The 576716-nt window shown below is 43.4% G+C and overlaps 3 protein-coding genes and 3 pseudogenes across 12 annotated transcripts; 3 read left to right on the top strand and 3 right to left on the bottom strand.

Annotated features, from left to right (window-relative positions):
• Positions 1-5054: 5054 nt before the first annotated feature.
• LOC100057275 (protein Mdm4-like) lies at positions 5055-6319 on the bottom strand (annotated as a pseudogene).
• Positions 6320-74764: 68445 nt separating this feature from the next.
• Positions 74765-134642, top strand: RAI2 (retinoic acid induced 2). 3 transcript variants are annotated; one of them, XM_023633190.2, is made up of 2 exons: positions 74765-75009; positions 132661-134642. In XM_023633190.2, the coding sequence occupies exon 2, from the start codon at positions 132685-132687 to the stop codon at positions 134272-134274; it is 1590 nt and encodes a 529-aa protein (XP_023488958.1). In that variant the 5' UTR covers positions 74765-75009; positions 132661-132684; the 3' UTR covers positions 134275-134642. The 3 variants fall into 3 exon arrangements, with proteins under 3 accessions (XP_023488958.1, XP_070112697.1, NP_001243857.1); XM_070256596.1 differs by lacking the exon at positions 74765-75009 and adding an exon at positions 75301-75597; NM_001256928.1 differs by lacking the exon at positions 74765-75009.
• A 32989-nt stretch (positions 134643-167631) lies between these two features.
• Positions 167632-181105, bottom strand: SCML1 (Scm polycomb group protein like 1). 2 transcript variants are annotated; one of them, XM_070258239.1, is made up of 8 exons: positions 180475-181105; positions 176994-177143; positions 175700-175783; positions 175158-175232; positions 173198-173302; positions 172276-172810; positions 170780-170931; positions 167632-169357 (listed from the first exon to the last, which is right to left on the bottom strand). In XM_070258239.1, exons 2-8 carry the CDS (start codon positions 177021-177023, stop codon positions 169202-169204), a joined length of 1137 nt encoding a protein of 378 aa, XP_070114340.1. In that variant the 5' UTR covers positions 177024-177143; positions 180475-181105; the 3' UTR covers positions 167632-169201. The 2 variants fall into 2 exon arrangements, with proteins under 2 accessions (XP_070114340.1, XP_005614078.1); XM_005614021.4 differs by having other exon boundaries at positions 175158-175235; positions 180475-180955.
• Positions 181106-181840: 735 nt separating this feature from the next.
• On the bottom strand, positions 181841-516563 carry NHS (NHS actin remodeling regulator). 7 transcript variants are annotated; one of them, XM_005614020.4, is made up of 9 exons: positions 515875-516563; positions 225859-226011; positions 219934-220067; positions 198096-198158; positions 195862-196054; positions 193119-193250; positions 189152-192133; positions 188481-188607; positions 181841-185917 (listed from the first exon to the last, which is right to left on the bottom strand). In XM_005614020.4, exons 1-9 carry the CDS (start codon positions 516419-516421, stop codon positions 185302-185304), a joined length of 4947 nt encoding a protein of 1648 aa, XP_005614077.4. In that variant the 5' UTR covers positions 516422-516563; the 3' UTR covers positions 181841-185301. The 7 variants fall into 7 exon arrangements, with proteins under 7 accessions (XP_005614077.4, XP_023489813.1, XP_070114337.1 ...); XM_023634045.2 differs by lacking the exon at positions 515875-516563 and adding an exon at positions 277820-277973; XM_070258236.1 differs by lacking the exon at positions 515875-516563 and adding an exon at positions 257895-258396.
• LOC102149672 (calcineurin B homologous protein 1 pseudogene) lies at positions 210088-210761 on the top strand (annotated as a pseudogene).
• A 35486-nt stretch (positions 516564-552049) lies between the features above and the next one.
• LOC100057031 (poly(rC)-binding protein 2 pseudogene) lies at positions 552050-553096 on the top strand (annotated as a pseudogene).
• The last annotated feature ends 23620 nt before the right edge of the window (positions 553097-576716 follow it).

Raw genomic sequence — 576716 nt, 5'->3', positions numbered from 1 at the left:
GAGGCATAACAAGGTCAAGCCCTTAGAACAGTGTCTGTTGCATAGTAAGTGCTTCACAAATGATAGTCATTGTTATTATTTGTAAGTGGGTCTGTCCTAAAATATCCTCGAAATGTGATCTCTTTACTCATAGAGCAGCAAGCAAATGCTCAAATAACTAACAGCCGTGTTTCCCATTCTTTTCCACCCAAAGACCCCGTAACCAGAGGGGAAGGAATGGTCAGTGCAGGGAAATCTGGGAGAACGGTGTGAAGGGGTACTCTTGCAAGTACAAATCTCTCTAAAGTTTAATATTTTAGTTTAAGAGCCCCACAGATTTTGCATCCTGCACCATAATACAGCTGCGTTTGTTTTATTATAGAAATAATGTCATCCACCCCATAATTTTTTGCATTGAACTGAGGGTCAGGAGAGATGCTTTGTGTCCATCTCATGGCTTTCCTGATTCTCTAAATACACCTCTCAGTTTGAGAAGCTGAGACGTTTAGAGCCATTTGGTTTAGTGAACATCCCAGATCTTCCTACCAGATAATCTGGTGTACTTTCTATCAGCTTCTCCTTAATACGATCTTCCATCCTCTGAGGGGCACCGCCTAGCTTTACCTCATGGCCTTTTATGGTCAGGGTATTGAGTCACACCTCCTGCTGCCCACATTTTCATTGGCTCCTCTGCAACTGTTGGCTCAGTCCTTTTTGAAAGCCACTGAGTTGGTTTCTGGGACATCACTGGCTTCAGGATCTCCTCCACCCGCTCTGGGCACTCTTTCTCTGTCTCTTTTGCAGGATCATCTTTCTCTATTCTACTGTTAAGTGTCGCGCTCCTCAGGATTTTTGACATCAGCTCTGGGTTCTTTTTATTCTATGCCTTCCCGGGGTGACCTCACTAATACCCAAGGCCTCGGTTTCCACCTATAGAGAACGTTGTGGTCTTTGCCTGCTCAACATCTCTTTCCCCATCTTCTAGTACCAGAATTTCTCTTTCCTGAAGGAACACACATGTGAGTTTTCATGGAATTGACTCTGTCTCACTCATTGCCACAGGTTTGGGTTCGTGGCCCAATCAGAATACTCCAACTTCAGGTTGTAGGGCTGGGTTCAGGAATGGACATGTAACCCCCAATGGACCATTCATAGTCTGCATTGAGACTTTTCCACTGAAGCTATCAGAAAAAGCAAAAACAAATCTGAATCTATGAATGAATACATGTGAATTGGGCCCTTTGGTGTTCCCAAGGGCCATCTTCCCCGAGAGAGTCTAAGAGATTAAAAGAAAGACAGAAATCCAATACTGTCATTTAAACCCCTGAATCTATCTATGCCTGAAGCTGAAGAAACAACCACTGGGCTTTTCGGTGTCCTCAGCCAATGAATTCGCTTATTGGGGTTTTTTTTGTCGCTTGCAACTAACCATATGCTGATGACTCCAAAATCCGCATCTGTGGCCAAGGCTTCTCTCCTGAGCAACAGACTCATAGAAATAACTTGCAATTAAACAATCCCCACACAGATGTCCCACGAGGACATCTAAAACGCAACATATTATTTGCTAAATATGCAAACCCTAATCACACTATAAATTTATAATTACTTGTTAACGTTTTAAAGTTTTCCACCAGAATGTAAACTCTATGAGAGCAGGAACTTTGCTTGTTTATTCATTGTTGTATCTCTAGCACCTAGAGGAACATACATAGTAGATGTTCAATAGATATTTGTTGAATGAATGAACCAACAAATGAATGAAACAAGGACTTTTCCTTGACTCCTTTTATAATATCATCTACCATATTCAATCAGTTACTAAGGCCTATAGATTTTGACTCATAAGTATCTCAAATCTCATCTCATTCTGTCACTGCACCCCACTGCTTACTTCAAGCCCAAATTGCTTCTTTCCTGGACCATCACAAAAGTCTTCTAAGTCATATTCCTGCCTCCAGCTACCCTCTACACAACTACCAGGCTGTTTCTAAATTAGAAATCAGAATCTATTGCACCTCTGCTTAAAATACATCAGTGATGCTACAGAGTTTTCTGGCTCAAGTCCTGGCTCCTCTGTCGCTCCTCAGGCTTGTCTCCTGGCTCTCTCTCCATGCAGCAATAGGAAGAGGAAATCACTTGGGATCTCCAAAATTCATCAGCATGTTTCCTGCCTCTGCATCTTTGCACGTGCTATGGTCACCTCCCATGCTCTCCTTTTCATCCTCCTGAGTATCCTGCAAAACTCATGTCCTGTCCTTCAGAAAGTCTTCAGTGGTCTCTCTCTCCCCATTCTGATTTAGGAGTCCTTCCTCTGTGTTCACAAAGCTCCCTGTATACCCCTTTGTCTACCAAAATACTTATGTGGCACAGACCATTTTAGCACTGACTAGTATCTATGTTCTTTCACCCTGGGAACACAAGTGGACTACATTTCCCAGCTTCCTTTGCAGTTAGGGGGCCATGTGACTGAGTCCTGACCAATAGGATAGGGCAGAAGTGATGTGTGCCACTTCCAGACCTGGCCCATTAAAACCTCTCACATATGGTCCTCCCTCTCTTTCCCCTCAGCTGAGTAGAGAGGACTGAGGATTTATGAGAGGGAGGAGTCACGAGGTAGATGGAATCACTGTACAGTTCTGCAGCTTGAGCCACTGTGGGGTCAAAACTGCAAAATAAATGAGGAAAAACAAAACCCCAGGAAATTCACTGCCGCACTGACTTGTCAAGTTTTGACTTCCCTCCCCAGCCTACCTGCTAATTATTTATTTTTCAGAGTCCTCAGTTAGTTGTTATCATTGATGCTTATGTATCCTATCCAGGGTTTTTAGTTGTAATCAGCGGGGCAGATAGTTTGTAGAGGGCTTATCCATGGTGGCCAGTACCATGGCCATGTATGAATTCCTGTCTGAATACCTGGCTCATGGGGGGACCTTAATTATGGTTTGCTAGGTGGACTAATTAATTATCCAGATTCATAAAATCAACTATGGCATACTTTTACCAGAACAGCATTTCTTACTCTCAACTTTACAATTTGTATAAGTGTGAAAATGTTTGAAACAGTCCTCAGGAGAATGGCAGACATAATTAAGGATAGAAAGTAGATGCTCCAAAGAGAGGTTACACTGTGTAGTTTACTTAACTTACCTGGTGGGAAAAGAATGAGTGATGATAATTTTACATAGCGATCTTCAAATTAACAAGGGATGGAAATTTGTAGGTCACTCCTTTGTAAACTGAATGTGGCTTGTTTCTTGTACCTTATATATGTATTTTAAGCCAAGGTAAGACATCTTTATTCATATGTGTGCATTGAAAATTTAATTTGTAAATTTTTGATTCCTTAAACAATAACATTCACAACTCTTTATTGTTACTTATTATAAAAAATATATCACTCAGTTAACGCATATTTGTTAAGACCCCCTACATGCAATGTGCAATGAGGGTTAAAAGAGGGACAAGAATTAGCTCCTGTTTAAAAGAACAGGGATAAAGTCCCAGTGATGGGAACTTGACATTTTACGAACCACTTTTACTCTTCTTACCTAATATTTTCCCCACAATGTCCCAAGGAGGTGGGTTTTAGTCCTATTTACAGAGTCTACAGAGGCTCAGAAAGTTTGACAAATCTGTCCTTGATCACATGCTAATGGCAGAATTGAGTCATCCGCCCAGGTCTTGAGGGTCCAGTTTCTACTCCCTTGTCATTCTACCTCAGTCTAGGTGGGAAAGGAAACATCCCATCCATAGACAATTATCCGATGGCTCAAGGCAGGCTATGACAAACGCCAACTGAATGGTCAAATGTAGCAGGGAGCACACTTCTTTACCTCCCATCCCTAACTCTTTTCAGGGAAGGCAGCATTCTACAAGGGCAAAATTCTAGAAAGGGCAGCGTTAACCTCATTGGCTCACTCTGGGTACTAAACTCGTAGTTGCAAATGTTCTTACCAATCCTGATGAGGTTATTTTATTTAGGATGCAATAAATAAAGAGCACAAAAAAGACTGAGAGACTACCTGGGCCTAAACTGTAAGAACTAGATATCTTTAAGTAAAATTTCGTATACAGCAAGCTACAAATAATACACAAGGTCATTCCAATATTCACTTTCAATCATTCCTCACTAAAGAACTGTGAAAAACTTTAGCTAATCATTTGTTTCTAAATAATTAAATGTATTACATATTAATAGTGTATTAAGTGTATTTTTTAAATTTAGATGTCAAATTAAAGATGCACCAAAGCAAAACTAATCTAGGATGAGAACCAGGAGCTGGAGGATTGCCTGGAAAGGGCACGATGGACTATTTTGGGAGGAGAGAAATGTCCTATAGCTTGTTTTGGGTGGTGGGTACTCAAATGTTTACAACTCATAAGAAAGGAACCCTTAAGATCTGTGTATTTCATTTTGTGTTAATTACACCTCAATTTTTTAAATGTGGGAAAGAGTGTACACGTTCTCAAAATTCTTTTACAGGTATGTTAGCAAAAAAGCTTGATAACCATTGTTGTAGGCATACGTGGAACAAATCTCTTGTTTTTCAAGATTGCTATTTTTCCTTTGGTTTCTCAGAACCACGCAGCTTGACTGTAAGGTAAAGTGATCAATAACATGTCACATTCTTTGTTTTTTCATTGTTAGCTTTAGTGTTTTTCTCATAGCCACCTTGGATTTTTATGCCTAAGAACATTCTCCAACAGAATAGATGAGAAGGGTGGGGAGTAAAATTGATGGGGAAAGGTTAATCTTTAGATAATTTGGTGAATGAATGTATTTTCCTGTTTGTCTTTGTAATTGTTTCCTCCAAGAACTTCTTTTTTAGAGGAAGAATGTAGTGCTTAAAGTAACTTTTCATGTAAATGGAGTCCCCAAATTGATAATCTAATTTTAAAGAATTGCTCTCAAATTCCATATGAGTTTAGAAGGAAAAATGCCCCAGCACACAGACGTTTGCATGAATCAAAAGATGGATGCAGTGGGTCACACGGAGTGGACATGCTCAGTCCTGATGGTTTTATCCCTGACCTGGCCCTGCTTATCATTTCCCTGCAACTCGCTGATTCAGCTAGGCCATAAAAACCTTAATAAGCAACTGAATCTTCTTGCAAAGAGGGCATGAAGCCCCAGGCTTTAATCTTCTGGCGCAGTGGAAACAAGTGACAAGGTGGCCTGTTCTTCCATGAATAATATTCCCATCTCATGGTCTCTTCTCACATATGCTACGCAGCTTCAAGAGATTTCTGCCAGTCCTCCATATTTTCCGTATCTGGTCTCTGCTCTGAAAGGCCATCTGATTGTTCTCCCCCGCTTCAGATGGTCTCTGCCTTTCAGAACTGTGAGGCAAATCCAAGAATTCTGCTGAGCTGCATGGATCAAGAAATTTGGGGTTTTCTTTCTTTCTTTCTTTCCTTATAGATCTTTGGCTGTAACAACTGGAGCCAAAATGGCTCTTTGGCAATAAAGGACATCAATTCCTTCACTTTCCTTCTTTTCAGGTGTGACAGTGATAAGAGGAATGAAGAGATAATGGGTTAACCTAGAACAGTCTTGAATACTAGTTTTTCCTCAGGGCCCAGCAACAGAAACATCTCTTATTTGGAGAGTTTAATTTCTTGCACTCAGTAACACTACCACTCATCCTCAGAAGCGACTTCTGCATCAGTGCCATTCCTTAAGGATGTAGAGTCCACAAGATCATTTTTTTCCTCCTTGATCACCTTTTCGTCACTTCCATTCCCTAGTTCTTCACTTGTTTGATCAGTATTAGAGCTTCTGCTTTTATTCTGGCACCCAACTGCTCTAATACTGACTCACTCAAAACCCAGAGTCAGCCCGAGTGCCTGGAGCGATGGCGGCGTCTATTTCCTCTCTAGGATTTCTGCACTTATGTGGTGAGGTAGGCAGCATGGGGATACCACCCTCTGCGGTTCTTTTCCTGGAGTTGGAACTTTCCTCTGCACATTGCTTGAGTTGGTCTGGGCTTGGAATATCCATGCTGTGGCCCTGGAGTGGTGGTGACAAGATTTCTTCTTAGCTTGTCATAAAGAGGGCATGGATATTTCACAGAGAAGCTCTGATGTCCAACTAGTTCTCCCAAAAGATCACAACAGAATACTGTAGGCTGCTTCACCGTTACATGCCAGCCTAGATAATGCGTGGCCACTTGAAGAGTGAACATTTCACCTTTGCACCTGCCACTGCAAAATCTTCAAAAGTGGCGGTTTTATTGTACCTTGGACACATAAAATCAATCTGATTGATTTGGCCTAGGGAGAACCTGCAAATACTATCAGATGTTGAACACTGGGCAGAATTGGAAAATGATGTCATTTTGGCACTGAAGATATTGCAGTCTGTTGACCAAAACTTACAGTTGTCCCGTGGGTTCTTCCTCAGATGAATGTGGAGGGCATCAGTCACAGGTCCTAAGGCCTCAGCAGCATTTTGAAAGAGTGAGTAGCTGAGCATTTGTAAGGGACACTTTCTGCCCAGAAACAATCTCTGTGTTCTTCTGCACTGGGTTGAATAGTGTCCGGTCCCTCATCCCCACCTCAAATTCATGTCCACCTGGAACCTTGGAATGAGGCCTTATTTAGAAACAAGGTCTCTGCAGATGTAATTCCTTCAGATGAAGCCGTACCGGATTAGGGTGGGCCCTAATGCAACGACTGGTGTCCTTATAAGTAGAGGAGAGGACACAGAGACACACAGAGAAGACAGGTCATGTGATGACAGAGGCAGAGATTGGGGTGATGCATCTACAACCAGGGAACCCCAAGAATTACTGGCTACCCCCAGAAGCCAGGAAGAGGGAAAGAAGGATCCTTCACTAGAACCTTCAGAGGGAGCATGACTCTGCCAAGAATGTGAGCTTGAACTTGGGGCCTCCAGAGCTGTGAAAGAATACATTTCGATTGATTTAAGCCACCCAGTTTGCAATACTTTGTTGCGGCAGCCACGGGAAACTAAGACAGCTTCTCTCACTGTCTGCACCCTGCATTGTTTGCAAATTCTTCTCTAAGTCCCACACCAGTGAGAAGAATCTTTGTATTGTGGTTCATTGTAGTGATTCTGAAGCCAGATTACTTGGTTTGAATCTTGACACTGCCACTTACAAGCTGTGTGATCTTGAGCCACTTATCCCACTTCTCTGTGCCCTAGTTTTCCTGACCTGTACAATGGAGATCAAATGAATGAATAATATTAAGGGCTTAGAACAGTGCCTGACATACAGGGAATGCTATTATGTGTTTGTTATGTGAAAAAAAAAAAAGGCTGTTGGTGTGAAATGGCCACATGGATATGGGAATGGTTCCACAGAGGAGGAATTAGGACATGAGCTTGACCTTCAGAAATTGGGTAAGGCCCATCAAAGGCCATCCCGATGGGAGAAAGAGTGTGAGCAAAGGCTTGCTGGGGGTGTGAGGAAATGGTCAGCAAGACTCAGTTAGAGTAGGACTGCTCACCTTTTCTCCATTGCGGGCAGCAGTGAAACTTAGGATATTTGCATACACATGGGGTCAATGAGGCAGGCTGCTTGCAGCTGGACCCTACAGGTCATCATCCAAGTTCCTAAGAGCCAAGCAGAGGCCATACCTTGGCACATCTGAAACCCGTTCCTGGCACCTGTGGGGAGCTCAGGATTTGAGCAGAACGTCTCAAACTCAAATGTGCTTTAAAATGCAGATTCTGACTCCCTAGGTCTGAGGTGGAGCCCGAGGGTCTGCGTTTCTAACAAGCAGGAAATGCCAGAGGCTTCTGGTCTAAGGACCACACTTTAGCTCAAAATCCTTCCTACTCCAAGTGTGGTTCATGAACCAGCAGCATCAGCATCCCCTGGGAGCTGGTTAGCTGATTGAGATGCATATTAGCATTTGAGAAGCACTGGATTAGAGGACTCAGGTAGCCCATCTTGCTGGAGGGGAGGGTCTAGCCACCTCAGTTCTCAGACTCAGCTTACACATTAGATCCTTGTGGGCAGCTTTTAAAAATCTTAATGTCCTGGTCAAAGTGGCTCAGTTAAATCAAAAATCTCTGCAAGTGGGGCCCTGGGGAATCTGTATCATTTGTTAAACTCCCCAGGTGATTTTAATGTGCACTCCGGGCTGAGAACCACTGGGCTAGGGCAAAACCCCTCAGCAGAGCCAGAAAGAGAGGCTGAGACCACGCAGCGTTCTTGATAGTGTTCAGGTCCTTTTCCCCCAGCACAGCAGAACAGTTAAAGGCATGGACACCGGAGCAATAAAGGCCTGCCTGGGTTCAAATTCTGCTTTGTGCCACTTACCATCTGTGTGATGGGTGAGGTATTTAACCTCTCTGTGCCTCCATTTCTTTACAATGGGGATGATAATAGTCGTAACTATGCCATAGGGTATTTATGAGGATTAAACGAGTTAAAATGTAAAGTGTTCATTACAGTGCTTGGCACATAGTCAGTGCAGTGTAAGTGTTTGTTCATTTAAATACATATTTTCCTCTTTCTGATGGCGGATTATGGAAGGTTGCTCACTTTCCTGTCGCCCTACCCCATCCTCGGTGCTAGGTTCCTGGGCAGCAATCATAGCTCTGATTAGGCGCTCAATAAATGTTTGAGGAATGCATGACTGAATGGTTACAATGCCCCCTTGTGTATTCAGTGGGAAGAAATAACAAAACATACAGTTGATTCTTGAGACTAGTATGGGTAGTGTGATCAACTGTCCTGGTTTGCCGAGGAAGGAGGGGTTTCCCTCGACACGGGACTTGCAGTGCCAAAGCTGGGGAAGTCCCAGGAAAACTGAGACAAGCTGGTCACCGTAAGTACGGGCACCACTCAAAGGTTCATGTCCTCAAAATACTGTTTCCAAATAAGCACAAGGAGAGACTCCCAAGGCTGACTTATTTATGCACATATCACAAAGGCAATGGCTATTCACTTCCTGGCCGTGGGGTATGTGTGTGTGTGTGTGTACACACGTGCACACCAATAATAATAGTAGCTAGAATGTAGTAACAATGTGGCACATGATACACACTGTGGTGAGCAGTTTGCATGCTTAGGAGGGGGCATCAGATGGCCTGGTTCAAATCCTGGTTATGCCACTTAATAACTTTGTGGTGTTGGGCATGCTTCTTAGCCCCTCTGTGCCTCAGTTTCTCAATCTGCAAAATGGAGATAATGATAGTACTCACCTTTCAGAGTTGTTAGGAGAATAGATGAGTCCATCCATGTGAAGCATTTAGCAGAGTGCTGGACACAATAAATTTGATTGATGCTAGAGATTATTACTATTATTGCTATCATGATTAACACTACCAGGCAACCTACATTCCTCCTCTGCTCCTCTCCCTCTCTCACCTCCCAGCCTTTTCCCTTTGCTGTGAGCCCTCTGCACCCTGCCTTCTGTTTCCTCTCCCTTTTCTCTCCCTCCCCCACCAGAGGGGCCATCAACTATTTCACCCTGCTGAGATGGACAGAGCCCACAGTCCACCCTCAGATATACATTTTGATCACATGCCTTATGTTGTATGCCACTGCAGCATTATGAATCTGTGTTAAACAGCATTAACGTGAATATAGAAAACGAATACACCTATTTTTCTCTTTTGATTGGTGGATCAGAGCCAAGAGGTAGATGGCAGTAGATGTGAACTTCAGCAAACATGTGGTAAGTTCTGTCCCTACAACCTTCGAGATGAAATGGAGAATCATAAGCTAATCACTATTAAAATTAAGTTATTAATGTTTCAAGAGCGAGCAAGAGTGTTAAGTAATATAGGTTTATGGTGGAGCAGTAAGGCATTTCTCAATCTTATCTCATTCACGATTTCTCATCCATAATATAGATGAAAGTATAGAAGTCACGTATCAGATATGCAGGAGATTAAAAAAATAACAAATACTTTTAATGGAGAGTAGGGATACAAAAATATCACGACCCTTAAAGCAATGGGTGAAATATAACCAGATGAAGTTAACATAGATAAAAGTAAATCTTGTACAAAGGTCCAAATAAAGCCCTTTGAACATATGCAAATCAATATATGTTATATATTATTACATTGTATATCATGTAATTAATACATTAATTTTTGTTGTATATTATATTATTATAAATAATTATATAATGACATATTACTATATATATAGCTTACAATTTTGCATATGCTTTCGTCTCAGAAATTCTACTTCTAGGAATTTATTCTAAAAGAAAAATTTTATGTGTGGGTAGCTAGAGGGAATGGTAAAGAGAGAGCCTTGAGATAAAGTCAGTGCAGAAGTAAAATACTATTACAAAATTGGATAGCAGCCTAAATGTATGTCAGTGGGTATTGGTAACTAAATTATGGTAAACATAAACAAAAGAAAATGAGGCAATCCTTAAAAATCGTGCTGTACCAAGAGTGTTTTTCAAACTGGGATCTGAAAACCTTATGCATTAGAATTTTCTAGGGTACTGGTTAAACAGACAAGTTCCTAGACCCTCCCCAGAATACTGAATGAGCATCTCTGGGGAAGGGTCTAGAGAAATACATTTTTAATAAGCACCCTCAGATAAATCTGATATACACTTAAAATTTGAGAGTTACTATATAAAAGAAAATTTAATGGCATAGGAAAGTGTTTGTGATATAACAAGTGACAAAAAAGTTCCAAAACCAGGTGATCCTTTTTATGTAAAAATACATATTTGTGTAGAAGAAATTATGGAAGAATAAAGGCCAAAATGATAGCCATGGTTAATTTAATGTTATATGGCATTAATGGAAACACGGTTTGCAAATGAATTGTCCCACTTTATTATGTACTTATCATATAATACCTGGAATATTCTATTTGAGGAGGTAAAATCTATTGAGATTTAAACAGTATTGGATGTAAGGACAATGGAGTGGAGGAGTAAAAGATGGATCCAAAGTTTGGAAGAATGGTGATGCTTTAATGAAGCAAGGAAGTCACAAAGAGAAGCTAGTTTAGGGAAGAAAGATGAGTTGGTTTTGAACATGGGAAGTTTGAGGTACTGGTAGCACATTGAGTGGGAAACAACCAAAGACAGTTGGAATTTTCAGTCTAGAATTCAAGAAATTAAGTGATGCTAGAGACGTAGATTTAAAGACAATAAAAGTTGTAGGAGTAGGTTAATCAAGGAGGAAGATCGAACAGAGATAGAAAAGAAGGTGGTTAAGATCAGTTCTCTAGAGAATGCCTTCAATTAGTATAAAGAAAAGGAAGAAAGGACAGTAAAGGAATAAAAGAGGGTGTGGTAAGAAAGGTGGAGGATAAACCAGTAAGATCCAGTGTGACCAACCATCCCAAAGAGGAAAGTTGCAGGGAGAAGAAGGTCAAAGAGAATGAAGAGATAGAATCTGCCACTGGACTGGACAAATAGGTCGGTGGGGACCCTCCAAAGAGTCTTTTTGAAGAGTGGTGGCATCTGTAGCCAGGTGGCAAGGAGTTAAGGAACAATCAAGTGGTGAGGAAGACCAGAAAACTAGTGTAGTCATTGCTGCACTTTGAGGTCACTTAGTGCCCTCTCGCATTACAAAGAAATGACTTCACGGTTTTCATGCTTCTTTCAAGATGAAGTTGGGACAATTTCCCCCAGCATTCTTTCTCCCAGAAAAACTGAACTGGAAATTTGGGTTGTTCATCCTTTCATGGAACTTTAAATTACCCTGTGCAGTAAAAATTTTTTGAGAGGTAATTTATATTTTCCCTCCTTGCATTTTTCCCTTTCTTTCCCAACTCTGCTTTCTTGTCATGGTGGAGGTTTGGGGCTGGACAAAGAAGTTACCTACAAAACATTTCCCTTCCTGGCTTTTGTTTACAAAAGCCTCAATACCTCCAGGGAATTGTAATGGTGTCCTAGATTGTGAGGCAAGAGAGAGAATACTTTTGAGGAAAACAAAGATTTCTCTAAGACTAAAAAGAAATTCCTCTGGCTTAGGATGGAAGAAATAAGTCTGAGACTCTGAAGAGCCACAGCTCCCTACATTTTTCATCCTGACAGGACCGAGAGAGGAGGCAAATTTCAGACAACAGAGCTGAGGGAAGAAGAACCAAGGTCTAGGTTCCCAGCCAGCCAGCCAAGAACCAGGAGCCTAGGGAGCTGAAGGGATGCTATTGGTTGGGTCTGTGACATTGCAATGATACCTCTAGATTTGCCTGAGGTCCAGAGGGTCACCCTGATGTCTTAGTACTACCTGAGACCCAGAACCTTGGCACACCCAGAAGAGTGGAGGAGAGCACCCAAGAATGTCTGGGATTGAATTTCCCACCTGATACGATGGGGCTGGTTGCTTTATAGATAAAGAGATGCAGTGTTCCTTGCTCACCTGAGTTTGTGCATGGAGATTTATGTCTGCTACCCTAGAAGTCAGGTTCATATTCTCAAGCAAGATGACTGCTTCCTTCACCTGAGAAGAAAACTGAGGTGGTAGAATGAGGCTCTCCAGATGAGGGGGCAACTAGTGTATAGGTAGTAGTCAGTTTGGTACGATGTGTCAAGGAGGGTAAAAAACAGTGACCTCATTGTCAGAGAAAATGGATTCCAGTCCACCTCAGCTGCTTCAGCTTCCTGCAACTTTGACCAAGATATTTCATTTCCCTGGGCCTCAGTTTCCTCATATGTAAAACGAAAGCGTTAGATTAACTGAACGCTCAGGCTCCTCCCACATTCTGAGACCCTTTGGCTTGGTTAGTTCTCTCCTTTCTCATGGTAAACTGAATTTCTTATCTCTAAGAAACGAGGTAGATTAAACAGCCCTATCAGGGCTGAGCCACAGTCAACTTAGCCTAGCACACAGAAGAAACCAGCAAGCTGGGACAGCTTGCATTACTGCGGAGGCGACAAGTGTGCATTTTAATTAGCACAGCTCCAGGATTTCAGATACGGTGCATGAGCCCATGCAGATTTAATTGAGGGGGGGGCAGAGGGTGATGAAACTACCAAGTTTGCTCTTTAAGTCTGGGCCATCCAGTGAAGATGGGTTTGCATACTAGTCTCAGAGCGCTAATTTATCACCCTGGAGAGCAATTTCTTATTAATACAATGTCAATACTACCGGGGATTGGCTAGACCACCTTTGGAAGAGGTTAAATTGCCTTTTAATCAGTGTATGGAAGAACAAAGCTTCTGTTTCATCATGGCATAGCAGCTTAGCTAATTTGACATCTTATAAAAGCGAAGGCAGTTCTAACTACACCTGTGTGATACGACCAGGATTATTTCCAGAGAGGCAGAAGACAGGAAAGGAAGGTTTCTGCAGCTGTTATCCAAACTGGCATAATTGATGTGGGTGCAGTGGGTTATAGCTAATGGTCTGTGTTTAATTATGGAGGCAGTGACACAAGGCCTCAAGGATGATAAGGCACTAACCAGATGATGTACCACTTTCTCAGTTATGAGCTCGCTGCATAGGGTCAGTACAGTGCCAAGGTGGTCTAAATTCCATGTTCCTCCTGGGATTTGGGCTTGGTCCTCGAGAGGCACAGGGCTATAATTATAAGCTATGTCCAAATTCACACTGACAAGTTCTCCTGGGAGAACAGTCACACACAGGCCCCAGATGATAGTGCTTTGAAACCCCCTGCTCTAGGAATTCATTCTCCATTTAAACTAGGATAATTTACATTGATATATATCTAAAATTCATCAGGCACAGTGGAAAGATGGGACTTTTCACCTTGTCTCATCGCTCAGAGCAATAAAATGACAAACAACCTTTTATTCATTAGCTTGAAAAATAATGACAATAACTGGTGCATATGATCACACCATATCCATTCTCAACTTTTAGCAAGAGAACCTTCAGGCTTTGGTTGGACATATGGCTGCTCAGCTGGAGACTCTGTTTCTCAGCCTCCATGGCAGCAGTATGAGACCATGCAACTCAGTTTTAACCAGTAAGAAAGCAGAAGTGAAGTGTGTACCGTCTGGGTCATGCTCTTAGAGGAAACTGCTCATCTTCCACTTATTCTTTTCCCCTTGTGGGTAAGAATGAGGTTGTGGTGGGTGGTGGTTCAGTTTCAGTCTTGAAGATAAGGAAAACACATGTTAGGATGATGGAGCAATAAGACAGAAGGGACCTGGGTCCTTGGATGACCTTGGGAAACAAAGTCACCCCACCTCCATCAACCGTCTACCACCTTGGACTTTTACCTGACAGAGAACTGGATCCTCTATCTTGTTTAAGCTGCTATTATTTTGGTCTCTGTTAAAACGAATACAGTGAATTACATCGGTAAAGCATCTTCCAGTTTGTAAAGAACTTTCTTTTATATGTTTTATCTCTTAGTTGCACAAGACAAGCAAGTGAAGTAGACAAGTAGGGGTATGGTTGAGTATCTAGTTGACAGGGGAGGAAACTGACGCTCAGAGAGGCCATATCTTTAGTCCTTAGTCATATATCTACGCAGATACAGAGCCATATCTTGAACCCAGGTAAGCTGGCTCCTATTCCACTGCTCCTTTTACTGTAATATTGCCTTTACACCCTTGGGAACCTCCAGACACACTCTATATGTGCATGAGAGGGAAATCCCCATTCATGGAAACTCTTGGCTCTTGCTGTTTTGATGGCTTAAGCATCCCCGTCTAGCTCTTCTCTCCTCCTTTCCGCCTCCTACAGACCATCCCCAAAAACAACAAAAAAGGAAAACTGCATAAATCAGGGTTTTTAAAAAATGGTTGATGGCCTTGCTCAAAATCAGAACTTCTGAGGGTCTGGGGAGAGGGTCAGTTGCACTGGGAGGAGTATTTTATTAACGACATTGTTTAGAACTGCCAGAACATGGAGTAATAAAAAGCAGAACAACTTTAGTCAGTTTCATTATTGTTTTTAAATTTTCTACAGGCAATGAACCCCGTATTACCTGTACCCCCTTTTTCGCCTGTACCTTGGATGGACCACTTCCATCACCCCCTTAGGATGTCCCAACGTAATAGTAATGAAGGAAAGCAAAATCATAAAATGTAAAATCTGATTCACTCTTGCCTTGCTCTCTGATATGTATACACGTCCGGGAAATGGCTGGCACGTTTGTACCAATTGTCGCCTGTTATGTTTAGAAGAGCTTCTGTAAAGAAAAGTAAAGGTTGTCTGTTTCCTTGGGTTTTCCCTCCCTCTTATCTCCATAGCTACAAGAGTTGGTTCTGTGCATTTTTTTTAAGGCTGGCATCTTGCCCAACTCAAATTGATTATAAAGGTTGGGAGGGATAGTTGAGATCTGCGGCTTGATTCCCGGGTAAGTTGGCTGTTTAGAAAGATAGCATTGACAGCCGAGACAGCCTGCAGATGGGAAGGCAAGCCTGGAGATTCCCTTGTTTATTACGGAGCCACTGAATGACTCACTAGGTTGGGCTCTTCCTTGGAGGAACACAGAAAAATAAGTGCCTAAGTGCCTGGGAGAAATCAGCAAAAATGTTCTTTCCTCAAAGGCTTTACAGTAGAGTTTCCGGATTAAATACAGCCCACCAGTTAAACGTGCATTTCAGATAAACAACAAATACTTTTTTAGTATCAGTATGTCCCAAAATATTGCATGGGATGTACTGATACTAAAAACATGGGATGCTCAGTTATATTTATCTTTCACGTAAACAGGAAATAATTCTTCAGTGTAAGTATGTCCCAACTACTAAATGTGATATACTTATACTAATAGATACAGGACACCCAGTTAAATGTGGATTTCAGATAAGCAAGGAATAATGTTTAAGTATAAGCATGTCCCATGTTTGGTATGTACTTAAATATTATTCCTTGTTTATCTGAAACGAAAATTTTAACAGAGCATCCTGTATTTTTATTTGCTAAATCCAGCAGCCCTACTTATAGAAATCTAGCAAGATTTTATGACATGGTCACTTTCAGTTCAGGAATAGCCAATGTTGTTTTTCTCTTAAAGGATTATCTAGGCTGTTTGGTTTTATTTATTGGCAGGGTGAGGACATCCAGGGGAGAAGATCAAGGGGAAAGAGGTTGGACCAGAAGACAGGGTACTGGGGTCTGAGTCCTGCTCTGCCAGCAACTGGCTGTGTGAAGTTGGACAAGACACTTCACCTGTCTGAGTCTGAGCACCCTAAAAGGAGGGGATTGAATGGTTTCTCTAAGGATAAAATGATTCTATAGTCCTATGTCTTTCTTCATGCTACAAATATTATGAGGGAATTCATTTTCCCCAGAGATGATATAGGTTGGCGCTGTCCAATAGAAATAAAATGGAAGCCACACGTGTAATTTGAGATTTTCTGGTAGCCACATTGTAAAAGTAAAAAGAAACAGGTGAAATCAATTTTAATAATATATTTTAAGCAATCAATATAAAAATTACCAAAGAGATAGTTTACATTCTTTTTTGTACTAAATCTTCACAATCTAGCGTGAACCTTTATTGCACGTCTCCATTTGGACTTTGTTATTAGTGCTGTTGAGTCAATTCTGACTCCTGGTGACCCTGTGTACAGCAGAGTGGAGCTCTGCGCAGTCTCTTTGTGCCGTCCTCACCCCTTCCAGCGCTATATCAGAAATGCTCTGCTGCTATTCATAGAGTTTCCCTGGCCAAGTTTTTCAGAAGTGGGTGGCCAGGTCCTTCTTCCTAGTCTGCCTTAGTCTGGAAGCTCCACTGAAACCTGTCCACCGTGGGTGACCCTGCTGGTATTTGAAATACCAGTGGCATAGCTTTCAGTGTCACAGCAACATGAAGCCACCACTGTATGACAACTGACAGACGGGTGGTGTGGCCCCTGACTGAGAAACGAACCGAGGCCTCAGCAGTGAAAGCATCGAATCTTAATCACTAGACCACTAGGGATGGCTAGACAGATAAATAAATCTTAGAGAGTTAGACACATTCAAAAATGAGAGGTCTATGGCTGGTTATGGAGAGAACTTAGGCTATTGAGGAACATATTCATGGGTTTTTAAAAATTAATATACAGTTGATCTTTACTATTCACAGAGTCCATATTTGTGAATTCACCTACTTGCTAAAATTTATTTGTAATACCCAAATCAATACTTTTGTAGTCATTTTTATGGCGCTTTTGTGGTCATCCATGAACATGGCATGTGCATAGGGTGAAAACTTTGAGTTGTCTAAGTGCACGTTCTCAGCTGGGGATGAAGAAGGTCGTGCCCTGCCTTCTTGTTCCAACTCTCATATACTATAAACAGGTGTCCTTTTGGTGGTCTGTTTAGTGCCACATTTTTCACATTTTTGTGCCCTTGTTGGTGATTTTGCTGTTTAAAATGGCCCCCAAGCACAGTGCTGAAGCGCTGTCTAGTGTTCCTAAGTGCAAGAAGGCTGAGATGTGCCTTACGGAGAAAATACGTGTGTCAGATAAGCTTTGTTCAGGCATGAATTAGAGTGCTATTCGCCATGAATTCAATATTAATGAATCAGCAATATATATTAAGGTATCTATAAACAGAAACACACATAAAACAAGGTTATGTACTGATCCCAAAATGCTGTGACCAGAGGCTCACAGTTAGGGCTAATGGCTCAATATTCACCAATTCAGTGTTTGCAGAGACTTTATAGACATAACTACTACGAATAATGAGAATCGTTTGTACTTTATTTTTTAGGATGGTTTTAGATTTACAGAAAAGTTGAGCAGATAATACAAAGATCTTCCATATACCTCCCTCCTGCACTCAGTTTCACCTATTATTGACGCCTTATTTAGTGTGATACATTCATTACCATTAATGAACCAATATCAATACATTATTGTCAACTAAAGTCCATAGTTTATTTAGATTTCCTTAGCTTTTACTTAACGCCCTTTTTCCCAATATCAGGGTACCACATTACATTTAGTTGTCATGTCTCCTTGGGCTCCTCTAGTCGGTGACAGTTTCTCAGACTTTCTTTGTATTTGATGACCTTGGCAGTTTTGAGGAGTACTGGTCAGTATTTTGTAGACTGTTCCACAATTGGGATTTTTCTGATGATTTTCCTCATGATGAGACTGGGGTTATGGGTTTTGGGGAGGAAGACCACAGAGGCGAAGTGCCCTTCTCATCATATCCTGTCAATGACACGTGCTGTCAACATGACTTCTCACTGTTGCTGTTGACCTTGGTCACCTGGCTGAGGTAGTGTTTGTCAGGTCTCTCCACTGCAAAGCCCCTCTTTTCCCCCTTTCCACACTGTCCTCTTTGGGAGGAAGTCTGTACGCACGGCCCACACCTGAGGACTGGAGTAATGCGCCCCCTCCTCAAGACTGAGCAGCTACATCATTTATTTGGAATTCTTCTGCATAAGAGATTTGTCTCTTCTCCTCCATTTATTAAGATATTCAATAATTTGTTTATATCAGTAGGGACTCAGGGACATTTCTTTTATACTTTGGGCTATAATCCAATACTACTTTATAGATTTTGTTGCTCACATTGTTCCAGCTTTGGCCATTGGGAGCTCGTTCAGTTGGCTCCTGTGACCACTTGATATGCTCCTATCAGTGTGTGTGTGTGTAAGTGTGTGTGTATGTGTGTGTGTGTGTGTTTGAGCACTTCCCTGATTTCTGGCACTACAAGATACTCCAAGTTCATCTTGTATATATCCTGCCCCAAGCCTTGAATCGAACATTTCTCTAAGGATCCCTGCTACCTTAGATTGGAGAATGGCATCAAAACCCAGGACCTGGGCACTAGATTTGCTCACCATTCCTGGAGTGTAATTTCTTTTAAGCCCTCTCAGCTGACAGAGCAAAGAAATGTATGTGTGTATACTAACTCAGGTATACATACATTTCTACAAATATTTCTATATATATATATCCATCTGTATCTATATTAAGCTAAACGTGCGTTCATACTGATGTCTCCAACTAATCCATTACCACATGGATCATTCTAGCCTCCTGCCCTTGCTTATCTGTAAATTTCCACTCCAACAGTGAGAAACCTGGCTCCCACCATCTGCCATCCATTTACTTAATTGTTCAATTCCAGCGTACATGTATAGAGGTATTAGCTATACATGAACATCATAGGCTTTTCTAGAATAAATTTATTTTCGTTATAAAACTAATACATGATTAACAAAGAAAACTTGAAAACTAGATACAAATCAGGAAAGAGCATCAAAAGTAGGACCCATCACCCAAACACACATGTGCTGATATTTAGGGTTATTTCCTTTCTCTCTGCCTTCTCACTGGCCCTTTAAGCCAGCCAAACTCTCCCCACACTCCCGAAAGCTGCTAGTGGCCATCTCTCAGGACCCTTCCTGTCTCCTGATGGCCCCTAACTCCAGTCTCCACATCCAGGAGCTTACCTGGTCTACAGCCTTTGAACTTGATGCTTTACTTGGCCTCTCTGGATTTGGCTGTCAGCCATCCCAGGGACATTGGCATAGCCTGACTTTGCCTCTTGATATGAGAGACTGATTTGGCTCAGACACTACTCTCTATCCCCTAGGCCTCAAGACCAAACTCCAGCTTAGGTCCTGTTTCCAGTCTCTTTTCTAGTATAATTTTTTTTCTTAGTTTTTCAAATGTGAATTCAAATTAGTTAGTTATTTAAATGTGAATAGTTGTATTCACATTTTAGATATGATTTTGAATATGGCTTTTTCCCTCTTGATATTATGTCATAAGCATATTCCATGTTATTGGAGTTTTCCTAATCACTATTTTTCTGTATACGTTTCATCAACAGGATTTACCATGTTTTTTTAAAAACTATATCCTACTGGAAACTTGAGCAATCCCAATTTCCAGCTATTATAAGTCACTCTGAGATGACACCTTTGTACCTTATAGGCCTTTCTGTATTTAGAACAAATAAGATACATTAGAATGTATTTAGAGTCATTCCCAGAAATTGAGTTAAGTCAAAGAGTGTTTGAAATTCTCAATGTACATTAGTAAATTTCTTAAATATGTGTGCTGCTAATTTCAATTTAGGTTTAGCATCGAAAGAGAAACCCCTAGCCCTCCCACTGCCTAGCCCCATAGGGCTGCCTTTCGAGATTCTTGGGAGAAACAGAAAGGAGCCCCGATCTGACCCAGCAAGGCAATTCTTTGGTTTCCTTTTTCTATTATGACGTGAATCCAGATATGCCACAGACAAATCGGGCCTCAAAGCACTGTAATAACAATAGCTGACATTTATTGAGAGTTTCCTAGGTGCCAGACACTCTTCCAAACAGCTTTATCTATATTAAACAACTTAATTCTCACAACACTAAGAGGTAGATATTTGGTGGTCTCCATTTTACAGATGGAGATACTGAGGCATAGAGAAATTAAGCAACTTGCCCAAGGTCACTTGGTTTCTACATGGTAGAAACAGGATCTGAAGTCAGGCAGTCTAATGTCAGAAGCCATTCTCTTGGTGCCCCTACTGTGGCTGAGTGAGATGAAAACTCTTAATAAAACAGTGGCCTCATTGCTGTTTATTATTTACTCTTTTCCGATACCGGCATTATAAAGGGCGCTCTCTTGTCATATTTTGTGTGCCTTTGTTTTTAAGTTTCCATTACAGAAAAACTTGCCTTATTTAAATAGATCAGAGAACACCATGAATAAAGGTCACTTTCTTTATTGACAAGCTTTCCAAAAGAGAAATTTGCATTTCTGTGGATAAAAACTGTATCACAGATACGGGTGATGGTCCAACGTTTTAGCAAATAAGGAGGTGTGGGGTGCCAAGCCAAGCTCAGCAGCTGAAATGAGGGCTTTCCTTGCTCTTCAAAGACCAGTCTTTCCTCACTGCCTCAGGGATCCTTAAAAGCAATCTTTTTTTTTTTTTTAAAGATTTTATTTTTTTCTTTTTCTCCCCAAAGCCCTCCGGTACATAGTTGTGTATTCTTCGTTGTGGGTTCTTCTAGTTGTGGCATGTGGGACGCTGCCTCAGCGTGGTCTGATGAGCAGTGCCATGTCCGCGCCCAGGATTCGAACCAACGAAACACTGGGCCGCCTGCAGCGGAGCGCGCGAACTTAACCACTCGGCCACGGGGCCAGCCCCCCTTAAAAGCAATCTTGAAAAAGGTGCATGACTCTAGAAAATGTTTTCTTATTTGTAAAAATGATCAGTTCCCTATCTTTCTGCATATAATGTCTAGGAATTGTCCTTCCTAGACAAAGGAGTTCTGGTTGCTGTGGCTTTCAATAACTAGAAAAAGCAAGAAATGATTTAAAAAATAGCCTTTGAAAGGGCTGTGATCCCCTCTGCCATCCTGCTATAACTGTATTAGTTACAGTAACACTAGAATCTCAGTAGATAAACCCACTAGCCGTTTATTTTCCACTAATGTCAAGTCCTATACCGGGGATCTTGCTCAGCAGGTGGCCTTCTGCAGCTTCCCTTGGGGGCCCCAGCTCCTCCATCTTCAGCTAGGCCCTCACAGTCACCAAATGGGGAAAGAGACCCTGCAGAAGGCATACTGGCTTCTTAACCACCTCAGCCCAGAAGTGAAAAGTGTATTTCCATTTACATTCCACTGGTAGCAAGCAGACGGCACCCCCCCCCCCAACCCCGAGGGTCTGGACATGCACTCTCCGGCAGGGCAGCTGCTTTCCAGCTACAGCTCTACATCATGGAAGGGAAGGTGAATCCTGGTGGCCAGATAGTCATCTCTATCATGAGAACGTTAGATGCAATGAGTTCCAACCTCTCAGAATGCTGATGGGGGTGGGAAAGGAGGCAGAGGACCCTCCATGGAAGGGTAGAGCACTGACCCCACGGTCTCTGCTGATGTGCATCACTCGTCCACAGCCATCACTGGCTCCGAAATGAGAGCAGAGCTATCTTTCTGTGCATTGGGCGCAGAGATCCTGGGAGAAATCATGGTCCAAGATGGTTTGACCATAAAGTGAGCACAAAATAAGAAAAGAAAAGTTAATGTGGCATGTAGAACAAATAAATAGGAGAAGTGGGAAGGTGGGATGGTTTACCCACAGGCACTGACTTAGTAAAGCTACATAAAAGCTTCCTGATGTTTCAGAACAAAACAAAACAAAACAGAAAACCAGATGCTCTCTAACTGCGTGGCCCTGTACATGACACCTGACCACTCTGGGGCTTCGTTTATGCAAAAAGATGATGTTGACCCAATTGTTTCAAAAGTGCCTTCTATGATCTTATGATCTATGAACTGTAGAATGGTAATGAGCACTTCCAGAGCCCTCAGAAAAGCCTCCTGTTATATATCTTTATCTGCCTGGTAGTTACACAGATGTGTTTACTTTGTAAAAATTCATTGAGCTGTACACTTATGATTTGTGCACTTGGCTTTATGTATGTTATCCTTCAATTTAAAAAGTTAACAAAGGAAAAAAAAAAAGCTTGTCACCTTATCCACTCCTCTTCAAATATGGAGCCTAACATAGTTTTCAAAGTCCAAGCATCACAGAAATGGCAGAGCCCAGAGAAGGTGGCCGTGAAGCCATGAGCTGCCAATGAAGAGGCCCCACAACACCATTCCAGCTCCTGTGAAGCCACCTGTACTGCCATTCCTGCTTTTCCTTCTAGGTGTAAGCACAAGATCGAGATTATTGACACCTTTATTTAATCTCTCAGTTTCCTCATCCATAAAGTGGGGTTAATACTAATGCCTACTTCTAAGCATTTTGTGAAGATTAAATGAGTCAATACATGTAAAACACTTAGAATAGTGCTTCCCACATATTAAGTGCTCAATAAACATTTGTCAGATTGATGGTAAGGAAGATAATGATTATCTTCACATGTGTTCTTAAGCCCACAAGACCCAAGGGAACCAAAGTGACTGTTACTTTCAGACAAGAGTCTAAATATTTTAACTGGTATTTTTAATTCCGAAGTGTGTGGATCAATGTTAATTCCATTCTGGCCTTACCTCCACTTGTAAATTTCTTCCAAATATGGTCCAATTTCCTCCCTTGAGGCTATCCTCTAAAATGGTTGATTGGTTAGCGTCGTGGCTATTAGTGGCTTCACTATCATATGAAGGCAGCCTGTGGCTGTTTCAGGCACTAGAGAACTTGTGGCACAGTAGAAGCATGGGAACCTTGCAGCAAGGCTGATCTGAGCAGTAAAGAAGGAAGATATGCCAGGTATATGGATGTGAACTTGGAGTGCAAAAATAACCTTTTAAGACAAACAGTAAACTGGAAAATGTGTGTTCACTTGACACAGTATTCTAATGTATGTCCTTCTCAACTGAAACCCTGACATCTTGAAGCCTGTCAAATGCTAAGTTGCCAGGACCTCTGGGAGACGATAATTGTCTTAGCTTGGGTTCCTCAAATGGCTGACTCCGAAACAAGGACTCAAGTACACGTAACCAATTTGAGAGCTGGTCTGAGGAAATACTGTAGGGGAGCAGGAAAGTAAAACAAGGCAGGAAAGGCAGCCAATAAAGAGTGTGGTATCAAGCCAATTATCACTGTGGGCAACTGGCATTAATTCTCCAGCATTTCCGGTCTGCTGCATGGGCGGGCAATGCAGACTTCAGGGGCCAGAAAAGACAAAGAAATGCAGGTTCTGGCAAGTGGAAGTCAGGCTGGAATGCACTGAAGTGGTAAGGACAAGGGGATACAGGCAGAACCCTGACAGTATCTGCTACAATAGCCCCAGGCCTCCTTTGAAGTTGTGGCTACGTCTGCACTTCTGGGGGTCAGGTCCTTGTCTTACAAGCCATACTGACAAGCTGCAATTCGTCATTTTGCAAATCATTTGGGTTGAGACAAGTATGATGGTTCTCCTAAAATGGCAATTGCATTTTCCTGGAAATCAACACAGGTTTGTTTAAACGCCACTTGCATGTTGCAGCACAGCACACGCAGATCTTGAACATCTTGAAAAAGCAGTACAGGGACTCAGCATAAGTCTGTTCATAGACCTGCCCAGAGGACACCAAATGGTATGTTATTTCCTCCTTTCAACTGCCTGTCACCAGCAAAGGAACTCTACATGCTGGAAGTGGTGCTTTTTGGAGATCTCGCAGCAGGCTACAGACGTGAGATTTATGTCAGTGGAAGGTCTGGCATCCTTTCTGCAGTGTGTCAGTGGCACGGATGAATACTCAGGATGGGGAAGGTTGCTATTTTAATTTACATGCTATTGCTACCCGTTTTGGCTGGCTTACCCAGAATGCCCCAGATACCTATTTGAATGGGAAGTGTTCCATATTTGTAAGACAGACCATCTTGTGGAAATTGGTGTTTTGTCACTCTCCTGAACAGTGTGAAGTTAGGAAAATGGCTTGTGTGTCTTGTTTGTGTTATAGAATTCCAGCATTTTTTTCTCCCTGTCTTTCTTGCTTATCAGCAGTTTTCTAAAGGGAGCTAAGAAAAGGCAAAAGGATCCTTTTTACCGTTTTTTCCAGAACCATCCAACGTGAAAAATACAACCTTCTGTTACACCTTAATTATTTTTTGTAATAACTGTGAGTAGTTTCATACCATGATTTCTATATATGACTAAAATTGCTTGGTAGAAATTTGAAAGCTATCAAAAAAAAATTTTTTTGAGAATTTCTTCTTTCTATTTTTCTCTTGGAATATTGATATATTAAACAAAAGTAGTCCTTTGTCTAAGGCCCAATAGGATCGTCTGCTTTAGATATTTGCTCTTAGAAGCCATACAAATATTTTTGTATTCTAACTACTATTTTGCAGCATAGTTCTATGCATTATTGAATTATCACATTTTTAAATTTCATTTTTATACAATGAATTTTGTTTATAGAACACTCAAATCACCGTATATAATATGCATGCATATTTAAAATGATAGAGAGAAGCATTCAAAGTTCCAACAAGAGTGTTGTATAATTGCAGTGATGTAATATAATATAATATAATATAATGCAATAAAAATGCAATTTATCCTACGGACATATTTGGCAGAATGCAAAGGTCACTGTTTTCTGACCCTAATTTTCAAGCTGTTGTCTGACATTTATTGTACATCATTAAGAGCAAACACAAGTACATCATGTCTTTTGGGGACTAATTTTACGTAAATTATGTGTCTCTAGATTTGTTTGCATGATGGGGCATTAAGTCCATATTAGGAATGTCACAGATCACCCTCCTTCCGTCACAAGAACACTAGGAGTAAATCAGAGAAAAGAGAGATTGAGAGTTCTGAGACATTCTCAAAAGAATCAACAGCAGACTATTTCCAGCAATAAGACAGACTGAGCTCACGAGCAAGGCCTCACTCCTGTTACTAACACACAGAAATGCTGAAAAAACATATCCCCAGAATTTCAATACATAAATGAGCTCAGAAAAGAATACAAGAGGAATCCTCAAGTGCCAGACAGGAAGAGTGCAGTAAGGCCAAACGGGTACCACAGTGCATCACGAAGATTTTCCCCCGCTATGAGCCCCACAGGCTGGGGGCTGGGGCTCTAATACCTGTGTAAAACAGGAAAGGAGGCTCCAGACCTTGATGATGCAGGGGAGCCACATCTCAGACAGCTGTCCCATCCAGGTTCTGAAAAGGGGACAAATGGTTGCCAGGAAGCAAGCCCAGCCCAGGGAAATTATGAGGAGGTGGTGTCCCAGCCCTTGGGTGGAAAGAAGTCATTTGCGGGAAATGAAATACCTAGGACTGTGCCTGTCCAATGCAGGATTCGAATTCACACTACCTGTCTGGCACAGGAAACTTAAGCCAAACAGCTAACAGAAAAACTTACCAAGAACCTTTAAAACCTCCAGAATTCCCAATTGAAACAAGTGCAAAGCCACTCCACAGGTCCATTTTAACAAATAGTAACTCATAGGGCTCTGGGAAAAAACAACCTACTAAAGAGAGATTCATAATAAAAGATTATGAATGTACAGAATAATACACCCATTGTGAGAGACAGTTAGAAAACTCAGCAAACAAGAGAATTAGCACCTCAAATTGGATATAATAGAATAATCTTAAAGACACTATAAAATAAGTATATTTGAAATAGTTGAAGACACAAAAGAGAGAAAAGAAAGCTAACTGAAAGCCCAAAATAATATGAAAAAAGACCAGAGAGATTTGAATGAGAACCTAACAGAATTTCTTTTTTCTTTCTCCCCAAAGCCCCTCAGGACATAGTTGTATATCCTAGTTGCACGTCCTTCTAGTTCTTCTATGTGGGACGCCACCTCAGCATGGCTTGATGAGCAGTGCTAGGTCCATGCCCAGGATCCGAACCAGTGAACCCGGGACCTCCAAAGCAGAGTGCACGAACCTAACCAGTATGCAACCGGGCTGGCCCCTAACAGAATTTCTAGTGATGAAAAACAGAGCCGTGGAAATTAGTGGACAGGTTAATCAATGGTCTAGACAAAAGTGAAAAGAGAATTATTGAGCTAAATGGTATATGTGAGGAAATTACCCAAAATGTGGCACAGAGTAGGAGAGAGAAAGAGAGAGAAGTAAAGAGAAAAGAACTATGAAACTGATTTGAAGGAAGTTTCAACCTACATCTAATCAAAGTGAAGAATGAAAAATTAAAGGGACATAGGGGAGAAGCAATATTCCTAGAGACAATGGATGAAAATTTTCTAGGACTGAAAAAAGATGTAAGTTTTTAGGCTAAAAAGAGCATACCATGTCCCAAGCAAGATAATTAAAATAAATCCACACCTAGAAAAATATGGTAAAACTACAGAGCACTCCAGTAAGGGAGAAAATCTCAAAAGAAACCAGAGAGGAAAACCAACTTCAAATAGCCTGCAAAGGAACCTTCAGTCACATGACCAAACCTAACTATAAAAGAAGCTGGGAGATGCAGTCAGGCTGCTTGTCCCAGAAGATGAGAAGTTGGCTTTTGGAGACCGGATACCATCTCTCCCGCAGTATAGTTACTGCCTTCTGAGTGTTCAGCTCAGACCTATGGGAGAAGAAGGGAGGAAGAAGGATGCTCTTGGGAGACGAAGCCTTTCTAACTATCCTCAAATCACCCCACACAAAGCACTGGAACTTTCTTCTCTGATATTATTTTGGCTTTGCTGGTATAAAGGGTGGTGAAGGAATTCCTCCACCCAGATCGAATATAACATGTTCTAGAAATGAATCTTGTCCAACTTAAACTCACAAAGAAAGGTGAGAATTTGGGTTTGTTTCTCAAACATTGAGCTGGCTGCCCACAGAATAGTAAACTTAAGAAGAAGATCTCAGTGAATCACCCAGGTTAGCCCCAGGCCAATGCACCAAGAGTAATGAATACCTCATTTATATGTGGTACGTCACAGAAACTCAGAAAAACCTGTCAAATTCATTCATTGATTCTTACATTCAACAAACATTTATTGGATGGCTACACTGAGCCATTGTTCTAGATCTGCATAGTCCAATAGGAGAGCCATTAGTCATATGTGGCTATTTAAATTTAAATTAACTAAGATTAGAAATTCAATTCCTCAGTCGTGCTAGCCACATTTCAAGTGCTCAAGAGAACACGTGGCTAGTGGCTACCACATTGGACAGCACAGATATAGAATATTTCCATCATCACAGAAAGTTCCATTGGATAGTGCTGTTCAAGATGCTGGAGATGCAGTATTTAACAGAATAGACACATTTCCTGTCTTCTTGAAGCCTAAATGCTATGTCAGATGGTGATAAGTTTATGCAGAAAAATTAAGGAAGAGTGGAAAATGGGGAGCGGAAGTGGAGTCATCAAGGAGAAACAGTTGCAATTTTAAATACAGTAATCTGGAAAGGTCTCACTGAGAAGACAACTGTATTAGTTAAAGCAGCTGATATAACAAATAAACCCTCAAATCTCAGTTGCTAAACACAAGAGTTCATTTCTTGCTCCAATCACTGGGTTGTGGGGAGGGACTGTGAAATCATTAGGTGGAATTGTTCCATGTGGTCATTCAGGGCCACAGGCTAAGGAAGGCTCTGCCATCCACAAACACAGAGCTTCCAAGGTTTCCCTGGGGTTAACATCAAGTCAGCAGATGGGAGAAAAGAAAGAATGGAGGACTGTTTAAGAGGTTTCTATGGTCTGTGGGTCAGGCCTAGAAATGGTGTGATTATTTTCACCAGCATCCACTTGGCCAAAACCCAGCCATGTGTAGGGTGACCAATTGTACCAGTTTTCCAGTATTGAGGGGTTTCCTAAAATGTGGGACCTTCAGTGGCCAAACTAGGAAAATTCTAGGCATACCAGGATGAGTTGGTCACCTTAGATGCCATAGAAGATATGCCACTTTCTAGCAATAATTCTATGCTATGGAAGGGGAACATGAATTTTGGTGGGCAGCTAACTGTCTGCTATAGTACCATTTCCCTCAAAAAACTGAGGGAGCCAGAACGCAAATTTGGGAGGAGGTGAGAAGAGCATTTCAGCTAGAGGGGACAGCAAATGCAAAGGCCCTGAGGCAGGAGTGTAGCTGGCACAGAAGAGGAAAGCAAGGGGACCATTGTGGCTGGAACGGAGTAGGTGAGGTAGAATATTCCAGAGCATCTTTTCAGGTTCCCATGGATCCACCAGCAACCCTCTTGAGACGTGGTTGTTCACTTCCATCCAACTGGCCATAATTTGTTTATAAAGAAATGATAGAGATCTTGGCAAACTGCTTTGCTGAAATCCAGATACACAGTCTATGGCCTTTCCCTGGTTTAACAATTTGATAGCCCTATCAAAAAGATATCTGGCATGAGTTGACAAAGCTAAGCTTCGAAGCCTCTCACATGCACAGATCCCTTCCAAGCCCCTAGAAGGGGCCGTAGCAACATGTTCACACGTCATGTGTTTTTGCACAATCTGCAAAAATAAGATGTTCTAACCACAATCAGTTAAGTCCTCTGTCTCAAGTTCTACTTTCCCTCTATCACACCTCCCTCCAAGTCTGGTGGTGCTGAAGTGGCCACAGACATTTTGAGATCAGGCTGAGGGGAAACAGAGTTAGGCGTACATTTCATTTACTCTTAGTGGGAGATATTCACGTGGTTCACAGTGATTTATGTATATAGTTAATTTCTTGCTAGCCAACCAAGTATAAGAGTGGCCCTGGAATCCTTCTGCTACCTATTGTGCCAACACATGCAGCATTGTGACACAAAGACTCAGGACACAATATGACTCCTAGCCATATTGAGACATCAACTGGGCCTACGGCACCTAGTACCAGAAATATGTGGGTAGTAGAAGAGGAAGAAGGTTTGGAAAGTACATAGCTTGATGTTGTGGAAAATTCTTCCCACCAACAGACGCAAATGGATATACTTGATGTGCTGGGTTGAATAGTACCCCTCAAAATTCATGGCCACCTGGAACCTCAGCATACTGACCTTATTTGGAAAGAGGGTCCTTGCAGATGTAATTAAGTTAAGATGAGGTTATTCTGGTTTAAAGTGGGCCTTCAGTCCAACAGCTGATGTCCTTATAAGAAGAGAGGGCACACAGGCACACAGAGAAGAAGGCCACGTGAAGATGGAAGCAGAGGTTGGAGCGATTCTGCCACAGGCTGAAAAATGCCAGGAGCCACGAGGAGCTAGAAGATGCAAAGATTCCTTCCCACAACCTTTGGAGGGAGCACCGGCCAGCTGCCACCTCCATTCTGGACTTCCGGCCTCCAGAACTGGAGGAGAATACATTTCTGTTTTTTTTTTTTTTTTTAAAGATTTTATTATTTCCTTTTTCTCCCCAAAGCCCCCCGGTACATAGTTGTATATTCTTCGTTGTGGGTCCTTCTAGTTGTGGCATGTGGGACGCTGCCTCAGCGTGGTCTGATGAGCAGCGCCATGTCCGCGCCCAGGATTCGAACCAATGAAACACTGGGCTGCCTGCAGCGGAGCGTGCGAACTTAACCACTCGGCCGTGGGGCCAGCCCCTAAATTTCTGTTGTTTTTAAGCCACCCAGTTTGTGGTAATTTGTTCCGGCAACTCCAGGAAACTAAAGCACTTAATAAATACAGCATTTGCAATTATAAGCACACAATACATCTCTTCTTTTTTATTAATTGGAAGAAAGAGAATTTCTGTGCTTGCATGCAATACGATAAGCATTAAGAACGTGTGTGTCAAATTACACGTTATGTGCATCCCAGCTGTCAATAATAAAAAGATGAATTTCAATCAGTCATAATGGAGGTAAGGCCAAATTATTTCTATTATTTCTACAGCAAACGATATCATAAAATTATCGTCACATGAAGATGTGATCAAAGAGTATCCAGCCACAAAAAAAAGAAAAATATTTTAGATATATTTCAGGAAACTAATTAATACAGAATATTATGTTATTTTTATTGATATTTGGGATATCTGTCATTTTTTTTAAATTTACAATTTGTAGCAAGTTTTGTTCTCATTCTAAGTAAATATTCACATTTGTACCTAATTTTGCATTTATTATTTTGTATGTTTATATTTTTAAAATATACAAGTTTTTAAAAATTCAAATACAAATCTTTTTTTTAAAAAAATAAAGCTCTTAAAGAGCTCCCCCCACCAAATTCTACAAAGCTTCAGGCACCGCAAAACCTGGTCTGTCCTTGGGCATGAAAAACGGATTCAAAGAATTTTGCATCAGCATCTGTTCAAAGCATGATTTTCAGAAATCTATGCGCAAGTTAAGTCCTCTGGAAGCTTATATCGTAAGTGAACCCAGTAATCTCTAGATTTACAGCTATCCTCCACAAACAGGATTTTCATGAGGCAGTGTAAACAGCTCTAAAATTGCTTGTGCTTCTTGTGGTTTCGCAACAGCAGTCGGAATGGCATCTTGGGCAGGACAAAAGTTTGTTGTTCCAGACTGTCTGTACACTGCAGAACATTTGGCCTCCCCAGCCCCGCCCACTAGACACTAGCAACAGGTTCCACTTTTTGACAATCAGAATCATTTTCAACATCTCCAAATCTCCTCCAGGCTTGTTGTGGGGGGAGAAGTATTGCCCGCATGGCAAACCACTGCTACATTACGTGGCCCGGAGATGCTCTTTATAAATCCTATTTTATCAGATTAAAATCAAATTAGACTTTAATGCAATTGCCAGGCGCCTTGTTTTGTGCCTCACTTAAGGGGTGGGCCCTCCCCAGCTCTTCCAAATCAGCCCCTCTCCCGACAAGGGAGGCCTGGGAAATATGTCTTAAAAAAGCTCCCCATGTGATTCTGACATCCACTGAAATTTGAGAACACTGGTTCTCAAATGAGGTGATTTTGCCCCCTACGGGACTCTTGGCAACGTCTGGAGACATTTTTGGTTGCTACAGTTAGGGGGGTAGGTGCTACTGGCATCTAGTGGGCAGAGGCCAGGGATGCTGTGGAACATCCTACAGTGCACAGGACAGCCCCCACGACAAAGAATGATCCAGCCCCAAATATCAGTAGTAACAAGGTTGAGAAACCCTAATCTAGACATCAGATGGGTTCCTGAAATAGTCTATGTAAGTCCCATTTTAATAAAACAAATTCTATTTTCACAGAGTTGAAAGACTTTGTGTCCACCAAGCCCTATGGCTTTCAAGCAGGCTGACTTGCCTGGAAACCATAAGCAGTTCCCCTGTGGACATTCCAGTCCTGAGTTGTTGAGAACCCTGTAGCTTTGCTCCGCATCCCCTTCCCACATCTGTCAGGCTGCTTCCAGCCCTTCTCAGATCCGACAGAGTTTGCCTGAGCCCCCAGGGAGTCCTGGTCTCACCTAGCCTCTCTAGGTAATTATGACACAGCCAGATTGTAAGTATTCATCGGACCATTTCTTCTTGGGTACACAGGAATCTTACACTTCCCAGCCTCCCTTGCAGTTAGCTTGGGGACTATATGACCAAGAGCTGACCCATGAAATGTGGGCAGAAGTGATGCGTGCCATTTTCCTGGCTGGCTTGGCTCTGGGGCAGCAGGGAAGGTATCCAGAACGACCCTATAGAGGGAAGCCGACAGTAGCCATGATGCTGGCTGGTGGGCCCACCAGAGGAGGCGCTGCAGGGAGGTGGAGTGACCCCAGGGCTCAGGACTGCAATGTGAACCCCGGGCCAAAGGCCCTAGGGAGACCCAGCTGGACTTCAAGGGGTTACACAGCACGTGTAAAAGCCAGGAGAGAGGACATAGGGCCCTGGCCAGCTGAGTCCCATAGTTCTGGGAGTTGCCAGCTGCATACTCCAGCAGCAGAGACAGCAGGGTAAACAAGGGCAAATGCACTGGGACATCAGTGCTATTGAGGCCTGCAAGGACACAAAGACTGTCATGAGGACATGGCAGGTCTCTGACTCCCTGCCCACACCCCTATCCCTTGAGGATGCTGGGTGGGAGCTCAGAAAGGGACTTTTCTCAGATATTCCTCTCAATTTTTATCTTTAAAATTATTAAACATTAAGAAAAGTTGAAAGAATAATACAATTATCACCTGTAAACTCTTCACCAAGAGTCACCTAACATTTCTCCTAACATTATTCCATTATTTTCTCTCTCTCTTTCCCTGTCTCTCTGTACACCTCTCTCTCTCTCTCTCTCTCTGTCTCTCTCTCTCTCTCTCTCCTTTTGCTGAAACATTTGAAAGTAAGTAGCATAATGTGTGTTATAATCTATTCCTGTCATTAGTCTTTGTGATGGTTAATTTTATGTGTCAACTTGACTGGGCTAAGGGATGCCCAGATGGCTGGTAAAACCTTATTTCTGAGTGTGTCTGTGAGGGAGTTTCAGCAAGAGATTAGCATTTGAATCCATAGACTGAGTAAAGCAGATCCACCCTCACCAACGCAGGCAGGCATCATCCAGTCCATTGAGGGCCTGAATAGAACACAGAGGCCGAAGAGCAAATTCACTCTCTCTGCTTCAGCTGAGACATCCGTCTTCTTCTGCCCTCAGACATCGGTGCTCCTAGTTCTTGGGCTTTTGGACTCAGACCAGAATTTACACTATCGGGCCTCCCTGGTTCTTAGGCCTTCAGACTCGAACTGAATTACACTACTGGCTTTCTGGGTTCCAGCTTGCAGATGGCAGATCGTGGGGCTTCTCGGCCTCCATGACCATGTGAGCTAATTCCTATATAAATATCCTCTTATGTCTGTCTATCTGTCTATCTATCTGTCTGTCTATCTATCTATCTATCTATCTATCCATCTATCTATCTATCCTATTGGTTCTGTTTCTCTGGACAACCCTATTTTGGTACCAAGAGTGGTTCTAGAGGAACAGAATTTTAAGGATGAGTTTTCTGAATTGATTCTGGAGTTTCTGGAATTGGCCGTCTAATTTGATTAGATTTAAAGATGCTAATGGCCCTATTTCCAGTAGTGAAGAGAGTGAAGGTAACTTTGTTACATATTGCCAAATCCCCCTCCACAGCGGCTGGACCATTTTTCACCTTCTCCAGCAAGGTAGGAGAGTGCCTGTTTTCCCACAGCCTTACCAGCAGAGCGTTTTGTCAAGCTTTCAGATTTTTGCCAAACGGATGGATGAGAAAGGTAGTCTCAGTGTAGTTGTAACTTATTGTGAGTGAAGTTGAGCATATTTTCTTATACTTAAGAATCCTTTCTTCATATTTTTCTCTGGACTGTCTATTCATATTTGTCCATTTTTTGATTTTGCTTTTGGTCTTTTTCTTCTGGATCTTTAAGAGCTCTTTATGTATGTGAGGGAGATTAGCCCTGGAAGAGGCTTTTTGAACCTGAAAAGGCAGTTTTAGACTGAGAGAGATGAAGTCACGATCAACTAAAAAGTTGAACTTGCTGTGTTACTAAGCAGGAGGGAACATGAGGATGATTAAATTCAAAACAGAAAAATAAAGAAGAGAGTTTTTGATTTCTTTATTTTCTCCACAAGCAAGTCTAGTGTGAACAGAGCTGTGATGCACTACATATGGCTGATGCTCCAGGAGAGTTTCAAATCAAATGGGCTTTTACCCCGGACTTCCTAAAAGTGAGACCAGCTGCTGATATATGTAGCAAATTTGCCATCCAGCTCCTTTCTTAAGAACAAGATGACGATGTGATCTCAAAAAGAAAACTCTTAAAGAAAAAACCAGCTTTCTAGTTTTTAAATGCATTAACTGGTGGCCTGATTAGAGGATAGCTATTTAAGTATCCGAAAAGCCAGGTGTTTCATAACTAACAGTAACACTCTCTTGGCCCTAATTTGAATTTTGGGGGTATGTTTAAAGTAGAAACTAGCAATAGAAAAATGTGGAACTCAAATTATTGTCTCTAGATAAACATCTTGCAGCAATGATAACTTGAGAATGTTCTGAATTCAGAGAGTTTGAAGGCTCTCCTGCAGCATTTGCACAGGCATTCTCTTTGATGGGAAATCAAAAGGAGAGGAAAATAAGTCAACCACTCCGAGGGAAGGCAGCTTGATTCTTCCCTCGAAGCTTTGCGGTGGCTTAGGTGTTCTCCGAGAGGAGAGGCCTGCAGTGGGACAGGTCCTGGAGAGATTGTTTCAAGCTCCATTGTCAACCTTAGAGAGACACAGCAACACATCTGGAGGCAGCCACGTGAAACGGCCCTTCCAGGGACACTCAGGAGGCTGCTTGGCAGACTCGGTGAGTAAGAGGAAAAGATAAGCAGAGAATCCAGAGAGGGATGACAGTGGCAGTTTCAGTGGAGTGATGGACAAAACCTGACTGGAGTGGGATCAAAAGAGAGGAGAGCAAATGAAGAGGGCAAGTATAGACAACTCAGGGTGGGGATTTGGGTGAGAAAGGGAGTAGAACATTAGGGCAGTAAGTGGCATTGGATGTAGAGTTGAGGGAGGTACATGTGTTTTTAGAGTTTTGAAGCTTTTGCGGTGTGTCTGTAAGCTGGTACAGCTTTCTCTAGTACAGAGGAGGACATTGATGAGATAATTGCCGGGGTAAGTTCTTGAGGAGGCAAATGGGTGGAAGTGGCACCACGGGCCTGCGACCTGTACAGGCTTCTAGGGCCCCATGCCCAAAAGACCCTGTGCTCAGTTTAAGGCTCTGTTGTCACCGTCTTGAAATTCTTGAACATTTTCCCTGTGCCAGGGGCTTGGAGCCTCGGCTCACACACAGTCCTGCCTCTTCGACCTCCCTGGGACAGGTTCTTAGACATCTGCTCCCTAGCCCTCCAGTGTCCCAGGTCCAACCTGGCCTCCCCATAGCCCCTGTCCCACGAGCTCACCACCCTCTGGCGGCTGAGTTGCATCGTGGGGAGAGAGAAAGGAGAGGCTTAATTTCTGCTGTCACCCTCCACTCCCAGGGTTCCTGAGCACAGGGTGTTTGAGCTCAGGCGCACACCCTGGGGAGTTCAGGGCAGGCTGTGGTGGTGGCCGTCTTGCCCTAGAGTTGGCATTGCCACAGCATGTCCAGGCAGCTTAACAGAAGCTACATCTTGGTGCAAACAAGCCTCTCACTCATCCCTGATCCAGGTACCTAGTGTGCCCTGGAGCAGAGGTTTAAAGATCCTTACAGGTCATCCACGTGCTGTGGACTGGGGAGGCACAGCCGTGGGAAGCCAGGCTCGACTTTCTCAGAGCTCAGCCCCGGTCTCAGTGCAACCGGTCGGCCTGGTGGCTGGTGGGAGGAGGACCCTGGCAGCCATCAGGTCCAAGTGTGTGCAGGAAAATTTATGCTAATAATTTAAACCTTTTATTTTTTCCTTTACCTAGAACAACATTAAACAGCAAATAAAAGCCCCATGACAAGTCGAGAGACAGACTAAGGAAAAAAGGAAAAAGCTTTCTATTTGAGTACTTTTTCCTCTGCTTTTTAAACAAGGTGCCCTGCATTTACACTTTTTACCAGGTCTCACAAGTTCTGTACTGAATACCTGCTATATGCCAGGCACTGCACTCGATGTTTTTGCATAAATGAGCTCATCTGATTCTCCCGGTAATTCTGCCCTAATGATACTGTTCCTAGAGCTGAGGAAGAGCATCCTTGAGCAAGCATGACGGTTAGGAGGAACAGGAACTCAGGTCTGTCCTTCTCCTGGGAAGCACCTTGAAATTCTCCAGCCCGCAGAAATGATGCAGAGTCTTGAGATAAGACTTTATCTTAATATCAGCTTTTATCAGTTTTAGTAGCCACCTACTTATCTCTAAAGAGCTCTATTTTTAAATCTGTCCTTAAAAAATGTATAAGCGCTGAGATTTTTTGAGAAGCAAGAGGGCTTTGCAGGAAGCGTGGTGCTGCAAGACACAGAATGTTAGATGTTTGTGGTCAGAAGAGAGGATGGGCAAGAAGGCCTTACCTGCCCTCCCTTCTCTCCGGTGGGATGCTGGTAAATGTTGACTGGCTCTTAGTAAAAATTAAAAGCCTGATTTGCAGCATTTTTTAATTCCTATGATGTAAACACTCCCACTATGGCTGATCTCAAGCTACCAATGTGATGAGGAGCTGGGAAGAGATGCGTGGCAGCACAGCATTATACAGTATTTCCATTATACAGATACAAGGCACAAAACACCCCTCAGGAGTGTAGATAATATAAAATATAATAAGATAATTAGTAAATGATGAGCTTTGAGTATTTAGTACCTTTGATTTTAACACAATTTATGTAATCGTGTTTATTTAATTTAATTTTTAATAATGGCTATATTTAAAACAACCAGCTCACACAATTCCTGAGAATTTAACCATCAGCTCCCATGAGCCAATGTGAGCTGGTATAAGCAGTGTGAGCTGGTATAAGCAGTGTGGGTTGATAGGAGGTGGTATGAACCAGCACAAGCCAGCTCCAGCACACCACTGCTTCTGAGGAGCTGAGCCTGGGAGTGGGGTGAAGTGTGTTTATTTGAGCTTCTGGGGATTGGGTGCCCAAGGAGGTAGGATGTGAGGATCCCCATTTCAGAGCTCTAGCCATGAGCCTGTCCCACTTACTCTGATTGCACCCGCTTTCCTTTCCAGTTGGTCTGAAGAGCTTGCCAGATCTTTCTTGCTCCTTTGTCCAGCTTTTGCCCAGCTGCCTCCACCCCAGCTCAGGGGGAATCAATCCTGCCCTGCCCGTAGCTGGAGCCCCCCTCCAAGTAGAGCCCTGAGCCTGACCTTGAGGCTGAGGAAGGCTTCCTTTCCCTTGGGCTAGTTTTCTTTCTTGTTATTCTCACCTCAGCGCAGAAACAGAACCCCAGAGTGTGAAGGGCCCTGGGAAGCTGCTGGGTCCCTGCCCATTTTACAGATCTGGAAATGGAGCCCCAGGAAATACAAGGAACTTGCCCCGAGTGCACTGGATACCTGTGGACCTTGAGGATCTCGGACAAGCTGCTTATCTTTTCCCCTATGCAGTCAATACAGTATTCGAGCGAGGATTCTGTACCAGGCACCATGCCAGGTACTGGAGACTCGCCAGGAACAAGCCTGCCACGGAGCTTGTGTAGGGGGCAAGGATCAGGAGTTCACTTTCGGGCGTGTTAAATAAGAGGCTGGATTCAAACAGACATAGGTCTGAATCTTGGCTCTGCCATTTGGCAGCTGCATGACAAGTCACTTCAGCTCTCTGAGGCTCAGTTTCTTCTTTTCTTATATGGAGATTATAGTACTTTTCTTTGGGGATGGTTGCAAGACTTTAATGGGGTGATGCAAATGCCTGGCCTAGGTAAGTGAGAATTTACTGGACGGTGAGAGAAGAGAGGTGCCCATGGGAACATTTAGCTATTGCTGCAGTTTGCCCAGTATCCTGGGCTCCCCTGGACAATGTGAGGTGAAGGTGCTAGAACCCACTAGCCCTGCTCTGCATACAGGGACTAGACAGCTCCTGCTCCCAGGCCCCCAGGGGCCCAAGGTGAGTGAGCCTCCTTCTGCCTAACCCTGGACCCCATCATCTTATCCCTGGAGCTGGGCCTGACACCAGCCACGTTTCTGAAGTCCCTGCCCATTCTCCTCTACCACACAGCACCTCCTGGGAGTCTCCAGCCACACACTTCCCTGGCAACGGGCAGTCTGGATGGGGGCAGCAAGCCCTTTGTCCTTAGCCTCCCTGCCATGGCCTGGAGGGGCCAGCCCTGTCCAACTAGGGAAGCCAGTGGCCCCAGCGCTGAACGTGAACACCATGGGCACTCCGCCTGTCCTGTCACCAGGCCTGGGAAACTCAGGGAAGATGAGCAAGCCAGCAAGTACCATACTCACGCTGTGGCCAGGACTGCCTGAAGCCCAGCATTTTGGAGAAGCACATCCAGTCCTACATGCAAGAGGCCCTTCCTGTGTACCACCTGTGGCATTGCCTGTATGAGCCAGAGTGACTTATACAGTGTAAGCACAGGCAGATTCAGACACACCTGAACAACTCCCACTGTCCTCTGAGTCTGATAGGGGTGGGACAGCCTCCTGGAGGAGGGATATGAGGCTGGAGAGACCCTCAGAACCAAGGGAAGGCTATGGGTATCAAAGGGACCTCCTTCTTCAGGCACCCAAGGTCCTGGGAAGTACCCAATGTCCACCACACATCTATCCCTTGCTGCCAAGAGCCTAAACATGAAATCAGAAGGTGTTCCCTGTCCAGGTCCACATTCAGGGACTGCCAACAGGGAAGGCTCTTTGGACTCTAAAACACGGCTTCCCCTGGGTTCCTCCTGGTATAGAAAGCTGGAGTAAAAGTCTCCAACTGCCAGCAAGCCCCAGATGGAAAGAGAAACACCACAGGGGAGGAGGCTGCTGGCCAGTGTGAATCAGCCAGTAAAAAATGCAGCCAGGGGGCCTGCCTGGTGGCGTAGTGGTTAAGTTTGCATGCTCCGTTTCGGTGGCCCGGGGATTGCAGGTTCATATCCTGGGAACAGACCTAGCACCACTCATCAAGCCATGCTGTGGTGGCATCCCACATAAAACAGAGGAAGATTGGCACAGATGTTAGCTCATGGCCAATCTTCCTCATACACACACACAAAAGTTAGAAAAAAAAAATGCAGCCAGGAGGAGATGAAGATGTGTTTCCAGGAGAAACAGCAAGTGTATGGGGATGAGACACTCAAGAGCATCTACTAGGAAATGAAAAGCTGCCACTACAGAGGTAAGAAGGCAGGACAGGTGAGAGTGGGCAGTGGGATACAACTGGACCCACCACAACAGAAAGAGGCAGGGAGGGGCAGTGGGTGCAGCAGACCATTGCTGTTGGGGTAAAGACAGGGCTTTAGGAAAGTCAGCCAGTCCAAGAAGTCTCCTTGGTGACTGAGTCTCCCAAGCAGAAGGAGAAACTGGCCAGAACAGGAAGTAGTAACCAGTCCAGGAGGAAGAGAGCCTATCATTCTCCCCCGTCCCCTAAGATGTAGAGACGACTCACCACCAACTTGGACAGTAAGAGTCCTCTGATTCCTCCAAATGGGAGCCAGAGTGTCAGCCGCTACCAGCTCCTGGTCTTCAAAGAAGGTGACTAAGAAGCCCTCAGGCTGGTTTTGCCAGATCTCAAACAGGAAGGAGACCTCCACAGTGATGGAGGAAAAGAGACCTATCAGTGGGCCCAAGACAACCCCTGATTGCCCAGGTGTAGTTCTAGCAAATTCTAGCCCATGGAGGACAAGCTCCCCTCGGAAAGGAAGAAGCTGAAGTGGAGGAACTGAGTAGCTAGGAGAAACTAGAGCCTCTGGGAGCAGGAGGCAAGGGAGAAGAAAACCCAGATGGCTCCACATAGGTGACGCCCCTACTGTCCCCAGACCAGGATAATGACTCCAGAGAGAAGTCTGAGAGCCACACTGGAGTGTTGACTATATTGAGTGTGAGTGAGATGGGCCAGCAGATGTGCCCTTAGAGTCCTTTGGTGTCTCCTTAGCTTCTTCTTCAGTTGTCCTGACGCATGCAGGGCTGAGGGCAAAGAAACTGCCATTTCATTCTGCGGCTGTGGTCACCAAGTAGTGTCTCAAGATCCTAGGTGGAAGTGGCTCCCTGCTGACCACCTAGCCTTGGCTTCCTGGTGTCCGCACTCGTCTGGAAGACAATGCCTGTTCCCCAAAGTACCTCCTCAGGTTACCTAGACCCACTCACCACTGCCAGGATTCTCTCTGTGGGAGAGGGTGGCCCAAGGAATAGGCATCCTTTCTTGGGTCAGGGCTAAGGGCCAGTTTCATGGACATGTGACCTGTGCGATCACACAGGACCCTGGCTTCAGAAGTGTACCATGCTTGGTTTAATGCTCTGCTGTTGGTGCCTTTGAATTCTTAGTAATTTTTGAATAAGGGATCTCACATTTTTATTCTGCACTGGGCCCCCTAAATTGTGTAGCTGGTCTTGCAAATGGGGATGGGAACTAGTCCACAAGTGAGGGGTCGGCCTTAGGTAAGAACAGACAGTTCATCCATGCTGGAGGACGGGAAGGTATAGTTTCAGGTAGGTTGGTGGATGTGGTGGTGGCGACTTGAGGGACTTCTCTCTGACTGCTTCTGCCTTCCCAATGGAATAAGAAACAAGGTCATCGGGCGAGAGTGAGGAAGAGAGAGAAGTGTTTGGGGTTTAAAGAAACAAGATAAGGTGTGAAACAGTAGTCTGTGAGGGTGGGCTGCCTGGGTTCTTCCCAACATCTGGGGTGATTCATGGGCCCCTCAGGGGGCAGTGTGTTTAGAGGGTCTGAGAGGGTCAACTGGCTAGGAAGGACTTCCATTCCACCCAAAATACAGGATACTGGAGCCATTTGACAATAGTTGGCCAGTTTGGGGGAAGAGCTTCAAAAATAGGCCCACTCAACTGAGACAGGAACTGATTGAACTGTCCCAACAGCTGCCACCAGTCCCTGAAAGGAACACGTGATAGTCTGAACTGCAGATAGCCAAAGATAAACCATTGAAACTGCTCTTATCAAGGATGTTAATGGCCTCCATGATACCAAGTCCCATGGTCAGTTCTTATCCCTTATCCTACTTGACCCACCAGCAACAGTGACACAGTTGATCACCATCTCTTCCTTAAACTCTTTATTTGGTCTCTGAGACAACACCCTCTCTTGGTTTGCTGGCTTCTCCTTCTCACTTTCCTTTTCTGTACTTCCTTATCTTCCCGACCTCTAAGCTTTGAAGACCCCAGATTTGGTCTTCATGTCTCTTCTTATTCCCTCTCACTCTCTAGGTTATTTTATCCAATCTCATGGCCTGAAACACTACGTGTATACTGATGCTTCCCAAATTCGTATCTCTAGCTCAGACCTCCCGTCTAAATTCCATACTTGTATATCCACCTGCCTAATGGACATCTTCACTAAGAGGTCTAACACACATCTCAACTTAATGTGTCTAAAATGGAGCCACTGATATCTCTCACGAACCTTCTGCCCTGCAGACTTCTCCCTCTCAGTGAACACTAAAATCTTTGCCACAGCTGCCTCCCAGAAAGATGGATCCTTCTTCCACCACCCACTCCCCAAACCAACTTCCCATGGAGCCCACTCACTTCTAACTTAAATCCTGATTGGCAGAGCCTAGGCCCAGTGTCTGCTCCCCAGGTGCAAGGGATGCTGGGAGAATAAATTCTGACTTTTACCTTGAGAAGAGAAATTCTCCAAACCTACGAAGGGGTTTCAAAAAATGCTGAGTAGCCACAACTTACAATTTCCTCATATTTTGTGAGATAATCTGAGTACAGACTCTTTCTAGAGTTTTCTAATGTCCATCTAATATTTTACACCTGAATCTATTACATCCAAACCAATAGCCTTTTTTTTTTTACCCCCAGCAACTTGCCTTAATCAAGTCTATCCAATAACTCCCAGGCTTTTTATAGTCTTTTTTCATCAATTTAGGTCACATCTAATTAGATTACAGAATTCTAATGACAGCTACAAGAATAAGTAGGTTTGGGAAAAAATTCAGCTCACTCTTTCTAAATATACAACTCAACCAGTGGGGACAGAAGTACAGACAGTCCCCAACTTACGATGGTTCAACTTATGATTTTCCGACTTTACTACAGTGCAAAAGCAATATGCATTCAGTAGAAACCGTACTTCAAATTTTGAATTTGATCTTCTCTCAGGCTAGTGACGTGTGGTCTGATCCTCTCTGGGCAGTGGCAGCGAGCTGCAGCTCCCAGTCAGCCCCACGATCACAAGGGCAAACAATCAATACACTTATAACCATTCTACACGCATACAACCACACTTTTCTTCACTTTCAGTACAGTATTCAATCAATTACATGAGATATTCTACACTTTATTATAAAATAAGCTTTGCGTTAGATGATTTTGCCCAACTGTAGGCTAATGTAAGTGTTCTGAGCACGTTTAAGGTAGGCTGGGCTAACCTATGAGGTTCGGTAGGTTAGGTGTATTAAACACATTTTCGACACAGTATTTTCAACGTACAATGGGTTTATCGGGACATAACCCCATCGTAAGTCAAGGAAGATCTGTATTCTGGCGTATTAGAGAGTAGCACTCTAACCCTGAGCAGTTTCAGGCCCTGGGCATCAGCAATGTTTTGTGGAAAGCATTGTTTAATCAGGTGAATCAAGTAAGCAGAGAAGGGTTAAGAGAGCTTCTGCATGCTTTACTTATTACTATTATGAGGGTGATGACTTTACATTTAGAGTCTATCTGGATTCCCTTTGGCCACTGAACACATTGGGCTCTTATGTGTCCCCTGCCCCCATACTCAGGGAAAGGCTGGTTCTGCTCTCTTTCAGGACCCTTTGCTGACATATCAGTCTGTTGCCTCCTGGAGAAATAATTTGTTCTTTCAGCCCAATTCGAAACAATCTGATTGCAGGGAGCAAACACATTTGGAGAAATATATATATATAAGCTCAACTAACCAGGACACTTGTGAGAATGAGTAAAGCAGGCACTATTAAAAATTAGGATGGGACAACAGGTGTAAAAACTGAGATGTCTGTCTTGGTAAAGCGGAACATCTGATAACCCTGATTCACAGATCCTCACGCAATGGCAATCTTCTCCAAAGCTCACAGAGAGACTTGTAGGGATTGTCAACATGGTGAGTTTTGCTTATTATGTGTCATGGGGGGATGCAAGTGAGTTTAGGGATTGAGGTAAACAGTTTTGGCTGTGGTGCAACAGCCTTCCAGGACAGACTGCCTGGGATAGACACACAGGGATAACATAATCCTATTTGGTAAGATTCTGTTCCATATCTGGAAAACCAACATCTGGTTCTGGTTCCAAACCACTGAGTTCTGGTATGTACTTAGACTGTGCCAGCTTGGAGAGTTGGAGGGTGACCACTTTGTTTATGCTTGAAAATGCCATACCCTGCAATAGCATTGTGTATTGTATAACTCCAAGATTGATGAGGTGTACCTGGACCAATGATTTGAGTCTTCCCAGCCCAGGTGCCAGACTATGTGAATGAGTGTGTTTTCAGATGATTTCAACCTCAGACATTTGCATCGATCTGAGAGATCTTAGGCCAAAACCTGCCCAACCAAGCCAATCTCAAGTTCCTGACCCATAGAAACTGTGAGAGATAATAAATTATTGTTACTGTTTGAAGCCACTAAGTTTATGGGTGATTTGCTAGGCATTAATAAATAACTAGAACAGGTACCTATGTGCTGTCTCAACAGAGTGTCCAACAATCAATGGATTTTATGAGTTGGAACTTCAAGAGAGAGCTCAATGCTGAAAACAATAATTTGGGGAGAATCTGAGTATATATGGTGGTTAAAAGAGCTGAGGATGAAATCAGAGGCCAATGCATCCATGAAAAAGGTCAAGGAGGGACAGTCAGAGAGTTAAGCCTTGGTTTTTCCAAACCCCACTTTCTCATGACTCTCCTCTATCTCACTGGCCATTGCTTCTCAGTGTATTTGCTGCTTTCCCCTCATTTCTCTGGCCTCGAAACCTTGGAGTCCCAGGGCTCAGACCCAGGCTGCTTCTCTCCTATATATATTACCTAGGCAACCTTATCTAAACTCATGACTAACTACTATCCATGTACTGATGACTCCTCACTTTGATTCTTCAGATGTAACCTCTCTTCTTAACTCCAGACACATGTATTCAACTGCCTGCTCTACAGCTCCGATTGGAGGTTTACTAGGAATCTCAAACTCAACATATCCAAAACCAAACTCCTAACTCTCCCCAAAACATGCTCCCCTTTCAGTCTTCCCCATCTCAGTAAATAATGAATCCATCATTCAGACAGCTCAGGAAAACTCGGAGTCATGTTTGGATCCCTCCATTTATTTCATATGTTTGATCCATCAACAAATCCTTTTGGTTCTACCTTCAGAATACACCCAGAAACCACCCACTTCTCACCATTTCCACCACTTCCTCCCTAGTCCAAGGCACTGTTGACTCCCATCTGGTAGATGACAGTGACGAAGAGACATAGTGAGTGGTACAGCCAGAAGATAATGATTCAAAACAGGAAGTTTATCTTTTCATGTTTTTATTAAGTTAAACTTCTAATTTAAGATAATTGTAGATTCCCATGCAGTTAAGAAATAATACTGAGGTTCATTGTTTCCGCCAATGGTTATATCTTGCAAAACAATAGTACAGTGTCACAACAAGAATATAGACATGCATGAGGTCAAGACACAGAACATTTCCATCACCACAGGGGCCCTCTATTGCCCTTTTATAACCACGTCCACCTTTCTTCCACCCCTCCACCCATCCCTTACCACCAGTAACCATTACTCTGTTCTCCATTTCTAAAATTTGTGTCATTTCAAAAATGTTATATAGATGTTATCATACAGCTCGTAGTCTTGGGGATTGGCTTCTTTTGTTCACCCAGCATAATTCCTTGGAGCTTCACCCAAGTTGTTTTGTGTCTCAATAGTTCATTCCTTTTGTATTGCAGAATAGTACCACAGCTTTAACCATTCACTTGTGTTGGGACATCTGGGTTGTTTTCAGTTTGGGGCTACTAAGAATAAAGCAACTATGGACATTCATGTACAGGTTTTTGTGTGAAAGTAAGTTTTCCTCTTTCTGGGATAAAAGCCCAGTAGTACAATTGCTGAATCACATGACAGTTGCATGTTTCATATTTTAAAATAATTGCTGAACTATTTTCCAGAGTAGCTGTGCCATTTTACATTCCCACCAATAGTTTATGAGTCATCCTGTTTCTCTGCATCGTTGCCAGCACTTGGTGTTTTTTGATATTTTTTATATTAGCCGTCCTGATAGGTGTAGTGATATCTCATTGTGGTTTTAATTTGCATTTTCCTAATGGTTCATGATGTTGAAGACTCTTTCTCGTGCTTATTTGCCATCTGTATATCCTCTTCAGTAAAATGTCTTTTCATGTCTTTTGCCCATTTTCTAATTGGATTGTTTGTATTTTACTGTTGAGTTTTGAGAGTTCTTTATATATTCTAGATACTAGTCCTTTGTTGGATATGGGGTCTGGAAATATTTTCTCCCAGCCTGTAGCTTGCCTCTGCATCCTCTTACAGGGTTTTCACAGAGCAAAAGTTCTTAATTTTGATAAAGTCCAATTTATCAATTTTTCTTTTTATGGATCATGCTTTTGGTGTCAAGTCTAAGAATTTCTTGCTTACCTCTAGCAAAGATCTTCTATTGTTTTTTAAAGTTTTATAGTTTTACATTTTGTATTTAAGTTTGTGATCCAGCACCATTTATTATAAAGGCTAGCCTTCTTCTTTTGAATTGTTTTTCACCTTTCTCAAAAATCATTTGGGCACATTTATGCGGGTCTGTTTCTGAGTTCTCTGTTCCTGTTCCATTGATCTATGTGTGTGTATCTCTCTGCCAACCACACTGTTCTGATTATGGTAATTATTCAGTAAACATTAATATTAGGTAGAGTTATTTCTCCCACTTTGTTCTTCTTTTCCAAAATTGTTTTATCTACTCTAGTTCCTTTACATTTCCATACATATTGTAGATAATCTTGTCTATATCTACAAAAAATCCTACTGGGATTTTGATAGGAATTGCATTAAGTCTGTATATCAATCTGGTGAGCACTGACTTTTTTTCTATGTTGAATCTTTCAATTCATAGGCGTGGTACGTCTCTCCATTTATGTGTATCTTGTTTGATCTCTTTCATCAGTATTTGTGGTTTTCAGCATACAAATCCCACGCATGTTTTGTTAGATTTACATATAAGTAATTTATTTTAGGGATTGTAAATGGTATTGTATTTTTAATTTCAGTGTTCTTATGTTCATTGCTAGTATACAGAAATGTGATTGACTTTTGTCTGTTCATCTTGTATCTTGCCATCTTGCTGAATTCACTTATTCATTCTAGGAGTATTTTGTAGATTTCTTAGAATTTTCTACACAGATGATCCTGTCATCTGCAATTAGGGACAGTTTCTATGCCTTTTATTTCTTTTTCTTTCCTTATTACATTGGCTAGAACTTCCAGTACTATGTTGAAGAAGAATGGTAAGAGCAAACATCCTTCGCTATATCTATATCTATACCTATATCTATATTTATGAGAGATATAGTTTTTTTTGATGCTGTCTTTGTCTGGTTGGGTATCAGAATAATACTAGTCTAATAAAATGAATTGAGAAGTGTTCCTTACTTCTATTTTCTGGAAGAGATTGTATAGACTTGGTGTTAATTCTTCTTTAAACATTTGGTAGAATTCTCCAATGAAACCATCTTGGCAGGGAGATTTCTTTTTGAGGAGTTTTAAAATTATAGATTCAATTTTTTAAATAGTTATAGGGCTATTCAAATTATTTATTTCCTATTGGGTGAGTTGTACTAGTTTGCATTTTTTGAGGATTTGGTCCGTTTCATCTAAGTTGTCAAATTTATGTGTGTAGAGTTTTCATAGTATTTCTTTATTATCCTTTTGATGTCTGCAGAATTTGTTGTGATAACCCCTGTTTATTTCCTGACATTGGTAATTTGTGTCTTCACTCTTTTTTATTTGTCATTCTTGCTAGAGGTTTGGCAATTTTAGTGATTTTTTTCCCCAAAAAAGCTTTTGCTTCACTGATTTTCTCTATTGTTTTCCTGTTGTCAATTTTATTGATTTTTGTTCTTATTATTTCCCTCCTTCTGCTTCCTTTGGGTTTATTTTGCTCTTCTTTTTCTAGGTTCTTGAGGTGGGTACTTATATTATTGATTTGAGACTTTTCTTCCTTTCTAATATAAACATTTTGTGCTATAAATTTCCCTCTCAGCTTTACCTGGGTCTCACATATTTCGATATGTTTATTTTCACTTTTATTCGGTTCAATGTATTTTTTTAATTTCCCTTGAGACTTCCTCTTTAACACATGGATTATTTAGAAGTGTTTTTAATTTCCAACTGTTTGGAGATTTTCCTCTTATATTACAGTTATTGATTTCTAATTTGAATTCATTATGGTTGGAGAACATACTCTGTGTTATTTCAATTCTTTTAAATAAGTTGAGGTTTGTTTTATAGCCAGAATATGGTCTATCTTGGTACAGTCAGCCTTCCATATCTGCAGGTTCCATATCTGCAGGTTCCACATCCACGGATTCAACTAACCTGCAGATTAGAAGGCCTACAATGGTTGCATCTGTACTGAACATGTACAGACTTTTTTTCTTGTCATTATTTCCTAAACAATAATAGTTTAACATTTACATAGCATTTACACAGTGTTAGGTATTATAAGTAATCTAGAGATGATTCAAGTATACATGGGGAAGTGCGTTGGTTATATGCAAATACTACACCATTTTATATAAGGGACTTGAGCCTCCGCCGAATTTGGTATCTGTATGGGTCCTGGAATCGATTCCCCACAGACACTGAGGGACGACTGTATATGATCTGTGAGCAGTTGAAAAGAATGTGCATTCTTCTGTTATTGGGTGGGGTGTTGTACAAATAGCTGTTAGATTCTGTTGCTTGGTAGTGGTGTTGAGTTCTTCTATATCCTTCCTAATTTCCTGTCTAGATGCTCTATCAATTGTTGAGAGAGGTATTGTAGTTTCTAAATATGATTGCAGATTTGTCTATTTCTCCATTCAGTTATATTATTTTACTGCTTCACAGATTTGCAGCTCTGTCAATTGATGCATACACATTTAAGATTGCTATGTGTGCTTAGTGAGATGACTCCTTTATTGTTATGTAATGTCCTCCTCTGTCTCTGGTAATTTTCTTTGCTCTATAGTCTACTTTCTCTGATATTAATATAGCCACTTCTTCTTTCTTTTGAGTGTTTGCATGATATATCTTTTTCCATGTTTTACTTTCAACCTACCTAGATCATTATATTTAAAGTCAGTTTCTTATAGACACCATATAGTTGTGTCACGTTTTTTAATCCAATTTGCCAATTTCTGTCTTTTAATTGATGTGTTTAGATCAGTTACATTTAATGTAATTATTGGTATATAAAGGCTTAAGTCTGCCATTTTATAATTTTATTTTCTATTTGTTCTCTATGTTTATATCTGTTTTGTTTTTCCTGTCTTCCTGTGACTTACTTGAACATTTTTTAGAATTCAATTTTGAGTTATCTATAATGCGTTTTTGAGTGTATTCCTGTATAGTTTTTTCAGTAGTTGCTCTATGTATTACATTATATATATATAACTTATCACAATCTACTAGACATTTTACCAGTTCTAGTGAAGTACATAAACCTTACGTCACCTCATTTTACCCTCATTTGTTTGTAATATAATTGTCTGAAATATTTTCTCTGCATTCACTTAGAAACATATCAGACAGTGTTATAATTTTTGCTTCAATCATGAAACATAATTTAGAAGACTCAAGAGAAGGAAAATATACTTACCCAAATTTTTACTTTTTCTGTTGTTCTTCCTTCCTGATATTCTAAGACTCCTTCTTTTATAATTTCCTTTCTGTTTAAAGAATTTTCTTTAGCCGTTCTTTTAAGGTAGGTCTACTGGTGACAAATTCTCTTAGTCTTTCTTCATCTGAGAATGTCTTAATTTCCTCTTTTCCTGATGGACACTTTCACTGGATATAGAATTCTGGATTGACAGTTCTTTTTTCTTTCAGCGTATGGAAAATGTTGTGCCACTTTATTCTGGCCTCCATGGTTTCTGGTGAGAAATTCATTGTTATTTGAATTGCTTTCTCCCTATAGGTAATGTGTTGTTTCTCTCCCACTGCTTTCAAGATTTATCTTTGGCTTTAGTTTTCAGAAGTTTGACTACTATATGACTTGGTATGGATTTCTTTGGGTTTATCCTGTTTGGGATTTGCTCAGTTTCTGGAATATGTAGGTAACGTGTTTTACCAAATTTGGAGAGTTTTAAGCCATTATTCTTTGAGCACTTTTTCAGCCCCATCTTCTTTCTCTTCTCCTTCTGGGACCCCAATGACTCAGATGTTAGATCTTTTGTTATAGTCCCACAGTTCCTTGAGGCTCTGTTCAGGTTTTCCAGTTTATTCTTTCTCTGTTGTTCAGATTGGGTAATTTTTATTGTTCTTTCTTCAAGTTCACTGATTCTATCCTCTCTCCTCTCCATTCTGCTATTGAGCCCATCCATTGACTTTTTTATTTTGGTTATTGTATTTTCAGTTCTACAATTTCCATAGGGTCTTCTTATATCTTCTCTTTCTTTGCTGAGACTTTCTACTTTTTCATTGTTTCAATCATGTTCAAATTGCATTGAAGCATTTTTCCAATGGCTGCTTTTAAGTCTTTGTCATATAATTCTAACATCTCTGCCATCTTGGTGTTGGCATCTGTTGATTGTCTTTTTCATTCAAATTGAGATTTTCCTGGTTCTTTGTATGATGAGTGACTTTTTATCGAGACCTGGACACTTATGCTATGATACTCTGACTCTTATTTAAACCTTCTGCTTTAGCTGGCTTCCTCTGACACTGCTCTGGCAGGAGAAGTAGGAGTGCCACTTTGTTCTCGATAGGTGAGTGTAGAAGTCCAGGTTTCCCACCCAGCCTCTGTTGTCATCCTGGGGTGGTTGTCTCATTAACACTGGGTGGTGATAAAAGTCTCTCCACTAGACCTCCTCTGATGTCACCCTAGTGGAGAGGAGCAGAGGGAGGGGTGCCTCATTATTCATAGGTAGAGATGGAGGTTCAGGCTTCCCACATGGTCTCCACCGACACTGTAAGGAAGTGTGTTTGTTACCACCCAGCAGGAATGAAAGACATTGCTCCCTACTCGGGCTCCTCTGATACCACCCTAGTGAGAGGGGAGCCTTGTTACAGCCATGCAATGGTAGAAATCTAGATTATAATTCTTTCTGTGGTGTTTGGCTGGAGTAAAGTGGCTTATTTTCTAAAGGTTCTGTCTTGATAGGCTGTCCCTTTCCTGGTACTTTGGCTGAAGAGAGCAGGCTTTTGTTTGGGCTTTTTTTGTCTGTACCTGTTTGTGTTCAAGATTGTCAGCTTCATGAGCTCCTATTCTGTGATATACGAGGCAAAAAGAAAACCAGGGAATTCAGCACCCTGTTTTTCCTCAGGTCCTGAGGTCCCTAGCCAGTCTACCTTCTTCTCTCCACCTTTCAGAGTCTTCTTATGTGTGTTTATATATAATGTCTAGGGTTTTTAGTTGTACTTAATGGGACGAATATGGAAAAATACATCTACTCCATCTTCCTGAAAATGGAAGCTCCCCAGAAGATTTTTTATTTATTTATTTTTTATTTTTTTAAAGATTTTTTTTCCCTTTTTCTTCCCAAAGCCCCCCCAGTACATAGTTGTACATTCTTCGTTGTGGGTCCTTCTAGTTGTGCCATGTGGGACGCTGCCTCAGCGTGGTTTGATGAGCAGTGCCATGTCCGCGCCCAGGATTCGAACCAATGAAACACTGGGCCGCCTGCAGCGGAGCGCACAGACTTAACCACTCGGCCACGGGGCCAGCCCCACCCCCAGAAGATTTTTATACAAAGGGAGAGGAACAACAGTTTGGAGGGAGGACAGGTGGACGATGATGATAATCTCCATGAAACACAGTAGAATAAACACCATCTGCTAAAAGAGCTTTAGGAAGTAGAGATTCATGGGAGAGCCAGATTTCAATTAACACTAGATGACAGAGGAGTGACAGCACACAGGGTTGCTTGTTATGGAAGGGGCCATTGGCGTTCCAGTGGACACTGTGTAAAGGATTGAGAGGGAAAGGAAGAGCAAGAGAAGTTAAAAGCAGAGCAAAGAAATCCTTGCCTAAGAGTATGAGGGGGGAGAGATTACCTGTGGGGTTTATATTTGAGAGGTGACACAGGTGTGACAAGCAGGATTGACTGCCTTAGCAGTCACAGATAAATTTGGTGTCATATCAGAACCTGATCACAGTGTAGTCTTGGCCTCTTAGTGGCTGGGAAATGGCTCTTGCTGTAATGGGATGCAGGTAGATAGGAGCAGGAATGTCACCAGCAACATTTGGGTTCCATTTTTCCATAGGCATAGCCACCCCTGATACAAATAACCTAAAATATAGGGTCTAATTTCTAAAATGTTCCAGGAGAGTGGTGAACCACTCATTAACTCAATCCCCACCCCTTATTTTCTCATTCTAATATGGTTCTCAGGCAAACTAGAATGATTCCTTCACATCTACACATTGTCTGGTATAAATTTTTGGCAGATTTGAATATCTCAGTTGTTACTTTAAAATAAAATAAAATAAATTATTGTAACAATAATAATGAATTTATTAAGTGCTTATTAGATGTCATGTACTGTTCTAAGTGCTCAACATGTTTTAAGTCATTTAATCCCTACAACGACACTATAAAGTAGACACTAATTATTGTATTAGCTCCATTTTATGTATTTTATGCATTAGAAAACTGGGGATGTGGCAAAGGAATTAGAAATATGCTCAAAACCTTCATTGAATTAAAAACTGGCATAGCGATCTTCTCTGTTACCACATTCATTACATGAGAATCACAAAGAATATTTTCCAGTGCTTTCCCAAATAATTGCTACAATCTAGCTCTCGTATTTATTTCAGTTGCTTGGGTAAAAAGTAATGGGTGATAATCTCATTCATTTCATCCCTGGCAATCACTTAACCTATTATCCCTATTTTTCCTGCCTTTAAAATTGGGGCAGTCATACCAGGCCACCACCCCTCTAACCACAGAGAACAAAAGCAATAAGATTTTATTGCAAAACATTTTGAAAAAAGTTGAACTTGTACTAAATTATTATTGAACCCATAGAGAGCTAGGTGGTGGCTACAGAAGAAGGAGTAAAGCAGGAAATAGGAGAAAAACCATAGAGGAGAAGAAGGGTTGCCTAGTGAGGTGGAACCCGAGAGAAGGAAGGTGCAAGGGCATTCTGAGATGCCAGAGGCTGGTTCTCAACCGCATCCGCTCCCATGTTGGCCCAAGGCTCCTTTGGGCAGGGCCTGTGAGCTTACCTTGGGGCCTCACAGATGGCCACATTAATGTTAAATAATGACTTGAGTCGTCGAAAGAGCTTCCTTGGACTGCTTCCCAAGTCTTCACCCTTGTCTCTCATCTCCTCTTTCATCTACCTTTCCCAAAGTTCCCAACAGATGGTTTTCAAGTTCGCCCATATTGATTTTGCTTCATGCAGAAATGTGCCTGAGCAGCTCTCTCAGAGCAGAGCTCCTGGCCAATGCTCAATGGGAGGTGTGTGTTTGTGTCCTCAGAGCACAATTCTCTTGCCTGATGTAGACTTAGCGTATTTATCTTCACAGAAGAAAAAAAAGAAAAAAATTTCAATGTGATCTTTTATAAACCATTTTCAAACACTGAAAATTCCCCCTTAGTGATGTACTTCCAGGGTGGGGCAAATTTGGATCTTTTCTGAGTCAAGACTATAAACAGAAAATTCCTCACTCCTGGGTTGAAGGCCACCATGGATCAGCTTACTGCTTGAAAATCTGCAGATTCTCCCATCAAATTGGCACAGATTCTGAGCAGACTTGAGGATTTCCATGCTGTCACTTTTTAGGAAAACTTGAATAATAGAAGACAAAAGCTTATGTTCCATTTGCTTACTTCTGTCTTCTTTTCCGAGAGGAATGCCGGTCCAAGCTTCTCACCAAAATTTAACCCCCAAGAAGCATTTCTTTCCTCACCTCTGTTTGGAAAGAATGCTATATAAAATAGATTTTTAAACAACTTTAATAAATTCACAAGCTCTTACATGTCCTTTTTGTATCCATCTCTTCCCCTCCCCAGCTCCACACAATGGAATATACTGCCAATAGATTAAATAGTCCTAAAATAAGGTTTTCATCATGTCATGTCACCGTTCAAATGCATTCAATGATTCCAAGTTGCCTACAGGATAAATTCCAAAATCTTCAGACAGACCTTTACATTCTTGTCTCCCACTCTTCTGTTATACAATCCCTTTACTTCAGAATCTTCCTAAACACATCTTCCACTTTTCCCAATCTTATTCTTCGTAACACTTACTCATCTCAACTCTTAACAGCCCTCTCCCTTCTACATAACTAAAATCTTTCAGAGAAGTGGTTCTCAAAGTGTAATCTCCAGGCCAGCAGCAGCAGCATCACCTGGGAACTTGTTGGAAATGCAAATACTCAGGTCCCACCCCAGACCTACTGAATCTGGATCTCTTGGAGGTAAAGACCTGCAATCTGATTTAACAGTCCACTGGTTCCAGTATACATTCATGTTTGAGAATGCTTTTCAGCTCAGATCTCACCTCTTCCTGGATGCTTCCCTGATCACCACAGCTTTGAACTAACCCTTGGGATATTTCCATGTTTGTCCACTTCATTTGGCAATCACCATGTGCAGCCCTCTCTAAGGTGAGCTACCTTTTGAGGAAGCCAAGGATGATTTTCATCCCTTCCTTCCTCTCTCTTTCCCTTCCTTTCTAATCTACCACAGGCTCTAGCACAGACACTCAGTCAGCAATTGTTGACTGACTGAGGTTAGATGGCTGAGCAGAGTCCATATGTTTTGGTAGTATCTTTCTAGCTTTGGAGTCTGCAATAAAGACATCCTTAAAAACTTGTCCTTTGGTTCCCCTGGCATAAACAGAATACTAGGATAGATGTCTCATGGCTCTAACTCTTCTAGCACTTCTAGGAGCTTAATATTCTGCAGACTCTATAAATGATTGTTATACACCATTGATGTGTCAACTACTAATGACTAAAGCAGGTTCCAGAAAACTCATGATTCAGCAAACTTTGTTGGCCTACATCTGGCTACTTAAGACAAAAGGTCCGTAAATGATGAATCAGAAAGATCAATCTGATCAACTGGGAAGAGTTTATGGGTCTTCACCCACACCTACTCTACTCCCTAGGGAAGTGACCCTTCTCAACATGGAAGGCATCGTGGCCAAACATCATGAGAAGTAGCTTATCATCTCTCAGGATCCATTGGTAAAGTTAGGGCCCCATCCTTTCGATACCACCCCCTTTTATAATTTTCTCCCCTTCCTGCCCACCGTGAACCCCACATTTTGACATTTTCATCTATAAGATAACCTGCTCTTAAATGTCATGATGCCCGAAGAGAAGTTAATCAACCAAGTTGTGGGAGTCCTGTGAGAACAGAGGGAAAGAGTCCTTTGTAAGACATTTCTGGGCAAAAAAAGGATTTATGATTTTTGTTCTATGACTCTGGCCTGAAGTATTTCAACAAAATTTGTGGCTAGTGCTTATAAGCCATTCTGAGAGTTCAACCCTGCTTAGAGGAGTGAGCTCCAAGACTTTTTTCATGCAGGCACCTGTATCAATAAAAATATTTTGTTCATGAACCACCATACAGATACATTTGCTTCTAAATTATATTTGTGTACTACTGCTCTAATGTATTACATACATGATAATAAACCACATACACAAAAATACACTTTGAAAGGATGGGAAAATAAAATGAATAATATTTTTAAAGTCGTTCCACTAGCTTCCTACTGTAATTTTCTAATAGCTCAAGAAATAATACTCAGTCACAGAAAGGTTCATTGCAGTGGCAAACACTGTCAGTGCCCAACCTGGATCCCCTTGGCCCATGCTAGTGGTCATCTGCAAAAGTTTCCTGCACAAACAACAGCTTCCGGTGTCTCTCCTCATGAAAGCATTCTGACTATTAAAGTGTAGTCAGTATGTACGGGAGAGGCCAGAAGTGCTAGGGCCTAACACACCCCAAGAATGTGTCTTAACCAATGAGAGATGGGAGTCAGTGGATAAATACCCCAACCTCCTCACACCTCAGAAGGACAATTCTGTTCCACACAGCCCCTCACAGGGTCCCCAGCAGGACAGAGTCCTGGGTGCCCAAAGTAGTAATCCACTCACCAACGTACACTTCATCAGCTTTCCTGCCTCTGTATGCCACTTCCCCACTCCCTCACTGTGCTTCCTGAAATCGCCTCCCAAATAAAATACTTGCTTCTAAATCCTGGTCCTGGGGTCTGTTTTGGGGAGACTCCAAACAAAGATGATTGTCAATAACATATTTTAAATGGTCTCCTTGACAGTTTTGATTTTTACATAATCTAATTAGAATTCATTATTTTACGTAATATGGCTCAGGCCGAGCTACTCCTAAAGTGGAACAATTGTGAGCACTGCCATTTCTCCTCTACTTTTGTGAGCTTGTGCTAATGGTAGTATCTTGATCTATGGTTTCTTTGCAGGGATTTTTAAAGTTACTTGCCAATTTTGAGAGTTATTAATTAAAACTGGGTAACATCATTTGTAATGCCACCTAACCAGGAACATGTAAACTGTAATATTTTGCAATATGCTGAAAGGAATGATAACCTGAGGGCTCCATTGTCAACTATTCCCAGTGTGGAAGATTCATTCCTTCCCCAGGACACCTCAAAAAACACATGGGACATATGGCCCTCTCATACAGACCTAGGGTGGGCACTGGTGGCAGTCTATATATTAAATAGTAGCAAAACTGAATCTGTCTATTCATTCTAACATTTGCTCCCTATGCCCAAATGTATTGCTTCACCCACCCCTGAGGTGTGATCACCCTATTTTGGAGACCACTGCTCTAGAGAATCTAAGGCCATGTCTAATAGCCAAGCCAAGTGAAGGATTGAGGCCAGTGAAGAATACACTATCTCCGAGAGAATCATTTACCACTAGGAGCAGAGCAGGGTGTGGTAGAGTGGGCAGTATTTCTCTGAATTGATGTCTATGAGTCCTTGAGTCCTTGAGTTCTTGAGTTCTGTGTCTGAAGGAAGAAAGAGGAGTTAGATGCATGAAGTGTGCAGGAGGAGAAGGGTAGAGAAGTTGGAAATGAGGACAAGAGAGTAGAAGGCAAGATTTTTGTTCATGCCTAGCTTGACAGAATGTTTTTGAGCTTTGTTGGAGAAAAGTATTATTGAAATCCATCATGGAAGGAGCCATTTTATGAGGCACTCTAATGAGACTGATCACAAGTATTTTTGCTTTGGGGCTCAGGTGACAAAGAATACCACACAGTGGAGAAGAGAGACATTCTCTGCATTGCTGCCTCAAACAGAACATCTCTCTGCTACTGCACCACCGACCATTTAGAGAGCATCGCAAGAGAGTGCACTTGGTGGGGAAGTTGGAATTCTCACCACCACCAGCAGCACTGGGAAGAGACTCTCACTCCACTTTTGAGCAGATGATACTGATAAGGGGGAAACCATTGTAGAACAGGAGGAAAATTTGATCATAGTGGACGCATGGGTCCTGCAACTGCCATACTGGTGCATGAGCTTCCTGTGAAATCCCTTCAGGGACATCCAGGAATACTTGGTTGGGAGGGGGCTTTTCCAGAAAGCTGTCTGTTCAGGCTGCTATAAGAAAAATACCATGAACTGGGTGGCTTATAAACAACAGAAATCTATTTCTCACAGTTTTGGAGGCTGGGAAGTCCAAGATCAGGGTGCCAACATTGGGTTCTAGTGGAGGCCTACTTCTGGGTTGCAGACTGCCAACTTCTTGCTGTGTCCTCACATGGTGGAAGAGGTAAGGGAGATCTGTGAGGTCTCTTTTATAAGGCACTAATCCCATCATGAAGTCTCTGCCCTCATGACCTAATCACCTCTCAAAGGTCCAACTTCCTAGTACCATCACCTTGGGGGTTAGGATTTCGACATATAAATTTTAGGGGAAACAAACATATTCAGACCATAGCGCTGGTAACTCTGAATAAGCAGGTAGAGTTAAGAGCCAGGAGGTTTGGATTAATTTGACCTCATTCATATCCCCGGGGGAGACATTTGGGTCACAATAATAACTTGGGTTCTTTTACTAACAAACAAGCAAATGATCGTTTAACATCAAATTATCATTTCTCCGCTTTGCTTTGACACTGCAGAGCCAGCCCCACCGCAGATAAAATAACAATGACTTATTACCTGTTCACTTCACATGAGGGCAGTATTTGGTGCAGCGTAATATTCTGAAGCATCAGTTGATGATGCGATATTGAAGGACAAACAAGGAGGAAAACTAATAATATTAGCGCTTCTTCTAAACAGGTTTGCAGGGGTAGACTTGCTTCCTGCTGCCCTGAGTTGCAGAATTATAGATGTTAGAACCTGCCCTATAAATGAGTGCATCACCCCTCTTGATAAATCATTTGCACATCATATGAATGCTATTTTGTGGCTCTGACCCTTGGATTCTTCCAAACTGAGTAATAATTTATACTATCGGATGAATTCTTGCACCTGTAATTTATAAACCTGATCATTCCTACCCAAATCCTAGCCATCTCACCTCTTCACAGACTCATGATTTAATAGCTCAACTATGAGGTGAGGTCTCAAATTACCAAAGTATCATAACTTTTACCACAAATACTATAACACATGCAGGAGGAAGCTAACACTCCTGAAACCAGTTGCACCTCAGGCAGAAGTGTCAGCTAACTGCAAGAAGCACCTTTTGGAAGCTTGGTCCACTTTGTCAGGATGCTGGGAAACCATTTAATGTGCTGGAGGAAATTTTGGGGTGAGTGAGATGGCATCCCAACGTATTGAAAGTGTTAAGAGATTTTTCAAAGATATGTTGATCTATTTCCAGTGAGTAGTTTCCATGACTTAATATAACAAATAATCACAGCCCAACTGCACTTGCCAGAATACATAGACTTTTTGTATTGGGTAGTGAAGATCTAAATTTCATCCAGGATGCTATCTGCGGTTCCATTTCATTTGGAGGTAGTTTTCTTGGCGGATTTTTGAGAGAAGGAGGTCTCTTATCTTGAGTTTCTTTAAAAAAGAATTTCTCTTTGGAAAAAATCTAAATAATATATATATTTATACATAATATATAAATATAATATGATTTATATAATGTGTATATATGTGTGTATAAATCATATATAAATGTGTGACTCTTTCATTAGATTTCTAAAAATAGACCCTGAAAAAGACAGGGCTATAGATATCATTATATAGAGAGATCTAATGAAAGACTCAAACACATTTAATCAGGAACTGGTCAGTTTTTATCTGAAATCCTGTATACACTATTGGAAACAAAGGTTTAGCTTATATGGACCATGGCAAATGACCATGGGCAAATGAAATTATTAGAAAATGTGACATATTAGAAATTGTCATGGATAAATTCTAGAAGTAGGAAGCTCAAAGAAAGACATAGAAATTGTTTCACAAACTTATCCAAATGCCAATTATAATTTAATACTCTCCCTCTAAGAGTAAGCACTCCACTGGTAGTTATTATCCTAAAATGAATTCATGAACATTAATTATGCCCCCTCCAAGAAGGATGATTAAGAGACAATTAATAACAGACATTTAATACTAGTCAAATTTAGTAAACATTTGTTTCTATTGAAGTTTTTTGTTCATTTGCCAGATAGGCAAAAGGTACTTGACTTTTGCAGTATATCTTCTAGCAAATGCTGTTTGGAGTTTGAAAGCGGCGCCCTGGGAAGCAGTATGCTGTTACCATGGTCTTGGAATGTCATAATCCTGGATTCTGCAGCCATCCTGCAGCCAAATGCCAAAGCAATTTTCAAAAAGCAACCTAATGCTTCAGATCCTCTGGTTTCTAATCTCATCATAAAACAAATATAATAATAACCTCTCTCAGCTTCTTAACACTCTTTCCACCCTTGGCCTCCAAGCCCTTCATCACAATCTTTCTAATCTATCCTTTTACTTTGCTCGCTCTCAGTGGCATAGCTCGTATATTTCACACCTGAAGCAGATCATTCTTCAAAATGCCCTTTATTTCTATGCCAAAATTATTTTTAATATCAATCATATAATAATCATAATGATCATTTCCTTCAATTATTCTTTAGTTTTAAAATAAACAATTAAAAACTAAAAAAAAAAAAATTTGGTCTGGACAAGATGGCTTAGACCCATTCCTCCCTGCTCCCTGCTGCTAAGTACAACTTTAAACCCTGGGAAGAACTTGAGGGGCAACCAAAAGAGCACTCTGAAAGGTGAGAAGAGGAAGGCGAGCTGGTTTGGGATCCCAGGACTGGAGGAACAACACAGCAGCAGGATGTCTTACATCCCTCCCTGCCACCCAAAAGAAGAAGGCAACCCAGGCCTGGCATTTCAGATCCCCAACCTAGCAACACTAGGCAGCCCAGGTAGGCTCATTCCTCCACCAGATCAAACAGTAGGCCCTCTGACAACACCAGGTGAGCCTGACAGCACTGGCAGGATCAGGAGCCCTACTAAAAACAAGCAGCTAAAGGAAGCGCACGCCTCCCTTGCCAGACCTGAGACTCCCCTCCCTTGCTGAGAGACACTGAGTGGCAGGTTGGCACTGGCAAGAGAGATTCTGCCACACACAATACCCCTAGGGGCCAGAGACTTCCTTCCTCCACCCAGAGACATCAGGTGTCCCTGCCTGGGGAAACTCCTTTGGCCCTTCAGGCAGCATCACCAGGGACCAGTAGGAGCCCCAGCAGCACCAGATAAACCAAGCACACAAAAAATACTTCAAAGGCTCTGAAAATTAAGCTAGCATTCAAACCACACTCCACAAGAGAAGGTCAGGACCTGCATGCTAAACGTAAACCGGTGATTACCTGCTAAAATAAAAGATTTAAACAAGACCTAGAGTCTCACAACATAATAGTAAAATGTCCAGGATACAATAGAAAATCACCCATTATGTCAAGATCCAGGAAAATCACAACTTGAATGAAAAAAGACAATCAACTGATGGCAACACGAAGATGAATCAGAGGTTGGAATTATCTGACAAGGAGTTTAAAGTAGCCATAACAAAAAAAATTTCAACAAGCAATAAAAAATTCTCTTGAAATAAATGAAAAAATAGAAGACCTCAGAAAAGAAATACAAATTATGAGAAAGAATGAAATGGAAATCTTCTAACTGAAAACTATGATACCAAAGATTTTAAAACTTGCTTGATAGACTCAATAGCAGAGTAAGTATGGCAGCAGATGGAATCAATGAACTTGAGAACAGATTATTAAAATGTACCCAATCTGAAAAAGACAGAAAATAGATTGGGAAAAACATGAACAGACTCCTGGGGACCTGTGAACAATAAGAAAAGATCCAACATTCATATTGTTGGAGTCCCAGAAGAAAAGAAGAGAGAGAGTGGAGCTGAAAGAATTTTAAAAGAAATAAGGACATAAACACCCCAAACTTGGCAAAAGAAACACACACATACGAGAATCTGAGCAAACCCTAAACAGGATATATTCAAAGAAATTCATATTGACATGCCATAATTAAACCTCTGAAAACCAAAGGCAAAAATAAAATCTTGAAAGCAGCTAGAGAGAAATGATGCGTTACTTATCATGGAACACCAGTCTGAAAGACAGTGGATTTCTCATCTGAAACCATGGAGGACAGAAGGAAGTGGTACAATATTTTCCAAGTTCTGAAAGGAAAGAACTGCCAGCCCAGAATCTCCTTTAGGTGTGAAGGGGAATCAAGACATTCCAAGACAGAGAAAAATTAAGAGAATTTGTTGCTACCAGACCTGCTCTCAAACATTGGCTAAAGGAAGTTCTTCAAGCAGAAAGGAAGTTATAAAAGGAGGAATCTTGGGACCGGCTTTGTGGCATAGTGGTTAAGTTCCACGCAGTCCACTTCAGTGGCGCAGGTTCGTGGGTTCGGATCCTGGGTGCAGACCTACACTGCTCATCAGCCATGCTGTAGTGGTGACCCATATACAAGATAGAGGAGGATTGGCACAGATGTTAACTTAGGGTTAATCTTCCTCCAGAAAAAAGAGGAAGATTGGCAACAGATGTTAGCTCAGGGAAAAATCTTCCTAAGCAAAAAAAAAAAAAAAAAAGAAAAAACAAGGAATCTTGAAGCATCGAGAAGGAAGAAAGTTAATTTCATATCCTGCAACTTTACTAAATTTGTTTATTAGTTCTAATAGTTTTTTGATGGAGTCTTTAGGATTTTCTATATATAGGATCATGTCATCTACAAACAGAGACAATTATACTTCTTCCTTTCAAATTTAGGGGCCTTTTATCTCTTTTTCTTGCCTAATTGCTCTGCCTGGAATTTTCAGTACTATGTTGAACTGAAGTGGTGAGAATGGGCACCCTTGTCTTATTCCTGATCTTACAGGAAAAACTGTTACCTTTTCACCCTTGAGTATGATGTTAGTTATGGGCTTGTCATATACGGCCTTTGTCATGTTGGGATACATTCCTTCTGTACTTAATTTGTTGAGAGATTTTATCATGAAAGGATGTCAAATTTTGTCAAATCCTTTTTCTTCATCTATTGAGATGATATGGTTTTTAGCCTTCATTCTGTCATTGTGGTGTATCATGCTTATTGATTTGTGTATGTTGAACCACTTTGCATCCCAGGAGTAAATTCCACTTGATCATGGTGTATGACCCTTTTAATGTGCTATTGAATTCAGTTACCAGTATTTTGTTGAGGATTTTTGCATCTATGTTCATCAAGGATATTGGCCTATGATTTTCTTTTCTTATAGTGTGCTTGTCTGGCTTTGGTATCAGGCTAATGCTGGCATAATAAAATGAGTTTGGGAGTGTTCCTTCCTCCTCACTTTTTGGGAAGAGTTTGAGAAGGATTGGCATTAATTCTTCTTTAAATGTTTGGTGGAATCCACCAGTGAAGCCATCTGCTTCTGGGTTTTTCTTTGTTGGGAGGTTTTTTATTACTGACTCAAACACCTTGATCATAATTGGTCTGTGCAGATTTTCTATTTCTTTATGATTCAGTCTGGGTAGGTTGTATGTTTCTAGGAATTTACCCATTTCTTCAAGGTTATCCAATTTGTTGGCACATAATTTTTCATAGTAGTTTCTTATGATCCTTTGTATTTCTGTGTTATTAGTTGTAATGTCTCCCCTTTCATTTATAATTTTCTTTATTTGAGTCTTCTCTTTTTTTCTTAGTCTACCTAAAAGTTTGTCAAGTTTTTTATCTTTTCAAAAAAAAACTCAGTTTAGTTGATCTTTTTTATTGTTTTTCTAGTCTTTATTTCATTTATTTCTGCTCTAATCTTTATTGTTTACTTCCTTGAACAACAGAAAGAGCAGACATATGGGTGAATACAATAGACTACCCTTCTCCTCACAAATTTTATAAATTATATTTTATGATTGAAACAAAAGTTATAACACCATCTGATACTTTAGCCAATGATATTTGAAAGCAATGAGAGTAAAGGGACCTAAATGGAAGTAAGATTTCCATGCTTTACTTGAAGTGGGAAAATGTTGATGTGGTAAACTGTGATACATCACATATTTACGTTGTAATACCTAGAGCAAACGCTAAGAAAGCTATACAAAGAAATACATTCAAAAACACTATAAACAATACAAGGTGGATTCCTAAAAAAATGTGCACGTAATGTATAGGAAGGCAAGAAAAGAGAAAAAGAGGAAACAATAAAAAAATAAATAATAAAATGGCAGGCTTAAGCTCTAATATATCAATAATCACCTTAAATGTAAATGGTCTGAATGCACTAATAAAAAGGCAGAGATTGGTTGAATGAATTAAAAAACATGACCCAACTATATGCAGTTTACAAAAAAACTCACTTCAAATTTAATGTTATAGGTAGGTTGAAAGAAAAAGGATGGAAACAGATCTACTATACAAACATTAATTAAAACAATTGGGAGAGGCTATATTAACGTCAGATAAAGTAGACTACAGATAAAAGAAAATTAGCAAAGACAGAGAGGGATATTACATAATGATAAAAAGATCACCAATTATCTATAACAATTCTAACTGTGTATGCGCCGAACAACAGAGCCTCAAAATGAATGAAGCAAAAACTAATAGAGCTGAAAGTTGAAACAGACCAGTTCACAATTATAGTCAGGGACTTCAACATCTCCCTCTCAGTGACTGAGGAATTATTGGGCAGAAAATCAGAGAGAATATAGAAGACCTGAACAACAAAATTAACCAGGAGTATCTAATTAACATATATAAGACACTCCACCCAACAACAGCCAGAATACACATTTTGTTTCAAGCATCCATGTAGAAATCACCAAGAAACACAAAACCATAAAACAAATTTCAACAAATTTGAAAGAACTGAAATCATACACAGCATGTTTTCTAATCATAATGGTATCAAACTAGTAATCACTAACAGAAAAAAAGAACAAGAAAATCTCTAAACACCTGGAAATTAAGCAACACACTCCTAATGTGTCAGAGGATGTCTCCAATGAAATAAAAAAATACATGCAAACAAATGAAAATGAAAACACAACATAAGAAAATATGTGAGATGCAGCTAAAGCACTGCTGAGAGGGAGATTTATGGGGGAAAAGAGGAAGGTCTCAAATCAATAACCTAAGGTCCTGTCTCAAGCAACTAGGGAAAAAAGAGTAAAATAAGCCCAAAGCGAGCAGAAGGAAGGAAATAATATAAAGCAAAAATAAATAAAACTGAAGTAGAAAAATAATAGTACAAATTAATGAAATAAAATGCTAGTTCATAAAAAATAAAATAATATTGATAAAGTTCTAGTACAGCTGATAAAAATGAAAATAGAGAAGAAATGCCACCAATACCAGAAATGAAACAGAGGATACCACTACAGATCTTATTAGACATTAAAAAGATAAACTACAAACAATTTACACTAATAAATTTAACAACAGGTGGAGGGAGGAAGCAGGTCTGGAATTGATATTCTGATCTGACTTTAAAGATGAGGGAAGGAAGTCCTCTAAACCAGCCCGTGGTGGAAGCGCGCGGTTGCGCTGCATCTGGACGGCCCGCTGTGCGCGCGGTGGTTTGCATTCTAGCAGCCCCTTGGAGGCACGCTCCTGCCTCCGACAAAAGGCTGAGACTCCTGTGCCCAGTGTCAGGAGAGTCTCTTTCTATCTCCTGCTCACTCACTGCTCTGTCTGAGTGGCTTTGAACCCGCTCTGTTCTCTCTCTGGACTTGGATCCTTTGTACCAGCAGGAGCCGGCTTCCCCCTTATGTCTTGTCTTTCTGACTGGACTGTCAAGAGATCTAACAAAAACAGTATCCCCATGTCATGTCATCTGCAAACAGAGACAACTTAATGTCTTCCTTTTGGATTTGGACACCTTTTACTTCTTTTTCTTGCCCAATTGCTCTGGTTAGGACTTCCAGTGCTGGGTTGAATGGAAGTGGTGAGAGTGGGCACCCTTGTGTTGTTCCTAATCTTAGAGGAAAAGCTTTTAGCTTTTCATTGTTGGGTATGATACTAACTGTGGACTTATGTAGCCCTTATTATGTTGCAGTACATTCCTTCTGTACCTAATTTGTTGATTTTATCATAAAAAGATGTCGAATTTTGTTAAATGCTTTTTCCACACCTGTTGATATGATGATATGGTTTTTATCCTTCAATTTTTAATGTGGTATATCACATTTATTGATTTGTATATGCTGAACCATCCTTGCATCCCAGGGATAAATGGAACCACAAAAGACCCCAAATAGCCAAAGTAATCTTGAGCAAGAAGGACAAAGCTAGAGGCATCACACTTCCTGATTTCAAACTATATTTCAAAGCTACAGTAATCAAAACAGTATGGTACTGGCATAAAAACAGACACATAGATCAATGGAACATAATAGAGTCCAGAAATAAATCCACATATATGGTCAACTAATCTCTGACAAGGGCATCAAGAACATACAGTGGGGAAAGGATAGCTGCTTCAATAAATGGCGCTGGGCAAACTGGATATCCACGTGTAAAAGAATGAAAGTGGACCCTTATCTTACACCATACACAAAAATTAACTTAAAATAGATTAAAGACTTAAATGCATGACCTGAAACCATAAAACTCCTAGAAGAAAACACAAGAGAAAAGTTCCTGGACATTGGTCGTGGCAATGATTTTTTGGATATGACATCAAAAGTACAAGCAACAAAAGCAAAAATAAACAAGTGGGATTACATCAAACTAAGAAGCTTCTAGACAGCAAAGGAACCCATCAACAAAGTGAAAAGGCAACCTATGGATTGGGGGAATATATTTGCAAGCCATATATCTGAGGTATATAACAAGTTAACATCCAAAATATATTAAAAACCTTATACCACTCAATAGAAAAAAACACAAATAACTCAATTTAAAAATGGGCAAAGAACCTGAGCAGACAGTTTTCCAAAGAAGATATACAGATGGCCAACAGGTACATGAAAAGATGCTCAACATCACTAATCATCAGGGAAATGCAAAACTAAACCACAGTGAGATATCACGTCACACCTGTTAGGATGGCTATTATAAAAAAGACAAGACATAACAAATGCTGGTGAGGATGTGGAGAAAAGGGAACCTTTCTGCACTGTGGGAATGTAAATTGGTGCAGCCACTATGGGAAAAAATATGGAGGTTCCTCAAAAAATTAAAAATAGAACTACCATATGATCCTGCCATTCCACTTCTGGGATTTGCTTGTTGCTATTATGACATACATTTATTTTGTATTAAATAAGAGACACATACACACAAATAAGATGCAAAAGTATGAAATTTAATAAGTGAGTGAAAGCAACACATTGACAATTCCCTTAGGTATACAAGTAGAAAGCACACAAATAAAAATGGCCCACCTCCCTAGTAATCAGTGAAATATAGTTTATAACAAAATGAGATAAATATTTTGGCCTAGGCTGGTGAGTACTCATAAGGCAAGTAGTGTCAGAGCTCATATTTGGAGTTGTAAGTGGAACATCCTTTTTAAAATCACTTTGGCAACATGTAAATGTTTCTGTGTCCGCCCCAGAAATATTCCAGCTGTGTATTTAGTCTGAGAAATAATTATTAATGGGGAACATTGATATACACAAAGATATGAATTGCAGTGTTCTTTACAACTGCAGAATTTGGAAATAGCCTAAACTTCCAACTGCAGGGGAAAAGATAAGTATATGGTAATAAATCTACTTAATAAAATTGTTTATTAAACCATTGAAAATGTTTATTGTGATTATCTAATATCAGAATGCTATGGGAAACACTTATTCGTTGAAGATATTAAGAGACAAAAGCAGGACTAAAACCATATGTAATATTATTTCACTTGGGTAAATGCTATAAAAAGAAAAACTTGGGAATATACAGATCATTCGGAGTGATTTCTGATTGAATGTTTATACTGAAGAAAGAAGAGCTTTTTACACTTATATCACTTATATTTAATTTTTAACGGATGTTATAATGAAAAACCTTTTTTTTTTTTTGGTGAGGAAGAGTCACTCTGAGCTAACATCTGTTGCCAACCTTCCTCTTTTTTTTGCTTGAGGAAGATTTGCCCTGAGCTAACACCTGTGCCAATCCTCCTCTATTTTGGTATGTGGGTCACCGCCACAGCATTGCTGATGAGTGGTGTGGAACTGTGCCTGGGATCCGAACCTGTAAACCCGGGCCACTGAAGGTGAGTGCACCAGATTTAACCACTATGCCATGGGGCCCGCCCCCCAAAAAATCATTTTTTAAAGAATAAATCATATGTAGTCTACAGTATTTCTACATTAACCACGAATATTTTCTAAAGCAATAATGTTGTATTTTTTAAAAGGTCACCTCTATTTGCAAGTAAAATGTCTGTTCTTAAAAAAAAAAGACAGCCACTAAAAATCTCTAACAAGGACCCATCTAATAGAAGGAGTGAAAGAGATAATCCAGGTCTGCAATTTATGCAACATTCCTGTCAAGTTTGGGGACAGATCCTTTAAGGCAGGATGTCAGTGAATGAGAAACCAACTCTATCCCATGCAGACAGCAATGTGGACATCAGAGATTGATGGGGGCAGTTTGGAGAGTGGAGTCAGGTGGTGGAGCTACCTTTCCAATGGAGGGTGTGAGAGCTGTGCAGAAAGACAGACCCAGAAGCCTAATGCTAGGGCTGGGGCCAATGTGGGAGGGGCTCCTAGGGAAGACCGCTGGAGAACGCTGTGGCTCCATGGCTGAGTGATGCCTCAGAACATAAGGAGTTTAGATGTGAGAAATCAGCTTCATCTCAGACCCAACACACTGGTGGTCTGGCTCAGAAATTGGGCAGGGATAATCCCAGGGGTGAAGAGCATCAGAGATTCACCTGGGAGGGGCTGAGGTAAGCAGGGGCCGATGGTGAGCAATTGGGTGCTGACCTGGCACAGAGAGGCCTCAAATGCAGAGGACGGCAATAAAAGCCGCTCGCCACCCTACAAGAGAGATTTTACTCCTGCTCTCTTTTCCTCTTCTATAAAATTCTTCTGTTCACAAAATTCTATAATTTGAGAAATTCTCCCTGCTGAAGAAAAATGAAATGAAGTTCCTTCTGTATTATACATTGATGTCCTGTTCAAAAATGAATGACCTTGTCAACTCCTTTTACGCCTTGAACTTATAGCAACAGAAACCTTGTTAGTTACGTTGGAGAGACTCGCAGTGCGTGAATCGAAACAAATCTGATGGGCCATCCACACACTGAAGGTTGCAGGAGCGTGCAATGCATCTGTGGCATGGACCTTTTGTGGAATTGACAGCCACCTTCTCATCTGCTTACAAACTGTGTGCTAGCCAGGTCAGATAGGTCGTATCTATGGAGGAGGTAATCACTTCCAACAGCCGGTGGGTTTGGTGGCTGAGAAAGTTCTCAGTACCTCTTTTTCCCCAATTGCAGAGGTAGAATCTTGCCCTCGCCACAGGGCCAGGCACAGGGGACTGTGGTTTTCAGTGACTGGGGATATTTAGGGGCCACTGATTGTTGTTCCCTTTAACATGAACACTCCTGCCTTGGAGCGTCTCAGCAGTTATTTTTTATGATTGTTTTGGATATATTTTAAGTGTCAGTGCTCCTTACTCCAGGGCAACTTTGCCGATTTTTCCTTTCTTACTGGGAGATCAATCTGACTCATTGTGAATGAATTTTTAAGAAAACAAAAAACGCAAGTCTGATCCCTGGAAAGAGAAGAGGACTTGGCAGGTGGAAAGGGGTGTGTGTGTGTGTGTGTGTCCAGTTCTTGTGCAAGAACCTCTTCGAGCATCATTTCCCCGTCGGAAGGCCGAGTCGTGTGGGGTCATCTCTGAGCTAGCTTATCCTCAGTCCTTTATGTGCCAGCATCTCAACCACACTCAGGCCAGAGCTGCTCTGTCATCCCCCCCAGCAAGATAATTCACCTCTCCGAAAGCAAATCTGGGTCTATTTTCCACTTAACCCAGATCCGCTGCCTTATTATGTCCTGCCCCTGACTCCAAATCTCTCTCCCAGCTGTAATTTTTGTTTCTGGTCCTTTCTTGGTGATGAATATGCACTCTCCTCTGTCTCGTGCAAGCTGGCTTCTCACTTGGCTTGTACAGGGCTCTCCACTGACTTGGACAAACCCTGATAGCCTCAGGTGACAGTCACACGGCTCCAACCCCAAACCCACTCTGTCCACATCCTCCGTCCACACGGAAAAGGCAAGTGCATTTGACGGTTGTGAGTCTTGTACAAGATAAAGGAGACTGACGCTCCTTAGGAATAAGAGACGAAAGCACAAACGTGAGGGGAGATAATCATGAATTTAACCATTACTTATTGAAGGCCTCTGATATAAGGAGAACTGAAGTCGATTCTGTGGGAGATGTGAGCCGTGGCTCCCCCCTTGATGTTGACAGTCGAGTCAGAAAGACGAGACATAAGGGGGAAGCCGGCTCCTGCTGGTACAAAGGATCCAAGTCCAGAGAGAGAACAGAGCGGGTTCAAAGCCACTCAGACAGAGCAGTGAGTGAGCAGGAGATAGAAAGAGACTCTCCTGACACTGGGCACAGGAGTCTCAGCCTTTTGTCGGAGGCAGGAGCGTGCCTCCAAGGGGCTGCTAGAATGCAAACCACCGCGCGCACAGCGGGCCGTCCAGATGCAGCGCAACCGCGCGCTTCCACCACGGGCTGGTTTAGAGGACTTCCTTCCCTCATCTTTAAAGTCAGATCAGAATATCAATTCCCGACATGCTTCCTCCCTCCACCTGCTTTTCTTAGATCTCCTGACTCCAGAACGGCCCTTACCGCATCTGGGACGAAAACCAAACCAAATAAAACCAAACCTGTAACTGCATGCATGTCTTAGGATGCTTTCAATTGCAGCTAATAGAGACTCAAAGAAGCTTAACCTATTAAGCAGTGTAATAATTTCTGTAACAGCAAGTGCAAGTTCTGGTGGCTCCAGAGGGGGTTGGTTGCTCTATCAGTTCAATAACATCACGCAGTTCTAGGCTCTTTCTCTATGTTTGTTGTGCTGCCTTGAGCATCAGCTCCCTCCTAGGCCTGGCTCCTAGCATCACAGTAACCATCCATCCTGGTTTTTGAGGAAGACTCAGTTTATGCCTTTTGCCCCGGCATAATTAGTAATAGCACCCCTTGCACCCTCAGTACTGTCCCAGTTTAGACAATCAGTTATGTGGTTACCTCCACTGTGTTTTTGCTGCCAGGCACAAATCCAGTTACACTATCTTTGTGTCCATTGGGAGAAGGAGGGATGTTCTCCTGGAAGAGTAAGGACTTACCCAGAAAGCCTCCAGCAAGCCTCTCCTCTCATCTATTTGGCCCAAATTATAGCATGAGGGATGCAATTTGCCCCACATCAAACAGAGCCCATCCTAAAGCTAGGATCAAATTCTAAGGTACGTGGTTTCATAGGAGAGGGAAGGATGCCTAACATTAGGGATCTATTAGGAAAGAGGAATGGGGAATGCAGAGTGGAGAAGCCACAAACAAAGCCCTTTATAATGAGCCTGCTTCTTACTCTTGACAATTTCTCAAAATCCTCTGAAATCAAATGCTCTCCTGATTGTGAGACTAGACAGAGCTACACCTGGACTCTGAGAGACTTCGGTGCAGGGCAGGGACGGTACTTACTACTCTATGTGTTCTAGCCTGTAGCTCACTACTGTAAAGTAATGGTTGTTCGGGACACGCTTGTTGATTGCCTAACTGAAGGACCAACTCACATATCCTTTGATTCAGTCTGTTAAAATTAGCAAAGATTTCATATGAACTCTATTATGCCCTTTGGATAAAATCTGGGCATAATACAGTTCATATGAAATCTCCAAATAAAGAATACCGAAGCCACTATGCAGACCACATTAGAAGTTTCTTCTATTAAAATGGTCAAAACCTTTCCCTGTGGGCTCTGAATATTCCTCAGGTAAAAAGGTCGTTCTCGCTGGATTGTTTCTCTGAATGCTTCTCATCCTCTTTCTCCAAGCCTGGGGTTGATTTCAATTCTTTGTGCTTTAATTACCCCTTGCACTTTTTTCAGCATTTATCCCTTTGCATTGTGATTATGTTTTCAAATGCCTGCCTCACTCAATCACTCAAGCATCCAGTAAATATTATTGACCACTAAATTTTTTTAAAAGAGTTTCCATTTAAAATACATTATTCAACTTCAGTAAAAAATAGACTCCTTAAGAATTTCTGGAAAGCAATGGACCCTTTCCCCCAGACACATTCACACCCATGAGCACTAAACTGGTGTCTACAACTTCAGGGCTTCCAGGAACCCCTAGAGAACCCCTAGAGAAAACCACAACAGTGTTCATGCAGGTCAGATCAAATCATGCTGGCATGCCCCAGGGTGATGGGCTCAGCCACCAACTCAAGTCACATATGTCTTTTGCAAAGCTCATCAACACCCACTGGTTAACAACAGCCAGGACCCAACAACTCCCAAATCTAGGTCTCCAGCTTAGAGTTTGAACTCCAGACCAGCTCTTGCAGATGCCTACTGGACCTCTCTCTGTGGCTGCCAATAGGCACTTCCCAATCAAGGTGTCCTAACCAGAACTCCCTGGAGCAGACACTGATGGTGCCCCACGCAATCTCTTGGATGCTACCATTTCAACGTGCTCCACAGACATCCAGCTGCCAGTTTCTTCTCTCTGTACCTGAGAACAACCCTTTGCCTATGCTGGGTGGCTGGCTGGCATTGCTGGAAAATTAGCACCCCCTACACAGCCCTCAACCAACTTACTTACCTCTTGAGTGGGACAATTCTGAAATGAGTGTTTTGCATCATGTCAAAGAGTTTGCCCGTAGGATTAATCTCCAGTTGCCCACAGTGGTAATTGGCCTTGATAACATGCCTCCTATTGGCTGCTGCCCCTTGGTCTCACTTCCCTACTTCCCTATCAGTGTTTCCTTTACCTTCCACATCAACTTTCTGTACTGGAATCCTTGTCTCAGGCTCTGTTTATGGGGAAACCTACAACATTCATCATCTTCAGCCCCAAATCTGCTTCTCTTCCTAGGGACCTCTATCTCAGTGACCACATCCCCGCCTACCCTGTCACCTGATTCAGAAAGTCAGGTATCAGGCACCCTACTACTGTTTCCTCCATCACTAAGTCCTGTTGATTCTACATCCTGAGTACCACTTGACTCAAGTTCCTACCCTTTATCTCTGCTGGCACTACCTTGACTCAAACTCTGATCCTAGCCACAGTGTCTTTCACCTGGTCTCCCTGCTGCAGTCTCACCCTGCTCCAATCAGCCCTTCACACCCACCACCAGAGCGATCCATTCCTCGACCCAAATCTTTCCTGGCCACTTCCTTGCTTAAAGTCCTTCAATGGCTCCCCACTGACTACAAGAGAAAGCTCCTTTACAGGACAGACCAGGGACCTCAACTGACCCCTAGCATCCTCCGTCCTTCCCTACTATTCTTCACAGCCTCTACTCCAGCCTCACAAATCTTTGCAGCCTCCAGAATATGCTTTGCATCCGAGCTTTGGTGCCTGCTGTTGCCTTAACTTGTAATGCCTTTCCCTTACTTTGAAAAACTCCCGTTCATCTCTCAACGCTCACCTCTTGTCAACATCTCTATGCAAACTTTTCTGACTGCCCTGCTCTATGCCATTCCCTACCCCTTCCCAGTACAGGGATAGGCCCACTCCTTCAGTGTTCACCTAGCCCATTTTATAACTCCTCACGTACCACAGAGTGTCACATTGTATTACTAACAGTTTATTTACTGGCCTGTGAGCTCCTTGGGATCAGCGACCATATGTTAACCTTCTCTCTAGTGGCAGTCCTTAGCTCAATGACTGGCATACAGCAGGTACTTAATAGATGTTCATTGGATAAATGAATGAATCATCTGTCTGGCAAGTATGTGAAAAGTACATTATGAGGAGATGTATTAGAAAAGCAGGACATAGATAAAATAATCAGATCTGAGAGGGGAAATTTCTTGAGTCCTTATTTAAAATCACCAATTATTAGAATTACAGATCTCAAAAATCACCCTGAGCAACCTTGGAAGATTATTTTGGTTCTTTCCTACTGTTGAGGCATGTCACTTCTTCCCTTCATTTTCTTAGGCATCCATTTAACCAGATGAATACAATTCTTCCATATCAATATCCTATTCCTGTCCTAAAGCATCTCCTCCCCTCAATCCAGACCCTCTTTTTGTGGATTCTTCTTTTTCCCTGCTCTCTGAAATGGCAGCCACAATGAAAACACAGAGGGGTGCCACTGTACATTTCTTTGGGAATGGGGGCCAGGATGCCTGTTTATTATGTATTAATCTGAATCAATATAGACTTTCCTGAAAACATAAGCACCTCAAAGGGCAGCAAATATGAATCACAACTGCCAAGGAGGATCAAACATTAACCCAGGGTGGTGATGAGGCCAACAAAAGAAATAGGCTAGTAATTGCCTTCCAGGATATCAATTCCTACCTTATACACACATACCCCTTCAACACACACAAAACCTTTATGGATCTTTCATCCATGAACTTGCCCAATTATAATTGCCCAGCTGTGTCTTTAGTTGTAGTCAGGCTAGGTCCTGGCAACCGAGACCTCACATACCTGACCCAAGGACTCAGAACAGTTATGAGATCTGTCGAGGAAGGCTTTGGTTACTGAAGTGGTCGAAGACACGTGCACAGACAAATATTTCCACAGGTATCATTAATTACTTGGAGCTGACTTAAAACTCCAAGAGCCTGATTCAAACACGTAGAAACTGGTACTTTCTGATGATATTCGTTATTATCAATTCTTAAACTTGCACCGTGTGTCTTTCTGCCTCTATGTCGATTGGGTACTTCTAAATTTAACTCTTCTTTTTCCAAAGAGGAAATTCAGTCTCGAGGAATAGTACCACCAGGGCTGACTTCTCCATTGCAGGCAGTAGGCCCAGTGCCTGAGGCCCACAATACTTTTAGGAGCCCACGGAAATGTTTTAATTTCTTTTCAAATCAGAAAAAAAGTGATTTTTTATGTTGAAGAAAATGTTTTAATGTATAATAGTAATATATTGGTCTTTACACCAATGCAATTGTAACCTGTAATTTTTTTTTTTACGAAGATTAGCCCTGAGGTAACATCTGCCGCCAATCCTCTTTTTGCTGAGAAAGACTGGCCCTGAGCTAACATCCGTGCCCATCTTCCTCTACTTTATATGTGGGACACCTACCACAGCATGGCTTGCCAAGGGGTGTCATGTCCACACCCGGGATCCAAACCGGCGAACCCCAGGCCGCCGAAGCAGAAAGTGCGAACTTAACGGCTGCACCATCAGGCAGGCCCTGTAAACTGTAATTTTTACTATTTTTTTATGGAGGAAGGAGTCCACAAGGGCCAAGTGCCCACGAAAGTCCTAATGTGGCCCTGGTTTTGACCACGTTGTGCTTGCAACACAAGGTTAGAACAGAAGTTTTCAAACACAAGTTCAGGTTCCCATACTAATTAGAAACTTTCCAGGCTGCTCTCTATGTATTTCAGACTCTGGCCTGGCCACTCCAAATTCTACAAGAGGGAAGTCATGGTTACTACTCAAAGTGTTGGGACTGGAGGTTTGAAGATGCAAAGGATGGCTAGATTTGGACTGCTTTCTCTGCTCTCATTAATTTCTGCTCTGCCATTCTCTCTCAAATATCTTCATCCTGTTTTGATTACCCAAAAAAAAAAATCTTTACATCTTTAGAGATTAATTAAACCAATGTAGTTGCTTCCTTTGCTGTCTTAAAACATTTATAGTATTCAGGTTTTCTATTTTATTTTTAAATGATCAATGGTACTACCGGCGGCGGCGACAGCGGCTAGGTACTACTGATACCTATTATTTATTTATTTATTTATTATTGCAATCGTGTATTCATCATCTCTGTAACTCCAGTTCTTAGCACAGTGTCTGGCAAACACACGGTGCTTAATAAATGTAAGTCAGATTAACAAATGAATCATCTGTCAGGCAGGTGTGTGGAAATGAGATGATATCCGTGGACTAATTTTACCTTTAATAATCTCACACCTTGTGAGAAGGATCTTCCACCTCTATCACAACTGGCATTTTGAGAGGTGATCCCTGGGCCCCTGCCACCTCTCCCGCCTCCATCAGCAAGCCACTTCCTCCCTCCTGGGCTCTGTTCTCTCTCCTCTTCATCCTGGGGTCTGGAATGGTCCCCAGCGCGCTGAGAGGCAGCAGGGTCCCCGCTCCACTGGTCCTCCCCGGCGGCCCCCTCCCCCCCGCGTCCCGGGCGCCCCTTCCTCCTGCCACCCCGCACCGCCCACAGCCACGCCCTCTCCGTGGGCGAGATCACCTGTCCCTCCTCAGCCGCCGCCTCCTTGGGTACCCTTTCGCCCCCCTCCTGCTCCCCCTCCTCCGCCACCTCCCCCAAGCCCTCCCCTTCCCCGCCTCCTCCCACCCCTTGGTGTATATAGTAAAGGCCGGGCGCCGCACGCAGACACACACTCGCCCGGACACAGGCGCACACACGCTCACGCACAACCGGCGGCGGCGACAGCGGCTAGGTGACAGCGGCGACGGCGGCTCCCACCGCTGCGCACCCCCTTCAGGCGGCGGGCGGCGAGGCCAGACCGGAGAGTTCCCGCACCCGCGACCACCCCGCGGCTTCCTGGAGGCGGCGGCCGCGATTGCGAGGTAGCGGCCGCGGCGCCCCCGTGCGGGCCAGGGTCCCCCCCACCCTCCCCGCGCGAACCTGCCACCGGGACACAGGGGGCGCGCCGGGCTGGGCGCTCCTGGCGGGGCCCGGCGCCCGGGGAGGGGCCTGCTCCCGGGGGCAGGACGGCGCCCGGAGGCCGGGGCCAGCGGGGAGGGCCGGGCGGGGGCGGGGACGCGGGCCGAGGCCGCCACCCGTGCGGCGTCCCCGGGCCCCGCTCCTGCTCCCGGCGCCGCGCTCTGGCCGGCGGGGCCGGGGACGGCCGGGGAGGCGGCGCCGGCCGGCGGGGCGGGGGCCCCGAAGTGGGTTTCGGGCCGCCACCGGCGCTGGCACTGGGCGCAGAGGGCGGCGCGCGGCGGACTCCGCGCCCGGGCACCGCACCGGGCCGCCTCTGGCTCCGCCGCTCTGCCCCGGCCCGGAAAACCCGGCGCCTTCCAGGCCCTTCGAAAGATGGATTCTGTTGACGTATCTGGCGGCCCTGGCGAGCCGGGTGGAAAGTTAGGTTTTGCCAGATCGCACTGGGCTCGTCTTTGTGACGCTCGGCCAGCCCCGCATCGTCCCGGAGCCGGGTGAGTGTGCGTCGGCGCCCCAGGAGACCGTGTGCCCCCCAGTGCCCAGCCCCGGGGTGGCCGCACCAGCTCGGGCTTTCTGCCATTGTAGGCACAGAGCAGCGTTCTCGCTGCATTTTTGCGTGCGTTTCAGCCGTGCCCTTTGCCGAGGAGGGAGTTCTTGCTTCTCTCCGCGTTGGCTTTTTCGGGGTTGGGGTTGTGCTCTGTGTGTTTGCTTGTTTGCTGTTTAAAGCCCGACTATTGTTCAGGATAAGCTCCGCCTGGGTGGGGAAATGGCATCCCACCACAGTTGCCGGCGAGGGGTAGAAATGTTGCCAAACAGCTGCTGCTTTGTGTTTCCCTATCCGAAGTCCCTGGAGTAGGTTTGGGGCACGACGAAGAGAGGGATGGGGCATGGAGGGAGAAGGTGGCTTTGGAGGAGCGAATTGTCACCCACCCCATGGCACGCAGTCAGCCTCCCTTTCTGCCTGCCAAACTTTTATGAATATTCCTTTTGTGGCAGGGCGAAGCTTAATGAATTCAGCCGAGTTTTCCAGGGAAAAGCAACCCGGCTTTAACAATGGTTTGAGAACTTAATCAATGAGAAAGGCAGGGGGAGGAGGAGGAGGCGCTGACACCATATCGGGGATGTGGCTGCTTCTTGCAGAGTCAGGTAGGGAAGACGTGGGCAGGGCAGGTCACAGCGCCCGGGTGGCCGCGTTCCCAGAACTGACTGTGGCTCTTACCTGTGCCCGCTGGAGCCACCCTCCGTCGTACCCCCACCTCACGGTCTGCCCAGAACTCAGCGATGGGGCTTGAGGGACGGCTTGCGGCAGTGCGCGGGCCAGCCCCCCTCATCTGGCGTTTTTAAGGATGTGTAAATATTTTGCTGAGGATAAGTGACATCAACAGAATGATATTCTGCAGAGCCCGAGTGTGCAGCGATGATAAATAGATACGACCAAACAAAGTTTTGATAACCGCGGATTCTCATGGCTCGCTCTGTTTCATTTGGGTCTTTGTTTTTGTTGGTTTAGCATTATCTCTCATCCTCTGGTGTGATCCTTTTATTTAGCTGGTTCTTGGAAGCTCCTCTTTAGAACAGAGAGAAAAGCAGCCAGCAGGGAGAAAACAATTCTTAGCCTTGCATGCAGCGGGCAAGGTTTTCTGTGCTTTTCCCAGCGAATCTTTCCCACTGTTTTCGAGATGTCTCTTTTCCTCCTTTTGAGTCATCAGAATCGTTTGTTGATTGACCAAGAGACTTCTGATAACTTTGAAAATGTGCTGTGATATGCCTTTGTTACAGTAGAGGGTGGCAGTGTAGGAGGACAGTGGGGAGGCTAGTGGGTAGGAGGCACTTGCCAGAGCAGCACTATGCCCCCACCCACTGTTTTGTCCTTGGTGTTTCCTTCTCAAAGGGGAACATGGGGGGCTGTGCCGCTTTTAGAAGCCGAGGGTGGCTACAAGGCACAGAATCATAAGCCTGGTGGCATCCTAGTTTCTCTGCCCCTTAGAAGCCCAGAGAAACCACCCACCCACCCCCAAACCCACACCCGCCACCACACACACAATATCCTGCAAATGGGCACTTGCATCTCATCCTGACAGATGCCCACTAGAGGCATCCGCAAGGCAGCCCAGCTCTGTGAGCTGAGTCAGACTGGAACTTGGGGTACTGGCTGCTTTGGCACCAGCCTCTGAGACCGTTCAGCCACCCAGGGGGGTCCTTTATTATGCAAAGAAACCCCAGACCTCTCTCAGTGAGGTTTGGCCCTGGAAAACCTGCCCATCTCAGGAACAAATGAAAAAACAGCTTTTCAGGTGATGCCAGTTGCCAGTGTGAGAACTTGGTTGGTGGGCAGTTGGGCAAGAACTGTGAAATAAATAAAAAGTCTTGTAGCCAGAAAACGGAGCCACCAAGACAGGGCCTCTGAAAGGCAAGAAAGAAAAAGGCTGGGAGGTGTGTGACGAGGTGTTACCGGGACTGCTACAGCACCAGGAGACAGATATAGCTCTAGCTATAATGACCCAAAGACTAGATAGGACCAGCCTCTCCAAATCCATTTGACCCAGAATGGAGGTATTCTGTACGTGGAGATATCCACATAGCGTGCTCTGAATCTGCAATAGGAAAATAGCAAGTGTCTGTTCTCTGGCTCCTTCCCTAAGCTTAGATTTGGGGGAGGAGGGGGATGGGGGGATATAAATTGGGAAGGGGATTAACATTTGTTGTTGCCCTCTGTCTGCCAGACACTTCACATGTGGGAAACCATGATGTGATGGAGGCATTATTTTACAGATAAGGAGTCTGAGGCTCAGAGACAGTTCCAGTCGCGCGTCTGATTCCAGACTGCTGGTTATGATTTAAAGGGGCAACATGTCCCTCTCCGCCTCCCCCAAGTCTCTTATTTATTTCTCCCAAAGGCCAGAGTCCTCAGCCCCTACCCATTCACAAAATATGGTACCAACTGCAGAGGAAAAGCCCGCCAGTGAGGCAGCCCAGCTACCCAGGGCACATGCTTATGTGCCAAGCAGATAGTCCCCAAATAGTCCCTAAGTATTTCAGGTGGAAAGACTGTGCCTTTTCATTTTGGAATCCCCAATATCTAACTGTTGCTTAATAAATGATAGTTGAGTGACTAAATGATGGAGTGAATTGTGGTGAGGAGGCGGCTGTAAGTCATTGTCAAGGGAGACCCAGCAGAGATAAATCTAGAGATGTGTATGCTTAGGTGGGGACTCAGAGCCCCCGGTGTCCTTCTCCAGTTCTAGCCCTGGGTAGTTCCAAGCTGACAAACCCATATGAGATGGGCAGTAGCATTCCCATCTTATAGATGAGGAAACTGAGGCTGAGACAGATTAAGTAACTAGCCCAAGGTCCATGGCAGGACCAAATAAATTTGAGACCATCTCAAATAAATAAACTCTAAATAAAAATGAGGCTGGGTCTTGCTATGCAAATGCATCATGAAAGCAAGTCCCTTAGCCCCCTTCCAAACAGATGGTAGCCTTTAACCCCGTAGAAATTCTCGAGCCATCGAGAGAGCCAGGATTTGAATCCATATACGAGGTGTTTCTGACTCTGCTGCCTCCCTGATCAGAATATGAGGGGGACCTCAGAGAAGGAGGCGCTCAAGGAGGGGTGGGGAAATGGCTAATTGCACTCTCCCCTGCACAAAAACCTGTGTGGGATTCTGAATTAAGCTTGATTTGGGGATCAGGGTGACATCCTTGCTGTAGAGTTGGCAGCTCTTGTCTTTGGAGAATGCCTGTGATTACCACTTCTCCCTCCCACCTGATGGTCTGCCCGAGTGCCCATCATCTCATTCTTTCCAGACTCACGGCATCTCCTTTGTGGCTCACAATTTTTGATGAGCCTCTCGAGTCTGCCGCTCTCCTGTGTTCTGATGGCAGCTGGTGAGGAGGTGATTTTGGTGGCCACATCAGTACTTCCGGATTTTGCACATGACCCGCCTTCTCTCTCCAGGCAAGAACACACATGCACGCACAGGCACAGGCGCACGTAATTTGATCATGTTTCTGTATCTGCTTCACCAAATTAGATTGCAAACCCAGAATTGTTATTGAAAGAACGTACGTGACTTTGGTGATCTTCTGTCCCAGCCCCTGCCTTAAACAGATCAGAAGAGCTAAGATGGAGGTAGCTCAACCAGCAGATGCCTTGAGTAATGATTGTACTCACTGGCCTTGCCACTGCTGTGGGGCAGCCCCCCACAATGCAGGCATGGGCCCCAGGCCTTTCAGAAAAGGCTGTGTTAATCTCCACTTGGAGGTAGGGCTGGGCTCCTAGAACATCCCAATCCTTGCACTTCCCATTTCTGCTGTAATTCTTAGCTCCAATAACTCTATAGCCTATGCTGCTGTCACCTGTCACTCTTCTTCTCCCAGCTTTTTTGGTCTTTCAGCACAGCACTGTCTAATAGAAGTTTCCGTTGAAATGTTCTATATCTGCACCCTCCCATACAGTCGCTACTGGTCACATGCGGCTGTTGAGAAGTTGAAAGGTGGCTAGTAGGATGTGCTATAAGGATAATATATGTGCGGGACTTCTAAGACGGTACAAAAAAAGAATGCAAAATAGCTCATTAATAATTTTTATATTGATTATATGGTGAAATGATAATATTTTGATTATATTTGTTAAGCTGTAGTGTTACAATTAATATCACTTTGTTTCTTTTAACCTTTTTAAAGTGCCTACTAGAAACTTCAAAATTACATATATATTTCTACTAGACAGCGCTGCTCTAGAGCAAACTAACCACCAGCCTTGTAGCACCCCCAGATGTTTGGGGGGCATAAACGCCCTCCATCTCCATGGCAAATGGGAGGTATGGGGCTGACTCAATAGCATCAGGTGACTTTGATTTTCAGTAGCTAAGGTGCCATTTTGGGGGTCCCCATCAAGCATGTTTGCTCAGTCAAGTTCCATGAGGAATGTGGGCTCCAGAAACTTAATGGAGACGAGAGAGCAAGGCCAGGGGATGGGAGTGGGTGGGGCTGGCTTGAACAAAATGGCCCCTTTTCTTTCCTTTCCTCCACCACACCACACCCCACCCCAGGCGGGTGTCCTTGTCCATTGGAGAGCTGTATCCTGCCTGAGCAACTGATTTCCTTGACACCTGCTCTAATAATATTCTTCCCAGGGATTTCTTCTTGGAGGATAGTGTCCCAGTAGACACCCTAACGCTGAGAGTGGATTATTTGAGGCTGGGGCCAGTCTTAAAGAAGAGAAAGGAAAAAAGGAGGTGTACATAGTCATCTCCTGACAGTTTTTGATGAATACAAGAGCAAGGAAATTAATACAGTTCCTGTGAGAGAGGGAGAATAAATGCAAGGAAGCCCAATTTCACACACTGTGGTGCCACAGATGAGGAAACCTGACCAAGGGACAGTTCCAGGGGGTGGGGGAAGGATCGCAGCTGGCACTATGGTCTTCTTGGGCCCTTCCCTGTGTGCTGGGCATGGCCCAAGGAGACAGAAAGGGCTGGAATAATGAACTTGGGGCTGCAGTGATTTATAGGTCAGGCGCCTGTGGCTCTGGCTCCTGAGGGGGCTGCCCCCACAGGGGACCCTTGGCTGACCTCCTTGAGCTCCTCGGAAGGAGCTGGTTTTGTTTCCCATGGCAGAAGCAGACTGTTTACTGGAGCACAGGAAGAATCCGACATTCTGGCGAAAAATAATTCATTAACAGCCAGGGTATTACCAGTTCCCTGGAAAAGCTCCTCCAGCTGCACTGTAGCAACTGTTCTTTTTCAGCAACAGAATCGGGCCTCACTGGCAGCCAAAACTGGGTGTGTTTGGGCGTTTTTGTCATTGTTGTTATTTTTGCCTTTGTGTGTGTGTATGGCCACTTTTGCCTTATAATTCAGAGAAAGGGATGGTGGCCCGGAAGGGTCGAAATGGTATAGCTGTCAGCCGTTCTTTCCTTCATGGTTTAAGTTTGAAAGCTCTAGGCCAACTCTAGGAGCATGTATTTTTCTTGATCAAAACCCATCCCCATGCTGGGGTCACTGCAGAGCCACACAGAATGTTCTAGAACTAAAGGAATTTTGGAGAATCTCAGCACCTGCTCTTAAAACCCTCTGGAAACAATTGACTAAAGGACTCCCACCCCCACCCACCCCCAACACACACACACAGAGACACACACACACACACACACCAGGCAGAAAGTCCTATCTTGGCTGCGTGGAATTCTTTGCTTACTATTAATTGGCACAGTGGGGCCAAAGTATGTGATTCATCATCCCAGTTTTGAGGGCATTTGGAAAGCCAGGCAGGCATAACCAAGAGAATGGGCTGCATGTTTTGCTCACTAAGAATGATTGAATCTACAGTAAATAAAGTGGAATGATTCAGGAAGCTTTTTATGCTCTGGAAAAATCTGTTTTAAAAAAAGGTTTTTGTCTGCTTGTTTGTTTTTTAATGCCTCATGCTCAGAAATGTGTACCCAACTAGCAAGAAATGGGAAAGAATGGCATTTCCTTGTTTTAGCTTTTTAAAAAGTCTGATTGCAGGTTAAGTAAGATACAATGTATTGATTTTGGTTTTGTGTGGAACATAACTAAGCAATCATTTTATTTTACGAGATATTAATTTCCATCCATTTAGACTGATGAAATATGCATTTAAAATGCACTCTACCTACCCCCACCATCATCACAGTATTTCTTTAATGCTCCTAGATTCAGATTGAGAACTTATTTCATTTATTTGGAAAGGAGTAAGTATGTCCTTAGTCAACATATATGTAAACCAACCTTAGATTTCAGAGAAAATGGGGCCTTCTCCCTTTGATTACTGCCAAAGATGAGAATATTAAAGGCCGAACAGAGTTGGCTTTATCTGGACCATAGTTTCTTCACCTTGGCTTTGCTGACATTGAGGCCAGATCATTCTTTGTTGTGGGAGGGCGTCCTGTGCGTTGTAACATATTCAGCTAGATGCCAGTAGCATCTCCCCCTACCCTAGTTGTGACAACCCAAAATGTCTCCAGACCTTGCCAAATGTCCCCTCTGGGACAAAATCACCCCTGGTTGAGAACCACTGGTCTAGACCAAGATTTAATAGGGAATTTGTGGTTTTTGGAAAACTCAATTTGAAATAATAAAAGACACAATTTTCCCCTCTGACTTTTATATATACAATTCATAGGAGTGATTAATTAACAGTTGCAAGCGGGTCATGTGCCTGATTTAATTCTAAGATTGGTGGGGAGTCTATAAGATTGTGTAAGCACAGTTTTTTTTTATGGCAGGCAATTGAATGAGGCATAGGTAATTGGGGGGCATATTGTAATAACTAACGGCTTCTCTGGTTTTTCATAAAGAGAACAAGGTTGATCCCTCCCTAATTTCTTTTTCACATGCACCTGATTCCAGGCATGCCTTCAAAGCCACCAGGCATCTTCCTCCACCCCCGCCCCCTCCCCACTGTCATTTCTCCTGTAGCATCTTAAGCCTGAGCCAATTAATTTAGCCCTTTAGTGTACTTGGGAGAGCTCTGCTTGTAACACTGTAATAGACTCATTTCAGATCGTGGCAGTCCTTTACCCACCACTAATTTCTATGTTTTCCAGTACCGTTGAGAGAGAAAGTCAATGGTGGGTAGATGGAGCATTTTTCAAAATTATTGGACATTCAAATTCAGGTGGTCTCCACCACCTGCCCTAATTGTTTTCCCTCTCACACACATTTGTTTCCTTGCAGCAGTTCTGCTTGGGAAAGAGAATGTCAGCAGGGCTCCTTCAGGCAGCTCGAACCTGATAATGCCTGCAGTCAGCAGCAGATGAAATGCCGCGGGACAAGCCCTCAGCCTCTTCTTCCTGATGGTCCCTTGAAAGGCTAGTCAGGAGCCTCGTGTATTCACAGGGAAGGTGTCATGGGGGTAAAACATGGAAATGGGATTGGTGCTTGGGAGACAGAGGGAAGACAGAGAGGTGGATCACTCACATAGGAAAGTGTCTGAGGTCAACCCTACCCTGCTGGTCTTCAGAGTGGGATGAGCATTTGAGGGTGCTTGAGGGCATGAGCAGGTGCTCAGTGCAGACATCAATGGGGGCTGCTTCATTTTGCAGTCATCCAAGGTATGCTGACTTTTTCCAAAGCGTGTCTGAAGGAGTTCAGAGTGTCTTGTGTAAAAGGATTCCTTTGCAGGCTTAGCCGATGAGGAAAGACGGAAAGGTGAGCATGCAGGGGTTTACCAAGCCAGCAATAGACCTTCATTGGCGAGTTCTAGCCTTGCTTTAAGAGTAGTTTGACTCTTCCTTGTCATCGTAAAAGATGAGGCAGTGAGCTGGCAGACAGCCATAGCGAGCTGGGTCCAGGCAGATAAATAATTGATTTGCAGCACGTGACACTTGGTCATTCTAAGTTGCCAGCCCCTCGCAGGCCAGGATTTGGGTGATGGTTGCAACACTGGGAGAGGAAACGGGATCATAAATCTGTGCTTTGGAGGCCAGTTTCATGGTGCAGAGGCCACTGGGGCCACCGCTGTGTGCTGCAGAAGCAAACAGACAAGTCCGAGTGGTATGTTGTTCCTCAAAATAATGGCAATGGAAATGGCTGTGAAAAACATTTAGACCCTTGTCATAAAAATGCAAACAGTCTTCCTGCTATAGGGAAAAGCTAAATAAACTCTATTGCAGCTGTATTAAGTAGAAACAGATTTGAAAATCGGGTGTTTTTTTTCCTGAGACACTTATTTATAGCAGGTTGGGCAAAGGCTGCCACTATCTTTTGCGACTCCGGAAGAGTGTTTTCCAGATGGTCCTTGCTGTTTTTCTCTTTATTAAGCTTAGCTGAACACAGCCTCGCTTGGAAAGGTTCACAGAAACTGGTGTTATTTTTTTCAGATTACAATGGCCATTGATTGGCTAACAAATCAATGGATGGGAATGGATTGAGGCTGTGCCAATGAATTTCCTTTTGCATTTAAAAATAAGAAAAATGTTAAGAAAAGCTCAAAATAGGGTGCTCTTTCTTCGACTATATACATCAAAGCTTTGAAAACCATTCACAGCTATATTTTCTATTAATTTACATTTGCCTTTTTTTTCTAAAATAATGCCCTCCTCTTTGCTAAAACTCTGCAACGTTACTGTTTCCTTTCCAACATCTAAACAATGTCCAGATACATTTCAGATTGAGCAATTAGCTCTGGCTGCAGTTTCCTTTTATGAAAAAAAAATCACTAACCCACTAGACTAAATATGAAATTATTGAATGTGAAAATATCAATATGAGACCATTTGTTCTAGGATCCTTTGTGGCTTATCACTTGCATTTTAAGAAGGCAAGAAAAGACTGCTTCTTGCCCTGTCTTTCCATGTTGGGCACACCCACGCCAGAAACCTCAAGCTTTGTTTTTGCTCTTAGGAGCTGGGCAGCTGGATTTTGGGTCATCAAGGCTAATTCTTACAGCTCAAACCACACAGGGAACCATTTTGGAATGTCACACAAACCATGGTCCCCACAGAGCAGGCTTGTGGACCACTGCCTGCATGGGACAAAATTTCTACCTATTCACAGTGGAATGAAAGAAAAGTGAAAATGTAGTGAGTTCCTTTTTGAAAGCTAAACCTTTTCCATTTTACAGAACTCCCCTGTATTCTTAAATGGCCTTTCCCACTTTTCTTGGTGTTAAAGTCTCTTTTATGAATGATCAAGAGAGGGCATGGCATTTGTAGTTCAACATCTTTTGTTGACAAAGGCAGAAGTTGTCCGACTCATGTTGGACCCTTCATTTTTTTTAAGTGTTACTCATTCAGAACATTAGAAAGTCTAGGATTCACCAAGGATGCCTGAGTGGATCAGGAAGGGAAGCCTCTATTATGATTCCTGAGCCATGAGAACTGATCTGAGCAAGGGTCCATTACCCGACTTTTCTGACCTGACACCCGCAGAGAGCTGGCTTTGTCCAAAGCCCATGTGAAGAGTGGAACTGCTTCTCCAGGGGAGTTTGAAGGGAAAACTGGCCTGTGGTCATAATGTCTGAGCATGCAGCCCCGATGCTGGAAGCCTGGGCCCTTTACCACTGGCTCCTGATGTCAACTCTGCTGCCAGTTCATGTCGGCTTGACTCACTTTCCCCTCTTCTCAGCCCTGCCCACCACTCCCATGAGTGCAGGCCTCAGCCTGGCTCATGGGTCTGGCCCCAGTCTCCTCTTTGCTCCGCCCTACTCCTGTCCTTGCTCCCCCAGCTGCTATTCCTCTTGCTAAAGCACCTCTCTAGCCTTGTAACCCTAGCTCAAGAACAGTCAGTGACTCCCTATTTCCTAATTTGTTAGAATAAAACTTCGCATATGAAGCCCTCTTCCCATTTTCCCAGCCCATCTTCCCCCTCGCGACTGGCCTTCAGTGGGGAGAATGTCTCTGGGTTGTACAATTGCTCTGGGCTGGGTTTTGTTTGTTTTCTTATATGGGGGGAGGTTTACAAGAAGGTTACAAGCTCTCTTGGGCATCTTTCTAGATGAACACCACTGAAGCCTTGAGTTTAATGTAATGGACTATCCCAAAGATTGTGACATCAGTGGTTAAAAACAAAAAGCTCACCCCACACAAAGTGAGGCTCTCTGGCTTCAAGAATTATAGCTTTACTATGAGTCTCTTACATGCTACTTCTGGATTAGGATGGCACCTTTCTGGCCTGCCAGCAAATGGGTATTGCTTCGCGATGGCCCTGCTGGCTTGTCCTGCTGCAAATAGAGCCACTTACACAAGCTCTGAAATTTGCAATTGAAACGTAGTGGAGGGAGTCCATCCTAGCCAATGCAGACTGTCTGTTCCATTAGAAAACGTCTCCAGTGGCTGCTCATAAAATCATAATGGCAACAATATTACCTGTCATTTGTCAAGCTCCTGCTATAGGCTAGACAGTCGTACCAGGTGATTTACATTTATTATTTTATTTCCAGCTCCTTAACAACCATATGAGGCAGGGGAGTATTATAAGCTTTGTTTCATAAAGGAGGAATTGGGGGCTCAGAGAGGGCTAGTAACTTACACAAGGTCACACAGCTCATAGGAGGTAGAACTGGGATTCTAGACAACCTGGTTCAATAGAACTTTCTGCAATGATAGAAATGTCCTATGTTGTCCAATATGATAGCCACTAGCTATAAGTCGCTATTGAACACTAGAAGTGTGACTAGTGTGGCTTAAGCCTGACTTTTTAATTTTACTTTAATTAATGTTATTTTTAATTTTTTTGCTAACCATTTTTAGGTGTACAGTTCGGTGGTATTAAGTGCATTGACATCGTTGTGCAGCCGTTACCACCATCCATCTCCAGAACTCTTTTCATCTTGCAAACTGAGTCTCTGTACCCATTGAACAATAACTCGCCAGGCCCCCTCCCCCAAGCCTCTGGTAACCACCATTCTCCTGTCTGTTACTATGAGTTTGGCTTTTTTTTCTTTATTCCACATTTAAGTGGGATCCTGCAATATTTGTCTTTATATTTTTAATTCTAAATGTAAATTGCCACATGTGGCTAGTGGCTACTGTATTGGACAGCACAGCTCTACAACATGGTTGTTTCACTGTGCCATTCTGCCCCTCTGCTCCCAGCTTTATCTGCCCCTCTCCTATAACGCCTACCAGCTTTGTGTCTCTCTTCCTCCCTCCCAGCCCAATACAGTTCCTTCCTTTCTCAGAGGCCTGGAGCCCAGTGGTTCTCAAGCTTTAGTGTCCATTAGAATCACCTGGAGGGCTTGTTAAACTACAGATACCTGGGGCCCGCCCCCAGTGCTCTGGAGCCTGCCCCCAGTGCTCTGGAGCATGGGCCCAAGAATTTGCATTTCTAAGAAGTTTCCAGATGCTGCTGGTACTAAGACCTTTGGTTGAACATTATCTACCTGGGCTTAAGAACTAATTCCTGCATCTTAAAGTGGTGTGGCCTGGGGTTAAGTTGTTACAGCTGTTACCTCCTGGTACGCAGAGAGCGATGGGCACTGGCTCAGATCAGCTGGGAGACACTCCTTCCTGCCGCTATCCCAGGGACCTGCCTCTCTCCCCGTCCCAACTGGATTTGGGCCACAGTTAAGTTTGGTCACTCCCTTGGCGATTGTTCTGGAATGCGTTCATTTTGATTTGGGGTTCCTTGGGAGCGGATGGAGAGCAGGCCAGGGTGAAGGAAGATGCACGATCTCTAGGAATTGCCGGACCACCCTGGTGATGTAGGGCAAGCCCGGATGGAGAGGCCCATTTGCTGTCCTATTTTCTGCTCTCTGCAATTAAACTGTGGCAGAAAAGTTAACTAGGAAAGAAAAATGAAGCAGGTGAGGCAGACAGAAAACAAAGCTGGTCCTCCACCCTTATTTCTTCACCATAAAGTCTTTGTCCATTTTGGAGGGCAAAGGCCGGGTGCCCTGAGGCAGGATTGGAGGCGACGGTGTGAGTGGCAAGGCAGCCTGGAGAGGTCCCTGGAAAGGGGACTGTCACGTTGGCCACCTTGGCTCTTGATCTAGCTTTCATCAGTGCTGAGAATGTTGTTCTTGTTTAAAAAAAAATGCAGGGGTAAAGGTAGCTGAGGCTACTCACAAAAGTAGCTGTTAGGCTGTTTTTCTTATGAATATTTGTAAAATAAAAGAGTAATGTGGAATCATTTTTTTCTAAGTGTGCACAAATCTGTGTTTTCTCCCACAGAAACTATGCTTTTTTCTTTTCTCTCTCTGTTTCTCCCTCTTTGTTTTGTTTTGTTTTGTTTTTTGAGAGCAGAAATCATGTGTCTTTTTTTGTGGCTTGGTCTCAAACCAGCATTCATTCTCTTGAGCCAGGCAGCACTTCCTAAAGTGCATTTTAATCACCATCTCTAACAACTCGGCCCTCCTCAGCTCCTGGCAGTGTGCTCTGTTGCACTTAGATGCTGATAATGTTTAATAAAAAAGTACAAACACACAAATTTCCCCCAGTTTGTCTGTTTCCAAAAACAAGTCTTCAAAGGCATGAACTCAAGGCCTCATTTCTGTTATTACAGGGGTTCTGTCCACATTAATCGCCGGGGAAATGTCAAATTCTTGTGCTTTGAGTACTTCCATCTTCCCATGTAGCTCTGTGCCCATCTACTCATGAGAGAGCTCAGCAAATCAGAGCACCCCAGAGGAGCCCCATCTCCTGTGCCTCTCGTCTCTATCACCATCACTCATCAGGGAGTGAGAGCCAGCTTCCTCTACTCAACTGGGCCCACTCTCTAATCTGTCTTAGATATTTGAAACACGAAGCTCTCCATCCTCCATCTGTATGGGATGCTTCTTCCTTTCCTTCCAATCTGTTGCTTGCCCCATCTCTCTGGAATCGCCAACGTCAAATGCTCCATCCTTTTTTTTTTTTATCACTTCTATGGAGGAGGATGAAGATCTCTAGATACTCCAAATCCATGAGAGAGCTGAAGCACTTGGCCAGGAATTTAAGATACATGTTCTCACTTAAACCACACAGTAATTTTCAGAAACAGCTATTTTCATTTGCAGATGAGGAAACTCAGGTGGCAAAAGGGCAACTATGGATCCTGAGCAGAAAAGGCGGCCAGGACCCAGATCATAATGGGTCTTGTAAGCCTTGATAAAGAACTTGGACTTTATCCTGAGCAGTTTCACAGAGGCCAGTGACATTATCTACTTTATGTGTTTGTTTTTTTCCCTAGTGGAGAACAAACTGGGACAGGAGGGCAGGAAGACCAAAAGGCTCTGTTGCAATAATCCAGAGAGAGCAGTGACCTTGAACTGAAGCAGCACAGTGGCTGTGGACAGGGAGGCAAGTGGCTGGCTTCTAGCAGTGTTCAGGAGGCCGACTCTGTGGGACCTGGTAATGGCTGGTAGACAGAGTAAATTATGACAACACCCTGGTTTCTGTCATTTAGGCCCTTTGATGAGCCAGGGAACTCAGGAGCAGGGAGAAATTGGGTACCCGGGCCCCCCCCACCTTTGCAGCCAGGGGTGGGGCAGCCCAGACCTGGGAGAGTGGTCAGAAAATCTTGGCACTGGCCCACATATCCTCTGACCCCAAAATTCTGAATGGAGTGTGATGAAAACAATGAGTGGGCCCGAAAATGGGGAAAAAAAAGAAAATCTGACAGCCATAGTCCATAGCTAGGAACACCTTCAGTCGGTGGCTTTAAATATACTTTCCAAGTACATGTACTTTAAATAGGTCAGAATCTGTAAACAGTGGGGGACATAGAGTAATCCTACTGGTTCAGGCCTTGACTGGGCCTGGCTGAGAGAGAGGGGTTTGGACGGTGGCCTGCCACTAGGCTGACCAACTGTCATGGTTTGCCCAGGATTGAGGGAGGTGTTCCTGGAACATGGGATGTTCAGCTTTAAAACCCAGGCAGTCCTGGGCAAACTGGGACGAGTTGGTCACTCCATCTGCCAGAGGTGGTACTGCAACATGGACATCTGGGCTGGTTGGGGCCAAAGCAGTGGAGACAGTTCAGCCGCGGGACTCCATATGGGAATTCCACCAGAGTGGAAAGGGAGCTTGGGAATGGAAAAGGCAAGAACATCTCCCAAGCTCTTTCAGATAGCTTCTCAGGGTCCCAGTGAAATGCTTCTCTTAAAATAGGAGCCTGAGAAGTGCATTCTGCTTTCCCGGAAACTAGCATGTGCCATGTCCTCCTTGCAGTCCCACCCATCCAAGGGATTCATCCGGACATTTTGGGTGAATTCCAGGTGAGTGAACAAATTCTTTGGTCCTGCAGCATCTGGACTTTGCAACCAGATGGGACATGGGAATATTTTAAACTGGGTCCTGGTGAGCAAAGCAGTTTCTTTACATAATGTGTTCCTACATCCTTGAAATCATGGTTAGAAAAGACTTCTTATTTTTTTTAAGAGCAGCAACATGCAAAATCATTTGTAACAGTAGACCATTCAGATCTTAATTTGCAAAGCAACCATAGCCTTCCATTATTAATAACTCTTTTGAAACCAAATGACAATTTTTTTGTCTTCAAAAGCGTTCCTTTTCTGCCCCCGCCCCGACTATTTCTGTTGCAAAATAAACCTCAGTAAATAAGCAGACAACATGTTGTAAATGGTAGGACAGAGGAGCACTTGGCATAGGAAACTAACGAAATAGATTTTTTCTGTGAAGGCCTGGCCTGGCGCAAGCCTTCAGCTACATTCAGAAATGCAGAGAGAATCCAAGAGTGAGGTGACACATTCATCTCACACCAGTGACAGAAAAAAGCATCAGAGTTCATTCTCATGGTGGACAGCAGCAGCAGGAATAAAGAAGAATTCAGTGTGAGGAAATAAAAGAGAAAGGGAAAAATAGAGGAAGATGTGAAAAAAGTAAGGATAAGATTCCTCTGGCCACATGGCTCAGGTAGGGAAGGAGCGAGAAAGGCTCAAATGGGACTTGGGTCTTTCGAAAGAGCCTCCAACAGTTCCCTGTCCTACAGAGTCCAAGAGTGAAAATGAGCTTTGTCATTTCTCTGTGCCCTTCTGTATCATTTTATGAGGGGTGGATATTAGTTATAGCAAAATTGCCTACAGTGTGTTCTTTCCCAAGCATAAAGGACGCGGTGGGTAGAAGCTTAAATAATAGTATCAGCATTTTGAAAAGGTTTTCTATTTCACATACACTTTAAATAGGTCAGAATTTTTAAACAGTGGGGGGATATAGTTTATTCTTTTCTTGGTAATGTTTGATATTTAAACCAGCTATATGGATAGGAGAAATTCTAAAAGTTATCCATAATGAATTTTTATTTTCAGATTTTTGTCTACAGTCCTAACATACAGAAATGTGCACGCATTATTAAGTGTACAGCTTGAAGAATTTTCACAAACAGCATACCCATGTCATCAGCACCCCGATGGAGACAGGGACCACACCAGCCCCCAGACGCCTCTTGTGTGCTCTTTATTATCCCTCACTAATAGTAACCACTATCTTCCAACAGCATGGATTAATTGTGTCTCACATAAGAATTTTTCAATTGTAGCTTTGTGAATGAGTACCAAAAAAAAAAAAAAAAGAAGTCCTTGTAAATTTTTTTAGGAAGGAGGGCAGAAATTTTGTAATGGTTTCCTTTTTCTGGCTGCTCTGAGTTAGGCCTGTTAAAGAGGAAGTTTCCAAGCTAGGTCCCTGCTGGTACAGGGTTTAGGGCAGGCTGATCTCTGCTGCCCAGAATGATGCCCAGGCTGCGAGCCAGTGGCCTGCCCTTGGGCCACCTCTGCCAAGGGCAGCCACCAAGCTTGCCTTATCTGCTTTATTAAAGCCTCTGTCGGATCTTGCAAAGACACGTGTCTGTAAGCACTGAGGACAGGACAACAAAAAGTCTTAGAGTCCCTTGAACGTATTGGCTTTCTGGAAAGGAAGGCCAGGCACAACCACTAAAACAGTATATCCAATGTGTTCATTTTTCTCCAACTTCCAAATGAGAGTGTGGTTGATTAATTTCGCGTCCTCGTAGGTTTCATCGTAGTTTTTGATGTGCTTTCTGCCCCCTTTTCTTGTTGCTGCAGGGGGCAAACAGTACAGAGGCAAACAGTACAAATGCGGGAATAAAGCTGTGGAACATACATTGTAATGTGTCTGGAGCAGCATCAGAAAAGGACTTATTTGTTCTCCTGGGCTGTGTAGTGCCGAGTGATTGAATGCTCGCCAAGCTGTCAGTTTTATGAAACAAATTCCCTAACCCCCTTGGCCCAGAGCTTTGCTCAGCCTGAGATGGAAAAGAAATAACTTTTAATAGAAAACTCATTGCTAAAATCTAAGATAAGATTGCAGAGTTACTTCTCTCCTAAGAATCAAATGAAATATCGAAGAAAGCGTTTGATGGGGAACACTCTTAAGGAACCTTATTTCTCAGTTCTCAGTTAACAAACTATGTTAATAAAAATATTTAGAGCTTCGGGATGCATAATGCATTTTTATTCCTAGTGAGCTGGCCTGTTTGTATACACAGATGTTTCCTGTGGTCCTTCTATCATTGCTTCTACTTTTTCTGAAACAATATTTCTAGCAGGAAACAGAATCTTATGTTAAGAACCTAAGCCCCTCGCAGATCCTGTTAGTTTGAGTGAGGGTATTTTCATTTCTAGATTTGATACTTGGTGGGGGAGGGGGTAGTGGGAATCTTCTTTTATTCAAAAACACAGAAAATAGTTTTAATAAAAAGATAATGCAATGAGTCCACTATATTGAGACATTATTAGACAGTTCTTTCTTGGCTTTTAAATTAGACCTGGCCAATTCCTCCAGGCATATTCACTACTGAAGGGCTGATGGCTTTTCAGTCTCCGTTCTCACTGTCAAAGGCGCCATGAGTAACGCCTGCCCTTTCATACAAACCTTAGGTGTGTTCGACTGGTTTTTACAGATTTTCCAAAGCATTGTTCTCACAGAGCTACAGTTTCCTTTCCAGCACCAGGAATACTGTGGCAACACAGCTCACCAGCCCAGTTTCTCTGCCACTCTTAGGAGCACATGGAAATCAATTAAAAATAAAATACATAGGCCAGTGTGCTACGGAAGGAAATGAGGTTTTACACATCAGCACTTTCCAAAAAAAAAGATGAACCTGTCTTAATTGAAAAATGGCACAATGCCCTAATGAAAAATTAAGCTTCAGGATTCAGTCCCTAATATCTCAGTGATGAGTGTATATTTCCTCCTGTGGCTACCCCTGTGAGCGAATTCTGAAATAATCAGGCAGTGTGTTGAAATAAGATATCATTCGCGTAACTATAGGAGTGAGGCATTGCCCTGTCTGGCCGACAGGTCAGTTACTGCTTAAATGCCAGGAGAGGAAGATTTTGGTTCTTTGGAGTTTTATTTTCTTCCACATTTTAGTAAATTTTGTTTCTCAATGATTATTAAGTAATAAACTTATTTGAGAAAATTTACAATTATAGAAAAGCAACAAAAAGAGTAAGTATCACCTATAATTCTGCCACTCAGAGATCACCACTATCAATGTTTTTGGTTCATGTCCTTAAGAGGAGTTTTTGCCTATACATATATCCTTTATCTTCTCCAGGAGTTTAGAAGGCATATTTGTGCTTAAATTGATTTTTTTCCAAAACCTCTGTTAACATTGTCGTCGTTAGTGCCATCGAGTGGATTCCGACTCTTAGTGACACTGTGTTCAGCAGAGTGGAACCCTGCCCGGTCTTTTTGTGCCATCTTCTCCCCTTCCCGCACTGTATCAGACGATGCCCCGCTGTTATTCATAGGGTTCTCATGGCCAATTTTTTCTGAAGTGTGTAGCCAGGTCCTTCTTCCTGGTCTTTCTAGACTGGAAGCTCCACTGAATCCTGTTCATCATAAGTGACCCTGCTGGTATTTGAAATACTGGTGGCATAGCTTTCAGCATCACCACAACATGCAGCCACCACTGTATGACAACCAACAGATGGGTGGCATTCCCTGACCAGGAAACGAAGCCCGGCCCTGCTGGTGCGAGTGCTGAATCTTAACCACTAGACTATCGGGGCTGGCTTCTGTTAACATACATTTCTCTAATTATCAACATCAAGAATGAAAAGGTATCTATTTTATTACCTCTCATGTGTGACAAAAATTTTTGGCATATTTACTCTCCCTTCTTCCACTGTCCCCCCACCCCTGGTTTTGTTCACTGCAGTATCCCTAGTACCTAAAACAGTACCTGGTACCTAGCCTTTACTTAAATACTGTTGAATCAATGAGTGAATGGTGAGAGTTTATCCTCACATTACTTCCACAAAGTGAGCACTGACTCCTGAGGCCAAACTCTTTCCCCCTCCCTTTCTGCCTCTCCTGAGCAGTCCATTAAGCCATAGGTCCCAGGTCCCACTGCTGTCTGCTGGGTCTGCTTTCCCTCGTCTTCCGTTCACTGTGGGGTGGAAGTGAGGGGTGGTGGTGAGAAGGGCCCAGTCTTTGGAGTCAAACGGACCAAATTCCTAGGTCTGCAGATTACTACACAATGGGACAAATATCTTAATCTCTCTGGGCCTCAGGGATGCCATCTGTAAAATGGGCAGTGGTGATACTTGCCTGGCAAGATGAATGACAAGTATGCACGATGCCTGGTACATAGGAGGATTCCAAAATCTGTAGCTACTAGCATTGTTCCCACATCTCTTTCCAATGATAGCATAAATAAAGAGCCCACGGGGCCCCAGAACATTGCCCTTCTCTTCACAATTCCATTCATGTCGTCTAATGTGTATAGGAGACTTTCTGATGAGTTACTTTATGCTTCTGTGCCAAGTAAATCAGAAATGACAAAGAATCAAGTGGCCTTTCTAGTAATCTGTGCTTCCACCCCATCGAACTGTGCTTCCGCTGCATCATGTGTCTTCTTGCATTGTAATTGTGTGTCTTCATAGATGACTCCCTCATTAGACAGTGAATGGGCCTTCCATCTTGGTATCCTCAGCCTGGGACCCACAGTGCTGTAACTGAAGAGTCACTCAACATATATTTATTGAATGAGTGAGTGAATGAATGAATGAATTAATGAGCAGTATCATTTTGTACACATCTTGTCCTATCTCAACCACATCTGTGGGCTTTATGCAATCTTCTGGATGACAAAAGCAAACCAAACTGTAAAATTAAATCTCTAGCCCTCTGAATCTATAATGTAAGCTTCTGACAGACAGACACATAAGTATTGGTTCTGCAAAGTGTCAGCTTAAGGAGAAAAAATTATATTTCCTCTTAGTTCCCATGATTAAGTCCGTGGATTCACTGGCTGGCGTATCAGGTTCTTCAGGAGAGGAGGAATGACAGTGTGTGCACAGTATAGCTCCTGTGTGCAGCTTTTAGTTTGAGTTATATGTGTGTTGGCATCTCTTTCACACAGAATCTGATGACTTGGCATTTATTTTTGACAGCATCTCAAATCTTGTGAAAGTCAGAGCTGGGGGCTGGTGGTGTTTTTTAGTAGTATCTCAGATGGTGGCAGGACAACCTTGATAATAAAAAAGATTTAAAAAGATGTCTTCTTAGAGTTCTTCCAGAAAACTAAAAGTTCAGCAGAGAAGAGCTTTCAGAACTTCCCAGAGCAAAGGCTTCCTTGAGCATTGGCGTTTTGCAGACTGGACACAAACGTACAAACACACAGTCACTGAGGTGTGCTTCCTACTCTAATTCACTGTAACAACAATAGCTGGTTAGTCCTTCAAACCTGTTTTGTTCATTTTCCTAGGCACCCAGCCAGACTACATTTCCCAGCTTCCCTTGCAGTTTTATGTGTGGCCATGTGACTTAGTTCTGACCAATAGGATGTGAGTAGAAATGATGCGTGCACCACTGGTCCAATCATAAAAGCTTTCTAGGTTTTCCTCCATGCTCTTTTCTCATCCACTGGCTTCTGGGCTCGAGCAAAGTCCCAGGGTAACCTTGGAAGGTGGCAGAGCCTCCTCTACCTGGGGAGGATTATTGCATGAAACAGAAGTGCCTGTTCTGGAGCCCCCACCCTAAACTGTTACATAAACAAGAAATAAGCTTCCATTAGTGAGCCATTACAGGTGCGGACTGATTTGTCAGGCAGCCTGTCCTACCTTAACTAAGTCATACTCCTTGGATGTTTAAAAAAAAGTAGCTGACAGTTTTCAAAGGGCTTTTATGTGCCAGGAATTGTTTATGTTAATAATCCTTTCAGTAGCCCTGCAAAGTTACCTTCATTTTACAGCTATAGGTACAATTCAAGTGGGAAGGGGGTGAGTATTTTGTTCACCATGATGGCCCCCAGGGTTGGCACAGAGGGTGTCATTGAGTAGGCTTTCAATGAGGCTTGTTGATGCTGGAGGAAAGGAAGGCTCAAGAAGGCAAAGTCACATGCCCGGGACCCGCAGCTGGAACCACTACTTCATCCCAGTCTGTCTGGCTTCAAGGTCCAGCTGCCTCTGAGTATCTGTAACCCCAGACTTTAAAAAGCGTTGGTGGGGAGCCAGTGATGAGTCCTTAGAAAAAAGGTTTTAGTCTCTCATCTTATATTTCTGACTGGAAAAAGTAACACATATTAAAAAATGAAAACCTTATAGACATCTAAAACAAAGAAAGGAACTCCCCTCTGTCATCATACCAGAGAAAACTGGTACAGACTTGGTTTTATTCTACAAGTTCTTAACCTATACACACATTCAACAAAAATTAGTTCACTTTGTGTGTAGAAAATCTACATTCTCTCCTACCACATGACTTTTCCACTTATTTTCTACTTAAATAATTTCCTTGGACATTATTTCCATGTCAGGACATACCAATCTGTGTCATCCTTTGCAATGACCAGTAATATTCTGTGTAACAATCTGCGGTGACTAATCAGTTCCCTCTTCATTGTCATTTAGGTTGTTTCCAGTCTTTATAACACAAAAGAACTGTGATGAACGTGCTTGTACATATCCCTTTGGGGTGAGATCCTAAGAGGGAAATTGTGAGTACACCAACAGGCATGTTTCACTGTCTTCCACATGTGGAGACTTATTGCTGCAGAAGGTCCAGATGGTCAACAGATACTGAAATGGACTCTTTGGGTTTGGTTCTTCAAACAAAGAACAGTGGAAGAAAGGGTTGCTAGAATCTCAGAATGTTGTAGGTATGCTCCAAGCCCGTGACAAAAATTAACAAGGACACCCTGGCATCCCAACTGGAGGAGGTGCCACCTTCTGGCTGTGGGCTGGTTTCTCTGACCAATGAGGTCAGAGTTGTCTGGAAGACCAGGGCTGATCTGGGCCCCAGGGAAGACACTTGTCCCTCACTAAGACGTGAAACAAGGCTTCCTTTTGGAGGAGGGTGCAGTGGCCAGTAGGTCAGAGAGAAAGAGAGGAGGAGCGTGGACAGATGTCGCCGCAAGGTTCCTACTGGGGCTGAAGCTGAAGGTTGCAGGACACACTCACTCCTCAGGACTAGGCATAAACCTGATGTGCCTGGACAGCTTTCAGGGTGAGCAGGCGGCTCCAGGCAGATGTCTTTGTCTGTGGGCACAGCTGTGTGTGCTCTGAGACATCCCTATCCATGAGGGATGTTCCTGGAACGATGGCAATGATGATAATGATGATGACAGTGGCCATGGTTGGTGTGGGAGGAAGGTGATGTTTACCCAGACAGTGCTGGAACACTAAGAGCTGAACCTGCGAGAAGGGCTGCCTCCCATCTGTGTGTGTGTGTGTGTGTGTGTGTGTATAAAATCCCATGTGGTATGAACGTCTGCTGTGTTTGTGGATGTGGATCTGTGCCGTGTGATGTGGCTGTGTATGTGAATGTGATGTGTATGTGTGGTGTGTAGTGAATGTGTGATATGTGCACTCTGTGTGTGTGGGATCTGTGGTGTGTCCCACTGGTAGTGTGGGGTGTGAGTGTGTGTGCTGTGTTCTGTGTGAGTGTGTTGTGTGTGGATGTGTTTGAAGAGGTGCCCATTAAATCCCCAAGGCATTTATGTGACCTTCCAAAGGCTCCATGCTGCTCATTTTGAGTTTTTCCTCCTGTCTCCCGTTTCCTGTGGCCAAAATGCCAGCTTCACCCAAGAGAACCCTCTCCACCATTTTCTTACTTAGGGGCCAAACTCTAGGGAAGTGGTTCAGTTTCCTCTGATCACCGCATCACCTGTCTGAGAGAGGGAAGCAGTGTTCTCTAGAGCTGACTTATTTTATTTTATTATTCTTTCTTACTTATTATGCTTTTCTACCTTTTTACTGAGGTATGTATAACACATACAGTAAAGTGCATGGAGTGAACAAATCTTAAGTGCTGACGGATTTTTGCATGTGTATACACCCATGTAACCACGCCCTAGATCAAAATAGAATCCATTTCCAGCACCTCGTAAAGCTCCCTTGAGCCCTTTCCCAGTCAATATCCCCCAAAGGCAGCCACAATTCTGACTTCTGTCTCCATAGATTAGTTTTGTCTGTTCTATAAGTTCATATAAATGGAACCATGCAGTCTATAGTCTTTTGTGCCTGGCTGCTTTCTCTTAGCACAATGCTTTTAAGATCCATCCATGTTGCCACATATCTCAGCAGTTCGCGTCTTCTTATTGCTCTGTAGTATCTTATTGTATGGATGTATCACAGTTTGTTTATCCGTTCTCCTGCTGACGGACAGCTGGGTGGTTTCCAGTTTGGGGCTATTGCAAATAAAGCTGCTATGAACATTCTTGAACATGTCTTTTGGTGGCCATATGTAGAGCTGTCTTAATGTTGCCTGTGATAGCATTTGACAAAGATAGAGCTTGCAAAAATCAAACAACAACACAACCCCCAACTTATTCCAGCAGGTTTCCCAGGAAGAATGAGGCAGTTGACTTGCACACGGCTTGTCTTAAATTTGACTATTTCTCTGCCTTTGGGAGAAGAGAGCTGTGCGTATGGGAGAGTGCCAGGCTCTCTGGGACTCAGAGCTCTGCTGTGAAACAGACAACATCTCTGAGGATTGCTGTGTTAATGGAACCAGGTTTCCTAGTCTAAAACAACTCCTCCTTAGGTGTAAACTGGAGTCTTTGGAAGGGCCATTGGCTGCCGCACGCTCTGTGGACTGGGACCTGGGCTCCAATGCCAAGATTTTCCTGTTAGGATCCCCGTAAGGCTGGGTGTGGACAACTTTGAGAGACACTCTGTTTACTTTTAGAGAGCTCAGACCTTGGGAAAATTCGGCCTGTTGCCTGACCTGGGGACACCGGGAGGGATTTCAAGTAGTGAAGAAAGAGGAGTGAACAGGCCTGCACCTGCACAGTGGTCATTTTCAGACTTTTTGGTGACTCCTGCACCTAAATCCTTGACCCTCTCTTTACACAAGCTCTGGGGACCGCCCCTTATTTTCCTGGCACTCATTCCACCCGCCTGTGTGTCACTGCCACCCTCCACAGCTCTCCACAACAAGACTTCTGTGCTGGCCCTGGGAGTGTGCTCAGCCCAGGCTTTGAGCCCAACCAACAGGTGCTGGAGTTTATGCCCCCAGAGGCAGCCCCCAACCAATACTGCAATGGAATTGGGAGACCAACACCCCAGCTTCCCCAACTCTGCAGGGGTAGTGCTGAGATTAAGTCCCAGAGGAACTGAGCCCTGCCTGCCCACAGCAAGTGCCTGCTCACTAAAGCACCTTGGAAAGGCTGCTTGCCCTTCCAGGCTCACTTCCCCACTGCCACACTGGAGCTACCTTGGACCCCCTCCCACATCGATTATCTGCACTTCAGTCTTTGTCTCAGGGTCTGCTTTTGGGAGAATCCCAAATGAAGACATGCTCGTCCCCAAGAAAATAATGTTCCCTCGCACATACATTAATTTTGTCTGGGAATTTTGCAAATTCCATGGCACCTTTTCCATTGCCTACTCTGGGGTTCAGCTAAGCCACTGCCGGGTATCTTTGCTATGGAGAAGTTTGAATTAGTGGCTGACCCAAGGGAGGACAGTAATAAACGGTATTTAATTTTCAAGCTGCAATGAAAGCAGACAGCCTTTGTCCCATTGCTTCCTGTCAGTGTCGCTCCCAATACTGTGCATGATGGATGTGACAGTACAGAAAGGTGTGGGTAAGTGGAATCATTTAAGACACCCACTGGGGGCTGGGGGGAACGTGGGAGTGGGAAGGGGGTGGGCTTTGCTATTTAAGGGGATTCCAAGCCACTCTGTAGCCCTGAGGAAAATGTCTTATCATAAAATACAGAGCAAAAAAAAAAGACACAAAAATTATATCTCTGTCATGATAGGCCATTTCCTTAAAAAATAAAACAATAAAATCAAGTAAATAGTTTTGCTTTGTTGGGAGCATAAGACTCCTAAATGAATTTTTCCTTTTGTTTTTGATTTTCCAATATGCGGTTGTAACGTAGGTGTGAACATTTTAGAAAGACTTCTAAGCTGAATCCTTTTGGGGAGAAAACTCATAATGCACAAGGCAGTTTGTCCAGTTTCTTCCTAATCCTTTCTTGGAGGGGTATTTTTCCACATCACTTAAGAAAGGGAACAGAGGAGGAAGGTGGGGCTTGAGGCAGAGGGCTATAATCAGATAACATTTGATGATTTGAGTTTGAATTTGCGATTCAGGAAGGATAAACACTCGGACTTATCTCCGTGGGGCTGGGGCGATCCGGAGGCCTACAGTATTTAGGGAGGGGAGGATGTCAAACTGCAGATACGGATGGTGGTGCGTCTGTGTGGAGGGCACAGTTGGAGCAGCAAGGGGGTACCGGGGGGAGAGTTGAGGACACAGATAAACTTGCTCTACAGCGGTCAGGATGGTGGAACAGGGTGGGTGTGTTCTGGGTTCTGAAGGACTCCCTTTTGTCTGGTTCTGCTCACCAGCCCGGCATATTTAGAAGCATACAGGCTGTTTGAGTTACGTTCTATTAACCTTTCCCCGGGGCTGTATTTGCCTGGCTTGATCCAGTATACCACCGCACACATTTTCTAATTGTTTTGCTGTTTCACTGATTGCAGAATTAGAAGCGTGCCCTGTCTGGTAGAAGTGGGTCAGGGAAGTCCCTGACTTCAACTATGCTGCTAATAGATTTCTGAATGGCAACTTACGGGCGCCTGGATGTGACATTTGAGCAGAAGAACAATGGTGATCAGTCACTGACGATATTGAGCATGAGTCATTCTTTTCTCCAACAGGAGCACGTGTAGGCGAGGGCTCACAGATTACAGGTGCTGGTGAGACGTAAATGAGGTCCTGAAGTGTTCCTTTGAAAGCAAAGAAGTGCTTTTATCAAAGCCTTATCTCTCCAGGTCTCTTGTGGTTCTCTGCCATTTCCCTGCCCTGTCACCACTCCCCTCCTTGAACTACCACGACAGAAGCCTCTTCTGTAATTCCTCACATGGAATAGCCTTACACACAGGATCCCATTCCATTGCCCCCCCCTCGCTCCTATAAGCTGCCTTGGCATGGCCACCTCGCCTCTCCTACCCAGCCTTCTCCCGAACTTCCTTCTTTCTCCTCTTCGTGTTTTATTCTCTTCCCATATTATTCCAGCTTTAGGAAACTGTCGGCCACACAGAACCCATAGAAAATGAAACTGCATAGTCTTATAATAAAATAGATAAGCCTTTAGGTTGCTCTAGGAAAAAGTAAATTGAATCAAATTATTAAGACCTAGACATTGTCAAATTCACCATATGGGCATTGCTACTGTCAAGTAATTATTTAGATAGGGCGTGCTGTGGGTCTCCCTCTTGCTTGCTCTCTCTCCTTTTTTAATTTTTAACATAAACAATCTTTGTTTAAACCACTTCTTTCTTCTAACTCCAGACAATGGCAATCATAATCATGTCCCACCAAAACATATTGCTAGTGTGTGTTCATGTTTAATTTAAAAAATGACAACAGTGATTTCTTTGAAGTCTCATACTCACCCAGAGCTACCCTGCCTTTGGTTGTTTTAGAATCCAGAATTTCTTAGAGGAGGAGAAAGAATAAATCAACATAAAATGATGTAATAAAATCCTCTTAAATAACAACCAGGTACTAAATTAACATATACACGACCTTTGAAATGATCATGTTCGGGGGAAGTCGAATCCAGCAAACAGCTGGCTGGGTGCCTGCCCTTGACTAATAGGCTGAGAGATACAGCTGCTGGAAAGATATTTGAGAGTGATGCAGAAAGCTGTCTTTTATTAAAAAAAAGAAAAAATCAGATCCTTCGTTTGACAAACCCTAATTTCATTGAGATTGACAGCATTGCCTTTGTCGAGCATACATTTAACAAATGAGATTGAACAACCACCCCACTCAGTTTCATCTAATTTAATTTGACAGCCAAAGCAGGTAGGTAGAATAATGTACTTACAGAGGAGGTAAGAATGCTTTCCCGGGGTTAAATGACAGGGCTGGCTGCATCAGGCTTGAGCGAGCATCTCCTCCATTGCTTTTGCATTTTTGTTGTTTTGTGTTGTTTTAGCTTTTTAATTGACATATAAATACATCAGCTGAGCTAATCTTAAATGTACGCCTTAGTAAATTTTTGCCAACGTGTACATTTGTATAGCCACCATCCCAAATCAAGATACAGAACATTTCTATCCTGCAAAATGTTCACCTCCCAATCAATATAACCCCTCTCCTGCCCTCAAGATGACCACTACCGTGACTTTTAACAGTTTTTGAAAACATTCACCTGTTTTTGAACTTCATGTAAAGTGTATCGTACGGTATGTCCTTTTGTGTCTGTTTTCTTTCGCCCAATGTGAAATTCGTCCAGGTTGTTGTGTGTATCAGTAATTCATTCTCTGTGATATTCTATTATGTGAATATAGCACAGTTTATGTATTATTGATGGACATTTGAGTTGTTTCTGGTTTCCCCCTTGCCTTCAGTTTTAACTTATATTTCTAGATAGTCTATAGAAGGGCATCCTAGAAATATGCAAGGAGGATATACGCGGGTGAACTTGTTCCAAACTGGTGGCAAAATCCACTCACCATCGCATAAGCAAGTCTTCTGTATCCTGAATGACGGCACTGTCTTGGGTTATCTTTCCCCTAAGAATCAAGCCAGCTCCATGTTCTCTCTCATCCCATCCCCCACAGAACTATGGGGCCAGGAAGCTGCTTCTTGGTCTCGCCTCCTTTAACCCTGAGATGAAGGAAAGGGAGGTGGGCAGAGCCTGCAGCCAGTCATATCAAGATAGGTTAGCAAACAGATGGAAAAGTGGGCCTTGAGGTGAGTTTGAAGGCAGCTAGGAAAGGAGAGGAGCCGTTTCTCATCTGGAGTGCCCGAGTATCTGGCACAATGCCTACCTTTTGTCAGACTCAGGGATACAGCTTAAATTTGGGTATCCTTCCTGATCATTCTGACACCTTCCCATTTTCTGAATCTGGGAAATAAAGAAACCATTATTATCGCTCATAAAGAAGCTGACCAGGAAGTAGGCTAGGGTAGGCATTTGTCATTGGGCAGAAATGGAGCACAAAGGGTTGTCATCTTAGAAGGCCACCCCCTCCCTCCAGCTGATGGGTAAAGCGAGCAGCTGTACATACAGGTGCAGCAGGGCTGGGAACTTCTGGGAGGGGCGGATCTGCAAGCTGGATTTGGTGGTGTGGAAACGAAGGGAGAGGGTAAGCCACTTAACCATCCCAGTTTGCCTGGGACCTGCCTGGGACTGTTGCCAGTTGAGTACCACAAGTCCCAGGTCCTGGAAAGCCCCTCAGTCCAGGATGGTTGGTCTCCCTAAAAGAGGGAGACCTTTTCGCTCACTTACCTGTGCATTCAGTTAACAAATATTATTGAACTTCTATTACACACTATGCACCTTGCAAGGTTGTGGGGATAGAGTGGTAATCAACAAGGCAGTAGTGATCACTGCCTCCCTTCCAGAGCACGTCCTCTAGAGAGAAAGGTGGGATTTAAAGAAGTGGTTACAGTCCTGCGCAACACTTGCTTTAATGGAGATAATAAGGCAATGAGTGCTCTAATTGGGAAAATACTGGCGGCTCTGGAAGCAGGTGGGGAAAATAATCCACTACTGGTTCTTTATCTCCTTGCTTCTTTATCTCCTTAGCTTATCCACAGAGTTCTAGAGCTGCTCAGAAAGGCAATTTACCCCAAACTCTGATGCATTCAAAATGGCTGTGGCAAAAAGAGGGTGGGGCTGGGGACGATAAGGAAGTAGACAGATTTAGGTCTACTGATGTAGTCCTTCGTGCTGCTCGGACCCCCAGGCGTGTCTCCCTGCTGCATTTCTTCTCCCACTCCTGGGACACTACTGGGTGGTGCAAAAGCAGCCAGTTGTGTGGTTAGCAGGAGATCTTGGACTTGTCCGTGCCCATGAACTCACATTGACAAGCGTGCCCTGGCAAACCTCCTGCATCTTTTCGGGTCATGTAGATGAAATGTGGCAGTGGGGTGCGGGGATGATGTACTGGGTTAATAATGCAGGATGTCTGTAAACAGGACTCTAGGAGCGAAAAGTCAGTGCCAGATTCTCTGTGTGTTGTGTTACAACAGAACAGCATGTACTTCTAAGCATCTAAAACTAATGGACATGTGCTCTTGCCTAAGAGGCCCCGTTCTTGTTGGTTAAAAAAATCTTTTTTAATATATTAGAAATATACGTCAGCTGTTAGAAGATCTGAAAGGCCAACCCAATGCAGGTTCGTTCATTTATTCATTGATTCATTCCACAGAGGTCTATTGACGTATATGCCCCTGAATACTTTACTTTCCAGAGTCGTCACATAGATTCAACAAAACAAAACAACACCCTCCATCCCACCCCCCGCCCCAAACTAAAGCCCTTATCTCCATGGGAAGGTCCCAACATTTAGTCCAGTGTCAAAGACACAGCCAAGCAGGACAGATCTTCGGTTTTAGAATCTTTCTTGTGTTCTTCAGCCAAGCAGGTGTCGGTGGTGGTTCTGTAAGGTATGTCCTTTTATTGATGTCTATAGAAAAGATAGGGATGGAGGATTTTTCTAGAGCAGAGTTTTCGTTGTTTTCATCGTGTTAGAAACAGCGCAGATACATTGGGTTAGGTTTGAGTTTTTCGTTTTGTTTTATATTTTGGTTTTTTGTGGGTTTTTTTGCTTCTTTTCCTACCTTTGCCATTGTGCAATTAAAACAAAGATTCCTCCAAATCATTCTTTTTCTATCACATGGGAAGCAACACACTGCCCACCTACTCTGAGTACTCACCCTTTGGAGGTTCCTGATTATCTTGTAGCACTTTCCAGTCCAGTTTGTGACAGGTTAAAGGAGGGACGATGGCACCCTCCCCTAGATGACCTCTGAGCTTCTCTACAGAAGGAAGCAATAATGGAGAGAGACTTAGCCATGAGGAACGAAGTGCCTCTTCCCTCTGCAGTTTGACCATGCCTTCCTTTGTAGCTTGTTCAGCACACTTGTCCTGATTTATGATTTTTTGCCATCTGGTTTATTTCTCTTGTTGTTTTGTATTGTTTTAAATAAGCTCGAGGCCGTCTTTGAGTCTTTTCTTTAAAAAATACAAATTACAAAAGCAAATCATATGAGTGTCATTTGAAGGTTAGGGATGAAAGAGAAGTTTAAATAGGACTCGGATCTTCCCTGTGAAGTTCAGTAGCTAAAAATAAACTTCTTTTTACTTTGTTGATTACGTAAGAGAACACGTTCTCAGATGTGAACGCTGTGGAATGTCTCAGTTGTCTGGAGGAGTCTTGTTTGGGTTTTCTTAAATGGAAGTGCAAGAGTTCTATCAAATAACTGCATTCAATTAGTGACTGAGCGCCTACTGGGTGCAAGCCTCTTTGGTGGCCACTGTTGGGGATCACTTCGTGATGTTGACGAGTTTTAACCGGAGGCAAGACTTGCTTTTCAGTTTGTCTAACCTCAGTGTTCATTCTCTTAAGCCAGGTTACTCTTTCTAAAGAAAAACTTGTGAGAGAAGGGAGCTGGGAGGGTGGAGTTGGGTAGGGGCAGCCTTTGTTTTGAAAAGAGAGGGTACTCTGGGTGCTGTGTGCTGTGTTCTGGGAAGCCATGAAATATCAGTGACCTGGATAACTATGTTTAAACCATGTTCTTATTAAAACCAGCAGTCCTGGCTTTCCCAGACAAAGAAATTCTGAAACAATTTTGGAAATACGTTTGCAAGAGTGGAATTCATAAATGGAACTGTAGAGCCATCAGCTACACTGTTTAGACATAAAGTTGGATGAGCGAAGGGGGAATTTTACAAATGTGGATTCAAAGCTTTTAAATGAACTTGCCTAATTGGTAGTAGTGATGTAGAGCATCTTGCTGGAAGGAAAACAAATCTCGTATCTAAAAATGTTCCCTTAGATGTAAAAGTAAATGCAGCTTCAAACAATGCTTGGGAAACATCCTGGTTAAGGATTTTGGAAGTGATTTAAGGATCATGGGTTAGCGCCTGGCACTTAGTAAATTGCTCCATGCAATTTAGGAACCTCGGTTCCTAAATTCAATCCAGCTGACCTTAGAATCTCCTGGGGGCAGTTTGGGACCTGCACATTCCTGGACCCCATCAGATGTATTGGATCAGGCTTTGGGGGCTCAGAGAATCTCTGTGGTCAAAGAGGATTTTGATGATTGGCCCAGTTTGAGAACTGCTGGTCTGGTCATTTCTCTGGACAGGATCCTATCCATGCCATCCCAGACAATTTTTTTTTTGCCACACAGATGGCCATGAAATAGCATTTCAGCAAATGCCATTGACTCTGGATTGTACGTTTATTCATTAGCCAAAGCCCAATTTTAAAATCCAGTCAACTATATGATTCCTTCAAATGACTTCAAATCGAGTCACATACAGCGCTTCTCAAGGCTTGTTTTTGTTTGTTATTATTCTGCTGAGTGCTCAGGACATCTGACTGCCCCTGGATTGGTGGCCTAGAGACATAAATAGCTTTTGGATCCCTCGGGTGTCCGGATGGTTCAAAGTATAAATGGTGATAAGAGAATAGAAGGATGAAGGTTGGAGACTGATGGAACAAAAATTCAACAAGGCTCTACCCTCATCCACACACAGTGTGAAGCCTTTTTACACCATCCCCCACTGATCCTCACAGCCGCTTTACGGGGATGTTGCAAACCCATTTCACAGGTGGGCAAAGTAGGATGATGATCCCAGGTCGCAGAGCTCAGGGGCAGAGCCAGCATTCATGTCAGGCCTTCAGGATTTTCCACACCACTCAGTTCCCCTACCCTCTTCCACCCTAAGTCTGATCCTGAGTTTTCTTCTTTTTATCCTCTATAAAGAGCATTTCAAATTTGGGGGGGGGGGGCTGTTCTGCCCTGGGGTCCAGCTTGGGCATCTGGTTCAGCCCCAGCTGGGCTCACCCAGGTCCACTCGCTTCTCCAGAGACCTCCATAACCATTTGGAGGAACAGCACCATTCTTTTCTAATTTGGCACGTTTGAGAGCAACCAAAGATAGGACCATTCATTTCTGAATTATACATAGGTTTCCCTTCATCTCTAGAACATAATTAAGAAAAAGGGCTCGAGGAATACCAAATTCCAAGCCAAGAGTTTTATGAAGCTGCCAAAGGAAGTGGGTATTAACAGCCTCTGCTGTGTGCCATGCAGGCCGAGACTGCTGTTAGCCTCTCGGCAGGAGGGAGTGGCTGTGGTGCCAGGAGACAGGAGAGAGAGGCAGGCAAGGTAAGGCTCTTGCCTTCTGCCCTTCAGATTTTGTAGCGATGAAGCAAGATCCAGGCTGACATTTCTCAGGGATTCTCAGATGGGCCTTCCCTTGCTGACCTTACCACCATTTTCCCCAATTTTCTGAAAGTGGTCTCTGGACCACCAGGGTTACTCACCCTTAACACTACTGACATTTGGGACCAGATCATTCTTTGTCCTGAGGACTGTCCTGTACATTGCAGCATGTTTAGCAGCATCCATGCCCTCCACCCAATAGATGCCAGTAGAAACCCCCTCTCCTGAATTGTGACAACAAAAAATGTCCCCAGACATTGCCAAACGTCCCCTTGGCAGTAAGGACAGAATCATGCCAGGTTGAGAACCACTGGCCTAGACCTATAGTAGAAACAGGAAAGGAAGAAGAAATCTGCCTCAGGAGGAGGGGCAGGGGGTTGAGAAAGCTGGTGGGACCTCCACAGTTCCCACCTCCCCACATGCCCTGGTTTCTAAAGTACATGAGACTTCACCGCCTAGGGCTCCCTTGAGGGCTAAGTACCCAACTTTCCCACTTAGCGTCTTTCCATGCTGCCCTCCCTCCCGCCTGTCTTTGATACCCAGCGCTGTGGCCCTCGTTCAAATCCAAGCTCTGCCACTGAGTAGCAAGCTCCCTATTTTTTTCCTGCTTCAGTTTCCTCATCTGGAAAGTAGTGATGATAATAATAGCCTCTCCCTTATACAATTGTTTGTGAGGACTGTTTGTAAACGTTTAGAAGAATACTGAAACATATTAAGCACTATACATGTTTTGTAAATAAGACATAAATAATCTGGATGAAGACCCTCTGTTAAATACAATCATTCAACAAATGTTTATTGGGTGCTGAGCAAGGCCTTGCCCCTACCTTCCAGGTGCTCCAAGTTTGGCTGTGGGCCAAGAATAATTCAGGCCTGATTCTGAGCCCTGATTCTGTGGCCTGCAAGGGGGTCACAGATTCACTCACTCCCTCTCAGCACCAGTAGCGCCGTGGGAGCGGAGCCTACTGCCCTGGCCATGCTCTCCTATATAGTCCTGGAGGGAAGTCCTCAATATCCCAATGGACAGGCCGTGGGGCCTTAGTGCTCCACACGGTGCTTCTTACTCATCACAAGTTGAACACTGCTTTACCTTACATCAGTTCAACATTCCATTTGACAATGACTCAACTCTATTTAGCCTCAGCCGTTATTCAAAATTTAGGGGCACCTCTGTGAGGAATTTGAGATACACCAGTCTTTGGGTACACTAATTGGGAACACTGTCCTCCCTCCCTCCCTCTCTTCCTTCCTTCCTTGCTTTCTTCCTCCCTCCTTCCCTCACTCCTTCTCTCTTTCTCCCCCTCACTCTCTTCCTCCCTTCCACTCTCCCTCCCTCCCTTCCCTCCTCCAAATAAATATTCATTGAGTTTGTCTATGGACCAAGTGTTATTCCAGGTGCTGGGGAACTGCGATGAACATGGCAGATGAGGAGCTTACATTCCAGATGGGTTGGAAGAGACAGACTATAAACAGTAAACAAACAAAAAAAAATCATTGTCGAATGTGATAAATGCTAAGGAAAGACACACGGAGACTGATACGAGAGAGAATAACTGAGATAAAAGGTGAGGGCTTGCAGATGGTCATAGAATTTTCTCTAAGGAGGCTGTTTTAATTTGAGACTTAAAGGCTGAGAAGGGACCAGCTGCAGGAAGGACATTCCAAGCTGAGGAAACAGCAAGTGCAAAAGCCCTGAGGCAGGAAAGAATGTGGTAGCTTCTAGGAAAAGAAATACTCTGATGGAGGAGGAAAGTGTTAGGAGATGAGGTTGGAAACGGTTGAAGTGGGGCCAGCTCAGATAGGGCTTTGTGTTGCTTGACTTTTAGTTTAAAGTACAATGAGAACCCATTGGGAATTTTATGCAAATGAGTAAAACAATCTGATTTATGTTTGAAAAGAAGAATAGAATGGCCAGCTGTGTGGAACACTGCTGAAATGAGTAAGATGAAGGCCGAGAGAGAATCTCTCAGTGGATCTGGCCACGTGGAGGTCAACATGACCTAAACGACAGCAATTGCAGTGGAAAAGTGGACAGCAGCTGAGCTCCCTGTCTTTTCGTTTTAGAGCATAGTCTCACCTGGGAATAGGTATTTGCATTTGAAGGGACCAATAATTCAATAACATTTCTTAGTACTGCTTTGGTCAGTTTTCAAGGAATTACTTGGTTTTATTGTCCTTTCAGTAAGAGACTTACTACGATGATCACAATTATGCTGTTGCTGGTGATGTCATCCTTAGTATGCAAGACGTCACTCTGGGCCCACCATCAACCCCTTTGGTGATTTTCCAGTTGTGGGACAGTGCCGGCCCAACCACACACAGCCCCGGGTCTCCGTGCGATCCACGACCCATGTTCATTGCAGAATGGCCAGCTGAGGCTGGCAGCTGCCTGTGACAGAGGAGAACTACCCAGGCCCCTTCTAAGTGGGCTGTGCAGGGCTCAGAGGTGTGCCCTCAGCCTCCTGGGTGCCATGTTCTGATGGCTGTCCTCCCTGTGGCCTTTTACTTCCAAAGTCTACCCAACTCTTTAACCTTGCCTGAACTTTTAAGCCCAAGAATGGTAGGAAATTCCTCAGAATAAATCCTTAAAGAGGCGTTTGACAAAGCATATATAAACTTACACTTCGTGAAAAGGGACTGTAGAAAAAAGTATGTTTAGCACAAGCTTAAATATTAACGTGCTTTTTATGCGGTCTCCCGCAGCATTTTGGAACCCTGACATTTTTCCTGACTGATCATTCTCTTTGATTTTTTTTTTCCTCCACTGCTTTGATTTTGTAACACAAGAATAATATTTTTTCTGGACTAAACTTCTTATAAGTGGTCTTACCCAGGGAATGTTTTTCGATTTAAAGATGATTCTATTTTCTAAGTACCAAGAAGTGCATACACGTACAAACACATTTAATAGCTTCAGACAGGATAGTTTGATTTTTTAAAGGCATATTTGCAAAATTTGTTCCTCTTGATTCCAGCCCCTAATTTCAAGTGCCATCGTTTGAATGCTGTTGCGTACACAGTGGAGAAGTGACCTCCTCACCTGCACGGTAGAGATCCAATTCCAAGGGCCAGGCCTTGGTTCTTGACGAATGTATTCCCTCCAGGTACAGGGCCTTCAAGTTGGACTCAAAGGCCAATCCATCCCATTTTCAGAAAGAGAAGGTTTTTAACTCCCCTAAGTTAGATACCCATCTTAAGTGGTGTGGACGTCTTCAAAATGCTGACACCTTTATTCTTACCAGCTGACAGGATTGGGTCATGCCATTAACCACATGGGGGCACATTTTGTAGTTAACTCATGCTGGGGGGCACTGAGAGAAAGCTGTTCTGCTCAAAGTCAGACATCAGGCCCTGTCTTACTGTGGTTTTATTTATTTATTTATTTTTTGAGGAAGATTAGCCCTGAGCTAACTGCTGCCAATCCTCCTCTTTTTGCTGAGGAAGGCTGGCCCTGAGCTAACATCCATGCCCATCTTCCTCTACTCTATATGTGGGATGCCTACCACAGCATGGCGTGCCAAGCAGTACCATGTCCGCACCCGGGATCCGAACCTGGGAACCCCAGGCCGCTGAAGCGAAATGTGTGCACTTAACCGCTGCGCCACCAGGCCAGCCCCAGCCTTACTGTTTTGTTTTTTTTTTTTAATGGCTTAGGTGACTGGCTGGCAGGACCTTCCTATAATCTTTCTTCTGTCTAGAAGAGTCTCTTTTGAGCTTACGCTGCTAAACTCTGGAGTTTAAGCTGAGTTCTTATCTGAAAGTCTGTGCAAATCCCAATCCTTAACGAAAGAAAAAAAAATTATTGGCCTTGTCTGAGGGTGCCCTTCTCCCATCTTCCTACGGAAGTGGAATTGCAGGAGCACAGTCGCCCTGGAGTGTTCACTCTCCCACTTCTGTCACCCGCGGATCTCTCTTTAATCAGAACTGCAGGCACTTGGGAGAAAATCCAGCCAGGGCCTGCATTGCCTTGGGGTGATTCCAAGAAGTAGATTTTCTGGGTCAGTGGGTATGAGTGCATTTAAATTGCCCTTCAGAAAGTTTTTAACCAATTTTACTTCCATATCAGCAGACATTCCCTATTGTGCTATATTCATTCATTCATTCATTCATCCATGTATCTATTCATTCACTTACTGACTCAGCACCAAGACTGTATCCCAGGCACTATGGATTCACACACAAATACTAATGAATTCCTGCCCTGGTTGGGGCTTGGTGGGTTTTCTGTGTCTCTGAAGAGAACTGAGCCTGTGCATTTGGGCCTCCGAGGACTAACCAAAGTAAGTGCTCATTTGTGTTGGGAGGAGGAGGATCCAGACCTGGGGGTGGGGGGATCGTCACCCCTGGCTGCACATTGGAATCACCTAAGGAGCTCTAACAAATCCTGATGCCCAGGCCAACCATGCAAAACTCTGACTTCATTGGTCTGGGTATCCGGATCTTTCAAAGATCTCCAGCTGAGTCTCATGTGCAGCCTGAGTTGACTATCCCTCCACACCCTTTATCCTGGGGAGTCTGGCCTACTGAAAACCTTCTATCAGGTCCCCACTGTCTCTGCTCTTGACCTTACGCTTGTCGCTTTAGACTTGATGGCGGTTACTGTTCCCCTTGCCCACCGTGGGCCGTGGGAAGCCAGCACCATGCCAGGCTTAAAACTGCGGAGAAGAAAAATCACCTCCTTTTTATCTTACTTATTGCTTATTTGTAGTTTAAAATGAAATTCTCACCTTATTTATTTAGTGTTCTACAGTGAGGGTGCTTTGGCTCCCCATCTTTATGATAATAACAATTGCTAACCCCTGTTGAGATCCTGTGTGCCAGGATCTGTTCAAAGTGTTTTGCATGTTGACTCACTTACTCCCTTTGACCACCTGCAGCATATGTACTGTTATCACCCCCATTGTACAGATGAGGACACTGAGGCATAGAGAGGTTAAGGAGCTTGCTCCTGCCCCGCAGCCAGTCCATGGCTGAGCTGGGCATCTCCATCCTATTTCGTTAAGTAAGGCTCTTCTCTACAAGTCGGAAGGGTTTGTCTTGCATTTGTTATGCTTCTACTTGCATTTTCTTTCTCAAATTAGAACTATGATGAGTGAGGGTGCACCTGTGAGGTCAACCAGCATCCTGACGCTTTCACAATGGTGATGAGTGGCTTAGCGCAGAGAGGTTAGCAAGGGACTCTCAACAGCTTCTCAGCCAAGAGTTTGAGTCACTTTAGTTGCATGCGCTGGACCGAGCTGTCTTGGTCTTGTGGAGACACAGCTTAAGTAACTAAAAGCAGACGGTTGTTACCTGCGCCAAGAGAAGTCAGGCCCCTCTGCTATTAGCACTCTCGCATCTGCATACTTTCAGAATTGTCCTCACAAGAAAAATGAGAGGCGGAGAAAAGCCTGGGCGTGATTTAGAAACAGCCTGAATTTGTCTGTGAAAATACGGAGAACTTCTCATCTGCTTATTCTCCCTGGAGAAGTCAGGGGCTCTCGGAAGTCAGTAATTGTGATCTCTTGAGTCATAAAATCTGCAGTTGTATCAGAGCCCAGAGTGGGGACGCAAGATGGAAACAGCACACTGGTCTGTTGCCATAGACGAGTCGCAGAGAGGAGGGGCTGAAGTCTCCTCCTGGAAGGAAGGGATTAACTGGTCAAAGAGGAAAACAGATTTGAGAAATCCATTTACCCTGAAGGTTTAATAGGGAACGCAGGTCAGACTCACTCCGCTCTCTCGTCACGGCTCGCTCGCTCTCCGAGTTTCAAAAGAAGGGGGTAGGTGAGCCTTTAAACCCTGTCCTTAATATTTCCATCCACATTATTAGGGATAAGATTTCTCGTTATTCACTTAAGTGAAGGGATGGCATTAAAGTACGTGTAAAATTATTAATCTACTACTTGTATATTTCTCTATTTGTAGGTTATTAAGAAAAATTCTTGCTTCTGCTTATATGATCATAGCACCCAACTCAAATTTCAAAGAACATCACTAGCATATCCTTGATTTTTCTCCAGAATAAATATCACCTATGATAAGAAAATAACTTGGAAATACATGGATTTTAACATGGCCCTAAGACCATTAAAGAATGATGTCAGAATCCTAATTAGTCTTCAAATAATCTTTTTTGCGGTAAAGAACTTCTACTTGGAAGAACACTATTTTAATATACTGTTTGTCACCTCATTACCTGAAAGCTGCTCGGAGGCATTTTGTGGAATTCAAACCATTTGAGGGGCCAGAGGGGCAACGCATTGTCATGGAAGACACTCGGAGCTTGAACAGAGGACACTTGGAATTCTCGCCAGAATCTTGCCCCTAACTAGATGCATGGCCTGGGGCAAGTCACCTTTTCTGAGCCTTTGTTTCCTCATCTGTAAAATGGGTTGTACTAGATGGTCTTTGTAAACTGAAACTCAGAAGGCCAAGTGTGATCTAGTCCCCTGCCTTTCTTTCCTGCCACTCTGGAACTAGCTCACTGCCCCCCTTCTGTCTCTCTCATACACACACACACACACACACACACACACACGTGTCTTCTTGGAGCACGGGAATGCTGCCATGCCATGGTGTCTCTTCGTCTTACAGGTCTTTACTCCTCAGAGAGGCCCTCCCTGATCACCCTCCTTGAGTAGTCTCCCCCACCCCGTTTCCCAGGGTCACTTACTCTGACCTACTTTCTTCCGAGCACTTAGCACCATCAGAAAGTATAAGATGACACTGTGACGCTGGCGCAGGGGTAGACGAAAGAACTGGTGGGATAGGATAGAAAGTCCAGAAATGGACTCACATGTTGTCGAGTTGGGTGATGACTTCGTGAGTGTTTGTTTTATTTTAAATTTTATAATATTAAAAATAAAACAAACAGTTTTTAAAGTAAAACCAAAAAAAAAAGTGAGCCATGCATGGAAGTGTTATGAACTGAAGATTATGATTATACAAATTCTGTGCACGTGAGGTCCAAAAATTAAGAAATGAATGCTATTCGGCTGGACGGGAGCCCCTACTCCAGCTGAGAGATTGGCACAGACGACCAGGAAAGACCTTTGGAGCCCAGACATGATTCTCTGTTGAGCGTGTCCTCGGCATTAAGCAGCTTCTGCTTCACCAGCAGTAGGCGTTACTTCCTGCATTTCACAGGCAAGGAAACTGCAGCTCAGAGAGGCTAAGTCACTTTCCCAAGGCCACACAGTTCTGAAGTGGCAGAGCAGGGTCTGTGGCAGGCCTCGTTGGCAAGCTCACGCCTGTGCCAGTGCACGGTTAAGTCTCCCTGGGCTGTTTGAGGGCTGAACACGGTTACTTGGAGGGACTGCTGTGGCCTCTTACTAGGGAAATGGAAGATTCCTCTCCACAATGCAAAACAGGAGACCTTGGCCCTTAAGGAACTTCCAACTTCCCTTCAGCAAGGCTTTTCTGGGTGCCCCACCCCAGAGACCCACGGAGGAGGTCTCTGCAGCAGCACTTTGAAGCCTGTCCCACAGGGCCCCTCAGTTGGGCAACAATTGTTGTCCAAAGACCAACACATTTTGGCTCTTGCTTGCTTTAACACTCCCTCCCCTTTCCCAAACACAAAAATATTGGCATTTCCTGGAAAGTGGTTTTGGCTCAAAGCCTGATAGCTGTCCCCCACTCTCGGGCCAGCTTTCCTTGGGGCCTCTGTTCTTTTATTTCCTTGAGCCTTGGTTTGGGGCTAAGCATTTGTTTGCTGCCTGCTTTGTTTGTACCTGAGGGAAAGCGCCCCTGGCAGGTGCCCTGGGGGGTGCCTGGGCCTCCTGCCACCAGCAGCCTCTGTTCCATCTCCCCTCCCTCCATTACTCTCAGAATTGGTCAAACTCACAATGCACACACACAGAACTACTTTGGGTGTTTATTCCTTTTTTGCAGTTTGATAGTATTTTCAATGTCTTTTTCTTAAATCAAGGGATAATTAACATAAAATCAAATGAGTCTTAAGTGATCAGTTTTGACAGTTTTGTGCACCTGTGTAACCACCGCCCGAAATAGGCTATAAAATGCTCCCATCACCCCAGGAAAGTCCTTCCCCCACCCTCTCCGCTGAGCAACTGCTTTCTGATTTCTATCATTGTACATTTTGGGGCCTGTTTTCAGATTTTGTGTCAATGAAATCTTATAGTATGTACACTTTTTATCCAGCTTCTTTCACTCAACACAGTTTTCAAGACTCATCTCTGTCGCTGTGTGTGGCAGGAGTTCACTAGTTTTATTGCTGAGCAGAAGTCCGCTGTGTGGGTGTTGCACAGTGTGTTTATCCATTCACCTGTTGACAGACATTTGGGTTGTTTCCAGTTTGTGGCTCTTATGACCAGGCTGCTGTGAACATCTGTGTGCAAGTCTTTTTGTGAATGTATGTTTTCATTTCTCCGGGGAGGACATCTAGGAGTGGAATTGCTGAGCCAGAGGGTGGGCAATTCTTCAACTTCATTGGAAACTGCCAGACAGGTCTTCAAAGTGGCTGTACCCTTTGGCAGTGGACGAGTATCCCAGTTGCTCCATAGCCCCATTGACTTTTGGTGTTACAGTCGTTTATTTTAGTCATTCTAATGGATGTGATATGATCCCTTAGTTTTTTTTATTTTAAAGGACATATTTAAGAATTTTCAAGCACGTCAGTCAATGCCGACTCAGACACTGAAAAGCTCCTGTGGGAGGGGAAGCCAAGTATGACGTTTTTATGGACAGGTTTCTGCTCATCATCCCTGTCCCTGAAGCAGAGTCTTTCCAGCCCTGAGGGCTGTCTATGGGCTGCCGCAGGGCCAGCTCAAGGCCAGAGCCCCAGAGGGGCAAGACAGGGCAGGAGAAGGAGACAGGCAGGAGAGTCAGAGTGGAGAGGGGAGGGGCTCCTGCACCGGAGCTCAGGATCACACTGTGACAGCCGCAGGAGCAATCTCAGGGCAAATCGTGCAGCACACACAGACAATGAGAATCTAACATGTAGGTGGCCAGCAGGCACAGACCAGTTCCCTGTGCTAGAGAGTCCCAGCCGGCTGTCCTTTCAGCTGCTGTGACCACACACAGTGTGAAAGCTCCACTCAACGCAGATACAACAACATTTCCAAGGCAGAATTTTGTTACCTTCTAGATGGCATAGGCAACCGGAAATCCTCCAAAACCAGTTACCAGGCATGGGACCACATAGGTGGCAAGCATCAGAGCCATCCAGGGGGGTGCTAGCTGTGGGCTTTCCCAGATTCTCTAACCCTATGCACACAAGGGTAGGGAGCACCTCTAGAATATTTTGGCTAATCCATATATCTTGAATATCACTAATTTTACCCATTTCTTATAGTCATCAAGCCACTCATTTCACCACCAAAAGAACATTTCTTTCTTTTTTTTTGGTGGGGGGGGGGGGAGATCAGCCCTGAGCCAACCCTCCTCTTTTTGCTGAGGAAGACTAGCCCTGAGCTAACATATGTGCCCATCTTCCTCTACTTTATATGTGGGATGCCTGCCACAGCATGGCTTGATGAGCGGTGCCATGTCCGCACCCAGGATCCGAACCAGTAGACCCCAGGCCGCCAAAGCAGAACGTGTGCACTTAACCGCTGTGCCACCAGGCCAGCCCAGAACATTTCTAATGTTCACTGTGCTCTGTAGCCATGACTTAAGTACTGATAGAGGTGAACAGATAACTAGAACTCCAGTAGCAGCCTGGGGATGGGGCCTTCCTGATTAGAACTTCAGCTGACCACCCCGGGGTGTGTATGCTTGATGACATCACTGGCTGACTGGGTTAGGGCTTCACCTAAGTCACAGACAGATGTCCCACTGTAGGCAGGGGTGCCCCTACTGTGTAGAAAGTGTTCTCATCAGTTCGCTCCAATGTGGCAATGACCCAGAGTTTTTAGACCAGTATTTTGGAGAGGAACCCAGAAAGGGCACAGTAATGTTGAACACAAGGCAAGAGCTTGCTAGTGGTGAAACTTCAGCGTTCGGTGGAGGGGAGGATACTTTTGAATGAGCAGTCTTTACCTAGAAAATCAGTTATGTAGGGCACTAAGGGAAAGCTGGCCCCAGACCCTTGAGCCATAGATGCTGAGCTCCTCGAAAGGAAAATCCACGGAGACCTTTCCTATAAAGAATCCCGTGTGCTGGGGAAAGGGCAGAGATCCCAGGCCTCTCTGCTCCGCAAACCAGCAAAACATCAAATGGTACAAAGAGAGAAGGGGTGTTGTGGTCCCAGCAGTTTCCTCTGGCCAGATGCCAGGCGCAACAGCTTCCAGGGTCTGTTTGCCCTGCTGCTTCTCCCTCCCACACCCCTACCCGCTCACACCCTGAGGGTGGCCTGTGGGTCTCTAGGGAGGAAGGCTGCTGAAGGGCCTGCCTCTTTCTGCTCTCTGAAGGCAGCTCCACTCACCCTGCCCTCTCCCAACCCTGCCAGCTCTGTGAATGCCAATGAAATGGACTCTTTCAGTGGATATTTATGCAGTAACCAAGCAAAGAATGGTCCCAAACCCACGTTAATAAATCGATTCAAGTCAGGAAGAACAGCCAAGAGTGTCAGTGCTTTTGGTGCAGAAAAGTTAGCACATGGAAGCTCAGAATTGGGCTCTGGGTGCTTGGGCTGCTCCTGCAGTTCTGGTTTTCAGCGAGCGGGCTTCACTGTGCTCTGAGGCTGCAAGTCAGCCTGTCTCTAGCACTCCCCGTGCACAGAGTGGGTCCCAGGAAGCACTGTGTCAGTTAAGGTAAGGGTAGCTGCTGTTACGGACAAATCGGAAGTGTGTCATGACTCAAACACAATAGAAGTTTATTTCGCATGCACATAAAGCCCCAGATGGCTGTTCCTGATGGCAGGTGGCTCTCCTCTAAGCCATGATTCAAGCATACAGGCCCTTCCATCTTGTGGCTCCACTGTCTTCATCAGGTGGCTTCCAAGAGATCCCTGTGCATCAAGCTGAGGGAAGGAGAAAGAGATTGGAGCATCATGAGTGGAAGGCTTGTAGGAACCAGGCCTGGAAGTAGCATTCTTCACTTCCACCCACATTCTGTTGACTAGAAGTCAGGCACATAGCCACACCTAACTACAAAGGAGGCTGGGAAATGTAGTCCAGGCAGAAGAGGAAATGGATATGATAAACAGCCGGCCAGTCAGCCACAGATGAAATATATTCCTGTGAAGGATGGGAATGAACACCTGCCTGGGATTCCACTGAGGAAGAAAGAGTTGTGCTTCAAAAAAGAAATAGGAATTCCTGTGTCCTTCAGGGGCCAGTACTGACTGACTGCAGTGGCAATGGTGGAGGGGGAGCTCAGGGCTGGTCAGAGGCAAGAAGACGCTTTCCATTTCTCTCTCCTTCCTGACCTTCCCCACCCCTACCTGCCCCCACAAATGGTGCCAGAAACCTTTGCCCTCTCTTTTCCCCATCTCTCCCAGACGTGCCTTCCTTGCACTGAATGTTGTTCATGTTCTGGAAAGCTCTGTCCCTCCCTCCCATCAAAACAACCATTCTCTGGGGATTTACAGGCTCAGTTCCTGGAAAAAAAAATCAACAAACCAGTTCACACCAAGGTGATACCGATCTGCCGGGGTTTCTGAGAAAATGAATGTAAAATATCTAGCAGGGTGTCTGGCACACAATAAGTAAATTCTTAGCAAATAGTTTATTATTATCATGTTGTGAGTGTGTGAGAGAGAGAGAAAGAGAAAGAGAGAGAAGAGGGAGCTAGCAAAACCCTGAAAATTAGTCTACTTTTTCGTTTCCTCCCAACCAAACTACTGACTCATGGCCTCCTGTTCATCAGGGCTGTGAAGACACCGAAATTGTGTTGGTTGAGTTGGCAATCCTCTGGGACACAAGGTACATTGCTGAAGGGTAACTTTTAATGCCCTTTGGAAGAGCCAGCCACCCCTTTTGAGGTTCACAGCACCCTGTCTCTCCCTCAACCCCTCACCAGCCCTGGGCTCCAGCCACCTAGCCTGCTGGCCTCACCCCACACCTTGCCTCTTGTGCCTTTCCTTCTGTGCTTCTGGAAATCACATCCCCTCCATTGCACCATCTCCTCTGCTGAAATCCTCCCCATGTGGCAAGGCCCAGTTCACATGTCACCTCCAAGAATAAAAGATTGATGACTGAAACTCAGAGGTGGAACAGGTGAGGACAAAGTAGAATTGATATGAATTCTGCTTTGAGTGTTAGAGGGACAACAGGTGACCTCATTCCTACTCGCCCACCGTGGGGTGTGTGTATGTGTGTGTGTAAACACACGCATTCCAGAAGAACTCTTCCCTGAAAGAAATTAGGAAATAACACCTATAATCTTCATTGTCAACTAGCCAGATATTACACAACAGATTCTTCCTTCCCCCATCCCAACCTTGCATTGTTTGTTTTATTAGCTGTAACCACGATTCTTGCTTTAAGATAAATATAGTGAATTTATAGGACTTCAAAAGACTCACCAGCCCTAAGATTCTGCAGAATGCGTTGTTCTGCTCCTGAGAGCTCACCACCAGGCAGAGGAGTGCTTCTGACAGAACAGAATTCCAGAAAGAAGGCTCCTTGTTTAAAAGATGAGCACTCCCAGCCCTCTTCTTCTTGCATTATCTGAGCACTTCTCAGGTTGAGGTTGTTATTATTATTATTATTATTATTATTAGGCAGTATGCAGCTGGTGAAGTGAAGTGGCATTTGTTTATTTATTGTTTTTTGGTCCCTGAGTTGGAACGCAAGATCACCAGAAGAGAAACTCCCTCTGTGACTCATCCAGGGACATCTTGTATTCCAGCCAGCACAAATATGATTAAAAGAATTTTCTCGAGGGCCCCAGTTATATTCTAGCAAAGGAACACGTTAGCCAAGCTGACCATCTCTGGACCATTTTGCTTTTGGAAAGAGCCATCTCTGGCTTCCTTGTGTGCCTGGCTCTTTACGAGTTCTCGAGGCACACCTCTCATGGGCTGGTCCCTCTGTGGCTTGGAGATTGTTATCATAACGGAGTGTCTTCTTCACAGGGGTCGTAGAAAGTGCCACCCATTGGGGAAACACCTAGTCGTGGTGGCCTGAATTGGTGACATTTGGGTCTTCACATAATAATCTCTGGAACTTTCCAGGGCATGGCTGGTGTAACAGACATGGTTGGTGCCCTGCCCCCGTGTGCCCTCAGACTGGGCTCTATACCCCAAAGGCTTCTTACTGAAAATATCTGTGACTCTCCCTGAGGACTTTATTTTTGTTCACAGGAGCGCACTAGGCCTTCATGCTGTGATAGCTGGAAGAGCCTAGGAATTAACACATCATCCAGAAGCAGCCCTAGACTTGTGATGGATGAGGGTTGACCTGTGATGGATGGGCGTCGGTGAATAAATGGCCCAACTCCAAGGCATGTGTTCTCCACTGTCTCCCAGCATCCCCCAGTGGAACTGAGCCTCAGTTGCCTGCAGTGGTAACTTACTTGATAAATTGGCTTCCTTCCTTTCCCTGTCTCACTGCTTCACTCCTCTACTGGTGTCTTCTGGCATCTTTTCACAAAGAAACTACTTTCACTCAAATCAGTCTGTTTGTGGGGGAGCCCAAACTAAGACAACTAGCCAGTTGGGTTCACCAGAAACCAACAGCCTCCCCGCTCCACCCCTCTCATGAGGTCCACCATCATTGGTGATGGTCATTAAGTTTCCACTGTGGCTGTAGTACCGCAGTAGCATGTTGTGTGTCAGGGCACAGTCCTTTGAGAATCCCTAACTTCTGCATGGAAACCTGGTAAGACAGAAACTAGAGTTTCAAGAAATAGCCAGTTCAGTAACAGGGCACTGTACCATGAATTAAGGACAGCTCCAGACACTGCTCAAATCTCTGGACCCGGGACGCACATACTCATGAGGCTCCTAGTGGGTGAACAATAAGTGTTTGTTGATTGAATCTATGAAAGAATGAAGAATTCACTTCCTCTCTTAGCTCTGAGTGCCCAAAGGTTGAGGCCATATCCTACCCCCTTTTTTAAACCTCAAGTGCCTTTTAATGGAGCCAGCAAACTTGGTCACAGTTGTAGGCTCTTGTCTCTATGGAGAGATTTCAAGATAGTTAGGAAGGTCCCTCCCCATGATTGGTATCTGAAATCCCTCAATTAGGGTTTCATTTCTTTGTCTATAGGTTTATCACTGACAAAATTATGTTTATTATGCCAATAAAGGAAACAGTTGTTGAACTTATCAGTCATAGACCTCAGTGAGAGTGAGTTCATCAGCTTCTTTCTGGAAAACCCAATTTTGATGGAGGAAACTCAATTCTGACTGCCCAAGAAGGGGCGAGGGGTAGGCAAAAATGAATATCAGGCACCAAAAGAAGATAAATCTACATTTTTTGGGGGGGACTGACAGCACAACCAAGGCACAAGTGAATGTACTTGGTGGTTTTAAAAGCATGGGAGAAGCTTTCTCCAAATTTGGATCACCTTCCTTATGTACCTCTAGTCCTGGTGAACAATTTCTTATTTTCCCCATGTCTTCCTTCTACTGAGAAGCTCCTGACCCACCTCTCCGTCCACCATACTGTGCAGCAACCAAGCTGTTATAGCTCCACAGCGTCCCCTTGTGGCCAGCTGAATAATGCTCATTCAATGCTTTTCTCACAGCTTTCCTCAGTTTCTCTGTTTTATTTCTTTCAGCTGAGAACCTCTCTCAATTTGGACCTACACGTGCTTTTTAATTTTCTCCCCACTTCTTTCCTTCAACTTTTGCCCAGTTGTGTCAGAAAATCCCTCCGCGTTGACTCTCCCTCTTGTCCTTACCCTCTTCCTCTCCTCTTCCATCCTCTCTTGTTTTTGTTCCTCTTGTGAGTGAGAAAATGACCCTAATCCCTCTGATAAGCAGGAGAGGAGAGCTACTTAGGCCCTTGTATCAAGGAGAAGGAAAACTGTAGGATCTGAAGTGAAATTATGCATCAGAGCCAATCAGCGGGAACTTCGGAAACTTCCGGATGCTCATGAGTCCGTATTCAAGATACTAAAGGCTCTGGCCACCTCTTCTTTCTCCCCCAGCCTTTCAGCCTGAAAGAGAAATAGATTTTTGTATTTATTTAATTGTTTTCCCAATGTCTTTCATTTCCAGTAGTGCAACAGTGTTGTTTTCTATTTTCACTGCAAATGTTCAATATTTCAGCTACGTTGGGGGTTAAGTGAGTTTTTGTGGAAACATCACCATCAGGTGTAACATTAATTCTATGGTAAATGCCTTTCCAGTTCCTAGCACTGATTTTAAATTCACCTTTGAACAAACAGGGTTTTAACCTGGGAACTGAACGTAGAAAAACCATTGGGAGCATTTGTAATGGTACTTAAGATTCTCAGAGGAAATACGGGCAGTGGATCTGATAATGATAACAGTGATGCCAGTGATGAGATGACAACGATAATGATGACGATGATGATATGATAATGATGGTTATGATAGAGAGAATGATATTGATGAAGATGGAGACAATGATAATGACAATGGTGGCAATGATGATGGTGATAGCCATGTTTTATTGGCACTTTCAATGTGCCAGGCACTGCACCAAGTACTTTACATAGATTATTTCCTTTAATTAGTACAACCACCTCGGGTCCTTTTTTCATCTCCATTTTGCACAGAGGGGAACTGAGGCCTAGAACTAACTTGCCCAAGGCCACACAGCTAGCAGTTAGGCAGAGCTGAAATTTGAACCTACGCCTGTCTGAGTCCAGAGCTTATACTTCTGACCACTCTCACCGGGGCCCAGTGCCCCGGGTGAGGCTGGCACTGTTTCCATGCCAGTGATTGGTGAGGGGCTCACATGCATTAGGAGAAAGGGAAAATCTGAACTCCAGTCCTTTGTACTTTACAGATCTACACCCCTTCTTTCCAGTGACCCCTTAGAGGGTCTATTTCTGGCACACTAGTCTCTGGAAAATGTCCTGCTAATGACACAGGATTATAAACAGTCCTTTTCCCAGAACAAAAATGTAACCTTTGTATCTCAATCTAATTAGAAGTATTTTCTCTTCCAGAGGCAGGTTCCCCCCCCCCTTTGTTCCATATTTAACAGGCTTCTTTATTGCCAGAAAAGTCTCCAAAAATCATAGCTTTTTAAGATGATAGGCCCTGGCCTGAGACCTTAAATGTGACCTGTGCTCCTGCGCAAGATGGCTGCTCTGACACCAGCGCCTGAGGGTGTTTGGGGTTCTGTGTGTCCAGCCGAAGGCTGTGGAGTCTCAGCCAAATGCAGGGACAGACACTCACTCTCATAGCCCACTGTCCAGGTGATGACCCCTGCCACCAATAACAGTTCTCCATGATTTTCTCCTACGATTCTGAGGTGTGCCTGTCACCTTCCACTGAGGTCCACCAAGACTTGAGGAGGGCACTTTGTCCTCTTCGTTTCAGGGCAGCCCTCTCTGGAAAATAAGCATTTCTTTTCTACCTGAGAGAGGCCCTTGCACTAGCATCTCTTTCCATCGCTGTCTAGGGGCTGGCATTCTTCCTTTAAAGACTTACTCCTTTATCTCTGCAAGAAATGTGGGCCTTGAAGGAGCCCAGTTAGAAGCAGATAACCCGGAGACAATATCGATTGGTTAATACTTTGGGAATTGAGCTGAGAGAAGGCGATGAGCTTATGGAGAAAACAGCACCAGGATGGAGGAATAGGAGATGTGTGCCTGAACACAGTAGGTGCTCAGATAGTTTTTGAAAAAATAAATGAATGGACACGAACCTAGTTCCCTATTCCAGCCCCACACCCAGGCCTGCACGGCCCAAGGGCCACCGTACGTCCTTTATGGGCAGGCTAGAGGTAATCGGGAGCATGAAATGAGATCGTAAATGCAAAGACATCTGACACTCTTCCCCTGGGCGAGAAAGGAGGCAGGGCAACCCCATGATGCCCTCCCCAGCCGGCCTTCTGGATCCCTCTTGTGCTCTGGTAGAACCCAGCAAAGGCCACCCATGATAGAAAACCAGGCCTGTGAGCTGTTGGCTCTAGTTGTGAAGTTTTCCCTGTAGCCTTCGGATCTGTCCAGCTTTATTTTTATTTATTTATTTATTTTAAAGATTGGCACCTAAGCTAACAACTATTGCCAATCTTCCTTTTTTCTTCTTCTTCTTCTCCCCAAAGCTCCCCAGTACACAGTTGTATATTCCAGTGTGAGTGCTTCTAGTTGTGCCATGTGGGATGCCGCCTCAGCATGGCCTGATGAGCGGTGCCATGTCCGCACCCAAGATCCGAACTGCTGAAACCCTGGGCTGCCAAAGCGGAGTGCACAAACTTAACCACTCGGCCACGGGGCCAGCCCCTGTCCAGCTTTAATATTTCTCTTTTCCACCAGTTGGTTACTTGGCGAGACCCAGCCCTAACCTGAGACCCTGCAGAGACCACAGAGTAGGTATGTTTGGTATCTAGTGGGTTCTTTGCCAGTGCTCTGATGTCTTCAACCCAGTCATTGCCCTGCTATGGGAAGTCGAGTCCCAAGAGAGACAAAGCAGGCTCTGACAGATGCTGAAGTGGTATTCTTACCTTCTCCCTTTCTTTCAGCCGTCACTTCTCCCCTGGCCTGGTTTGAAGACAGACCAGAACTCCCAGAACCTACCTTGTTTCCCGAACTTCTCTCTCTTCACCATTTCTGGTCCCTCCCTCCAGGATGCTCCCCTCATCCCTCCTGTGGCCTTCGGAGTTGGGAGAATGAGAAGTGGAGTCTTCTCAGTGGTCATGGGAGTGGCCCAGAACTGCCCCACCTCCTACCCCTTTGTGCACTTTCCTTCTTCCCACCAATTCTCCGTGAATGCCCACACTTGGTCATCTTTCATGGCCCACAGAAATTCCTTGAAGGCCAGGTATAATTCTTCCCAGCAGGTACCACTCACTCATGGGAAGCCTGAGTTAACTTACCACCCCACTGTGGGAGTTGGGCAGTACCTCATGTTACAGAAGAGCAAACTGAGTCTCAGGGACATAAAATGACTTTCCTGCAGTCGTGAAAAGCTCATGTGTGTATCTTGAATCTCATCTCTTCTATTTCAATCACTTGTCAATTAGGGATCACAGACTCAAGTGTTTATTTCATCTTTTTTATCAAGCTCTTCACCCGTCAAACTCTATTTGACATTTTGGTGGGTGAATCAGACGATCCCGTATACTTTGGTGTTTGATGCTGCTTATGACAGATGTAGCAAGGGACCCTTTAGATTCAAGTCAAATTTGGAGTGAGGGATTGTGCTTTTGAAGGAGCCCAGGTCTGGGAGTCAGTCTACTCTACAATTTCTGAGCCTCACTCAACCTCTGAACCTCAGCTTCCTGCTGTGCAAAATGGGAGGGGTGAACTTGGCCAGTGACCCCAAGACTTGTTCAGGCACGGGGACCCTGGAAGTCTCACAGGGCCTTGAGAGCTTCATCTCTTCTGCTGAGTTGCAACTTTTTCATTCTTGCACTCCTGTCAGAAAAAAAAATTTGAACACCCCCTCAAGACACATACACACACACATGCACACATATATTATTAAATTATATATGTCTTCCTGTATTTATTTATTACATATGCTATAAAATAGAAAAATGGGAATTAAAAGGATGAGATGATAAAACGAACATAAATTCGTTTTATGGAACCCCAGGGAGGGCCCAACCCTGCTGCCTGGGAAGACCTTGCAGTACCCTGGTGTCAATGGCCAGTTTATGATGCTCAGGCCCACTACGTGCCCTGCCTGGCTCGCCCACTCTTCCATTTTTCACCAATATCACATCAAAGCTAAGGTTTGCCCCGTGTCCTCTCTGGCGGAACTTCCCCACAGCCACTGCCCATCTTCACGAAGGGGAGACTCAGTTGTAAACTGCACGGCCGCCAATGTTGTAATAAAGTAAGTAACATGTTGGGGAGCTCATTTCCAAGGCTAACCTGGGAGGTCGTATTCCTCTTGGAGGGCTGTTTAGATCTCTGGATGTAAAAGGCAATTGGCCATAAGGTGGGCGACTATTTTGTGTATTCTCTGTATTTTAACCAATTTGGGAATACATTCATGTGGTAATTATGTTCACAGCTTCAATAGAAAGGCCCTGGGCTGAAGTTTAAAGCTCAGAAAATTTAATCACTGGGACAAGTAATTGACAATTATTACACACTATGAGAAGAGCAAAACCATTTTTTACCCAGTTGGAATTACTTAGATATTTAGTGAATATCATGAAACCATATCCACGTTGTGTTAAAAGACGAAAATTATGCTTTGCTCACTTAACTCATAGTAAGTGGCTGGTGATTTTTATACAGAATGAGGTCAGTCATTGAGGGTGTAGTTGAAGTACCAGGTGGAAAGCAGAAAATAGACTCAGAATAGGGTGCGACCGGAAGAGGGGCAGGATTCTCAGCGGAGGTCCCCGGGAAGTCAGCCTTTCAAGAGGGGGAGACGTCTCATGTTTTCCTGGGGGCAGGGGGGGCCTGGGGAGATACTGTGAGGGCCAGGGGGGAAGTTGAGGGAATTCAGGCTTGATGGCTTTAGTCTTCTCTGTGAAGCGAGAAGCAAGATCAGCCACCAAGAAGCTTGGCTGGCCAGCTGCCTTGTTCCCTGGCCTTTTGCTTAAAGGTTCCCAACCTGACCACACATTAGAATCACCTAGGGAATTTTTTAAAAATCCCAACGTCCTGGCTGCACCACAGGCCAGTTAAATCAGAGCCTTGGCGGTGGGGCCCAGGCATTGGTATTTCTTAAAGCTCCCAAGTGATTCTAATGTACAGCCAAGTTTGAGAACCCCTGCTAAGCCAGGACTTGTCAGACTTGAACGTGCATACAAATCACTGAGGAGCTTGTCGAGATGCAGATTCTGGTACAAGAGGTCTGGGGTGGGGCCTGAGATTCTGCATTTTTAGCAAGTTCCCAGAAGCTGCTACTGCTGCTGCTTCAAGAACCCCACTTTGAGCGACAAGGACGTAGACGACCCAGTTTTGACCTGAAATAATTGATGACTGCCTACAGGCTCCATAAAAACCAAAACTGTCGATATTTTACAGTTGGAAAATGGGTATCTTGAGAAAATTATCAGGATTTGTTTTTAATGCGTGTTTTAGAGGAAGAATTTTCTCTTGATAGAAAAATCTAGAGCTTATTTCAGTGGAAGAGGAGAGAAAGTCATATCTGTAGGCTGTTGGTGCTGAAGGGGGGTGTCCCCAGGAGCAGGGCCAGGGCCCCCGTCTTTCCAGAACTCCTGCATGGGGGGGAGGCCTGAGGAGGAGATTTTGAAGGCTGCACTGGAGCATCTGGGTCCTGGAGTTGGAATCTGCCCAATATAGCCCAGATCTCTAAGACGGCTTCCCCTGAGGCTGAGTTTGCCTTCCAGTGACCTCACTTAGGTAGTCCCAGGGGCCTCACAGGGCCCCCAAGCTGGTAGTGGCCCCTGGCTTGAGTTGCTATGAGGTAACCCCTGCCCACTATACTCAGGTACCCAGTCCTAAAGCATTTGTTCAGGGGTGCTTGGCACTGCAGACTGGGGGCCTTGTGGTCGTCTTGATAGTTGGTTCTGTGGTGAAAATGCTTTCAATTCACCAGATAAAATCAAGCCCCTCTCCGGAAGGCAATCTAAGCCTCTGAGAGGGGCTCCCGGCATGCCCCAGGCTTTTGTTCAAATTCCCAGCTCAGAAACCAGGCTCTGCCTGAGGTGGTCTCGGGGACCCTGTTCTGGGTCAGTGTGGGGTTCACAGCCACATTCTGAACTTCCTTCAGTTTTAGTTGGTGCAGGCTTCAGGGGGTCCCCTGGGATCGTTTAGGATATGGTTGTGGGCATCAGGGCTGAGGGTATTAGGTTACTTGTGTGTGTGTGACTTAGTGTTAAATGCTCAGAAGGAAATAGACTCTAGGATTTAGAGAATAGTCTAAATCAAGTGTTTTCGTTTTTTAAATTACGCCTTAAATGAATCCTCATTATAAAAACATCAGTCTGTACAGAGGTCCATAGGGTGAAATGAGTGCTTTCTGCAAAGCTCTGGAAGCAGGAGGCTTGAGAGGTGGGCATGGCTTGTGGGGGTACCTGGTGGGTGCAGATGTGGGGCGGGTCACTGACTGACTGCCAGGAGTTCGGCTCCAGGTTGGCTTCTTCACGAACATAACTCCTTATAAGGAAAGCAGCGTGCATGCTGCTTTGCTTTGGTTTTCTTTTTCTGGGTGTGTCAGAGAAACACAGGAACCCAGGATGAATTCATTTCCATGTCACCCCCATCAGACTCTTCACTGTCCACAAAGTGCTTTTGCAACTACTGTCTCAGCAGAGTCTCCCACTGGCTGGTGAAGGCGGGTGGCTGCCATGTTACCCTCTATGGCAGCTGTGGGGCCTGACCCTCTGCTCTTTCTGTAGTGACAGCATGGTGAGCTCTGTAATAACTGGCCTTGGGTGAGTTTTAGTCAGCCTTTCTGGGTCACAGTTTCCTCATCAGTAAACAGGGTCAGGAAGAGGATAGAGATGTAAGCTTAGATCTTTGTGACAGTTAGATGAGGGGTTCAGATAACAATTTTGTTACCCTCCCAGGTTTCTGAGCCTGACTTCTGCCCCACGCAGGCCCTCCCCACCTCCCCATCTGCCCCGGGCCCTGAAACTTTTCCCCAGAGTCTCCATCTAGCCTCCAGCCCTCCAGCCCCAGCAACTGGCCAACGCCCAGGAGAGTGAGGGTCTCCAGCGACCTGCAGATCCAGATTGCCCACTGCCCACCCAGCCACACTGCCTTCGCTTACCGACCCCCACCCATGCCCCCAGTGATAATGGGCACAGATGGAATGGACGAGTGACCACATTTAAACCCATTGGCAAATGATGTTTTGAAAAACCCAAACAAAACGTTCCCTGTCACCTCTGAAGAAATCACGCTCCCTCAACTTCAGCATTAGTTGGTGGCTCCTGTCACACTCCTTGACTTGAAGATGTCCCCGGGCCCTTGCTAATCAGTCGTTATCTGGCTTCTTGGCTCGTCCTCAAAGACAAAGACCTGCCCTTTGAACCCTCATCTCATGAGCTGGTTGTTATTCCCAGGGCATCAGAGCTGGGGCTTCCAGCACTGGCTCCTGCAGCAGCGATGCCCACGCTGCTCGCACTGGGCACCCTCAGGTGCCCTAGCTGCTGACCCAGAGTTGGGATGCCTGATGGCAGGGTGAATGACAAGGGGAGGCTGGTCATGGTACCTGGTGGGGAGCTGGTACTCAGTCCGTGGTGGAGGAAGTGCAAGCCTCATCTCAGCGGGCCAGTGGCTCCCTAGGGAAGGGGCTGGGGGTGCTCACGGGGCCTACTTTGGCTGAGTAATCAGGCAGGTCCAAAGCTGTCATGTGGCAGGAGGTGGAAGTGAGATTTTAGCCCAGGGCTTCCTTTCTTTCCCTTTTGCCCCAGTCCTGTTCCCAGAGACTTGAGGCCCGAGCAGGGGATCTGAGGGCCTCCCTGTAACTCATGGGTCCTCAGATGCCTTCCCACCCATGTGATATCTGTCTCAGGAAGGCTGAGGCTGAGAGGGTGGAGGCCTCCTAGCCCTTCCATAACAGAACCTTAGCTGCTTTGGGCTGCACTCCCCAAAGATAGGAACTCTTGCAACCCTTCGGTTCCTTCCCCAGTGAGAGGGACAGAGGAGGGCTCTGGTGGAGAAAAGAGAATGAGCCAACCGTTCCATGATTTTCTGGAAAGGATCTGGACACAACTTTGAAGAAATCTTACGCTCGAGTGCTCTCTCTTGCACAGCTCTTCAGGCATATGCACTCAGCCTTGAAGGGGACAGCTCTTGCCAAGAAACAAAATGCATGGACGAGTGTGGACCTCCCAGCTCCCACAGGGAGACAGAGCCTGGGATTGACCCTGACCTCTAATCCAAGCCTCATTGTACCCTCGGGCTAGTTATCTAACCTTCCTAGGGAATCAGTGTTCTCATCAGTAAAATGGGCATAATTTTAGGACCCCTCTCGTAGGGTTGTTCTGAGGATTAAATGAGGCACTGGATAGAAAGTTCTTAGCATTCTCAGAAGAGGGCCTGGCCCACAGCAAATGCTCAACGAGTTTTAGCTCCAGCCATTTGTGAGAGGACCAGGGGCCTGTGGGAGGCACCCCACCCTGGTGAGGTCCCCTCCTCACACTCTGAGCAGGAAGGTTCTGGGGGAGTAGCAGGCCTAGAACCAGGGCCAGCAAGGGAGAGGAGTGAGGTTTCCAGGAAGACATGAGAGCTGGCACTTGAGCTGCAGGCATGTGCCAGGAGCAGGAGGGGAGACACTGAGAAGTTTGTCTTCTCTCCCTTGGTGGGAGTGGGGGGAGGTGGGAGGCAGAGAGGGAGTGAGGCTGTCACCTGGAAGTGTGGATAGTGCAGCCCGTTATAAGAAAGGAGTCTCACTGCTGGATGCTCCTAAACCCACAGGAAGCCCGAAGATGGCACAGATCACGTCTTGACTTCTCGCAGTGAGTTCCCTCGCAGGCCATCAGAAGCCACTTCAGATGGGTGGCTGCAGGTGCCTTCTCTGACCATTGCTGTCCTTGTCCTCGCCAGTCCCACCTCAGCTTACCTTCAACCTTTTCTCACCCCTCCCTGAGAGTTCTGGCCACTGTGAGGGACAAGGCAGACCCTTCTGGAAGAGGCTTTAGGTTCCCAGGACCTTCACAGAGCTGCGAGCAAGTGGCCAACAAAGCTTTGTCCTGTTGATGTTGATGCCTCTCCTTGCAGAACTTTGATGCCTTCTCATGCTAGCAAATCTCTGTCTGATCAAAGACAAGTGCCCCCGACTAGGCTATAATCCCCATGAAAGCAGGAACTTTGTCTGTGTGGCTCATGACAGCATCTCCAGACCCTAGCAAAGTGCTGGCATGCAGTAGGCATTCAGCAAATTAATTGATTGGGTGAATGAATGAATGCATGCATGCAAGAATGAATGAATGGTGTATTGAAGGCATGGTGTTTTCTGGGCTGAATCAGAAAGCGCTCCTCTCAGGAAAAACCAGGCCCTTCATCTGGGGCAAGCCCCCTGAGCTTCCCTGGGGGCAGGCTGCCTCTCTACTGTGCCCCAAGGTTATTATTGGCCAGCATGTTGGGTCACTTGGTGGTTTCCAGAGGGCACCCTAGCCCTAGGGAGCCAGGCTCTGGAGCCCTCCCTCAGGGACACCACAGTACACCCTACCAAGGGTGTCACCCACTAGTCCTTGCCCACAAAATTGTTTGCACAGCATCCTTCTCCTGCTTCGGAGAAACTCCTTGTTTCTTGCATTTGACACGTTTTGATTGTCTGGAAATATCACAGAGTTCTTCATTTGTTAAAGCTGCCTTCCTGTAGTGAGCCCTCATTTATTTATTTCTACTCCCACCATGTGCGGGTGGCTTCCCTTACTTGTTTTGGAAGTTGTGTTGGTAATTTGAGGGCGAGGAGAGGAGGCCGAGATGACCACAGGACTAACGTCTAGACTGCTCAGACAGGTGAGGTCAAGAATTGGAGCTGCCTAAGGCCTGCCCAGTGAGACTGAGGATTATTGAATTATTATTGAGCCCAACCAGACTCCAGGGCTGCACAGATCCCTGAGTTAGACATGGTGCCTGCCTTCTCCATGGTAACAAGGCTAAATATGGACGTGTTTCCATGGAGAGCCATATCACGGCTGCAGCCCTGCTTCCTCCAGGAAGCACCCAAGTTGGGTTCCTTTGGCCTCTCAGGAGGCAGCCAGAGGTGCCACAGACATCAAGAAAGCCTATCTCACCTTTGAGAATGCTTCTTTCCAACAAGTGTTCCATTTCCCCAGCCCTAGAGTAGTCAACATCCTCTCTTCCTGACAGCTAGAAGTTAGGAGAGGTCACGGGTCAGACAGATGAGCTGATTGGGGAAAGTGACACTGGACCTGGTGATCACTCATACAAGTTATCCCATCTTGGCCTTGCTCCGTGGAGGGGATTTTCCTATTATTGGGAAGAAAGGGGATGTCGCTGGTGGGAGGGAGACAGTGAGACAACTGTAATGACTCTTGTGTAAATGCAGTGCCATTCCTCTCATCAAGCCTCTTTGGAAGAATTACTGCCACAAAGAGTTTTTTAAATGCTTTCCATAATTGGGATGGCCCCCTTCCATTTTCACAGAATATTCTAATGTGACAGGGTTTTATTTTTTTCTTGAAGGAAAGGAAGTCTTTGCTGCCTATTTGAATTTGAACAAGTCAAAACTCTGCATATCTTAACTGTCTGATATAGCAATGTGGAATGAAACTTTGTTTTTGTTGAAGGCTAAACATATAAGCTGAGTATTAGGCTTAAAAATACTCTGTTTAACCTCACTTGGCTATTTAGTCATTACATCATCTGTGTTTATAGCTTAATCATCTGTTAAATTGGGGCTCTCCACGCACAGCTGATCATATGGGTGTGTTTGTATATATTAGGAAATATCCATAACACGTATGTATACATAGAGATAGGTGTGCCCCCTGGTGAACTAAGATATGGAAACTTATAAAAGATGTGGAGAGAGCTCTGAAGGCCATTATAAATAGTCTCGGACGGAAGTTTCACATTGTGTGTTCTGTGTTGCAGGCCGAGTGGCATCGGAGCTGAGTGATGGACGATTTGCAGTCTCAGAACCTCTCCATGGACATGACCGACTCCTCTCCGGCCTTGGCCAATAACAGACTAGAGAATGGCATGGCCCAGCTGATCACCACTGAGGCCTGGAACATCAACTCCACTGACCTGGTAAAGAAGGCCCTGGTGACCGTGCCGGCCCCATCCATTCTGAACCCCCCAGCCGAGTCCCAGAGTGGCATGGCTCTGAAGGTGGCGGCCACCGTGCTCCAGCCCCTGTGCCTCGGGGAGAGCCCGGTGGTGATGCCCATTCACATGCAAGTGGAGGGAAGCTCCGCACCAGAGCTCAACCCTAACAGCAATGCCACCTACGTCATGACCACGCAGGGCCCCGTGCAGCTGCCTGTGGTGCTGGAGCAGCACGTCTTCCAGCACCTCAACTCCCCTCTGGTCCTGCCACAGGAGGCTCCGTGCTCCTCCAGTGCCATCCACAACAACCTCTTTCAGGGAGCCGAGGACCCCGAGGCCCAGCCCCAGCTCCTGGACCTGCGGATCCCCAGCCAGCCACAGGAGCCCACGTTGCCATTTGAAGCTGTGCTCCAGAATTTGTTTCCCTCCCAGGGTGCTCTCGGCCCCCCACCCTGTCAGCCTCCCCCTGGATATGCCCCTGTGCCCCCCCAGCCTTTTAACTCCCCCTTGTCCCCTCTGGTCCCACCGGCCACCCTCTTGGTGCCCTACCCTGTGATCGTGCCCTTGCCTGTTCCAGTCCCCATTCCCATCCCCATCCCCGTACCTCAGAGTTCTGAATCCAAGTTCAGCCCCAGCTTCCCCAAGGCGCCATCATCCTTTGGCCTGCACCCCTTTAAAGGCACCCAGACCCCTCTAGAGAAGGAGGAACTAAAGCCCTTTGACATCATCCAGCCGAGGGAGTACTTCCAGCTCAGCCGCCACACAGTCATCAAGATGGGGAGTGAGAACGAGGCCCTGGATCTCTCCATGAAGTCAGTGCCCTGGCTCAAGACTGGCGAAGTCAGTCCCCCGATCTGTCAGGAAGATGCAGCCCTAGACCTGTCACTGGCAGCCCACCGGAAATCTGAGCCTCTCCCTGAGACACTTTATGACAGCAGTGGGTCAGTGGACAGCCCAGGTCACACCCTGATGGAGAAACTTCCCGGCAGCATGGAAATGCCCTTTGGCCCTGCCACGCCCCGTGAGGCCTCAGCCATGATGGATAGCCACATGGGCAGCAGCGACACTGCCGAACCACTCAGCCAGCCCAGCCAGCCCAGCAGCGAGGTCAAGGCTGAAAATAACATTGAGGTTGGGAGCGAGTCCCAGGTGGCCAAGGTGATTGTCTCGGTGGAAGACGCTGTACCTGCCGTCTTCTGTGGCAAGATCAAAGGCCTCTCGGGCGTGTCCACCAAAAACTTCTCCTTCAAAAGAGAAGACTCCGTGCTTCAGGGCTATGACATCAACAGCCAAGGAGAAGAGGCCATGGGGAACATGGAGTCCCTTAGGAAACCTGTCAAAAACCGGAGCATAAAGTTAAAGAAAGTGAACTCCCAGGAGATACACATGCTCCCAATCAAAAAACAACGGCTGGCCACCTTTTTTCCAAGAAAGTAAATAATGGCTTTTTAAAATTTTTATGATTATAATATGGGGAAAGGTGCATTGGTTTTATAAAAAGGCATTTAAAACAAATTATCTTTGTTAATTATTTGGGGGAGTAGTTGGGAAGTGGGAAGGTAAATTGGCTGTAGAGGCCCTGTAAGCTAGTATCATTTTCTTTTTTAATTTTTGACTTTTCACAAATGAATAAATAAGAGCAACCTATTTTTCAAGCAGATTGCACATTTTTTGCAGCTTTAATGGAATATTGGGTGAATCAGAGGGGTAAAAAAGCTATTTTCATTGCCACAAAGTGCTTTGATGATGTAATACCTAATAAAGGGTAGGATGAATATTTCACAATAAATGTTTGTTTGCACTAATTGGTTGCAGTCTTCTATCATTTAAAAAATTTGCATTCCTTAACTGGCATGGTTTGGTCAAAATTGTTGCCTGTAAAGCACTACAAGTTGTTTGAGTTTAGAGACTAAGCTCTTCGGGCATATTGGGCAAAGAAGAACCATATTGGTCCGTGCCCCATAAAAAGAGGATTAGGAATATGTATGACCTTGAGCAAGTCACTTCCCCGGCTAGACCTTCGTTTCTTCATTTGTAAAAATGTGGCAAAGAGAGGGGGTGGGGAGGTGAGTTTCAAGGACCCGAGGCCCCCTTCCAGGTCACAGAGGCCCTGGGTGTGTAGAATGCTGTCCGAACTTTTCATGGACAAAAACAGACAAATGTCTCTAAAAGGAAAATTTACCGGCTTCCTCCCCGCCCCCTCCCAGAATTTAGCTGGAAAGGACCTTCTTTTTAAGGGCAATAAGAGCATTGTTCTGAATGACTGAAAGTCTTGCAAGTCAAAACAGTGACCGAAGGCCACTCAGAAGGAGAGGAAAGTCCATTACGGGTGGATTAGGAGATGTCTCATAACTGTCCCCAGCCCTGGGTAGAGATATCTGGGAGTGGAGTGGGGAAGGGAAGAGAAAGTGATTCCTTGTTAGTTTGGCCCAATAATTCTTAACTGGGGGTGATCGTGCCCCCCAGGGAACATCTGGTAGTGCCTGGAGACACTTTTGGTTGTCACAGCTGGGGGAGGGGATGCTACTGGCATCTGGTGGATTGAGACCCGGGACATTGCTAAACATCCCACAATGCACAGGCCAGCCCCCACAACAGAAAGTGATCCAGCTCAAATGCTGAGAGTCCCTGTTGATGCCATTTCTTGATGGATGGAAGCAATGCAGCTGGCAGGAGAGACAGCGCGTTGCTCTTCTCTGACAGCATAAAGCCACCCACACAAATGAGGAACTGTGAGTGTACATTTAAAATAGACCTGCTAGGTGGAACATCACACTTGTGTCTGAAACTGCGCTGGTGAGAGACTGATTATGGCATGCCTGCTTTTAAACTTAAAGCTCTTTCTTTCACTTCTTGCAATTAGTATGTATCCAGCTGTTACTGTGAACACGAGCAGGAGGAAAAGCAGTTGGGAGACTGTTCTTTTATTACCAGGCTCTCCGTGTCTAGGGTTACAGTTTTAGCTGGTCCTGTACCATACACCTAGAATGGATTTTCTTTCTCCTGCTCTTTTCCCGTGTTGTTAAAATGTCTTTTTCAAAGTGTGACACGATAGTAAATAACCGAATAGCTGCTCCTCGTCAGGCTAACTCGTCCCATCCTCCGGCACCAGTCGGCCTCCATCCTTCCAGCTTCTACATGCTGCAGCCTTCTTCCATTTGTACTCCCATTGTGGCTTTCTGACCACGTTTCCTGAGCCTGGCGTGTGTATACTAGTTTCAGAAACAACCAACACAAATGTGCCTAGGGACTAGCATTTCGCATTCACCTGATGTCTTTGCTTACCACGTCTGTGGCTGTTTCTGCTGCTCCTGCAGCGCCAGGCAGCCTTTCTACACCAGCCGGCAGGGGCCCTGTCTTCACAGTATACTGGGAAGAGCTGCTGCTTATCTGGCTTTGAGGGAATAGAATTCTCAGTTTGCCCTTTAGAACCAAGTGCTTACAGCTGAGTGACGTATAGGTAGAAAGGAAGGCATTTGGAGCCTGTATTTACATTATAAACCTCAAGCACGAAGTCCTCTTTGTTGTATCTGGAAATGCCCTTTTCTCTTCAGATGTCAGCTCTGGTTGGGTGAGAAATGTTGGCTCCACAGCCAACCCTGGGTGTTGAGCCAGCCTCGGCTATCCCCCAGCCCTGGAATGGATTCCTGCAACAGGCCGCCCCACCCCGAGCCGTGTCCATTCGTGGGCCTTGCCGTCATCACTGGGGGATTTGAGGAGAGGCTCTTGTGGTGGGGACTAGCTGTAGCATTCAGAGATTTGCCCATTGAGGTCTGTGAAGGCTCTTGTATCAGGACCAGGGTTGTGCTACAGGGACAGTGACGTTCTCTGCCTGCCCCCTTGTCCAGCCTTTGATGGAAACTGGAATCACTTGGCCTCGAGTAGGCCAGGGAATCAGGAGAGGGCAAAGGGCTTGTTGCTGTGGCCAGAGTGAGCCTAGGGTTCCCTGGTAGTTCATTCCATGCTCCCTCTCCAGTCAGAAGTTTGCAGCCTTTCACACAAACCTTAAGTAAGAACCATCAGCCTGGAACCAAGGTTCCTCGTCTGAGCCATGTGATTGCCACAGGGCTCACAGAGTGGGCCACTGGCAAACTCTCAGGCCCCATCATTTTTCTGCTTGGTTCAGACAGTTGTGGTCACTCGTAGCTCCCCACCCCTCACAACTGTCTCCAGCTAACCCACTTTCAGGTTTCAGCCATGCCGGATTTCCGTCAGGTTTTTTTCTCATGACTTAATTTCCCATCTCTTCGCCCAAAACATGTTTGGGCCAACTAGCCTAAAGAACAGCCTTTCAGAGTCTTTTAGGAAATAGGATTAGTCCCCAGGAATGTTGATATTTGCTCAGATTTGTCAAGATGGCTTCAGCTGGCCTCAGTTCGGAAATGATAAAAAATTGGAACAAGTTACGAAGATCCATATTTGGATGTAGTGATCCTCCTGGTAAAGTAAAAACTAGTTGATCTAGAGGAAAAAAGAAATATTTAAAGAGGATACAGTTACCATCCTAACCAAGGAAGTCCCTGACAGTGAGCAGAAAATTCTAAAGTGAGCCCAAAGATTTGTTTAGATTCAAAGGCAAAACTCTCACACTTCAAGCACAAAAAAATATGTCTGCAATGGTGAAAATGCCAAACAAAAGGTAGAAGGGAAAGAAGGAGGGAAGGAGGGGAGGAAGAAGAAAGAAAGGAAGAGGGGAAAGAGGGAAAGGAGGAGGGGAGGAAGGAAGAAAAAATGGGGGAGAGAGAAAGGTAGCCAGTTTCTGAGAGAGTATGTCAATATAGTCATCATCTTCATAAATAGCATAATTAATAAAACAGAGCAGGAAAGGATTTCGATTCCATTTTACAAGTGAGGAAGTTGAGGCCCAGAAGAGTTTTCTGCTTTCAGTTTTTAAGCATCAACAACTCAAAAATATGTACTTTGCAATGATTCTTAAATATTGGGTTTGAAGCCCAATGAACCCACAGGCATTTGGATTCTTTGGGGGCAAAAACCAGTATGAATTAGCGAAGAGTCTGAACTACAGATTTTTTTTCAATTATTCTCAAGACCATTCCAGTTAACTGGAACGCCTGCATCACTTGGCACAATGGTAAAGGGGAGATTTCAAGCTGAAGGGTGGGGATGCCAAGCCTCTAAAAGCCACACTGAAAAGCTGCTAAGCTGAAAACTTTAACAGCAGGGAAAAAAGCGTTAGAGGTCATTCTGGCCGACTTTACTCCTCATTAAATAAAAAAGGCAATTTTCCAGAACAGCTCACTACCACCAGGTCAAATAACTGACCTCCCACATCAGCGAAACAAAATAGGGTGTATTTGAGGTCCTTGGGGTACCATTTTAATAAATTGATATTCTATTTTAATTAACATATTGGTTGATTTTATAGTAAGTGGTATGTATGAGTGCTTGAAAGAGCTAGTTCCTAAACAGTGCAAATAATCCATCTGCAACTGTTATTAGACCAGGAGAGTTCTAAGCAAAATGAGGTTTTAGTTCTTCCCTGCTGAAATTATGAACAACTTCAAGTTAAATGAGATGGATGTTGAGGTTTACTGTATTAACCCAGCTTGTAGGTTATTTCCCATCCAACTGTATTCTATATATACACTCAAATAAAAGCGCAGCCTCACTCTGCTGATAAAGATGATAAAGGTCACCTGGAAACTGCCCTCCCTCTGCTAAATAATTTTTTAAATCTAAGGTTTGATAACTGAGTCAATTAGTAAGAATGTAATGAACCCCTTTACATTGATAGCGTCACACTGTCAGTCCTGAATGGTACTGAAGATTCTGTTTTATTTATAATCACTTTAAATAAGAAACTTGGAGTTGTTTTCAATGCAGAATTTTCATTATGACACATTTCAAGCCGTATTAAGAAGTGTCACAATGAACAGACCAAGTTCTTTGAGGGCAGGGACTGAATCTTATTCCTTTATTGCAAAGTTTCTCCACCTCGGCACTACTGACATTTGGGACTGGATGATGATTCTTTTGTAGGGCACTGTCCTGTGCATTGCAGGGTGTTTAGCAGCATCCCTGGTCTCTACTCATGAAATGCAAGTAGCACCCTTCTCTCCGCCCCAATTGTGACAACAAAAATGTCTCCAGATATTGCCAAGAGTCCCCTGGGGTGCAAAGTCACCCCTCGTTGAGAGCCATTACTTTATCTCTAGGGTCTGTCATATACCTGGCCCACTGCAGGAGCTCAAAAATTCTTTGAAGAATGAATTTAATCAAGAAACAATCAGGAAGGAAGATCTGTGGCTGGGGTCTCTGGTACCCGACTCATATTTTTCTGGTTTACTACCACAAGGCTGATCTGACCAGGAAACTATCCAAAGGGCCATCACTCATCCAGCATGTAACAGCACCCTCTAGAAACGTCTCCCTATTAAATGGGGTTCAGCAGGACTATTCCACCTCACAGAAAGGGCAGGCACTCACCTAGTTCCAAAGGCTTGCCTCGTCATTTTACCAACACCAGGGAAGTGGAAGGACCCATTATTCAAAACCCACCCCAAGATGAATGCTCATCAGTCTTATTTCCAAGGGCAGCATAACCCAGGAATTTACAAACATTGCCAGGAAATTGGGTGTGTTTTTCCCCCTCATGTTTTACCTAAATCCTTCTTGCTGTAATCGAGCCCAGTTTTTTGTTTGTCTTTAATGGAAACAAAGGCCAAATCTCCTCCTTTCAGTGGTTCCCTATTTATACACCGGATCTTTTTGCAGCCTCCCTCCCTTGGACTCGAGAGTCCTGTCCCCTCTTGCGCTCTGAGCTCCTGCTTTATCATCCTTTTGTCATTTGGTTGCCCTTTCCCCAGTTTCTCCATCTACTTTGTAGAGTCAAGAACCCCAGGTAGGTGATGAAAATGTTCTAAACTTGATTGCAGTGAAGATTGTACAACTCTGTGAATATACTTTAAAAAACTGAATTGTACACTTTAAATGGGTGAATTGTATGGTATGTGAATTAAGTCTCAATAAAGCTTTTATCTTTTGAAAAATAATGAAAGAACCCCAGATAGAAATTGGGAACTGACTGTAGGTTTCAGCAAAGCCTCCTAGAGCTGAATAGCCACTTCTCATCCTTGATCAGTTATGTCCCTGATAATGTAGCCCCACTTCCCATTGGGCCCTGCCATCTTTGACTGGTTATATGCCTGTTCGTATGTCCTCACTTCTCTTTGGACCCCACCTGTCTGACTTTCCCAGGTTTCTCTTTACGGTCAGAACTTTGCTTGGAACATCATCCCCCATGTCTCATTTCTTGGAATCTGGCATCTCTTCCTCCAAGTGCCCTTCCCAGACCTTCAGCTTGGTCCTCACCATCTCCCTACTAGGGTTCAAACCATATTTGGGCCACAGGCTTCTTAATTCAAACAAAATCACATGAAGAAGAGCACTGTATTAAAAAAATCACAGAACAGCAGCTGCTCTGGTCTGGAGTCCCACCTGACCTCCCCCTCCCCCTGCAGGGCCTGCACGCATGGTTAAGAAAATCTACCACACAATGGTGGCACTGTATATGCCCTGGCACTGCTGCTTTTGTCATCCCCCTCAGCACCTGCTCCATCAGGACTTTGCATACCAGGGCAGTGTGCTGTCTACTATTTTATCTTACATCTTATCAAGGAGTAGGGGGACATTGGGGGCACATATGGTCTAATGACCTCCAAGCTCAGAATTAGGGGCCAGGATCCCAACCATCGTTCCGTCTTCGGGAAGAGGGCCTGGGTTCCGGGCAGGCAGAGAAACAGTCAAGGATCCAAGCAATATTCTCACAAAACAAAGACTCAGCCCCTGAATACAGGATGTCAGCAGGTGTCAGTCCCCAAGATGACCACACTGGCAATGGAGACAATTGAAGTGCCCTGGGAATTCAGTCTTCCTGGAGGCAAGGCCAGCAGACAGAGTTAACAGTTTTTTGTTAATAAGTGATGTTTTCTTAATGCGGCTTTATGATTTCAAGTACCTTACTAATGGAAACCAGCTAACAAGGTCTTGCCTGGAGGAAGTCCTTGGGGGAATCACGTTAACACTGGGATAGCATTGTTTGTTAAGAGGGTATCAACTATTTGTAAGTGAATGGGTGCTCCTAAGGTACTTGAGAGTGGATGAGAACAGTCTGTTTTCTTTGTGCTGCTGGGAATGTGACTAGGCAGGCAGTGGGAGAGCCAGATAATGGAGAGCTAATTCTTTAAGCTACTGCTTTCAATGGGAATCTTTTCAAAATGCATTAAACATCTCGAAAAGGAAAGCTTTCCTTGACTCGGTTGTTACGGCGTTGGTGACCGGCCTGACCTAGAATGACATGACACCCTCCCAGCCATCCGGGGAAGGGGTGCTGCTTGTCTCTAGTCGGTTTGGGCTCTCCTGTCCCCACTGTCCACTCACTAGTGTCTCTCTTTCTTTTCATTTTTTTTTTAAATCTCTTCCAATCACTTCCCTTCTTGGCTTCCATGACAACAGCGCATGTCTGGACAGCTATCGCTGGCCAACTGGCTCTCGTCCATAACCTGACCCATAGCATGAAATGGTCCCCACTCCCTTGGCAAGTGCCTCCTCACTGCCCTGTGAAGCCTAGCCCCAGTGCCACCTCTGGGAAGATATTCCCCAGCTCCCTTCCTCTGCACACTTGTTTGAGACCCACTGCAGAGGAGTGAGCCAGCTGGGGAAGGCCTCTTCCATTACTGAGCAAGTCTCTGGCCCTTAGGTGGTAAGCTCCCTGAGTCAGGCCCACGTCTTAGAAGTGCCTGCTGGGTCCTCAGCTTTTCTCCCACAGTGCAGAGTAGCTGGGAAAGCCCCAACCATTGCTTATTGAATCGAAACGCACACTGCCTTCTTGACTTTGTTATTTATCACTTCTTTGCTGTACCAGCCCCAGCCCCAGGCTTGACCATTGTCAGGCTCTTCTGCTTTGAGCCTGTTCTGGATCCTGGTCAAAGGTAACCTGTGCGTGCACCAGATGAACAGGACACTGGGTTTTAGACATTTCACTTACAGCCCGCCTGTCCTATTTATTTACTCTTTAGACCCTTCCCTTGTTGCCACCATTAAAGTTAAAATCCAGCAGAGTGCATCTGAGTCATTGCAAATTTCCAAATTATTGAGGTTTTAATCAATGTTTGACTGAAGCTTCTTTCTTTTTCCTTCTTTCTTTCTTTCTCCCTTTCTTTCTTTCTCTCTCTCTCTCTTTCTTTCTTTCCTTTTACTTTGTTTTTTGTTTAAACTCCCAGAAGTGCTGCTTTTATTTAATTCTCCAAGTGACAATAATTACCCAGGGAGCCATGGTCGCCTCTCAGGCCGCATCTTCCTGACCTCTCGGAGGTGTGGGATGCTTTTACCCGCCCTCCCTCCATAGCATTCCCGGCACGGCTCTCTCCACCTGCTCCTGTCTCTCTGATGGCTCCTTTCTTTTGCCCTCCTCCGATAATGCTGCCGATGCTCCGCCTCTTTCTCTTTCTCCCTTGCAGATTCTGTCCTAGGCCCAAGATTCTTGTCATTCCATGTGCTCTCCTACAGTAACCTCAGCCGCTCTCCTAGTTGTTTCCAGCATCTTTACTGTGTTTGTTCCTCTCTGTCTCCAGCTCTGACTCCCTCCCACCCCACTTCACCTCAGACTTAAATACCCAAGGTCCAACCTGTCGTCTTCACAGGGTGGTTCTATAGGTTCTTCCGAGTCATCATCCCTAAAACTTAACTCAGCATCTGCCTTCCTCACCTCTGCCCCAGATCCAACTATGCTGCACATTCTCTACTGCTGCCCTCTTCTCGGTTGCCCAAGAGAGAAACGTGGAGCTGTGTTCTGTGACTTCTCCCTCACTTTCACCTCCTACATCCTATCTTGCTGACTTTGCCTCCTTGATATTCCTCAAATGCATCACTCCTTTCCTCTACACTTACTGTTCTTGACCCAACCCACATCATCCTTTGCCCAGACTTTTAAAATACTCTCAGAACTGGGTGGGCACCATGCCTCCATTTTTAGCCCCCCCACATCTCTCTTCTATACTTCCACCAGCATAGTTTTGGTAAAAGCCAAGTCTTGCCATGTTGTTCCACTGCATAAAATCTTTTGGTGTTAGGTATCTCCCCAGACCCTGCAGAAGCCTCCCATATCAGGCCTTCTGAGATCAGGCCCCAGACCACCTCTGTGGCTGGAGCTCCTTGCTTCCCCCCTATGTGTAAGCTCCAGGAATACAGAAGGTGAACACACTCCAGCACAAGCCTCTGTGGTTCCACCCTTGAGTGTCCTGACACTCTCTCCTCACCTTCTTACTCTGGCTGATCCTTCAAGACTTACCTTTAAACAACACCTCCTCCAGAAAGCTTTCCATGGTTGCTCCAGCATAAGCTAAGAGCCATCTCCCACCCTCCCGTAGTGACACGTGCATACTTCTATCATCTCGTCCACCTCATTCAACTGAAAGTATGTCTCTGTCTACCCTACCATAAACTCCCCTCGGGCCAAGATCCAGGCCATTGTATCTCACACGCCTAGCACAGTCCTTGGCATTTATGGGGCTCTCAATTAATGTGTGTGGACTCAACTGAACCCATGGGGAAGGTACAAATATGCCCCTCTTAGCCAGACCAGTACAGCACATGGAAATCCAGACATACAAAATAGAAATATCTGGAATCTATAATTCACTTTGCAAAAAAAGATGTACTGATTGACTCTTTTAAGTCATATGGTTCACTATGCTTCAAAACAAGATGGCTTCTTCAAATGTATTTTCTACACTCTTAGAGAAACACACTTAGAACATAAAGCACGGAATAGTCAAAATCTCATCAGTGGTATACAAAGAAAATGTTTCAGCATGAGCCTCCTCAGAGTTTGTGGATTTACTTATAACTTACATGCATGGACTATAAATGCACAGATTATAAAATATGGCAAAACTCAAAATTTGGAAAGAATGAAACAAATATAAAGAGGTTCAACATTTTCTTTCTGCATCCCAATTCACCATCTTATGTACCCCACTGGGTTATAGTGAAATGAGAATATTCTAAATCTTTCAACTGACTGGATGAGCATTTAAATCCTCCTGTGGATCCAGGCATCCCTCTGTCTTGAAATGTGGAAGATACCCAAGCACAAGATATTTCCATGTCAGAACTAGAAACAGTTTGTGTCACTACACCTAAGTGAGGGGGTGGCTAGGGACCCTGGGTGGAAGTGAGGAATTCTGACTTTAGAGCTACAGAGTCCAGATTCAGTTCCCACCTCTTCTCCTTTCTAGCTGTGTGACTTTGGGCCAATCACTTAACCTCTCTGCCCCCATTTCTTCATGTATAAAGTGAGAGTAATGAAGTATCTGTGAGTGCATGAACTAGCACATTTGGGGCACCAAGGACAGAGGGCTCAATAAATAAATTCACGTTATACTTTGTTTACAGATAGTAATAGAGAGCAAGGCCAATGAAGGCCTTGGAAATCCCTGATTTTACAAAGCCTTTCATTGCAGCCGGCATATTTTTAGATTCCACTTTGTTCCACAAAGTTGGGTTTCTAGCCAGGCACTTTTCACGCCTTCCTCCAGACTACTGCCTAATAGTTGAAGCAACATAAAATGTCATCTCATTTTCCTTCCTTTTGGCCTGAGGGAGAGGTTGAACACTTGGCTATCAGCAGGAAAATAGACTAGTTAGAAAAGGAGAAAAAGAAACACTGGTTGGGAGAAAAATAAACCTCAAAGGCGAGATTGGCCACGGAATCAAAGTGGCTCATGTTCTTAAACCTCACTTCGCTTTGCGTTCCTCATCTGTGAATCCATGACTCTGCTGCCTTTCTCTGAGAATGATGACATAACGCATAGCCCAGAGCCTGCAAGTAGGAGGCTCACATGGGCCACCATTCCCTTCCTCTCCCACAGCAGATAGGCCCCCAGGTGGGGCATGGGGCTCTCAGGGGGCCCCCAGAGACAGACCCTGTCCACACACCACTGCCCAGCCCCAGGGTCCATCGAAAGCCAAGCCCCAGGGGCAGCTCTGTTGTAGCCCGTGGGGCTGTGCAACCTGGTGAGCAGGGCCGATGGAGCCTTCCTCCAAGGTAAACAGATAGAGCTTTATTCTCTTTTATCAAACCCTTATTATAAATGTCTGATGTCTTGGAGCAGATAAACCTTTATTTGAATTAGAAATATAAATTTGCTTTACAAGAGATAACAGCAGTTTCTTTTTGCAATGAGAGAGCTTTCTTGAGTACCCTTTAAACACTATCTGGCATGTGAGTGACCTCTCAGGACCACAGCTACCAGGTAGATAGGGGCCAACTGTATTTGAAATAACTACAGAAAAGGGTTTGTGGGGTGAGTGTAGAAAAGGAATCCCTTGCTCATCCTGTGTAGGAGCTGCTGACCTCTCTGCGATGGGAAGAGGAGCCTTTGTAGCAAAGGAATTTTCAAAAAAATCAGAACAGCCACTGCTTCTCCACTGGCCTGCTAGAGAGAAACCACCCTGGACCCACTCCATCCGAGCTGGGGCGACAGTGCCCTCTGCTGCCAGCCGCGGTGGCAACCACAGGGCACTCCTGCACATAGTGGTCCTGACACAGGCAGCTTGCTGGTGACCTTGGTCCTCTGAAGGAGGCTAGTCTGTGAGCATCTTAGGACACCCGAGGGAAGGATCCAGATCAGAAATCCTCGAGGGCCTAAGTTTTCAGGAAGGAGCCTTCTCACCCTAGGAACGGAAAACTTTTCCTGCAAAGCCAGGGAGAGAGGCTCGCAGGCCCATGCCTTTCCAGCTTCCCTCACAGGCTGCAATACAAGCTGCAGCGAGTATGGACCTGAAGCAACCACCTCCACGTCTGTGGGGACCAGAAAACTGGAGCAGGGCAAGGTTGGTGGGGTTCTTAGATGCAACAGAGGGAAGTACGGAAGGTGTGGTCCCCAAGGGAGCTGGAAGAGGAGGGCAGGCGAGCTGGTGAGGCCCAGGCCTAGACTCCAGCCACTGCCCTCGAGGGAGAGCAGGCAAGGGGCCCACCCGCGTCACAACTGGCATTGGTCGTGCTTCTAGGCGCCTGTTCCCGACCCTGGCTGCACCCGGAATCACCAGCGGAACCGTAAAAACTCCTGCTGGCCAGGCCTGAGCCCCAGAGGTCCCCATGTCACTGGTCAGGGGTGGCCGGATGCTGGGATTGAAAAGTTCCAGAGCATTCTCATGGGCATCAGGCTGAGGTGCGCTGCTCTGTACTCCAGGCAGGTTCATGCCATCAACCTGGTTTATGTGCAGATGGAAGCAAGCAGGTTGCGCCCATGGTGCAGGCGAGAAGAGGGTGTGAAGTGACTTTCAATGCAGATGACAGCTCTGCCACCCCCTGCCCACAAGGCCCAGGACAGATTCAGCATTCTCACAGAACAGCATGACCCTTCTTGTATGCAGCACATGCTGATGGTTTCTCTTCGACTCCATTAAAACTACTGCCACCTGGGGAGTGGACGTCACAAGGCACTGTGAGTGGTCATGGCTCCAAGGCATTAAGAACCCTTCTCAGTGCGGGGTGGGCAGGGGAGCGGGCAAGAACGCAGGAGCAAGTTGGAGGAACCTATGTTTTCTTTGTAAAGACAGGGAAAGGCCCAGAAGAGGCACAGAGCACCAGGCTGCATCCTTGTGCTCGTAAAGCTGGATCTCATTGGCTCATTAAAACAGGCATGTGCGCATATGTGTGACAGACAAGGAGAGACAGAGAGAATGTGTGAGAGACAGAGGCGATGGGGGCAGAGAACAAAAAAGGAACTCGGAAGGAGACGGTGCAAATAAAAGCTAACACCTTCCCATTGTGTGACCTGTGAGGAGGTGGCTTTGGGCAAGATAAGTCTGACCCACAGCTAGTCTGTCTCCCAGGCTGACTCTTGGCCCGAGACCCCCAGGGGGTGGGGGCAGCAGGGCAGCCCAGCTCCGGGAAGCAGTGTGGCCAGGGGTGACACCTTGTCCCGCCCCATTGGCCGCGTGGCTGCCAGGTGCAGAACTCAGGACCTCTCCTCACTTGCCTTCTCTCTGGTGGTGACGCAAGTGCCCCATCGTTTCCTGGGCACGGTGCGTGGCTGCTCAGCACCTGGGTTGGGTGGGGAGACCCATCCGTCCATCCACAGCGCATCACTGGTTCGGCTGCTGCACACGAGGTCCTCCCCACCGGGCCCAGAACTTTCTGCTCCTCACCATGATGCACAGGGAGTCTGCAGACTGTAATTCAGATCGCAAGCAGTCAAAGCTTCTGGTTGCCTTCCTGTATTCTTTTTGTAAAACTATTGAGGTCACATTGGTTTATAACATTGTGTAAATTTCAGGCGCACGTCATTATATTTCGGCTTCTGTATGGACTGTATCGTGTTCACCACCAAAAGTCTAGTTTCCATCCATTACCATACATATTGTGCCTTTTGCCCTCCCCCACCCCTTCCCCTCTGGTAACCACCAATCTGTTTTCTGTATCTATGTGTGCGTTTATTTGTGTATTTTCCACATAGGAGTGAAATCATATGGTATTTTTCTTTTTCTGTCTGACTGACTTTGCTTAGCATAATACCCTCAAGGTCAATCCATGTTGTCACAAATGGCACAACTTTGTCTTTTTTATGGCTGAATAGTATTCCATTGTGTGTGTGTGTGTGTGTGTGTGTGTGTGTGTGTGTATGTGTGTGTGTACCACATCTTCTTCATCCAATCATCAGCTGATGGGCACTTGAGTTGCTTCCACATCTTGGCTATTGTGAATAATGCTGCGATGATCCTAGGGGTGCATATATCTTTTCAAATTAGTGTCTTCATGTTCTTTGGATACATATCCAGAAGTAGAATAGCTGGGTCATATGGTAGTTCTATTTTTAATTTTTTGAGAAATCTCCATACTGTTTTCTATAGTGGCTGCACCAGTTTGCTCTCCCACAAGCAGTGTACGAGGGTTCCCTTCTCTCCACATCCTCTCCAACACTCATTGTTTCCCGTCTTGTTAATTATAGCCTTAATTATATCCATTCTGACCAGAGTGAGGTGATATCTCATTGTAGCTTTGATTTGCATTTCCCTGATAGTTAATGATGTTGAACATCCTTTCATGTGCCTGTTGGCCATCTGTGTATCTTCTTTGGAAAAATGTTTCTTCAGATCCTCTGCCCATTTTTTGACTCAGTTGTTCTTTTTTTGTTGTTGAGATGTATGAGTTTTTCATATATTTTGGAAATTAACCCCTTGTCAGATGTATGATTTGCAAATATTTTCTCCCAGTTGGTGAGTTGTCTTTTCACTTTGTTGATGTTTTATTTTGCCGTGAAGATGCTTTTTAGTCTGATGTAGTCCCGTTTGTTTATTTTTTCTTTTGTTTCCCTTGCCTGAGGAGACATGGTATTCAAAAAGAATATAAAACTATGTACCGGGGGGCTTTGGGGAGAAAAAGGAAAAAAAATGAAATCTTTTAAAAAAAGATACTGCCAAGACTGATGTCAAAGAGTGTACTGCCTATGTTTTTCCTAGAACTTTTATGGTTTCAGGTCTTACATTCAAATGTTTAATATATTTTGAGTTAATTTTTGTGTATGGTGTAAGATGGTTGTCTACTTTCATTCTTTTATGTGTGGCTGTCTGATTTTCCCAACACCATTTCTTGAAGAGATGTTCCTTTCTCTGTTGTTATGTTCTTGGCTCCTTTGTCGAAGATTAGCTGTCCATAGATGTGTGGGCTTATTTCTGGGCTCTCGATTCTGTTCCATTGATCTGTGTGTCTGTTTTTGTGCCAGTACCACACTGTTTTGATTACCATAGCTTTGTAGTATATTTTGAAGTCAGGGATTGTGATGCCTCCAGCTTTGTTCTTTTCTCTCAGGATTACTTTAGGTATTCGAGGTCTTTTCTTGTTCCCCATAAATTTTAGGATTCTTTGCTCTATTTCTGTCAAAAATGTCATTGGGATTCTGATTGGGATTGCAGTGAATCTGTAGATTGCTTTAGGTAAATATGGACATTCTAATTATATTTATTCTTCCAATTCACGAGCACAGAATATCTTTCCATTTTTTTATGTCTTCTTCAGTTTCTTTCAATAATGTCTCAATTTTCAGTGTATAGGTCTTTCACCTCCTGGTTAAATTTATCCCCGTGTATTTTATTCTTTTTGTTGTGATTGTAAATGGGATTGTGTTCTCGAGTTCTCTTTCTGCTAGTTTGTTGTTAGTGTATAGAAACTGATTTTTATATGTTGATTTTGTACCTTGCAACTTTATTATATTCATTAATTATTTCTAATAGTTTTTTGGTGGATTCTTTAGGGTTTTCTATATATTGAATCATGCCTTCTTGTATTCTTAACCTGACATTTTAATGCTGAAAAAGCAAACGGGAGAGACAGTCATTAAAAACCTCTGCGGGAGAGTTCATCGAAGACCCCTGCAAAAAGCTGGGCTTCCAAGACGTCGGGAAGTCTTTAAAGTACATAACTACTTCTACCATTTTAAAGAGGAAGGTGGTTGAGCTCGACTGCTGCCTATAATTAACCCAACAACTCAGGCCACCCTCAGAGGGACACCTAGTCTTCTGAGAACAACCCCAAAAAAGGTTTTATGAAATCGCTGGAGTTGCCCTGAGGAAAATACCTGGATGGGACTACATCGAGGCTACTGTGCATAGTGGACCATCGGTTCTGCCTGCTGAGAGCTCTCCTCCCCACCCCCAATAGCTGCCAGAATGTTCTGTCCAGAATTCGGGTCTGGTTCTGGTTGAGTGACCGCCCCCCCACCATTGCCATTTATAATCCTTTAAGTGCTTCCCACAGCCCTTGGGATCCCATCCAAAGCTGACTCAAGGGCCTTCCTGTTCCAGCTCTCCAAGTTCATAATGATTCCCTAGTACCCATTCCATGTTTCAGTCTCTCTCAACATTTTGTGGTTTCCCAAATGCCTCAAGATTACACAGCCTGGCAATGTCCTGGAATGCAGGGAATCTGTTTTCCTTTAAGTGTGGCCCCAAGTGCTCCAGCAGTCAGCTGAGCAAGGGGTAGCACAAGGAAGGATTTGAACCTGAACCAAGGTGGACTGAGGAAATGTTCACAGGCAGGGCCAAGATTCTTCTTAGAAATTTGGGGTTAGCTCTACCTCACAGATAAATGAAGGGCCCTTCAAGATCCCAGTTCCTAGGCCAGAGCTATGATCTTACATTGACAGCACATAGGTCAGATTAGGCCTGCAAGCATGTTTTGTTTGGTTTGTGTTTTCATATACTTAAGCCTGCATTTTAAAATTTGGAGACTTCACATTAAAATCTACATTGCTACTTACTTTTGAAAAATTGGAAGATCTGTAACATAACACTCAAAATCTTGCATGGCGATAACTGCAAGGATTACTACCTCCCTTAGGAGCAACAGGTGGGCTTCAGCCAGACCCAGTCCCCTCAAGTCACCTGTGCACACCTGTGCACTACACCCAGCCAGCTTCTCACAGTTAGGCCACCAACCTGGCCCAGCCCAAAAGCATGTCTGCAATCATTTTAGCCTGAAAAAATGTTTAAAGCTTTGTGGTAGAAACAATGCTATGTGTTCACCAAATCGTCCATTTTCTTCTTCCTCTTCTTGGGAAAACCACTCTACCCAGCTCTCTTGCACTTAAGCAGGGCCACGTGACTAGTTCTACCAGTGGGCTCTGAGTGGAAGTGCCACTTGTCACCTCCGGACCAAGGCAACAAAAAAGATTCTTGGAGTCCATGTGTTACGTGAGCAGAGCCGTAATAAAGAAGCAGGAGCTATGGAGAATCAGACTTTGCCTGGGAGAAAAAGCAAAGCCACTCGGATTTCAGGGTTTGTTTGTTACTGTGGCATAGCATAGTTTATCCTGATCAATATAAGCATAGTGACCAAATCACATCTTAGTCAGGCAGTTTACTTATTATCACATAATAATAAAGCTTAAAATCCTTTGCACTATTGTCGAGAGTGTATCTATTTAGCAGGTAATACAAACATCTGGCATTGTCTGGAGTGGAACTCAGTGCTGATTGTCACCATTCCCCAGCCTGGCCAGTGCCTCTCCACAGTCCCCTGATGGAGAGAGGCTCATCCATATGTCACTGACAAACTTGGGCATTTCAAGAAGGAATTGCATCAGGGCACTCTTTTCTGACCAGAGTCTTTCCTGTGTACCTGCACTTTTTCTAACAGAAGCATTACTATTGATTTCACCAGAATCCATGCTAATTGCTAGAACATATTGATACATAAATTAACAAACAAGATACAGCATTATAAACCAGTAATCCTCACTCAATGAATATTTCTAAATGGTGACACTCATGTGCTGATTATTCCGTATAGAAATGAGATATATACTCATGCATAGGAAAAGCAAACAGCAAAATATTTTTAAAAGAATAAAAGGGAAAAACTTAAAAGAAGAAGCAATAAATCTACATGTACATACATAACTTCCCCATAAAGCATATGCAGGAACCCCTTATTCTTCCTGGGAGTTGACCTCATTCAGTCATACACAAACATTGAAAGACAAGTGAAAACAAGACCCAGGCACTCCGTCAGAGAGAAGATCTAAAAATAACTACAAGAGCAGGTTGCACATATCAAATATTTCATGTGCCAAGAAGAAACTTTGCATATTTTCCTTTTTGGGGAAGAGCATTCACTCCTTCAAAATCTCACTGGGACTTTGGGCAAAGATTTTTCACAGTTCAGATTTAAGAGATCAGGACTTTAAACAGAAACCAGCTAATAAGAATTTTTGATACACCATAGGCAACAGACAGCTTTCCACCAGGTTTTGTGGTCATTATCAGTGGAGAAGGAGGGAAGCAGGGGGAGAATGGCTTGGGAGTGAGATTTGTGGAAAATAGAACTTTCAAACAAAACTTTTGCCTTTGAAAACAGGGCAGAAAAGGTAGAAACCGTTGTTTTAGATATAGATTGCTGTGTAACAACAGACATCTGTTAGCTCATGTTTTCTGTGGGTCAGGAATTTAGGAGTGACTTAGCTGGTTGCCCCTATCTCAAGGTCTCTCATGAAGTTGCAGTCAAGCTGTCAGTTGGGGCTGTGATCTCATCTGAAGGCTCGATGGGGGTGAAGTGGGAATCCAGTTCCCAGCTCACTCACAAAGTTGTTGGCAGTCCTTGGCCTTCACACACGAAACCCTTCAAGGGCTGCCTCATGATGTGGCAGCTGGCTTCCCCTGGAGAGAGCAATTTGAAACGTTGCCTAAGACAGAAGCCATAGTCTTTTCAATCTGATCTAAGAATTGACATCTCATCACTTCTCCTGCATTCTGTTTATTAGAAGGAAGGAAGTCCAGCCACATTCAGTGGGAGGGGATTACACAAGGGTGTGGGTACCAGGGAACAGGGATCATGGGCACATCTTCACTAGTGAGGAGAAAAGAGCTGCTTTAAGTATTTCTAACGGGGTTTATGAATTTAATGGGGCAGGAGAAAGACCTGAGTATAGAAAATGAAAGCGGTGTGAAGATAACTTGGCTGGTATGAAATGTGTGGGCTAGGACATAGCAAGAAATGAGATTAGCCAGGTAAGAGAGAATTGTATTAGAGTTCTGAAGGCCACAATTTTGAATATGTATTTAGTTGACATAAAAATTTATTTTAGATTCATGGTGCATAACGTCCTGGAGAAGACAGGAATTACTGATCATGAACAAAGGTAACTAGTGTCTCTAAAATGATGCAGCAAGAGATGATGCCAAAAGGGGCGGACAGAATCAGCTGTGTACTGGAGAAGGAAGCAACAGAACCTGATAACTGACTAGGTGTGTGAGAGACAGAGGGAGAGAGAGATTAGATACCTACTAATGCTGCATATTGAGATTTCCAAGGGTACTCCAGTAAATATCACCCCTCTTTTCCCTGCTCCCAGGTTCTGAAAAGTTAAGAAATAAAAGAGTAAAGATGGAGGCTAAATAACATCTTTCTCCTACTAGAGCTAAGTCGGAGGACACAGCTTGCTTTGAGCACCCAGGGAGCATGCAGGTCGAATCCAACATTAGTTGGACTCATCCACACAGAAATCCCACCCTGCCAGCAGTCTTTCTCCCAAGGGGAAGAAGACAGCACCGATAGAACATAGCCAGTTATTCTTCCCCAAATCACTGATCAGAAAAATCCCCCACTTGCCCCGGGATGAAGTGAACAGAATGGGGACAGAGGCCAATAATTACGCTGCCTTCACTGTCAGGAAAAAGTGATCGTCCTACCCCAGGATGCTGTGTGAAGCCAGTCTATACTGATGGATGTAATCCTTCATAGAAAGGGAAACAGAGACCAAGACTGCACAGCTTATGCATTGCTAGTGACTCCAGAACCTAGTCTGAGGTTTATGTGAAGAACAAATTTAAAGTCTTCTTTAATCTGAAAGCCACACAGCTGCTTGCTGGGGCTCCAGTACAATCGGGGGGAGCTGTGAACAGGATATGGCAAAGAGAGCAGCAGGGACTGAGGGGAGGGGCACTGCAGGAATAAGGGAAGGGGCAGTTTCAGCACTTATTGTGTCAAGCTGCTTCTCATCCTCCATCTCCCCGAATTCTCACAGCCCTAGGGGGAAGGGGGGCTCCTCGTCTCTGAGAGCTGAAGCAATGTAACCAAAGTCACACAGAGAGAAATGGAGAGGCGGGTGTGGCCCTGAGTCCCTTGGGTAGGTCTTTCTCAGACTTCTGGAACACAACCTGGAAAGACTCCAATGCACTTGGGCCAAGGAGATGCTCCAAGAGGAGAGACAGGAAAAACGCCCAGGAACCATTGTGGACAGGGTAAAGCAGGGTGGGGCCTGCCCTGAGGACGTTGGGCCCCAGCACACCCAGCGGCCTGCACAGACCTCCACACCAGGACTCCCCGCAATGGAACACTCGAGAGTCCACTGGGGCTCAGGAAGAGTGAGGAAGGTCTCTTTCCGTTTAATGCAGTCCTCTCCTGTTAACTTTTGGATTTGGGAGTGGTTTTGTAACATGAGCACATTAGCACTGGAGTCTATGTAGTGACCCTTCCCCAAGGTGCGCCCCCATCCTGACTCTCAACTCCACAGCTTCCGAGAACTGAGCCCCCACTGGTGGCTGCCTTGTTACCCTGCGTGTTCCGAGGATTGCTCCAGAAGCCTCTGAGCCGTCCCTTCAAGCTCCGTGACTTATCCCACTGCAAAGACAGGCCGATGACAACTGGACCCTCCCCTGTCTGGCCCAGCGGCTCTTTCTAACTGTCTCCATCTCTACTGCTCTCTTGAATCCCACTGCTCCACTGGGAACCAATCAAGCTCCCCCCGCTCACCGAGCCTGAGGCCATCACAAGTGAGTTCCACCCCAGCCAGTTCTCCTGCCTCTAACTCTCCCTCTGGGCAAGTCCTTCTCCAAACATCAGTCCGCCAGGCTCCTCTGCCTTCTTGTGGGTAGAACAGAAGGGCTCCTTGTGCCTGAGGTCAAGCGCTCTGCCTACACACCAGGAACCCCAGGCCCTTTCCCCCGACTGGACAAGGTAACGTGTGTGTGGATCATAGAAAGAAAGAGGGGAACAGGGGCAAGTTTGTGTGCGAGTTTCAATTTATAACAAGGCAGAAAGAGATGTTCGGGCCCACATTATGTATGGATATGGGCCAGAATAGGACAGAAAGAGATGGGCAGGCATCAAATCATGTGGGGTTATGGGTCATAATAAGACAGAAAGAGATGGGCAGAGACCAGATCCTGTGTCATATGGCTATCAAGAAGACAAAGAGATGGGGAGGCCAGATAGCATGTGTATATGGATCACAGCAAGACACAAAGAAATGAGCAGGAACAGATAATGTATGTGTATGGATCACAAACAAAGAAAAAAAATGTGCAGCACCAGATCGTGTGTGCACATGTATCACTGGAACAAAGAAAGAGGTGGACAGGGACAAGATCACGTGTGGGTGTGGATCACAGGAAGAGATGGGCAGGGCCAGGTCATTTATGAGTCTGGACCATATCAGGACAGAAATAAATGGGCAGAGCCAGATCTTTGACGGCTCAGGATCATAACAGAACAGGAAGAGATGGTCAGGGGCCATATCATGTCTGGATATGGATCACAGACAAAAGAGGACCAGATCATGACTGGGACCATGTTTGGGTTCACGGGCAGGACCTGAGGAGGTTAGGTGTGGGTAACAGGAAGATAGAGATGACCAGGGACATATCTTGCATAGGTACAGATCATAGTAGACATAAAGTGATGGTCAGGGGCCATATTATGTGTGGTTTGGGATCATAGAAGACAGAAAGAGATGGGCAAGAACAGACCATGTGTGGGTATGGCTCATAAGACAGGGAGAGATGTGCCAGATCATGTGTGAGTATGGATTATAACAGGAGAGGAAGAAGTGGGCAGGAACAGACCATGTGTGGGTATGGATCCTAAGAAGACAGCAAGAAATAGACAGTGGCCAGATCATGCGTGGGTGTGGATCACAGTAAGACAGAGAGAGATACAAAGGATCAGATCGGGTGCTATAGATAGATCACAGTAAGAAGAAAGTTGTGGGCAGGGTCAGATCATGCAGAGTCTTGTAGGCCATGGGGAGGGATCTGGAATTTTACTCTAAGCACAAAACGAAGCCACTGGAAGACAGAGTTTTGAGATGATATTTTATATATATATATATTTAAATCACTTGGGCTGCTGTATGGAGATTGGACTGCAATGTTTAAGAACGAACGGAGACCATTGAGGGGTGCTGCTGTGGTCCAGGGCTCGGGCAGCAGGGGAATGGGAGAAGGAAGATGTGACTGTGATTCTGAGGCATCTCTCATCCCTTCTGTACTCCACTCATACCACTGCCAGAGGCACTCCTGGAGTATCAAAATTCCCCCAAGATTTGCTCCCTTTCACTCTGCTCCTCTCATTTCAATTTTAACCCAAAATTATGTCCAGTCTTAGCCTGGTGAGGCTTTCAAATAAACAGGTCAGTAACCAAAAATAGTTGAAAACAAATTCTAATATTCACTTGTTTTTACGTTATCATCGAAGGAGCCACCAATCATAAATTGTACCTCCTCTAAAATTCCCTTGTTCTTTCCAGCTCTCACTGCCGCACATCTGCCCACAGCCTGCTATGCCACAGACTCAGTCATAGACTTTGTTCCTGTCACATTTGCTATCTTACTGACACATAAAATTTGACTTTCATCTCTATGTGAATGATGATCAAATATATGTATAAGACAGAGAATGCTAGTTGTTTAAAAAATCAGTTCTCCTGTTCTTAGAGTAAGAGCCTTATGGCTGGGCGTGTGGCCACCTATTAAAAGACTCCCCAGAGTGGCTGAATGTGAAGGCAGGAGCTAGAGCAGCCACATCAGGTGACGAGGTGGAAGGCACATGCTGAGGAAAGCAGAACAAGATGGAAGGAGTATGGATGTCTGATATATATGGAGCACCTTCAAACTTCCAACATGAGAGTAAATGAGAACTAAATTTCTATCTTTCTGAAGCTCCTGGGCTTTGAGGTCTTTCTGTTAAAGTACCCGAGCCCGTATCCTGACCCACTACAATAACAACTGAAGGAGAGGAGGAAGGCATTTCACCACTCCTTGCTTTCCTCTGCACGCCACCCTATCCCCTCCAGGCTGTTTGCCTGTTGATTTGTTTAGCGTCCTGGGCTATTGAGAAAGTGGGAGGGTTAACACGGGCAGCTTGGGGCTCAGGTGAGTGTGTCCTGATGGATTGTGGGTGTGCCACAGGTGGCAGTGGATGGAAAATCCACTCTCCTGACAAGACTTCTCCCATGCGGGGACCTGGCTTCCATGCAGCTCTCTGGAAGGGCCACACGCCTGTTCTGCAGCCTCTGGGCCAACCAGCTCTTCCTCCTGGTCCTCCAGGCCCCCTCCCCCTCCCTCCTCCAAGCCCATGCCACTCTCTGGGCTCCCGGACAAGGGGCTGGGGAGGATGGATCTTTCCGCACACGCGCCACTTCCTATGTGGCTCCTGTTTCCTTTCTCGTTCACATTCATTTTTGTGATGATTACAAAGCCTTCTCCCATCCCCACTAGGCCAAAGCCTACTTCCTCCGTAAAAAAGCATCCTCTCTGCCTCTCTATTCCATGTGGCCCTTCTTCTAGAAGATAGAGACATGTCCTTTCATCTCTAGTAACTCATTGGTTGCTTCAGACCGGCATTTAAATAGTTTGTCTTCTAACACCCAGTGATGGTTCTCAAACTTCAGAGTGCACCAGAACCACCTGGAGAGCTTGTTAAAACACAGATTGTGGGGCCCCACTCCCACTCCCACTTTCTGATTCAGCAGGTCTGGGGTGGGCCTGAGAATTTGCATTTCTAACAAGTTCCCAGGTGAGGCTGATGCTGCTGGTCAGGGGACCCACTTGGAGACCCACCTTTGATCTGTCGGACTGGGCCTTTCAATACTGCAGCCACACATGGCTGTTGAGCACTTGGATGGGGCCAGGCTGAAATGAGATGTGCTCTAGGTGCAAAATACACATTGGACTTTAAAGACATCACACAAAAAGAATGTAAACTCTCTCTCTACTAATTTCATATGAATTACATGGTGAAATGATAATAGTTTGGATATACTAGGTTAAATATTATTATTGAAATTGATATCACCTGTTCATTTCTACTTTTTAATGTGGCTAGTGGGAAATTTAAAATTACATGTATGGCTTGAATTATATTTCTACTGGACAGCTCTGTAACAGATAATTAAAAGAAGATAAACTGTAAAAAAGAAGTTTAGTACTTGAGATGATTAGAAATTTGAATGCTGCATGAATGTATGATGATATTAAGGAATTGTTATGTTTTAATAAATTTTTAATTTTAGAATAGTTTTAGATTTACAGAAAAGTTGCTAAGATAGTAGAGAGATTATTCCCCCTACTGTTAGTATCTTATATTATGGTACATTTGCCGCAGCTAATGGATCAATGCTGACACATTATTATTAACTAAAGCCCATACTGTATTCAGATTTCCTTACTTTTTACCTTTTTCTGCTCCAGGATCCCCTATTATGTTCAGTCATCACGTCTCCTTGGGCTTCTCTAGTCGGTGACAGTTTCTCAGACTTTCCTTGTATTTGATGACCTTGGCAGTTTTGAGGAGTACTGGTCAGTATTTTGTAGACTGTTCCACAATTGGGATTTTTCTGATGATTTTCCTCATGATGAGACTGGGGTTATGGGTTTTGGGGAGGAAGACCACAGAGGCGAAGTGCCCTTCTCATCACATCCTGTCAATGACACGTGCTGTCAACATGACTTCTCACTGTTGCTGTTGACCTTGGTCACCTGGCTGAGGTAGTGTTTGTCAGGTCTCTCCACTGCAAAGCCCCTTTCCCCCCTTTCCACACTGTCCTCTTTGGGAGGAAGTCTGTATGCACGGCCCACACCTGAGGACTGGAGTAATGCGCCCCCTCCTCGAGGGTGAGTAGCTACATCATTTGGGATTCTTCTGCACAGATTTGTCCATTCTCCCCATTTGTTCACTTAATCATTTGTTGACAGCAGTATGGACTCAAGGATATCTATTTTATGCTTTGGGTTATAATCCAGTCCTACTTTATTTTGTTGCTCAAAATCATTCCAGATTTGGTCATTGGGAGCTTTTTCAGTTGGCTCCTATGTCGCTTTGACACAGCTCATCATTGTGCTTTTCTGAAGATACCCTTCTGACACTACAAGATACTCTAGACTCATGTTTGTTCCCTGTCCCAGTCCTAGAATCAGTCATTTCTCCAAGGAGCTCTGGTTCCTTTTATTAGAGAATGCTGTTAGAAACGAACTATTAATTTTCAAAGTGTGATAATGTATGGTTACTTTTTTCAAAGATTCTTTTATCTTTTAGATATACGAAATGATCTATTTATAGATTAAGTGATATATCAGATTTGCTTCAAAACAACAAGGAAATGGGAGATGAGATGTGGGTGCGAGTGTGGATGAAACAAGACAGGTCGTGAGCTGATAATTATTGAAGTTGGGTGACGGGGCTTCCTTTGCTATTCTGTTTTTGCAGGTGCTTGAAACGTGCTATAACAAAGCTCTTTAAAAAGAAGGGAGTGTTTGATAGAGCCAGTGTTTGCTGATGGAAACAGGTGTTTTATAGGAGAACAAACACCAAGCACAACTCGACCTTCTATATTTTTATTTTTAAATTCCAATACCAAAGCATGAAAAAGGTGGCCCCAGAGTCAGAAAGAAAAATATTAGCTTGCTCAATAAAAATGGAATCATGCAACAATTGGTTTGGAGACATAAGATATAAATTGTCTGTAGGACATAGGACAGCTTTGTTAAAACTGGTCTTAAGTCTTGACAGCTCATAGTTACATCTTCAAATCCTAGTCCCACACACAGAAACACACATGCACACACACACACACACACACACACACACACACGACTACTTATGTCAAAGGCTGAAAGGTACAATAAAGTCTTTTTTTCTACTGCATTTCTATTAAACTATTCATATGGTCTATCTGGTTTTGCTTCTACTTTGTGATTCTGTGTAATTGATCATACACTAGTGCACACACTGTCTTCCCTGTACTTGTCCCTCTTACCAATGTGACGACTCCTGATGCACTGACTGCTTCTTGCCTGTGATTGTACCTTGCTAGGATCAGTATTATCACCGTGGCCTACTTTTTATTTGCAGAGCAATTCCTGTCCAGTACTTTAGTTTTAATGTTTAAAGGTAGGCAAAAGCATATGATTGTTTTTCAAATAAATCCTTGAATCTGTTCGATATATTTACACATAGTTATCAAGTTAACTTGGTCTTCTGACGTATGTTATGCACTTTTTATGTTTTTGCTGTTTCTACCACCCACTAAATGGCAATGTGTTTTCCTTTTATCTTGAGCAGTGATTTGAACATGATATGGCCTGTGTTTTTGTAATTAAACAATTATTATAAAAGCAATACATGGCAGAAAAATAAGTAAAGATAAGCAAAATGAAGTGAAACATATCCAGAAGCCCACCCATCCAGAGATGCTCACTGTAAACGTTTGTATATTATCTTCCAAACCAGCTCCTAGACATGTAAATGCATACACAAATGCACAAACACAATAGAATCCTCTAGAGAAGTCATGCTACACATCTGCTTCTGTGACTGACTTTGAGCAACATATCATGAATGTCTTTCCGTGTAAATAAATCTCCTCCACTTAATTTTGAAAGTTCCCTTCTTGTGGACCTGTTCAGGCCTTAGATATGTTTTCAAACTGCCCTCTGGACAGTTTGTAGCAAATTTACTTCTCATCACCATGAATACTTACTATTGTTTTTGACCTTTGCTAATTTGATAAAAGGTGAAGGATAACATGCATCCTGTTTTGATTTGTACTTGTTTAATTACCAGTCAAGTTGAACATTTTCATGTTTTCTTAACATTTATCTTTAAGGATGTAACATATGATAAATGTGATTTTTTTTTCTTTTTTTTTACTATTTGAGGAAAGATGGATTGTTCAGTAAATGACGTGGGAACAACTGATTTAACATGAAGGAAAAAGATTAAGGTTTTCAGTAAAATGATGGCCAGATATATTTATGACGTCTTAAAAAGAAACCCACAAATCTTCTAGAAGAGCCACTGGCATGTACTCATAGATGCTCACCCCCGCTCAGTGTCCTCGGCCTTAAACTACGCACACCTCCCTTCATCCCTGGCCTGCATCACCCTTCTGGTCTTGGCTGAAACGACACTTCCTCAGGCAAGTTGCTCGTGATCCTCTCCACCAGGTAAAGGTCATCTGGTGTACCTCTATGGCTACTTGACATTTGCCACATTCCCAGATAGATAGTAAGTTGACTAAGATCAGGGATCTCGCCTATCTGGTTTACTCATATATACTCAGTTGCCTGCCAATTATTTTGTACTTTTCTGGGGCACTTTCGCCTACCTCCACTTTTTAAAATACATTAAAAAACAAATACTATTCCCAGCATGTGCTCCTACAGCGCCCTTCTTGTTTCAGCTCCCACCTATAGTGCTGGGCCTGTGGGATCCAGGTGCAAGACACACAAACCCACCTCCAAGAACAGCATCTGTCTCCTCTGCCCCCTTCCCTACGGTTTGCTGCGTGATTTGGAATTGACGTAGGCTGGATGAAAAAGCAAGAGGTGGGGCACGGCCAAGCCCAGCGTGACCGTACTGCACAGAATCTGAAGACGCCCTGGACTGTAAACCCCCCCAGAAAGCAGATATGTTCATGCATGGGGAAAAAGTACATCTTAAAATTGACGGCATGGGTATTTCTCACTCCAACTTCAGGGACCTTAGAGTTAGGAGGAATATTTCCCAAACCTCTAGCAAAAGCTAGCCTGCCCATCTTAGTTTTCTGAGGTACCAGGCACTTTCATCATTTTCATTTTTTTACAGGTAAATAGTGAGAAGCCAAGAATGAGCGATTCAGTGGCTACCAGCAAGATGTCATGTTAAAACAGATGACAGGTTGGGAATTTTACAGTTTTTAATTCTCATCAGAGCCACACTGTTCTCTAATAATTCACTCTTTCTTTCTCTAGTTTCAATGCTTGGGGTGTGTATGTAAAACCAACCGGAAAATAATCTAAAGGCCAAATGGCAATTTATGGCATTAACTCTCATACTTGTGGAAAGGCTCAGGATGAATTTGATACCAAAAAACATCAAGCTAAATTTGATTCCCAGGAGTATGATTCAGTCAACAAATATTTGAGCCCTACTCTGTGCTGGGTGCCCATCTAGACACTGAGGATAGTAGGAAACAAGCTAGTGAGACTCACTGCCCTTGTGAAGGGTTCATTCCAGTGGGGAAGCATCCAACGTACAAATAAACAATGTCAGGAAGTGCATACGCTACGCTGTGCCATATTTTTGAGCTGTGGTCCTAAGTCACCAAAACCCAGTCCTTTACAACCACACACATCGACTTCCTCCTCACATACACTGTAGAAAGCGGTGAGATGGCTTGGCCCAGCCTCACAGGCCTTCTCGCTCCAGAACCCAGTCTGAAGGAGCAGCCCCTATGTGGTACACTCCGTGCTCATAGCAGAGGGGAACAAATGAGAGAGAGATGCTCAAGAAGCCACTGTAAAGCTTCTGCTGGCATGTGATGTGTTCCAGGTCCTCTTACGTCCTGTTGGCCCAAGCAGGGTTCAGGGCCAAAAAGGGGTGGGCAGTAGATTTTGCCTTCAAGGAGGAACTGCAAGTCCCTTGGGAATGGAGGGGACGCAAGATGCTTTGACACGGAAGGGAAGAGAAGAGTCAAGGATTGGGAACAATAATACAACCAACCCCAAGTTTAAGTGCTGTGGAGAAATAAAGCAGGGAGGGAGGATTAGAGCAGCCACGTGTGTTGAATGTAATGGGGGGATGGAGAATAAAAGGGAAATCGACATTTCAAGGAGGTATTAACGTGCTATGTTTTGCTATTAGGATCACCATGTATGATCAAGACTGCTGTTTCCCAAAGAGCCATTTTCTTGTCTTCCTGGACCCACAGACTACTTTTCTGGTCACCATTACAGTCTGGTGTGGCCATGTGACTGAGCCCTAGTCAATGGAATGGGAACAGAAGTGATGTGTGCCATTTCCCCTGCCACCTGGAATCAGAGGATCCCAAGGCCCTAGAGGAAGGTGGAGGGACAAGATGGAAGGAGCCTGGGTCCCCAGATCACCCCAGGGAAGTGGGACATCTGCTTTGGATTGTGAGCAAGAAATACCCTTCTACTGTATTTGAGACACAATATATTTTGGGTCTATTAGTGCCAACAGCCTAGGGTGTCCTAAGACATCATGGAGCCTCCCCAAACACCCTGACCTTGCAGATACTTTATCTGCAGCACTTCAACAAGAGGAAAACTTGGGAGAGGGTGTTGCACAAAAGTTCCAGTTCCAAAACCCAGTCTAGCTTTCCATGTAACAGTGATGTCAACTGCTAATGCCATGTCAAGCACTAATTAGGGCAACTAAAGCACAGGCTGTGCTCTTACAAAGTGTGCAAACTATCAAGGTTAAAACAGGAAATTTATGATGTATGGAAACCCACCTGGTAGTGCCATCGTTCACAGTAATATTCATTTAAGTGGACTCTCCCTGGAGGGAGAGACCTGTAAACATGGGGAACGGAGTATATTGGCAAAATGAATCATGAGGGGCTTTTCAGGTGTATGTAAGAGGATTACATGTGTGGAAAAAGAACGGACAAGGAAGTAAGTCCCTGTGTCTGAAAAGCAAATATATTTAGAGAAATAATCACTGGAATAATGAAATTAAGAGAGAGTGCTAACAACTTTGAAACAACCAGGCCTGGTACTTGGAGCAATTTACCAGGAGGCTCAAGAGGTAAAGAGGCAGCTTTTGAGGAGGGGTGTTAGTGATGTGATGAGGGTCTTTCCTTTCTGACAATTGCTTCTTCCAGAAAAGCCCCCTGAGATTACGTCATAAACTGACGTTTGAAAAATATCTATATTTTCATTCAACAGAATGGCAGAGCTGCCACATTGTGCAATTTATCTTATTTGTTTCTTCAGTTCTTCACAGTGTCTTCTACATGCCTTCTAATAGTATTTGCTGACCAAGGAATGTGTTTTCACTTTAAACCATATTATTTTATATACGTTAACTTCACTCTTGTCTCCTTCTTTAACCACATCAGGAAGAACAGGTGTTTCTCAGTGGTAAGCAGCTAATATTAAGAAATCTTGAGGAAGATGTCTAAATATTTATCATTAACTCACTGAAATTCCATATAGACTGAATGCTGCTTAAATTTAGACATCTCTGAAAAAAAATAGATTTGTCTTCACGTTCTGGACACTTACTTTTCTTTTTAAGATTGGCACCTGAGCTAACATCTGTTGCCAATCTTCTTTTCTTCTTCTTCTTCTTCTTCTTCTCCCCAAAGCCCCCCAGTATATAGTTGTATGTTCTAGCTGTAGGTCCTTCTGGTTGTACTATGTGGGACGCCACCTCAGCATGGCTTGGTGAGTGGTGCCAAGTCCGTGCCCTGGATCTGAACCAGCGAAACCCTGGGCTACCGAAGTGGAGCGTGCAAACTTAACCACTCAGCCATGGGGCCTGCCACTGGACACTTACTTTTCTTAAATGTTTTATTATGGGAATTTTCAGACATCCATAAGAGTACAGAGATTTGTATAAAGAACTTCCATGTCCTCATTACCCAACAACAAATAACACAGGACTAATCCTATTTCATCTATACCCCTCTTCCCAACTGGATTATTTCAAAACAGTCCCAGATATCACCTCATTTCATCTATAAAACTTCAGTATGTATCCCTAAGAGATAAGGGCATTCCCCTTTCAAAACATAATTATAATACCATTAGCACCATTGTCATAAATGAATACCTCTTTAATATCCTTAATAACATCTAATATCCACTGGATGGTCACCTCTCCTGGATTGTCTCATAAATGCCTTTCTACTGTTGGCTTCTTTTAGTCAGTATCCAAACAAGGTCTATGTGTGGCATTTGGATGACACGTTTTTAAGACTGTATTAATCTATTATCGTTCCAATTTCCTCTTTTTTTTCCTTGCTAGATGCAAGGAAATTGTTAAATGTCTTGCTAAATGTGATGGCTTCATCCTAGCATTAGCTGCTACCTAAAGGTAAAACATACATTCATGACAAGGCTTTTTCCTTATGATAGTGGATATACTTTCACATTTCAAAGTCTTGATAATTGCGAATTTTTGGCAGACCTGATCAGACTGCTTTTGTTTTAATTTGCAGTGTGGTTGCTGCAAAGCTCAGACTAGCTCTGCTGCTTTCTTGCTGTTCGCTTCGTTCACGTCATTAGTCTTTAGTTCTGTTTCTTTGCATTAACATTTTACAGGTACCTGTTCAGCTTTTGAGAGTTAACATTTTATGTCTTAAGCCACCCATTTTTTTCATATCCTAACATCTATGAAATTGGTTGCATATTATAACTGATGGTGAGGCATAGTTTAATAGGGGATTCTTCTTTCCTATCTGACTCATAAAACAATGGCGAATCTTACAATCAAAGGAGTTTTACATTTGATTAAATGTACTAGTTTATTTAAACTAGAGGATATAAAGGCCCCTCCCTGTGGAATGTCTACTCTTTCCTCTGAACAGTGGGTAGCCTCTATAGGACAACATACCGAGGGTGGTCAACCAGTCAGAGTTTGAGTGGGACATACAAGCCATTCTCAATCTTCAGAATGGAAGTGGTTTCATACAGAATCAGAAGCTTATATAGCTGCTGGAAGGCAGGGGGACAAGGTGAGGGAGGAAGTTTCCAGAGATCCAGGAGTTCAAGGGTTGCAGGGAAGCTCCCTCAACAGTTTCAGCTTCCTGCAGGACTGAAGTAGGTGAATCGCAAGATGACATGCAGAGGTCGCTGGCAAAATGTACATCTGCCTTCTGCTGAGGCCCATAGGCCTGTCCTTAGCAGCCAAAGGAGGAAAATTCCTTCTCCTTATCTTCCTCCTTCTCAATCATAGAAGAATCTACCCCAGGCTTCTGGTAAGGGAGTGTGGAAAATGCTGCTTCCAGGTTTTATGGCTCTAAGCACAGGGGAGAATTTAGAAGGGCTGGGGTGGTAGCAAGTGTCAACACCCAGCCCTTGGAACACTTCACACTAGTCAATCCATACATTAACTATAAAAGAGCTTAGTTTCTCTCATAGAAATATAAAAGGAACATGTAATATATTCATCCTGCTCCCAGTGGATTGACTTCTGTGCCTCATGGAGTATGTACACCCCAACTCCTGACATCACTAGACTTGGGCAGCCCAGGCCAGCCAAAGGCAGACGGAGCAGTGAGGCCAAAGGTGGGCTGGGGCTTGCAAGGGTCATAAGTCTGCCCCGGCCGCCCCCCTGCCCCTGAGGGATTATTTCCTCAAATGAATGAGCTTACTTAAGTGCTTTGGTTCTTCTTCGGCTGAAGAGCAGGACACAGAATTACTGAAGTATTATGACACTTGTCACTTGGAGCTGACTCACATGCTGTACCACAAGCATTGTGAGGCTCTCCTTTCAATGAACGTTGGGTCACCCCAATTATGTTCTAGGCAGCTTGAGGGGAGGAGCTAGGTCCCTTATTTCTTAAGGATCTCCCCTCAGGGCTAATAGTTCCCCTAAAGCCAGAGGTGTTCCCCTAACACCAGAGTTACCTCTAGGGTGACTCTCGCAGGGAGAGTGGGCAAGCTCTATCTGAGTATGCGCTCACTGTGGAGAGTCACTTTCAAGGTTCAGCTTCATCAAGCTGCTGGGGAAATGTCAGGAGGTAGAGGAAGGGAAAGCTGCGTTCCGAAGGTGGGCCCTTGTTTGCACATCTTGCTCACCCAGAGCCCTCCCTCACTCCCTGGATCAGCCTCAGCAGACTAATACAAGCAAGTCTCAGCATCACACTGTAGAAACAGAAAGGCAAACATGCTTCACTTACACAGCCAACTGTGAGTATGATCCCTTATGTAGCTTGAGAAAGCAGTGCTTTTCCTGACAGTTACATTGTTCCTAGGCATGATGTTTAATTCTGAATTTCTAATATTACAGAAGGGCATGGCTATTTCAAGCTTACAGAGGGGGCTTAGGTTTAAAAGTCTGGGAAGTCCTCCTCTGGAACTTGTACAAGAATTAGACATTCCAGGGGTCAGCCTGTGCCCAAGTGGTTAAGTTCACGTGCTCCGCTTCAGCAGCCCAGGGTTTCACCGGTTCAGATCCAGGGCGTGGACCTATACACTGCTCATCAAGCCATGCTGAGGCAGGGTCCCACAGAGCACAGCCAGAAGGACCTACAACTACAATATACAACTATGTACTGGGGGACTTTGAGGAGATTAAGGGAAAAAAAAAAGACTGGCAATAGATGTTCGCTCAGGTGCCAATCTTTAAAAAAAAACAAAACACTTCGACATTCCAACAATTAGAAATCACATGGATGAAAGACAAAAGCAAATGCTCAATGTGCTGAGAGGGCTTTAGAGCTCAAGTTGCAGAATTCTGCTGGCTACAGTGGGTCCAAGGATGGACTGAGAAGGAAAGATCATTTTAAAAGCCTGGAAAGTTCACAGGAAGACATGGCATGATATTCTCTGGGCTAAAAATTTACAAACCAGACAGTGAACAACAAGTGGTGCTGAATCACCCAAAGTCCCAGACAGCAAACTGACACCTCCATTCCAGGCAGTTGAGCATCATCCCTGGAGCCTCCATTAGGGCTCTATCGTCTCCAATGAACTACAGCGCACGCTGCTGAGAAGAACCAGCACTAAGAGTTTCTGGGTTCCGAGGCATCGAGCAGCAGCTACTGGGGCGGGGTGGGCTGAGGGGTCAGATACTGAAGGCAACTCAACCACAACCTGGAGCCTCTAAGGCTTTCCCACCATGTAAGCCACAAGAGCTGAAGGCATAGGCAAGTATGGCTTCTGGTCCCCAGTGGTAAAAAAGCAGCCAGAATTGCCAGGCAGACGTATGAACTTTGGTGGAACGAGATAACTGGGGGCACTGGCATTTTCCAGTATGCTTGCATCATCAATAACCGTAAGCAACAAATGTTTTGAGCACAGATAAGCTCATTGGTTTAACTTCTTACTGCTCCCCTGGGGTCTCATTTAAGGCCCCTACAAGAGATCAGCCCTCTGCTCCTGGGAATCTGTTTACCCACAGAATGAGGTCAAGGATTACAACTCGAGTATTTGGACATAGAAAACCACAGACTCACTAGAGTGCTTCTTTTTCAATATAACCAATTCAAGCATTAACGTAATACAGTGAAAGTGAGTAAAATGAAATCTGAGGCTTTGACATTAATTGTTGCATTCAACTTTATTATATTTTAAAATCTGAGAACTATAAAACTGTAGTAGTCACACAAACACCTGAGGATTGTTCAACTGGGCAGAGCATCTTCACACAAACAATTTGAGAGAAGACAAAGTTTCAATTAGAATCTTGCCATACAACACAAAAGGAATAACATAAATGAAACTACTCTTTAAATCATATATGCCCAGTAAATAGTTGCATTTGTTTATAAAGTACACTTGGTTCTCCAAAAAAAAAAAAAGAGTACATTCTTGCCCCCAGTGAATACTTTATCAGCATTTATAACAAATGGCTAATACAGTTAGCACCAATTCTCATAGCTTATAAACATTACACCAAATGCGATACAGTATAATGATGTAATAAACAACAGTGAACATGTTTCACTTGTAAGTTCTAATTTTTAAAATAAAGTCCAAAATGACAAATCAGAACTAACATAGCTTCCAAAGTTTAGTAGGATAAATGGCTCAGAAAGCAAATTGACTAGAACAATTGCACAAGACAGAGAACTTCCCTGTATGGAAACCCTGAAGAGTGACCTGAGAGGTACCAGTGACGGCAAATGATGTGCATGTTTTTTACAGAATAAAAACATCTCACTATACACAGAGTTAATCTTTACCTCTGTGGAAGTGCAAAGTGCCATTTTAAACTCAAAAAGAACAGATTTACTTGTGTGTATACTTCAGACATAGAATAAAATGCAAATATGAAACAGGATCCAAATGAGGAATAAACACAGACAATAAAATATATATCTTTTAAAAATTTGGACACAGGCATCTTCGAAGAGAGATGTGAGCAATGAATGCCTAGTTAAATGTCCCAGCTTCAGCAAAATATGGACGTTGTAATACTATGGAAGTTTTAAACTTTAAAAAAGTTATTTCGTTGAAAAGAGCATAGTCAGACTCCATCAAAACCACACTGAAATACAATATCTCCTGCATAAAATGACCATGCTATCTATCTTCTAATGATCAAAAAACTGGTAAGAACACTTCATGAAAGTTTACAAGGTTGTTTTTCTCTAAAAGGGAACAAGCACAACACACAGAGAAATAATGACAGACAGGAAAAGAATTCATATGGCTATTCCCTTTTGGGAAACTGGTAAAACATGAACATTGCAGTAACAGACATAAAATATTTGAGAAAGAGATGATATCTATAGTTGCATCTTTAAATTCTCTTCTAAGGAAAACTTTTCATGGATTTCATTAGAGAACTTGTCAATCCCTGATATTTTCTCATTGGGATTTAGCTGTTTTAACGGAAATCAAAGCTGTTTCTGTTTCCTGAATTAAATATATTTGTACACAATACAATGAAAATAAGAGAAAGTTATAAAGAACAAACTGACAATTTCAATATGCTAATACTAACACGTTAAATGGTTTCTACAGAAGTAGACCAGACTGTAATGCAGCTCTGCAATTCTAGATATAACCTATTTTTAGAGGAACCTTCTAAACAACACAAACTTCTAAGGGTAGAAAAATGATTTTACACTAAGATGGCATTGCTCTCCCGAGAATTAAGTCCAACCTAAACCGGCACAAACGATTTGTCAATTGTTAAAGCAATCTTCTCTTTAAGCCTTTGGATGTAGTGGCACAACTTCACAGTTGTCCCCAGCTTCAGCCCCATGTACTTTATCATCATGTCACTCTGGAGAAGTAGCAGAGCTTTCCCATCAATGTCCTACAGAAAGAAGAAAATCACAATAATTAATGCTTTCATATTTTTACCAGAATGGTTATTTCTTTATACATAAGAACATATAACACCAACTAGAGACTAGCTCATTCCAGATATATATTCTCTGAATATGCATTTGATGAAAACTTTTAAAAATATAATTTATACAGTGAAGCACCATTTATAAATTTGCTTCGAATTTTAAGAAAAAGAAAATTTAATCTAAATCTTAAAAATATTAAGTTAAATATTAAAATAAATTAACTCATTTTAATATTTAAAGATTTAAGATTTTAAAAATGTTAAATCTTTAATAAATCTAAGATTTATTAAAAAATAAATTTTAAAAAATATTTGTCAGAAGGGTCAAACTATCTAATTTTAAATACTGTGTGCTGAATAAAATACTGTACAGCTATGACAAAAAGAATAAAAACTATGAATGGTAGAAATGAATTTCAGACGGTCATTAACTTTCTTAGAAAGACTGGGAATATGAGCAAGTCAGCATCAGTGCAAGCTGCAAATGTGCTACACAGTATGGTCTTGATGTTGAAAGCTCATCAGTTCAGGTGTCCGAAGCTAATTAGATGCTAAAAACTACTGATTTTCTTACCAGATTGAAGAGGATACATCAGATATGTGGCCACTAATTTTATGGATTAAGAAACACTATAAAAATATTACTTGATAGTCACAAGGCATCCTCCTAAAATTATTTATTACATTAATTGACCAACTGATGTTACTGAAGCCTGTTATTTGGTTTTCATGAGTTCTGGTTTAAGAATAAAACTGTACTAAATCATCTATCACTGTCTAAAAAGACCTGAAATCTGTTAAAGTACTGCCTTTGTCAGACACCTTCTATGCTTTTTCTACTAAGCAAACCTAGAAATTAAAGAAATTAGAACTTATAAAACTTAGCCCATGACGTTACTTTGTCAATGCCATGAGGGTATCAGCATCCCAAAATGTAAATAAACATATAACAGAACTGACAATGGAATCAGCTGCTGGATTCACTGAGCATGATAATACGGAGGACAGGACACCCTGTCACAGCTTGTGGTCACCCCCTCCTACTCACGGTCCTGGGGCCGAGCAGGGAGCAGGTGGGGAGGAGGATCCTTGTCCCTGTCCTTACAAAGGAGAAGACACCTGAGACTGGCCATGCTGAATCATCTTCTCTTGAGAACTTGAAGACGTGTAGTATTCTAGGTACCTGGGTACCCATTTAAAGCACAGATCCAGTCTCTACCATCTAAGGATCTAATTTTGGGCAAAGTAACCTTTCTCACATAGGGAAAAATCAGTTGATAGGGTTCCCCCACCATCCACCCTATTCAGTATCCATCTGAAGGGCCTGCACAGAGGTCATTTAAAGGCATTACGGCAGGAAAACCGGATCAAAAGATACATTACATGCTGCCTGAAGAGGTCGGCGAGGTGGTCTGATATCTGAGGATCCATATATTTCAGAAACAGGATCACTTCCTCCACGGACCAAGTTGAAGGGTCATCAGCGAAGCTTTGTCTTAGCATACCCGGGTCAGTTCTAACTGATGAACCTGGAGCTTCAATGGGGGAAAAAAGACAAAATCATACTTGCCCTCACAATCATTATCCTGAAAGAAGAGATGTTAGGTAGGGAGTAATGGTCTCATTCCTGGAACCTTCCGTTAAGTACCCCGGCAAGGACCCAGGACTCCAAGTGTAAAATCCAGTGAAAGCCTAGATGAAGATGACTTGAGGATGGCTACCCAAGAGCATCCCATCTGACCTCCCCCAAACAACAAAAGCAGCTTCAGAAGTCACCATAAAGCTTCAAAGATCACACAACAGACTGAGCAATTGGAGGCCACTTTGGCCACAGGCAAATGTGGAAAAAGATCCATTACCTGGGTTATATTAAATTAATCTATGCTAACCTATTACTCTCTTACTTTGAGTATTTCAATGAATTTCTCTCAATCTCTCTACTCTTGGTCTGTCCAAATTAGTTTTACTTTACTAGCTAATTACAATGAAAATTCTCCAAACTACAGTTTTATAATTGCTTAAATTTACTTGCTTTAACCAATGAATTTCAATAACCCCATCATCTTAGAGAACCAAATTAGTTCTTCTCCTGAATCTCTCTCCTACATTCAATATGGATATTTTTAGCATCACTTTATTCTTTAAATTTCTGTGTCTCCAGTTTAGATGCTTATCTGCATTTTGAAGAAAACAAGATTATTTTCTGCTTAGCTAGGTTAAAAGTAACTTTAATATTATGCTGAATACCTCTTTCAAGTTTTAGTGCATAGCAATAGATATTTTGGTTGAAGGGTTATAAGTTTAAAAAAGAAATAACCAAGACGTGAAACAATTTAAGTGCTTAGACCTCAAAAAGCTTTATCTGTGCTGTTCACTAAGTTGTGCTGAAGTTTCTTTGTGTCCAGACAAGCATTCATTTATTCAACCAGAGCGCTCGACTCTCTAAAGTTAGTGTGTGATAACAGAAGTGAGTTTCATGATTTGCTAGGAAGATGTTTCTTTAACCAAGGACCGTCAACACAAATTGGATCTTTCTTGTGTGTGAATTAGCTGAAGGTGTACCTTTTCTTTCCTATCAACTGGGCTCTGGCCATTTCAGGAGCATTTTCAGTATTTACCCAGGGAAAGGGCAAAGAACAACAGAAGATAAAAGAACTCACAATGGGGTTATTATGAGTGTTAGTGGAGAAGAGGCATGTTGGTTGATTAGCATAGTGCCTGGCACATAGCAGACACTCCCAAAATGTTAGTCACCATTATGAATCTCACCCAAAACCAGCCCTCAAAATAGGAAACAAACAGCTTCCACTAGTGTGCATCAAAGATGTTGAGGAATATACGTTAAATAGTGCTACTTATACGTGTCATTTCACACTCACCCATGCCAGGCGGCATGCAGAGAGATGAGGCAGTAAGGCCAAAGCTGTTATTTTCCAGTAAACTTGGGTAAGCCATCATCTCAGGGTCATGTGCTGGACTGGGTTCGTCTTGGCCCAGCAGGGCTGCAGATCCTGGTGAGGAAGCTTGGGCAGATGAGATGATACTCCTGGTGCTGTGTGCTTCTGGGCTGGCAAAGCAGGGCATGGAGGGGGTGTCCTGCATTGGCTCAGTGGGCGCAAAACATGACGGATATGAATGTGAAGAGAAGATGGAGGCAGGCGACAGATTTTGGCTGAGGCTCTGCTCCAGGTCCTCGGGGAATGACTCCAACACCTGTCCCGGGGACTCCTGTGACTGGTAAGGTGATCCTATAGGGTTGCTATCATAATCAATTTCCGGCCTTTTTACTGGTATAGTCGGGCTATAACTTTCAGGGTAAGAGAACGGAGAAGGAGCCTCCTTCTTCTTCATTTTCTTCAATCTGATCTTTCTACAAAGCAGGTAATTACAAATTTTGTATGAATAGCCAAATTTCTGAAATGACACAAACCATCATAAACCAACTGTGAGTAAAAAAAGGAAATAAAGTAGTAAACACATTAATATTTATTTTCCATGCAACATTCTTTATATAATTAAATATTAATGCTCTATTTTGATTATATTTTTATTCTTCTTCAACCCTACATTGTGATTGCATTTTATAAATTATGGTTACAAACACAATACCCATTGTCATACATTTCTTAAACCTAAACTTCAGCATTTTTCCAACAGTTTTAGTATTCCTTCCGCTGCTACAGCACGCATAGATCAGCCTTGCAATCTCAGAGCTATTAGTTTTCTCTCACTTCTAACTAATTGGCATCTTTAGACACCAGAGGCTTATTATAGTTGTGAAAATATTTTTATAACACTTACGCGACTTTGCCATAATGGTTTCACACGAAAACGCCGGATTTTTGAAACCTTTCCATTAATGACATCAAACTTCTTATCCAGGTTTTGAACAGCATCATAGATCGCCTATTATAATACAAGCTATTAGAAGTTTCTATTTCAAAAGAAAAGTAACATATAAAAAGATAAATAAGCCAAAATTTAAATGGTGGAAACAAAGTTCTCAAGCCGTCACAAATGTCTTGTTTCCCACTTGATGCCTGGTTTTAGGCGACGTGGAGCTGAGCCGGCTGAGGTAAGGAGCCACATCTCCTCCTCAGCTACTCCACGTCATGCCAGCATTTTCAGCTTTGCTACTGGAGAGTCAGCGTACCACAATTCCTGGAAGCCGTCACATTTATGATGGAGGCATTTTACATCAAGGAAGGTGCTATTTTAGGAAAGAAACTTTCAAATCCGCTACAAGGCCAAAGAGCCTCTTTCCATATAATGATGGTATTGAACTAGGCAGTGAGCGTTCCACTCAGGAAAGAACAATGAGCCAAAGAGAATAGATGTGACTTTTGGCTTCAAAGTATTTTACAATCGTGCAATCAACAATGAACCTTAGAAAACCTTTGCGTATACGTCCCTGCATGCCAATCAGGTGTGTGACTGATAAAACCTGAGAATTCTTGAAATACGCAGAAATTTCATTTGGGCAGAAGATACACTTAAGGAAGAGGCCAGAACCACTTCCTCACTCACGCATTCACATAAACATTTACTGAGGGCCCACCACCTGTCAGGGCTACTTTGCTAGATGCTGGGAACACAGACGTTAAAAACAAGGAAAAAGCCAGCTCCTGCCCTAGGAACTCCCACTGTAGCTGGAAAGAGAGACAAGTAAAGAGACAATTTCAACAGAGAAAGTGATCAGCAGCCTGGAGCAGCGGGTCTCAAAGTGTGGTCCGTGGACCAGCAACATCAATATCACCTACTGACTCGGGAACTCTGAGAGTGGGGCGCCGAGATCTGTGTTTTCACAAGCCCTCCAGGTGATTCTGATGCACAGTCAAGTGTGAGACCCACTGGCCTAGAGCACTAAGGTAAACAGCACAGGCTCTAGAGGATGAGGTTGGGTTCAAACACTAGCATTCTGCCCCTTATTAGCTCTGTGACCTTGGGCAAGTTCCTTAACTTCTCTGTGTTTCAATTTCCTCATGTATAGAATCGGGATGAAAATCTCTCTCAGAGTTCTCTGGAGGACAAAGCAAAGTGCTAGAGTATAGTCCCTCCTACATCCTACCCTCTGTACATCCCTCCCCCCAAAAATTGATATGTTCCCTTTAAGCATTTCACTTCTGTTCTCTACAGTAATAATGATAAAACTCATATACACATTTTTTACTTTTCTAAGTATGTTAGCTTATTTTATTCAAGAAACTTTATATGTTAAGAAACACTTTTTAAAAATAAACTTTCCTTAGCTCTAGGGTATGCAGCTCATAAAATACTTGATAATTACATACTTCTATCAATCTCTACCAACATGCTAATTTTTGCAAAATCCCCTCAAAGCTATGTAAGATAGACTCTTTAAAGAACAGTGGTGGGCTGCCATTTTGTTTCAATGGAGATATCCTGATATGCATTTAGGGACATCCTAAATTTCATCCAAATCAGCCAATTTCCTTTAGAGATTTTATAGGGGAAATTAATTTACTACTGAGCAACCTAGATGAAAGAGACATAACTACATTTGATCAGTTTAGGGCTTTTAAAAAAAGCTATAAAATCTACATATTGCTATTTCAAAATTCTCACCTGGAGATGCTATTCTAACTAGAAACTGTTAAAAATCATCACAATGGGATGATAATCATAAATAATTTGATACAGCAAACTTTTAGCTACTTGTATACTTTCTCTTTATATGACATAAAGAGAATTTTAGCTTAATATTTTAGAAAACTACATTTCAGAGACAGAACTTTTGTACCTGGCAATGGTTAAAGACATCCAGAAGTGTTTTTTCTTGCTCTTCGTTGTAGGATGTGTCAGATAGAACACTTTCCTGCTAATATTTTAAAAGTTAAGTAGTTAATGCTTTACTTCTATAAGAGTCAAACTGAACACTAGGAGAAAAAAACACTTTCTATTTATTAAAATTGTTTTCATTTTCCACCAACTTTCCCAAGGGTTTCAGAAGTCTTAATCTGAAGCAGAGACAAAATAAAATAGAAACTCACATTAATATGAGAATGAAAATGATAACTGCGAATTAAGAGAGGGAGTTAGGAAAGAACTGTATCAGGAGGACCTTTAGAGTTTTGTACTAAAAATGAGTAAAAACTACTCCGATTTTCCTACTATATAAGGAAAAGAGGGAAGTAAATGGTTAAGCAAACAAATTCAGGAGAGACTAATATGTTGTTGAGTATGAGTTTAGAGGAACTCCATCGCATTTGAAGAATTTAAATCTTTTTCTTTAAAATGGCTAAGTGTCAATATATTTGGCAAATGGCAATTAACATTACTTACCCTCTTGACATATGCAGGGTTTGGTTCAAATGCATAAAGAACAGTGTCATCATCATGGTCATGAAGAGGTATTCGTGTTTTTATCTAAGGAAGATTTATTAACAAATTAAAAGGAAAGATGGAAGGTATAAGTGAAAGAAAAACTGAGGACTTCAATTACACTTTCAAGAAGCTCCAAAAGCCTGTTTGTGTTATCAAAGGACCTTTGTCCATTGTAAATATGACTACAAGACAAGATGTACCTGCAGAACTGTTTTCTCATTAATCTAACTACACTTAAGACATAATTTTCCATCAAGCTTAACCTCTTGTGTACCTCAGGGTACAAAAACTAGTCTTCTAGTAATCTGGCACCAGAAGGGCTGTAAAAGCAAATGTTTCTAACCACAAACAAAGAACCATGTTACGTGGCTTTTGATTTTTAAATAATTCAACAGTGCCACTCTGTGGACAAAACAGGAAACACTTACGCACCTGTATTTCCTGATAAATTCATCTCTAAATCATCTTAGAACACTTTTTGGAATAAGACAGGGTATAAACAAATTTAGACAGTAAATAACTATTACATCTCATTTAATAACTTTAAGAATGAATCATTAACTATAGAAATAACTTTAAAATAAACATATTTAGAAGCTATGTATGTCTTTGTTTCAAACCACATAACCAAAATAATATGGAATTGGGCTATAGATTAGTACTTATAAAAATATACCATCTTACCCTTGTATAGTGCCTTATGCTTTTCAAAGTGCTTTCCACATAATTATGTCAGAAAAAAATGGCTTAGTAGGCAGTTAACATTATCTCCAAAGATGAAGAATACTGGGACTGATAGAAGTTAAGAGAACTGCCTATACCACTTAGGTGGCATTAATATCCACATCCTCATGTAAGTAAAGAAATGTGTCTTCTGTTAAGCCAAATTACATATAGTTTAATAATCTCTGTTTTTGTTCACCTTCAGGAGTCAAGAAACAACAGAATGTGACAGAAATGTACAACAGCACAACCACTTTGAAAAACTGCTTGGCAGATTCTCATAAAGTTAAAGTTACATCAACCCTATGACCTAGCAATTCAACTCCTGAGTATTTACCCAAAAGAAATGTTAGTATCTGTTCACAAAAACAGTTTACATGAATATTCATAGCAGCTTTATATATCACTGTCAAGACTCATGAACTGTACACTTACTATTTCTGCATTTCACTGAAATTAAATTCAATTTAGAAAAGAAATACAGCACAATGAAAAGAACAAAGACAGATTTTCAATTTGAAATACAAACCACGTCGGCTTCACTGGAGCCACTAGACATCTTTTTTGTGCAACAGGAGTAAGTCCACTTCCTCTGAGTTAGGCCTAATTATTTTTTAACTTGTTGGAGAGTTTATTTGTAAAACTGCTTCGTCAGCTAGGATTGGTAAACCTTCTACTTCTGAAAAGCAATGCATAAAGAAGTTAACTTCACACACTACTACCTTAATAAACTTAATATGGATATGTTCTCAGAATGCCAACTTGAATTGAATCGGAGTCCTGGTTGAATGTTAGAGAGTGACAGAACAAGACATTTTCCATTAGTGATTTCGAATAAATCTTTAATAATTGAAAGGCTATATTGCCCACGTCTAGGAGTAAGAATCAAGACCAAACACAGTTCCAAACTGTGAAGTGGATGCTTCCCAACATGAAGGCTGCAGAGTAAATGCTGGAAACAGATGAACAAGAGGACACGGCTCCTAACTGCTTTTGTCAAGGAGCTCAAAAAGGCTTTTTACTTAGGGAGGCAGCAGGCCTCCAAATGTGAGTCAGCAGTCTATTCTTGGGCCCCCACCACGGTGTGGACTGGGCAGACCACTAAAGACGCCGCCTCCTCACCTGCCAGGTGAAAACTGGTTGAGACTGTCTCTAAGGGCACTTCAGCTCTAACATTAGGATTGCTTCTGTAGCTCCATTTTATATTCAACCTAAATAAATGTATGTGAAATAGAAGCCAAAAAATCTTCTAGAATTATGTAGGCTCAGTTATGGTTCTGAGTCATTTAACTCTGCAACCAGAAAAAGACACTGAGTGCAATGTTATCACATTATATCTTGCAGTAGAGACTGGAAGGCTGGCATCATGGTCCTGGGAGGGGTGCATTAACGTGGGAGCTGATTCCCTTTAGCCATCCTGAGCCAGGGCAGTAATGAGAGGCAGGATGAAGGAAGAATTAACTCCCTAGTTAGATAAATGCAGGCTAATACTGTGGGAAAGAATCAAGTTACAAAATACCTCCAATTTGAGCTGTAGCTTCAACCAAATTTTACTTTTTAGACGTTTAGTTTTTCTGATTATAAGACTAAAACAAGCTATGAACAATTAAATTGTGGTGATTTCATACAAAGGAAGACGACACAGCAATCAGAATAAACCAACTATTGCTACACACAACGAAGACAAATCTCACAACCGTAACATTGAGTAAAAGCCAGACACAAAAGAGTGTATATGAATCAAGTGATCTAAAGCTCAAAAAGAGGCCAAAGTAATCAACTGCGGGAGAAGTCTTTCCAAACCAATACCTTTAGATATACTGCAGTCATTTTAACAGCTTCTTAGTTTCCTATCTTGCAAAATTTAACTAGTTCCCAATCCATGAACATTCATGTCACTTCTAAAGTTTTGCTCTTGCAAAGAAAACTGCAGAGCAGTCTTGCACCTCTACTTGAACTCTCACAGAATGAGAAGAGTGAGTCCAAGTTTCCCAACTGTAACAGTATTTCTTATACTCTCACTGTATTTGTAACATTTTTGTTATATATAGCGAGAGAGAGATAGATGTATATGTATAATTGTTCATTAAATATGATTTCACTATAGAAAATCTGGAATATACCACAAGGCACAGACAATAATATCTAACAGATTTCACTGCTTACTCTGTGCCAGGCAATGTTCTAAGCAGTTCATGTGCAGTGCCATGTCCACACCCGGGATCCGAACCTGCGAACCCTGGGCCGCTGAAGCAGAACATGCAAACTGGCCCCCATTGTAAACAAATTTTAAGTACCAGGACATAGTGCAAAGGACTGGGAGTTAAGAAATACTTGAATCCAAATCCGAATTGCAAAATTTGCTATTTGCTTTAGGCAGGCATTTAACCTCTCTGTGTCTCAATTTCTCAACCTGTAAAGTTGCGACCTGGTACTTCACAGGGTTGTGTAAGACCAAATGACACAGTTAAGCACTTAGCATCATGTCTGGTTTATAGCAGGCACAGCATAAATTTTAGTTCCCTTTCACTTCTTCCCACAAAGTAGATAATTAAAGTTTCTGGAACATTTTCTTAGAGCCCAGCCATGATCAGATTATGCAAAATTAATATAATTCGTTAAATTCAAAATCCTGCAAAGTGAGCTTAAAATGAAGCTCATCTATACCTTACAATAGAAAATCTAAACTCTTGATAACACAAGAACAAGAAGTCATTTGGTGATTTTTTTTGTGAGGAAGATTGTCACTGAGCTAATATCCGTGCCAATCTTGCTCTATTTTGTATGTAGGACGCGCCACAGCATGGCTGCTGACAGACAGCGGTATAGCTCGGCGCCTGGAACCGAACCCCGGCCTGCCTCAGTGGAGGGTGGAACTTAACCACTAGGCCATGAGGCCAACCCCAACCATCTGGTTTTTTAAAAGACATTTTTTAGACATTAAAGATATTGCAAGGACAGTTTTCAAAAGCCATTTAAAGATTTTTGCGCCGAAGGTACAAGGCATTCACTTGCCATAAACTCATCACGAGGGTGAGGGATGAAAACGGTGTTTCACCCGAAAACCACTGCAAGGAACACACAGAAAAACAGGGCAGATTACAACAGCCAGACTGCTCCAAATTTTTTGTTAAACAACTGTGTGTCAATATACTAAACAGTTTCTAAAAATTCTGTCAGGACTCTCAAAAGGAGCCCTTCTGCGGTCCATGACAAACTTTAGAGACTACAAAGTCGACCAGACGGGGGATAATGCCGCCCAACTGTAGCCCACCGCCCATTCGAGCCCATGTCTTGCTTCATAAAACACCATGCAGAAAAGTTGCTTCTAAAATCACGATTTGTAAACATTAAACCAGTTTAAAACCCGAGAGCAGTCCGAATTCGGGGAGAACCAGGCAGAGGAGGGAGGGAAGCGATCCCAACAGACGAAGTTATCAAATGACCGTGCTCAACTTACATCTTTATGCTCTTTCTCCTGGCTTACGTATTTACAGTAAAACAGCGAGGCTGCACTATCTTTGAACAAACGCGGTTACCATCAAAGCCTCGAAATCAACCTCTCAATCTCAAACGATGTTACACGAATCAACTCGCTAGTTTGTCAATTCATTAAACTCAAATTCTATATAAAGTTTGAGAGACTTGGTCGTTCCTCGCCCCGCCCCCGGCCCCGCGCCTCCACCAGGGAAGAGAAAGGATGAAAAAGGATCAACTCGTCCCAGAAAATCAGCACCAAGGACTCACTAAGCAGCCAAATCTCAACAGCTCACAAGCGCTGGCCTCCCTGAAGGGCCAGTGGGAATCACTTCGAACCACCCCTAACCACCTCACCACAGCGCCGCTGAAATGTGAGGGTAGACTCGCCCTTCCCGCAAAGCAAATCCTCTCCCCTCACCCCTCACGCCCCAGAACTCTTCAGCCCTTAAGCCAAATCGCTCCTCAACTGCTCCTCGCGCACACCCGAGGCAAGAAAGTTCACGAAGAGGAAAAAGTGCCGCTGGACAGACCTTTTCTGGCGCCAGAGCCTGCCACACCAGCCTCCGGAGCGTGCGGAAACCAGTCAGCCGTGCCGGCCTTCCCGAGTGGCAGCGGCGAAGACCGTTAACACCTTTCAACCTTCTACAACGGCCCTCGCACCGGAAGTCAGGTCCGACCAAGTGACGCGCCCGCCAAAGTCCCAGGGAAGCTCCCGATCCACCAGTGCACCAGGGACCACCCACGGCGCACAGGTTTCCCACGCAGGTGGCCGGCCGCTGACCAATCAGCGGCCGCTACCAGACACACCTCGGCCATTAACTGACCAGTCCCGCGGGCGCCTGCGCAGCCCTCGGGGGGCGGGATGTTGCTAGGGAGACAGCCGAGGGGAGGGGCTTTGCTTTTCACTGCGCGGCTGCAGTGTCCGCCTCCGGGCGCTCGCGTCGGAGCTCAGGTTTCCATTCGCGGAGTCTGGTGGGATTGGAGCCCACCCGTAGACCACAGACGCGAACCTCCAATACTGAGAGGGGTTTCTGGGGCTGCGCAGCAGTGCGGGCGTGCGCGCGACTCTTCTGGCGGGAGTGAGGTACTTAGGCGTGTTGCCTCCCTGCTGTCGTTGGTTAGTTCATTGAAGCTTTTTTTTTTCAATGTAATTCCTTCCCTGCTCCCCCGCCCCCCGCCCGCCACTGACGTCGACGTTGACTCCATCCTAAGTGTGCACGTCAGTGCTGGAATTTGAAAGGAGAGAGGAGCAGGGCCTTAGCAATGGAACTTAGCAATCGTGTTTTGGTACTAACAGGGGAAAACTTATTTTAAAAAGTTGTTACCTCTCCACACAGACCTTGGAGCCAGATTTGCTGGGTTTGAAGCCCAGCCCCAACACTTAGTCGCTCTATGGCTTTAGGCAAGTCAAGTGATGGCTGTGTGCTTAACTTTTCCCATCTGTAAAATGGGCACAATGTGGGGAGTACATGAATTAGAGTAAGCAAAGCACTTAGAACAGTATCTGGGACATAAATTTGTTATGTAGTAGAGGGTGCAGGACACTATTTAGTGGCATACTGTCTTATGTATATCGAGGCTGCCCATCTTGGAAAGGAGGCACAATCTGAGTAATTATCAGAAGCAAAGCAGGTGAGTATTCCAGAGTAAAGCCATAAATCTTTTCCTGGCCCACAGAGGAGCTGCAAGGAAGGTATACAGGACATTGGAACTGTATTCTTTCTCCTCTCAAATACAAAACTAGATTAGAGCCCATTATAGAGACAATATTTATTATTTTGCCCCTACTTTTGCTATAGCACTGCCTCTCCTTTATGTCCAGTTCCCTGTGAAACACTTGCTGTCCGTGAAACCCCAAGAATGCAATTACATAACAATGAAGAGAGAAACCAGTTGTTTAATTGCAGTCACGTTTATTTGCAGTTTCTATACACACTTTCTAGGTAATCAAACTTTTCTGGTACATTTTTTTGAGAGGGGTTCACAACGAAACTGTCACCATTTTTACTAAAAATAAATACAAGACTTAAAGTGTTGCACAGCTCTAAAATATACAAAGGCTTGAATTGAATGTAAACGTTGAAAACATCTTACAAAAGAAACCATTTTTGCAACGATTTAAAAAGTTCATATTTACAAATATTACAAAAATACAAAATGGATGCAAGTCCATAAACCATTGTCTTTTCGGCCAGCATGAACTGGTTCTAGTACCGAAATAGTTACACTGTAACCTTCTTCATAGTTTTAAATCTTTGTCATGATCTAGTTCTCTAAGTCTGCCACCACTGCAGCAAATGTACTCACTCACTGACCTTTGGCAAGAGCAAACGGTGTGTTTTGTTTGCTACAACTAGTCCATGTCCTCTACTTAGCCAAAAAAAATCAAAAAGTAAGGGAAAAAATTTTCCCCACACAACATAGACATGTTGTATAAACAAAAGAACTAAAAATCAGCATCAGTGCAAACAGAAGAAAAGTTTGGATTGATGTTTTCACAATACCTAACGTGTGTGCCCTGCTTCAAGACGGTAGTGACGCTGAAGACAGCCCTCTAAATCTTGGTTTTATATGCTATGTAATAAAGTCATGTAAACTCTTCCAGATTACTAAGGGATTTCTTGCTTTTTTACTCAGTTTGTTACTCACTACTCTTTTCCACAGTGAATTTAAAATCCATCTTTATTTGGGTTTTTTTAAATCTATGAAATATAAAATAGAGAAACTCTGCTATAGATTTTTAGAGTAAACAAAATAAGTAAAACTATGTTATAAGGGTTAGTTCTGTGATCATTACATATAGAAGGTATCTTATTGCCTCACAATTCAAGTCAATATGTATTTTTAAATATATATGGTACCATTACTTAAATTAATGTCAATAATAAAAAGGTGACATATTTATTAAACCAATTCATGTGTTTTCTATTCAAGATTTAGAATCATTTTTAAAGCCCATATACCTTTCTTTACGCTTAAAAAACTCCTAACTACACAAAAGCCATACTGCAAACGAACTGCTTTTATGAAAGTTACAAAAGATCACCTATTGTGACTGGAAATGACTGTTTCTTATCACATTTGTCTAAAAACTTTACTTTTAAAATTTTGCCAAGTGTACTTTTCAAAGCATGAGAAAAGTTCTTCATGTTCCCATGTGGTGTTAAACCATGCTGGTTTTCTTAACTAATGGGTTCCAATGAGAAATGATGGTCTATGTTTTCAAACCCCCAAACATTTTTCATTTGATAAAAAGTATAACACTTTGTAAATGTTCGAATGTACCCTTTACCAAGTAGCTTATCTATCCTAGCACAAGCTCTCTCTCACACACACACACACACACACACACATTCTCCCTGCTCTACCCCACCACCCCCAGCACCCATTTTACATATAAGGATGACTAGAAATTAAGAAACACAATTTGATCATGAAAACAAATAGTAGAAGAAGCCATACTTTTTTCTTTCCAAACAAACCAACAGCAATCAGATTCTCTAATTCTTATCTGTAACATCTTAGAAAGTGTTTCTATTAAAAGACAGCATCTTCTTAGACCAGGCTTTCTCCTTCATATTGCATGAATTAAACCAAAACCACAAACCCCCTTCCACACATCCTACTTTCCCAAATACCACTTGCATAAGCTTAAAGCCAGCCGCTTATCAATTTCTTAGTAACTCTGGTATGTTCTATCATTCTAATCACATTCTATTCTTGTATAGGCCACATCCCTTCTTGGTTCTTTCTACTTTCTACCTTCTCCCATTCAAAACATATTCTAAGTACATAGCTGCTTATATTTCTGACATATCATTTCAAACATTAGTATCAGTTCATGTTAAAATCAGAGGTGTAAAAACCATTTGCAGATTTCAACTTGTAACTACATTTTTTTCAGTTTTAAGACAAGAAAATTCAAGTAATTTCAAGTAATTCAGCTTGTTTCCCTGCCTTCATTTTATCAGAGCACTTGCCCTGACATTTCCTCTCCCACCCGCCACCCCTCCCCTTTTGCCATCAAGCAGATATAGTAAAATCAGACAAAAACTCAGTTGCATGTAGCATTGTGAACCAGAGCTGTTCCCCATTCCCAGTTTAACAGCGAATATAAATAATGCATATACACATACCTATTTCCCAACTACGTTGTTCACAGTGTCATTTCTGTTCATTTGTAGGTAGCATGAATCTCATAAGCACAGAGAGCTTCACTGAAAACTCACTGCAGGTACTGACTGATAAATCAACAGCTCTGTGGCATGCTTATGTTTTACTTTTGTTAGTTAAAAAACCTGGAGCTCATTGCTAAACTGTTTAAGGAGTTTAAAGATTATAGTCATTAGATTATGACTGTTTATGTCCCCAGTAGCCTAATATAAAACATAACCTAAAATTAGCTATTGTTGTCCCTACTCATTCTCTTTAAAGCAATCCGCTGAAAAATTAAAGTCTAAAGGACACTGTCAAATGCTGTTGTTCAGGGCTTTGTGTTGAGAACGAGATTTCTCTCATTGATTTAAAAGAAAAATCAAAAGCATGCTTTTCATTCTGTCCGAATCACCACGTGGCCAATCACAGCCACATGTTACTATTAGCTTGTTGGGTGCTGCAATTTGTCACAAAAATGGTTAGGTCTGAATTCATTATTTTAAATTAATCACACTCCATATATGACCTCAGGATTTCCTTTATTTCACCACTTTAAGATTCATATTGAGGTTTATCACTCAGAAATCATATTGGTGGACATTTAAATATGGTATTTGATATGAAAATGGTATTCACAGAATACAATTATTACACTTTATTTGTTGTGTTCTATAAACAGTTGGTGTGTGGTAGATAATTGGCCACATGTCCACTCATCATTGATAAATCTATTTACACATTTTTATCAAAAATATGGTATTTACATGTGTGTAGTTCTTTCTTCTAAATTTTGCTTTAGTTCATTTTAATGTAAAAAAATACCAAACCTCCAGAGTAATTTCATCTTAAGAATTATGACAGTGAGGGCTTTGTTTTCTGAATAGGCAGCTCTGGGAAATCTTTTTCTAAGTTCCACGAAAAGCAGACATTTTCGAATTCTATATTATCAAAAGGAATGAGATTGGATAAATCAAACTAAGCTAAAGAAAAATATGAAAGACAGTGCAGCTACTTAAAAACATGGAAAATAATCAAGAAAGATCAAACCACCTTCCGCTTCCCCAGCAAATATTTAGGAATTCATTGGTAAGCAGTGATGGTACCCCATGGTGTCCTGACTTCTCCCAAGTCCTCTGTGCTATTCCTCCGTCCTCATATAGCTAAGGGTTTTGGCCTTTGACAGCCAGCCTGGCACAGGCCACTTATGTTGAACTCTGGGAGGATCGGTCGTCGTGCGGGCTTCCGTCAGAATTTTCCGTCTCGCCCTCAGAGATGGCCTGCATGGGTGCGTTGTACAGCCTGCAGCGGACACTGTAGCGGCTGCTGCTGGCTGCAGGGGGTGCCCGGGAACGTCCAACCCTTGCCGATGCTGAGGTGGCAAAATTCTTTGAGGAAAACCCTTCTGCATTAACTCGCGGGGTGCATGGAGAGAGTGGGGACAGTGCCTCGGCCCCAGGCGCCCCCTGATGGGCCTCATGGGTGCTTTGGGGGGACTCGGCTGTGAGCTCCCCAGGAGGTTTGGGCAGGATGGGACTCTTCAGGATCTCGGTAGCAGACATACGGTAACTGGAATCCGAGCGACTGCCTTTCTTGAGGAGTAACAGCTTAAACTCTTCGTTCGATGTGTTGGACTTTTTGGCATTTCGGTAGATGAGGCCAGGAGACCTCTGGCTGTTTGGGGTGGTCACATTGCTGTTAGGTGAAGTGACGGAGCCAGTGCTGCTGCTGCTGCTGCTGCTGCTGCCAAGGGAAGCTCTTGATTTGCTTCGAACAGACATGTCCCCAGAATCTTTTCTTCCAAGTACTTTCCTCTTGGACCTTTTAAGAAAAGGAAATATCTCAAACCACATGCACTTTTATGAAACTACAAGTGTTGAGTCACATTCACGCATCTCCTTAAAGAGTATTTTGGTGCACCCTATCCGATAAAAATACTAAGCATTTGGCTGTGGGGAAGAGGAGTCAGATACGTCCCTCGCCCTTATTTCACTCACAGCCTGTGGGAAATTCTCCGATAACCAGTGGACATAAATTAGGTTCTGGAAACGACCATTTCAAATAATGACTAATGTGAAGGCTAGAGGTTCTAGAGGAGGACTTATTGGGATGTTTTATAAGAGTATAAGAAAATACTGCTATCTCACTTCTGGTTAGAGTGTAGGTAGTGAAGGACTGTAGCTTTCTCTCATTAAATCTGTCTCTGCAACACAGATAAAATGCTCTGATGTCTGGGGTTGGCTTCCAATGAAAACCAGAAGACCAAAGTGGATGGAGGTATGGATGGAACAAGATTTGCCATAGGTTGATGGTTGATAGGCTTGGGTGATAGACATGTGTGTCGGGGTTGGGGGTGGGTGGTGCATTACACTATTCTGTCTACTTTATAAGTTCCTCTATATAAAAAAATTTCTTACACGACTTTTTAATTGTCAATCCATTTTTGGCTGCAAATACCATTTTTCATTGCTGCCTAGGAACATCAACAGTGTATTAATCAGTAAGCCAGTTTTCTGTGAGGAGCTAAAAATCTGGACCACCTCTGGAGCTCTTAAAGCTCTGTATACTGTAAGCTCTCAAGAAAACAAAATCATTCCTGTCACTGCGCTGCACATAAATAAATAAATCCTACACAAATGCAAATCTAAGATTACGAAACTCAGTGTCTACCAAACCTAGGCACCCATCATCATATTATTTCTTTTGATAAGTAAACAGGCGTAAATTGAATCTTCATTGTGACTCAGTTCATTGATAACTATTGGCAACAAGCTCTCTCACCAACCTCAAAATCCACAGAGTAGAGAAAATGTCAGCTTTCCAATTGGAGACCAGCCTGATTTTGGTTCACTGAAACCCTTGTGGCTGTTGTCTTGCATATGCCAGTGTTTGGCACTCCAATAGGGTAGAAGTTTCCAACTAACATTGACTTTTAGCACCTACCATTATTCTGAACACTAAAATGTTATTTTATCATCAGAACTGAATATGTGAGCTTTAGGTATCCCCATTTACATTAAGGGGATAGGTACAGAGGTTTTAACTGACTCAAGACTGGATAGGAAGTGGCAGTGTTGAGATTCAATTCCAGGTCTTTCTGACTCCACTACTTATGTTCTACCCACTATTACAGACACTAGCATTTGGTTCTGTGGGGCAAGAACTTGGTTCTTTAACTTATATAGCATTTTAGTAACTCGTCCTAAGGTTGAGGATAAATTGTAGGGGCAAGGGGAATATAATTGGAGCTTAGACTACACACAGGGGCAAATAAAACTAAACTAATGATTCTTTACTGTCTGAGAGGAGAAGTGTGCCTGCTAAGGTATACACACAAGGCATTGCTGATTGGCTCCTTTAAAAAGGTGTTGAAGAGTAGTGCTCCTTCTTTACAAGAGAACCACATCAACAGAAAACACAAGTTCCCTTAACAGGTAGAATCCCAGGAAAAATGATGGCAAGCTGCCTGCAAAGAGCTTGCTTCAAAAAGTTTAACTTTATGAGGTAGCAAAGACAGTCCCCACGTTTTGTCTCTTGGGAGTCCCATCTAGGTCACCAAGCTCTAGTGGAAGAGGGCAGTCACGGTTGTGAAAGGAGCAGGCACATCAGGATTGGATAGTTGAGTTGGATTGGGTTTAGTTTCCAAGAGCTAGTTCTTGCTCTGTTCTTCAGACACAGGCTGTGAGGAGCGTTCTTGCAAATATGGGACTTGATCACAAGGGTGCAGAGGGCAGATGAGAGAATGTGAACGGGCAGTATGGACCCTACGCTGTCCTGGAAAAGCAGCGCAGAGGACATCCCCTGTCAGTGGGATATGGAGCCTATGTTATGTTAGAAGGCCTGTGTTATTAAAGAAATTTAAGTTTTAGGAAAAGAGGGAAAAAAGGGAGCAGTGATTAGTTGTTCTGAGCTATGAAAAGGGCAGGCTTATACACTGTTTTGTCTCAACCTTGGAGCTCTGACGGTTTCGTGAATCAACTGACATTTATCTCTGCTAGTGTAGGATTACAGCTATGAGCATGGTTTTTAGGTTCAGGAAATTATTTAAAAGTCAGAGATTACACTAGAGTTTGAGCTTTCACTCTAAGTTGCTTAACCACAAATTGTTTTCAAATAAAAATCTGATTCAGAATGTATTTTCTAGGAAAAAAAATCTTCTCTCAACAATTCTTATGAAAGTCTCTCAATTGAGGTCTATCTATATATGAAGATTCATATTTCCCAACTTGAATATGTCTATCAGTTTGATCTGGAAAAATAACTTTTCTTTGCTTGCTTTTGTTTTTTGCTGAATGTATTACAAATACACAAGGCTTTCCCATATTTGCATTTGACAGAAGCATTTGTTTCTTAAGGAGCAAAACCTTTGGTATCGTTACCTCACCTGTGAATGACTGCAAATAAATCCTCAGTTGTTCGAGGTTTGTTTGGAGACACGAACACACCTTCTGCTTCAGCCTGAGAGTCTTCACTAAGTGGTGAAATCAGAGAGTCATCACTCGGTGACGATTCTTAAATTAAGAACAAAAACCATCTTTAGGCAAGTTACCCGGCACACTGCTGCGCTTCACTGATTCAGGGAAAAAATAAACAACAGTTACCTCACTGCCATTTTTTAAATGAGAGAGATATCTGTCACAGCTTAGTCCCTCAATAACAAAAGGTTTTATCTCAATTGGTTTTTTTGTTGTTGTTTTTAAAGATTTTATTTTTCCTTTTTCTCCCCAAAGCCCCCTGGTACACAGTTGTGTATTTTTAGTTGTGGGTCCTTCTGGTTGTGGCATGCGGGATGCTGCCTCAGCGTGGCCTGATGAGCGGTACCATGTCTGCGCCCGGGATCTGAACCTGTGAAACCCTGGGCTGCCGAAGCGGAGCGCGCGAACTTAATCGCTTGGCCACAGGGCCGGCCCCTCAATTGTTTTAATAAGTGAAGAGAAATAGTGGAGGGAAACCAATACTCAGGGCTGTAATGTGTTATAGGGAATGTAAGGAAGAAAAACTTCAGAAAGTACCATGAGACACCTTTCCATTGTGACAAAGTTATCAACCACTGACCTTTCAATGAAGTGTCATCCACACCTCCGTGGGTCTCCTCTGCTCCGCTGTTATCAGAGGCACTTTTGGCTGAAATACCTGAAGCAATATTTTCCTGCTCGGAACATTTTTCAGGGCATGAATTTGCAGTTGATATCTCTGCTTTGTAGCTGATATTCCCAGGCACTTTGTCATGGTGGCGGCTCATCCCCAGTTGATGTTTAAGTTGATTGCTTATGTCTGTCACTCTAGTTGGGGAGTTTGACTGAGATGTGAGCACATCCACAGACTCAGGGTGTGCAACTTCCTCCCGATCTACAGAGGATGCCTTCTGGACCTGTGCCAGGGCTCCATCTGGACCAGCTTCATATTGGAGTATTTTGCCATCCAAGTCATTTGGGCGGGCAGCAGAGACCCTCTGAAATCCTTCTGTGGGAAAGTCACCATTTTTGCTTGGTGTGTTTTCTGGAATAGGCTCACTCTCCATGTGTATTTGGTCTTTTGTGACACTTGAATCTAGAAGATTGCTGCCAGCTGAGGTTACTGTTTCTGGATCACAATGATTCTTCACATCAAAAGTACAGTTTTTTTCTAACTGTAGTTTATCTGGTCCCATTTCCACTGCAGAGGAGTCTAAAAAGGACAGTATGGTGTCTTCAGTGGAGTACTGACGTGATAGTGATTTCTTAGCCATATGTGGCCTAATCTTACCTGGAGACAGGGCAGCCATTGTGAGAGTGCTTTCCTCTAAGTAGGGGAGATCTGTATTGTTGCCTTCTTTTTGCTTAACTTCTTCAGACTTACTGATGGACCTAAGGTTAACAGATTTCAGGACTGTCGGTGTAATTGCAAGGGACGGTGGAGGATTTGACCTCAGTGTGTCTCCTACTGTGTTCTGCTTATTATGACTAAAAACATGCAATGGGTGACGGTGGTGGAATGGTTTATTCAAGACGTTATGAAGAGCACTTAGGTCAAGATGGGTAGGAGGTATAATTGGAAGTTCAAGATCTTTACTCAGTGATAGAGCTCCATCTTTTAAAGAGGGTTGCTGTAGTGAGGATTTCCTTTCTGGGACTTTCGGTTTTCTTTTGCTACCTCCAGGAGACAATGGACCAGAAAAGAAAGCTGTAGGGAAAGAGGATGTTGGCGTTTCAGACTGGCTTGAGTAGCCACTTGATGGAGATGCCAAGCCAGCCAGCTTTTCTGGTGAAGCCAGTTTAAACTCATTGTCAACAGAAGGAAGGGATGGGGTGGTGGCTCTTGATTCTGACTGGGATGTTTGGGATTCAGAGCTCTCTGGAGATTTGATGCATTCGATAACTGTGGTACCCGTAGCAGTGCTTGAATTAGATAAAGATCTGTAAGGATCATTTGTTTTCAAGTCATTTAGAAGCCAGAGGTCTGCATAGTGAGTTGATTCAGCACCTTCATCTTTGAATGGTGGAATATCTGAAGTGTCTAACTGAGGTTCCTTAATACCATGTTCACTCTGGTTCATCCAAGAAGGTTCCTGCTTGGTGGGAAGACTGGCATTTTCCATTCGAGAAGGCGTGTTGGAGAAATCAAGAGGCAGCTTCATTTCCCTGGAACTATGAGGCGGGAGCTGGCCACTGCTTATCTTTGGTTCTTTCTTCTCAGAAATGTCTGCATTTCCATCGGACTTCCTCAGCGATGAGCTACGTTTTGGTGGGGTCGGCTTTGCCTTTGGTTTCCTGAAAGAGATGCTTGGTCTCCCTTGCTTCCTGTGGTCTAAGTAGTCCTGCCAGGCACAGTCCGGAAGAGTAGGAGGGATCCCAATGCCCTGGCCATTCTCTGGGCCCAGGGCTGCATAGTGACAGACATAACTCTTACTACCTTTGAGACCACAGTCAAAGTGCATGGAGGTGTAGTATCCTTCTGTGTCCACCGAAAAGTGAGAGCTAGTGTCTGCTTTGTCTGATGGAGACTTTTCCAGAAAGCTGTCGTAAGTGGCCATGCTCGTGAAGCTAGGGCAGCCCAGGCTGTCTGCCTTGGGGCGCTCAGGACTAAAATCCTGGCGACAGGAGGCATCATGATGGTGATGTAGATAATTCCACTCACTGTCACTTGTGTTGCTATTGTTGGGGTCATCCAGCAGATCTGCCACAGTGGAGGTAAAGGAGTTTGCCCGGTGGCCTCTCACTTTATCCAGATGGTCATTGTACTGTTCTGTCACAAAGACACTGGTGTCCTCATTAGCATGAGGAGCTGTGTTTAGTGACAACTCTGAGTCACAGTGCGAAGAGCCAGTGAGGGGAGGAGAAGCTGCAGGAGGGATTGTCTCTGAGGTCTGTGAGGGGCATGTGGAGCTGCTCCCACTCCAGTTGCCACTGGATGACTGGTGGTCGTCCTTCTGGTCCATGTGGCTGCTGAGGAGGACACCAGCTGTGGAGATGCAGTGGATGGGGCTCCCAAAGGTGTCTGAGTTGGAGGAGATGTCACAGCTGCCAGAGTCGGTAGCCATTCGGGACAGACGTGACCTCCCTCTCTCACTTAACTTGTGCTGGGGGCTGTGAAGATGTTGCGAACAGGACAGGCCCAAAGCAGGCTGGTGTTCCTGTGCACTTGGACTGCTGGGAGCCTCGCTGCAATCATTAGAGGTTCTTTCTCGGTCGCCCACAAAAGGCTCCCCCTCTTCATATGCTGAGGGTTTAGCACCAACTTTAGGCTCAGCATCCCCACCTCTATTGCCCTCCCGGGGAAGGCTCCGAGATCTTGTGCGGCTGCTCACTGCAGTAGTAAACATGGTGTCGCCTTTGTCTGCCAATGCAGAAATGTTGCCAGCGGAATGAGAAAGGGAAGCTGCAATGCTTTGACCCCTCTGAGCTCTGATTCTCCTTCTGGATGGAGCAGCAATCAGAATATCCTCAGTTTGGCACTCTGAGTCTCTGGTTCCAGACCTCCTATTGGCAGTGTTGGAAGGGTCTGGATTTGTGTGCACAATCACATTCCTTTCCCTGGCCACGGGCGATTCATCAGAATCTAGGGCACATGGAAAGCACAGATATTTTTTACATCAGCAGACTAACAGACATTCTGAGAGATGCTCACAAATCTGAGTGCTGGCCTGTTGGAGTTTTTTCTCACAGAAAAAAATTAGCATATAAAGTTAAGAGAAAGTTAAAATGCTTTGGAGAATCTCTCTCCCTCTGCCTTTCTGTCTCTGTCTCTTTCTCTCTATACACACACACAAACACACACACACACACTATATATGTATGTATGTGTGTATGTAGACTAAGAGAAGATACGCTTTTCGATCTTTTGTGAATTCTCTCTCTCTTCACTATCAAATTACCGTGCCCCAATAAGAGACTACGATATTTTTTAACTAAAGTACATTTTATCTTCTTGGCCACTATTCATTTTTATTTTGTAATATAAACATAACAAAATAAAAATCATAGAATTAATTATAAGAAATAAAAATCTTATTTACAAGAGATGCTACAATAATAATAATAATAAACCATAGGAAGAGATATCCTAATCACATGGAACAGAAAAAACAGGAAAAAAATGTCACCAAGGGTATCATATTATCCATATTCAATATTTAATTGAGTATGCTTGAAATTTACCTTTTAAAATAGTGCTATAAAAGTATACCTTTATTTGAATAAGGTATACTTTTCTAAAAGATTCTTTTATTGACTCTTGTTAGTTTTTATTCATAATTTCAACCTTAATAATTTTTTTAAAAATAGCAAAATATTACATTTTAGCTATAAGACCTGAACATATATGCCTAAATCCATAAGGTCAAACCTTCACAGTCAAGAATAGAGATTTAAAAAGTAATACCACCTGGCTTGCTGAACATAAAAGAAGTACACCCCATTTCAAAACCTCTACAAGTTACAACATTGACAATTTCTAAGGAAGCTGGTTGAAGGCCGGCTTCTATTTCATCTCCTTATAGTTAGCACCCGACAGAATGTTAACCGTTAACAGTTTTATACCACACCTATTTCTTGTTGGACTCTTCTGGGGATACCCGAGATGGTTTTCCTCCTCCTCAGTTTTCGTCTCCGCTGTAGTACGGATTGTGAATGAACAAGAGAGCAGCGTATACTAGCCTCTCTGTCAAAACCAACTCCTGCAACCCACAAATAGGTCTCATTAGCCTTTAGAAATGGCAAACAAATTTTCATTTGCTTGGAACACAGTGATATTTATTGATTGGAAGTAAAGGAAGAGTTTGGATTAAGCCTGTGAACAAATATAAGGGAGCCCTTATTCAGCTCTTATTTAAATTATGCTGCAGTACATTAAGCTTTACTTCTAAATGCAGCTCTCCACGGCAGCTTACACTGCCAAAAGTAACAAGCAAAGAAGGAAAATCAAAAGAAAGAGGAGAGAAAAATAACATCAAAGAATCCCTGTCACACAGAAATGGCTCCTTAAGGACTTCCAACCTTTAGTTACTACTATTTACCGGTCTACTTCTGGGCTCTCTGAAGCTGATATCTTTGCATAGTAGATCCGTAGCCAAGATGTTAATCTGAATTAGTTCAGCTAACATATCCTTACCCATTTCTTCATTAAAAGCATCTTTGTGAGTTTTTTCCCCCTCTACCCACTATGCCCAAACCCTCCACACACACATACACACGCTTGCTGTGAGGAAAAAGCCTAGAGATTTGTTTTTTAAATCATCATGTAACTCTGTCTACTTTCTAAATTGGACATTTTTTGGTTTAGTGCCAGTGTCTTATCAATATAAAATAAAAATACAAGATAGTTTCCAGCTCTGCACTTAAGTGGATCTACCTTCTGTATCACCTCTAAATAAAGCTGGAATCCCCAGTCTTTATGTGTGTCTGTTTGCTTTTGTACATACAGGGGGCAAACCATGATGCTTGTTAGTTTCTCCCCATAATTACGTTATTGACCCGCTACATGCAACCCGATCAAAACTAGAACATTGCGGGAGGAGGTGAGGAACTCAAATTCCTTTCTGGCACAGGCACGCACCATGGATTTTTCAGAGCGAGCTTTGCCTCAGAAAGCCATGATTAAAAAAGAGCTTTGGAAGCTGGTTGCCTCATCATTTATCCTGATTATTAAGCATGGGGCAGGATGGCATGTTAAACCTTGGTTCAGCTATATAATGAAGCAGTTTGAGTTCTGCTTAGCATCACAGTGACAACAGTTGCTAGAACTCACTTTGAAAAATCTATATGAGATACTACATGATGAATAATTACAAAATTATCGGAGAATTTGTACTAATGGAATTTTCCTTTCTTAGTTCCAACCAAAAATTAAAATCCTTCACTCTAGTCGTAATAATCATGGCATACAGACACTATGTGTTATATGGACATAATTAACAACTTTCTCATTAAAGCTCTTGAAATCAACGTATAATCTAGGCTTTAATCTGAGTCCCTGAAATAAAGCAGAAGGAAAGATCTTCCCTTTTCCTGAATCACAAGACCCATAATCAAAGAACTAAATTTGAAAACAAGATTTTACTTACAGTGCCATGAAGAAAGCAGGTGCTGCTAATAATCAGATGTTCCAAGAACTGAAAGTTAGTTTAAGGGATGCCAAAATGATCCATTTTGACAGCTGAACTCCCCTAATCCATCCCATTTAGATTACGTAGATCAGATAAAGTGCACATCCTTAGAACAATTTATCCTACAAGTTGAATAGGTCATCAGGAAAATTAACTCCCTGCTCACAATCAGCAGATCAACCAGCACTCCTTTTCTTCAGGAAGGAAATAATATCTATCCCAGATACCTCATCATCATTTGCTGCCACTTTATGTGAGCAAAATTTGAGTGGGGTTAATAATAGCTGTGTCCAAAATGCATCTCAAGCGACATGCAATCTTTGGTCACATGGTCCCAGGATGAAAATCAGTCATGATATGGCCATTTTGAAATTTCCAATATATAAATAAGTTAAAATATAACTATTAGAGATGTTTAAAGAAAGCCCAATGGATAGATCATTTAATTTGTATCTTTGAAAGTTAGAATATTTTATAACATTGTTTTACTTACAACTAAGATTACCAGATCCAATTCTGGAATTTACAATTGCTCCCAATAAAGTTTTCAAGAAAAGTCTGGAAAGGCTTGCATTCAATCTAGACTAATATTCAAACTCTCAGTACATAGGAGGAGGAAAACAGAGAGTGAACGGAAGACAGTCTTGCTGGGTTGAGAGTAGAATTCAGACTTTATCTATGAATCCATATATTTTTAGGTCAAAAATTCCTAAAATCAATGCGGAAGTCTAAGCAATCTTTTAAACAAGCCTACCTTCATCCAAGGAAGCATGAAAACAGATTTTATAGTTGGTCTACAGGATCATTACTTGCGGTTTTAGAAACCTGGGGTTTGCTGTTTCCTTTCTTGCAGTGCCTCGCATCATTATCATATGATTAATCACTGCCGCTTTCTCCATTATTTCAGTCAGCCATGGCCAAAGAGCTATTTGGTGACTTTTTTTTCAAAAAGAAAATGTCCATCATTTACATAACAAGTGGCCCAGCAGAACATATGCAAATTGATGTTCAAAACCTGACAAAAGCATATTGAGCATCATCTGGTTGTATTCCGATGAAAAAAGTATTACTTGCTTACAAATTGGTGTTCTTAACTGGTATGCCCAGCAGCACAGGTTTTAAACATATTTAATAGACAGAATACTCTGACCCAACTGCCCCTAAGAAAAGAACAGAACAATACCGGTGACATTGATGGGAATAATGCAAGAAGAAATCACTTGAGCATCTTGTTTCATCTTCTCCTCTGGCGTCGGGAGAGGTAGTGCTTTGCTCCAGTTGGTCTGCTTGTCCAGTGTCGAGGGGATATTGTGTACTGGGTTTTTCGGCCTCTGCCCTAACATGACATCTGTATCTTCATCCTCTGGGGGATGGGACTGCAAATGAAGTACATTCAGACTCAGCCATCATGGTTACACATAAGCACAGATATGAGGAATTTTATAGTTTAGTTAAGAAAAATGAAGTCAGAAATAAGCTTTTAGGTCAAAGGAAGAATTCCTAGAAATAGTTAGTAGGCACAACTCATTGAAAGTTATAATTTCAATAGTCAAGCGACAGAAAAGGGGAAAAAAATGGGCTAAGTAAACAAGCTTTTAAGGTCAAGTGGAATTAAGAGGAGAGACAAGGTAGCCAGAAATCCTCAAACTTAAAACTGAAGAAAAATGTGAGTCTCCAACCCAATGAAAGGTAGATCCACTTTCTGGATCTCCGTCTCGCCATAAATTCCTACTGAAAGTCTTGAGAGCTCTAGATGACTAGGAACAAAGGGAGAAGATGATTTAGATGCCTATGAAAAGGTTCGGCAAACATGCCAGAAAATCTGGAGTCAGGAGAGATTCCAGAACATATCACCTCAAGGACACGCCAACCTAATCTGAGAGGCCAGATTAAAACACAGGAGTCAATTTTACTGCAGGATTACGGTGTTTGTGAATAACGCTTTAAAAATGCAGTTTCGTCAACACTGTATGCACATGGAAAAGCAAAAGTGAAGAATCTGCCCCCACCAACTCTAGTGAAAAATACAAATGCTGTTACTGGGGAGAAAGATTCAAGTGGGCTTCTTTTTCAAATTCAGAAGAGTAAAACAGTCCTGGTTTATTTTCTTTCAGCTTTGCAGTATGAAGCTTTTCTTCCAGCTATGGAGAGGTCTTGACTTCTATATGACCTTTGAAAATTCTCCATCCAAACCTTTGATAGATATTAATATTTTCTAATTTTCATTTCAGAGCTGGGATCCTGGCCCAGATTATTAAAAAGTCTCCATCCCAATTTTGATTTCACGGTTGGGTTTCTAAACCAGATTACTAAAAGACCCAGTTTTTACCACTGAATCTACTTTTATTTCGTTCCATAGTTTGGAGGAAGGTAGGTGTTTGTATATAATAAATATTTTTTCCTCTTATTTCAGTTAAGTTTTAATAATAATTCTATCCTAAAATCAGGATCATTTAAAAAATTTTCTCATCCTCACATTTGGAAGCATCATGCCCTGTTGACTCAGAGGATTTCACATATTGTCAAATGAACTGTTCTCAAGTCCCCTTAAAGAGAAGATTCCAGAACCACTTGTTTAAACTAACCCCCAGCATTTTCTTACCTTGTCAGAGGTATCTGCAAAGCCCCCCAAACACCCAACAGGATATGATTCCCCCCCTTGAGAAAAATGTGTTCGCTATGAACGTTTTAGTAAAACATTGCAAACTTCTTTCTCTCTTCAGCTTTTGTGCAGATTCCCAGCGAAGTGAATAGCTCAAATAAAGTTGGAGCACAAAAGACTTTGTTTCCTAGGTAACTTCCAAAAAGAAAAAAAAGTTTGGTGCATGCAAAAAGAGAGACAGAAAGCGAGGGAGAGAGAGAGAGCAAGAGCCAGAGAGAAACCCCCACCACCAGAGCCACATTTTGTAGGCGATTCCTTCCTTGAATAACAATGGACTGGAAACAAAGAAAGAATAGTGACCTGACTACAGGCTCTGACCAGGAGCCAAAGGCACTTTTTATTTAATGGTGACAGGGACAATTGGCTGCCAGAGAATCCTTTTGTCCTGTTCCCTTTTTGTTTTTTGATTTGAGAAGCTGAACCTTTACAGTTCTGATAAATATAGGGCAAGTTGGAATTTCTTTCCTCCTAACTACAAAGTCCAGGAGCGGCATTAGGTGATGCCCATCTTGAAGAGAGCTTTAAATGCAATTTGGGGGGCGGGGGAAGTAAGTGGGGAAAAAAGCCAATGGCATGGATGTCTACATTATATTTTATTTAATTCAAGTTAGGAAAATACCATTCTTTAAGTTGATTTAAAAGGAAACAGTTAGTTAGAAACAACAGAGTTTGCCATAAAGTTAAAAGAGAGAAGGAAGTGAAAGTGTCTGGGGAGATGGGATAGGGCTGTGACGGAATGTTCTCGGAACCAGTACCTTTCTACTCCATGGGGTCATGTGGCAACACTCAGTGGGGGAGGGCGAACGGGTGCTGTTAAACTATGAATATAAAATGCAAAAAAAGAAAAAATTAAAAACATGCACACAACACACAGTATACCCTGGTTAAGCCACATCTGTGATATTAATGAATGAATATACTGGGATAACTCCTTCCTTCCTTCTTTCCTTCCAAATGCGTCTTTATTTTATGAGAAGTAGCATAAATACAGTTGTGCCGCATAGTAATGTTTCAGTCAATGACGGACCGCATATACAAGAGTGGTCCCATAAGATTAGTACCATACAGCCTAGGTGTGTAGTATCCCCATTGTTAAGCAGCACGTGACTGTAGTGGTTAAGAGGACAGACTCTGGAGCTAGGCTGTCTGGGTTCAAATCCTGGTTCTACCACTTATTTGCTGTGTGACCAGGGGCAATTATTCAACCTCTCTAAGTTCAGTTTCCTTATCTCTAAAATAGGGAGAAAATGGTATATACCCTGCAGGGCTGTTTTGAGGATTAAATGAGTAAATATACGTAATAGACTCAGAAGAATCCTGGCACTTAATATGCTCTACATGTTGGTGTCAACTACTACTACTACTACTACTGCTATTATTATTATCCTTACCTTGTAGCTGGGAAATACCTGTGAAATTGTCTTTCCAATTTGTAACTTTCTATCTTTTAGATACCAATCCCATTTGCTAATTTGGGAAAGATTGAATTATTTTCTTTCCTTAGAGTGAGTTTATTTCCCAGTGAACTACTTGGAAGAAAATTTCCTGTGTATAATTTCCTCCTTTGGACTGCTCAAAATTTGCCTCTTCTTTATATTCAGACTATATTTGAAGACAGGGCCGGTTTCACGGACGTGTGACCTGTGCAGTCATAGAGGTCCCCGCATTTAGAAGGACTCCACGCTTGGTTTAATGCTGTCACTGTCTTGACATTCTTAGTTTTTCAGTAAGGGGCCCTGCATTTTCATTTGGCACTGGGCCCCACAAATTATGTAGCCAGTCCTGTCTGGAGAATAATCTGGTAACTAGAATCTCCTTTTCAGGATCTACTGAGAAGGATATTGAAACTCTTTTAAACTCTAAACCGTGTCAGCCTGGGATTCAATTAGGCCTCTATTACAGCTTTCCATGTAGCATTGCTTTAATGTAACATGAATTATGGCTGGATGTCTCTTTTTCACCTATTAGATTATGAATTTCTAGAGGTCAGGAGCCATATTTAACTTTCCTTTCAGTGTTCCATGGTGCCAGCAAAATGCCTCCGCACTGTAAGAGCTCAGCAAATTGTTTGTGCACTTGAATGATACCAGCTCTGTGTGCATTAACAGTGACAGGAAACCCAAATAAAGCAAGGGTCCTGCTCAAGATCTCAAGAGGAAGCAGACACCACAGAATCCCAGGGTATTTACCATCTTAGTGCCAATAGGTGAAAACATATAGAGGAAACCACAAGCAACACTTGGAGGCTCAGTACTGATGTATGCTGATTCTAGTTATTCTTCAGCCAATGACAGACAGGCATTTAGGGGGGAGCACTCAAGGTCTAATTCTATCCTAAGTTTCTAAATTTTGACTAACAAGGTTGCTCATTAATTTTTAAGCAAAGCAAATGCCATCTCCTCAGACTCAGTTAACTTTGATCTAGATCTTATTTAAGACAAATGATTTTGTAGTGTCTTTGGCTCCCTCGCTGAAATTGATCATTTTAATAGATGTGGTGTATGTGGCCTGAGTTCACGCACTAACCTGGCTGTCTCGTAAGAATCAGTCACAGATAGTGATGTGCAGGTCTCAAGTATGACACAGGGCTGCGCAAAATAGAAAACTCAGGGAAGCGGGAGGCAAAACCTACGTGGAAAAGGAACCTGTTTCCAAGAAACCAGACTTTGGTGTCTCATGAAAGGATTTCAAAAAATTACACAGCAGGAAGCTGCAGGGCAGAAAACCTATTAATGATATTAATATTAATATATTAATTTTGGTAGTTTGTCTTAAATCTCCTAAGTTATCTCTCCTATTGAATACTTTTTCCAGGAGTGAGGGATGAGTTGTTTTTCTTTTCATCTGTTTGATAACCACCCCTGTCCCATTAAACAAGCATGAGTTAACACCTGGAAATAACTAAGGATGGCAAATCCAGAGAGGGAGCTCAGACCATTCAGTTCTGGTCACCATAATTAAGTCAAAGTCTCCATGGGCTACACTCCACAGAAGAGTCCTTCTCAGCTAATCGGCATCTCCACTATTTTGATAGTAGCTCCTACCTCCAACTTATGAGGGCTGGAACTAGGTACTCTTGAGCTTGTATGTAGAAGGGTTGTGTTCTTTGGTTCTACCACCTAGACACAAGCACACAAGTCCCTGCAGATGATCCATTGATTTAGAGTATTTAAGTTCATAATGTTGTTCAAATGGGCTATGGTTTTATTTCTGCCATGAATTAGTAACTGCCTTAGTGTAGTGTTTTAAAGCATCCTCTTTCCTGAGTGTTTGGTCCAAGGAACTAAAATCATTTTGATTATTTCTGATTAGATTTTTATATGATGAATGTAATAATCAGTTCATAGAATTTTTTTTTTCTAAATTATCTAAGAAATAAAACTTCAAGAGAACTCCTCCCTCAGGGCATCTCTGCATGACCCAGCATGCCACTCCTTAACAGGTATAGATAGATAAGGTTAGGAAAAGCTACATGCTAGTGAAGCTTGTATGAACTAAATTATTCTTTAAAGGCTCTATTTAAATGAATCCTATTGCTTATTCAGAGTACAGCTTATAAGGACAGGAGCCATTTTTTGTTCATAACTCTATTCCTACTGCCTCAGTAATACTTGATAAATATTTGTTGTCCTGCTACCATCCCCCCATAGGCCTGGCATAAGCAAACAAAAATCCTCTCTAAAGAAATAATATCAAGTTATTTTCACATATAATTTTTCAGTACAACATCCAGCACAAAGTCAAAGCTAACAAGGCAAGGAAGATACAGGACAGCATGAGAAAGAAGCATCCAAAACAACAGACGATAGAAGCAGACCCATAGGGACTCCTGCTTTTGGAATTATCGCTCCATGCAGGAGTACAGTGAACAACCTTGACTTCCCCAGAATAAGTGTGTGGGAAGACTGTGAGACCACTTGTTCATTCATTCAAGGGCATTTCTTTGATGAGGTCAAAATCAGCCCCAGTGGAAACAAATTGTCAGATTAAAAATAATATCTCCCTCATGAGTTCGCTATATAATTCTTTTGACTTTTCTATACTTTTGAAATTATTCATAATAAAGTGTTGGAGAAAAATGCAAAAAAAAATTTTCTCCTTCCTTTTCTAGTCTCCCATTCTGGCCCTCCTACCACTGATTTTGAAAGGCTTCAGACTCCAAGTCATACCATTTTAAAATCAGCTACCACCAGTCATGCCCATCTTGTCCCTGATAAAAGATGCTTCTTGGATGCTTTCACTCTATTTCTGTCCCTGCTGGCCCCATCACTTATACCCCCAAATCCTTTCCCTAGTTTCCCATGAAACTGCTTCAATAAAAGCTAGAGTTATACTTATGACTAGTGTTCAGAACAAGAAATAACAGACATTATACTCAAAAGCAGTCAAAGAAATTTCTTTGGTGAATAATGAAGGAATATTTTCTAAACCCTAATCTTTCTTGTGGGGTGTGTGTGAGAAAAGTTCATTTCTTCACTTTTGTGGCTATGAACAAGCATTTCTCTAAAGATCTCAAGATTTTCCCCAACCTTTCTCTTACTGCCAAAATAAAAAAAATAATCCCTCCATTCCATATTTTACTTTCTTTCTGATTTTATTTTATATGCTGATGGGGGCTTATTTTGCTTCAAAACTTTCCAAAAGACATCTGTTAAAATGTTGTGGGTATTCCAGCAGGAAATGTTTTGAAAAATTGGCTTTGGTTTGTGATCTAACTGATACCACATGGCATTTATAGAAGTCGACTTTCAGAGCTGATTTATTGCTATCATGCTGTCTTAAACATGAGAAATATTTACTAGAGAATGGATGTGGTGGTACATCTGAATACAGGAATAAAACCTTAGAGTGAAGACGTCATGTCCATTGCAAGCCACACTGGCTTCCTAGTGAGGTGATCTGGGCTCTTATTCTCATTCTGCCCTGGGGCTTGTTTGTCCTTTGATCAAGTCCCTGCATTTCTGAACATATTATGGCCTATCTGTGAGATGGAGGGTACCTTGTCTGCCTCAAATTTTTTCTTCACTGGAGTGTGTGTAAGTGTTGTCCATAAATATGAAGTGCTTTGACCTTTCTGGAAGGCTTAAAGGAGTCCAGCAATACCTTCTTCACATACCACTCTTGCTGCTACAATTACAGAGTGCTTTTATTACGTTGAGATGGTCCTGAAGTCTCCTACTGGCTGGCACTATGCTCTTATCTTCCAAACATGTTTAATAACATCATTTTTAACTCATACCATGCTGCTCCCTTTCTTCTCTCCTCAACTCCAACTTTCACCAAAGTAAACAACCATGGGAAAACAGAATGATGAGGTACGTACGAGTTTAGGACACATCTTATGCTTTCTCTGTCCTAAGCCTTTCTTCCCTTTCCTGGTTTATCCTTTGTCACCACTCTCTCCCAGGCAGCCAGGGCCTCCATGCTCCCCCAGAGCCTGAATGCAGCATCCCCGAGTGCCCAAACCCTTCACACTGCTCTCTCAGCCAGCTGTACAGCTAGCAGGAAGCCTGCAGCACTCACATGAATGTGCTGAGAACTCCTAGTGATAAATCCAAAGGAATAAATCTCTGTAGCAGAATTCTAGACCATGGTTGGTAGGCCAGGAGGGAGAGATTTGGTGACAGGTACCTACTGGGTTCTTCTCCTTCTTTGAACCACTTTATGTATTAATATCTATTTAAAACAACAAAGTACATAAATATTCAGACTGGGAAAAATAGCCTTATCATTGATAAGTCTGATTTTCCAAATCATACCCATATTTCTCTTGCCTGACAGATATTGCCACCACCACTTCCTCAGTTCTCCCGAGCACTTTGCAAAAGAAAATCTACAAAAGGCCAATAAGCACATGCAGAGGCGCTCAACATCATTTCTCCTCAGGAAAATTCAAATGAAAAACACGGTGATATACTACTATATACTAGAGGGGCTGAAATTCAAAAGTTGAATAATACCAAGTGTTGACAAAGATGTGGTGCAACTAGAACTCTTATAAATTGCTGGTGGGAGTGTAAAATGGTTTAGCCACTTTAGAGATTGACAGGATCTAATAAACTTAAACATATGTCTACCCTTTAATTCCTTCTTAGGTGTATGGAGGTAAGAAAAATGAGTACGTCCACAAAAAACCTTGCACAGAAATATTTATAAATATTTTTATATATAGCAGCTTTATTCATAAAAGCTCCCCCAAAAATCCCACAAATAGAAACAACTCAAATAGCTACCAACAGCAGAATGGATGAAGAAATCATGGACAACTGTATTCATACAATGGAATACTACACAGTAATAAAAAAAGAACACACTATTGATACATGCAACATCTACCCTAACACAGTATGTGGAGCAAAAGAAGCCAGACGCAAAAGTGTAAGTGCTTGTCCCCTTTTGAATCCCATCTTGTTGATAGATTGATAGATGTTTTGGGTATAAGATCAGCCCCTAGTGAGCAGAGCTTGAATGGCAATGGCAATGGCAATGGTGCAGTTTTACCCAAAAAGAGGCTTTCTGATAGACAGCGTGGAACTGCAAAGAATCACCTTCCTTTTGATCTCAGCTGGGACTGAACGAAAATTCTTAGGGTGATAGAATGCACAATGATTTTATGTATTTTAAAGTTCAGGAACACTTTGTTTAATGGTGTTCTGTTAATGAAGCGATTTAAATGTGCAGAGCATAACAAAATTATATTTTGAGGCATGTGTGGAAATTAGTTGCCACGTGAATGGAAAAGAGGGCTCCAGGGAGGCCAGGGTGGCGGGGGGAGAACACTTCCTGCTTCTGCTCACTTGTTTATTCACAGGAATTGCTCTGGACTGTCAAGAAAAACACAAAACACGGCCCACTGGACCATGATCACTGTGATGTTGATGCCAGCGAGTATCTTATTCATCCCCTGTGGCCAGCTTTGCCAATTAGTGGGGTCACTGCCAAGGGCCATTCAGCTCATCAATCCTCAAAGGTTGCTAGTACCAAATAAAAGACATGAGTGGGGAAAAGGCAGGCCAGGCTTTGAAGTGCAGGGAAGAAGGAGGCTTTGAACTCCTTGCGCAAACAGCATAAATACCCTCACCCCATTCAGAGGAGCTGGCAGTGTGAGTCCCAGGATAGCCCAGAGGTGTGGGGAGAATTCCTCCCTCACCCTCCGCGCCTTGACCTCAGCTGGGGGTTCAGAGGCTTGCAGTAACTGAAGAGATGCTGCACGTTCGGTCTCACTCCAAGTGATGCTCTTCCCTCGTAACTCAGGTCAGATGTGGCAAAGGCTCAGTAGCGTCATGCTTGACCTTACCGCAGCAAAGTTTTTAAAAATTTAAAAAGATAAGACCTTCTCACACATAAGCCATGCACATTCTGCCTTTCTCTTTTTTTCTGTTTTTTCCTTTTTTTTTTTTGATTTTTAAAAAATTTTTTCCTTCTTCTCCCCAAAGTCCCCTGGTACATAGTTGTATATTCTTCATTGTGGGTCCTTATAGTTGTGGCATGTGGGATGCTGCCTCAGCATGGTTTGATGAGCAGTGCCATGTCCGCGCCCAGGATTCGAACCAACGAAACACTGGACTGCCTGCAGCAGAGCGCGCAAACTTAACCACTTGGCCACGGGGCCAGCCCCTGTTTTTTCCTTTTTTAAATTGACTCTTTTTTTTGAGTATAGCTCTATGAATGTTATCACATGCATAGACTCATGTAACCCTACCACAGTCAGGACTCAGAACATTTCCATTTCCCCCCAAAGTCCCCCATGCTATCCCTTTATAGTCAAAGTCTCCCCCAACTCCTAGCCCCTGGAAACTACTAATCTGTTCTCCATGACTATAGTTTTGTCTTTTTGAAAGTGTCATATAAATGGAATCATACCTTTTGAGACTGGCTTCTTTCACTCAGCATAATGCCTTGAGATCCATCCAAGTTGTTGTATGTATCAGTAATTCGTTCCTTTCGATTGTGAGTAGTATTCCATTGTCTGCTTATACTTTGAACAATGAAATGTCTCAGACATGCAAGAGAATGTCAACCTGAGAATATTCTGTAATGATGTGTACAGACAAGTAATTTTATTGGCTGCTCCACAGCCAGGCTAATGTTTTAAAAAGAAAGAAAGAATTCCAAAACTAAAATCTCCAACAAGGACTTTTCTCTATTTCTCACAGTATTTAATATAAACCAGACTCACTGGCTAATGCTTTCATTAGCTATTGTGCTGGCTATTACGCTATTGTCTGTCAGCTCCAAATCTATTCTTCCATACTCTGCTCTGTGATATTGGGACTCTGCAAACAACATTTCTTCCTCGCCAGCTGCTCCCTGTTAGGTTCTGCCCTAGGAATGTCAGCTGCTTTCTGCAGTCACTATCTCTGTATCACCTCAGTTTCCCATTTTCCATGTCAGTCTCAAAAGACTGTCCCTACATTGAATTCTCTCTGTTAAAATAACTGGTGTGGTTTCTGTTTTCATGATTGGACCCTCACTGATAAAGTATGTGGTACCAGGCTTTCACCCCTACCTTGATTGTGTCTGAGGCATCTACTTCCGGTTCCTCAGTCCAATCAGGAAAATATGAACCAGTGTGATATTCCATGCATGTGTCAAGATGATAATGATCTCTGCAGCTTATGGCAGAGAACAGGAGAGCTGACACAGTCTCAAAAGCAAACTGCTTCTGGTGACCCTTGAAAATGGGTATAATGGGAAAAAGTATCTGCTGAGGTCAATACCTGTATCATTCCACATGCTAGGTGCTGTGCTGATTTGCTCCAAGAAAAATACCATATTGGAACAGCCCCTACAATTAAAGCCACAAGCTACTTAGAGCCAGTCTCCAAGATCTGTCTACCTTCTGCAAAGACCAAACAGATGAATTAAATGGGGAGTGTGATAGATATCGCCACTACTCCTGTGATCCTACATTTGAAACTAATGTCAGGCTCTTCTCTCCCTACTGTCCCAAGAGGGAACCTCTAGAACTTAAGGAAATCAATCCTATACATGCACAGTCTGCTATCTTCATAAAGCGCTACATTTTCTGATCATGTTATTTCTGTGCTCAAAACCCTTCAAGAATTCCCTGTGCCTATGGAATCAATGCAAACTTTTTAGTCTGACATTCAAGATCCTTCAAGATCTGGTCTTTTGAAGCATTGCAGTCAAACCAAAATATTTGAATTCGTGTATACGTACTCCATTTTCTCCCGCCCCTGTGTGCTTGCTCTCGTGGTTTCTTCAGCCTGTAATCCTTTTCCTCCCAGCATTCATATCAAAATTCTTCAAGGCCTTCTCAGATGCTACCTTTACCATGAAGTTTAATCCTAACACCTGATACCATTCTAACATCACATACCAGTTAGGTATTAACACCTTATATTCAATACCATATAATTTCCTCTACTATCCACGTACTCAGGATAGCAGAGATTATGTCTCACTTATTTTTGTATCCCTCTAGTACTTATTAATAGTACATGCTCAGTTATTTTTTTTCCAAATAAAGGAATAAAAGAGAGGCCACGATGGGAGAGAGGGCATTCCAAGTGGAGACACTGTTTTGTGAATGCAGGATATTTTCTAGAGAAGCACGTGTAGTTTGGTTTGGCTGAGGTCTAGGGTCTGTGCAAAGGATTTGTGGGAAATCCATCTGAAAAGGTAAGTTACAATGAGATTGTACAGAGGCTGGAGAGTTGGGCTAAGGATTTAAATTTATTTCTTTAGGCAGAATGGAGGAATTAAAGGTTTAGGATTAGGGAAGAATTTATAAGATTCTCGTGCCAAGGTTAGAATTTTTCTTAACTGGTTTAAAGGAGCAAACTAGATGAAATAAAGGAACCTATGGTGAAGCAAGAGAGACTTAATTTGGATGGACAGAACCATTTTGAGACAGATCATAAAACAACAGAATACTTCTGAGAAAGCTTGCGAACTATGAAGATATTTTATAAAAGCAAAACAAGACCTGTCTGGACACTCTGGTATACGTAATTCTTTTATAGCAAAGGAAAGGCTTGGTCAGCGTTTCTCAGTCCCAACTCTTATAAACCAATAGAATATTGAAAGTCTCTAATGCAGACCCATGGGGACAGGGAAGGAGGGGAGAGGCTGGATAAAAGAAGACAGAGCTGGGGATGGGAGAGAGAGTGAGGCAGTGAGCAGGTCTACCCAGGGCAGGTTAATACTGTTGAAATACCCCTCCTGCCAGCTCTACTCTTTAATCCTATCTCCTGGTGTAGAACTCTATTCTCAGTCTTCTAATTCTCCTGTAAGCAGTTTAGTTTTTCTCAAAAGTTGCTTCCTCATAAGACCTATTTTTATCTTCTTGATTGAAAATGAAAGAGTAAACATGCTCATTGTTTATAGCTCTGCACTATGACCAAGAGAGTCTGGGTCCTAGTTTGAGTGATTTTCCTCCGTTTACTTCCCAATAAGGCTGTTGGAGTGTCCCCTGCCCTTCAGATGCACCTCCTTGGTAAGAGGAAAAGTATGATTTGACAGTCTTTTGTCTTAAAATCTGTGGATGCCACAGTGTGATAAGTTAGAAAATCACTATCAGGCTATTAAGTGACAAAGAATCCCTGATATTCTTTCCTGGCTAATTTTATCAAGTCTGACACAGAATATAACTGTGAGCACAATATGTTGGAATGAGTTAACCGTCAATTCTGCTGATAAGGATTCAGGCCTCAGTGTTCCTCTGGACCAGATCAACTTTTGCCACAGGGCTCCACCTCATGTCAAGCATCTTCAGCCAATACCATAGAGACCATTAGACATTCTACCCCTAGATCACTGATGAAGCTTGGTGAGGGACACTTGGTAATAATGCTGGAGTCTCTCACCACATTTGAGGAAGGATGACTTCTGTGCCTGTCTGTCTAGACATCAGAATCTAAGCAAGCACTTAGATGTCAAGGGTCCCCATGGACCTGACTGCAAGCTGAACCCAGAAATGGGAGATGTTTCAGCTCAAGTGCCAACTCTGATCGGTAGTGGCTGTGTGGACTATGTCAGAAAGAGTGCTGTAATCTATTGGAAATGCCTGCCTTAGGTGTGCACAGGGGAAGAGCAGGTAAATGTCCCAAGTATTTGCAGATCTGAGCCTGGATCAAGGGACCCAACTGATGAGAACAGATGAGCTGGACATTCCATTCAGCAGATGGTGAACTACTATGACAAACTGACTCCACACTCTGAAGTGGGAATCTGTGACACTAGGGGCCAAAGTGTCATATACTATGGCAACTTCTAATCAGATTAGATTCTCTGTGGTCTTCTAAATTTCGCTATTTAAGTAAGGAAATTCTGAACTAAGCATTTCCTGGTTGAACTTACCTTCTCCTGAAGCCATATATCTATTATAGCACCTGGGTATAAGTCCACACCCAGGAACTGTGAAATATCCATGGCTAAATGTGTATATATTTTTTAACTTTCTATTTTGAAATAACTTTGTAGTTACAGAGAAGTTGCAAAAATAGTAGAGAGAGTTCCCATATACTCTTTATCCAGCTTTTCCTAACGTTAACATCTTACATAACCCTAGTACATTTACTGAAACCAGGAAATTAACATTGATTAACACTATTAACTAATCTATTAACCTTACTTGGATTTTGCCAGTTTTCCCACTAATGTCCTTTTTCTCATCCAGGATCCAATCTAGGATCCCACGTGATCTTGACACTTTTGAAGAGTGTCAACTGGCCACTTATTTTCTAGAATTTCCCTCAAGTTTGGGGCTGTCTGATATTTTCTTTTGATTAGACTGAGGTTACACATTTTTGGTAAGAATCCACAGAAGGGTCATCTCAATGCATCATGTGGGAGGTTCATCTATAGGTGTGCCCTGTTACTGGTGATGTTAACTTTGATCACTTGGTTAAGATGGTGTTTGTCAAGTTTCTGCAGCTAAAGTTACCATTTTCTCTTTGTAATCAACAAGTATTTTGTGGGGGGAAACTTTGACACTATGCAAACATCCTATTTCTCAACATAATTTCACCCAATTAATTTTAGCATCCTTTGATGATTATTGCCTGCAAAAATTATTACTGTTGTATTTAGCTAACAGTGATTTTTAAAATTTCCATCAATACTTCTACAATTACTAATTAGAATTCTTCTGTAAGGAAGAGCTACCCCACCCCCATGAATTTATTTACCTATCCCAATTTACTTATATCAGTATTGACTCATGGATATTTATTTTATTCTCTGTGTTATAATCCATGACTATCATTATTTATTTTATTGGTCAAAGTGTCTCAGATTTGGCCATTGGGAGCTCCTTCAAACTGGCTCCTGTGCCCTTTCGCTCTAATGCTCCCTATTATTTTTTGAGCAACAAGACCTGGTCACTAGATGTGCTCAATGTTACCAGAGTGTCATTGCTTCTAAGGCCCTCTCAGATGACAGAGCCAGGAAATATATGTTTGTATACTCATATATGCACATATATACATATTTATTCTATGCCTATCCATCTGCATATACATGTATATATGTATGTATGTGTGTGTGAGAGAATATATGTATGAATTTGTATTGATTCTTTAAATTCTAATCCAACGCCACAGGATTCATTCTAGACTTTCCTTATTTCTCCATTTCCTTATGTCCTTATAACTCTTTTCTCCAACAGTGACAAACTGTCATTATCCACAGCGTATTTATTTATTTGCTCAGTCCTATTATACACATAGTTTCAGAATTTCTAACCCATTCTTTTGTGAAGAACAAATTTACCAACTAGAGTACAATATTTGTGTACAGTTCCTTTTGTCTTTAGCTTTATACTGTTGCCTCAGGTGTGATTGCTCCTGAAGGAGCTCCTGCTTGGGGATGGGGTCTCAGGCCTCGACGTTACTGCAGAAGGAAGAGCTCGAGGAAATCCAGTAGAAGACCCGCTTTTCCCACCACCAGATCAACCAGCTTTACAGCCGGTTCACCAGCCTGGACAAAGGGGAGAACAGGGCCTTCAGCTAGGAAGATTTCCAGTGAATTCCAGAACTTGTCATCAATCCACTGGGGGACCAGCTCATCAGTGCCACCTTTCCAGAGGGAGAAGACCAAGTAAACTTCCATGGAATCATAAAAACTTTGGCTCATTTCCAACCCACTGAAGATAATGCAAAGAGCAAAGATAAGACTGGACCAGAACCACTCAACAGCCAAAGCAACAAACTGTACGTTGTTTTTCAACTATGTGATTTGGATAAAGATGACAAGATCTCTTGCTGTGAGTGTTCCAGGTGCTATGCAAGATGGTTGGAGTGAATATCTCAGATGAGCAACTGAGCAGCATCACAGACAGGACCATCCAGGTGGCTGATCAGGAAGCGGATGATGCCCTATCTTTCGCAGAGTTTGTTAAGGTTTTGGAGAAGGTGGACGTAGAACAGAAAATGAGCATCTGATTTCTTGACTAAAAGGCTGAGACCAAACTGTTCCTTGCTCTCTTGTACATCTCCTTTCTCCAAAGATACTGATGCTGTTGGATGACAACCCCACGTGTGCTCCGTCAACACAAACCTGCCTTTGGTGTAAACAGGGCATTATAGAACGGCACACCCAGTCTATTTCTCTCCAGAATCCATTCGCCGGTTCTCCATTTATACATATCTCCCCCAGTTATGCTGCTGAATGCCACACATCCATCCAGTCTGAGAAAATGAGAGAACGACTCATGCTAACAACCAGCCAAGCAAGCTCTTCCACTGGGTATAGACTATAGCCATGCTGCCTTCCCTCCAGTTAGGCTTCAGCATGCTTCTTCAACTTTTTCCATACGTTCTTTGCTTCCTGCTTCTCTGCCACCCAACCTACCAGTCACTTGATCTTTCAGTGTTCCTGCTTTTTTTTTTTTTTGAGGAAGATTAGCCCTCAGCTAACATCTGCTGCCAATCTTCCTCTTTTTGCTGAGAAAGACTGGCCCTGAGCTAACATCCGTGCCCATCTTCCTCTACTTTATATGTAGGACGCCTATCACAGCATGGCTTGCCAAGCAGTGCCATGTCTGCATCCGGGATCCGAACTGGCGAACCCCGGGCCACCAAAACGGAACCTGCGAACTTAACCCCTGTGCCACTGGGCTGGCCCCTTCCTGCTTTTTATTATGCCTCAAAATCCCCTCCATTCTGCCTGGCACCCCAAGCTGTGCCTGTTAAATATATGTCTAACTTGACAAGATGATTCTGTGGTCTGGCAGTTTTTATTTACCTTCGCTCGTAAATGGCCTCTGGGATGTTGTCTCCTCAGGAACTTTTCAGGGGCCAGCACTTCTCTCAGAAGAATGTGACAATCTCTTGGTCCCCTGTACTCTGCTTTGTCATCAAAGGGCTGCTGGATGAAGATGTTCTTCTTGAAAGGTGAAAGGTGTCAAGCCAAGTCTTCTAGGTGGCTTGCCCAGGTCACTTGACCTCTGGCCTCCGATTCTCCACGTGTACAGTACCTATATGGCTACTCTTGTTAGTACAGTGTTCGTTCTTCAGAAAATAGCCAAATGCTTGCAGGTTTGCTCAGCTTTAGGGCATTGTCACCACCAGAATGGCTACTCTGACAACATGCTTGGGGACTTTCTCATGGCTTGTTGAACAAGGAGCCTGGACACCTTAGAAGCCTTCTGTATTCCCACCTCTGCAGCAATGGTTTATGCCTCAGTGTTGCATGCCCTGGGATGTTTTTCACTTCATAGTTCCAAGTAGAAAGATGAGAGGTATGGAGGTGCCTAACTTATCCTGTCCAAGAGATTTAAAGCTTGTCCTCACTATCCAGCAGGTTTTTGCATTTGGCAAATGATTAGGCTAGAAGCCACAGTCAAGTCCCAGTAGAGGTCCAAAGCATTGATTGCACTGTCACCTTACCTGTTTGGTTACACTGGCTTCCTACCTCCTCATGTAGACCACTGCTAATCTCTTAGAAACAGGGGCTCTGGCAGTGGTGGCACAACATGAGGTGGCATTAATTGCAGACCTTTTAGCAAGGTAGAGCAGCTTCTTTGCCAAAGTCAGCTTAGTTTAGACCTCATTGAATCAGGCTGTTGCCATCCTAACATCTAAGACTATTCAGTTACATAGCCGACTGTGGCTGATTTTCTCTGACTCATTGCTTGCTCGCTTGCTTGCTTCCTTGCTTAGGAAGGAAGATGTGTACACAACTCTTTACAAAGGGAATGGCTAAAGAACACCACTGCAAAGGGAAGGGAAAGGAGAGGGGAACAGAGGAGTGGCCAGGTGGGATGGCTCAAGTATAAATGAATGAGGAATTCTGTATGAAGTATCATTCTGGCTTTATGATCAAATGATGTAATATAGGAACTGTATAAAAGGGAAGAATTGTCTGATATTTATCTATTCGCTACCTCAGAGGCTCTTTGACTTGCATATTTAAAGTCCCTAAGTTTATGGCTTTTCCCTCTTTTGGCAGTATAGCAACTGTTTCAATCCATGGTTGTGCCTTATTGTTCTATTTAAAATTATATTCATCAATCCATCACTAAATATTTGTGGTTGAAACAAAAATACTTCTTTCCAGAGTGACTTAGGTTAGCTATGTTTTTTCCCTACCTCCTTCAATGTGGTTATGATATTCACTTGTAATATAGTTAGGTTTACTTGTTATTGTTTGTTTTCCATTTGGGGGTTCTCCTCACATTCTAGTTGATGTTAATTATTTATTTATTGGGGGAGGGAGGGAGGTATGTGAAACATTACCTGGGTTCTAAGAGTTAGAGCTAACAAAAAAATATACTCAGAGAAGTGTCACTCTCCCTCGACCCTACTACCTCCTTCCTATCCCCCATTCTTTCTATCCCATTCCCACCCACCCCCTGTTGGTAAGCCAATCTCATTAGTTTCTGGTTTATCCTTCCTGTACAGTCAGTTTTGCTATAATGCTGGTTTTGAAAAAGCAAATTTGTCCCAGCGTGATTGATATCTTAGAGAAGAATTTGAATTTCCTGTTTGCTTATGCACGATTTCATGCATGAGAAACTCTAGGTTTCTGTGAGCTATGTAAGAATACACAAAATGCACACACCTCAAATATCTCCGAGCTCCCTCAGTTCACCCCGTGTTAGGAGCCACACCATCCACACCTGGGGTTACAACCTTCCCTCTGGTTTCAGGTACCCCTTCTTCCACCTCTTCATAGTAACTCACAAGCTGCAGCTCTCTGATGCTCACTCCACAAGCAAACTTTAGGGCTTTTTCTAGGTAAAGTGACACATTTAGTGTATTATGTATTTCTTAATAATTTAATGTGTAAAACTGTGCTACTGTTTTTTGATTAGGTTCCTATCTTTTGTGTGTGTGCGTGTCATGGAAGGGGTTTTTTGAGTGTTGTGCCCTGTTATCCCCATACACCCTCTAGTTTTTATTGTGCAACTTTGCACAGTGTGGAGATTTTTAGGGATGCATATTTGTGTTATAGCAGAATTGACTATTTCTTTTACACAGATAAGTGGATACTTGCATATTTTCTTACACATCCTTCTTTCTAACATGAATGGTAGCATACTGTCAAGACTATTTGGGGCTTTGCCTTTTCCACTTAAGGGTGTGTCCTGGTAATCACTCCTATTAGTTTATGAAGAGCTTCCTCAATGCTTTTACAGCTGCACAGTATTCCATTGTGTGGATGTCCTGTAGTTTATTCCATCACTACATGTACATAAACCACAGAAAAAGGGCTAATATCACTAATTGATAAATAGCTCTTAAAAACATCCATCTATGTGTAGGCACCTTTGTTGTTTCCAATATCTTGTAATTGTAAACAACACTGCAATGAATAACCTTTCTGTATTATTGGAGGTGTATGTTTAGTGGATTGTTAGGGCAAAAAGTGCATATGTAGTTTTGTTAGATATCACCAAATTCCCCTCCATGTGGTTGTACCAAGTTTGCATTTCCATCAGCAATGTATGCGAGTGCCTGTTTCCCCCCAGTTTAACCAATAGAATACGTTGTGATATTCTTTAATTTTTGCCAGTCTAATAGGTGGCAAATGATATCCCAGTGTTGTTCGCATTTCTCTAATTATGAGTGAGTTTGAATAATTTTTCTGTTTAAAAAAGTTTAATAAACATTTTTATGTTTTTTCCGAATTGTCTCTTCAAGGCTTTTTTCCGCAATTTTCTACGAGGTTTTTGTTCCTTTCTTTGTCCCTCAACTTTTAAGAGGTATTTATCTATTAATGACATGAGTCCTTTTTCTGTGGTATATGTTGCACGTATTTTGGGTTGTCTTTTTACTTAGTTTATGGTGTTTGAGCGTGCGAAAATATTTGCTGTTCAAATTTATCAACTTTTCTTTATTGCCTCTGTATTTTGAGTCAGAGTTAGAAAGCCCTTTCCTAGGCTGAGGTCAAAGAATAACTCATCCCTATTTTCTTCTAGTCCTTTTATGGTTTTATTTTTTATGTTTAGGTCCCTGATCCATTTGGAGTTTAACCTTGTGTATGATGTCAGGTATGGATCTAATTAAATGACTCTCAACCAAGGACAATTTTGTCCCCCTAGTGGACATTTGGCAGTGCTGGAGACATTTTTGGTTGTCAAAGCTAGGAGGAAGGGTGCTCCTGGCATCTAGTTGGTAGAGGCCAAGGATGCTGCTAAACATTGCACAGTGTGCAGGACAGCCCCCACAGCAGAGAATTATCTGACCCCAAATGTTAATAGTGCTGAGGCTGAGAAACTGACAAAATTTTTTCCTTTACTAAGTGGCTACCCAGTTGTTCCAGCTTCATTAAATGAAATTCTATCTTTTGCCTCAGTGTTTTGAGATACACTTTTATCATCTATTATGTTTTCATATATACTCGGGTCAATTTCTAGATTTTGTCTTCTATTCTACTGGTATATTTCTCTGTTCACGTGCTAGTACCGTGCTGTTGTAACTATAAAGGTTTTAAAGATATTTTAATGTCTGATAGGGCTAGTAACCCCTTGTAGGTTTCCTTTTTCAGTGTTTTCCTGGCTGTTCTTAGATGTTCTCCCTAAGAACTTTAGTATCAATAGGTCTAACTCCATTTTCATAAAAGTTTATTAGCATTTTTATTGGGATTGTGTTAAACTTATAAATCAACTTAGAGAGAACTGTCTTGTTTATAATGCTGAATTATTCTATCCAAGAACAGGGGATGTCCTTCCATTTGAGAAAGTCTAATTTTGTGTCTTTTATGAGTGCTTCTAAGTTTTTCTCATATAGGTTTTGCATATTTCTGGTAATTAATTCCTAAGTATTTAATCTTCTTTGTTATTACTGTAGAGTTTTCTCTGCCACTAGGTCTTCTAATTGGCTATCATTTGTGCCAATGAAGGGTATTGATTTTTATGTGTTTATATCTTGCTACCTTACTGAATTCTTTTATTGTTGGAGTTAGTTTTATCATTGATTCTCCAGGATTTTCATATCATCTGCAACTAGATATAGGTTTACTTCTTTACCAGTTCTTATGTCTATAATGGAATTATTTTGTCTAATTGCATTTATTAATCTCTCTGGTATGCTAATTAGTAGCAGAGATAGTGAGCATCCTTACCTTGTTCCTGATTTTAGCAGAAATGCCTCTAGTGTTTCCCTATTAAGTAAGATATTGGCTTTAGGACTAAGGTATATATATTTTATTATGTTAAGGAAGTACCACTTAGTTCTTATTTTCTCAAGCCCAAAAGACTAGGTATTGAATTTTATTTAAAGACTTTACAGCATCTATGGAGATAATCATATGGGTTTTTTTTCCCTTGGATCTATTAATATGGTATATGATACTAATAGATTTCCTACTATTGAACTAACCTTCCATTCTTGAAATAAATCCCATTTAGTCGTGACATATTAATTTCTTAATATGGTATTGTATTCTGTTTTCTAACATTTAATTTAGTATTTTTGCATCGATAATCATAAGTGATATTGGTCTGTAGTTCCCTACTTCTCTCCCTTCCTTCCTTTCTTCTTTTTTGTTTTTGTCATGTTTATTTATCAAACCTTCATAAAAAGTTTATAAAAGAAAAAGGGAAGTTCTACTTCATTTTCAATGCTTTGAAACAATTTATAGAGCAGAGGGATTATCTAGACCTTGAAGGTTTAGTAGAATTCCTCTGGGAAACCATCTGGGCCTGAAATCATCTCCTTTGCCACCCTGATAAATTTTGATGAAAGAAGACTCCCAGATGGGCTTTAATTAGGAGATGCTCCTCGAATTTGCAGCTGATAGAGATTTTTAAGCTAAATTGGCTGGTGAGTTTCCTGTGAGTTCCCCTTAGAGAACTTTTGATATAAATCAAATGTCAAGAAACCAAGCATCCCCTCTTTCTACTTGTAGGAGCTGTGAGGCTACTGTGGAGCCATCACCAGATGACACCAGACAAATGACACTGTGCCCCTTGAAAATTTAAAATATCCCAATTCACTCTTAGGATTTCACTACAGTGCCCTGGGGTACCTCATCACACAATTTGGGAACCACAGGTATATAGCCTTCCAGCCTCTTTTCCTACACATGTGTGTATATATACTCACATATACACGCACAGATATTTTTTGAGATCATACTATACATAATTTTATATACTGTTTAAAAATCACTGATGATAAAATATACATTTTCCATATCATTAAATATTCTTCTATGACATTATTTTTGATACTGGATTCTATCCTTTGATTATATCAGAATTCACTAAACTAAATCCCCATTGTTGGACATTTAGGACATTTGTAATTATTTTTCCTATTGTAAACAGTGTTTTGATGAATATCCTGGTGAATAAGTCTTTGCATACACTCTCATTACTGCCTTGGGATAAATTCCTAGATATAGAATTGCTGGGGCTTGAATATCTTACAGTTTTGATAAATATTGGCAAGTTGCCCTCTAGAAAGGGTGCAACAACTTATACTTCCTCCAGTCTTATATGTGAGTATACGTTAGATGATTTTCATTTGAGGGTAAGAATTTTACTATAAGTGGTTATGAATATAGATTTAGATGTTCATGTATTTTAGTCACTATGCTAGACACTTTTTCATATACACACACACAATTGAATCGTATTTACACAACATTGTATTAAGTCTTCCTATCAACCTTGTAAAATTGAAGTTATTACCCCCATTTTACAGATAAAGAAACTGGGACTCAAAAATATATAACTTTTTTCAAATCACACAATCAAAAAGTTGTAGAGCTGGGACTTAAACCTAGTTAGACCCATGATCTTATCTCTATATCACTGATACCTCAGGGACTTGATTGGCTAATAATAATGATGATGATAATGATGTCTAATACATATTGAGTGCTTATTATGCCTCAGGTACTGTTTACAAGTATTAACACATTCAGTCCTTGTTTCAAAGTTATGAGGTACCCTCTACTATTATCCCTGAGACACTGAAATGGTTAACCTGTCCATGGTCACACAGCTAGTAAATGGTAGAGCTGGTATTCAAATCCAGGCAGTTTGGCTTCACAGTCCATGCCATTAATGACCAAAGTACAGTATAACCGTTTGCAGAGTTGTGGAAGATTGTATATCAGAGTCTCGCTATGAATGCTTTTTTAAAGGAAGAAAAAAATGGCTTAACTAAAGTCTCGTACATGAAAGAAGGAGAGTTGCTGTCTAAGAAAATGTCCATCCAGCAATTTAGCTGCAAATTTCCTATCCCTATCCTTGCAGCCTTTTCTCTTACAGCAACATACAGCCCTTGTAAGCTTAATGCATAGAACTGTGTTCTATTCTGAGTCAACTCCAGGTCTGAGGGTATAACTTGAATGGAAAATCTTCCAATGAACTTGGTGACCCAAACTCAATCGAACAAATCAAACAGTTAAAATTTCCCCAAATTACTTAGAAATACTAAGTACTACCATTTGAGATGGGTAAATTTTCTGGTTTACATAAGTATGATCTAGACTCCTCTCTTACTGACGTTTGTTGGGTAAATGAAGCACCCTCATTGCTATTTATTATTTTAAGCCTTTTCCTATAGTCTTACTTTGGTATTTAGACGTTATTAAAAATTATGCAGATTATGACAAAGGGTAATATTTTTATGCCATTTCTGTAAATGCTCAACATTCTTCTCTCCTACCTCCCCCCACCAAGAAAACAAACTTAATGAACCACAAAACATGTTATAATGAATGGGAAAAATATTTTTAGCATTTTTATGCAGAAAATGCCTCATTAAAAGCAAATGCTTTAGCAAGCAGAATTGAGCTTAATAAGAACTTTTGTTGAGCAGGGGCTTTTATGACAAATCACTAGCATGTGTAACTGCTCTATATAAAGACCTAGAGAAGCCCTAAGAGACTCTTACCTTCCTTTCTTATGCCTGGGCTGCACTCCAACAATGTAGTGAGTGCAACATGGCACTTAGTAGGCACTCGATGAGTCTGAAGGACATGAAGCCTACTGTCCAGCCACAAGTAGAAAAAATGTCTATGTCAATATCACTCACTGTTTTATCTGGCTGTTATATCAGACAGATTCATTTAGATGAAGTCTGTTCTCAGCTGGATGTTTGGCATCATGTGACCCAAATATCTTGCATCTATTTTGCATATTGTAAAAGCCATTAGGATGCAGGGTTTGTAATCATACATACAAACTTAATTTCAAATAAAAACCTCAATTTGTACCCACACTATTGTAACTTCTTTAGACTTTGGGCCTCAAACCAGAATGACAAGGGTACAGGGGTCCAGCCATTTGGGCAGGCCATATGGGCTGATCTGATCACAGAAACCAAAGCCCCTCACTTCAGTGGTGCCCTACTTAGAGGCGCAAAGTGCTCACTTGTCCCCGCTGAGGCCTTAGAAAGCACACTTGGGGTGATGGTGTTTGCAAGCGTTCTGAGCTGGGCTCAGCTTCATCATCTGTGATCGTACTTGGGGGCTTGGGATGAGTTACAGCCACACCCACCCAGGCAAGGCTGAAATCACCAGCAGTGATGACATCACTCTGGTAATTGGTTACCCTGAAGAACAAGCCTCCCTTATAGGATGGGGAAACATGAAATGATGAGATGATTCATCTACAAATGGTAATTTTTCATACCACTTAAGTTCTTTCTCAGCTTACCCTACTGAGTCAGCCATGCTGTCACCCGACTAGTAAGAGTAGTTGAGGTCTTACTCTGTGCCAGGCACTGTGCTAAGCTCTTTCCATGTCTTATCTCATCTTATCCTGAAACTCTGTAAGCTAGGTACTATTAATAGCCCCACAGTACTAACGAGGGAACTGAGAGCAAAGAAGGTAAGTAACTGCCCTAAATCTTTCAGCTTGTATGCGGAAGAACTGGGATTGGAAGCAAAGTTTTTTTCTGATTTAGAGTCCTTAACTATGATTGCTTTACCGTATTGTGCAACCAGTTAACTAAAAGAATACATCCGTATCCCCACTCTATTCCAGAAAAGAGGCCATCCTTTCAGGAATAAAAGGGGAAATAATTCAGTCGTTCTCAAACGCCCATGGTTTTCTCTCTCTGGCGGCCCAGCCTCCTTCACTAGGAGGAGGGAAACTGACTCCCAAGTCCCACGCGTGCTTCCCGATGAGCAAGGACAGGGCTGCCGGCTGGCCACCAAGCTCACCGTTAAGAAGTGCCGGTCCTTAACTTCGCGCCTCCTCTGGCTGTGAGCTGGCGGGTAGGCCGGCAGTGGAGGAGCTCCTACAGAAAGGGGGACAGTGGCTCTCTGCTCCCGGCGATCACTCCGGCTCCGGTGTTCTGGGGGCAGAAAAAACAATAATACAGAAGCATACTTGGCATTTTCAATTTCTCTTGCCCCCTCGGGAGGATGAGCAAAAGGCTGGAAAAAAAGTGAGTTTTTGTGAATCTAGCTCATTTGTATACTAAATAAGAATTTCAGAATGTTTCTGAACTTTCACTTCATATTAAAATGAAGTTGGATACCTACATTTCAGTGGGTCCATCTCATAATCTTTGTAGAAAATGGCTCACTCTGAGTTTGGAAAGAGCAGTATATTTCTCAATGTTTCTCATTTCAAAACAACATGAGCAAAAAAAAAATCTGGAACAATGGAGGAAGATTTGCTGACATCAGTGCTGGAGTGGACAGTAGGCACAGACACACCAGAGCCTCCTGGGGAATGCCAGGGACAAATGCTCACAGCCATCCAGCTCACACTGGCTCAGAGGTGCTGATGGCAAGCCAGTTTTTAAACTGTTGGTAGCCTGAAAAAGGCTATGGTGGGAGTATTTACATCACAGAGATTGATGAATGCTACACATCAAGGCTGTTATGTATATATTGTATTTTATTACATTTTTTTAAAGAGCCTGTGACCAGCACACCATTGCAGCCATCTAAGCCCTGTCACCCAAAACATTCAAGAGGGCTTTGAAATCCTGGGCTCCTAGAGACAGTAAAGGAATCCCAGCGACAACAGTTATCTGATTTAGGACTAAAGCTACCTCTGGGAAAAGCCAAGAAATATCTCTGTGTGGGATGAAGTGAACCCAACTTCATAACAAGAATCACTGAGACACCAAGTACACAATTTAGCTTTCTGGGTGTCTCAGTGAGACCCCAAGCACACACTGGCCAACATACCGGCCACACCAAAGGCTGCCCCAGCTGCCCAAATCCAGCCCACACTCATGCCTAGGGCCTGAAGTCTCGTGACCCCCTCATGACCAAGGTACAAATTTGTGCAGCAGATTTCTTACTCTGCCTTCCTGTTATTTAAACTTGCCACTACTCAACACACGTACAACAATAATCATGAGCAATATTTACTGAGCAATTGCCACGTGCCAAAGATGCTTTGCTAAAGCTCTTTATATGCATCATCTCGACAACTGCACAAAGTAGGCACTGATACTGTCTCTGTTTTGCAGATGTCTAAATGGGCTCAGGGAGGCTATGTCACCGCTGACCTGTCAGTGGTACATGCTTGGCCCCAGGGCCCACTCTTGACCACTACTTGACCTATAGGCTCTATAAGGTCCTAACATACCTTCTCACTCATTAGAGCAAGACTGCTTGAGTTTGATAGTATTTTATTATAATTATATTTTATCACATTCTAATTATTAAAACATTGATAATATAGAATATGGAGATTTGGCTGCTCATAAGACACAACTTACTTTTTTACCTGTGTTAGGAAACAGAACTAACTACACTGACTTCAGGTGACATCAGAAGCCCTTTCTCCAAAGGCCCTATAGTGCCCAGTGCCCATTTCATTTCCATCATCGGATTGATAAAAATCAGAATCTCTCTATATGTCTGCCTCTTTCACTAGAAGGAGGACAGAGACTATATTTTATTCAGCTTTCAATCCCAGTGCCCTGCCATGCCTGTGACATAGTGGGGTCTCAATAAATGTTTGCTGAGTGACTTAAAGGAAGAATGAATTAATGCTTTCATTAAAATCTTTTAACACTAGAATGCACTCTATACCCCTATCTTTCTCATGGGCTGTATTGTCAGTGCCCTCACTGTTAGGTCCTTCTCTAGGTCCTGTTGCCTGTTTCCACTGGCCTCCCTAATGCTGGTCCCTTTCCTCTTTGCTGTATTCAGTGTGCTGCAGTCTAAAATAATACCCAAGCACTCTCAAGCTTTCTGATTTCTATCCATGTCCAATTGACCTGTCTGCATGGGCCCCCCTGTATCAACTGCCAACTTCTGTCTGTGTCAGGAAAATGTGGCAATATTCCTCATCTTCCTTTGCTTGGATTCTTTAGACAAATGCTGACTCCCATTCACAACCAGAGAAGAGTCTTCATCACCATGTAGGTAGTCTTTGCTAAACTGCCTACGAAGCCAATGTTTATCAGGAAGACTCTTCTTTCTTTAAAGTGCCTGCTTCCAAGGCCACCATCACTTTTCTGTGCAAGCAAACAGTGGGCTTTTCTAAATGGGCAGCACAAGGAAAAGCTTTTACATTCTTAAATTCATAATGAAGAGCAGAATACAGGTGTCACTGGTTAGGAGAAGGTGGAAGGAGGGGAGGAGTCCGGAGAGAGACATCAACTCAATTTCCCATTCAATTGCTCCCCTCCCATATTTCCTTAAATATCTCTCTTTCATTTGCCCTAGGCCAGCAGCAGCCAGGCGAGATTAATGGCTCCCCAATAATACTTTTTTCTGGTTGTGAAGTGAGGAGAACATTCATCTACTAGAGCCTGAAACTGCAGTAGACTCTTGGTCCTCACTCCCTTAGACTGATGGAACTTAGACCCCAGCCCTGAAACTTGATAGGAAAGTAAATCTAAAATATATTTATATTTATCTCTTTATAGCCACTTAGTAATCTTTCCCTCCTTGTTTTACAAACATAAATGACGGCATAGCTTAAAGCTATTGTTGGCTCTGAGCATTAAAGAATTGCTAAGAAAAAAGGGGAAAAAAGAGGAATTGGATTCGCGATAACTTGAAATCCATTAAGGTGCTGCTTCCTCTGGGAAGCCTTCCCTGAAGCTCCATAGCATAATTAGTGCCTTTCTTCTGAGCCCCTATATCACTGTGCTGAAATTACCTGGTTACCTCTCCATCTCCCTCACTAGATCAGGAATTCCTTGTGGGGATGGACCATACTTTATTGCTCTCTGAATCCTAGCGTTAGCACAATGCCTGGCCCTCAGTCGACTTTGTTGAGGGGGTTGCTATTGAGCAGATCTTGAAGGCAACCAATTTCTAGGTTCTGATCTCAGTCCTCCAGCTCCATCCTTATGGCCTCGTCTCCAAAAGGAGCATAGTGCTGCTGCCACCGAGCCTCACTTGTCTGTGTTTCATTATCCACTCCCTCCTGGTGGAAGCCAGGATATTCCAGCTGTCTAAATAGAGAACCTACAGGGAAGCTCACTGCGGCATTTGCTGAGCAAGGCGGTTGTCTGATAGGTCAGTATTAATCCTGGCCACCAGATGGCAGAAGTGGTATTCTGATGAATGCACTGCTAAGCTACCATGTTTCTCGGACAAGGTTAAAAAAACCCTCACTTTCTAATTTTAATTCTACGCTGCATGTTTTTAATTCTATGATGCCTATAATTCCTGTTTATGGCTCTCTGCAGTGCTATTAAAACTACTACACCCAAGATTTGCTATTGAGACAACCACAAAGCAAGCCAGTCTATGGAGGGCAAGATACAACTCCACAGTCTTCCTTCCAAACCCCTGGAGGCCCCATAGCCCTCTCTCAGCCCCCAGGAGGAAGTTCTGAGAAAATTGATATTGGCACTTGCTGTTCCTCAGTTCTGCCATTAAGTCCAAACCTGACAATGTAGTGAAATGTGATAGCTTATGAGCAGCTTAATGTTATCTGGTTGAATCTGGAAAAATCTAAACAGGGATGACTTATGAATAATAATAAAGGGATAAAAATAATTATGTCTAAAGGGCTAATATTACTCAAGCTCTCTAATGATGACATCAGAGAAAGTATTTAGTGAGAATGATCAGATTACTTTGTCATCATTCTGTGCCCTCAATGCTCAACCAGTTTTCTGCAGGATTTGATTCAGTTACCCAAACATTTATTGAGGACCTACTCTATGTCAGGCTCATGCTAAGTGCTTTGAATAAAAAAAATTAATAAGCTATCATCCTCGCCCTTGAGTTGTTTGTGGATTAATGGTGGAAGACAGGCCCATAAGTGGTTAGTTATGATATAAGCTTATAAGTGGCATGATGGGAGGATGCACAGGATATCATGGGAAGGGTGCCTAATCCAGGCTGCAAAGGAATGGCGAGAGTGTTAAGAAAGATTTCCAGAAGGTGGGTTGCACTGAAAATTTGATAAAGAAGAACTTTTTAGCCAACTATAAAATCAAAGTGAATAGTAAGAATGCCAGAGGTATGTCTAGGGGATACTGATCATCACCCTTCATTGTAAGTGTCAACAGTATCTGCTACTAATAACCAAGGGGAATTTTTAGAAACAATTGCATTAGGGATATTAGTAGGTTAGCTCTTTCATTAAAAGGGAAAAAGACTAGGGATGGGGAAAAAGGAGAAGTCATACATATGTGGAAGAAAATAAGCTGAAAACAACATATGTCATTTTATATCTCCATCTTGATAGTGACATTAAAATATTTTATTTGAATTTTAATACTTTTGCAAAATACCATTCCTTGAAGGAGCATAGGGAATTTGGAACAAAGACATTGAAAGTACAGACACCATCTGTCTCTATAACAAAAATCTAAAGGCCAAATAAGCTGGCATGCCAACTTCTGATACCCAATTTAGGGGACTCTAAAAGGATGATGCCAGTTTTTAATCTCCTTGTCCTCATTAGAATGGTTTTAAGGCACTGAAAAGTTACCAGTGTAAGAAAAGGTTGTATCTTCTACCTTGACTGCTCTCTGCCTATCTCTGACTTTCTCGGGACTATGAGAGAAATAGAAATAGAAATATTTATTTACTTCCCAAGGACACAGTGTGTGGTGAGGAGAAAAACAGCTCTGGCTGGGGGTCTGCAGGCCAGGGTCTGGGTCCTGGCAGTCTACCTAACCTGCTGTGTGTGACCCTGAGCAAGTTTCCTGACCTCTCTAGGCCTCCATGTGCTCTGCTGTAGAATGGACCAGATCACCCATGTTCAGCAGGTGCAGAAGAGCCCCCTGGGGGAGGTTCTAATTGTTAGAGGACTGGGCGGGAGCCAACGATGACAGCCATCCTACAATGCACAGGACGGTCCTGAACCATGAAATAGTGCCCCAGGTCCCACAAATATCCCACCAGAATTGCTTTTAAGGAAAAGCCTAGAATCTATTTGAATCAAACCTGATTCCCTTTTAATTGCAATATAAAGTTGTTCTTTTTTTTTTTTTTTGCTCATGTTTAATATACGCTGAATGCACCAGTTTTCACGGTCTGTCCTCCTGCCCCTCAACTCCTTTGTTTCCCTATACATTTTGTTCAGAATGGCTTCTGGTTGTCTTTACTTAATCCAAACCTACTGTTTGTTTGTTTGTTTGTTTTTGAGGAAGATTAGCCCAGAGCTAACATATGCCGCCAGTTCTCCTCTTTTTGCTGAAGAGGACTGGCGCTGAGCTAACATCCGTGCCCATCTTCCTCCCCTTTATATGTGGGACACCTGCCACAGCATGGCTTAACAAGCAGCATGTAGGTCTGCACCCGGGATCTGAACTGGCAAACCCTGGGCCACCAAGGTGGAACGTGCGAACTTAACTGCTGCGCCACTGGGCTGGCCCAATCTAAACCTACTTTTGATAGGTGCATTAATTATATCTTCTAGTGCAATCATACCCAGGCATTTGCATATTGCAAATATTATTAGTATTATAAATAATTTTCCTTTTAAATTCTCCTTATTACCATATTTAGACCATAATGCTATTTTTAATCATGTGTATAGGCAGGTTATATTACCCATGAATTTCATTTCAGGGTAGAAAAGGGATTGTTTCAAAGTACTTGCTATAACAAAGGGAGGTGTTGGGACTGATGGGACAGAGAACAACCTGGATGGGACAAGCTCTGAGTTCTCTCTTGGAAAAGCCCCCCAAGCTCGGGAGCAGTCACCTCTGCGCAGGGCTTGCAGACTCTGCCGGGCGTGGCGGTGCAGCTCCTCCACGCAGGGCGGCCTTGTGGCTGGGAGGAAGATGTTTCTCTGCTGGTGCCACGGGGCACGGTAGTACACACTCAGTTTACTCTCAATGTCCAGGTTGGAGACAGCTGCAAGACAGAGAGAAATGGGGCATTATACATCAGTAGCTTTAAATTGTGCACTTGGCAGACCCTGGGGTGGGGGTGGGGACAGGGTGGAGTCTGGATGGAGTGGAAGTCCGGACTGTTGCATTCACATTAGGAGCTCACTCAAGGCTGGAGAAAGGTTTAAAGTTTACTATACAGATATGGACAACCTTTGCCTTCAAGCCAAGGGATGGGAGACCCCAGGCCACTGGCCATCTGCCTGTGACCACTAACTTCCTCCCCACCTTCACTTCACACTCTCTGACATAGTTGCTCATTGACCTGGACAAGCCCCTGGCCAGCCATGCTTGAGGGTGGGGTGGGGCTCTTGCCTTCTAAGAAAGCAGAGAAAAGAAAAGCTTCAGGGATGAGTTGGAAAAGTCACCCCAGCTCTAGTCTTCTGGCCACCGGGCCTCAAAACTATGGTTCTGCACACCTGCTCCTGATGCCCACCTGTGCTTTGCCCTCCCTTACCTTGCTTTCTGTCCTGTGACCCCTGGCCCCTGATCCTCACTATTTAACCTTATTCTGCCTTCCACCTGCCAAGTCTGTTGCCTGCCATGTTTCAAAGCATTGCTCAACTTCCCTAGTCTCACCCAGGGGAGAGCATAAGCATTAAAGAAATCATTACAGGGATGATGGATGTTAAGGGAGGGAAACCACAGACAGTGCTGGTGAGGAGAAGGGCACAATCCTTGCAACTCCTCTAAGACATCAGGGACAGAGGTCTCCTTCCCCCCGATGCAGCATTTAACCCATTATATCTTCTTCATGTACACACTGAGCCTAGGATGGAGATCACCCAGGAGTGGAAGATAAATTCTGGTGGAAGGTGCTCTTCCTAAGCAGGAGGATTCTGATTAGGAAATTACTGCACAGAGGAATTCCTGGGCAGCCTACTAGCCTCAGGAATGGCAAGAACTAGCCCAGGCTGCTTTACGCTCCAGACCTACTATCCAGACCAGACCCCCGTCCTGGGCCCACCCTGCTCCTCCCAGTCTCATCACCTCCTTCCGCTTCTTTTCCTCTTTTTCTCAGCGTGTGATTTGGGGGCATTCTGCCCAACTATTTGTTCCTGTGCCCCAAATAGGCTTTTAGTTCCTCTCTGATCCTTTTCTTTTCAAAGTCTAGTCTACCATTTCACTTTGTCTGAGAAGGCTTACATAGCATAAGATACACTACAGATAAAGCAGAAAGGCAAATGAAAAAGGGAGGGTACTTTTGTAGAAGGAGAATAGAAGAAAAACTGGGAAAAATGAAACCTTTTGATAATTAATCCCCCCCACACACCAAATATGCATTTATGGCAGTTATTTTTGGTTTTGGTTTTCAGTGCAGTCTTCAGTAGTGCTTTTTTCTAGAATAACGCATCATAAGCACAAGAACCACCAAGAGAAACAAAGACATATTTCCAAAGATGCTAAAGAAACATCACATATACAGGGTCAAGGGGACATCGCCATGCCTTTAAAACAGTGCTGTCCAGTAGAACTTCCTGTGATGACGAAAATAGTTGTGCCATTCAATGTGGTAGCCACTAGCCACACTGGCTACTAAACACTTTCTAATTTTTAATTTTATTTAATTTTAATTAATTTTAACTTGAATAGCCATAAGTGGCGATCATACTGGATAACTGTAACCATAAAGTCTATTATATTCTCTCACTTTCAGCTACAGAGCAGATTACTCTTTTTGACCTAGATTTATTCTTCCTTGCTGTTTAATCTCCAAGAAGAATTCAAACCCAAGGGTTAGAGATCCCAGGATTATCTTCCTGGATAGGGGAGAGTATTTTTAGCAGAAAGTTCTATGGGGCCAAGAATAAAAGCAGCAACTTTTCTTCCTTGAGTTGCTCTATAACCTCAACCCTTTCCTTAGAAACCATAAGTGCTTGGTGAACCAGTCAGGGGTCACTGAGTCCTGGGGACAAGAAGACCTAGGATGAATCACGGAGGGAGGAACCAGCCTCTTCAGGCTTTAGATGAGGTGTGGGAGGTCTTGGGGTAGAAAGGGCAAGCCATATCTGGATCAGAGCTTCCTTCTCTCATGTGTAAGGTAGTGGGGAGTGCTGAAAAAAGAGGCTTTATTTAGCCACTGTAGGAAGAATGCTCTGGTTCAGTGACCAGGACTGACTAAAAAGTTCGCCTCTCCCTGGATGCAGGGGTTGGCTCTCCCCGAGTAGGGCAGAGGTCATTATCAAACCCAACAGAGGTGGCTGTGAATTCATGTGCTAGTGAGAATTGGGAGAAGGGACAGAACAGAACACCTGCCTGGTGGAAAGAAGAGGCAAGAAGTTCAATGGGCAGTCCCAGAAGTAGAGGGGCTTTGGAGTACCTCCTCTCCCAGGTCCATTTCTTCAGGAAGGCAGGAACTAGGATTCAGGGCTGGGCTAGATGACTTGGGGGTAGACCAGAAGACTCTCACAGCCCTGCATTCCCTCAGCACCACTGACCAGAAGCTCAGGGTATTAACTTTCGATTGCCCCTCAGAAACCAGGTCAGGTGGTCATGGCTCCTCAATCTTTATGTGGGGAAGAGCCGAGCTCCTGCTATTTATCTCAGTGTTGATCTGAAGAAAAGACTTATTAGAAGTCCTCATCAAAAACACAGATTCCTGAACTCTAACTTAGACTTCCTGAACCAGAATTTCCAAAAGAGAGGCCTAGTTATCTGTATATCTGAAAAGTGCCCCCAGATTATTTTTTTTATCATCAGGCAAGTTTGACAAATACAAAATATTATCTGATGATGCCTTGGGATCTTAAGGGAGATGGACAATATGCAGGAAGGGAAGAGACTGCTGAAAATGGAAATATCCATTCACCCATGGAACATTTTCTAAATAGGTATTATGTCCCCCACACAGTGCTAGGTACTCAGACACAGCACAGAACAAAACACACAAGAATCTCTGCCTTCGTGGAGCATACACTCTCTGGTTCTCTGCGAAAGGGTTCAGGTGTGATGCTGCCTGGAAGCAATAGGTTGGGAGACGTGACCTCTGGCAGACTCCTCCTGTTTTGGATTCCCTGGGGATTTTTTTTTTTTTCTAAAGATTTTATTTTTTCCTTTTTCTCCCCAAAGCCCCCCGGTACATGGTTGTACATTCTTCGTTGTGGGTCCTTCTAGTTGTGGCATGTGGGACGCTGCCTCAGCGTGGTTTGATGAGCAGTGCCATGTCCGCGCCCAGGATTCGAACCAATGAAACACTGTGCCACCTGCAGCGGAGCGCGCGGACTTAACCACTCAGCCACGGGGCAAGCCCCCCTGGGGATGTTTTAAGACTTCTAGACTCTAAAGGCCCTAAACACTGAAAAGATTGTAGTCCCTACTCCTCCACCTCCACCTTTCTGCAGTAGGTAATCCCAAATTAAAGAATAAATGCGCATATCATAAAATAAATGTAAAGAAGCTCAGTAAAATTCTCTTTCTTTATTACATATTAAATATCAAGTTATTGAAAAAAACATTTTTTGGTGTTCCTGCTTCATGATGCTCTAAACACATTCTTACTGTGCCGACTGGGCAAGCCAGTGCTTCCAAGCTGCTGAATTCTGCCTGCTGCTCAGGACTGTAGATTCTCAGATGAGAAGACTAATGCATGAGTTCCAGCATGGGCCGCCAAGTCATGGTTCCTGGGAAGAACCAGCTCTCACAATGACAGCCTTCAAGGCTAGGAATCCTCACCTCTCCCTGTCCGAAGCCTATTTCTTTATCTGCTGAGAAGCTATAATGGATTTCTGCCATGCATTAGCAGGTGAACATTTCATTCATTGGTTGCCACAAAAGTTGTTTATCTCTTAGACAGGGAAGGGAAGGAAAACTCTTTAATGCCTTTGCTTTCACTTTTGTCCTTTGGTTATAGAGCATTAACTAGTATTATGTGTCCACCGGAGGCAGACAGACAGGCACTAATGGAGCTCTTCCAGAGAAAACTATCCCATTTTCCTTCTTTAAAAAATCTATTCCTTTTCCCAAGTAACAGTTTAGCAAAAGTTGAATGTACTCATTCATAAGCTCGCTGCATCACTGCCATTGCAAGGCTATTCCACATCTTCAGGTTCACCCTGCCCACTTTTCTTCCCTGTTTAACAATTTCACCATGGCTGAGCCGTGCAAAATAGCAGGCTTAGCATTCCCAGTAATGTTCACTCATAAAAATGATACGAAGAGAAGCAAGAAGGTTTCTCCTCTGCTTATTTGGATACATCCAGGGGCCCCTCTGTGGTAGGCAGAATTCTAAGATAGCCCCCAATATTCCTGCCCTCTCCTATACATACCCTGTATTGTCCCCTACCCTTGAGTGTAGGTGGAACTGTAGTGTAGCAGTGTAGGTGAATTATGTTACATTACATGGCAAAAGGGATTTTTAAGATCTCTGCTCAGTTGACTTTGAGTTAATCAGGAGATAATTTTCCTGGGTGGATCTGGCCTACTCAAGTGAGCCCTTAAAAAAAGACAAGAAGCAGCAGAGACACTCTCCCTTTGGCCCTGAAGAACAAATTGCCACATTGTAGAGAAGGCCACATGGCAAGTAATGTTGGGCGGCTTCTAGGATCTGAGGGCCTCAGTCCTACAACCTCAAGGAACTGAATTCTGACAACAAGCAAGGAGCTTGGCAGAGGCCTCTGAGCCTCAGATGAGAACTCAGCCTCAGCCAAAACCTTGATTGCAGCCCTGTGGGACCCTGAGCAGAAGACCTAGGTAACCTGTGCCCAGACGCCTGACCCATGGAAATTGCGAGATCATAAAATGGGTGTTATTTTACACTGCTACATTTGTGGTAATTTGTTATGCAATAGTAGAAAACTAATACACCCTCCCACTATTTTATCTACTTCCCTAGAGCCAGCCGCTTGCCTTGCCTGGTACTTGTCCTCTCCTCCCTTTGTTACTCCTCCCCAAGGAAGAGACAGGTAATAGCACAGGTTACAGTGGGAAATAAGGCTATGTGTCTCATTTTTATCCCTTACAGGAAGAAAAAGGTTATGTGGATGTATCATTTCTCTTATCCAAAACTGTAGGCTTTTGCAGAGAGCTCTAGCCATATGCCAAGCTCCAAGCCAGGTGCATTATATTCATGGTGTCTTCACACAACCCAAAGATTAAAGTATTGCTCCCATTTTACAGATAAGGAAACAGAAGCTCAGAGAAAGTAGTAAATTTCCAAAGTCATACACCTTGCAAGTAGAAGATCTGGGATTAAAATCTCTGGCTTCCAAGCTGTTGCTCTTTCCCAAACCAATATTGATGAGTTTGCCTAAACTAAGGCTGATTGGGGGAGGGAGTGGGGAGTGGCTGTCTGCCACATAAAAAGTATCTAGTGCTTCTCAAAATAAAAATAAAGGATTTAGAACTGCTACTCTCTGTATCATCCATAGTATTAAGTATAACCAAGAACTGAGTGAATCTTTCAGAAAGTGCCCAGCAGATGTATCATATTTCAGAAATACAAATAGCACCACAAACAGATACCACAAAACCAAACTGCTCAAAGAAAATGCCATGGTAGGAAATGTCCACAGGGCAGTGAAAAAGTCTTTATAGACTGAACTTAGTTCATTCCCCTGTTGACTCTGGAGATAATGGAATTTTCTAGACCTTGATTCATAGTGATGTATTGAAAGCATGGATATGGTCACTGGGTTTATTGGAAATGAGCTGACTTAGAAGTCAAGGAAAACTAGTGGCTGCCACTTGGAAAGACCAGGCCCATTTCTAAGGGCAGGAGGAGGCATGGGTTTAGGAACTGCTGGGAAGGGGTAAAAATCAGGGGCAAATATAATCTTGCCCCAAGCCTCCCCAGCCCTCGGTCTCCCCCTGTGCTGCTAGGGTTGGTACTTGTTCAATATTGCCTTTCCTGGCCTCATGAGCTTCTGACTCCCTTAATGCTTTATTATCCCTCGAAGGAGGGCAAAATGCTTATTCTTGGCCTCTCTTCCTAGAAAGCCTCTCAACCTCAAGCCTCCACCCCTGCCACTGGCTCTCTCCCCATGCTGCTCCTTCTTCTTTCTCCCAGGCTCTCAAGAATGTAAAACGGGGAAGGTAACAGCTGAAATCAAAGTTTGAATGCTACGTGTGGTAAAAATTTCAGAAAAATGTGCAAGTGACTCAGAAATGGAATTTCTACCCTTTCAGGGAAGGGACGGGACTTTTGAAAATGTTCTGGGGCTGCCCATAGCCTAGTGGTTGAGTTTGCATGCTCTGCTTCCGTGGCCCAGAGTTTCACCGATTTGGATTCTGGGCACGGACCTCCTAGCACCACTCCTCAGGCCATGCTGAGGTGGCATCCCACATGGCAGACCTAGAAGGACCTGCAACTAGAATATACAACTAGGTAGTGGGGAGCTTTTGGGAGAAGAAGAAGAAAAAGAAAAAGGAAACGTTCTTAGAGTACCTACAGGACTGACTACCTACATACACCTCGCTATCCTTCCTTCCTGCCTTTCCACACATCTCACCCACCCCCATCATAACAGCTTTCTGCTGGGAACACATCTCTCTGCAAACCATCCATTCTGATGCCCTGTGACAGAAAGAAGCAAGGAGTGTGTTAGCACATTAATATATTAATGAGTATCTGAAATAGTCAGTGTCACAGATATGTCACCAGTTTGCTCCCCAGGTCCCTGCTACGCTGAAGCTAATCCTCAGCAGCCATCAGCTTGGTAAGCAAAATGGAAATCACTCAGGGTCTCTGTTACTGCTGCCCGAGTTCTCAGATCTGCTGGGAGGCTTGGGAGGGGATTTCAAGAAGTGAAACCATTCATTTTCGCCTCCCCTTCCTTCCTTGGCAACCAGCACCTTGCTTAATCTGCTTGGCAGTGTGGAGGAGGGAGCACCAAGCTCCTGCCACCTGTGGAGCAGCCAATGCCAGAGCCAGGTTCCCACGGTCTGTCCCTGCTGGGCTTCCTTTTCTGTAAAACCACAATAATTCAGACTTGTTCCCCACTATAGACAAGGTATCAATGTGGATCCCTCAGCATCAGAAAAATCTAGGCTTCCTAACAAGTTCCAGTGCCCTGAAACATTCCAACACCCAAAGAATAGGAAAACGTCTGTGTATTTACTTATACACTAAAATGACCTAGAACAATTTTTCCCTAAAACTATTTCCCCCAACTTCTAAAACAAAATGACGCTTCATACCAGGACTGTTTAATTATTATGGTTGCTATTGTTGTTGTTTTAATGTCCAACATCCTGTGGAAAGACCACTAGAAGCCTGGGTTCTACTCACAGTTCTGTGCCCTTGTGCAAGTCACTGAACCTTGAACCAGGACTTAAGTTCCCATCTTTACAAATGAGTTTGGACTTTCTGCTCTCTGAGTCCTGTCCTGCTCCGTTTATGTCTCTGCTTTCTACCAGTCACCAAAATTAAGTGAGGTTGCATCCTCTACCCAGAAACACTCTGTATTCAAGCTATGGCAGGATGGGTTGGGAGAAAGACCCTGGGTTCTGGGTTGGAAAGATGGGGATTCCTCATGGCAGCAGGGGATCCAGAATAAATTATTGAGAACAACTCTTTGGGCCTCTGTAAAGTGGGAATCCTAGAGCCTTCATGAGAGTGGTTCTGAGGATCCAGTGAAATGATAAGTCCTTGCTGTGATACTGCATACTAAATATTAGTTCCCTTTCCTGGACTGGGAACAAAAGAAGACCAAGAGGCCAGGATTGGGGTCCAGGTTCAAAAGAAAAAAGTCTGGAGTTTTCCAAGTTTCTTATGTTTTCTTTATTTTCCTGTCTTCTTAGTGAGTGAAGTAAACAAAGATGAGGCCACTAGACATCATTCTTTGGAGGGCTCTTACAATCTGGAAACTGGAAAGAAGGCTGCCCACAACCAGGGAGCCTGTGACCTCTCTGGCAGATCGTATGTCCCCAGTCTCTGATATTGGTTGACTTGGGCAGCGTTTCGTCTAATGACTTGGAGATCCTAATTCTCTGAGTCATTGTCAGAGTCGCAGCACTGTACATTCTCCTCAGAAGCGGTTTGTAATTTACTTGTTTATCTTCGGGTCCTTCTGCTGCCTTCTTCTACACCATGCACTTCCTCCAGAATGTAAGCATGTAGCCATCTGTCACAGCTCAGCTATTGTTTCAAGAAAATTCCTTTAGGCATCTAGCAGAGTCATTGGATTCTACAGCTGGAGGGGAACTTGGAAATTATGGAGTTCTGTGTTTTTTCAAACCATAGGGCATGAACCATTAGTGGATTGTGAAATCCATTCAGCAGGTCAAGACTAGCATTTTTAAAACAATAAAATAGAAGAGAGTAGAATAGAAAATAGCAAAATGCACTTCATGTACTAAGTATTGTTTTGTGAAGCTATTGTTTCTGTCATGTGTGTGTGCATGTGTTTGTGTATGTGTGTATGCCGGGTTTTGATGTAAAAATCTTTTCCTTGCTCTGCGTAGCAGTTGACACACTGAAAAGTACTGCTTAGGTCACTCATCCCATGTACTGATGAGGAAATTGAGGTTCAAAGATTTGACCCAAGATCATAGAGCTGATTTTTGGCAGAGGCAAAAACAAAGCTCAGGTCTTCTGACCTGGGTCCACACACTTCCCTTGGTAACCTCTTCCTCCTATGCCAGCATTCAGCCTGTCTGCTGTGCCCTTCATCTCTCTCAGTAGTTATTTGCTACCTATCATATCTATCAGGTTGTTCTTCCAAAATACACACTCACACACACATCACACCTCTTCTCTAAGAAACCAGCCATTATTATTTTAGAATTCCAGAAGCGCTTTAGCCCAGGGAGCAAAGAACAACTTTCCCAGGGATGCTGATGCTGCCAGTCAGCAGACACATATTGAGCAGCAATAGTTTAAAGAATGAGGGACCAAGGCAACACGGTAGGTATTAGATTGAACAATATTAAATTAGTGATATTCAACTGTTTTGCCCTACAAAAACTATCTCAATAACTCAATCTAATCAACCTCAAGGTTAGCGTTACCGTAGGGGCCAGCATGCTTTTAGATAGTGGTAAAGTGCTTGCTTTCTAGCAACCTGGTCTGAAAATGACCAGCCCATCACTAAGTCATGAGACATTTGTGCAAGTTTTCAAGGCTTGCATGCCTGAGCTAAAATCAGAGCGAGAGGAATGGGAGCTTGATTCAACTCTTGCTTCATCAGCCCCACACCCCTTAAAGAGACACTGGCAGTTTTACAAGTTTGCAAACAGGTTAAAGTATAGAAAAGATAATACTGATCAGAAATAAGGAATTTGATCTTTCATGAGAGCCAAATGGATAGTTAAGAAATACCTCCAAGATTCAGAAAACAGTGAATGTGACAAATCTGTTTTCATTATTTGCAAAGAACCAGGTGAGATTGGTTACAGGGAAGCCCATGAGTGTCATCCTTTGGTACCCTGGGCCCTTGAAAGCAGGAAAATGGAGAGGAAAGAAGGTGCTCTGCCCACAAAGATGAATATGATGTTTTAAAGTCCCTTCACTCCTGCTCAAACTATAGATGTGATTCATGAACACGGGCACCTTTGACGTTCCAGGGAAGAAAGTGGAGCTGGAGTGGGAGAGGCAGGTCAGAAAAAGCATGTGAAAATCAGCTTTCTATTCAAGAGACCATGCATACAACCACTGGATGTAAGAGGAACGGGTTCTGTTTCCAGCATGGTGCACAGAGCCACTCTGGTCCTCTTGGACAAATGCCCTTGGCTTGGTTAAATTATGAAGCAGTAAGATAATTAGCACGTGATACCCAATTATATATGCTGATAAATCTCTTCTCCTCGGTGGAGGTTAGTCTCTTAAAATTTACTTAGAGATCACTGGCAACAATGGAAAATTTAAAAATACTCATGAAAGGCCTTACATACCACCTCCACTGCACTTACTTAGAATTATTACTTGCTAATTAGTATCTTCACAGGTAGAGGAGAAGTGATGCCCTTTATTGGGCCAACAAAGAAGCTATAAATACATGAGCCTGCAAGCCAAAAGGAATTCTTTTCCAAGGACCTTTCAATCCCAAAAGCCTAGACATTTATAATGAGTTTTATGCTCTTTATAAAAGACATGGCATGAGCTATATGAGTGGGGAATACTTAATACAAAATATATTGAATCTGGAGTCAGGAAAGATGTGTTCTCTTGTGACTCAATTAGCCTGCTTCTAGCTGAGTCTGCAGCAATATCAACGGAGACCCATTCTCCATGGACAATGGCTTTTTTACTCTCTATCTGCCCATGGAAGACGGGTTCAGAAAATGAAAAGAAGAGTTTGAGTTTCCTCAGGACAGCCATTGAGACAAAGGTTCAGGTAAAAGTAATTTATTTAAGAGGTAATTCTAGGAAGCTACCAGTAGGGGGCAAGGAGAAGTGAGAAAGGGAAGAGAAGTGAAAGAAGCCAATAAAGGGCACACTCAAGAGCATGTTATCACTGTAAGTAACTGAGGCTGGATCCCTTTGGGCGCCAGTACTAAACACACACCTTAGCAGCAAGGGAGTTGGGATATTTATCTACCACTTCCTGTCAGTCATTGGTTGAAGGCTACCTAGTTGCCAGAGCAATATTTCCCTGGTACTTCTAGAAAAGCAGGCTCCCTGGCTAGAGAAAGCCCTCAGGCAAAGAATGCAGGTCCTGGGAGATGTAAGTCAATCTGCTGTGCACTGAAGTGACAAGGGTGAGGGAATATGGGCAGGGCACCAAAAGTCTTGGGGGTTTTAGAAATGTAACCCTCACAGCACACAAGCACGTGCATTTCAAATTTGGGATGTCTTGATTGTGCAGCTGGCTATTTTTAAAAGTTCTCCAGTGCCAGAGTGGCTTAAAATGGATTTATTGTCACAATCCCCCAAGTGTGGCAGTGAAGAACTCTGGTCATACAGCTCTGGATCCCAGTTGAAACATTAGCTGGGAGAGCCGTGGCCTGGAGGCCCGGCTGAGGGAAGGCTGCCTTCTGCAGGGGCATGGACCCGGCACTCTGGCTATTCCCAGAGTCTTGCCTCCTGTGTGGCATTGTGCAGGTCACTGGACCTCTCAAGGTTTATTTCCTCCTCTGTCTGAGTTTCAGGCATGATAATGTGTCCCAGGTTCATCTTGCACATTTGCTGCACAGACCTGGAATCAGCCCTTTCTCCAAGAAGCCCTGGCTCTTCTCAGAGGGAACAGGCTTTAGAGACCACATTCTGCATGCCAGGGGTACTCATTGTTGGTGGGTTGTCATTGATTCTAGGCTTCTTCAATAGACAGAGCTAGAAAATATGAAAGTTTCAGAAGGTGAAGATAAATCATGAGTTCAAACTGCTATTTCCAATTCAAATCTAAGATTACAGGTTTTAATTTAACTTCCTTGACTTTATTATTCTTTTCTCTTATGCTGAAAATCTTGATTCTTAATGACAGTGGCATAATTTCTTATTTGAATAGTCTCAAAATTACTACAATAAGGCAATTGAATTCAGTTTTAGATTTCCTTTTGCTTTTCTTTTGTCTTTAAGATATTTTCTACTAGAAATGGACAGTAAAGAGTACTTTGTTTAAAAGTCACATAAAATGATTGAAGGTGTTGAATACAATGATTGTTAAAGTCCTGTATATTCCTTTGTGTACATAAAATGAGAAAACTATGAGAGGTTCCTGGCGGCCCTATTCAGGTAGATCTAGTTCATAAATAACTAAAATCCATCTAAAGTTCCTGCATTTTTTTAAATAATCCTTTTTTTTTAAAGATTCACCTTGAGCTAACATCTGTTGCCAATATTCCTTTTTTTTTTCTTCCCAAAGCCCCAGTGCATGGTTGTATATCCTAGGTGTAAGTCCTTCTAGACCTATGTGAGCCGCCACCACAGCATGGCTACTGACAGATGGTGGTGTGGTTCCATGACCAGGAACTGAACCTGGGCCACTGAAGCAGAGTGCGCCAAACTTTAACCACTAGGCCATCAGAGCTGGCTAGTCTGCATTTTTAATTTACAGTTTATTTGAGAAAAGCATACAAGCCTTTTTGCCCTTCACACTCATCTGCCCCATGTGTTGCAATATGTAGAAAACTAAGAGTTCTTTTGCTTCCATCTTTGTCTCTTGGGAACTTTGCCACTGTTCCTCAGAGGAGCTGGGCTGGCTTTGTTGAGTAACAGCAAAGGAAAGCCCATGTGGTGATGAGGAGAAACTTTGATCTCCAGAAGACTTGAAAACTCAAGCCTGGAGGTCTTGGCATTTATCCCAGAGATCAAACACATATGTTGGCACCTGCAGGGGAAAGGGAAATGAACTAGCCATTTTTGAATCCAGAGACTATGATGGAAACTCCATAAGCAATGGCAGAATTTACCAAAGGCCACAGGCCCATCAGAAGCTATGAATAGTAGCCTGTCTGGGGATCTCTACCAAGGATTTGGCTGAGTGGACTATGCACAGGAATCAGACCACTTCACCTATGAACAATTGTGAATGAGCCCAAATACCAAGACACTAGGTTGAACCATATGAAATTGACATTTTTCTAGGTCAGAATAGTTGGATGTCGTCAATTTCATATGGTCCAACTTTATAGCTCTTAAATAAACAAATGAGGATCCCAAAACTCAATAACCTTTCAAAATAGATAAATGGCACCCTATTTCCCCCTCCCAGGTTCAAGGCATTTCTGTTATGTTTCTCTTTTCAGGTTGATTTGCTTAGGAGTCAGGCAGAGGTGAGAGGAGAGGGGAGAAAAAAGTTACAGCAGGCAAGTGATTCTAGAAGGTGGCATTAGAGAACAAGGGCCTTGGGCCCCAGTGCTGGCTGGCATAGTACAGGGGCTCACCAGCAGATCTTGACCGCAGTCCCTCCAAGTGTTTGAAGTCCCTGTCTAATCAGACTTGGGTCTGGGAGATAGAATGTGTCATCTCTTCTTAAGTGCAAGGTACTGTTTGACATACTTTAAGGAGAAAGAGATGCTGTAAGTGCCCTCAGGAGTTTATAATCTGGTAGCCATATTAGACAGATTAGATGATAATCCCAGGTGGAATCAAGTGTGCACCCTGAGAGAGGCACAGATTGCCACACAGGTTCAAGAGAAATGCCCTCTGCTTTGGGAAGGGGCGCAGGGAAGAGATAACCTTGAAGTAGGAGCAGGGTTGAGGGATATGATTAGCAAGGAGGTTGGAAAACACTGGAAGAGAACCATATGAAATTTCCATTTTGAGGTAAGAAAGATTTGAATATTGGCAATTTCTTATGAGGCAACCCAATATAAAGGTTGGAAAGAGTCTGTCAATGTGAGTCCCAGGAGGAGTTCACTGCAGCTGGACCAGGAGTTGTGTGAAGCAGAGGGGGGCAGGTTAGAGGCCTCTGAGGAGGAAGACAACACCACTTAGTGAGCATGTACACGAACCAGGCACTGGGTTGGGCTCTTGATAGAGGTAATCTCATTTGGTTCCCACAATAAACCCAGGAAGCACATTTGATTATTCCCCATTTATTGAATAGGCGCAGATTGGTTAAGAAACTTACCCAAAGATTATAAATGCTAGAGCCAGGCCTAAAAAAAGTACATCTGATTCCAAAGCCCCACACCACTTTCTACCTTGCTACTCCACTTTCTGACCCACACCACTGCCACACACAGAGCAGATATCTGTGTGGGAAGGCCATGATCATCCCAGAAAGGAAGACAGAAGTCATTCAGTGGAGAGCCCTGGTGGCTGGGATGAGGAACCTGCTACATAATGGAAAGTATCTTTGTTTCCCCCAAAGCAGAGCTCAAGACAAGCTGTTTGAGGATAGAGATGGGCTTTCCTGTGTATTTTTTGCATCTTCCAGCTAAACAACAATCTAGAACACTAACCTATATGTTATAGGAGTTCAAGTATGTGGGTTGAATGGATGTGGCTCAACTCCATAAATGGTTCAATCTATACATCTTGTGGCCCTTTCTGTCTCCTATTAATCTACCTCCTTCCTTTTTCTGATCTCTTTCTTCTCAGATAAATTCTATTCAATACCCAGCTCAAGTTGTACCTCCTCCATGAAGCCATTCAAGACCCCCAGGGCCCAGTTAGTTCATTCATTCATTGAGCAATGAGTGATTAAGGACCTCCCGTGTGGCAGGCACTGTGCTAGGCAATGGGATACAGTGGTGGACATGACAGACACAATCCCTGCCCTCATGGAGCTTACATCCAGGCAGGAAGAAAGCCAGGAAGTAAATCAATTGATAAGGAAGGGTGTAATCAGGTAGTAAGAAAAATGTGTGAGAGAGAGAGAGAGAGCAAGGCTAGTGAGAAGCATGGCATGGAGGAAATGACAGTGGAAACCTAATGAGCAGGAAGGCCTGAGATTCTCAACTAGGCATCAGAGATACCAAGGTAAGGGAGAGAGAGCACCCCTGTCCATATAGAGCTGACTTCTAGTGGAATGACCTCTTTCTCTAGCTCAGTGTGGCAGACTGGCCTAGCTGGCTACCAAAGTCATTTCCTCTTCTTCCTTGGCACACAGATGGACTACATTTCCCAACCTCACTTGCAGTTGGGTGTGGCCATGTGTTGAGGTCTAGCAGTAGAATGTGAGCACAAGTGATTCGCATGACTTCCAGCACACTGCATAAAAACCTCCCACACATTCTCCTTCATGTTCTTTAGAAGCCATATACTGAAGATAGATTTATAAGATAGAAGGAACCTGGATCCTTGAACTCCACCCAGGAGAGGAGCTACCTACCAATGAACAAACCCACATTTTGGACATTATGCAAGTGAGGAATAAACCTGAATTTTATTAAGCCACTGAGATATTGGGGGTTATTTTTTATAGCAGCTCACATTACACTAATTCACTGAAGTCACATTGTATCATTGCCTTGGCTACTCATTTGGCCCCTTCTCAGCTTAGGACCTGGTTCCTATTGTATTACCATTTACCTTTGTAGTTGTAGTTCACTTTTCCTTCCTGTAGGTCCGGTCCCTTCAACTCGGACGGCAACAGTGCAGTCAGAGGCTTGCTCTCCTTAGGCAAGTGCTTTGATATCTTATCTGCTCTTTAAAGTGGGATTCTGCTTTCACTGCTAGATCTTGTCAATGGATGCTTTTATGGCCCTTTAAGTCATTTGTACTTTTAGGCAGGGGAATGATCAATGCTTTCATCTTTCCTCTTTTAGTTTGCTTAGAAGACCTGTTTTCAAGACTACCACAAATACAATCCTCATCTCAATCCTTTCCCAAATTATGATCATTTCTGAATTGGTGGGGCCCGGTTCAGTATGACAGTACTACCCATACATTGTTGTAGTTGCTTATTTCCCTGTCAGACTGTATGCTTTTTCAGAACTAAGAGTACTTCTCTATATCTCAGCACCAAGCACAGTATCGGGCACATAGTAGGTGCTCAATAAATGCTTGCTGAGTGAACAAGTAAGGTTATTTCATGTTGTTAAATGTGCTGGTATGCTATGGAAATAATCTGAAAAAGTTTTTGTTCTTCAGAAAACATCTCTAAAGACACCCCCTCAATTTACAGTCAGCGTTAACAAAAGCTTTTCCTTGAAACCCAGATGCATAGAAGTCAGGCTAAATTATGAGTCATTTCAGGGCGTCTACAGAAATGAGGATTGTGCGGGAGGGCACATTAAATAGGACTCTGCTTTCCTGCTGCTCTGCTAAGCGCTGGCTTTTTTCCCCCTCCTTTGCTCTTTCTTCCCAAATTCTACCTCCAAATTATCTCTAGGAGTCTATAGGCAGAGTCACTCTTTGTCCTGACACACACTTCCCTAAGTCATCTACCCAGTGAAAGCTGCAAGCACCCAGTTAGCCAAACGCTGTGCTCAATTTCTCTTCGGGGCCAATACTTAGGCAATGCATGGGCACCCAAGAGCACCTGCAGCTAGCTCATGCTGAGATGCCTTCTTAGTGCCCTCAGAGCAAGTCGCCCAGCCCCACATGGACTCTCACCTTCACAATGCCCTCCTGCTCCAGATAGCAACTTTCTTTGAGAGTCACAATGCAGAGCTTCACTGGTCAGAGACACGAAGGCCAGACCAATTTGGCAAAAGAGCAAGATCAGGAAAGGAATGGGCTATACCATAACCTTGAAGGGTAAAGAAATTCTTTTATTGTTGTTTTTCTTTTACAGCCTCAGACCCATGCAGCGAGAGGAATTGAAGTTGAAACACAAAGGCTACCAATCTGCAAACCAAATGGCATGAGTTAATGACATCAGCCCCGAGACCTGTTTTGAGCCTAAGCAATGGTCCAAATCACACGTAGGGCCACCTTGCTTGTTCTAATAACAGATCAACCTCAGGAAGAGGCCTTTTTTTGAAAAAACTTTTTATTAAGATTATGATAGTTTACAACCTTGTGAAATTTCCATTGTACATTATTGTTAGTCCTGTTGTAGGTGCACCACTTCACCCTTTGTCCCCTCCCCCCAACCCCCCTTTCCCCTGGTAACCACCGATCAGTTCTCCATGTCTATATGTTAACTTCCACCTATGAGTGGAGTCTTACAGAGTTCGTCTTTCTCTATCTGGCTTATATTCACTTAACATAATTCCCTCAAGGTCCATCCATGTTGTTGTGAATGGGATGATTTTATTCTTTTTTATGGCTGAGTAATATTCCATTGTGTATATATATATATATATATATACATATATATATATATATATACACCATATCTTCTTTATCCAATCATCAGTTGATGGGCACTTAGGTTACTTCCACGTCTTGGCTATCGTAAATAATGCTGCAATGAACATAGGGGTGCATAGGACTTTTGGAATTGCTGATTTCAAGCTCTTTGGATAGATATCCAGTAGTGGGATGGCTGGGTCATATGGTATTTCTATTTTTAATTTTTTGAGAAATCTCCATACTGTTTTCCATAGTGGCTGCACCAGTTTGCATTCCCACCAACAGTGTATGAGGGTTCCTTTTTTTCCACAACCTCTCCAACATTTGTCACTTTTTGTTTTGGTTATTTTTGCCATTCTAACAGGTGTAAGGTGATATCATAGTGTAGTTTTGATTTGTATTTCCCTGATGATTAATGATGATGAGCATCTTTTCATGTGTCTATTGGCCATCTGTATATCTTCTTTGGAGAAATGTCTGTTCATGTCCCCTGCCCACTTTTTTGACCGGGTTGTTTGATTCTTTGTTGTTGAGCTGTGTGAGTTCTTTATATATTATGGAGCTTAACCCTTTGTTGGATATATAACTTGTAAATATTTTTTCCCAACTAGTGGGTTGTTTTTTTGTTTCAATCCTGTTTTCCCTTGCTTTAAAGAAGCTAGGAAGAGGCATTTTTGACAGGATTTCAGCTACTGCAAAAACAGCTGGCTAATCTGGTCTTTCCAATAATAAATGAGAAGGATCATTTCATTACACTCACACAACCCATAAACCACCTTCTAAACTGGCTGTTTCCCAAAATTTTCCAGTGAATTCAATCAAATGTATAGATTCAGTCCTCTGTGGACATGGGGTAGACCCTTTTTAGTGGGCTATTATGGGGCCCCTTCTGTCATTTCTGCTGGGAATTAAATATCAGGGCAAGGATGTTTACATGAGGAGGTGAAGATATTGGAGAGAAAGCAACTAGTACCTAAACACAACTTGGGAATCTCATTTTATTTAAGAATGAGTTTCAGCCAATGTTCTGACTCTTTTTTTAAAAAACTTTCTTTTAAAGGCTGTCAAACCAATAGCTGTAATGAGCACAACATTTATTTGCCTTTTATCCACCCAGGTAAAGGTTTGTGTTTTCCAGAACAAAAGCCACCTGGGACAAGTGATATGCAGAGGTGTCCAGATTCCCATCTCTCTCACCATTGTGTCAGTTTATCACGGTTCCCTCCCAGGTCTTTTTTAGATATTGGCTACTGGCTGGAGCCCATTCCAGAAATACCAGTGTCCTCTGTGGTAGGGTTTTCTGCAAACCTACAGAGGGCAGGATCCACTGGGGCTGTCCAAGCAAGCTGCCTTTTCAGGGGTAACAAACTTCAGAAGTTCCCTCCTCTTGGGGAGAATTCAAGCCAGTGGCCTGGAACAGACAGTTCAGGGTCTGAACTATGGGACTGTCAGGGCCTTTTTAGTAACAAGTATGGATTTGGAGCTTTGGATTGAGTTGTATTTATTTGGATAGACCCCAAAAGGCTGGTCTCAAAAAAAGAATTGAGTGTTCAGTTGTTAGTGAGGATTCAAAGATTGTTAGGCCCTTCCTCTGCCTCCTGCTTGCCTGGGCTACACTTTCTCCACCACCCTCTTACTTCCTTTCTTTGTCCTCTTCACACTCCTTTCCCTGTCATCCTTGGTGAGGGCTTAAGACTAGCCTGCCTTTTTGGGATATATTACATCTTCTAGCCCGTAAAGAAAGTCCTGTTGTTGGTGTTTTTTTCCATTTGATATATGAAGCAAAAGTAACGCTATCATGGCCGTGACAAGAATGAAATCCTTGAGTACCCAGAAAAATCAGACCAAGAAACTGGGATGACTAGTTGTTCTCTCGTCTTCACTCTATCCATTAAAAAACGAAAAACAATGATGTTGCTCTTTCAACAAATATTAATCAGGGACCCGCCGTGGCCCTCCACTGTGTAATGTTCACCTTTGTTCCTGCAACTTATTTCTGCCCTGCTTCTTCCACGCTTTCACGTGCTGAGGATAATCGTGATGTCAACAAAAGTTTCTATCTTTCCCTGAATACAGTAGCCCTCCCTCATTTGCGGTTTCACTCTCCGTGATTTCAGTTACCTGCACGTGGTAAACTATGGTCAGAGAATATTAAATGGAAAATTCCAAAAATAAGCAATTCATAAGCTTTAAATCGCATGCCATTCTGAGTAGCGTGATGAAATCTTGTGCTGTCCCGCCTCCATCCCGCCTGGCACATGAATCATCCCTTTGTCCAGAGGATCCACACTGTATATGCTGCCTGCCCGTTAGTCACTTAGTAGCCATCTGGGTTATCAGATCAACTGTCATGGTATCACAGTGCGTGTGTTCAAGTAACCCTTATTTTACTTAAAAATGGCCCCAAAATGCAAAAGTTTAGTGATGCTGGCAATTTGGATACACCAAAGAGAAGCCGTAAAGTGCTACCTTTAAGTGAAAAGGTGAAAGCTCTCGACTTAATAAAGAGAAAAAATCATATGCTGAGGTTGCTAAGATCTACAGTAACTTTTATTACAGTATATTGTTATTACTGTTCTATCTTATTATTAGTTATTGTTGTTAATCTCTTACTGTGCCTAATTTATAAATTAAACTTCATCATAGGTATGTACGTATAGGAAAAAATATAGCATATATAGGGTTCGGTACTATCCGTGGTTTCAGGCATCCACTGGGGGTCTTGGAATGCATCTCGCATGGATAAGGGGGGACTACCGTATTCATTCATTCAACAAATAATTACTGAGCATCCACTGAGTGCTATCCTTGCCTGAGGTACTGAGAGCCATACAAAGTCTCTGTCCTCCAAGAGCCTGCCTCTAGTGGAAGAGACAGATGACAACCACATAGATACAATGTCAGGTGGTCTAAGTTCTGTGAGGAAGTAAGAAAGTGGGGTAAGGGGACAAAGATGGATGGGTCGCTGCTTTGGAGAGAGTGGTGTAGCAGATAAGCTCAGTGCCTTACCAGCATCCCCTAGCATTCACCTAGACACTCTGAAGGCCACTTCCCATGACCCCCTGAGACTCTCTGCCTGGGGTGATTTTTTTTCTGGCAATAGGAGAATGCATAGCCCACAAGCAGGGAAAGCAAGAAGTATTAGAGAAGTCATGCTCCTGAGAGTAGCCCTCAACAATGACAGATGCCCTGCTCAGAGGTTAAGCTAACTCAGAAGTGTAGACTTCACCTCTCCCCAAGTTCCTCAGCAGGACTGAGCTCCAGTTGACCATGTGGTGACTGCTTGATAGCACATGTTTATTAGATCCATTCCCTCCTCTGTCTCTTCCCCACACCCCTAGAGGTGTTACCTGGATTCTCTGCTCAAGTAAACCACTTGCACTCCAATCCTTGTCTCAAGGTCTACTTCTGGGGGAACTCAAACTAGGATAGGTAGTCAGGGAAGACTTCTCTGCCAATGTGACATCTGAGCAGATACCTGATCCAGGGAAGGGTGGAGCTAAGTGAAAATGTGGGGTAAGAGAATTCCAAGCAGAGAGAATAGCAAAAGCAAAGGCCTCTACGTGGGATTATGTTTGAGTGTTTGAGGAACAGCAAAGCCAGAGTGCAGGAACAGAATGAATGAGGGAAAGGGCATTAGAATATGTCTTTCTTGCTTTCCTCATTTTATACTTACAATATCTCTTGTAATCCTCTCTTTCACTATTTCCTCCAATTGGTTCCCTTCTCATGTGTCCGATGGTTCATTTTCTGAGAGTTCTGTTATTTTATTTCCATTTTTTATTTCACTCTATTCAAATGCGTCTACCACTGATTGGTGCAGGGGAGCTGGGAGACTGTCCACAGCCCTGCTCAGAGAGGCAGCCTCCAGGGGAAAAGCAGCAAGCTCTCTGCAGTGGCGCACCCCCCAAGAAAATGGTTCTTAAAGATGAGAGACATCATTTTCTCCTGCTTCATTACCATCAACATCATCAACAACACCTTCTCCTGAGAACACGTTATGTGCCAAACTTGGTGCCATTTGCTCGGCCTTCATCATTTCTGACCCTCACACCAGCTTTGAAAACCAAACAGTAACTATAGCCTTGCCCAGGGAGGCAAACTTCTTCTCCCTATTTCACCCTTCTGTGGTAGACGAGGCATTCTCTTCACACCTCGAGCTGCACATGACACGCCAGCAGCAATTCCCTTGGCTGCTGTGCCCTCGCCATGCATTCCGGGCCCTGCCAAGGCAGCTACTTTGATCCTGCACAGGAGACTCCAGATCACAGAGGATGTGGAGTTCTCTTTAGGCAGCTGGCATGAGCTTAGCACAGATGCCTCCCGGAGCAGGACTGCTTTGCTGCCTCCTGGGAGTTTCATCATCAAAACCTCCTGCCCTGACCCACATCATGCCTCTCTCCATTTGTGCTTCTGGCTGAAGCTACCAGGTAACTGACGGCAGAGTCTATTAGTGCTTCGTTCTACTCACAGTTCCTTCTGGAGGAGTTGGCATCTAAAAATTAGTTAGCAATAAGTGAGCCCTGAGGTGATAACTATTAAGGCCTAAAAGGCAGGCCAGGGAGGCTGAGCTCTCCTAGCACAACTGGTCTGTGGTCTGTGTGGCTGTCTGCAGTAAGTCCCTTAACACCTCTAGGGCTTAGGTTTCTCCCCGGCTGGAAGCAATAACAAATAGTTTTTAGGACTCCCTTTTACTCCTTTCTAATTCTCCTTCTTAGTGCTTACCAAGCGTCCATGTGCACATCTACATTTTTCTGCTTCCTATGCAGTTAGATGGGGGCCAAATGACAGAGTGTCGGCTACTAGCCAGTGGGATGTGGGCAGAAGTAATGTACACCTCTTCGAGGCTTGGTCCTTTCAAAACTTCCCAAGAGCCTTGCTTCTCTCTTTTCCCCCACTGCTTGGGGACTATATGTTCTAGGCTTACATTAGACTTTTGTGTGCGGAAGAAATGGAACTTTCATTGTGTTCAATCACTGAGCTTTGTTAGTTAATCTGTTATTATAGCTTAGCATAGCCTATCCTGACTAACACAGTTTTCCTTTATTCTGCCTGTTCATTCATTCATTCAGTCACTCATACTTTCAGATGTCATTCATTCGCTTGGTATTAAGTAAGTGTCTACTACATGGCTAGGCACTAGTACTTTCACATGAATAAACCTTGGTTTCTTCCCTTGGAGGAGCTGGATGTCTGCTTGAGGAGGTGGATATGGGAGCAGAAATAATAATAGAGTGTGATAAGTGTGTACTAGGTGCTTAACATTGTGTTGTGTGCAGAGAAATAAATATGCAAAGGCCTCTGCCTTTAGAAAACTTCAATATACTCTTCCTAGTTTCATTTTTTATCAGACTCCTTTCATCTAGGCAGCGCTCACCCCTGCATACCATACCAGTTCTAAAAGAATTGCATTTAACACTACTCTCTCCTTTCTACTAGCCCATCATTCCAAATCAATCTTCCTAAAGTACCATTTCTACAGGTCATGCCCCCATTTGAAAATCATCCAGGGGGTTTTCATTGCCTACATCAGGTCCAAACTCCTCAATTTGGCACTGGTCCAGTTCTGAGCTATCTTTTTGACATTATTTTCCACTTCTCCTTTACCCAAAGCTTCTCCTTGAACCACAGTGGCCTAATCCATGTCCAACAACCCACACCATTGGAGATCCCACTCCCATGTCTTTTCTCACACCATTCTTTCCTCAGGACTCCCTTCCTTGTCTGCCTAAGTCCTTTCTCTTCAAAGTCCCACTTCAAGTGATATCTTTGGTCTTTCTGCCTACTCCAGTCTACACTATTAATACATTCAACAACTTAGATGAGATGGACAATTCCTTGAAAAAAAACCAACAAGGGACACAGGAGAAATAGAAAATATAAATAGTCCTATATCTCCTAAAGAAATTGAATTCTTTAATCAAAAGTCTTCCCACAAAGAAAATTCCAGGCCCAGATGGCTTCACCAGTGAGCTCCGTAAAACATTTTAAGAAGAAATAATACTGATTTACATGAATTCTTTCAGAAAATATAGGAAGAGGAACATTTCTCAACTCATTGTATGAAACTTGTATAACCTTGATACCAAAACCTGATGAAAGACATCTCTGAAAAATCTATAGCTAACATCATATTTAATGATGAATCATTGACTGCTTTCCCCTAAAATTGGGAAGAAATCAAAACATCCACTCTCACCGTGTAATAAGATATAAGGATGAGAAAGTAAGTAGTAAATACTGTCATTATCAGACAACGTGATTGCATAGGTTAAAAATTCTATGAAATCTATAAAAACTGCTAGAACTAAAGAGTGAATTTAGAAAAGTCACTGGATATAAGGTCAATATATAAAAATAAATTATATATATATATATACTAGTAATGAAAAATTGAAGAATTAAATAAAAAGTAAAACCATTTACAATAGCATCAAAAATATCAAATACATAGGGATAAATCTAAAAAAATGTGCAAATCCTCTACACTAAAAACTGCAAAACATTGCTAAGAGAAATTAAAGAAGATCTATATGATCAAAAGCTATACTATCTTCAGGGATTGGAAGATACAACATTGTTAAAGATGTCCATTCTCGCCAAATTCATCTATAGATTCAAATTAATGGCCAATCAAAATCCCAGCATTTTTTTTGAAGAAATTGACAAGCTGATTCTAAAATGTTTATGAAAATGCATAGGTTCTAGAATAGCTAAAACAATCTTGAAAGAGAACAACAAATTTGGAGGATTTACACTACCTGATTTCAAGACTTACTATAAATTTACAGAGGTCAAGATAGTGTGATTTTGGCAAGAGAGTAGACATATAGATCAATGGAGTAGAACAGAGAGTCCAGAAATAGACCCATACATATATGGTTGATTGACTTTTTGAAAAAAGGCATTAAATCAATTCAACGGGGGAAAAGAAAGTTTGTTGTTTTTCTTTTACAAATGGTTCTGGAACTACTCAATATACACATGGGAAAAAAATGAGTTTCAACCCCTACCTCACTCCATACACAAGAAGTAATTACAGAAAGATCACAGACCTAAACATAAAAGCTGGAACTGTAAAACCTCTGGAAGGAAATGCATGTGAAAATCTTCGTGAACTTGATGGAAGCAGATTTCTCTGACAGGGCTCAAAATGGACTAGCCATATAAGAAAATACTGAGGAATTAGACCTTGTCAAAATTTAAAAATTTCTGCTCATCAAAAGAACACCATTAAAAAATAAATGGGCAAGGCACAGACTGGAAATAAATATTTACAATCTATATATTTGACAAACAACTTTCATTCAGAGTATATGAAGAGCTACAAATCAATAATAAAAAAACAAAGAACCCAATTAAAAGTGAGGAAAAGGCTTAACTAGACATTTCACAAGAGAAGATATACGAATATCTCATAAGCACATGAAAAGGTATTCAACATTATTTGTCATCAGAAAAATTCAAATTAAAACCACAATGAGATACCACTTCATATCCACTGGAATGACTGCTGACATACCAAGTGTTGGCAAGGATGCAGAGCAACTAAAACTCTGATACATGGCTGGTGGGAGTGTAAAATGGTACAACCATTTTGAAAGAATCTCTGCCAGTATCTTACAAAACTAAACATACACTTACCCTATGACTAAGCAGTTTCACTCCTAGATATTTACCCAAGAGAAATGAAAACATAAATCCACAAAAAGACTTGTACGAAAATATTCTTAGCAGGTTTATTCATAATAGCCCCAGACTTGAAACAGCCCAACTAAATGTATAAACAAACTGTGGTGTATTCTTACAATGGATCACTGCTCAGCAATGAGAAGGAATAACTATTGATATATACAACAACATGGGTAAATTTCAAAAATATTATGCTGAATGAAAGAGGCCAGACATTTTTAAAAGATCATCCTGTGTGATTCAATTTATATGAAGCTCTTGATTAGGCAAATATAATCTATGTGATAGAAATCAAAATAATGGTTACCAAAGGGGGTGGAAGATTGACTGGAAATGGGTACTAAAAAATTTAGGGGGTGATGGAAATGTACTATATATTATTTCAGGAGGTAGTTACACAAATGTGTGTCAGAGCTCATTGAACTCAACACTTAAGACCTGAATACAACTTAATTGTATGTAAGTTTTACCTCAATTTAAAAAAACATTACCCCCACCCCTCCCAAAAAACCATGTTGGGTACTACTGTACTGTATTGTTATTTATTATTTTCATATATGATTATGCATTTTAAACCTTCTTAGATGCCTCAGCAGGACCTGCACAGTACTTAAGACTCCATATTTGTTGAATGAGTGAATGACTAATAATCAGACAATGTAAAAGGGAAATGAAAGGTAAAGAAAAATTAGAATATGACACCATACACATTTCCACTGTTTCTATTTCCCTGCGAGCCAACACCATTGCAAATGCAGGTCCCTATCTCCCAACACAAAACAATAACTCAATATCTAAGACATCTTGCTTTTATTTACAATAAAAGAGGAGGCAAGGAAATAAGAAAAGGTTTTTGTCTCCAATATTTTGAGGTAACACCACATAATTATTACTCTATTTCTTAACTCGAAGGAGCTAGACCAAAAGACATCTGATGAATCACCTTTTCATTCATAAAACCCTGCTTATATCTTTCATCGCTTTTATCCTCCTAGAATAATAGCAGAGAAACAGTACTTGATGGGCCTGCATTATCAGACGCTGTTGGAAAGGTCTAGATAAGAGTGCTGAACCACGTATTAGTATTCTGCATGCAAACCCTTCTCTATAACCCAGAGTCAGCCGTATCCTGGCAACCCTCAAAATTTCATTCTCATTGAATTGCTAGATCTTTATCAAAATATAATTATAGCCTTAATTTGAAAGATAAATTTTGATTGCCAGTGCCATGCCCAAAGGATGAAATAATCAGGTGGGAGAGTGCTTAGGCGCAATTGTTAACCATATAATCAATGTCATGAATCACCTATCCCCTAAAAAAAATAACTTTGGGGGAAGTTGTGAGAGGTAGAGTAAGGAGGGGAAAAATCATGGAGGCATCAGACTTACTTATGACTCTATTACATTCTGTTTGCTTTTTCTCATATTGTTGCTTAAGTACTTGTCATCTCTTCCCAACTGGAAGAGTTTGGGGAAGGCCCGTGCTATGTGTCCTGCTTCTATGTGTGCTCACAGTAGCTCAACCTGTAGCAGGAAGTAACCCAGTCCACAAGTCCTCTATCTTGGGTCAGGTTCCCTGGATGTAGACTTTGAGATAAACACTGGTGTGTGGGAAGCTTAGTAGGAAATGCTCTTTGGGTCAACACTGATGGAAGAATTAAGTAGGACTGGGCAGAGAGAGAAGTTGGGCTGTGATACAATCACAGTAAAGGCTCAGCCAGTCCCGTGGGGGAGCTCTGGAGCTGGGATAGCCCTGCAAATTGTCCTGAATTGAGGCAAAGTCATTGGATGTGCGCCTACCTGGGAAGGGGTGTGACCTTGGGCAAGGTGGCTCTCTTCAGCCAAAGTCAGTTCCCAAAGAGGGATTTGGCTGTAAGCTGTCAGCCACTAGTGCCCAGCTCTGATGAATGAGTGCTTGGGGAATGAGTGCTTGAGTCCTGATAAGGAACAGGGATGTGGGTGGTGCATAACAGTAGCTACTGCACCCCCACTGGCTATAGTGACTCAAGGGCCTGGGGAAGATGATCTGAAATGGAACCCTAATGGATTGAACCCATTAGCTCATTTCTGCAGAAGAGCAGCTCTGCCTCCTGAGGCAGCCAGGGGCTTGTTGTGCATGCCAAGTCACCTCGGAATGTGTGACTTGCTAGAGAAGAGTAGAAGGAGATCAGAAATAGTCTTGTCTCCTGATCCAATTGGTATGCTCCTGACTTTTCAGAACTATCCTTAGTTTATGTCTGAGGGTGGGCACTGATACCTTTCTAAAAATGGATACCTTTGAGACAGTATGGGAGGGGCAAGAGAGCAGAAGTCACACACTTCAGTTCCTTTTCCTTTTGGGCAGTCACATCTACAGCCTCAGTGCTTTTCATGGGCATAAATGGTTTGTTAGTTTGGGAATGGAGAAAGAAACAAGCATATGTAACAGTCTTTCTCCACCGGAGTAAAAGGAATGGATTTTATTTAACCTACATTTTGATGTACAGTCAACTTCTCTTGAGACCTTTGGGAACCCTCAGTTTTGTAGATACAGAAGCTTCAGACTTCACCACTATGGTAGTCTGCTTCCACGCCTCCCGATATTCATGCTCTTGGTTAATTTCCTGCCCTGGAATCTGGGCTGGGCCTGTGACTTGCCTTATTCTGTTGGTAAAACAAGTCACAAGCACAGCCTTAAAAAAGCCTGGAAGCTTCTGCCTTTGCCTTGTTGGGGCCCCTAAGGCACTAGATAACAAGTCCAGATATCCTGTTGGAGAGACCATGTGGAGAGGCTGCTTGGAGAAGGAGAAGCCCTGAGACTAACAGAAAGAGACAGAAGCACAGCCAGCCCAGCATCCCAGCTGAGCCCAGCGCCCAGGTTACAGCCCAACTGACTGACACCAGCAAGACTAGCAGAACTGCCCGGTGGGCTCCTCCCAGACTGCAGAATCTTGAACCAATAGACTGGCTGTTGTTTCTTAAGCCAGTAAGTTTTGGGGTGGCTTCTTATGCAACAATAGATAGACAAAACAACCCCAACTAGCAATTACCTCGAGTCAAGTGATTATGTTTGCCTTGCCCTACCCCCACTACATCGACTGCCTTTTAATGTTGCACCGAAGAGTCCTTCGTCATTCGATGGCCACTTTCCACAAGGAAACAAACATTTTTATTACTTCACATTAGTTACTGCCTACCTAGTGATGAGTAAACCATAAATTTTAAAAGGAAAAATTAAAGCCTCACTGGGCTGTTGGAGCTGGAGGTGGGGGCTTGGGCTCCCTCATGAGCTAAGTAGCTCAATCCTGTGTATCAATTTCATATGCTTGGGGCTCAAATTCATGCCTCAGCAAATTTACAAATGACTCCCTGTCATGGCCCTTCAAGGTCACTCACTAAGAGAGGAAACTCAGAATATTAAATCCTGAGGGTTTGCGGTGATTGGCCACACCAGAGAGGGCTGGGCACGGAGGCCACCAGTTCAGAGATGTACTGTAGTAAAATAATCCAGGGCTGGATTCTGAAGCCAGGTCACCAGGGATCAACTGTCACTTGTTAGCCGTAAAACGTTGGGCAAGTTACTTAACCTCTCTGTGCCTCAGCATCCTCATCCATAAAGTGGGGATAATAACAGTGCCTACATCCCAGGGGTCTTGTGAGCATTAAATGAGTTAATAACATATGTGCAGGGCATAGACCAGTGCCTGGCTAGTCTGAGCCTGAGTATAAGTGGTTCAACAGTAAAAACTGGAAAAATAACTCACATGGATTTTAAATAATATGAATAGCTGGTTTTAGTGATTATACAAGATGAAGGCTGTCCAGGGACTGTATATCAGCTTTCTGAAACTATATCCTATGTAACTGTTTTCATAAGAGAGCAGCGGGAACAGAGTATGGCGGAAGGATCACTGAGCTGAGAGAATGAGATCTAGGTTCTGATTCCAGCCTTGCCATACACTGGCTGTCACATTGGGCAAGTGATCTATAACACGGGGATAATGACAATGACCTTGCCTAAAGAGGCTAGACCAGATGGTCCTTCTAGGAGACTTCTATGTCTCAATACCTTTCCAATCCCTGTGAGAGAGGAAAGTGCAGGTGGAATCACCACCATTTTTAAAATAGAAATCTGTATTTGACCGTGTGACTTGTCCAAAGCCAAAGCCAAATTCCAAAGGAGAGCTAAAAAAGGGCATCTTCCGTGCCAGAGCTTATTTTCATGGCACAGACTACATTTCCCAGCCTTTCTGGCAGTTAGATATGGCCATGTGATTGAGTTCTGGCCAGTGGAATGTAGGTGACAACAAGTGTGCTACTTCCAATCCTCCATGCTCTCTTGTTCCCCTTCTGCTGGTTATATGCAGAGGAACCCAGGAAGGACTCTGAGGCCTAAGGACACTGAGCCTTAAGAGGGCATGAGACTAGGTTCCTTGTCATCACAAGCCAAAAGTTGATTAGACTTTATGTGATAAGAAATAAACTGTGTTGTGTTAAACTCCTGAGATTTGGGGCTTATTTGTTACAGTATTTAGCTTTCCCTGACCAGTACACTCACTGTGAGTCTCTAGTTAAGAGCAAGGGATCATTGACATGTTATTTGCTACAGGCAGAGCAAAGTCAATGACTTCTTTATGAAATCTGAACCCCAACTCACAGTCTTCCCATCTACCCTTCTAAGCGGGCCAAAGAGTTAGCTACTGTTGCACTGGGCCTTTTGGCTACATTGAATCATCAGTAATCTTGCATCTTCTTGCTCTCTGGGTCCCAAGAACTCAAGGGAACACAAATATTGGGGACATGTGAAAATAAAACAGCAACTATTTTGGGGCTGGCCCCGTGGCCGAGTGGTTAAGTTCGCGCGCTCCACTGCAGGCGGCCCAGTGTTTCGTTGCTTCGAATCCTGGGCGCAGACATGACACTGCTCATCAAACCACGCTGAGGCAGCGTCCCACATGCCACAACTAGAAGGACCCACAGCGAAGAATATATAACTATGTACCAGGGGGCTTTGGGGAGAAAAAGGAAAAAAATAAAATCTTTTAAAAAAATAAAAAATAAAAATAAATTTAAAAAACCCCAAAAAACAGCAACTATTTTCAAGTCTCTGCAAGAAGACTAGAGGAATGATGCATTTCTCACAGGTGCTTTCTGTTTCCTGGTCTCTTCTCTCCCCGAAATCAAGCCCTCTTTCTTTCTTTCTTTCTTTCTTTTTTTTTTTTTTTTTTGGAAGATTAGCCCTGAGCTAACATCTGCTGTGAATCCTCCTCTTTTTTTTTGCTGAGGAAGATTGGCCCTGAGCTAACATCCATGCCCATCTTCTTCTACTTTATATGTGGGACTCCTACCACAGCATGGCTTGCCAAGTGGTGCCATGTCCGCACCCGGGATCCAAACCGGTGAACCCAGGGCCGCCAAAGGGGAACATGCGCACTTAACCGCAGTGCCACCGGGCAGCCCCCCAAGCCCTCTTTCTTAATATTTGCTCAGTGATTATATTTATGACCTACAGAAAATAAAGGCAAAATTTTAAAATTAAAATTCACTTTGAAAGGGAGGAGAAAATCACCTGGTAGGTTCTATCTTGAATAGAGAACTGCTAGTGGGGATTCACACCTTCCCACCTAAAGTCCCATGCTCTTTAGTTTGTTTCTTTCACTGTAGAGAAATTAGGCATTTATATTTTTTTTCAGCAGTTACTGATGCATTTTTGCAAAAAGAAAAAAAAATCCCATCATTCAACCAAATCAAGAACAGAGAGGACCTCTACTCTTCAAGCTGGACTTTGCCACCTTTGCCACAAAAGAAAAGGCGAACGTGGGGGAAATGAAGGCTTTTGAAAATAATGAGAGAGGCCTAATAGACTCTCAGGATCCAGGACCCACAGGAAACCTGGGCTTCCTGCCACCCACTGTGATCACTGAAAAGTCTCCCTTCCATGTGGTACCTTCCCCATCAGCTGGAGGTGGTCCCCTTCAGACAGACTGGGTACCTCTTGCTTACAAGGAAGAGGTTCCTCACTCAACTCTCTAGGGTTTTCTATCTGGAAAGGAAAGAGCACCACCCTAGCTACTATCTGCACCGAGGAAGCTGGCATGACTTAAGCACCACCCTGGCCCCTTTGGTCCCCCTGTATTCTGGGCCAAACTCCTTTGGAGGGAGTAGCCTGCTGGCCCCTGAAACAGAGGAGGATGCCCCATATATATGGCTGGGTAGAACTCAGAGGGACTGTCAAGCTGCAGATGCCCATGGCTGGGGGTGGGGGAAGGGACCCTGTCCAGGCTCCCATCCCCCAATCTTGCAGCCCAATTGCTTTGGGCCTCATACACCAGTGGATGAAGGGCTGCCCTTCTCACACAGACCAGCACCCCAGCGTCCCCGCCCTGCTCTGAGACTGGAGGCTGAACTGCTCTGAAGGATGTGTGGACCTGGTCTCAGGCTGTCTGGAGGCCCAAGTTTGGCTCACACTGAAGCAGCTGGGAGGGGAGACCCCATCCTTGTAATAGTGGGGTCAAGCTAAGCTGCATCTCCAGCCGCAGGCTATTTTTAGATGCTGTTATCTTTGCCTTGCTCACAAGCAGCTGTGAAAAACAAACTGGTGACCAAGAAGCACAAAACTGCAAAATAAAAACCTCATAAAACAAGAGCTCCCAAACTCAAGAGCAGACCACACTATGGCTAAAACACTGTGCACCATTATGGCGGGGCCTGCTTAACCTTCCCCTGAGGGGTGCCAGGAGGGGCTTTGCTCTTTTACTGCCCACACATTCCTGGCCTGGCATGCCCTAGGCAAGTCCAGCTTTGGCCCATCAGCTCTGGCAGGGCTAGTCAGCCAGGCAGCCCCACTCATGGCCACAGATGGTGACCCAGGTGGACAGGTGTTCCAAGGGAGCAGGCTGGATGGGGTTAACATTGCCACAAAAGGAAGAGCTCCAGCTCTCTCGCCTCTCTTCCAGCTCATCCTAACAGTCCATTTGCCTTACAGCATCACAGCCAGCTCCATGACAGTGAAACCCCTGCACAGGCAAAATGTCACCCAACATCAAGTGGTAGGGCAGCAAAACAGGATGGGGCACCAAGCGGGATCCTCGACTTCTCCCCAACCCCTGGAACTCCCAAAAGGCGAGCCTCAGGGCGCCCTCCCTCTCGCAGCGCCCTCGAGTCCCCGTGTCCCCTGCAGGAAGCCCACCACTAGACACAGCAACCCCTGCAGCCCCCTCCACCCAGCCGGTGAGGGCCTGGGCAGCCGCGTGGAAAAGTGCCGCCCCGCCCCAGAACCCGGGATGGGGGCGGAGGGGAGGCGGCAAACTTCAAAGCTGCAGCTGCAGTATGCTTAAAACAAATCAAAGCCCCCTGAAAGCCAGAGCTGCGCCCCTCGCCCCTCGGAGCTATGCGCGGTCCACCGTGACTGCCCGCTCAGCTCGGCCAAGGGGACCCTGCTCTCAGACCTCGGCCGGGAGGATTTCCTCTCAGTCTAGCGCGCAGCGGGGCTGCGGCTCTAGCCTCCTCCGTCCCCCAAGTTCACCCACCACCCAGAGGTGTGAAAAATTAGTTAAAAATGATGTCACCTGCCCATACCCCCTCCCCCCAAGCTGTTCCCATCTCACACACACCCGCGTGGCCTGGGCTGCGAGTCGTGGAGCATCCCGGGGGGTTGCGGTGGGGCGCCACGCTGAGGCTAGCCTCCCCGGGCGCCCGCTCAGGCTCGGGTTCGGCCCTGGGAAGCCCGCCCGCGCCTCGTTCCCCCGGTGCAGAAATCCTACCGCCCGTGCGCCCTGGGCGCGCCGCCGGGCCCCGCGCCGGTTCCCCGGGAAGGCGGCCGTCAGGTGAGGTAGGCATGCGTGCCGGCTCCGCAGCGAACTAGCAGCTGGCTGGGGCGCTGGGCTCGGGATCTGCCTCTTCTCCCTCTCCCCGCAAAGAAGAGGCCTCTGGGGGCTTTCCAGCGCCTTGTTGCGTTAGGACCGCATTCCCCCTTCCTTTTCCCTTTTATCTTAGTTTCTCCTTCAGATGCAAAAAGGGAGATCGCAGGAGTCCATGCCCAGCTTCAGCCTAACTCGGTCCACAGGCAGAGAGAGAATTATGAATGGATGCTGCCTTCTGATGAGGAAGTCGACTGGGGAGGTCTCTGCGCACGGCGCGCTCCATCAAAGCCGGGGCATTGGCCCCTCCACTGCTTCAATGCTGCAGGCTGAGACACCTAATTGACCACTGGGAAATCAGGTGCTGGGAGACCTGGGCGGGACGTAGCCCCAGGCCACGCTGGGATCGGAGCGCCTTGCCGGTGTAGACAGCTTCGATTTACAGCCCAGTGAATGGAGGGGACTGCGGCAGCCAAACCTCCCGGGCAGCAGGCACGGTTGCACCAATGCTCTGCAGACAGTCGCCCGGCTCCGCGAACATCTCCCGGCTCCAGTGGGCTAAAGGGAACCTGCTAAAAATAATTAGTCCCCTGCCGCCAGCCGCAGTGAGCCGCAGGACTCAGCCCCCAGCCCCAAACTCGGCGGCGCGCAGAAGCCGGCCACAAAGCGGGCCCTGTGCGCTTAGACAAGCCTGGGGTTGCGGAGGATCCCGGATCCGGGTTTCTGGTACCTGTGCGTTTCCTTCGGTAGCTCGACCGCTGGTGCTGCGCGTTACCCATGCCCGGAGTGGCGGTGGGTTCGGCACATCACCAACAGGCTGGACCGACCACGGCTGCTCAGCACCGCACCCCTGTGGCTCCCTTCTCACCTCCGTTGTCCCCAGTCTCTGACCAACAGCAGAGGAATCAGAGACGCTGACCGTTCCAACTCCTCCAGCCCGGGCAAGAGGGGGGACAGAGATTGGCATGGAACATGTGCCCGCGTGTAACAGGAATAGAACAGCCTGAAAATTGTAGCATTGTGTCCCCTCCCCCTATTCATCTCCGGACGCTGAAACCTCGCATCCTAGACACAACTCACCCTGCCCAGGCTTAGAAACACTGCAAAGACAATGCCTTCGCAGCCATGTACTAATCTCCTGGGAAGGGTGATTTACTAAACCAGCGCTGAGGTTGAACCAGGGTTAAAAACCTGTGCCCATGCCTTAGGCTGCCGGGTTCTATATAGAACCACCACATGCAGAAGACAGAAAGCCATTTAGGGCCACTTAAAACACAACACTTAGGGGATATATCCTAATGTATAAAAAGGGAAAAACCAGTGAATGAAATTATCCAAAGATGCCTTGTGGGGCACAGTTTTTGGTAATTTGTCTTGATGTCTTGGATACCCATTTAGGGAAAACTTGACCATTTTCTAACCAGGCCACCTATTTTCAAAGAGGGATGTTTATGCCCTGGGCAGATTTGCATGCATGGGCAGTACTGTGTCCACAAGGCTGGGGACTCCTCCATAATTCACAAATTGTGGTGAAACACTCGACTTGCCAAGGTCACAAGAAATCACAGGGTTTGCACAAGCACTGGTCGAGAGTATTTCCTAATTGGCATTACTATGAATTATGACCGTGGTCACCTGAAGTACCACATTGAACCCAAGTTAGACTGGGTTGGCTGCTCTCCTCCTACCCAACTCACGCCAACCTCCTCAGAGGGCTTCCAGCCGCCAGCAAGGACGGAGAATCTAGCTGGAGCTCCCCTGGAAAACAGAGTGTGTCTAGGACAGGAAGGGTGAGGTGTGAGGAGGTGGTGTGGTAACTCCCCCAGTGAGGGTAGGAAGTGAGCCATGAACCTCCAAGTTTAAGGGAGGGCGTAGGCAAAGGAAAAGAGGCCACCAGAGGGAAAGAGAGAGATGGATCAGAGAAGCAGGAGACCAGGAGGGAGGGAGGAAAGGATTTCAAGAAGGCAGCATGATCAAGAATGCCCAAAGTCACCAAGAGGTCAGTGGGAACAGTTCTGCCTGCCAAGGGCAGACCTGGGCCCCTTAGACTTTAGGAAGTCTTGATGGAGTGGATACTGATAGGAAGTGTGGGGTGGGTGGGAAGGCCAGTCAGAGCTTCTAAAAAGAAAAGGGAAGTCTTTCCCTTAGCCTTGCTCATCAAAGGACCAGTGGCACCAGCAGTACCTGGGAGCTTGTTAGAAGTGCACGTTCTCAGGCCCACCCTAGCCAGGCTGAATCAGACTTGGGGTGAGGCCTGGCCATCTGCGTGTTAACGAGCTCCCGGACCAGCTCCACTTGGAGCACTGGAAGTCCCACCATGAATGGACTCAAACAGCTCAGGCCTTGAAAGAATTTATCTTCGGGTGAGCAAAATGGCTGCCCTCTACAGCAATCCCTGGCAAGATCACGGGGAGCTGGTGGCCAAGTCACTAATCACACATCCCAAGGAGATGAACTGTGTTACTCTGGGTTTTCAGGGCTGCTCTATCAAGGGAGAGCCTTGGCAATGAGACCTGTAGAACTCCATAAAGCAATGAAAATGGCCATGTCTTCCCCCTTGCATTGATCTTTACAATAATGAGGTTATTGTTAACAGTGGTAATGAAAATAATGATATAACTAGATTGTTTACATTTGAATAAGGTTTTAGCAGGCCCCACGGTGTAGAGGAAAAAAATCTGGGCTTTGGTCCCAGAAAGACCTGTGTTTGAATCCTAGCTCTTCCATTTCTTAGCAGTGTGGCCTTGGGAAAATGATTTGACTTCTCTGAACCTTGGTTTCCTTATGTGTAAAATGCAAACATGAATACCTAATTTATAGGGTTGTTAGGAAGAATAAATAAAATAATAGCTATAAAGCACCATGATGGTGCCTGGTACATAATAAAAGCCCAACGAAGGCAGTTCCTTCCTAACTATGTTTGAGGTCTTCACACATAGGCTCATACTGTAGTTTTTCTGGAGTCCCTATCCCCTATATGATAGTTAGGGTACCTGATGCTTCCTATGGCTTGATGGTTCAAACAGAAGCATCTATTGAGCATCTCTTGGATGCCAGGTACTGTGCTGGGTGCTGGCAGGGATAAGGAGAGTCTGGGCCCAGTTGGAGCTGATATTGCAAGGGCAGAGTTTGCATCTGAGTCCATGTGGGCATCCCACTTGTTTTTCCTGGAAGCCAAGGGTACCAGGTCTCAGGAGGAAAACAACTGCAAATGTGTCCTCCCTTAGGACACTGATGATCTAAAGCAGGGGTCAGCAAACTTGTTCTGTAAGGGGCCAAGTAGTAAATATTTTAGGCTTTGTGGGCCATTCAGTCTCTGTTGCAACTACTCTACTCTGTTGTAGCTCAAAAGCAGCCATAGGTAGGGACCAGCCCCGTGCCTGAGTGGTTAAGTTCGTGCGCTCCGCTTCGGGGGCCCAGGGTTTCGCCGGTTCAGATCCAGGGCGCGGACCCAGCACCACTCATCAAGCCATGCTGAGGTGGTGTCCCACATAGCATAACTAGAAGGACACATAACTAGAATATACAACTAGGTACTCGGGGCACTTTGGGGGTTAGAAGAAAAAAAGAAAGATTGGCAACAGATGTTAGCTCAGGTGCCAATCTTTAGAGAAAAAAAAGCAGCTATAGGAAAGGCATAAATGAATGGATGTGGCCATGTTCCAATAAAACTTTATTTATGAAAACAGGCAGTGGGTGGAATTTGGCCCATGGGCCATAGGTTGCCAGCCTTTGATCCACAGTGTGGCTCAGGACATAACTATTCCCTTTAACTGGTGTTGTGAGGAAATGTAGACATCTACAGAGATGATTCTCCGTATAACTAAAGTTCATCCAACCAAGAGCAGTTTTCCGAAGCCCCTCATTGTTTTAAAGCATATTTTATACTGTCCCTCAAGAAACTGGCTAGTTAGTTGTTCACCAAACTGTCTCCATCTGTCTCCTACAGCCAGACTTCCTTGCAGTTAGGTGCAGCCATGTAACTGAGTGCTAGCCAATGGAATATGGGCAAAAGGATGTGTGCCTCCAGGCCTGGCCCAATAAAACTCCTACCCGTTCCCCCACACACTCCCTTCTCTGCGCTGCTGGCTGAACACAGAGGCTCTATGGGGTGGTGGAACCCAAAGATGGAAGGAGCCTGGGTACCCAAATGACGGTATGTTGACCTGCTTTAGACTGCAATGTAAGTGAGAAATAAACCACTGAAATGTCGGGGACTTTATTACCAGAATTAGCCTACCTTGAACAATTCACTTTCCTATCTCTTTAATCAGATGATACAAAACACAATTTAATTCTTTGCTGATTACTTAGGGTCTTTATTAAGAAGGCTTATTATTGGTCTCTATGGTAACACATTTCAAAGACTCCTTTTTGGATTTCCAAGCTCTTTCCTTGATATTTAGTTCTCTACTGTCATTCCTCTCTCATCCTCCTTCTAGCTCCTTCCCCATGTTTGAATCCACAGTGGGCTGAGAAAAACAGACGCCATGGCTAAGTAACATCCATCCATTAAAAAAGAGTTACTAATGGTGTGAGCAAGGAGCTAAGCAATAAAGTGCATGGGCTTGCTGACAACTCTCTGAAGCCTCGGGAAGTTCCTTTCACTCACTTGCGGTCTTAGTGCTGTGTTTCAGAGAGCTGAGGTTATTGGAAGCTCAGCATTTCTGAAAAGAATGGGGCATTTCAGTACTATCTAGCCTACAAATTTTCAAAGCTTTAATTCTTCTCCTAGTCATCTTGGGGAAATCCGTAATAAAGGTTCTAGGTCTGTCCCTTAATATTCATGGGCTATTCAACTTTCAAAATACTGTCACTTCCTGATTTTCTACACATATATAGATTACACCTGTTATATGCCCCAAATCCGTTTTAAACTCACCTTTTCTGCTTAATTATTTTGTTGACACCAACAGATCTTAGTTAACTCCTACCTTATAAAAGCTAGAAGAACTGACTTGAAAAAGCTAAATACTTTTATTCCCATTCCAGAGGTGGTATACTACTATTATATCTTGGAGCAGTTTACCAAGAAAACCCAGCAGTGTTTTAGACCTGATCTTTGGGTTGCTCTGACAGGTGGTCATTTCCCAGCATGAGGTGGGAAGCAGGAGAGGAATTTGTGGGGCAGATCAAGGGGAGGAAGATTGGAGGAAGCAGACAGAGTCCAAATACCTTGACAGTCTGATTTTACTTTTTTGTTGAAAGAACCAAGACAACCATACTTAAATGATCCTCTTGGTCTGTTTCTTCATCTGTAAAACAAGGAGGGTGGAGATGATCTGTAAGTTTTCTTTAGGTCTCTCTTTCTGGAATTCTATCGTTCTATGAAACCTGGAACCAAAGATACCTTCTGAAATGATTTCTGATCATCAGTGCTTACTTCTTCTTCCCATTTCTGCTGATCATGCAGAGCTGACCACTCTACACATAAACTTCAGTGTCTGCAAGGGCAATAATATGTTCTGTGATCTGGCCAGGCTGGGTAACCTTTTTGCCCCAAGCTGACCTTGTTGGTGACCTTGGGGATCCCAATTTCAACTCCACTCTTCCCCATACACACCCCTTCCTTATGTTTACCTAGGGTGGCTTCCCTGCTTTATTCTCTTAGGCTCCAAGGATGGAAAACCAGTTTTGCCTCCGAAGTTTACTTCTCTGGAAGAAGTTGGATATCTCCTCCATAGCTATGGATGTGGCTGAGCCTTACTTCTCTTCTATCCTAGTAACAGCACATTACCACTGCTGCTGCCCCACCACTCCTCACAAGAGACCCCAGGTCTTTCAGAAGAAATCACTGCTATAAAATGGCTCACTTGTTTATAAGGAACTATGTGTTTATTCATATATATATTTTATATCACAACAAATGTAAATTAATTTCAGGGCACAACTACCCAAGCTAGTATCTGTACGGCTGCCTGTATAAAATTTCTCTCTCAAAATTCTCCAAACCATCTGGCATAAACTACTGTATTGCGACCTGTTAAAATAAGTAACAGCTGTGATAATCCCTCTCGATTTATAGCAAGCTATAAAGCTTTGCATATACTGGCAATGCATATAAAATAATAAATAAAACCATTATCATTCTGTGCTTTCTTGGTCGAAATTGTGATGATTTAGCCAAAATGGAGCCCTATGGAATGCATCAGAGGAGAAGCAGAGGTTTTGCCTAATCTGGCCCCCTCTAGGCACCAAAGACGAACCTCACTACTTAGAGCTCCTGGATATGTTTGAAAACCTTATCCAATGCAAATGGATCCTTTCTGGGAGGACATCATTCCCATACGTTGCTGCCCAACTTCTATTATTTCAAAGCCTTCTTTTCTGATGATGGATTTCCAGAATTCCACAGTATATTCCGACCATAAAGAAAAACCAAGCTATGCACAACTCGAAAATGTGAAATAATTTGTAGCACCAAAACTAAGAATTGTCTTGGAATTGTTCACTGTAAGCTTATGTTTACAAAGACTGCTTACTTTCATGGACCACTCATTGTCATGGCCATGGGCAATTCTCACCCCTTTCTCTCCCACTTATAAAGTCTATTTGAATGCAAGTGAGAGTTACCTTATGAGTGGAAGAACTTCAAATCCACTTTAATTTATATCTTAAAAATTTGCAAATAAGGGTGCTTGGTTATTGTGGTAGATTTCAAAAATAGCCACAGCACTTTTCAGCTTTTCCCATCAAGAGGTGGCGTCTTTCTCCAGCTTGAATCTGAGCAGGCTTCATAACTTGATTTGGCCAATAGAATGTGGTAGAAGTGACACTGTATGTGCTCTGAGCCTGGACCCCAAGAAGCCTTGCAGCTTCTACTTTTTGCTGATCTTGGTACCTACCCATGCTTACTGCCACTCTACAAAGAAGGCTGGGGTGATGAGACACATACGGCCCAGTCACCCCCCTCATCCTGGCCCATAGCATGCTAATGACAAGACACGTGAATGAGGCCACCCTATGTCTTCCAGCCCCAGCGGACTGACTACAGACACTTAAGCAAGCCCTGCAGAGCTCAACTGAGCCAGCCCAGACCAGAAGAACCACCCATTAAATTTTAAGCCACTAAGTATTGGGGTGATTTGTTACAGAGAAAAGGCTAGCTGATGCAGTTCTTTAAAATAAATTTCTAGCCACATGCCAAAACAGATACGAACGGTTGAGAATTGCTAGTTTGAGCGCAACAATCATAAACTAAAGCCTTCTTAAAAACAAAGTAAATCCTTTCTGATGGCTCCAAATATTGTCATAGCTCAAGGTCTGCATATCATTTCAATTATATCCCAGGAAAGGGCCAGTTCAGAGAGGCTTCCTATGGCTAGCCTGCAGTCCCAGAAACCCACCTTCCCTCCTCCCATCCTGGCCTCGTCAGGCTGATGTTGTGTCATGTGGTTTGGGAAAGAGAATCACCAAGGTGAGGCCCGGAGCCACCCTCAAGAAACAATCAGTGGATGTAAGGAAGAGAAAGAGAGATGACGTGTTTAAAGACTAAGAATGCCAATGCGTAATCCCAGAAACTCCTCCGGGAAATGGAGGAGTAACGCCGTGGAACAAGAAGAACTACAGTTTGTTAGAATGGGGTGTCAGTTTTGTAATATTCAACAATGGTCATGGCTGTCTTCTTAAGAAGGTGAGGCATCCAAAGACACAGGTGGGAGAGGGGAAAAGAGATGTCCACCCTTCCCTTCCCACACACTTGGGAAACTTACAGATGGAGGCCCTCAAAAGGAAGGAAGGAATAATTAGAAACTAAATTAGGACCAAATTGAACTATCTGTGAGAGGAAGAAATAATGGTTACAACTAAATACCTAGAGCATTAGTTTCTGACCTTGGCTGTACATTGGAATTTCAACATAGGAAATCAACTCCTGCACTCTTAATCACTACATTAATTACTAACTTTATTTAATAGGAAAAAATGTTCAGCATTTGGAGTTCTCACCAGTTTCAACAAAAGCCGTTTCTGTTGAAGAAAATGCTGGTAAGTAACGTATTAGTTGATTATTTGGCTATCTTAGCATGTGGATGCTTGGGCTTTTTTTTCTTATTTTCTTAGTAAATCTGGGAACATTTGAACTTTGAGTACTTTCCTTCTTTTTCTTTTTCTCAGTGCCGTCTAGTTATACAAACACAAAAAATAATTATAGAGGCAGTATTTACATCTATATGTCTATGGTTTTTTCATCTGGTATTTACAGTGCTGAGTGAATGAATTAATTTAGTTCATTTTACTTCTTGGGGAAAAAATGTATGTAATGAAAGGGGATCCCTTTTAGTTGATTCTGGCAAGGTTTTATAAGGAGCATACAAAGGAGAAGGAGAGACAAAGAAATCTTCTTTGTAGTCCTGAGAAAATATTTTGGTCTGTACCCTAAACAATTTTCGTACATTTGTGGTTAAACAGGTACTAATTATGTTCCAGAAAAGGGGATTTTTACTGAGAAACTTTATGAATTAAAAAGAAAACCTTCTCTATACCAGTATTTGCAGTTTCTCCCAGTTCAGGCTCTGAACTTACTTCCCAGCAGCTTTTCCTAGTCTAAGAACATGGCTGGGACACTGGATTCAGACTCTAGTTTGGGACCTCCATTAGTTGCCTTCCAGTTGGAATCAGATCACTTCCATATCACTACTGTTTTCTTCTAATAGACATAAAAATAGTATTATGTGCCCAACTGAGAGGGAAGTTCTCTTCATTTAAGGATGGGGTCAAGTTGAACAACAGAAAGGGAAATGACCAGGTGGGGAGAATCAATGGTCCCTATGATGTACAAGAAGCTACACTAGAGAAGCCAGATAGAGAAGTTTACCCTTCTTTTCAGAAGCCCTTTATCCATGTTTCACTACCTGGACTGTGACACGGAGAATTGAGGACTGGTTTGGCCTGTTCTTGAACAGTTTTGGTTTAGAGTAATTCATTCCTTTTTTTTTTTTTTAAACATTGGCACCTGAGCTAAAACCTGTTGCCAATCTTTTTTTCTTCTTCTTCTTCTTCTTCTCCCCAAAGTCCCCGAGTACCTAGTTGTATATTCTAGTTGTAGGTCCTTCTGGTTGTGCTATGTGGGATGCCACCTCAGCATGGCCTGATGAGCGGTGCTAGGCCTGTGCCCAGGATCTGAACCAGTGAAATCCTGGGCCACTGAAGTGGAGCATGCTAACTTAACCACTCGGCCATGGGGCCAGCCCTGAGGGTAATTCATTTCTAAAAGAAGGAAGGGGAAGCTGTGGGAAGTTTCTGAAGAATAATTTCATAACAAATGGATCATGTGTTAGAAAGCTGCTATGCACATAGGAGCACCTTTGCTCATTAATATTTCTTAGTAAATAACATTTTTTTAAATTGGTTTTTTTGTGTGTTTGTTTTGAGGAAGATTAGCCCTGAGCTAACATCTGCTGCCAATCCTCCTCTTTTTGCTGAGGAAGACTGGCCCTGAGCTAACATCCATGCCCATCTTCCTCTACTTTATATGTGGGATGCCTACCAGAGCATGGCGTGCCAAGCGGTGCCATGTCTGCACCTGGGATCCGAACCGGCGAACCCCGGGCCGCCAAAGAGGAACATGCGCCCTTAACTGCTGCGCCACCGGGCCAGCCCCTTAATTGGTTTTTTTTTAAAGGAGAGACAACAGATGATTCAGGTGTTCATTTGTCTAAGAGAGAGAACAGTTTTAGGAGCATAGACATGTAAATGTCAGTAGGATTTCCAAGAATGAATTTTTCTGACTTCCTGGGAAGGTTATTACACATCCAAGGTAGTCTGATGACGACACTGGTAGAATGCTGAGAGACCATCTGAGGTCATCCCTGCCCACTCCAGTGATTCTGGGATGTCACTTGGTGTCTCTGGCTTTAGGCTTCCTTCTCCATTCCCTCAAGCTGTGGGTAGTAAGCCATATAAACTGAAGCTACAGGATGTGGGGGTTTGATGCCTGAATATCCAGCCTCAGAGTGTTCCAAAGTTCATCTGTAAGTTTTTCTTCTTAATTCAGGTCACATTTTCCCATGGAAAAGTAGTGACAAATGACATTTAGAGTTCCAGGTTTGCCCATCAAGGCTTATTTCCTCCACAATATTGCTGGGGAAATATGCATTTGCAGTGAACAAGAGTGGAAAACAATACTGGTATCATGGTAGTGAATAAACATTAACATAACTCAAGAAGATGGTTTTAAAAATTAATCTTAAATGCCAGTCTCCGACGAAATGCAAGAATAACTAGAGAAAGAATAGTGGGCTGATGGAGGCCTTGGGGTCTACAACTGGAATATCTGTCTCTTCGAGGATTAATGACAGTAGTTCTTTATTATGCCCAATATCACTAGAAAGAGTCACTCATTGCAAAAAAATAATATTTGAGTATCTAAAATCCACCAGGCAATATTATAGCAGAGATGAAAGACCTAGTCCCTACTTTGAAGGAGCCCACAGAATGACCAACTAGAAAGACACTGTATTATACATGGTTTTCAGAGGAACTTACACGTACTCCCGAGATACAATATGTTGTGCATGGCGGTTCAGGAAGCAAAAGGATAGTTGTGACGGGATCTTCTTGGACCACTCGTTTTATTCAATAATTGTTTTGGGGAAGATTATTTTATGTTAAATAGAGAATAGTGCTAATTCTATAGGAATGTTTAGGATCATGCATATGATTACAAAGAAATCTTAAGATCTTACAGAAGGCTGTTTTGCGCCATACCCAACTCTACCCATCTCCATCTCCACCCTATGGCTCAGTTCCCCTTAGGGGTACTAGTTCATCCTCTGCCCTTGGAAGCACCACTAAAATACAGACACGCATAGCATGTGGGCTATGGAAATGGAGATGTCTAAATCACCGGGATGATTTCAGGAAAAGCTTCCCAAGGAAGGCAATGTTTACGCCAAGGCTTCCAAACTGACTAGGAGTTGGCTGGGTGAAACCGGTCACAAAAGCATTCTAGCGAGGGAAAAGTGTACACAGGCCTGGAGATGTGTGAGAGAGCATGGTATGATGAGAAAATGCAAGCCATTTTGCATGACTGAAACACTGAGCTGGTGTAGGGAATTTCAGGGACACACGCATTATCATCCCAAAGTACAAGAAAGGAGGTGGCTGGAAAAGGATGTTGAATCCAAGAAATCTCTGTTCCAGCCAACAGGTGGTGCTGTTGGCTCAGGACAGTTTGGTGGCTATCCAGAGCAATGGCCTTGGGAAATGTGGGAAAGCAGATGATGGTATGAAGATGGCTAAGCATGGAAGGCAGACATTTAAAAATAGGTTTTTGTGGGCCGGCCCCGTGGCCGAGTGGTTAAGTTTGCATGCTCCGCTTTGGCAGCCTGGGGTTTCGCCAGTTCAGATCCTGGGCTCGGACATGGCACTGCTCATCAGGCCATGCTGAGGCAGCGTCCCACATGCCACAACTAGAAGGACCCATAACTAGAATATACAACTATGTACCAGGGGGCTTTGGGGAGAAAAAGGAAAAATAGAATCTTTAAAAAAAAATAGGTTTTTGTAACTACAGGAAGAGCTATAATCATTTCTGCTACTTGTTACATTGCTCAGAAACTTTGACCTAAATAAAGTATAATCCCTGCAAGCGCCTTCACTAGGATGCTTAAGTTAAGAAATTAGAGCACAATCTCCCCTCATCACCACTGAAAAACACCATCTCTTCATGCTGAACTGCCAACACATCCAAGCAACGCTATGGGAAATTCTGCATCGTAACTTCTTGACCTGCCACAACCTCCAGCACTTGTTAATCCATCACCTTTTATGATCTCAGAAGACATTTACAACCTTATCCTAGGAAATGAATATTTGAACAATACGTCATCGATAAACAATCTGGGTAATAAATATATCAGTTACAGGCAGTCAAGTTAATTAGCAAAAAGTTCTAGAGTCATTATAGGAACTGAAAGAGAAAGTAAAAGGCCTTACCCACCCCCTCCGTTTTCTCAAGACATAGCACAGTATTGGTCTGTCCCTTGTCTGACACCTCTTCTCAGCTCAGAAACAGTCTCATATTTTGGTGGGGGCCGTCTCTGCTGAGAGGTATTTACTCTTTCACATAAAAACTAAGTTTTCTTAAGCAGAGATTATAGCATGGGCCAAATCACATCTTCTAACTCTTAACCTGTATGATAACCTTAAACCCCACCCTCACATTTACTTTGGGGGTCATTATTTTCAAAACCCTGCAGGCAGTATAACCTGGTTGTAAAAAGCATGGGTTTTGGAGTCAGACAGACCTGGGTCCAAGTCCTGGCTCTGTAACATCCAAGCTATAATCTTGGGCAAGTTATGTAAATACTCTAAACCTCATTTTCCTCATCTGTGGAACAAGCATAATAATTGTGCCTGCATCAGAGGGTTGTGATGAGAATCAACTATGACAGAGCAATTAGCATAGTCCTGGTGAAGCACATAATAAGGGGTCATTAAATGACATTTAATATTAACATCCTGGTTTTCCCCAATCCCCCAAAATCTTCTCAGCCCCCAATATCAATGGACAAGCCCCCCCTTAAACACATTATATCGATCATTTATGATGTAAAATTACTTAGCCTTCTATCTTAACTACCAAACTTTAGAAGAAATAAGTTTCATTGCTTCTTTCTAGAAATACCTTTCCTTTATGACCTGAATGAAACCACAGATTAGAAGAAAAACATACCCTGAGTGAATTTTTTTTCTTTTTTCTTTTTTTTTTTGAGGAAGATTGGCCCTGAGCTAACATCCGTGCCCATCTTCTTCTACTTTATATGTGGGATGCCTGCCACAGCATGGGTTGGTAAGCGGTGCATAGGTCTGCACCCAGGATCCAAACCGGTGAACCCCGGGCTGCTGAAGTGGAACGTGCAAACTTAACCACTGCACCACTGGGCTGGCCCTGAGTGGCTATTTTTTGAAGTTGCTAAAATAAGCTGTTGAAAACAAAAGGCCAAGAGAAATGCTAGCATAAGCTATTGGTTTTATATTTACACCTTCACTCAAATATCCATCCACTATTGAAGTTATAAACCAGTGTATAAGATGTTATATTAGGAAATGGAGTCAAATTAAAAACATCTTTTGATCTTGGTTGAATTTGCTTTCATTTTGCCAGAGATGAACTGACATTAACCAAAGTATGCCATGATATGAAAGATGAGAGTCAGCCTCAGAAAAAATGGGGTAAGATTAGAGGGAAAAGAGTTTTAATTACCTGTAACTGATAGCATCATTTCCCTGTGAAAGACCCTGAAGGTTTTGCTCACATGCTTCCAACACTGTCTCCTAATAATAATAGTAATAACAACAACAACAAACATTTATTCAGTCCTTATCATGTGCCAAGCAGTTTGCTACATGCTTTATTTTCAGTACATCATTCAATCTTCACAAGCCTATGAGATTTTGCAGAAGAAAGTAAAGCCTAGAGAGGTATAACCCCAGAATGTTTCTCCTGGATAAAGAATTCCTACCAATCCATCAAAGCCTAGCTCAAATCTCGGTTCCCTTAGGAAGCTTCCTTCCTTTTCTCTCTTCACCTCTTCCATCCCCCATTCACTTTTTCTTTGATCATCTCTGAGGCCTGTTTTTTTTTAATAGATACACTAACATATGTAATCACACACCAGTTTGGTTTGGCTGTTCTTTCACTGATGGGTTGGGTCTCTGGATGTGGCTGCAATACTTTAAAGGTAGGGTGAGTCCTCAGTTTTGCCCCAAATGTAAGGTAGGATGTAGGGAGATTCTGTACCTACAGAATCTGATCCAGGCCTAGATGTCTATTAAAGTGCAATGAATTGGATTTTTGCCATTTACCAAGTTTCAGATTTCATAGTTATTTTCTGCTTGATACTTTGGACCAAGGGCAGAGAAATGTTACTGTCCTACAGAGAGCTCCAGCCACAAGAATGTTGTGGAACAGGAAAGGAAGTCATTTTTTTATCTTTGAACTCAAAAGCTTCCCTTCTTATATGAATCAAGGGTGTATCTTATCTCCCAGTTATTTATTTTGAGTCCATCAGTGGCCGGGCCTGCCACCCTCCTATAAAAGGAAAGTAGACAAAGAGAAGCAGAATGCGATTTGGCGACAAAGAACATTTTTCCCCAGCAGAAAATGGAGTGACTTTTAGCTTATCTGCTGTCACCTTGTTAATGTGATCATTGTTCTTCAGAATAAAATCTCCTCTTCTTACCCATGATGTCTTTTGTGTAAAAAAAATAAAGAAATGAAGTAAGTAAATGCCTAGAGGAGAGGGGCAGAAGGGGAAAAATAAAAACCTAATCAAGAGAATGTACAAATCAACTTCTTCCCAAGGAAAAGCACTCAATACACAATTATCTTAATTCTCCCAGGCAGCCATTTTGCTTGCTTTCCAAGGTAGGTGTGGAAAGTACTAGAAACCCGTGGCCCCTGTCATCACGCCTGGCTTTCAGAGCAGGAGCTACAGGCCTGTATTAGTTGGGATGCGTAATTTATCTTCCGTTTAAGCCAAGGGCTCTGTGGTTGTTGATGTGTGCCCCTGGCCTGTTCTCAAGCACATCCTTATTTCAAAATTAATCATCCAGCTCTAACTTGCTGGTGAAGGTTTCCAGGGATAAAAACTGAGATGGAAGAGGAATCCTAGTTGTTAATGGCCAAATGCCATCCATGGCAAGCATAACACAAAGACAAGGTGGTGAGAGAAGAGTGATTTACTCTATCTTAAAGAATAAATCAAAACTTCCTCTGTGCTCCGTTGTAGGGTGGGGGCAAGAAAGGAGCAAAGATAACATTCCTGGGAGGCCTCAGTTCTTCAAAGCTGAGGAAACATTTGCCTCTTTCCCCTTGTTAGAGTTAGACATTTGGCCTCTGAATGCTGAAGAACCACTCCTGTGTTTCAGTTGTGAGAAGATATGGCTGAGATTAATTGCTTTCTCCATCTCCTTTCTGCCATTTTGGGAGCTAGTGGTTGTCACCACACTCAAGGTCAAAGAGTTATAGCCACATGCAAGGCATCCCTCCGGAGGGTGGAGTTTCTCAGTATTCCTGCTGACCCAAAAAGGGGCACGCAGGAGGGAGGGAGCCGTGCCACCCAACAGAGTGTTCAGAAGCACAGATGGGCTTCAGAGGAGACTAGAAGATGCTGCCTTGAACACAGACAGGTAACTTCCACCTCAGTGTACATACAGCAGGGCTATGCAGGAGAGAGAGAGTATGGACAGCAGATTACAGTTGCTTATAGCTTCCTGCAGCCTTATCCCTTCCTAATCTTACCATCTCTTCCACCTCCCAACTCCTCCCCCCAGACTTAGAGAAGGCAAGAATCAACCCAAAGCAAATAGGCTTTAATTTTCTGCAAAATATTTGCTCTATAAAAGATGTTTCCCTTGGTTTTAGAGACCAGGTACTTTTTTTTTTTTTTTAGTTTTGAAGGTCATCAGGCTGAGCTCATTCTGTCGTCTTCTAAGTAATGAAACAAAATAAGACAAAACCAAAAACAAACACACAAACAAAAATCCACCCAAAAACTCGATACACCTTAACCTATTTACCCTAAAAGAATCAGTTCAAAAGTCCCCTCCTCCATTGACCTCCCTTGGTTTCCCATGCCACCCTACAAGAGAGAGTTGGTCCCTCCCTCCTGTGGATGGGCCCTAGGGTACTATTCCCAGCCTTTCGGGGGCTCATGGTGCTCCTGACTTGGAAGTCCTCAGGGGCAGAACTGTGTCTTAGCCATGTGTGATGCCCAGAGCCAAGCCCAGTGCCTAGCAAAGAGATGCTGCTCCATAAAGTTTAGCTCCCCAAATGCTAGCTTCCTTTGTGGCCCTGGCCATGATGAGCAGTCAAGGCCCTACAGAGTGGGAAGTGACCCAGTTGGGTAGCTGGGAAAGAGGCCAGGTCTAGGACAGAGCAGCTCAAATATTCTATCGAGGAACATTCCACAAGAGACAGAGACTAAGAAACTTCAGAGGAATTTCCCAATGGTGAGTTTTTATGTTGTGCTGAGTTTTTTCCTGGCTCACCTCGGCATGCTCAACCCAGTGTAACATTTGGCTTCATGCCCTCCTCTAGGTACACTGTTGGTATTTTCATGTCCCATCTGCCAGTGCCTCTGGAGGACATTAGGATAAGTGGGTTGATCCAGAAAGGACATCCACTGTCCTGGCCCTCTACCTAAGACATGAAAATGGAGAGCAGCTTCCCAGCCACAAAGCTTTTGCCTGTGCCAAAGGCGTATTATTTTAAATATGATTATTATCCATAGCTACTATAGATTGAACAGGTACTAGGCGCACTATGCTAAGTCCTTTGCTTGCATTCTTTCATTTCATTCTCATTTAAAGAATACACAAGGCAGATATTATCATCTCCATTTTAGAAATAAGAAGTTACAATCTTGTAACTTGCCCAAAGTCACACAACTGATAAATGGCAGAGTAAGGATTCAAACCCAGATCTGGCAGACACCAAAGCCCATTTTCCCCACACCATGGTGCCTCTCCAAAACTTAACCATCTAGAGGATGAAACCCATAACAATAAGCCCACCTAGTAAAAGCAATTGAAATTACCAAAGCTGTACTCTGAGGTAAATTTATAGCTCTCAATTCTCATATTTATTTTTTAAACTAAGCATTCAATTTAAGAAATAGAAAAAAAAGTTTAAAATCTCAAGTAAATGAATATAAAATAAGATCAATTAATTACAAATGGAAAACAGGGGGCCAGCCCAGTGGCACAGCGGTTAAGTCCGCACATTCCACTTCTTGGTGGCCCGGGGTTCGCCAGGTCAGATCCCAGGTGTGGACATGGAACTGCTTGGGAAGCACCGTGCTGTGGCAGGCATCCCACATATAAAAAAAAGTAGAGGAAGATGGGCACGGATGTTAGCTCAGGATCAGTCTTCCTCAGCAAAAAAGAGGAGGATTGGCAGTGGTTAGCTCAGGGCTAATCTTCCTCAAAAAAAAAAGGAAAACATCAATAAAATGGACAAAACAGACTTTGCCATAAGATGGTGGCAGCCTACACCTTGCTCCCTCTGTGGAGTTCCCAGGAATGACCTGAGCTGACATTCATACTGATACGAAAGCTTTGCTTCTGAGAAATATAAATGCCCAGAGATCTGGGCATAAGTAATGACAGAAGCTGTTGGGCCCCTGGTTGGTGTAAGGGTCTGGGCCCTGAGAACTTGCCTGATCTGCTTAAGTGGTTGTCACACCTGCCCAAGACACCCTTGCAGGCTGGATGCAACAGGAGCCTGCAGCTTGAGTCCCATGCCCCACTTTTCCTGAAGACCACACTATCCCTTTTAAGTCTACCCAGATATAGTCTATCAGCTGCAAGATCTAACATTGTCAGCATGTGGCTGTGCCTGCCTCCAGATTGGGGAGATTCGGCAGGAGCTGAGGAGGAAAGAAAGCACAGAGTTTTATTTTTCCCTGAATTATTCCTATGCTTATAAGGCAATCTTATGAAACAATTGTTCCATGGCTTTAAATCTAGTAAATAAACTCCCTTTGAGACTCCGGTTTGAAAGATGGTGAAGATCAGAGTAACTACATTGTTTATGTAATAAACACACACCCAAAACTGTAACATTTTTATAATGAAACCTGGTGTAATAAAATTTGTGTTGAGGCAAAAAGCAGTCATTTTTCCCCCAGCTTTTATTGTGCTGAATGCAATATCTGCCAAGCCCTACTTGGAGGCATCTTTGATTAAGTGCTTGGTCTCCCCACTTGGGAGCTGTCCAGAGTTGGCGGGGGTGCCATGACCTTGCTGACACTAATGCCAGAAGATGCCAAACTCATAAAGTACCAGCAGCTCCGAGAAGTTTGAGCCCTCTGCCATGCAGCCCTGCAAACTTCCCCATCCCTCCCTGGCCAGCCAGCCACCCCCAGGCTTGGATCTCCAACTCTCCAAGGTAAACTGGGTCAAGCTGTTCTAAAGGCCTTCTCCCCATTGTTCTCCTTGAGCTTAGGCTGGAAACTTCTGGCAGGCACCCGTAAGGGCCTTTTTTTGGTACTCTCTTCCATTACTTAGTCCTTCAGGCCTGATGAATACTACCTGGCAGTTGGACACTCTTCCCTGAATCCACTGATCCTTATGAAAATATGTGAACTTAGGTCCTTAATTGTCTCACTCAGTTCCCTGAGAGAAATTGGGGGTTAGAGTGGGAGTGGAGTCCTTACTTCTTACCTAAGTCAGTGATTCTTAACCCTGGCTACACATTGGAATCTACCCAGGGAGCTTTTAAAATAATGCACTGATGTCTGAGTCCATCCCCAGAGATTCTAATTTAATTGGTCTGAAGTGTGGCCTGCACATCAAATAATGGTTATTCATCATAAAAGCATATATGATATTAGGGATTTGGCTTTGAACAACTTCTCCACCCCCAAATTCAGAGACTGCAATACCCTGAAGAAACTAACAGAAGTTCAGTGGCACCCACCAGAAGCTTCCTGGTTCACAGGCATGTTCCCTTCCCCTCCTAAGGGATCTTACTTAACAAAGCAGGCACAAACCAGTGCCTTCCCATCACCACACCTGGAAAAGCAACTCAGAGGAGGGAGTGTTTGTTCTCAGATGGCAGGGCCGAACAACGCTTGAATCGAAGAGGGCTGCATACAACCGCATTGGTAATGGCTAGGCCAATGCATGGCCCTTGGAGCATGGCCACGCTATACATCAGTTTCCACAGAGACAGTGGAGGCAAATGCGCGATAAGGTGGTTTAGCTGAGGCAAGGAGAGCGGAGGCTTCAACAATCACACTGCCTACCCTCTGCTTGCTCAGCATGACTGGGGGAGAGGCGTAGAGTCTATAGGAGAAATATAAGAAAGGCACTGTCCCTGACATCAGGAGCCTGAGTTAAAACGGAAGGACTAACCCTAATGCAGGACGAATATTGCAAATAGTTCAACACTTTTCAAACAGGGCTCAGTCGTGTGGCTAACTTTCCCTGATAAAGAAATATTGTGAAGGAGGGTTTAGAGGACTAAAGAAGTCATGACAGGCCCCCTGAAATCTTAAATGGCCTTAAACAGAAACTAGAAATTGGAAACTTGGGTCTGGGGACTCCCAGTTCAGGGCTGTTTTGGGGCCATAGGGAGATACATAAATCTTTCTGTATAATCTCTGGATGAGGGTGGGATACTGAGGAATTCCAGGAAGACAGGAGGGGGCGGGGTGCCAAAGGAGAAGAAAGGGACAAGCAGGCCCAGTGCCAGCCAGTGCAGGATGCAGGCCTGAGCCTACAGTGGCCTCTCTCCAGTATCCCCAGACTAGAGCCCGAGACTCCTGCCCTGAAACCCCCACCTGGACTACCCTCTGGGCCCTCTTGGAAGACATGCAAATATCAGAGCAGAGGAGGAGGGAGAAAGGCTTGCCTTCTCTGTCTCAAGTGGTCCAGCACCTCAGAAGGAGCACAAAGTTGAAAACTTTTCCAGCCAAAATGGAAAAGTCAAAGTCCTCAAAGCTTAGAAGCCGCTGCCCACAAATATCAAGGTCAGCCCTGAGGGTCAGACACGGCCTCTCTTCCTCATGTCTGTTCCTGTGAAAGGGCTCACGTTCTTCAGAAAATATACTTCTCATTTGTCCCAGAATAGGAAGCGGCTGCAGTGCAAGCCCCTCTCCATTAGGCCTGGCCTCCCCCAACCCACCTCCTTCTTTGTCCTGCCGGGAAATGCTGCAACCCCCAAATACCTGCATTCTTGGGCATGCAGCAGGCGAGAGGCATGCTTGGATTCCAGCTCTGCTTCTTAAGGACGGGCCTTTTCTTTTATCCAAAGCCCTCTCGGAGTCCCAGAGAGCCGAAAGCTGATCTGCTTAAGTCGGCAGGCAGAGCAGGGGGGTGGGAGGGCGAGAGAGGGCAACCTTCGGCAAGGACGGTGGCAGATTTTCACACAACATCTGCGCTGCCTCCAGGACTCCCCCCTGGAGGGGGAGATGGTCTCACCCAAGTGCTGGGCCAGCTGCTAATCCCTCCAGGGTTCACTTGAATGGCAAATCAGGACTCCAGGGCAGCCTCTGACACACCCTGTCTCCAGAGGAGGGGCTTAGCACTTTCTTTTTCCAGCCCTGGAGGACTTTAGAATGCAGTGGTACTTTTTACAGCCTCACTGCTTCAAGTGCAATAGGCCAGGTGGTCAGTAGCATGGCATCACCTGGGAGCTTGTTAGAAATGCAGACTCTCAGGTCGCATCAGTTTGAGAAGCTCTGCCAAGTGCCACGTGGCTATGGAAACCCTTAGCACACTGCCAGAGACAGGAAGCTGGACAAATACTAAAACCTAGGGAGCCACAGCAGCCCAGCCCCTATGCCAACTGTCCAGTTGTGACAAGGAATACGTCCCATTCCATCACCCCACAGCTGCCCCACGTTGCCACCCATTCTTGTCACCAGGCTGGGGCTGGTTTACTTGGCTGTGAAATTTTAGGCTAGTGTGAGGGTAAGCTGTTCAACAGGTCTGCAAATATTTGCAAACACACTGAAAGGATGGGGGCGGGATACAATTAGAGTTGGCTCTTTGCAGGTTGCAAATCAATTTCTGATCCCCTCCCACCAGCAACCACACACCACCTGTATCAACATGTTAGACTCCTGCAATGCCAATAACAACAGTAATAGTACATGGCAAGGATCCTCAAGCCCCTTCATAAACATCAACCATCCTGGAGCCTGTTCAAGTCATCCTCTTGGCAAGAAAGGGAGATTGTAGGGACTTCCATAGCTTGAGCGTTAATAGCCTTTATGTCATCATGGCACACGCTTCACCTCCCACATGAACCCAACGATTGAATCCAAGTGCAAAAGCTGGAAGGATGGAGAGAAGGAAAGAAGAGAAACTAATGGAAAGTCAGAGAACAGATTTTGTTTTGCAGTCCCGAGAGAACACTGAAATAACTAATAGTGAGGTAGATGGACTTGCTTTCTCCTCAGATAGTTGCCAGGTTTCTGCTGACGGTGTCAGCTCTCTGCATTGGATGCATCTGTTCCTTAATCGTGTGGAGCAAGAGCCAGAATGGGTGACTTCATTTCTGAAGAGGAACGGAATGGTTCCGAGATTCTGGGAGGCATTAAGACAGCCCAAATCAACAGAACGTTTGGCTGGGACCTCAGAGAAGTGACCCACACAGAATCTTCAACCTTCCAGGCATCTGTTAGTGGGATCAGCGGATGGCACAGCCATTGCTTAAAATACTGCGAATTGCAGTGCTTCTGCCTGCATTTCCCTCTCATTAGCAGAGTGTCAGGGCCTTACTGGAGGGAAGAAACCAAAGGGCTAGAGAGAAGGTGGAGGGAAAGTCAACCAGGGATGAAGACAGAGGAGAGAGAAAGCAAAGAGGATGGCTCTGGGCTTCCTTGGGATCTGTGTGGGCTCTTAAAAGCAATCATGGTGGGCTTTTGAGTAGAAAACCAAGCTAAAACAGTATTTAAAAATCTTCAGATACCCATTCTTGCCTCAAACAACAATCACTCAGAAAAAGACTCTCACGAATGGAAGGAAATGATGCCATTGTTTTATTTTCTATGGGAAGTCATAATAGTTTTTAAAAGGTTAATCTCCTTCTCAGCCCTGTTTTTTCCCTTCCAGTGACCCCAAGCTGAAAAGGAAAAATATTTGCACTTGGTGTTTAAAAACCACAGTGAATTAGCTTTTGTTGTTCATGGCAAAGCCACTATTTAGCTGCCCAGAATCAAACCAGATGTCAGGGAAGAAAGAAGGTCTCGCATCCTGTGAACTTGCCTTTCACCTTTGCAGAAGGGCCAAGGGGAAGGCTGTGCTGAGAAGACAAAATGGAGAGAGTTCGGTGGTCAGAAAACCTGACACGCAGTTTTGATGCAACCACGGGTTAGATCTTTGTGGGATGCTGTCTCTGGGACTAGAATGCAACAGCTCTGGACCCCAGATGCACAATGCCTCTTGACTTCCAGAAGTTTCTTCTGTGGATACTAGGCCAGCAACACTATTCTCATAGAGGGCAGAGACTAAGGCGAAGAATAGAGAAGTATGGAGAAGAGAATTAGGAGACAGTAAAAACACAAAAAAGAGGTCAGCGGGACTTACTGGCACACTCAGTCTATCAGAGAAGGTGAAAACAAGAAACCCTAAAAGGAAAAGAATATATTTTCTTTCTGCAGCCTTCCAGGAGAGTATGAGGAGTAGATTATTATTCAGTCTTGTTTTTCTTTAGCACACCACCCACCACAGCTCACAGCTTAAATTAGGCAAAAAAAAGTTCCTGTGGGGCTTAGTCTCTTTCTCACTGTTTCCTAAATCTAGCAGCGAAAGAAAGCAGGAAGTCCTCTCTACGCTGAGACCCTTTTTATCCACTCACCAAACATTTACTAAGCCCCCACTTTGGTTAGATGTTTGGGTGATACCAGAATGCCTTGGGTACTATTCCTGCCCATGAGAAATTTATAGCCTATTGGAGAAGATAGACAAGTTCATAACAACAACAACAACAACAATGTAATAATAATGATAGGTACCAATTTTCAAAATTTAATGATGCGCCAGTGACTGCACTTGCCATATAGTATCTGATTTAGTCCTTATAATAACCCTGTGCAGTAAGTTTTATTATTCCCATTTTACAGATGAGGAAATTGAGGCTCAGAAAGCTTAAGGAACATGACCAAGATCACATACCTATTAAGCTAGCAGGAGTCTTTGTTTTTATCACTGATGAAGCCCAAGTGCCTAGAACAGTGCCTGGCACATCATAGGTGCTCAATAAACATTTGCTGGATGAAGAAAGCAGCTGGGCTGCAGGGAAGGGCTTTCTGGGACATCAGAGCTGAGCTTTGAAGCATGGCTGGGATTTACGCAAAGAAGAGGGTAAAAGGCACACCAGGAAGAAAACAGGAAATGAACAAATGCATCTCTAAGGAAACATAACTGTTGTACAACATAGCAAAAATGGGCAGGAGGGAATAGTAATCAAGAGAGGGAAGCTCAGGTCAGAGAGACCTGGGTCCTACCGTGGCTCTGCCACCTGTAGGTTGTGTGAACATGGCTAAGTCACTCAGTCTCTCAGTGCCTCGTTTTTCTTATCTGCAAAATGGTGATAAGAATATTACCTACTATGGTTGTTAATTTCCAACCAAACCTTCCATGTTTGCCTTCTCCTTCAAATTGACAAAATCTCAATTTTTTAAACAGGGTCCATTGCCATACAACCAAGAGGCTACCTGTTCAGGCCCCCCTTGTAGCTAGGGGCTGCTATCTGGCCAATGGGATAAAAGCAATTGTGGTGGATTTCTAGAAAGTCTCTTTAGGGGACAAGCATCATGCTCCTTCTTTTATCCTCCTGCTTGGGCCAATGATGTGATGAGTAGAGCTCCAGTAGTTATCTTGGACCACGAAGATGTGGGCCACAATCTAATAATGGTGGAATCTGGAGCTGGAAGGAAGCTTGGTCCCTCATTACTGCTGAGTCTCCATACCAACCCTGGACTACTTTTACATAAGAAAGAAAGAAAATGTCATCTTTTGGAAGCCTTTGCTAATCCCCAACGGATATATTTACCTCAAAGAGTTGTTGGGAGGATTCAATAAGATAATGCAGACCAAGTAATTAGCGCCGATCCTTAAACATAGTAAGCACTCAAAAAATCTGAGCAATCATGTTTTGTTGCTATTCTTATCACTGTTATCATCATTATCATTACAAAATCTAGAATACTCCCTTATTCTGCATTACGCTGAACCATCTTCATTCAGTTATTTAATCAATTTGCTTTAAATTTCTTAGGATCACGTCTTTCATGAGAACCTATTCATAAGTCTTCCTATCACAGGGTCCCTGATAATAGAGCAAAATATTTCTCTTCGAATTTCATCACCAAAACATCCACACAACCAATAATATTGAAAATCGCGGCCTGTTAGTAAAAGGGGGGTTAAGTAGGTTAACACTTCTGAGCATGGAGACTGGGAAGCATTAATTAAATCCTAAGTTTGGTCAAATATCCCTTTTTTGGAAAGCTCCATGGCAATTCAGTGCCTCAAAAGAGTCTCCCTTTTCCCAACCAGACAGACCTTTACATTTCAGGACACAGACAAAAACATGTAAAGATACAATTTACTTAAAAAGTTCGGAGAGTCAGCATGGTATGCTGGACTTCAAGAGATTTGCCAAGAACACTGGATGCTTTTATTTAAATCTCTGTTTCTTAGTGTCTTTGACAGATTGTGTGGTTTGTTCCTGAACTTGATCAATAAATGTTTCCTAAAAGACCTAAGAAAGGAAGGAAAGACAATGAATTAGAATGAGTGGTTCCCATTGGTCAAAGGATTGGCTGAGTTAAAATTCCCAAGGATCCACTAAGGAAAACTGCAGAATCTCAGGCCCCACCCTAGACCCACTGAATCAAAATCTCTGGATGTAGGGCCTGGGAATCTGTGTTTTTAGAGCTGCCTCTAGTGCTTTCACTAGAAGGGGCATGAAGGAAGCAGGATGCAGGAAGGGAAGGGAGTAAGCAAGGATGTGGCCTCAGCTGGAGATTTGCTTCAGCCTGATCCCGCAGGAAGCTCTGGAGTACAAATTGCACCACAGAGCTGGTCTCACCTTGAGGCAAGAGGGTTGGAAACAGCAATTCTCTGGGGAGGGGGCAGCTGTAGCCTTTAGCAGCCCACACTCACAGTAGCTGGAGGAGGAGTGCACCAGCTGGTAAAGGAGATATAGGCAGGGCATCAACTGCATCCACTACCAACTCTGACCTGCTAGGCTGTAGTGGAGCTGGCCTCAGTATTTTTGTGGTTTTGCTCTCCACTGAAGCCCTAATGTCTATACTCCCTTTGCTGACCTGGCCTGAGTTTACCTTTTACAGAAGGGTCTTGGAGAATCATTTAACCTGTGGGAAGGCTTTCAGAATCTGATATGGTCCTTTCAGTGACCAGGGCCACTGAGCTGGCACACCAGATTATCAACATATCTGCTGGGGTTAACATTAGCACGCTAAGTTGTGCCAGGAGTTGGCCCAAAGTCAATGTCCCAGAACCCTTCTCATGAATTCCAGCCATATTCATTCATATGCTCCATAACAAGTGACTCAGGGAACCCGGCTGTCTGGCGGTCCTTACCCTCGCTCTTCTCCCTTGACAAATCAAGATGCAGGCCACTGAACTTCCTTTGGCTTATTCTCAATGACTCCTAAATAGGTCAAATCACTTTGGAGACTGGCCAAAAGCTAATTTCGTATTCACTGCTGACCTGTTTTATTCCTCTGGCATTTCAGGAAAAAGTTGGGTGAACGCCTTTTCTCCTTGTTGAAGTTCCCATCCCCTAGAGCGAAATCTGCAACCCAGGCCACTGAGATTTATTCAGAGATACTGCTCCTTGTCAGTGGATTGCTACCCAAGCTTGCTTGCTGCCCATCTGCTGGATTCCTGTACATATGTGAACATGTGTGGAAAGATTAAAGGCCCAGCAGGCCCTGGCTGGAGCTGCCTTGCCCCACAGCTGTCCCACCCCCAGCAGGCTTAATGCCAGGGTCTTTTGAAGCAGTCCTTACCACATGGTCAAGAAATGGGGAGCATCAATGATAAAGCATACTCCAGTTCTCCATGTCAGTTGCTTTTCATCATGAGATCAGCCAAGTAGAGTTTATGTAGCACTCCATCCTCCTATAAAGCCCCACAGCTACTCACTCTCTGCTCTCATCAAGGAAGTGCCACCATTTTGATTTCTTATATTGGAGCAGAGACTCAGGAAAGGAAGTAAAGAAGGGAGCAAGGAGTGAGGAGTGCTGAAAAAAGGGAACAATATGTTTTCCTTTTGTGGTTCATTCAAATCTGAAAGGAAGCTCAATACTTCCAACCAGTCAAAGCATGGAGCTAGAAAAATTAAAAATCCAGGCCTGGCTCAACTTTTTCCAGAAGCTGCTCTGTGGCAATGCCTTTATTTAATTGTAAGATGTCAATCCCCCTCTCCGCCTCACCCCAGATTTCACCATTTGTTCTGTTTTGAGACATTTAGTTGTTGTTTTTCCTTTTTCTTCATACACTGAGAAATATCTGCAGATGCGTCTGCGTGGCAATCTGGCCCTACCATAAGAACAGAAGTTGTGATTCTTAATAAGATTCTCCTCACTCTTCCCACTAAATCTGAAGCCACCATGTAATGGAAGTTTCCTCATGGTAATAATATAATAAATAATGATAAAATTAATTTTATATTCATTCAGCAGGTCTTTATTAAGCACCTACTATATGTCAGGCATTGTTTTAAATGCTTTGTATGTACCTTTTCAATTAATTCTCACAACAATTCTATAAGGTAGATACTAGTGTTACTTCCATTTTATGGATCAGAAAACTGAGGTGAAGAGAAGATAAATAACTTGCCCAGGGCATTGGAAATGCTAACTGGTATAGCCTGGGCTCCTAACCACTGTGCTGAGTTACCCCAGTGATAGAGGTTAGGGAACTCATTATCCTGCCTCAGAAAGCACAGACTCACCATCTTCCATTACTCACATCCCAATCACAAGTCAACAGTGAGTCAAGATGAGGATTGAAATCCCAGCTACCCACAGGAAACACCTGTCACTTGCTTTGCTGAGTGTTTCAGGAGGAACCTTCATGTGCAGATGGAGATGCATGTGTGTGTGTGAGTGTAAGTCCACGGGTGTGTGCATGCATGTGCATGCATGGATGGCTACATATACCCTCTTATGCAATGCTCTCCCTTGATCCTGGATAAGAGGTTCCTATTCATAGTAAAATTGAAAACAAGACCTTAACCTTTCCACCCTAGGTGGCTCCCCACAGCTATTTCTACAAACTGGGATGGGAAAGGCACTAACATACCCGTCTAGCAAGGCTGAGAACCCTCACCCTAGGCCTGAACTGCCCCTCAGTACCAGAACTTTCCACTTGGCAAGGGCTCCGGTTTTGGCAAGAACAATTGCCACTTACCTGAATCATCACAGGGAGTCCAAAGATGAATTCATACAAATGCAGATGTTTTGGAAGAAGGAGCCAGAATCTGTTGAGCCAGAAGTAGGGCCCCCAAGTTCCCATTTGGGGGCTTTTCGCCCTCCAGGCTGGCACTCCCTCTTCCCCTCTCCAACTCCCTCGCCTTCCTGATATAAAAGGAACCACACCTTACTTTGACCCTTCCTAGCACCAAAGTGAAAACACCTGATAATGGTTTAAGTGTCAGCCTTTCCTACCGTATTTGCATTTTAATAGCAATTACAGGTCTAATGCTAAAGGGATAAACCTAGAATGATGGAACTAGAGGGATCAGTCAGCAGGTGGAAGAGAATTTGGGCATGGAAGGGGAGAAGAAACTATTGGGTTTTCTATAGTTCTAGAACTAGCTAACACTTCACTTAAGATTTCTTGAGGATTCTAGTAAAGTAAAACTACATTTTACCCAGAAAGAGGAAAGATCATTAAAATGGTCTTAAGAGCAAGACCATTCAAGGACAGAGAGACAACATTAGGTATTCTTTAAGGTTCCTAATATTTCTAACACTCTGATTTAACCTTTATATCCCCATCTTTTGATGACTCTGTCTCCTTTAGGGTGAGTGCTGAAGAAAAGGCTTGGCTTCCCCAAATTCGAAAGTATTCAAGATGGTGGCACAATTACTGTCTTAGTTACGTAATTCCTGACTCTAAGAGTTCAGTGTATTAATTGAAAGGCATTTTGTGCTAGCCAGCATTGTGTGGTCATGGCTTCTCTGACACTCTGCACTTTGGACCTGGAGACAGAAAAGTTAGGGTATCCAATTCAATAAGGAGCCCAGGAAAACCTCAGTCTTTGCATGTCATTTAGCATGAAATCATTTCCACCAGAATGGTGCTAGCCTTCACTGAGGTTCTGATGGATGTGAATTAAGTTTATTTAGTTTGGCTACCTCAGATAAGCAAATTCCAGAAGCTTTCCAGTTCCTTTTAGATTTATTTGAAATGACATTATGCACTCAGATGCAGGATTCTTGAATGAGTCCAACATTAGGAGAATGGATATGATAGAATGATAGGACTGGCGAAAAGCTTAAACCGTCAACTTGAGGGAGGGAGAACATTTGAAGGAGATAAAACCCATTTTCTCATTTGCCCACTCAATGACAAGAATCAAACACTTGATCAGCTACAAAACTTGCAGTAATGGGACCAAATGGTTAGATTTGGAATTGTAGTCTTTTTTTATTTGGGGAATTCAAGTAAGAGATCCTTCAATGTGTAAAAATGGGGTAGCTTTCATTCTCCTGAATTCGAAATGGTTTGAAGATGATGCAATTCACAAACAGAACAAAGTTTTTAATGCTGTACAGACTTTGTCTGGCCCTCTCCTTTGAAACTTGCTAAATTACTTTTGCTGCCTTTGAGTTATAAGATGCTAACCTCAGTGCTATATCTTTACCCTGAGTGTTTTTGGCCTGGAGTTTCATTCTGTTGCTGCCCTTTACCTTTTGGAAAGCATATCAATGAACAAAGACTGGAAGGCAAAAGGCAAGAAAACCTGCCTTATCTTTCTGACACTGACGAGGAGTTCACTAAGAATTTAGCAAACTTTCCAGTGTTTGGTCCCAATAAGCACAGTAGCCTGGTCTAAGTCCTTCATGGTGTCATCCCATTTAAGTTCCTGCCATGTCCAATCAGAGAGAGGTCCATTCCAGGGCTGGCTGGGAGCAGCAGTATATTTAATAGCTGTATCAGTAACAATGTGAGATTATTCTATGCACCTGAAAACACTAAATGATAAAGTCCTGGAAGCTGAGCCAAAAGGGTACCTGCCATTTCTGACTGGCTGCAGAGTGATTCTCCCACTCCCAGCTCTCTGTCAAATGTCCTAACCAGCCTATGAAAAAACCCACTGCGGGGCCAGTTTTCTAGAAAAAGAATGAGGATGATTAACTTGCCCTAATCAGCTTTCAAAGCACTGAAGGACTCAGGGATAGGATGGATAAGGAAAGCAGAGGATAAAGTTTAGATTTGCTGGGTCCAACGCAGCAGCCACTAGCCATTTGTGGCTATTGAGCACTTGAAATGTGTGAATGAGGAACTGAATTTTTCATTTCATTTAACTTTAATTAATTTGAATACTGATGCTCCATTCAGTTATTGGAAGAACTTGAATAGGCGAATCTACTTTTTCTAATTTTGTGGAATTTTATGAATTCTAAATACAGATCAAGTACTTCTGATGAAAATTTAGCATCTGAATTGAGATGTGCTATAAATGAAAATACACACTGAATTTTGAAGACAACATGAAAAAAGAATGTAAAATAAGTCATTAATATCTTATATTGACTTTATATGATTTTACTTTCATATGATTATATTTTTGCTGATTTCATATGCCAAGATGATATTTTCTAAATATTGGGTTAAATAAAATGCATTATTAAAATTAATTTCACCTGCTGCTGTTTAATTTTTTAAGCGGCTACTAAAAATTTTAAATTACATAAATGCCCCACATTATATTTCTAATGGGCATTGCTGGCTTCAAATGAACAAAATCAAAACATTTCAAATTGATGTTTTACAAGTAAGGATTATAAAGTGTTGAGAAGAAAATATGAGGTTTTTTTTCCTTTTTCTCCCCAAAGCCCCCTGGTACATAGTTGTATATTTTTAGTTGTGGGTCCTTCTAGCTGTGGCATGTGGGATGCCTCCTCAACATGGCTCGATGAGTGGTGCCATGTCCGTGCCCAGGATCTGAACCGGTGAAACCCCGGGCCGCCGAAGCAGAGCGTGCGAGCCTAACCACTCGGCCATGGGGCCAGCCCCGAAAATATGAGTTTTTAATCAGCTAAGAAATGAATTAACTCATGGTGTTTTGGAGTAAGTTAGCAAGCCCCCCACTGAGTGGGCCAACTTGGGGGCGCCTGTTCATTGGAGGTTTCCATGCTAAAGCTGGTTGGGGTGTTCTAGAACAGTGGTTCTCCGGTTTGGGTCAGGGGAGCCCTGGGGGTCCCTGAGATCCTTTCAGGGAATCTGCAAAGTCAAAACTATTATCATAATGATACTAAGACATTCCTTGCCTTTTTCGCTCTCATTCTCTCCTGAGTGACATGTGATGCCATATCAGCTGGAATGCAGAGGCAGATATGAGAATCCAGCAGATTCTCTTAAGCCAGACTGCTATTAAAGAGATTTACAAAAAAAAAAAAAAGTAAAAGAATGCCACTCTTCTAACATTTTTTGTCTTGGAAAATATAGTTGTTTTCCCTCAAAATATTTTATTTATAAACATGTAACGTGTATAATGTAGAGTATGTACTTACTATTGTTAATCTTGAAATAAATTACCAAGTAACTATTTTCTACTTGTTAGTTTTAATTCCTAATATGATAAACATTGATATAACTGATATGAACTAAAGATCTTTGGGGTCCTCAATAATTTTTAAGAGTGTAAAGGGGTCCTGAGATCCAAACCTTTGAGAGCTGCTGTTCTAGAAGGGCTTGGTAGCAGATGCTGTTGATAGTCCATCCCACAGCTCCTCAGCCCACCTCTGCGGTCTCCTGCAGCTGCTGCGGACAGTTTCTCCCCTCAAACACCTGGGACTCTCTGTTGTTCTGCCTGAGGGCTGTCTCTCATGCTGCAGGGCTGTTAGTAAGAGTCCAAAATTAGAAACAACCAAATGCCAATAATCAGTAGATTGGATCGATACGTTCTAGTGCTTTCACACCATGGAATACTACACAGCAACGAGAACAAACAAGCCACTGCTCCATGCAAGGACGTGGGTGAATCTTATAGATATTATAGTGAGTAAAAGGAGCCAGACGCAAGAGAGTACATGTTGTATGATTTCATTTTTATAAAGTTAAAAATCAGGCAAATCTAATCTATGGCATTAGAAATCAAGGTAGTGATTTGCCTTTGGGGAGGAAAAAGAGACTGTGGGGGATTCTGGGAGCTGATAATGTTCTAGGTCTTGACCCGGCTGGTGGGTATAGGAGTGTGTTCATTTTTTAATAATTCAGTGATCTGTATGACTTGGGCACTTTTTAGTATGTATGTAGGACATCGCTCAAAAGGTTAAAAAATCAAATATTAATTATTACTTTTATACCATGTTCTGCTAGGCACAGGAGAGGATAAATGGAATTTTCAGACATGGTTTCTGGTTTCTGCCTTTACATCAGTCCTCCTGAGAGATAAATAACAGTAGAAGATATAATTCGGGAGTGGACAATTTGGGGTGGGTTGTTGGCTTGGACAGCACGATGACTTATTTTTTAATTTACTTTGAATGCCTTTTATTTACTTAGAATGCACACAGCATCTCAGGCACCACGACTCCTTATTATGCTACACAGGCTCTGTCCCACATGTAAGCTGCCTGCCTGACCCTGAAGGCACTAGAGTTTGAGGCCTATAACGTAGACAATGATTCCAGAGGTGACTGGAGCTCTTATGCAATGGAGACCCAGCTCACTGCACTGACAGTGATGGCCAAGGGTGTGGTTGGAGAGGGGCAGGGAGGGAGTGTTGGCATGAGGAGGAAGAACTTGGAAGGTGGGAGTGAGCCAGTGTGTGTGCTGTGTTCTCAAGGGGCCCTGTGGGGGAGATGGTGAGGAGACAGACTGACAGGCCAGGATTTGTGACGAGGGCACCGCTGTCTAGGGGATATGAATGTGATGTTATTAGCAGGCCCCTGGGACAATTCTCCAGTCAAGAAATCACTTTTTACCATCATTCTCACTTCTAATACCTGAGTTACCCATCAGTCAGGACTGCATCCAGTCATTCACACGGGTCTCTGGGGGATATTGTGAAGACCTTTCAGGAGACCCAGCACCCTAGCCCCCACCTTAATCAGGAGTAAGCTACACCACCTAGCCTCACCTCAGTTACACCCTGCCACATACACACACACAGAGACACACGTACATGAAAGGTGGGGAAAGAGCCTGGGCTTCACCGTCAGGTCTGGCTTCACTAACCACAAGGACGGGTGGGAAATGTAGTCTGATTGTGTGCCCAGGAAGAAGAGGAGAACATAGACATTGGTGAGCAGTGGGTGCCTCTGCCTCATGCTAATCCCCTTCTTCCTGCCTGGAGTGCCGACAACACTTGGCGAGGGGCATAAAAGAGGCTACTGAGAAGCCTCTCGCTGCCCTGGCACCGGAACTCATATGGAGCTCTCCCATGCATCTTGCCTCTAGCTCCAATGTTCCAGACTCCTAGGCCTCTCAGACCTTCACTGAATCTGGAGCCCTAAATGCATATCCAGCTGGACTATAATACCCATCATATCCTACATCTGCCAGGATCCTTGTTCTGGGCCCTGCTGCCTGGGCCACCACTGCTGCTGAGTGGAATCACAACCCATCTCTGGTTACAGCTTGTTCACCCTGTGTACCCCAACAGCCTGGAGACTATGAACTTAGGCTTGCCCCTGGGCAGGGACGGATGCCTACCCAGGCCTGTGCACATGTCCCATCCTAAAGTGAGATGATAGCTTCCTGAGGTTCCAGAACATGATTTTGTTTGGAGGCCCTGACTCCTGTCTTTGCTGGAGGAGGTAACATTGCTTCAGGACTACCACAGACAGTTAGTAGACTGTCTTCATAACAGACAGATCCATTTTATTTCTTAAGCCACTCAGAAATGTGTGCCAAAATACCAAGGCCCATAAGCACATGTTGGCATTTAGGGAGCCCTTGAGTGGGGATGGATAATTGTGTACTGGACCCCACCTGCCAATGATTTCAAAGCCAAGGTACATTCTCTCCTCATATCTCCAAGACTTTGAAATCTCTCCTGCTCTCAATAAATGAAATTTGGGAAGCAAAAGGAGGGATAAGTTAGGCCTGTGGAATAGTACCTCTCACATCTACATTGGAGTCTTAGGAATTCAGATGTGCTCAGTGAGATGGTCCAGGTTTGAAATTGAAACAAAGTGCAAGGTTTCTGTGTGATTTTCATCGAAGCTGAACAACTGCAGCCCACCCAGCTCCACAGAGCCTTGCACAAAAGAACAAAAGCCATTCTCTCCTAGGTGTTGATGACTATTATACCGGCTCCTACCGCCAATTCTGGAAGAGGCCACTCACTTCACCCTGGGGGCTGAGACAACTTAGAATCAGAAAATGTTAAAGCTCAAAGTACCCTTCAGTACAATCCCCTCATTTTATGGATGAGGAAACGGAGAGCTGGACCAGACAGCCAGAGATTGACGAGCTCAGATATAAACCCAGGCTTGTACGCAGACTCCAGCAGCACCCTCCTCATCAGTACTGCTCAGGGCATGAACCATCATTTGGGGGCTCATTCCTTAATGCTGCAGAGAAGGAATAAAGTAAGTAGTAAGACCAAATGACAGGAAGGGGAAGATCTCTGAGGATAAAACCTAATGGGCAGAAGCAGAATGGAGACCAGGAGAAGCCAAGATTGGGACAGACCAGCTTGGAGAGGCAGAAATGACTATTCAGCATCTTGAAAAGGAGATGGGCAAGGAAACCAAAAAACCAAAAGATGTCACATAAAATCAAGTGGTTAGGGTTCAGAAACTGACTTCAACCTGCCTTTCCTTCTGTCCTTCCTCTGTGTTAACACCTGATTGCTTACTCAGAATGCCCTCCTCTTTTCTCTTGGCCTAGCCACGTATCCAACTGTCTCCTGCACATTCCCTGTTGGCAATGCTATGGGTACCTCAGATTCCCCATATCTGGAACTCTTCAACCTCCTGTACACACCTGCTCCTCACCAGAGTCTCCCATCTCAGAGGAAGACATCCCCACCTCTACCTCCACTGCCCAAGCCGGAAACCTGGGAATGCCCTGGATTACAACCCTCTGCCTCAATCCCCACATCCAGTCTATTTCCAAGTGCCCTAAGTTCTACCTCCCAAGAAGCTCCGAAACTGGCTGCTTCCTTTCACACCTTCAGACCATTCCTCTAATCAGGGCTCCATATGGGGCTTGGGTTGGGCACTTTCTCCACAGAGCAACTAGTATTCTTTGCAAAACACACATCAGCTCCTGTCTCTCCTCTGCTTATGATCTTTCTCATGGCTCCCCACTGCTCGCAGGCTAAAATGCAGACTCTGGAAACAGAGCAAACAAGGCTCTCCATAAACGACCCTCTGCCTCATTCTCTTGCCATCACACCCCCACCCCCCCACACCCAATACACTCTCTGCTCCCACCACTCAAGACATTTTCCTATTCCTTGACAGACTACTCTCTCACCTCAGGGCCAGATAAAACCTTAACATGTCTTTTTGCCTGGAGTGTTCTCTTCTCAGATTTCTATATCACTGGTTCCTTTGTGTCATTCAGGCTTCAGCTTACACCTCATGGAATATCCATTCCACAGAAGCCTTCCTCACCACCGATGGAATGTTCCCGACTGGGCATTTTCAATCACATTGACCTGTTTGAATTTTTTTCACAGAACATTATCTCCAGCTGACATTTTCTTGTTTGTTTATGTTGGTCTGTCCCCGACTTGACTAGAACCTCCTTGAGAGCTGGGCCATTTTTTGCCTTGTGCACCCACCGTGTCCCAGCACCTAGAACCAGGCTCTGCCCTGGAAGAAGCTCAATAAATGTTTGGCAAATGAATGCATAAAACAGTAATACATCAAGATCTGTCCTGGGCCATAAACAAGTGATTTGGTTCTAACTGCTACTTGTCTTTTGTTCTTGAATGTTCTCATTAAGGGACTCAGGCCATCAATTAATCAAGCTCCAGCTCTTAAAAACTCACAGCACCTAATAAAACAAAACCTGAAAATGGATCCTGCTCTTGTTTCTAATACTGATTTGTGTTTTGATGGTTGATAAAGCTAAAGTCAGTTTACCTCCTTAAGTTTCCTGTTTTTAAACAGGAAAAAAACACACTCCAGCCTGCCTCAGTTCAGTGGTCCGAGGACCAGCTCATGAGTGATCCTAAGGCTGTTGCTCATGCCTCATAACCAAAATCACATTGTCAGTCATTCCCTTAATCATTCGGTCAACAACACGTATGTGCCAGGCACTGGGTTGAATGTTGGGGATATAACAGTGAGCCCAAGTTGAAATGGCCCCCGCCATCTAAGACATATGGTCTACAGAGGAAGAGAGTCAAGATGAAGAGCTAGACATTACTAGCCAGTGAAGTAAGAAGTCTGACGAAGTCACCACCACATGGGCGGTGACCAGACCACAGGGTAGGATGCATGAGAAGGGAGCAACTTAGACATGGCTAGGGGTCAGGAAAGTCTATTCAGAGAAAAAAAAATTGAAGCTGAAGCCTGAAGTCCTTGGTAACTCATATGGATTTCTGCACCCTCCCCCCACTGAAGCTGCTTACTGAAATGATCAGTTTTCACTACATGAAACTGTCCATGGTTGCATCTGCCCCAGATAAAAGGCTGACTCAAACCAGAAAATCGTAGTAACCATGTGGCTTAATTGGACATGGTGATCAAAGAGCAGCAAGCCTCATTGGTTACGCATTTTCACAACCTACTATTCAACACCAGCAATGTGCTCTGCGTGTTCCACGTCCCCTTGAAATTTGTAGAATGTGTCTAAGGAGAATATTGATTCTCTGCTACGTCTATAAGAATATTAGTTAGGGTAGACTAATTTGTGTAACAAGCGACCCCCAAATCTCACTGGCTTTATACAACAAAGTTCAATTTCTTGCTTATGTCACACCCAAGGCAGTTCAGCTGAGATGCTCTGCTCCATGCAGTCATTCAGGGAACTGGACTCCTGCTATCTTACGGTCCCCATCCCCCAGTGGCCTAGGGTCCTCCACTGGAGTCTCTGCACCTAACTAACAGGCAAAGGAAGAGAGAGAGTGTGGAGGACTAAATGGGAAGATTTTAAGGCCAGGGTTGAAAGAGGATTCCATTACTTCTGCTCACATCCCGTCAGTCATAACTCACAGAGTTCCATCTAACTACAAGGAATGCTGGGAAATGTAGTCTGTGTGTCTGGGAAGAAAAGAAAATGGGGTTGAGTGGACACCTAGCATTGTCTCTGCTACAAGGATACTTAACAGTGAGATAAAGTACAGAATGGGTCAATGTAGTGAACATAGATTGGTGGTATAGTTTAAACCAAACCACCAATCACCCGACCACAGACAATTAAACCATAAGCTAACTCTTAAATAAGTGACTGTATTTTTCGAATTGGTGAGTTAATCTTGCTGATTTAGTTAAAGCATTTTTCTCTTCCAGGTGACAATTAGAAAGAGTTATTAATTGATGAAAATAATTTCTCCTGCTAATGGACAGGATGTAACTCTGAAAATGTTCAAGTATATAAAATTAGTAGAAGAAACTAATGTTGGCTATATTCGCAAGAGCATACCTGACTCTGTATCTAATCACTTACTCAAGGGATATTTATTAAATACGTCAAGCCAAATTTAAGTCTGCATATTACATGTCTATATTCCAAAGTGAACACGTAGAGAGCCATCATTTTTCTTGCCTATTGAAAAAAACCAACATGAATAAACATGCTTAAATATGCATGATTCTCTGAAGATACTTATTTGTACTTAGAGAAGTAAAAGTTTGCAGAGGGCCTTGCAATTTTCTGATGAAAGTTGCTCTCTAAGCACAAAGCATTATTTGATTTGTCTGAACAAAATGATGGAGCAAGGTGAAAGACTGGAGACATTGGGAAGAAGCCAAGAATTAATGATGTGGATTTGGCTGTAACTGTGCCCAAGAATTTTTCATATTGGCGGCACCGTGTTAACTTCAAAAATAATAATGATTAAATGTACTGAGTACTTATATATCATCAACTCCTAAACAAAGCCAAAAAACAGATAGTTCCAAGGGCAAGAAATGTGTCAGCACCACACTGTCACAGATCACAAATCCAGACCACCCTCAAGATGGTTATTTGGATATGTAATGAAATAATTGACAAAAGCCATTCCGAGGGCCATGACTCAAATGTGTCAGCAGATCTGAATGTCTAAAGTTCACGTAGCTTGGTAGCACAGAGGCCTGCACACATTTTTCACATTAGGGAACAGATGGAAGCTGTAATTCCCGCCATAGCTGAAGGATGCCTTGCACCCAACAGCAGCAGATAATAAGCTCATTTGGGGAGAAATTTGCCATTTTCATCCAAGAGCTCAGTGAACTGCTGCTGAACCACTCATCCAACTGTGGACAGCACGCTTCCTGGAGGGAAAGAGGAGCGACTGCACCTGTTTCAAAACCCTTAAGGGTCTAGAGTCATTTCAGTTTCCCCTTAGGCTTCAAATCTCACATCAGAGCCAGCCACGGGAACATGCCTTGCCCTCACAGAATTCTGGGGAAATCAGTTCCTAACCCCAGTTTCCTATTATAAATAAGTAAGCCTGAATGCTTTCACGGTTTTGCATGAGACATGGGCAGCTAGATACTGGGTTAGGTGACACACCTCATTTTCATTTGTTCCAGAACATTTTTGCTCTAAACTTTGCAAGCTTTAAATTGGTCTCTGGGGTGCCATTCAATGGGAAACTTGAAGGAAGGGCAAAAATATATTCAACTATTTTGGATCTGGAAAATATGCTGTTTGGCTGAGAAAGACGTTTTCCACACATTTGATCACTCAAAAGCAGTTAAGCACTGAAAATTCAAATATGTTCTAATGTGATAAAAGCTGTGAGCATCTAAAACTGTGTCATCCCAGTGCTGCTGAGGAGAAAACATGCAATTGACACAGGTGCTCTCAGACACTGGTGTAGACCTCAACTACAGAAGGAAGCACATATCAGTGTGGTTGTGTGGGGGCAGCTGCTGTGTAGACACAGACCCCAATCCATAATTCTGCCTGGCCAAAAAGCCCAGGAATTACACGGGGCATTTCATCCCTGGATTCTCAGGTGCTTTGTCAACAGAATCCTATTACTTTTCATGGCAGGCCCAGGAAGCCAGCAGCAGGCCCCACGTTCATGAAGAAATTGGTGGCAAGGCTGGCTAATTGGAGTTCTCTAATAACTCTCCCTATTATATGTTTTTCTTTTTTAAAAATTAAGTTATAGGAGCAAAGGAATGAGCTCAATAATACTTAGAAATATTTGTACCCTAAGGCTGCAAGTCCTGAAAGGTGTGCCACTAGCCACACGTGGCTAGTGAGCATTTGAAATGAGACTAGTGTTACTTAGGAATGGAATTTTAAAATTTTATTTAATTTTAATTAGTTTAAATTTAAATTTAAAAGCTGCTGTTAAATTCAGTTATTGGAAAAATTTTAAACATGCTTGGAAGAACTTGGATATGTGAATCTACTTTTTTAACTGTAAATTTTATGAAATCTACACACAGATCAAGTATTTCTGATGAAAATTTAGCATTTGCATTAAAATGTGCTGTAAGTGTACAATACGTACCAGATTTTGAAGACTTAGTAAAAAAAAGAAAAAGAATGTGAAATATCTCATTAATAATTTTTTAGTACTGGTTGCATTCTGAAATGGTAATCGTTTGGCTATATCAGGCTAAATAAAATATATTATTAAAATTAATATCACTTCTTTTTACTTTTTAAATTTGAATGCTAGAAAATTTTAAATTACATCTGTGGCTCACACTGTATTTCCACAGGACAGTCATTACTCCAGAGTTAGAGCCTCACACAGACAGATATCTACCTGCCTCCCCAAGTTCTTGCCACAGACACACATACATACAGCTCCCCCACCCAACATATAAAATATCAAATGGCAACTGAACATCTAGTACCAAGATCTCAGAAGAAGTGGAATCACCCAGCCACTGAGGATTGTGACAGAAGTGACAGGGTCCCCAACTTGACTTGTCCTTTGAAGGACTTTGGACAAATGAATCCCTTTATCTATTCTTACAGCAGTTGATGCTAACCTCTTTTTACCTCCAACACAGGGATATTATTCACTCCCTCAGTTCATTTACTGAGCTCTCCTTAGGGCCAGGCCACTTGCTAGGCACTATAGCAGGGTCCAGAGACAAATGAGACATCATCCCTGGGCTCAAATGGCTTGCAATTTAGCTGTTTCCAAGTACATAATTAACTAACTAGATTGCTTTCTAGGTAGTTAATTATTTCACATTGAAATAAATGCTGAAATTGAGCTCACAACAAAGGGCTCCAGAAGTACAGGATGAAGAGTGATTAATTCTGCCTATAGAGATCAGGGTGGGCTTTCCATGAGGTAGCACTGAAGATGAACCATGACAGACAAGGAGGATTTTATCAGTGGGGAAGGAGCAGGAGGCATTGCAGATGATGGACATAGCTTGAGCCAAGGAAAGGATGTGGGTAAGTTCATGGGGTGTTCAGGGAACGGTGAGGAGGTAAAGGGAGAGAAGTCCTGACAGATGAGGTTAGAAAAGTCCAGAGACCAAATGATGAAGAACTAGGAACGCCAAATGAATCAGCTGGGACCAGTGTGGTTTCAGAAGACAGGAGTGACAGGCTCATGGAGACCATGGCAATATTCCAAGCAAGAAATGGTGAGAGCCTGCCCTGGGGCAGGGGAAGAAAAAATGGCAAAGAGGGGGCATATGCAAAAGGCACAGTAGAGGAATATTAGGCTACCAGGGCAGTAAGGGAAGAGAAGATGGAGCTAATGGTGTTGTCATTGAGCAAGATTAGGGAACACAGGAGGAAGTACACATCTGACATGATGTGATGCGTAAAAGAAAATAGCACTGCAAACTCTTTGGAAGAAAGCCTGGATTAACACAAGACACTGATAATACACCCAGAGGCCCATAAACCCACTGTTTGCCTAGTGCTGTACTTGGCTGTTACCAAAAACCCTTACCACACAATGAAGATGGGAAATTGCCAAGGGGGAAAATCTTCATTTTGGGATTTCCTGAGTTAATTTTCAAACATGAGGTAGCATGAGTGTAGATTGTTGACACTTAATACATGAAACATTGGAAATGAAACAAACACATATTAAGTGTGGGCACTAGAGTCCTAACAATACACCTATAATCAGTTGAAAGTCAAGGCTGTTCCCTTGGAAAACGTAACCCGCTGTGATGAAAGGATTATGTAATTTTTGTAGGGTCAAAATTATCAGAGGGTTTGCTTGTACAAGTGGAATAGACACCAATACCCCCAACCGCCCACCTCCACAGCAACATGAGCTCAGGTTTCAAAAGCAAGCTTTTTGCCTAGCCCTCAGGCTGAGGTTCTGTGGTTTCAGATTGGTTTTGGCTTCAAGCAAAGGCAAGTCCTTCCTTCTGCTCTCTGAACTAATTCCAGCATTTACGGCTGAGCCTTGTGGCCCTTTGTCTGCTGACCATGTGGGGAGCTTCAAAGTCTTTTAGATGTGATTATTTGTTCTGTCAACAGCTCCGTGCCTCTGAAAAGTGAGGGCCACTGCTTATAGCTATCACTCATCCTCTCCGTCTTTCTGTATCACTTCTCAACAATGCAAACCTTCTTCTGGAGAACGCTCAGCATTTTAATACCACCTCCCCACCCCAATCGATACTAAGTGATACCAGGCGTCTTTTAATCTCACAAGAACAAACCAAACACTATGTTCCTGTTCCCACCCCCAAAAGAAAGTGCATATTGAGCAAAACAGAAGGTTTACTAGCAGATTAACCACAAACCCATTAATTAATTCCATTTCACGGGAGCTGATGGATCTGAAGCTCCTTTATATTTTATCCACTATTTTTAGTTGTCTTCAATAGACCCATTGGTCAGAATGGTCTAGTCGACTGTTATCCAAAGTGCAAGTCTCTAGAGCTTAACTAAGCTCTTCAGTATGTATCTCACTGCCACAATCTGAAATATTCTATGAAAGTCCATCTTGAGAGGAACCGAATGAAGCAAGTGTACTGTGGAGGGGAAGCGTCATTCTCTTGTGGGAAATTATGAAAACAGAAGTGGGGGTGTGCTCGAAACACAGAACTGGGTTGAAGTCAGACGCCAGCGATCGTTTTTTCCCCATTGCTGCCATTAGATACGCCTTCAGAAATTCAGTTTCTCAAGCTCTAAAAAGGGGGCCCAAAAATGCTGCTTTCATCACAGGCAAATCAGAAGGAAAGAGCTCTTGTTCAAAACATTATGACAATCACAACAAGTAGAAGGTCTAAAGGAAATGAAGCCAGGGCCTCAAGTAAACCAAATCTGGGGGAGTTATTACTTTTAGTAAAAAACGTCCATTCAGATCCTGAACCTGGAACTGAGAAGCACTGAAACACTACAGTGAAGATGGATGGTGAGACCCGCCTTCACCTCCCCCTTAGCACCAGTACTTTTTTGTTCAGTGTCATTACTGCACCATTCTATGAGATGTGTGGAAGAGTGATGACAACAGTGGTTACTTTTGAAAAATAATCAATATATCCATACAGCATGCCTATTATACACAGGCAGCTGAGGGGATACAATCTAATTTTGGAGATAAAACATGCACATTGGGGGGAAAAATGACTTGCAAGGCTGTGTTTGAGGGTAACCAAGGGAGTGGTACAAGCGGTTAGAGCTATAATTGAAGGAGAGATCACTTCCAGCTGTGGAAGCCAGGGCTGGCCTGGAGAAATGAGCAGAATTTGAATGGGTGGAAAGAAGAGGAAGGCACATAAAGCATGAGAAACAATGGTCCCAGAATTGGAAGATTCAAGGCATTTCTAGGCTGTAGTGGAAAACAGCACAGCAATCTGGGCATAAAGTAATATGGATCTATTGTCCCATCTGTGAAATGGGGATGATAATTACCTTTCTCATTGGATTGCTGTGAGGATTAAATGTGATAATGTGTAGAAAGTGCTTTGCATGGGGTCTGGCACAGAAAAAACATTCAATAATGTGGGGGCAGTAGGGCAGTGGCAACCAAAAGGAGCAGAGAAGGCTGGGAGAGATGTTTCCAAGGGAGACTCATCAGGACCTGGCTGGACATGGAGAAGCACAGGACAGGGAACACCAAGAGTGGGGTCTGGGAAGTGGGAGCATGGAGGGATGATTGATAGAATGAGGGGGAGGCGCCAGGAGAGGACATGTTTTAAACACGTGGTGCTCCAAGTGCCAGAAGGAGATGCTTTTCTATTTCAACAGGATGAACAACCACATTTTCACAATAATAAAAAGCACCTAAAAGTTCATGGGGAAACACACCAAGTAAATTTGGTGTCTGAATCCATCTGATTCAAATTCCTGCTATTTGTTCCAGTTAGGTGACGCTGGGTACTTTGGAAAAACTGTGCTGTCGATTTGAAAGTTTTCATCATAAAATGCCAGAGGAAAACAATCCCAGAAGAAACTGTTGTTGAATCTCACTGACCAACTATGCATTTATGCTTTCCCGAAAGTTAAATTCTAGTTTATTTCAAATGCACAGGATCCGAACAGCAACTGAGATTTATATCATTTTTCCTGACAGTTCTCAAACTGGCTGTGTTTATGCTCCCTGAGAACACACAAATCTCGCAAGGTCCTCTGCTTGATGGCTGGATAGTCTGGATTTGAAGACCCTTGCCTTTCACTCCCAAAGAGACCAACTCTTTACACATTCAGACAGCAACAAAGAGAAGCGCTCTCTGCTGGTAAAACATTAGTTCTGAACTTAACCACCTGAGAAAGACTCTTCTCTTCTTCTAACTACGTGGCTATGGGTAATTCAGCTCTTGTTTGTTTGCTGAAAATATTGGAAGCTTGAGAATTTTGCCTCACAATCTTCCCTAAATTCCCATGGATGATCATTGAAATGAAACTAATATTGCTAAGCCAACTTTATTATGAAAAAGCCCGACAAGTTTCTATTAGGTAAAAAGAAAAACTTAAAAATGTTTCTTTCCTTTTGATAATTCTTTCCCTCAACTTTTGTTTTTTATCCAGGGAACCACATGTTGTGTTTCAGTAGTGGGAGGGCTAAAGGCCACTGGCTGTCTAAGAGCACGGTTTGCCCACTGATCTAGGTCTGAAAGTACCTCTCTGCAGGCACAGCCTTGGGCCTGAATGCAGAAGAGGTGTCTCTAGAGCAGGGAAGAGGCAAACGGAGGGTGGAAGGAATCCAACGAATTGTGTTGGTTTCTCCTTCCCCTCTATTGTGTTCGTTGCCTTCCCTCATATAAATGAAAGTCTGGAATTAGTTCTTAAATCTGACAATGTGCCTAATGACAGGATATGGTTTGAGATCAAATAACCAACCAAAACAAGGGGTCTGTTTCACCTCAGCCACTCAGCATTTTGCTTTTATCTCCCCTATTTGTTTCATGATAACTTTCAAAGGAGTTGGCTGATTCTGATCAAATGTGGGGCATGGCTAAAGGGTTTCAAGATACGTCTTAAGCTCAATTTGTGGTTCCGCCAGCCATCCTGAAACAAAACAGTAGCCAGTAAAAGTTTCTAAATGGGCATATCTGCTGTAATCTTTAGCAGACTTCACCGAAGTTCATACATGAGTAGTGGTTACAGATCTATGTGATTACATGGAGTGAAGTTTGCAGATCACAGACCCAGAAGGTATCTAAATTCACTGCATACAATGACTTCTCACAGCCTTTCCAGAGGCCAGTGTTATCTCTGCCCAGACAAGGGGGAATATAAGCCTTAATAAAGGGGGACAAAGTTACATTACTTTGGCTATATCCTGTGAATGATTCATGAGAGAAATAGTTCAATAGATGTAGAATCCAACCGAGTAGAAACAAGCAAAGCTCCAGTAGCTAAATCTCTGTAGGTGAAACAGAATCTTTAAGAAGCAATGCAGCCACAAGTTGATAAATCTGGATGTCAGAGGAGAAACTGTTCAGCCTGACATATTGGAATGAAGTCTTTATCATAGTGGCACCAAAGGATGGTTTGGAAGGGTATTAATCCCTGCAAATCCCCATCAGACTCCCACCAAAAACCACACAAAATGAGCAAATAATAATTCTGCCTCTATAACCCATTTAAGTATCCTTTTAAATGAGAATAAAGTGTGTAGCTACACATTTTTATTAATCATGTTGGTTTTGTTTCATTTGTGTTGATGAGACCTGGGCAGCTTATGACATTACTCATATAGGAAGTAAATAATTGTTTTGGTAATATTCCTATAATGATTTATTTTATTTTATATTTGTTCTTTTTCCTTGCCTTATTTTTATAGACGCGTAATATGCAATTCAGTTAAAAAGCAATGCTTCTTATGCAATACAGCTTCCAGAGAAGCCCCCTTCCAGCCAAGCAGCCATTTTAAGTCCTTCTTAGGGAGAAATTCTGCAGTCACCATGGGACCTTGATTATTCAATTGTGTAATGAAACCTTCATGCCTAACTGTAGGGCTGGAATAACATGCTAATGGATTTCCAACTACCTTCTGGAGCAAGCACCTCAAAAGTCTCCTGTCCAGAGCTGAACATCCCATTTCCACCCAAGGCTGCCACATATTAGTTACGAATGTCCACTTCCACCAGGTCCACTGAGCTGGAATCCTCAAAACCGTCCCCATCTCCTCCCTGTCTTCCAAATCAAATAACTAACTGTTGTTGATCCTACCTCGTAATGGCTCTCAACTCCATCCATTCCTTTCTTTCCATTGCCTCAGCTACTTCCATAGGCCAGTGTTCCCCTTAACTCTCATGTTAACTGATGCCCCTCACTGGTTTCCCTGACACTGCTCCATTTTTCCCCTCTGGCCATTATGCCACATGGCTGTAAATGTCATCTTCCTCCAAATCAAACTCCACCATCACTTACATGCTAGAATAAACTTTATTGGCTCCCTGTTGCTTACAGAATTAAGTCTTTTTCTGGCCTGGCATTCAAAGCACTTCAGAATATGACAGCAACGTAGATCTGCCACTTCATCTCCTATTGGACTTCCCACCCTGACGACCACCACCCAAACTCTATGCTCCAAACATATGGCACTTGTAATTTCTCTCTTCTGTATTTCATACCTTGTGGCTTTCCACTTACTGCACCCTCTGCCTAGAATGCCCTGTGTCCTGATGAACTTCTACTCATCCTTCAGGACCCAGATCAAATATCACTTTCTTCTTCAAACTTCCCTAATACTCCCATGTCAAAGTAATGACTTCTTCCTCTGGCCTCCCGCAGCTTTTTATAAATGCTTCCATTTTAGCATTGGCTCAGATTTGTCCATAAGGTAATTATGTGTTTGCCTATCTGTCTCCCTCACTGTCTGACTCAATTTGGTGTTAAATCAATGATGGAATGGCTCAGTGCCTTCTCACTAAAATAATTTCATTTGCTAGAGGCTTGGCTCAGCCACGATATTTGGAGGTGATATTCAAAATATTTAACAACTAACTGTACAGCATGGGCACTGACCAATCAAATGGATTCCTGGCTGGGCTGGTGCATCCCAAGTGAAGATCAACCTTGGCCATAGCTCAGTGGTCAGGGTTTCAGTGAAGAGTGTTCCATATCTGATTCAGTTTTTTAAAACTGCTCAAGTTTCAAGCTGATTAGGTCAGCTATGGCCTGAGGCTTTGGATACTGTTTGTTAAATCATTCAGGATCCAAGAAATCGCCCTAAGTTAGACAGCAGGCTAAGAAAACGTTACTATCATAATTATTTTTAGAAAGACTGGAGCCAAGAAGGTGAATAGTAAATTGTGAGATTGCTTTGTAGTGACAAGGGCTTCAACACACACACACAAATTTATATCCCCAGAAAAGGTCTTTTCATTGTCTCTGCAGTCACTGTATAGCGACACAAAGCAAGCTTTCATTTATGTCTCCCTCTCTCTGGGAAGCCAGGCTGGAGAGTAAAAGATATCTTAATGTTCTCTTTCAAGGCTGCTGAGATTTAGAAACAAAGATTGGTAGGATGCTACAATATCGGCCTTTCTTTTACTCCCCTCCTGCCCTTTCTCTTACCTTCTACTTACCTTTTTTAAAAGCAATTTTTAAGCAGCTCTTGTTTTACTTAGCTACCTAGAAATGTGTTCAAAGTAAGTCACAGTGGGAAGAAACTCAACTGCGACGAGAAAGACTGAATTTTGGGTTTTGCAGCCTATGTTCATGGATTTAAGTTTTAATCCAACAGTACACATTTTAAAGCTGCAGCTCTGGCCACCTATGCAAACATTTCCTAATGAAATTAAGGAAGTTAGAATAACCTGGACCAGGTTGGGAAGAGGGGGCTTGATGCCATGTTCAGGGTGGGAAAGTTCTAGGGCTCTGCAGTCCACTAGGAAGCCACTAGTCACATGTGACTATTTATATTTAAATTTTAATTAATTAAAATTAAATACAATTTAAAATTCAGTTCCTTAGCCACATTTCAAGTGCTCAGTAGCTACAGGCTACCCACATATAGCTGCAGGCTACCCTATTGAACAGGATATAGAACATTTCCATCATCACAGAAAATTCTATGTGTAGTGTTTCAGTGATTTGACTTTGCTGGCCAAGGGGGTGGGGGTGGGGCAAGTCATGCTGGGAAACAGAAAACTCCTTATCAGGGGGAGTGACAGAAAGTCCTGGAACATTTCTCCTTCCTCCTCTTTCCCTGCTTTTCTACTTGTTTTCCTATCCCTCGACTTTGTGGATAGAAGAATCCGATCAGGACATACACCAAAATGGAATCCCCTCGAGGGCAGGGAGTTGGGGTCCTTTGGCTCACTGTTGTATTCTTTGCAGCCACTACAGTGCTTAAGAGCAGGTGCTTACTAAGTGTTTGTTGCTTGAATGATCCCAATGGGGTAGGGTATCTACATTTTCCTCTATAAGGCAGGAAACTAAAACATCTTCCGCCTCTTGCTTAGTCGGTGGGAAGCTACTGTCTGGATCCACCAAGTACACCAGGGACCATCAGGGACACTCTCAAACAGCCTCAACCCTCAAATCCTGGAGGCTGGACAAAATCCTGCCTTCATTATGAGACTCAGACAGGCAACTTGCCATAGGGGTTGAACACTGGACTCCCTGGGTATGAACACTGGCTCTGCCACTTATGAGCTGTGTGGCCCTGGGGGAAGTCATTTAACCTGCTCTGTGCCTAAGTTGCCTCATCTTTACAGTGAGGATAACAGATAGCAGTTCCCACCTCATAGGGTTGTTGTTTATATGTTAATGCACGTAAAGGACTTGGAGCAGCTCTGGGCTCATAAAAAGTGCTCACTAAATGTTAGCTACTGAACCCCTCCCACCAAGCCCATCCTGCTAATTGACGTCTCTCAGTATGAATTGTTGTCAGTGAGCCCACAAATAGCAGCAGGGCTCACTACACTGAATAAAATGAAACACTGGAAGTCTGCTCCAGCCATCTGAAACACGTATGTTAGGGGGCTTCTGGGAGTGCGGGGTATTTGAGAGATTTGAAAGCAGAATGAACCACCCCATAAATAGAAAACATAAAACTTTTAGAAAAACTGAGAGTGGAAATCCTTTTAGGCCCCTCCAACTGGTCACTTTTGTTCAAGGAAGATTAATCAACAGGGTTGTTTTTAATGGACACGGGCTGTGAATATCTTCCAATGACAGAGAAATGACTCCACTCACTAGAAACTGAGATTTAAAGGGCCAGACCAGCATGTGTTCTGAAACTTGACAATTAGACAACATGTCACATCAGCCCCAGCAAACGGTGAGAGCACACCCACCCTCTCATGACTCTTATGTCTACCAGCGGCTCCATCAGTTCAACAAAACATTCTAACTCCCAAGACTATCACAGGCCACCACTGGTGTGAGTCTACTCAGAAGGGAACTGGCTAGGAACCACCACTGGCCAGCAGGGCAGCTTCAGGCATCCCTCCTCTGCGGGGGTCCTTACAGGAGCCCACATGCTGTCCAGGGGCTTGTCTCTGGCTGCCCAAGTGACAACTCAGGTGCAAACAGGCAAGATGCACATCACAGAGTACAGGGTCCATCTTGGCTGAGAAGCCCCTGCCCCACAGGAGCTAATATCTCTTGGAAGCAACCATAGTTTCCAGGAGTCTCGAAAGGGACATGCCAATACCAAGAGTCTCACACTCAGGGAAGCCCAAAGCTATGGCTTCCTGCCAGGTATTTAGATTCGTTTACAATCCTGCTGCAGCAAAAGCAATTTAACAATTGGGTCATTTTTACTATAAGCAATACTGCCTGGTAACACAGCAGACATTCCACCTTTACCAGGTTTCCAGGGCAACAGAGCCAGAAAGTTAACACAAGGACAGATTTCCACAGAGAAGGGGAAAGGGTTATGTTAACCCTTTACCCACAGCGAGAAATTCTTCCATAGAAGGAGGACTGCCAGTCCCTGTTAATTGGATAGAGGGATGGGATGGAACGCAGAGAAGCTGGACGGCAACCCAGGCCTGAGGGAAAGGGCCATCGGAAATCCTAAGAGGAATGAGGCTTCCCAGGCAATGAATGCTTAGGATTGGGGTTAGGGCCAGTCCTGTGGGGGAAAGACCATGGGCAAGAGGTCTTTAGGACTTCCATACTACAGGCACTGAAATGGCTGGCCCATGGTGAGAAAGCATCATGATTTGCACCTCAGGGAAAACATTACGAACCCCAAAGAAAGAGAAAGAAATTTAAGTTAACTGAGCTACTCACTGACGTGACGTGAAGGGTCTTAGTATGGGCCGTTTACCTAGTTTCCTGGCTTAGCATTTACTTGGAGGATGCACATCCCTAACCTTTGGTACTGCACCCTCATCATTTTTGTTCCAATAAGATACATATAACTGATGGTGCACGCATGTACAGTTCCCAGTAAGCAAGTCGTTCTCTCTATCACTCAAGAAAGCATATCAAAATGGGATGAGAGTGAAGTTAGCTATAGCCTTAAATCCACCCTAATTTATATTTAAAAGTAAATCATTCCCCAATGTCTGTCATTAATAACAAAGTACTTGAGGCTTACAACTTGAGCTGAAAACTGACACACTGATGCGTCAGGACCTGCGTCTGAGAACCAATGCCCTGTTATATCAGCAAAGGAGCAGGGAGACTATCCCCTGCGCTGCCCCCAAAGCCCACCTCAAAATGCAACCAGACATGCTTTCGTCTTTCTCAAGTCAAACTGGGAGGCATCGGGCACCTCCTGCCCCAGTCTGTATTGCTCTTGAATATTTTATTGGGATCAGGCTACAGTTCTGGGACACCCAAAGTGAAGCAGTTCTGGTATTTTTTCACCTGATTTGGTCATTTTCCTAGTGTAAGAAACCCCAAATCCTCAGGATGCATTCTATATTCTCATATGACCCTGGGTCAAAGAAAATCAGGATCAGCTAGTGCTTGGCTTAACTGAAGTTTGGAGAAAGAATTCATTCATCCATTCATTCATTCACCCAACAATCAAGTATCAAATGCCTATGCTAGATGCTGGTGTGGGGGACCTCAAGGAGTTCTCATGAAGTTTCTGGCCTCAAGGAGTTCAAGACCTTGCTTATTCAGATACTTGATCATCCTTTCTCCCCAACTCCTACCCCCCTTCCTCCCACTGAGAAGTCCCAGAAATTCTTTATTGCTAGGGGCATGGCATGACCTACCTGCTGGAAAAGATCACTCTTGCAGCAAGCTGCTTTCTAAAACAACATCTCTTGAAATGTGTTTCATGGAACCCAAGACCCAAATGCGTTAATAGAGCTCTATGGTCAAATGAATTTGAGAAATATTTCATGCTTGATCCACTTTTAGAGAGTTACAATGTACTTCACGATGTTAAAGGCTCTGAGAGGTTTTGTAATAAAGAAACCTTTTTCTTAACTCATGTAGTTTTCTCAAACTTCTTTCACCACAGAAATGGTGTGTGTGACCTACTAATATTCTGAGGAACCCACGTAGTTTGGAGACGTTTTACTAAAGCAATGCACCCTTCACTTATCTCCCACTTGATATAAATATCTCATAACTGGAGATGTATTTATTAACATATATTTGTACATACATAAAATATCTTGCATTTGTACAAGATTATTAACTTGACCAATATCATTTAACTCTATTATTAAAAATAATATTAACAATATTTCATTATCGGGACACAAATATTGTCTAAGCGACATTCTTAAGGTACCAGAGTAGGATGTTGTGGGGTGGAAATAAGAGGTCGAAAAAGAGGCAAATTCATGGCCCTCAAGGAGTCTACAGTCTTCTCTGAGAGGTCATTGAAACCAAGCCAATTTCTTTTCCTATTGGGCCATGGGTCCCAGGGGCTTGAACAAAGAAAGTTCTAGCAGCTTATTAAAATATGTGCCCCTCTCTTAGTGCCACTTTAGCTTTGGGTGCCAATCAGAGTTAGGCTTCAAGAAGTTTAATGACTTGGCCATGGAAGCAGTAACATTAGGATGGTGCTGAGCCATGGTGTGAAGTCACAGAAACATCTTTTAGCACTTATAACTATATTTTATTATGTTCTTTGTTTAAACCATTAATAATGGGAATGTGAATGACTGAATAAATGTCTAACTGTATAGTAGGTTTGGCAGGTATCCGTGGGAAGCTGTGGACTCTGGAAAGAGAAAAAAAGAATGCAAATTCCTTTTATTCTATTTTCCGAGCTCTGAAACATCTTGGAGAGAAGTTTGAAATGGTTACAAGTATCAATTCAGTGTCCCCAAATGAAGCCAGCATGTTTTGTCTGAGACTGTTCTGGCAGTTGGCCGACATATTTCTTGAATCCTGCTCTTTAGAAAGAAGGAAAGTAGTTTATCTTGAGTTAAACCCCCAAGCCTGAAATCACTGTTGCTAAACTCCTCAGAAAAGAAATGCAAGTGTGTGTGTGTAAATGTATATAAGAATGGAAATTAAAGTTTAATAAGTTTATCATGTTAACAGTAGCTGGGTTGTTGCCAAGTAGCCTTATGTTCTAAGGGACCCCACACACAGAAAAGAAACCCCACTTAAAGAAGTGTAAAGAATTTTCTTCTTTGAACTTTTTTCTTTCCTTAAACACTGTTCTCAGAGAGAGAAAGTAAAAGTTGACTTGCTTAGCAAGCAGCAGGGAACTTTCAGCATCCATGCTATGCCACTCCATACTGTTTTCCATGCAAGCCCACAGATATCTCACCAGGATATCTCCTCTCCAATCGATAGCAAATACATTACCTTTCTCTAGTGGTATCTCACTGGCGCCTTCCAGAGCCTATTTTCTTAGAGTGTATTGGGCCATCTTCAGTTGAGCAATCTTCCCTTTTCTTCCTCAGAAGCCTATCTGATCCAGTCTCTGAAGAATGACAGGAGGCATCTTTAGTTACTACCAAAGACCAGAGGCCCATATGGAAGGAAGCTGTGACTCTGCATCCCTCCTCTGCCTTACTAATTCTAAGTATTAAGGATGCTTTCCTGGGAAGACACTAAAATGATTTCTCAGATTATCCTTTAGTGCACCAAGGAATGCCTTGAGCATCACATACAGTTATTTAGGAGGAGGAATTGTGTTTGCTGTCCTAGCCAATAGCTCTAAAACTCCCTAGGAGGACTTTGGTTCTGGTCCTGTTTCCTTCCTGGAATGCAAGGACACCTCACATTTACACGCCAAAGTCCAATTTAGAAGAGAACTGATGGAAAGAGACTCTCAAGGTTAAATAACAGCAGTTGGAAACTTGATTTGGGTTTTTAAATAAGCTTTGTGACTTAGCCAGTGACTTAACGCCTCTGAGTTTAAATCTCCTTTTATGTAAAAAAGGCTGATCTCTCTCACGGTGCTAAAAAGAGCTTTCAGCTTGTTGCTCTTTTCCCAGAATACGAGGGTGAGGTCAGTTGAAGTACTAGTTAACAGCAAACCCTTAAAAAACAAGTAGTTGTGTTAGCCTCCAGGCTGAAATGTTTCTCTAAGTTATCATCCGGGGACTTTAAGCCACTGAAAAATCTACGTGAGACCGCTAGTGTCCAGGCCAATCTGAATGAGTTTTTCAAGCAAGATTTTCTAAGACACCATAGAAACATCCTTTAGAGCTCTAGACATGATGTTCTCCTTTCTCATCCAATAATTATGTAATTTTTAGGACAACTGCTCTTTTCCATCATCAAATCCATTCATCTTGACGTAAGATGTATAAGCTGCCCATTGTAAAGAATTCTGCCATACTCGGGGTCTTTTAGTATTTTCCTTCCATGTTTACTCTTTACTTTGATAGGAGAAACTAATGTTCATTTTCTGCCTGTAATTGGCAAGATTGTGCTTTATCTCCTCCCCCTGCCCCAATGAAAGACAAACGCTCTGCAGGGTCATCTCTCCACTTGACAACCTTCCTGCTCCTCCATGATTTTTCAAAACATAATTGGCAGGAGACAGGGTGCCCACTTCTCTACTTCACCAGGCTATTCATCCATGAGATCTACTGAGTCTACAAGTTTGGGTTTTCCTAGCAGCTTTAAAAGATTAATTCCATACCCTTCCTCTCTTCCACGACCTGCCACCCCCATCCTCTCCAATGCCACCACCTCCCATGGTTTCACCACTTCTTAATTAGGTACAACGCTAGCATCCACAATGGTTTCCCAGGTGTTACCAGAATTTGTCATTGATCTACTTTCTCTTTCGTTTCTTTAGACTCCCCTGTACCCCAAAACCAGTCTGACAAATTGCTTGTTTTAGAGTCCCTTTATATTTGTTCCTGGAGGTTTGATCTTGGTATTTATTATTATATGAATGGCACTATGCCAGATAATATACCAGAGGGAAAAAGCTTCTAAGCTCCCACTCACATTCTCGTTCTTTCTCTCTTCTTTCTCTCTCTTTCCCTTTTTTATCCCCTACCTCCTTTCCTCCCTCTCTCCTCCCCTCCCCATTCACTCAATTTACTCTCTCTAAATTCCACCTCTCCACGAATAGAGTCTGACAATACCAGACAGCTGAGATCTACTGGAAAATACTAAAAATAATTGCCTTTTGTTATTAAAGTCAAGATCAGGGCTGCTGTTCCCTCCCAGGAATTTGTAGAGTTTCCTGCAGGGATTCAGAGGTCTGTACCCCAGTGCTTTTTTTAGAACAAGAAGGGCTATTTCAATAAACATGCCACTAAATTGACAACGTTGTCTTAATGTGTATTGTCTCTTGTCTCATTTAGCTCTGACTGCTGCTTCTCTGGAATCTGCCATTGGAATATTTTACACACTGATCTCTTCCTGCTGTGCTCCACACCCTCTTTGACATTAAAGTTCCTCTTGAGATTCCAAGGGGGCCAAGAGCCCTAACTCTCTGTCTTAGCTTCCTTATCCCCTGGGGACCAGCTGCATCATTTATGGTTTCCAGTGCAATCTTTTTTAGTCAAGGTCTTGGGAAACCTAACCCAAGAGTCATCCTCCTTAGGACTCTGGTATTAACAGGCTGCCTTTTCTGCCCAGAAGCCTTTATTTTATTAAAATAAGTACCATGTGAACTCAACAAGTGTCTAAGTACTAGATGCCTAGCCCAGAAAGGGATATGCTCCCTGGATTTAAAATATCATAGGTACTGGGCCTGGCCCAGTGGCATAGTGGTTAAGTTCGCAGGCTCCACTTCGGCAGCCCCCAGGTTCGCAGGTTTGGATCCTGGGTGCGGACCCAGCACAGTTCATCAAGCCACACTGTGGTGGCATCCCACATAAAATAGAGGAAGATTGGCACAGATGTTAGTTAGCTCAGTGACAGTCTTTCTCAAGCAAAAACAGGAAGTTTGGCAACAGATGTTACCTCGGGGCCAATCTTCCTCACACATACACACAAATATTATAGGTACTATTTAAGGGGCTAGCTTTTCTCTGCCTAGAGCACAGGCTATTATGATTTAGAGTGCATTAGGACCACCTGAAGTTTCTTGTTCAAAAGGCACATTCCTGGCCTCCATCCCCAGAAGTTTTGAGTCTTAGTGTGAGATGGGGCCCAAGAACTGGCATTTTAACAGCAGCCCCATGTGCTTTTTTGGGCCACATTTGGAGAATCTCTGATTCAGAATGATGATCATAAAGGTTTACACCAAGTAACAACTTCTAGCATCATCTGGTGGGTTTGACTTTTTTAAGCAAAGAACTGTACTAGAGTCAGCAACCCACCCACGGTCCTTTCGAATAATCTAACTGTGAAACTGTTACTTAGCAGTCCTCAATTTCACAAAAGGAGAAGACATTAACACGGTTATTAATTTCTCAGGTGTGTTTGCTGTTTAACAAGCATTACATGAATGATAAGGTATCAATATTGGTTCATTAATGGTAACAAATGTACCATACTAATGTAAGGTGCTAATAATAGGGGAAACTGGGTGCAGGGTATATGGGAGCTGTCTGTACTATCTTCTCAATTTTCCTGTAAGTCTAAAACTCTTCTAAAATAGGCTATTTTTCAAAAAAAGTGATACATGCCACTTGCCAGAATGGCTAAAAATAAAAAGACAGAAAATTCCAAGTGTTGACAAGAGTGTGGAGCAACTAGAACTCTTACACACTACTGCTAGTATTGTAAATTGGTATGTCCACTTTGGAAAACTGTTTGGCAGTATCTACAAAAGCTGAATATACTTGTAGTCCCTATGATTTTGCACTTCTAGGTATATACTCAACAGAAATATGTCCATGAGTTCACCAAAAGTCGTGTACATAGCACTATTCATACCATCCCAAACTAGATATTAGGAAAATGTCAACATCATCAATGATAAAACGGATAAATCAATTGTGATATGTTCAAAAACTGAAATATCATAGAGCAATGAAAACAAATAAATTTGAACTATATCTTAACAACAAAGGTGATGCAGAGGGAAAGAAATCAGACACAAAAGAGAGTATACTGTATGATTCTACTTGTATAAAATTCAAAAAATAGTTCAAACTAATCCATGCTGATAAAAGTCAGGATAAGGGCTATCCTTGGGGTTGGGGTAAAGGTGAGGGGGCTCCTCTGGGACTGGTAATGTTCTGTTTGTGGGGAGGGGGCATCAGGTACTTGGGTGTGTTCACTTTGTGAAAATTCATTGAGCTATATACATAGGATTTCTGCCTTTTTCTGTATGTATGTTATACCATTTTACAAAAGCAGCCCACATTTTCTTTGCAGAAAGAACATATAAAGAGTCAGCCTTAGTGGAGATATGAACACAGACTCTGAAACTAGACAACCTCGGTTCAAATTCCAGGTTTACCACCTGTAAGCTACATGACCCTGGGGAAGCCGTTAAGCCTTTCTGACCTCTACCTCCTCATCTGTAGAGTGGAGACAATAAGAGTACCTCTGTCATGGGGTTGTTGTAAGGATCGAATGAATCACAACACTTACAGTAGTGTAAGGCCCAGAGAAACTACCATACAAGTGTTTGTTAAATAAATCAAACAGTTTTCTTAGGAGGGTGCACTTAAAAAAGTGTCTTTTAATGATAACCATTCTAAAGGAGATTGAAGAAGAGTTAAGAAAACAAGAAAGGAGTTGAACTTATTTCCTAGGCAGAGTTCTTGATTATGAGGGAAAATATTATCTTGGAGCTTGGCCAATTAATTCTGTTCTTCTTGACTGGGAGTCTGGACTTCCAACAGGCTCCTGGGCACCGGTCCAGAGGCTTGACAACGAGCCACATTTGGAACTGCCAGAAACTGCCACAAAAGAGGCTGCCCCAGAGGGCCTGTGGGAATTGCTGGGGAGGGAGAGCACGATCCAGTCAGGAGCCACACCAGGCCCTGCGCCAGGCTGGAGGCCCCTGATGCTACCTGCTGGTTAGGGCAGGTCCTAAGCCCTTACCCTGTTTCCAGCTCTCTGCCAGAACCTTCCCTTCCATCACAGGTCTCCTCCAAAAATAGCTGACTGAGACAGGGCTGCATTCACAGACAGGAAAAGAAAAGAAATAAAGAGAGAGAATTGAGCAGGAGTGTCCTCCCCTGCCAGAAATGAGGCTGTGCACATTCTGGCACCCTCTCTCAGTAGAGTTTGTTCTTCCCTGAACATCCCTAGTGAATGAGGAGCCTGAGGAGCCTCTCCTTTTACAGCCCACCCCCAGAGTCCGCCACAATCAGGTGCCCGCGGTGGGGCTCGACCCGCTCTTCCTCTCCCGGGTACTTTCTGACACAGCCAGGTCCTCAATCAAAGCACGTTTCCCTCTCATCTAATCCTTTGCTTTAGTAAGTTGAACTCACCCTCTAAAGCCTGTGCCTGAACAAAATAAACCCAAATGAGAACAATTTTTATCTCCCATTACGAGTGTAAGTGAATCTGCTCTCACTTGGCAACTCTCCTGGAGTATCCCACTAACTTTTAACTAGTTTCTTGCCTGCCCTCTTTCTTTGCTCTTTCTCCAGCTTTCTTCCAAATGCTTGCTGAAGAAGGCACGGGTGGCAGACTGGCTAGTTTTACACAAAACCATTTCCCTTTACATCTTGGGCACACAGATTCCCCAGCCCCTCCTGCATGTTTGTGGGTTATGTGACAGTTCTGGCCAGAATATGAGTGGGCCGACAAAACTTCCCATGCAATCTTCCATGCTCTTTTTGCCTCATCTGCTGGCTGGATACAGTAGCTCAGGAGATACAGGACTAGAAGGTCCCAAGGGATAGTGAAGCCACAAAACGGAAGGAGTTTGGGTCTCTGAATGCCTACAGAAACACAGCTCTCTTCCCCTTGGAATGTGACAAGAACAAGAAATAAACCTTGATTTGTATGAATCCCTGAGACTTGGAGCATTCGGTATAGCAGTTAGCATACCCTGACTAATACACCAAGTTCCAGACTCTTGAACTTCTTTCTACAAGCCTGGACACTGCAGGCCTCTCTCTCAGTGGTTCCCTGTGCAGGCGTCTCTGTGTGGTAGGCCACACACCTAGAGTATTAGCATCAAAGTCCCATGTCCTGACCTTCAGCCTCTAACCTTGGCTCATGTTTCAACTTTTAAATTGGTTTCCTGCCTGTTGATTAAAATGTACTTGTTGGAAGCGAATTGAAAGTCTCAGAAATGGTGCCCATTATTCCCTTAACTGAGTCTTCAGGCCATATGCTCTGCGCGTCCATGTGGGCATGTTTGGAATTTTTGAATTAGTACCATTGGCTACAGTGTAGACAAACAAGCAAAGAGATTGGAAGCTGCCAACTCCTTCCAAGCTGGACAAGTTCTCCCAGGCCATCTTTCGCATTCTAAGGCAGAAGAATTACAAGCACATTACAAAGAATAAGCCGTTCGGCATCTTGGCTTTGCCTGTGCCCTGACTTGCATCCATAATGACAAGAAACAGGCAACTTTGTGGTAAACAGAGACTGACACAGACCTACAGACTGAGAAATTGAGTTGATTTATTATATTTGACTTTGTGAGATTTAGGGCTGCCAGATTTCAATGAATAGCGGTGAGTACAACAAATCTTCAGGGTTTTTTTTGGAGTGGGGCAGTAGGTGAGTAAATTATCTGTAATTTAAGCCCAGCTCAGGACTCTGAACATCTTTCAGTCAGTTCCTACTTGGTGGGAAATTGGAGCTCTTAGAGCTAAATAAAATTCACTTTTCTATTATTAAAGAACCAACACAAGTAACTGTTTGACTCAAGTTAACATTCACTCCTTGGAATAGATGATGAGTAAATATTTACCCACTGGCATAGCTGTTGAGTAATTGCCCATTAAGAAAGTTAAATGTTAATCACTTATTTCTGGATCGAATAATTCCAACACAATCCTATGACTAATCCTTAAGGTTTAAAGGCAAGAAAAAAGTCTACATCCGTTGGTTTCTCTCCATCTTGACCGTAAAGGAAAGGCACATGCTTAGGACTGTCTCAAATTAGACACACAACCAGTTTTCACTTCTTTAGCACTCAAAGCCAGCTTGATTGCTTTTTCATTGTTCTCCACCCAAAGAAGCTTCATCCCCAGGTTAAGTATTAACAGGATTGGAAAAGGAAGTGTTGGACAGGAGTTTAGCAGGAATATGGGGAACATCTGAACTAAGAGGAGAAATAAAACTTGGGGATAGAAGACAGAAGATATAATCTAGACGTCAAGATGTTGGCTGTCCTACATCAAAGGGAACTGTGCATGATAAATGCCATTAAAGTAAAAACCCTAGGCTAGACTTCACCAAGAACATTAAGTTTTGACTGAGTCAGAGGGGGACCCCAGCAGCAGATGGCCAGCAAAGAGTGAGTTGGGAAAGTCTCTAGACTGGCAGGCTCATGGGAAGGATCCTTGCTCGGTACTCCCTCTCCTCCAGATCAAAGAATGAACTTCCAGGTGGACTATCTCCAACCAACAACTCAGTCTGCATTTGGATGAGAAGGGCAGTGGCCAGAAATTGTGCATACACTCCACGCCAGTGGGAACATATACAGGAGCTTGGTGAGTGAAGTGGATGCTATTGCTGCTCCACCCAGCTCCCGTTAACTAGGCTGGAATCCCCTTCCCCAGCTGCTACGGATGTTGGCTGCTAACGGCACTTCACAGCTGATCCCTTCTCTGGAGAACTGCCCTTGGTCAATGGGACTTACCTAGCCCAGAAGGTTATGCCTCCTTCCTCAGGGGCAGCCCATAGCTAATGACTGACTGATACGGTGATACAAAAGGTCAGCACTTGCTTCAAGGTGGGATCAACTCTCTTGTGCAATTCCTGCTCCTGTGAGATGAGGCTGAAGCTAGTCTCTAGCTAAGACCACAAACGTGCTTAGATCTTCTCCCCTTGCCCCATCCTGTTTTCCTTACTCCTCTTCTCCTGAGAGCACTCTCTCAATGAAGCCTGTGCACAAAAATCAATGTCTCAGTTTCTGCTCCTGTTCTGCGTCTTTTTCTGAACCTGAACAAAAACAGTAGGACAGGCAAGACATTTGGTCTCCCTTCACTGCTTCCAGATTGCTTGAGAATTTGTTGGCAGAGGTTGCCTCTGTGGACAGGTGGGGTAGCTTGATCCCAGGGGTAGCCCAGGCAGAATGGAGATAGAGTAACCCACCTCACTCCTTCTAACTCGTGACTGAGTTCCACTTAAAGGAGAAACCTGAGAGCATAAGACTGCCTGGTATCTCTTTCCTCCCTGCATTGATCTATGCCCTCCCCTCACTTGCCACCCACCCTCCAATGTATATCCAAGCGAAGACTCCCTTTCGTCCGCTGGATTTTCTTCTGACTGGTGACCCCCTTCCTCTTAGAAATGTATTGGAGTTAGTGACTCTCTTCCTCACTTCTGTATGGGCATAGATGTTTTTTATTATAGGTATGTCTGCACTGCATGACATACAGGAAAGAGCATGGACTTACATGGTATGTGAACTTGGGCAAGTTCTTCAACTTTTCTGAGCATGGATTTCTTCATCCATAAAATAGTATAAATAAGGCCTACCTCATAGAGTGTTGTGAGGATTAAATGATATAAAAACTACGTGTTCACTGATACCCTTACTTAGTACACAATAGGTGCTTACTGGTAGACTATCTTGTATAAAGTAGGTTCTCCTTAGTGGAAATTTCTTAAAAAGACAAACAAGATATAAAAAAGAAGCTTAAAAACAAAACTGTACCTTTAGCACACATAGGCATCCTGCCTCAGGTCAGTTTCCACCTATCCATCCATCCACCACCCACCCACCAACTTACTCATCCACCTATCCAACCCTCCACTCATTCATCCATCCATCCATCCATCCATCCATCTCTCTCTCCCTCCCTCCCTCCCTCATTCCTTCCATTCCTCCCCACCCCCCATCCATCCAAAAACCCCTTAGTCCTTTTTTTGGGCCACTTATTGAGGGTACAGAAGTAAATTAGATACAGGTTGCATGTAAAAATCTCACAGGTCATTACTGATGAAAGCTGTATGCCTCTTCCCCTGGGAATCCAGGGACATCTGGATAGAGGAGAAAGCAGGAGATTTGGGGTTCAGTTCCATACTGAGAAGTCATTTAATTTAGAAGTCCTTCCTGTATGGATTCTTACACTCCTATCCAATGAAACAACTAGGTATCCCTTGGGATTTGATGGGCTATTCTCCCCATTAAGTTGTTGCTGCAGCCTGGAAGAGGCTCCCAAATCAAGTTTCAAGAAATTGGGACTGCTAGGCTAGTCCTCCCTGTGTGACCTGAGAGCTCCTCTTTTCTTGAAGACCAAAGGAATGGCTGCTCCCAAACGTGCTCCCAGTGGGTCCACTGGAATCCATTGGGATTCTTAATCCACTTAATAATAATAAAAGCAGGAAACACTTTGAGGGAATGCCTACTAAGGCCAGGTAGAATTCTAGGTGCTTGACATATATTAACTTCTCATGGTCCCAACAACTCTGGAAGGTGGGTGTTGTATCCTCATTTTATAGCTGAGGAAACTGAAGATCAGTGACTTGCCTAGGATTACAAATGGAGTAAGCGACATGATTTGAACCCAAGTCCTACTTCAAAGTCTGTGCTCACTATAACCTTTGTGCTATGGTGTTTTAATAAGTATAGTCTTGTATTGAGTATGTTGTTCTTCTCTGCCGCTTACTTGTTGAATGACCTTGGCCAAGTTTCTTTCCTTATTATTATTATTTGGAGGAAGGAGTTTAGGGTCTTACAGAGAATTCCTAACTTACCCCCAGAGTAGATAGAACTTTACAATGAAACTCCACATACTCATCACACATATGCAATAACCATCTAGGGGCCATCTGTCCCTTTTCACACCCCCATCTACTTTCTCCCTCCTAGCTTGGCAATGCCAAAAACCAAACTCCATAGTTCTGGCTCCAAAACCTCTTGCTACGCTGGTCCCTGCTTTTTTCCCGGCACTGGGCACTATTACAGCACTTCCTAAGGCTCACTTTACCATTTCTTATATATATTTCTCTCTTTTTAAAAAAATTCATCATCAAAATGAATAAATTTGATGAATAAATTTGAAATATTCCAATTGACTGTAGAGAGCATTTCAGGGCTTATCCTTAGACTTCCAATTGCCCGGCAAAATTCTAAGGTGCCCTCACTAAGCTGCTTTAGCAATTGTTGAGACAATGTTAGAGTAGAATGGAATTCAAAGAACTTTTTTGCTCCAGCAAAAATAAATATATAACCAGATAACTGGTTTGTCAATTGGGGAGTGCAAGTTGTTCCTTTTCCTCTCCTTAATTACCTCTTAATGGAACATTCTAGAATACCCAGGGGGTAAGTTTCCACTAATCTTCAGGCCTCTCTAAAAGCCAGTGCCGATATAAAAGTTAAATATAGAACAATATCCTACAAAGTCCTGAGTCTTAGGACTCAAATGATTCTGACGTTATTCTCATTCATGGCTTACAAAGAAAGTAGCGTGAATTGTGTCAATAGTCCCAACACCTCTAGAGAGTATTATATTGTAATACAAAAGACATGGAAGATCACCTTCAAGGAATTTATAATATGGTTGAGTGTATGGAGTATGCCCAAATGAAATGATAGAGATACACAGAAATACAGATACACAGAAATATAGAGACAGTTGCATACATAGACTTATGACCACAGTGTCTCACACACACACACACACACACACACACACACACACACACATGCATTGGCTGACCACCCCATCTCAGATGCGGAGTCACAATGTGATGCAGAGAAACACAAGACTAACCAGGGACAATGAGAGTCTGGAGCCTTAGTTTTGGTTTCAAGTTGACCACCCTAGATAAAGGCAGCCTGAGGGAAATGGGGGAGGCTGCTAGACAAAATTCTTAAGATTGGAATATGTTCCATTCTTGGATCAGCCAGTATTGAGTCATTTCTTTAAGCCACTTGACTTCACTGGAGTTCAGTCTCTTTGTTTCTAAGGCTCCTTCCAGCTCTAACATTCTATAATGCTATGAAGACCCACCTGAAAAACAACATACAAGGGCAATTTTACACAATATGGACTTGTGGAACAAGCAGTGTGATCAGGGCTCACACATTAGTTGGTGCACCTCACTCAATTTAATCAATAGTTATCACAAAACCAAGCAGTGTCTAGTGACTTTGACATGGGCATGAAGGCAGAGAGAGCACCTACTCTATCTGGCAGATATGGAAGATTCCTTCTTCATAGGAAATACTATGGGAATAGTGGAGACAGATGTTTTCCCACCCATTATGAGGGCTTGAAATTTAATCTGAAAGAATACAGCAGTTTCTGAACATTCTGGTTTGGCTCGTAAATCTTGGGTTTGGTTCTGGAAGTGTAAAAATTGCTGCTTTGACGCCTCTTGGCCACCAGAGAGCTCCATGCATCCAGCCAGAGGCACCTATTGGATCAGCAAGAGCAAGTGTAAAAAAAGCAGGCTGCCCTTCAGTCTCTGCAGCCTGGAACACAGGTTCTATTGCAATTTCTTATACCAGCAAAATTCACTCATCTGCCCAATCAATAGGAACGCTGGCCTTGTCCCTCTGCCTTTTAGAATGTGGGACTTGGTGTATTCAGGAGGTAGAGGATAAACCTGGGTACCAGGTCCCTACACTGTCAAATGACTTCCCAGCTGTTGGGCAGGAAAAGCCTGCGTCTTCAGACTGACTTGTTTTGCTGGTGGCTACCAGCATTGATGGCTACGTGTAATACAGTACTCAAGAAAACTTCCTTTTGTAGGTTTTATTTGGTTGTAATCTTCTTTTTCTGCTCATAAAAATAAGAGATGCCTAGCATTGAAACGTTGGAAAATACAAACTAGTATAAGGGAAAAAAATGGCAATAATCCATCATTCCACCATCCAGAGAAAGTCATTGATAAGTTTTGGACGTATTTCCTTCCAGTCTTCTTTTCCTTTTGGGATGTGGGGATATTCTTGCACAGTTGGAGTCAACGTATTCTGATTATTTTGGTAATTTTTCTAACTTGATATTTTCTCTTAATTTTATAGGCGTCTTTCCATGTCATTACATGTGCAATGCAAGACAATTTGGAGAATTCAGAGCAGCATAGAAGAAAATAACCCCTTGTTTTTCCAGTACTCACAGATAATCATTTTCACATTTCGGTGTTTTACCTTCCAATTACTTTTCTAAGCTTGATATTTATTTACTTTTACAAAACTGGGACCATGTTGTATACACTGTTTTATAGACAGCCTTTTTTACATAAATATTATGTCATGACCATTTCACCACATTATTAAATATCTTCCAAAATATGATTATTAATATCTGGGCAATATTAAAATATATGAATGAAGTTTAATTCATTTAATGAATTGTCTATTGTTGGCCATTTGTGTTGATTCCGATACTTTTTATTCCAAATAACACCTGGATGAACAACTTTATATTAATTATACCCTAAGTTCACATCATTGATTATCCACCTAGCATAAATTCTTAGATTTTGAACTGCTGGGACAAAGGGTTTGAACATTTTTCAAAGACAGATTCTAATGGCCGCACTGTCTCCCAGAAATGTCATTGTCAGTTCACGTTCTCAGGAGCAGTACCTAGGAGTCCCTGTCCCATCATGCCCTCACCACACTAGGGATTACCAGTTTTTAAGATTTTTTAAGATTAAAGAACTCCTCTACTATCCCTATAAGAAATGTGAGACAGCCAGTTAATGTCTACTTAAACCTCAGAAGGTAGAGAAGGAATGAATGAGAGGACCTTGGAGATCTTTTTGCAATTATAGAGTCCAACTGCTTCATTTTTATAGATGAGGACTCTGAGATCCTAAAGAGTTAAATGACTTTGGTTAAACTATGGAAGTTTGACCAAAAGATAGGGGAAAGAGGGCAAGAAAATACAAACAGCACAAGAATCCAACAAGCTCTTTCATGCCTCTATATCCTTGCACATTGGGTTTCCTGTTTGGATTTCTCTCCTCCATCCACCTGATGACTCAGCTAAAAATGTTAGCCCTTCTACAAAACCTTCCATCATTTTTCAAGGCAAAACTAACTGTCTCCATACTCTGTATGCATCTGTACTTATTGTATTACAAGCACTTATTGTATTAAGTGGCAGAGATGTCTAATTGAACAACAAATTTTTTAATCCCTTCCATAGGGATCATAGGGACTGAGTTGATGATGGAGAGTGGCTGCCCAGCCAAAGTGGATTTTCAGGCACCTCCCTTGCATCGAGGTGTGGCCATGTGACTTGTTTTGGTGAATAACATGTGAGTAGATGTGATCTTCTACTGCACCTGCCTTGCTTGCTGTTTGTGAACTCTGTCAGTTGAGAATATGACACTTGGAGCAAGACAATCATATTGCAACCATGAGACAACAAGCCTCAGGATAAAAAGGCAACATGATGAAGATGGCAAAGCAAAAGAATGGGAAGAGCCTGGGGTGAGCGATATTGTTGAGCTGCTGAACCAACCTCTAGCACCATCTACTTTCAGACATTATATTTTGTAAGGTAATTAAATATCTTCATCATTTAAGCCACCATTCATTGGGTATTCTGTCCTTGCAGTCAAAAGCATCCTACTGCTGTCTCTGATTTCTTGCCTCTGTCTTTCACTAGATTACTCACTTTCAAGGGCATCCTTCATATCTAATTCATCTTTGTATCCCTGTTCCTCAGGCGTATCACAGAGCCCTTCAGGAGCTCAACAAATGTTACCTGAATCAAATCTACCAATGATGTTCAATTTCGGTAAAAGATAGCACTACAACAAGTACTTCTTGATTTTCCTATAAGAACCTATTTACTTAAAACCAAACTCTTCCAACTGTGGCTCCATGAAGCTCTCTGCCATTCACACAGCCCGGTACAGAATTTGCCAGGCAAGGGTTCATTTACTGCTTGTTAATTAGTCAAGTGCTGAGTGCACCACATGACTCATTTTTACATTATTCACACAACACGCAATTAGCATTTTAAAAGGTTTTCTAGGAGGCTGGCCCAAGTAAGTTTATCTTGAAAAATGTCACAAAAGGAAGAGAATAATTAACAAATCAGTTCCCAAGTAGATTTAGTGGACCGTTGGCTCCAGCCGGAAAGGCACGGAAGACTTGCTTTTAGTACATGACCAAGGAACTGATTTTTGCTGGACTTCAGCCTCAAGGATCCTAGCTCCTACCCCCAACGCAGCAGACCTGGTGAGAAGGGGAAGGCACACATTGTGCTCAGCAGTGTTACATGGTTTTATACTGCTGAGTTCAACAATTAACTCAGGCACCTGTTCGATTGACTTCAACTTTTTTGGAAGAAGCTAAAGAAGCATGTGAGAGGCATCTCATCTTTATTATTAAGTGGAAAAAAAGTGCATTCTTTAATCTAGATTTGGAGTTGCTGCATGAATTAATCAATAACCTAATAAATGTCAGTATATTTCCCTAGAAACTCCAACTTACTAAATCAGTACTGTCTTGGCTATTTGGAAATACAATTTTTAGGCCCCTTCCCCCCCACCACCCCCACAATTCACTAATAAACAAGGTGACTCTAGGCAAGTCACTTAAAGAGTTAAGAGAAAAATCTTGTTGTCATTCCCTGTCCTGTCAACCTCAGAGGGTTCAGAAAAGAGACATAATAAGCCTGTGTAAATCCTATAGCACAGCGAAGAGATTTATTTCAGGGCTCCTCTGCCACCTTGGCCATAGAGCAGTGGTGGCCGTGCTTCTCACTGGGGTTGCAATCCTTTGTTTATGGCATCTCAGCCCAGCTTCCCAAGTCCTGGTGGACAGGCAGGATTGACTAGAGGGCTGGGCTAAGGAAGTCATGGATTCTAGTCGTATCAGGGGTCAAGTGACATTAGTGGCACTCTCAGACCTCAAGTAAATGGCTATGTCTGCTCACAGAAGGTGGCCAGGGTGTGTGCGGCTAAAATGGGGAACCTGATCTCTTTACCGAAAAAGCAACTGACAAGGTATCCTGTCACTCTGTCAACTCTGAGTGGGCTTCCAGCCACTTTCCCTCTCGGGCATCTCTCTTATTACGAAATGCTCTTGTGGTGACTCTAATTTTATCCTTTTCCTTAGTAAGTGTTCAGGCAGCTTCTACACGTGTGCTTTGGGTTCTCTTTGGTTCTAAGTCCTTCGAGGGCAGTAGCTTTTCTCCTGATTCTCCTGTAGTGGTTCTCAGTTCAAGCACCCAGAGCTCTACACACTGAGAAGAAAGCCTACAGTATAGACTGGACAGACATGCCTACACTCACCCAACAATGTCACGACGTGACCCATTGTCACATCTCTCATTCCCCCAAAATAGCTCTGTAGGGCAGGAACTTCTAGCCTCATTTTCTTAAATAGATGAGATACCCAGGGCACAGAGAGGTTAAGGAGCTTGTACTAGGCCACACATGGCAGAACCAGGACAAGGAGACAGGTTCTCTGACTCCTTCACTGGGCTATTTAAATTAAGTTATCTGATAATGAATGCTCTTGGTTTTGAACAGAGACAAAAAAAGCATCTCCAGTCTGGTCTTGCCTTTTGTCAGATGGCTTGGAGGTTCTTCTCATTTCTTCTGCTTTCTGTGTACAAACAACCACACAGATATACTCTTATCATGGTTTTCATAGTGAAATTGGCAAAATAAACAAAATAGTTCTTTTTTTCCACTTCATTGAAAAGAAGAAAACAAAACTAAAACCACAATTAATTTTCCATCAGCTCATCTAGTATGAGATCTTGGTTCCCTCTTCTTTCCATCTAAGTCAATCTGAGCTATTCTTTTGGCTCTAAATCCCCCCATCATATTCCCAGAAAGTGGTGCTTCCCCTGGGTGATGGTAACTATATTGAGGCCCCAGGGGTTTACAAGGGAAGGAATAACCTTATCTGTCAGGCCCCTCCAGAGCAAAAGGCCCATTCCAATTCCTTTCCTCTCCTACTCAAGAAAGCTGAGTGTTTCTTAGAAGCCATGAAGAAAATCAAACCACGCTGGATCCTGCTAGAGAAAACCAAATAGAGGGCAGGCTTCTTCACTTACATGGGCCCCATCCTGAGTGAAAATGCTGTTGGCAAAATACTGCTCATTGAGGTTTGGCCACACCCTTAAAGATCTGAAGCTAGGAAAGATACAAAGTCAACAGTGATGTCTAGAAAAAGCACATAATGCTGACAACCATAGCTCATATCGGTTAAGCAGAATATATGTCAGACATTGTACTAAATCCTCACAACAACCCTATGAGAAAAGTACTAATATATTCCCCCTTTTACAGATGAAGAAACTGAGGCACAGAGAAGTTAGGTTTCCTGCCCAAGGACATACAGCTAGAGCAATAAACCATGGTTCACTATGGAGAATGGTTTGAAGAGGCGCTTTCTACTTTTTAAAAATTGTATACATTACTGTTTTATCTTTATTCTTTCTTGCCACAAGCAAATAACTATATTACTTTTCTAATTAAAAAGATGTAGCAAAACTTTAAAATATGCCTAATTCTGACTAAATGAAAAAATGGTAAGTTCTTACTTTAGTGATAAGCATGAAATATAAAATATTATAGAAGAAAGTATAGTTTTTCATCAAGTGTTGAAGCCAGATCAACTAAGTGCCATGCAGGCAGCTTTCCTAGGGCAACTGTTTGTGAAGAGGTATTTGAAAGTAGGGACCCTTAAGTGACTGGGGATGCTTAAAATGCTTTATCTTTGGAAGCATTTTAAGCATTCTCTCAGCACTCCCACCATTACTCATTTTCTGGTTCTTGGTGAATCAGCATCCCAAATTCCATACTGGTGGCCTCCAGTCTAATAAGGTTTGTTCATATTACAAGGACAGAGCAGCTGAATACAATTCACGAAATATTGCCAAACCCAACATTTGCCTTTGGTGCCACCTCCTTTTCCAAAACAGAACTTTGTGGCAGCCACCTCATAGACCCCAATGTGCACAAAGACCAGTGAGAGGCCCACAAAGGCGTCAATCAAGAGGAAAAAGAGAAACAAGACACCCAGCTCTTCTGCCCAGGAAGCGGCGAAGAGGCCACACGGAGAAGCCTGTGGGCTGGGCTGGGTGCCCCACACTGCACGCGTACTTCCTCCCTCCCCAGAGGAGGGGCAGACTCTCCTTTGTCCTCCCTCCTCAGAGACCGGCTGGGGTGAAAGTCGAAACCCAGAGGAAGTTCAACAGTGTCAGGATGCAATTGTTCAGGAAGGACAGACTTCCTTTGAGTCTCTGATTTTCAAATCAGAGAATCTAGAAAACTCAGCAGCCCCACCTCTCCTCACTGCCCATCATCCCCTCAAAAGGAAATCTTCTTGTCTTCTTACACAGACACAGAACAGCCTGTCTCAGCGACTGACTTATCCGTCTTGATCAGGGCCTTCTCTGCGCCAACTTCTAACTCTATTAGAAAACAAAGAGAGGGAGGAAGAAGAATCAAGGACATCTGCTGGTTGCCACATCCATCTGCATAATTGGATCAATAATCTCCATTTTGGAAATGGCCTAAATATACTTTTACATGAATATTGTTCTGAAAACTCAATAAGAGTCAACTTACAACTCACCGAATAGCAGAGAATCCTCACTAGAGATATGATATCCCCAGTGAAACCCAACAAAGGAAACTGTACAGGGAAATCCTACAATAATTTGTGGACACCTCTGGCCTGAATGTGAATTGGGGCAGGTTGGGGCAGTGTGAAGACCAACTTTCCCTCCTTTCCTTTCGGAGGCCCATATGTGCCCCAAATTCCTCCCCCAACTGCCAGTTCAGCTCTAGGCCCACAAAATGCACTTGTGTAAATCCTTTGCCAGAAATAATTTGTCTGGGTAGCCATGCCTGGCTACATTGCCATGCTGAATGAGTTTGGCTCAAAAATAACTGCCCCAGATCACTCCATTGAACACAAGATGCCTCATTTAGGGAGGAAGGGGAGAGGAATGATTTGTGCAAACACTTGGAGGTCAGGCAGCTCTTTATATCCTCAACTCCTCCATCAATACCTGCTGAATAAATGAATGAATGTACTTGGAGATATTAATTGTTGAGAGATGGATTTGTGACATCTTTTCCATAGCACTCAGCACCACCTGACATAGTTTCTTGTCTGCCTCTCTTCCCTAGAATATAAGCTCTGTGAGGTCAGGGACCTTATCTGATTTGCAGCCTACTGTATCTCCAGCACCTAGAATTATGAAGTTAAGTACCCCCAAAATATTTGTTGTATACTACTCATGAAAAAATTAGCTATGGGATATCATTGGAAAGTGGCACTCAAAATGGCATGAAGGAAGAACCTGGTGGAATATTCTACTCCAAAGGCCACAAAACAAATGTTCAGATGCTTCCCAGAGCAATTAACCCCTGATCCATGATAGAAAGCCAGTGACTCAATCAGTACGTTGGCCTGTGGTCCCAGTGGGAGTCACGTGCATATATCATCCTGACCAAGCTAGCTCAGACTCATGGCTACAGCCCCTCCTAACGTGGTAGCTGTCACTAATGTGCATACATGTACAGGTGTGCATGTCTGCCTGTGGGCACGCACTTTTATGACCTGGGTTTATTATCTTTATTTTACAGAAGAGGAAACTGAGACAAGAAGAGACGAAGTGACTTGACCTAGGTTATGTAGCAGGAAAGCTGCAGAGGCAGGATTCACCCCTGAGCACTTAGCTACCTCTGTATTAATTTAGCTGCACCCATCTAGACAGCAGGGAAACAGAAAGTGCACCCAGGAGGCCTCTTTGTGCAGTCGGGTTGTGCCCTGGCAGGCCCAGGGAGCGTGCCATCCTCTTTAATGTCTGAGTCACCCTAGCACATCCAGGAAAAGCTCAAAAGTCTTTCTCTTCTTCTCAAAGCCACCAGAAGAGCAGTTCTTGTCAACTACCCCCCAATCCCCCTCCTTTTTTTTTAATCCCCTATGGTGTTTCAGCCTTTCTTGGAAAAGAAATACATCAATTCTTAGTCATTCTTCCTAAGTAACAGGGCACAAAGAAAGCCACAGAATTTTCTAAAATCTCCCTTTGGCAACCATTTCTACTACATTTTATACCAAATCTTCTTGCCAGAAACACTCCAAGCAGCAAAATAAATGGCGGACTTGAGTCTTATTTCTTCATCTCATTTCCCCCATGGTGGGTCTGAAAAGTGGGAAAATTGTCCAAAAAGCAGGTAATGGAAGAGAAAAGAGGAGGCAAGTAGGGGAACTGAATGAAAGCAAGGCCGAAATTCCAGCCCCCGAAAACCCAACCAAATTATTGACATATGCTGGCCTGACAGGTCCAGCACAGTAGCCCCCTGAAGAAAGGGAGTGGGGGAGGCAGAGCCCTTGGCCACTTTCAGCAGAGCGAAACAATACAACCTCCTCTCTCCGCCAATTCTGGAACCCTTTTTTTCCCTCTTTTTTGGAAGAGAGATTAACATCGCTAAATAATAGAAGACCTACATTCTTGAAAATTTAATGACTGTCCTACATCAAGCAGCTGTCAAATTTATTTGCTTGTTTCCCTGACAAAGTGTTTCATCCCAAACGTTCACAGGGGATCTTGCCTTCATCAGTCTCAAGTCACTAAGAGGGGGAAGGTGAGAGGCAACCAGAGAAAGCAGGAAATCCCAGTTTCCTAATTAACCCATTAATTCTGAAGACCAGATCAGTCTGCCTTTCCCCCAAGCAATACCACAGAAATCACAGAGCAGAGGATAAACCAGACACAGACAATCTCACTTTACTTTGTTGGAGTTATTAGCCAATTCAAAAAGGATTCTAATGTGTGTCTTTGACTTGTCTCCCTTCCTTCAGTTGGCTTCATGGTTGGTGGCCCCAATGCCCAGAACACCCTCCGAGGTAGCTTCTTTGGCTCCCCCTCACCTGGTCTCTCTTCCCATCTCTGGGGGCCTCTCTATTGTCAACACTTTGGTGCAAACACCTATTCCTTCTTCAACACCAGCTCTCCACTTTCCTCCCCAACTGTTGATTTTGCCTAGTTCTCTTTCCACACTTTCACTCCTCTCTGGGAACAATACCAGGAACAGGCGCTGTCATAAGTAACCTGAGCTTTGTCCTTAACCACTGATACCACTGTGTGAGGAGGGATATTAAAATTGCCCCCTGCTCCCTGTTTCTCTGATAAACCCATCCAAAGTTGCACCCTTGAGACCAGCCCTTTGTTCCAGTATTGTGTCTGCATGGTCCCAAGAGGCAAGGGAAGGCGAAACTCAAATTTCTCCACTATGCATGAGAGCCACTCCGTGCCCTTGAAACTAATGATTAAGCTTCAGTTTTAATTACAGGGGAAATTGAACTAGGCATGCCCTCCAATTTCCTCCCTGCCTTTCCTGCCCCAGTGGTCCTGGCTATGGCAAGGTTAACCATTAAAGTTCAACTGGACTTCAAACAGAGAGGTAGTTCCTGACATGCATGCGTCATTCATTGAACATTTACTTCTTGGTGTCTACTGTTAGCGAACTTTCAGATATGAGTAAAGAAGTCAATGTGAGCAAAGAATTTCATCTGAAAAAAAGATAGACATGTGTTTCCTGTCCTTAGTGACTATTAATAGCATTAGCTTCTCCTTGGAGACTGACTTGGAAAATGAGGAGGGAGAAAGAGGTTATCTGGTTGGGGCAGACCCCAGCGTCAAGCTCCAAGTCTTCCCTCTGCAGGAGACAGAAAACCGACTGACAACCAGCCCCCCACATCTCCCCCTGCTGATGTTCCTTGCTTAGCTTGATTTCTTTAGTCTGTAGCAGTTACCACTTTCTAGCATACAATATACTTTTTATATCCATTACATTTATTGTTTATAGGCTGTCTCCTCCCACTAGACTGCCATGGCCATGAGGGAGGGCAGGGATTCTGTCTGCTTTGCTCACTGATATAATGCCAACACCCAGAATAGTATGTGGTACATAGTAGGTGCTCAATAAATATGTGTTGCATGAATTAATGAAAACTAGCAACCGAAGAAACCTTAGCTTCAAAAACCTAAGCTGAATCGTACATCCCAAATTGAAGTATGGCATAAAAAACTCTCCAACAAAAGGGATCCTATTATATCTATCTATCTATCTATATAGATATATATATGTTGAGTGTTTTCCCATCTTTTATTCTGGTATTCAGAGAGAGTGGGGACGGGGAAGGATAAGGAATATAATTGGGCAAATATTTTTAGGTTCTTGTCCTATTTTGGGTTTCCCCAAAAAGCAGCCCCTGAAGGGATGATTTGGGTGCAAGAGGTGATTCTAGAAAGTCCAGCAAGAGGTGAGGTGGGGGCAGGGAAATGAAACAGGGGAAGGAAGGAAGACAACGCAAGTCACTGTGGGTGATGGGGCTCAACCCTGCTGAGGAGCCTCTGAGAGAATAGGGACCACATCTCAGGATTGTCCCACAAAGGGAGGAGGGGGAGGAATCTAGGGTATTCTTCCACCAAATCTCCCCCTCCTTGGCAGAGGGTTACTCTGTGTGTTGGGGGGAGGAGGTGAGGGGTGTTGAGCACACTCCTGCAGCCCAGAGAAAGCCCTTGGACAGAGACGCTGCACTGCTTGCACTGAAAAGCTGAAGGTGTGTAGCCAATTGTCCGCTGAGCTACAGGCTGACCTCTGCAGGGACTCAGGGGATAGAGGTCTGCTCAAATTCCCCACTGTTTCCTTCTGAACCCAGCATACGGACGTGAAGAGGGGTAATTGGTTTTGTTCTTTGTTAGTTGTCACGTCAGCCTATCTCTCATTAGCCTGGTTGCCTGATGTTTAGATTTTTCCTCTCCTCATCAATAAAAGCAATTGAAGTACTTCCTTCGGGGAAAAAAGAGAGAGAGCAAGAGAATGGAATCCTGTGATGCTTGAAAAAGACAGGAGAAAGGAGGCTGCTTCCAAATCAAAATAACATCAAGACAAAAAATAGGAAAACATGCCTGCAGAAAGTTCCTCTTTTTCTCATTCATTGTTAACACTCTAAAATAAAGCACTCTATAAATATGAAGCACTGGGATGTTTGGAGAACATCAACCTACTCAAGTATAAAACATGACACACATTTCTGAGAAGCTAACTGTAAATTGTGTCATGTACTGAGAATTATTTTTTCACTTTTTACTTGCTTTTAAAATGCAAGATTTCCTGGCCAAAACAATCTGATCAGAGGAAACGTTTCTTGCCTAGAAATGGCAATAAATGTTTAAAAGGAATTTGAATTGCACCAGGCTTACAGATCTGAATTTGATTTCCTGCAACTGAACTTTTGGCTGAGATAATTTACTGAGTGAGTTATTTGATTTGCCACTAGCACACACCTTCTTGTCCACTGGCACACACTCACACACACATACACATACACACACAGAGTGGGAGCATTATCTCCGGGCTCCAATGAAGCTCTAAAAAGCCCCTCTCCAACATTGCAGGAAACGGAAGCCGTAGAGTGAGATAATAGCTAACACCTATCAAACCCTCGCTATATGCCAGGCACAGTTGTAAGCAGTTTTTTCTTTTTTGGCAGAGATACAATTTACTCATAAAATATCTTGGAAAGACAGATCTAAGAACTGGCTATAATACCAGTTTTTATGATTTCATAACGCCAATTGATTTTCTGCTGTATGTCAGAAAACATTATAGCCTTACCTCTAGTTGCTAATGGCTGTTATTAAATATGATACTATTTATGCTCTGAGCATCTTGACATGTAGGAACTCACTTAATCCACGCACCCTATGCAACCAGTTACCAGTTACTCAGTCTCATTTCACAGAGGAGGAAACTAAGACACAGAGAAGTTAAATAACTTGCCCAAGGTCATTCAACCTGTAAGTGGCAGAGCCAGAATTTGAACCCAGGCAGTTGGGCTCCAAGCCTACTTTCTTAACTATCAATTAACCCAATGCTGCAATGCGAAAGGGCCGGATCCTAGTCCAGGCTCTACCTCTACCCATGTGTAACCTTGATGAGGTATGTAACCTCTCTGGGCCTCTGTGTCCAAGAACATTCTTCTTAGTTATTGGGTGTACACATTTCTCTGATCATTTCCAACAGTTGGAAAATGCTAAAAGTCTTTAATACGAGATATTGAATGTTGGCAAAATTAAAGAGCATCATTAATCATAGCATCATTCAGTAGAGCTGTTATAACTTCACTTTGTAGCACCCTTCAACAGTATTTATGAAGTGCTTACTGCATATTTAACAGACATATTTTATATCATTTCTAGGATCAAAACAGTATCTCACTCATCTTTTTATCTTTCATAACTAGCACAATAGCACCTGACTGGCACTCAAACAAGTTTGTTAAATGAATGAATAGCTCAAAGTTATATCAGGGCATATATATATTCCATTACATTGCAGAACTGTAGTACTGCAGAGTCCTTAGAAATACTCTAATTTAACTCTCCACTCCCATCCCTTTTTAGAGATGAGGAAATGGAAGGAGTTTAATGAAGTAGAGAAGGTGAAGGAAGGGAGAGAAGACAGAAAGAGGAAAATCTAGACAGCTTTCTAACTCCACCTGAGTCAGTTCCTACTTTTCTGCATTATGGTATTTGAAGCCAAATTTCAGCATGTCAGCTAATAAACCAGGAACAATTTCCAAGGTCAAACATGAATGATTTCTGAAGTGTTGGCAATTTTTTTTGGCCACTTTCTATTAGTCTGAAAAATTGAGATTGGAATTATATTTAATTTACTTTAGACCAAATTTTGAAATTTAGGTGACTAAGGGCATATAGATGTTTGAACCTAAGCCTGCTTTAAGATATTCATCATATCCCATTCTCTGATGTAGGTACATAATAGAAGAGGTGTCTGACTTAATCAAAATGAAGAAGATTCAACTTAAAATTTAAATGGTAAACAATCAGTAACCCTAGGAATATGAAGCGTGGAGGTTCCAGATTGCTGGCATCTCCAGAGGTTGTTTTCATTTCCTTGTGTATCTGAACCTTTTCTCAAATTAGGTCCATGAGGATTGCAATGGATCCATCATAATTCCCTAGGCTCCTAGTTATCTTTCATGAATTCTGATTATGATTCATAAAAATTTACAAAGCTACTTATTGAGACATTGGGGAAGTTGCTGGACCCTGGAAGTTTTGGGTTTAGGGCTAAAGGAAGAAACATTGGCTACACTCAACAATTGTAAGGGATATTCATGTCAGTTGCATTTGCTCTTCCCACCAGCAGGGCAATTAGGAAAAGGAGGAAAACCAGAGAAAGATGTCGGGTCCAAAACCCTAATCTTAGGCAACTGAGGTCCACCAGATAACCTTTTCTTTCTTTCCTTGTTTGTCCGCCTGTCTGTGACAGGGAGGAGAATGAATATACTATTTGTTTTCTTTGAAGATTTCCTTCTGATGAGAGATTCCGGGAATACATCAAGGCTGAATAAGTGCCCATCCCTCAACCTTAAGATGATGTAAATTGAACAGACCTGGATGGGGTCCATCAAGTTGCCTCTCCCCATCACTGCTCCTTGTGAAAGGGAAAACAATCGTGTGTTTATCCTCACCACTGACAGTGTGCAGATGTGTTTTCTTAATGGCACTTGCGACACGTTTATTTATCCTCTTTGGTGCTTGGAGCCTGTGCTTTTCACATCTTTTCCAGCTGTACAGGGCAAGTCTGTTGGTAACCTCCTATTTTTTCAAGCTGATTCTCTTACCCTGGATTGTTTGTTTTGTTTTTTTAAATAATTTAAACCGCACAAGTAGCCCTCGGGAGAAGGGTTATTTCATCAAGAGAAAGTTGTTTTAGAACATCACCCCTGAGCTCTTCCTATAGTTCACCCTTGGCTAGGACAAAGGTGGGAGGATAAGAAAAAATGAGGTTTGCCTTCTACCAATTTTTCTGAGAAAAACTCAAGGAACGTCTGGAAGGTGGAAAGAGACCAAAATTTGTCCACCTCTTTACCTTTATCAGAGAATGTCGCTAGTAAAATAAAGGAGAAATTAACTTCCAATGGTACAAAGCTAAGTTCTTAAATGCACACCTAATTAGCTTATTGGCTCACATTCTGCAATATTCAATTATTTGAGAGTGAATATATAAATGATTGACTATGCTGTGGGTCTTAGATTAAACTATTTCAGGTGGCTGAGGATAGCGAGGGAGTAGCACATTAGGTATCCCATAAGTGCTATTTAGGAATAGCATTGCCTGGATACTCTGGACAATAAGAGAACTATTGAACATCTAATATCGCTCTACCTTCCAATCTGCATACTGCCACAAGGCAAAGAACCGTTTGCAGCAGACACTATCTTTTCTGGCTGTGCAATGGATCTCTGGCCTCTTTGCATTGAAATTCCAACGAGGGCACAACTCTCTGGAGTGAGAAAGGCCCACCTTCAGGTCTGGAGCACAAGACGGCAGGCAAGAGTGTACCAATAAGACTTTCGGCAGCCAGGGAGGTGAGGAAAGGTTGTCGCCAGTCATAGCCTGTCATGTCTCCAAATGCACATCCCAGACATTCCAGATACACTAGCCATTTGTGCATCAACAAATATTCATTGCGCACCTACCATGACCAAGGCCCTGTGCTAAGTGCTGAGGATACAGCAGCAAACAATATAGGCATGATACTGCTCTTCCAGAGCTTATCGTTTAGCGGGGGAAGTAGAGAGAAAGCAAGGACGTAATCAAACAAATGAAAATGCTTCTCAATTGTGAGAAGATCAATGAAGGATAAAAAGAGGGTGTTGAGATACAGAAAAATGGAGATGGAGGGGATACCGAAGTATGAGCAGGGTTCTGAAGGATGAAGTGATGGGGAAGAGAGCAAAGGGAACAGCCTGTATGAATGCTCTGAGGTAAGAAAGAGCTTGTGAGTATTCAAAAACTGGTGATAGGCCAGCATGGTAGCGGAGTGCTGGGCCAGGGGCCGCATGGCACGGCATGAAGCTGAAGAGGTGGGCAGAGCTTGCCAGGTCATGCAGGGCCTTACAGGCCATGGCAAAGAGCTTGGATTTCATTCTAAGTGCAACAGGAAGGGAACAAAGAGTTTGTAGAGAGGCACGCCATTTTGTGGACTAAGAGTTAAAGGATCACTTTGATGGTTGTGTGCATAATGGACTGTAGCAAGCAATAGTGGACCTAGGGAGGCCTGAGAGGAAGCAACTGCTGTGGTCCAGGCAAGAGGAGGCAGTAACTTGGTCTTGAGTGGTGGTGCTAGAGATGGAGAAAAGGAGGTGGATGTTAGTGAATTCTCTCCTGCCCTCATCACTGTCTCTTCTCAAAATGGATGGATGCCATGTTAAAACAGATCCTCATGTCTAGGTCCTGGGAACTGGGGCCATTCTGTGCCTCAGTTCCCCATCTGTTAAAAGAGGATGAAACAGCACCTACCTCATAGAGTCGTTTTAAGATTTGCTTAGAATAGTGCTTGGCACATAGTCCTAAAAAATAAAATTGTTGGCTATTATTATTATGACATCACACAATAGTATCTAATATTTCCTCATCATTTACTATGTTCCATATGCTTGATATAGATTATCTCTCTTAGTTTTTACCCCAAATAGTGTCAATACATATGGCAAACCATATGGGTTCTCCATCGCAGTAGAAAATTCTATCCAGCTTGCATGGAGGGTGAAGGCCCTCTCTGGGACTGCTTTCTAAATGAGACAGCTCACCCAGATGACACTCCGGGATTGGAAGAGTTGAGACATGGACAGTTCTTCCTGGAGTGCCCGGCAACAAGTCGGTGGTTTTCATGTGAGCTGACCATGATGCTAGGAAGGTGGGATCCAGTGTCCTTGACCTTTGTAGCCAGGTGGCAGTGCAGCAGAGCGGCAGATCCCATGGAAATCCTAACTTCTCTACTGCTTCTGAGGAGAAATTACTGAGGCTTGTGCTAGCGCTTCTTCAATATATTTTAGAGTTAGATAGGAGGACTGGGGAGAGGTGTACTTACAACTGTATCTATAGGGACAAGGAGGGGAAATTAGGGATTTTGGAAAAGATACTTTTAATAGCTTTATCCACACTTTGAAATCACTATTTGAATCACTCCTCTTCCTTTTTTAAAGCTGGTCCCTTTCACTCTCTTGTCTCCTTTCATCTCCCTGCTCCCTTTTTTTCCTCCCTCCCTGTCCCTACCCCCTTCTCTTTTACCCTCTTTTTTTCTCCTTCTCTCCTTCTTTTGTCCTTTTCTCTCCCTCTCTCCTTTCCCAGCTCTCCCTCTCTGTCTCTATCTCTCTCTCACACACATATGCACATGCACACACAACTAGAAACAGCTTCTTTTCTTCACAGGCTGTTCTCTCCCAGGGGCTCAGGGGCATGGTGACAGTGAGGGGAGATGGAAGCTAGGGAACCCATCCATTTCCTCCTAGACAAAGGGCAGGGGTGGACTTCGCTTGTTTATTTATTTTTTCCTTCGAAGCTATAGCTCATTCTTGAGTAGATGAGACAGCACATAACCCCAGCGCAGTCTGCCAGGGACACAGCCTGTTTGTCTGCGTGGGGGACTGAGCTGAGGGGAAGGAAACCGACTGTCTTTCTCATTTAGGTCATCACTGAAAATGAAGTGAGCGGTTGGCAGGGGGATGGGCATAGCTACTCCTAACTAGAGTGACTGCAGAGTAATTCCATCCTAGCTTCACCTTCTGCCCAAGCCTTCTGCCAGAGTTGCCACATTCTCATTTTTTCAAGCACCCAGCACACAACTGGTTACTGAGAAACACTGAGAATCAGACCACTCTTGGCCCGCATTGGGACGATTCTTTTATGGCTTCTGTAATTATTTTTAAAGTAAATGAATTAACTATAAGCCTCACCCTAGAGGCCAAATCTTCAGTTCAGTGTTAAGTAGAATCAAGATGAGAACTATTATTAGCTTCGTATCAGAAAAGGCCATTTTGCTTTCACATTCTGGAGCACAGAAAAGGGCTTGGCTTGACAGGCAGATGAACAGTAAAAATAATGTAACTCTGAGAGGTACATCTGGTGCCCGCTTAGTGCCCGGGTGGGCCTGGCAGCCTTTCAATGAGTCACGGGGCCAAGCGGGGTGGGCAGAAGCCTGCTCTCAATGGCACAGGGCCAGCCCAAAGTCAGGGTGTTCACGGTGTATCCCATTGAGCCCAAGAAGGAATCCTCGATGTTTCCTCGCCCATAATCACAAGCTGTGACAGATCAGTTAATCAGGTGTGTCAAGTGGCTTTTTAAAGGAATGAAGTCCTGGAATAAAAAAACAAATGCTAATCCTCTCTGAAGCTCAGTGTCCTCACTCATCAAACAGAGCAGGAGACAGAAGGCCATGAATTCCAAGCTCTCCTCTAGCTCTCAGCTTCTATAATTCACTCATTTCCTCATTCATTCATTCATCCATCAACAATTTTACTGAGGAACAACCAGGAACCAAACCCTGTGCTGTGTACTGGGGATGCCATGAGCAAAGAGAAAGACAGGATTTCTCTGCTTCTGTAGGTGAAGTCCAGTGGACGCTGGTATGTGCAACATTAAAGAAATAATTCACAAAGAATTACAGTTTTCCTTAGCTAATAAAGAAAAGGCTTCCTAAGGCATCTGCTATAGATCAAAAGACATATTCAATGGAAGCATTAAGATAGAAAGTCTGTTAATGCCGACCATTTGTGAGGAAATTCTTGGTTTGAAATACCCCCTTCTAAACTATGACGGTAGGAAATAGAGGCTTAAGATATTTTCAGTCATGTAACCATGCCTAGGGATGTGTCATGGTTAAACCGGGTGTAAATGTGTGACATTTGTATGTGGTATATATACACGTGAGACATTCACTACATATGGATGCCATGTAGGTAATCATTCTGTAGAGCAGACGCTTGGCCTTATAGCTTTTACTCATAAGTTTTTGACCCTTTCTCATGGCTTCCAAATATAGAAATGAGCAATTTGTCTGAAGAATGTGACTAGATGGTGCCCACTGGGAGGCTGGTGTGTGGGTCTGAGACACTCAGCTAGTGAGTGATGCCAGTGAACGAGCCAGCAGTCTGGGGGAACATGGCTTTGCTGCTCTCTATTTGAAGTCATTCTGTAATAGATTGTTAAAACCATCAAACCGCCAATAGGTGTGTATCAGTTATCTATAGCTGCATAACAAACCATTCCAAAACTTAAAACATCAACAATTTATTATTTCTCATGATTATGTGGGTCCACTGGGTAGTTACTCTGCTGGTTTCACCTGGCCTCACTCATTTGATTGGATTTAGCTGGAGGATCAGCAGACTACAAGGTCCAAGATGGCCCAACTTACATATCTGGTTGGTGGTATTGGCCATTAGTGAGGTGCCGTGTGCCTTGGCTCTCCACTACACAGGCACTCATCTTCCAGTAAGCTATGCTAGCTTCCTTACAGGGCAGTTTCAGGACAGTGGCCAAGAGTGCCAAGGCAGAAGGTGCAAGGCCTTTTAAAGGACTAGGCAATGGAACTTGAACAACACTACCTCCACCACATTCTGTCGCTCCAAGAAAGTCATGAGATCAGCCCAGATTCAACAGGGTGGAGAATATACTCCACCTCTTAATAGGAGTCACTGCAAAGAATTTGTGGCCATATTTAATTTACCACAGGAGAGAGAAGTATTGAAGGGAATTTTGCAGTTTGGTTAGCTTGTGGTATGAGACTCTGCATAGAAAACGTTGGACTCTCCTTAGAAATGTGACTAAGAAGAGTCACAAGCCTCAACAAACATTTCCGCATTCCAGAATTAGGGAATTTCAAAAAGCGTTCAGGACATATCTATTAAAATCTGTGTGTTTAGGTTGAACATTATGAAAACTGCTGATATTTGACCATTTGGGCCACAAAAAAAAATGGCAGTTTCAGGTGCTCTGACCCACACACACTGAATAAAACACATCTGATTTAGAGCTGTTAGAGAATGGCGTGCCCTGGTAAAACAAATATCCTGGTTAGTTGTTTGAACATTGCCAGTTCTCTCATGCACACCACACAGGGAATCATTACATTTAAATGCCTGTATGGAATTCTGAAGCCATGTAAGAGCTATCACTCGAAACCCCCAAATCACACAGAGCAGTACAGCAAGTGTTGGATTCTAGGACCGAGTAGGCCCCTGTCTAGGCCAGTGGTTCTCAAACAGAAGCAATTTTATCCCTCAGGGGACTAGCCATGTCTGGAAATACTTTTGAATGTAACAACTGGGGGAAAGTGATACTGGAATCTAGTGGTTAGAGGCCAGGGATGCCGCTAAACATCCATTCCCAAGGCAGTCCACCATAGCAAAGAATTACCTGGCCCTAAATATCACTAGTGCCAAAGTTAAGAAACCCTGGTCTAGGTGGATGAGAGGTCAGTTCCCACGTTCAAGCCTCCATTTCCTCATCTTTAACAGGAAATAGGACAATTGCTTTCTAAGGTTCTGTCTACTTCTAAAGTTCTCCTCATTACATGTCTGCAATATCATTGTACTTCTTTGAGTTTTCTGATTATTTAAATTTTGTATGAATAAGATGCTTAGGCATGTGTGTGTATCTAAGTGGCCAGGTAGTATTGGTTAACACACCTAGATTTTAAGTTAGCTTTAGGAAGAAACACAGTAAGAAGATGCTGAGTCTGGAAGAACACAACGTGTTGGAAAAATACACATCTATGCCAGACTTCGTATAATAAGCGCACCACTGCCCTGCAAATGTGACTCACACTACACACCACCCTCACCCTCCATCCCTCCTTGCATATCTTTCCTCTTCTGCCCCCTCCCCCATCATACACACTTGCCACCCACAGAAACCATACACGGCCCTTCCTTCTTGGCTTTCCATTCAACCTCTTTATCACCCACCAATCCCAGAGAATGACAAAAATTTTCTTGCGTGACTGATTGACCCTGTGAGGCTTTTGTGGTTAAGATATAAAGTTCCTGAAAAAACCTTTCCGAATCTGAACAGGATTGCAGTGACATCAAAGCTTTTCCTGTTCAATGCCTTTCATCTTTTTCAGCCTCTGGCGCTCTACCCACCAGCGTCAAGTCAATTAATTGAAAAGTCATTAGAAAGGCCCTCCGCTGTGAAGGCCCACCTGGTCAGTTCCAGATCTGGGTCCTTTGAGAAAGAACAGAAAGGCCCATGTCCTCCACATTATTGGTGCTTCTCTCACCTCCACCCCTTTCTGTTCTCAGCTGCGGCTGGTCCCAGGAGATATCAGTGAGCTGGAGGGAATCTGCTCAGCCCATCAAACATTTATTGAGCGCCCACTATGCTCCAGGCATTGAAATCGAACCTGGCCTAGTGCCCATCCTAAAACATCATCTCATCCTCATTTCCCTATCCAGCTGTGGCAGGCAGACTCAGATAGTTTGACCAAAGAGGTTAATTCATAAGATCAGACTCTTTCTCTATCAATTTCTTCTGCATTGCAGATGTTTGACCTGTGGCCTCAGATATGGAATCCTTAGCCATTTCTCTTACAGAATGCATGCCACACTCACAAAGAGAACCTATTGAGGGCCACAGGGGCACAAACCACGGCACAGAAGTAGCCGAAGGAGCCTGCTTTGTGGTTTGGGAGTCCCTACCCAAAGAACAATGCCAGCACCCCAATTCAACAATCCCTGGCAGAAATTCTAGACAATGGGTTCAACTGTTGGTCCACAGCCCAGGCAGAATTTTAAGGATTCAGGCAAATATACCTCAAATACTCAGGAACTTAGGATTCTACTGAAAGGTATTAAAATCTGGAATTTCATACCTGCTTCTTTTTAAATTTAGGTATAATTTATATACAGTAAAATGCACAGATTTGAAATGTATAGTATGATTAATTTTGACAAATGTATATACCATGGAACCCACACCACTATCCTCTGGTTTTTGAAAAGCTCTCTTTCTGTAAAAATTTTTTGTTTATTATTCCAAGTCTTCTATTATATTTTATTTAAGGGTAGAAATATTTATAGAGACCATACCTATAAGAAAATCCTCCTCCCCAACAATCTATATACACACTCCTATGTGATTGTAGCAGCCACCGTCAGTGCCCTCTGGATAGCCCTTGGACCTCTCACTTCAGTGCACTGCAGCTGACTTCCAAAGGCTTCTATCTGCATCTCTGTGCCTGCCTTTTTTCCCCATAACTGAGAAAGGCCACTCTGTTCATAGCCTTGGCCAGAAATGCTGGGAAATTAGCAACTCCCAGGAGCATCTCTTAACAAATGACTCTTGGGAGTTGGAGTATAAATACCCCAGTTCTCTCACCCCTCAGGTGGGGGCACTCTGAGTGTCCTCTACTGTCTCCCAGAGTCCCCCTTGGTATTCAGCTCCAGTTGCTCACAGTGGTAATTCAATTATTGACTCTTTCATGGCTTCATTCCCTGCCCCAACTTCCTTCCCCACTCTGCTACCAGTGTTTCCTTCACCTCTCAAATAACCTATGTGCACATCAGCCTTTGTCTCAGGGTTTGCTTCTGGGAAACCCAAACTAAGATGGTCATCCACAATCCATTTATAGAATCTACCATTTTGAGCAGTAGCATAGGGTTTTTCTACATTATGCGCACATACACACATAACTAAGGAAAAGGCTGAGAACAAATCTCAGGAAAGATGAAAACCAGAAACTTAAGACCCTGGGTCATCTGGACTAGGATTCTGTTCCAGATCAAGATACACATTTAGATCCCTCCTATCACCCTCCAAGATAAGACAAATGCACCCCCAACTCCCTAATCTTTCTTCTCACAACCCTTTAAGACCTTTTCAATTTTTTCTTGCACTATTTTGGGAGATTAACATCATGTTTTCTGTTCCCAGGGAAAGGGTCTCTTCCCTGACTGCTTCAGAGCCTTTTATTTCTCATTAAAACTTTGCCATGAGCCTGGGTTGTTTCTTTATTTTCTAAAAGTTGGCACCACATAATGGGCAGCCCTCCAAGCTCTAATGCAACCCTGCCAAGCCAAGCCATGCTTTGGGAAAGGCATGATATGTATGTGTGTGTGTGTGTGAGTTCTTGTATGTGTGCAGACCTCACAGTGACTCTACACACTGGGCTTGAGAAGTCCAGAGCTGGGAATGTAGGAAAGAGGGCTCCTCTTTGCTCTCCCACCTCCAAGGCCCTACGATGGAGGACTTTTCATTTCAATGCCCTCTTGATACTTGTGTGAATCCTCTTCCCCTTCCCCCATAATGGAATGGAGATAGCACCTCTGCACCCCTCCCCAGTTGCTGATCTGGCAAAAGTAAGAGGAGAGACCCATGGGGTTTGAGATTGAGGAAACAGCAAGAGAAGTATTTGTATTTCTGCCTGCTCCATAACCGTAGATCCTGTTTCTCACTCTACACTGCCATGACATCTATTCAGCCAAGGAATATGGAGTCAATGGGAAATTCGAGGGAATTTAGAGGGAGACAAGGCTCGTGGACCTTATGCCCTGGATGGTCAACCTGGCAGAACAGAGGGATGCCCAAGACTTTCCCTACAAACCAGACCTCATTGGACATCCCTTGGCTTCAGCTTCATTGCTGAGACAATGAGCTATTTGTAAAGACATGAGTGTTGCTCTTGAGCAGGACTGGTGGGCAGGTGTGGGGGTGCGTGACATTCTCCTCAGATGAGCACTCCAGGAGACTGTTCTCAGGATGTTGAAGGCCACCATCATTTAGAGGCCACTGGGAGGCCCTGGGGAAAACGGCCTTTGGGTGGGACTGTTAGTTTGTGCCGCCCCAGTCTCCTTGAGCCAGGCTAAGCCAGCAGAGTGGGCCTTTAGAGTTGAATTTGGTGGTTAAGGAGCAACTTAAATTTGAAAGGCTAAAAAATGTGATCACCTAAAAGACAATAGGAGGCTTTGTTGCAGTCAGAGAGAAAATAAGGGAGTATTCAGCCCTCCCAAATCTGTATGCTGAGGCCAGTGGAGTCTGTTTTCAAGCCAAAGGCCGTTTAAAGTGTGTTTATATGTCTACACAGTGCTGAACCGTAGGTCAAGCTGTCAAGTGAGACTATTCATGCTACCCTGATATCATGAGGTTGCCCATCATGTAACAGCAGGATGATTCAAGATGTACATGTTGCGTGGTCTTCCCTGTATGGAGAGCTGAACTGAGAGAACCCATGGGTTTTCCAAGGGCAGCAAAGTATTTCTGTGGAGGTTTTGTGTGATTCCGAACTTGGAGATTCTTTTTAGTTCATTGGAAGTCCAAAGCAGGGAAATTACTCTTTCAAATACAGGAGAGTCTAGCAAACCCAATTCTGAAGATCTCCTTCCAGTCAGCTAGACTGTGACCCACAAACTACCACCACAAATCAACATGAAAGCCCACCAAGCCAAGCTAAATAAGTCAAATGGGTCCTGGAAGCAGGTGCCCAGGCAGAGGCAGCTCTGACATCAACCTCATGACACCAAATCAGAACACTGAAAGGGGAGCTTCCAGGTTCTTTAAACCAGCAGCCTTCAAAATGCAGAGTGCACACATCAGGGGTGAGGAAAAACAGTAGGCCATGGGTATATGAATGCATACGTATCCCCTTGTTTTAAATTTTCTATTTTTATGTCTTTTAAAACACAAATGTTTTAAAATATAAGTTGGGTTTCTCTAGCAGACTCAAAGACAAGGATTCAAGGGTAAAGAATTTCTTTGGGAGGTGTGGGGAACCCGGGTACAGGCGTGAGGAAGTAAAACAGAGAAGGGAAGGAAGCCAGTAAAAAGAGTGTTGGCGAGTAACTGGAGCTCAGTCCCACTGGGAGACTCTGCGAAGGTGGCAGGGAACAGACACCTCCAAGTATTTTTCCTAGGGGTAAGAGAGCTGGGATATTTACACACCAGCCCCCATCATTAATTGGATGAGGACTCTTCAGGGGTATTTGAATTCTCTTGCACTTCTGGCCTGCCCAGGGAGCCAGCAGAGGGGTCTTTTGCATCTTTAGAGAAAGCCCATAGGCAAAAAGATGGAGAATCTGGCAGCTGGCTACCAGAAGGCTTGCCCAAAGTGTTAAGGTGCAGGGACTGCTACAGAAAGCAATATATTATTACAGCAACCCATGCCTATAATTCCTAAATAATTAAGATGCACTGTATTTTTTTTACAGTGATTGGGGTGCATAGAGGCCACTGCCTTGAACCCTTGCTCTAGCTAAGAGCACCCCTCCTCACCTTAGCTGAGAGGCCAGAATCAAGCCTCTGCCTAAAGGTCTCTGGAGTCAAATATTACAACCTCCTTCTGATGCAAAGGCCAATCGCTAACAGTTGGTGAACCAAGGGGGATGGTGTCCTGGAGGCAGGCAGGGCTCCACAGAGAATACATCTAGAAGGACTTCCATCCCACGGTGCTGCATTTCCTTCAGGCCATTAGCTCCTTTCCTCTGCTAAGCAAAAATCCCAAAGGCCAGCGCTCATTGGAGCATCTTCACTTGATGGAACAACCCTACCCAGGCAGCTGGAAAAGAGGCAGATTTGAGCCACCTCTGATGCTTTTGCTACCCTGGACATGAGTAACTGCTCACAAATAACTCAGATTCCCTTTCCCACTCCTGGGAAATCAAAAGGCATTAGAGTTCTAAAACAGATCGGTCTTCACTTTCTTTAAGAAATACTCTTTGTTGAATGAATGCATATAGGAATGAACAAAGGAATCAATGAATGAATGAAACAAACTTCGTCTACAGTAGGAAATTTAACTTGGGATCAAACGTGAAATTATGATGAACACTTGTTCTTTTTATGGCATCTCAACCCTGTCACCTTCCTAAGCACAGTGTGGCCAGCCCACTCATGAATTGGCAGACAGCATTTGGGTGGTAAGAGATCTGGAGGAAATTTTCCTCACCTTGTCAAGTCCTTACTGTGTGCTGGGCACTGCCCTTCCCCTGACACATGTTTTCTCATGTATTTAATCCTCCAGGAATCCTTGAGATGGGTATTGTTCCTCTCATTTATCAGATGGGAAGACTAATGTTTAGAGAGTGTAAGTAACTTTCCCAAAGTCACGTAGCTGATAAGAGGTGGAGCAGGGGCCAGGACTCAACTCTCGCTGCAAAGCTCATGCACACCCCACAGCTCTGGCCAATGGGGAATCTTGGAGAATAGGCTTCTAAAATGTACTGTTACCACCAACTTAGCAAAGGTGTAGTTGAAGAAATGGAAAAACACATTTTTTTTTAACTGCTTACGTATCTTTTTTTTTTTTTTTTAAAAGATTGGCACCTGAGCTAAGAACTGTTGGAAGCTTCGTTTTTTTTTTTTCTGCTTTTTCTCCCCAAATCCCCACAGTACACAGTTGCATATTTTTTAGTTGTGGGTCCTTCTAACTATGGCATGTGGGACACCGCCTCAGCATGGCCTGACGAGCGGTGCCATGTCCACGCCCAGGATCCGAACCAGTGAAACCCTGGGCCACTGAAGCAGGGCACGCGAACTTAACCACTTGGCCATGGGACAGGCCCCAAAAAACACTTTTGATATGACACTGGCATCTGTCTAAATCCAGTTATGAGAAAAACATCCTTAGTTGATCTTGTTGTTGATTATGGTGTACTTTGGGGAGAATGAGATGGGGGTAGGGGCGTGGGCAAGATTTAGCAGCAGCCAAATATGTGGCTACCACTGAGGATTAGAGAGTTAACAATGCTAGCAATGTTATATTTTACCTGTAAATATATTTTTTCATTTAAAAATTTATTATAAAATATTTCAGATATATCGTACCATGCAAACCTCTAAGATGTTGCCGATGTTCCTCACCTCCTGGTATTCAGGCCCTTGCATAATCCCCTCCGCTTGAGTGTGGACTACACCTAGTGACTGGCTTCTAATGAATAGAATATAGCAAAAATGATGAGATATCACTTCCATAAGTAGGTTATAAAAGACTGTCACTGTCCTCTCTCTCTCTCTCAAAACCCTAACTCTGAGAAATCTTGCTGCCATATTGTAAGCTGCTCTATGGAGTGGGCCATATACCAAGGAACTGAGGGTGGCCTTTGGGCAACAGCCAGTGAGGAACCGAGGCCCTCAGTCCAACAGCCCATGAGAATCCAAATTTTGCTAACAGCCACATGAGTGAGCTTGGAAGCAAATCCACTCCCAGTTAAGCCTTGAGATGACTGCAGCCCCAGCTGACACCTCGATGCTACCTGTAAGAGGCCCTGAGCTAGAGGACCCAGCTAAGCTGTGGCCAGATTCCTGACCCACAGAGACTGTGTGATCATAAATGTTGTTGTTTTAAGCCACTAAGTTCTGGGGTGATTCGTTATTCAGCAATAGATAACTAATACAAAGAGGTATAAAGAATAATATAGTGACTATTTATACTTCCCACTCAGCTTAAGAAAAAAAATTACAAACACACTTAAATCCTCTTTTGTATTTCTACCCTGATCATATTCCCTTGCTGGCTCCATAGATATAACCACTCTCTGGAAACAACTTTGGAATGCAAGATATATATCCTTTAACAAAATATAGTTTTGTATATATTCACCAATATATAAATTGTATCATATTCCATATATCCTTCTGCAACTAGATATTTCGCTCAACAGTATGCTTTTGATATATACATCCGTGTAGCTTTAAGGCATTCACTTTCCATTCTTATATAGCAGTCCATCATTTGATTACATCGCAATTTGTTTATCCCTTCTCCAGTCAATGAGCTTATATATATTTGGTTAAAACATATGAAATTGCCAATATTCAGCCATTTTTTTACCTACAAAAATAGTTCTTTCATGTTACACAACCTAATAAATTTTCATAAACATTAACTATAGCCCTTTATTTACAATGATAATGCTACTGATGGTAATCACTATCAAAACTTATTCCTGGCCTGGGCATTTAAGTCAGACAGCTGTGTGGCTTTCGAAAAATTACTTCTCTTCATTTCCTTCATCTATAAAATGGAGATAATGATAGTACCTACTTTATGGAGCTAAGCGAGGATTTAATATGATGATGTGCATACAGCCAGATATATGGTGAGGAACAATAAACATTAGCTGTTCCTGTGGTTGTTTCTCTAATCATCTTCGTGATGGGTTTGAACCCAACATTGACCCTTTTCCACACTGAGGGACTACAGAGGAAGCCTTTGGGGTGTGGCCATTTGCACAGCCTGTGGGGCCTTCACTCTGTGTGGGGCCCCTTAATGCAGCCTCCTCTCATTGCCTTCCCCAGGATTGATCCTCAGCCTTTGGCCAGAAATCCCAAGAGAATATCCTCTCTCTTTTCAGATGAGACTTCTAAATCAGCCTGCTACAGAGCAGAACGAAAAAGCTCAAAATTCTAGGAACAACCTTTCCTGCAGTCCAGATGTTTCTGTCACTCCCAGTCCCAACCTAGGAAGTATTTAAAAAAAAATGAAAATAAAATCCAGACTTGATTCTCCTCCATAGTCTAACTCAAAACCCCTTTAAATGCAGTCTGGGACTGAAGGCCAGGTTCAACAGAATGTGTATTTTATCCAAACCCGTCTGCTCTTCTCTCTTGCCAGCAACACATTTTTTAAAATCTAATCTCTGTTTTCTTTACATGAATCTAGACCAAATGTGATTTCTCCCCTGCATGTGAAAATAAATTATTTCAAATGTAATTTTCTCCTCCAGTTTGTTCCTGCTCCTCCGGAGACCTTTGAAGGGTGTAACTCCAGATGCAAACTGCCTGCTACCGCAGCGCCAGCAGGAACTCCCAAGTCCCCAAGGTCCCCTGGGGGGAGTGGATGGAAGAGGGAGTATGGGGGGCAGCCAGGCTGACCCCTTAGCACCTAGTATTCCTGCTTTATAGTCTAAGATGGTATCTTAACTCCTCCCATAAATGAGGATTGGGGAGTAGAAATTAAGAGCTAGGCTCAAAAAGAAAGGTAGGGATCACACTGAGTTCTTCTTATCCTGACATATTCAGTCTGTGCTAAGGGGGAGCTATTGAGGGTTATAGCCGCTCTTTTGGACCACTGCTACTCAAAGTGTTGTCCCTGCAGCAGCAGCAGCATCACCTGAGAGCTTGTCAGAAATGTCAATTCTCGAGCCCCACCCCAGACCCACTGAATCTGAGTCTCTGAGGGTGGGGCCCAGCAGTCTGGCACTGCCAAGCTTTCCAAGTAATTCTACGCATGCTCCAATGTGAGAAGCCCTGCTTTAGGTAGTCAGCGACACACCAACACCACGGAGACCCATCGCCTTGGAGCTCAAATCTGTCAGTGAAGTCTAGTGAGGGGACAAATGAACTACTGAATGTGAAACAAATCCAAACCAAGGTTTGAAAGACAATAATCCATGCCAGCCCCATCCCACTTACTGAACAGCCCTCACACAGCTCCCCACAGCATCAAAACAATGAACACCCTGAGAGACAGGGTCTTCTGACAAGAAGAGGATTAACCGTCACTACAGTTGTAAACATGGCCACTGACCCTTTAAGAAGAGCTATTCCTTACAGTAGTGCAAATAGAAACATGGGTCTTCCAGTTGGGCTTCAAACTGTTAGAGACAAATACAATGAAGAATCAAACAGCCCTTCATCTTACCATATCCCAGTCAGCGAGTAATGGCTCCTACCGGAATGGTCCTGTTGGGCTGACCATGCCATAGTTCCTAATTCTGCACAACAGAGAGCTTCTCCAGCCCAGGGGCGAGACTGAGCAGGCTCTGCCCTTGTTTGCCTGTTGTTGGTAAATGGAGCCTAACATGTCATCTTCCATAAACCTTATCATCCCTGCCTATCGTCAGGACCTATGTCCCTCTGCAGCTCTGGCCTGTGTCTGGGAACACGAAACATTTCAAAGGTCTCTGTGTAGTGTTCTGAGAAAAGACATTGGAAAAACTCAGTAACAGAAGCTTGGACTGAGGAACTACACCCTGATACCCCACAGCTGTCCTTCTAGACAGCAGAAGGGTCTGAAGCAGCCCAACAAATTCTACAGCAAGGCTCCTGGGTCTACCATTTCTCTGAATCCAAAACATCTCTCATTCAATAGCAAAGTGGTTAAGAAGGAGATAAACACAGACACACTGGACTGCACCTGGAGAAAGCAGTATGTCTCCTTAGCTATGTGGGAGAGGCCAACAAAGCTCCCACCGGCCACTGGGTTCACAATCAGAATGGCCAAACTAAAGGACCAAATCAAGGTTCTCAAAGAAGTCGCCCCAGCTGCTCTCAGATTTCTTGTCCCTTCTTATAGGTAGCATAGAGAGGTTCTAGTGCATTGCACTGTGTTACTTGTCAGGTGACTCCCAGACACCAGGCTTCAGTAGTGGGCGGTGTCTTCTCTTTCCCAACTGCAGTAAGCCCATGGCACCTATTTGTTAATGGAGCATGAGGCCTGAAAAATCAGTCATCCCCTCCCCCAGGCCCCTCAAACAGGGATTTCCGGGCAGCACATGGGCTGCCCAGGGCATGAAGGAGGAGGCTGGAAGGCAGAAGGCGGAGGACTCGGAGGAGGTTCGAGGTCAGGCAAAGTTGGTTTTTTTTCGACTAATAAATCAGATCACTCCAGCTCATTCCTGTTGCTCTTGGCTGGCAGGACTGAAAAATAACTCTGAGTCACCAGTGCTCCTCATGACAAGTGCTTCCTGTGTGGGATTCGGGCATTTCTCTTCTGTTTTCTTGGCAGAAGGAAGAAAGCAACGTGAAGGGATAGGAGAAAGGAGTGAGGAAAGAGTTAATCTGCTCTGTTACCAGGTTCTTAATCCAAAGCCCATTCACACTGGCTGTTGATGTATTATTAAGTCTGGTAATGCTACCTCCAAACCACCTGGATAAAAATCCCACGGGGTTCTTAACCATCTCCTTGCCAGCTCTCCACATCTCCCACCAGGAGGGCAGTGCCGTGCCGTGTTCCTATGCTGATGAGCCCTGGCTCAGGCCTTGTTCAATCCCATAGCCAAAAGGAAATACCTTCTATCTGTCTTTTCTGACCTCTCCAAGAAAACTTTCTAGGCTTCCTGCCTTTGAGTCATAGGCTCTACCTTAGTAGAGGCAGACAGAGAGCAGGACCCCACAGACAAGAGCTGACAGGGTGGTTTCCCCAGGACTGGGGAGTCTCCCAGGATGGGACTGTCAGCACTAAAATGGGGCAGTCGCGGACAAACCAGGGTGAGTTGGTCATCCTAGAGCTGAAAGCTGTAAGAGCTTTGGTGGAGGTCAGGGAGAAAGTCCTGCGCTCTTGGTCTATGTCCTAGAAATAGTGCTTCTCAAACACTAATGTGCACACGGATCACCTGGGATTGTGCTAAAATGCAGATTCTGATCCAGTAGGTCTGGGCTGGAGCCTGAGATTCTGCATCTCTAACAGGCTCCCAGATGATAATGATGTCATCATCAGGGATGGAGAACAACTCCCTATTTCAGGGAGGTCACAAACCATATCAGAGCATCTCTGCCTTCTGATTCCTCTTCCACACTTCAGCCCAGGAGGATAAATAAGTCCTATTGGCTTGGCATGTCCAATAAAGAATGGGACACTGCTGGCCACAGGGTCTGCTAAGAATGCTCCCAGCCAGCAAGTCAAAAATATTGGTGTGACAGGCACTGTTGGTCCAGAGTTTCCTCTCCAACCCCTCTCTCTTGTCACCTTCTCTTTCAAAGCCTTGACATTTAAAATACTTTCTTTCCTGTCTACAGCTAGGGGTAGCCCTGTGACGCAGCTCTGGTTCATGCATCATGAGCAGAAGTCTTCTGAGAGGGGGAGATGGAAGCCTGGGAAAGTTTAGCTTTCATGAGAAAAAGGGAAGAGATGTGACTGATGCTCCCCTCTCCACCTTCTTCCTAGAACACAGATGTGATGCTTCGAGCTGTAGCAACCATCTTGTAACCTGAGGAAAAGGCCAAGAGAATTTCTGAGACACTACGCTGTTCAGCACTGTTGAGCCACTGAACCAATCTCTGTAGCCACCTACCTCCAGACCTTTGGCTATGTGAGGAAACTAAAACCTCATTTTCTTTAATCCCCCCTGAGAGTTCAGCTTTTCTGTTCCTTACAGTGCAATGCATTCCTAACTGATACAACTGGTCTCCCTAAACCAAATACTATTCCCAACAGAGAGGGTGACTGTGTACAGCCATGTAGACTGTGTACTCCAGGGGGCGTCATTCACAATGCCTTTGGAGTTGTGCACTGCACAACCTGCGCTACCCTATAAGGTAGCCAAGAAGGTAGCATGATACACGGCATTTGGAGCCAGACCTTGGTAAAAACCCAGTTCCACTACTAATTTCCTAATTGGCCCTGGACCAGTTATTTAACCTCTCTGAGCCTCAGTTTTCTCTCTTTTAAGAGAAAAAATAACGCCTCCTTGGGAGGGTTCTTGTAAAGATTAAAGATATGTGTAAAACACCTGGCACATAGCAGATACTCTATAAATAGCTGATACTATTACAGAAAACGTCATGTGATCTGTGCTGGCGTCTGTTTGGAGGGCCCTGCGTTGAACGGCTGCAGTGATTATAAGGGTCTCCTCCTCCCACAGCTGCAGCGTGTTAGGCCCAGGCTACTGCCAGGGACATCTGTGGAGGGGTGCAGGCAGGGCAGAGGATAGGGGGGTGCAGGGAAGGTGGGGGGGGGGCGCAGGGAAGAGAGGGATGTCTGCACATCAAGGAGGCACGCTGAGAGGCTGCCCTACTCCATTTGGATCGCCTGCACTTGTGCGGCTGCTGTGTGCTGCCATTTAGGGGAAGAGCAGTGTCATCAGTGGAGCCCTTGCACCCCACCACTGGGGAGCTGTGAATTCAGGCAATGTCCTGGGGAAACTGCCTCGTCACCAGACCAAGGAGTTCTCAGAGATGCCATGGAAACAGACCATCCTCTCTGTTCCAAGAGGTGTGTCCATGGGAGGAAGAGCAGACCAGATGGCTTTGGCCATTCCTGGGTACAACAGTCAACATCAAGACCACTGGGGGAAGGGACAGTCTCCCAGAGACACGCCATCCAGCTCACTCTAGTCATCAAGGCTGAGAAGGAGTTTGGCTTCTGTAGCTCAGCGGAAGCATCAGGATTTTAGTGACAATTCGACTGTCATCCTGGAAAGCATTCTCTGGTGTGGGTCCACTCATTCTTCCTAGGAATAGTTACTGACCTCCTACTGTGGGCCAAGCACTGTTACAGGCCTTGCAGGTACAGTACTGAATAAGACAAACAAAAATCTTTGCTCTCACAGAGCCAGCATTGTAGTGGGGGAGGCAGATAATAAACAAAACAGACGTAAAATATAGTTTGTTAGATGGTGATAAATGATACGGAGAAAAATTAAGCGAGGAAGGAGGATTCAGGGAGCCTAAAGGGTGGTCAGGAAAGGCCTCACTGTGAAGGTGAATTTTGAACGAGATGAGAGAGGGAGCCATTCAGGTATCTGGTGAAACAGTGTTCCATGCAGAGGAACTGCAAAAGCGGAAGCCCTGAGATGGAAGTGCTTGGTGCTTCTGGGAGCAGCCAGGAGGCCAGTTTAACTGGAGCAGAGACAGAGTGAGGGGAGGGTGGGGAGAGAGATGCTGGAGCCAGATCACACAGGGCCTTGTGGGCCCCCAAAGTCAGGGCTTTGGCTTTTACCCTGAGCAAGATGGGTGACCTTTGGATGGCTTTGAGCAGAGGAGGGACATGATTTGACCTCTTTTAAAAGGACTCTTTTAGCAGTTGTGTGCAGAATGGACTAGAGGCAGGCAAAGGCAGAGGCAGGGAGACCATTGGGAGGCTGCTGCACTAATCCACGGGACCAGATGATGGTGGCTTGGGTGACCTCTCCCTGCTAAGCTCCAGATCTTCAGGGTATTGGGTTGGGGCTGGGGCAAACAGAGGAGCCCCATGGGCATCCAACCAGACCACCTCTGTCCTCCAGGCTGGACCTGCCTAGCTCAGCCCTGGGCCAGTAGATAAGCTCCAGATATGAATGCCCAATGCCCACCGCCCCCGAGCCATGGCTAAATGACAGCAAAAGCCAGGTTCCCTGGGCCACATCCTGCCTTTGACTGCTCATTGCTCCAACACCATGGGGCCACCACAGGCCAACCCAAGCATCTGCCAGCCTGACCTTTAACCAGAATCTTAACAAGCACCCAAACAATAAAACATTGGTTTCTCCAGGATGTGAACCTGAGAAGTGTTACCACATCCAAAGAAGGCTTAAAATGTTTAAGAAGGAAAGGTCAAGTGTGTGGTCAGGAACAAGCTCAGCGTGTCCTGTGAGGTGAATTCCCTTCTGCCTCACAGAGCCAGCTAGCTGGGGTGTGTGTGTGTGGGGGGGGTGTACGCATGCACATGCAAGATGGTGAGAGAGCTAGAGAAAATAGTTGTGTCTCTGGTTGCTTGGGGTTTCAAGAAATCACCTCCTTACCTGTTTCTTTACATTTACTTTTACCTTCTTAAGAAAAATCATAGCCCTATGGTTAGCAGCCAAAATGTCCTGCATTTGAACTTGAGTTCCCCATTACTAATAATGAATTGAATATTTCTTCCAAATCCTCATGGTCTCTAACAGACACCCCTTCCTGACTCAAGGGGCCTTGTTCAGGTCTCCCCCTTCAGACTGAAGATGTGGCCCCATTCATATACATTTATTCCTTTGCCAAGGTTTAAGGACTTTGCCAATTCTTTCTCTCCCCCCTCCCTCCTCCCGCCCCCACCCCCCAAATCTCCCAGCTGTTTTCCTTAAGTGCTGACATCAGCTGTCCTTCCACCTCTGAGAAAATCATGCCAAGCTTCCTCTTGGAGAATAAGCGGTGCCCATTTCTGTCAGGGACTGTGGCAGCAGCTGCCACCCTTCCCCCTATGGCTTCTGCCAAACAGGAAAGAGCTTTTCTGCTGTGCACGTTCTCACACTCGCCGCTGCGAAGAGCCGACTTTAATGCCATTGAGTGTTCGGATGGAAGCTGACACTCTCGTCAGCTGAAAACCTCTAAACATAAACAAGAGGAAAGCCCTGAACTGATCGGGAGGGGCGGCCGACAGCCTGTCTTTCTTTTCCATTCAGTGGGATGAGCCCCACATTTTTGCTGACGACGAGACCTGGGAACAATGGGCCGTCAGGACTATGGAGGACTTAAAGGAACAACTCAGCTCCTAGGGCAGCAGGGACAGTGCTCATTCTGCCACATTTTCCAAAAGCGCCTGTTATTCACAGCCACCAACCTAACTGGCCCTGGCCACCAGCAGGCCCTAATGGAAAGCCAGCACTGATGTGGGTTGATTTTCTGATGCTAACGTACAGCCTGGCTTTTTTTTTAAATGAGGGGGCTACTTATCTTGAAACCTTTTTAAACAGGTCTCCTCTCACCTCCTACCCCCCGACCCTCATTTCTTCCCGCCTGGCCACCAGATTCTCTGTTATTAGCATGAAGACTTGTTTCCCCCAAATGTGTCCACAGAGATGGGAAAATTAATTTAAACAGACACGTGTCAACCCTGTTCTTAAAAAAAGGGGATAAGTTTGATGTGCAAAAATATACTTCAAAAATCATTATGTAGAGCAGAGCATGGTAGTATCTTGAGACAACAGTCACCTGCCTTAAACAGGGGAGGAGAAGCTTCCCCCAGCACCTGGTGTTGGTCCTCTCCCGTCTCCTCTCTCCACAGCCTGGTTTTTATTTGGTAATTCTGGGACCTCCTAGGACGGGCTTCTGTAAGCCATCTGAGATTGTCTGAAAGAACATGCATGTGCACACACATTGCGCGTGCGTGGTGTGTGTACACATGTGTGGTGTGTGCAAACATGTAGACATGTGGCCATGGGTACATGTGTGGGTGAGTGTGAGCATGCATGTGTGGGAGCCCACGCATGCATGTATATGTGAGTGTGTGTATGCATGTGGTACATGTATACATATGTGTGTCTTTAGCCTTTAGCAAGTCTCGAATCTCTCCTTCATCTTTTCTCCCATTATTTCCATATTAAGAAGTCACACATTTCTACCACATTACTGCTCCCACCCCAGTCTCTGTCCTAGGGGATCTGCAGATCTGGCAAATAGATGGAGCTCAGGGAATATTTGTTGAATGACTTTGAGTAGTCTGTTAGATGGTAGTGGGGTGAGACCCATCAGCACCCCAACCTGCATAGAAACAAAATCTCATTCATCAAATCTGGTCCTCCTTCAGATTTTCTGGTTCTCAACAGCCCCACCATACTTTTCATCCAGCTTCTCCTCCTTGACACCATCAGGGCCCACCTCCCTCTCACTGGCCCCCACATGTAAACAAGCTGCCAAAATGCCTCTGGCATCTATTACCTCCTGTGGAAACTGTGTGCAAAATGGCCCTTGGGTCATCCCCACCCATGCTGACTCTGGCTTGGCCTTGCAACTTGCTTTGGTCCAAGAGACAATAGGAAACCTGACTCAAGCAGGGACATGCAGAAGCACCTGGGCTTCCAGGCTTGCCCTCTCTTGCTGCTGGGGGCCCTTCCAACACCAGGTGGACAAGCCCAGGCTAGCCTCCTGGAAGATGAGAGACACGTGGAGACGGGACCCAGCCAATGGAGCTGTCCAGACTGAGACCATAGAACTGGGAGTAAGGCCATCCTAGACCTTCCAGCCCTGGCCAGGCCAGCCCAGACCAGATCTGCCCAATTGACACACAGGATCATGGGAAAGAATAAGTATGTGTGGCTGTAATTACTAAGTTACAGCACAAGCTAACAGATACACCTCCGTTATATCCTCACAGCCACCACCTCTAACACTTGACCTCATTGTTTTCTGACTCAGATAAAAAGTCTACAGAAAACATTAAATCACATTCAGTTATATATTTAGAAGTTGCCTTTATTGAGAGGAATAAAATTATATGAATCAGGATCATCTCGAAATGCTAAGTTAAATGGGTCATCATAACGACAACCTAGGAATAACACAGTGCTTGGCACAGAGTGAACCCTCAGCAAATATTGGCTGGATCCTGAGCTGATCTAATCTGACTCCTCAATTTAAAGATGAGAAAACAGAGGTCCAAGGAGGTTATGTGGCTTCCCTCAGTCCTGTGACTAACGGAAGCCCTACCCTGAAACATGACACTCATTATATGAAAAAGGGAGTGTCCGGAGGGCCTGTAACTTTCCTAGATCAGAGGGAAGGGGGTGAGCCTAACAGTATACACCATCCACTGATTCACAGCCATAGCATCTGTCTTGTTCTTTGTCACTGGCATACAGTAGGTGCTCAATGAATGTCAAATGAGGACATGGATGTGGAAAACTCACCACACTAAAGGAAAATCTGCAGTTCCTACCTCCAGGGCCCTTTCTTTCCCCTCACACAGAATCACAGAAAATATTACTGCCTTCCCAGTGTGTTAGGAAAAGTTTTGCCCTGAGTGCTCTGTAGCAATTGCCTAAAAGATACAAATAAAAGGAGCAGACTCCTCCACACACCCCAAGGAGGAAAGCAGAGGCCTCCAAGAGGCCATCATGCATTGACTGCCCTCATTTATTTTATACTTGCCTCATTCCGTTCAGTCAGGGTCAACCTCCACTTGATTTGCCCCCTTATCAGGAAGGCTGCTTGCTGGGACAGCATAGCCAGGCAGCAGAACAATCGATGATCTCCACGCCAGGCCAAGGACATGCTAAATGCCACTTTCTCCTCTCTTTTCTCCAACAAGAAGAGCTCAACTCCTTGCCACACAATCCTCCAGCAGAGGCAGCCAAGAAGAACAAAGCTCTCTGCTCACAAGCCCAGATATCTTTCAGTGCTTCTCTATTCCTTTTCTCATTTATACCATGTGTGTGAATACCTGCATATGTGTATACACGTGCATGTGCGTGCTGTGTGTGCACATGTGTGATGTGACCTCCTTGTGAGCAAGAACTGCCTCATTCATAGCTCTGTCTCCAATACCCAGCACATGCCTGGCATTCAGTAATATGTGTTCAGTGAACCAATGAATGAATGGATTGTACTCAGAGGTCTCTCTGAGTGACCCTTTGAGATTCCACTGTGGTTGCACCATGTAACCAAAACATAAATTGTGCGAGCTTGAAACAAAAGCCCCTGCACCAGTCATTAAGTTATTATCTCTCAGTTCCAAATTCACCCTTTCTATACGCTGCTCTGTGACGCCGGGGCTAGGAATCCGCACACCTCCTTTCTGCTTTGCTAGTCACTCCCTGTTGGGCTCTGCCAGTAGGGGGAGCTAGAGGGAGACTGGCAGGATGGAGGAAGAAAGGATTTGTGCCTCTTTGCTCCCTGTTCCCATGAGCATCCCCTTAGTAACAGCCCTTCACTAGGGCAGTGGCCACTAGTTCCAGAATCTAGCTGGGGTTTTGGGGGTTTTTTTGTTTTGTTTTGGCAGCCCCAGAACCAGCCTCAGTGGGCCCCCTCTGAGACACCAGCACTAGCCAGGTATCATTTCCTCCTCAGGGGTCTGGGTCCCAGCTCTGCATGGTATCACCGCCAAACTTCTACATTTTGATAACCTCAACCTCTTCCCTTTGTTCCCCAAGTCCCGGGGGTGGCCACTGCTTCTTGCAGTTCCCATCTCTGTTTCACATTTTGCCTTTTCAGTCTTCTAATGCCTGTTTAAGCAATGGCCTCTATTAAAATAACTGGCACGGTTGTTCTTCTCTAGTTGAATCCTGATTGATATGCAGACCAGGGTGTTTCTAGAGGCAACAGTGCCTTATGCACTCCCCTAAAAGATTAGAAGTCAGGCACAGTGACCTCTACTTAGTCTAGAGTTAAAACTCTCCAAATTTGGCTCTGACCAAAAAGGCAAAAGACAAAACTACCCCATGCCTACTGCAAACAGGACACAAACAGCATCTATGGGCAAGACACAGCAGACACTCCAAAAACATTCACTGAACAAATGAATGTGCCTATGGCCGACACTGCTATGTGCTCTCCAGGACCTGTTACCTCTTCCGTCTCAAAACAGAGCTGGACTACATTTCCCAGCCTCCCTCACAGTTAGGGTAGCCACGTGACTGACTGCTGACCAATGGAACGTGCAGATGTGATGTGCGCCCGCTTCCAGGCCTGGCCCGTAGACATCTCCCATGGGTGAGAATCCCCTGTAAACCAGTCAGATTTAGAAGATCCAACAGAAGACTGTGAGACAGAACCACAAGGTAGAGGGGCCTGGTCTCAGAATGACCAGGTGGAGGATCTCCTGCCAAATATTATTGGAAATAGAAAATGATGAAACGGAACTGTTAGCTGAGTGCATAATAAATGCCTATTGTATTAAGCTGCTGAGATTTGAGGGCTGCTTGTTGCAGCAATTAGCCTACCCTAACCAATAAAGAGGCCAAGGGCACGAGTTTGATCTCTAGCCCTCGCCATCCAACTCTCCACGGCAGGCTTTGGGGCATGGAGGTGGCTAAAGAGGAATTTGGATGATCAGCAGAAGCTCATTTCAACAACCGGAGAAACAACTCAGAGGGCATAGCCTCCTGACAGCAGGTCCCTGCTCAGCAGGAGAGCACATGATTACAAGGAGTCCTTCCATCCAGATAATGGAGTCAGCCACTTTTGGGGCCTCATGTAGGTAAATCTACAGAATGATTAACCAAATTGACTGGCTCCTGCAGAGTTTGCGTCCCTGGGCCTCTTCACAGAACAACAGAAGATCATCTGCCTGGGATGACTTTAGACATTGAACTAGGAGGAAAGAGACTGAGCTAAGGGATTTTTCTTTCAATTAATGAGTAAAGTATATTTTATTGTAAAAGTAATATATGGTCATCGGGAGAAGAATTAGAAAATCAGAACAGAAGAAAAAAAGTGCACAGTGGTACCAATGTATCATCCAGACAAATGCTTGTCAAAAGGTTGATATATTTCCTTGTAGAATTTTTGCCTGGCTTATATTTTTTACATGGTTGTGATTATACACAAATAAAGCATCATGGTTAAAAACCGAGCTCAAAATGTCAGATTTGCATCTATCTCTGCCACTTCCTAGCCCTACAACCTTGAACAAGTTACTTCACCTTTTTGTGTCTCCATTTCTTCATCTGTAAAATGGGAAAATGATTTCAACCCCATTCAACTTGCGGCAAGAATTAAATAATGTTATGCCTGAAAGCACTTAGCACAGTGTCTGCCTGGCTGAGACAAAGCACTTATGAAGCGTTAGCCTACAGCTCCATTACTCTTGCATTTTGTCCTCAGGGAGACCCAAATTCAGGGACTCCCAGAATCCAGACACTTTTGAGTGAAGGAGCCTCTGCTGTCAAAAGAAAAAAGAGAGGACATGGAGAAAGGAGAAAATCCCAAACTCTGAATGACGGCACCGGCATACGAAGATGTGAGGGAAAATTGACAGGACACCGAGGGCAATCTAGCCCCTTATTTTGATAGCAATGGTATTTGACTTTTGTGTCTCATAACTACAAATGAAAAAGAATCAAGAACTGCCTGGAGAGCATTTCCTTAGCACCTTTATTTTCCTCTCTGCGTGAGCTCTGTGCAAGAGAAGCCGACAATGAGCACGCGTCCCTCCATCAGCTCCAGCAGCCTCCCCGGGGAAGGGGAACCCACTTCCCTGTGACGGGAATATGCTCTGACTTCTATGTAGCGTTCAGGTTCAGCAGTAGGATCAGCCTTCAAGCCCTAAGCATTTCCTAGTTATGTCAGTTTTTCTAGGCATTAGCTTCTGCCTTCCTGTCTTATCAATGCTTAGGACAATGTTAAGTATTAATTCTGCAGCCAAATGGAATAGGAGTTACAGTCAGGTAAAAGTCACATGATTCTATGTGGAGCTTATGGCATGAGCTAAGATGAAGTGCATTGCTTCCACCCCCTAAGTGCTTCAGAATACCTGTTGCAGATAAGGATAACGCTGCCCTGTGGTTTATACCAATGCTATTCAAAGTGTGGTCCATGGACCAGCAACAGCAGCATCACCAGGGACCTTGTTAGAAATGCAGACCTGTGGAACCAGAATCTCTGAGGATGGGGCTCAGAAATCTGCATTTTTGCCACCTCTCCTGATGATTTTTATGCACACTTAAGTTTCAGAAGCACTGGTTTATACCACCTTCCCTAGAGGGTCAAGCACCCGTGAGAATATTAATAGTAATATATAAGAAATAATAGCACCTAGCATTAGTCGAATACTTACCTTGTGCTAGAAACTGTGTTAATTATTACTTATTATCTCCTTTACTCTTCATCACAATGCCACAAGCTAGATACAATTATTATACAATTTATATAATTTATACAATTATACAAAATATATATACAATTATATACTTTCATAGATAAGAACGCTGAGAATTAGAATGATCATGTAACTTGCCCAAGATCATCCAGCCTGGAAGTGATGGATCCTGAGCTTGAATCCAGGGCTAACTGATGCAAAAGCACTGCACATCTCAACATTTCTCTCTGTCTCAATCTTTCTCTGGATTCAGGACTTCCTCAAGGAGAAGTCCCCTGGGGTGTCACCTTGTTGTGGCAGCTTTACTTTCTCTGGATTCAGCCATCTGAACAATAGATGCCTATGAAGCTGACCCAGGAAGCCACAACTGCTTAGAGACAGGACGCTGTAAGGAAATGGCCAGCCCCATCTAGTGTCTTCAGCATTAGTTTTAACGACAACTGAGCAGGTTCAAGCATCTTCAGGCTGCTGCTGCAGTGGAACTGCTTGGCACAGCCACGGTAGCATGCTTGGCACTGTCCCTGTTCCTGCTAGCATCGGCCAATGCCAGGAAGGAACGGGCACCAGTGCCAGGCAGTGATGCCAAGCCTCCCCGGCAGGCTGCTTTGCCACAGCAGGTCAGGCAAGTGGCAGAAATGTAAAAACTGCTTCTCACAACTGGGGAGCGGGCGTGCAAGTACACAGAACCCTGGCAGTCTCTCTGCAGGCCGCTTCCAAAGGCTCTGGCCGCCTTGCACGATGATGTTGGCAGGGAGCCGGAGTGGAGATCAATTCACAGCAGGCTCAGGTCCGTAACAGACGTCAGGCAGCTAGTGGGTGATGACTGACCAAGCCAAGAAGATTAAGCCCTCCTCACCGCACCTCTTTCAAAGGTTTAGATGCCCCTACAGGATTGTTTTTCCTCTTCTCGCCCTTTCCCAATGAAATTAGGATTATAAACTACTGGACAGAGTTTTTCGACCCTTGGTATTTCACTCTCTTAGCTAATGTTCTATGGAATGCAGACCCTGAAAGAGGATTCGTGCGCACGTGAGGCTGTGAATAATGCCATCATCACAATTGTAAGAGCTCCCACTGACTGAATGTTAGCCGTGTGCCAGCTCCTTGGCTTCAGTAGATCACTTGAGTGAACTCATGTTACCCTCCCCAGAACGCTATGAGGTGGGCACTGCTATTATCCCCATTTCACAGATGAAGACTTGAGGCACAGTGAGGTTAAGCAACCTGTCTGGAGTTAAGTGGCAGAGTTGGGATTCAAACCCAGACAGTCTGGCTTCAGAGCGAGGTGTGAAGGTGACAATGGTTCTGCAATACATCAGGTGACTGCATAACGCTTTTCTACGAGATGTATAAAATGCTTTAGTGACACATCTCTCAGTCTTTCCCCCAGAAGGGGGGTTAATGGGTATTTGTCTCCCTTCTTTCTAATCGGGTCATTGTGAAGATGAATAGCTCAGTCACTTGGTAGGGGGAGGGGCAGGGGCACGGCCTCTTAGGAAATATCTGATGTTTTGCCCTATCCAGGGTTCAGAGAAGTGAAATTAATTTTCCAAAGCTCTTCAGAGGGTTACCTGTTTATCAAGAGCTAAGCCCAGATTTCCTCATTTCTGTTTCCTTCCATCCATCCTCTCTCCACCACCCAAATCAGATGCTTGTTAGTCTTGGTCTGATCAGTTTTTCTCTGCCTCAGCCTGACACTCCACCTTCTCAAATACCAAAGTAACCTGCCACATAGACCCAGAGCTCACATTTAACTGCTCCAACCCAGACTGCTTTAGCTCTTATCATTCACAATCGGTTCTGCCCTTCCCTGGTAGCAAATCTCTTCATTCTAAAGAGTCCAAATTCACCAAGAAACCTCCTGATAGCCCCATGTCATGGAATTTGTTTCCTTTTCTGACTCCAAAGGCAGCATGCTATATCTTCCTGGTTGAGATACTGCATCTGTTGGAGAGACTGGGTCCTCAGCAACTCCTCCCTAGGGCTACTGTGGAAGTCACAAGTTAAAGCAAGCATACACAAACACACACACACATGCTGGCCCTACGGTACAGAGATTGTTTACTTTATGAATAAGAAAACAGGGGTTCAGAGTGAAGTGACTTACCTACAGCAACACCACTAGTACTTGATTATGTTAGTTAGAATAGGCTAGATTATGCTGCAGTAATAAATAACCCCCAAATTAAAGGTTTTCTGTTCATGTCATATGTACAAAGCAGGACAGTGGGGAGCTCTGCTCCATATTGTTACTCAGGGACCCAGGTGGAAAAGCTCCACCATCTCCACAAGTGACTTCAAGGTTTGCTGAGTCAGGTGACAAGAGCACATGGAGACCTCACACCTGCTCTTCTATACCTCAGCCAGGAAGTGACACATCATTTCCACTGAAAGCACATTAGCCAGAACTAGCCATGTGGCCCTGCCCCATTGAAGAGGGCTGAGGAGTGTAACCTTCCATGTGCCCGGAAGAGAGGAGAGCTGGATATGGTGAGCTAGTAATGTCTAGGACATTGACGGACTGGGCTCTGAATCCAGGGACTCCAGCAAAGGTCTGCTGGGCTCCACAGCCTCTGTTCTGTTGACTGCCTGAGGCAAAACCTCCCTCGGGTTGTTTAAATTTTAGGGAAAAGAGGTCCTCTTAGCCTTCCAGGCACTGTGCTAGTTGCTAGAGAAAGGGGAAAAGAAGGAAACATGTCTAATCTCCATAGTACCATTCAATCATTCAACAATTTTGTTCCACATCTACAATGTGCCAGGCTCAGTTCTAAGCATTGGGGATGCAGCAGTGAACCAAACAGACACAGGTCCCTGCCTTCATGAAGCTTACATTCTAGAGAGGCCAAGCGGACAAGTAGACACGTGATATGATTAAACAAACAAATTGTATGGGGTGCCACAGAGTGTTAGGGACTATGGAGAACAATAAAGCAGGCAAGGAGGACGAAGATAAGTGGTTGTGTCACATTTTAAAGGAAGTGGTCGGGAAGGGCCTCATGGATAAGGCAAGATATGAATGGAGACCTAAAGAGGAGTCAGAGCCATGTGAAAAGCAGGGGGAAAGCGCTCCAGGCAGAGGGCACCGCAAGGGCAAAGGCCTTGAGGCAGGACCTTGTGTATTTGGTATGTTCCAGGGATAAAGAGGAGGCAGTGCAGTTGGGGTGGGACGAGAAAGAAGACAAATAGGAGCATGATCAGAGGTGTGTGCAGGTAGAGGGCACCAATCAGGTAGGCTTCTGTAAAGCTTGGCTAAAAGGGAGGCAGGGAGACAAAGGCAATGGCTAGAAGGAGAGTCACTGTATGCACAACCTGAACATCTACTGTACTCCCAGGAAAAAGAGAAGCATGCACCCCTAAGAGCACAGAAAAGCATTCTTGATCTGTGTGATGTTGAGTACCCAGAGAAATGCTTGCCTGGACTCAGAAAGGTCAGCCTCCCCACTAGCTAAGGGGACTGGCAAGAGCTTCACCAGAAACCCCTCTGATGAAGTCCCTCCCCATTCTCTACGTGCCCATGGCTGCCTGCTGCGTGCACCTGCGACATTCTGTCTGAAGGCTTTCTCTGGCCACAGGAGCTCAAAAGTACCGGGGACTCGATGCCTCTGGGAGCAGCAGGAATTGCGGATTCCTCACCCCCTGGGTGGGCCGCTCTGAAGTGTGTTGACTCAGTCTCCCAGAGGTCCCAAGCAGTACTGAGGCCACTGGGAGCTGCTCATTAACGTGCCTTCCCTCTCTTTCCTGTCTCACGTCCCCAGTCCCTGACCACCGCTTCCTGGGATCATCTCCTAAACACACAGCTCGCACTCCATTCCTCGCCTCATGCCTGCTTTCAGAGGAAGCCAACCAAAGACACTGACAGAGTCTAGGAAAGGCACTTCACTTTTCTAGGTCTCATTTCCTTAAATGCACCTTAAAATGAGAGGGTCAGACTGGATTAACTGTGAGGCCACTTTCTGCTCTACCATTCTATGAGTCCAGGAGCCTCACCAGCCTGCAAATGAGGAAATGGCACAAACCTCCTGAAATTCCAGCTGCAGGAGAAGTTCATGGACCTGACCCTTCCCACACCTGCCTTTCTCTCCTCTCCGTGAAATGGGCAAAGCCTCACAAGCCCTGGGGATGCTTTGTCTTGCACAAGGTGGGGGCACAATGGCCTCCCCAGGCAGGCAGCCCTTCTGCTGGCGGCTGGCTCTGCAGTCCTCCCTTCCCGTGGATGTGCTGGGAACAGCTTCCCCTTTGTTGCCCCTCTGCTCCCCATCTGCTCAGCAACTGCCCAAATTCAATGCAGGCGTCGCGTGCCTCCAGCCTCCAGTCGCGCATTGTCTCTTAGGAATCACTCCAATCCCCCCAAACAAAGGCTCTCAAATCTGAATAAACCCTCTGACATCAGCCTGGCGGGTCAGGACGCTGAGCAGGACAGTCCCCATGCCTGCCTCTTTGAAACCCTTTGGCTTTGCTGACCTCTGTCTAACCCCCTCATTGCAACGTACTCCCCTGTCACCGCCAGGCCAGACGCCACATTTCCTGGTGGACTTAGCCACTGTGCTGAGCCAACAGGACACCTCCATTTTTTTGTGACCTGAAGCCCTCTTTTTCTGAAGTTCAGCTTTGTCCTGTTACAGAAATTAACCTCCGTAGGGTCTGATTTGTGAAAAGTTGACCTCATCAGCAGGATAGCACCAGGCAGGACCCCGTGGTTACCTCTGCCTGGGATGGACTAGGAAGCATACTTTCCCAGAAATTCTTCAGCTACATAATTTAATTCTAACTCACTTTACTTTCTCCTCCTTATGCAAAGAGATTCTGTCTTCTTTTAGAGGTAGATTTGCCCCAGTTTAAACCTATAAGCACAGATATTTCATCATTTATTATGCCTGGAATCCAATTTAAAGATCAAGCTCCCATCTCCCTGTGGTGCTTTTGACAGAGCTCAGCTGTTGAGTTTTGCTGATACCAAAGCCTAAGAGAACAGGCAAAATGTCTACCAGAAACTCCACTTTAAGGTTGGCACCATGTGCCTGCCTGAAAGATGGGAGCAAATGCCCCATTTTTTCTTCCTTTATTTGGATTGGTCCTTGTCTTGCTTGGACATGACGAGAGTTGTTGCTTTGCTTTCCATCTGGCAAGTCTTTGCTGCTATTGCAATAGGTTTTATGACATATTTCAATATACCTCCACAATTTAATCACTTTATGGGAAATCAAGATAAGAATTCCCCTAAACTTTCCTTCCTGGAAAAATTAAGCTCACCACACACCAAAGAGGCATGGTAGCATGGTCTTCCAATGACTTCTTGGAATGGAAAAAAATCCGTGGAAAGAAAAGTTCTCAAAGGTTTCACGCAGTGAACAAGAACAACTTGTTGTTTCGTGAGTTTGGTACATATTTATGGACAGTTTCCTACATGGCAGACAGTGGCTAGGTGTGTGGCATAATGAGACCAATCTTTCCCACACAGGAACATATTTTTAGATTTTCTTCAAGAAAACAAAGCAATTTATTGGCATCCTCAAACTCTTTTGTAAAGGGAAAAGGAAAATTGTGGTGGCCTCAAATCACTCCAGTGGTAGAATAATAAATGGCTCAGGAATAAATCAGAAATCTGCCTCCATCTAAGACAGAGCAAACCTTCCAAAACTTTTCTCCTTCTCTCTTCTTCTATACTCTATGTGTGAGTCTCTGACAAGGTAGAGATAACCAGAGACATTGTTACCCAGGGATGAGCCTGCTGTAAGAAAGAGCCAATGCTTCCAGAGCATGTATGTATCTACAGGCAAGCTTTTAAAGTTCCTCACTGACCACAAAAGCAGGGAAACCCTGTCAAGTGAATGAAGGGAGAAATGGGTCAACGAGTATAAGAAGCCGAGGCAGAGTTAAATGTTCCCTTCTTCAATGTTTCGAGAAGAAGGCAAGTCAGTGGTTATTTCTGACATCATGGAATCTACTCAAGAGTCATCATTGAACAGCCCTCCCAAACTGAAATGTGCCATGGTGGGTGTCACTCCGCGTCTGAGGTTCTTAATTGATAAAGTAATTGTAGAATGTCAAAACCAGAAAGGACTTCAGAAATGGTCTGGTAGCAGTTCTCGACTAGGGATAGTGCTGCCTCCTACAGATATTTGGTAGTGTGTGGGGTGTTTGTTGTTTCACCATGACTAGAGGAGGGACCCCCTTACTGATTTTAGTAGGCATGGTGCTAGATGACTTGGAATGCCCAGTTCATCCCACACGACAAATCACTGTCCCACCCAAACTGTCTATTGCACCCCAGTTGAAGCAGCCCGTGACCCTCTTCTTGTAGAACGGGCAAGATCTCAAGAAATGAAGTTAATTGCCCAAGGTCAGAGACAATGAGCAGGCTGGTGTTGATAACTCAGGTTTCATATTGTATTTCAGTAAATGAGATTACTACTTTTTTTTAGGGACACTCTGAAATGTTGCCTTAGGATAGATTCTCCCCAAAGCTGACCTTGAGACAAAGATTCGACTGTAAGTAGTGTATTTGGGAAGCACGGTAGCAGAGTGAGGAAGTGAGACAGGGAAGGGAAGGCAGCCATAAACGGTAGGTTATCAAATAGGTTTCCACCATGGGCAATGGAGATCTGACCTCGCTCAGAGAAAGTGTATATTAATGGGAAGAGAAGGGAAACCAACAATTTATTGGACACACTGTCAGACACCTTTGTATCTATGTAATTTAATCTTCAAAACAGCCCTCAGAATGTTGTTGAGGGACTCTGGGGGATACTATAAAACACATCTCAGAGTTGTCCCACTTGAGGGGTGAGGAACTTCATCTTTCATTGACTGAAGGCTGCTCCCAGGAGCATTAATTCCCAGGCACTTCTGGCCTGCCCTGCTCACAGGCTGAGAACTGTAGCTACTTAGGACACTGTCCAAGTATGCACCGGAACAGTGAATGTCAAGAGCATTCACTGGTAGGCATCAGTAACATCTCTTAGAGATGCGAAAACCTAAATTGAACAGTGAGTCCTGTCACTTATCCAGTTCATGAATCAAACAAGTTGGGCTTGTAGAAATTGCTGGAAATTGTTTTTTAAACACTTGCCTTTATGTTTGGAACAGTTTATACCATTAAGTTTTGGACCCCCAAAGCAGATGTGGCCAAGGGTCCCTTGTGAAGCCACAGGCCCTGGGGAGTTTCCATTTACAGGGCCACTAGAGCCATAACTGCACTTTCTATTTCTCTCTTTGAAGTGGTTGCTGCTTTCCCAGCCCCAGTCCCTAACCTTAAAAACAGGAGAGCTGCAGCAACGCGAAACTCATCAAAGGCCACCAAGGTCTCCAAACACACTGGTTTCTGAGGGTGAGCAAACGTAGCCATGGGCCTGGGGCAAGAAAAACATGGCATCACTTCCCAGAAGCCAATGGCCCAGGCACCACTAGCCACAATGGCCTCCTTGTGACCTTCTTCTACAGTAGGCATTCTCTAATGTTCTGTCATCAAAATATACAATTTTCTGCTCATGAAATCAAGTCATGGTCCCAATCCTATGACTCCCTTCCAAAGACCCATCTACTGCCAAGGAATCATGAATGTGTCCTGGGAAAAGTGTGTTAATGTGGGGGTAGACATACACATGCACACACACAATGACCTTTCAGACTACAGACTCTGAAGAAGCCTTTTCTTTCCCACAGTAGGTGACAGAAACCATCATCAAAAGGAGAAAATAGTAAAATATCACACTCATAGACTCCCTTAATTTGGCTTTGTAATTAATTCTGTTAAGTGCTGACAAAACTTTTGCTCAGAGAATGTACATATTAATGGGAAGAGAAGGGAAACCAACAATTTATTGGACACACTGTCAGACACTTTTGTATCTATGTCATTTAATCTTCAAAACAGCCCTCAGAATAGGTATTGCTATTAACCCCATTGTACAGGCCACAAAATGAGACTTAGAGAGGCCATGGGGCCTGCCCAGGGTTCCAGAACCCAAGGGGCTATGTCAGGATGCAAACTCAGTTCTGTAAGACCCAAGGCCATGCCCGTGACCTCGGGCCTGCCCATGTTCTTAGCGGGAGTCAGCACTTTGTGCCCAGAACTTGGAAGTGATGACTCTCTGATTACTTTAAACATACTTTTTTAAACCCATAATTTTAAAACACAACAAGCAGCCTTACAAAAAAAGGTTGTTGAAAATTTGTATGTAAAATATGACTTAGAGTAATAAACTGTCTAACTACACGGACTCACACACTTGAGAAGATTCCATATAACGCTACTGTCAGTGACCTTCACTGTTCCAAGAACTTTGACTGGTCAGCATTTCTTTGACGCCCTACTGCTCCTGTGTGGTGAACAGGTCAGATACCTGCTAGCAACTTAATAGGCTGTTTTGGTGATAGCTGTTGTTCATTATAGAAAATGCCACATAGGTGTTTGGTAGGCACTGCCCTGCAGGCCTGATACTCATCATAACAACAGATTCAGCATCTCTACATCACAGGTACTGTGCTAAGTGTGCTGTGTACCTTGTTTTGTTTATTCCTTGCCATGGTTCTATAGGTAGATATTATGATTCTCATTTCACAGATGAGGAAACTGAGGCTCACACAAGTTCAGAACAATGCCCAAGTTGCTGACCAGTGGGTGCCAGGGTCAGGATTTGGTCCCAGGTAAGCAGTTAGCTCACCCTAGACCCCAACCCCAGCCCCAGCCCCTTCCTTGGTCTGGGATCTTTCCAACAACACTGACATTTTCACTGAAGTACCAAAATCTTCCTGGAGACCTTCTGTAGATGTCTCACGGTGATGTCTCAAGCTCTCTGAAATGTGAGGTGAGGGGAGTGCTGAGGTTGATGCTAAGCTCAAAGCACACTTCTGGTGCCATCGTCCATACTGTTACTGAATTCTTCCCTGCTATTAAACTCTCCGGGGGACTGCCATCTGCCTCCCATCCCCTCAGGGGCAGAAACTGCATCATTCATCTCCTAGGGCTCCAGCCCAAGGCCCAACATATAATCAGAGCTGAAGTGTGCTGTCAATGGATTGATTAATTTACATAGAAATGGCTTCCACTTTGTCCTAATTAAAGCCAGAGCAAAGAAGCCTTTCCGACCTCAAGGGCCGATTCATGCCACCAATTATGGAGACATTCAGAGCCAAATTCTTATGTATTACAGACAATTTTAAAAAGGCAATTGTTAAAGGTTTGGAGAGGAGTCTGGTTTTTGTTTCCCAGTATCATATTTTTAGAGACCCACACTCCCTCACACCTCCTAAGTGAGGTGGACAGTCCACCCAAGGTGTGTATGATGTGCGTGTCACTGCGTGGAATTGCAAAGGATCCCACTGGTTTCATCAGCAAATATTTATTGAGTGCATTCTAGATGCCAGCTCCTGAGGACACAGGGATCAACACAAATGAATCAGGTCCCTGCTCCATGGAACTTACAGTCCAGGAGGAGAGACACACCTTGATTCAATTATCACACTTTGAAGGTACAATTGAAAAGGGCAAAAAGCACTATGAGGATGAGAAAGTGGATCTGTAACAAAGGAATCTCACCAGTTGGAGAGGGATCAGACAGGCCTCCCTGGGGAAGCTTGAGGAGCAATGTGAAGGATGCTGAGGCACTAATCAGGTGAGGTGGGGGTAGGGAGAACACCTCAGCTCATGCAAAGGCCCTGTAGGGACCTGACAGTAAGGCCAATGTGGCTGGAGCAGAGCACAGAACAGGGTGAAGGAGGCAGAGAGGTAGATGGAGGAGCAGGCAGGGCCCACCCACAGTGACTCCTGGGCCACGCTCAGGATTGTAGGCTAAGATTAATGGCTAAGGTCCCCATTTAACAGATGAGGAAATCGAGGCACAGAGAGGTCAAGTGACTTGCCTGGAGTTAAGTGGAAGAGTTGGGTTTCAAACCCAGACAGTCTGGCTGCAGATCGAGGTGTGAAGGTGACAATGGTTCTGTAATATGTCAGGTGACTGCATAAGGCTTTTCCATGAGATGCGTAAAATGCTTTATAGACAAATCTCTCTGTTTTTCCCTCTAGAGGAAGGCTCAATTAGTATTAACCAATTATTAGCCACTGACAGGGCTGAAGTGGTGTCAGGGGAAGGGAGGGAGTGATGGTGGGGAAGACTTTGAAAAGGTCGCTCAGACTTGAGGGGGAAAAGAGATGACGACGGCAAGAGGGGCTACAAGGAGAGCACTTTGAGGACACCTGCCCAAGAAGATGGGACTCGGACCACAGTGGTGGTGTCAGGGTAGAGGGGAGACATGTGGGAGGTGAAACAAATGATCCTGGTGATAGAGTGGACGTCGGGGTGAGGGAGTGGGAGGCTCCCAGGGAGCTTGCAATCTGACGGGGGAAGCTAGTGGAGGAGGAGGAGCAAACTCAGAGGGGCTGTGAAAGGTGAGCCTGGGCTTGGATTCACAGGCAGGAAGTAGGGAGGTTCTTAAGGAGGAGCAACTGCTTCCCCAAAGGGAGGAAGAGGAAGGGAATCAAGGGGGCGGGGAAGGGGAGCCACGCTGGTGAGGAGGATTTACATAGAGGCAGGAAATAAAGGCCGTTTGAGGGACCAGGGATCTCAAACTATGGTCCTAGCCTCTAGCTCTGCAGCCTCACTAGAGAACCCATTAGGATGCACATTCTCGAACACTATATTGTATAGTGGAAATTTGCTAAGAGAGTAGAACTTAATGTTCTCACCAAAAAAACCCAAATATGTAAGGTGATGGATGTGTTACTTAACTCGATGGTGGGAATCCTTTCACAATGTATACATATATCAAATCATCACGGTGTACACTTAAAATATCTTACAATTTTATTTGTCAGTTATACCTCAATAAAGCTGAAAAAAAAATAAATGAATGAATGAATAAATGTGGATTCTCGGGCTTCACCCCAGACCTGGTGGATCTGAGAGTAGGGCCCAGCACTCTGTGTTCTAGCACGATTGCTGAAACAGGTGATTCTGATGCACACTCAAGTTTGAGAACCACTGCGCCGGTCCAGGGATTCTCAAACATTAATATGGATATGTATCCCCTGTGGATCATGTTCACAGCAAATTCTGACTCCACTGCTCAGGGGTGGAGCCTCAGATTCCACATTTCTAACCAGTTCCCAGTGAGATGATCCTACTGGTGCCAGGCCCATGTTTTGAGTAGCAAGGGTCCAAGAGGTTAAGGGACCATCCATCTACTCACTGGCGACAAATGAGCAGTCAGTATAAAGCCAGAACATCATCTCTCCAGAAACCTGAGAAATGTCAGGCTCCTTAACTGAATTTCTTCCAGGGAAAGCCCTGGAAGTACATGCTCCTCCCTCAGCAGGGCTGGAAACCTAGTGAGCAGATAAAAATAAACAATCTCCAGACAACAGCCTCGCTGAGGAGGAGAGGGGAGATTTGAATCCAGAGACCACTGGGTGTGTTAGCTGAAATTCACTGTCAAGTTCTCCTCGAGCCATTTTTAAATGGTTAGCTCCTTTAAGAGGGGAGTTTTATTAGCTCGAGCTTGGAGTCATTGCAGGGAAAGCATCTTGGTTCTTTCCTCTGTGTGGCCCAGAAATATAGGGGATGAAGGCCCCTCGGCTGCCACCAAAGAGCCAAAAGCCACAAAGCAGCATGCACATCCAGAGAGCCCTGAAGCAAAGTGAGAGGCGCAGGTCAACAGGGGACACCAAAGGGGGAAACAAACACAAACAAACAGCAAAAATAAACAGGATGCAGTTGGCTTTCAGCTGACTTCCTGTCCTATGGACTCCACACTGTCATCTCCCGAACATGAAATTTCCTCCTGAAAACGAAACCTAAAAGCTCTCTCTTGGGACAAATCGGATCCTAATGAGAATGCCCCCTTCATGCTTTTTAAGAGCTACTGTGAAATGATTTTTTTAAAGAGGAAATGTGCAAAGTGGCAAGATTTGAATAAGTAATTCAGAGACTTTGAGTTGGAGTCTGTATGGACTCTGGGCGGTTGGGTCTCATTTCTGTTTTATGCTGCTTGTCTGCACTGGGAATGTGAAGGGAGCAGATTTTTTCCCCTAGAAAAACAGCATGTCAGCTCTCTTTGCCGGCTCAGTGGCACTAAAGGCATTGCAGTGTTAGCCAAACTGGAGCCAACTGAAGCTTGCACACTCCTGAGCAGGAATCAAGTCATCCGCCGCAGCGGACACTTCCTTGTCCCCCAGCCCCTGCACATTTCTCTTTTGATCGCTCTTCCTATGTGTGCTTATGTTGTCCTGTTTCATATACATACACACATCGACATCTCACTAGCAATTTTTAGCTCTCTGACACATAATAAAGGCATCCGTTTCCAGCTAAATCAGGCCTTCTGTTCAAAGTGTTTTCCCTAGAAAATACAGCGTCTTCTAATTAAATAACTCACCAAGCAGCAGGAAGGGATAATGTGGAAATTAGAGCAGCATTTCAGCTTACATAGCACCCTTCTTGACAAGCAGCCCACAATAGTTGACAGGCTTCAGAAAGTCAAGCTGTGTTACCTTCCTGCTGATGTAGTAAGATAGAAAGGGGGAGATGAGGGAGGGAGGAAGGGAGGGAGGGAAAAAAGGAGGGAAGGAGGGAAGGGGGGAAAATCCCTGCTAGTCAGTGTGGTTTCAGAGACAATGTTTGGTAGGAGGTGAGGTGAGATGGTGTGCCGGGCAGCAGTCTTCATTCTGGAAGTGGAGGTGAGAGGAGCAGTGTGGAGAGGGTTGAGGGAAAGAAAGGGAGACTCACAGGAAAAGGTAAAGAGGCAGAGAGAGAAGAGAAAATGGAGGGAGATAGAAGAGGCCTTTGGGAGATCTCATTCAGCCCTGGCCCCTCCCTGGGAAGGTGCAGACAGAGCCAAGGCCCTTGTTCTCCTGGCTCTAGCATACAGGTCCTCCTCAGCATCCTGGGGTGGCTGTCAAGATTTCAGCGTGCCCCGGGAAGACACCTGGACGACGGACAGAACTGAAGACCACTGTACAGACTGCAAAGGGTGACTCTACCTCCCATAATTCCTTTACGTGGAGGGACTGGACACCAAAGGACCACACTGGGCATGCAGAGAGCCTGCAAGCTTGAGAGGGTAGGCAAGCCCAAGCTGATACGGCCTCTCTCTTGAGTTACTGCAATGATCTCCCAACTGCTCCCTGTGTGGGCCCTGGTCTCCCAATGTCTACTCTCCACATGGTGCCAGAGCAGCCCTGTTAGGATGCATGGCAGGCATGTCAGTCCCTGTCCCAAAGCCACCAGTGGCCCCCCTCACAGTCAGAGTCAACACCCAAGCTCCTGACTCGGGCCTCTGTGGGCCTATAATGTGATCTGCCCCCATAGCCCCTCACCTCTCCTCTGTCTCCTGCATCTCACCCCTTCTGCACTCCCCTCCAGCCCCACCAGCCTCCTTGCTGCTCCTGGAACCCACAAGGCACTGTCCCACCTCAGGGCCTTTGCCCTTGCCCTTCTCTCTCCTGGAATGCTCTTCTCCAGAGAGCCACACAGGTCTGGCTCCTCTGCTTCATTCAAGCATCTGCTCAAATGTCCTCCTCTGAGAGGTCTCCTTTACCCACCCACTCTCTATCCCCTTACCCAGCTTCATTTGTCTTTATAGCACTTATCACTACCTGGCATCTTCTCCCCTGTCATTTTATCTATTCTGTATTGTCTGTCTCCCCCACTAGAATGTCAGCTACAGTGGGGCAGAGGCTCTAATGGCTGTGTTCACCACCATCTCGCCAATGCCTAGAACAGTGCCTGGCACACAGTAGGCACTCAACAGATGTTGCTCCATGTTTAATGAAATGATCCTAGGAGAGAGGAAGAGGAGGAAAGAGCCAGAAGGAGCTATCCTGGGAATGGCCATTTTACAGACAATATTCCTGCAGGGCTGGTGTCATGAAAGGTGTGGCTTATGAAAGAGGTACAGTCAGTTCAAGGTCTCAGGTCTGACACCTCCCAGGTATACACAGGTCAACTCATCATCATTCCCTGGGCATCACTCAGCTGTCAATCAGTGTTGGTTACAGTGTACTGTGCTTTTGAAGAAGGATGGTGACCCAGGGCTGTCTAATTTTCCCAAATGACAAATCTGGAACATTCCAAGGAGACCATATATTTATAAATATTTGAGAAATGGGGCATTTCCAGTGTAACATATATTCATAGGGGTTGCCTTGAAGTGCGAGTGTTTTAATTTTTCTTTCTTCCTTTTTTCGTTTTTTTTTTAAGCCAGCAATCCTACCCTAAAGCCACACAAGCAGTCTTTGAAGGAGTGAGTTAGTCAGCACTCCCAGAGAGAATTGGTTCCTCAGAGAAGAGTCAAAGATTAGCTGCCAGGAAGCTCCCCTGTGGGCAAACTCAGCACAGCTGCCACCCAAAGCAACCCAGAACCAGGAATTCTGTTACAAATTCTGAGTGCTGACATGACCCAGTTATTCATAAGTACTCAAGGATTCAAGGGTCAGTAGCATCCTTAAGGAAATATCCTCTCCTTCTGTGGGTCTTGGTTATTTAAAGCAAAGATGATGTAACCAATATTAGACAGGAGAACAGTCTTCTCCAGGAAGGAGGGAGGGAGGAGCCATACCGGAAGTGAGGGCAGAATCATGCCCCAGGTGAGAACCATGACCCTAGACAAAAGCCACACAAAACAAGAGGAAACAGTAGAACAAGTCACTAGGCACCAATTAACTTGGGGGTGGGTGGGGAAAGCAAAGAGAAGAAAGGAAGAAATATAGAGCCATAAGAGCAGAGGCTCAGAGAGGAGGAACATGTCACAGGCTTCAGCCAAGAAGGATTCAAATTCAAATTCAACTTGCAGACAAGACCGTGAGCAGAGTCTTCCAACGCAAGAATTCACCATGCTTATGGGTCCCTTTGAAGGTAGCAGTGAGTTTATAAGTCAAAGGGGCAGTAAAGCCTATTAAAAAGGGAGTGTCTTGTGGCTCAGCAGATAGCCTATCAAACTTACCTTAAGAATTCAAAGCAGTATGCCACCCCTGAATGCTCCTTTCTTTAAACTTGAAGACTAACAAAACTTTCTGTCAACACATAGGAGCCTGAAGTGATTAAAGCAAAAGAGAGCACTCCCTCTATTGTGTCTGCTTTTAATCCTCAGAGAATTTTTCTTCTAGACACACATACAAACAGCTTGGGATTTGTTTATGCTAACTGCAGAGGGGTTTGCGCAGAGAGCGGAGGGGGAGCTGCTGAGACCAGGAAGTAAAGTGAACGGGGAAATAGAGGCAAAGAGAGAGAGGGGCAGAGAAAGTTTCCCTCCCCAGCTTGGAGTCAAGAGCTGGCAGAATTCAAGGGCATTTTGCACAGTCAGTGGACTGCTCCCCCAGGTTCCTGGAAGGGCAGACCCAGGGAAGCTGGCAGGGCCCTCCCTCTCTTCGTCATTCAGGAGCCAAATCAGTCACTGGAAAGTTAAGTGCTGCCTTTATCATACAACAAAGGACGCTGCAGAGTGCCTCTAAGGCTCCAATGCACTTAATAAAAGATAACTCAAACAAAAAATCTTGAGAAAATAAAAATCTTCACACCTGGCTACCCTCTTTATTACAGACTTCAGTTTAGCAGTAACCCGTCAAGCTCTGACCTTACCTCAGAAACAAGCCAAACAGGGCAAACTGGTCAGAGAGGGCAAAACTGGACATATCTTTCAGCCTTCAGCCCCTGAGAGGAAAATGTCTGCTCTGTACTCAGATTGTTTTGCAATTTACTCGGTTATCCATTTTGTGAATGTATCTGAAGCTTGGTTCACTTTACTGTCAAGTTAATCCTCAGCTTCGTTTTGAAGTAAGGTCGGGGACCTTAGGTGACATACCCATTCATGATAACAACATCAACACTTACAGAGCACGTACTACATGCTACTTCAAAGTGCTTTACATGGATTAACTCATTAAACCCAAACCGAAGCTCTTCCATAACTTCTGCAATTATAAATTATCTGTATCTAATTTTTCTCCTCTCCTATAAATTCTCTCAAACCCAGAAATCTGGATAAAAATAACAGCCAGTCACATATTTAGTTGGTCCCCGCACTAGATTGTGAAAATGGCCACAACCATCCCCCTCCTGGTATCTCTATCCCTTTGCAATGAGATCTTACAGACTCTCCCATCACGAAATGGAGTCTACTTCTGGCATCCTTGAATCTAGGCTTGGTTATGGACTTGTTTTGGCCAATACACTGCAGCAGAAGTGGCACTATATGAATTCTAACCCTGGGTCTCAAGAGGCCTTACATACTTCTGCTCACATGGTTGGAATCCGGTGACCACCACGTGAACAAGCCCAGGCTAGCCTGCTGAAGTATGAGCCAACACCTCCAGGAGAAACAACAGATGAGGCCCATCTAGACCAGCCAGTCCCCAGCCAACCTGCCAGTTGACTGTGGACACACAATATAGCCCAGCCAAGATAGGCTAAGCCAGGCCCAGACAGGAACTACCCAGCTCAATCACACACTAGACACACATTTGTTGTTTTTAGCCCCTAAGTTTTCAGGTGGTTTGTCCCCCTGGCAAAGGTGTCGCATTCAGACCACTGACTACGCTCTTTTACCTTGTGATTCGCCAAGAGGGAGAGATGATTTGCAGTATTTTTGAAACTTACTCAACCACAAACTTACTCTCTCTTCCCCTTCCTCTCTTCTCCGTGTATGCACACATGCGCATTCCAAGGAGCACGTGCACTTAGGGAAAGACTGCCCCGTATCACACATCACAGGAGTAACTAGCATTTGTTCATTTATAGGTTTTATGGAAAACAGCTGCTTTTCCTTCGTGTCCACTTACAGCTTTCACTGCTGTTCTGAAAACAGTTACCTTAATGGGAACTGTAACAACCAGTGTTATAACAACATATATGAGCTGAGAAACCTCCCCAACAGTCCCCACTATTCCTTTGTTCCTACCATGGGCTATAGAGAACCATTTGAAAAGACAAAAATCAAGACCAAGAACTTAATATTCCAGCCCCAGTAAAACAACAATCAAAAGTTCCCCAATAGAAACTCCTTCCACAAATAGCAGTAAATGTCTGTAAAAACTAGACCAAAACAAACTGGCTAGAAACAGGTTAAGGATTCATTTTGAATCAAATCAATAAAAAACTGAAATTCCTTGGGGCCGGTCCGGTGGCGCAGAGGTTAAGTGCGCATGTTCCGCTTCTCGGCGGCCCGGGGTTCACCGGTTCGGATCCCGGGTGCAGACATGGCACCGCTTGGCACACCACGCTGTGGTAGGCGTCCCACATATAAAGTAGAGGAGGATGGGCACGGATGTTAGCTCAGGGCCAGTCTTCCTCAGCAGAAAGAGGAGGATTGGCAGCAGATGTTAGCTCAGGGCTAATCTTCCTCAAAAATAAAAACAAAAACACAAAACTAAAATTCCAAATAATGCCATTCACTGCTTCAACCCCCCACAAAGAGCTCCCACACAAGTATTTTGAAACATTCCTGGAAATTCATGTCTTACTTAATTCACCTGCTCCAATAGCCCGTTTCCTTTTTCAGTCTAACCATCCTTCCCAGAGTTCAATCTCTCTAATTTGCCTCCTTTCTCTGGAACAGGGTTCAGATGGTGAGAAGATATTATTACCACTCTCAAAATGATCAACTTTCTGTTGATCAACACTGTGTAAAAGATATAGGTGCAATTTTTCCAGCAGATACCACAAAAATAAATTATAACATGTGACCAAAACTCTACCTTTTTTTGTAGAGCATTTAAAAGGTTATTCCAACTTATACAGTGATGTATGTCAATTAGTTTTCAATAAAACTGGGGAAAAAAGGTTATTCAAAAGTCATCTAGTATACAATAAGTATTTCCAGAATGATTTACGACACACGTCAAAACATACACCCAACAGACCAGGACTGTTTTACAAGAGCTGAGAGTCAGCAACCAAGGAGTACATCAAGGCCCTTCCTCCCTGTGAGCTCGGCTACCAAGCTCAGCATGCTGGATGTGCCTTCCTACTCAATCACAAATATAGAAGGGACAATGGATGCAACCATCGGAGTAAATCAATATTCAGGCAAGAGTTATTCAATGAGTGCTAAAACTAGGTGGCGAGAGTTTGAGGAGAAATGGGATATTTACATAATGTCAAAGTATCTTCCCACAAAGTGTACTTGTTCATTACAAGAGGAAAAAGAGTGACTGTTACACAGAGACCACCCTAACCAACTGAGCAAATCTGACATCGCCAATAAGGAGCAAACGGACATCTGTGCCTCCCGATATGGCCCCCAGCGAAGGACAAATCACTTACATTACTTATATAGTATTCCAGCCAAAGATGCATATATCTGACCAAAACAGGAGGACACATCAGAGACACCTAAATTAAGGGACATTCTATAAAATAACTGGTCAGCATTCTTCAAAAATGCCAAGGTCATAAAAGACAAAGGAGCACTTAAAACTATTCTGAAATAAAAGAAACCAAAGCGACAGGACAATTCAATGCAATGTGGAATCCGGGAACTAGCTTGTTAGCCATGAGAAAATTGTTAGAAAGGGCATCATTGGGACAAAAATTGGAATACGGACTATGGATTAGATAAATACATTAAATCAACATCGCATTTCCTGAATCTGATAGCTCTGTGTAGTTACATAAGGGAATATTCTTGCACTTAGGAAATACAAGCGGTAAAGGGAGTTTGATGCCAACAGCTTAATTGCAAATGGTTCAGAAAAAAATTTACATATATACACCAATATGTGTGTGCGCATACGTGTGTGTGGAGAGAGAAAAAGAGAGAAGAGATAAAACAAATGTGGCAGTGAATCCAGGTAGAGGTATACAGGAGTTCTTTGTGCTATTCATACAACTTTCCTATAAGATTGGATTATTTCAAAATAAAAAGTAAAACAAACATCACCAACGCAGAGGTCTGCTAGTGGCAGGGCATGGCAATGCTGGACCCATAGAGCAGTCGATGAGGGAGCAGTGTCCCTTCCCAGCCACCTTCCACAGCACTGTCCTGAGCCTTCCCCACAAAGGACCCCCTCTTAGCTCCTTCTGGGATGGAGCTTTTGTGACCACAAGCCCCTGGCACTCTGGGACACTGTGTGTCTTGAAAGTCAGGAAACTGAAACCACTCCAGGCCACAGTTCAATTCTTCTTGAACATTTTCTTCCTGTGGGTTTTCCATTGTGGTGGTTGGAGGCTATATAGTTCCTTTGCTGGCATCGGCGTGAGAGAAAGACATGACTGTGCTTTTAGTGAGACGCGAGGGGGCCTGGGGAGCCAACAGAGAGACAGGCGGGAAATCAGTCTCCAAGATGATCCCTTGGGGTGTTGGCTACCACCCCATCTTGACTGTCTTCTACCTTTGGTGGAAAGATCTGCTGAGGTTAGCTTATCTCCAGCAACTGTCCCCATTACTGGCTCTGCCTGTGGACTGTCAGGGGCCTCAGGACGGGTCTCCTCGCTGCCCTGAACCTCAGTTTCCTGTTTTGCTCAGTGGAAATAAGTAATCCTGCTGTGTGGGCCCTGCCATCTCTGGTGAGGCGGGCCCTGGAAGGGCATCCCTAGCAGGAGAACCAGGTCTCTGTCTCTCAAGTACCACTCGTTGCTGAGTCTCCTACTTGCTGCTGTGTCTGCCCAGTCACATGACTGGGGTGCTACCTCAGTTCCCTTTCCAGCACTCCTGCATTCTGCCAGGGCTGCAGTTCTGCCTAAGACAGCCTGAGGGTGCTCCAGCTTTTGCCTGGCTCCCGGCAGAGCCACCAGGCATGTTGTGCTCCCTGCTGTCACCCCTACTCACCAGATTCCACCTCTGTGAGTATACTTGCCAGACTCATGATGCTCAGACAGTGATAGAATCATCTTGCTGAGTGTGAAGGACAACTCCTCAAAGGACGGTCACCAGTGTGAGACATTTTCCCAGCTAAAGAGCCTTCCCTATCCATTCTTTTCCTAACAAGCCTTGGATAAAGTAACCCCAGAGAGGACCTCTGACCTCTAGAGCCATACCCCAGCACAAACCTGACTTCTAGATGAACTGGGCAGGCACCAGGAAAAAAAATCCATCATAATGGCAGGAGGGAGCCACATCACTTCCCCAACCACAGTTACTGGGGATTGAGCTGCTGGGTTCTCATGTAACTTTGACAGGAATTACTTTAAGAAAAGGAAGGAAAGATTTAGGGACAGTGCCACAAGATGGTTCCTCATAGGCCAGTAGCCAAAGTTGGAAGTTAACAGAACCAAGACTTCACAAAGAAGGGCTCCCTGCTGCAGGCAAGCCCGCATTTGCTCTGAGCCAGGCCTGATGAAAAGTCCAGTCCAGGTTTTCCAGATGGCAGCACCGGGAACTTCAGAAGAGCTGCCACACCCCTGGCGGCTGCTGCTGCTTAGACCTGGACCACAGAGGGTTCCGGGCTGCTTCTCAGAGGCTTCCAGCTACTATTTGAGCGAATGTGTCTGAGGCACCACAGGGGGAAACTGTTGGCCTAGCACAGAGCCCCACTCCCACCCCCCAAATAGGTTCCTTTCAAAGGCGATGGCACTCACCAGGCCGAGCCATCCTGAAACAGCCAAAGCCAAAACATTTCCAAGTCAGCTCCCGGCACAGCCCACACATCCAACATGACAGTCTGGTGGCTGGAGGAGCCACTGCATTTCTCCGAGGCCAGAATCCACATGCTAATGTGAGAGCTTGTTCCAGGCGACTTGTGGCTAGACAAAGCGGAGATTCAGGAAGAATGACCTTAAAATGCCACAGAGAACAGTGGACTCCATCTCCCGAGTGGCCCAGGAGCTGCAGGTGGCTGTGGCCCAGGGCCCATCTGTTTCTGTCTCTGTCCTCCAAGCCTAGGCCTCACGTCACAGCCCCCAGGGGAGCAGAGGCCAAGGTGTCCTGCCTTTGATGAAACCCAGTTATGGGCTGAGCATGCAGGCAGCTGCCTCTGCCAAACCAAAAGGCAGCAACGAGGCAATTATCCAGAGAATTGGAGCCAAACCCTGATTTGCCAAGGTCATTCAGTGAAATGGAGGCCGTTCCTTAATTTTCCACATCGCTTCAGCTATGGCGACCTGGCCTTAGCCAGCTTAGTATTTTAAATGAAGCACTATCAAATAAAAATATATTTGGTTTTGCTAAATGAATGAATGAATGAAGAAAATTAAACCAGCAAAAGTACCATCCCTCCCAAAGAAGCACTTTTGGAAATATATAATGCATCAGACATCATGAATATTTGCTGGGCAAAGGTGGGGGGATACTGAGCAGGGCACTAAGGTAGAACTTACTGGAGATTTCCTGGGTGGCAAAAACATAGAGAAATGGGAGAACCCGGTTTAATTCTGCAAGGTCTCATGGGTCATATGTGACAAGGAGAGAAGTCTCAAACTGATCCCCTGCCACCCTGCCCCTGCCAGCCTTCCAACAAGACTTTCTGGAGCAGAGCATTCCTATTTCCACCATGCATATGACACTACAGGACACTCAGCCAGCCCCTTGCTCCGTGCTCCGTGGGGAGGGCCAAATCAAACCCCTGCATGTGTCATGACTGTGTTAGAGAGAGTCAACCCAGCAAGAGAACTGTCTGTGGCTCTTTAAAAATCCCAAGAGTAACGCTTCCTAGACTACACTGTGCACAAAAACCACCCACCCCAGGCCCTTGTTAAAATGCAGATTCTGGGGCCGGCCCAGTGGCTCAGCGGTTAAGTGCACACGATCCACTTCGGTGGCCCGGGGTTCGCCGGTTCAGATCCCGGGTGCAAACATGGCAAGCCATGCTGTGGTAGGCGTCCCACATAGAAAGTAGAGGAAGACGGGCACGGATGTTAGCTCAGGGCCAGGCTTCCTCAGCAAAGAGAGGAGGATTGGCAGATGTTAGCTCAGGGCTAATCTTCCTCAAAAACAAAATGCAGATTCTGATTCAGTGCATCTGGGGCGGAGGTAAGAGTCACCATCTCTCAGGATCCCAGGTGATGCTAATGCTGATGCTGCTGGTCTGGCTGACCCCACTTTGAGAAAACAGGTTTTACAATAGACTCACAAATGAAGGGGACGAGGACTGGGGCTGCATCCCAGTTCAAGTAAACTAAAGCACTCCCTACTTCCAGTCTCTTCCCCATCTTGAAATCAAACTTTCCATTACAAAAGAGGAGTCATGCTTGCAAAATCTCATCCCGTTAATGAGGGCATTATTTAGGATGGATGGAAATGTGTTTCTGCTTTCCAGTCACTCTTAGGAAAATTCCATTTACAGATTACTAATTTCCTGCCATCCACCCTCTCTCTCTCTTCCCCTACAACTCCTCTCAACTTGACCTTAAACATGATGCCCTGCAGCCAGCCCAGCTGGAGGACCACAACCCTAGAAGCAATTCCTAAAAGGGGTAAAATGTTTTGGGTCCAGCAATTCTCCTTTCTGTCTAAATAGAATGTGAGCAATCCGTGCTATCCTCCGAGCCAGCCCCAAATCCCTACAGAGCTTGCTTTCTTGGCAGACAGCAAGACTATCACTGTCTGTGCTTTCATTATCCACTCTTAGATCTTAATCATTCAGAGACATTCCTATTTCCATGTTTGTGGGAAAGAAAAAAACAAAAATGAAAAAATACCTTCCTCATCAAAACCCTACAGAGATCAGAATTTACAGAAATGGCATTTTATTGGTCATCTAGCCTAATTCTTCAGGGACCCTTGCAAAATTGTTCCCAAGGGTGGATTCAATGGGTGCAGCCAAGTTTTAAATGTCTACAAAGATGAGATTTCCCATAAATTCACAAATGTCAAAGGGAACTAACTCTCTGATGTGTATGTCATATGCAAAGAATTAGGAATGATCAGGATAGAGTTCCTGGAAACAGAAATATAAGTCTTGACATTTGCTCATTAAATTATTAAAAAACCCATAACCAAAAGCAGGGGGGAAAAGTCTTATCTCAGGAATTGAGAGACTAAGAGGCAAGAAACTTGCCAAATAAGCATTAGAAAGCTGAGCAGCCCCGCATGCTTATTTTAAAAGGAACAGGGATGATGGGAGGTATCACGGTGACAACCTGCCCCCCTCCCTAAGGGAAGTCCCCCAGGATGGTGGTCCTAGTGGGTGACCATTAACCACAAAGAAACATGACTAATAGCAGAAGCAAGTGGTTGGAGCTCTTTTAAGCTGCTTGCCACCCAGCCCCTTCCCGGCACTTCTCCGTGCTTCGTGTTTAATTTCAAAGTAAAACCCAAACACACGCAGGGACATCTGGGGGGATGGTGTGCATGTGTGAGCACTCCTCTGGTCTTAGCCCAGCTGGCCCGAGTCTCCTGGTTGTGTAAGGCCCTGGAAGGAAGGCCAAACACTGCCCTCCCTCCTTCTAAACAGCCTGCTCATTCATGTGGGAAAGTAAAATGAGCAGCGAAGCAATGAAAAGACATTTCGAAATTTTTGCTTTTCATTCTTTTCTTGTTTCACCATAAAAGCTTCCTCCAAATAAGCCCTCCATACTGCAAACCAGAGAATGAGTGGTGAGGGCCCAAGGAGGCCCCGAGGTGTTTTCTTCTCTGAGGCCCTGAGAAGTCAGGGAAAGCCAAGAGCTGCCTTCATTCCCATAACCTAGACCATCGTGAAATGCAATCATGTTTCATAGCACAGCGTGGCTTTTACAACACACCATTTCTTTACCAGCCAACCTATTCGAACAGCTGATTTTCCCAGGAGGCATTGGTGCAGCACAGGAAGCACACTGCAGCATGATAATAATCACAACAATAGCAAAAACCATTGTACTTATTGAGCACTTACTAGGACCTCAATAGAATGCTTACTGCTTTATCCACCTCTCATATAACCATCACAACAAGAGTCTACCAAAACCAAGCAGCAGAGAAATAAAGAAACTTGGGCAAAAGCAATACAGTTGAGAAATGGAGAAGTCAAGTTCTGAACCCAGGTCTCAGCTGGCTCAGAAGCAGGTGCTTTGAACCAGGGGCCCTCAGAGTTTGCACTAGAATCATCCCGGCCCAGGCTGTCACCAAGACCAACTCAACCAGGCTCCCTGGGGGTAGGACCCAGACATCAGTATTTCTGAAAGCTTTCCAGGTGACTCTTTGCCAACCACCACTCTTCAGTGCCTCTTCAGAAAATAAAGAACAGCTGGATGGGCTGCGCCCAGCCTAGCTCTTTCTTTAATTCATCAGAAAACCCACGTGGAGAGCAAACAGGCATCTTTCATCAGATGGAAGGATTCTGTAAAGGCCAAAGGTCAGCAGAAGCTAGCCTGAGAGGAGTTACTGCTATAATATGCCTCAAGGGCTGTTGTTTGGTGTGTTAAGAGTGAGAGTGCACTCCAATAGACCACCAGGTGGAAAAGTGAGGTGGGCCATGCCAGCTATGAGCCAAGGTTGGATTGTGGCCACTCAGGCACTCCTTAGGTAGATGGGAGTTTGTGACGCTCTTTACTGTGGCATCTTTCACCTCTGTGGTGGGTTGTTTTTGTTCTCATCCTTATCCCTGCAGAGGGCTGACATATCCCTATCTCTGCTCTGTTGAACTCAGTTGGCTTGGTCACATGACTTGTTTTGGCCAATTAAGTGTAAGCAGAAATGTTGTGTTACTTCTGAGCATAAGCATTAAAAGCAAGTACATGATTCACCATTTTCTCTTCCCCCATCTACCACTCGGACCAGCAGGTTCTAGGCAGAGACTGATCCTATCAGCCTCAGTCTTGGAGTGAAGGTGATATAGGACAGGGCTGCAGCTGACTCATGACAGACATTTTTCATGAGCAGGAAATAAACTTCTGCTGTTGTAAGCTAATGAGATTTGGGGGCATTTGTTTCTAGGCCTATTCTGACTGATACAATAACCACCCTCAGAATACTCTGATTTCATCTATGCTCTAGAGCAGAGGAGACACACCAGAGCATTCCCTTCTCTATGAATCAACTCTTCTCAAGAGGGAGGGACGGAGACATCCAATATTAGTTCCCCTCCCCTGACACCTTAAATCTTTTCTGAGACAGGAAAGGGCATAACTAACAAATTAAAATAAACAGATTTTCTCTCTCTCTTACAAGTGCATCATGAACAAACAGTATTTGAAATCAGACACCGACATGCCCCACATCTCTCTCCCTCATCCTCTAATTTTCCACCAAAAAAGGGAAGGCTTATTTATAACACAAACAGCCCCAATCCCAGAGATTCTGATTTAATTGGTCTAGAATTGGGCCTGGGCATCAGCATTTTTAAAAATGCTCTCCAGTGATTCTAACGTGCATCCTGGATTGAAATCTAATCCCATTTCCTCTCTTACCCCAAAGGCACAGAGGGATGGAGGTCATATAGCTAGATAATGGCAGAGGTCAAGACTAAAACGTTTCATCCATGATCTTCTAACTACAATATGTTGTTTCTCAATGATGAATGTTTTTCCAGGAGAGCCACTTGCCCCCATGAATTTAATTAACAGAAAGATGGCAATACTAATGGCTAGTGTTCTGTTGGCCTGTGTGAGTATTCAAGGGCACCTCTGTGCATTTTATTCAGCAATCAGGACTGCTATCTTCTACTAGAAGGATACACAAAACACGCTTGCTCTTTAAGACTTTAAAACAACGCTCTACTCTTCTGAGTCGAGCTGATGTCCTTCATGAAGCTTAGTGCCATTATTAGACAAGCATGGGAGCTCTACGAGAGTTTTGAGCTAGCCACACAGCAAGATTATTTGCTCTTAAGGCTTTAGATCCATACACTCCTACTTCTTGGTTAAAATATATATATATTTTTTATATAGTATATTATATAAATATATATTCCATTTAAATCATATTGGGGCCAAGACGGCAGTTACGTGAATGTTGAAGCGTCAGCCAGACAAAAGAAGGTATCACACAGGCACAAAGAAAACATCTCTCCCTTCCTGTATTGAATTCTCAATCCAATGAAATGAGTACATCGACAACAAAGATGGTCTGTGTGTGTGTGTGTGTGTGTGTGTGTGTGTGTGTGTATGTTTGTAAGTTAAATGCCCTTTCAAGAATATTTGTTGGAAGTTAGATATAAATATTTTTGGGTGTGTAAAGAAGGGTATAAATGCTCGGGTCCATTTGTTGAAGCCTGCCCCTGGACAGAAGTAGCCACAGAACTCTGTCAAAATATGGAGAAACATTTAAGGTCTCTCTCTGACTTGAGCTAAGCAGGATTGGAAAACCATCTTTATGCCTTTCAGAAATCACTCCGACTCAGTTCTCAGAGCCTAAAGGTTCTCACCAAGCTAAGGCTGCGCTGTCCAATATGGGTCACCAGACACATGTGGTTTTTGAACACTTGAAACACAGCTCGTCTGAATTGAGGTGTGCTGGAAGTATAAAATATACCGTGGATTTCAACGGGTTAGTACAAAAGAAAAATGTAAAATGTCTCATTAATAATATTTTATAGCAATTGCATGTTGAAATTATAATATTTTGGATATGTTGGGTTAAAATAAATTTCACCTGTTTCTTTTTACATCTCTAAAAATTTGGTTCCTAGAAAATTTAAAATTACATATGTGACTTGTGTTCTATTTCTCCTGGACAGTGCTGGACCAAGTCACTCATTTTAATGTTTATTCCATTTGGTTCAAGTCAGAGATGACAAAGTGTTGACTACACTTGAGGAAGTTGAGACAGAATAATACTCTTGTCAAGAACCCATACTGCCTGGGTTCCAGTTGTAGTTTGGCCACCTGGACATCTGTGTGTCTCTAGTATTTAATATCATCTGTAAAATGGTAATAATCATACTTCTACCCCATAGAGTTGTGAAGATTAAACGAGCAAAATAAATGTACAATAAATAAATGGGAATGCAAACTGGTACAGCCACTATGGAAAACAGTATGGAGATTTCTCAAAAAGTTAAAAATAGAAATACCCTATGACCCAGCCATCCCATTACTGGGTATCTATCCTAAGAACCTGATAACAGATATCTCAAGAGTCCGTTGCACCCCTATGTTCATCGCAGCATTATTTACAATAGCCAAGACGTGGAACCAGCCTACATGCCCAGAAACTGATGACTGGATAAAGAAGATGTGGTATATATACACAATGGAATACTACTCAGCCATAAAAAAAGACGAAATTGGCCCATTCACAACAACGTGGATGGACCTCGAGGGCATTATGTTAAGTGAAATAAGTCAGTCAGAGAAAGACGATCTCTATATGACTCCACTCATAGGTGGAAATTAGTATATTGAGAAGGAGATCTGATCGGTGGTTACCAGGGAAAAGGGGGGGTGGGGGGAGGGTACGGAGGGGGAAGTGGTGTACCCACAACATGACTAACAAAAATGTACAACTGAAATCTCACAAGCTTGTAATCTATCATAACATTAATAAAAATAAATAAATAAATAAATAAATAAAAATAAAAAAAAATAAATGTACAATGCTTAGAACAGCACCTGGCAGGCGTGAGTGCTCAATAGATGTTAGGTATTATCATTATCCAAACCATGTTGATATTTCAATAATTTTAAAAGATTCCAAAGGGTTTTCCAGACTTTAATAGGCTACAGATGAAAGAGGTTCCACATTTAAGATAGAGCATACACAAAACATCTTAGTAATATACATGAACTTGTAAAATATCACTAATTAGCACTCAAAACATCCTTCTTTGTACATTATCTGACAAACCTTATCATTGAATAATAGGCTTATAATGTACATACGTATTCCTTGGGATATAATACAGACTCTTAGAATTTCAGAATTGGAAGTTGAATTACCATTTACGCTATACATGAATTACCAGTTTTCAAAAACTCATGGTACAATGGAGTACTCCCAGTGTTGAAATGATACTGAGCACTCTAACCCTTCATTGATGATTTAGAGGGTACTTTCAGATCTTCCAGTAAGCAAGGGTCAATAAAAAACGAAGCATGGGAGTACCAGTCCAGGCACTGCCCTAGGTGATGAATAGGGCTAGCTTTCACTGTATCATGTATGTACCAGTTAGGTAATAAAAACTGAGTATGATTGACACAAAAATCTACACACACTGACAGAGTAGCCCATTTCTGCATCTCCAAATTTGTGTTATTTGCTCTAACTCTGCAAGGACCCTTAATCTGTAGGGTGACTTGAGCTGACCTGATTTACAGTTCAATCATGGATGCCAGAGAAGGCATCTTTAAGAGAGTCAGCTCTCACCCCACCACCCTGATTCCACCTATGTGAAGCTGCCAGGCTGCCCAACATGCACATTTCTGCTTATCCAGAGCACTTTGTCACTTCTAAACCACCCAGATGTGAAGAAAGCAAGGAAAATAATGACAAACAAAACAGTCCTAGAAGTGCGGCAGACTCGGGAGCAATCCCTCAGGGGCCAAACCAGGGTTTCTCAGTCTCAGCACTATTGACGTTTGGAGTCAGATCATTCTTTGTTGTGGGGCTGTGCTGATTATAGGATGTGAAGCAGCATCCCTGGCCTCTACCTACTAGATGGCAGTAGCACTCTCCTCTGAGTCAGGGCAACCAAAAATGTCTCCAGGCATTGCTAAATGTCCCCTGGGGGGACAAATGGCCCCAGTTGAGACCCACTGGTCTAAACCTTTGAGTTTAAAGTCTTAGCGCACATAAGCATCATCTGGTAACTTGTCCCAAGATATTTTGATTCAGGAGGTCTAGGGTGGAGCCCAAGAAGCTGTGCTTGTAACAAGCTCCCTAGGGATTCTGATGTGGGTGGTCTGAAGTCCACACTCTGAAAAACATTGATCTTGCAGCCTGGGTGCACACCCAGGTCGAGAATCAAGGCTACAGAAAGTGTGAACTTGAAACCGAAGCAGAGCCAGTTAATCAAATGAGCCATGTGGAATATAAATTGCTTGATTGTGCAGAGCTACACATGGGAGAAATCGGGTATTGAGATTAAAGAAGTTGTAGAATAGAAAAGTGCCCATTTGTAATCTACCATGGGAAATTAAGAATGGGCTGAGCTCAAGCCGTAATTTTACCTCCTGGGAAGCACTGAATGCAGGTGAATAATATATTGACTAAGGTTCTATGTTAATTTTTTTCCCCCCCAGTAAAGGAAGGAGCTGAGCATTTGCAGAATTCTGTTCCAGCTCATAATAATCTGACATTTGATTTCAGGTTTAAATCAGTTCTAAGAAACTGCAAAAGCAACCAAGATTTTCAGGACTTATAAAACATGGTCACAGTACCCTAGTGAGTTACAAAATAACCAGTGGGCGAGACCGTGTGGCTTAGGGTGCAGAGCCTCCTGCGGGAGACTTTTTTTTTTTTTTTTGAGGAAGATTAGCCCTGAGCTAACATCTGCCGCCAATCCTCCTCTTTTTGCTGAGGAAGACTGGCCCTGAGCTAATATCCATGCCCATCTTCCTCTACTTTCTATGTGGGACGCCTACCACAGCATGGCTTGACAAGCAGTGCTGTGTCTGCACCCAGAATCTGAACCAGCGAACCCCAGGCCACTGAAGCGGAACGTGCGCACTTAACCGCTGCGCCACTGGGCCGCCCCGTGGGGGACATTTTTGCTTGGAGATGCCACTTCTTACATCCAGCCGCCGTCTCTGTTGAACTCGTCTGGGTGTGAAGGGGCTTGTGTTTTACATATCAGCTTTGTTCAATACAAGATAGATCCAATAAAAAATAAAACCACCATAAAGCTGCTATTAATAGGTATCTTACTTTAGGTTTATAAACAAGCCCTGCAACAAGGAAGCCTGTGCAAGTGCAAGTCAGTTCTTGTCTTGAAAATGCAAATCCCAACGTGATTGATATATTAGCGATTTGAGCATCATGTGAATTTCGCATTTACTTATGCACAATTTTGTCTGCAAGAAACAGTAGGTGAATGCAGAAAAGTGCACCCAGCTGAATGGAGCCATATTTACAAAATGCACACACATGGACACACCTCAAACATCTACTAGGTACCTCAGTTCACCTTAGGCCTTGCTAAATGTCCCCTGGGGACAATGTCCCCTGGGGTTTAGGAGCCCAAACCATCCACATCTGGTGTTACAACTGTCCGTCTTGTTTCTCATAACCCCCCTATCACCCCTTCACAATAACCCACAAGTTATAACTCTTCTGATGCTCACTTCTGCAAACCACCTTCAGGGTTTTTTCCAGGTAGTGTGCCATAGCTATTGTTGTATTTAAGCGTTTCTTAACCTTATAACACGTAAAACTATGCTACCATTTTATTAGGTTCCCATCTTATTTTTTATGTGGTCTAAGTTTTTAAGTGTTGTGCCCCTAATCTCATTTATCCCATAAGCCCTGTGGCTTTTATTGCATCATTTTGCATAGCACAGTGATACTCTAGGAACTTATGTCATATTACAGCAGAACTGACCGTAGTTTACTTGAGAGGCAACAGAACACTGGTAAGGAAACAAGGTAGTGAGACAGGAAGGACAGGCAGCCTATAAGGAGTGCACTGTCATGCATGTAACTACTGTAGGTAACCGGAGTTCAATACCACTGGGAAATTCTGGGAAATAGTGCAAGACATGGCTCAGATTTATCCCACCTGAGAGGCGAGGGAGCTGGGGTATTTATACACCAACTCCTCTCTGGCTCCGATTGAGGGCTGCTCCTGGGGGTGTTAATTCCAGCCTGCTGAGCCCTCAGGAAGGCAAGAAGGTGCAGTTATTGACAGATGGAAATCCCCCTGGAGCACAGTGAAATAGAAAGACATAAGGGATATGAGTCATCTCCCTGTGAGCATCTGCCATGAAGGCAAAAAAAAGGGAAAAACATTGCAGAAGAAAGGAAGACAAGAGTGTGGGATTGCACATTTCAGAGCCTTTTACTATAAACCAGCATTTTCCAAGGATGCCCGGTACTAGGAATCATCTGAGACTTGTTAAAATACAGGTTTCTGGGACCCACCCCACAGCAATGGAATCAAATTCTCCAGAAGAAGAGCCTGGGAAGCTTCTTTATGGTGAACAACACCCCCTCCCCCTCACTGCCACCCTCCAAAGGTGACTGTCTCATCCGGCAGGCCTGAGAAACTGCCAAAACAAACAATCCACTAGTTCTGCCAGATTCTGACTAGCCACAGGAGAAGTTCCCATACTGTGCCCCAGGGGCAGGAGAGTGACCAGAAATCACTGTGGCAGAGGCCTAAGGTGGTACTCAGCCCCTCTACTCCACAACTGCACCCACTCGCAGAAGACAAAGAGGTGGCAGGCCAGCTATGGTCATTTGTCTCTTCCTTTAATCTTTAATGGCAGTAAGTGGCTTATGGAGAGCGAGGGGCCAGGCATTCGGGCCTCCCATCCAAGGTCACATCCTGCCCACCCACAAGCAAGGTCACTTAAGGCCCCAGAATAGCTTCTCTTATCCTAGAGATAACTCGGCTTCAGGAAATTGCTGTACATTTAATCTCCCAGAGCTTAAGGCCAAGGCAATCCCACCTCACTACTTGCGGTCAAGCACAGAACTAGAATTCTGCAGACAACCGGCCCATCTAAGAACCAGGGTCAATCTCTTGTGAACCAGCTTCAATTCCTTATTTTTTCTTAACTCAAAACATGGCTCATTCTGAACCTGATCAACCAAACAAACCCTTCATCTATGAAACAGAATGAAATAACTTGATGGAGAATGTTGCTCTAGAATTGATAAGTAAATAAACCTATGTCATCGCTTGAATTGGCCATCAAAGCCTTATGGCTGCATCAAAAAAGTCCAGAAATAAAATGTCAGAGTAATGAGGCTGGAGTTTATTTTTACAGGCAACAATGTATGAATCAGAAGGACAGAATTGTCCCTGGTGGCTAAGGGGAGATGGAGAGACCAGCCACTCAGGCTCCTTTGGGAAAATCTAAACAGCTTCACCACTCAATTTATAATCTCGCTACTTAAGTACCACCTCAGCCGCTGCTATAGAAACAGTGATAACCTTGGATATGTGTTTGTATCAGGCGTCTTGGAAAGCAATGCTTTCCTCATTGCTCATTAATGGCAGTTCGTCACACTGAACCTATCTCCATGTGACATCTTCTGAACAAATATGCCAACAGGAAAGGAGGAGGTGGGTATCTACACACCAGTAACCCCCGACGAGGAATGACACAGACCAGGAGGCCGTGTAAAAGCCCATGTCCAGTATTCAGAGTGAAATGTGGTGGGATTGGCCCTCAAGGGAAGGCAAAGCAGTTTGGGAAGTTCTAGAAAGGCACTCAGAATTCTGAATCCAGCTCTTACTTCCCACCTGATGTCTGTCATTTCCAGGTCCTCATCTGAAAAAGGGAGATGGCTCATATGACCCAAGAAAATGGGAAGATAGGGAGAGGTATTTAAAAAGAGAAAAAATAACAGTACCTACTTGTTGTCAAGGGTAATGTCACCAAGGGTGGACAGCTGCCAGAAACAAACTTTGAGGTAGATCTCTGGGCTATGGGGGTGCATCTTTCAGATTTGAGAGCTTTTATGATGTTTATTCCAGATACTAAGGTGCCGATTAACAAATAACTTTTCTAACTACTTCTGATTGCTGACTGGAAAGGCAGCATGGCACAGCGGACAGCTCATACAAGAAGACCCAGCATAAGCCCAGGATCACCTAGGTTTAAGCTGTGTGACTCTGAGCAAGTCCCTTACCCTCACTGAGCCCCAGTTTCTTCATTAGTAAAATGGAGATGCAAGTTATAAAGCTGGGCCTTCCTACATCAGATGGTTGCTATAAGGACCAAATGAAAACTGTACATAAGAATATTTTGTAAAATTAATATGCCATATAGATTTAAATTAGTTATAACTTTTACCTCAAGTTCTAGAATAGAGAAAGAGGGGCCGGCCCGGTGGTGCAGCGTTTAAGTGTGCACGCTCCGCTTCAGCGGCCCAGGGTTCACCAGTTTGGATCCTGGGTGCGGACATGGTGCCGCTTGGCACACCATGCTGTGGTAGGCTTCCCACATATAAAGTAGAGGAAGACGGGCACGGATGTTAGCTCAGGGCCAGTCTTCCTCAGCAAAAAAGAGGAAGATTGGCAGCAGTTAGCTCAGGGCTAATCTTCCTCAAAAAAAAAAAAAAAAAAAAAAGAATAGAGAAAGATGCCTCCCGACAATCCTATTTGCTGGAGAGCAGCAGGTGCTTTGAAGGGATTCCACCTGAACTCCATCCATGGCCGCTGGACTTTCACTGTCAGCGCTAAAGAGACTTTGCTGGAAGTTAGCTCCCTAGGAAGGGTTCTAGGGATGGCACTGGAGTGCAAGTACAGAAAGCAGCATGACATGGTGGTTCCATGAAGGCTCTGGGCTTAAATCCTATCTCCAGCCCTCATTAGCATACTTAACCTCTCTGCATATAAGTTTCCACGTAAAATACTGATAAAAATAATAGCAACCTCATATATACTCAAAAGAAATGAAAACTGGTATTCAAACAAATACATGTACACGCATGTTCGCACAGTACTATTCATAGTGGCCAAAAGGCAGAAAGAGCTCAAAGGTACATCAGTGAGTGAACAGATAAACACAATATGGTCTATGCACACAATGGAATATTATTCTGCCATAAAAACGAATGAAGTCCTGATACATGCTATAATGTGGATGTACCCTAAAAACACTATGCTAAGTGAAAGAAGCCAGACACAAAAGGACAAATATTGGCTGATTCCAATTGTATGAAATGTCCAGAATAGGCAAATCCATACAAACAGAAAGCAGACTGGTGGTTGCCAGGGCTGGGAGAGGGGGTAGTGGGGAGTAACTGCTTAATAGGTATGGGGTTTCCTTTTGGGGTGATGAAAATGTTTTGGAACTAGATAGAGGCACTGGTTGCACAACATTGTGAATGTACTAAATGCCACTGAATCGTTTACTTTAAAATGGTTAGTTTTATGTTATGTAAATTTCACCTCAATTAAAAAAATAGAATTCCAAAAAATAATGATAAAACCAACCTCAGGCTTACTATGAGGATTAAATGTATGTGTAAAACATACATTTTTTATATTATACATACTATATTATAGTATGTGTAAAACACCTCTGCCTGGCACAGAGTACACATTTGATAAATGCTGACTTTTACCACTCTTGCCCCCATCTTTCAGAGAAAGAGTGAAATACTTAGCAAAGCCGCACTGTGAGAGATGAACTAGATTCTGAGTGAATGTTGACCTTGGCTCCTAATAAAAAAGGCTAATGTAACTTGTGCTCTAAAAACAGATGAACACACCCCTTTCCCTCACATAATGAACCCACAAGCTCTCTAGCAGTTTTGTCTGTTTTGGGCAAGTGCCAATAGGAAGAGTGACCAGACACCCCACGTAAACCACAGTGAGAGCAGACCAGATCTTTACGAAAACTCCCCATTTACCACGGAAGAAGCAGCAACTGTGTTTTACATTCTGAAAGGGAAAACCCTTTCTGGCAAGAAGCACAGAGGATCCCTAGAGGCAAAATTTTCTGGAGATTTAAAGACACACCTGGGATGTCTTGCCATTCTTCATTTTTCACTTTGATCTTCATTACAGTATGGTGAGGTATGGTCTTAGGTATTTGTGTTTTTCCAGCTCAAAGCAAAAATCCAGCACAAGTGAAGGCCGGGAAAGGTGTGACAGAGAGGTTCACAGGAGCGTACAAGTCACAATAGAAAAGATGTCATCACATAAATACCCCAGATGTCAAAACAGCAATAAAAACATCTCTTCACTCATTTCATGATTGTTCATGACCCAGGAGTTAAGTATCCATTTATGAAGCACATGAAATATAGCATCTGAAGATGTCACCTTTTACAAATGTTAGGGTAGAGTTTTTTGTCCCGTTTTTTTTGTTGGTTATTTTGTGATTGTTTGTTTTAGCAAAAATCCTAATAAGACTGGCCATTGGGATTGTAAAAACCCAGATACACACTGAAAAAACCCAGCTATACAAGATAATAAGGAATCTTAAAAGCAGGCACTTCAAAATACACTCCATCACATAAGATTGGTCATCTAATACAACTGGTGTTTTTCCCCAGCCTTACATGTGTCCGGGAAAAGACATATCACAGATTTATTCCCCAGAAACCAGTGTACCTGAAAAAACCCCCAGCAGATTCAAAGAGGCACAGCTACATCTACTTGACAAAATCTACTTTCCAACAAGGACCTAGCTGCAAGGGAGCCTATGAAATGTAGTTTCTAGCTTCCCAGCCTCCCTAGCACAGTATGGGAAGGTCTGGTAGAAGGAGTTGAGACTGGATGCCAGGTGTCAATCCACCATCTTGTCGAGAATTAGCGAGACAGAATTTCTTGCAGCTCCCCTCACTCTCAAGGAATTACCAACAGTCTCAAGGAGAGGACAGCAGAGATTAAAAGGTCCCCGAAGTTTCTCCAGTGCTATCAGCCCAAGGGCACTTGACTTTAATACTCAGTGTGTGTAATATTCCAATCTTTCTGGTGAATATGTTTGTGAGAATAAGAGATGGGAGAGGCAACCTGTTTATGCTGCTTCTAGGCCTGGGTGCTTTGAAGATGTGAGGTGACAAAGTTCTTACATGGTTCTAACTTAAATTTCATAGATGGCCTCTTAATTCCATATTCTCTGGCTCTATTTCAGTGGGATCCTCAAAGTGATGATTTGGCTGCGAGTCAGATGAGGAATAACAAGACTGGGTGGGAGAATTAAATCCGATAACGCAGAGGGAAGCACCTGAGGCTCAAATGTGAATTTTTCAGGGTATCAAAGGGGAATAGTTGGGAGAAAAAGAAGAGAAAGATCCTATATTCAGTCATCTTCCCTCCTCAGTTCTCAGCACCATATTATGCACACACATCCACGCAATATTTCCACCCTCCTCCCTGCTGGAGAGGCAATGTAATTTGGGGAAAACCAATTAAATCTTGAGTTAGGAAACCTGATTTTGATTCTCTGTTCCCTCACTGCTTGGCTGGCATACGTCACTTTCCCTCTCTGAGCTTCAGCTTCCTCATATGGAAAATAACACTAATCCCAACATCAGTATTCATTATGCAAATTAAATGAGAGAATGTAATCTAAGGTGTTCTATAAAGGGAATCACAATGAAAATGATAGTTATTTTCAATCAGTAAATATACCTTGTATTGCCTATTTCAGATGAGCAAAGGTTAAAGGCTTGGTAATACCCAGAGGTGTTGCAGTCTGGAAGAAAGAAGGCTCTCTCATACACAGGGGAGGAAGCGTGAATAGTGCAACCTAATCAGAGGCAATTTGGCAGTCTCCCTCCAGCTAGAAGACAAACTACCCCTTGAACTGGCAATTCCCAGATATACATGCAAAAGTAAGCCAAGTTATAAGTGAAAGACTATTAAATGCAACAATGTTGATAGCAGAAAATGGAAAATCCTATGTCTCAGCGGGTGCTGGTTCAATAAATTGTAGAGTTTTAAATACCATGCATCTGACGAAAAGAACAAGTAGCTCATTTGGAACTAGAAAGATTTCTAATGTTTGCTATTAAGTTCACTAAAAAGCAAGAGAACGAATATTGTGTGTAGTATGAGATAGACTGATAGAGAGATATTCATGCAAACACACACATAGGTAATTGAATAAAACCTTCCGGAATGATACACATGAACGATGTTTATCATCGATGTTTATCTTTGGAGAGAAGAACTAGATCTCAGGGGAGGGATAGGCTTTCACGCTACATTTTATTTCATTCCCTTTTTTACAGCTGGAAGTTTTATTTTTAATCCTGTGCATATATTTTATTTTTTAATTTCAAATTACACAGTATAAAAAAAAACAAGCAAATGGAGTAAAGAAGCCCTTTTTGCAAGTGGGCGTTGTAAAAATAATACAGAAATCAGAAAATGGAAACACTGTGATGCTGTGTGAGGGGGCCCAGGCTCAGTGTTTAGGAGACATTCCTCTGCCGGCTGTCAGTCCTCTCTCTCCCTGGACATCCTTGTCTTCAGGAATCATGAAAGGTAGATGAGACAGAGAAACATAGGAGTGGAAAGCCAAGGAAAATAAATATGGAAAGAGCCCAAGAATAAGTGAGGAGAAGATATGATGTAAGAAGAAGGTGAGGAGAAGCCAACACATAACCATGTCCTCAAGCTGGCATGGGGCGGTGAAGGGAGAGTCACCACGTGGGTCAATTTCACATCTTTACATGTACAGTTTGTATTTGAGTGAATATTTTCACGTAAGGATTGCTGAGGGTGAAGCATACATGTCTTATTAGCTGAGAATCCAAGAGGTAGCAGATACGTAATCTTTTTACAAAAGACTTCTGTTGTTCTTAATATTTATCCAGCTATATATACACGGATGGTACCAGCACAAAAGAGTTAAACTTTCAAATCCTTGCAAATTCAAAGCTGTAGACACCACTTACAAAGAACGCGTAAGCCAATGTGTCCTTAGTGTCTGCCAGAAGCCCGGCTCTAGGGAGGCTACCCCAAGAGTGGAGCTACAGTAAAACAAGGATGGTAAACACTTGAATAATCAAAGCTGAATAGGTTTCTCAACCGTAGAACATCCAGGTTCCTTTAACAAATTCATGTGCACTGTGAATTCCAAGAGGGTGGGGCATGGGATGCAGTGCTCCCCCAAATTCCTGCCTGGGAACCTTCTCTTTTAAGCATGATGCTGGATTGGTGCGCCTCAGAATGGGCTTTGGGAAGCCAATTCACTCAAGGCTTGTTTCTCCTCCTCAACGTTGAGATCAGAGGATGGGTATGAGAAGTAGAAACTCCGCCACAGAATACTGTACTCAAAAGAACTATTTCAGCATATGGATTAGGGCAAAAATTATAAAAGGCAGGTGTATGAAGAAGCCCCTGAAGCTATCACTATCCTCCATCATATTAGTTCTAGAATAGAATTAGAAATAATGCAGTTCATCCCCTTCACTGTATAAATAAGGCAGCGGAGCCCTGGATAATCCTAAACAGAGAGGGAATGGAGCTAGCGGTTCAGAGCTGGGACTCTGGAGGTAGAATGCCTGGTTCGAACCCCAGCATTCTGCAGGAACGCAGGCAAGTTACACCACCTCTCTGAGCCTCCATTTCCTCATCTGAAACATGAAGATAATGGTAGCCTCTACCACATGGGACTGTGATAAGGATTAAATGGGCTGGTATTTATAAAGCACACAGACCAGTACCTGGTACATATTAAGTACTAGATAAGTGCTTCTTTAAGCAAAATAAAGTTACCGGGGCCTCGGGTCCTAAACTGAGGGATTCTCACTCCAACATTACCATTCTTACACAACACTTCTACTCTAATAAAATAATAATTTTAAAAAGTGAAACCAAAAGGATAACGGTTTGCCCATCTTCAAAAAGTCAACGTTAATGAGAAGTTAATAGGCCCACTGTTGCTAGAGCAAATCTCAAGAATTCAAATAACTCTTCTCCCTCTGGAAACACAGAGTGTGTAATTTAAAAAATATATGGGCAAAGAAGGCAAGGGATACGTTGAATTTTTTTCTTGCCAGCCTTAAGGTTCTAGAAAGATTAGGTCATTTTTTAAGATGTTCACAGTCAGCATTGGGGGCTAGCTGGGTGGGGACTATAGACTCAGAATGCACGAGGGACAAGAGAGGTAAGAGTCGAAAGTGGGATATATTGGAACTCAAAGGAAAATGGTGTTTCTGGCAGCAAAGTGGATAAAGGGATATAAAAGTGCAATGAGGTCCCTCCCTCTTCTTTAATTTGTTTTCAAGCAGGTGTGTTGCAAAGAGTAGAAAGCTCTGCCTCTTGAAATGCAGGCTGTTCTTAAATCAAATGGCACTAGCTGCCTTGTGCTGGCACTTGCATTTCAGCCTGAACGCTGAAATGCGGATTTGCTAACTGGAGCATGGAGAAGGCTCCAGACAGAGAAGGGACAGAAAGGAGAGGAAGCAAGAGAGAGTGTCCACCTGTCCAGCCCTCTGCTCTCCCTCCCCAATCACAGAGAGTAAAGCTGTGCAGGGATGACAAACTGCCCATGAGACCTTGTTCACCTGACCCTCCTTGGGAAACTGGCCCCTCCTGAGCTTTGGAAAGACATTTCCAAATATTTGGTGAAGAGAATGGGAGGTTAACCAGTGCAGATAGAAAAAGATGGAAGGAACCAGAGGAGACAAATGGGTTCTGTCTTTTTCCAAGCTGACATGGCCATCAACTTAAAGTGGTATTTAAAAGGTTGGCCTATGATGTCAAACATTGAGGTAGATTTTTAAAAAGAGAATTAACTGAGTTAAACGAACCCTCCACAAAACTGTTTAAAGTAGAGTTATAAACACCAAAAGTAATCCCACGAGGAAACTGCTTTCTTTGAAGGTGCTCCAAAGACTCCTAATATTCCCAAGCAGGTCGGCCTAGATTCAGCTGCATTTTCCCACAAGAACAGTGATTGTATTTTATGAACCCCAAATCTGTATACTTGGTTGCCCACCAAGATGGATGATGTGAAATTGTAACTCTTCTGGAATATTTGAGACATATGGTCACCCTGCCCATGCATCTTAATGGATGCCTACGACCTTCCTTTTTCCCACCTTGCCTGGGGTCTCAGGAGAGTAAGTCCCTCAAAATATCCTAATACCTTTCTTGGTCTCCCCAAGAAGAGCTATTAGCTCTGGTCTATGTCTACACTCCCATAAACCAGGAATGCAGCCGAACTTTCTTAGGAAGGCAGAATAGCTGCTACTTATTGAGTCTTTACAACACGACAGGCAATTTATACAACACGATCTCATTTAATCCTCCAAACCACCCTTTAAGACAGGGATTATTTTCCCCACTTTCAGGCGGAACAACAGAGTCTTGGAGCAGTTAAGGGCCTCGGCTAAGGAAGCTCCCACAGCTGACAAGTGGTAGAACCAAGACTCAACCCCAGTCCCCACACACTTGTCCCTATTCCATACTGCTTCAAATCCTTGTCATTCTCTCCTGAAGGAGGAGCTGAAGATATCTGCAGAGACATAAATTCCTCATTGAGTCGCATGTAAAGCTCACAGACTCCTTTCCTCAGCCTCCCATAGAAAGGGAACTGCAGTCTTAGCTAGTTGTTTCTAGTGCTGCTTCTTCAGAGTGGAAGTTCTAATCAGACACCCAGGAGGAAACGTGGCTAGACATTACAACAGGCAACAATGGGATCACAGCCGGGGCATTTCTATGAATCCTTTCCTCCCCCTGCACAACCTCCAGATGACAAACAAGCGATAAGACACAATCAGAATCAAGGAAGGCTCTCAGCAAAATAAAACCTGACCTCAGCCTAGCAAACATTCACTTCAGTCATCTGGGTTCCCCAGGTTTATGGCTTAAGGAAGCAATTGTATCCAAGGCTCCTGGTTCTGCTGTTTGCTTTCCATGCCTCAAAGCCCCAGCTTGTGAATCATCTCTGGGAGCCCAGACTGGGAAAGGCACTGGCCTTCCTTTCCCATCTACTTGGGGATTAATTTCATCATGCCACTTATCCTGGTTATCAGTTCACACATGTGCCTTAGAACGCTTCTCAACATACAGTCAAAATGGCTTCCAGGCACACTGAAAGTCTCAGACTCAATTCCAGGATTAAGATTAAAACAGCAAAGATATACTCAGACCTGCAGCCAAAACAAAGATGCATTATTAAACATAGTTCTTTCATAGCACTCTATATCCATGAAAATTGTGCTCATTATTTGCCTACCTACATGAAGCCCATTCCCTTTCAGAGCCCCACATGGCAGCATGTGAGAGCTGGGAGTGTTATTGTCTGTTGCCAGTGCACTGGGTATCCCAGAGGGTACCCAGAGGGACAGTGGTGCCCCACCTAGATCCCCTTTACTGGGCCTGTGCACCCATCCTCTAGCTGCTATGAGTGGTGGCTGCTAGTGGCTCACAATTGCCCCCTTCTCAGGAGAGTTGCCCTTGGCTGATGAGAGCCACTTTGCCCGGGAGATTAGGCCCACTCCCTTCCCACAGGCAGCTCCCAGCAATTGACTGACTGATATAGCACACAAAAGCCCTCACTGTAGATCAGAGCAAAGCTAGGCTCTGAGGCCCCATTGTAGCTCAGCCACATCCCCTTTCCCATTCTGCTTCCTTCACACCCTTACAAGTTTCTCCTGAGAGTGCTCTCCCAAGGAATCCCATGCACTAGAATCCCTGTCTCAGGCTCTGCCTCTAGGGATCCCAACCCAAGACACAAAGTTGGAAGCAAAGATAAACAGTAGAGTAAAACCCTGCGATAAGGCACCCCATGATAAAAAGATTCTGGATGTAATGCAACTGGTGAGTTGTGCTTCAAATAGGGCAAAGATGAAGTCCTCATTTGGGGGAAGGGGGATGGAAGGAATGTGGAGGGGAAGGTGAGGCTAGACTGGGAAATGGCAGGCAACCATGTCTCAGCAAGTGACACAAGGAAGAGGATGAGAGCTAGTCCTCTGAGTTCCCAGTATTCTTCTGGCCCAGTCTCCCCAGATAGGCCAATGAAAGAGGGGCCAACTCACCATGAAATTCCTGAAATATCCTAGCCAGCCATGGGACCCAGAATTGTCTCTATTGATATTTAAGCCAGAGAGGGCCACTGCTATAGAGAATGCCACCAGAGACTGCTAGGACAGATTTGGACCACACAGCCAGGCTCCTGGAACTCCTGGCCAGGTAGCTATGTAGACTTGCCCAATTTTTCATTGGAATAGCACTGTACATGTTTGAATTATTTTGGGGTCTTCATTTGCATTCTAGAAGACAGGTTTACTGTATGTATTAGGGTTAAAGTTGCTAAGTTCAAAGTGGAAAACAATTATAGCCTCACCAATTTTCACCTGTTAAATTTTCTAAATCTACACAAACACAGGGAGAGGAAGTTTAATTTGAGCTTTCAGTGTGGGAGCAGGTTAGAAAGCCTCACTTAACTGTCCAGAATGTCCAAAGAGAGAGAACACTAGGGCTAAAAGATATTTCTACACTGCTGTGGTTTGAGTAAGGTCAAGCCTAGGATCTCTCTGATGTTCCTCCACAATTACTCTGAACTAACCACCATGGAAGTCTGGGCTTGGCTGAACATCTTGTTTCTCCAGCTGCTCAGGGGACTATCACATTGGATCTGTGGCTAAGCAACACTATAGCAATATGGCCTGTGTCTTTGTCATTTGGTACCCCCAAAATTAGACATCACAGATGAGCACCAAACCATGCCATGAAAAGACTGTTAGACTTTTAGACCAAGTAGAATGGATGGCAGGAACCTCTTGACTGTAACACCTTAAATTGCAAAATAATGTGGTATTAGGTGCCCCAAGCTTTGAGTTATACTTTGTGAGAACAGTTCCTACTCTGCAACCTTAGGGTGAGGCAAGATTTTATCAGGGGATGAATCAGGTGGAAGCAGGCGTGGGAGGCCATCAAAGGGATAGCTCTTTGCCTCCTTTGAGATCCCCGCCGGGACAAGATCAATAAAGTTTAGGGGAGGAGATGATACCACGGGAACAAGAGATCTCATACTCTGCTAGTGGCATTTCCACTGGAACAGCCACTTGGGAGAATAATTTCCCAATATCTAAAAAGCTGAAGAGGAAAAAACCCTTGGACCTGGAAATTCCATTTCTAGCTCTATATCCTAAAGCAATGGTTGTCAATGCTGGCTGCACATTGGACTTATCTTGGGGAGCTTTAAAAAATATATAGATGCCTAGTTCCCACCTCCCCCCGCACCCCCCCCAGCCCCAGTGACTCGGATTTAACTGGGCTGGGTGCAGCCTGGTGCTGGGACTTTTAAAATCTTGCTAGTTAATTCTGATGTGTAGAAAAGGTTGAGATCCACTGCCCAGAGACCTTTTCCACCATGTGCCGTAGGGACATTTGACATAATTGTTTGTGGCAGTATTGTTTGCAGGAGCAAGAAATTGGAAGTAACCTAAATACCCATCAATAGGAGAGTGCATAAATAAATTGCACTTACTCCTTTAATAGCATTCCTCAGCACAGTGAAAGATGAATACAGTAGAGCGGTGTGAATCAATATGTTTAGGTCTTTATAAAGCAAGTTACAGACTGACACATACAATATTATATGATTTATGCAACGTTTAAAACATGTGAATACTGTTTTTGAATATATACATTTGTAGTAATAATATTAAAATACATCCAGGCAAGGACTGATAAACACAATAATGAGGATAATAGTTATCATTGGGGAGGGAGGAGGTAATCAGATTAGACAGGGAACATAGGGGCTTTCGATTATAATTGTAACATTTTTTTCTTTAAACAAATATAAAGCAAGCATGGGAGAGATGTTAGCTTTGATAGAATTGGATGGTGGGTACATGGCTATTATGTTATTCTCCATTTGAAAGTCTGCATAAGAAATATTTAAAGCTACAGAACATAAAAGTGATCAAGCTGATGAGTCAACATGTGCATAAGCCCCAAATTCATCATAAACTTAACAGTACAGAGAGCAGAGGTAGTGACTCCTTAAAAGAACTGAAACCAAACAAAACCTTGAAGATATTTTATTATTTAGGCCTTATTAAGTCCTCAGAAAAACTCCAAGACATTAGTTGCCTGCTATCCAATGCTGCTATGTGTACTTAAAACAAAAAGACACCTGTCAAAGGAAATGAACAGAGTACTGTATCTTTTCTATGTTCCCATCCATTCAGCGAGCATTTCTTTTTTGAGAACCTATTGTGTGCCAGGCCCTGAATGAGGTGTAGGGTTTCCCTTTTATCTCTTCCCAATCACGATCCCAAATGACCATGAGTCTCCCTTTTCATTGGTAAGAGTTCCCAAAACTGTGCTATGAACCACAGAAATGATTTTTCTTATGCCAGGGTTTTCCCATTTTGGTTTAAGGGCGTCAGATGTCTCCAATTATCTACACGGAAGGTTATGGAACGAAAGGAAAAAAGTTCTGCAAACAAACTTCCCTTTAAGAGAGAAATATATATGGAAAACAGAACCCTGGGAGTGGAGGGAGGGCGGTGAACACAGGGAGACAGCAATCCGGCAAAATCCAGCCAATCGGGAGAGGGTTTCGCAAAACTACAAAGGTTGAAATGAGTATTTTAATCAGGCTGATTAAGTAGTATCCAGAAGAATGGGTGATGTATGCCAGTCCTTTGGGTCTATCAGTTTGTTGCCAAACCAGTTTTCCTGGCGGGGCACTTGGCAGCGTTCTTTTTGACATTTGCTTGCCAAGAAAGTCATTGATGCAGTCCTTTGTTGGGTCACTGGAGCTTTGGTCTCTGTGTCCCAAAAGCAACAGAAGTTTCTGTCTGGGCCTCAAATGCATAACTAGACCAATCTAAATCACTTTCTCTCACCTTTGCAAACCCCTGAGCAACTCCTTTTTTGTGTTCTGAAAAGTGGTCAAAAAGAGATTGCTGCCAAACCTGTTGGAGAGGGAGGGAGGCAAGTGGGAGGGGAGTGTTATTAAGGAACCAGGGAGAATGAGGGATCTTTGGAGGAGGAAGACTTGAGGGCACGAACCGAGTTCTGGGAGCATACCCACTCTGGACCTGTGCCTGTTGCCCCCAGATTCATTCCTCAACTCCCCCTGCTCTGCATCTCAGGGAGGGCTCACCCTCAAAGGCTGCATCTTCCAGGTCCACTGGCTTCCAGCTAGGCTCAGCCAATGGGAGGCAATGAGAGGAGATTGGAGGGCTAGCAGAGGGAAGAATTAGGATATTTCCCTTCACTCTTAGCCCATGGCCATGTCTCCTCTGGGGTTCCAACTCCCACGATGCTGGCTTACCATTGTTCCAGCCTCTGGAAGGGGCCTCCAGCCCTTGGGTTCTAGCAGTGTTGCTCCTTCCCTCCATCCCTTCAGCTTAAGAATGGTAGCTGCTTCCTGCCATTGCTAAACTCTGGCTTACCTCGCCATTCTCTGTTTGGCTTCTCAGCTCTTCCAGGGCCAGTGTGACCAACTCCCTGTATTAAATTCTCTGTGTGTGAAATACCTAGAGTGCTTCCATTTTCCTGGTTAAATGCTGAATGGTACAGGCACTGTGAGGCAGCTGTGTACCACTGGGTTTATAACTGGCTTATATGTCACTCTTGGCTGATAAGCCAACAGGCATTTGGTGTTGAGTCAGAAGACCCAGGCTAACACTGCCTAGAGGAATAACACTGGGCATTTATATAAGCTTTCTAAGCCTCAGTTTTCTTGTTTTTAAAATGGAACTAACAGTGTCTACTTTACTGGATTGCTGAGAAGCTTAGATGAAATAATGTACACAAAGGGCCTATATATCTATGAAATGTTAAACAAACCTAAGCAAGTATTATTGTACTATCAGCAATATCATTATTATTAAGTTTTCAGTCTATGGGTAACGTTTTTATAAAATGATTCATTTTATAAATATGAAATGTTTGTTCTTTCCTATCCACTCATCTCTAAAGGGCAATTTTTATAAGATATTTTAAAGTGAATATTTCCCTTTCTTTCATAGAAATGTTTACCATGTAAATACACAGCCAAGCCGAGATAGAAGGAGGATTGCTGAGCTATGTTGGAACAAGCCCCAGGTAAACACAGCGTATCATGTAATGGATGTGTGAGACAAGGCTGGGGAGTGTTGGGGGGGGACAGGCAGTGAGGAACATACACCTTGGCTGTCACTATTCCCTGTAATCATTAAAAAGCTTGAGTTCTGCCTCCCTGCATGGTCCACTTGTTTAGAATCCCTCAAGATTTTAGAATAGAGAAAAGTGAATTTAAAAGTAAGAATTGCCTTGAACTCTCCAACTACCCCTAAGCTGAACTGACATGAGTTTGTCCGTCCATGGTTCCAACTAAAAGAAGTGGACATGACCATCAGGACTCATAACAACCAGGGCCAAAGCAGACACTTGTCCATGTAACACAATTTCAGAGGCACACACACAAATGCAAAGGTATCTTTTAAAAGATTTCCCCCACCAGTCTTCTGATACCTACATTAGGGGAAAAAAACTTTTATTCCACAATTGAGGACTCAAAATTCTTGAGTCCTGGGAATGGAATGCTTTGTGATTGCTGATATTGGATATTTTTCCTGGGAGCAAGCTCTTAGGAGACAGGATGTGTGATGCCCCAGAAGAAGAAGGATGTCACAGAAAAGGGGGAAAGATGCAAAAGTGGCTAGGGGCACCAAAGCCAAGCCACACATTTTACAAGTTTTCTAAGCAGTCTCCATGATTATGGTCAAACAAGAGGGGAAAAGATTTCCAAAACAAGTCAGAATTATCAGAGCTTTTGAAAAATGAACAGATGTTATTCCTTCATTTTTTGGAAAGACAGCCATGTGGAATTAGCCCAGGAGTTATCCAGAACCTGCTCTGCACTCCATACCAGAATCATCACCTCATTTAATCTTTCCATGATGCTAGAAGATATACCTCATTCACCCCACTTTTCAGATGGGAAAATAGAGGCCCACAAATACATGGGCAAACCAGAGTTCATACCTAGGATGACTGACTCACAGGTGAGTGCCCTTCCCTGCCCTCCTGGTTGATGAGGCCTTTGAAATCACAAAGGGAAGCTTTTTCTGGTTGGCATTCTCACTCTCCCAGGTCAAGAGAGCAAATCTGTGGGGTGCCTACAGAATCACCTGGGAATCTTGCTAAAATGCAGATTCTGATGCAGTAGGTGTGGGGTGGGGTCTGAGATTCTGGATTTCCTGCAAGCTTCCAGAAGACATCCATGCTGTGGTCCAGGGACCCTACTTTGAGCAGCAACATCATACATCCCCATAGCCTACCTTTCTTCTTTCAGCCATTCACTCATTCAAAATGTATTGCATTTACTACGCACTTACTATATGCCAGGCACTGTGCTGGGAGCTGGGGATGCAGCCATGAACAGGGAAACAAAGCCTTTTCTCTCATGAGGTTTACATTGTGATGGAAAGAGACAAAAAAGATATGTGGAAGTGAACAAATAAATAATACAGCACCAGACATGTGCTAGGAAGCACAGGATAGACAGTGACTGGGAACAGGGTTCTCTGACCCAGGTTCACACTCCTGGGACACTGATCCATGAGTGGAACTAAGTGTTGCTAATGGCACTTCTGAATCAAGCCTCTGGCAATCCATAAAGATTTAGTGGCCCATCTGCTACATATAAATCAAAGTATGGGATGACGTGATACACCATCTGGGATTTGCTTCAAAATAATACGGGAAGGGAAGTGGGTAAGGATACAGGTGAAACAAAATTGGCTGAGTCAATAATAGTTGAAGGTGGGTGATGGGTACCTGGAAGAAATTCATCAATTTGTTCTGCTTACTTTCTTATATGGTCAACATTTTCCAGAATTTAAAAAAAAAATAGAATTAAAGTATTAAGTGGTTTGAACATAATACCTCAAAGAACTCACAAACTGTTGTGCATCCTGATTCTACATCAGGAGTTCTTAAGCTAGAATTCAGGGGCTCTGGGAACTTGGAGGGGAATTTCGCATTTTACTTCACTCATCTACAACTGAAATGTGGCATTTCCTTCAGTTATGAATGCAGGCAACAAACCACAGTGGTATTAGCAGGACCTGTTCCTCTGTCATCAATAGAAAGCACAGGTATCTTCATATCATAGTAACTGTTGTTACAGGTATCTCAAAATATCACTCCTTTAACCTTTCAACTAGATCTTGATAATTAGTGAGTTAATAAGAAGCTCATATTTTACTATGTCACAAATTCATATTTTAATAACTGTATTTCTTTAGTAACTCTACTTAAAAACTGTTGGTCATTTGTAATTCTCTATATTTGATACATTTTCAAATTTTAGTCTGAGAAGGGTCCGGGTTTCACCAGTCCACCCCTGGGGTCCATGGCATAGAAAAGGTTAAGAATCCCGGCTCTAGGTCAGGGTTCCAGGACACAGAGTGACCACATACCTCCACCACCTGCCCAGGCATCGCCACCACACCCCTTGCACACCCACAGGAGGCCTCTCCTGCCTGTAGCGGCAATAAATCTCCCACCGCCCCCCACCAAAAAAATGTAGGTCCTCCAGCCCTCAAGCCCAAATGTCATCCTGACTGGAGCACTCAGAACTGGGGAAAGGGGGCTAGAAGCATTTGGAAGTTTCCACTGTCTTGGAGACAAGCCCTGACTCTAGTATGAAAGAGAATTCAGGCAACGGGTTAAGAAACATTGGGCAGTGGGCCAAATAAAAGTAACATTCTTCTCTGCTGGTCCTTTCTGGATCATTGGTGCCTTATCTGTGGGAATCTCTGCCTGTAGCGGACTCCTGAATGACAGGGGTGGAGCGGTCAGATTTGATAGGAGCAAGGTTGAGAGGTGGAAGGGAAGGGGCAGGTGCGATGCCAGCAGGGCACAGGTGAGGAGAAATACATTAACTGGACTTTTTCTGGCTTGGAGACATTTCCAACAGGTTGCAAGGACAAGAGTAAATATTGGCACAACTCCCCCAGCTGATGAGCAGCCAGCACAAGGTGATGTTCAGAGCTGTTCATTTGCACTTTATTTAGGAGTTGGGAACTTCCGGTTCCCTGGAGCTCCCCCCGCCCCCCCAACTGGTGGCTTTGGATCTTCTCAGGGCTTTGGGGTGAAAATGTTGCTCACGCCCAGCCACTTTATTAAACTGTTGACTTCCAGCTGAGGCTCTAGTGTCTGCACACAATCCAGACATCCTCAGAACTGTGCTATCTCCCAGGTTTCAGGAGATGAGCCTTATGGCTTGGGTACATCTGTTAACACAGCCTAAAGAGCCCCCTTCACTTCCCCTCGCCTTTCATCCACGACTAAAATTACAGCCGCTGAGCTGGCCTCGCCCTTGGAAGCCTGTAACCAGACACCACAGGCTGGGCCGGGCCAGCCCCGGCTGCCACAGCACTCTATGGAGGAAGAAAGCAAGCGCAGGCTGCACGGGGGAGGGAAGGGGACACTTGGGGACATGCTATGTCATGAGAAACTAAGGATTCGGAGACCGTGAGAACTAACGTGCAGCTCTCTTGCCATGGCATCAGTCCCATGCCAAGGAACCAGGGCACAAATGCCCTGGCCACAAAATAAATAAATAAAGTAAAAGGATGCCCTGTAGGGTAGGAGCCCTAAATTAGAAGCCTCCCAAGGACTGAAGGCAGAATTGTAAAGAAAAACACACTTGATAACTGCCGAGTCACTCCTCATTCACAGAGGAGGAATTCCCGCTAGGAGCAAGGCCCAGGCCTCCATGTTGGCTCAGCCACTTCCCAGCCTGGTGATTTAGGCAAGTCCCTTAACCTCTCGGAGCCTCAGTGTCCTCACTCGTGGTAAATGGAGAGAGAGCAAGACCTCCCCTACCTGGGCTCCCACAAAAGTTAAATGAGCCACTATCTGTGCTAGCATGTTGGAAATTTTAAGGTGCTCCAAAGTGGTTAAATGTGCCTCTGGCTATCTGGAGTGAGAGACCAGAGTGGTTAAGAGAGTAGCTGTTGGGACTGCACTGGTGTGGTGTGAGTCTTGGTTCAGCTGCCTCCTAGATATGTGTCCTCCAGCAAATTCATCAGTAATTCTCTGCCTCAGCTTTCTTATCTGTAAAATGGAGCTTAAACATAACAACCCTCTCCCCCTACAGTCATCTTGATGGTTAGATGAGCTTATTCGTGTCAAATACTGGCAGTAGTGCCTGGCACAGAGTAACATCCAATAAACGGTAGTTATTATGAGAGTCAGGATTATTGTTCAGTAATTATTCCTTTCCTTCATGGTCCCACTGAGGGCAGAGTATACTTCACCACCTATGGCTTTTGGGCTTTGCCATACGACTTGCTTGGCCAAGAGGAAGTTGGAAAATCTAATGTGAACTAAACCTTAAAACGTGCTTGTGCTGTGGGGCTTGCCCTCTTGTGCTTCTGCCATTACCATGAAAAGAATATACTCTGATTAGTCTGCCGGCCCCAGGAGGACGAAAGCCGTGTGGAGCTGACCAGACCAAACCCAAAGGCTAGAGCCGAGCCCAGAACAGATTAGCCAACACACAGACCTGCAGCTTGAAGCAGAGTCACCACAGATAATGTGCAAAACTGAAAGCCTGAGACTAGATACTAACTGTTGTATGCTATTGAATTTAGGGGTTATTTGTTATGCAGCCATGGCTGACTGATAATTATTATTATTTTTACAATCCAGCTACAGCTTGGACACTTTTGGAGTTCTAATGCTAAATCTTAAAACATGCTGCATTCCATTTTGGACAATCTCATTATTAAAAAGAACCAACAGGAAGGATCCCTGTCTTTCCACCATAGGATATATAAAACAAGCATTTGTTCATTCACTCAACGACTGTTTACTGAGCACCTACTACAAGCAGACACCACACTAGGTGCTGGGGAAACATATGCTTCAGAGCCATCTGCATTTAATTCCTGCAGCTAAATTGTCTTCTGCTGCCTAATATGCTGATTCTTAGAAAGCCAACTTGTGCCCTGTGATGCATTAGTCCTGGCCAGGGGAGGAAGGCTTGCATGCCATGATCACCACTGGAATCCACCAAAGTCTTTAGCCAGCCATGTGTCTTCTCAGTAGGAAGGCTGTCAGTGTCCAGGATCCTCCCAGCCTTGCAGAAAATTCTACAGCCTCCAAATTGCCACTGATGTTTAGAATCCAAAGCACTGCCATCTTTTTCCTGGATAAAACCCAGCTCACACCTAGCATCGGAAAGGCAGGAAGTTATATCTCTCTCCCTCAGGCTAAAGCAGTCCTGGTCTTTAACAGCCAAATGCTTTTCTGAGGCTCGGAGGAATTGAAAAGCAATCCATCTGGAAACTCGTCCAATAGCTGATGCTGTTTAGAAACTGGCAGGAGCAGGGATCAAGGGCCGGGCCGCTATTTTATCATCCCTTTGATGTAGGCCACCTAAAAGTCTATTATCCAACCTGGGCTAACCGGCACAACTCCAGGTCAGCACATTTCAGAGTCAGAGGGCACCTCAGAAGCCATTTCACCCATGCTGCCCTCACTGGCCTCTGCCTCAGCCCTGTGGATAAAGAAAGGGTTTAGTCTGCAGATTATTCCATTTGGACTCCACTGCAAGCCGTGAAATAATGGACCCCGTGTGTAGAATGTTTACAACTCTCTAGAAGGCATATTTCTTTTCTTAAGTGCAACATAGAACGTGGTAGCATAAAAAGAACTGGTGAGTCTTTATTTCTTCTAAATGCTCACTTGCTTTCTAGAAATGTAAAATGTAGTGTCCCCTGAAGTTTGAACTAACGCACAGAGGGCTGAGACTGGTGCTATGTAGGTGACCTGGGGACCTCTGTAGACCTATTGTAGCATAGTTACTTCAAGCTTTAAATTGGCCGTAAACCTCAGCTTTTACTTTCCATCATGCTTCTTATGAGAACAGCTGTAGCTGCCAATATGTGCAATGTGAGACATTCTCAGCATCACAGCTAAAGGCGGCGGGGGGCATCTCACACCACTTATTTGGAAACCACTCCAATCTAACGCTCCTGCCTCCCGCTTCCAGAACAGTGTTGGCTTCTGCGTCAATCACGTCCTTTTATTCCGTATTTTTGATGCTTTGACGTCTTGGCACCTCGATGGCCCTAGAGGGACTGCCTCTCTCAGAAGCAGCTAATTCCTAGAGATAGCCAAAGACTCACCTGGGAGCACGTCTTTCATATGCAAACCAGCCAATACATAGGCGTGACTCCCAACCACCTCCTTTAGGGAGCTCTTGCACTCCAGGCCACTATCCATCTGCCCTAATCACCCCAGGGTCAGGTCCAAGACAACTAAGGACAGCTCCTATACTCCAGAGCCCACTAAAATTATTCAAACCAGCCAATCCTAAACCTACTTACCCTGTCTCACCCACTCCTTCCCTGAGAAAACACAATAAAAGCTCTTGCTCACAGTTCCGCCCTCTCCCTCTGCCTCCTGACCCACCCTGAGGCCTCCTCATGTACCCCCTACCATGGTTCGGTGTGCCCCCTCCTCTTGGGATCTGTTACAAACTATCTTTTTAATGATAATCACCTCCTGATCTGTTGGGCTCATTATATCTGCATAATAATAAAACCTACATTTTAAAATTGCTTCAGTGCCCAGGAAGGGGTTGGGGGGACAACAAGCAAGTAAGCCAAGACCTTGTATCCCCAAGGCAAACTAGCTCCTCCCGCTGTGAGGTGTTTGTTTAAATCCTTTCCTTTGGAGGGATGAGGACTGGGAACACATGAGGGACAAAGGAGCATGTTCAAGGGCAAATATTTAACAACTAGTTTTTAAAATAAAAATGCCCTGATTAGTAGTGTTTTGGGATTCCATCATGTAACTAAGTCCTACCATGGCCAATTTCAAGCTCCCAACATGAGAAGAGACGCACACAATCAGCTCTTGTCAGCTTTATGTCTTAGCTCTGGCACACCAGTGGAGAGGAGCTCCTACCATTTGCTGGGACGCTCTGGGGAACCCCCAAAACGTGGCCCTGGAGACCCAAGAGTAAAAACAGCTCCTCGATACTCCCGCAGGATGAGCTTTCAGAAGAGATAGAAGCCTCTCTTCTTCTCAGAAAACTATGGAAAATCCAAGAAAGAATGCACCTGCCAAAGTCTTTTAAAAGCCCTTGGGCATCCCTCATGCCAGCGTCCCTTAGGGGAAACTGCAGCTCAGGGCATGCAGGGTGTGGGTGAGGGAATCTGAGCCCTGGAGTCACAAAGGCCTGCTGTGTGACCTTGGGTGAGATAGTCCGACTCTCAACCTCAGTTTTCTTATCTGGTAAATGGGAATCACAATAGCAATTCTAACATTGCTGGGTTGTGATAAAGGCTAGAAATAAGGCTTGTTCAGGGCTTAGCACAATGCCTGGCACAGAGAGTTTCTTAACTTGGTCAAGGGAACCATGGATAGATTTTTTCATCAATTTGTAACTGAAATTTAGGATTAACTTCAATTACGAATGAAGACAAGAAACCACAGGGGTATTAGCAGCACTTGTGAGTTTGTCGCCAACAGAAATTACAGATATTTTCATAGCACATTACAGTTGATATCTTGAAATATCATTTACATCACCACTGCTTCAAATTATGATAGTTGTTGGATTCATCACTAATTCTTATTTGATGTATTAATAAAGAAGTGTATTTGTTGTTGTTAGTGCTGTCGAGTTGATTCTGACTCCTGGTGGCCTTGTGCACAGCAGAGCAGAACCTTGTCCTGTCTTTTTGCGCCATCCCCTCCCCTTCCAGCATTCTGTCAGACAATGCTCCGCTGCTATTTACAGGGTTTTTGTGGCCAATTTTTTTGGAAGTGGGTGACCAGGTTCTTCTTCTAGTCTGTCTTATTCTGGAAGCTCCGCTGAAACCTGCCCACCATGGGTGACCCTGCTGGTATTTGAAATACAAGTGGTATAGCTTTCAGTGTCACAGCAACACACAGCCACCACAGTATGACAATCTACAGACAGGTGGTGTGGTTCCCTGACCTGGAAATGAGCCCGGGTTGCAGTGGTGAGAGCACCGAATCTTAACCACTAGACCACCAGGGCCAGCTGGATATCTATTACAATATCACAATTTAAAAAATATTTTGATAACTGTATTTCAATATACTTGGCTTCCATTGTAATCCTATGTATTATATTTTATGCATTGAGAAACATTATTCTGAGAAGTGATCCATAGATTTTACCAGATTGCCAAAAGGGTCCATGGTTCAAATAAATGTTAAGAATTCCTAGATTGATACTATAAATTGTAGCTAGATGATGATGATGACGATGATGATTCTCAAAGCCTCTGGAGCAGTAAGAGCCTTGCTTGGGTGATGCCCAGTGGAGCAGCTGCCCCCTGGAGGACATCCTGGCTCCATATGCCCACGAGCTGGTGGAACATCAAGAAAGCCATTGAATAGGAGGGCCACACTGGCTACCTGGTGTTCTCTCTCACCCCCTGGAAGTCCCAGCCATTGTTCACCTGGCCCCAGACAAGGCTGTCTAATCCAGAATGGCACCAGGTGCAAATCCCAGCTCCATGCCCACTGACTGGGTGTTTCCCAAGTTATTTTCATGCTCTGACTCCTGCAGGAGCCTGACACAGCCACTCCTGGAGCCTGGGAAACATGGCTCCTGGATGTCCTCGACAAGTACCAATTGCTAATACTCTGCCATGATCTGTGGTTCAGAAAACCTAGACATGGCACCTTCAGCCCTAGAAGATGTCATGAGAGGCAAACCAAATGCCCTTGAGGCCAGACTGTCTGTATCTGTGAGCTGTTCTGGAGCTTGGAAAAATGTTTGGAAAGTAAGTAATTTTATTGGTTGAGTTCACACATTGTGGAGGAAATGGAGCTTAATTTGCAGAGAAGGACTGTGGATAAATTGCTGCTTGGGCAGTTAATACTGTGTCATCTAGCTAAGGCATTTTAGGAGCTCCCTAGAAAATCACTGAGTTGTTTCTTATCCTTCCAACTGGGAAAAACTGGGCACCCAAAAGCTGGCAGTAGAAATTCCACTTCAGGAGCTCCCCTAGGCACTCAAAAATACATTCGTTGAATGAAGCAGCTCTTTCATTCCTCTCCACAAACCTTTGAATTAAATGCTATTATTACTCATACTTTAGAGATAGGGAAACTAAAGTAAACCTATTTGCCCAAGGTTGCACAGGTAGTAGGTGGTAGAAGCAGGATTTGGACCCAGTTCAGTGTAGCTCCAAAGTCTATATTCTTAGCCACTATTCTAACCAGATGTATCCTCGAAGAACTACAAAGACTGAACAGCTCGCTGGATGATTAGGTACATTTAAAGCAGCATTTGGGGTAGTGGTGACTTTTGATGCTGAATAAGTCTCTGGCTGTAGTCAACACATCAGCCTTGAGTATTGAACTTGAAGAGATGAAAGTGCTGGTTGATTTGACAATTGGGAGCCAAAGGATGCGTTGTCAGCTGAATTACTATGACGAGAGCATCAACTGCATGGAGACAACCCTTTCTGGTCCCTTGTCATCCTGTCTTTCTCTTAGAGGGATGTGTCAGGAAGGATCATTTCAGCTGAACTCTATGCTGCCCTGCGGTGAATGCTCCAGATTCCTGTCCCTGGGTGATATCAGGCTTTCTTTTTGTTTCTAGCTTCAGCAGAAAACTCCAACCTCTTTTCTCTCATATGATTTTCAAACAAACCAGGAACATTCATCACAATGTTCAACCACTGAGTTTCCCAGTCTAAAATTCTGATCGATTCATTGATGTTCCCAGATCAGATATAAGCATTAGCCAGAATTCTGCAGTTTTACACAGTGCTTTTGAGTCTGCAGAATGCCTTGTAATTATTTCCCTAAGCTTTTCCGAACAGTGGCATCTATTTTACTTGATATAATCATGCACTCAGTACCAGCAATATGTTATTAAACGTTTAACGACTGACTTTTTCCATAGAAAAAACAAAAGCCCTGACTTGTAGTGTTTGCTGATTTCTGTGGTGTAAATACTCACACCTTGGCTGATTCCAAGCTACCAACTTGATATCACTGAACACAAAATTGGTAAGAGAGGCACACAATTGGCTCTGGCAAACTGGTACAAGCTGGCCCAGCACAATACGGCCCAGGACCCAGCACGCAAACATGTTATGAAAAAGCTCATTTTTTAATAGTTCTTGGAATACCAAAAACTCACTAGGAGTCCACGATGAATAACAAGTGATTAAGGGTATTTGAGACCCAGCTGAGCAGCAAGATCTTGGGAGCTGATAGCATTGTGCCTCTTCTGTTCAAAGCCAACTGCTAGGGCAGCAAATGCAGGGATCAGGAAAAAAAGCCTGGGCATCCACCACAGTCATTAAAGCTGTACACAGAGTAGACAAAGCTCATTCCACCACATCTCTCTCAAGCACTTCATACCTAGACAAGCATTATCCCATGGTTCTTAAGCTTTATTCCTCAAAATAAGTGTGAGGCCGGTGAGTTACATACCTCTAGCTTCCCCAATGCCTCTGAGGTGAACATCAGCTTGGGTATGTATTTGGGGGCCTCAGCTTTGTTTTATTTCTCTTTGATCATATCTATTAGTTTTTTATTTCATCCTATATATTTTCTGCCAACTCTTTCAAAAATGTCCACGGGTATCAATAAATAAATGTATATAAATTAAATGAGTGAATGAATGAAATCTAAATACTTTGTAAATTGCAGAATAGTTGTTGTTATAACTAACAATGGCCCACCCATCACAAGTCCCTGCTCTCAGAGTCAACCTCAGAGGCATTCACCTCCACTCCAATTCTCAGGAGGGTCCTAGATAAGCAAAGAGCTAATAGTCTTCATCATGATGGTAATGAAAATAGCAACTACCAATTGTCTACTACATGACAGATATTTGACATATGTTATAGGGGGAAACACTAATGATGTAAGAAAAATCACAGCCTCTTTCCCTCAGATTTATTTGAGTGAGAGGAGAGGAATAGCAGTGAAAAGAAATGGGAAGAGGTAGGAACGATAAGGACCCACATAGGTGGGATATTCGAGACAGTCTGGGAGAGTTTGGGAGAACCAAGAAGAACTGAGGGCAAGGAGAGAAAGAACCTTCTAAGATGCTTAGGTGTGTTTCACAGATGAAGAGAGGCAGGTATAACTGTTTTTTGTGGGATTTTTTTGAGAACTATTGCTACAGGTTATGAATTGTATCCCCTTTAACATTTTGAGAAACACTTTGAGAGACAAGAATTATATTTAATCACTTCTGGTTGCTAGATATTTCTTATTGTGACAATATACTAAGGTTGGACCATGTGGAGCTCCAGTTATATGAATGTAAAATATATTATCTCGGTCACTTAAAACAGTTCTTCAAAGTAGGCATTTTTATTCTCATTTTATGGATGATGAAACAGAGGCTCAGAGAGAATAAGCAACTATTCCAAGACTACACAAATTGATAAGTGACTGAGCCAAGATGCAGTCTCCTACTAAGAAAATAATAATATCGTTGACTATAATAAGAGTAGCAATATGCTGTTTACAGAATATTAAAAACAAACAAAAACCACCTATTGGGGAGACATCTGTGTATAAGTGATGAGTTAACAACATTCATGCTTAGTAAGAGTTTAGGTGGGATGACTGGTGTAATTGCTCCGAGTCAAGAAAGTTCTCAGAGGTTCTCCCGGCCTAGGGTGTAACAGAGTTCAACACTGACACCTGCACACTCATTGCCCCAAACGGGGGGGTGTGCCAATCCCAAGAAGTAAGTTGTGGCAGAGACCTTGTGTAATATCCCAATATCTATCCCTCTTTTCCTCCACATTTATAGGGGCACAAGGCTTCTCAAAATAAAGATGCCCCATGGCCCTTTAGGGGAAGGGGGCTGTGAATCAAGTTCTGGTGCATGCAGGCCCCGCAGAAGTGGTGTGCCCAAATCTTAGGAGGTTTGTCTTCGCAGGGAAGGGGCATGCTGTCAACTTCCCTCTGTGTCCTCCTACCATTGTCCATAATGTGGACATGGTGGTCAGTCATCTTGGGCCACCAGAATGAGGACTCACCCTGGGAATGGCAGAGCCAAACCACTGTTAGACTGGGTCTTTGTCAGAGCAGCCAAACCTTGCTTTTAACCTGATAACCCAGCAACTCCACTCCTTGCTGTATACCAATAAAAGGAGTGCAAAAGTCTATCAAAAGACAAGCACAAGAATACTCACAGCAGCTTTTTCATAATAGCCAAAGGCTAGAACCAACCCAAACATCCATCAGTGGGAAAATAGATAAACTAATAGTAGTATATTCATATCATGGAATACTGTACAGCAGTTAAAAATGAGGTGCTGATCCATTCAACAACATGGATGAATTTCATGGACATAATGTTAAAAAATACATTTTGTGTGATTCCATTTATACAAGGTTCAAGAACAGGCAAAACTAATCTACGGTGACAGAAGTCAGAACAGTTACCTTTGGGTGGGACAGATTGACTGGTAGAGGACATGAGAGAACTGCCTGGGGGTGCTGATGGTGTTCTATATCTTGATCTGGGTGGTAGCTATACAGATATTTATATAGTTATGGTTATAGTTGTAGTTATATATGTATCTGTGTAATATTTTTTTAATCTGGTTTTTTTTTTTTTTTTTTTTTTTGCTGAGGAAGATTGGCCCTGAGCTAACATCTGTTGCTAATCTTCCTCTTTTTGCTTGAGGAAGATTGTTGCTGAGCTAACATCTGTGCCAATCTTCCTCTATTTTGTATGTGGGTCACTGCCACTGCCACAGCATGGCTTGATGAGTGCTGTAGGTCCATGCCTGGGAACCCAATCTGGGCCACCAAAGCAGAGTGTGCCAAACTTAATGACTAGGCCATGGGGCTAGCCTCTAATCTGGCTTTTTTTTTTTTTTTAAAGATTGGCACCTGGGCTAACATCTGTTGCCACTCTTTTTTTTTCTTCTTCTTCTTCTTCTTCTTCTTCTTCTTCTCCCCAAAGCCCCCCAGTACATAGTTGTGGGTCCTTCTGGCTGTGCTATGTGGGATGCTGCCTCAGCATGGCCTGATGAGTGGTACCACTCATTACCCACTGATAAGTGGGTGTCCACGCCCAGGATCTAAACCAGCGAAATCCTGGGCTGCCAAAGCGGAGTGCGCGAACTTAACCACTTGGCCACGGGGCCAGCCCCTTATCTGGCTTTTTAAATCCTCTTTCTTCCATGAATTTTTCTTCTAAACAAGATAGAACAAATTCCATGTTGAGGAAAATCACCTGCACACATAGACACACATGCACACACATGTGCACACCCCTCAGAACAAGACAGAAAGCTCAAATACTGTGGAAAACATACTCTACTCACTACAAATAATTGCGCCATCAGAGACACAAAGGAGAAATTAATTTGTGCTTACATGTTAGAAAAAAATAGATTACTTCCAAAACCCAGAGAATACAATATCTCTCTCAGGACATGAAGTTTCCATGGATGCAAGGGCCAGAGTCAAGAGAAGGAGAAAAAAGTCATGTTAGAAGCAGCAAAGTTTGTCTTTTCCTCCTCAAATGTCATTGCACACTGATCACTAAATCACTCTCATGGCTTATTAAAGTAAATGTCACTGAAAGTTACGGACACCACCTTATTCATTAAATGCACTTGAAGAGCTTTCTGGGGGAGAATTTTCTTTTCAATCGAATAGGAGGTTTGCATTGCAGTGAGGGGGCTATAACCCACACCTGCCAAAAGGTCACTCCTAACAGTGAATGGGTGTTGGATGAGATGTTTTCATTCTCAGGCTGCACCAAAAATAGGAAGAATGTAAAGTTTAAACATTAAGCCTACTTACTCACAATGCATTCATCTATCTCCACCTGACATTCATAAACCCACAGGAGCACATGACAGCCATGTGCTAAAGAAGTCATGAGTACACCTTCCTAGACTATCCATTTGCTCCCTGGTAGAGTATATATATTATAAAGAGCAAAATCACATATATTGTAAATGCAAAATCATCATGCATTTTTTTTTGAGGAAGATTAGCCCTGAGCTAACATCTGCCAATCCTCCTCTTTTTGCTGAGGAAGACTGGCCCTGAGCTAACATCCATGCCCATCTTCCTCATCTTCCTCTACTTCATATGTGGGACGCCTGCCACAGCATGGCTTTTGCCAAGCAATGCTATGTCCGCACCCGGGATCTGAACCGGTGAACCCTAGGCCTCCGAGAAGCAGAACGTGTGAACTTAACCGCTGCGCCACTGGGCCGGCCCTCATCATGCATTTTTAAGCTAAGACTTCAAAGTAATTTTGTACTCTGAATTGAACCCCAAACCATCAAGGTATTCATTCTCTTTTCTCTACCATCAGGAGCACTTCAATGGAAAAAATTGAGAAAAATTGTACTATCTAGAGTTGCACAGTCTAATATGGTATTTAAGTTTAAATTTAAATTAATTAAAATTTTAAGTAAAATCAAGGCAAATTAAAGATCCAGTTCCTCAGTTGTGCTAACCACATGCTAAGTTCTCAACAGCCATTAGTGGCTAATGGCTACCATATTGGACAATGCAGGTATGGAACATCTCCATCATCACATAAAGTGCTATTGGACAGAGCTAGTCTAGATTATAAAAATCTGTTTAATTTATAGAGATGCTTCAAGATCCTTCCAGCCTAGCTTGAGAAGAAGAGGGGAAGGTCTGAAGTATGAGATAGGCTGTTGCAGAAACTGACCTTAATTCCATGGTCACGTTAATTGAGAGTCTTCCAGGTACTAAGTGTTGGGAAAACCAAAGAATCAAAGAAACAGGCATAGACTTTGGCCTCAAGAAATGTGCCCATCAATTACTCTAATACAAGAACATAGTACCAGACCTTTTATCAACACCACATTCAGAATACCACTCTCCACTCAACCCACAGAACCTAAAATAGCTTCAATTCCCAAATTGAGCCCATCCATTAGTAAAGCAGGCAGAAAATGAATATTAACAACTGGCACGGAACTCATCTTGGGGGTTAGGGGTTACAGTTGGGGGTCCTGATTTTGGTTGGGAAAATCCCTTTGAAGCTACTGGAAGTGAACTGTGAGATTCAGTGCAAAGTGGTTAAAAGTAAGGCTACTGATGATCTGACAAAGTGCTCTTCATGACACAATGGATTGGGTGTTCGTTCTCAAGAAAGAAGGACATGGGGGGCTAGAAGAGGCAGTAATGAGAAGGGAAAAAGGAAGCTGACAAAAGGACATGGTACTAGGGTTAAAAGGAGCGAAGCAGTCAAGTGTAAGTGCTTTTCCAATTTATTCCCCCATCTCTAGCTGGCACATGCATACCCACTGGCATACATGGCCACCATGGTCTAAGATGGACGTGGCGCATCTTCCTGGACCTTTCATTTTACTCCATAATATAAGGTGGGCTGGCCCAAGGATATTTTAAAAACAGGGATATTGGAAGTTCAATCTGAGGTTGTTTGCCATGGTAGATTGCAAAAATGGCTACAATAATTTCCCTTTCTGTATCCACACTCCTTTGCAAAGTGACTTTGTCACTCCTCCCATCAAGAGGTGAGTCTGTTTCTCCTTCTCTTGAATCTAGGCTTGTTTCATGACTGGTTTTAGCCAACAGAATGCAGCAGAAACTGCATCGTGCCAGTTCCACATGTAGGCCTCAAGAGGCCTGTTCCCACTCTCATTTTTTATTCATTTATTATGGAGTAAAATGGAAGGTCCTGGGAGACATGCTTCCTAGTGGGTCTCCCAGCTTCCACTCACTTCTGCCCTGTCTCACTATATTCTCAGCACAGCAACATAAGCCAGAACATGTCCTTTCTTTGCTCAAAGCCCTCCAAGAGCTCCCCACCTCACTCAGCGTAAAAGGAAAAGGCCTCACAATCACCCACAAGGTCCTGCATGATCCACAGTGTAACCTCCTGACTTCTCTGAGTTCATCCCCCACCACTTCATGCCTCCCCCTATCTGCCTCAACCACAAAAAGCAAGGCCTCCTTGCTATTCCGTGAACATGCCAGACACACGTTCCTGCCTCAGGACCTTTGTACTTAGTATTTCCTCAGCTTGGAATTTTCTTCCTCCAGATATCCACAATTCATTCCCACCAGGGTTTTACATGTCAACTTCTCAATGAGCCTTTCCCTAACTGCTCAATTTAATATGGTACCCTCAGCAATCCTCATCCTCCAGCTTTATTTTTTTCATTGCATTATCACCACCTAACAAGCTATACAATTTATGTATTTTGTTTATGTTGGTCTCCTCATAGTCTAGTCTCCTTCCTAGACTGTAAGTTCTCTGAGGGCAGAGATTTGTATGTGTTTTGTTTACTGATGTATCCTCAACACTTAGCACAGTGCCAGGAACATAGGAGCGGCTCAATAAATAGCTGTTGAGTGAGTGAATGAATGAATGAAACTTCGCTACTATAGCAGACCATCAGTGCTCCAAGCATATCTCCCAGACCTTTCTGGTAAGCTCAAGTAGATTTCCAACTGTCAGTGCCTGCATCTCTGAGCCTGAGGGCCAATTTTCCTGAACCAGTACTGCGGAAGGCCACTCTGCCCACGCACAAGGTGGGCTGGTGATGCTTGGGGACTAATGCCCCCAGAAGCAGCCCCCAAACCAATGACGCTTGGGAGGTTGGAATATAAATACTCCAGCTCCCTTGCCCCTTGGGTGGGATGGTTGTCCTGCAGGATTAAGCTTAATAATGCCCCTTTATTGGCTTCCCTCTTTTCCTGCTTGATAGCCTCATGACCTACTAGTGTTCCTGAATCCCTCAAATGACCTGCACTTCGCTCATTGTCTCAGGGTCTGTTTCTTGGGGAACCAAACCCAAGACAGCTGAGAGACCTGGCCAATTATACATTGAATGGACATTTTCTGAGCCTCCACTATGTGCCAAACCCACGTGTTGAGCCCAATACAAGATGTTTAACTCCTGCCCTCAGCCTAATGAATGAGGCAGAGGTAGACTTAGGAAGGCTGGTAAATTATAAACTATATGACCATCCTCACCATTTACCACTGTCCAGGAGGGAAAGAGAGAGAAGGATTAAAAAGGCCATTACAGCTTTCCTCAACAGCTGTCCCCAAGCGCCAGTGACACGTCCCCAGCCCATCTCTAAAATTAAATATCCAAAGGTTGCTCTACTTCTTCTTTAGGCTTCGGATAGAATGTACCATGTCCGTCATGTGGCTTAACCCAACTAATCCAAGCATCGTGAAGCTATCGCAGATCTAGAAACTGCAGTCCTGCCCTGCCAGCACCCCCCTCTTTACTCTTTCTTGGTCCCCACTCTCCCCCACCCCCATCCCCCCTAGAGTCATTCCCTCTGGCGGATAAATCAGAGCTCTGAATTCTCTTGTGATGTTGTTACAAGCTGGCAACGGGCATGACATGTAGCAGGGGAGGGCATATGAGCCCCTAAATCAGAAATAATGAGATTCCTCTCTCAGAGGCAGCATGAAATGAGAGGTAAAGAGCGAGGCGGCTGGAGATAGGAAAGGGATGAGGGCGGGCAGGAAGGGAAATGAGGTAGCTTGGGGCAGCTTTAACCCAGCCTGTGCTAACATGCTTTTAGAGGTGTGTGTGAGTTAAAGAGTGTGTGCCTCCCTGTGTGAGCACAGACACGGGCAGCACACATAGCTGGTAAATTACAGATAACTGACAGGAGAAGCAGAAGAGGCTTATGGGAAAATGCTCCTGTCCAATGATCACAGGCTGTTGGGCATCTCTGATTAAACAGCACTTACATATATGCAGGAGAGATTCTTGGGAAGTAGTTCCAAGATGTAAACTTGGCCTAAAGGACAAAATAGAAAACAGGAAACAGAACACCAGATGGATGGACAGACAGGCACACTGAGCAATCAGAGTCAAGCTCTCAGGAACCAAGTGGCTACCAAGCTCTTATTTCCTCTGCAGCAAGTGCAGGTCACTCTTAGGAGGAACTGGGGGCTGGAACCTGCTCTCTTTCTTGGCTTGTTGTCTGAGTGACATTCATTGTCCGTGTGGCTGGAAGCCAGTGGAATACTAGTCTACACTGAGAGTCTTGACTTCTTTCTGATCTGGGCAGGGTGTCTGCTCTGGGACCAGCTTCCTTCTTGTCCCTCCTGCCCCACATTTCTGAATGGTTGCTGGGCTGTGGCTACAGCCCAATTCAGAAGTTAGAGGGAAATAAAATGGCTCTCTGCAGATCTATACCACCAGGGGATTTATGAGTAGTTGAGTCACACTGATTCCATCCTTCTAGTCTCCTTCTCCATTCTTCTCTACCCTTCTCCCAATCCCTTAATCTTCCTATGTTCTAGAAATTATGGCTCATTCTAGGGCAGGAAGGAGAGGAATGCAAGAAGATACATACCCTACTCCACATTCTCAGGCACAGGTAGGGTTTTTAGTTCCCCGGTCTAGGATGATGCTTTTGAAAGGCTTTGCAAGTCTGAGTCTGGCTTGGGGCTAATGGTTAGAGCAAGACTGAGATGTTATAGTGGATGCTGTGGTGTACCGCCCAGACCCCCATTCTAAATTGAGTTACTTCTTCCCCCAGCTTCTGGGAGTGTTGGCTGCTGAGGGATCACAGCTGTTTCCTGCTCAGGGAATTGCCTTCTGCGGAAGGGAAGTGCCTCACCGAAGGTTCAGTCCCCTACATAGGGGCAACCTGCACCAAAAGACTGGTCGATTGGAGGATACAAAGGCCCAACCTCCTTGCCTCAATTGGGACAACTCTAAAGGACCCACTCACCTCCAAAGCTGAGGCCTTCGGTGTGCTGCATGGCAGTTCAACTCCTCCCCCTGCCCATTCTCCACCTTCCCTCACTCTTGTGTTGATCCCACAGGCACCCCTAGCAAGCTTCCTGTATGCAAATCTCTGTCTCAGAATCTGTCCAGGGAACCCAACCTAAGACAGCTGTTAGGAGGAAGCACATTGTCCTGAAACCAATTACCAACTAGATTCTTCATTGAGCTCAAGGCTTAAACAGAACACATCAAAATTCAATAAAACCTAGCTTTCTCAGCACACAGAGATTTGCATTAGATAAATCATCTAGTGGTGGATTTCAGGGAACAGAAGGAAAGAGCAGGGAAAACTTTCAGTTCTACATGAAGCTAGAGGGTCCACCATTTTCCTTAGGTCCCAAGTCATTTCAATCTTCAGTGGCAAAGCCTTAACCGCGAAATATGGTGCCTAAGGTACTGTCCAATTGAACTATAAGGCAAGGATGCAAGCCCCTTGTGTAACTTTACTTTTTCCAGTAGTGACATTAAAAAAAGGTAAAAAGAATCAGGTGAAATTAAGTTTAATCATATATTTTATTTAACCCAATATGTCTAAAATATCATTTCAACGTATGATCAACGTAAAAAATTACTAATGAGATACTTTACATTCTCTTTTTCGTATTAAGTCTTTGAAAGCCTATGTGTTTTTTACACCTAAAGCTCATCTTAATTTGGGTGGTAAATTTTCATCAGAAACATGTGATCTCTATTTAGATTTCATGAAATAGTTGGAAAAGTAGATTCAAATACCAAAATTGTTCCAAAGGTACTAAAATTTTTCCAATAACTGAATCAAGTATCAATTTTTTAATTTAAATTAATTAAAATTAAATACAATTTAAAATTCAGCTCCTCAATCACACTAGCCACATTTCAAGTGTTTTATAGCCTCCAGTGGCTAGTGGCTGCCATATTGGACAGCATAGCCCTAGAGTTCTTGACAACTGAATAGTCTGGGTCAATAATAAACTGGTGATTTAGTTGATTAAAAAACCCAACCAAGTTACTCCTCCTATGGGAAGAAGTAGCCTCCCTCTCAGGGACCTGGCTTGTTCCTATATGTCAAAGAAAAAGCTTCCAGTACAAGCGGACCACTGTTGGAGAACACTACACTTTTTTCTATATGGGCTCTTTAAAAAGAATTCCATCTACCACCACTTCTTCTTTCCCACTACTTAGTAAGTTGGGTTCTCATTTTTCTTCTGATCTCCATCAAGATTTTATTGGCACACGCATGTTTCCTGGCCTGGCTTGATAGTCTTGATATTCTGTGGTAAATAAATCATGTGTGTTTACCTTCGAACTTTTCACTGTCTGCGTATTATTGGAAAACTTGAATCTTCCTTACTCAAATTTGTACTTAATACATGGTCCCTGTTCCTTTGACACCCTTGAAAAAGCAGAATATAACGTTTTCTTCCAGCTACAGCTGCTGTCTGTAACTTGAATTCCATTTGCTAAAAGAAAACATGCCTTTGGTATCACACATTGAAGGATTCACCAGTGAAAAGTGCTCTGCATATAGTGGCTACATCATTCTACTGGATCAGTGTCCTTAGGCCCAAGAACTCCAGACTGTCTCCCACTGGACTCTACAAAGTGCCCTATGCTGGTCTGGGATGGTCTAGACACTAGACCCAATTGCCTCTGGTTACAGGATTTGCAGGGAATGCTTCCTGTGCTCACAAGTGGACAGCACTAGGGCATAACCACTGACCTTTGACCTCTCAAGGTATGTTGAAAGCTGTCTTGCCTTGCAGAGAATGTCTTTCATGTATTTAGAATCAAAGGGGGTTCCAGCTGGAAGGAACATTAGAAATCAATTCGTCTCTCACTGTGGACCTCAATGGTGGAAGCCTGAATAATTGGATTGGGTGAAATTTTCATCTTTAAGAGGGCAAGAAGACCTGCTTTTTCATTATCCTAAACAGCCCAAATGTGTCTGTCACTGTCACTCCTATTCTTCCTCTTCGTCTCTCTCTCCCTTTCACTTTCTCTTTACTTCTTGCCCCTGATCTCCCTTAAAGTCAGAGACGATCCCTTCAAGATGCAGAATCCTTGGTGCATTCCCTGATCACATTTCACGTACCAACTAAATGCCTTGATCTTAACACAAGTGGACATGGCGTCGGGAGACTCCCTGGAAAAATCAAGCCTATCAGATTGCAACCCAAAGCCAGAATGAGACACAAGAATCCTCGAACAAATTTATGACCACTTCTCCACCACTTTATAAGGCAGAGTTCATCAGATGACATTTTGCTGTGAAACCATTCAGTGTTCTCTGCACTAAGATTTCACCCCAGAGGTTAAGTGCCTTAACTAGGTATTAAGCTCCCATCAATCCCTTCCCTGTCCCACAAGCACACATCCCCATCCCTGAAGGTCCATGCACAGGGATTCTCCTTGTTCACATAGGCTTCATTTCCTACTGGCTTATATATGCACTGGGAGAAGCATCTCTTAGTAACGTACCTTCTTACAGTTTGATTTCGACTTTGCTAATTTCCTAACTATAAAGATAGATTTTCTGTCTTGTCTTTCTAACATAGTTAGATTTCACTTAGACCCAGAGGAAAGAGCCCCAAAATGTGGCTTGAACTTTTTCATTCTAGCGTAACCTTCATCTCCCCGTGGTTTTAATTACAGCAGTAAAATAACATAAGTAACACTGCAAACAATAAAGACATTTGTTAGAAGGGAATTAACAAATGATACTACAACAACGATCATATTCAGAGGTTAGAAACCAATCCATATCAATTGAAATGTTGTTTAAAAATAGCTTGATTTAAACAATAATTGGATAATCTGTGATTTTTTAAAAATCTAAGTGTTGCTCTTTTCTACCCCAGTGGCTCGTGCAAAACTGAGAAGGCAGGAGAAGGAGAGGTCTAAACCATAGCCTCCCAGCCATGGAGGTCCGAAGGTCTAACCTAGTCAGCAGGCCTCCTCATGGCTGTGGTTGGCTATGGTCTCAGTACTCCAACCATCTCTAATGTGCAGAGATAAAACAGACATATACAAACCAAAGTAAAGAAATACACAGCTGAACAAGAAGAAAGGCATGGAATAAAAGACTCAACCAAACCAAAAGCTGGTTCTTTGAGAAGCCTAATGAAAAGATAAACCTCTGGCAAGAATAATCAAAAAACAAAGAGAAAATGCAAAAATAAATAATATTGGAAATGTAAAAGGATACAGCACCTAAAACTTTCCCCCATTAAATATAGGTTCCAGCTATCCTCCTTGGGTATCAATTTTCAGAATTTTAAAGCCAGTTTCATTCATTCATTCATTCAATATTTATTGCTGTGCCAGGGATACACAATGATCAAAAACTCCCAGCCCATCTGAAGTCCACCTTGTCTGTCAACTGATATAAAACAAAGAAAGAAAATCAATATGTCACATGCCAGGTAGCAGAAGTACCTTGAAGAAAAGTAAAGCAGGTCAGGAAGTGGAAAATGATGAAGAGGTTATTTTATACAGGGAGGTCAGAAAAGGTCTCTTTTAATTGGGTGACTTTGAGCAAAGCCCTGAAGGAAATGAGAAAGCAAGCCATGAGAATATGTGGGCAAGAGAATTCCAGCCAGAGGGAACAGCAAGTGCAAAGGGCCTGAGGCATATTAAGGAGACCAGTGTGGCTGGAAAGCAGTGAGGGAGTTGGGGGATTTGAGAAGAGAGAATGGCAAAATAAGGGCTGATATTCTTATCATGCTTATCTCACAGGTCCAGCAACAATCACAGAAGTTTGAGCATGTAGAAGGGCAAATATGAAGGACTAAGTTCTGCTCTGAAATGGACTTAGAAAGGGGAAAAAAGAGGCAAGGGGGAGCATTATTATTTGGGCCTGCCTCTATGACACCTTGGCTTCTTGCGCAATAGATTTACCAGAGAAACAAAAACTCAGACCACTGTCACCATAACATATCACACAGGCCCTTGACAGTCTGTGAGAGATTGTGAAATGGGCAGTGCATGGGAACAGAATATTCTGGTCTGGATAATTAAGGGGGAAAGCCCTGGAGTCAGACTGCCTGGGTTCAGCTCTGTCTCTTTTAGTTGTGTGTCCTTAGGAATGTCACCTAACTGCTTTACCCCTCACTTTCCCCAGCTGTAAAACAGGGATAAGAACATGGCTGCCTCATGGGGCTGATGCAGGCTGGAGCGAAGTAAGGCCCATAAAGTGGCAGCCCTGTGTGGGTACGTCAGTCCTCCTGAGGTGTGCTGTTTTCCCCTCTCTCAAGTGAGGACAATGAACCAAAACCTTCTGTTTGCAAACTTTTTTTTTTTTAACTACAGAACTCATTCTTAAAACAAAATATTGTATGGAATTTCAACAGTGTCTAGGAGCCACATAAAAGAGTTGCTCTGGTTGAAGGCAGAGAGCCCCAGGGCCCCACTCAAGCTCCTTCCTCCCCTCAACGAAGACCCTTGAGCTCCCCGAGCCAGATGGGGCCAAATCCAAAAAACACTGGACAGGTGAATGTTTTGTGAGGCCTCTTCCAGTCCTAAAATCCCATAACTACCTTCACTTACAGAAGATGAGGGGAAAAAACAAAACAAGATTTCTGGTGAAATAGTCCCTCTTGAATGATCCAGAATTTCCTCTCTTGGATATATATCCAATAGAAATACAAACACACATTCTCCAAAAGTCACATGCAAGAATGTTCATACAAGTGCTATTAGTAATAGCCCTAAACTAGAAAATACCCAGATGCCCATGGACAATAGACTGGATAATACCTGCACTGTGGCCCGCGTACACGATGGAATGCAGTGTAGCGATGTGGATGAATGAGCCACTGCCATACACCACGGCAGGGCTGAATCTCACAAACATACGCTGAGATACAAAAAGGCGCATATTTGCATAAAGTATGAAAACAAGCAAAATTAATCTACGCTGTTAGAAGTCAGCATAGTGGTTACCCTGGGCGTGGTCGAGGGGTGGATACAGACAAGAAGGGCTTCTGGGGTGCTGGTAATGTCTATTTCTCATTCTGTCTTGAGGTGAACAAGTCATAAATTTTTATCAAGCTGCACTGTTAATTTTGGTACACTTTTCTACATTTATGCTATACTTCAATTTAAAAATGTATTGGAAAGGAATTCTTGGTGAGGCCGAACTCTGATGGTAACTAGCCCTTCGTGTGGTCATCGGTTTTGGTGCCACAACCAGGATGTCACTCTCTCCCAGTTCCTTCAAACAGCAATGATGGGAGTGCACAGAAGCAGCAAGCCCCGCACTGAGGGACGCTTCTTCTGTTCGGGCTACCCTGTATATAGCTGAACCTGCCAAAAGCTCACATCTCAAGCTGCAAGAGAAATGTTTTAACATAGATTACAAACTGTGATGGATGCTGAGGGAGTTTTTATTTTGGATGCCAGGGTGAGCTTATTCCTCATCTTTTTTTAACACTGGCAAATACCACTACAGAAAAAACTAGCAGGGGATGTAGCAGGTGAGAAGTGTACAACAATTCCATGTCATGTCCAGAAATCACACGGCTTTGTTTCCTTTGTCTATTACAGTGGATTAATGAGTCCACTTTGGATGTTCATAATATAAGCAGAAACAGCCCATTCCCAAAGGCCCAGGGTACAAGTGGGGTTTAGTGAGAGATAAAAATCAGTATGATGATTTATATTAATGTATTCAAATCCACAAATTTGTTCTTTCCCATGAAGAGTTTGTAAGTATGTTTCACATGCTTTTAATTGACTAAATTTTTTTAAAAGCCAATTAATTAAGTTGAAACCTTGGCTCCTATCAATCACATGATATGTCTTTTTTCAGATTTTTTTTTTATCCCAGTTTCACCTATATACCATAGATCTGATCGTCTGACCATTTCAGAAACATTTCTGGTTAAGAAATACCCTTGTGTGAATTTTGTTTGTTTTTGTTTTCTTTTTTGCTTTTTCTTTAAAATCTAGGCTGTCCAATTATTGGGTTAAGAGCCAATTAAGTAATTAATTAGTGAAATGGTAGTTAATTTAATTTTTAAAAAACTACATCTAGGGGAATAACTTTGAGAAAATTTAGGTTCTAAAAACATGTTCAATTATAATTGGCAAAATTATAACTTGGAAGAATGGTAAACTCCAAATCCAATTTTAATTACTATGAAAGTTAATGTCACCCCCTCCATGACCCCCACCCCCAAGAAAAAGTTGTAAAGTAGTAGGAACCCAGTATGCCCAACTCTTATAACAGTGCAACCTTATCAAGTTCCTTTGTTTAGTCTGAAATGAAACCAAGAGATGAAATGCTGTGTTTGACACTGAAAGTATAGAGCAAGAGTTGGGGAAACTAGATACAGCCCCTGTGGTAAGTGAAGGTACATTTCTGTGTCTCCTTTTGAAATTTAAAGGAAAGAGAGTCAACTTCGATAGGACCCTCCTCGTTCATTCGGAGCATTAAGGTAACGTAGGGGACAAGACAAATTAGGAAACAAATGGTAGAGCAGAAAGAGCAGTGGATTAGGAGTGCAGCTGGCCACCCAGGACTGTCCCTTTCATCTCACCATGTCTAAGGACCAGGGATCTGAAGCCCTCCCAGGCCTTCTAAGCTCTCATGCTCTGGGATGAGATGTTGAGCATGGAAGCCCATCAAAAGGAAGCCTTCACTTCATGTGAAGCCACTGGCCATTGTGCATTAACAGCTGGTTCACGGGGACATCCAGGGCTTACACATGACTGTTTGTAAATCTGATTTTCTTCAATAGAAGCCCATGAAAGGAACCTGTGAAGAGCGTGTCCAGCTTCTCACATGATGGGATCAACCACATCAAATGGGCTTTCATCACCTCTAAAGGTACAGTCAATAGCATTAAAGTTGGATGAGTGCATTGCTCAGGGCAGCAAGGTCTACGTTTTTGGACTGCATCAAAAACGCCCTCAGAGATGATAATAAAAAGTGAGATGTTAGGGGTCTGATGCTGGCTAACAGATCTCCTGGCAACAGATTCTTCCCCAGAGATGCAAAGGAACTTTCTGTTCCTCCTTTACATTTTATTGTTGACAAGATTACAATAAGATTATTTTCAGACTCTCTTCTTTCCACTAAGAGGTGCTTGACTACCCCAACTCTGGCCAACTCTTTCCACTCAAACCATGCCTAGTACACAGACCTAGCCTTTCCATTGATTGATCAGCCATGAATTCACTATCATTATTCAAAGTTTAGTTATAGACTGATCCTACCTGGGAAGTTGCTTTGTATCATCTAATTCTAACCTGTCTCGAGCACTGAAATCCTTCCTAACGCCCTAATATCAAGACATTCCTTAAAATAACCTGAGGACAACAAATTGGATTTTTCCAGACTTCCCCCATCTGTTTTCCAACCACTTCCATATGGCATCTCTATCTCCCCCTCCCCAGCCTCGCCTGCCTGCCTGCCTGCCCCACTGAGGCTCTCTCGCGGTCAGTGAGATAAATATGATGCCTGCCAGGGCAGGAGGGCAAACCTTTATTTGACTACCCCCACAATAAGCACGTCTGTGCTGTTTGCATTTTCAGGAAGGCACATGCACGTGGATGCATGTCATTTTGTAGCACATGCTTACACACCCAGTGTCACAGCTAATCACCATATGCTAGACATTCAAATTCCATTATATACCAAAGGCAGGCCATACACGAAAGAACGGACAGGCAGAAGGCTGCTCCCCCTGGGGCCAAGAAGGTACCGCTGGGTAAACACCTAGCCAGATTTAAACTCCACCAGGAAATCTATATAAAACGGCTTTGGCGTATTGGACGTTACCCATGATAAAGTAGCACCACACACTGAAGAACTTGATGCTTTAAAAAGAGCCAAGGCAAACACACAAATGGAAATTGTTGCACATACAAGTAGGAAAAGGTGAAAAACAAAAACAAACTCAAAAATGATGTGTTCCCAGAAAAAGAAAACACTCTGCTAGATCCTAGCTTCCATTGTGTAAGGAGTCCATTTTTTTCCCTGGAAGAACAGATTCTTCTGAGGTGCATGCAACCCTGTTCTTGCCCCTTCATCTACTACTCCAGCAAGCTGAGAAATTAGCCAAGAGGAATTTCATTTTTCCTTCCCTTCCACAAATACCACTACAAGTATTAACGATGAACAACCTCACCCCCTCTGAGCACCACACTGAAAGGGCACAAAGAGCCCTTTCCTTTTACGCTGCCTGGTGCTGACCACATACGACACACAGAAAAGACATTTCAATGGAAGCCTCCAAAGCGCTACTTTAATTCCTTCCATATTTTTTTGCTTTGGGGTATTTATGAAGACTTTTATGAGCTGAGCAGCCAATTGCATCATTAATTCACCCTGCGGTATCATCACCTTCTCACCAAACCCATCCAAAAGCTCCTGAGTCCTGGTCAAACTCTGCACCCCAGACACCTACAATCACATTTGCAATCGCTCAAACCACCTTACCTTGAAACATGGGTCGCCTTTCTCAGGTGACCCTCAACAGCTCTCCTGGCCCCAATGAAACTGCATCTGTGCGTCAATGACTCACTAGCCACAAAGAATGCCCTCACAATCTGGTGGCAAGTTCCTATCTTCTGTTCTACATCTTTCTTCCCAGGAATTTAAGGCATTTTGTAAACACACAGCAGTGTCCAAATATTGCCAGCTAGAGCATCAGAGACCATGCCTGCTTGGCTCAGCAGGCTGGCCTTTCCATGGGGCTGGCTCCCCCCTCTTTACACACTCTCCTGCTCTTCTGTCTCCACAGATTCACTGCTGCCATGACATGGCTGCCTCTGGTCTAAAAGCAGACCCTGCTATATATGAGAACTTGAGACATTTTGCTCTGGTATTTTTCTGACATTTCTCTTGAAGTATGGGAGGACAATGGTGGGACAAAGGGAGGACGAAGGTTTTAGCTGAGTACAATGGTGGGACATTTTCCAGTGGCACACTCAACTGGGATCTTCCAAGTTGTTCCTTGCACCTGGCTGCTGGCACCAACCCTAGAAAATCAGAGGAATCACCTCTCCCATCATCTTCATTTTCCTTCTATTACCTGAACTCAAGAGTACTTCAGAAATGGGAGTCGTTTTCCATCATTATGGGGGGGAGGGGTGTGAAGGCGGGACTCACTTCAGGGTACCGGTCAGTCCAGGACAGACTTGCTAGTTGCAATGTCCCATTGTCATGCACTGCCTCTTCTCCCAAACCACCCTGAAGGCCAGGAGCAAACCCTCCCAGTGGAGAACCAGCCACCTCTTGAGTCCACAAGCTGCTCTTTCGTGAGTCTTAAATGGTCACTGGGCCACCTCCTGGTCCCTGAAGAGAGAGCCTTCACTCTTCTTCATTTAGAATTACATCAGGCCTGGAGAAACCCAAGAGGCAAGTCAGAGACCCCAAGAGGCCACTGCCACCCTGGAATGTCAGTTTCAGTAACGTCTCATTTATCTGGCATCTCAGGGTATGAGGTGCTCCATCCAAGAAATATTAATACCATCATCACCATTATCTGTGGCAATCTTTCCAAATTACATTATTTAATTCCCTCCCCTGATCAACAAAGCATATGAACATAATCTAACCTTTTTTCCTCTCTAAAAACTAACCACATACATAACTACTGTACCAAGTAGTAAGACAGTGACCTCTCCCCCAACCCCAGGAGCTATGGAGCTTTTCATGGGTTATTTGTCCTTACACCAACAGCCCTAAAACCTCATACTTTGAGTTCTTGTCTTTTTGGTAAAGTAGTTTTTCTGAGTCTTCCTTTCATTGTCCAATTGTAGTGACCATATAAGCTGTTGTCAGACTTTTTAACCTAATCCTGTTTTATTTGCTTTGCTAATCTATACAAGGTGGAAACCCAGATGAGTGAGCTTGTGACCACTGCAAAGGCACCACACTGCACACTCCAGTGTGCCACTGGCATCGTAGCCCATCTGAATGGTGCCCCTGGAGTGGGTACGGTGCACAGTTGGCTCAGCCAGGTACAGTGGACAACACACTAATAAATTCCCCTGGCAAATGCATGGGCTTTGTGACAACAACTCTAGCTGCTCCTTTAGATGCCTTTTTTTCCTTTTTCTTTATTATCATCTATGTTCTGGAAAGTTCCCAGATACCTACCTCTTCCACCATTGTAAATTGAGACTGTGAAATAAAGTCTGGATACATGAAATGATGCTGTGAATTAGATAAGAGTGTTGACTCTTTGGACCTGGATTCAAATCTTCACTTGCCTGTGTACAAGCTGTGCAACCTTAGACATATAACTTACTTCTTGGAGCTTTGGTTTCCTCATCTGTAAAATGCGGATAAAAGCAGTTCTCGATGGATCAGATTGCTGTGGGAATGAAATGCTACCATGTACGTAAAGTGCTTGGAACAGAGCCAAGCACATCCTAAGTCTTCAATACATGTTAGTATCTATTAGACTTATTCTTATAGTTCAGCGGCACATCACTAAATTTCACTAAGCCGGAAATGGGCAAGACGGCACAATGGTTAACAGCCCACAGGATCTGGAGCCAGATTGCCTGGCTGAGAATCCCAGGGCCACCTCTTACTAGTTGTGTGACTCTGGACAAGTTATCTAACCTCTCAGAGACTCAAGTCGTTCCTCTGAAAAATGAGGGAAACAGTAACATCTAGCTCTCAGGGGCTGTTGTGTGGTTTAAATGACTTAAAATACATGTATAAAGTACTTCTAACAGTACCTGCACCTTATAAGCATTTACTAGATGTTGGCTAACCTTGTTGCTATTATATGCTCTGACTTTGTGATCAGTTATGAAAATAGCCATAGATCCATCCTCTCCCTGTATTCAAAGCCTTACAATATGACATTGCAGATCTCCCATCAAGTGGTGGAGTCTATTTTCCCACTCCTGAATCACAGCTGGCTATGTGACTTGCTTTGGCCAATGGACCATTAGCAAATAATGCAGCAAAAGCTTGAAAAAGTGCTTGAGAATTGGGGCTTGCCCTCTGTTGCTGCTCTTGGGAGCCCTGTGTCTACCTTGTGAACAAGCCCAAGCTAGCCTGCTGGAGGATAAGAGGCCACATGGAAGAGAACTAAGGCACTGTGGCCAATAGCCATATCCTGACTAACAGCCTGCCAACAGCCAGACTTGTGGCCCAGCCACGAGCCAACCTGCCTACTGACCACAGATGCATACAGGAGCCCAACAGAGGTTAGCTGAACCAGTCCAGAGGAGAAGTGCCTAGGCAACCCACAGAATTATGAGCCAAATAAACAGTTGTTGTTTTAAGCTATTAAGTCTTGGGGTGGTTTGTTATACAGCACAAGCTACCTAAACCAGGCCTTCTAGAGTCTAAAATGCAATTCCATGTACCATTCATACCCCTGAATCCTTGTCTGCCAGGCTTCTGTGGCCAGCCCAAGAACTGGATGTTGTAAGGCAGTCTAAAATAAACACACACACACACCGTGCCTTGGCTAACCAGTTTGTCTAAGGCGAACAAAACCCCCTCAAGACATTTCTATTAAAAACAGCTTAAGAGGAAAAGCTTCTTGGTATAATTATAGACACACAGATGGGATCTAAAAGTTGGAACATAACAAGCAGAAAACTTTGTGGGTGGAAGGGACATTAAGACATAGGGTGGGCTCTAAACAATTACAAGCTTCCACTCATGCAACTTGGGACTGATTAGGCCAAGGGGATAGAACTGGCTCAAGGCCATCTCCTCTGCAGTTTTCCTCAGCTCTTCCACTGACATCAGCCTCTTCCTGCTGACTCCCTATACCTGAGTGTGCATTTAGGCTTTAGATCATATACGACCCCATGTGGCCCTAGAGGATCTACATTATCACGTGCATCTGCATCTCGTCTACCAAACAGGACACTAAATTCTGTGAGAATAGGAACTTGTCTCAATCTCTCCTTGAACCTAGCAAAGTCCTAGCACAAATAAGGCATTCAAGAAAATCTTATCAGATTGCACAAAACTAAGCCACGCATTTTTAGGAATTCAGTGGTCATTATGTAAAAGAAGCTCTCCAAGTTAGAAGTGAATCCATATTTTGTACCCATGGAGAGGCAGCATAGCAAGAGGGTTCAAGAGCACAGACTCTAATGCCTGCCTGGGTTTGAAACGTTACCCTCCAAATTACTAACTGTACCTAGTTTCCTCATCTGTGAATGGCGAAAATAAAAGCAGCTAACTCATGGGGTCATTACGAGGTGAATCGAGGTCATAAATGTAAAGCATTATATCTATACCACAGAATACTATTTGGTAATAAAAAGGAACAAACTTCAAGAACACTACACTCAGTGAAAGAAGCCAGTCACAAAAGATCACATAGTATACGATTTCATTTATGTGACCTTTCCAGAAAAGGCAAATTCATAGGGACAGAAAGTACATTAGTGGTTACTGGGGCTGGGGGTGGGGGTGGGACTGGAGATTGACTGTAAACGGGCACAAGAGGTGAGAGAAATGTTCTGTAATCAGATTGGGACGATGGTAGCATGATTCTACAAACTTACTAAAAAAATCATTGAATGGTACACTCAAAACAGGTTAATTTTTTGCTATGTAAATTACACCTTAATAAAGCTGTTTTTAAAAATGTAAAGTGTTCAGAGAACAGTGCCTGACCCAGAATAAGCACTATATAAGTATTTATCGAATAACAGAAAAAAGCATTGCTCCTGGCAAAACCTAGCCCTAGCAGCATACCCAAGGATGCTGAACCACCCTAGTCTTTCTAACCCATTGTTCCCCCCACCTCCTCATCCCAGGGATCTAAACCTGGGGATCCTCTTCCCATGAGCCCAGGATGCCGCTAAGCCAGCCATATGTGTCTCCTTGGCTGCTACTGTCCCTCCCACTGCCAAAATGCTACACAGTTTATTAAATGCCTCTTGTTTATGTAGCTCATGATGCCAAGCTGTGTTTTATTATATTGAGCCAACTGCTCTTGTGCAAGCCTTTCGGTGGGGGAGGTGTTGGGAGGAGGCAACGATCACACTATTGAGGGAGGGAGATTCCTTAAAACCATGACTCCAAAAACAGCTGCTGATTACTCACAGAAGCCCACACATCCCTGCCCTTGACAAATGTCATGCCACAGGGTTGCTTTAACCCTGATCAACGTCTGGACAACAATACCCTCCTGGGCAGAAAGAATGAAGGAGCTAGGCAGGGAAGGGAGAGTCCGAGAAAGCAAAGAGGGAAATGCAATGGGAGAGAAAACCCAGTCTGAAATAGATTCACAGCCAGGCTCTGCCACATACGCAGGAACAGGGAGGGTTTAATTTGTAATAAGTTCCTGGAACAGACAAGAGTCCCAAGCATACAATTCTTGTCAACTGTGGCTTTAGCATCTTGCCCCAAACCATCTGCATGGAGTTCTCACTCCGCCCTGTTTTATCTCCTGGCCTTCATTATGAACTGGTGCATTCACTCGGTTCCCATCAGGTCACATGCTCACTTGCTCACCATTTCCCACATCAATGATGTTGCAGTCTATCTTCCCAGCCATTTAAGTGCATCCATCCAAATTTTTTGAGAGGGAAAGAAATACAACTCCATCTCCCCACAGTCTCCTCAGACTTGGCAAAACGGATACCTGGAGTCATGTCCAGACCTACTAAGACCAACCCACTCCCCCCACTCACTGTCAATATGCATACAATCATCCAAAGATTATTTATTGAGCATCCACACATGACAGGACCTGGGTTCCATACCCTAGTAGTGCTTCTCAAACTTGAGCATGCATCGGGATCACCTGGAGAAACGTTAAAACACAAATTCCTTGGCCCTACCCCAGAGCTACTACTTCAGTAGGTCTGAGGGTGGGGCCCAGGTTCAGCATTTCTAACAAACTCCCCGGTGATGCTAATGCTGCTGGTCCTTAGCCCACACTTGGAGTACCACTGTTCTAGAGGCTACAAAGGTGAATAACAGGTGGAGCTTGCTTCAAGGAGCTGATAATCCATTACTGGACATAAGACGTGTGTGCACACAAACATGCACAAAACAAAACCATAACACCATGTAAGACATAGTTAGTTTTAGCCTTAGGAAAGACCCAGATGGCAAGTGAGGAAAACTGAGAGGAGTGGTTGGACTGAAGTGATATCAGTGTATACACATGTGTATACATATTGATGTTTGTATGCATATATCTCCATACATAAGTTCTTCATAGGCAAAGACCTCATCTTTTCTACTTCTAATATCTAGTACAACGCGTAGTACATGGTAGATATGCAATGGAATGTTTATGGAATGAATGAATGAATGAATATGAATGCAAGCATTTGTCCATTGAATTGTATGTAACAAAGTTTCATGTCTTGGTAGCACATTTTTCTGCCTCATTAAAAATCAACGAGTCAACAGGCATTGAAAGAGCACAAGGACTGTGCCTGGAATATTCTGTGCTGGATCCCACGGTGAGCATGACATATGTGATTCCTGCCCTCCTAAAGCTGAGAGCCTGAGGTCATCTGCAGACGATGCTCTCCATACTTGAGTCCAAAGCCCAGTGGGGCCTTTCCTAAGATTTATCTCTAGTTGGAATGCTATGGTCCCTGGCTCTAAATCCTGGTTTGTTGGCTATGGGTCTTAGGGTAAGTTACTTAACCACTCTGTGCTTCTTTTTCTTCATCCCTAAAATGGGGATAATAGTAGAACCCCCATCAAAGGACTAGAGTGAAGACTGAATTCATTTATGTCATGCACTTAGAACACTGCCTGGCACACAGAAAGTGGTTGTTAAATGCACACTTATTTTTATTACCATCATTATTACCATCATTATTGCTATCTTCATCATCATTATCATCATCAAAAGCTGACATCCTGAGGAGTGCAAGATGCTATCAGCTTATAAAGTGTTAAGCTGAGAGGTGAGGAGAAAGAAAATGCCTTCTGAGCCTCAAAAAGCCCAGCCCAGTCTTACAGCTTTCTTCCTCCACCCCTATTTTTCCCATTCTCCCCCAGTCCACTTTCATAACAGCTTCTTGAAACATCCAACCCATTTACAAATCAGGGCCATTGCTGGGATGGCTCGAGTCCAGGCGCAAGCTGGCAGGATCAAGGAAAGACGGGCCCCTCTCATTCAGCCACACACAGTCTACTTGTCACCCTTTTGGAAACCAGTGACTCAGATGTAACTCCCCGGCAAGGTGGCAGCTGGTGGGCTTTGGCAAAGCACACAAAGAGAGCACATTCTCTTCCCCAGCGACCCAGGGCACCAAGGAGAAGGTCTTAACGCAGCTCTCATTCATGCTTTAGCCTAATTAAAATGGCATTACCAGTTTCAATGGTGAGTTTCTTCTGCCAGCTGCAACTGGTTCTCGTCTCTAGAGTTTTTTCTTCTTGTTTTCACAGTTTATTGATCCCCAACATGGAACTGAGGATGGTTGGATTAAAAGATAGCAGCTCAGCTCTCTTTCTTCTCTTCCTTGCTCTGTCTGAGATCCCAGGTCTGCAGACAATTATTGCTGCCTCTGTTATCTAAACTGTCTCAGAGGCCTCACAATGGGAACAGTTTTTATAAACAAAGAGCCCAAACTCTTCTAGGTTAACAAATAGACTTTATAACTATTTTACAATTTAGAATAAGATCCCCCAGGGACCAGGAGCCCACATTTTATACAACCCAAGACACCTCTTGACTTGCCCATCTCAAAAAGGCACAGTGTCCATTCTGGTATCCAGCAGGCTGAGATGACAGGTAACCAAATGGACCTCGTATCCCCTCTGCAAATTCTAAATTCTTTCCCCTCAGTAGGGGACTCCTTGCCTGCAAATATCTCCAGGAAATTCTGTAAAGAACTCAATTTTGCCTGTCTTGGCTACAAACCAAGTGCCACCGTGCAGTTCATGGTTCAAGAGACCTTTAGAAGCAACATGGTGGCATTTAGAGAGGAATTCAATTGCCACATCAAGCAAAAGCAGCTGAAGTCTGAGTTGAGATTTACAGGAACAGAACAACAGAGTTTATACTATTTAACATAGGAAGTAAAGACACAATAAAAGAATAAATAACACCCCAGTAAATCCACTACCATGACCCCAGTCCTTTTTTTACCCTGTGGTATTTATTCTTTTATCCATTTGCTCACGTGTTCATGACACGTTTATCATTTACCAAAGAAACTGTATATGGCATGCTGGATGAGGGCATAGGCTTTGGGTTCAAGCAGATCAGCTCAATTTCCAGCTCTACCATTTGACCAGCTGTGTCCTTGGACAAGTCATTTGGCTTCTCTAAGCCTCAGTTGCCTAAGTGCAACCTAGTATGGTTGTGGGAGTTAAATGAGACTATGTATGTAAAGCACCTGGCTCAGTGCCCCACACAGGGATGAGCTGGGGACTATGTGATGAGCATGATGGTGACGTGATGATGATGAGAATGAGAAGGAGGAGGAGGAGGATTAGGAGAAGAAGGAGGACCTCCCTTGGGTATTGGGAGGTAGCCAGTGGTAGCTATTGATCTGGCTATTAGTCTTATCCAGCTTTCCAATTCAAGATTCCCAGCCTTTTTTGGATGAGAAACTACATTTGATCCTTCCAAAGTCCTGGGATCCCAGCTCACATTCTCTGGGGAAGCCAGCCCCTGATAAAGGTAGTAGGTAGGGAAATCAAAGAGGGGGTTCCATTTTGCTCTTCACTGTTATCCATGACCCCCTCTTCTGGGACCCTCTGTGATGGCAAAACCGGACCCTTGAGTAGAAGGAAATCTACTCATTCTCCAATCCTTCAGGCTTGGAGCTCAACCTGCTAAGGGGTAGAAACCAAAAAGGACCCTGTTCTAACTGAACATAAAATTAAGCCCTTTCATTGCAATTTGTCAGATGACCACTAGAGGTATTCCAGGCATAAAACAAACCTCAGCCCTTCAGGCTCTTCTCTTCAATGAACATTCAGTGGAAACATAAGATGAAATCGCCATGAGGCTCTTGTGATGGAGCCCATAGGTTCCTAATCAGATTCCTTTGTGTTCTCACAAAGTTTTGTTCTTCTCCACATTTTCATACCCTTTGATGCTCATAAGAATTCTAAGCAGGAACTTACTGAACTCATTTAACGTATGATGAAACTGAAGCGGGCAGAGGTAATATGGCACCCCCAAGAGCACACAGCTGTCTCCAGAACAGTAAAAGTTAGAACCTTGGTCCCCTTACACCAAACTTGTGCTCTTTCCACCTAGCAGCCTTCTAGCCAACATTCAGCAGCTGAACTGAGCTGATAAACTCCTCACCAGCAGAATGAGGGGATAGATTGCTTGTGACTGAGATAGGGGAAGAGTCGGTAGCCCTGAGTGCAGGTATCAGGGAAGCCTCAGAGCTAACCTATATGAATGTCCATCCAGGGTTGGCAGTGGCTAGGGATGCTGATAAGATGGTGTCCAGGAAGAGTTCTCAACTTACCTCCAGTCCATGTTTCCTGTGGCCCCTTCTGCCCTGAGTTTACTCCTTCATCCCATCCACCCAGGAGCTTCCTTTACTTGGCTCTCTAATGGGGAAGGCATGGACAACCCAGTCTAAATGAGCCTTAATGACATCAAATGGCCTATAAATCAACAGGGCTCCAAAGACTCTGACTTGGGCTCCCGCGCAAAATGTGCCCACTATACTTCCTTTTAAACCGGGACAGGGAGGCAACAACTTAAAAGTCTCGTATCATTCCATAATACAAAACACGTGAGGCTGATTAATGCCAGACAAGAAGACGTGCACTCCATGGAGCATGTTCATACACATACCATGGGGTGGGTGCGTCAGGGTGGCTTTAATTAAAGGCCTCCTGCCACCGTCCTCTGTAAGTTACTGGTGTACTCCTTGCATAGCCTTGTCCCTTGACTACAAACTACCTGAATCACTCTCCCCAGGATCACTGCAGGATTTCAGCTTCAGGATTTCCCTCCTCTAGACTAACACATGCCAGTACAGCTTCAATGAATTAAAGACCCGAGAGTGAGCAGCAGCCTCCACAATGAGTATGTGCATTGAGAACTACTTCCTTAAGCAGGGGTTCCTAATCTTTGCATTGCCATGGCCCCTTTGGCAGGGTGGTGAAGCCTATGGGCCCCTTCTCAGAATTCATAATGCATAAAATACATAGGATTATAAAGCAAATCAACTGTATCAAAATGCAGTTATCCAAGTACTAAACAGAAAATGGGCCATAGAATACTATGTGTACTTGTTTATCAACACATGAAATAATAAGATCTAGTGGTGAGTCTCAGACCACCATGATTTTAAAGTAATGAGCATATTTTGATATCTCTCTAGGAATTGTAATATGATACAGAAATGCCCATGATTTCTATTAGTGTCCAAGTCACAGGTACAGCTAACACTACCGTGGTTTGTGTCTTTCTTCGGTATTGAAGGAAATGCCAAATTTCAATTTAAGGTTAGTGAAACTAAAGACGCCATTTTTTTTCCTGGACTTCACGAATTCTATCCACAGACCACTTTGGTGGGGAGGGATGTCATGGATTCCAGGTTAGGATCAACCCTTGTCCCAGAGAGGGGCTACCTGCATAGATTGCTGAAGAAGAAATGGATGAGCCGTCTATACCAATGAGGGGAAGGTCAACAACAGCTGTCGTTGGGGAGGGTGGAGGGACAATTCCTAAATATTGAAATGACACTCCAAGCCACTAACAATGAAGAAAAGATAACGTTATGGAGCATAGCATTACAAGCATGGTGAAGCCACAGCTAAAATAATCCCAATGCCAGGGATCCACAGACCTGCCCTGGTACTATTAAATAGACAGGCTCACCGATTTTTCCAACTCACTCACTTGTTAGCCATTATATTGCTTCTCTAGGTATTAAAAGAACTTTCTAGGGGCTGGCCCCGTGGCCGAGGGGTTAAGTTCGCGCGCTCCACTGCAGGCGGCCCAGTGTTTCGTTGGTTCGAATCCTGGGCGCGGACATGGCACTGCTCATCAGACCACGCTGAGGCAGCGTCCCACATGCCACAACTAGAAGAACCCACAACGAAGAATACACAACTATGTACCGGGGGGCTTTGGGGAGAAAAAGGAAAAAATAAAATCTTAAAAAAAAAAAAAAAAAAGAACTTTCTAGATCAGTGCAGGCCTGCCATGCCACATCCTTGGATAAACTGTCCAACATACCATGGCCCAGAAAAGGTATATAGGTGTAGGAGGGTGACTTTGGTGGCCATTTTTTGTATCATATGTCCCTGCTCCTCCTCATGCCATAGTTGATTGGACCTAGGGTGAGCACTAGATTCAAGAACAGCTTAACTATTGTCTGCTCAGCAGCCAATGGTATGGCTCGATTTAAAAAAAAAAAATGATCTGGGTCAAATAGCCTCTCTCTTTCTCAGGCTATCCTTGAGAATATGAACTGAGCCACACTGCAAGGAGGAAGCAATTATTGGTGGAAGTCAAAGCTGAAAGAAAACACAGAAGAAAGGCAGACTTTGACTCCAGGTCATAAAAGGGAAGAACCCAGAGAGAAGCTGAGCCCAGCTAATGGTGGGGCGCCGTACTGGAGACCATGAGCCCTGATGATGGGTCTCTAGGGTGGCCTCAGATTTGGACTGCCTTCTACTTCCTGTCTCCACAGTAAAATATCATGAAAAAAATCACATTTTATTTTCACTAACCTGGAACTGAAACTTAGTGTTTCCTTCTCCTTCCTCTGGGAAGCCTCCTATAACCTCTAAGATTGGGGGAGGTGCCTCAACAAAGTGCTCCCAAGCCCCTTTCACTTATTCTTATCAACGTAGGGACAATGTTCATTGTAATACCCACGTACATATCTCTGTCTCAGTTTAGACCATAAGTTCCTTGAAGGCAGGAACTCAGTTGGCTTCCTTTGGATTCCCAGGGCTTGGCACAGTAACTGTACTGTAGTATTTACTTAGTAAATTTTATTGAATCAATCAAGGAATGAAATTTCTACAGGAAGTCATGGGGACATAAAGATAATTTAATGATACAAGCTTAGTGACCTAGCCACAGCTCCTAAGAGGAAAATAATGGAGCAGATACCAAACTTTGTAGGAGAATCTTAGAATTCAGGCCTCTCATGAAATGGTTGTTAGGCAATTCAGTTCACTGAACATTTACCGTGGCCTACTGTGGGTCACACTCCCTTCTCATAAGTATTTAACTAACACGAGAGAATAAGGTATTCAGAAATGTCTCAAACACAATGCAGAATAAGACACATACTATACAAGATAGATCAGTTGGGGGAAAACTGCCATGAGAACTGCAGTCAGATGACCTATACCCAAATCCTGGCCCCACCACTTACTAGTAATAGAAACTTAGACGAGTTGCTAGACAGCCTCAATTTCCCTGTCTGTAAAATGGAGCTAATGAGACTTATCTCATAGAAGAGGTATGAAGATTAAATGCAATCATTATGTGAAAGGACCTGGTGCCACAACTGGCAAATAACAGACATTCATTAAAGGTTTCGATCTTTCCCTCACATATAAACAAGTTTTAATTGCACACAGTCAGCAAGGTGGTGGTAGTAGAAGATAGGAATTTGATCTATGGCATGTTACTCCTAAATCCATTTTTCCCATGACAGCGCTAGAACAAAATCTTACTGTATTTAGAGCAGGCTGGAAAGAAGGTTTAGCTCAGTGCTAGAAACTAAACAGAAATACAACGTGAACCACATGTGAAATGTTAAATTTTCTAGTAGCCACATTTTTAAAAAAAGTAAAAAGAAACAGGTAAAATTAATAAGATATTTTATTGAACTCAGTATATCTGAAGTATTATCATTTCAATATATAATCAATATAAAAACATATTAATGATATATTTTACATATTTTTCCTCATATAAGTCTTAGAAACTGGGTGTGTATTTTACACTTAGAACACATCACATCTCAAGTGAACATCTAGATACGTTCCACGTGCTCAATAGCCACGTGCAGCTAGTGCCTGCTGTACTGGACAGCACAGGTCTAGCTAGCATGATGGTGGCTACAGGGATCACCCCATTAGAAATCGATTCGATTTAGACAGTGGAGAAGAGCTCAGACCCTGGAACCAGACTGGGTTCACCTACCATCTCTGTCACTTACCAGCTGTGTGAACTTGGGAAGTGACTTCATCTCCCTGTGTCTAACTTCTTCATCTATAACAGAGCAATAGCAATAACAGCTTCCAGAGTTGGTGAGGATTAAATGAATTAACGCATGTAGAATTCTTAGAACTGCATCAGGCACATAGTAAGCTGTCAATAAGCGTTAACTAGTATTATTATTACAACTCCAGGGGGGGCAGAAAGGGAGTAGAAGAGAAGGATAAAACCTATAGAAGATTAGAGGTTTTTCTACTTTCTTTCAGTGTCATCCAAACTGATCAGACACCTCTGCTGTCCTCCCTTACAGGCCAATGAAAGTGAGACTCCTGGTACACGGCGTCCCAGCATGAAATGGTCCTGGGAGGGTGGCGGCCCTCGACTTTGCAATCTAAAGGCAATCTGAGGAGCTATGGTTCCAATTAGGAAGGCAGAGCTGGCCCAAATACCATTCCCCACAGCTTGGCAGGAAAAGCCATTTGCAACAAACCAGACCATGTCTCCCATTTTCTGTCTTTGTTTCTCTGTTCAAACATTTGTAAGTCATTCCAAATTTGGGAAAGGCGGCAGCAGCAACCGTTTTAAAAGGCAGAGCTGGGATCAAATGAAGGCAGGCTAAACACACAAGCGGTCAGGGGTATCAGAAGCCAAAATGCAAATCATAAAAATAAAGAAGAAATTAAGAGTAATAAAATTAACGTCTGCTGAATACAAGCAATTACATCTTCCTGCAAATAACCTCTGATTCTTACAGATTAAGAGCTGTCTACATCTCTAACCCCTGGACTGATTTTTCTTTTAAATCTCACTTAGATATGCCTATTTCTCTTCCCTGGCACTCTTGGCACAGCTTCTACAGTATTGGCACAGGTCACTCTACATGACTCCATTTTTATTTACTTTTTTATTGAGGTATCACTTACATTCAGTAAAGTGTATAAATCTTAAGCATACAGCTCAAAAAATTTTTACATAGATCTATAGCCAGTTAACACCATTCAGGCCAAAATATGGAATATTTCCAGTGCTCCAGCAGACTCCCTTGGGCCCCTCCCAAGATAACCACTCTTCTCACCTCTATCTCCATAGATTAGCTTTGCCAAGTTTTGAACTTCATATAAATGATATGTCTTCCTTCTCTTTCCTGAGTCCTCGAGCACATGTTTAAGCTGATTATAGCAGAGATGCAGAGGAAAAGGGAGCAAGAGGAAGTGACCAAGGACATGAGATCTGTCTCATTTATACAACCTAATAGGAAAAAAGGCACCAGAAAAGCGGTCCCAGAGAGGCTGACGGGTCCCTGAACATACCACCGTGCTATACTCATGTCCTTGGACTCTAACGCATGAACACTGCCCCAGGTTCCCAGGTGTCCAAACTTACTTCCGGTACCACTCTGCACTGCAGAGTACTGTGCTGTATCCTAACAAGATTCAGCTTTATCTGGAGGAAGTTGAGGAGGTCTTGCTTCCCCTAGGGACATCCTTTCCAGTTTAGCATGCAAGTTAAGAGCTGGAGACAGCCAGCCTGGGTTTGAAGCCTAGCTTTGCCACTTCCTAGCTGTGTGACCTCAGGTAAGTTTCTTCACTTCTCTGTGTCTCAGTTTCCTCATCTGAAAATTGGGGATAGCAACAGTATTTACTTCATTAGGTGTTATAAGGATTAAACGCCTAGAATAGTGCTTGAAATATGATACTCCATAAAGATTAGCTATTATTACTACTATTATACTAGACAATATCCTTAGGCATCTGAAGGGTTCAATATGGACCAACAAATGTGCGGTGTGCCCATACAAACACATGCTCACAGGTGCACACAAACACACACATAGGGACACATGGGTGAATGCATGTGCACACAGACACATATGCACCAACTCCCCTCTTCTCAACATATAGATGACAAAAATTCTCTTAACCTTCCTAGAAAACTCCTGCTCATTAAAACCCAGAGGGAAAAGATCAAAGGAAAGGAAATGTAAAACAGAGAGAGGAACCTCATTCACAAGGAACATATTTGCCATAAGCAGGTCGGGGGAACGCGAATGTCTCACTCCTTGAATGTACACTGGGTTCACTCATTCTGAGATCACAAAATGGCCATAAAAGACTGGTGGCAGGGGCTGGCCCCGTGGCCAAGTGGTTAAGTTCACGCGCTCTGCTTCAGCAGCCCAGGGCTTCACCGGTTCAGATCCTGGGCATGGACCTATACACTGCTCATCAAGCCATGCTGAGGCAGGGTCCCACAGAGCACAGCCAGAAGGACCTACAACTACAATATACAACTACGTACTGGGGGGGGGCTCTGGGGAGAAGAAAAAAAGAGGAAGATTGGCAACACATGTTAGCTCAGGGCCAATCTTTAAAAAAAAAAGACTGGTGGGAGACAAGACTCAGGGCCCCGAAGCACAGTGGGTATTCATGAGAGGAGAAGGGGAGTTGGGTTATTCTCATTCTCACAAAAGCAAATACTAGATATAAAATCAAGTCATCCCACAATATCATCTTAGAAATTCTGTCCACCTGTAGAATTTCATAGCACCTATGAAGTGTCCCAAAGCCCCAGGGCTGAAGAGAGATAGGTAGGTGGCATTAGGCAGTATCAAGGTGTTCTTGCCTCTAAAAGGAATGCCTAACAACTCAAGATTTTTTTTCTAGATTGCAGTGAAAATTTTCGGAGATGCCGCGATCATAGTAAGAAAATTCCTACTAAAACCTTTTCTAGTATAAGTACAAATATTCTGTAATGTATTTCTCTCCAGCATCTCATTCAGGACGTTCTGCCATACTTACTGCACAAGAGGGTCAGAAGGAAGCAACTCCAAACCCAATATTAAAGATCAGTTCAACAAGGTGGGGGGTGGGGGAGGGCAGTGATGGAGTTAAAAGACCTGTGAAATCCCAGGAAGGCCAGTAACTTATTGTACGAAACAAAGACCTTTCTAAGCAGAAATAATTATACCTCTTTAGGGCATATGTAAGGAAGGACCTCAAATGATTTCAGATCTAAAAATTTCTTCTTGTTGTTTTATGCTTAAAGAAGAAAGGACTAGAAAATTTTCTCTCTCTCTTTCTGTCTGTCTCTCTCAATCTCAGTCTCTCCCCTGACCCCCGTGTGTGTGTGTGTGGCCAAAGTCCAAATTTTATTGTTGACTCAAAATCTTGCTAATACTGTATCTATTTGTTCTCAAAGTGCTAGCCAGCAAATGTTGATATGAGCCAAAATTACTTGGACTTCAGCCATAGCATGTGTATAAAAACAATGAAATTTTATTTCCTTTTCCTCATCATTAATGAGCTTATTGGCTTGAAGTGCTTTAAAGTTCTCCAAAGTAGTTCTGTGGTTTATAAACACTCTAATAGCATCCTCAATAAAAACGACAATGTCCACCTGTCTCTCTGGCCCTCAGAAACTTGCATAAGAATTAGGGCTCTGATTACCATTTAATCCCTTTTGGTAAAAAAGAAAAAAGTCAACCAATGCCCACAGGTGCTAATTAACAGAATTGAATTATTTCATAAAATTAAAAAGGTATGCTTTCAAAATTAGTCTTGTGACCCTAATGCCTAGCAGACACAGGGTGGCTTTTTGGCGGGCAGGAAAGAGAAAATTCATAATCCCAACCTAAAGATGAATTAATGAAAAGTCACCCCTTAGCTCTTGACTTTCTGAAAATAACCAGAGATCAGGACGTTAGAACTTAGTACTGGCCTTCATTTCAGAAACACATGGAGATCCTCCCATCTTGACTACTATGCCCACCCAGCTTCTCGTCACCCAGCAGACACCAACTGGCACCCACAAGTTTGGGGCAGGCACCACTAAGACAAAAATTAAAGCTGTTTTCCTTCAAAAGAGTTGGCAGTGTTACTTACTGATTGCAATTTTATGACAATAAAAGCTGTTAAAGGCAGCTCATAAATCTCATGCAAAGAAAAGTTAAAAATATATTAAGCCTAATTTTGCTATACAAAGAAAAACTATGTAACCATTAAAGAGGATGTTGCAGAAGAATATTTAGTGACACAGAAAGATATTCTTGTTCTAATAAGTGGGAAAAAAATCAGTTTATAAAACAATATGCAGACTATAAGCCCATTTGATTAAAATATGTACAAAAAAACCCTGGAGGATATACACTAAAAATTAAGAGTGATTCTCTTTGGGTGATAGATTTAAAGATTATTTTTATCTTCTTGATCTTTATTTTTTAAATTTGGTTCATTTTACATGTCTTATGCTTCTATACTAAGAAAAAAATTAAAAACTGCTACTACATTTAGTTTTACTCAAGTCCTAACCCTGCCAAGAGGCCAAGATCAATATTTGGTCAAAATCTTTCCCTCAACAATCTACAACTACACACAACAACATGGGTGGATCTCACAAACACAAGACTGGGAGGAAGAAGCCGGACAAAAAGAGTATGAACTGAATGATCCGTTTATCTAAAGCACAAAAAGTGGCAAAACAACACTCTGAGGTCAGAAGTCAGGGTGGTAGTTACCCTTGGGCTCACTGAGGACTGCACTCCTAACGTTATTTAGTCTCCTGCATTGTTTCCAGGGGTTCTCATTGTGCTTAGTGGGGAGGAGCTGGGAGGAGCTGGGAGGAGCGGTCTCTGCCAACTTGTGTGGGCTGCCCAGGCTACGAGACGTGTTTAAAAACACCTTGCCTACCCCCTTATAAAAGACAATCTGCTGGCCAAATGAAATGCCTGCTGTGACCTGGGGGTTCTGACCTACACTGGGACAAGCCAACAACACCCACACCTGAAATTTCATAGACACAATATGAATCTGGATTCCAAACCAGGTACCAGGAAGGAAGCATTTCCAAACTCATTCTTCCCCACACTGCAGCTCTCACTGGCTGGCAGTTCAAAAATAAATAAATAAATGAATGAACCAGGGATGGAAAAAAAACCCCAGGAACAAATGAAGTTCTTGCTGCAATGTTGCAAAAACACAAGGACAACCAACAAGACAGTTCTGGGTGAAAATGCTGCCTCTGGGCTTCAGAACCCTCCTCAGCACCAGTTCCCAATGTTATCATACTTGGGACCGAAAGAAACTTCTCTTTTCAGGAAGTAGGAAAATGGTAAGGTGAGAAGGGCAGAGGGCAATGTGGTGAAGGTAGGAAGGAAGAGGACGGCTGGGTGCCCATGGTCTGCTGGCTGGCTGGTCCTAGTGTTGCCTCCCCAAATTCTCCCAGCCACTTGTAAACCAGGCAATGTAATCTCCCCTAAAAACTGGGGGGAGACCCAGGCACAGCCAGTCAGAGTAGTGCTTCCTGATCTTGGCTGCACATTAGAATCACTTGGGTAGCTTTTAAAAATCCTGATGCCCAGGCACACTCCAGACCAGCTGCCTTTGAATCTCTGGGGGGTAGGATGCAGGAACTAGCATTTTTAAAAACCCTTCAGATGAATCCAATGTGCAGCTAAGGTTGAGAACACTGGTTTAGACCAGCACCTGTTAAATGTCAATGCACAGCCATTGCACATGAAAAGTCAGATTCTGACTCCATGGATCTGGGGTGTGGCCCGAGAATGTGATGCTGGTGCTCTTGGCCCCTGATCCCCACTTGAACTAGTGAGGGTATAGGCCACAGCCTGCCTGAGACTGCAAGGAACTTAATGAGTGTGCATTTCAAAAAGGGGTAGGAACGTTCTAAAACAGATTTTTTTTCTAGCCCCTTATGCCCACTCACACAAAATGGGATTCCAAATCTGTGTCCCTCTATACTAAAGCAGATGTGTGGGCCCTCTTTCTGCCCTCCTCTGCTTTAAAGAGAGGCAAATGGAAGTGCAAGACACCAAGTTTCTGGAACATCAAGTCAGAGAAAGGCGGCCAGTTCCCCAGGCCCACCCCATTAATCACTAGAGGCTGCTCAAGAAGTAATGGCTCCCTGCAGTTCGGCGGTTTGCGAGGGCCTTCTATACGTTCCCCTATTTGACAAGATATTAGGCACAAGCCATACCAGAGTGTGCATTAATGAGACCCACATGTAACTGCTTAACAGTAAACACTCACTTAATCCTATGTAGCTGAACGGTCTAACAAACGAATTAGCTGGTGGCATCCACTTAGGATATATGATCCAATTTATATTATGATTTCTTTCTAAGGGCTGAACCGATTTTGACACATATAAAAATGTGGTTTCAATCACCCACAATTGCACTATTTGAACAAGGGGGAGAGAAAGGCTTTTAAAGGGCCCAGACCTGAGGGGAGCAAATAACCAGGTGGAATGAAGGAGATTTGCACTAGTGCTGGGAATGCGAGGCGGGGGGCACCTTCGGGGCATTAGTACTGCCATCAAGGAGCCCAGGAGACTTTCACCTCCGCTGCTGGGGCCACTCAGCTGTGGGCCACTAATCAAACATGTAGGCGCAGCCTGGAGAAAGAGTTTGGAGAATTTCTCACCGCCTCCTCCCTCAGACTGCGTCCACGTCCATCGACAGTTCAGGGGCCAAGAATCACTGAAAGACACTTGAGCTATGGGGAGAGGACAGGGCTCTGTCAGGCCTAGGGCAGCCCTCCTAAGACCAAACAAAGGCTTACAGGTTCATACACTCAAAGAACCTCCACACCGGCCTCAGCTAATGACACCAAGAGGGAGAAAAGGCAGAATACCACGGAGGGCTAGGAAATTCATGAATCTTTTTCCAATACTTTCTCTTATCTTAGCTTCTTCTCATCCCATTGTCACAACCACCATATGAGGTAGGTAATATGATTAGCTCCTTTTCACACATGAGAAAACTAAGGCACAAAGACCAAAATCACCCAGATGGGTGATGGTGTTGATTCCAGGCAGTGCAGCTCCAGAAACCAAGTATTTACTGACTCTTGCTATGGTCTCGGCCTAGGCTGCTCCCTCGGGCCTGTGAGCCGGCCTCATTCCCTGTGGGATGTCTGAGGCATAATGTTGCTGCCTTTGGAACAGCCACCCAACTGCTGACATGGAGCTGTGCCTGTGTCCTTTCAGAGCTGAGTCCCACAACTGTCCACATGAAGGGGACTCCCGATGCCACAACGGCTTGGCTACGTCTGTCTGTCTGAGTGCAGAAAACACAGAAATAACTACTCTCTGTTGTTCTGTGCTTGGCACTGGGCTAGCAATTTTCATATATCGTATCCCAATTTTTATAGAGAAAAAATAGGTACTGAGAAGTTATGTAACTTTACAAAGTCAGCTATCCAGGCTTTCAATGAAGCGCGTCTGGGCCTAAATCTAGTAATTATTTTTCCCACTCTACAGCCACACTATAATGATGCTCGATAATGACCTGAACCGTCTGCAGCAAATTTCCTTGGAAGAGCACGAAACATTCACTTATTCTCTCAACACAAATGTTCCTTTCCAGTCAAACCAAGTTCCTTGTGGATCCTCAAACAGGCTGTGGCAAGCACTGCTATATATTCATTCTCTGTTCCCTTTTCTACCCAGGCACTTGGCTGGGATGCATTTCCCAGACTCCCTTGCAGTTAAGCGGAACTGTGTAACTCAGTTCTGGCCAGTGGCACATGGGCAGAAATGACGTGTTTCTCCTTTAGGCCTGGCACACAAAAGCCTTCTGCACAATCCTCCATTCTCTCTTCCCTCAACTGCCAGCTAGATTCAGATGCTCGAATGGAGGACTTGAAAACCCCAGAGAGTGGCAAATCCACAGACAGAAGGAACTGGGCCCCTGAATGCCTGCAAGGAGCAGAGCATTCCCCCATCAACCCACACTGGACTGTAAGATAAATAAGAAATAAAACTTTACTGTGTTACGCCACAAAGACCTTAGGGCTTGTTTGTTATGACACTTAACCTACTCTGACTAATACACAGATCATGCTCATTTCCTTTCTCTTGCACTTAAAACAAATCTTACGTATTGTTTAAGTCAGTGGTTTCCCAAGTGTGGTCCCTAAAGAGCAGCAGGAGCTTGTTAGTAATGAGAATTCTCAGGCCTCACTCCTGTCCTACTCAATCAGAAATTTTTGTTGGGGGGATGGGGTTGGATTCCAGCCATCTGTGTTTTAACAAGTCCTCCAGATGATTCTGATGCATGCTCAAGTTTGATAGCCACTGGTGTAAGTGTACTGAAATCTACTGAAGAAATCTACAAGGCTATCTCCAAGCCTCATCCAGCCCCTCCTTCTCTGATCTCTGTGCAGTCCACTCATCTCAGCTCTTAACTATGCACGGTCACTGTCATTGTAATCACAGCACTTCCCTTGTGCTGCACATGCTTGTCCCAAGTTCCCATGGGCAGAGACCATCTCCCTTACCTATTGGCAAATGCTGGAAGGAAGAGAGGGAGGAAGGGGCATACCCATGATACAGAACACAGTAGGACAGCCAAGTCACTGATCACTCCCATTAAACAGATGGAAAATGCCAAGTGCCAAAAGACCAGGTGACTTGTTACACGATAATTCAGTAAACATCCTCGCTGTGAGCGGTTTGATGTCATCACTGGTAGGTTGCAGAGAGAGGACATCAAAAGGAGTTAAGTACTTGAGTAATAAAGCCAGACTTTCTGGGCTCAAATCTGGACTTTTGCACTCACTGGCTGTGCAATTTCAGGCCAATTATTTAACTTCTCAGTGTCTCAGTTTCCTCATCTGTAAAGTTGGGATAATAACGGTACCCACTCTCACTGGGATGCGATGAGGATTTAAAGAGAAAATCGTGTAAGGTGCCAAGAACAATGCCTGGTGTATCAAAAGTGTTCCATAACATTAGGAATTATATCCTATTGGATGAGTGACCTGGAGAAGTCACCTAAACTCTGAGTCTTAGTTTCCTCATCTATGGAAAGAGGTGTTGCAATGATGAATGGTAGGTGCTGAGCACAAAAGACTAGTATGAAGGAGGGGCCAGGTGAGGACTTGAGGGTTCCCTTCCCTCCAAAGCCTGCCTTCTGTACATCCTGATGTCTTGCTTGTGCAGTGTAGAGTGAGAGAGAACACACAGACATGCATTTCCAGGAAAATAGGGTACAAGTCAGACAGTAAGCAGTTCACAGAGGGGTGGGCCTTTCCGGTGAAGAGGGGTTCAGGATTAGAGCAGAAACTGACCAGGCCCCCCAGAGAGATGAACTATGGGAGGACAGCTCCTTGGGCTCCTCAAATCCCTGCTTCATTTCTAAACAAGCAACAATGATGGCACCATTGACTTTAATCCAAAGAAATCTTTGTCCAACTTTGAAAAACTGCCCACAGCAGCTAGAGAGCAAAGGTTAGACATAGCTCTCCTTAGACTTGTGATTAACGGATTCCAAAAAGGAAGGGGTTGCTTATTTATTACCTCCTTCCAGCTTGCCCCTTCCTGAACTGAGGCAAGAGAGACAGGAAGATGAGGAATTTCCTTCTAAACTTTTTCCTTTTTTAAGATTAAAAGCAAATTTACAAGGTCAAGAAAACTCACAATGTTTATTTAGGGTTAAGAGGCATGCAAGAGGAGTGAGGAAGGTGGAAATTTTAAGCTTTACTTTTTTCTTACTCATGTTTTAGCTCCTGTCTATCCTTGGGGTCCATTTTTTCTTCAGCTTTTTGACTTAAAAACTCATAGAAGTGTGAACTGGTACACTTGGGAGAGGAATTTGCAAGCTCTCGCAAAATCAAAGATACACACAGCCTTCCGCCCACTAAGTCCATCCCTAGGTTGACCATGACCCACACAGTAAGTTTAATTTCATTAAACTTGTTTCAGTTACAAGGTAACTGGGTGTCAATGTAAACTGTGTCACCTTGTAATTGAAACAAGTTTAATGAAACAGTAACTCTTACTATGGGGAACATATTCTGATATTTTCTAATGTATTCTATTCTACTTTATCTTTCTCAATGCCAGTTGCAACCCATTGGTTTGAGTTCATGACCCATGAATGAGTCATAATACAGTTTGTGAAAAACACTGCCCTGAAAAACTCACCCATATACGCACAAAAGGGACATAGGTTCATTGTAGCATTGCTTAGGAGAGGAAAAACTAGAAACAACTGACTTGTCTATCAATGGGAGAATAGATAAATAAATGGAAGTACTCTCATATAATGAACTACATACAGCAATTTAAAATGAATCAGGTAGAGCTGCAAGTAATAGTATGAATAAATCTCCATATATAATGTTGAGCAAAAACAGCAAGTTGCAGAAAGATACAAACAGTACAAAACAATGTACACAAATTTAAAATCAGGCATGCTGCTTAGGAATGCATAAATAGATATTAAAATGTAAAAACATGCCTGGGAGTTAACACCAAATTTCAGGGCATAGGTGAAGAAGGTGATGCTATGGAGAAGGAGTCTACACTATAATTTTACTTGTAATAGTTCATTTCTTAATCTGGATGGTGTTTCTTATATTATTCTCTATCTTTTTCATATATCTGAAATTTTTATAATTAAAAAAATTCCTCAATGGAATAAAATCTTGGGACAATTTTTCTTCTTCCTCTTGTTTTCAATGGAATAAAAGTTCTCTACTTTTAGCACCAATTTCCATCAGAGAGCAGAAGGTGAGCCCAGAATATAGACCTGTGGGAACACGCCCCTACCTTTCGTTCCACCCCAGCCAATGCACACTAACTTCGAAGTAAAATGCAGGAGCTGGTGCTAGGTCCCGGAAAGATGGGGAGACCATGCTGCTAAGGGCCTGAGAGAGGTGTCGCTGGTGGCAGAAATCATTACTCCAGGGAATGTAGTCTAGGAGGGCCCCAGAATCTAAGCCATGAAGTCTATTGTTCATCAGCAACATCCCTAACAATACATATGGCAGCCAGTGCTTCATTTCCAACTCTATCCTCATTTCCAACTCTATGGGGATTCTTGACACTCTCTCATCCTACTAGAATTCAGGCAACTGGTGGTTTGGAATAAATTTTACTGGTTTGACCTTCTCTGTACATCACCAAGGAAAACGTTAGAGAACTGGAAGAGGATATTTCTTGATGAAGACATCCCTATCATGTAAATGGAGTGATTTGTTTCTGAAATTTCTGTCACCAGCGCTAGAATTAGAACTTACCAGATAAACAGAATCTTCTAGCTGGAAGGAGTCTTAGACCAGCGCTTCTCAAATGTTAACACACAAGTAAATCCCCTGGGGAACTTGTTAAAATGCAGCTTCGGGAGCAGGAGGTCTGAGGCACCCCAATGATGCTGGAGTGAAGACCACTCTGGGAATAGCAAGTACTCACAGTACCCTAAGCTGCCATCTCTTCTAAAGGTGGGAAAGCCACCAAGGTTTAGGGAGGGAAGTGACTTGCTCACCATCTCTCGGCACTTGGCTGGGACTAGAACCTGGCTTTTCAGAGTTGTCCTTCAGTATTTTTCCATTCATCTACACCAGGTCTCAGCTGCTAGATACACCAATCTAGCTAACTTTCCATGGGCCCGTGAAGTTTCTGGTTGTTCATACTTATAGGGCAGCATTTGTCCACTGTCACCTAAACTCTTGCTTGTCAAAGTGGGGTCCACAGACCAGCAGCATCACCATCACCTGGGAGTTTGTGAGAAATGCAGAGTCCCAGATCCTCAGTCCAGATCTACTGAATCAGAGTCTGCATTTTAAATAAGATCCCAAGATGGTCCATACACACATTAAAGTTTCAGATGCACCAGCCCAAACAATACACAATCTCATGTACTAGATGACAATTCTCCACAGTGTCACAGCTTTTATCATCGGCACACATAGCCAGCTTGCTCACTTGCTTTCCTTCTCCCTCGCTAGCTCTCTCTCTGTCTTTGAAATGCTTAAACACACAGCCACACACAAAATTAGTGTACGCAACTGATGCTCCTTCAAGGGCTCTGTATTTATGACTTAAAAATAACAGGGAACAGTTACTGGACACTTGTCGAGCACTTTCTATGCTCTATTTAATCCTCACGACATTCCATGATATGGGAACTATCACTAGTTCCATTTTACACATGGGGAAACTGAGGCTTGGTACAGTTAGGCAACTCAACCAAGCATTCCAGGAAGTGCAATCGACTAATGAGGAAAAAACTGAATGTCAGTTGCCCCCAAAAATGTGATCCAAACTGAAGCCAGGGAGCTGATGACTCTGACATCGAAAACTGGAACCTTCCTGGGAGAGACCCAAAGGATCTCATTCTTGTGCTAGAGGTGGGGCCCATTTCCCGGGAAGGGACTGGCAAGCACTCCTGACCCTTAGCCGAGGAGTCTGCCTCCCAGGGAAATGGGCCGTGGGAGGGAGGGCAGTGGGTAAGAAGAGAGGGAAGTTCTAACTTCAAATCGTCAAGGTGAAAAATGCATCAAAGCCTCTGAGTGTGAAGCACCTAATTCCTCTAGACAACGAAAGGTTTTCCTAGTACTCTTGGACTGTAATTGAGTGTGTGTGTGTGTGTGTATGTGTGTGTACATGTGCGTGTGGCTTGGACCAGAACCATCTACCACCAGACAGGAGGAAAAATGGAGGGTAACTTGTATCTGGATGATGGGTGACTGCATTGTTTTAATCTTACTTTCCACTCCCTGAAAAGTATGTTAGAGCCACTGAGTGGAACATTCCAGGGTTAGGAGTTCTGATGAGCCTCATTCAGAAGCACCAAGAGAAAGTGGTGCAGCAGGCTGAGAACGCTCTCTTGTCCTCCTCCAGGGCTTCCCTTTAGGGGTGGCAAACATGGCTGTCAGGTCATCCAAAAGGAGTCTGGACTTATACTAGCAGAGGAGTGGGGCAACAGAAGCTCTAGACCCTACTTTAGAAATCGAAGTACAGCATGGTATAACAGCTGGAGACACACAAAAAGTGCAGCAAATCCTCTCGCCTGTACCCCAGGTAGACCAAGCTAATGACTTACAGCACTTCTTCTGAGCGAGTAAATATCAAGTTTCAGAATCCTTCTCAACACAGTGATTCCACAGCCACTATCAAATGATGAAGACCAGTATACAACCAAAAAGCTGCATGATATCTCTGTTCAGGTAATGAGGCTTCCCTAAGCTTCAGGAGACCAGGTTTCTAGTCCTGGCTTTGCCACTATACAGTTGTGTGACCTTGGAGCAGACTTTTGACTTCTTGGGTCTTCCATTTTCTCAGCTGTCAAATGGGAGAACTAAGAAGTAAGAGCCCTTGAGTTGGAGAAGGGGGTTGTTTCTGGCAGAGAACTCAAGTTGACGCTGCTGGACATCTTGGATTCCAGCAGGTTTTCCTGTCCTCCATAGCTCATGTTTCCTGCTTCGCAATGGGCATTACATTCAAATATCTGAGAAAGTACAAGTCAGGCCCTGTACCGTCCTGGTGGCTAATCACTCACAGTGGAAACTGATGGGGAATGGGGACGGCTTGATTTGTTTTTAGCCTAAATATTTACCTGAAATCTCCTGGCAAAATGGCTGCAGTATACATAATCATAGAGATAATCACTACAATTTTATTTTTAAGGCAATTTCTAGATATTCATGTATATCCATAAGGTCAATATCCAGATATAAATCATTTCCAAACCTTTGGATGCCACATCCGGCATCCAGGATGCCTAGAAAAATGAGTGCCCAAGAAAGCACCATGAGAGGACAGAGCTAGAGTACAGAAAACAGAGGGGTTTTTTTTCCCCTTTATATCTGAGGAAAACTCAATAACCATAGTTTTTCTGTGAGGAAAATATTAAAAGTGGGTCTAAAATTTTCCTTCAGTTTTATTCTTAAACAAGCTATCCTCTATATTTAGGGTGATTCTCCCTAAACCTCACAGCCTTCTGAGAGACACAGCCCTGACTTTCATTCAACACTCAGCCCCAACATTTTTACACCTCCAACTCTGTAGTTTGAATGATAAAATCATAAGGTTAAGGCTTTATGCTTTCCAAACAGGAACAGAGTGCTTGCTTTTCATGTTAAGGTAACTCCTCACGGGTGAGCAGGTGCATATTTGCTACCAAAGATGATTCAGGGGCTTCCAAACACACAGTGTGGCCTAGGGAACGTACGAGGCCTACAAAAACCAAGGCTGTTTAGCATTCAGGCCTAGGGCCCGGAGTTCTCTGCATTCTCCTTATGAGGGAACAGACTGACAGCCCAAGAGGAAGCCAGAAACAACAGCCTGTGGACTCCTCCATTATGTGCAGGACCCCATGCTGACCAGCTAAATCCCCATGGGTTATTTCTAAAGGAGCCATTGCATGACCGCTCACTAGCTTGCTGAATGGTGAGCTGACAATTCTGAGGTTACACCTGCACCTGCCTGGCCTGGTCCTGGGGAAACACGGACTCCAGCCAGTCAGGAGTAGAGCCTGCACTTTGGCCCTCCTCTGCTTAAGAAATCAGAGAGAGGCAAGTTTTTATCTACTCCATCCTTGCTCTTGTGCTCCCTCCCCCCAAACCAGCAAAGGTAATGAGATAATTAGACCCTGTGGGAGGAGTTTCGGTGTTGGTGGAGCTGGCCAGGCTGAGAGCTCTGGGGAGAAGTTATCCTTCCCCACACCCAGAAGAAATAGCTTCTGGGAAGCGGCTTCTCCTCAACTAAGCATTTTCCCTCCTCTGCCCTGCTCCCTACCGAGCCCGAGCCTCAGTGGAAGCAACTTCATTCTGAAAAGCTTTCGGTCCCTCACACACCTGGCCTCCTTGGAAGCTGCTATTCTAGTGATTCTTGACTTTGGCTCTGTATCGGAATCACCTGGGAAGCGTCTTTAAAACAAAACAAAACCAATGCCTGCACCCACCCCCTCACCAAGATTCTGAGTTAATTGGCCAAATCTACCCCAAGTGGCTCCAAGGTGCAGTCAAGGCTGAGAGCCACTGAGCTATTCCTTCTGTCTGGCACACACCTACCCACACCACTGCCCTGCCTTGCATTCCTCTAGCTGGCTAAGTCTTAGTACCCCTCCTTAAGGTCTCAGTGTAAATGTTATTCTTTTCTGGAAACTTCTCTGGCTCTTCCAGACTGGCCTAGGTCTCTAGCTATGCGCTCACGTAGCACCCTATTTTCCCCCACATAGTTCTCATCTTGTATGGAATTTGCACATTCAATTGCCTGTCTTCTGAGAGATGCCAGCTCCAAGAAGACAGAAACTGCTCCTTTTTTTTTTTAAGATTGGCCCTGAGCTAATGTGTTGGCAATCTTTTTTTTCCTTCCTCTTCTCCCCAAAGCCCCCAAGTACATAGTTGTATATTCTAGTTGTAGGTCCTTCTAATTGTGCTATGTGGGATGCTGCCTCAGCATGGCTTGATGAGCAGAGCTAGGTCCATGCCCAGGATCTGAACCAGCAAAACCCTGGGCCGCCGAAGCAAAGTATGAGCCACTCAGCCATGGGGCAGGCCCCAGGAACTGCTTCTGATATTGCTCACCATCACGGCCTCCGTGCCCAACATAATGCCTGATCCAGGGTAGATGCTTAATAGAAAACTGTTTGAACAAATGATTGCCCTTGGCTTATTCGGTGCTGGCCCCTTCCCTAGGACACACTGTTAGCAATTTTTAAATCAAGCGTTTTCTAAACCACAGTAAAATACCCTGTCCCTCCTTATGGCAACTGAGAGAGGGAGTTTCCAGTTTGGTTTTTGTGGCAGAGATTGACTAGTCTCTCACCAAACCATTTGCCTTCCCTCTGGGCACACTGCTAGACCACATTTCCCAGGCACCACATGGCTAGGTATGGCCATGAACTGAGACTGGCCATTGGAATATGAGTGGAAGTGATAAACACCATTTCCAGGCCCAGCCCATAAAAACTGCCTTCACAGTCCCCCATACTTGCTCTCTCTCTCTCTCATCCCTTGACTGCTGGCTGGATTTGGGGATCCAGTGGAAGACTCCGAGGCCCTAAGTGAGGGTGGAGCCACAAGATGGAAGGAGCCCGGGTCCTCGAATGGCCGTATGTAGCACAGCACCCTCCGCCACCCCCTGCCAACCCACATTAGGTTGTGGCATGAGTGAGAAATAAACATTTATTGGAATAAGTCACTGACGTTTGAGGGTGTTACAGCAGTTAGCTTATCACAGATAATATACTTTTTAAAAATTTTCACCAGTTTACCAAAACTTCAGGGTACATGTAATCCATAAATTCAAAGGTCAAAGTGAAGAAAAATTGCCTTGACCCACTCCATATTTCTGTTTTGGTGCACGTGGCTTCTTTCTGCAGAATATGTGGGAACGGATTCAGTGTAATTCACTTCTCTACTTCCCAGCTTGGCCAAGTGTTACCTTATCCTAAATAAAATGGGAGATCTCTTCAGGTACCAGTTGGCATCCACCTCCCTTCGACCTGTCACCTGTTTTCTGGGCATCCAGGAAGGAGCCTGGCCTGCGTGTGGACCAACCCTGCTCTATTCTGGACCATTGGTCAAGTGATTTCTTGTTCTCTCAAACCAGCCATGCTGAAGAAGAGATAGGCCTCAGCTCCCCACTAAAACACGACAGCATTCCCAACCATGAACCCAAGAACCCCAATAACAGTGATTAGCTTCAAAATCCAGAACCCAAAGCAAATAATCCATTATTGTTCAGACAGAACGAAAGGGGTTTTGTGTGCTTTCATTAATAAAACACAACATTTGAAGGAGTTCAAAGCAGAATGAAACCTATATATTTTCTAAAATTGTTAAACTCCAATAAAACTTTAATATCAACCCGTTCTTTGAACTGAACTCACATTTTTATTTATTATGAGTCTCTGGCTCCCATGGTCACCCACCTCTTTAACTTTTACCTTTATCACTTCCTTTAGGAAAAAAGAAAGCCACATGCCATGAAATTGCTAGAGGGATACCTTCTCTGTATGCATATGTCTTTGTGTTTGTGTCCAGTAAAAACACCCAATTTAATGGTTTAAGACCATCGTTTCCAAAAGGTATTAATTATTTACCAGATATTTATTGCCCTCCCTGCAAGGCCTCACAGGAAATACCAAAACAATTGACCCAGGCTCTACTCTCCAAGGCCTGACCATCTGGATAAGGGAGTTACATTTAAAGCACAATTAACTCCAATAAAGGTTAAACATGGAAACTCCATAAAAGGAGGTAGAGATATAGTGCTATCAAAGCCTCAAGGAACAGTGGATGGCTCCCAGATGGGAAAACGCATTCATTCATTCCCTTATTCATTCAGTCAACAAATATTTATTGAGCATCTATTATATGCCAGGCACTATGCTTGGTACTGTGCACACAGCAGTGAGCAAGACAGACACTCACGCAGGTGCAGCTTCGTAGAGGAGGTGGTGTCTGATCTGGGTCAACAGCCGTAAGTGGATGGAACATAGGAAAACAATAATAGCAAGAAATACAGCCAAGCACTTAACTAAGCACCTTCTGTGTATTACATCTGCCAAGCAATTTAATCTGCCCAACAAGTATATGAGGTAGGTACTATTCTTATTCCCATTTTACAGATGAGGAAACTAGTCTCCAAGAAGTTAAGTTCCTTGCTCAGGGTCACCCAGAGCCAGGATTATCCCCAGGCGGTCTACCTCCATGGCCTTCATTCTTATCCACTACACCCTAAATCATGGATGGCCTTGAATTCCTGGGCAAAGAATTTCAAGCCCAGCCTTTGCCATGATCTAAGCCACTGCTATGCACAAGATGAAGACACATAAATAAAACTTGGAGCCATACCTGCTGGTGGTGTAAAACAGGGAAGACATTTCACTTCAAATTGAAGTTAGTTCAACAAAGCAGAAGAAAATTGTTCTGTATGCATGCCCCATAACACAAGTGATGAAGGTCTCACTTGACACTGCCAGTGTTATGGAAATCCATGCCAGGGGGCCATTTATCAGTGAAATTGCACTACAAGACCCTTTTATCATTTTAGTAATTAAAGCCCCTGGGAAGGCGGTCCTGTCTGGAAAGTTGAGGTTTTTCCAGCCCGATGTGATTTTGTTTTAAAGGTGATTTCTCCTCTGTGTGCCATGCCCCTCCTCACCACTACACACACACACTCCTCCCATTCTTCGTGGAACAGATGAATCATTGGATTCCATCAAACATCTTACTAAACTGTTGAGTTTAAGAAAAAGCATGGTCATAGCCCTCCAGTCAAGGCCCAGACACCACACAAATAACAGACTATGAAATGAAGGGCCCAATTAAATAGGGCTGCCAACTGTAAGGCTATAACTTGGGCCATTGTTTGGGGGAAAAAAACCTATGAAAGTCAGTTCCAGATGAGACAGGAGCTAACAGTGCTCAACAGCTGGTTTGTGTTCCTTGCAGATACGGGGCTGACAGTCCATCAAGCACTCTGGGGGGTCATGTTTCACAGGCGTCCCTCGAGAGAGGTTAAAAATCAAAAATCCCTAGTTCTGGCCAGTGTCACAGACCAAGGAGGGTTGTTAGTCTCTGGAAAACAAGGCCACGAGGGCTAGAAATGAGCTTGTTGCGCCCATCAAAATGGCACTGCCAGGCTGTGCACTACTGAGAGCCACCAATGTCTACCCTGTAACAGTTTATCCCCCCTTTCCGACCTTCAAGCCTCACAGGACAATAACAGGTCAAAACTGCATAACCTGTTCCTCCAAAAGTGATATGGAGTTGCTGTATGACCCAGCAATTCCACTCATAGTTATACACCAAAAAGAAATGAAAATATATGTTCACGCAAAAACTTGCACACAAATGGTTATAGGAGCATTATTCCTAATAGCCAAAAGGTGAGAACAACACAACAGATGAATGGATAAACCAAATGTGGTCTATCCATACAATGGAATATTATTCAGCTACACAAAGGAATGAAGTCCTGATACATGATACAACAAGGATGAACCTTGAAAATATGATGCTAAGTGAAAGAAGCCAGGCAGAAAAGGTCACATATTGTGTGATTCCATTTATGTGAAATGTCCAGAATAGGCAAACCTATAGGAACAGAAAGATTAATGGTTGCCAGGGACTGAGGGGTGGGCTGCTAATGGGTACAGGGTTTCTTTTTGGGGTGATGAAAATTGTCTAAATGATTGTAGTAATGGTTGTACAGCTCTGTGAATATATTTAAAACCACTGAACTGTACACTCTAAATGAGTGAACTGTATTTCAATAAAGCTATTTAAAACATGTTTTAAAAACTAAGCTCTTTACTCAATAAATGTTTAGCACCCAGTAAGTAGAAAAACAGAGTAAGAAAGAAAAGAAAATGTGTATAACCTGAATCTAGTCAATGCAAAAACATCAGGCAAACTCAAGATAAGGAAATTCTACGAAGAAACTGGCCTGATGTCTTAAAAAACGTCAGTTATGAAAGGCAGTATCAGAGTCATGAAAGGGCTCTTTGTATTATTCTTGCAACTTTTCTGTAAGTTTGAAATAATATGAAAATTTAAAATTACCAAATTGAAGACAAAGAAAAAGAAAGACGGAGAGAGACCTGGCAGTGACCACTACTGGTCTCTGGGTACTCAAAGATGTCCAAACCTCCACCCTCTTAGAGCACTGAGCCTCTTTCACGAGTTCCCCAGCCTTCAGTCAAGTTAACCAAAGAGGAGTGAGGAGAGAAGGCAGCAAGTGCTGCAAGCCGGGCTGCAGTGGCAGGCACGGAGGGAAGGGGACTGGGGCAAGGAAGCCCCAGTTGGTAATGGTGAGAAGTTCTTTGATGCCACCCAGAGAATACTGTCACCACAAACACCCAAAATGCTCTGACCTCAGGTAGAAAAATGAGAGGGCCATTTTACAGTTATTAGTGCTAACAGCAACTCAGCAATAACCTGACCCCAGGACCAGAGTCAACAAGTTACCATGGGCCACAGCTCCAGGAAGGCACTATAGTCTCTCTGCACCATTTCTTTTCTGACACATGGATCTTGGGTTTGTCTGATTGCCCCGGTGCAAGAACAGCCACAGGGCCCTACTGGCTCTGCTTTCTCCCTAATCAAGCATTTGCTTATTTTTCTCATCTTAAATCTTGTGATTGGCAGGACACATGCCTAATGGGTGATAAAAGACTCTGCGCATATGTGTCTCAGACAGAAAACAGAATGAAATTATAAGACTGGCCTAAAAACCAATAAAGTTCCCCTTCTCCAATTTCTCTAAAGTTCTCACTGGATTTTGATTCCCAGCAAGTCTCCTCAGATGCCTTGGGATTGCTCTCAGAAACACCTGATGTTACCGTGGATCAAATCAAAGGGAATTGAACATTAAAGCACTTGGATAAAACTGCAGGTCTGCGATGGTTTGAGCTATAAGGCACACCTGTGTGTGTGTGCGCCTGCGTGCAGGCACACACTCAGAAGCAGACGCATTTTTTCTTTAAAGACTTCATTATCCCTTCTTTAGGAACTCCCTACCTAATAAAGAGGTTGAGCTGCTAAGTTAACACTGGAAGTTTCTTGACATCCCTTCTTTTGAAATCCTTCAAAAATCTCTATATGATTCCCTCAAGGGTTAGCATATTGGTTATCAATGGTGACAGTTTCCCCGTGTCTCCATTGGTCACCTCTGTACCCCCAATGCATGTGCCTGATGCATAGTAGGTGTTAAATAAATATTTGACATATTCTATTGAAGTTGGATCTCAAGAGTAGATGGGGAAATGGGCAGAAGCTTTGGTTGTGGTGAACTGGGGCTAAATTTCTTTTGTTTAACATACTTGCACGTGCATGCGTATGCATGTGCACATGCACACATGAACTCAAGGGCAAAAGGGAGATTAAAAGGCTTGACTCCAGGAAGTTCCAAAAGGGTATTGATTCATTCTCCAACTCAATGTTCCTAAACTGAGGTTCACCTACCACTGGGCTCCCCAAAGACTTTCTGGCAGTATGTGGGCATATGGATAGCTTTAAGAGATTCAGTTTCCAGATCTTCAGCCTCCATAAATTTGCCTCCCTAAAGCTAATCTGCCAGATCTATGCTCTCCTGCTTCAACTTACTCCTCTTTCACAGCTCCCTCCTCATTACTACAGAAAGGTAGATTACCCACCTGTCTTCAGTCTTACCAGAGTGCATTATCCCAAAGAGTAAAAATCTCCTGGCACCCAAACAAAGGGACAATTTAAGACAGCATCTGTTTAGAGGGAGAATCTCAAGAGTAAAGCAAAGAAAGCTTCAATAAAAAGTACTGAAGGCTACAGTGCCATATTTCATTCAGGAAACAAATTCATAGCACAGCTTTGTGTCTTCCATATTTATCTAGCCACGCAGCTATCCATCCATCCTAGAATCAGAACTCAGAAGGGAGAAGATTGGCCAAACACACATATTAACACATTCACTTGAATCAACAAAGAAAGTCAATTCTTTTTACTGACTAAAAACAGTCAGGGTTGGCTGACTGGTTTGATAATAAGAAATAGCTTCTCCAATGAGGGCATCTAACAGAACTTTTTTCATAAATTGAAAGGTTTTGATGAAGATATACTTAAAGCATGTATATGATATACACCAGTTCTTCTCAGACTTTAATATGCATGTAATTTACCTGGGAATCTTATTAAAATGCTGATTCTGATTTGGCGGGGCTCGGGAAGGACTCAAGAGTCTGCATTTCTAACAAGCTCCCAGGGGATGCTGATGTTGCTGGCCCATGAATCACACTTTGAGGAGTGAGAATATACAATGTGCTGGAAAATACATTCTTTGCAATGAGTTAAACTTATAAAAAATTCAGATATCAAATATAAAGTATACAAGGGGTGCTTAATTTTTAAAAATATATTTAGGAAGTATTCCAACAAGAAAAGTTTGAAGACCTCTGATCTGGGCCACTATTGGCAGTTTGAAGCTAGGAGGTTTGCATCCAGCCTCTGTTGTATGTACAGGAGAGAACTCTAGTTTTCCTCTGAAGTTGAATCCCAGAGGAATTTACTTCTTTTCCAGCCCTTCACATAGCTTATGCTTTTGGTGGCAGACTCAGTGTCCCAAACCTTCAGGTATGAGAATCATGGCTGCAGCCACTGAATGCAAACAGCCCAGCTGGGATGGCAGAGTAGGTAACCGACCCTACAAACAGTTTGAAAAGCACCCAAGATTCCTGGTTCAAGAGTAAATGGCCTCATAGACACAATCACAATAACAACTGGCATTAGTTGGCACATGTCAATGTGCACATTTGGGCAGAGAAGTTTCATCCCATTGACGTGTATTTCTGCAGGTGAAATATGGGCCTACATGTCTTGACAAGATTCTAAGCAAAATGACAAAGTGGCCCAAGTCTATGGTCAGTCCCAACTCCCTATCAGCACCCCTTCTTCCTCCAGGCACCCTATAAAGGCGGACTTGATCCTTCCTACATTCTATCACATCTACCCTCAGTCCACAGTACAAACCCACACCACTCTTCTTTTAAGGAATTTTGAGGAGAAAATGTATTCTTCATTTAAACGTGTATTCCAAAATCTTCTGGACTAGCAAAAATCTATTCAGGTGTATTTCTACTTCAGAGAAATGGAAAATATACAGAGCTCTGTCAGCAGATCAGCCACGCCAAGCATGCCAAGTAATCTTGGGTTATATACAGCAGATTAATCTCAAAACTGGAGCTTCTTTAAGACCAGGAATTAGCCTCATTTCTGATGAAGAGAAGATAAGTCAATAATTCCAGACCCTCTGTTCACCACTGTGATAGACCCCTTGTAACACAGGCACACCGAGGCAGCCTTCCTTGGAGAGTGACCGTGAAGGGTACTGACTGCTGCCTTGAAAGTTCTTTGACACCTCCAGATAAAAGGAACTAATTAATGAAGATTCTCACCTGGAAGGGCCCCATTCATTCATGCTGGAGGTAGAAGTCTAGATAGAAATGAAATTATTGGGAGCCCAAGATCCAGAGAGAAAATGAGAGAGCTTTGAAGAGTGTCCAGCCTTTAAAAGACATGACCTTTCCCAGCACCTAAGCACTCATTGAATCACGGAATGTCAGAGCTAGAAGGAAACTTAGCAATCACCTAATGATCCAAATTACTTTTATTATAGTGAAGAGGAAGCTGTGGACTAGAGAGGTAAAATGACCTGTCATATAGCTTATTAGTGAAAGGAGCAGAATCATCACCCTGATGATCTTCTGCCACACAAACCACCCCACAATGTGCTCTCTCTCAGGCTGAGTACAGGAGATGAGAGAACAAGGGGCAGTCTGCTAATACACAACAGGTAAACACAATGAAACCACAGCAAAGAGAGCCCCTTCCCTTTAAGCTAAACAGCCCCATAAGTGAGGCTGAGGGGATGTTAGGGGTGATGAAAACTTCCTGTGTGTGCTGGTAGACGTTTAACAACCAGCTTGGGTGCTGGCGAGCCCTGATTTGCAGCTTTTGTCAATTTCTGTGGTGTAACCCACCATGGCAGATTTCAAGCTACCAACATGATGTCACTGAATGCAAGTTTGGGAGAGATGTCCACAATCAGCTCTCAGAGGCTGGTACAAGCTGACTCCAGCACGTCACTGGAATTTCTGAGAAGTTCAAACCACTGAATCACCTGGGTTGGAGGATGGAATGACTTTTTGCCTCACGAGGAGAAAACATCCAGGTTTGTGAGAAAAATCCTAGCAGCACACCCCCTCAGTAATTGAACCCTAAAGTTTCCAGTTTCAATGTCCATGGGACCCAGAGAGAATCCAAATTTTGAGAAGTCAATGGTTCATCCTGCCTGCATCTCTAAAGACTCCAGGCAGGAGCACTGAGTGGTGGAATTAACCTTCCCTATCTTAATGCTCTGGGCAACCAAGCGTTCCTTTCTCAGAAGCAATGAGATCCAGTTTCCAAGGTGATGCATGAGCTCAGACCTACATCTTTGCCAATGTCAAAAGAGGTGCTTGGATTCAGCTTTGGGCAGCCCTCCACAGGTCTCACAAGCAGGAAGGAAAACATGAAAAACCAAATTCCTCCTCAATTTCCTTTTGCTGAGAAGAGCTCCAAGGCTGGGCGCAGCAACTCATCAGAGAAAGTTCTTAGCCTGTGCTTTCTCTTTGCCAAACATTGATTGGCTAATGGAGAAAAAGCTGATGTATAAACAAAGGTGGCTGATGACATCCGAGGATCTGGAGCAATTCCTCTACATTGTTCTGACAGCTAACAAATGGAAATAGCTCTTAGGGAGCATGTTTAAGCAACAGCTGGAATATGTAACCGACATTTTTCTGCAAGTTTGACAGGTTGAGCTCCATCATGGTTGAGCTACACTCACTGGACACCGATCAGAATGAACTCTGCCATTCCTCGGAAGGTTGCCAAGAGGCCTTTGAAGAGAAGGGAATCCAGGGCCTCAGTTTCAGAAATGGAGAAGAATAAATACCAGACAGATGATAAGCAGACTTGATTTAAAGAGAAAGACCTATAAATGCCAGTCTCTCAGCTTTCTCCCTGGTTTCTTGACCGTATTATCCGCCCCACCAAAAAGATGTAAGCACAACCCTTTCCAGAGGGTCACTTGGGGAGATATCCTGCCATATATTACCTATTGATCTTTAGTCTCATCCCCCTACACAGACTTGATAAAGTCAACAGCTGTAAGTTCCTGAAAGGCATAGAATATACAAGATAATTTGCCTTATACAAGGATTCACTCTAAGCATCATTTAAATGACAATTTAATAATTTAAAGAGCCCCTAAAATAACCTAATTTACCAAAATCTAGTTTGCCCTTAGCATTTCAGGAGCATACCAATTCTCTAAAGCAAGATAGTTTTCAAAATCAATGACAAGAAAAACTTCTCAAAAGAATCAAGTAGAATTTTTAAGATTACATGATTCAAATCGACAAACAACTGAGTACTCCTGGTACTATTATTTTTCTTCTGTCCTTTATTTGTCCCTCTGTCAAAGGACTTATTACAAACCATAATATGCCTAGAAGACATGCCGAGAAGGTTGCATGATCTAAAGAAGCTACCAGTGCAAGAGTAGTAGACAGACTACTCTCCACAGCCCCACATCCAGCCCCCTCACTGCCAGCTCCATCCTAATACACAAACCTTAGGGCAGCAAAGGATGAATTGATTAGCTGCAATCGGCATGCCCAGTCAATCCATTCTCACAGTATGGGGATCCTCACAGAATCCCTCTTCTAAGTCGAGGCTTGAAAGGAGAAATTCTTCTCATGAAAGACATAACTGAAGTCATGACAGCCTCGAGGAGCAAGCTACTACTAAGACAGTGGAAATCCTATTCCTGTTTGTAAAAGTGAGAACACAGAGCATTTTCCTCTCAGCTTCTCTCTCCTTTGCAGTCTTCTTAGCTTTCATAACTTCAAAAATCACCTCCATTGTGAGAAATCCTTCCACCTCAAGGCCATCTGGCTTGACCTCTTCTAACTCCAATTCCTCTCTCCACTCCAAAGTAGATTGTTCACCTTAGATAACCACCAGAACTTGATGATTAAAACATTCTGAGCTAAAGATCTTCAGATGTCATGCCAACTGATAAGCCAAATTAGTATAAAGGCATAAAATAAAGCAGCACTGTCTTTGTTCTATACTGATCAGCGCATCATCCTGCCCACCGGGCCAGCACTTTGCTCCATGAAAAACACTTAAAAGTCAAGAGAAACACTACTGCTGAAAAGACAAGGAGGGAAATAAGGGTACTTCCAGCAAGCGCTCACTGCCTTTTCTTAGTACTCCTTAGCACTTCCACAAGCCTTTCATCATCAAAGCACTTGAGGAACATTAGCTAATTAATCTTCCCAATAGCCTTGCAAGGTGAGGAAGGATTATCTCCATTTCACAGATGGAGAAATGGAATATTTTGAACACAGGCATAAAACTCAGACAGAATTGCCAGAAGCTGGGCTGGGTTGCTTCCCCGCGTCTTTGATGCCCACCCAAGCCTGCCAAGGTATCTCATCTTCAACCTGAGCACTGCCAAAGGCAGGAGGTAGCTGAGCAGACAGAGGCCCAGAGGCAAGACAGACAAGGCTCTCATACTAACCCTTCCAAGTCTATAATTAATTCATGATTTCACCAGACTGTCTGGTTAGGGGAGGTCCTTTTTGAAGGTTAAATGAAGGAGAAGCCTTCTCAAGTCATCTTTTGGGCGATGATTCTCACGTTCCTCTCTCTCTTTGTCTCCACTCTGGTTGACATTTTAAGCCAATGTTGAAGACAGCACATGCAATGATAGGCAACCACCTTAAATCCTTCCTGGAACCAAAGCAGGTTCTAAACAAATAAATGAAAAGCCATTGGCATGGTACTTTTATTATTCAAGTTTTCTCATATTTTAGGATAAAACATTCTCTGATCAAACCCCAACTGCAAATGCCAGTTGGAATCGTGGTCAAAACCTCATAATTAAATGCAGTATAGGAACTTTGTGTCTACCTCAGGCCTATGACTCAAGGCATAATTCCAAACTGTGGTGGTTTTGGAAGTTCCTGAATTTTCAAAAGCTCTAAAAATCACTTAGAGTTTCAGACTGCGAGCACATTCTTCAGTATTGCCACTCTTAAGTTTGACCATTTGCCCTATCAACAGCTACCATCAAAGCTCAGTAATTTCCACCTTCGTGCTTCCTTTCATACTATTCTCCACCCCTAGCAGTGAAATCTGTGTGCTTTGTGCATCCAGGTACATAACAAATAGAGAACTTGGAGACCACTTTCCCCATTCCTCCAAAGTGTCTTGTAGGTTCTTCCTATTAGAAGCACATAGTAAGGATCCAAAAAAGTGTATGAACTAAAATGTAGGAAGCAGCAGCAGTATGTTTAGGACAATGGTTTTCAACTGAGGGTGATTCTGCCCCCCAGGGGTCAGCTGGTAATGTCTGGAGACACTTTTGGTTGTCATGGCTGGTGGGGTAGGGGTGCGTGTGGATGCTATTGGCATCAAGTGGGTAGAAGCCAGGGACATTGCTAAGCATCCTACAGTGCACAGGACAGCCCCTACCACAAAGAATTATCCAGTCCCAAATTTCAGAAGTGCTGAGGGTGAGAAACTGGATTAGAAGAGAATCATCTAGATGAAGCACATGCTGAGCACATACTAAGTGGGTTTTCAATAAAAACTGACAAATTGATGGACTGAATCATCAACTGCCTCTATCACCAGGACCCTGTTGCCAAAACAAAAGAAGTCAGACAAACCCAACTATAAGCAACTCAGGTGGGAATTCCACTTTCTTAGAACCTAGCAGAACCTTGATCATTTTGTCTGTGAATAAAAGCATACAGTTTATTTAGTTTAAATGAACTGTGAGATATTTGAAGGCAAGGATCATGTCTTATACTTCTATTATCCCCAGTGATGCTGGGAACATAGTAGGTGTAAAAAAAATTGTTAATTGTTGGTCATGGACCTCAATTATATCATAAGGGAGGGGACAAACAACCAAATATAATTGGAAAAGAAATAGAACATTTTAGCTCAATCCTATTATGGTTTTAAGATAACACACCCAGGGAAGCAGTCAAATATCAGTAATTACATAAAAATATAACACAGCAATCCAAAAAAAAAACTCTTCAATACACAACATAGATGAATATCCTAGGTATAATACTAATCAAAAGAAACTCCAACACAAAAGTTACATACTGTATGATTCCATTTGTATGAAGTTCAAAAATAAGTAAAATGAATCTATGATAGAGGACAGAATAGTAGTTACTGTTGCAGGAGGTGGGGTATGACTATTGACTGAGAAGGGGCACAAGGGAACTTTCTGGAACACTGGAAATGTTCTATATTTGGATCTAGTTGGTGGTCAGATGTGTGGGTACACACATATATATTTACCAAGCTGTACATTTAAGATTTGTTCACATTACTGTATGTCAGTTATATCTTATTTTTAAAAGGGAAAATATTAATTAAAAATACAAAGTACAAAAATGAAAAAATAAGCCACAGTATAAAAGTTTAAAACTACAGCTTTAAACAGGTAGGCTTATGTTAACAAGGCTCTTTCCAATGGTAAATATTCACAACTTTCATCTAAATTTCAGCTCCAAGAGTTGTCTTCTTTCTTAATTAAAATGCAAATACAGACTTGATGGCTAAAAAACAAGGCTGGAAAAATGACTCTCTCAGCCAGAAAGAACACACTAACTTATTTCCCATTCAAACAACGAAATTAAATCCAAGTCTGACAGACCAGGTCTGTCTCCACAATCTAGGCCAGCAACACACACACACACACACACACACACACACACACACACACACCTGCCTCTGATGTGGCTGCCTACAGCAGCTCATAACAGGAATACTACTACTTAAAAACCTAAATAATTGCATTTCATAACTAAGAAACCACCTCTGCCTTGTCCCTTCCAAGAAACAAAAAATCATTAGTTTCCTGCTACTGAAAAAAAGATGGTGAGTCTTTTTAAAACCAGTAAATTCTCAGCTATGTCCCCCTACTGGATTCCCATATTCCAGGAGCCCCTGAACTCCATGTAACACCTACCTCTGCATTTCTTATTTCCATTTTAAAAGCATACCTTTATAGATCATTACAAAAATGCTGTACCTGTAAATAAGAAATCAGGAGAGTACAGGAAGAGAATATTCAGTTGCCAAAGTAGAACTTGGCACTGTCTTCTAAAACAACAACTATTTTTTTTTAAAGATTAGCACCTGAGCTAACAACTATTACCAATCTCCTTTTTCTTTTCTTTTTTTTAATTATTTTCCCCCAAAGTGCCCCGGTACATAGTTGTAGATTCTAGCTGCAAGTGCCTCTGTCTGTGCTGTGTGGGACACCGCCTCAGCATGGTCTGGCAAGCAGCGCCATGTCTGCGCCCAGCATCTGAAGTGGCGAAATGCTGGGCCGCCGAAGCAGAGTGCGTGAACTTAACCACTAGACCACGGGCCGGCCTCTAAAACAATAACTATTAAAGAATGCCCAATACACATTTACTGTGATTAAGCCACCGTGCAGCTGAAGAATGCTTTTCTACCAGGAAGTTCAAAATCTTTATAAAGGATTTTTTTATTTAGCCTTTCTCTCCACTTGGATTTTGAGATTTTAGAGGATGGGGACTATTTTGTCAACTTGATATTTAAAATACTACGACATGTACAAGACCATCATAATCCTTTGGCATCCGTCTGGTGAATGATCATTGGATGGGTGGATGAACAGATGGAGGGAGGGAGGGATGAAAGGATGGGGGATGGGTGGATGGGAGGATGGATGGGTGGGTGGATGAAAGCATGAGCAGATGAAAGAGCAGATAGAGGGATGAGAAGGTGAAAGTCAGGTTAATGGGCAAATGGATGAATGAACAAAATACTAGCAAATGGGTTACATGCTTAGGCAAATTATTTTTAGATTCTCAAATTGTTTTCATTAGACATCTACTTACAACCCATCTCTCAGAGTCAGGATCATAGTAGGTTTTCAGTTAATACTTATCCACTTTAGAAAATTAAAATATAACCTCATTTTAGAAAGGGGAAGGAATGAGCAGGTTGCATACTGAGATAGAATGCTACGGCATAGAGAAGTTAAAGAAATAGTCTACAGCCACCATTCAGTTACCAGATTTGTTGAAGAAAGCCAAGGTTAATACAAAGGAAATCCGTAAATCCATGGAGAATATGGATAAGGTGGACATGTATTTGCTCCAAACATCTAGAAATATTAGGAAAGATTTACAGAATTAATTATTCCAAAAGTACGTTTAAGCAGGACACTTTAATAATTCAAAACTATAAGTATCTAGGAAAGAAGCTATTATAGACTTCACCTCTAAAAGTGACATCAGGGAAGACTTTAGCTTTTCATGATACATACCCTACAGCCAGTTGGTGGCAGAACCTTGGGCTGGGTGGGTCACGGTCACAACCAATGGTTTCTCACCTTCTAGACCTTCTAATGCATTATTCTTTAGACACTAAATCTGCAGATATTCTTTCTCTCTATCATGTATGTGCACACATGAATACACATATGGTTCTTAAAGCATCAAACCAAGTTTATACAACATTACATAATATTAACCAGCCCAGAACAAATACCGCCCAGGTTTCCCACAGACTCTAAAGACAATAGTTATTTTGTTTTCATGTCTTCATCCTGTGCATTTTGTCTATATTTTTGCTCACACTTCAAGCCAGAAATGACAGTCATCCAAAAGCTTTCTGTAAGTGTTATTATTCTGAGAAACACACTAGATTGTGAAAGTTTATGTCCAAGTTCAGAATGTCCACTTGAAAAAGAAGAAAGTTTCAATAGAGAATTTTAATACAAACCAAAGATAATAGTTCAGAACCCAATTTTAAAATTCTCCTGGTGCTGAAGGCAAGCCGTTGAAGATTTTCAACAAAAGATCTGCCCATAAGAAGGACCATGCCCTTTAGGTTTCCAGACTTCACACTAAAAAGCAAAAATTCTGCTTATAAAAGTCTCCAGCAACGCTTGCTGCTTTTAAGATCCATTGATCAAAAGAAAGGATCTATGTTGAATCATAAAGACACTAAGATAAAACTGCAAGGAAAATATTTACAGTGGAATAATCTCATTTATTTGTGGTCCTCTCCACAAATACATATACACAGACAGGAAGGAGAGGTGTCTGCTCCGAGAACCTTAGCTGTAAACCTTACACTTAGTCACCAGCTTGAATGTCAATGTTCTCTTCTATTTGCTCTTTGCTGTTAGAGTTGCTTCTTCTTTGCCTCCTCCTCCTCCTCCTCCTCCTAGCATTCCTTATTCATTCTCTGACTCTCTCAATCTCTTTTCATCTCTTCAATATCACATGAGCTGGATGAACATCATCTCAAAGGAAAGCCTTGGGAAAACATGCTGGGAAGGACCTTTGGCCCAGCCCTTCATAGAAATTTATCAGAGGCTGCAATGCCACGTGGAGATTTGAGGACTAACACATCCTCAGAGGGGGAGATTTTTCTCTTCTACAAAGTCGGTATGAACATGGAGGAAGTTGGAATTTCCAAGCCTCCTTGGCCCTGGATTGAGAGCAATCGAGCATGAGGAGAAAGAAACTATGGTGTCCTGACAGATTGGATTTGAGGCCTCTGAGGATAGGCTCCTGGTAGGCCCAGCTGAAGAAACTGTGGTGCTCCCAGGAGTAAAGGAGGACACAGAGCAGCGCAGGCCAGGCAGGGGGAGGGCCCTGGGCAGAGAGAGCACCTCCTGGGGAGGCTAGAACACTTTGGAAGGGAGAGGTGGGGGAGGGCCAGCCCCTGGCAGGATGAAGAGGTCATCTCTACACTCCCAACCTTTTTTTAAAATGAGCAATAATGAAAAGACTCTTTCATTCATTCTCTGAATGCACCATCTTGGTTTCTCTTAATATTAAGGCATTGACACATATATTTGCAATTCAACTCATCGTTGTTTATCTTTTCTTTTTGCATTGATATCTTGCTGCTTAGTTTTGTCAGAAAGAGCCCTTGATTTGCAAGAAAGGGATACAACCTTCCAAATATTCTGCAGTGAAATCAACAGCCTCCATGCTTAAGTGGAGACTTGAGCAGCCCCACAATAAATAAAAACAATGAAGCCCACGCTTTGGTAGAACTTGGCAATTTTCGAAGTTCTTTTCTGTACGTGTTCTCAGGTGGTGTGCGTGATCCGGACCTGAGTTGCTTAAAATGAGGCATTTGCGAATATGGCTACAAAGAGAGGCCAGCACTGACAAAACCAAAAATTGCAAAATCAACCAAAGACACGACATTGACGCACAAAATTCATGGTCTCTTATTCCTTATCCAAATTCAAATCACTAAAGTGGTTCACAGAATAATCTGCAGCCCTATTACAAAATATTCAAATATCTTGACCACGCTGTAACTTCTACAAACATATTTTTAATGCCCAATTCTGATTGGTCTGATCAACACAATGCCAAAAGGAACAGTAATCTTCTCTGGAAAAATCTGTCTTTCTCAGATAAGCCAATGTTTAATCATTGTAAATAAGAAAATGAACCAGGGAGACCACAAGCAAGCAAAATTATTGCTAAAAACTTGGACTTTTGTATTGCGTTTTATTTTACTTGTGGCAGCTTGAATAGTTTCATCATAAATATTTGTGGTTGACATGAAAATAAATTGATTCCAAACGCAATCACCCATTCTCAGTGCATTTGCTCCTGCTATATCTCCCTTCACATGGTATATATAATTCCAAATGTTGCAGTAAAAAATAATTTTAATATAACATCATTGCCGAATATTTATTATTCAAAAGTGAGACTTTGTATGTTATTTTTTTAAATCTTTTATTTTAAAAAATTATGTTTTGTAAATTATGTATTGTCTGTGGCTTCTTTGTCTCTACAAGACACACCTGAGTAGTTGTAACAGAGACTAAATGTCTCACAAAGCTTAAAATATTTACTATCTGGCCCTTTGCAGAAAAAGTTTGCTGCCCCCTGGTATGTAACAACTCAATGAAAAATATGTTAATTTGTGTGTTTTTAAAACTGAGTGTGTGTGTGTGTGTGTGTGTCTTCTGAAATTCACATAGACTTACAAATCTCAGGAAAATAGAGCAGCATTGTGTCATCTCATAACAATATTGGGTGTTTGTCCAGAAAGCCAATAAAGAGGGTAGATATAATTATCTTGCTATTTCTTAAAGGAAACATCCCTTCTTTCAACGCTCAGTTCAAGAAAACTGACTCTTTTGTAACTAGGTAACAATTAACATCAATTGCAGTAACTGTGTGCTCTCTCTCTCTCACACACACACATACACACACAGAAACTATTGCACGCTTTCCTCATGGGCCCCATCCATTCATTCAGTAAATTTTTATTGAACACCCACTGGATGCCAGGCACTATGCTGGATTCCGAGAATCCAAAGCAGAATAAGACATGGCCCCCACCCTCACTGGGTTGGCAGTGGACTGCAATAGGCATGTTACAAATGATTATGGTTCCATGTGGTAAGTAGTGTTCAGAGGAATATCTGTAAAATATGAAAATACTTTAGCAGCAAAATGGATGGAGCGAGCAGATGAAGTTACGAGGGACTTCATAGAGAAAGTGATATTTGGCCTGGGGTTTGAAGTCTGAGTAGGAGTTGCTTCCAGTGAAGAAGAGAAGACAGGGTATATTAAGCAGCAGGAACAGCACATGCAGTGAAGTGAAGCAAACATGTCAGGTCCAGGGACCTACACATTGCGCGTGCCCACGGAGTCCAGGGGAAGCGGGGGAGCATAAAGGGATGATCTGGAAAAGTGGGCTAGGGTCAGACCTACACCTTGCTAAAGAGTCTGGGCTTTATCTTTAAAGGTGAGGGCTATAGGCATTTCTTAAGCAGAGAAACAACATGCTCAGATTTCTGTTTTAAGTCTGATAACGTTGGAGGGGGGATGGAGGGAGGATGAGGGGGGCAGAGACTGAAAGCAACATCTTCCCAGATTTGTCAGTGTGTGTTCACCCATGAGCCCCCAACCCCACCCCCGCACACCAAGTGAACAGGGCCTCCATAAATGGAAAATATCCTAGTGCCTGAGTGAACCAAAAAAAAAGTTCACGCAATCCATTTGTTGCAAAATACAGAACAGTCATAGCAGGCCAATTTTACTTCATAAGAGACAAAAACCCTTCTCCTCTCTATTGTTGCTTGTGTGTCTTAAAATCCCAAGTATCCAGAGCAGAGCCCTGCAAGTGGCAACAAAAGTATACAGAAATGCTACAGTTACCAGCTTTCGCACTGGTGGTCAAAAAAGAATGAAGATTCTGTTTCCAAGCCCAGAAACATCGATTATTACAATCTCCCAATCGCAGCTCAGACATCTCCAACTTGTGGAATGTTTGCTCCATACTCTCCTCTCAGAAATGCCTCCTCATTATAGAATTCTTGCAAAAGTGAAATAATTCCAGCTACTGTTTTTCCCATAAAAGGGACCACTGTGCTTCTGCTACTTTCCCCCAGCATGTTTCTGTAGGTGGTCATTTCAACAATAAAGGAAGTTCAAGGGTTCAAACAGATTTCCACTGTTACAGCCCAAAAATTTGAGGTTTTTTCAAGGAAGTCCCCCCTACTGAGCAATTATGCTTGAATTCAAGGCTGGCTCTTTCTTACCAAAGCTGTGGGGAGAGCAGGGCAGAGCAGAAAGGGGTAGGATCTGGGGGAGGGAAGAGGAGAAGATAAGAGACTAAAGAAATCAGAGCGCTCAACCAGGAGTAAATGGTTGCAACCAGCCATCCGATACCAGGGACACTTGGGAACGGGGAGGGAAGAGGAGCCTGGGGGATTGTTTCATCCCCCACTCTTATTCTTGGTGAGTTTTCACTCTGATGAATTGATATACTTCAGAAAAAAAAGACCTACAGGGGCCTTATGGGGACTCTAGCATGCCTCAGGAACATGTTCAGAAGGTGCTGGAAGGAACCAGGTAGAGCTGCAGTGTCCAGCAGGGAACATTTGCTTGTTTACGGTGCAGTCTTGTGATCAATGTCCTGCTCAGCCCTTCCCAGAGAGGTCTCTACCCCTATGTGATGTCCCATGACCTCCTCAGGGCAGGGCAGGCCCACTCCCAAGATGCCAGTCTCTCCACCCCTCCCCCCATGCAGTGTTGCCAAGGGCAGCAGAGAGCTGCTGCTTCACCACTTTCTCTCCTGCCTTTCTGTCCCCCATGGAAGGTCTAAGAGTGAAGCTGACTCCAAAGACCCATGAGTAAGGGCCTTACTTCTCCACTCTGAATCTCTCATCTCTTTCCTCTGCCTCAGTGTGTGTGTGTGTGTGTGTGTGTGTCTGGCCATCCATTTTTCTCTTTGTGTTGCCCATCTCAAAGCAGAATTCATCATCCTTACCATTTTCACAGAGTGAATGCATGAAAACTTCAGAGGCTAGAAAAGTCCTTACTTCCCTTTTCCCCTTCTGCTAAAACTGCTGAGGCCCCAGCCACCTGGTTGCCCATCTCTCAGGTCCCAGTGGAGACCTTTCACAAAAGCTGCTAGGGTGCCACTGCTAATGAGCATACCACAAGTAAGCTCTTCGAGAAAGCAGGCCCAGCTAAGAAGAGGCATTCTTTAAAAGTATTACCCAATTATTTCACCGAGGGGGGAAAACATTATGAAATAAAAACCTTGAAAGCCCACATATTTTTAAGAGCAAATTGCACATGAAAGTACATCACTGTCAGTGGTTAAAATGAGTGAAACATCACGCGAACATTCATGAATGCACGTGCTGATGGGATTTATGAATGCACAACTGCACCTCAAGCCACATGAATTCATTTCTGTCCTTCTCCCCTCAGGTGACTTTTACGTCTTTGCTAGCTGCTGCCTTCTGCTAAGGATTCGCTCATTTTACAAAGAAGCAGACTAAGGTTAAAAGAATGTGGGTGGTTTTGCAGAAATGCTGCAACCAATTGCACAAAAGGCAATGAGGGAAAAAATTTTCATCTGGACACTGTCTGGGCCAGTTCCTCCTAATAAAACCTGATGGATTAGAAGTCCAGAAAAAGTAGCCCGGACCTCAAATGGTGCTAATATTTAAAAAGGATGGGCCAGTGTCATTTGGTGTGCCTTTCCAGGCCTGCAGTGTAGACATGGGGTGCATCAAAAGGAAATGAATAGATCATTTAAAAAATTAGAATGTTTCCTCAGGCTTCCCCAGGTTAAGAAGTGTCTAACTGCATTTATTTGTTTGGATTTTGCTAAGATGAGCTCCCTCTCATAATGAAGGGGTTATTCTGTTTTCTATACGGTTTTTGAGGTTTTGGAGGATGGATGCCTCAAAAGGGTCTATATTGACTTTTTGTGGACAAATTGGGTGTGTTTTGTGCTGTCTTAGATAGCTAAGATGGTTTCCATTATGGCTGAGGAGGGAGAAGGGACAGAATACCATTTCTTGTAGGTAGGAGATCTCAAGAAAAGTCTTTGGGAAAATCTATGTATAAATATAATGGAAATGATATCTGCATTTTTAAATTTCATCGAGGTCATATTGGTTTATAACATTGTGTAATTTCAAGTGTACATTATTATATTTCAGTTTCTGTGTAGACTGCATCGTGCTCACCACCAACAGTCTAGTTTTTATCCATCACCATACTGCATTTTTTATTTGAATTTCTAAACTTATACACCCTACTGTCATTTAGCTAAGTGAAAATCATTATTTTAACTTACATTATTCCTATTTAGGAGAGATCAGTTGTTTCTTTGAAAGAAAAACAGAAAGGAAAGGTATGTTTAGCCTCAGAGCTAGAAAGTAAGACCTGCAGCCTGAATCTCTATAAGACAGAGCTTCTCAAATACAAGGCAGGATCCAGTTACAAAAGGCCACAGCTCTCGTCTGACCGCCTGCCTCTCACAAGGAAATGCTCCTGGATGCTGATCTAACATGTACCCAAAGTAGAAGAGTCATTTTTTTCTATGCTTATCAGCTTTTTTTGGTCCGACTTTTGAAACTGTCTATCATTTCAACCTTTCCAGTGTAAAAGGATTACTAAAGAGTGATAGTTCCCCCGAGGACAAACAGGTGAGCAAACAGTACAAGCCAGATTTATCATCCCAATAAAGCCACTTCTCAAAGCAAATGGCCTTATCATTTGTACAAGCATTATTCTCTCCCATTTCTGGACAAATGACTGCAGTTTTTTTGTGGTAAGAAAGAAAAGTATTTTGAATAGAATCTGAAAAGATTGATCAATCTGACCAAACGTGTGGCTTCATTTCAAATAATGCCTAGTTTAAAAATGTATAATGACATCAATAGAGAATGACTCATAACAAATATGACTTGCATAGCCCACATTTTAAAAAAAAGTCCATTTGAATAGCATCGTCATCACTAAAGAGTATTAATTAAGCAGCCCATATGATTATGACGCAATGAACTTGAGAGTAGAAATGACGACACTGCATACATTTTAGATGGATAAGGTAGCCACAATCCCAGAGAGAATCAGAATATTTATTTAGAAAATGAAGCACATTTATTTACTGTAAGACACAATTACATATACAGGAACTCTTCTAGACTGATCTTAAAAAGGCATATAAACACTCCATCTCATTCTTATGTGTGTGCATGCTCACATGCATGTGCTAAATACACAGGTATTCACATATTCGACTGGGTGCCATATATAAATTGTTTCTAATTAAGCTATAGTCAAAAAGCTTCATAGTTAAGATCAGAGATTGAGAAACTTCAGCCCACAAGCCAGACTGCCATTATCGTTTGCTTTTATAAATAAAGTTTTATTGGAACACAGCCACACTTGCTCATTTGTGTATTGTCAATGACTGCTTTCACATTACAATGACAAAATTGAGGAGTTGCAACAGAAACTGTATAGTCTGCAAAGCTTAAAATATTTACTATCTGAATCTTTATAGAAAAAGTTTGCCAATCCCTAAGACAATGAATACCTTTTAACTCACACATAAGTCAGCCTGCACACATTGTTCAGATTTGATTCAACGAGCTCTAGATTTTTTTTTCAAATTATTGGAAAGTGTTACTAAATATCATGACACACTAAGAATTCAGATAAAAGGAACTTTTGAGACTTAGTATAATTACTACCTTTGTTTGGAACCTTAATTTCTTTGGAAACATTTTTGAGCTATGCTGTTGATATGGCACAATACACATACATATTTTTTATTATAATATGTGTTATAAATACATTATTTAAGTATATAAATATCATTGACATGGAGCTACATAAATGTTACTCATCCATGTTTCAGGAGCTTCACACATGCACAGGATTGTTCTATTTCATATGAACAGATGCATATAACTCCATAATTACATTTACTATCATTCATTATCATTTCATTACATTTCATCAAAAAATTCATAGAGATATATAACAATCGGGCAGCTGAACAGCTATCTGAAATCCCCTGTTACCAAAAGTATGAAGCTACACGTAATTCTAACACCATTGTGAAATACATTTCCCACATACATCTTTCCTGTGTATAACCACTTACCCCTTACAAGACGAGATGATCCTATTTCAAAAAAATGACTTGTTCTTGTTTCTCATTTCCTTTTTCTTATGCACTGTGTTTAAAAGTGCATTTGGGGCAAATATTATCATGGGGTAAGCAGCCAGGGAGAGGAAAATATTACAGAATATCGTCACGGGTTATTCTATACTATGTGAATATATTTCAAAGAACATTCCATTTTTTCCTCTATTTCTAAGTTCAATAATTCTGAATTCATTTCTCACATGGAATCTATTAAATTACCCCTAGGTGATATGAAATTATCTTCTTTAAAAAAATCTAAATGTAAGGCTTTTACTGTTTGAGGCTAAGGATTGAGCATAACACACGACGTTACTGTCATCCTCTGCCAAACCCATGCCCTGAAGATGACAGAGACAGTGATGAAGTCTAGTAGAGGAAAAGGATTGGGTTTTTCTGCATGCAGATGCAGACTGTCACATTCCTGATTTGGATCAAGGGTACATGACCTCATTCCATAGCTAGTCAACCTACAGCAAATGTAATTTATTGGAGCCAGGAGGCCTCATTACGATCTGGCATTCAACACAGCCCATTCCTCTTACTGAAGTAACTCCCCTTACAAAGAAAAATGATAGCCACGTGAGAAATCCGTATTACTAGTCTTCATTTTATTGACAAGATTTCCAAGGTAGTAGAAAGAAAATATATTACCCAGGTTTTGCCAACCCATTATGGAACATACTTGGCATATTAAAACGATTATGCAAAATGAATAAGGGAAAATCATTCACTTGAAATATCTTTGGAAACTTTGGCTTTAGGGTAACACTTTTATGACACTGAGCCAAAATCGCCATCTCCTGGGAAAAGTTTAACCTGCCATTGCTTAACTTAGGATTCCAAAATATCCTTAATGTCTTAAAAGCCACTTGTTAACTATCATTTCTCTTTATAGGTAGAAGTACCTCCATCCACACCACACTGCTTTCTAAGTTTCACACAAAGACAACACGGCATGCTTTCTAAATGATTCGTAATGGGCTCTTTTAAGGAAAACTGGAAGACATCGCCCAAGAGGCACAAGTTTCCTTTGACTAAGTGATGGCATTTTTGCCTTTTGATGTAAAGGCAAAATTTAGGAGCAAGGAAGAGGTGTGATATAGTGTGTAAAATGGAGTAGATGTAAGCTAATAACATCTGTTCATGGGCTTATTTGAGATTTTTCCAGGAAAGTTCCATTATAAGAATTTAAAGAAAGGCAGTCACTCCAAAACTAATGGAAGTGAAGGCCTGTGTTTTAGGAAGGCCAGGGAAGGGGAAGGAAGGAGAAACATGGATTTCCTTACTCACTGGGGTTCTAAGGTCTGTTTAAAAACAAAAACAGGGCAGAGACTTGCTGTCAGAAAGGTCAGTCTAGTCTCCTTTCCATGCTGTTGCTGAAAGCCTGCACGACCTTTATCTGGGCAGATAATGAACTAGTTATTATCTCAACGGAAGGTCCTGACTCTTTCTACGCTCCCCATCATCAACTCGCCAAGCTTAATTCAATCTGTGTTTATGCAGCTCAAACGTAATCCCACCAGATTCAGCCATCCCCTTCCAGACTGTTGCTAACATCAGGCTGGCATCACTTTCAGGAAGGATGGGGAGAAAGCTTTATCATTACAAGGAGACCACCCTCAAACACAGCCATTTTTTAAAATGTTTTGGCATGTTTGGGGGTTTTCATTTCTCAGTGGATCTGAGATAAGCCACCTGGAGAGCTTTTAATTGTTTCTTTGAGGCTATTGTTATTTATACTCTATGGACACTTGAAAGGCAACTCTCATGATCTCAATGGAAAATAGTTTCATTCTCTGAATCTCATTCTAGGCACAGAAATAGTCAGCTAGGCAAGAAATCCTGGATGTTAGAGTTGTTTTGCAAACATTTTTTTTAAAAAAAAGCATTAAGTAAACAGAACTTATCATTGGTGCCACAAATTTTGCTCAAGATCCATTCGCATTTACCTAAGCCTCATTATTACCCCCATTATAGTAATAATCAGAGTTGTTTGCCAAATACTTTAGCTTTACTCTTTCTTAGTAAGATTGTTTCATCAACCTCTTTGAGGTTGGGTATGGCCATGTGACTTGCTTTAGCCAGTGAAGGATGAGCAGAAAGTGCTATGTGGCACTTCTAGGGGAAAACTTTAAGAGCCAGTGTGCAATTTACTACATTCCCCTTTGTGACATGTGTGTCAAAATGAAGCCTCCATCAGCCTGGATCCCAGAAGAATTCCAACTAGCAGAGTGCCCCCATTGACACGCCTGAGACATGTAGTGTAAGGGAGAAATAAACATGTGCTATATTGAACTGTGGGGATTCGGAGGATGTTTATCATCACAGCATAACCCAGCTCATACTGACTTTCCTATTCCACCTCCTTTTAATGTGCTGCCCCGTCTCCAAAACATGAATACCCTTCTGCAACAGACATGTGCAGGAGAATTCCTAGGGATTCCAGAAAAAATCATAATGGAAAGAAAAGGCAAGGGCATGGTAAATTAGGTTCAGTCGACCACAGATTTTTTTTTTTTTTTTAAGATTTTATTTTTTCCTTTTTCTCCCCAAAGCCCCCCCGGTACATAGTTGTGTATTCTTCATTGTTCTTCATTGTGGGTTCTTCTAGTTGTGGCATGTGGGACGCTGCCTCAGCGTGGTCTGATGAGCAGTGCCATGTCCGCGCCCAGGATTCGAACTAACGAAACACTGGGCCGCCTGCAGCGGAGCGCGCGAACTTAACCACTCGGCCATGGGGCCAGCCCCTCGACCACAGATTTTTTAAGTGCTCCGACCTGACTTCTTTTAGGCTCTTCACACATGGCACTATGCTTATTTACATGAATAATCTAGAAGTGTGCTTATTTTTCATCACCTTCTTCTTGATCAGGAAACTCCAGATGTCACGATAGGCAACAAGTACATTGCGTTATGAACTGAATGTTTGTGTCCCCCCCAAATTCATATGCTGAATCCCAACCCCCTAGTGTGACTGTATTTGGAGATGGGGTCTCTAAGGAAGTAACTAAGGTTAAATAAGGTCATAAGGATGTGGCACTGATCTGACAGGATCAGTGTCCTTGTGAGAAGAAACATCAGAGAGCTCACTCACTCTCTCTCTCCACCATGTGAAGACACAGTGAGAAGGGGGCCACCTGCAAGTCAGGAAGGGAGTTCTCACCAGAAACTGAATCATCCAGGACCTTGATCTTGGACTTCCAGCCTCCAGAACTATAAGAAATAAATTTCTGCTTTTTAAGTCCCTCAGTCTGTGGTATTTTGTTATGGCAGCCCGAGCTGACTAATACACACTGGGACTGGTCATACGGGCATACGATGACATGAGTTGGTGATTATGTGAGAGAAATTTCTCTCAGGACTAAGACACTAGGATCAAAAAAAAGAGCTCATCCTATGGAAGAAGGGATTTGAACAATCTTTGAGAGATGGACAGGTGTTCTGTGGGAACACAATAAATCTGCGTTATGTGCGAGGCACTGGGCATGGAGCAGGGGATACAGAGGCAAATGACACACGGGCCCTGACTCCAAAGAACTCACAATCTAACGGAAAACACACTGAGTAAACATATTACTTCAACAGCCCAAACATTTGCTGAACACCTACCATGTGCTACTAAACACCATGCTGGGAGGTGAACCAGGCAATACATAGTTATGAATCCTCTCATGATTCTTCACAGAAGTACATATACTGATCAATTAGGAGCAGAATCAATAATGGGAGGGGGGTTTGGGGGGCCAAACACTTAATGGCCTCCTCACCACATGGCAGCACTATTGTCTTCAGAATGTTGCCATCTTCTCCCTGAGCTGGTCTCGGTCTGGCTGACTTACCCTGGGAGATCTCCAGAGGAGTCTGACCAGTGTGGTGTCTTGTAAACAGCAGGCACTTGTGAAAGATGAACCAGTAACAGCTGCATCCTCACCTCCACTAGGCAAACGCTTGGCTCACAGAAAAGGTTATATGATAACACATCATAAGGTACAATACAAAGCAAGTGGTCGTTGAATAGCATAGTATCAATTAAACACACCATTAGGCTGTCATGAACAGTAACAGAGGCAGGTTTAAATTCTTACCTGAATACTGGCAAAATAATCCCCCCAAAAAGTAATATCAGTACTCCTTGGAAAGAGCCTGCTTTTCAGAGCCTTTCCTAAAATCTTATGGACCAAGCATCATTTCTTCATGTCAACCTCACTCAAGGGACCTTAGGCCAGATCATAAAAGACCCGAAACTTCTCTGTTGGAGAAAAACTGGGTTATCTTTCCTAAGAGAGGAAGCACAGATGCCATTCAAATTGTTTGGGCTTTTTATTACTATTAAGAAAAGTGAAAAACTGGAGAAGGGCTTCAAAATATGGTTTATAGGAATGTGAGGGGAGAGCAAAAAAGGAAAACAGAAAATAGTGGTAATAAACAATACTCTGAAGGCAGAAGAGGAAACACCACAATCTCCCCCTAACTCTGGATTTACTACATTAATCTTTTAATACGGAGAAGGATTTGCCGAGACAGATATCAACATAGATACTATTAGATGTCGGTCATGCTCTGCTTCTGAAAAAACAATGCATGGGAGATGATGCCAGAGGATGTGGGTTTCCCAGGTATACCTGAGCCAGTAGGAGGGAGGGAGGAAGGTTTAGGAACTAACATTAGCCAGTCTTTCCTCTACAAGGATACTTTCTTTGTGCTGCTGGGATTTTGATGCTAGAAATTCTGTTTTTGGTACTGTGGGGTAAGAAACTCATCCTGACCCCCTCTGCCCCTTCCTACATCCTCCCACATCACAGCCAACCATTAGCTTTTCCCTCCTCCTGTGTGCTGGCAAGCCCCATAAACCAGACTATGATAGACTGGGGAAACTATAGCCTTTGCCTTTAATTAGGTAGGATGGCAAGGTAATGTCAGTTTTCTGTCTGAGTGAGGTTGGGAGAGAGTGTTAAGGATTCCTGGGAATGCAACAGTAGTGTTCGGCAGCAAGTGTGCACATGGACATTTACTGAAACATCCTAGCCCTGGGCTTGTTTTGTTTTGTTTTGTTTTAATAAAAAAGAGTCCCTTGGCACAACCTCACATAGACCCTGTTGTAATTAACTGGGATGTGGGGCACGGCAACTTGGAAAACATTTTAGCTGTCTTTGGTTTGCTCCGCCAACACTCGGAGGGAGGACACATCCACAGTGCACAAAGATATAAACATAGGGGAGGATTTTGTGGTAGCTTCTCACAGACCCGCTTGTTTAGACAGGAAAATAAATGGCCAGCGTTGAGAGGTAAGGTCAGTCATCAGACATATTTTCCAGTCTCACTAATTGCAAGCTAAGAGGGAATCTACTGGAAAATAGTTTGCAGATTCAAGCAATGGAGCTTGGGGTGGAAATGGCAAGTGTGGAAGAGCGGCCACATGGTCTTGGGAAAGTCATTCAAGCTACTTTGAGCCTTGGTTTGCTCATCTGTAAAGCAGACATAATAACCCTTGGCTGTCTTACCTCACCATGCTGTTATGAGGATGAAATGAGATAAGGTGTGGGAAAGGCTTTGGAAAATTCTAGAGCCACCCACAGGCAAGGAGTTATTATATCCCAGCCTATCCAGAAGTTGAGTGTTTAGAAGCTAAATTGTTGGTCACTGGTAGCTATCACCATGTGGTTCTCTTGCTTCTTCCTATCCATGTGAGGAATGAGGTTTTGCCATCTGTAGGGGGCCGGGTTGTGGGAGAAGCCTAGCTGGACACATCAGTCAGAGGGAGCATGGCCTCAGGGATGCTCTGACTGTGGAATAGAGAATGGACATGTCACATGGGCTACACACACCTGCTCCCTCCCAGGCAGGAGAGTGACAGGCAGCTGGGCAGGCACATGCACAGGCATGCCACATGCTTCTTCCATAAACCTAGCAGCAATGTGTGAAAAAAACTGATATCATTACATTCTATAAAATACAAGATGCAGTCTTTACTCCCCCTTTCTGTTACCTCCTCCTTTGTTTCCACTCAGAAAAGAGATTTTAGTATTAATAAAAATCTGTTCTCCTGGAGAACTTGAAAGGGAGCAAGCACCTAGCTGTCTGGGTGCCAGAGTCCCAGACTACACTCTCTTCCCTCTGCCACTGTCTGTAACACTTCCAAGGTACCTAGGACCCTGGAATCCACTGGGCTCATTCTGTGACCTCTTATCACATGTCCCTCTTGATGATTAAATTGAATCACCTAAGAATCATGATGGAGCCTAGAATACAACATTCATTCATTCAACAAACTCAGCAAATATTTATTTGGTTCCTAACACGTGCTAGGCAAGCACTAGTGTGGCAGAGACCGGTTACTTGCTCACCAAGCCTGCTCACAATTGGATGACATTTCCTGGCATCCCCTGCAATTATATGTGGTCATATGACTGAGGTTTGGCCAATGGAATATGACAAGAAGTTAAGTACACAACTTACAGGCATGGCCCATAAAAACCCTCCTATACGACCTCCATTCTCTCTTCTCCCATTTGCCTGTCAGATGCAGACTTGAAAAGATAGAATAGCCCTAGGGGATGAGAGACCTACAAAATGAAATGTGCCTAGATTTCTGAATAACCGTGAGGAAGGCCATCTACAGAACACCCACACTGACTTGTCATGTGGGCAAGAAATAAAATTTCTGTTGTTTTCAGCCACTTAGACGTTTGGGGTTCTTTGTTACAGAAATGAGCCTACCCTGGCTAATACAATTGGGAGTATAATGAGGGCATGGTCCCTGATCCTATGAAGTTTTCAGTTTAGTAGAGGAGCACAAAAACAAACAGATGATTACAATAGATTTAGATGACTGCCATGGAGAGAGAGAGAGACAGAGTACAGTGGCAACTTGCTCAATGAGGCTAATGGGGTTATGTAGGGAGGCTACCAGGAGATAAGGCCATCAAGGTCAGGACCAGAGGAAGCCGTAGGAGCTAGAGAGCATGGTGTATAAGAGAAAGAGGAAGAATCTTAGAACTGGGGCCAGAGCAATAAGTCTAGGGAAGCAGACCAAAGAGATAAGGCTGGAGAGAGGCTGGGACCAGATTCAGCAGGTCTTGAAAATCAATTCATTTAGATGTTCAAAGAGTAATAAAAAGTCATAGAAGAAAGTGAACTAGGGAGTGATGTGATTGGATTTGTGCCTTGCAAGATTCACTCCGCAGGAATGTAGAGAATGGATTGGGGGGAACAAGACAGGCAAAAATGACGACCAACTGGAAACCTCTTTATAGCAGCCAAATAGTGCAGCAGACCCTTGGGCACTGATACCAGCCCAGGTCCCACTCACCAATACCCCACACCTTGGCCATTGTTATTTGGACTGTTGGCCATCTTCTCTGAGGGCCCACTCTCAACAGAATCACTTCTCCCTGACTCTGGAGCTCCCCCTTCCTGGTTTACACACCTCTTCCTGCCAGCCTGTCCCCAAGGTCCCAGCATACCTTTCAGCAAAGCTCACAGGGGCTCATGCCACAAAGGAAGAGGCTGTATTATTCCATCTACACTCTCCGTAAACAATGCTCATTAAACATCCAGCATTATACCAAGAGACAAGTGCCTCTGAAAACAGAGACAGGCCAGTGAGGTGATTTTCACTACAGCATTAGCAGCCAGACACAACCAGTCTGTCAGAAAGACAGGCGGCAGTTGTCTAGAAGGGCGGGTACGATCACTACAGATATGTCACTATAATAGCCAGATCGGTCAAGGGAGCCCTGAAAACTTATGACAAAGGTACTTGGGGGAGGGAGCTTCAATCAGGGATCCACTCGGGTGAGCTGGTTCCCTAGCAGAACTCAGGCCCCTCGGCCACAAAGGAGCAGATGTGGCTGGGAGTGAAGGACATGGAGAGAGAAGGAGCTACAAAGAAAAAGATCAAGAAGGGCCTGGGGCAGATTTCTATTTAAAGCACAATCTTAAAAGGGGACAGATTCTTATTTTTATTCATCCCGAGTCCAAGTGCAAAGACACAGCAATTGATTTCCCACATTCGTCTCTTGCTCACCTTTTAATGACAATGTGGATGGCATGGCTACATTTGTCATTCCATAGGAGAGATGCTAAAGTGTTCAAGGTTGCCCTGGTCTTTATTTCCCTCCCCAAGCATTCCTAATGAAGACTGGGCTACACTCACCTGCAGGAATGTGCCCCGTTACAGTACTTTCCACCTGGGAATGTTCCACCTAGAACAGTGAGAGAAAACGACCCAGCCCCATTCTCGGTGGTGACAACAAATACATGCCACCTCAAGCTGGGCTCTGGGCCTGCAATCCTTCTCCTTGTCCTTGGTCAGCCCTTGTAGCAGAGGCTGGCTAGCTGTTCAGCAAACCTGTTTCCCTTTTCTTTTTGGACACATAAGTAGACTGTATGTGTCAATCTCCCTTGCAGGGAGGTGTGGCCGTGTGACTGAGCTCTGGCCAACAGAATGGGAGTGGAAGTGAAGCAAGTCACTTCCAGGCCTACACCATAAAACTCTCCTGTACTTGATCCTCCACAATCCATCCCCAACCAGCAGCTGGATGGAGACGATAGCAAAGATCTAAAAGAGGTCAGAGACAAAAGATGGAAAGAACCTGGGTCCCTGAGTCACCATTTGGAGGAGAGCCACTGTAGATAGTCACCTGGCCAGGATCAAACAACTGTGTGAGAGAATGAAATTTTACTGTGCTCAGCCACTGAAAGCTGGGGCCTGGTGGCTGTGGCAGCTAGTCTAACATAACAAACACAGCCCTCTCCCCCATTCTTTTGTGTGAGGATTCCAAATTGTTAACATTTTTCTCAAGTCCCATAACATCCCTACTCCTGGCAGAGGACTTCAACCTTATTTTTTTATCAGCTTTATTGATATATAATACACACACAACAAAATTCACCCTTTAAAATGTACAATTCAATCTTTTTTAGCATATTCACAGAGTTGCACAACCATCACCACTATCTAATTTTAAAACATTTTCATCACCCTTAAAAGAAACTCCATACTCATTAGCAGGCTCTTTCCATTCCCTCCTCCCCCTGGCACTAGGCAACCACTAATCTACTTTATATGTCTCAATAAATTTGCCTGTTCTAGACATTTCAAATCATTGAGATCATACAATATGTGCTCTTGTATGACTGGTTTCTTTCACTTAGCATAATGTTTTCAAGGTTTACCCATGTTGTAGCATGTATCAATAATTTGTATTGCCTTTTATCACCTTTTTATTGTCAAATAATATTCCATTGCATGGATAGGCCACATCTTCTTTATCCATTTATCAGTTGATGGACATTTGGGCATTGATCTTTCGACCATTATGAAAACTGCTGCAAAGATCATTCATGTACATGTTTTTGTTGGAACATATGTTTTCAATTCTCATGGGTATATACTTAGTAGAATGGCTGGGTCATATGGTCACTCTATGTTTAACATCTTGAGGAACTGCCACACTGTCCTCCAAAGCTACTGTACCATGTTACCTTCCCACTAGCAACATATAAGGGTTCCAATTTCTCCACATCCTCACCAACATTTGTCTTGTCATCATGTCTTTTTTATTTTAGCCATCCTAATGGGTACGAAGTGATATTTCCTTCTGATTTGCATTTTCCTGATGACTAATGACATTGAGTATCTTTTTGTGTGCATATGCCACTTTCATGTCGTATGCCACTTTTATGTCTTTTTCAGAGAAATGTCTATTCAAATCCTTTGCCCACTTTAAAAATTAGCTCATCTGCCTCTTTATTGTTGAGTTATAAGAGTTTTTTATAATTCTAGATACAAGTCTGTTGTGGGTTGAATTGTGCTCCCTGCAAAAATATGTTGAAATCCTAACTCCCAGTAGCTATGAAGGTGACTTTTTTTGGAAATAGGTTCTTTGCAGATGGAATCGAGTGAAGATGAGGTCATAATGGATTAGGGTGAGCCCAAACTCCAATGACTGGTATCCTTATAAAAAGGCCATGTGAAGACACAGGGACACTGAGACAGAGAGAGGAGAGTGCCACGTGAGCATGGAGACAGAACGGAATCATGCGTCTACAAGCCAAGGAACACCAAGTATTGGCAACCACCAGAAGCCAGGAGAGAGGCAAGGAAGCATTCTTCCTTAGAGCCTTCAGAGGGAATATGGCTCTGCTGACACCATGATTTTACATTTTAGCCTCCTGAACTGTGAGAGGATAAATTTCTGTTGTCTTAAGCCACTCAGTTTGTGGTAGTTAGTTATGGCAACCCTAGGAAACTAACACAAAGTCCTTTCTCAGATATATGACTTGCAAATGTTTTCTTGTATTTTGTGGGTGCACTTTCCACTTTCTGATGGTGTCCTTTGAAGGTCAAAAGCTTTTAATTTTAATGATGTCCTATTTACTTTTTCTTTTGTTACTTGTGCTTTTCGTTTCATATCTAAGAAATCACTGCCTAACCCAAGATCATAAGGATTTACTCCTATGTTTTCTTCTAAGAGTTTTATAGTTTTAACTCTTAAATTTAAATCTATGATCCATTTTGAGTTAATTTTCGTTGTGATGATGTAGGGAAGGAGCTCAACTTCATTCTTTTGCACATGTAGATTCAGTTGTTCCAGCACCATTTGTTGAAAGGATGATAGTTTTGCCTACTGAATTGTCTTAGCACCCTTGTCAAAAATCAATTGACCATGAATGTAAGGATTTATTTCTGGACTCTCAATTCTATTCCATTGGTCTACAAGTCTATCCTTATGCCACTACCACACTGTCTTGATTATTGTAGTTTTGTAATAAGTTTTGAAACTAAGAAGTGTGAGTCCTCCAACTTTGTTCTTTTTCAAGACTGTTTTGGCTATTTTGGGTCCCTTGCATTTCCATATGTATTCTAGAATCAGCTTGTCAATTTCTGAAAAAAAGTCAGCTGGGCCTTTGATATGGATTGAATCTATCAATTTGGGGAATATTGGCATCTCAACATTAAGTCTTCTGATCCATGAACACGGAATGTCTTTTCATTTATTTAGGTCTTCTTCATTTTCTTTCCATGATGTTTCATATTTTTCAGTGTACAAGTCTTGCACTTTTGTAAAATTTATTCCTAGGTATCTTATTCTTTTTGATGCTATCATAAAAGGAACTGTTCTCTTAATTTTTATCGTTCCTTGCTAGTATATAGAATACAATTGATTTTTGTATATTGATCTTGTATCCTCAAAGCTTGCTAAGCTCATTTATTAATTCTAATAGATTTTTGGAGATTCCTTAGCAATTTCTATATACAAGATCATGTCATTTGTGAATAGACCCTTATACTTCTCCCTTTCCAATCTGGATGTCTTTTTTTTTTCTTCCCTAATTGCTCTGGCTAGAATCTCCAGTATAATATTAAATAGAAATGGCAGGAATGGACAGCCTTGTCTTGTTATCTCATCTTAAGGGGAAAGCATTCATTTTTCCACTACTAAGTGTGATGTCAGCTGTGAGTTTTTCATAGATGTCCTTTACCAGGTTGAAGAAGTTCCCTTCTATTCCTAGTTTGTTAAGTGTTTTTGTCATGAAAGGGAGCTGAATTTTGTTGAATGCTTTTTATGCATCTATTTATATGATCATGTGGCTGTGCTTTCTAATTACAAAGACAACAAATGACCACTGAAAAGAAATTCAATTTCCAGCCCTCTTTCCCTTCACATTTCACTGTAATAATCTGTTTACCTTTCTTCCTTCTCTTCCAGACTGTGAGTTCCCTGAAGTTAGGGGCCCACCTTATACATATTTGTATCCTCAGTATCTAGTTAAGTGTCTGAAACACAGGAGTCACTCAATGAATGTTTGTGGAAATGATGAGGATGAATTCATTCCTCAGAGGCATCTAAAAGAATCAGGGTGACCAAGAGCTGAAGGGTCCCTTCCACGGAAAGGGCGTTGATGGAAAGACTGTGACTGGGAATAAAGTAGGGATGTTCTTAAGGTACAATGTCCCTTACTACAAGCAGTAAACACCATCTGTATCAAACATAAAGAATTCGGTAGCTCAAGTAGGCAAGAGGTCTCATGGTATATAGAACGAGTCATGGCTATGGTCTTCTTGTAAAGATGGCTTTGGAATTAGATAGCAGTTTCAAACATATTTTTCCAATGCCCAAATTAAGAAGAGAAGATATGGTAATAACTCAGTATTCTTTTGGTAGATAGTAAAAAGGGCAACAATTCTTCCCTTCCTGTATCCACACCCCCTTGCAATTCTCCAATCAAGATGTAGAATCTCTTTCCCCATCTCCTGAGTCTGAGCTGGTCTTGCTTTGCTTTGCTGATTTGCTTTGGCCAGCCCCAAGCCTAGGCCTCAAGAGGCTATGTACACTTCCCTGGTCTGCTGCAATCCTGCTGATGATGAAAGATTCTAGACTCAGTTACCTGATTACCCTACCCAACACCCAGCCATCCCTCAGAAGTAAGACCATCTTATACCAGTCAGTTCTCAGGCGACTTGCCAGCTGATCAGCAACTCATTACTGACATGAGTGAGCCTGGCTGAGACCAGAAGAACCACCCAGCTGAGTCTAGCCCAAATTACCAACTCATAGACTTATGGGCTAAATAAATAGCAGTTGTTTTAAGCCAATGAGTTTTGGGGTTATTTGTTGCACAGCAAAAGCTAACTGATACAGAGGTAATGTCCACATAAATTAGAAGACCAGGTCTTACTCCTGGATTGTTAGTGAACCAAATTTACTACCTTGGGCAAATCACTTCACCTTTTGGGGCCTCAATTTTTAAACCAGAGAAACAAGGAAAGATGGTGGACTGGTCCAGTGCTTTGTAAGTATCATTAAGCAGACAAGGCCTTTCCTCAAATGATACTCTACAAGGAACCTCGATATATGAAAGAGAGGAAAAGGGACCTGCTCTGGTTCTCGAGGAAACTAAACCCCATCTGTTCAGCTTTCTTCTCACTCCTCCGTCTTACTCCCACCTCCTCTCCCTGGAATGGCACCCCAGCAATCTTTAGAGAAAGTCTGGAAAGTATTGTGCCATTCAGTTTTTCTAAGGCTTCTTTCAGCCTAGCATTCTACGATTCTAGGCCTGAAGGGGAGACTTAGTTTTGCATGAATCAAGCCAGGTTGGCCCCTCTAGCAGCACTGCCCACACTGTGTGGTAATTAGTTATTTATTTGTCTGTCTGTTCCACCAGACTGTGAGCAACTCAACTATACAGACTCCTCTTCCTCCTTTTAGAGCTCCTTTCCTTACCCTAGTGATTGCCACATGCCGCTCAACATAAAGCATCTAGTCAAGAAATACCATGTAAGTATGTAAGTACCATGTAAGGATGGATGGATGGAAGAATGAATGAATGAATGACCAAATAATCCCATAAATGGATAATTATCAGATAATAAATGAATAAATTAATGAGTACATGAATAATTTTGACATGTTATTCACAATGTTTCAAAGATAGAATGAATTTAGCCTTCACCCTGAGTGGAAGGCCAGGGTTCCAAATAACTTTTTAAACATTGCCAGATTATTTGCAGCAAAAAGTCTGAAACAACAGTAACTAAATTACTACATCTTGGAAAGCAACTCGTTATTTTCTCAGATTTTCCTATCACTAATTCCTTGCAAGGGCAGGAAGCATCTCTCTCCATGCCCCTACCCTGAAAATGCCAGTCAGCCTCTCCCCAACCCCAACTGTGTGGGTCGCCCTCCCTCTCTTGGCAGTTGGCAAAGATTTACTTGGGCTCCATGTAAACAGAACCTTCTGCAGAAATCTCTGCTCCATTTGTCCATTAATCGTCTTCCCAGAGAAGAGTCAGGAAAAGCTCATTTCATATGCCACCTGCTTTGGTTGTGTGGCCATGATAGGGGTGGGGCGCCTGTGGCCTGTCTGCAGATTTCCAGCTGTGTGTTAAGAGCAGGAAGCCCATGGGGAAGTGCACTGGCTCAGGCCAGGGATTCTTCCTGTCCTACTTTAAAGCTTCTGCTTCCTGCTCTAAGTTCTTAATGACTACCTTCCATTTAAAATCATCTTTAGCTTTAAAGGAGGCTAACTTCAACAGTACTGTAAGCCAAGATAATCTGGCCAGAAAGTAGTCTGATTAATATCCTTTTTTTAAGGTGGAGAATGAGCATGAAAAAATGCAATCTGGAAAAGAAATAGAAATAAATCTCAGTGAATTGATGCAACATCATTGGGGTAAAGCAATAAATAAAGGATGCTTGGGGATCTTTTGAGTTTAAAGAGGTAAGGTCATGTTTCTATTATTTATTTAAACTATGTATCTCAATGAACATATTTTTCCTGCCATAATGTTCTTTAAGGTTCTCAGAACACTCTGAGTGCCCAATAATTATGGAGCAGAGTAGGCATCTTATTTCATAAAACCAGTACGTTCCTAAAAAGTCGCAGGGTATCAATTTGTTTTTAAATGGAATCATTATGTCATTTTAAAATTTTCATTAGCCTTTGTATTACATAAATAACACGGAGAAGCAAAAAGGAACTCCCTTCTTAAAAAAAAGTTATCTATAATTCCACCTGTCAGAGACAACCACTGATAACATTCTAGAGCAGTGTTTTTCAAACTGTGGCTTGTGGCCCATTAGGAGATCATGAAAGCAACTTAGTGGGTCATGTGCAGCATCTTAAAAAATGAAACAGAAGAAAGGAGAAGAGGAATAGAATCAGAATAGAGTAGGGAAGGAGAGAACAAGATAATATAGTAAAGAAAAGGAAAAAGGAACAAACATAATCAGAATGCATCATATAGAGAAAAGTGAGTATTGTTAATAACACTATTGTTTCAGCTACATGTGTCTACTGGGTCACAAGTGTAAAATGTACTTCGCACTGTGAATCATGATCAAAATATGTTTTAAAATACTGATTTTGTATATATCCTTCCAGACATATTTCCCCTATGTTCCTTCATCTTAATAAATATGCAATAACCTGCATACTATTTGGTAAGCAAGTTTTTTTAACTTTGGAAAGTATCATAAACATATTTCTGGTTTAATAAATATCCATTGTATCATTTTACTGGCAGCAGAGTATTTCACTGTTCCAATATGCAGCAATGTTGTTAGCTATACCAATGCATAGTAATGTTGGATCAACCAATTTTCTATTGTTAATCATTTAGGGTATTTCCAATACTTCTTAATTATAAGTGACACTGAGGCCTCGATACATTCTTTTATTTTACTTTTCCAATTTTTTTAGGTTAAATTCTTTTTTTATTTTTCTCCATAATTTTATTTTTTAATAGCTGCATAATTGACATATTACATTATATTAGTTTTAGGTGCACAGCATAATGATTCAACATTTGTATTTATTGCAAAATGATCAGCACAAGTCTAATTAACATCCATCACCACACATATTTACAAAATTTTTTTTTCTTGTGATGAGTTAGGTTAAATTCTGAAGTGAAATGTCTCGCATACAGTTTTTTGTGTATTAATTTCATAAAGGCCGACTACCTACCAGAAAATTTATACCAATTCACACTTCCATCAGCAGTGTCTGAAAGTATCCTTGTGCCCACCCCACCCTCACTCCCACCTCAAACCTGACCAATATCATTTTGTCATTTTGGTCTATTTGAATAAATGGAAAAAATGGCAATGTATTTTCATTTGGATTGATTCATTATCTGAACTGAGGTCACCCACAGTTCATTTACACCAGCCTTCAAGCAACAGTATAGAATATAGAAGGGCAACCACTGAGCTAGAAAAGAAACCTGTGTATCCATGAGGTGAATCTTTTGGGTTTAGAAGTAAAGGCCTTGATATATAAAATGACTCCTGCAACAGCAAATGACCTATTTCATACAATCAGTATGTTCCCAAAAACTATTAAGTTACAACTGAATAACTAATTACTTACAGACAGACATGCAGCCACCGCCTTGCCCAATTACACATGTTAATATCCAACATAGCCATATGCCTGTGCTGAGCGCACAGTAGGTATTTCTTGATTCATGGGCCTTTTTGTCCAGAGGTCCAAACCCCAGGCTTTCTGAGCATCCAAAGACCGACACGGACATCATCCTCATGTCTTTTTTTTCCGCCCCTGCTTCCCCATCATAAACTGGGAGGCAGAAGGCTATGGCAGTGGTGATAAGGTGGTAGTGGTGGGAGGAAGAGTGTGCTGCACAGAGAGGAGCTGGGTAGAAGAGATGGAACACCAAAACTGAAGACAGAGAGCTATGTGAATCCTGGACTGGGCCCTTTCAAACAGCGTGCTCTTACAGCCACTAGCAGAGCCTCCGTTTTCTCATCTACCAAAAGAATATCACATTTCCACTGCAGAATTTTGAGGGGCTCATGAAATAACATGAGATAGTACTAGCAGAAAGTCACACAACAAATGTCGAGGGTGGGTGTGGTGCATGTGCATGAGTGTGTGTGTGTGTGTGTGTGTGTGTGTGCGCATGTGCGTGTGTGTGCATGCGCACCTGAGAATTTGCTTGGTATCTGCCTGAACATGTTTAGTAGAATCCCCTTGATAATACTCAATCATCTAAGACAAAAATTCAGCCATCTTCCAAAAACTGGGAGCAGGGATGGCGACAGGAAAAAGTCAAAGGAGTAAGAAGAACGAACTGTCGGCCATGTTCTCAGCTGTGCACTATGGAAGAGAAAGACAACTTGGGACAAGCAGTGGATTTAAGCAAGAGCTACTCAGAGTAAGTCTGGATCTTTAAAGGCCTCTTACTCTGCATAAAGCTCTTTTGCATTTCATACCTGGTGAGTAAAGAAAAGCATATCCCACCCCGCAGCCCCACCTGCAACTCTGGACTTCACAGAGCTGTCTCACTAGGCCTCCAGTTTTTAAAAGCCAAAAGTCAATTACACAGTCACCTCTACAGTTCAAGAAAATCTGGGTTAATGGTCCAAAGCAGTTCCCTCATGGAAAAATCAGCTCACCTATCCTCTAGTTAGGAAAAGGAATGAAGCAAAGTATAGTAAAGTTTAAAACCATGTTCAAATCTATCATAAAACTTCACTTTCAAAGGCCCAGCTGTGTGTCACTCAGCAGCAGGGTCCCCTGGGGGCTTCCCACAACCATTTTTCAGACTTAACTGTAAAGGCTTCACACCCCTTCACATCCAAAGTGAACCAAACATTCCATCAAAATAGGCAGCCGGGGCGCTACTTGAGCCTCAAAGATGTTTCAGATATTTCTGGGATCCTTGAAGGGGAAGGCTCGGACTAAAACATTCACCCCTCAGTTCTCCAATCACGATCATTTCAAACTAAACAGTGAAGAAGCCTGTGGGGCTGGCGGGTGGCAAGGGGGCAATGGAGTTACACCACTCATTGAGTCCAGGACTTCAAACCTCCTCAAAGGAGTCTGGGAAGCTGAGCCTGTGTGGAGGTTTGAAAGAAAGTCCTGTGGGCAGTTTTAGAATTTGCCTGAGGCCTTTTCAACCCCCAGAATCCACAAAGTTCCGTCTAGTCGCGGTTGCTACTTAGTGGATCAGATACCCAAGGCCCTGAAAGCACAGCCACAAGAATCAACTCTCTCAGGGAGACGGAAAGGCCTCTCCCTCTTCTTGGTCTCTTGGCCTTCTGAGGAAATGTTCTGCTTTGCCTAGATTTTGCATAAAACCTTGATGGTAGGGGCAATTAGAGAAGGCAACTCCCAATAGCTCTGAGGCTAATCCAGCCAAGTGATTAGAGAACTCATCACTCCTCCTCCTGCACTCCCTCCCCAAGGAAAGGAAGCAATTTGAAAATCCAAAAGGATTCTCCTTCTCACAGAGGAAGAGCTGAAGCAGCGCCAATAAAGATTCCAATGTCAAACTCCGATTACACGGAGTTTGCAAGTGATTTGAAACACGGCTTTGTGAGGAGCTCTTGTCTGAGAATCAAAAGGCCCGTAACTATGATTTAATTTAAAAAGGAGGGGAAAGCAGTCCTTTTAAGTAAATCATGTTTCCTCCATTTTAGACACCAAAACTGTGTCATTGAGGATCAGTAATAATCTTTAGATTACAGAAAAATAGAACAAAACTTTGGCTTGGTCTAGAAGTCAAGGGACAGCAAAGAATAAGGACAGTCACTGGCACAACCTTGAAGTGTTTTACTGAAGGAAAGTTTTGTACAACTACAAGTCAGGGAGTTTTTACCCAATAGAAATGTGTAGGTACATTCACCAAAAGACAGGAACTAGAATGTTCACAGCAGCATTATTCAAAATAGCCCAAACTGAAACTTATCCAAACGCCCATCAATAGTAGAACGGACAAATAAATCATGGTATATTCACTCGAAGGACTACTATACAACAAGCAAAATAAATGAACGACAACTACCTGCAACAACATGAATGGGTCACATGCATATAATTTTAAGCAAAAAAAAAAAGAATCCGGATATAAAAAAAGCACATACTGTATGATTCTCCAACAGAGCAAAGTAATCTATGCTGTTAGAAGTCAGGATAATGGCTACCCTTGGAGAGGTATGACCCGACGGAAACTTCGGCAGGATTTCTAGAAGGCTGCAAATGTTTTCTCTTGTTCCAGGTGCTGGTTACAGAGCTGTGTTCAATTTGTAAAAATTCATTGAGCTGTACACTTATGATTTGTGCACATTTCTCTATTTGTGTTATAATTAGATCTTAAAGGTTTTACAAATATCTGTAATTGCAGAAATTCCTTGGATGTCTCTCAGAAAAAGAAGACCCTACAGTTCAGTGCCTCTTTTATTCAGAGGAAGAACACCAAATACTTCAGAGTACTTTCATCATCTGTTCACTTTCAGGAAAACCAGTCCTTTTTTCTCCCTGCACTGTAGCTTTGTGCTAGTCAGAGCCAGCTAACTGCTGTAACAAACATCTCCTTAATCTCATAATAAAAGTTTTCTTCTCCCTCACGTGAAATCCAATCAGGTATTGGCAGACAGCCTTTCATGTGGTGATTCATGGACCCAAGCTTCTTCCATCTGGTGGCTCTCCCATCCCTTAGGACCTCAGAGCCCTCTGCTGAACCCTCTGCACGCAGCCAGCAGAGCGGAAAAGAAAGAAACTGCAGAGGATTGTGTAGGAGCGTTTATATGCCCATCCTAGAGTGAAGCAACTATCCCTCCTACATTCCACTGGACAGAACTCAGTCACATGGTCCTACCTAAGTGCAAGGGAGGCTGGGAAATGTAGTCTAGCTATGTGCCTAGTTGGAAAAGGCAAAGAGTTAGTGAACACCTTAGGCATTCTCAGCCATGGTCTGCCCAGATCTATCATCTCCTCTCTTCTGCTAGCTGTTCCATGCTTGATGTCTGACTACAATAAGCAGAAGACAAAGCCCTGGACATGTCATTATGGGAGAAGATACAGACAGTCCCAGAAAGTGAGGAGATGGGTGTCTGCACTCAGCATCACTTCCACGATGGCACACATCCTCAGCCAGGCCTCCCCTGCCATCAGTAGAAGTCCACTCCTGCCCCCAAAAGCATGAGGGCATAATGGCAGCCAGAGGCTAAATTGTTCTTGCAGTGCTCCATGACATGAGTTAGGCCAGCCAAGCCAGAAAGCAGGGTGGCATCCTTTTCACCACACATCCAGTTGACTGGAATATTTACATTGGTTGAGGAGCCACAGGGGCTGGATTTTATCCATCTTTATACCTATTTCCTTTACCCAAGCCCCCTGATAATAATAATGATAAAACAACAACAAAATTAGTAGCATCAATGGCACACACGTATTAGCCCTTACTATGTATTCTGTGCACATGCTACACACTGCTGGCACTACCCACAGATTGATTCACTTAATCTTCACAACAATCCTATGTGGTGAGTAATAGTAGCATCCTATTTTGCAGATAAGGAAACTAAGGAACAGAGACTAAGAATTTGTCCATGGTCGCACAACTGGTAAGTGGCAGAATTGAGAGAATCAAAGGCCAACATAAACTTTTACTAGAAGGGCGACAGGGATTATGAATGCAGCCTGTGATCTGACAAAGTCCCAGTCTCTCAGGGAGCAAACCTTGAACCTAAGCTTCCAAAGTGCAGGGCTTGATCCAACCAAGCTGACCAGCCACAGAAAAGCATCCAGAGCGACATGGAAAGAAAACAAGCACAAGGTGAGAAGTAAAAGAGGGTGTCTCTTTGGTTTTTTGTTTTGTGAATTTTCCTTCTCACTCAACAGCCATTAAAACCTTTGAATTGACAAATCAGTCAAGAAAACCCAAAAAGGCTTCAAATTTACAATGACAAGCTAATACTCTTAATAGCCTGCCCTACTCATTGTCTTTACTCAAATATATCTGTAAGTGAATCCCGTTTCTCACTATCACTTCCCATCCTATCACCAGCCTGAGATTCGCTGGTCTTAGGATATGGGGCAAAGGGTTAAGATAAAGCCACACAAGCAGCAACCTTATGCAATATATTTTTCTGCATGCAATTGGATTAGTTTTAATTAACAAAGGCTAAAACTTTGCCAGATGAGCACTAGTGACATCTGATACCTGAGCAGAGTTCCAACATCTCTTCTCTCACACCGAAGGCATTTAACCCAAGTGAAACTCTTAGTAAACCTTCCAGTGCATCCTTTCCTGTGTCTCTTTTTGGCTTGTCCACTTAACCCAACATTGCCCCAAACTTTGAAGCATCCATCTCTCCTGTTTATGAAGCAGAAAGCCCCATGACTTCTCACATGGAAAAGGATTTCTGTGGTATTCAATCACGCTGCGCTTTGCCCCCCTCAAAGTTAACCTCTAGACTCAAACCCTCAACGAACATGCGCCATCTTGCGATTGAAGTACTTCATGGGTGAGGAGAGGGCTGACTGAGGCAGCAGAACTCTGACGCAAAATTAAAAAGGAAAATACAGCTTTACTCACATTATTAAAATATAAATACAGGCTCGAGGAACAGAGTCCAGATGCACGCTGGAGAGAAACATAAATATTGATATTATAGTCGAATGAACATTATGTCTCACTGGCTGTCATCCTTCCTCATAGCTACCAGCTCTTCCCTCCCCTAGATGTCTAGAATTAGAAATCAAGAGTAGCTGAATTCTAGAATAGGGCTTCTTAATTCACAAATCTAAATGCACTTAGATAGAATAATCAGAAATCAATTTTTAAAGAACTTCGTCCTCCATCCAGGCTTCAAGCATCAGCATAATCTAAAAACACAGTTACAAATCAGTATTCCCTGCTACTCAGAAATTCGCCTAAGAGCAACAAATTCATTTCGTGTGTGTGTCTTTTTTAACGTTATTCTATCTTTATCTTAGAAAAACTCCTACTTCTAAATTACTCCTGGGACCTCTAAGGCCAGATTCTTATACTTGTCCCCGACTGGGTCCTCTAAAGCTCAGCACCAAGATGTCATAAACAGCCCAGCACCATCGGACCAACAGTGAGGAAACTCCACCACTCCAATTTGTCTTGGAAATCTTAACATGGAATCACTAGTTCTTAGTCAGATGCTACTGGAGAACCCAGAAGTTCCTGTGGAATCATTTTCTTTCTTCCATGCCCATATTCACACAACATCCCGGTAGGGCACCAGAGTTTAAATAGTCTCTTTCTTAACAAGGGGTGTGGGTTACACAAGCGAATATAGTTGTTACAACTCATCAAACTACACACCTGAGATCTATACATTTCACTGTATAGAAATTATACCTTTATTTTTAAAAGAATATCATTTAGAACACCTTTTAAATTTTTCCAAGACAGCAAAATCAGATTAATCAACAAGACTCTAGGAAGAGTGCCTACTTCCTCAACATTCAGAAGTGGCTTTACAAAACACATTAGACGTATGTGAGAATTTGCTTTTGCTCCTCCTAGAAAGAGCACAATACACTGTAGCATGGTTTCCTTTGGAGCAAGTCTGGTAGAGTAAGAGGGGAGGAGGACTTTCCTTCCCTTCTCAATTTTACGCCCTTCTGTATGGGTTGAATTGTCTAGCCTTAAACATGAAACAAAAAATGTCAACAGCTCTTAAGTTGGATCCCATCACCTCTCATTACTTCCACCAAACCACCGCTGTCTCTCACCAGGATAATTGCAATAGCCTCCTGCTTGGTCTCCCTGCTTCTACGCCTGCCTCTCCCAGTCTCTTCTTGACACAATAGCCCTTTTAAACTCTAAGTCAACCATGTTACTCCTGGGCTTAAAACCTTCCAGTGAGTTCCCACTCCACTCAGAGTAAAAGGCAAAGTCCTCACAATGACCTACTAGACCCTACATGAACTGCCCTCCACTCCACCTACCTGGCCTCCTCTCCTCCCACTCTCCTCCTTGCTCACTCCACATCTACCACACTGGCCTCCTTGCCATCCCTCTATCACACCAGGCATTCTCTCACCATAGGGCCTTTGCACTAGCTCTGGTTCCCTCTGCTGGAACACTCTTCCTCCACTTATCTATATCATTAACCTCCCCACCTCTTTCCAATCTTCACTCAAATGGCAACCCTACTCCAATCCCCTGGATGCCCTTATCCTGCTCTAGTTTATTTTTGCCCTTAACTTACCACCTCCTAACATGTTCTGTAATCTCCTTAAATGCATTATGTTTGTTGTTTATGGTCTGTCTCTCTCCACTGTAAGCTCTTTGTAACTTTTTGTTCACTGATGAAACTCAAGTGCCTGGCATATAATAAATGAATGAATCTGTATGATAAGATCATTGGTCAATTTTTTTTATTTCTATGCTTCTCTGCATAACAAAAAGAGGCCACAAGGAACATGGAAGTCTTAATAGTCATTTGATCACGCAGAGGGACGTAGCATTGCTTGGTCAGCTGTCTCCTTCCCTCGACCAAGAATTTCACAGATTCAGGCACAGGTTTTCACCTACTTGAGAAAAATTAATACATGCCTCCCACTCTGCATGACCCAATTATGGTACCAATAAAACAACAGCCAATAATTACCAGTGGCTCACCATGTGCCAGGCACAGTTCTCAGTGCCTGTACACCTTGACTCCTTCAGTCCTGTCAACAACCTGATGCAGTAGATACTGTTTTTATCTCATCAATCCCATAATAGATGAACAAAAAGAAATATTAATAAATTGTACAAAGTCACACAGCTTTGAAGGGGTGGAGCCAGGATTTGAACATATGTGGTCTGACTTCAGAGTCCACACTCTTAAACACATATTCCCTTGCTTCTCAACTAGATAACCCAGACCCTTGCCAACCTTACTCAAACTGAGCCGAAGCAAACTCTGATGGTCATGTATTCCAAACCTTTCCTTAAAGAAGAGAGAACAAGGACATAAGTTTCTTACCAGGTATCCTAAAAGAAAGGAAGAAACAAGTACTCTGATTCTCCACCTTTTACAAACCAGGCACTTTGGAGTCAGAGAAATGGACTCTAGGACCCAGAGAGTCCCCTTGCAGTCCAACGTTACAGTCTTTCTATGGTGAAAACACCAAAGCTGACTCTCCAAAATAAACTCTTTATCCATTATATACAAGAAAATTCAAATGACCCCTCTGATGGCTGTAAGTGAGTCCAGTTTGAGCCAGACTAACCTCATTTCCCTTTTGAGTAGGGTTATTAGACTGGGAGATCAAAGGAATGCTGCAGACATATGGTATCTTGATTTCAGCAAACCATTTGACAATTGCTCATGATGACAGATCTTGTGGACAAGGTGGAGAAATGTGGTTTGAGTGGGAAGGTGGGGGGAGAATTCGTGGCTGCTGCAACAATGGTACCCAAGGAATGCTGATGAATGGACATCAACTTGGAGGGACATGGCTAGTACTGCCTGCCAATGGTCTCTGGCCTTGAGTCCGTGTGAACAATAATTTTATCAAAGATGTGAGTGATGGGCTAGAATCATGTTTATGATGTCTGCAGAGAGCAAAATGCTGTGGGCAGTAGCTGACACACTGAGTCAAGATTTTAAAACATCACCACTGATTGGAAATGAAAGAGCAAAGCAAGCAAGATTCAATTTAACTGAGACAATGAGGGAGTCCTGTGAAATTTAAGTTCAAAATACCAACTGCACAAAATGGAATAGTGGAAACTTCATGTAAAAGAACTGCCACTATAAAGGAAAGGAGTTTGTTGGGCCATAAGAGCAACAATGCACCAACAGTGTCATGCAATGGTTAAAACAAGGGCCACCTTAGTCCTAGTGGGGGCATTCATATGAAGAAAGAAATGGATCCATTTGTGCTCTGCACTTGTGGCAGGGGGCTACCAGCATGGGAGAGGATAGGAAGCTTGGCATTAAGAGGGCTGGTTGAAGGAACTAAAGTTGTTTTACCTGGGAGGAAGAAAGCTTAAAAGAGACCATAACAGTAACCTCTGGACACTTAAACGATGTTCTGGATAAGAGATTATAAGCAGTTTCCACTTGGCTCCAGGCACTAGAATTAGGACTAAAAGGCTGGCATTACAAAAATACAGATTTAGTCTCAGCGTAGATAAGGATTGTTTCAGAATGGGAACTATCTAGCAATAAAGTTGGGGTTGGGCCGGCCACTTCCCACTCCCAGGAGTCCCAAAGGGTATGGAAACCAAATGAGCTGCCATTTGGGACATCTTTTTTTTAAAAAAGTCCCATCCTGGGTGGGAAGTTGGATTCGATGGGTACTAAGATCTTTTCCAACTCTAAGATCACAAGATTCTCTAATTCTTGTTAAATTCATCTTATTCTTGGTTAATTTCACTTGGAAGGACTTAGATACTTCATCATTAAGTAATTTTTCAGCATATGGATGCCCAGGTCCTCAGATTTCTGTTTCAGTACACCCAAACTTTCTCATGTTTATTAGTGGGTTGAGAGATGGACACTAACGTCAGAAACAAAAACTGATCGTGCCTGTCTTAGTCATTCACAAAGAAAAGCTAGACAGGATCTCTGCCCTTTGTGGACTTGCAATCTGGTAGGAGGGCTCTCTAAAACCTTGCTTCAACAAATTTAGACCTTAGAATGAGAGCCTTACATTCAGAAACCATTTCCACCTCATTAGCTTTTATTTTCATTTATTATCAAGATATGATTCATGATGAATTCTTAATGCAAAAAGAACTTTCAGGAATTTTTATGATTGATGTTTTGTTCCAGGAATACTCTTCCCACGATTTTTTAATAGCGTGTCCCACAAAATCTTGTGTTTCACGATTTTTAACAGAGTAAATAGAAATTAAACTGAATAGTCAAAATAAAATTCCAACTATGTTTAAATTGTCTTTGTCCCTAAAATGTCAAAGCATGATAATGAAGTCAATGAATCCTTAAGACTTTGGGGCTAACATGGTACAACAGGAGAGATTTCATAAGTCATTGCAATTTAAAGGTATTGCCCACTAAAGGTAGTCTAGAAGCTCTAAGACTGAAGATGTTTCTGAGAGCTTATGTGGAATTTACACCTTCCTGACTGCATTGTGTGGAAAAGGCCTCCACAAACAGGAAGAAAGAAATCTTTATTGTTACCATCTTAGCAATAACAGTCCAACAGAATCTCAAGGATTTCCTAGGTAAAGTTGTTCAGTAGTTTTGATTTAAAAGCCCAGTACAGTAGAACAAGAAAAGTCTAGAAAGTAATGTGTTGCTCATACCGCTTATGAGGAAATTACAACCATGAATTATTAACCTTTGGAAGATTGCTTTCTTCTCAGTTGTTCTGTGATAGGTTTAAAAGCAGCTTTCAATGGAGCTGTTAGAATCTCATAATGCCACAGAGAAACTTGCTGAGAAGAGACAGGAGGAAAAGAAACCTAACCATAGTTTCAAAAAATCCCAAAAAACATATTAACCAGACTGCAAAGGGTGTTTATGAGTGGTAGAATGAACAGAATGAGGAGAAAAAGGATCAGCCTTCCAAAGGCAGAATGAACCCTTGATTAGCGTTACCATACCAACCCAAAATGATCAATTCACCCAATGTGTTACTTCCTAGCTTCTTTCTAGGTTTAGCAGTTTCTGTGTCTGCTCTGGCTGAAATCATGCTTCTCAAATAGGGAGTTTGGATCTCCTGGGACCGTCTCTGATCCCATTCCACAGGACGATAAACAGTATTCTTGAAGGCTGGCTGATGGAACATTGAGGAATGTTGAGTTCCTTGAGTTCTTTCCGTGCCCTTTCTCACCCCTGAAGCACTGAAGATCTCCTCTAAAGGGTAGGAAGTTATTTCCAGACCCGCTACAGAGTGTCTGGGAGGGGCCAGGCATGTGGCTAATATAATAATCCTGGGGAAAATAGTTTAAGGAAAAAGGGTGAGAAACATCACCTCTACCATACTCCTAGCCCTATGTCTTTGCCCTCACCATTCAAATATTAAACAATTTTTTGGTCTGGGTCCCCCCAGGCCCTATGAGTATGAGTACAAGTTCAAGAGCAAGTAGTTTATGTGGGAGGTGTCCTCAGGAACCACCCATAGGTGAGTGAGAAAGTGAGACAGGGAAAGGAAGGCAGAGAATACACAGTGTGTTATCAAATAAGCCACCACGGTGGGCAACTGGAGCTCAATCCTACTGGAGAACCCTAGGGAGGGATGGCGTAGAACATGTGCCAGAGTTCTCTCATCCAAGGAGCAAGGAAGCTGGGGAATTCATCCACCAACACCATGTCCATCATTGGTTGAGTGCTGCTTCAGGGGCATTCACTCACTAGCACTTCTGGCTTTCCCTATGTGCAAGACCAAGCATGGTCCCTTAGCCAGGAAAAAAGCCCTAGGCAGAGTCACAAGAATTTGCAAAAGGCACCCTTCAGCATGAGACCCAACACTGTTTGCTGTTCAGAATGAGAAAAGCTAAGATAAAGGTTAGCACAGAGTTCTAGAAAACTTGTAGATGGGGAGTGATGGGCAAGGAATCAGGTTGTACTTCACAGAGGAGATGATGTGTCAGCTGAGTATCAACGAATAAGTAGGAATTAGCCAGTGAAATGCTCCAGAAGGAAACAGTAGTTTACACATAGGCATGAAGAATGAGAAAGCCTGGCAAGTTGGGAAACTCCAAGTAGTTCAGTATGGGTGGAAGGTGGAAAAGGCAGGGAGGGACAATGGGTAGAAGAGCGAGAGATAAAGCTTGTAGAGTGGACAGAAGGATATAGAGAAGGGCTTTGGTTTTAATATAGTAACGCCCCTGGATTTGTGCGGCAATGTATGGAAGAAAAGTCTAGTGCTTAGGAACATAGCTTGTGGACTCAGATTCGGATCCTAATTCTAGGCCCCAGCATTCTCTAGCTGTTGCTACCTGGAGCAAGTTGCTAACTCTCAGTAAAGTGGGAAAATAATAGTATCTCTCTCATAGAGTTACTGTGAAAATTAAATAAGGTAATTCACATAAAGATCTTAGCACAGGGCCTGACATATAACTCAATAAATGCTAAAATCAATCCACTCGGTAGATGACAAAGGTGTCACTGCAGTGTAATGGGGAAATGATGGTCTCTTCAGTAAGTGGCAATGGATCAACTGTGCATCCATATGGAAAAAAATTAATATTGACCCCTACCTCACATCATTGGCAAAAATTGAAAAAAAAATCAATTCCATACAAATCATACATCTAAATGAAAAAAGAAAAACAAAAATTTCTAGGACATAGGAGAATATCTTTATGACCTTGGAATCAGTGAAGAATTTGTTTAAGAGCAAATAGAACAGAACACAAAAAAACACTAACCATAAAGAAAATAATTGATAGGGCCAACCAGGTGGCACAGTGGTTAAGTTTACACGTTCTGCTTCTCAGCGGCCCAGGGTTCACTGGTTCGGATCCCGGGTGCAGACATGGCACCACTTGGTGAGCCATGCTGTGGTAGGCATCCCACATATAAAATAGAGGAAGATGGGCATGAATGTTAGCTCAGGGCCAGTCTTCCTCAGCAAAAAGAGGAGAATTGGCAGTAGAGCTTAGGGCTAATCTTCCTCAAAAAAAAAAAATAATAATAATTGATAAACCGGACTACATAAAAATAAGAACTTCTGCTAATTAAAAGATAACACTAAGGGAGTGAAAAGGCAAGCTACAGAGTGAGAGAAGGTATTTGCAATACCTATAGCTCACATCCACAATATATAAAGAACTCCTACAAGACAATAAAAAAAGGTACAAAGAACCTTATTGAAAAATGCGCAAAGGCCTTGAAAATTACCTTTAAGTGAATATCCAAATGGTGAAAAATATATATAAAAAGGTGCACAGTCTCACAAGCCATCAGAAGAATGCAAATTAAAACCACAATGAGATTTTTACTACCCACCCACCAGAGTAACTACAATTTAAAAGACAATACCAGTGTTGGTGAGGATATGGAGCAACCAGAACTTTCATACACCTCTGGGAGTATAAATTGGTACAACCAGTTTAGAAAACTATTACACAGTAGCTACTAAGCCAAACATATCCATCCCCTTTGATCCAGCAATTCCACTTTTAGATATATACCAAGCAGCTGTGTATACATAAGCTCATCAAAAGGCATGTAGAAAAATGTTTGTAGTAATTGCCCTGAACTGGAAACAACCCAAATGTCCATCATCAGACACATGAATCAACAAATTGTGGTATATGCACACAATGGAATTTTATTCAGCAACAAGAACAATCTACTGTATGTGCAACAACATGGAAGAATCTTATGAACATAATATTGGGTGAACAATGCTAGACACTAAAAAGTATATACTATATGACTCCACTTATATAAACTTCAAAAACAGGAAAATCTCATTGATGGAGGTGGAAGTCAGAATAGTGGTGATCTTTAGGGATCTGGACAGTGACTGGTAAAGGGCCTGAAGGGGATGTTTCAAGATACCGTAATGTTTTATTTCTTGATCTGGGTGATGGTTACATGAGTTGCCCACTTTGTGAAAAATAACCAAGCTGTACATCTATGGTCTGTGCACTTTTCTGTAAGATTGTTAAACTTTAATATAAAACTTACTGTAAAACTCAGTAACTAAATATAATCAACAGCAACCAAAAATCCAACAGCATTAAAACGTCTAAGGACGAACAGCTTGGGGTCCAGGCCCATGAAGTAATTCCAAAGTCTCAGGTTTTAGTGACTGAAAAGCTGGTCTTACTTCAAGTTTATGACCATAAATCTCAGAAGGCTCTCAACACAGCCAGGTAATCCCCCTACACTTCCTTACTGCATCCATGTTCCCTCCCTGAGACAACATTAACACCTTGCCTTCTCTCCTCATATTACCAACACCCTCTCAGCTGATGACCTCACTGTGTACTTCACAGAGAAAATAGATGTAACCGTATAAGAACACCCCACCCCACCACCATCAGTTCACCTGCCCACCTGCCCCTGCCCATATCCTCCATCTTCTCTCCAGTTCCCAAGGACGAAAGGGTGCTCTGATCCCCTCCCCTCTCAGCTTCTCAAGGACTTCCATAATTATCCAATTCTTTGTCTAGCATCATCAATTCCCCCCTCTCCGGAGAATCTAAATGTGCCTAAATACCAACGCATTTTAAGGAAATCTCCCTTGACCCTGTATTCCATTCCAGCCATGGCTCCATTTCTCCACTCCCCTTCAGAGCAAAACTCCTTACAGGAGTCGTCTGTGGTTGCTATCTCCTCTTCCACTCCTCCTGTGCTCTCTTCATCCCCTCTTATTTGGCCTTCATCTCCACCCCTCCACTTAAATGGCGCCTATCAGGGCCACTACTTGCTTACAAGTTACAAACTCAATGGTCTCATCTCAGTGTTCATCTTACTCTCAGAAGCATTTGACCACACTGACTTCTCCATTCTTGAAACATCAGGAGAAGATGTTCCTTTCAACTTTCAAAGTTGGACTGCCCTAGGCTAAGTCCTGGCTCCCTTTTCTTTACTATCTACATTGTCCCTAACTCCAAAGCTTCACCTACCATCTCTACCCTTATGTCTCACATTTACATCTCCAGCCTGCACCTCTCTCTTGAGTTCTGATCTCACACATCTAATTGTCTAAGACACAGAAGGCATCTCAAGTTAACGTGGCACAAATAGAAAACTATTGATTTCATCTCTCTACAATACAATAAAATATCCACTCTTCCACTAGCCTTACCCATTCCTGGAAATGGTATCACCTTCTATGGGTTGTTTAAGCCAAAAAACCTAGGAGTTTTCCATAACTTTTTCCTCTCATACCCTGTACCCAATCCAATTAGTAAGTCCCGTCAATTCTATTTCCAAAATGAATTCAGAATCTGACCATTTTTCACTGTCTCCATAGCTACCTCCCTAATCCTAGCCACCATCACCAGTCACACTGTCTAACTGGTCTACCAGCCTCCAGACTTGCCTCCAGAGTGACTTCACTAAAGTGTATGTCAGATCATGTCACTGCTGCAAAAACCACCCCAGCCTGTCTCAGGGCAACAGGAAGCAGCTGTCCAAGGATGAAACAGCATGCAGACCACATGGGGAATGATTATCTGGGCGGGAAGGCTATACGGGGGATATGAAGGCACCCAGACACCTTCAAAGGGAAGAAAAGGGAATGTGGGTCACTTTTAGGCTTACTTTCCCTTTGAAACTCCCCTTGGCCTTGAGCAATGCTAAAGGGAGATGCATAATGTAGTAGATGCCCCTGGTGCTCCATCCATAGCCCCTCTGCCTTCCCCAGAGGACCCCTGCAGACATTCCTGTACACACCATAGGCTCTTTGCGTCTCTCCACCTGGCCCCAGGAGCATGCTGAGCCCACACTTGGGGAAAGCCCCAGGAGCCAGGGAGTTCATGCTCCAGGTGCTACTTTCCATCAGGGAAGGGTGGAAGTTAGTGGATAAATACTCCAGCTTCCTGACCCCTCAGTAGAACACTTCCAAGGTGTGTGCTGGATCGAATCAGTTGCCCACGGTGGTAACCAGCTCACAACACGCATGAGCTTTCCCCTCTTCCCTGTGCCACTTCTCCACTCCCTCCCTGTGCTTCCCAGGATCCCCTGTCCAATAAACTACCTGCACGGAAATCCTTGTCTCTGCCTTCCCATGTTGGGAAACCCAAATTAAAACACATAATATTGTGCTTTTTCTCCCAAAGGTAATGCCTTTCATGACATCGAATGAGAAGAATGCCATGCTCAATTTACATGGACAACAGAAGAGAGAGGTCTGGACATGAAGTGTGGCGATAATGTCTTAGAAAATTTTTAAATAATAGGAGATTTAAAGTCCATCCCTAGGTATTATATTAGCCCCATTTTATTTACTTATTTATTCATGTATAAATACGCATAGAGTATAGATTCATCAACTTGTATGTACACACTAAAAATCCTCTTTTCTTCTCCATTAACCATTTATTTGTACTCCAAACAGTTAAAAGGACTTGAAAGAACTGCTTTAAATTCCGGGTACGTAACTGTCCACTGCTGCTTCTAAAGAAAGAGGGGAGAAGGGGATACATTCTACTGCAGAACTGGTTTCACTTGTATGAAATCTAATTTAAGGAGCAGTGTGTCACACACACACACACACACACACACACACACACACACACACACACACACACGGGAAATGCATGCACCACTCAACAGTCTGCAAAACTTCCCTCCAGTTCTTTTGAAGTGAAATCACCACTCACCCCAACCGCACTCCCCAGATATCAGCGCTGTTGAAAGTGAAGGGCCTGTCCCCGCTGTGTGGTTTGGGGTAAAAAGGAGGCAGGATTAAAGCGCTCATTTCAAGTCCCAAAAGTAAAATACGACTTGGCCTACGGCAGTCCTAATTCTTTCCAGAACTCATCCCCGGAATTGCCCTTTTAAACAACTAGTCATTAACCCAACTCTGGGTCTTTTATAGCTGCGAAAACCGATCGCGCACATCATTTATTCATTACGCTTATTATTATTGTTATTGCAGAAAAGCAGCGAATTCCCGGGGCGGGGTTCAAAGGGGTTTGGGGGGGGGGCCTGTGGAAAATGTGCGAGCGGGGAGGGTTGGGGAGGAGGCTGGGCTGGGTTGCAGGGCAGAGGTGCCCGGAAATCCCCGGGGAAGGATGCCGCGAGAGCGCCCCCGCCCCGCGCGCTCCGCGGCCACCGCACACCGGCGCAGCTGCTGCAGCAACCAGGGAAGCTTCTTATGTAAGTCAGGGCCGCTGACATCACCTTCGCCTCGAGCGTCGCAGCCGGACTAGGCGCCAAAGGATCGGCGCGCCAGCCTGGTACCCCCGCCCACCGTCAGGTCGTTCCTAAAAGATTCCGCCACCACCAGATTTGGCGGACCGTGCGCCAGGGGACACTCCTGAGCGCCTTTCAGAGGGCAGATGACACAGAATGACATTTATTGGGAGCCCTAGGGTGTCGCAAGAGTGAAGTTAACGGTCAGCAAAGATGCCTGGGGTCGTCCACACGCGGGTGGATCTGTGTGACAGTACACGGTAGAGGGGAGGCCCTCGGGATTCTCGGAGGGCAGATGACACAGACAGACATTTAGTAGGAACCCCGTGCTGTTCAGGGCAGAAAAGATGCCCCGGGTCTCATCCATCTCCCCAGGGCCCGGGACACTCCTCCCTCCACACGGCCCCTCTGGGCCACAATGTTGGAGCAGAGCGCTTCAGTTCACTCCAGGAGGCGAGCGGCACCGCACTACGTCGCACACGAGTGCAAGGCACAAGTTCGGGGCTGGATGCAGCACCTGAGGTCACAGTAAAAGTGACAAAACCACCACAGCGTTGCAGAAGCCCCCAAAGGACACTCACTACTCCTTGAGACTCCCAAATATGCATGGGGGGACTATAGGGCTCGGGACTAGGCTGCTGGAAACCACCGAAGTTGCACCACCACCACCACCCCCCGCCCCGCCCGCCGGGAAGGAACAAGGAAGGCGAACTCCGAAGGCGAATGACAGAACCCTCTGCCTCCTGTGTCCCCATAAACGCTCCCTCTCAGCCTGCAGCTGCCTGCGAGTTCCAAGGCCGCCCCTTTAACTTTCTCCCGTCCGCGTCTGCAACCCTACATCGCAGTCCAGCCGGAACTCTTAACTCTTAGCACCGGGAGGGCTGGGTTGGGTCCCAGGAGAGGGAGGGATTGGGAGGCAAGAATAAGGTGCAAGCTGCAGCGGGCGCGGCGCCGCGGGGCTGGGATTGCGGCGACCGGGGAGGGCGCGAGGGTGCGGCGTAGGAGCGGAGCGCCAGGCGGGTGGACGGCGCGGGTACTCACGCACTGCCTCCTGCTTGGGGTCCAGCGTGCCGAGGACGCGCTGCACGCCGCCAAGCTTGCCCTGCAGCGCCCAGACGCGGCGGTGGGTGAGCTGGATGTCGCTCTCGAGCTCCTGGAAGAGGCTGCACGCGTGCCGGGCCACGTCCGAGAGCTGCCGGAGGACGCGGGCCAGCGCGGCGTTGCTGACTGCGCACAGGTCCAGCATGAGCAGCACGGCCGCGGCCGCCGCCGAGGACGCCTCGCCAGCCGTGGACGCCGCCTCCGGGACCCCCGCCGGGCTCTCCTCGCCTGCCGCGGGCGCCTCTCCGTGCGGCGGCTGCGCCTGGTCTGCAGCCGTGGGCAGCGGCGGCGGCGGCCCGGGAGGCGCGGGGGGCGCGCGAGGAGGATCCTCCGGCCCCGGCGCCACGGCCTCGTCCCGACGGCCGGGCGGCTGCAGGGGCGGCGGCGGCTCATTGGTGCCTCCGTTCGCGTCCTCCACCGGGCCGGGCGCCGGGCGCCGCTGACGGCACAGCCACTGCGGCTCCACGATCCGCTTGGCGAAAGGCATCCCGCGCAGCCGGGCCGCGACTTTCTGGTCTCCTCAAAGCGCCCCTTGCGAGCGGTGAAGCGGGCGCGCCCACCTGGGCGGAGAAGGGGCAGGAGCCGGGCAAAGGCGCGATCGGGCAGTCCGGATACGCAGGGGGCTCCTCCGCTCACCTGGCCTCCTCCTTTTCCACGCCCTCTCCCTAGCAAATCAGTCCAGCCGGTCCTCCTCCCGGTGCACCGTTCCCTGGGGAGGATGACAAGCGCGGGGCACAGAAATCTCGGGGTGCGCCTGGGCTCTCCTCACTTGCTTCCAACCCGGGTCGGCTGGCTCAGCTCCATCATTCCTGCGCTCGCCGCCGCCGCCGCCCTGGCCGCTGCCGCCGCCACCGCCTCTATAAATGGGCGTGTGTGTGTGTGTGTGTGTGTGTGTGTGTGTGTGTGTCTGGGTGGGTGGGTGTGAGTGTGTGCGCGCGCCTCAGTTTGAAAGTACCCCGGCGCAGGCCTCTCCCCGCGCGCCCCTCGGCCGCTCCGGGGAGCGATTGCGCCCGGGATCTCTCTCCCTCTCTGGGCGGGGAGGAGGTTTCGGAAAGGCGCTTTGAAAACCCGGAGAGAGGAATCCGCCTCCAGCCCGGGCTCAGGAGGCGGCGCGGGGGCGGCGGAGCGGACGCAGGGCGGGGGGAGGCCTGGGCGAGGGGGCGCAGCGCCCTGTGCGGCCGCTGGGAGTCACTGGTGGCCTCGCCACTCAGGGCGCATTCCGACGCAAAGACACTTCCTCGCATCCAAGGAGTTAGGATTGAGACTGTCAGCGTGGTGGAGGCGGGGAGTCCTCAAGTTGAGGTTGGAGCTGTGGGTAGCGAACGCAGAGGCAGGAGGGTGGAGTATTGGGGATCCAGCAGATTTGGCGTGTCGGAGCAAGTTGCCTAGCCGAATTCCAGCTCTGAGCAAGTCCTTCGGGAAGGGAAAACTGGGTTGCCCTTCGAAGTGCCCGGGGCTGTGAGCGCAGTAAACTAGGCAGGGTGACGCGGCATGGGCGCATCCGCGTGCGGCCAGAGTGGCCAGGGTGCTGTTTCTACCCTTCCCGGGCATCACTCCAGCCGCCTGCGCTGGGCTGGGTCTCTATAGAATATCATGAATGAGACCCAAACCACCAATGAGCAAAACCCCCAGAAAACTGCTTGCAAACCTCCTTGACACGTTAGGTGAGATAAGCCAGATTACCTGCCTGTCACTCTTCTCTACAGATCATACACAGGGATTTTAAAGTTCTCCATCAGAGAGACGATGATTCACAGAAGAAAGGAAAGTTTTCCCCTTCAGTTAACTGGAAGGTATAATTTCTAAAAAGGCATGTATTTCGATTGCAGCAATTTGCAGGCTGGATGCTGTCAGCCTAAAACCTAAAGAAGAGTTTGGGAAATGTTAATAAAATACATGCTTTCATCCCTCCAAAAAGAATACTGTAAAAATATTTCTGATTTTAAAGCCACAAGCCAGATCTTGGGAATGCAGCCTTCATTTCATGTGTCTAAAGAGAACATGGAAAAAATATGTTTTATGGCAACTATAAAGTCCTCCAGACCTGCGGTGGGGTCTCCTCTCCTCTCTCCCCCCTTTTAGCAGGAGCCTGCACGGGGCCCCACAGTCAGCCCTTTGGATTGGCCCACACTCTGGTTATAAAGGCTTCAACAGACCCTTCTCTTATTCTACCTAAAAAAATAACACTTTTGGCGAAGGAATGCCCTTGTTCATAAAAGATCCAGGCTGGGGACTTGGGGGTAAAGGGTCATGATGTCTGCAAGGTACATATAAATGGTTCAGTAACAACAAGAAGAAGAATGATAGTAATAATGTATATGTACAAAGATAAAAAAGAAAATATGGCAAAATGTGCAAAATAGTGAGTCCAGGTAAAGAGTGTATTGGGATTCGTTGTAAATTTCTTGAAACTTTAAATTTGGTTTTGTTTCCAAATAAAAAGTGAAGAAAAGAACACTTTGGAAAGGGGTCTTTTAGGAGTTGTTCTTTAGCTCACAAATCTAAAAAGCTTAGAGCTGGCTGTTTTCAAATTTAGCTTGACTTTTTAATGTGTTCAAAATTCTGAACATGAGTTCTGCTAGATAGCCAAGCCACACACTCCTCCCTAAACATATTGAGACATAAAGAACAAGGAGGGGTATTAAAGGCATCCAGCTAGCAAGCCTTGGCGGGGTGAGTCTGCCCTGCCTCTCACTGGCCTCACCAAGCATTATCCTATTAATAGCAGCATTCAAGGGGCCAGTAGAGTGGGCCCGGCTGAACACTGACATGGACAATGAATGGTGTTGGGCTCTAACTCCTAAGGGGATCTTCGGATTATTGGCGAGTTCCTTCCGGGGGCCCGAGGGTCCCTATCCACCCAGAGAGGTGATTGAAGGGTAGGGCAGAAAAGTCCGATGGGAGGAGGAGTCCTCCTCCAGGCCCAGGAAGGGGAGGATTCCAGGGGGTCATTGAGTTCAAGAACAGGCTAGCTACCTTTGGGGTCTGCCCCAAAGTGGTCAGCAGAGACTCAAGTCAAGATTTCAAAATGATTCAAAGCACAGTTCAACTACACAAAAACAAATACACTTTTTGTCATCTCCTGGGCTCCTAATCATGTGCTAATAAAGCCATTTGGCTCAAAATAAAAAGCTTTGGTTTTGGCTTTTGATCTCTGTGTTCTCACTGCCCCCCCCATCCCCCACTTTTGGTATTTGAAGGAGGCTCTCCTTCAAATGAAACTAATACAAATAAAAATATTCATTGATATGGTTGTTGATGTTTGCTCGGTCCACTGTACGGTATGAATAAAGGCACCTTTAGAAAAGTGATTGTTAGACATCCGTAACACCATCTAAATAAAACTGTGTGCTAGCTATGCAAGGGCAGCTTCAAGACAACCTCCTGGACTCGCTGTACCCCTTCCAGCTTCAAGCTCCTCCTATGTGGCTTATCCTACACACACACCCCCCCCCCCATACCCCTGCACACATAGTTCTTGGTTTGGCTCCAACTTTATAGAACTGAAATACTGAAATCAATAAAAGTGTAATAACCATATGTAATCATGATGGGATGTATGAATATTCTTAATGCCGACGAGTTTTCAATACATCCAGGAGCTGTGCCTTTCTTATTCAAATCCCCAATTATACCATTTTCCCATTTTCCCACAAAAAGCTCTGATGAAATCAAGGTTGATATCTGAAGCCAGATTCTTACACCTACTTATGTGTGTGTTGATCTCTCCTGATCACGTACTCCCCCTAACCCATGTACACATATTTATTACCATGAGCTTGTCGCCAGAAAGGAAAGGCAGCATTTAAAAATGGCCCCATTGCCTAATCCCTAGCAGTTATTCATGCAGCTCAAGGGCCAGCACAAGTTCCCCCTAAACCCTAATGTTCAATCAGTATAAACCTTATGCCATTGTGAAATGAATGAAATATCCTGTCTGTGTCACCACGCCCCACAGTTACACTCCTGTCTGCTGCAGCCCAGTAGGAACAAGGTCTTTGTCCAAGGAAAGAACCGGCGTTGGGAGCGCCGTAAGGCACCTCCACCCTCAGCCTGGCTAGCCTCCTGCTTCCACAGAACTGTAGTCACTTTTCCTGTAGAAACTTACAAGCAACAAAGCAGAGATCCCTGAAAGATTCTTCACCAAAAATGTTCCATTTGAAATATTCCAGCATTGATGCTACACCATCACTATTTATACTTGAAAAATATTTATTTTCTCTAAGAAATTCCAGGAGATACATGGGCTTGTTAGCATAATCATGTAATTATAGTGACTGAAGTCTCCCTTCGTCCACCCAATTGCACCCATTCCTCAACCACTTTCATTCCCTCCTAAAGGCCCTACCACTAAGTAAAAAGCTGGTAAATAAAAAATATTTTCATTTAATTTTATTAGGAAGAATTATGAGCATTCCATCCCAACCCAAGTTACCCAAACCATTTCCAGAAAAATATGTCAAGTTTACCTAAGTAAAAAGCAACAATTTGAAAGTAAATTAATATGGTTTGTCCATAAAATGTACTGGAGGTGCATTATACATGCCAAAGGAGGAAGAGCAGATTTGAGAGTGGATAGTGATGGCTGGAGAAGGAGGGAGAAGCTGTCATATTGGAGAGTCATATGGTTCACATTCAAGCAGAAAACTTTTTGGAGCTCGTGGTTATCCTATACTCAAACTGCACCCACAAATAAAGTTATAGCACAGAATAACACCTTTAGGCAAAATAAAGACTAAAGATGAAAGAGCCTTGAAACAGATGGGAAGAAGGCATACACACAGCCAGCAGGAGGATTACAGAAGATGTTACTCGCCCCATTCTCCCCCACATCAGGAGGCCACCACCTTCACGCTCCCCAATAGCTTCTCTCAACTTTTATGTTAGTTGCTGAGCTCTGAGATTCACCAACTCCTTCTCTCCTTTAGCTTTGCTGGTTCATGGGAGGAAGCCAGCAGCCCACAGTTGCATGTCATCGTGTCAGAAGGAGCATGCACTCCCAGATCCACGGTTCACAGCATAAACATTATGTCCAAAGCCTTCATGGCTTAGTTTTTGAAACTCAAAAGTCCAAGTTTTTCCAGTTCAAGAACCTTAAATTTGGCTTTGTCTACCTGTGTTCCCAGGAAACACCAGAAGAAAAAAAATTTATTAATATAACAAAATATGAAGCAGCCACCATACACGTAAGTACAGGTACATGCATATCAACAACTATCATGTGTATAGTTTTAAGGGGAAAAAAAACTATATACCACTACTGAAGGTTTTCCTTTGTTTTAGTTTGTGCTTTTCTTCCTCAAAAATCCTTTTTTAGTCTATCAAGTATGAAGGACAGGAGTTTCTCTGTGCATTTTACTGACAGGGAAACATGAGCAGAAAAGAAAAAAAATAATACTATTACACGGTTTTCCCCAAATGCCAAACGCCGTGAATCTAAAGACTGTTCCAACCAGCCTTTTTATCTTCCCTGCAAAGCACTGTTGATTACTCACATTGTTTCCAATGGGAGAAGTTTTGACTTCTTTCTTATCTTCAAACATCCTAGCCTCACATTTTACAACTGAATATAATTTTAAACACGCCAAATCTGGATCTAGTCAGAACTGCAAATACATCAAAATAACTGACAGAGTTAAAGCAGATGGTGATAGCAAACGAGGGAGTTTCATTCAGGTCTTCGGTCCTCTGGTTATGCAACAAACATTCACCTGAAGCTTTATTTACTGAGTGCAAACATTTATTGGGTGCTCAGGCCTCTGTTAGCTGCCAGGGATATAAAAGGGAAGAAGACATAAGCATTGTTCTCAAAGGGTGGAGTCTAGTAGGGTAGATAGAGATGTAAACAAATAATGGTAGTACACCACCAGCAAGCTACAACAGAGATAAGAATTAAGCGCTACTCAGAATCCCAGAGCCATTAACACTGTCTGGGGGGAATACAGACTGGAGCCGGGAGTCTAAAAGCAACACAGCCTTCAGGGTTGTTTCTTACAGCTTAGAAACAGAAAGGCTAAAGCTGAGAGGAAGCATCGCCACATGCTCAAAAGCAAAACAGAGTGGCAAAAATCGAGACACCCTCCAACCAGCTGCAAGAGAAGATATGCTTTTGACTAGAATCATTAAATGGCATTCCCAACAAGTCTTTAAAAACTCCTGAAAACCAACTGGTAGAAGAAAGAATGTGGAAATTATGTTGCCTTTTTTTTTTAAGCTGACTCGTAATTTACACTCTTTGGCAAGGCTCAGTTTATAAAGAGGAAGTGGATTTTTAATATATTTCCTATAAAGAAAAGTCTTCAATTGGGTAAGATGCACCGTAGTCTCTAGAGCCCGTGGTGCTAATAAAGCAGAACAGCCATTCCCCAAGGGTTCATGGGCTCCCTCCTGCCCCTCCTTGTTTCAACTGTTCAGAATTTGCTCTCCAAGCGCCCTTCTGTGATGAAAACACCCAGCGCTGGCCTTGACCTAGAGGAAGTGCCTTTGACTGTGGTGGTTCTGAAATAAATCAGCTCTTTTTGAGAGGAACTTGAGGGAGTAAAATCTACAAGTCACATTATCAGTCTGGGATTGAGTCCTTGTGAACAGCAGAGGCAGCAAACTTCAAACTTTATCAAGATTGTAGTGCTCATTAAGGAAGTGAAATTGAGCCAGATTTGAAGGAAAGCGCTGTAGTAATTACAGAGTTATGAAAATTTAAAAGCTATGCGCCTGGGCACGCAGAGAGCAACGTGTTTCCTTTGGGTTCAGAGACACTGCAATTACAGGGCTTAAGGGGAGCAAAGCACCGAATTAGAACTCCCCATTAGTTTGATTAATCACTGATGTAAGTGCAGGCCCTGGAAATGGCTATGGCTCAGCCTGATTTGTGTCTCTTCCTAATCTCCCCCTCCCCTTTTCTCCCTCTATTTCCTTTACAAGATCAGGGGGCCAGGGAAGAGAACAAACCTTGTATTAACGATAAGAAATTGGGTGCAAGAAAGTTAAAACTTCCTGAAGCTTAATGATTTCCCTACATTAGTGTTGGCTTTGCCAAGAATTGTATAATAGCGTGTTCTTTCTTCTTCCCAGGCTGTTAAATCATAATGGTACAACAAAGACATGTTACTAAATCTAATAAGAAAACCAGAGAATACAGTATTTTATGTGGGTGTAGAACAAGTCAACATCCCCATAGGAAGCTCACTGAGATAATAATATACAATATTGCATTAGATGGGCTTTAACAAACAAAAAAACCCAATATGTAGCCAATTAGCAATAACAGACAAGAGTCTGGTTCTTTGGAAAGAACTTTGCACCCTTCTGATCAACTTGACTAACAAATCTCCTTGCAGAAATGGTGTCTTGCCCCGGAAAATGATGCTGCTGGTATGAGGTAAGTATTTTGGGGTCGGGATATTTGACTCGGTGCCTCCACGTCAATACAACCAAAAAGTACAGCCAATTTTTTATGAATGGGGAACACAAAGGGACAAAAAGGTCAATGCACTAATTCGACCCCAGCGTGACCACTCAGAGAAAGAACTCTGTAAATGAAAATCCAGAACTCTTGGCACAAAGGCACTTTACTGGACGGGCCAGCCTTTAAATTGTGTGCGAGATGACCCTTGATGGGAACGGTGATTTTGTCAGCGGGAGATTTTTAAATAAAAAATGTCACTGAAATTTACTTACACGACCCTTTTCATATTTGTGCATGAACTATAGGGCTCTTGGGATCAAACGTGAGACAACCGACCAGCCATGCCTCTTAAATTATTTTTCCGGAGGTGTTTTCTTTCTCCACCTCAATTGTAAAGATCCAGGAATAACAGCCCAGTGCACAAAGTAGACAGTTTTATTTCTCATCCTGTCTCAATGGTCTCATAATGGGTTCAATAAGAGTCTGGAAATAATGAAAGCTTCTCCGTGGAGAAACACAAGACTCACCAAAAGGCACAATAGCACCTAGGAGTCTCCTATAGTAACGGCAACACTAGCAGAAACATTGCAGGAGTCTGAATTTCCTACTTAAGAGAAAAAGAAAAATTTAAAAGGTGACTGCCCTATACACTCACTAGGGTGCAGATGGAATGTCAGGCCACTAAGATGAAAATCAGCAGTTGTCCAAGAACTCTGTTGAACAAAAAGTGGTAAGCAAGTGCCTGGATTACAGGCTTATTTTGATCTGTTTTGAAATATGTTTAATTTCCTACTGACTTTGGGGAGAACTTCACCCCTGGTTGCTAGGAAAGTCATAATAAAAGGATAGGGAAAGTGAAAAAGAGGGGGAAAAAGGGATTTGAGTTTTTAAAATTATTTCCATTTTTAAGTTCATTTTGCCTTTATCTGCCCTTGGGAGAGAGGGGATTCGTTTTTAACCGCACATAGGCCTCGTGTAGTTCAGCTACAGTGGCAGACACTGTCATTTGCTTAGCCACTCTCTTTCTTCTTTTCTAGCAGGATCTCAGTTTTGTTCCAGGTGGCAATGGGCGCCAGCCAACGTGCTCACCACCCTAGACTTCCCCGCATTCAGGGCTGGCCAGATGATGCAGTTCTGGACAAAGACGTCTATGTGGACATCAGCTAGAGATTTCTAGGGATGCTTTTGCTTTCCTGATACAGGTGCTGCTCCTTCCTGTTTCTGTCTTCTTCTTTGGCCCTGGAGAATGGACTTGAGGCTGAGAGGGAAGGGCTGTCCTGTGATAGTTACATACATGAGGATGAAAGCCTTGTGCAAACGGATAAGGCTTCTGGAATATAAATGACAGGGCAGAGCGCTGCCCTAGACCAGAACTCCCCTCCCATCTCCAGATTTCTTGTATGGTGAGAAAACTAACCCCCTATTTGGGTCAGCTCCTATACATGCAGTTCTGACTGATAGGAGTACAATTCTTTACGAAGCAGTGCTCCAAAATTCAGAAGACCAGGGTTCTGGATCTTCCTCATTCATTCATTCCATAGATGTTATTCAACAAATACCTACTATGTGTCTGTGACTGTTCTAGGAACTAAGGAATCATCTGTGAGTTAAACAGAAAACCTGCCCTCATGGTGCTTACCTTCCAGTTAAACAATATTAAATAATCATCATTCAATAACAGTTTATGTACTCAAAAGGTGGTTTTAGTGGGTTCATATACTTAAAATAATAAAAAGAAACAATGTCTGTAGCAGATGATGTTGCTTTCCTTCCAGAATTCCTTCACCTGACTGGAGCACTCATCCCCGCACTACAGTGGATGTTGGCTGCTCACAGCTGCAACCTGCTCCCGAGGCATTCCTGTATCTCACTGGAGCCACCCAGGAGGTTGCATCCCCTGAGAAGGGCAGCCCATGCCCAATGACACAATGGTGTAGTGTGGAACACACTCTGTGCTGTTATTCACACTGCAGAGCTCTCTGTGGGCTCATGCTGAAGCTGCCTTCTCCTGAATCCACATCTTGCTTAGCGCCTTCCCCTGCCAACTCTGCTTCCCGCATACCTCACAGGTTCCTCCCGAGAGCTCTGCCTCACTACACTATCTGCACCAATCATTCCCCACTTCAGGTTCTGCTGATGGGAACCTGACCTAAGACCATGTCTGTCTCCATTTTTCTTTAATTAATGAAAAATATTTTTTCACTTCCCCTCTTTGTACAAAACATCTGAAAACTCCCTCATTTGAATTAAGGTTCGTAGAAATTAGAGGGGCTTAGTTATAACTCACACAGTTTATCATCATTCAACCAACTACCACTAGCCACCAGGTTGTTTGTGACTGGTATATCATCCTAATTGTTGGGTTTGTTTTTTGGTTTTTGGTTTTTGCTTTTGCTGGGGAACATTTGCCCTGAGCTAACATCCATGCCAATCTTCCTCTATTTTTTAGTATGTGGGCCGCCAGCACAGCATGGCTGCTAACAGAATGCTGTAGATCTGTGCCCGGGAACTGAACCCAGGCTGCCGAAGTGGAGTGCACTGAACTTAACCACTAGGCCACCAGGGCTGGCCCCTAATTGTTTTAACTAATAATAATAAATCATTTAATTTTCACCCTCAATTGACCACCGGATAAGAAAAGATGCATAAGGATTCTAAATATTGAAATACAAGTTCATGAGAAGCATAAAAACAAGAAAAATTATGATAATCTCCTCTAAATCAGTATTGAACTGATTCAAATCTTATACACATATCAGGATGCTGCTGGTATCTCAAAAACTAATGTTAAAGTGAGAATATCATGATGATTATATCCATTTTGTATTTGTATTTGCATTTATTGTGAATAAAGATTATCCACATGGTAATTTGTTATGCTCATAATTAATAGCACCAAAACTTTCCTCTCACATTATGTCTTAGCTCAGGCTGCCATAGCAAAATACTATAAACTGAGTGCCTTAAACAACAGACATTTATTTCTCACAGTTCTGGAGGCTGGAAGTCTGAGATTAGGGTGCCAGCACGGTGCTGGCTCTCTTCCTGGTTTGTAGATGGCTGCCTTCTCACTGTGTCCTCACAAGGCAGAGAGAGAAAAGACTCTGGTCTCTTCCTCTTCTTATATGAGGGCACTAATCCCATCATGGGGGCTCTACTCTCATGACCTCATCTAAACCTAATTACCTCCCAAAGGCCCCACTTCCAAATACCATCACATATTATTTTCTTAAAACCCAAAAATACATCATATATAAAAAGTATGAAATGAAAGAATTGTTAACATTGTCTCATGAAAATACTTTTTGTCTATTTTGGTGCCTGAACATAGATTTCCGTTTCCATTGGACTTTAATATACATTCAGTCTAAACTACAAACAAAATAACATGTCAATTTAAAATCAATTTGTTGATACATTCTACTTTTTCTCAAATAAGCAATTTAAGGTAAATAAAATATGCCACTTGATAAGTAGAAAAATATTCAAAATTTGTCTTTATGGCTTGTGAATAGCAGTACAATTGAATTGAAATTAATTTCCTGGTAAAACTTTTAATTACTTGTTAATCCAAAATTAAACAGTATTTGCTTAAAATCAAGGGTTTTTTAATCATTCACTATACAAAAAAGGCAAAATGATTTTTTCGCATTCTGAGGAACTTAAAAGATTGACATGCCACTTTCAAAGGGATTCAATGTCCATAAAATAGAAATGCTGAGGTAGTTGACCTCTGGAGTTGCATATGATCTGAATAACTATGATTCTCCTGTCATAAGCTAAACTGGAAGCTGTAGCATGCCTGGGGACCTTTATTTATCTTTTACTATCTTGGTAGGTAGTTGGATAACAGGCCTTAAGTACTTAAAAGCAAAGCATTGCCCTACTCTGCCCCACGCTATCATTGCCCAGCTCTAAGGTGACTCCCTCATTGGTGTCCCACAGCCCATACAGCCTTCCTTTGCCATAGAATTTGTCTTGTTACACTGTATTTTTTTCTAAATAAGAAGCATTGGGCTTAATCAAGGAAAAAAGCGTGCTGGATGTGAAATGAACCAAACAATACAAGTCTCTTGACTGTAGAAACCCTGAACTGAGTTTATGGATTCTCCAGTTCTACAGATCTTTTAGGATGTCTCCAAACTCAACGTCTTGGGGTTTAAATATTCAAACACCTAGAAGGAAGGAACTGAACTAAATGACCCTTTCAATTCTAAGATTTCATGTTTCTAACCACTGGTGTTCAATAATAATCCAAGCTGGGCTCTTGCACGCTGCTTTATTGTTTTCAGTTTTAAAATGCATGAAATGCACATGGTAGACTATGTCTACACCACCAGTACAAGGTAGTATGTACAATGAAGATAACCAAAGAGAACTGTGGGATCTGGAAGATGAGAAAAGATACTCAAAATGAGTTTCCATTTGGACTAACTCATCAGCTTTACAATAACTGGTTTGGGTTTTCCCACCAAAAACAGAGGATTCCATCTTATTAAAGCCCTAGAATCTGTATGGCCTTTCTTCCTCCTTAGTCTTGTTCTCCCATATATGCCAATTGAGTAGCTAAAACCTAGAACTAACTGACAGGTCTGCCCATACGACTTCTTAGCTCTGCAAAATCTCCTTGGGCAATTCTGTGTAAAGAGAAGTATTGACCATGTAAAGATAATATTGTAATTAAACATCATATTGAGTTATAATACCTAACTAAAGTACTTTATATGAACTCTTTATATATTAATGTCAGCATCTGTTTATTATATATGTTGCACATAGACAAAAGCAAATCCAATTCTATGCTATCGAATGGTGGTTTACTTTGCTGTTTCCTCATATTTTAAGAAATCCTGTAATGGATTTAAGAAATTGTCATTGTAAGGAGTTTGAATTGTACAAAGTTAGCCTTCTGTGGTTAGGGTAGCGTCCAAAAGGTGGATCCTGGGATTTAGAGTTGAGATCCCTGAGCACAGTACACTCTCTCAGTGATTTCAATGACTTACAGCATTCCCTGGGCAAGACACCCATTCTTTCTTTTCTCGCTTCTCTTTCAAGTCATGATTCCCAGCTTCACATATGGCAGTTCTGAAAACAAGCCTCAACCAAAGGGCTTAGCAATTCTGAGATGAAATGAACCACCAAGGACTGCTACATCCAGCATGACGTTTTTCTAGGGGAAAATGACTCCTAGGGCCTTTTCTCCATCACTGTCTAAAATGGTTTCCTTGGTAAACACAGCTGGGGGTTTGTCCATTTTAAATGACGCAAACAAAGAATCCTGCCCAAATCCCTAGAGTTACTTTTCTGTGGTTTAAGAGGATTATTAGGCAACAGCTTCCCAGTAACCAGTCTCAAATACATCCCCATTACTTATTTTCTTCCAGTGCCTCCACCCACCTTGCAAAACCATTTCTCTGCCTTCAGAGTTCACTTTTGGAGATTAATGTGTGCTGGTTCTTACCATGGTGCAGTCCTAACCCAACACAATGACGCGCTCCCCTTCTCCCACAAGCTACCACTATTTCTGGACGTGTGAATTGAATGCTCAATTAACTCAGTAAGGCTTTTGATTTTTTCTGAAATTTTTTCTATTAGATGCAGTATGAGAAGTATGGGGTTACCTTGGTCCTACTTCATGATTTAATACGGTTCCCAACCTTGGCTGCACGTTGGAATCAGCTGGAAAGTTTTAAAAAATAATGATACTCTGGCACCCACCACCAACCCCACCGAGAAGTTCTGGTTTAATTGGTCTAGGATGCAGCCTGGGCATCAGGATTTTTTAACTCTCCAGGTGTTTCTAATGTGTAGCCAAGGTTAAGAATCAACTGGAGTAAGGAGACTTGATTCAAATACGGCCACTAATTAGCTATGTGGCCTCGAGCAAAAGAAATATTCATTTATCCAACAAGTATTCCTTGATGGCTTGCTATATGCAAGACAGTGCTAGGGGTCTTCTCTCTCCAGCCTCCAAGATAAGTGAATTGGACTCAACAATTTGCTCATTCATTTGGCAAATAACTATTGAGTGCCTACTACCTGCCAGGCACTGTGCTAGGCACAAGGAGTACAGCAATGAATTGGATGGACAAAACCCCTTCCCTCGGAACTTACAGTTTAGTTGGGGGAGGCACGACCATATACAAGTAGTGAAAACTTAAATAGCAATGTCAGATAAAGGATGGAAAGGATGATGGGAGGGACTGGCAGCCAACATGGAAGCAGTGGTGGGGTGGTAAGAGGGGGAACAGAGAGAGGTGGACAGGTTCTAGAAAAAGTCAAGGAGATAACATCTCCAGGACTTGGTGATGGGTGTGATGTATGAGCGAGAGAGAAAAAGGGAAGAAGGCCAATTGCTAGATCCCAAGATTGCTGGGTCATTCACTGGGGCAAAGAACGTGAGAAAAGAATCTCAGCCACCCAGGGGTTTGTGAGGGTCTAGAGCTAAGGTGTAAGAAAACAGGGCAATGAAACCAATCTCCACCCCAGACAGAGATCAGGGCAGAGGAAGGACCTTAGCTAAGACATTCAAGGGGTCTCACGAGTGGTCATTTCAACATCTGGGCTGGGTTTTGTATAGCTAAAGGGGAGGCCACTAACAGCCTGTTCCCACAGGCCCAAAGCTGACCAACTTGAAAGAGAACAATGCACAGAAGAACCGACTGTGATTGTATAATGATGTGAGGTACCAAGTCCACTGTGGAAAAGGGGGCCTCGCAAACCATGGAGGCACTTGGGGAAAGAGTTCTCTTCTTCCTTCTGGGTGTAGACTACGTTGTCTCTGAGAATTCATATTTGTCCTTGGGAGATCTCTGCAGGTGTGTAAGATTGTGTGTGTGTGTGAGAGAGAGAGAGAGAGGGAGAGAGACCCACAGCTACTGTTGGACAATCCAAAGATGAAAGACATGCATTTGTCCCTCCCCTCAGCCAGCAGCTCTTGAGGGAGAGTGGACAGAATATGGCCCACAGGAGACTGCAGGGCTACTTGTTGACTAACGCAAACTGGGGGAAAGGTCCTGCTGGGGGAAGGGGGATGCAGCCTGAGGTGAGAACAGCCCCTGTGGATGAACATTTCTGAAAGGGAGAGGCAGAGGTAGAAGAGGGAGAGGATTCCACAGAGAAGAGCAGACTCGAGGGCGGGGGAGCAAGGACAGGAACTGAGGTGTGCCTCTAAGAGTCCCCCTGTGAAAGCTTAAACTCCTTGAAGGTTCTCCAGGGTTCTTGAGGCTTCACAGTCTTTCCTTCACATGTGGTTTTTCCCCTTTGATGCTCCCTAAACCATGAGCACAGACTGATAGACCTGCCTAACTATCTGGCTCTGTTAGGAAGGAAAGTGAGAATTAGGACTCCCAATTACCCTCTAAAGCTCCCAGAGAACCTTGCAGAGGGGACAGCAACTTACGGAGGGGAAGGCCCTCCAGGAGTTCCAGACCTCTACCCACAGTGAGGTTTGTAGTGCCCCCTGGTGGAGCCGGGTATAACACACAACTCAGAGAAGAGGAGTGACGCAGATGACAACTTGAGAATGGACTAGGATTCATTCCATCCCTTTCCCAAATACCTTGGGGGAAACAACCCTTAAGAATGAGATGGAAACTTCCATTTGATTTACAGAAGCAAAACACCAGGCACAGTGCCTGGTTCCAAGTTGGCACTCAGTAATTGGCAGCCATTATGATGATTGTGGTGATTATGATTATTGAGATATAGTTGCTATAGATATCCTGTGGCCTTAAATGATCTGAGAATGGTTCACAGAGTAAGAAGTCCTGCAGGCTCAGAACACATAGACTGTAATGTGGAGGGTTTGAGGGCATAGTCAATAATCCAGCTCCCAATCAATCTTTAGCCTTTCTTCCCAGCAAGTATATGTTGGCCAACTGATGCTCATGTGCATCACACTTAGACCAGAAGTCTTCAGACCTCTGGGGGACTGTGCCTCTTGCTCCAGAAAAGCTCATTCCTTTCACTGTAGCCCATTTGGTGCTGTTTCCCAAAGGGTCAGCAGTTGTTTTGGAAGGCCCACAATGCTTCATGCTAGAGGCCTAAGGAGGCCAGAAGATGCTGCAGGAGGTGAGAAAAAAATTAGAACAAAGTAGCGTCAAGGGGTGGGGTGGGAGTGGAGAAGAGAAGAAGATGGGGCCAGTCAAGGTCTCAACAGGAAACAAATGGCACATTCAAATGAGAATGATTAGAAGAGGGTTCTTTTACAAAGGGACTAATTACACAATGGCAGCAGGTGGGAAAATGCTGGACCTCAGGGCAAGTGACAACAGAGCTGTTACCACCCCCAGGCCTAAAGAGATGAGAGGAGAGCAAGCTTACCAGAAGGAGAGAGTCATGTTGGCTTCCTTGAAAGAAGCAGTAACCTTAGGTCAATGGACAAAGTAGGCCCAAAGAGGAAACTGAGCAGAATAAATATCTGGACCTCACTGTCCTCCCACCCTCTGATCTACTTCCAGAACTCTCCATAGTTCAAACCCAACTGGAAACCTGTGGACAAGGGAATCCTGTTGACATAATCCATGTAGATCAAGCACCCTGGCCACAGAGCAGGCTGGAGAAGGGTGGAGAAGGGCAGATAGAAGATGTCTGGCACAGTAAAGGAGGGACATCTAAGGATTAGTATTGGTGTTTTTTGTTTTATGTGGTTTTTTGTCAAGAAGCTAAGACCACAGGCCCATCAGCAGCAGGATAGGCTGAGTATAATTATCCCAGAAATGATGATGGGTTTATCTTCACCATCCAAACTCTCTCTTTGCTCTTGGAGTGAAAGACAAACCTCAGTTTGGAAACAGCCATGTCCAGGAATAGGATTAGGAACAGAAAACCCTAGCAAAGGAATGGCGTTTTCCTTGTGGCTGCTAACAGAACCATAGGGAACTAGAAAAGGTATTGTGAGGGGCACGCAAAGGTGCTGGGGGCGGGGAGCAGGGTGGAGAGCAGAAGTACTCATAAAGGAAAGCAAACATCTGGCAGTCAGAGAACAGCATGGAGTAGAAAGTGACCATACAAGTGTAGTCAGGAGTTCTTAATATAGGGCCTCAGCCTGGAAATCAAGGGTGAGGTGGGGGGCAGGGAATGGGGTCCAGTTGAGATATCACACTTTTCATAGTCCAAGATTCCACTTCCCTCTCTTTTCACCCAACGTCCTCCTGGAAGTCGTACAGACCTTTCCCTAACATCTCAGCGTGCGTGCATGCGTGCGTGCGTGTGTGTGTTTTCACTTGTCACTAAATGATCAGCATTCAATGAAAGGCTTCTATTTTGGGGGCATTACCATCTCTAAAACAAGACACAGAAAAGCAGAGGGAGGCAGCGAGGGGCTGCATTTAATCTTCTCTAATATTGCAGTGCGCAGGAAACTGGGGAATGAAAACATAGTCATTTAGAAAATGGTTGATGAGTCACTGATTGGCACTGAGTGGAGAAAAAGAGAAGTCATTATTCATTCAGAGTATGCCTGGTCTTTAAAAATAGGCTCCTCACTCTGCTGGAGAGGGCGTCTGGGCTTTAGAGACTGAGAGGGTGGCAGAGGGCAGGGGCCAGGACAGACACCCCCAAGGCAGACAGAGCCCTCCTCCTCCAGTTAGATGTATCGCAGCCCTTGAAAACCCTCCAGCCTCAACAAGCAGAGAGACAGCTTAATGCCGCCTTGTTCCTCCTGCACCTCTTTCTTGAGGCCTTAATAATACTTTTGGGGAAACTTCAGCTTCAGGGGAACTGGGCCAAGCAGAAGAGACGGCACTTTTTATGACCACAATTTTGCCAATAGACCCAACACTCCCTTACTTACAGAGCTCCTTTTCCAGGTCCTGAACTACCCAGGTCTCTCTTCGTCTCCCTCCTTTTGCCCTCTTTGTCGTTTATGAGTTGTTCTATAATTGAGTTTGTGGGGTTGGGGATTAGAGTCTGTCGAATTAGAATATGGTGAAATGCTGCTGAAGGAGGAAAATTAAAATCCCGGGTAAGCACAGAATCGAGGATTGCCTAAGAATTTTGTTTCTGCATATGTTATAGGAAAACAAAACAAAATGAAATAAGAATCTTGCCTGCTAAGGGTTTCGCCTTTGACAGCTCTTGGGCCTTAACGTGCAAACCTGGGCAACGGGTGAGGCAGTGAACCAAAAAGAGATTGATTGCTTTACAATGAGAAGGGGAGAGAAAAGAATGGATCTAGAAGGTGAGAGGTGGCAAAACCCAGGTCAAGCTGAGTTGGAGAGAAAGCCTAAGGGCTTTCTGAGAGATGGTGGGAAAAAAGAGGGGCACCTATTGGCTTGTGATGAAATGCGGCTTTGGGGAGAAGGATGAGTGAGAGATACTTGGCAGTGTGCTGTAAATGGGATTCCTTCTTTACATTTTGTTGGTAGTACAGGAAAAATTTAAATAGTTTTTCAATTATTTTGGGTTATTGGAATGGTGTTTCTTCTGAATGCAGCACTGAACTGAGGTGGACAATAGGTTGGCCAGTATGCAGATTATAAGCGTGGAGTGCGTCCCACCCCTGTGTATGGGTGTGCCCCTCCACACAATCTTTACAACATACACACAACTTTCTTATATCACATTTTGGCTGTCACTTACTTAATTGTCCTTGCTCATAACTGGGATAAATTTACCGACCCTAAGTGGAGACAAAAGGAAAAAGCCTGATGCTGGATCTAGTTTCAGAAAAGTAGGCAGATCTGCAAGGCCCAAATTAATCTCAGCTTGGAATTCTATCCTGAATAGTCAACTTTGAATATCCAGAATCTTCCAATTTTCACTCCCTATATTCTTCAAGAAACTGCTAGGGTGCTGGGAGGTAAAAGAGAGACTCAGTAGCCTGAAGACTATTGAGGAACATTCCCATTTTGTTGGGAGCCTGCAACTACAGTTACTTCTCATAAACGTTGAACATTTTAAACATTACTATATATACAACATACAGTTTCACTCTTACATATTTATTCTTTATTAGAATAAATAATTTGCACCTTAATTTTATGTACTCTTTTTAGTTCCTCAAAATCCTGAAAATGACTTTCAGGTACATACACTCTCTTTTTGTTGAACAAGATATAACTCTTCTAGAAAAAAATAGCGAAGCAACGTACTAAAAGAATTAGACATCATAATACAGCAGGATTGATTCCAGGATTGCAAGGTCTCAGTAGACGTCTAAGAAGCATTTGATAGGATACAATGCCCATTCCTGATAATAATTCTTAGTCAACTAAGAATATAAGGACACCTCCTTAACAAAATAAAGAATCTCTCTCATAAACCAACAGTCAACATCATGTTTAATGTTACCAAACAAACTACAAAAGAGCTAGAAGCATTTCCATTAAAGTAAGGAAGAAACAAAGAATTCCTGATACCACCATTGTTGTTCCATTGTTCAACATTGCCCTGTAGGTTCTAGCCACTATGATAAGATGGTAAATAGCAAGAAGTGGAAAAACTTATCAACATTCTTAGATGATTTAGTTGTTTGCCTGGAGAAATCAAAAGAATCTAATGAAAAGCCAATGGGCCAAATAATCAAATTCATTAAGCTGGGTCAGTTATAAAACAAATACACAAAACTCACTGATATCATCTTTTCTATAAATTAGCAATCTGCAGTTAGAAAATATATTGGAAAAAGATTGTGTTTCTAATAGTAACATATGGTTTTAAAAGTTGGTTTCAATATGCATAAGGTGTTCCACTGCACGTTCATCTGTGACGTCCAGCAACAGAGGTGATCACTTCATTGGCTATTTATTTTGTTCCAAGTGCTGAACTGAGGCCAAGCTTCCCAAAGCGTATATTACAGAGAAAAAACTAGCACATCTAAACCGTGATCTCATGGATATCACTGCTTAGGATGAGACATAAGAAGTCTCTTTTTTAAAGTAAACATATTTCAGTTAATAAAAGGGGGTTTGTTTTAAGGGGGGAAAAAGGCAAACGTTGAAAGAGGCGGTGTGCTAGACTGGTTCCATTAGCCCCTCCCTACCCACCCATTCTTCCTGCTCCTCCTCCCCGGGGGCTGGTCTTCATGGACCACATCATAGGCTCCCTTGCTTCTGGCTGGGCTCAGCTAGTGGGCAGCCCCAACAGGATATGGGGTAGCGGAAGGAGAGTGAGGGTCCGGGACTTGTTCAGTCTCCTGCTTCCTCTCCAGCAGAGTCGCTGTAGGTTGACTGGGTCACAGGGTTGCAGGCTTCTCTAAACAACTCCCAGTTCTGTCCATGCTTTCTCTCCTTGCCCCCTCCAGGCCTGGCATGATAACTTTCTGCAATTGCTAGCCTTGGATCCCTTAACTGGTTTCCTTGAACCCTGCCCACACTTTTGTAACATATCCCTACACTGAACTTTCCTCAAAATTACCCTGACTGATACAGTGATATGTGAATGACTCAAGTTTGGGAAGCCAAACTGTGCTATTAAGTCATCATAACAACCTTCTAAGATGAGCGTGATTATCCCCATTTAACACAGGAGGAAAGTGCAGCTTAGACAGTCTAGGTAGCTGAGCTAATGTCACCAAACTATTAAACGGCAGTAGTGGACCGGATGGGCTGTCTGGGGTCAGTCTGCTGCTTTAGCACTTCACCACACAGCCTCTCAGGTAAGTCCAAAGCTGTGTCTGACCTTGTTGCTAATCCATCACCTCTCTGTAGTTTGTCCAAGTGAAATACAATAGTCACTCGGGCCAACTGTGATCTAACAACTCAGGTTTCTTTAGGCCAAATCCTTCAGAAGGCCCTGTTCTGAGGAGTGGTTGGTTACGTATCCTTGAATTTACAATCTCTTCAACTAGCTAGTGGTTTAGGGGTTCAGGGAGGAAAACGAGCCCTATCCTAATCTTTAGCCTCCTACAGAATTGACAATGCTGAAGTTGGCTATGTCCCATTTGAGGTGATAAAAAGAAAGCATAATAAGCCAATAGCTACCCAAGAAAGGCAGACTCCTGAGGTGATTCCAGCCCTTCTGAACCCACATGAGGTCTCAGAAAATTTAAGCCAACTAGTAATGGCTCATGTTGTTCTCTATCCTTCCATGAATTTTAAAGGCTTCATTAACAACACAACACTTTATAAAATCATTTGTGTGTGTGGGGGGGGGGCGAGGACTTATACTTTACTCTTTAGATGGAGGAAATAAAAATTTTAAATAATTTGATGAAGTTCACTCAACTTTTTACTGAGGAAAATCTGAGTGATCTCAACCTTTTATTTAGTGTTTCCTTTTTGCTTTCTTTTTAGAAGGACAACTATTCTTATAGATTCCAATATTTTGTTATTTTTTAAATAAAAATTATCTTTTCAGTATTTAATAAAAGTAAAATAAATTCAAATCCTCAGATGGTCCTTAGAAGGAAGTGTAGCCTCGTGGGTAAGAGCTTGAACTTTGGCATCAGCAGCCCTGAGACCAACTCCCCAGCTGTGTTATCTTAGGTAAGTTTCTTAACCTCTCTATGTCTTAGGTTCCTCATGTATCAATGAAACTAATGATGCTATTTACTTCATAGGGTTATTGGAAGAAGTAAATAAGCCAATTCATGTAAAACTTTAAACATGGTATTTAACATATCAATAATTAACACTCAATAATTGCTATTTATTATTATTACTATGTTGAAGCTTTACGATAGGCACTGAGGAGGGTCAAAGATGAAAGAATCTCTGCATGCAGGTGGATTATAATTCTATAAAGAAAAATGAGCATAAACAACTATAATACGAGGCGGAACTAATAGATAGCCTGATAGAAATACAGGGTGTTGTAGAAATACAGAGGATGGAGAAACCATTTCCAGCTTTGTTTTCTAGGGAAGGATGCGTGATGAAGTGCCATTTGGATTGACCCTGAAGATGGCTGGGATTTGGAAAGTTAGATAAGGAGGGAAGGAAGTCTCAGGCAGAGGAAATAATGGGGACAAAGGTCCAGGGGGAAGGGGATCAATGTCTTGCTCAAGGGAGAGTAAATGTTGAAGCTTAGCTGGAGCATAATATGCATTAGGGATGAGGGGAGATCAAGGGACTGGAAGAATAGACAGGGACTGGAAGGATGGACAGGAGGAGACAAAGCAGAAGATAGGCTTCAGGTGGGTGGACACATGGGCATGTAAGAAACTAAAGCCGAGAATGAAAGGAGAATTGGCATGGAGTCAGAACTCTGGCTGTCCTACTCCTGACTTTCTATTCGTTGAGCCATGAGACCTCTGGATTCATCAGTTTCTTCACTTAGGAATGGCGGGCATTGGACCAGATGATTGCCAAGATCCTTTCCATATATATCACTGTGAGCCTAAGAAGCCAAGGTGGTTAGTGAGCCATCTGCAGCCTGAGTCAAAATCCAGTAATGAAGTGGCAGAGCCACAGCAGTGCTGACAATGCTTGGAGTTGAGTGACCATGTCGGCTGTTCTTCATGAATCCTCAAACTCAGGCCAGGGCACTTTTCCTCCTACCCAGTTTGAAAGAGGCACATCCCCCATGGGATCAGGTCTGTACATCTTTCTTAAGAGAGCTGAAATTTCCCCCCATGAAATGGGATAAGGACACTTTAAAGAAAGAGGACCTCCTCATCAGCTATCTTGGGGCAAAAGCAAAGCATGATTTGGCCTTAGTGATGATACAATGGATCAATGGAGACTTGTTTGTGTAACATAATATAGCATTTGAGGGGCTTCCAATTTTGGTAAGGGGAAAACAGTAATTCAGACCAACATTCCCACAGAAGACAGCTAAAAACGCTGAATGAAATATTAATCAAGGTCTAGCCAAGAGACCAAAGTCACACCAGTTAGTTTAACAAAGAGAATTTAATATAAAGAATTGTTAACTTGGTATAAAGTTGTTAATTGGGTAACTGAAAAAGCAAAAAGAGAACACTAAGGTTATCCCCAAGGTAGCACCTGCTGCAGGCAGCTACCACTCCTGGGGAGGGGGACAAAGGAAAGAGGTTGGAATTATCAAAATGTAGGCATCCCCAGTCCCATGGGGCTGGGTCCCAGACCTCTGAGGAGGTGACATCAGCCAGTGATGCTGGTGTCTCTTGTGTGTATAGGAGGAGCAGGGGTGGCAATGGAGTTGATCTGGAGTGTTAGAAAGGTACAAACTGGATTTAACTTCTACAGGAAGGAACTGCTACTGCCAAAGAGCTGTGCTTCTGGTGTGATGCTCACAGGAACAGAAAGCAAACAGAAGGGAGAAAATCCTTCTTCCCTTCTACAGCCTTCTAATCTACTCTAGTGCCCCCTATTGGCAGAGCCTAGTAGGTAGCCTGCTTGAAAAGCAGAACTGGGTTTGCAGAGAAAGTGTTAAGTATGTTTATATTGATGTGAACCAGATCTCCTGAACTTTTTCATCTTGCAGAACTGAAACCTTATACCCATTAAACAACAACTCCCCTTTGCTCTGCCTCCCCTAGGCCCTGGGAATCACTATTCTGCTTTCTATATCTATGAATTTGACTACTTTAGATACCTCATATAAGTGGAATCATACAGTATTTATTCTTTTGTGACTGGCTTATTATACTTCTAATATTCTCAAGGTTCATCCATGTTGTAGCACGTGATGGGATTTCATTCCTCTTTAAGGCTGCCTACTATTTCATTGTATGTGTATACCACATTTTGTTTATCCATTCATTCATCGATGGACATTTGGGTTGCCTCCACCTCTTGGCTATTATGAATAATGCTGCTATGAATATGACTATGCAAATATCTCTTTGAGACCCTGCTTTCAATTCTTTTCGAGATATATCCAGAGTTGCAATTCCTAGATCATATGGTAGTTCTATTTTTAATTTTTTGAGGAGCCTCCATACTGTTTCCATAGTGGTTGCACCATTTTCAAATCCTATCAACAGTGCACAAGGGTTCCAACTTCTCCACATCCCCACCAATACTTGTATTTTCTGTTTTGGGGATAGTAGCTATCCTAATGGGTATGAGGTGATATCTCATTGTGGTTTAGATTTGTATTTCTCTGATGGTTAGTGATGTTGAGCATCTTTTCATATGCTTGTTGGCCATTTGTATATCATCTTTGGAGAAATGTCTATTCAAGTTCTTTGCCCATTTTTTAACTGGGTTATTTGACTTTTTGTTATTGAGTTGTAGGATCCTCTATATATTCTGGATATTAACCCCTTATCAAATATATGGTTTGCAATATTTTCTCCCATTCTGTGGGTTGCCTTCTCACTTTATTTATTGTGTCCTTTAATAAATAAAAGTTTCTAACTTTTACGTAGTCTATTTTTGCTTTGGGTGTCATGGCCGAGAAATCATTGCCAAATCCAATGTTATGAAGCTTTTCCTCTTTGTTTTCTTCTAGGAGTTTATCATTTTGTATGTCACGAGCCCATAAACTCAGCAGTTGTGAGGGCCTTGGAATGCACTGAGAAGCCCAAGGGCACCAGGGGCAGCTGCAGCAGGAACACTTTGGGTCCAGACACCAGGAGTAAGAGCAGTGCAGTAAAGAAGGTGGTGGATGACACCTCAGGACATAAGCACCAGCTCCAACACCTGGGCCCTGAGGCTGCCATGGCTGCCATTGTTCTCACGTTCCTCCGAGATTAAGTGTTATGCATAAAAGAGTGACATAATGAAACTCCAGGAGGCTTCCTAGCTCTAAAGATCCTCTCATGCATTAATTCAACCTATACTAACCACGGATCATCTATGTAGGAGACACGGTTCTAAGCACCTTGCATGTGCTAACTTTTTTCATTCTCACAATGCACTAACTAAGCATCTACTATGTGCCCAGCAAAACTGTAGGCACTGGGGATTAAAGATGACTGAGATACACCCCTTATGCTCAAAGCATTCACGGCCTAGCTAAAGTCACAAGGGTTTGTTTTCACTTTCATATTTCTCCTTCTCCCTCTCTTTCTCATACTCTGGCTCTTTCTCATACTCTTTCTGGCTCTCTTTCTGAGCTCTTTCTGGCTCTCTTTCTTATACTCTATAGCCCTTTCTCTCTGACTGATCTTCCATATAGCTCAACATATGTCAGGCTGTCAACATATGGCATATTTTGCAAACAGATAAACAGTGGCACATATGCAACCATATATTCCTGGCACACAGATGTCCCAGCTTGGCTTTGTCAGCCTCAGCAGAAAGCATTTGGTAAGTCTGTCTCAGAAATTCCAGAATGCACAAGCCGCCCATGTATCTTCTGACAAGTGGTTAAAATAAGTTGTTCCATGTCTTCCTTAGTGTGAAAGCCAGAACACTGTCTCCCCGCCCTTTCAGTTCAGAGGCATTTAATACCAAAGGCTCTGCCCTCACTCTCAACTATTTGGGATGTTTTGACCAGAGGTCAAAGTGCCTGCTAAAGATTCTTTTGTTTTTCCATTTGGCAGTGATTCATTTTCTCCTCGACATCAGTGGATCAGCTCTCCTAGGACATGGATGGGCTGTACTCTAAGAGTCTCAGGTCTATTTTATCTGCTTAAAAATAAAAATAAGTCTATGTAGCAGACTCTGTAAATGCCCCAACCCATATCCTTCAACACTCGCCATTTCCCTGTATGCCGGCCTGAATGCCTGAATCTGTATTTCTTTGTCTGAGGGCTTTCTCTGCTCACGTACACAGTAGGTCCAAGGTGCTCCTGTACCTCCTCTCCCCCAGCGTCCATCAAGCAATGACAGATGAGAAGTGATAGATAAATGCCCCAGCTCTCTCACCTTCAGTGGGATAATTCAAAGGCAGTGTATCCTGGAGTTCCCACTGGGAAACTTGTTTGATAGTATATACTAATTGGCTTCCTTCCTTTTCCTCTCTCTTCCCCACCACCCACTGCCAGTGTTTCCTGGAATTACCCCACAAACAAAGTGCTTGCGCTTGAATGCTCGTGTCAGGATCTTCTTCTGGAGGCACCCAAATTAAGACAATCTGTAATTCTACTTTGGAAAAAAAGTGATCAATGATAACACAGGATCTCCTTAACCTTAGACTTTTGACTGGTGGCCTAGGAGGCAATCTGTACTTTTAAAATGCTCCTGGATATCAACAAAAGCAGCAGCATATCCCAAGTTGTTGGAAATACTATACCCAAATTTTACTTGGTCATTTGATCTGATGAGAAATTGTCCCAGCAGCTAAGCAGAATTGTCCTGCCCTGGCCACGTGGAAATGGGAGTGGAAGACAGTGAGAAAGTTAGATTCTGCCACTTTTTTCTACTCCTCTGTGGCTTCTTGCCTCCTCCCTCTTAAGATCACACTTTGTTCTTTTTCCTTGTAAAGATTAAAAGTACACAAACAATAAAGTAAAGGAAAACAGCAATTGAAGAAGAAAGTGAACATGACTGGTTGGTTGTTCCAATAGTTCAATGTGTACTAAACGTGAGTTAACATTTAACCACTAAAAACTCAGGTTAGACCCAAGGAGTCAAAAGTCACTTAACAAAGGTAACTCCAAACAGAAAGTTTAAAAAGTATCTTTATACTCTTACCCTTTAACTAGCTACTCCAAATTTTTCAGGGAAATCTCAGTGGCAAAATTTGATTTGTTATAAGCTGAGTATGAGGAGGAAGAAAACAAGAGTTTGAGATGAGAGTGAGGCCCATTATATCTCAACTCTTGATCCATTCAGTAAACTCTAGGACAGCGCCATCCAATAGAATTTTCTGTGAGGATGGAATATGCTAGAGCTACACTGTCCAATACAGTAACTGCTAGGCACACATGACTATTGAGTACTTGAAATGTGGGTAGTGCGTTCAATATGTATTATAGTTATTTAAATAATTCATATAATGCATTATTATATATGTTGTACAGTATAGCTTTATAACTGTATTATAATTATAATAATGGTTATTCCAGTTCCAGCTTTTTTCCTCCCATCCCTTCTCCTTCCTCTCTCCAGTGAAGCTCTGGCTTGACCTCATTTTTCTGTCTTTGACCCAAGGACCCCCTTCAGGATTGATTTCCCCTTCTTGCTCTCCAGACCTGCTCACTGTCCACCACCTCCCAGCCTTGGGGATCTATTGGTGGGGTTGCCCTCCTGATGGAAGTATCCCAAAGCTGTCCATCTCAAAACCAAATTCCTCTATAACCTCTTTTCTATTGTCGAGGTGGGGACACCAAAAAAATATGGTGAATTGCCTCAAACATTACATCGCCTACATGGTACCTCCTTCCCTCATACCTGGGCTTGCTCTGAATTTGTGGAGAGACCCCTGACAAATTATCCTTTGTGGAATAGTGAGGCAGGTGCTGTCAGATGTCTGCACTTATCCCCTTAGAGCCCTTCACCATCTTCATGCACATCTGTCACTACCCCCACCATGTCCCCCAGCCCCCAGCTGGCATCTACATCTCTTGGTGGAGGACAATCCTCGGGCTGCTGGAACACACTTTGTCCATGCAAGGAGATGCAGAAGTGCCTGGGAATCTGTGCTGCACTGAGTCCTGATCCATTGATTATCATACTATAAATACTCCAGCTCCCTTGTCCGCTGATGAGGACCTACACTATCCCCAGAGCAGGACTGAGCCCAAGTTACCTTCCTGGGGACTTTGCTTGATACATCACCCGTCTTTGGAGTTCTTCTCTTTCCAGTTCCCTTTCCTTACTGGTTTTTGTGAACCCTCATCTCAGAGTCTACTACTGGGGAAACCAACTGAAAACAAGTACTTTTTTTAAATAAAAAAATCAAACCCTAAAATCCACCAAAGGTTTTTTTTGGTAATTTCTCTCTTTTTTTTCTTAAAGTTTGTTTTTAAAGGGTCCAGTGGGTAAAAATATTTTCCAAATAAACATTTGAAAAATATTTTGGGCCTACCAGAGGAGATCAGTGTTACCTCAAACTCTTGAAAAGTTATCTGTCCAACAGGTATGTTCGTAAAGGTCCTCGGTCCAAACATTTCAACCAGTAGCTCAATGTCAGAGCTTCAAAATATAAAAGGAAAGAGAGAGATGCTTTTAGATTCAGCAAATATTTGTTGCGGGTGCATAATGTTTGAGGCATTTGTGCCAGATGAAGAGATGAAAGTAATAGGGTACCCCAAGTTGCTCTCAATTTCACACAGTTCCAGAGAAGGAGTCTGCTAATCACATTGCTGCTTTGCCAAATATACTCGGCGACAGGGACTTATTAAAAATGGAATTGGGCTCTTCAAACTCGTTTTTAAAAATTCACCAAAGGGCTATTTCATGACCTAGTTTCTTTGTTAAGTAATAACGTATGGAACGTCTTGTTTTCAGTCCTCAGCAGCTGCCAAGACCTGAATGTATCAAATCCAACAGATCACAGCCATCCGGGAGATCTATTAATAGCAAGATAATTTTCAAGTCCACTGTACCGAGTAGCGTTTTGTTTTTTGGTTAGGCATATAATGCATTCCATATCACGTCTGGTGAGTTGTGTTTTGAGGTTGCATTTTTAAAAATAAAGCAGGCTTGTTTTATATTAGGGCAACAATAAATCCATCATTGTTTGGTATTTTGGCTTGGGATATTGTGGTAACACAGCTAATATCTAGGTTGGTGGAGCCTAAATTAAAACACACTTGTCTCTTTTATGTTCTTGTACTGTGTTTCTTGGTGTTCGTCAGGAATCACAGAAGTGTAAGAAAGAAAATAGCTCTCTGCCAAGGAAGCAAGTTGTGATAATCCCACAAAGCGTATTATCCAATATGGATTCTCTTCTACTTGGAGGCATCTCAAATGAGGGGGAAGAACTGCACAGGGTAAGCAAACATGACATTTGCCTCTGTTCAGACCATTTATCAAGTCTTTGTGCGTGCGTGTGTGTGTGTCTTGTTTAAAACTCCTTCTCTATCACAGGATCATAAAGCTATTGTGATGGTTAATTTTCTTTGTCAACTTGGCTAGGCTATGGTGCCCGGCTGTTTGATCAAACACCTGTCTAGATGCTGCTGTGAAGGTGTTTTATGGATGTGATCAACATTTACATCAGTAGACTTTGATAAAGCAGATTACTATCCAGAGTGTGTGTGGGCCTCATCCAATCAGTTGAAGGCCTTAAGAGAAAAGACTGAAATTCTTCAAGGAAGAAGGAATTTGGTCTCCACACTGCCTTCAGACTCAAGACTGCAACATCAACTCTTGCCGGAATTTCCAGTCTGCTGGCCTGCCCTGGGGATTTTAGCCTTTCTAGTTCCACCCCTACAATCGTGTCAGTCAATTCCTTAAAATAAATCTCTCTCTCCGTCTCTTTCTCTCTCTCTATACACACGTCCTATTGATTCTGTTTCTCTAGGGAACTCTGACTAACACAGATATTCTCCTATGTGTTCTTCTAAAAGTTAAGCTTGGGATTTCACAACTAAGTTTTTAACCCATCTGGAATTGATTTTGTAGATATATTTTTAATTTATTATTTCTTCAGTCAATTTCATGTACTTTGGGGAGTAAGAAGAGATAAATCTATGTATTTACCAGGCCTCTTGGACTGTAAGTCTATGTATCTTTTTAAAAGAATAAACATCTAGTCCTCATTGTAGAAATTCTAATTCAATAGGCCTGAGGTGGGACCCAAGCACATATATTTTGTTAATATGGGCAATTCTGACATTCACTGTCTTAGAAGAAAATATAGATGAATATGTTTATATCTTTCAGACAGGGAACATCTGAGAATGATATTAAAGACAAAATCCATTCAGAAAAAGCTTGAGCTATTTGACCATATTAAATATTTTTAAACTTATGAAAACTATGAGTTACAAGACAAATAAGGTCTAGGGATCTAATGTCTAACATGGTGACTATAGTTGATAATACAGGATTGTATAACTGAAATTTTTCTAAGAAAGTAGGACTTAGGTGTTCTCACCAAAAAAAGAAGGTAAATATGTGAGGTGATGAATGTGTTAACTAACTCAGTTGTGGGAATTCTTTCACATTGTATATGAATATCAAATCATCACTTTGTATACCTTAAATATATTACAATTTTCTATGTCAATTAAACCTCAATCAAGGTAAAAAAGTAAAAATAAAAATTCATATAGAAAAGTGCATCTGTAAGATTTTTAAACTCCAGTACAGCAAGCAACACCATAAAGAAAGTTAAAAGTAGAAGGCCAAACTAGGAAAAATGTACAACATGTGTTTTAAAAATTAATATCCGCATGTAAAAAGCTCTTATAATTAAATACTACAGGAATAATAGAATAGATCAAAATGATCAAGAACCTGAGTTATGAGATCTGACTGCCGGGATTGGAATCCTGGCCCCAGCACTTACAAACAAGATGCTGGTGGGCAAATACTGAACCTCTGCCTCTGTTTTCATATCTCTAAAATGAGAATAATAGTAACTTTTAGAGTCATAGCGAATATTAAAATAGGTAATCCCTATTAAGGGCTTAGAATAGTGACACATTGTAAGGCATCAACAAATATTAGTTTTGCAATTAAAAGAGTAATATCCCAAAGAAAAATGGGTAGAGGACATAAATGGGCAATTCCTTAAAAGCAACAATAACAACTCAATACAAATGGTGATGAAACATAAAAAAGTGCCCTCACTTCTGATTAGAAAAATACAGAATAAAAGATGGTATTATTTTCATTATTATCGTGGATCAGATTGGCAAAGATGAAAAAGACAGACAACATCTACAGTTGGAGAGGGTGAAGGGAAACAAATGTTCCCACACACTTCTCTGTGGCTGCTATTTAGTATGGTTGTAAAGGTAAATGACAGTTATCCTACCACTAGCACCTTTGAGTGTCACCCACTACCCCAGCTGCTTGGCCTTCTCCCCTGGGACTTGCACCTCCCGATCCAGCCATTAAGGGTTATCTTCAGGACTCTGGCCCATCCCAAGGTCAGTATCCATTCTGTTGTTGAGTATTTTGGATATCATCTCTGGATATAACCTTTCTGTAGAGTGTTCTTGCAATGTGTCAGAGGTTGAAATATGTACACCAAGGAACTAACGAGAAAAATGTATAAAAGTCAGAAGTTTATTGCAAAATTGGAAACAACCTAAAAATCCTACAAGAGACTTTGGTTAAATTTGTCATGGTAAATCCATACAATGCAATGTTATGCACATCTTAAAATGAGGACACTAAGATGTCCCCAGTATGTAATTAATGGGGAAAGAACAAGTTACAAAGCATCATGTTTAATATGATTGCTTTTATTTGGGTGTGTATGTTTTCATGTATTTGTACGTGTAAAAAATATATATGTACATGATATCTACACAAATACATATACATATATACATATTTTATACATGTGTATAATTTTTAACAGTATTTATCTGTGGTGAATTGCAAAAACTAGCCACAAATTATTCCTATCTCTGTATGCCTGTACCTTTGGAATGTCTCTTGACCCCTTAAATCTGTGCTGAGTCATGTAACTTGTCTGGCCAATGGGACGTGTGCAGTCATGCTTGGGCTTTGGTGCTTTGCCTCTTGTTGCTGCGCTTTGGAACCCTGAGGCCCCCATGTGCGAAAGTAAAGAGCCTGTTGGGGAGGCCATGTGGAGAAAAATTGAGGTGAGGTGCCTTCACTAACAGCCTGCCAACTGCCAGCTAGGAATGAGGCCAGGCTTGACCAGCCAAGCCCAGCCAAGCCTCCAGAAGATGGCAGAGATACACTGAGCCCAACCTGCCAACACACAGACTTATGACGTAATCATTGATTAGTGTTTCAAGTCACTAAGGTCTGGATGGTTTGATATATTATCTCAGGATAGGAGAGTTTGGATACTTAAAAGCTTAGAAGCAATTTTTTATAAGGCTGCATTTTCTAAACTTTTACAAAGAATATGCATTACTTTTAAAATCAGAAAAAAATCGCCTTTTCTATTAAAAAAATTTTTAATTTTTTTTTAAAGATTGGCACCTGAGCTAACATGTGTTGCCAATCTTCTTCTTTTTTCTTCTTGTTCCCTAAGCCCCCCAGTACATAGTTGTATATTCTAGTTGTGAGTGCCTCTGGTTGTGGCATGTGGGATGCCGCCTCAGCATCGCCTGACTAGCGGTGCCATGTCCGCACCCAGGATCCAAATCAGCAAAACCCTGGGCCGCTGAAGCGGAGCATGTGAACTTAACCACTCGGCCATGGGGCCAGCACCTAAATTTTTTAAATTAAGAAAATGAAAACCTCTACCTGATTTAAGCTGTTCAACAGAATAATAATATTAATAGCTAAGATTTAAATAGTACTTACCATGTGCCAGGCACTAATGTGTTGTACATAGATTATCTTAATCTCCACAATAATTCAATTGCCAAGAATACTATTATCATTTCCTTTTTCCAGCTGAGGAAATTGAGGCCCAGAGAGGTTTAATAACTTGCCAAGGTCACACAGCTAGTAGAATGGCAGATCTGTGGTTGATCCCAAGCAATCTGTTTCCTGAGTCTGAGCCTTTAACGGGTATAAGACAGAGACAAAACTATATGTAAATGTGAAAGGCCATTTCTCAATGCTTCAGTGTCCAAAAGTTGCAGCTGTGAGATATCCAGGATGCTCCCTGCTCTCTCTTGGGTTTCCTAACTTCATACAGTTTCATCAAGCAATAAATGTTGGGGTGGATGTGGTGGAGGAGATGTGCTAGGACTCGAACTGTTCCGTCTTGCTGCTTGTTATCGACTCCCTTACAGGGAATTGTTGAGGGAGGTGGAGGGTGGCAAACCTCTAACTAAAAGCAGGTTTGTCAATTGACAAGGTTCTTATAATTTATGCTTTCCCTCTCCACCAAGACCGCCAACTAGAGCGAGCTATTTATGCGGCTGTTTATCCCACGTTCTATTGTGCAAGAGGCATTTTTTAATACCACACTTCCAGCACAGTTCTGCACACACTACAGTGAATGCTCAACAAAAGTGTAGATGATTATGATGATGATGATGATCAGACACACCCAGAAAGTTCTCAAAAGGGGTGGTGTGGCTGAGTAGTTAAGAGTGGAACTTTAGAGTCAGATTAGACCTGCGTTCAAATCCTGGTGTCACCATTTACAAGTCATGTGTCCTTGGGCAAGTTAGCTAATCTCTTGGTGCTTCTGGTTTTTCCTGTGTCAAATAGAGATAAGAGCATGTTGTGAAACTTATATATGATTCTTGTCAAGAACATGGCAAGAGCTGCTACTCTCTATCATCATCATCTCAACTTATCAAGTTTAGAAACTGTGATTCATCAAATTCTAAATTATCTATAGACTTTAATGTTATCCAAAGCAAAGAAATAGGAGATTTTTCCCAGGGATGATAGAACTGAGAGTCTAAAATTCTTGGTGACAATCCTTTCTTATCATCTTGATAGTGTAAAATCAGCACAAGATGGTGGCCTTAGGTGGTCAAACAGAATCAAGATTGGCAATCCCATCTGGCACATCTGATGATCCTCGCCATTTCCTGAGAGAAATTACCTCCAAATACTGTTGTGACCTAGAGATGTGATCCCTTTCCAACTCAGCATGGCCACAGACATAGGCTGTCAATGCCTAAAGAACACAGAAAGCAGGCCTGGGCCTGTTCTGCCTTTTCATTATTGCCTCCTGCAGCCGTAATTACCCGACATGACAGGCTTCTTCTCTTCCAACAGGCAGGGTTAATATGTCCAGTCTTAGATAATAATTTGAAGTCTGCAACAGTTAAACTGTAAACAAGACAGAGTCATGTTGGAAAAAAACAAGGAACAGATTTTGTTAAATAAAAATAAATGAAACTAAACGAAAGGTCATAGTTTTTGTATTTCTATAACAATGCAAACTATCAATAATCCGTATCTGCTAGAATCCCTCTGTTTTTTAGATTATAATCAAATTTCTCCTTGAAGAATCATCTTGCATACTTTCCTTAGGAGAAACTCTTTACGTTTCGTCATATCTTTGAAAATGTAATAGATCTCTATTTTAGTCAGCCTTTCCCCTATTTGGATCATTACCTTAAAAGACTGATGAACAGGTTTATTTTTAAAAATACAACTCAGCAGTGAATCTGACTAGTATCAGAGGTACCATACTTCAGAGCAGTTTTAGAGAGAGTTCTGATAATGAATGGCTTTGGTGTCAGAAGTACCTTTGGCAGATTGATGCAGTGATGGCTCCCAAATTGTTCAAGTCTCTCTGTATCCATAGCCTTGGGTAGTTTCCTTCTACACTGACTCTAGATTTGGCCATGTGATTTGTTTGACCGATAGGATAATAACAAATGTGATGCAAGCAAAGATTTGAACATTGGGGCTATTTCTCTCTTGCTATTCTTAGGATTCTTGTTACAGCTACCATGTGAACAAGCCCATCCAGGGCTGCCTGGTAGATGATGAGAGAAATCCATGGCTGGAACTCAAATGGCTGCCTCAGCTAATAGCCAGTCAATATCCTAGCTGACCGAGCAGCTGCCCACAGACACATGAGTGACACTCACTTAAGACCAGCAGTCCAGTCCAAATTCCCAGAGCACAGAATTGTGGTTGCTGTTTTAAGCCACTAGGTTTTGGGGTGGTTTATTAGACAGTGAAAGCTAATCAACTGTGTCCCAGTGAGAGCAGAGTTGTAGTACCAGCATTGGGGCAGACGTTTGATCCCATCAGAATGATTTTGCTTATAAAGAACTGTGATTGACATCAACATAAAACAAGAAGTGAGCAAATACGGAGTGGTCCATCCATCCACAGACATACAGTTATCAACATGGCGACTATGAAAACTGAAACAAACAGGAAGAGAATATGGGTACGGTACAGGCTGACCTATTCAGTGTTTGGGATCAATTGAGTAGACACTTGAAATTATGAGGATTTTAAGAATAGTGAGGGCCTCCCGTTCAGCACCACCTGAAACTTTGTTTGTTTGCTACTTTGCATAAAACTCCTGAAAGCCTTTGATTGGACTAGATCAACTAGTTCACGAAACTGAGGCTTGCTTTATGATGTTTTTTTCCACCTACTTTTCCTAAGTATATGTTCTGTAAGACATCCCTTAGGAAAAGGGTTCTGTGGTCACATAAATCATTGCATGCTCTTGATCCCTCTTGAAATTTCACAATGTACCTTGGCATGTTAAAGACCCGTTTGTCTCCATTTATTCCAGTGCTGAAATGTATTTGACCATGGAACCCTTTCTGTGAGTAACATATATTAAAATCTCATTAAGCAATGTTTCTCAGAGCACACTTTGTGAAAGTTTCTAACTTTCTTATAATGAAATACAGCACACACATAGAAAAATACATGAAGCACAAACATGCAGCATAGCGAATTGTTGTTGACCAAACACGCTTGTAAGTACCACTCAGGTCAAGAAATAGAACATTGCCACCCCCCCCCCCACCACTAGACTCCTGTGGACTCCTGGGCCACTATAAATTCCTCCCTCCTCCCTAGAGGTAACCATTTCCCTGACTTTATGGTAAGAACTTCCTTGCAGTGCTTTATTGCTTTGCCATCCAAGCATGCATACCTAAATTATAGACCTGTTTTGTTTTTGAAAGCTATATAAATGGAATCATACAGTACGTATCGGAGGGGTATAGGGTCTAAGCATCTTCAATTTCAACAGATAATGTCAAACTCCCAAATCGAGGGTACTGATTCACACTCCTACCAACAGTGTATGAGAGTTCTAGTTGCTCCACATCCAAGGTTATCCTTGGTAATGTCAGATGTTTTCATTTTTGCCAATCTATTTGATACGCAGTGGAGATTTGCATTTCTCTGTTTAGTAATGAGGTTGAGCACATTCTATTATGTTTCTTGGTCATTTGGATATCCTCTTTTGTGCAGTTCATGTTCAAGCCTTTTGCTCATTTCTATACTGAGTTTCTATTTCTTTCTTAATTTATACAAGTTCTTATTTATTCCAGATAAAAGTCCTTTGGTGGGTATAGGAGTTGCAAACGTCTTCTCTTACTCTATGGCTTGCTTTTTCTTTGTTTTAAATAAATTTGACAGTTTTCAAAGATTTTATTTTTTTCCTTTTTTCTCCCAAAAGCCCCCCGGTACATAGTTGTATATTCTTCATTGTGGGTCCTTCTAGTTGTGGCATGTGGGACGCTGCCTCAGTGTGGTTTGATGGGCAGTGCCATGTCTGCGCCCAGGATTCGAACCAACGAAACACTGGGCCGCCTGCAGCAGAGCGCGCAAACTTAACCACTCAGCCACAGGACTAGCCCCAGTTTGCTTTTTCTCTTTCTTTCTTTCTTTCGTTCTTTTTTTTTTTTTTTTTTTGAGGAAAATTAGCCCTGAGCTAACATCTGCTGCCAATCCTCCTCTTTTTTGCTGAGGAAGACTGGCCCTGAACTAACATCCATGCCCATCTTCCTCCACTTTATATGTGGGATGCCTACCATAGTATGGCTTCCAAGCGGTGCCATGTCTGCACCCAGGATCCAAACCCACGAACCCCGGGCTGCCTAAGCAGAACAGGGGAACTTAACCACTGTGCCACTGGGCCAGCCCACTTTTTCCCTTTCTTAATGAGGTGTTTTGTTGAACAAAAGCTCTGCATTTAAATGTAATCAAATGTATCAATTGTTTTCCTTTTATACTTAGTGCTTTGTGTGTCTCCTTTAGTTACAACTGTCTCCATGTCCAGTGGCTTTCTGGGGAGGTGGACTTTGAAGGGTCAAGTCTTTGGTCACTGGTAGTGGTGAAAGCCAAAAAGTGAAGGTTCTGGGAGGAAAGGAGAGTGGGTGGGAAGGGGAAGGGCAGAAGGCAAGAGAAGGAACAACAGGAATTGGTAGAAAGGTGACAGGGGCCCTGCAGGCAGATGGAGGGTATGACTGAAGATGGATTAAATGTCACTTTCACCACCCAGCTCCTTATGCATGGAAAGCAAGTCAGCAGTATCATCAGAAAGAAAGGAGAATCAGTTAAGAAGACGTGTGGGGAGAGTGGTGCACATATCAACATCTCAGAAGGGAATTGTGCTGAGAGAATTACCACTTTGGCTGCACACACTAATGTCATCTTTAAAGCCTTTGCTATGATCATTGACAAACTGGAAGAGGACATCAGCACAAAAGCACAGCTGCCAGTAGACCCTGGTCACCTTGAGCCTGATGGTCCTTGCTAGTCAGTGTAGTTCCCCCATTGGGAAAGGTAGTTGCAAGATCAAGGAAATGTGATGAGAGAGTACTGGGGCTCAGGTCCAGGTGGCAGGAATATGCTCGCCAACTCAACTGAGCATGCCATTACAACTGCTGGCATTCAGCAATCTATCACTGAGTGTGTCAAACAGACCTGGTCTGGTCATGTTGGAGTCACCCAACTCTGAAGGCCATCCAGCTCTCTGGTCTTCTTTGAAGGTGGTCAGGACAGGTACAGCACAGGCAGCAATGTGTGAGCTTTTCCCACACCACCCCATCCATGTGCCTCAACGCTGACCTGGAGAGACTCCTTCTAGAGGGGTGTACCATTCAAGGACAGTAGGCCATTCCACAGCCACATGTGACCAAGCTGCCCCTGTTAGCAATGCAACAGTCTTGTTTTCCGATGATGCATGGTAACGTTGGATTCAATGACATTGAATCCACTCTCCAGAGGTGAAAGGCTACTGGAAAGGTTTGGATGCATCTACTATGACTGTTCATAAACTCACCATTCCAAGCATTTTAATTGGCTGTATAATGGGGCATTAGGGTGCCAAATCAATAAGATCTACCAGATGTCTGGGGCACAGATCAAAATTACAAACTCAGTGGAAGGATCTAGTGATAGACAGGTTACCATCACTGGATCTGCTGCCAGCATTAGGCTGGTTCAACACCTAACTGTCAGGCTTTCCTCAGAGATGGGTGGCATGGGAAGCAGCTAAAACAATACAGATTCAGCTATACTCCTTTTTGGCTGTTCACCACTCTTAATCCATCTGCGTAGTTTCTGAACAATCAGCAACTCCAAGTTTTAAATAGTCTGTAAAATTTCAGTTTCTTTACACTTTATCATCCACTGCTGATTTTTAAATTCTTTTAATTCCTTTCTCTATTCAGCTGTTAGAGTTGAGTACCATATTTAGTTTTATAAGCTTCTCCATGTTTTGTTTTATTTTGGGGCTTTTTGCTCATGAATTTTTTTGTTTGTCATAGAACTATAAGATTTTGGGCCAGCCCCAGTGGCCAGTGGTTAAGTTCAGTGTGCTCCACTTCAGTGGTCTGGGCCCGATTCCTGGGCGTTGATCTACATCACTGTCTGTCAGTGGCCATGCTGTGGTGGTGGCTCACATAAAAAAAGAGAAAGATTGGCGGCAGATGTTAGCTCAGGGCAAATCTCTCTCAGCCAAAACAAACAAACAAACAAAAAAGAGTGGGATATTAATACAATTCAATTTAGTTCTATCATGCCAGAAATTTTTCAAAAAATAAAGATGGACTGGAAAAAAATTTAGCCAGATAAGGTTTTCCTGATAGTTATGTTTACTACTGTTTTGCAATCACATGAAGCTTGGAATCTTGATATATTCTTGCTCTGGGTATCTGTTTGCTTTATTCTTACATGACAAAAGCTATAAGGACAAGAACATTACATTCTATTGGCAGTGACTATGGAGCAACCTATTGGAGGTCAAAGAACTGACAATTATTGTTGTGCTACTATATGCCAAGGATTGTACTGAGCTGTTGATGTACATTGCATAGTTCATTCTCTTAACAATTCTGGAGGGAGGTATTGTTTTCCCTCTTTTATAAGTGGAGAAACTGAGGTTCACTGAGACAAAATAACTTGAGCAAGTTTACACAAGTCAACAGCCAGTCAATGGAAGGCAGGATTTGAATGTAAGATTGAATCTAACCTCAAAGTTCACAGCTTTCCCACTGCAGCATGCTGCCATCCAGTAGGAGCAGGGGACTTGGTAAAGCTGGTCTGTGAAAGGGAATTATAAAGTGTTGCCTTGGCTACATGATACTCGGTGAGGAAAGATCTTTATATTCACTTTGTCTTGGTGTGAGTTATCCTAGAAGCAGCACCTAAGGGAAGGATTTGAGTGCAAGTTGTTTCTTTGGGTGGTGACTCTAAGAAACACCAGTAGGCAAGGTGAGACAGGAAGGGAATGCAGCCAATAAAGGGAACATTATCAAACACTGGGGGTCACTGGAGCTCAGTCCTGCCAGGGAACTCCCAGAGCCCCAGACCCCAGAGTTACCCCACCTCATAGCTGCTCCAATGGAGGGCTGAGACAGCTGGGTATTTATCCACCAGCTCCCATCCATCATTAGATGAGGGCAGCTGTGGAGGGATTAGTCCTCAGCACTTTGGGCTGGCCCTGAGGGCAGGCCCAGATGCTCCTAGGGCTGGAAAAGGTCCTGTTGGTGGAGCATTGCAGGTGTTTGCAGTAAAGAGCCTTTGGCCTATAGAAGGATACCGAGGGAGTGTGGCAGAAAACCAATACTGCCTGCTACACCCTCTACTAAGAAAAGCCAATGCAAAACAGAAATAAACATGAGCTCTGGTAATGGAGAGAAGGCTATAGAAAAGTTTAAAATCCCTCCAAAGGGCTGTGCAACGTAATATTCCTGAGACCTTCACATTGGCACCTTCAAATCTGACTTGCCACACTAAGGAAGTGACACCCACCACACTACAGTTTAATAATTTAGCTATTATTCGACAGCGATCCTATTAACAGTCCATTCATTTTCTCCATGGCAGTTCAGTCACTGAAATTCACCCACTGTGTCTTGTGACTATGAGCGATACTCTGGGAAGTATTATTTCTGAGCATGTACAAAAAAAGATTTGACAAAGATTTCACATGCAACCTGATACTAAAGACATGATTTCCAAATCTGACTGGGGAATGGGCTGGGCTGGGTTTAGTCTCAGACATTCTCTTACAGTTGGAATTTTTTATCTCACTTTCCCATTCACAAAATGGGGGGAGGGATGGAGAGTGGAGCTGGTATTTAGAGATTTTAAATACCGACTAAATAAAGGGGCTTTTTAATGCTAATTAACCCACTTAATCCCTTTCAGAGACTAGCACTTTCAACAGCTTTAAAATAGAAGAAAAATGTAAGAAATGGGGAGGAGTTGACTATCTAAGAAAGCCACAACTGAAGTTAACTTGCACTGAGTGTAGAGGGTTGTGATGCTGGATAGACTCAGAAAGAGCAAATATTCAAAAGAAGAACACGACAAAATTGAAGTAATTTTCAGTTTCTGGTTCAATTCCTTGTTCAATGATGGACAACTAGTACCCTGCCTTGTACAAAGGTGCTGCAATTTAATTCAGTCGCTCTTGTAACAGTAGATTTACACCAAGGAATAAAAGCAAAGTTAGGCACAGTAGGTAACAAAGCAGTCACTCTTTTCTTAACCCCCCCCCCAAAACACATGGGCATACACACACGCCCCCACACACAGAGCTTTTTAAAGACAACATTTTCTTTCTTAAAGATGAAATGATTTCTGTGGTGTTCCGACGCTTGGTCTGTATCCTAGCCTGAGGACTTTTTTGTTATTAGGGTCAGTTAAACTGCACGCTGATCAGAGCACTAATGATCTAGTCAGACTGACCTGGGTTAGAGTTCAGGTTCTGCCACTTACTAGTCTTAGTTTTTTTACCTACAAAATGGGGCTAATAATGGTATATTCCTCATCAGCTGTAGGAAAAATTATGCTTCAGTGGAAAACTGTGCACTGTCTGGAGCAGGGAAGTCAAGAAACCTTTTCTGTAAGGGGCCAGTTGGTAAAGATTTCAGGTTTTGTGGGCTACGTTGCCACTGCTGCAACTACTCAATTCTGCCATTGTAGCCTGAAAGCAAACACAGAAAATACACAAATGAATGGGTGTGGCTGTGTCCCAATAAAACTTTATTTACAAAAACAGGCAGTGGGCTGCATCTGGCCCACAGGCAGTAGTCTAACACATACCTTTTTCGGTTATATGATTCTAGCCTTTCACTGCCATTGAGCCATTTTACAACTCTGTATTTGCAAGCTAATTCTTGTCTATAAACATGCAAATTCTGTCCAATAGAGGTTCAATTGACTCCTCCCCCACTGTGTAAGGGATCAATTTTGCCTTCGTTTGCATATTCATTTCAATATTCCTGATCTATAAATGTGTCTATTCTTTGGATTCTCCCTTGAACTGGTTGTAACATCTTACCAGTTCCCTCATTAGTGGGTTAAATTAAATATTCAACATTGTTAAAGAAAAAATTATTCTGACACTTGTTAAAATGGTAAGGAAGACTATTCAGGACTATTGCAATAGGTGTCAAGACTATTACAATGGGGGTGAGAGATCGGGCTCAACTCTGAATGTGGCAAAGACAGCTGGGTATTTATAGCCAATGAGCAGCGTGAAGGGGTCAATGGATAGAAAATTACTAAGAGGAAACATCAGGGATGAAGAGGATCCTGGCTAAACTGACTTAAGAGGATTTTTGCAGGCCAGGGTGATCAGATATCAAGGGTGGGAGATGAGAGATTTGATCCAATATCCAGGGAAGTGGGATACTGAGGGTGGGGGATTCTGGCTAAACTGACTCAGTGGGATTCTTGAATAAGCAGGCCAAGGACAAAGGCCAAAGATAGGGCTTTGAGGGCTTAGAGGAACCTGACTAGAGTTAGGTCAAGGAGAGAGTCTGTCAGTCAACATGTGTTCGCTTTATACCTTTAAGAAAGTCACAATTGTACCTTTTTAAAAAATTAACCTTTAATCCAGCCGACATTTTTGAAGGAATTAACATAGCAACTGGCACATGGTAAGCACTCAATAAAGTTGCTGTTACTGTTGCTTTTGCTGTTATGTTTATATGAATGAGAATTCCGATAAGAAACAGAACTCAGTCCAGAGGTTCAAATGAAGAGACTTCAGCGAAGGGACTACTTGGTAGGCAGGTTAAGGGAACTGACAAGGGATCTTAAAGCACCCCGAGACTTTAAGAAGCCATTACCACTCCTGTGCTGAAAGGGACAAGGGGAGGAAATAGTATCACTGGATTGCAGTAAAAGCTGGGGCCATGGACAAGGGGCCACCTATCAGGATCTGTGGTCATGGAGGGACCCAGCTCTTGCCAGAGATGGAGTGCTGAAACAGGGAGGGTCCAGGGAAGAAATAATCTCAATCTCTCTCTCCTCCTACCTTCTAATCTCTTGCTGGGCCCTCCCATTGGCTGAACCCAATCAGAAGTCAGCTGACAGGGGAACCCGGGTGATGTAGTCTGCTTCTTGGGGCACAGAGCAAAGAGGGGCAGAGAATGCATCTTGGGGGAGAGGAGGAGGGTGAAGAATAACCAGTACACTTATTACTATTATATTTTTATAATGCTTAAAACCCACAGAATGTACAACACCAAGAGTGAACTCTAGTGTAAACTATGGACTTTGGGTGATCATGATGTGTCAATGTAGGTTCATCAATCGTAAGAAATGTACCACTCTGGTGGGGGGGGGTTGTTGATAGCGGGGGAAGGCTTGTGTGTGTTGGTGGGGCAAGGGGTATATGGGAACTCTCTCTACTTCCTACTCAGTTTTGCTGTGAGCCTAAAACTGCTCTAAAAAATAAAGTCTGTTAAATCTTTTAGAAATATTTTACAATGGCTTGTATTTTCTAAAACCTTTGCATAAAAGTTATTGTGAAGGGATAGGACAAATATAGTATCCTCATAGTACAGACAAGGAAAGTAAAGCTTCAAGGACTTCAAGTTCAACTAATAAGTAGGAGAGCCTTTTGATTCTAACTTTAGTGTGTATAGAACAGAAGCCAGTCTTTTGAGGGATGAAAGGGAAGCTGTGGAAGAAAGCAAAGATAAATTTTCCTGTTTTGTATATTTTATTCCCCATAGAAACAGGAGTGTATCCTACTTACTTCTGGTCAAAAAATTGTATCCAAGTATGAGCAGGTGTGTGTGTGCGTGTGTGTGTGTGTGTGTGTGTGTGTGTGTGTGTAGGGAAGTCAGCCTCATGTGATCACTCTCTATAACTCTTCTCCCAGAACTCTTGTGTGTTGAGGTGATTGTATCTTGAGAGACTCTCCTTATATTTTAACCTCCCCCCTTGCACACACCTGCCTCTGCTGGTGTCCAAGGGCAGAGTGGTCCACAAGAGTGCATGTGTCCAAAGCTCAAGTGTGGAAGAGAGGGCTATCAGTGTGCCAGCTTCAGAACCTCTCTGGCAATTTGTCCCTCTGCCTGAAAAATCTCCTCTCTTACCTCTACTCCTGACTGACTAATCTTCCTTTCTAGGGCCTCAATTTAAAGTTTACTTCCCTCAGAGATGCCTCCTCTGACTCTCAGTATCAATTAGGTTTCTCCCATTATTCTTTTCCCTACGCTTTGTTTTTTCTTCAGAGAGCTCATCAGAATGTATGATTGTGTAGATATTTGCCAATCTGTTTATTGCTAGAGTTCCTCTCTATAGACTATAAGGTTCGTGAGAACTGAAACATCGTTTACCACTAACAACTCAGTGTTCGGCCCAGGCCCTGACGTGGAGGTGATAATCAATAAATGTGTGTTGAATAAGTGAATGCATGAATAAATGAATTAAACAAATTAAATTAAATGAATGAAAATACTCACCACTTCTAACCTCATGTAACAGCCTTCTCTACATCCAACCAGACTATGGATATCATGATACCTGAGGGATAGTTAAGGATTTGGGAATCAAGACAGTCTTTACAGACGGTTATAAGGACTTGGGCTTGGATTCTAAGTGACACAAGAAGCCACTGGAGGGTTTGAGACATTTTTTGTTCCATCCTCTACTTCACCTAGCACTCCCTCCCATCCCTAGTGACTCATAAGAGGCACTCAATAAATTTGTTGAATAAATGCATGAATGAATGAATAAAAACATGATCTCTAAATCCCTGGAGAACTTACAAATGTTGTGATAATATACCATTCATATTCATGGAATTATTAGAGAATTCCAGGAATGGGAGGGGGTGCAAAACACATGCCAGACTTCACCGAAATATTTGGTGAAAGAAACTTGATAATCATATTTAGATATTTGAAATTGGTTCATTGTCTGCCTTGTCTCCACTGTTTCAAACATAAACAGCTTCAGAGCAGAGCCCAAGTCTATGACTGATTCAGATCCCTGGGGGCCTAGCACAGAGCCAATGTCATGAGGTGTGCCAAAAATACTCTTCCAGTTCTCATGCTGCTTCAGCAGGTTGGATTAATTTTAATGTAGTGCATTTCACATGCCAACCCTCTAGCTAGACCCTGGGTAACCCCTCCTGGGGAGCTACCAAATGTGGTTCCTGTCATCTTGCACAGCTAAAAGATGGCTCTGAGGACTCTAATCTTTCCCTCAGTTGTCCTGACCCTTTAGTCCTCCCTGGTGATGGGGGTGGGAATAATGGTTATTGGTCTGGAATCATTGGCTCTTCTGTACAAAGACTAGGGGTGATGCTCCAGGATTGTGGAAAAAGCCTTGAACTTGTTTTTAGATTCGGCTCCCTATCTGTGTGTCTATAGACTCATCATTTCATCTCTCTGGGCCTCAGTGTTTCTCACTCATAAAATTAGAGGGTGGAGGGTGGATAAGAGAATTCCCAAGATCCCTTCCTGTTCTTCTAGGATTCTAATTCCTGATGTGACATGAGAAAATGATTCCTTAAATGGCCACAATCCATCTTCTAGCTTCCAGAACACTCCTCAGCCATATATTTACTATATCTCTGGACTATTTCCAGAGATTTCAGATTTTGCTCATCCTAGAGGCTCTCTTATTTCTGAAACGCCAGACTCTGATCAGTTTAGTAACTGGAGCTTATTTTTATTTTTTGGTGTTGGATTTCTGACATCTGGAACAACTTCCTGTCAGATCCCAGAAGGTTCCCTCCATGAGTGTCTTCAACAGCAGCAAACAATTTACACCCACCCAGGACCCATTATGCCTAAGATGTCTTGGAGCATCTTATTGCAATTAGGAGAAAATGAAACCAGGACCTCGGTCTGATGAAAACTGAGGTTGGAAACTAGTATTAAAATAGAAATCATTAATGCAGGCAAAATGTAGCTGAAAGTGCCAATTCGTGTGAGGTAGCATGTTTGGGAGGGCAAGGAGAGAGTGCCAAGTAGTTATGTCTGCAGTTCTGTGGGATGGGACAAACTCAAGAACAACATTAAGCATCCGCTTGTTGGTTAATGTGCCAGAGATTCTGATGAGCTGATAAAACAGGAGAAGCCACTGAAAGGGCTCCTGGGACAGTGCCCTTAAACATCATTACCTTATAGGGCTAGTAATTGACTATTTTAAGTTGCATTCACCCAGATGCAGACTCTAAGAAAAGGATGGGAGTGTAGTAGTTTACTTAGGAAGTGATCCCAAAAGCACTTGCAGGGGGATGGAGAAGTGAGATAGGGAAGGGAAAGAGGCCAACAGGGTACCACTGCGGGTGCTGAGGCTCAATCCTTCTGGGGAATTCCAGGAAACTGTAGAACATGCCTTAAAGCATACCACCTGAGGGGCATGAAAACTGGGGTATTTATCCTTCAACTCCCATCCACTATTGGCCAAGGGCCGCTTCTGGAGGCACTGTTGGCCTCCTCCCCTGCAGGTTGAGAGAGGACCCTAAGAGCAAGAGCTATAGGTGCCTAAAGTAGGATGCCTTCAGCACGTACTAGAACGGTAAGTGCTTAGGGGATGTGAGTGGGGCACTGATAGCACCAGCTACATTAACCTTGACCACAGTTCACACTGTTGGGTACTTAATTCACGATGAGTCAGGCATGGGGGGAAATCACAGCATCTTTGAGATGAGTGCATCTTACCAATCTCTGGCCTATCCCTCTCATTTTCCAGATAAGAAAAACCAAGGTGTAGAATATCACTGTCCAATAAAAATATAATATAAGCCACATATGTAAATTTTTTTAAAGATTGGCACCTGAGCTAACATCTGTTGCCAATCTTCTTTCCTCCTCCTCCCCACCCCTCCTTGCCCCTAAGCCCCCCAGTACATAGTTATATATTCTAGCTGTAGGTCCTTCTACTTGTGGCATGTGGGATACCACCTCAACATGGCCTGATGAGCAGTGCTAGGTCTGCACCCAGGATCTGAACCAGTGAAACCCTGGGCCGCCAAAGCAGGGCACGTGAACTTAACCACTCGGCCATGGAACCAGCCCCCTACATATGTAAATTTAAAAATTTTAGTAGAACACTTAAAAAATAAAATGAAACAGGTAAAATTGATTTTAGTAGCATATTTTATTTAACCCAATATGCTCAATTATATTTTTAACATGTAATCAACATAAAAATGATTAATAAGATATTTTGTAATTTTTGTACTATGGCTTTGAAATTTTCCACTTATAGCACATCTCAATTCTGACTGGCCACATTTCAAATGCTCAATAGCCACCCGCGGCTAGTGCCTACCATATTGGACAGCACAAATTTAGAACATTTCTATCATTGCAGAAAGCTCTATTGGACAGTGCTGCTCTAGTTAGTTTGTGTTGTTTGCCCCAAGTTAGAGAGCTTGTGGGTGGTGGAGGTAGTTGACAAGAAGCGCAATTTAAGAAGAGAAGCCTAGGATCTCTGATTAGGCTGGAACCCTGAGCTTTAAATCTTGCCCAAAATAGGAGGAGGGACAGGGTTCTTATGGGGTCTCAGGCTACTGAGTGCCAAGATTAACTTGGCTGGTTGCACAACCTCCTAGATATAAGAAAACCTAGAGGTTAAGCTCAGGTAGACCTCTGGAGGAAAAGGGCCAGGTCTCTCTTGTTCATTACTATGTCCCCAGCCCAGGACCTGGCCCATAGGAGGCCCTCAAGAGATCTATGTTGAATGTTGATTAGAAGCATCCTTTGGGTGGCTGTCATAGAGTCATCAGTAGGTGAGGGCTGTGGAACAGCTGTGAGGTAGTCATGAGCATCATCACCATTTGGAGGTCACCTTGGTGAAGAATTCAGGAGGAAACTGGTAAAGGGACAGTTGGACCAAGGAACCCAAAAGAGAATGAAGTATCTTCCCACTCATCAATCCTTTCTTAATAGACCATTTAACATGCCATCCTACAAAGAGAGAAACAGAGGCAGAGAGCAGCTAAGAGAATTTTCCAGCAAGACCATTGTGTTTGCCTGGAGTGAACTGCTTCGACACTGGGTCCAACACACACATTTAACAAGAGGCAATTTGCCCAGGGTTTTATTCCCACAATAAATCTTATCATTTTCTGCTCCTTAGACTGCCTGTCTTCTCTTCTCTGCATTACACTAACAGCTCCCTTTCCCAGCAGCAGTGGTAATAAATGGTGTGCTTGCAATGTAGAAGTTAAGGTTTCAAGGTGAAGCCTTTGGAAGCGATTCCTTTGTAATTTCATTTATGGCCATGCCATATTTCATGGTGCAACTCACTAACTCTGTGGGTGGCTTTGTGTGTGTTCCAGAGAAAGGGAGAGTGAGATGCATCCCCACCCTTCAATCCTCACACACCCCTCCCAGTGGAATTTGGAAGTTAAAGCCCCTCCAGGGTTTTGAAAGGGAGATTTTAACCTCTCCTGATGTTCACATGGAGCTGCTTGCTATCCGGCCAGCCATGACAAGAAATGCTGGAGATGTGGCTGCTCCAGGAAGCCTCTTCTAACCCCTTCAGCCCACCAGGAGGCCCCTTCCCTACAATTCCTACAACGCTGACTGTCAAGCCAGGCCTCTGTCTTCTGGCCACAATTAGCCATTTCTCTTGAGAGCAGCAACTAGGGAGGGATGTTACCTTCCTGCCCCCTTCCCTGCTCCACACACACACAGCCCAAACCCACCAGAGCTCTGGTAATTGGTTGACTGACTTAGTGAATGGTTGGCAGCCTCCATTTTTGGTGTACTAAAATCATCTGATTAGTATGGCCTCTCTAGGGGGCAAACAATGCAACATGATTGGTTTACATCCTCCAAGAAAGGCCCAAGAGTCCTAAAACCAAAGAGGGAAGAAACTCAGTACAGTAGTCACTGCTTATCTGCAGGGTATACGTTCCAAGACCCCCGTGGATGCCTGAAACCAGGGATAGTACTGAACCCTATATACACTATGTTTTTCCTACATGTACAGATCTATGACAAAGTTCAACTTATAAATTAGGCATGGTAAGAGATTAAAAACAATAACAAATAATAAAATAGAAGAATTATAACAGTATACTGTAATAGAAGTTACCATAGATCATAGGAACCTCAGCATCTGATTTTTTCTTTCCCTATTAAGTCAAGAACTTTCACCTTTTCACTCGAAGGAAGCACTTTACGGCTTCTCTTTGGCATGTCTGAAGTGCTAGCATCACTACTCTTGCACTTTGGGGCCATTATTCAGTAAAATAAGAGTTCCTTGAATATAAGCACTGTGATAGCACCACAGTCATTCTGATAACCAAAATGGCTACTAAGTGACTAACAGGCAGATGTACAGTGTGGATCCTCTGGACAAAGAGATGATTCACGTCCTGGGTGGGATGGAGCGGGACAGCACAAGATTTCATCATGCTGCTCAGAACAGCACACAATTTAAAACTTATGAATTGTTTATTTTTGGAATTTTCCATTTAATATTTTTGGTCTGTGGCTGACTGTGGGTAACGGAAACCATGGAAAGTGAAACTGTGGAAGGTGAAACTATGGACAAGGGGGGACTACTATATATATGTTTGCGGTCTAGATCAGTTTTAAGTTCTGTCTGAAGCCAAAGCATAACCTGATTTTGTACACAGACTTCCCCAACACACACACACACACACACACACCATGAGAAATCCTTTAGGACTCCTTGAGGACATTCTTTATCTGGTACATAGTGGATGCTCAATAAATATTTGTTAAATAAAATCAGTGAAAGTGACCACCATGACCTTGATTATCCTGCGAGGCTGCATGATGAAGTAAGAAAAGCATGGGCAACAGACCTGAGTTCAAATCCTGCCTCTACCTCAAGCTGTGTGAATGGGCTTGGGCAAATGCTTTAACCTCTCAGAGTCTCAATTTCTTCGTCTGTAAAATGAGAATGATAATATCTACCTCCTAGAGTTCTTGTGATGATTACATGATATGTTCTAAACAAAACTCCTAGGTACCTAATAGGCACATGGGAAACATCTGTTACTTTCCCCTCTGTCTGGAATGTTTTGCTCACCTGGCAGACTCCCAGGCACCCTCTAAGGCTTGTCTTGAATATAACAGGCCAGGAAGAAGGGATTACTCCTTCTGCCCTGTTTTCCTTGTATCTCTTCAGGTAGCTCTTATTGTACTTCTCATTTGGGTCATTGATATCTATCCTTGAGGTCTGGACCAAGCTTCCACCATTTTGCATCCTCAGTGCTTAGCATACTGCCTAGGATGTAGTAGGCACTCAATAAAAACTTCCTTTTCCATGTAAGAAAAAAGAAAATAAGGACACATACCAAAAGGTAACAGTGGTTATCTATGATAGGTGGGATTATGGGTGGTTTTCTTCTTTTTTGGGGCTCAGCTATATTTTAAAAGATGAAAGACTTATGGGATCTGAATAGAAACCAGAGTATTCACCAATATATATATATGTATGTATTTTTAAGATTTTATTTTTCCTGTTTCTCCCAAAGCCTCCCAGTACATAGTTGTGTATTTTTAGTTGTGGGTCCTTCTAGTTGTGGCATGTGGGATGCCACCTCAGCATGGCCCAATGAGCGGTGCCGTGTCCACGCCCAGGATTCGAACCAGTGAAACTCTGGGCTGCCACAGCGGAGTGCGCAAATTTAACCACTCAGCCACGGGGCCAGCCCCTCACCTACATTTTAAAAAACGTTTTGCCTTACAATGGCCATGTTTTATTTGACAAAATGATTCTGTAAAAATAAACAAATGTATGCTCAACGAGAATATGGATGGATAAATGGAAGGACAGATAGAAGGACGATGTATTCAATAAATTTAAGCCGTTTAATTCCTCCAGATTCTCAGTATCTGGGTCTGAGGCTGAGTTTGCTGCAGGGTGAGAAGAGATATGTCCACTCCTCCAGAGCCTGCTCCCTATTTCCTGCCACTTGGCTTAGAAGCTCCATTCCTTCTGTTCAAACTCAAATTTTCTAAATACTCATTCCAGGAAGGAAAAATCACCCCCATTTTCACCATGGTCTATGCCAGGCCTCAGCCAACTTTTTCTATAAAGGTCCAGATAGTAAATATTTTAGTCTTTAACTGCCATACAGTCTCTCTTCACAGTTTCTCAACTCTACTGTTGAAGCATGAAAGCAGCCATAGACAGCACATACATGAACGAGCATGGCTGTGTGTGCCAACTAAATATTATTTACAAAAATGCGGCAGGCCAGATTTGGCCCAAAGGCCATAGTTTGCCAGTCCCTGGTCTCTCACTTTGCCCATGTTGTTCCCCTTCCTGGAAGGCCCTCTCTCCTGTCTGCCTACTTACATTCTATCCATCCTCTATCTTTCAAATATAACATTACTACTTATCATCTACTGCCTTAGCCTACTGTCACTGCACTGCAATTCCATGTATTCCAGTAGGTGCTAGAGAAATATTGAATAGTTTGCTGAAAATTTTCCACTTTTGTGAGGATTTTTTTAAGGGGTATGTTTTACAATTAGGCTTGGAAAGGACTGGAATGGGAGAATGTAAATGATAAATATTCATAATAATAGTGCACAAGGCATTAGCCTCATAATGATGTGATCAGCGTAGTGATTCCCATCTTAGAGGAAATAGACACACCAAAAAAAAAGTTTAGCAACTCTGACCTAAGGGCAGAGTGACAAAGAGAAGCCAGGTATTATGACTCAATATCTCATTCCTTAAGAAGTGTCCTCACTCTATTTCTAGAATCTAAAAGAAAAATAACAGAAACTTCTGTTGGGGAATTTAAGACCCAAGTGCAAAGGAGTTTTTAGTGTCTTTGGACAAGATGAGGATGATAAATCAAACTCCACCGCCGGGGAAGTTGAAGTTTCCCTTCTAAATTAGCCACCATAGAGCAGTCTGTCGCAGAACTCTGGCCTCAGCTTTTGGTTTTCGTTTTTCTGCTCTCTCAAATGCTGAGCCTGTGCTCTTGGCTCCGTGAGATGGGCTAAGGTTTATGCTTAGGATCACGTGGCAGCCCCAGCAGCTCTCAGCAAATGTGGCTGAGTAGTCCATAAATGGTCCTTGTTTGGTGGCAAAATGCTTGGCTCCCTCTCCCTAAAAAGGAAATAATAAAGAAAATGTACCTTACAGTCGCCATGCCACCCCTAACACAATTTCCTGGCTTTCAGACCACTTGCTGACAGAGCAGACCCTTGGAGAGCAGAGATGCAAAGCCTGTTGATTCACACTTGGGGATTTTCTGAACATTTGACAACCCGGTACTTTCAGCAGCAGCAGCAGCTCTGTTTGTGAGCACACACCATCTGGCCCCAGAGCCGCTGGAACCAAATGAAGGGAATACATTTGAATAGAGCCTTGACCTGGGGTTTTAAAACATGCCTCCTATGGCTTCCTTTGGAATTACAGACTTAATGACTTCCCCCTTTCTTCCCCTCAAGTCATCCCAACCATACCACACGTTTTTCAACAGAGCTAGTGTATTCATTCATTGACTCAGTCACTCATTCACTCATTCAGTAAGTCGGCATATATCGAGCACTTGAAAAATGCCAATACTTCAGATACGGCAGTGTAAAATGCAGACGTGGTCCCTATCCTCCCAATCACAGTTGAGTAAGCAAGACAGACATTAAACATTGACAATTAAGTGTAAGGAAGGCTGTGTAGGGGACAGTAGTGTGCTATGGGTAAAACGGCCATGCAATTTGCCACCCAAGCCTGGATGCTCTTGAGAGTAAAAGGAGGTGCTATTAATAACTATTCCAGAGCAGCAGGTTACGCTAGGATTGTCCTGGGCCAGCAGGTCATATGGTTCCTCTAGCTTTGGCCATGCAGCAAGGGACCTCAGTTTATAGGTCCACTTCCCCTCCTCCTCCTTTGTTACTCTGTTCCTGCCTTTCCCCATTCTCCTCCTGCTGTTGCTCCTTTATGGGGTAGCAGAATTAGGTGGCATGAGTGATGGAGCCCATGGATGTCAGTGCTTTAAATCCAGCACTTGGCAGTGTTGTTGGGCATTGATCTGTCATCATTTCTTCCTACTCCAGGTTACCTTGAGAAGAACCTTCAGCACATGGAGGCTCTAAATCTTAACTCCTGCCTTTGATTCCAGCTCCCTCCCCATATTTCAAGAATGTGGCTGGGCCTCTGCCCAGGGCTAGCCTGTGATTTTATACTCTTTAGCAATACAAGGAGGAGGCTGGCTTTGATGTTCTGGAGGCTCCTTCTTCAGGGATGATGGGTTTCCAACAGCCCAAAGCTCAGTGATACAGCAGTAAGCTAGAGGGCATCCCAAAGGTATAAATACCTCACCAACAACCTATCATTTTGTTCTGCCTGTAAGCCCGAGCTGTCAAAGATTTCTCTTTTCATTATCAAGGGTGGACATGCAAAACTGTACCATTAATGACAGCCTTTGGGCTGTGGCAGATGTGAGTGAGGCTCCATCCCATAGCCCCTAGGCCCACCCCTTGAGTGGATGTTTCTCAGCAGGCTGGTAGCTTCTCACCGCAAACACCTACCAACCCTTTGCCTGAGGCTTTACCAGCCCCTCCTCAAGTTTGCTCAAATTATACAAAGCAACTCTCAACCAGAGGGACAGGAGACAATGGAAGTGGTAGCCAGGCTCCAAGACGGCCCCAGTGATCCTTGCCTCCTGGTATTCATGCCCTCATGTAATTCTCTCCCCACAATGAATATAGTGACCTTTGTAACCAACATAATATATAGTGGAAATGATGGTGTGTGACTCTTCAGGCTAGATCATAAAAGGCATTGCTGCTTCCATCTTGCTCTCTCTTGGATCACCTGCTCTGGGGGAAGCCAGCTGCCATGTTGTGAGGACACTCAAGTAGCCCATGAGGGGGCCATGCGGTGAGGAACTGAGGCCTCCTACAAACAGCCAGCACTGAGTTGTCAGCCAGGTGAGGGAGCCATCTCGAAAGTAGATCCTCCAGCCCCAGTTAAGCCTTCAGATGACTGCAGCCCAGCCAACGTGTTTACAGCAAACTTATGAGAGACCCCAAGCCAGACCATCCGGCAAAGCCAACCTCAAATTCCTGACTCTTAAAACTGTTAGAGATAATAAACATTAATTGTTGCTTTAAACTGCTAAGTTGAGGGTAATTTGTTACACAGCATTAGATGCTAATATGGTGGATAAATACCCCAGCTTCCCCAGAAGCACCTTCCACATAGTTCCCCTGGTAGTCCTCAGTGGGATTGAGCCCCAGATGCCCACAGGGGTAATCTTCTCACTGCATGCTTTTTATTTTATTATCTATTTTCCCCTCTGTGTCTCAGTCTCCCCACTCCCTCAGTTCTGCTTCCTGTGATCATCTCCCAAATAAACTACCTGTCCCCAAGTCCTTGCCTTGGCATCTGATTTGAGGGAACCCAAACTAAGACAGAGAATCTTGTTCATATTCATGCTTCCACTTTTCAAAGGAAGACTAGCTTTTATAAACATTTTTACATCTTTAGCAAACTCATATCCTAAGTCTTTATCAAAAATAGCTGTAATAGATGGTGTGTTATTCCATTTATATGAAATATCCTCAACAGGCAAATCTATAGAGACAGAAATTAGCTTAGTGGTTGCCTTGGATTGAGGGTGGGAATGGGGGCTGACTACACATGGGTATGAGGGATCTTTCGGGGGTGACAGAAATATCCTAAAACAGGATCATAGTGATGACTGTACAACTCTATATATTTACCAAACATCATTGAATTATTCACTTTAAACAGGTGACTTTTATAGTGTATTACTTACGCCCCAATAAAGCTTTTGTTTTAAACTGACTTTCATAGCCGAAATGTATAGTAATGGGAGAAAAAGGAAGTAGCAGGACACAGGAAAATGTGAAGGAAAGGATTCCTATTGCCAGCCACTTTAGATCCATAAGAACTAGATTTACTACAGTCTCTTCTGAAATAAACCAATATATTTGATACAGTACAGGAAATAATTAGGTCAACTATGCCTACTCAAATATGGAAAACTAATATTAAGGACAGAATCTCATGCAGGCTTTGTCTAACCAAAGAAGACTCCCCCAGAAATGCCACTTTTGTGTTTTTAGAAACCAATATCCATGTCTGATATATAAGAACACTCCTAGGCAACTTGTCTTAGGACAGCCATCAACAACGACCAACCTTTGTGGGGTATGAGGTGTGGAAGGGGAGGTTGTGAGATTCTGGCATCTAAACCCCATGACAAGAAGGAGGAAAGCACCAATGGTTCTCATCCATTGCCTTACAATCAGAAGAACTTAGGTGCACACACATATGTTCCTTCATCCCTCTTGCTGGGGCTGCCAGAGAGAAGCAGTGTCCCCAGGGAAATGAGTGGTGTGGCCCAGTCTAGGTACCTCCTTCCTTCAGAGTGGCCAGGTCTCTGCCTGGACAGGATCCAAGTTCAAGAGCCTGGGGCAGGCAAGGGATGAGAGAGGGAAGAGGAGGCTGACCACTTACTCCTTTTCTACATGTTTATTTATGGAGCACGAAGTTCCTACAGAGTATCTGAGTAAAGGCCTTACCTGAACTGCACTGATTTCAGAGTATGTCGGGAACATCTGTTATGGATATGAGGGAAGATGTAAGAGAGCCACACACAGACACACATGGGCACAAACACACACACATATACATACACTCACATATATGTACCAGCTACTTGGTTAGTTAGTTTTTGCTACAAAACAAACCATCTCAAAACTTAGCATCTTAAAAAAACTACCATTTATTCAGACCATGATTCTGAGGTTTGTTCAGGTACTTCTTTTCGTCTGGGTTGAGATTTCTCATTTGCCTGCAGTCAGCTAGTGAGTTATCTAGAAGCTGGGTGATCTAGGATGGCCACACTCGTGCACCTAGAATTGCCAAGCTATTGGCTGGGGCAACAGGGACAACTACACGTCTCTCATGATCCCGCAGGCAATCTTGTGTCTCAGGGTCCCAGGAGCCACAAGAGAGCAAGCCCCGATGCACAAGCATGTTTTAAGCCTCTGCTTGATTCATGTTTGCCAATGTGCCATTGGCCAAAGCAGGTCACATGGCCAGATGAGGCTCAAGGGCTGAAGAAACAGAAGCCACCTCTTGATGGGAAGATCTGCAATGCCACAGGCAGGGGAAGTATTTGGGGCTATCATTCCTATAATCTACCACACCTATTTGTTTTCGTTTTTTAAAATTCACTTCTCATTTAAGATCTGCAGGTTGTCGTTCTTCTTCTCACTTGCTGGAGAATGTATTTTGTTCAACAGCTGTTCTAGCAGCTAGAGAATATAATTTATTTTGAGATGAACCATTTTGCCTTGAGATTAATTAAACTCTAGCTCTTTCTCTTGAAAAGAAAATTCTCTGTTGCCCTAATCAGCTATTGACTGCCATATAGACACCCCCAGAGTCTGGTTACAAGCCAAATATAGGACACCATTCCAGGGAACCTGTCGACAGCGTGGATTTGGCTCATAGGTCATGGTGGGCCTCAAGTAAAGAAAAATGGCAGTGTCAAAGTTATCAAAGAAGAGAGGGGGAGAGGGAGTAAGAAAGTGAGAGGAGAGGAAGTGCTCAGTTAATAGAACTGGCATTGGTGTCACCATGGAGGAACACCCAAGCACATACCACTCAACACCTCAGGAGGAATTTGTAGCCTGGAGACCTTAGCTGCATCTTTTTAAGGGTGATTCAACTGCATATGGGGTAAAGTTTGACTAATCACAGTGGAGGGAAAATGCTCTGTGTTCAATTATATACTGTCATAGCCAGTCAACACTGTTGGGGTCTGTGAGGGAGGAGGGGAGAGAAAAGATTGTTGGGTAATGGAGGTAGGTGGGGAAGGGCACATCTGGGTTGGGAGGATTTTCCAGGAAAAGAGAGAGATTTGAGACTTCAGTTTCAACTCCCCACTGTGAGACAAACATGTGGGGGAAGGAACAGGGCCCTTCAGCTCACTTCCCTTCTGCTTTACTCAGCTCCTGAAACACATTCAGCTCTGGCTTAACTTGGTACCAGGCAAGGGCCCAAGAACTAGTAAATGACCTTCTTGCCCAAAACCCATCAGACCATCGTGCAAGCACACACACACACAGGGCAGATGCAGGAGAGGCCAGAATAGAAAAAACCCTCATTGAGGCCCGAAGAATATTGTTCTTCCCTCAAAGCATGGATGGAACAGTCCCTCAAGCAGCCTCTTGGGGAATTGAGGGTTTGCTCTTTGGGGTGAAGGCTGCTAGTTGTCCATTACAGTCTACTTTCCCTTTCTTACTGGGTACACAGCTTGACTACATTTCCCAGTCTCACTTGTAATGAGGCTTGGTCATGTGACTGAATTCTGGCCAGTAGGACATGAGAGAAAGTAATGTATGCCACTTCCAGAACTAGGATTAAGACAGTAGACATGTCTCCTCCATATTATCTTTCTCCTTCCTATCACCTGGAACTTACTGCAATCTAGCTTCACCCACACAGATAACAAGACCCTAGGGGATGGCAGAGCCACACAAAAGAAGGAACTCGGGTTTCTGATTGACTGTGGGACAAAGCTGCTTCACCAATCTGAACCATGCATCTCTAAACTGTTACTTTAAAGACGATAAACCTCTCGGTTCTGTAGGCTACTGTGGTGTTAAGTCTTTGTTACAGCACCTTAGCCTTTTACTCTAACTAATGCTTTCATTCATTCAACCTAAATGTCGTAGGGCCTCTTTGGGAGATTCTCTTCTGGTCTTGAGGTCACCATGAGGCTAATCTTAAACACTAATGAATAAAAAAATCAAAATATATATCCAACTCTGAAAAGATGTAGAATGATAGATGCTTTCCCTGAAATTTTCTTGGGGAGGAGAGCAGAGGAGGTGTTGACATTGCACATGACTCAGCAAAACTGCTTCAGAATATCTTTTTTCTCTCCAAAGTTTACTCCTATGGCAACTGTCATCCTCTGTATGTGTGTTGTTTCTCATTCGTTCTCTTGCTCTTATGCTCTACACACACTCACACACACTCATAACTCCTCCTTTTGGGCCTCTCTCCCCTTTCTGCTCTTTGCTCTACTTCTGCAGTCTCTTCCTTCTTCTAATCTTGTCTCTCTTGGCTTCCCCTATTTGTATCCTTATTGTACATCCAGGTCACAAAATACAAAAGCTCATCCTTAGCATTCATCCTTATTAGGGGGCAGGAAAATCAGTGAAATAGTAACTATTTTCTTGTCTTTGAAGTCAGGAAGAATATAAATAATTTAATATCTTTCTCTGTTCTGAATAGGGAAACAAATTCTAGTTGAGCATCTACTATGAACTCATGAGACAGACACAGAACCATCTGGAAGGACTTTTGAAGAGCAACCAACGAGAAAACCAAAGTTCACAAAATGACTTGCCTGAAAATTATTAATGGAAGAACCAAGACTAGGCCTTGGTCTCCTAAGCACGCATGCTCAGCTTCTAGGCCCATGCTCTTTCCTGACCCCACCCCCACTCCCTGCTCTGAAATGTGGAGGGAAATGCCTGAGGCCCCTCCACAGAATGCTTTCTGGGACTTAATACTTTAAACCCAGCAGAGCAGGAGGAAGGCAGGCCAAACAGAGGGCTGAGCTGCCATGTGAACTTCTTTTTGGATAAATAAAGTCTTGGAACTCTAAGCTGCCATGTGAACAAACTTAAGTTAGCCGCCTTCTGGAGGATGAGAGATACATGGCCCTGTTACTGGCATCACCCCAAGTGACAGTCAGCCAACCACCAGACGTGTGAATGAGGCCATCTGGGACCAACCAACCTACCGAGTTCAGACCCATGAGTGAACTCAGGTGAGTCTAGTAGAATCACGAGTTAAATGAATGGTTGTGTTAAGCTGCTAAATTTTGAGATGGTTTGTTATATGGCAAAAGTAACCAATATGTGTGATAAAGAAATGAAGTTAGGTGATCAGGTAAAGCCTCACTGAGGAGGGGACATTTAAGCTGAGATTTAAAAGATGTCAGGGAAACGTTGTTGCCAAAAAGGCGGTAGGGCACTCAAGGCATAGAGGACAGCAGGTGCAAAGGTTGTGACATAGGAAAGGGCTTGACGTTCTGAGGGAATTGAAAGAAGAAATGCAGCCAGGACTGAGGACCAGAGAGAGAGAGAAAACTGAGGGGCATATGGAAAATCTATTCATACTCTGATTCATAAGAGGAAAGGAGTCATAAGAATATGTTCTTTATTAGTATCCTTCATTAATAGAGTCTTATTCAAGAAAATATTCTGAATATGTAGCATTTTTATTATGTATATTACTAATAGAGAATATGCTAATAAAAATTATTCATATTCTTTTTACAGCCTTCTCATGCTCTCTACTCTCCCCTTTCTCTTCTTCCCAGGCTCAGCTACAGGAGGAGGGAGCTTGGGCAGAGGCAAACTGAATATTCCTTAAAATGAAGACAAAATGAAAACCCATCAACTAAACAAAAGATTTCACAAAAACAAGACAGTGGCGTGAGTCGGTCATTCAGCAAATTGGCCATTTGGCAAAGCGAATTCTGGAAAATTGGCTTCCAGCTTTGCAACCCTGAAAACTTCCAGCTCTTCCCTCTCTGTGCTTTAGTCTTCTCAGAAAATAGGCTGGATGAAGCCAGAGTCCCTTCTAGCTCTAGTGTAATGAGGTTTTATGGGACCCATGAGTTTCACGGGGCTGTGTGTATGAGTGTGCATATGAGTAAGTAGAAGTTAATTAATCTCAGCTGCCTGAAAAGTATTAGAATAGAAAGGGAGTGAGGGGCCTTGGAGGTGGAAGAAGGAGAGAAAAAAAGGGGAAGGCATTCACTGGATCGTCTTGAATTGCACCAGATTTTAGTTCAACAATAAGCTAGTCCTCTAATTTCAAAGTCTAATGCTTGGGCACGAATGTGTTATAACAGGAGAATGGATGTGGAAATAGACCAGAATTGAAACTCTTGTCTCAACAATCAATTAAATTCACCAGGCAAATCCCCAAATAAACTTTGTTTAGTTTTGTTTTCTTAAATGAAGGAAGGAAACTACCATCTGGCATGGAAGCAGACTTCAGAAAAAATAGGAGCAAATGTGGAAAGAAAATTGAAAAATACATCATGCCTAAGGCACTAATCAGGAGACCAAGGATCTAGACCTGCTCCTGCTATTAACTAACTGTGTAACGTGGAAAAGATCATGTCATCTTTCTGTGCTGCAATTTCCTCTTAGGAAGACATGACTGAATCACAAATACTTAGCATGCATGATACCACCCTCTCTGTCCAGGCCAGTGAGAGATACCAATACTCAGTCACAGCCATCTTTCCAGTAGCATCTAGAGATGTCCTCAGAATCCATCTGAACACAGCGCTTCCAGTAACCACTACCAAATTAACGTAATTGGCTCTCAAAATTAAACCTATCTACTTTTCTCAACTAGACCTCTGGTTCCCAATGTATGGGCTGCAGACTCCTGGGACACTGTGCAGTTAACTGAAAAATGTCTGCTAAGTCATATGCTTGCCAAATTTTGTCTCTAGGATCAATATAGTGCTATCTTATCAGTGTCTTCATTCCCAGAAGAGATTGGGACTATCTGGCCAAGGGCATTTCAAACTCTTCCTCTGCTCTGGTATTTTCTATTCTGAGGCTAAATTTCTATCTTCCACCTGCTTCCCTTCTACCTCCTTCCCCTTACTCAAGATCTCTAACACTAATATGGACTTTTCAGTCAGGAAGGAATTTCCCAACTCTCTGTGATAAGGGAAGGAACCAGGCACCACATGACAGCGAGTGAGTCACAATAATCATCATTGCTTTGTCCTTGAGATGAGCTGTGGGCAACTTAAGGGTCATCTGCCAAAACTGACTCTGGAACTCACCCTCACATTTCAGGTTAAAAAGCCAGGGTCTTTCTTTTCATATCATTTCCCAGGTTTTCCTAAATGTTTAACATCATCCCAGATTCAAGTTTAGTTTCTCCATCATTGTAGGGTGGAAGGCTAAGAAAGGCAGGATGGAGAACAATCTTGGGCACCATTGCTTACTAGTTGAATGACTGTCAACAGTTTTCTTCATCTCTTTGAGCCTCAGTTCCCTCATCTGTAAACTGGGATAGTTGTGGTGATTAAATAAGATAACATATGTAAATTACATAGGACAGAGCCTGTCACTTAGCAAGTGTTCAATAAATGATAATAATCATAATGAGAGATAAGTTTATTTGACACATTATGATGTCAGGTACTCTGTTAAGCATCTTACAGGCAATCTGTTCAACGAAGTATATTTCTTTTTTGTGATAGGTTGCAAAAATGACCACAATTCTTTGCAGCTTCTATATCTCCACTCCTTGATTCTGAGTATTAGCCAATATAATGTGACAGAAACCACACCGTGTGAGCCTCGGTCTCAACAGACTTTGCAGACTTCTGCTCTTGCTCTTGGGACTCTGCCCAGTGAGCCCAGTCAGCTGATCAGGTAAGCCTGATTTAGACTAGCATAACTGCCGAGCTAATCCCAGGCCAAATTGCCACCTCCCGGAATTGTGAACTAAATAAAAGATTGTTGTTTTAAACCACTAAAGTTTTGTGATGGCTTGTAATACAGCAATAAATTATATACTTTTATTCTTGAGTACACAGCTAGACTTATATTTCCCATACTCCCTTGCTCCTAGATTGGCCATGTGAGTAGTTCTCCCCAGTGAAATGCGAGTAGAAAGTGACATATGTCATTTTCATGCCAAAGAGGTTTAGGAGCTGGTATGCCTTCTCACTTTTTCTTCCTGTCTGTTGACTGGATGCAGAGGTTCTAGCAGAAGGCTCTAAGGCCTTAGAGGATGTGGAGCTACAATATAAAAAGAATCTGGATCCCTGAGTCACCACATGGAGGAGAGCCACGCATCAAACAAGAACATTCATTTAGGCTTTACATGATCAAATAATAAACTTTAATTGTGCTAAGCCACTGAAGTATGAGGATGTCTCTGTTATGAAAGTTAGCACTATCTTAACTAGCACACAGGAGTATATAATTAAATTATCTCCATTTAGCAATGAAGAAACTAAGGTAAAGAGAAATTAAGCTGGGGCCGGCTCCGTGGCCGAGTGGTTAAGTTCGTACGCTCCGCTGCGGCAGCCCGGGGTTTGGATCCTGGGCATGGACATGGCACCGCTCGTCAGGCCACGTTAAGGTGGTGTCCCACATCCCACAACTAGAAGGACCTGCAACTAAGATATACAACTATGTATGGGGGGGTTGGGGAGATAAAGCAGAAAAAAAAAAAAGATTGGCAACAGTTGTTAGCCCAGGTGCCAATCTTTTTTTTTTTATAAAAAGAGAAATCAAGCTAGTAAGAGTTGGAATGTGAACCTAGACTGTCTGATTCACAGCAACTCTACATACTATCTTCTCAAGGTA

The sequence above is a fragment of the Equus caballus genome, chromosome X, assembly GCF_041296265.1.
Source record: "Equus caballus isolate H_3958 breed thoroughbred chromosome X, TB-T2T, whole genome shotgun sequence".
NCBI lineage: Eukaryota > Metazoa > Chordata > Mammalia > Perissodactyla > Equidae > Equus > Equus caballus.
The sequence above is the reverse complement of the archived record's forward strand: the minus strand, read 5'-3'. Positions and strand labels throughout refer to the sequence as shown.

Bases quoted from the DNA above. Each gene is read 5' to 3' on its own strand.
- SCML1 (XM_005614021.4), bottom strand. From the start codon at position 177,023: ATGTCTAGTGGCTCCAGTGAAGCCGACGTG. The intron at 172,811-173,197 runs GTAAGTGTTATA...GTGTCATTTCAG, and splicing joins AACCATTATGGCAAAGTCGC to AAATTTGGCTATTCATACAA. The intron at 169,358-170,779 runs GTAATGTATCTT...TTCTTTCTGTAG, and splicing joins CCGACCTCTTCAGGCAGCAT to GACATTGATGGGAAAGCTCT.
- NHS (XM_005614020.4), bottom strand. From the start codon at position 516,421: ATGCCTTTCGCCAAGCGGATCGTGGAGCCGCAGTGGCTGTGCCGTCAG. The intron at 198,159-219,933 runs GTGAGCTTGGTG...TTATATTCATAG, and splicing joins AGGACCGGCACTTCTTAACG to TTTAACAGCACCCGTTCGCC. The intron at 192,134-193,118 runs GTGTGGTATAAA...CATGTGCCCTAG, and splicing joins AAGAGTCCAACAAGAAATAG to ATTCTGATGAATCGCCCGTG.
- RAI2 (XM_023633190.2), top strand. From the start codon at position 132,685: ATGGACGATTTGCAGTCTCAGAACCTCTCCATGGACATGACCGACTCC.